General features: G+C 46.6%; 3 protein-coding genes and 3 long non-coding RNA genes across 11 annotated transcripts in view; 4 read left to right on the plus strand and 2 right to left on the minus strand.

Moving 5' to 3' along the window:
- Window positions 1–26601: 26601 nt before the first annotated feature.
- On the minus strand, window positions 26602–63582 carry LOC139268012 (di-N-acetylchitobiase-like). Of its 5 annotated transcripts, XR_011593957.1 has the most exons (7): window positions 63395–63582; window positions 51755–51903; window positions 49869–50007; window positions 49605–49681; window positions 47742–47950; window positions 33852–33949; window positions 26602–28239 (listed from the first exon to the last, which is right to left on the minus strand). XR_011593957.1 is itself a non-coding variant. In XM_070885976.1 (6 exons), the coding sequence occupies exons 2-6, from the start codon at window positions 51896–51898 to the stop codon at window positions 28146–28148; spliced, it is 684 nt and encodes a 227-aa protein (XP_070742077.1). In that variant the 5' UTR covers window positions 51899–51903; window positions 63395–63582; the 3' UTR covers window positions 26602–28145. The 5 variants fall into 5 exon arrangements, 4 of the variants coding, with proteins under 4 accessions (XP_070742077.1, XP_070742079.1, XP_070742080.1 ...); XM_070885976.1 differs by lacking the exon at window positions 49605–49681; XM_070885978.1 differs by lacking the exons at window positions 49605–49681; window positions 51755–51903.
- A 100994-nt stretch (window positions 63583–164576) lies between these two features.
- On the plus strand, window positions 164577–399098 carry LOC139268400 (uncharacterized). Its single transcript, XR_011594021.1, has 2 exons — window positions 164577–175699; window positions 395504–399098. It is a non-coding gene; the product is annotated as an uncharacterized lncRNA (long non-coding RNA).
- LOC139268399 (di-N-acetylchitobiase-like) lies at window positions 233388–282763 on the minus strand. 2 transcript variants are annotated; one of them, XM_070886493.1, is made up of 6 exons: window positions 282636–282763; window positions 266010–266218; window positions 263202–263373; window positions 262454–262551; window positions 256159–256320; window positions 233388–234367 (listed from the first exon to the last, which is right to left on the minus strand). In XM_070886493.1, exons 2-6 carry the CDS (start codon window positions 266166–266168, stop codon window positions 234182–234184), a joined length of 777 nt encoding a protein of 258 aa, XP_070742594.1. In that variant the 5' UTR covers window positions 266169–266218; window positions 282636–282763; the 3' UTR covers window positions 233388–234181. The 2 variants fall into 2 exon arrangements, with proteins under 2 accessions (XP_070742594.1, XP_070742593.1); XM_070886492.1 differs by lacking the exon at window positions 282636–282763 and adding an exon at window positions 273330–273448.
- Window positions 283021–359082, plus strand: LOC139269273 (di-N-acetylchitobiase-like). The gene is made up of 7 exons (XM_070888360.1): window positions 283021–283124; window positions 296980–297118; window positions 299026–299234; window positions 312911–313082; window positions 313168–313265; window positions 335242–335403; window positions 358870–359082. The coding sequence occupies exons 1-7, from the start codon at window positions 283080–283082 to the stop codon at window positions 359080–359082; spliced, it is 1038 nt and encodes a 345-aa protein (XP_070744461.1). The 5' UTR covers window positions 283021–283079.
- A 14758-nt stretch (window positions 399099–413856) lies between the features above and the next one.
- Window positions 413857–425229, plus strand: LOC139268401 (uncharacterized). The gene is made up of 2 exons (XR_011594022.1): window positions 413857–414486; window positions 419434–425229. It is a non-coding gene; the product is annotated as an uncharacterized lncRNA (long non-coding RNA).
- A 149123-nt stretch (window positions 425230–574352) lies between these two features.
- LOC139268402 (uncharacterized) overlaps window positions 574353–576716 on the plus strand; it is a 7276-nt gene continuing 4912 nt past the window's right edge. The window contains exon 1 of the long non-coding RNA XR_011594023.1: window positions 574353–575833. This is a non-coding gene — a long non-coding RNA (uncharacterized lncRNA). The remainder of the gene's footprint in view (window positions 575834–576716) is intronic.

Consider the following 576716-nt stretch of genomic DNA (forward strand, 5'->3'; position numbering starts at 1 on the left):
ATTCTGACCCCCTGTTTGCAACCTGACAATTTATCTCTCACAATTCCCCCCTTATGGTATAGGCCCAGGATAGGCCACTTCCCAATTAATACCTCACGGGTGAGCTTCCAGGGTTGTCCTTTCGCTTGGGTAGCACTACTTCCCAAGCTGCAGGATCTACCTGTGGGCTTTCCCATCAAAGTTATACTAAGTAAGTCCTTTATGACGGACTGTCCGATTTCCCTTTATTCAATGTTTAACTATTGTACGGGTTAGGACCTGCCTCTTACGTCGGTTACATCTTTTTAAAGAATAATACTAGCAAGATGAGTTCCCTTGCACTACAACCAGTACATTTAGTGCAGCATAGTTCGTATATAAGTCCTTTTTAGCCAACATTTTCTCGGTTTTTGAATTATGCCCCGCCTGGGGTATCCTCTGTTTCTTCTATATTTCCTCCACTTGGGGTCTTCTCTATTCTGCCGAATTTACAGCCCACCTGGGGTATCCTTTATGTTGTTGAATGGTGTCCAATTCAGTCGAGTTTGTTCCTCATTCAGTTCGAGTATCGGTTTTCCTTGTGCCCGATGGCCTTCACATAATCTCCCCAGAGAAAGTCCATCATTGTCCCATCGATCGTTCCTCCTTTAGTTCAGGTGTTATAATAAACCCGTTTATATCTGTCTCGTCAAGCGGAGTAAAGCAGAAGTCATATCCACAATGAGGTGTTCCTTTCTTCATTTCAGTTGGCATGGCGCTCAAACATCAAACTCCATTTCCTCGTGGAACAGCGATAATTTAGTAGTCCTGTGTTAGCGGGGTGATACTCAAGGTGCACCCGTCCACATGGTTATATCCACAGTCATCTTGATCATTCGTAGTGGATCTCGACATAAAGCAACTTGGTTATTTTTATAACAATCATCTATGTTGAGACTCTTAGTAATGTTGTTCTCTTCAGTTACATTTCGGGTTTGTCATGGTACCGCACGCGAGTTTGATTTCTTATTTCTCCTGCATTGTTTGGTATAGAGGATCTCCCTTTGTCACATCATACTGTGGTATAGTTAATACAAAACCTAGTATATTCATAGTCCGGTTACACATCTGGCCTTTGGGACCCAAGCATGACCGTTTCTCCGCACCTCGCAGGCATGAGTCACGTTTTTGTCCAAGTTCCAGTTGGTAAATACATCAAATGTTATCCAATCCGGCACCTTTCCATTCTGAAGCTGCTCTCGGTTATGTTGTATTCCATTGAGCAAACATGCTCCATATCCTGTACATACTAGTTCTGTCTGTATGGTTTTACTTAAGATCCTCGATTCATTTATAGTTCTCGCAATGTGTGGGCCACTTGTAATAATTCCCTTTCTACGCCATCACCCAGTTGTGCCTCTAACTTTTCATTATTCTCATCCCTTTCCAGAAATCCCTGTAAGGTTCGTGTTAGAGCATTAACTCGATTATCTATTGTGCGTAGCTCGATAGTGTTTACCATTGTAGCTCCTGCCGCGTATCCTTCCGTGTATCCCGCCTCGTACCATTTCTAGTATCCCTCTTTTTCCTCAGTCCCGTTTTTTACATGACCATCTTTCCACGTAAAACTTCATGGTTTTTGATTCCGGGCCTTACGTGCTCACAGGGTCAGGTTTCTATACAGGCTTATCGTGTTTAACTCGCAGAAGTTGAGGGTGGTTATAGTGTTTAAATTTAAGAATACAGTAATTATTCGCTGTCGTACCCCGAAGTGTATCTTATCCTTGGTCTGATTAATCAATCCCCCTTTTGCCCCAGCATTCATAGTTGGACACGTTTGTGATGTTGGTGGTGTGATGGTCGGGGCTCTGGTAGTACTCACTGTTGTTAAAGTAGTGGGTGGGGCCGTGTTGGTGGGTCTGTCTCGGGAGATATCCCTCCATCACCATTCATAGATGTTGAATGAAATCTGCACCCCCTTCCCCCGGGTACAGTATCTCTGTCCCTCCTGATTTTAAAACACACCCTGGTCTTATTCCCACTAATTATTGGTCCCATATTACTGTCGCATTCATTTCCTCATTACGTTTTATGTCCGTTATTTAAGTCTACTGTTGCTCCGTCCGTCACCATCAGTGTTTTTGAATCTTTAATAATCTTGTTATGTCTGGAATAAAGCAATGTAACTGAGTACTGTAAACGTGAGTAAGTGTGACATTAATCTCTTTATTCCAACTCCAGAGTGCTGGTACAGCATGGGAGGCCTGCTTATATACAGTGCTCCCAAGGGATGCTGGGATCCCTTGGGACTCCAACAGATATGCCCTCTGGTGGCGGTAGAATGCTGGTTACATAGTGTTGCATATATAACATCACTCCCTCCCAAAGTCAATTGTTCACTTGTTTATAGGGTGAGATGATCTGGGGCTTTCCTCTCCCTAGTCGATTGTTTTGGTACAAATGCAGGTGCAGGAGAGTTGGTTGGGCCTTCGCTGGGCTGCTGCACAGCTGATCTTGCTGGGCTGCTGGGGATGATGAGTTCAGCTTCGTGGTCAACCGTGATGTCGGTTGCCACTTGGGTGTGTGTTGGAGAGTCAAAGCTGGTGGTGTCCTCTTCAGGTTGCTCGTGGCTGTCTATGAATCGCAGTTTGGTTTGGTCTAAATGCTTTCTGCAAGTTAGTCCATTTGCGAGTTTGACCTGAAACACTCTACTCCCTTCTTTGGCTATGACAGTGCCAGCAAGCCATTTGGGACCATGTCCATAGTTGAGTACAAATACAGGATCATTGACTTCAATATCACGTGACAAATTTGCGCGATCATGGTACATACTTTATTGATGGCGCCTGCCCTCGACATCTATCTGCAAGTTTTCCCAGGGTCCTTTCGGTCAGGGCTGATGTCCCATTCTGACCTTTACTTTCCCCCGGGTTGTATTTTGTGCATATCACGCACCTTCTACAGTGGTCCTCTATATCTCTACCCATTCCCTTCCACCACCAGCATCTGGACATTGAGCTTATCATGTTGGTTCTACCTGTATGGACATACACATGGTATAAATTTAATAGGCTCCCCTGGATGCATTCCGGGGCTACCACATTCCCATCATTCTTCCATATCCCGTTGGTCCCTTGTTGGGCCCCTCTCTGCTTCCACCCCTCCTTTTCCTGTGGAGTGGCTTCTCCCTGTACCTTAAGCATGTTTATTTCCTCAGGCCCGATTGTACATGCTCCGACCTGGGCTTCCCCGGCCACTGTACCCATCTCTGCCACCCACTTGGCTGCCTCGTCTGCCCATGCATTCCCCTGTTGATACTGATCATTAATTTTTATGTGTGCTTTGACCTTTATTATCGCACACTCCTGGGGTAGGAGGGAGGCTTCCACTAGGTGTTTAACAATCTCCTCATGTTTAATTGGTCCTCCTCCTGAGGTCATGTATCCCCGTCTGCTCCAGGCTAACATATAATCACTCACTACTCCAAAACGATACCGACTGTCTGTATCGATGTTTACTCTTTTTACCCGAGCCAGCCTCAGAGCCTCAGTGAGAGCCACTAATTCAGCCACTTGAGCCGATAGGCCCCCTTCTAACCGTCCTTCCCTTCTAACCTGTCCGCTGCTATCTACCACGACCCATCCCGTCCGTGATGTCCCATTGATATAGCGCCAAGACGCATCTACATATAGATCCATGTCTGCCTCCTCAAGCGGGGTTTCACTTGCCTGACTACTTCCCTCGTCTTCTCCTGTTGGGCTACACTGATGCTCCTCTCCCTCCGTAATGATCCACCCTGCAGGGTTGTTACAGTTGTCTTTTATTATTGTTACCGTCCCATTGGGGGGTAAGATCATTGCTTCCCACCCTGCCCTTCGTGCATCGGATACCGTTTTTAGCCTTCCAGTGTTAAGTAATTCTACTAAGGTATGCTGGGTATGTAGGGTAATGAGTCCTGACATTATTATTGGTTCACTAACACTGATGGCCCTTGCCGCACAGTCTAGGGCAGCAACGCACCTGGACAGTCCTGCGGCTACGGGTTGCGACTTACCTGAGTAATATGCCACTGGACGATGACTGTCCCCATGTAATTGAGTCACTACGTGTTATAATCATCGTTACTATGGTAGGTATAGATGTGAAAGGGCCTATTCTGGTCTGGTAGTCCCAAGACTGGAGTACTTGTGAGAGCTTGTTTTAACCACACAAATGCAGTTTCCTGATCTGGGCCCTAGTTTACGGGCTCTTGGGAGGGTTTCCCCTTTGACCAGGTCCTGTACAGGTTGGGCCATCTCGGCATATTGGGGAATAAAATGTCTGCAGTGGTTGAATAGCCCTAGTACCTGCCTGACCCCTTTCATGGTTCCTGGCCTGGGCATTGATTGAATTGGCTCCTTTCTGTCCTCGGGCATCTGTCTCTTCCCTTGTGATATTATGTATCCTACATATGTTACTTCGCTCCTTCCCACCTGCACTTTCCTGGGATTTATTTTTAATCCTGCGCTCTGTAGAGCTCCTAGCTCTGTAGTTAAAGCTAGTACGTGTTGTTGTTCTGTGCTGGAGGCAATCAGGATATCATCCACACATTGTAAAAGGATGCTTCCTTCTCCTACGTCTATTGGTTCCAAAAACCCTGTCAATACTTGATGAAATATGCTCGGGCTATTATGGAATCCCTATGGCACTCTGGTTCATGTTTATTGTTTTCCCTTTACGGTGAAGGCAAATTTCCTTTGGGACTCTTTGTCTAAAGGTATGGCCCAAAATCCATTCGCTATATCCAGCACGGTGAATATCTGATGTTCTGGATCCAGGCCATTACAAATTGTGGCCGGACTTACCACTCTTGGGTGTTCTCGGGGAGTCACCTTATTCAGGGCGGTGTAATCGATAGTTAGTCGTTGAGACCTGTCGGGTTTCTTTACTGGCCACACAGGTGAATTAGTGGAGTCTATTACCTGTTTCACTCCCCCTTGCTTCTCTAATTCCTGCACTATCTGACAGACCGGTGCCTCAGCTTCGGGTCTTAATGGGTACTGTCGGTGAGCTTTGTGTTCGGGTCCAGGAATTTTGATGGGTGGTGTCTCTGCTAATCCACAATCTTGCCTGTATTGTGCCCACAGAGTCGGGTATAATTGACACACACTACCCCACACACCCTTTGTTTCCCACTCGGGTTGGATTGGGGTTATTCCGGCCACTCGTTGATGCTGGTGTCCCGGGTGTTCGAACTTAATTCGGTTTCCGTGCTTATCCCCCAAAATTATCGGTTTACGCTGGGGATCTATCAGTACCCCTATCTCCGTTACGGTATCGATGCCCAATATAGTGCCCCCTGTGTTCTGACAGCAGCAAAACTGAGTAGGTAGCATTACTCCCTGTACTTCTAATAACACCATCTCACGTAGGGTTGCTTTCTGATATCCCCCACCCACTCCTTGTATGTTTACACTCCTGCCGGTCCGGGTCAAATCTAACTTGGTAATGGAAACGGACGCTCCTGTGTCTACAAGCATATCACAGTGCCGGCCTCCAAACACTGCACTAATAAACATCCTTGGATGCCCTAGCTGTGATCCCATACATCCGCCGGGGGCCGGCAACCCCTAGCGTGTACTGGCTAATCGGAGCTTGTTGATAATATCCTCGTTGGAGGGGTCTCAGGTGGGGGCAGTGGTGGCAGTGGTGCTGGTACCTGTCTGAGCCTGTCCATCAGCTCTTCCCTGGTTAATGGTGTTCCCTTCTTTACCTGTTGGGGGCCTCGCCTTCCTGCACCTCCCCCTTGCTCCAACAATCTTTGGCCAAATGTCCAAGTTTACCACAATTGTGACATTTCCCTTTAGAATTTCTGTAACCTTTCCTTTTCTGCGGACAATCCCTACTGAAGTGACCTCCCTGATTGCAGTTAAAACATATCAGTGGAGCTGTGTGGGGTGTGTCTCCTCCTCCTTCATCTCTGCTGCTACCGCTGTTGCTGCTATTTTTGCTATTTTTTCCCTTTGTTCTAACTTTAACTCCGCTACATGTTCTGCCCTTTCCAAAGTTTCATCGTAATCATCTCCTATCTTAAATCCTAACTTAATTATCTTTTGATGTGCCTCTCCTAGTCCGTCTTTAAACGTTTTCAAGGATGCTGCACATTTCTGTCAGGGTCATCAGCCCCAGAATTGTCTTTGTAGTCAATCCACTTTCATTCCCCGTACACCCCTACCCTTTCCCTGCCTTCTGAATCACATTCAGTATTCTACTCCAATCTTTTGTCAGAATTCTGTATTCCTACTATTTGCCTTCGGGGTTGGGAACATATTCAATAGAATTTGTCTCTCCTGTGGGCTGAGGGATACCTCCTGTATGGTAATGTGTGCTGCACTACGTCCGTTGAAGGGAATGGTGGTAGTGCGTATTGGTGCTGCTGATAAATAGCCATTATCATGTGCCGGGGCCCACTCTACTCCGCACTCTTTATCCCAGTCTGGTTTACTGTTAGGGTGGGTTTGTGGACTACACTTACCCACCGTGGGGTACATTGGCTCTATTACCGTAGGTGATGGTGCTGTGGCTGTGCACTGCACTATCTGTCTGGTCTTGTCTTTATCTCTTCCAGCTTATTTATCTTAGCTTCCAACTCTTGAATTTGTTTTCTTTGAGTATCTATCTGGCCTCTGGTGAGTATTATTATATCAGCTTTCTTCGTTTTATTTTTATTCTGGCGATCCCACCATTTCCTCTGTCTCTCAGGTGAGTCTTCTTTCTTTTATTAAGAAATCCAAATTAATATTGTCCAATATAAAACAGCTCTCAATGGAAAGGGTTAATCATCCGAAAAAATTTTCCCAAATCTTTGTGCCTTCAAAACTTGCTTAGAAATTAGGAATCCGTTAAAACAACAGAAATCATGAGTAAAGTTGTCATAATAAAACCTTCTCATTGGGAAAGTCAGCATTTTAGATTAAACTCCAATTTCTCTGAACTTCCAATTCAAATACTTGCTAAAGATGGTTTCATTGATTTAAGACGAGACCACACATTTTTAATAACTATTTTGTTTACTAAAATCCAATTTTCCCACAAGCTATATACATTCCAGCATTTTGTTTTTACGGCCCCATTCACTGAGCAAATCTTGTGTTTTATTTCTCTCGGCACAAAATCTAAACTTCCGTGCCGGTTCCATCTTTTTAAAGAATTCGCTAATTCCCAGGTTTTTTCCTTCCTTTGCTGAGTCACATAACTTGGATTTTTTTTCCCCTTTTGAATCCGAACTTAATAATTTTTTTTTGATGACTTCCTCTGGTCCATCGTTAAACATCTTTGTTTCTCTCTCTCAGCACAAAGCTGTGTCAGGTTTAACTCCTAAGTTTTTATATTTAAACCAATATCTTTTTCACAGACAATTTAAATCTCCTTTCTTCAAATGAGGTTTTGTATTTTGATGATCTTCCTCCAGTCCATTTTCCTAAACATCGTTGTTTCTCATTCTAGCAGCTGCAGCTTTCAAGGTCGCATTTTTATCTTTTGATAAAAACACGCTGTCCTTTGTAAATTCAACGTGTTTTTCCAGCATTTTTTACTTTTCATTTAAAATTTTCCATTTTTCTCAGCCGGCATTTTATCCCACTGGCCAGTTTACGAGAATCCTGGGGTATAACCCCACTTTTTAGGTTGTATTCCTTCTTTGTTTGCGCAGCACACGATCAATACCGGCTTCTCCGTGTTATTACCGTGTCACACTTCGGGACATACATCTTACTTTTCCTCTAACGATCGCTGGGTCCTCTTTCCCTTAGGTTGTAGTCCTTCTTTTTCAGGCAATACACCTATCCCACCCTTGGTTTTCGTCCTTCCGTGGTTCGCTATAACTTGTTCTACAGATTACCCCTTCTAATTCTTTATGCAGATTACCTCCTTCCCCGTCAATGCTACAGCTGCAGGTGGTACAAAACATACTCACTGCCATTCAGGTCACATCATCCAGGTCAGAGGGTCTGCATCCTGTTCGTGGGGTAAAAAGGAGGCTTCTCTCCCTCAAGGTGGACTAACTGATATAGTTAATCGATACCTCGGTATAATAACCACGGAAGTAAACAAACGAAAGCTCAGGTTTACTGGTTTTATTACGAGCAATGCACGGGAAGGTTCAGTCGTGGAACCTCCGAAATACAAGAGTTTTCAAGCATAAATTATACAGGTTTAGGAGAGGAGCAATCCTCCCACAAAATCTTCAATAGGTCTATTGTTATCAGCGAAGTTACATTGATTTGTCGACTCTTATCAGACGGGCTCTGAGTGGTACATGCAACTGTCCATCTCTCATCAATGTTGTGTTCCTTATGGCCAAAGGGACCAAGGAGCATGGAGAGAAAGCAGGAAAGGGATACTGAGGTTGAATTATCAGCCATGATCTTATTGAATGGCAGTGCAGGCTCGAAGGGCTGAATGGCCTGCTCCTGCACCTAATTTCTAAGTTTTATGTTTCTATGTTTTGCCCTCTACCCCAGACTATCCGACACTTAGTGTGGATGTACAGGCTTCCTCTTATCTCTTCCTCAGGGACTTTAAATAAAACTGCTGACTTTGGCTGTTTAAGTATTACTAAGTTTAATGTACATACGTGTACTATACCTAAAAAACAAGTGTTACATACATCGGCAATTTATAAGTTCACTACCTTCAGTTTAATTCTGACCAACTATTTGCAACCTTACAATTTATCCCTTACAATATGTAACCTTGAGGGCTGCTGACCAAGGGCCGTGCGGCTCTTTGTCGGGCGGCGCGGACACGGTGGGCCGAAATGGCCTCCTTCTGCACTGTAAATTTCTATGTTTCTATGTTTGACCATAGGAACTACTGGTCACCATCCACACTGAGAATGAGAGATATTCATCCAGAAGGCTCAACAGATGAAGATATGTCTCCAGTTGAGAATTCTTGATGTCTATCACTCGGCCAGGAATGTTTCCACAGTTGTCCTTTGTCACATCATCTGAACGAGAGATGGTGGTCTTGGGGCACAGTGTCCTCCAGGCATTTGGGCTACAGCCATCAGGCTCTTCAGGTAATGCTGCGACATTCAGGAGGAATGGGCTCCTGGCCAGTGGACATGGATGAGTTCACTTGTCATTTCAGCAGGCTCGGGGTGTGAACGGTATAATAGGACATTGTACACTTTCAGACTCAGTGCGGGGTAAGTCAGCATGTCTATGGTTGAAAATGAAGAGGAAAGTCATGGGCTGCAGGAGGATATCAATCTAGTGGTCAGGTGGGCAGAGCAGTAGAAATGAAATTTCATTCAGAGAGTGTGAGGTGATGCACTTTGGGAGGGCTAATAAGGAAAGGGTAGATACTTTAAGCGGTAAGCCACTTAATAGTGTAGATGAACAAAGAGACCTTGGAGTGCTTGTCCACAGATCCCTGAAAGTAGCAGGCCAGGTGGATAAGGTGGTTAAGAAGGCATACGGAATGCTTGCCTTTATGGAATATACGAGCAGGGAGGTTATGCTTAAATTGTACAATACTTTGGTTAGACCACAGCTGGAGTACTGAGCGCAGTTTTGGTCGCCGTATTATCGGAAGGACGTGAATGTACTAGAGAGGGTGCAGAGGAGATTTACTGGGATGCTGCCTGGAATGGAGAATCTTAGTTATGAGGACAATTGGATAGACTGGTCTTCTTCTTATTCGAACAGAGGAGGTTGAGATGAGAACTCATTGAGGTGTACAAAATATTGAGGGGCCTGGACACAGTGGATAATAAGGGTCTATTTCTATTGGTGGAGAGGTCCAATACGAGGGGGCATCGTTTTAAGGTGATTGGTGGAAGGTTTAGAGAGTAGTTGAGGGGGGGCTTCTTTATGCAGAGGTTTGTGGGAATCTGGCACTCGCTGCCTGGAAGAGTGGTGGATGCAGAAACCCTCAGCACTTTTAAGAGATATTTGGATTGTCACTTAAAGTGCTGTAACCTGCAGGGTTATGGACAGAGAGCTGGTAATTGGAGTTAGACTGGATTACCTTTTGTTGGACGGTACAGATATAATGGTAAGTACTGCAGGGAATAGAATATGGCCACGGTGTGATCTCCTGAACTAGTGTCGATCGCCTGGATGGGTCAGAGAGGAATTTTCCCAGATTTTTTCTCCCTAAATTGGCCTGGGTTTTTATCTGGTTTTTGCCTCTCCCAGGAGATCACATGTCTCCAGCGGACGGGTTGGGCTGGGTGCTTTTTGCCTTTCCATCAATGTCCATAGGTTGATATGTAACCTTAGGGCTGCTGACTGAGGGCCGTGCGGCTCTTTGTCGGCCGGCGCGGACACAATGGGCCAAAATGGCCTCCTCCTGCGCTGTAAATACCTGTAATTTCTATGTTTCCGTTTGACCATCAGAGGAACTATCTACGAGTGGGTATATGGCATAATGGTCACCATCCACACTGAGAGAGAGATAGTCATCCTGAAGGTCAATGAATGAAGATATGTCTCCAGTTGAGCATTCTTGATGTCTATCACTCGGCCAGGAATGTTTCCACAGTTGTCCTTTGTCGCATCATCTGAACGAGAGATGGTGGTCTTGGGGCACAGTGTCCTCCAGGCATTTGGGCTCCAGACATCAGGCTCTTCAGGTAATGCTGCATCATTCAGGAGAAATGGACTTCAAGGCCAGTGGACATGGATGAGCTGACTTGTCATTTCAGCAGGCTCGGGGTGTGAAAGATATAATAGGACATTGTACACTTTCAGACTCGGTGAGGGTAAGTCAGCATGTCTATGGTTGATAATGAAGAGGAAAGTCTTGGGCTGAAGCAGGATATCAATCTACCAGGCAGGGCTGTGGCAAATTGAATTTAATTCAGAGAAGTGTGAGGTGATGCACTTTGGGAGGGCTAATAAGGAAAGGGTATACACATTAAGCGTTAGGCCACTTAATAGTGCAGCTGAACAAAGGGGCCTTGGAATGCTTGTCCACAGATCCCTGAAAGTAGCAGGCCAGATGGATAAGGTGGTTAAGAAGGCACATGGAATGCTTGCCTTTACTGGCCTAGATATAGAATATAAGAGCAGGGAGGTTATGCTTAAATTGTATAATACTTCAAGCCTGCACCACCATTCAATGAGTTCATGGCTGAACATGCAACTTCAGTACCCCATTCCTGCTTTCTCGCCATATCCCTTGATCCCTCTTACTACTAGGGGGATCAAGGGGTATGGCGATAAAGCATAAATGTGGTTCTGAAGTTGCATGTTCAGCCATGAACTCATTGAATGGCGGTGCAGGCTCGAAGGGCCGAATGGCCGACTCCTGCACCTATTTTCAATGTTTCTATGTTTCTATGAGGCCACAGCTGGAGTACTGCATGCAGTTCTGGTCGGGGTGTGGCCCTGGTATTATGGGAAGGATGTGATTATACTAGAGAGGGTGCTGAGGAGATTTACTAGGATGCTGGCTGAAATGGAGAATCTTAGTTAATGGACAGATTGGATAGGCTGGGTTTGTTCTCATTGGAACAGAGAAGGTAGAGAGGAGACCTCATTGAGGTGTACAAAATATTGAGGGGCCTGGACATGGTGGATAGCAAGGGTCTATTTCCATTGGTGGAGAGATCTATTACGAGGGGCATAGTTTTAAGGTGGTTGGTGGAAGGTTTCGAGGGGATTTGAGGGCGGGGCTTCTTTACGCAGAGGGTTGTGTGGATCTGAAACTCGCTGCCTGGAAGAGTGGTGGATGCAGAATTCCTCACCACTTTTAATATATGGTTGGATGGGCACTTAAAGTGTTATAACCTGCAGGGTTACGGACCTAGAGCTAGTAATTTGGATTAGACTGGATGACCTTTTGTTGGATGGCACAAATATAATGGTAAGTACTGCAGGGAATAGAATACGTCCAGGGTTTGATCTTGTCAATCGCCTGGATGGGTCGGAGAGGAATTTTCCCAGATTTTTCTCCCTAAATTGGACTGGGTTTTTCCAGGAGATCACATGGCTCCGGTTGGGGTGGTGTGTAGAATGTTTCGGTATAAGGGGTGTCGCAGTTGTGTGAGGTGGACTGGTTGGTCTGGGTGCTCTTTGCCTTTCTGTTATTGTTCATAGGTTTGTATGTAACCTTTAGGGCTGCTGACTGAGGGCCGTGTGGCTCTTTTTCGGCTGACGCAAACACCATGGGCCGAAATGGCCTCCTTCTGCCCTGTAAATTTCTATGTTTCTATGTCTACAGACAGACAGTATGGCAGTAGTCGGGTAGTTCTACTGTCTGGGATCCTCTCCTGGGCACCTGTCAAGTTGACTTGTCCCTTCCCATTGGTGCTTGAATGACGGGGTGACAATCTTGCTGGCACATTAGGCCGGGGTGGACAATACTACAGTCAGCATACTCAGCTGCTCTGTGGTTCGCCCTGACCCGTGGATGATCCACATGGAGGTAGTACAGAGTATCTTTTGGACTTTGGGGGTTACCAGATCAATCGACTTGCTCCTATCAGCAGACAATCACCTCTCTGCTCGAGGACCTCAGGCAGTCAGAGCGGAGGCTGGACAGCCTTTCGTTCTTTCGTTTCTAGATTCTGTTGCTCAGGGTTGCCTGATCTCCAGGCTGTTACAGAACATCGCAGCAGAAGGTGGTTCTTTCTTAACCCATTACTTGCCTCACAAACCGTGCTTCTCATACACCCTGGTGTTAAATATTGCCGGTCTGACTTCACAGAGGAGTCATTTGAAGATTAAAGTCAAGCCTGCTTTTCATTTAGGGAATCTTTATTTTTCATTCCAACATGTTCCACACACTATTGGACATTGATCAACTGGTACTCAGGGTGAGAAGGGCAGATCCTGCAAGGGAACTGACTCTGGCTCCAAGGGACAAATTGATCAAAGTGAGTGTTATTCACGGGCATCGGCGTCAGATCGAAACAGTAAACTGAACCATCAGGACCTGGATTTGGATCTTGCCAGCTTCTGATTGGTGGGCTGGCTATTGAGATGGAATGCCCATCAGATTAGGGTATCCCAGTGTGAGGCATTCACGGGTAATGATCACTTTATCATGTCTATCCTGGTCACTTAAGCCGCTGTTCCCATCCTCCTCGGCTACTTGGTTAGCCGCCAGCAGTGTGTGGAGAATACCCGACTGAAGGTCAGCTCCCTTGTAAGCTGTTCCCTCGTAAGCTCCTCTTCATTCTTCAAGTGACGGCATCTTCAAGCCACCTGCTTGTCTCTCGTGTCTGGTGGGGAGGGAAGTGAATGGATTCTCCTCGTTCTGGGTTGTCTTTGGGTGTCAACAAGCTGAGTTCTGGAGTGTGCTAAAAGTTAACACAGCACGGGAGTCGGGGAGAGAGGTGAAAAACATTTTCCCAGACAAATTTTGCCGATGCATCCCGATAATTAGGTCCACATCCCCTACCACCCCCCACCCCCCCCATCCCCATCCCTCAACCCTCCCCCCTTCAGCCCGTTAATGTTTAGGAGATGATGTTTCATCCGAGCATTGCTGGCTCTGTAACTCAATTCCAATTCACTGAGTATGGCACGGCCTAACGGAATGGCAAATTAAAGGGTGTGACAGTTAATACTTTCACAAAGAAGATTGAGAACGGTTTCCGTGCGAGCTGGAACGACACAGAACGGAGAATTCAGGACAGTTCATCGAACGGTTTCAAGTCGTCGCCGAATGTTGTCTGCGGGTACAGAGCATCGCGGTTGTGTGGGACAAGCTGGATGGAGCAGCAGGTCTTTTCCTGTCCGTCGTTTATCAAGTCACCTTATTTCAACAACTTAAATGTGAGAAGTTTATCATCTGGAAATAAATGTGCAATGGAAATTAATAAACTTTCTCTGTGTTTCCTGAATTGTGGGGTTAAATAGCTGGTTGGAGATAAATTAAGTAATTTTGTAGTGCAGTCACTGTTGTAATGTAGGAAACACGGCAGCCAATTTTCACACAGCAAGCTGCCACAAACAGCAATGTGATAATGACCAGATAATGAGGGTGCAGACTTCCTAAAATACATTCAAGAGAAATTTTTTTCGCCAGTATGCAGCAAGCCTAACAAGGGAAGGGGTGGTTCTGGATAGTTTTAGGGAATGAAGCTGGGCAGGTGGAAGGGGTATCATTGGGAGAGCATTTAGGTACTAGTGATCATAATTCAGTTCGATTTAGGGTAGTTATGGAAAAGGACAATGATAGACCCGGAATAAAAGTTCTCAATTGGGGAAAAGCCAATTTTACTCAGCTGAGAGGTGATTTAGCCAAAGTGGACTGGAAACAGCTACTTGAAGGTAAATCAGTGTCAGAGCAGTGGGAGGTATTCAAGGAGGAGATTGTGAGGTTTCAAAGCAAGTATGTTCCCTTAAAAAAAAGGTGGGACTAACATTTCGGTCTGCGCGGACACGATGGGAGGTTCTACTGCAGTTCTACAGGGCCTTGGTGAGGCCACACCTTGAATATTGTGTACAGTTTTGGTCTCCTAATATGAGGAAGGACATTCTTGCTATTGAGGGAGTGCAGCGAAGGTTCACTAGACTGATTCCCGGGATGGCAGGAGTGACATATGGAGAAAGACTGCATCGACTAGGCTTATATTCACTGGAGTTTAGAAGAATGAGAGGGGATCTCACAGAAATATATATAAAATTCTGACTGGATTGAACAGGTTAGATGCAGGAAGCGTGTTCCCGATGTTGGCAAAGTCCAAAACCAGGGGTCACAGTCGAAGGATAAGGGGTAAGCCATTTAAGACCGAGATGAGGAGAAAATTCTTCACTCAGAATTGTGAACCTGTGGAATTCTCTACCACAAAAAGTTGTTGATGCCAGTTCATTAGATATATTCAAGAGGGAGTTAGATGTGGCCCTTATGGCTAAAGGGATAAAGGGATATGGAGAGAAAGCAGGAATGGGGAACTGAAGTTGCATGATCATATTGAATGGTGGTGCAGGCTCGAAGGGCCGAATGGCCTACTCCTGCACCTATTTTCCATGTTTCTATGTTTCTGTGCTGTAAATTTCTATGTTTCTATGTTTTTTCTATGCATTTGTTCCAATTAGGGAGAAGGAGTGTGAAATATTAGGTGAAATAAACAGAGTGAGAGAGTAAGTATTTAGGGGTTTAACATCTTTAAAAGCTGTTAAGAGAAGCAAGCGAGGAAATAGCAGAGGCTCTATCAGAGAAAGGGATAGACCGACTAATTACAGGTCAGTCAGCCTAACCTCGGTGATGTGAAAATTATTTGGAAAACATTATGAGGGACAGGATAAATCTTCATTTAGAAAGTCACGGATTAATCAGGGACAGTCAGCATGGATTTGTTAAGGGAAGACAATGTAACTAGTAGACTGGACAAGGGAGAACCAGTGGATGTGGTGTATTTGGACTTTCAAAAGGCTTTTGACAGGTTCCCACACAAGAGATTCATGTGCAAAGTTAAAGCACATGGTACTGGGGGGTAATGTATTGACGTGGATAGAGAACTGTTTGGCAGACAGGAAAAAGAGAGTCGGGATAAACGGGTCCTTCTCAGAATGGCAGACAGTGATTAGTGGGGTGTGGCAGGGCTCAGTGCTGGGACCCCAGCTATTTACAATATACATCAATGATTTAGATGAAAGAATTGAGTGTAATGTCTCCAAGTTTGCAGAGGACACTAAGCTGGGTGGCGGTGTGAGCTGTGAGGAGGACGCTAAGAGGCTGCAGGGTGACTTGGACAGGTGAGGTGAATGGGCAAATGCATGGCAGATACAGTAAAATGTGGATAAATGTGAGGTTATCCACTTTGTTGGCAAAAACATGAAGGCAGAATGGCGGCAGATTAGGAAAAGGGGAGGTGCAACGAGACCTGGGTGTCATGGTTCATCAATCATTGAAAGTGGGCATGCAGGTACAGCAGGCGGTGAAGAAGGCGAATGGCATGTTGGCCTTCATTGCTAGGGGATTTGAGTATAGGAGCAGGGAGGTCTTAATGCAGTTGTACAGGGCCTTGATGAGGCCTCACCTGGAATATTGTATTCAGTTTTGGTCTCCTAATCTGAGAAAGGACGTTCTTGCTATTGAGCGAGTGCAGCGAAGGTTCACCAAACTGATTACCCGGATGGCAGGACTGACATATGAGGGGAGACTGGATCGACTGGGCCTGTATTCACTGGAGTTTAGAAGAATAAGAGGGGATCTCATAGAAACATATAAAATTATGACGGGACTGGACAGGTTAGATGCAGGAAGAATGTTCCCGATGTTGGGGAAGTCCAGAACCAGAGGGGTCACAGTCTAAGGATAAGGGGTAAGCCATTTGGAGATGTGGAGAAACTTCTTCACTCAGAGAGTTGTTAACCTGTGGAATTCTCTACCGCAGAGAGTAGTTGATGCCAGTTCGTTAGATATATTCAAGAGGGAGTTAGATATGGCCCTGGCAGCTAAAGGGATCAAGGGGTATGGAGAGAAAGCAGGAAGCGGGTACTGAGGTGAATGATCAGCCATGATCTTATTGAATGGTGGTGCAGGCTCGAAGGGCCAAATGGCCTACTCCTGCACCTATTTCCGATGTTTCTATGTTTCTACATCAGGTTTCATTCAATACTTCTTTTGATAGTGAGACTGTTATTGCCGACATGACTTTTGTCCATCAAAATTGGTGAACTGAAGATTCACTCATGAAGGAATCCATCTGTGGGCCGACAGGTTTCATTGATGAATTATCTCACCAAGCTGCCTCTTTCACATCCAAGGAGGTGGCAGTGGTAATAAACGACACGGTTCCACCGCTGATCATTCCTCAGTATACCCAATGCATGCAGTTTGTCTACATTTCTAACTGCAAACCTAGGTCAACCAAACCCACAGCGAGGCATTGACCACTCTCGACCAGCTCCGATGGCCGGGCCACATTGTCCGCATGCCCGATACTGGACTCCCGAAACAAGCGCTCTACTCTGAGCTACATCACGGCAGGTGAGCCCCAGGAGCACAGAGAAAATGCTTCAAGGACACTCTCAAATCCTCTGTGAAAAAATGTAACATCCCCACCGATTCTTGGGAATCCCTGGCCCAAGACCTCTCAAAGTGGAGGAGAAGCATCCGAGAAGGCACCGAACACCTCAAGTCTCTTCACCGGGAGCACGCGGAAGCCAAGTACAAACAGTGGAAGGAGCGTACGATACATCAAGAACCCCACCCATCCGTCCCTCCAACCACTACCTACCCCACCTGTGACAGAGACTGTAGATCCCCCATTGGTCTCATCAGTCACCTTCGAACTGTAGTGTGGAAGCAAGTCATCCTCGACTCTGGGGGACAGTCTAAGAAGCAGAATGTTGTATATGTATGTCTGTTTACTGTGTGATGTCTGTAACACTGTTATGCAACACTGAATTCTCTACCACAGAAAGTTGTTGAGGCCAATTCACTAAATATATTCAAAAAGTAGTCCTTATTACTACGGGGATCAAGGGGTATGGCGAGAAAGCAGGAATGGGATACTGAAGTTGTATGTTCAGCCATGAACTCATTGAATGGCGGTGCAGGCTCAAAGGGCCGAATGGCCTACTCCTGCACCTATTTTCTATGTTTCTCTGTTTCTATGAATGTACCCTTACACTGTACACACCTTACTTGTACACCAGAGGGTGCTGCTGTCGGAGACCTACGGGTTACCTGCACACTGCAGGTAACCCAGCATATAAAGGAGCTCACAGCTTGGTGTCCTCACTCGAGGAGCTGCAAATAAAGGACTACAGGTCTACACAGTCTCAGTATCATACCCTGCCTTGTGGAGTCATTTGCTAAAGTTATCTACATACACTATAACTGGAGACGAGGATACGAGGTCACGAACTACATGCTCAAACATGTGTAACCTCAGCAACTTTCAGCAATTTACAGAGGGGGAAGATTGGGACGCTTTTGTGGAAAGATTTGAACATTTTTTTGTAGCCAACGACCTGGATAGGAACATACCGGCTACATGACCGAACAAGCGCAGGACCATCCTGCTTAGCAGTTGTGGGCCCTCCATCCATTGTCTCGTTAGGGACTTGCTAGCCCCAGCGAAGACAACCACCAAAAGCTATGAGGAACTTGTAACACTCATACAGGAACAACTAAAACTGAAAGAAAGCATCCTCACAGCCAGGCACTGGTTCTACACTTACCGGCGACCTGAGGGCCAAGAAATTGCGAAGTATGCTGCACACCTAAGAAGACTGGTTGCTCCGTGTGACTTTGGAGACCATCTAAATGAAGCCCTAAGGGACATATTCATCATTGGAATCGGCCACAAGGGCCTCCTGCACAAGTTGCTCTCTGCTGACATCACGGTCACCCTGCAGAAAGCAATCCAAGTGAGCCAGGCCTACATGGTTTCAGCCGGCGACTCCAAGCGAATACTGACCCACGACTCTAAACCGGTGAGCACAGTGCACCGCATGGATACTTCGAAATGCAGGAAGGCTGACCCGAGTCCAGCAACACTGAGTCTGTCACATGGGGCAAACCGGATGGCCCCGTGCTGGCACTGTGGAGGAAACCACAGGACCCACCAGTGCAGCTACAAAGACTATGCATACAAAGGCTGCAAAGAGAAAGGGCACCTCCAAAGAATGTGCAGAAAAAGCTGTACTCACCGCGTCTCTGATGAGTTGGCTCATCACCCGGGCTCCGACACAGATGATGGTGAAGTTGTTCAAACCCTGGAAGAAGAGTATGGTATCTATACCTGCTCCACCGAAAGTTCTCCATGGAAGATGGAAGTGGGCATCAACGGGACGGGGTCCCAGTTTCCATGGAAATCGACACAGGGGCGAGTCAGTCTGTGTTGAGCCAAACGACCTTTGAAAAACTGAGGATAAATCCCGCCAATCGACCGAAACTGTCTCCTGTCCAGGTGTAGCTGCTCACCTACAACAAAGATAAAATCCAAATCGTTAGCAGTGCAGACGTCCAGGTCTCCCAGGGCGGCGTGTTGAACAAACTCCCCCTGTGGATTGTAGCCGGCGACAGTCCCACGCTGCTGGGCAGGAATTGGATGAACCCAGTCCACATCAAGTGAAATTGCGTCTGCCTCTGGTCTCTGGCAATCGACCTCCAACGTGGATCCATCGCAGCATCCGGGGAGGCCCCACTGTCCAGCTCGACGGTGCAGTGACGACTCCACAGCACCCCGGCGAAATCTCCAGGACCGAGGATCCAAACTCCACTTTCCGGGCCGGGGCAGCACTCCAAGAGGTGAACATCGACGAAAGAAATGGATTCCCGACATCCAGGGCCGAACCTGTGGAAGAGAAGACCACCACAGCCCACCTGAGGGAGAGCCAGAAGATGGCAGTCGAACCACGAAGAGAAGAAACTGTAATCTAAATGCCCGTGGCCATACCACGAGGGGCAGCATTGGAGGAGCGACACGTGGCACCGAGCGGCCAATCGGATTGGGAGGCTCCCTTAAAGGAGACCGGTAACCAAAGAAATTTAAAGGGACAGTTTCAACTATTTGAATACAAGGACTTTAAATCTAAAGATGCAATAAAAGGGTGCAAGTATGAAAATGTATGCAATGTAACCATGAATTGTGATGCTGGTTTAACTAATGAGACTAATGAGAAGAATGCAGGTGTTAGTAAGGTTAAGAACAAGTTTATTATGCTTAACAATAATGATAGTGAGTTTGAAATGCCTAATGTAACCATGTTTGTTGAGACCAGGACACCCAAAAGTGATGCATAGGCTAGAATGTACAATGCAGGCTCGACTATGTGTGATCAGAGCAAAGGTGTCGTGTATACTGGTCGGACACTGCCAAAGAACATTGGGTCCTAAAGGGACTATGCTGATGCCAATGGAATCCCTCTGTGAGAGACCCCCAGGTCCAGCAGGCTTGCTGATCATGTAGCCTGGACCTTTGGAACAAATGTGATGCCCTTGCAGGATGCACACACATCCAGTGAGAGCAGACCCACTACAGGGACAGTGATCAATGGGCACCCCAGCCACCACCAATGGCAACCTGCACCAGACCAGCTCTACAACCCCTGGTCACCAGGGCCAACATCAGGAGCGTGAGGCCAATACCCTCCAGCTTCCCTGGCAAAACCTGGGATGACCTGACCCTCATCCCAATTGGTGGACAAGGAGCCCACCCAGTCATGTGGCCCTGCCCACCACCCCACAACTACTCACATCATAGAATATACAACACACCCACTGCTGCTGTGGTTATCCCCCTGAGGGATCCCACAACAGTGACACCCACATGGTCTGTGTGTGAGGGAGGGGAAACGTATGAGACCAGCCTCAAGCACAGGGGTCACACCTGGTAACACACAACCCTCATCACAACCTCCCATAGTACACCATTGATCACCTCCCCTGGTCATGATAATAAGGATATAAAAAATGCTTAGAGGGGAGTGTTGTTGTATATGCATGCCTGTTTACTGTGTGATGTCTGTAACACTATTATGCAATACTGAATGTACCCTTACACTGTACACACATTACCTGTACACCAGAGGGTGCTGCTGTTGGAGACCTAAGGGTTATTGCACACTGCAGGTAACCCAGTATATAAAGGAACTCACAGTTTGGTGTCCTCACTCGAGGAGCTGCAAATAAAGGACGACAGGTCTACACAGTTTCAGTATCATACCCTGCCTCGTGGAGTCATTTGCTAAAGGTACACAACAATATCCAATTAAAAACAAGAGCATACAAAGTGGCCAAAACTAGTGGGAGGACAGAATACTTTGAAGTTTTTAAAAGCCAAGAAAGAATGACAAAAGCAATGATTAAGAAAGGGAAGATAGACTATGAAAGTAAACTAGTGCAAAATATAAAAACAGATAGCAAGAGTTTCTATAGGTATATAAAAAGGAAAAGGGTGGCTCAAGTATATGTTGGTCTCTTAGAGGACGAGACGGGGGAATTAGTAATGGGGAACATGGAGATGGCAGAAACTCTGAACAAATATTTTGTATCAGTCTTTCCGTAGAGGACACGAACAATATTCCGACAGTGGATAGTCTAGGGGCTATAGGCGTGGAGGAACTTAACACAATCACAATCGCTAAGGAGGTGGTACTCAGTAAGATAATGGGATAAAGGCAGATAAATCCCCTGAACCTGATGGCTTGCATCCTAGGGTCTTATGAGAAGTAATGGATGCATTGGATGGAATTTACCAAAATTCCCGGGATTCTGGGGAGGTCCCAGCAGATTGGAAAACTGCAAATGTAACACCCCTATTTAAAAAAGAAGGCAGACAAAACGCAGGAAACTATAGACCAGTTAGCTTAACATCTGTGGTTGGGAAAATGTTGGAGTCCATTATTAAAGAAGCAGTAGCAGGATATTTGGAAAAGCAAAATTTGGTCAAGCAGAGTCGGCATGGATTTATGAAGGGGAAGTCATGTTTGACAAATTTGCTGCAGTTCTTCGAGGATGTAATGAACAGGATGGATAAAGGGGAACCAGTGGTTGTGGTGTATTTGGACTTCCAGAAGGCATGTGACAAGGTGCCACATGAAAGGTTACTGCACAAGATAAAAATTCACAGGGTTGGGGGTAATATATTAGAACAGATAGTGGATTGGCTAACGAACAGAAAACAGAGAGTCGGGCAAAATGGTTCATTCTCTGGTTAGCAACCAATGACTGGTGGGGTGCCGCAGGGATCAGTGCTGGGACCCCAACTATTTACAATCTATATTCATGACTTGGAAGATGGGACTTGAGTGTAACGTAGCCAATTTTGCTGACGGTACAAAGATGGGAAGAAAAGCAATGCGTGAGGAGGACACAAAAATTCTGCAAAAGGACATAGACAGGGTAAATGAGTGGGCAAAAATTTGCCAGATGGAGTATAATGTTGGAAAGTGTGAGGTCATGCACTTTGGAAGAACAAATCAAAGAGCAAGTTATTATTCAAATGGAGAAAGATTGCAAAGTGCTGCAGTACAGCGAGACCTGGGGGTACTTGTGCATGAAACGCAAAAGGATAGTCTGCAGGTGCAGCAAGTGATCAGGAAGGCCAAAGGTATTATGGCCTTTATTGCAAAGGGGATGGAGTATAAAAGCAGGGAAGTCTTGCTGCAGCTATATTAGGTATTAGTGAGGCCACACCTGGAATACTCCATGCAGTTTTGGTTTCCATATTTACGAAAGGATATACTTGCTTTGGAGGCAGTGCAGAGAAGGTTCACTAGGTTAATTCCGGGGATGAGGGGGTTGACTTATGAGGAAAGGTTGAGTAGGTTGGGCCTCTACTCATTGGAATTCAGAAGATTGAGAGGTGATCTTATCGAAAAGTATAAGATTAAGAGGGGGCTTGACAAGGTGGATGCAGAGAGGATGTTTCCTCTGATGAGGGAGACTAGAACTAGTGGGCATAATCTTAGAATAAGGGGCTGCCCATTTAAAACAGTGTTGAGGAGAAATTTCTTCTCTCAGAGGGTTGTAAATCTGAGGAATTCGCTGATCAGAGAGCTGTGGAAGCTGGGACATTGAATAAATTTAAGACAGAAATAGACAGTTTCTTAAATGATAAGAGGATAAGGGGTTATGGGGAGCGGGCGGGGAAGTGGAGCTGAGTCCATGATCAGATCAGCCATGATCTTATTGAATGGCGGAGCAGGCTCAAGGGGCCATATGGCCTACTCCTGTTCCTATTTCTTATGTTCTTATGTTCACTCAGCTTGTAGTCCAAATCATTCATACAGTATGTTTTGTAACGATATAACTATTTGTACGGCACTTTTTCTGACGGACAGGTGACAAACCCCACCCCTGTCAAACTCCGCCCCTCTCCCGGCCGAATCATTCCGTGCGTGTGGTGCCAAGAAGCAGGACCTGGAGCTCCGACTCTCTCTCCCCGGCAGTACTGGGCCCGTTGGCGGTGGTCCTGGGCCCGATGGTGGTGAGGGGGCCCGATGGTGAGAGAGATGCTGGGTGGGAGAGGGAGAGAGGCTGGGGGGAGAGAGAGACTGGGGGGAGAGAGAGAAACTGGAGGGAGAGAGAGACTGGGGTGGGGGGAGAGACTGAGGGGAGAGAGAGGCTGGAGGTAGAGAGAGAGAGGCTTGGGGGAGAGAGCGACTCAGGGGAGAGAGTGACTGGGGGAGAGAGAGAGGCTTGGGGGAGAGAGAGACTGGGGGGAGAGAGAGAGGCTGGGGGGAGAGAGACAGGCTGGGAGGAGAGCGCGTCTGGGGGGAGAGAGCGACTGGGGGGAGAGAGAATCTGGGGGGAGAGAGAGAGGCTGGGGGAGAGAGAGAGGCTGGGGGAGAGAGAGACTGGTGGAGAAAGAGAGCTGGTACCCAATTCCGCCCCACTGCCGATGATTGCCGCAAACACGTGATCAAAACACACACCGCTGCTCTCCCTCACCTGCAGAATACAGCGCCCCAAATTCACTAAAAACAATCGTTGCCCCGCCGCTCGGTGCCCCAGACAGATTTTTCTCTCAGTGCAGCTTCTCCTCACTGTGTGTGGTCCAGCAGTGCGGCGGCCCTTCGAGGGGAGGGCCAACTGCCGTGGCCGACATTTCTGTATTTTTGCCGGCCGACTTCCCAATCGGCCGGCAAAATAGTGCCCAGTTTGGTTAGCCCAATCTATATGTTTATAAAGCCACCCATGATAACTGCTGCACCTTTATTGTATGCAACCCTAATTTCCTGTTTGATGCCCTCCCCAACATCACTACCACTGTTTGGAGGTCTGTACACAACTCCCACTAACGTTTTTTTCCCTTTGGTGTTCTGCAGCTCTACCTATATAGATTCCACATCATCCAAGCTAATGTCCTTCCTAACTATTGCATTAATCTCCTCTTTAACCAGCAATGCTAGCCCACCTCCTTTTCCTTTTATTCTATCGTTCCTGAATGTTGAATACTTTTGGATGTTGAGTTCCCAGCCCTGATCATCCTGGAGCCACGTCTCTGTAATCCCAATCACATCATATCTGTTAACATCTATTTGCACAGTTAATTCATCCATCTTATTACGGATACTCCTTGCATTAAGACACAAAGCCTTCATGCTTGTTTTTTTAACACCCTTTGTCCTTTTAGAATTATGATGTAGTATGGCCCTTTTTGTTTCTTGCCTTTGTTTACTTGGCCTTCCACTATTGCTTTTTACCTTTCTACCATCTGTTTCTGACTCAATATTACTTCACCCTGTCTCACTGCATAGGTTCCCATCCCCCTGCCATATTAGTTTAAACACTCCCGAACTGCATCAGCAAATGTTATCCCTAGGATATCAGTTCCAGTCCTGCCCAAGTGCAGACCGTCCCTTTTGTACAGGTCCCACTTCCCCAAGAACTGGTTCCAATGTCCCAGGAATTTGAATCCCTCCCTCTTACACCACTGCTCAAGCCACGTATTCCTTCTAACTATCCTGCTCCCTCTACTCTGATTCACACGTGGCACTAAAAATTACTAAAATTTACTTAAACACCAAACAGCTACTTCGTAGTTCACTGCCAATTAAACCATTCTAGAAGTCAGTCTAAAAGAGAGTTATACTTACCAGTCGAACAGCCAACCACTTACCAGCTTGGCTGTGACGTCACCTCTCGATTTCGCACCCCTCCATCTTTGTCTGCAGCTGGTTGGGCTGCTCTCTGGGCCTCCATCTCCTACTCTCGCACTCCTTATCAGCTGCTCTAGTGTCAGCACAGGTAGGAAAAACAAGACAAAACAGCACCTGCAACCCCCACTTGCCTGAACTCAACCACTGACCAAACTCACGAATGCCACTCTTTGTTGCTGCAGTTGAATGATAACTTCCTGCAGTCCACAGCTTTCTTCTTCATTATCAACCACACAGCTTATTTTTGTATCATCTGCAAACTTCTTAATCATACCCCTCTATATTCAAGCCTTGACGTATAGCACAAAAAGCAAGGTACCTAGTACTGAGCCCTGCAGAACCCCACTGGAAGCGTCCTTCCAGTCACAAAACCATCCACCAGTATCCTTTGCTTCCTGCTTCTGAGCCAATTTTGGATCCAATTTGCCACTTTGCTCTGGATCCCATGGGTTTTTACTTTCGTGACCAGTCTGCCATGTGGGACCTTATCAAAAGCTTTGCTAAAATCCAATTAGACTACATCATACGCACTGCCCTCATCGACCCTCCTGGTTATCTCCTCAAAATTCCCTTCCCTTGACACGACCTTCCCTTGACAAATCCATGCTGACTGTCCCTGATTAATCCGTGTCTTTCTAAATGTAGATTGATCCTGTCCTTCAGGGCTTTTTCCAATAATGTTCCCACGACTGAGATTCGGCCGACTGGCCTGTAATTACTTGGTTTATCCCTTTCTCCCTTCTTAAACATTAGCAATCCTCCAGTCCTCTGGCACCACACCTGAAGCCAGGGATGGCTGGAAAATTATGGTCAAAGCCTCTGACATTTTGTCTTTTGCTTCGCTTAACAGCCTGGGATATATTTTACCCGGGCCTGGGGACTTATCCACTTTCAAAGGTGCTGAACCCGTTAAAACCTCTTCTCTCACTATGTTTATTTCATCTAATATCTCACACTCCTCCTCCTCGATAGCAGTGTCTGCATCGCCCCTCTCTTTTGTAAAAAGAGACGCAAAGTATTCATTGAGAACCAGCCTCCACACACAGATTATCCTCACGGTCTTTAATAGGCCCTGTCCTTTCTTTAGTTATCCTCTTATTCTTAATATAAAATGACGGATTCTCTCCCATTTAATGGACTTTCGGTCCAACGTCAAAAAAAAACGAAGTGCTGAAAATCAACGGAGAGGCCGCCTCAACGATCCCGGCGGAAAAATCTTAAAGTAAAAGGAAGTGCGCCAGCTTTCTGGTGGCCCTGAATTTCGCACCCACTTTCTTTCAAAGGCAGACTTACAGACAAAAGGAATATTGTAACTTGTTAAACATTCAGTCAGGAAAACTTGTACACTTTCACACAAACAGAAATTGCAATATCCTTTAAGGTTCCTTTCACTCAGTAAACTTGAAATTTATTTTTCTCGGCACAGAAACTGGTCGGTTCAGTGTCGCTTTCAATATTAAGTTTCTTTTTTTTCCTTCACCTTTTAAACTGTCGTCTCAGCAGCTTTTCCTGACACCCCAATTCCCTGTTTTTTCTCCTTTTGCTGATTTTTCAGATGGGTTTGCCTGCAGCTGAGATCTTTTTCCCTCTCCATCTCCCACTGTCTCTCCTGCTCTTTCTGCTTCTCCTCTCTCACCTCACCTTTCCTATAACGTTCATCTGCACCTTCTGTACAGAACTAGGACACATAGGCAAGTAATCCCCTTCCTTTCTCTAACGTAATTTATCATCTACGTGTCCCTGAATAAACTTCACCAGCTCTTCATAAAACGATATCTCACTCGTCAGACATTCTGACACTAACATTTGAGTACCCTTAACATTCAACTTACTTAACTCTTGGTCTAACGCTTCTTGAACACTAACTCATTTTGACATCTTTGTGTACTTTTGATTACTGGTGGGTGATTAGATCTCCTACAGGTCCATTAGGTTACCTCCCTAAGATCTGTGGTTGTGCACCCCAACAGACACAGAGGTCCTCTGTACACCAAAATAAACATTAGTCATAAGCCCTCGTGGTCGCTAGATTTGTAGGAGGATTTAACCTCAAACTTAATGATTCGGACATGACTACATATTGGTAATGGTAGATGTTTTATTGTTATATCGCAGAAATCAATTCAGTCGGCAAAGACTAATTTTAACTGACAGTAATTACAGTTGCGAAGGATATGAGCAAATTCAGTCACTGGACAGTGTCGCGTGCAATGTCACCGTTATTTCTTTGATCCGGTCTGGCAAAGAAGAGCGTTAGCCTTTCCCCAGCATGGATTCACTCCTCAATACCACTGTACCAGAGAGACGTTAAGAGCATTTGGCTAGTGTAACTCCATCTCTACAGGTACCATCATCCTCTTCTCTACATCTGTACATCCCAGGTCAAACAGTACCTGTTTTAAATCTCTTCGTTGAGGTCAGTTGACTCCTCTTATCCAATCATTTGTGGCAGATACAAGACTTCTAGATGTTTCCCCATTCTCTTGCTCTGGGGACAGTTCCATATCTGGTCAATCTAAAAGTGGTCACTCTGATGCTGTCTTTGTATGTTCAATTATGTAGCCATTATCTCATTTTAACCTGTAACATTACTTTTACAATAACAGTACGCAGCTGCAATGGTAATTGTTGCAAAAGCTCGTTGTAACCCATTCCCATTCTGCAAAAACGTCGTTGAACCATGCACAGTCTGATAATTTCTATATAAATAACTTGTCTGGACCTTGCATGGTCTGACCATTTCTGTAAAAACTTGTCTGGACTTTGCACAGGCCGATAACTACCAACAGTAATGTCTCATCAGCAGTAAAGCAAGATACATTTTATAATCAAGCTTAGTTCATTTAATAATCTTACAAAAGCAAGGTTCACAAATGTTAATACATTTTATAACCTCACAATGGTTGCAAGCACTTCAACCTTCTCTTTTGCACTCATGTGCTGGGCTCTGCTATCATTGAGGATGGGGATATTCATGGAGCCTCCTCCTCCCGTTAGTTGTTTAATGGTCCACCACCATTCACAACTGGATGTGGCTGGAATGCAGAACTTTGATCTGGTCCACTGATTGTGAGATCACTTAGCTTTGTCTGTAGCATGCTGCTTCCACTGTTTAGTGTACATATAGTCCTGTGTTGCAGCTTCCCCAGGTTGGCACCTCATTCTTAGGGATGCCAGGTGCTTTTCTTGGCATGCTCTTCTGCACTCCTTATTGAACCAGGGTTGGTCCGCTTGCTTGATGGTAATGGCAGATTGAGGGATATGCCCGGCCATGAGATTACAGATTGTGATGGAAAACAATTCGGCTGCTGCTAATGGCCCACAATGCTTCATGGATGCCCAGTTTTGAGCTGCTAGATCTGTTGAATCTATCGCAGTTATCATGGTGGTAGTGTCACAAAACATGATGGATAGTGTCCTCAGTCTGAAGACAGGACTTTATCTCCACAATATCTGTGGTCATGGCTACCAATGTTGTCATGGACGGATGCATCTGCGACAGGTAGATTGGTGAGGACAAGTTCATGTGGGTTTTTCCCTTGTGTTGGTTATCTCACCGCCTGCCGCACTCCCCGTCTGGCAGCTATGTCCTTCAGGACTTGGCCAGCTCGTTCAGTAGTGGATCTACCGAGGTACTCTTTGTGATGGACATTGAAGTCTCCCACCCACAGTATATTCTGTGCCCTTGCGTCCCTCAGTCTTCTTCCAGTGTACTAAGCTTAAATAAAGAAGATTATGAAGGTATGAAGGCAGAGTTGGCTAAAGAGGACTGGGAAAATAGATTAAAGTGTAGGACGGTTGATGAACAGTGGCATACATTTAAGGAGATATTTCACAACTCCCAAGAAAAATATATTCCAGTGAGGAGAAAAGAGTGTAAAAGAAAAGACAGCCATCCATGGCTAACTCAAGAGAGAGGAAGCAGGGAATTATAGACCGGTCAGCCTGACATCGGTAGTGGGTAAAATGATGGAATCAATTATTAAGGATGTCATAGCAGTGCATTTGGAAAGAGGTGACATGATAGGTCCAAGTCAGCATGGATTTGTGAAAGGGAAATCATGCTTGACAAATCTTCTGGAATTTTTTGAGGATGTTTCCAGTAGAGTGGACAAGGGAGAACCAGTTGATGTGGTATATTTGGACTTTCAGAAGGCTTTCGACAAGGTCCCACACAAGAGATTAATGTGCAAAGTTAAAGCACATGGGATTGGGGGTAGTGTGCTGACATGGATTGAGAACTGGTTGTCAGACAGGAAGCAAAGAGTAGGAGTAAATGGGGACTTTTCAGATTGGCAGGCAGTGACAAGTGAGGTACCGCAAGGTTCTGTGCTGGGGCCCCAGCTGTTTACACTGTATATTAATGATTTAGACGAGGGGATTAAATGTAGTATCTCCAAATTTGCGGATGATACTAAGTTGGGTGGCAGTGTGAGCTGCGAGGAGGATGCTATGAGGCTGCAGAGTGACTTGGATAGGTTAGGTGAGTGGGCAAATGCATGGCAGATGAAGTATAATGTGGATAAATGTGAGGTTATCCACTTTGGTGGTAAAAACAGAGAGACAGACTATTATCTGAATGGTGACAGATTAGGAAAAGGGGAGGTGCAACGAGACCTAGGTGTCATCATACATCAGTCATTGAAGGTTGGCATGCAGGTGCAGCAGGCGGTTAAGAAAGCAAATGGCATGTTGGCCTTCATAGCGAGGGGATTTGAGTACAGGGGCAGGGAGGTGTTGCTACAGTTGTACAGGGCCTTGGTGAGGCCACACCTGGAGTATTGTGTACAGTTTTGGTCTCCTAACCTGAGGAAGGACATTCTTGCTATTGAGGGAGTGCAGCGAAGGTTCACCAGACTGATTCCAGGGATGGTGGGACTGACCTATCAAGAAAGACTGGATCAACTGGGTTTGTATTCACTGGAGTTCAGAAGAATGAGAGGGGACCTCATAGAAACGTTTAAAATTCTGACAGGGTTAGACAGATTAGATGCAGGAAGAATGTTCCCAATGTTGGGGAAGTCCAGAACCAGGGGACACAGTCTAAGGATAAGGGTAAGCCATTTAGGACCGAGATGAGGAGGAATTTCTTCACCCAGAGAGTGGTGAACCTGTGGAATTCTCTACCACAGAAAGTTGTTGAGGCCAATTCACTAAATATATTAAAAAAGGAGTTAGATGAAGTCCTTACAACTAGGGGAATCAAGGGGTATGGTGAGAAAGCAGGAATGGGGTACTGAAGTTGCAAGTTCAGCCATGAACTCATTGAATGGCGGTGCAGGCTAGAAGGGCCGAATGGCCTACTCCTGCACCTATTTTCTATGTTTCTATGTTTCTATGTTTCTATGCCTCTTCCTTGGATCTAACGCTATCCTTAATTTCCTTTCTTAGCCACAGTTGAGCCACCTTCCCTGTTTTATTCTTACTCCAGACAGGGGTGTACAACTGTTGAAGTTCATCCATGTGATCTATAAATGTTTGCCAGTGCCTATCCACCGTCAACCCTTTAAGTGTCATTTGCCAGTCTATTCTAGCCAATTCACACCTCATACCGTCGAAGTTAGCTTTCCTTAAGTTTCGGACCCTGGTTTCTGAACTAACTGTGTCACTCTCCATCTTAATAAAGAAATCTACCATATTATGGTCACTCTTCGCAAGGGGCCTCGCACAACAGGATTGCTAATTAGTCCCTTCTCATTACACATCACCCAGTCTAGGATGGCCAGCTCTCTAGTTGGTTCCTCGACATATTGATCAAGAAAACCATCCTTAATACAATCCAGGAAATCGTCCTCTACCGCATTGCTGCCAGTTTGGTTAGCCCAATCTATATGTAAATTAAAGTCGCGCATGATAACTGCTGTACCTTTATTGCACACATCCATTATTTCTTGTTTGATGCTGTCCCCAACCTCACTACTACTGTTTGGTGATCTGTACACAACTCCCACCAGCTTTTTCTGCCCTTTGTTATTCCGTAGCTCCACCCATACCAATTCCACATCATCCAAGCCAATGTCCCTCCTTACTATTGCATTAATTTCCTCTTTAAACAGCAACGCCACCTGCCTCCTTTTCCTCTCTGCCTATCCTTCCTAAATGTTGAATACCTCTGGATGTTGAGTTCCCAGCTTTGGTCACCCTGGAGCCATGTCTCTGTGATGCCAATTACATCATATCCATTAACTGCCATCTGCGCAGTTAATTCGTCCACCTTATTCCGAATACTCCTCGCATTGAGGCACAGAGCCTTCAGGCTTGTCTTTTTAATACATCTTGACCCTTTAGAATTTGTCTGCAATGTTGCCCTTTTTGTTTTTTGCCTTGGGATTCCCTGCCTCCACTTTTACTCTTCTCCTTTTTATCTTTTGCCTCTGTCTCCCTTTTATTTCCCTCTGCCTCCCTACATAGGTTCCCGTCCCCCTGCCATATTAGTTTAACTCCTCCCCAACAGCACTAGCAAACACTCCCCATAGGACATTGGTTCCGGTCCTGCCCAGCTGCAGACCATCCGGTTGGTACTGGTCCCACCTCCCCCAGAACCGGTTCCAATGCCCCAGGAATTTGAATCCCTCCCTTCTGCACCACTCCTCAAGCCACATATTCATCTGAGCTATCCTGCGATTCCTACTCTGACTAGCACGTGGCACTGGTTGCAATCCTGAGATTACTACTTTTGAGGTCCTACTTTTTAATTTAGCTCCTAGCCCCCTAAATTCGTCCCGGAGGACCTCATCTCGTTTTTTACCTGTATTGTTGGTACCTATGTGCACCATGACAACTGACTATTCACCCTCCCTTTTCAGAATGTCCTGCACCCGCTCCGAGACATCCTTGACCCTTGCACCAGGGAGGCAACATACCATCCTGGAGTCTTGGTTGCGGCCGCAGAAACGCCTATCTATTCCCCTTACAATCGAATCCCCTATCACCATAGCTCTCCCACTCTTTTTCCTGCCCTCCTGTGCAGCAGAGCCACCCACGGTACCATGAACTTGGCTGCTGCTGTCCTCCCCTGATGAATCATCCCCCTCAACAGTACCCAAAGCGAGGTATCTGTTTTGCAGGGGGATGTCCGCAGGGGACCCCTGCACTACCTTCCTTGCACTGCTCTTCCTGTTGGTCACCCATTTGCTATCTGGCTGTGTACCCTTTACCTGCTGTGAGACCAACTCGCTCAACGTGCTATTCACGTCATTCTCAGCATCGTGGATGCTCCAGAGTGAATCCACCCGCAGCTCCATTGCCGTAATGCCGTCTGTCAGGAACTGCAGACGGATACACTTCTCGCACACGTAGTCGTCAGGGACACCGGAAGCGTCCCTGAGTTCCCACAGAGTACAGGAGGAGCATAACACGTGTCCGAGCTGTTCTGCCATGACTTACCCTTCGAATAACTTAATTTGGCAACAACAATGCTAAAGGTTACTTACTGATAAAGAAAAGAGATCGAAAAACTGCTTACCAATTACCAGCCAATCACTTACCCCCTTGGCTGTGACGTCACCATTCGCTTTCTTTCTAATTCTTTTTTGCCTTCTCCCTGCAGCTGCACCAGCTAGCCTTTATAGGCCTCTGACCCCGGACTCACACCTCTCCACGACCACGAACTCCCGCTGCCTCTCGCGGCCTTTATAGGCTTCTGACCCCGGATTCACACCTCTCCACGACCACGAACTCCCGCTGCCTCTCGCGGCCTTTATAGGCCTCCGACCCCGGACTCACACCTCTCCATGACCATGAACTCCCGCTGCCTCTCGCGGCCTTTATAGGCCTCCGACGTCCCCAGACTCTTGCCTCTCACCGACCATGAACTCCCGCTGCCTCTCGTGGTCTTTATCGGTCTCCGACATCCCCGGACTCTCGTCTCTCATCGACCAAAGTATCATTTGCCAGTCTAATCTAGCCAATTCGCACCTCATACCGTCAAAGTTATCTTTCCTTAAGTTCTGGACCTTAGTTTCTGAATTAACTTTGTCACTCTCCATCCCAATAAAGAATTGTACCATATTATGGTCACTCTTCCTCAAGGGGCCTCGCACAACAAGATTGTTAATTAGTCCCTTCTCATTATATATCACCCAGTCTAGGATGGCCAGCTCTCTGGTTGGTTCCTCATTGGTCTAGAAAACCATCCCTAATACACTCCAGGAAATCCTCCTCCACCGCATTCCTACCAGTTTTGTTAGCCCAATCAATATGTAGATTAAAGTCGCCCATGATAACTGCTGTACCTTTATTGCACACATCCCTTATTTCTTGTTTGATGCTGTCCCCAACTTTACTACTACTATTTGGTGGCCTGTACACAACTCCGACGCGCGTCTTCTGCCCTTTGGTATTCCGTAGCTCCACCCATACCGATTCCGCATCATCCCAGCTAATGTCCTTCCTTCCAATTGCATTAATTTCCTCTTTAACCAGCAACGCCACCCCGCCTCCTTTTCCTTTCTGTCTATCCTTCCTAAATGTTGAATACCCCTGGATGTTGAATTCCCAGCCTTTGTCACCCTGGAGCCATGTCTCCGCGATGCCAATTACATCATATCCATTAACTGCTATCTGCGCAGTTAATTCGTCCACCTTATTCCGAATACTCCTCGCATTGAGGCACTCCTTCAAGCTTGTCTTTTTCACACGCTTTGCCTCTTTAGAATTTTTCTGTAATGTGACCCTTTTTGCTTTTTGCCTTGGGTTTCTCTGCCCTCCACTTTTACTATTCTCCTTTCTATCTTTTGCTTCTGACTCCGTATTATTTCCCTCTGTCTCCCTGCCTAGGTTCCCATCCCCCTTCCATATTAGATTAACTCCTCCCCAACAGTGTGCATGTGCAGAAGGGGATTGGGTGCGCATTGGTGGCACCGGGATACCGCGAGCATGCGCAAAAGGCCACAAAGATGTTCATCAGATACTCAGTGACTGAATATCGCAGATTAAGGGCTGCTCTAATTGATGAGTTTAACATGATCAAAGGAGCTGATTGGGTAGATAGAGAGAAAGTAATTGCACTGGCGGGTGAAGTCCTGAACAATGCACTTAGGGGCGGCTTCAATGGAATACAATATTAAATAACATGGATAAGGTAAGCCCAGAGACTAAGTCAATGGATGTAAATGGAAATTGGTGAAAAGTAAGCATGGAACAGAAATTTAAAAAGTGAAGATTTTGAAATAGTGTACAAAGCAAACCAACAGAGGCAAAAAAACTAGGTTGTTTCAAAATACAATTAGATGTCCTGATGAGACAATTAATGTACCAGATGGATGAGTTTCAGGTGAATTGATTCTACTCCCATTTCTTGTGCAAAGGAAACTGACCATTTTGCCTTACCTCAAAAAAGTGCTTGCAAGTATAGTCATAACCAAACAATGCAAGTCCCAACACGAGCTTTCTGGATTCAATACCCAGATTGATATAAGCGGACAGACCTAAATGGGCAAAAAACAACAATGATGTTCTTAGATTAACATTGATATAGGGCAGCTAGACCCTGAACATCTTATTGTACATACCTGATACAACCTGGTGATAAGGAGCATTTGACATTGCAAAACACTCATTCATAGTTTCCTCATGCATATCATAGGATTTCACAATCAAAAAGTCACAATGTTTTGCAATTGTAGCAAAGTCATAGCATTGGCCCTCTATGCAGTTTGGAGCCCAAGGCACAATAAATGTGATCTAAGGGCCAAAGAATAACACGAAGAAGTTAATTACTAGCACTTTAGGTTAACAAAATATTAATCATGTTTAGTACCTCATCATTCACCCAAATTCTTCCGACAATTTTTCTGTCAATTATCTCTCCTCTCCTCGAGGCATCAAGTTGTGACCAAATTGCAATCGCAAAACTACCGGCCATGCTCCAACACCTGATCAAAGTGATGTAAGAAATTGTGAATTGGAAGAAATAACTTGAGACCAAGATGTCCCTTCAGATTGGTGTTAGAATAAAGGATTCATTCCCTGGTACAATAGCCAAAGCGACTTGAACAGCGTGAACATCAATAACTGATAACAGGCAGCTCCAAACATCTGAAGGCCAAGAATGGAATGTCTGACTCCAACCTTGGGAGGATGTGAAGAGGGGGGTTTCACCCAAGAGTTGAGACAAAGAACCCGACATATAATAGGTTAAATGATCCTGTCCGTATCCTACACCAGGTCCATCCCTAAAAAGAATAAAAAAGAAAGACCCAGAAGGCATTTCAGGGCAGACGGTGAAGAAAAGAACTGTTCGTACCACCAGCCGTCTGTGCGATCGGGACTAATAACAACTATTTATCACGGTCGTAGGTCTACTATATCTGTCCTGATTGTGTGTTGTGTTTGACTATATTTGAACTATCAATTCATTTGCCTTATAACTCTTAAGACCCTTTGGGTATCTGTGAGTGACCTGTGATCCTGAATCTTACAGTGATCACATTTGATCACGTGAGGCCAGACATTAATAGGTCGAAATTCGCTACCAGTGTTTTTGAGACGGGGTCACCGCTTGAGTGCTGATTTTACCGCCTGGCATTAGGTGCTGGCTCTCACGACCAAATTCAGTTTTTACACCCAAAGGTGGCAGAGCAGCGCTGAAAAGTGGCGTTGCACACACATCCTCGGGCGGAGGCTCAGGAGGCTACCGCCATGCTCGGAAAAACAAGCGGAAGAAAAGGGAAGGAAAAGTAAATTACTAAAAGTTCTCTGATCCACACACACACATTTCCCCACTCTTAAAACTAATGAAATCATGCAGAAATAAATAAAGAGAAAAATGTACCTTCCTTTCTCGGCGATTCCCCTCATAACTGCTCTTGAACCACCACTTTTTTCAGGCTGTACGGCAGCAGTTCAAAGCAAATATTCCGACAGAGCCATTGTTTGCTGATGATGTCACTACGTGGGTGGCGTTAACTGGCTCAGTGTTGCCTCTTGGCGTCTCTGCCAAAGAGCCTACTCTATTTCAGCCGGGCCGTGGACGCCACTTAACGATGATGGGAGGCTGTTGCCGGCCGTTTGCCACCTACCGCCGGTGGTAACGGGCGGCATCCACAACCAAATATCGACCCCTGAGTGCTGGCAGGATATTAGACTGTGAGGGGAGGAGCAAAGCAGTTGGTGTCCTTGCCCAACATCTGCACTGCAGTTTCAGCGGGTGGTTCCAGATAGCAATCAAATGGTTCATTTGACCCAGTGGCATGAGGGGCAAATTTTTCCCTCCAATATTCCAGCTGCGAATGGACCATGGGCTAGACTTTCCACTTTTGTGCAGATCGCCCAAAAATGGTCGTTATTTCCAGCGTGGGTGGAAAAAATGGGTTTTGAGATTGCCGGATTATCGCCCATTTTCAAAAGCCGAACTTTCCATTTTTGAAAATGGGCGTTACCGCGAGCTAGCTGAAATGGGCGTTAGCGTTACATTTTTTTGACCTTCTGCCATAAAGTGTCGCTGACCAGAGCAACAGCATGGTAACGCTCATTTCCCGCGTTTCAGGAGGTCAGGGGTCATCATTACATGCGCAGAAGAGGAGGCAGAGTGAGAGGGAGCAGAGAGGAACTGAAACATGTGTGGGTGTGGTGGTGTGTGCTTGTTTGGCTGTTTTGGGAGGCAGGAGTGAGATTTACCAGCAGAAAAAAGCCTACTAAGCACAAAGACGGTAGTTGGCACCGAGTTTTTGTGGAACAAATAATATTTAACTTGGAAGGAATGGAGGAAGCGACCTAGCACAGTATGGAGACTGACGCTGGTGAAAACAGTGAGCTGGGAGAGGAACAATTGGGAGGACAAAAAAGAGCGAGGAAGTTCTCGGACGAGGCAAATGCATCCCTCATGCAGGAGGTCAAGTCACGCTGGGGTCAATTGACCCAGGGAGGGCATGGGACGCCACCCCAAAGGCCTACCAGAAGATATGGCCGAGATAGCTGAGGTAGTCTTGTCGATGACCAACGAGGTGCGTGAGGGCAACCAAACCTGCAAGCGACGGAACGACCTTGTCGGATCCACCACAGTAAGTATTACATTTATTTACATGTACTTATATATTTATATAATTGGAATTGTAAGTGTAATGAGTGATTAAAATCAGATGTGATGTCTTGCACTTATACCGGGAAGGTTACTCAAAGCCTGCGGTCACGGTGTATAATGATTACATCTGTCGGTTATGTGTTGTATCAGTCTCTGTGACAGTACCTAGCAATAATATCATGCAATGATCTCATGCCATGTCGTGCTGTTGTTACCTTTTATAGAAGTAGCTTTCGAGGAATAGGGCCGAGCAGAGGTTAACGTATGGGGGGGGCGACCTCACTGAAATCAAGGAGTGGATGTTGGCACTAGTGGGGAGCCACCCCCCGGTCGGTCACGCAAACAGCAGCAGAGCCTGATGTGATGCCACGTGAGTAAAGTATACACCATTGTGTGATGTAAAGTCAATAGATGCCACACACACTCATATCCGACCAATATTATATGATAGATGAATCATAAAATTCTTGTCTAAATAATGATGTCCTCATGAGAATCATTGCATTGCAGAATTTGGTGATAGTCATGAAATGTGATGTCTTGATGATCTTGATAGTGGTGTTTTTGTCGTGTATATGCTGTGTGTAGTGCTAGACTCACCATGTGCCCCTAGCACCCCCTTCTCCTCTAATAACCTCATTTATGTTTAGCAGCTCAGCCAGCAGCACGGCCCCAGGCAAGGCCACAGAGGCCAGAAGGTGAGGGCGCGGGGCCGGACTCACCGGACGATCCTCCATCTGGTGCTGAGGAGCACCGATACTCACCCGTGCACCTGCCGGGTCCCTTCTCAACGGATGACAGTGCTGACTTCGAGGAGCCTGCATCCCCAACTTCCATATTCCATTCGACACTAATGACATTTAGTACTCCCGCGGCCATTCGCACATCCAACATGGAGGTACCGGGCCCAAGCAACTTGCCACAGGGCGCCCCAGTGGTCTCCAGGATGGCGCCGACCAAGCGGAGGTTGGTTATACGTGGCAGGTCTGCACCACGAGCAGCAGATCTGAGCAGGGACATGGTAGACTTGTCCAGGAGGAGTGTTGACATAGGTCAGCAGATCCAACAAATAATGGGGGGCAAATCCCTCCAGCTGGCCAGCATGTCTGCCACTATGATGGCGTACATGCCACAGCTGGTGGAGGCCATGGAGCCAATAGCCAGGAACACTGATGGCGGAGGCCTCCCAGTGGTCCCGGAGCACGGCACTGCGCCCCAAAGTGCCGTACCCCCAATGCCAATGACACATGAGAGCCAGGACGAAGATATTGCTTTTGGCCCGGAGGACATTCCCACCTCGGGACCGTCCTCTCCCGTATCCGTCCAAGCAGCGGTTCTGCCGTCATCCCCCCCAATGAAGCAGCACCTGAGGAGCTCCTCAGCCAGGCTGCTTGGAGGCAGGAGGGGAAGGGGAAGGGGTAGAGGTGTGGAGTAGAAGTGGAGGGGGGAAAGGAAAGTGAGGTGCAGGTGTTGTCTTGGGCATATATTTATGTTGTTTGTGCTATTTTGGTGAGAGGTTCGAGGGAAGGGGTGAGGGGGCTATCTTGCTGGTTTGCATTTGTGTTCTGTGTTGCTGGAAATGGTGACCATTCGAATGATATAAATGTGATAAATTTGTTGTGAGGTGGGGAGAGGTGTATTTTACAGTTATAATTATGATTTCACACAAATGGTTGGATTAAATGTTTTATATTCAACATAACATTGTTGCACAGTGTCTCAGATAGCTGCACCATTACACACTGGTGATTCCTAAACATGAAAGGGTATAATTACACTTAACTTGAATCAACTTAAACTTTAACAGTCACCAAGGTGATGCACACCAGTGATGTCTGACCTGCACACCCAGCAGTGTTGCAGCTTTGTAAATAACCACAACGTTCTTTCATTTATGAGCTGCTGACATTAGTTTCCATTTTGTGGCTAAATGGGCGATATATGGGCATTATACCTCATTTCAGCGTTAAAATGACGTTAAGTGGGTGATATGCATGCAAAAATAACGGAAAGTCTAGCCCCATGATTTGTACGGCTTGCGTATTCACTGCCTTAACACAAGGCATTAATGAGCCGACACTTAAGAATTAAATGACAGCACATCAGGTTAGCAAGGTCTGTCATATAAAAACCTCATAACAATAAAATCTGCTTCAAGCATCATTGAATAAAAATGCAGCAAGTGCTTTCGACCTATTTAATGGTCCTTAATTTCAAAATAAACCATCGCGTGTAAATCACGGGACATTTCCGAAGGATGTTATAGGGCCCTGCATAAATACAAGTTTCTCTTCCCTTTACGAAAGATTTCGATAGAGTGAGTTAGAATAAACTGTTTTCAGTGGCAGGAGGGTCGGTAACCAGAGGACCCCGTTAAGGTAATTGCCAAAAGAACCAGAGGTGACATGAGGAGGATATTTTTGACAGCAAGTTGTTGGTAACTTTCAAAGGCAATTGGATAAATACTTGAAGGAAAAAAGTTGTAAGGCTATGGAGAGAGAGCAGGGGGATGGGAGTCATTGGGCAGTTCTTTCAGAGAGCAGGCACAGGAACGATGGGCCAAATGGTCATCTTCTGTGCTCTATTGTTCTGTGAACTTGCGTCAATATTACAGTTTGAACCATGCCATTCATGGAAGCTGGGCTTCAATTAACGGTAGAATTCTGGGCTACAAGTGGGGCAGCACCAAGTTTGCTGTATATCCAGTTGAAGCTGATTCAAATTAAAATTTCTAACCTCAACTTTGGTCAAAGCAGAATGGAACCAGATGGTGCACTAATAAACAGCAGCTAAATATCACTATTTCCATTTTCTTCTCCAGAAAAATATCAATGTTCCTTTATAATTAAATAGAAACAAAATTGTTATCCTCATTTTTTTAAATGGCTCCTTTACTTTAACTGTGGACTCCTTACTATGACCATCAACATATTCCCTGTCACTCCCGGGAAATGTGCATCCCTATAATTGCTACATAACCAGGCTGATGTAACCTCAGTTTTTCCCTATGTCCAGTTGCGTGCGCAATTTGACTGTCACTTCGAACCTGAGACATTCAGTTCTATTTCCACAACTTCTCCCGCTTGATCTTTTCTCCCTATCCCTCCCTGACCTTCTCCCCTGTCGTCATGCTGCCTTTCAACTCCCCTCTCTCGGTTACTCTGTCCTCCCAAATCCCTACCCCGACCTTTCATTACACTTCGACCTTCCTCCTCTCCTGCCGCCGTCGCAGGCTCGACTCGCTCTTAGATAAGCCTGCAGCTTCTCTCTGTGCCTCTCTTGGTATGCTCCGAAGGGCCCACCGTGGCACTCGTCACTGTCTCCTCAGGGGTAGTGTCCCCAACGGTCCCACCCCACTCTCCCACCGACCTTGCCACCCAGCTAGCCCACAGGGGGCTGACCTTCGTCCAACTCATCCCTCTAAGTGCTGACCCTGTGGATGCTGGCAGTGGATCATCCATCACCGACCCTCTCCGCATTTCCCTCCAACAACTGCCTTGCTATCCATGAGTTTATCGTGGATGATTGCATCGACATCTTGGACGTGACGGAAACCTTGGGGCTGAAATTGCCCCTTACTTTAAGGCCTGTTACCGCCGGAAATCAGCGGCCACGCTGCGGAGTGCAATGGCCGCCGATTTTACATGTAATGGCCACATTTAAAAAATTCCGCTCCTGCAGTATCCCGTCAGTGACCCACTCCCCGCCCCACTGCTACTCTGCTGTCTATCAATCCTAAGTGCGTCATAAGCGCGTGCACCCGCTATGGCGAAATTCCGCCGAACAAATCGTGCTCCCACAGCACGGTGCCAAAAGTTGCTGTTTTCTGCCGGTGCAGTGAGGTTGTAAAATGGCGGTGCGGCTCCCATTAATGGGAATACCTACTACCACGGCCGCCATGTTATATATTTTGTCGGCCAACTGCCATGTCGGGGTAACAATTATACCCCCGGGTTCGGCCGGGCCGCCAACAGGAAACCTGCCACCCCCTCTTTGGTGCCAGGCCACTGGTCCGGCCTAAACATTCCCTGGTGGCCCAGTGGACCGAACGTAAACAATCGCGCAGGTTCTCCCCTTTAAGTGAAGGGGAGAGCCGTGGTGATGTGGCACCGTGATGACATCATCAGCGCTACGCTGATGACTGACAGCGGCGGCCATCCCGCCCAACCCCAACGTCCTCCGCTCGAGTGTGCTCACTGCCGCACTTCCGCCCCTGTTATGACCGACTTCCGATCCACCGGGAATAAAAAGCCAAAGGGCAGAATTTCGTTCAAGAGGCCAACGCAACCAACATCATCATCAGAGGCAGTCCCTCGGAATCGAGAAAGACTTGCTTCCACTCTTAAAATGAATCCTTAGGTGGCTGAACAATCCAATATGAGAAACACAGTCCCTGTCACAGGTGGAACAGATAGTCGTTGGGGGAAGGGGTGGGTGGGACTGGTTTGCCGCATGCTATTTCCGCTGCCTGCGCTTGATTTCTGCACGCTCTCTGCGATGAGACGCGAGGTGCTCAGCGCCCTCCCGGATGCACTTCCTCCACAGGGCGGTCTTTGGCCAGGGACTCCCAGGTGTCGGTGGGAACGTTGCACTTTATCAGGGAGGCTTTGTAACGTTTCTTCTGCACACCTTTGGCTTGTTTGCCGTGAAGGAGTTCCGATTAGAGTACTTGCTTTGGGAATCTTGTGTCAGGCATGCGAAAAATGTGGCCTGCCCAGCGGAGCTGATCAAGTGTGGTCAGTGCTTCAATGCTGGGGATGTTTGCCTGGTCGAGGACACTAAAGTTGGTGAGTCAGTCCTCCCAGGGGGTTTGTAGGATCTTGCGGAGACATCATTGGTGGTATTTCTCCAGCGACGTGAGGTGTCTACTGTACAGGGTCCATGTCTCTGACCCATAAAAGAGGGCGAGTTTTACTCCAGCCCTGCAGACCATGAGCTTGGTGGCAGTTTTGAAGGCCTGGTCTTCAAACACTCTTTTCCTCAGGCGTCCGAAGGCTGCACTGGCGCACTAGAGGTGGTGTTGAACCCCGTCGTCAATGTTTGCTCTTGTTGATAAGAAGCTCCCGAGGTATGGGAAATGGTCCATGTTGTCCAGGGCTGTGCCGTGGGTCTTGAGGGGCAGTGCTGTGCAGCGAGGACAGGCTGGTGGAGGAGCTTTGTCTTATGGATGTTTAGCGTAAGGCCCATGCTTTCATAGGCCTCAGTAAATACGTCGACTGTGTCCTCGATTTCAGCTTCTGTATCAGGGCAGATGCAGACATCGTTTGCGTTCTGTCACTCGACGACAGAGGTTGGGGTGGTCTTGGACCTGGACTTGAGACGGCGAAGGTTGAACAGGTTCCCACTGGTTCTGTAGTTTAGTTCACCACCAGCGGGCAGCTTGTTGACTGTGAGGTGGAGCATGACAGTGAGGAAGATTGAAAAGAGGTTTGGGGCGCTGATGCAGCCCCGTTTGACCCTGGTCCGGACGTGGATTGGGTCTGTAATGGATCCGTTGGTAAGGATCATGGCCTGCTTGTCGTCGTGCAGCAGGCGCAGGGTGGTGACGAACATTTGGGGTCACACGAAACTGTGGAGGACGCTGCATAGACCCTCACGGTTGTCAGTGTCAAAGACTTTTGTAAAGACGAAGGAGGCCATGTATAAGGGCTGGCGCTGCTCCCTGCATCTTTCCTGCAACTGTCGTGCTGCAAAAATCATGTCCGTTGTGTCCCGTGTGGAACGAAATCCATGCTGCAACTCCGGACGGAGCCCCTCAGCTACTGGGAGAAGACTGTTGAGGAGGACACTAGCGACTCCTTTCCCAGTGGCTGATAGCAGGGAGATTCCTCTGTACTTGTCCCCTTTTTAAAAGATGGTCACAATCACTGCATCTCTGTGATCTCCCAGCATGCTCTCCTCCCTCCAGGTGCGCGAGATGAGGTCATGCATTCGCACCAACAGTGTCTGTCCGCCATTTTTCAGTGCCTCAGCAGGGATTCCATCCTCTCCCGTAGCCTTGTTGTTTTTAGGCTGTTTTCTATCTTGTGCAGTGTTGAGGTTTTGCCGAGGTGGTGGCGGGTAGCATGCTGTGGGATGGAGTCGAGAACACTTGGGTCAAAGGCAGAGTCTCGGTTGAGGAGATCTTCGAAGTGCTCCTTCCAGCGGGCCCCGACTGCCTCGGTGTCTTTGATGAGTGTTTCCCCGTTCTTGGCCAGCAGTGGGGTGGGGCCTTGGGTATTTGGGCTGTAGGTGGCCTTGACTGCGATGAAGAATCCTCGCACATCATGCTGTATCTGCTGTGCTTTCTCCATCCACCACCTGTTCGTTAGGTCTCGGGTTTTTTGGTGGACCTCACTCTTGAGCCGTTTGTAATACTGCTTTGCTGCTCCCGAGTTGGGTTTTTGTTTAAGGCTCAGAAATGCCCTGCACTTGCGATCTGTCAGATCTTGGATCTCCTGATCATTCTCATCAAACCAGTCCTGGTGTTTCCTGGTTGCGTGATCGAGCGTCTCTTTACAGGCACTGGTTAAGGAGGCCTGGAGGGCAGACCAAGCGTTGTGTGCATTCTGCGTCCTGGGGTCATCAAGGCGCGCGAGGCTAGCTGTGAGTCGCCAACTGTATAGGGCTCTCTTAGCTGGGCAACTAGCACGCCGATAAAAACATGAGGAACAGGGTAGGTGCCCTGTTTCCAGCGGTGGGCAATTTCAGTCTCTTTACGTTTAAATAAAGCCTCCCCACCCGGCTATACCTTCCATCACTTGCCCTGCCCAGACCGCTGTGATGGCGATGTGGTTCTCATCACAAAATCATACCTTGGTCTATCCCCCTACTCCTCCTGCACCTTCTCCTCCTTTGAACATCTCACCTTATTCCACCCCTCTCACCTCTCATTTAAAATTCTCCTTCTCTACCGCCCATCCAAGCACAATAAAAATGTAATGACGGATATATCCTCACTGCTTTCCTCCCTCAGCCTCTGCACCCAGCAACTTCTTATCCTCGGTGATTTCAACCTTCATCTCAATTCATCATGCTGTGTCTCCACTGAGTTCACTACTCTCCTATCCTCCCTTAATCTCTCCCTCCATGTGAACTCCCCAACCTATATACACGATTTCTCCCTTGACCTTGCCATCTCTCGTGGCCTCGCTATTCCTACTGTGTCAATTGCAGATCAGATAATCTCTGACCATTTCCTTGTATCGCCCTCCAACCACACCCCCCTTCCCCCAAACAACGCTACTTTCTTCTACATCTGCCCCTGGAAAACACTCTCTCCCAACTCTCTTACAACTGCACTTATCAACTCCAATCTGTCTAGCCTTTGTCCCTCCATTCACCATGATATTTCTGCAGCCACCGATCTGCTCATCCACACCCTCATCACCACCTTTGTTACCCTACTCTCTATTAAAACAATTATTCTCTCTCACCCTGGCTTTTCCCCCTGGTACAGCCCTCATCTTCATTCCCTCAAGTCCAAGGGGTGCAGATTTCAACGGATGTGTTGGACAACAGGTTTACCATTCACTGCCAGATCTGTCTGGACCATATAAACCATTATCGGGTTTGACTCTTGTCTGCCAATACTGTTCACTATTCCAGGATCAATCTGGAATGCAAAGATAAGCCCCAGTTACTATTCACTACTGCCAATTGTCTTCTTAAACCCCTCCCCCTTATCGCCATCACACTCACCTCCAACAACAAGTGCGGGGAGCTCATCATAGAATCTTAGAAATTTATAGCACGGAAGGAGGCCAATTCAACCCATCATGTCCGTACCAGCCAACAACAACCGATCCGGCTTAATCCCACTTGCCAGCTCTTGGTCCATATCCCTGCAGTTTACAGCACTTCAAATGCACATCCAAGTACTATTTAAATGTGGTGAGAGTTTCTGCCTCTACCACCCTTTCAGTCAGTGAGTTCCAGACCCCCAGAATCTGCTGGGTGAAGAAATTTCCCCTCATATCCCCTCTAAACATTCTACCAATTACATTAAATTAATGGCCCCTGGTTGTTGACCCTCTGCTAAGGGAAATAGGCCCTTTCTATCCACTATATCTAGGCCGCTCATAATTTTATACACCACAATGTGGTCTCCCCTCAGCCCCCTCTGTTCCAAGGAAAACAAACCCAGCCCATCCAATCTGTCCTCATAGCTAAGATTCTCCACTCCCGGCAACATCCTCATAAATCTCCTCTGTACCCTCGCGAGTGCAATTACATCCTTCCTGAAAAATGGTGATCAGAACTGCACGCAGTACTCTAGCTTTGGCCGAACTACAGTTTTATACAGTTCAAGCATAACCCCCTTGCTCTTGTATTCTATGCCCCGGCTAATAAAGGCAAGCATTCCCTATGCCTTCTTAACCAACTTATTAAACTGGCTTGCGCCCTTCAGTGATCTGTGGACATGCACGTCAAGGTCCCATTGTTCCTCTACACTTCTGAGTGTCCTATCATTTAATGTGTATTCCCTATTCTTAGCAGCCCTCCCCAAATGCATTACCTCACTTTTCTCCGCATTAAATTCCATTTGCCACTGTTCTGCCCACCTGACCAGTTGATTGATATCTTCCTGCAGTCTACAGCTTTCTTCCTCATTATCAATCGCACAGCTGATTTTAGTATCATCTGCAAACTTCTTGATCGTACCCCCTGTATTCAAGTCTAGATCATTGATGTATAGCACAAAAAGCAAAGGACCTCGTACTAAGCCCTGCAGATCATCATCATCGGCAGTCCCTCAAAACGAGGATGACTTGCTTCCACGCCAAAAAGGGATGAGTTTCAGTGAAGGAACTAATATTCCAGATGTTAACGGGTGGAAGATGCCTGTGCGTGGATTTTTTAAACGTGTGGTGGCCGTTGCACACCAGCCACAACACGGGCTTGACAGAGCTAGATCTTAGTCCAGTGGCAAGAATTAACCAAGATGACTGGAGGCCTGCTCTGCTGCACAGGCCTAGTGCGCACACATATCGTAGTGTGGGCTGCAGAACATCACTGAAAACACCCATCAACCATTACCCTCTGCTTCCTGCCTTTGAGCCAATTTTGGATCCAACTTGTCACTTTGATTTGGATCCCATGGGCTTTTACTTTCGAGCCCAGTCTGCCACCTTGGACCATATCAAAAGCCTTGCTGAAATCCATACACACTACATCAAACGCACTACCCTCATCGACCCTCCTTGTTACCTCCTCAAAAAATTCAATTAAGTTAGACACGATCTTCCCTAAACAAATCCGTGCTGACTGTCCTTGATTAATCCGTGGTCTTTCTAAATGAAGATTTATCTTGTCCTTCAGAAATTTTTCCCACTGATTTTCCCACCACCGAGGTTAGGCTGACTGGCCTGTAATTGCTCGGACTGTCCCTTTCTCCCTTCTTAAACATAGGTACCACATTAGCAGTCCTCCAGTCCTCTGGCACCACACCTGAAACCAGAAAGGATTGGAAAATATGGTCAAAGCCTCTGCAATTTCTTCTTTTGAGACCAGCTGATCAGCTGCCTCTGCCACTTCCTTTCCTTCCCCTCACCCATCGGGCCAAATTTCCTCTGAGTTTCCCCCCTGCCTTAGACCTGAACTCACATCTCTCCCCAGTTTCTCTCTGATAGCCCCTCTTGACCCCTTCATGCTCATATTGTACATGAGACCCACTTCCTGCTCCTTTGATCCTATTCCCACTAAACTGCTGACCACCCAACTTCCTTTTCTGTCTCCCAGGTTAGCCGACATTGTTAATGATTCTCTCTCTCAGGTACTGTCCCCCTCTCCTTCAAATCTGCTGTCATCACCCATCTCCTCAAAAAAACAACCCTTGAACCCACTGTACTTGCAAGCTACCGTCCCATTTCCAACTTCCCTTTCCTCTCCAAAGTCCTTGAACATGTTGTCACCTCACAAAGCTGTGCCCACCTTTCCCAGAACTCCACGTTTGAATTTCCTCAATCTGGTTACCACCCCAGCCACAGTACTGAAACGGCTCACATCAAAGTCACAAATGACATCCTTTGTGACTATGACAAATGTAAACTATCCCTCCTCGTCCTTCTCGACGTGTCTGCAGCCTTTGACACGGTTGACTACTCCACCCTCCTCCAATGCCTCTCCGTGACCGTCCAGCTGTGTGGGACAGCACTCGTCTGGTTCCATTTTATCTATCTAACCAGAGCCAGAAAATTACCTGTAATGGCTTCTCTTCCCATTCCCACATCATTTCCTCCGGTGTCTAACCTTGGTCCCCTCCTATTTCTCAACTATATGCTGCCCCTTGGTGACATCATCTGAAAACACGGCATCAGTTTCCACATGTACACTGACAACACCCAGCTCTACCTCACCATCACTTCTCTTGACACTTTCATGGTCTTTAAATTGTCAGACTGCTTGTCCGACATCCAGTACTAGATGAGCAGAAATTTTCTCCAATTAAATATTGGGAAGAACTAAGCCATTGTCTTTGGTCCCTGTTGCAAACTACATTCCCGAGCCACCGACTCCATCCCTCTCCCGAGCATTTGTCTCAGCCTGAACCAGACTGTTCACAAGCTAGGTGTCATATTTGACCCTGAAATGAGCTTGCGGCCATAAATCGGCAGCATAAATGAAACTGCCTACTTCCACCTCCGTAACATTGCCCATCTCCATCCCTGCCTCAGCTAATCTGCTGCTGAAACCTTCATCCAAGTCTTTGTCACTTCTAGAGTACACTACTCCAATACACTCCTGGATGGCCTCCTACATTCTACCCTACATAAACTGAGTTCATCAAATACGTGACAATGCTTTGATTTCAAAATTCTCATCCTTGTTTACAAATCCCTCCATGGTCTCGCCCCTCCCTATCTCTGTAATCTCCTTCAGCCTCACTACCCGATGAGATGTCTCCACTCCTCAAATTCAGCCCTCTTGAGCATCCCTGATTATAACTGCTCAACCATTGGTGGCCGTGCCTTCACCTGCCTGGGTCCCAAGCTCTGGAACTCCCTCCCCAAACCTTTCCGCCTCTCTGCCTCTCTTTCCTCCTTCATGACGCTCCTTAAAACCTACCTCTTGACTAAGCTTGTGTCATCTGCCGTAATTTCTTCTTCCGTGGCTCGGTGTCAAATTTATTTGCTTTTTCTTATAACACTCCTGTGAAGCACCTTGGGATATTCTACTACATTAAAGGCACTATATAAATACAAGTTGTTGTTGTTTACCTGAGATCCAGGTATTTCACGGTGGAAGGTTTGTGTGGTTTCGTGAATCAGCTCAATCATTCCAAAAAGATATAATTCATCGTTTTCCAAAAATTGCTGATAATTCACAAGGAGTCCATCCATAAATTGCTTTTTTGCCAACTGTATTTTAGAATTTATCCAATCTGTTCGCATTGCAGAGCTGGTAAATAGCTCTCTTGTTAAACGTCCTAATGAAGAAAGAAGAAACAACTGACATTTATTCAGCATCATTTGTAGAACATAAAGCCCAAGGCATTTTACAGGACAGAAGTGCAGACATCAAGTAGTAAGTAGGAGAGGAAGATTTAGCTAGAACTTGCACTTACATAGTGCCTTTCACATCCTCGGGATGTCCTTACATGACTCAGAGCCAAATAATTACATTTGAAGTGAAATCACTTGTTTTATAAGTAGATGTGGCAGCTAATTTGTGCCAAATAAGGTCTCATAAAAAGGAAATGAACACAAAAGGTAATTCTAAGGACTTTTATAGGTATATAAATAGTAAAAGCTAATAAGAGGAGGGTTGGGGGCATTTAGGGATCCAAAAGGAGACCTACGCATGGAGGCAGAAGGTTATGGCTGAGTTATTAAATGAGTACGGTGCATCTGTCCAAAGAACAAGAAGCTGCCATAGACATAATGAAAGAGGGGGTAGTTGAGATACTGGATGGGGTATAAATTGATTAAGAAGAGGTACTAGAAACATTAGCTGTACTTAAAGTAAATAAGTCACCAGGATCGGATAGGATATGTAAAGTCCTTACTCTACAGCATGAAACCACATGAGGCACATTCCAGGGACAAGGCCACTCTGTGACCTTAACTCTTTATTACAGGACTCCAGAAGTGATGACCCTGCATGGGACCTCCCTTTATATACCTGTGTGATCAGGTAAGGAGTGTCTCCCACATGTTCACCCTCTGTGGTCAAGGTGTACATCTAAGTTGAGTGTTTACAGTAATACAGTGGTGTTACATTGTAGTTACAAACATGACAGGATGCATCCTAAGACACTGAGGGAAGTGAAGGAAGAAATCGCAGAGGTATTAGCCGTAATCTTGCAACCCTCCTTAGAAATGGGGGTGGTGCTCGAGGACTGGAGAATGGCAAATGATAAACCCTTGTTCAAAAAATGATGCAAAGATAAAGCCAGCAATTATAGGTCAGTCAGTTTAACCTTGGTAGTGGGGAAGATTTAAGAAACAATAATCAGGGACAAAATTAACAGTCACTTGGACAAATGTGGATTAATTAAGGAAAGCCCGCATGGATTTGTTGAAGGCAAATCGTGTTTAACCAACTTGATCGAGTTTTTTGATGAGGGAACAGGAATGGTTGATGAGGACAATGTGGTTGATGTGATGTGCACAGATTTCCAAAAGGCATGCACAAAGTGACGACAAACTGATCATCCTCGGTGACTTCAATGCCAGGGTCGGCATGACACAGCCCTCTGGAGAGGCGTGTTTGGCAGAGAGGGGGGTTAGGGAAAGCCAACTCCAGCGGGTACCCTACTCCTGACAAAATGTGTAGAACATGAACTTCTCATCACCAACATCTTGTTCCACTAGAGGGACAAATACAAGGCATCATGGCAACACCCTCGCTTCAACTATGTCAGCATCCAAGCCAGGGATCTCAAAGATGTGCGCATCACCTGCGCCATGACAGGAGCTGATGACTGCTGGATGGATCACCGCCAAATCCGATCCATCATTGACATCAGCATAGCCCCAAAGAGGAGGGGGCAGCAGAAGCAGTGCCGCAAAAAAGTCAATGCCGGGGCACTTAAGGACCCAGCTAAGAGAGTCCTATACAGTAAGTGCCTCACAACTAACCTGGCGTGTCTTAATGACCCTGAGATGCAGAATGTCCACAACACTTGGTCTGCCCTCCAGGCCTCCATAACCAGTGCCTGCAAAGAGACGCTCGGTCACTCAACCAGAAAACACCAGGACTGCTTCGATGAGAATGATCAAGAGATCCAAGAGCGAAATATCCTCCGAGCAAGCATTACCGGTGCCAAACGGGGCGATAATCAATTTTTAGCCCGTAATCTACCGATATCTCGTTGTGGTTTTTTCGGTGATAAAATGAGTTACCTGTCAGGAGAACTCGAACGTCATTTGCATGAGCGTGACACAAAAGTTCAGGGTCATACGCTCTCACGGCTATAACAGTTGTGACCTTAGACCAGTCATAATGCTTCCAATCCTTTCCACCAATATCAAAGACAACAACCTAGTACAAAAATAAAGCTGTTAACTTCCATTTAAAAATATAGATTTTCCCAATCAATACAACTGTCCCCAGGCTACGTGACCAGGGAGGGCTGGTGAACACCTCTATCCTGCAGGTTATATTGGTGCTGCTCTTGTTGCTGCCACACTGCCCACTTAGTAACATTACTCTGGAGTAAATGCTAACCTCATCAGCTGCATCAGTTACAAAGTCATTTGCCACCAATGTTTTGCTTTCAAAGATCCAATAAGTTATATGCAGTTTAATCATGGCCAGGGTCACACTTTACATTGACTGATTAAGTCAAATCCCATTTTTATTACATGGGATTCCAGAATATTTAACAGGTGTTTTGGGGTCAATATTCTGTGCAAACCGCAAACTTTAACCATGGCATTAGGCAGTAGGAGGGAGATCATGTCATTTAAGATACTTTACGTTAAAAAAAAGCACATTTTATTGACGTTGCACATGCTAAAATATCTTTGCCCAGTTCAATAGAGTGTCCTATTTTATACAGGCTGCAACTATACCAACATTAACATTTTAACATAGGAATTATAATACGATACTCTGCATTTCCACCATATTCTAACTTGACCCTTGCACCGATCCACGAGCATCACCTGATCCCGATCCCAACCCACACCCCTCAGCCTTTTCCGGATACTTGGCCAGCGATCCCTCTCCCCGTGACACAGGCTGGAGCTTGACTGGTTCCATCTCTTTCCTGCCCCAGCTCAGCCCGAGCTCACCCAACAAATCCCAGCCCGAGACCCCCAACCCAGCCCAGCCCGAGCCACCCAACCCAGCCCAGCCCGAGCCCCCCAACACAGCCCAGCCCGAGCCCCCCAACACAGCCCAGCCCGAGCCCACCCAACACAGCCCAGCCCGAGCCCCCCAACACAGCCCAGCCCGAGCCCACCCAACACAACCCAGCCCGAGCCCACCCAACACAGCCCAGCCCGAGCCCACCCAACCCAGCCCAGCCCGAGCCCACCCAACCCAGCCCAGCCTGAGCCCACCCAACACAGCCCAGCCCGAGCCCACCCAACACAGCCCAGCCCGAGCCCCCCAACACAGCCCAGCCTGTGCACCCAAGCCCAGCACGTGTATGTTGTACCCAGCCCGTGACTGCCATGCAGCTCAGCACAGCTCGACCCGAGACCCCCAACCCAGCCCAACCTGAGCCCACCAACCCAGCCCAGCCCAAGCCCACCAACTCAACCCAGCTCGAGCCCACCCAACCCAGCCCAGCCCAAACCAGCCAGCGCCCCCAACCTAACCCAGCCAAGTCAGAGTGCCTCCACCCAGCCACACCCCGCCCAAGTGTCCCAAAACAAACTAACCCAGCTAATGCCCCCAACTCAACCCAGTGCAGCCTGTGCCCCCAGCCCAATCCAACTCAGCCCAGCCCGAGCCCCCAAAACAAACCCAACCAGTGCCCTCCATCATAACGCAGCACAGCCTGAGTCCCCAGTACAACACAGCCCGAGCCCCCCATGTCGGTTCCCTAGGAGGAAAGTGCCAGGGGGTGAAGAACGATCCCCGACCCCGGAAAGAACAACCTAAAGAGGAGAATCTCTCAGATCTTCCACAACAGTGCGGGTGAGAGGAACAAAATGAAGAAAGGAAGGAGCTCACATCCCAATGTCCATTCCAAGGGCTGCTGCTCAATACACTTCAACAGACAACTTAAAGTAAAATAACTTTTACACGAGGGAATTTAATGGCCCTCGACACCCACCTCGACTTGGTGCTGAATGTGTGCGGCCACGGGTTGGCACAGAGACGGATTCGAGCATTGACACTCGATACTGGTGTCAGATTCACCGGCGACCCACAGCGCGGCCAGGGCCAGAACCTGCGCCAATGCCAAACTCGAGCGCATCCTCTCTGCCAGAGATGAAAACTTATCAGACACTGTGCGACAATGTATTTATACTGACCGGCATGTGACTGATGACACCTCCTGGATCTCTATCTCTTGGTATGTGTGGTAATAGTGAAATGTTGGCGCAAGCTTCATACTGTCAAATGTAACTTTGTTGGAACGTTCTCTTCTCTCCCTCCCTACCTCTCTTGGGCAAGATTCATCCCTGAACCTGTCTCCCCCACTTCCTCCATAACATAGAAACATAGAAACAAAGAAATCTACAGTGCAGGAGGAGACCATTTCAGCCCATTGTCTCCACACCGGCCAACAAAGAGCCACATGGCTCTCGGTCAGCAGCCCTGAAGGTTACATATAAACCTTTGAACAATGAACAACAGCGGAAAGGTAAAGAGCACCCAGCCCAACCAGTCCACCCCACACAACTGCGACACCCCTTGCCCCGAAACATTCTGTACACCATCCCAACCGGAGCCATGTGATCTCCTGGGAGAGGCAAGACCCAGATAAAAACCCAGGCCAAATGTGGAAAAGAAATCTGGGAAAATTCCTCCCTGACCCATCCAGGCGATCAAAACTAGTCCAGGAGATCACATTGGACATATTCGATTCCCTGCAGTACTTACCATCGTATCTGCACCAGCCAACATGAGGTTCTCCAGTCTAATCCCATTGACCAGCTCCAGGTCCGTAACTCTGCAGGTTACGGCACTTTAAGTGCCCATCCAAGCAACTTTTAAATGTGGTGAGGGTTTCTGCATCCATCACCCTTCCAGGCAGTGAGTTTCAGATCCCCGCAATCCTCTGCGTGAAGAAGTCTCCCCTCAGATCCCCTCTGAACCTTCCACCAACCACCTTAAAACTAATCCCCTCATAATTGATCCCTCCACCAATAAGCCCTCGCTATCCACTCTATCCAGGACCCTCAAAATTATGTACACTTGAATGAAGTCTCCACTTAACCTCCTCCGTTCCAATGAGAACAAACCCAGCCTATCCGATCTATCCTCATAGCTAAGATTCTCCATTCTAGACAGCATCCTAGTAAATCTCCTCTGCACCCTCTCTAGTGCAATCACATTCTTTCTACGGTGACTAGAACTGCACGCAGTACTCCAACTAACATTGGGCAACATTAATCCCTGAACCTGTCTCCACCCACTTCCTCCTTAACATTGAGCAACCTTCATTCCTGAACCGATGTCCCTCACTTTCTCCCCAATATGGGCAACATTCATCCCTGAAACTCTCTCCATTCCCTCCTCTTTCCTCCTTAACTTTAACACCATTCAACCCTGCACCTCTATCCCACATCCCCTCATCCTCCCTGCCTCGACCAATATTCATCACTGAACCCCTATCCTGCACTTATTGTGTGTCTTTACCAACATTTATCTCTGAATCTCTCTCCCACCTTCCGCTCTGTTGAGACCAACATTCGTCTTCGAATCTTTACCCCACTTCCTCCATGTTTTGGTCAACTGTCGCCCTCAAACCTCTCTTCCCACTATTTCCATGTCTTTTTTTTCATTCGTTTCTGGGATGTGGGCGTGTTGGCAAGGCCAGCATTTATTGCCCATCCCTAATTGCCCTTGAGAAGGTTATGGTGAGCCACCTTCTTGAACCGCTGCTTTCTGCGTGGTGAAGGTAGTCCCGTAGTGCTGTTAGAGAGGGAATTCCAGGATTTTGATGGAGGGAAGTTCATTGATGAAGCAGCTGAAGATAATTGGGCCTAGGACACTGCTGTGAGGATCACCTGCGGTGATGTTCTGGGGCTGAGATGATTGGCCTCCGGCAACCACAACCATCTTCCTTTGTGCTAGGTATGGCTCCAGCCAGTGGAAAGCCTTTCCCCTGACTCCCATGCTGCTTCCATTGTTTAGTATACATGTAGTCCTGTGTTGCACCTTCCCCTGGTTGGCAGCTCATTTTTCAGTATCCTGATGCTGCTCCTGGTCTGCTCTTTTAAACTTCTCATTGAATCATTGTTAGTCACCTGGCTTGATGTTAATGGTAGAGTGAGGGATATGCCATGAGGTTACAAATTGTGGTGGAATAAAATTCTCCTGCTGCTCGAATGGCCCACAGCGCCTCACGGATGCCCGGCTTTGAGGTGCTAGATCCATTCTGAATCTCTCCCATTGAGCACGCTGGTAGTGCTGCACTACACGATGGAGGATGCCCTCAGTGTGAAGACAGACCTTCGGCTCTACAAAGACTGTGCGGTGGTCACAGCTACCAATACTGTCATGGACAGATGCAACTGCGACATGTACATTGGAGAGAATGAGGCCAGGTCGGTTTTTCCCCTCATGTCGAGTACATTCTGTGCCCTTGCTACCCTCAGTGCCTCTCTCACGTGGTGTTCAACATGAAGGAGTATTGATTCAGCAGCTGAGGGAGGGAGATAGGTGGTAACCAGGATGAGGTTTCCTTGTCCATGCTTGACCTGAAGCCATGAGACTTCAGGGAGTCAACGTTAAGCACTCCCAGAGCCACTCCCTCCCAACTGTAGACCGCTACTATGACACATTTGGTGGCTCTCTCCTGCCAATGGGACAGGACATACCCAGTGATGGTGATGGAGGAGTCAGGGACATTGGCAGAAAACATGATTCTGTTGGTATGACTATATCAGGCTTTTACCTGACTAGTGTGTGGGACTACCTCTCCCGAGTTTGGGGCAAGTCCCCAGATGTTAGTGCGGAGGACTTTGCAGGGTCGCCTGGGCTGGGTGTGCCGTTGTCTTAGCCGATGCCAGTGCCGAGGTTGATGCTGAGTGGTCCATCTCATTTTATTCTGAGTATTGTTTCTTGTAACTGTTTATTACAACTGAGTGGTGTGCTCAGCCATTTCAGAGGGCAGTTAAGAGTCAACCACATTGCTCTGGGTCTGGAGTCACATGTAGTGCAGACCAGGTAAGGGCAGCAGATTTCCTTCCCTAAAGGACATCAGTGAGAGGATTTTAAGACAACCCGGTACTTTAATGGTCATCATTACTATTACTAGCTTTTTATTGCCGATTTATTTAATTAACTGAATTTAAATTCCACAGCTGCCATGGTGGAATTTGAACTCATGTGTTTGGATCATTTTGCCAACATAATGACAGTGACTGCACTGCAAGACGTTGACCGTGAAATTGCAAACCCCTTTTCACCCCGGGGCGGGCAACGGAAACGGCTTCCCCGGAATTGCCCCCATTATAGCCCTGCACCTCCCGATTAGTCTCGGGACGGGGTGTACACGGTGATGCCATTGCCGTGTGCGCTGACTCCTTATCATCCCACGCCGACCCCTTATTGCCCCAGGCCAACCGCTTTGCGCCCCGCGGGAGGAGAGGCTAGCTTGGGGCGATGCCAACAACAACTTTGCGGGTTGCGATGCTGCTGTACAGGAGCCGACGGGGCGCTGCTTAAAGAGGAGAGCCTTTGCACCGTGACCGCCATGTTTTTCAGTCGTCACAACAATAGCGGTTGTTGGAAAGGCCGGGCTGCCATCATGTAGCCCCACACCCCCCTTTGGGGGCCGGGCCGCTGCCCCAGCTTAAAAAGTCTCTGGTGGCCCAGTGGTACCCACCAAAGGGGCTGCAGAGTTTGCAACGGCCCTTCCCTTTCAAATGAAGGAGTGGGGGGGCTTTGTGGCATGTCAGGGCTACGCGGAGTGACCGTGTAGTGCTGATGTCATCAGCGTGGTGCAGAGATGCACGGCCAGCTACCAGGAGCGCCTCAGACAACACTCCGCTTCTTCTCTGATGCACTTGGGCCCAATTCCCAGAGAGGGGCGGTACTTCCAACCCGGGCGCAAATAGGCCCAGGTTCGTAGGTTACCGTCCCGTTACACTGGCGCGGACATTATCGCCCCCGTTATCTTTGACTGTACAGTGTCTTGAGATGTCCTGAGGGCATGAATCGTACAATAATTGCAAATTCTTCCTTGAATGTATTCGACTTTATTTTAAGAGGCATGGAACCCTTTTTGTATAAGTGGGCTAATATCACAGTTGACTGACAGTCAGAGGAATTCAATACAAATGTGAAGAATTTGTACAATATTATCAATTTAGTGCACAAACAAGATAATTACAGATGATGGAGGCCACTCGGCCCTCCAAAGAAATATATATATATATCTCCCCACCTTTTTTGTATCCAGTTGTTTCTTAAATGATAACAAGAGTTCAGTCCCAGCTACTGGACCTGGGAACTCTTTCCCTATGTTGATCACTCTGTAGACATGAAATTTGGTTTGAAGCACCTCATTTAGGGGCATTAATGGATCTCAAAAGGCTTACCGCCCAGCCACGCAGGTTGTTGTGCCCCGCCGGGAAATGTGGTTCATGTTTACCGGCGGCGCAAAACGCCTCGCCGTCCAAAATCAGTTAGATCATGACGTCAGTTCGCGTGCAACAACCCGCTAGCACACCGCTGGCAAAATGAGGTGTGTCCGTCTCATTTAGCGTCTGCCGCTGCACACGCCAGAGAAACCAGGCAATCCCACGTAAGTTAGGCGATACCTGGAGGCTATTTGAAGGGAGGAGCAACCGGGTTAATTGGAGGTCACAGTGAGTGCAACATTTCAACAGAGCATGGCCCACAACTGAGGAGACCCCATTGACGTTGGGACAGGAGGCCTTACCCCCCCCAGAGGTTTAACGGGAACAACGCTCACACCTTGACATATCAGAGGAGCAGTGTGTCAGAAGGCTGCATTCCGAAAAGAGGTCCTGAAAGAGTTGTGCCATCTTCTGCAGCCTGACCTGCAGCCTGACATCGGCACCAAGACTGCGCTGCCCGTCGCAGTGAAGGCCAGTGTTGCGCTGACCTTCTATGCCTCCGCCTCCTTCCAGGCTGCATCGAGGACATAGGCAACGTCTCTCAATTTGCTGCACATCGCTGCAATAATGCATATTAAAAGGCTTGCCACCCAGCCACGCAGGTTGTTGTGCCCCGCCGGGAAATTTGATTCATGTTTAATGGGCTCTGTTCAGACGGTCAATGCAATTATTAACATTCCCAATGAGCAGGGATAAATAGTATGAGCAGACATATGGGTTTGCCAGGATAGCAAGCTTCCCAATGGTTCAAGGAGCCATTGACTGCACACATGTGGTCTTGCGAGCACCATTCTAGAATGTCGAGGTCTTCCGAAACTGAAAGGCATACCACTCCCTGAATGTGCAGCTGCTGTGTGACCACACGCAGCGCATCCTCGCAGTGAATGCCCGCTATCCTGGCAGCACACAGGATGCATACATCCTGCATGAGTGCACTGTGCCACGAATGTTTCAGCCACCATGGGAAGGATATGGCTGGCTGCTCGGGGACAAAAGATACGACCTTGCCACCTGGCTAATGACCCCTCTCCGCAATCCCACCACCCAACTGGAGCATCGCTAAAGCAGCAGCCATGCGACCGCCCGCAACAGAGTCGAGTAGACAATAGGGGTGCTGAAGCAACAGTTCCGATGCCTGGACCGCTCTGGTGGCAGCCTTCAATACTGCAATCAACAGGTGTCGCTATTCATTGTGGTGTGCTGCATGCTGCACAACTTGACTATAATGAGGTCCCAGGCATTGGCAGTGGGGATTGCAACCCCACCTCAGGAGGAGGACAAAGAGGAAGAGGAGCCTGCCAAGGCTCCGAATGGCCAACTAGACGAGGAGGAGGAGCAGCAGCCACGAAGGAAGCACTGTGGCAATGCTGCCGCTGCAAGGGCCAATCATCAGTGGCTCATAATGTATCGTTTCTCTTCAATGGAGGAAGCTGATGGAAGCAGCTAATATTGACCATGTTATGTGCTGTGATAATGGCTCAGAGAAATTCCACATTAATAGACAATGCAAACGGTCAAATAAACATTTTAATAATTTCATCAAAAGTCTCGCCTGAAACAGCACACCAAGAAAAACACACCAGCAACTAATAAAAAATGTAACAAATGCCCCTTGAAACAGCATAACACACAATCAACTTGAGCAATATGTGTTCAAACGCCCCTGCCATTTGTAATTCCACACCAGCTTCAATGTGCCATATTTGGTCCAGACCCATACACCAATTGCAGGCGTCAAACAACAGCAACAATATATTTACAATGATATTTACAGGATGGAGACATCTGTCCATAGTGGTCAAAATCTTTATTTCCCAACCTTTCCTAATCCCTGCTCCCACACCTACTGCTTCTCCTTAATGGGGCCGCAGTGCCTGCAGCAAGGCTGCTTTAAGGCTGCTGTGTCTCTAAGGCAGACACTACAGACGGCCGAGCAGGATGCCCTGGACCAGCTCTGAGACCGGAAGGGCCGGCAGCGGACTGCACTGCCTCAGTATCGGCGGCAGCAGTCTTGGATGGCTGGGGTGTAGATCGCGGCAGGTGCAAAGGTGGAGTGGCAGTGGTGGGAGCCGGAATGCTGTCATCCTGAGCAAGGACAGCACCTTCCATTTCCAGCAGAGCCTCAGCATCCGGAGCTAGATTGCTGGCCTGCTTCGACACCATCACTTCCCCAGAGAGGATGGAAGCAGTTGGTGTTTGCATGGCATCAATCTGAGACTGACTCACAGATCACTGAGTCTGATACGCTGCAGTCTGAGAGTTGATGCCAGTAACCAGTGACTGCATCACATCACAAAGGCCTTGCGTGGCTTCGACCTGTGATGTGATAGCTACTGCCATGCCAGCCATGGCACGCGGCATCACCTCTGGGATTCCACTGTCACTCATTGAGCCCATCTCCCTCTGGAGCCGGTCAAGGATGGGCTCAATGGGCTGCTGGGAGGCTCGGCCAAAGCTTGAGGCGGCCTCCTCCAACCTCAGAGCAAGTGCATCCATGCTCTGCGGGACGCTTTCCAATGCACCCATAAGCTCACGGTGAATTACCATGGACTCTCTCGACATAGCCTCCAAGTCCATGTCCACATCTGAGTGTCTCCGAGCAGGAGTCATGATCAGAGTCAATCTCCGAGGAGCTTGCCCCAAGATGCCCCTCGCGCTGTGTGTTGCTGCAGGCCACTCGGGCCAGGAGCCTCAGGCTCTTCAAAGCCCAATAATGGCGTGTCTTCCACCGAGGTCACAAAAGTCTTCGACACTGTCAATCGTGAGGGATTAAGAAGCGTCCTCCTCAGATTCGGCTGCCCTCAAAAGTTTGTCACCATTCTCCACCTGCTCCATGACGACATACAAGCCGTGATCCTGACCAGCGGATTCACCACAGACCCAGTCCACATTCTGACTGGGGTCAAGCTAGGCTGTGTCACTGCACCAATGCTCTTCTTGATCTTCCTTGCTGCAATGCTCCATCTCGCCCTCGGCAAGCTCCCCGCTGGAGTGGAGCTAAATTACAGGACAAACGGGAATCTGTTCAACCTCCGCCACCTTCAGGTTAGATCCAAGCTCATCCCATCCTCCATCATCGAACTATAGTACATAGACGCTGCTTGCGTCTGCGCACACTCGGAGGCCGAACTCCAAGCCATCGTCAAAATCTTCACCAAGGCTTACAAGAGCTTGGGCCTTACACTAAACAACCGTAAGACAAAGATCGTCCCAAACTGCCCCCGCCACAGCATTGCCCCCCCCGTTTATAAAAATCCACAATGAGACATTGGACAAAGTGGACCATTTTCCATACCTCGGGAGCCTACTGTGAACAAGGGCAGACATCGACGACGAGGTCCAACACCACCTGAAGTGTGCCAGTGCAACCTTTGGTCACCTGAGGAAGAGAGTATTCGAAGACCAGGACCTCAAACCCGGCACCAAGCTCATGGTCTACAGAGCAGTTGTGATACCCGCCCTCCTATATGGCTCAGAGATATGGACTATGTAAAGCAGGCACCTCAAAACACTGGAGAAGTACCACTTATGCTGATTCTATAAGATGCTGCAAATCCATTGGCATGACATGCGCACCAACGTCAGTGTCCTCGCTCAGGCCAATATCCTCAGCATCGAAGTACTGACCACGCTCGATCAGCCACACTGGACGGGATACATCACCCGCATGCCTGACACAAGACTCCCAAAACAAGTGCTCTACTCGGAGCTCCAACACAGCAAGTGAGCCCCAGGTGGGCAGAGGAAATGCTTCAAGGACACCCTCAAAGCCGCCTTGAAAAAATGTAACATCCACACTGGCACCTGGGAATCCCTGGCCCAAGACCGCCCAAAGTGGAGGAAAAACATCCGGGAAGGCTCTGAACACCTCGAGCCTCTTCGCTGAGAGCAAGCTGAAGCCAAGCGTCGACAGTGGAAGGAGCGCGTGGCAACCCAGGCACCCCACACTCCTGTTCCTTCAACAACCGTCTGCCCCACCTGTGACAGAGACTGTGGGTCCCGCATTGGACTCTTCAGTCACCTGAGAACTCATTTCTAGTGTGGAAGCAAGTCATCCTCGACTCCGACCTCCAAGTCCGCTAAACCACCTAAGGTGACCGAGGCTGGTGTCGCCGCCACTCCTCCCCCACCCGCTTTCGTCGGAACCAGTAGAGGCACGGGCGATGTCAGAAAAAGACCAACACGGCCTCCGGCGGGGGAAAGGGAGTGCGTCCAAGCAGAAGGAAGGTGTGGAGGGAAAAAAACATCTCGAGGCGAGTCACTAAGAAAACTCAAATGACCCCATAACCGCGCTTGCCCCAAACACCAAAATGGTGAACGTGAGCATGAGGTAATCCCGTGACCAACCCCGTGACCGGACCCGCTCCCGCGGAGAATCTACTACCCGCAGTCGGTCTTGGGCCCGAGAAACAAAAACAGAAGAAGGGAGCAGAGGCAGAGGCAGAGGCAAACATAGAAGTCTCCCTGCCTCCGTGTCCATCCAGACTAAAAAGGAGGCGCCATTCCTTGGAAGCGGAAGAGGACCGAGAGGAGGGAGGTCCCTCAATGCAAGAGGAGTTGGCGCGTGGCGCGGGTCCCGCGCTCCCCCCCCACCCCGACACCCCCACCATTACCAAGACGCGCCGTCGGCGGGAGTCGCCCATCCCTCGGGAGGGTGAGACAGCTACTTCTGTCCAGCCCGGACCTCCTGGGGATGGGGAAGAAGCCCTGCCTGTTGTGGGGGACGGGGAGCCGTCCACAGTTACCACCATACCACAACCATTAATCATTGCTGGGTCGGTCGTCCTGTAAGCTGAGGCGGGCGAGGCCGATGAGGCTGAGCATGCCCAGTCGCCCCGACATCTCCCAGGAACTGCTCGACCTGGTGGAAGATTTTAACTGAAATACCCCGCCTGCTGGGTCGGAGGGTGGTGGCGGGGTGGGCGAAGGCCCCCTATCTCCATCTCTGATGTTGGTGCCGGGTGTGCTGGAGAAACAATTCATGGTTTTTCCCTGGAGTCTCTGTACAGCTGAAGAAACAGACTGAAGCTGCTGCACACATGGAGGATCAACGACCCAGGGTTAGAGCCAACAAATTCTGCAATGGAGCCTTGGTGTTCGATGTGGAGAGTCAGAGAGCGGTGCTCGACCCGGCAAGTGGCAGGAGCCGCTCGCCGCAAGCCTTGTGCAGCATGTGGAGGAGGTAGCGCATGATGTCTTGGGCAGCACTGTGGTCCCCAGGACCCACACACAGTACAGGAAGAAGTTTAACAACCTCACCCGGGTGGTCAGGGTGAGTGAATGCTTCTACAAATGCTACGTACCACGATCTGAACCACAGTCTTCACTGTGCAAAGCACCACACCCCCAGCACTCCCCCACCACAATCTCTACCTACCTACATTCACACCTACATCTCACACCTTGCCCACAATGACAGCTATTCAACTACAGCAGGCACATCACCCAAACACATTGCTGCACACTCACTCACACACTTTCCTTGCTCTTGCAGGCCAAGGTGGCCCAAAACAGGACAGAGCAGGAGTGCACAAGCAGGGGACAAGCCGACACCCAACCACTGTCTGCACTGGAGAATAGAGTGCTGCATATTATTGGGCGCCGGGTGGAGGGCGCCTTGGCCAACGGCGACGTAGACCCCCTTGGCGAAACCACGGTACGTTCATCCCTACTCCTTCTTCTCACCCCACAAGTATATCAGACTTTCCAGCTCATCATGCTCTATGCATACAATTCTCCCTTCCTTTACCCGACTCGTGTGAGATTATTATTGCAGACAACGAACAAGCAACTGAGAAGCCTGTCGCTGAGGGCAGCGTAGAGAGCGAGGCGGATCTCACCCACAGGCACCAGCTCAGACACTGTTGTTTAGAGGCCACAGTAGCGAGATCTGCACATGGTGAGGCACCGGGGACGAGTGGGCTACAGTGAGGTCGGGGCAAAGGATAGCTCGGGAGCCAACTCCCCGGAGGGCAGGTTCATGTGTGAGTTGTGCTACACAGGACACAGATGAGGACCCCCATATTGAGGCATTTACAAGAAGTGTGATGGGCATGCACACGGCAATAATAGGTCCAATGGCATGGGTGCATGACAGCCTCTCGGTAATGACCAGGAGTGTGGAGGAGTCCACCTCCAACATTGCAGAAGACTCTGAGCACACCGTGGAGACAATCACTTCCAATCTGCAAAGGATGGTAGACTCCCAGTGAGTCCGTGGTGATCCAGACATGATGCCGCGTGTGATGGGCGATCTGGCAGCTAGCTTCCAGTGCAGCACAGGCGGAAGAGACGCAAATATTAGTGCTGTAATGCAGTCTATGCTTGGTGGCATCCAATCTCAGACTGCTCTCATGCAGTCTCAACTTGATGTCACGCAAGCTCTGACTGCTGCCATCATGGCTGGGTCTACCACCGTCAACCGGGGCTTTCACGGCGTCTCAGCAGGCCATCAATCTGTGCTCCAACAGATTGCTAGGGATGCTGAGGTGCTGCCGCGGGGGAATGGAGTGGGTCAGTGGAACAGGAAGTTGCTGTCCTCTCTCAGGATGATAGCATTTCTGCTTACACCACAGCCACACCGCCATTGCCCCTGTCACTGTCTGTCATCCAGCTACCCCAGACTGCTGCCGCCCCTGCTGAGATGGTGCAGTCTGCAGCCGGACCTTCCTGGCCCAGAGTCGGTCGAGGGTGTCCTGCAAGGTCATCTGAAGTCCCCCGCACGGACACTCAGCAGCGGTCCACCAGCCGTGCTGCAGCTACTGGGCCAACACTTTGTAGGAGCACTAGAGCAGGCAAAGGCACAGTAACGAGCCATTGCACAAGGGTGAATCATTAATATGTTTGTTGTAAATGTGGTCACTGGTTATTAATAAATTAATTTCGGACATGTATTTGCCACGTTTAGACTTAGTCTCTGCAAGCACTTTGCAAATTTTGGTTAATTATTTCCACATTCTTTAGTTAATCATTTCCCCTTTTGGATTTGGTCTCTGGTTAATGGTTTCCTATTCTTCCAGTATTTTATTCATTCACCATTTCACCTTCCCTTGCTTTCCTATGAGCCATCCCCGGATGAATTCGGACACGGGACTCTGGAGCAAAACGCATCCGACCAGACCGCCCCAATAGCGCCGATCACACAACGGAAAACTAACCACCGAGGCAAGGTGACTTTTCCACCCGCAGACAGCAGGCTCCATCCCCACGGTTTTAACAGGTCCGCCTCCATAGGTTTCCGGGACTCGTGCTATGCATCCCGGTGTGCGACCCGCCTGGTTCCTGTACCGCTGGATACACCTTCGTTGTCAGAGGCTGACCTGTGTATTTATCAGTTGGAAATCAGTCTGCCGCTTTACTGCTGTCACTCCTTCCAGCCAAGGCGCGGCCACACATGCTCAGTACTGCCCTGTTCAGCCCCACAAGCCCTTTCACCGACCATTGACATGGATCGGATCCGATGTTCCCTCCCGAAGTTTTCCCCGACATCCTACTCCGGTTATTGCCCGACGGGAGCAGAAGTGTCCTTTCAGCACCTTCCCTTACTCGCTCGGGACCGGTGCACCGATATAGTTAGCGCCAGCGCCGGGGCTTTCCAATGGCGATAATGCTCGAGCGCACCGTTAGTGATATCCGCTGTCGCTAAGGTTTGGAATTTCCTGCCCAAAATGTTTCAACCATTTTATTCAGTAAAAAGAAACCAAAGACTTTAATCACGACGAGGGTATCTTACACCCATGGAGCTTGAATCTCTGTGTTCTGCATCTGTACCATAATTGTTAAGTATATTACATTTCTGTTCTGTCAGGGTCAGTAGAGCACTGTTCTTTATTGGTTGGATGGTTGACAATGTCAGTAAGGGAGTGAAGGGGATGGGAGAGAAGAACTTATGCATGTGGCTCAAGGTCTAAGTAATTCATACTCTTATCTGCTGCCGTCACTGAAGCTTTTCACAAACATTTCATTCATTATGCTAGATACAGAATATACCAGTACACTTTTCATTCAGTATCTAATGCCTTTTTGCATCAATGTGAAACATTTTCAAGTACAGATCAACAAGATATTACATGCTTAGAATGTACAGCATAGAAAGAGGCCGATCGGCCCATCGGGTCCATGTCACTGTCTATGTTCCACATGAGCCTCAACCCACCCATCTTCATCTAACCCTATCATCATATTCATCTATTCTTTCTCCTTCATGCCCTTATCTAGCTTCCCCTTAAATTAATCTGTTATTGGCCTCAACTACTCCTTGTGGTAGGAGTCCCACAGAAGTAGCCGTATAACTCAGATGTCAGGCCAGCAATCTAACTGGCAATGGTACTAAAGACAAGTAACGTGAGACACTGTGTTCCCCTCTTCCCCAGTCCTGGAGGCTGTTCCGCACCAGCTTGAGATCATACCGACTGCACTATCATATCCGCCTGGTGCAAAGCAGTATTTTAAAATCCCCGAGAACTGTACAAACTTGCTCTGAAATGTTTTTATTGTTAGGTGAAGTCAGGTGCTCCCATTCTCTCCCTCATTGTCATTAAATAATAGCTGGTAGAAAGTGTAGCTCTGCACCAGCATCCATCCAGACATGCACAGTATTCATTCGCCACTGACCTCAGTATAACTTTGGGGTGCCCACTCTGTATCAGACACGGCAGAGACTGGGAGCTCCAGCATCATTGCAGCCTGAGAAATGTGATGTAAAGTAAATTTAACACTGATATCGGGGAATTGGGTTAGTAATTCGGTACCCCCATTTTGAAGGGTTAATCCTGTTGGGGCAGTTTGAAAGTTTGCTCCGCCTGCTGCAAAAATAGGTTTCAATGCCCCAAGCGGGAAAGGGAGCGTTAAATCAGTCATTGCACAATTCTCTAACGGTGGTGGAACTGAAAATCTCAACAATAAATTTCCAGAGCGAATGCAAATGCTGCGAAAGCCGCTATACATCCTGTGGACAGTCAATTCTTAAAGACGTGGTAAGATAAGTATGCGCATGCGCAGTTCCAACTTCTCCGTTTGCTCAGAGTGGGAAAATGGAGGAGGAAGCTGGTCGCCAGCGTGACCACCGCATCTCGCCCACGGTCGTCGAGGCATTCGTGGAGGGAGTGGAGAGGCGGTGGATTCTGCTGCAACCTTCCAGTGGAAAGAGGCCTGCTCCCAGAGTCTTTAGGAGGCGATGGAGGGAGGTGGCCCAGCACGTCTCCGCCAGGAACACAGTCGCCAGAACTGTGACACAATGTCACAAGAAGTTCAACAACCTCACTAGGGCAGTCAGGGTGAGTACCCTTTCTATTCACGTTGCAATGCCTTAATGTGAAGCTCACTGTCTCACACAATGTCAAGACTTTGCAGTACCTGCTCCTGCACTATGTGTACCGAGGCGATGGTCTTCATTGGTGAAGACACCATTAAAGTTCAGGCTCAGTTCATCAGCCATGGCCTGGCCATCCAATCGTCGCTGACCTTCGTATTCCCTACTCAGCCTGACTCCTTCTCGCACTACCGTTTCACTCTTGATATGCGTTCACAACACTTCAGCCTTATCCTTCATCTTAGGTGGTAATCACCTAATCCCACCGTTCACCCAGCCACTCTGCACAGCCACACACATTCAAATGGAGATCTGCACACTTCCACACAGTAGCCACTATTCAACGAAGGTAGGCACATGTGGCACACGATGAGCTGCACACTCACTCACACCTTCTTGTGTTTGTTATTGCAGTCGAAACTGACACACAACCGGCACGAGCAGAGGTGCACCGGAGGAGGGGAGCCTGACATCGAGGACCTCACAGAGGTGTAGGAGCAAGTGTCCGCCCTCGTGGGCACACCAGTTGGTGCAGTAGTGGTTGGTGAAGCCGAGCCCCCTGGCAGTATGTTAATGCCCTTTGTGTTTTATGTGAGGCCCTTTACCCTTGAGACCAAATGCCCTACTCCCTTTACATATAAATGTCCAATGCCAGCTCTTTCTTCCCTTCCTGCCCCTCATCTGCTGCTAACCACAATTCTGTTGCTTTGTGCTTACAGATGATGAGCCAGAAGCACAGCAGCCTCACCATGAGCCCTCCACATCGAACAGTGGGGGAGACGAGGAGGAAGGGGGCAAAAATTTTGCGACAGAGTGTGACCCTCCATCAGCTGCACCAAGTGGAGGCACCACCTCGGTGGAAGACACGCCATTATTGGGCTTTGAAGAGCCTGAGACTCCTGGCCTGAGTGGTCTGCAGCAACACACAGCGCCAGGGGTGCATTGGAAAGCATCCCGCAGAGCATGGATGCACTTGCTCTGAGGTTGGAGGAGGCCGCCTCAAAGCATTGGCCGAGCCTCCCAGCAGCCTATCGAGCCCATCCTTGACCGGCTCCAGAGGGAGATGGGCTCAACGAGCGACAGTAGAATCCCAGAGGTGATGCCGCGTGGCATGGCAGTAGCTATCGCATCACAGGCCGAAGCCACACAAGGCCTTCGTGATCTGATGCGGTCACTGGTTACTGGCATCAACTCTCAGACTGCAGCGTTTCAGACTCCGGGTTCTGTGGGTCAGTCTCAGATTGATGCCATGCAAACACCAACTGCTTCCATCCTCTCTGGGGAAGTGATGGTGCCGAAGCAGGCCAGCAATCTAGCTCCGGATGCTGAGGCTCTGCTGGAAATGGAAGGTGCTGTCCTTGCTCAGGATGACAGCATTCCGGCTCCCACCACTGCCACTCCACCTTTGCACCTGCCGCGGTCTATACCCCAGCCATCCAAGACTGCTGCCGGCGATACTGAGGCAGTGCAGTCCGCTGCAGGTCCTTCCGGTCTCAGAGCTGGTCCAGGGCATCCTGCTAGGCCGTCTGTAGTGTCTGCCTTACAGACACAGCAGCCTTAAAGCAGTCTTGCTGCAGGCACTGCAGCCCCATTAAGGAGGAGCAGTAGGCGTGGGAGGAGGGGTTAAGGAAAGGGTGGGAAATAAAGATTTTGGCCACCCTGGACAGATGTCTTCATCCTGTAAATATCATTGTAAATATATTGTTGCTGTTGTTTGATGCCTGCTATTGGTGTATGGGTCTGGTCCTAATATGGCACATTGAAGCTGGTGTGGAATTACAAATGGCAGGGGCGTTTGAACACATATTGCTCAAGTTGATTGTGTGTTATGCTGTTTCAAGGAGCATTTGTTACATTTTTTTTATTAGTTGCTGGTGAGGGTTTGTTTGGTGTGCTGTTTGAGGCAAAACTTTTGACGAAGTTATTAAAATATTAATTTGACCATTTGCATTCCCCTCTTGTCTATCAATGTGGAATTTCACTGAGCCATTATCATAGTGCACAGCACGGTCAATATTAGCTGCATCAGTCAGCTTCCTCCATTAAAGAGAAACGATGCATTATGAGACGCTCTTGCAGCGACAGCATTGCCACAGTGCCTCCTCTGTGGCTGCTGTTCCTCCTCCTCATCTGGTTGGCCATTCGGGACCTTGGCAGGCTGCTCTTCCTCTTTGTCCATCTCCTGAGATGGGGTTGCAATCCCCACTGGCAATGCCTCCACTTTCATTATAGCCAAGTTGTGCAGCCTGCAGCACACCACAATGAATCACCTCAGAGACGAGGTGGAGTGTTGTCTGAGGCATTCTGCATCGTTTCCAAGGCCCTCCCGGGGCAGTAACAGGGCTTGCAGCTCTGCACCATGCTGATGACATCAATGCTACATGGCCTTTCCGCGTAGTGCTGACACGACACAACACCCCTCCCCTTCATTTACAGGGGAGGGCCGTTGTTAACACTGCAGCCCCTTTGGTGGGCACCACCGGAGAAGTTTTAGGCTGGGACAGCGGCCCGGCCCCTAAGAGGGGGTGGTGGGCTTCATGATGGCAGACCGACCGCCATTGTTGGGCCGACTGTAAAACATGGCGGCCGTGGCACAAAGGCCTTCCCCTTCAAGTAACGACCCGGCGGCTCCTGGACGGCAGCATCGCGCCCCACAAAGCTGGTGTTGGCATTGCCCCACGCCAGCCTCGCGTCCCGCAGACCAATTTCCCCCACGGGGCTCAAAGCGGTCAGCCCGGGACGATAAGGGGTCGGTGCGCACAGCAATGGCATCATCACCGTGTACACCCCGACCCGAGGCTAATCGGGAGGTTCAGCACAAAGCCATTATAGCCCCCACAATAATGGGTGCAATTCTGGGGGTGGCGTTTCTGCCTCCCGCCCCGGGGTAAAAAGGGGTTTGCAATTTTATGCTCAACGTCTTGGAGTGCAATCACCATCATTCTGTGGGCAAACTAATCTGAAGACGTGAGTTCAAATCCCACCACGGCAGCTGTGGAATTCAGTTAATTAAATAAATCGGCAATAAAAGGCTAGTATCAGTTACGATGACCATTAAAGTACCAGGTTTTCTTTAAAATCCATCTGGTTCACTAATGTCCTTTGGGGAAGGAAATCTGCCATCCTTACCTGGTCTGCATGGTATGTGACTCCAGACCCACAGCAATGTGGTTGACTCTTACTGCCCTCTAAAATGGCCGAGCAAGTTACTCAGTTGCAATAAACAGTTACAAGAAGCAATAAGAATAAAACCGGATGGACCACTCGGCACCAACCTCAGCACCGGCATCGGACAAGACAATGGCACACCCAGCCCAGTCGACCCTGCAAAATCCTCCGTACTAACATCTGGAGACTTGCCCCAAACTTGGGTGAGGTAGTCCCACACATTAATCAGGCAAAAGCCTGATATAGTCATACCAACAGAATCATGCCTTTTTGCCAATGTCCCCGACTCCTCCACTGTCCTGTCTTGTCCTGTCCTGTCCCACCGGCAGGAGAGAGCCACCAAATGTGTCATCCTAGTGGTCTACAGTTGGGAGCGAGTGGCTCTGGGAGTGCTCAACATTGACGTCATGAAGTCTCATGGCTTCAGGTCAAGCATGAGCAAGTAAACCTCATGCTGGTTATCACCTATCTCCCTCCCTCAGCTGCTGAATCAGTATTCCTTCGTGTTGAACACCACGTGAGAGAGGGACTGAGGGTAGCAAGGGCACAGAATGTACGCAACATGAGGGAAAAACTGATCTGGCCTCATTCTCATCAATCTACCTGTTGCAGATGCATCTGTCCATGACAGTATTGGTAGTTGTGACCACCGCACAGTCTTTGTAGAGCTGAAGGTCTATCTTCACACTGAGGGCATCCTCCATCGTGTTGTGCAGCACTACCAGCGTGCTAAATGGGAGAGATTCAGAATGGATCTAGCACCTCAAAGCCGGGCATCCGTGAGGAGCTGTGGGCCATCAGCAGCAGGAGAATTTTATTCCACCACAATTTGTAACTTCATGGCATATCCCTCACTCTACCATTATCATCAAGCCAGGTGAGTAACAATGATTCAATGAGAAGTTTAAAAGAGCAGACCAGGAGCAGCATCAGGATACTGAAAAATGAGCTGCCAACCAGGGGAAGCTGCAACACAGGACTACATGTATGCTAAACAATGGAAGCAGCATAGGAGTCAGGGGAAAGGCTCTCCACTGGCTGGAGCCATACCTAGCACAAAGGAAGATGGATGTGGTTGGCAGAGGCCAATCATCTCAGCCCCAGGACACCACTGCAGGTGTTCCTCAGGGCAGTGTCCGAGGCCCACTCATCTTCAGCTGCTTCATCAATGAACTTCCCTCCATCAAAATCCTGGAATTCCCTCTCGAACAGCACTACGGGACTACCATTACCATGTGGAAAGCAGTGGTTCAGGAAGGTGGCTCACCACCACCTTCTCAAGGGCAATTAGGGATGGGCAATAAATACTGGCCTTGCCAACACACCCACATCCCAGGAACGAAGGAAAAAAAAGACATGGAAATAGTGGGAAGAGAGGTTTGAGGGTGACAGTTGAACAAAACATGAAGGAAGTGTGGTAAAGATTCGAAGACGAATGTTGGTCCCAACAGAGCGGAAGGTGGGAATGTAGGGGGTGGTGTGGGGCATCAGTTTACCTTCCCTGACCCAGAGCGGTTGTGAGTTGCTCCCACTCCCTGGTTTTTGAGCCTGGATTTATTAATCAGGGTGTGATAAAGTACAGCAGACAACTGCTTTGTGCAAAGAAATGTATGGTTTTTATTCAAGAAGAATGAGTACACCTTTTATTAAAACTGAGAAAACTTATCACTTTAAAGGAGGGAAAACTTATCACTCTAATGGGGAATCCCTTATTCAAACACAAGGGAATACACCGCAGTACAAGACCTCCCACCTCCCAATTCCCCTATCTAACTAGGTTAGTCTCTGGAGCTTCAGGGACTATGCTCACCAATCCTTCCTTGACAGTCGGTAATGGGTTGGGTTTCGGGGTGCGTTAGATTTTGTTGATTCTGCGAGCCGTACCCTGAACGTAGGAGAGGACTTCTTGCTGCGTGTTCCTCAGTTGGGTGGTGTCCGCTGATGCGGTAGGGCACGTATTGGATTTATGGGGTAAATACCCACTTTCTTCCTTCAGCAGTAGGTTTTAAAGTTCTTTTAGGTAATGTTTTACCCGTTGGTAGCTCAGGGATAGCTTGTAGAGTAGCTTGCGAATCTTCAGGTTTTCGTCGAGTTGACTTCGGTTTGGAAATCATTGGTTGTGGTGGCTCAATATTACCAATTTGGTTGCTGGTAATATCTTGGTGGTTGTTCCGTGAGCCTCTTGCTGCCGCGGCGTGTTTGGTGTCCTGGTCGTTTGCAATGCTGTCCTGGTTGATGTTCTGAATATCCAGGTTAACGAAAAACTGGTGTGCTGATCTTGAAGTCTGTCAGGTCTGAAGCATACGAAGCTGGTGTAGAAGCAAAGTGTTCCCCTGGCTGTAAAAACAGGCCTTAATTATACTTTGAGAGACTTCCTTATCTGTGCCCCAAATCAGCCTTGGTTCTTTGTTTAAGTTTTGCAGCCCAGCTAACTGAAACTTGATTTAAGTTTTAATCTGGTGTTGATACTTTTCTGAGTTGATGAGATCTTGTCCATTGTGATAGCACTTTTTTTTTTACTTCCGGAAGTCTGGCCTGAGCCAGATATTTCGATGCCTGTTGAAAGGTGTTGGAATATGTATTTGACATTTGGGTCCTCTGGGTGGTCAATTGTTAAAATGTAAATGTCTTCTAGGGGCAGGTTTTGGGGGTAAACAGTTCCCAGACAATTTGATTAGCTCCAATGTCCAAACTGGCCTTTTAGAGATTGATCCCATCCCTCTTCTTGCAGACCCAACATTCACCTTTTAAAAATCCCAAACTTGGTTAAAATTCTTGGATTTCTTCCATAAGCATTTTAGGATCCCAAATTTTCTGTTTGAAAGTCCCAAATCGAATTTCCTTTTCAATGGGTCCAAACACTGAGGAGTTTCCATGTATTTTGCAATCCTACAGTCCCCCCTGTGATACTCTACATGCTCGAGTGTCATGCTAGGTGAGCAAAATTCCTGATTCCCGAGAATCAACCTTCCCCTGTAATTTACCGAGCTAAACACAAACGTACATTCCCTTTTGAAATGTATTACTGTTTACAAGTAAATTCAGCCACAAGTTACATTACAGCATAGAAGGGGACCAATGCCCCTCCATTACTCCAGTTTCACAAAAATACACAGTAAAACACACGAAGTATAAACCTTTTAACACTTGACCTCTGCGTCTTTGTTACAGCAGGTGGAATCTAAACCAGACCTCACCAGGTGACTGCGAATTTTCTGCAGTGTCCATCATATTTTGTGTTTCCCTCCCTGATACAGTCCTTAAGTTCAGCTAGGGCACGTCCAGCACCCTCTGGTACTGGGACTGACAACCTCTGTCTCTCACCCTGCAGGTAGTATAGCATAAATAAAGAATAATCACGAGCTGGCAGACAACCAAAACGTGGGAAGCTGGGCGCCCGTTTTTCGCGCCACAAAGTGCGCCTAAAAAAAACCTCCGTATTCTCCACCTCCCTGCAGGTCCTCTGGCCCTCGGCGCGGCGCAGCAGGAGATGTAGGGGGGGCGGAGCTAGGACCCTGCGCCGAAAACAGTGCCGGGAGCTCTGCAAATGCGCGCTACAGTGGGCACGCAAGTGCAGTAGCTCCAGGCGCCCGAAACTGTGTGGGAGGGGCCCGAAGCACACAGCCCCTAGCCCTGGCCGAATGGCCTCACTGGGGCTGCGTGAATAAGGCTCCTCCCACGGCCAGCTCCTGCTTCCTCCCGACTCCCGCTCCTGCTTTCCCCCCCGCTCCCCGGACTGGACCCGACCCGACCTAGAACTCTGTACTGTTTCTTTTTAAGTTGCCACTTCATGGTGGGAGACACTTCAATCACATAGACCTCGTCAAAATGGGGGCTGATGGTTTTAGTAACCTCTACGTCTCCAGCTCCGAGATCAAGCACCCTGCTCATCCTCCAGTGCGTCCCCACCCTGAGCAGCTGAAGGAACTGCTCCTCAGAGAAGACGAGCTGCCACTCCTGCTTCCCCCCCGCCCCCGACCGGACCCAACTCGACCCTCCTGTCGCTGCCACTCCTGCTTCCCCCCTCCCCCCCCCCCCCGCGGACCGGACCGGACTCGACCCATCTGCGTCTGCCGCTCCCGCTGCCACCCGACTCGACCCGACTCTACTCCCGCCCCCGGACTGGATCCGACCTGACCTCCCCCTCCCCGACCTGACCTCCCTCCCCGACCTGACCTCTCTCCCTCCCTCCCTCTCTCCCTCCTTCCCTCCCTCTCTCCCTCCCTCCCCCTTCCTCCCTCCCCCGCCGACCCGACCCGAACCTCTCTCCCTCCCTCCCTCCCTCCCTCTCTCCCTCACTCCCTACCCCTCTCCCTCCATCCCTCTCTCCCTCCCTCCCTCTCTCCCTCCCTTCCCTCCCTCTCTCTCCATCCCTCCCTCCCTCCCTCCCTCTCCCTCCCTCCCTCTCCCCCTCCCCCGCCCCCCCACCGCTGACCCGAACCGAACCTCTCTACCCGACCCGACCCAATGCCACTTACCTCTGATGCTGGGGACAGGCCCTGCCCGAAATCTCGGGCCCGGCCCGTTCAGCCTTCGGTCCCGACGGCAAACCGCTTCCTAAAGGCCTGCCTGAAGAACTTTCACACAGGTAGGAACATGGTTTATTTAATCTTTTCTTTGCTTATAAATGTTTATTCAGGTTGGATTTATTCTATAATATTTGTATAAGTATAACTAAGGATTTATTGTAGAATTTAATGACTTCCCTTCCCCCCCCCTCCCCCCCCTCGTTCTGGACGCCTAATTTGTAACCTGCGCCTGATTTTTTAATGTGTAGAACAGGTTTTTTCAGTTCTACAAAAATCTTCCCTTGCTCCATTCTAAGTTAGTTTGGAGTATGTTTTCACTGTGAAAACTTTGAAATCAGGTGTCAGTGGCTGGACACGCCCCCTTTTGAAGAAAAAATTCTGTTCCAAAGTAGAACTGTTCTACCTGACTAGAACTGCAGAAAAAAAAATGTGGAGAATTGCGATTTCTAAGATAGTCCGTTGTCCACCAGTTGCTCCTAAAAATCAGGCGCAAATCATGTGGAAACTTGGGCCCCATATTCCTGAAAATATCCCACCAGGGTGGAACTGTGAGCTCCGAAATCTCGCCCCCTATCTCAATTGTTTTTTGTTCTAAAGTATAGAAAAGTTTCTGTGATACTTCTACAGCTTTCAGTAGGGCGGTAAGATATTCGGGTACAGGGGGGATTTCATATCCGAAATGTGCAATATAGTCTTGCAGGTTTGTTATGTTGTCACTTACAGTGAGGTGAACAGTGGAGGGTTCAGGAATGGGGACAATCGGGTTCAAAACAGAAACTGCTGTCACTCTCCAGACACCAGATGTGCTGTCCATGCTAGTAGTGGGGCGCACTGGTGGTGACACAATATGTCCCATCCCCTATGTATGCTACCTGTGGAGGAACATGGTTTTGTGCCATTACTTCCATGGTACAATTGATAGGATCCACGCCTGTAGAAACAAACCCATATTTTGATCGAGCAAAACCATTCAAGTGCTGGGGACACAGTATTACGTGTGCACCCCAGCTCTGGCATCCGGAGAGGTCAATGCCTGTCATAGCATGCTCCCACTTTATGACATATAGCGGGACCGTTTTAAAACGAACATGCACTCCTCCGCGAATGACTCCGATATTCTCAATCCTGTATACCGGTGCTGGCTGGGGTGACCCGCCCATTCCCGGCATCCTTACTACAATGCCTATATTCAGATCATAAAGCTGTTCTTTATCTACATTTCCATGGTCCAGTTCATAAAATTCCTGATACATCACTTTTAACAGAGCTTCACATAGCTTCTCCGTCTTCTTTGGGCACCACACAGGCAGGTGGACTTCAGTCTGGTTCAGGATCACAGATGCCACGGAGTAGTGCACGTTTTGAAACAAAACTTTGTCAGTAGAGATTAACAGCAACCCATTCCCCGGACCCCTGGTGGTGGTGGGACACCTATCTAAAGTCGTCTGTATCGGGGCTCTGGGCAGGGGCTTCCTGGTGTATGAGATGAGCTCTGTGGCATTGATGGTGTTCGGGGGATTTGGGATCACACAGACATAGAAACATAGAAACATAGAAAATAGGTGCAGGAGCAGGCCATTCAGCCCTTCTAGCCTGCACCGCCATTCAATGAGTTCATGGCTGAACATGAAACTTCAGTACCCCATTCCTGCTTTCTCGCCATAACCCTTGATCCCCCGAGTAGTAAGGACTTCATCTAACTCCCTTTTGAATATATTTAGTGAATTGGCCTCAACTACTTTCTGTGGTAGAGAATTCCACAGGTTCACCACTCTCTGGGTGAAGAAGTTTCTCCTCATCTCGGTCCTAAATGGCTTACCCCTTATCCTCAGACTGTGACCCCTGGTTCTGGACTTCCCCAACATTGGGAACATTCTTCCTGCATCTAACCTGTCTAAACCCATCAGAATTTTAAACGTTTCCATTAGGTCCCCTCTCATTCTTCTGAACTCCAGTGAATACAAGCCCAGTTGATCCAGTCTTTCTTGATAGGTCAGTCCCACCATCCCGGGAATCAGTCTGGTGAATCTTCGCTGCACTCCCTCAATAGCAAGAATGTCCTTCCTCAAGTTAGGAGACCAAAACTGTACACAATACTCCAGGTGTGGCCTCACCAAGGCCCTGTACAACTGTAGCAACACCTCCCTGCCCCTGTACTCAAATCCCCTCACTATGAAGGCCAACATGCCATTTGCTTTCTTAACCACCTGCTGTACCTGCATGCCAACTTTCAATGACTGATGTACCATGACACCCAGGTCTCGTTGCACCTCCCCTTTTCCTAATCTGTCACCATTCAGATAATAGTCTGTCTCTCTGTTTTTACCGCCAAAGTGGATAACCTCACATTTATCCACATTATACTTCATCTGCCATGCATTTGCCCACTCACCTAACCTATCCAAGTCACTCTGCAGCCTAATAGCATCCTCCTTGCAGCTCACACTGCCACCCAACTTAGTGTCATCCGCAAATTTGGAGATACTGCATTTAATCATTAATGTACAATGTATTAATGTATTAATGTACATTGGGCTTCAAATCCACACAGACGCTGGGCCTCAAACCCATGTAGACAAGACATTGTGCCTCAAACCCAAACAGGCTCTGAGTCTCAAACCCATGTAGACAAGACATTGGGCCTCAAAACCACACAGACTCTGGGTCCCAAACCCAGACAGACACTGGGTCTCAAACCCATGCAGACATTGGGCCTCGAACCCACACGGACGCTGGGCCTCGAACCCATGCAGACAAGGCATTGGGCCTCAAACCCACACAGACAAAACAGACAAGACATGACATGAATCTCTTGTTTCTCCTTCCACCACTTTTCCCAACACAATCTCATATCTTTGGCTCGATTCATTCCTATCAAGACAAAAAATGAAAGAAAAATCTTTTGCTCTGTTGGGGCCGCCCCCTCACAGGTCCTTCTCCAGTTATTCACATTTTTCATCTTTAAATCAATTTCGCTAAATCCAATGTCCAGCCTTTGTGATCTAAATTACTGGAGTTCACATAGCACTGTCCAATACAGGTTCAAATTCAGCTACACCTTGAGGTCATTTCCATACAAATCAATTACACCTTTCTGGTTGCCTGCTTGAAAGAAAAAGAAAAGAACATCCATTGTGGCTTCTCTGTCAGCCCAATTCATCAAGCTGATTTTCCCTTACTGTTACTGAGGGTAAACATCCACTCCAATATAACTTCAATTATAACTTCAAAATTTTACAAATACTCGGAATAATTATTTCACTCTGCTTTCTACTTGTACAGAGTGTTACCTTTTTTTTTAAAGTTCGACAAACACGCATATTAATGCATGGTACCACGCATACCAATAGCTTACACATTACAGTGGTTCTCTCTTTCATGCATAATAGCAACACACAGCACATTCTTGAATTGATCGGACAATTTTTGTTTTAAAATACCAAATATATGTGTTTGCCTCATGTCCGGAACTCAAGGCTTTTCACACAATTTAAACCAACCAAAATTCCACCATGGCCATAATGAAAGTTTGGTTTTCCCAGGTTAATTAACCTCAATTCCAAATAAATTCAAACCAATTTCAAACTACCCAGTGCCAGTTGAAAAAAACTATGCAGACACACACACGCACTTAAAGACAAGTTACAAACCATCCACATGCTTTTAACTTTACCATTCACACTGAAACATCAGAGGTTTTTAGCCCAGCTTTCCTCCACCCGTGCCCATAACCTGCTGTAATGCGGCCACTAAAACTTGTACTGGATCGTCAGCTGCCTTCCTGTGGCTCTGTTTTGCCTCAGCACCCTTGTAATCTGGCTTCCCTCCTTTCAGGAGCCTACAATTCCTACTCCAGTGTCCCAAATTCCCACAGTTATAACACTCTGCCTACATTGACCTGCATTATCTCCCTCTTGTCTCCATTCTTTCTTTTGCCTATCGTCTCCTTTAACTTTGTGCACTCTGCTCCCTACCAACGCCCCTACGTCTATCTGTGCCTCGGCCTCCCTGAGCTCTGCCTCTAACTCACCAACCTGCTCATCTAGCAGTTGGACTTGCCTTTGTAGCCAGGCGAGCCATATCGCCTTTTCAATGCTGCGCCTATGCTCCTTGCCCTCCGTCCATTCTGCCGGTGCGTCCACTGGACGCTCAACACGCAACAAGTCTAGCACCCACTTCTTAGTGATGTTAACCTTCTTAAATATGTATGAAGAAATCCCTCCATTTGGGATCTTTCGCCAGAAGCGCTGTCCATGACTGATTTACACTCCTTTTACCTGTGTCCTGCTGCGGTCACCAAGGATGTAAGCGGTTTTGATACTAGCCCAATTGCTCGACGAACAGTTCGAATCGCCCCGTCTTACGAAAGTCCTAGACCCGGGAATTATTATTCAGAGTCTAAATGAAATGAGTCACGGACAGGAATGTTTCGATGAAAAATCGTACTTATATTTATTTGGTCTAACATACACTGGCTAAAGCATGCACTACTAAAAAAAAAATCACTGTCTGTGGAGAATAAAATCCAGGTTACAAACAACATACATACAGTACAGAAATGAGACCTAGTAACATGCAATAATTCACTGGTGGATTCTAACTTCACCCCAACCAATGAATTGCCCAGTCGAAGCTTCCTCCCCAGAATAGCCCTGAAAAGCTTCACTTCTGATAAAACCCTGAGCCCTTAGTCTCACCCAGCTTGGGACACTCGCGACCATGCTCACCACCACACGCAGCCGGCCTCGATCACTCTTCTCCTGCGGAACAGCAGCTTCCTCCTTGGTGGCGTGAGAGGGAGAGGGAGAAGAAGCTCTCTCTCCCTTCCTTTCTTACTTTCTTCTCGTACATCAATCTTGGTGGAGCGAGAGCGAGAGCGAGACAGAGCTCTCTCTAGATACAAGCTGCAACTGCCAGCTACAAGCTTCACCTCAAGCTCCAAGCTAAAAATAAAGTGGAAAAGACCCTGTCTTTATGGGAGTCTTGTACCCCTATCTTTCCCGCCAATCTTTAAAATCCCTTTGTTTCTCAGCATGGGTACTTAGTCGGTGATGGACCATCCAATCCATGCATTGGGTTGAAGGCCCTTAATCTGGGCATCTCTTTGTGTTGGGAAAAACCCAGCTCCTCTATGGCTGGCCAGGCTAGTGGGTTCATTGTTCTGTTTTTCCTTCCGAGATGGTGGTGAGAGGTGCTTTTGCATATTAGAGTGGCTTTGTCAGTGGCCCCTCTTCCTGGCCAACAGCTCTTCTGTCAATGGATGACTGCCACGCGGTCTCTGGAGTCTTAACAAAACCAGCTTTTTCACATATCTGCGCAGGGTGACCCCATAAAATCCACAAACTATTCTCGACTGAGTCCATTCTTTAAACAGAAACTTTGCGATCTCTTCAAGAGCAAGTAATCAGATGGACCACCTGGGATCGACCTCGGCACCAGTTACGGATATGACAAGCCTGCAAAATGCTCCTCACCAACATCTGGAGGCTTTTGCCAAAATTGTGAGAGCTTTCCCACAGACTAGTCAAGCAACAGCTTAACATAGTCATACTCACAGAATCATACCTTTCAGCCAATGTCCCAGATTCCTTCATCAGCACAGTGGTAGAGAGTCGGGAAGGAGTGACCCTGGGTGTCCTCAACATTGAGTCCGGACCCCGTAAGTCTCATTTCTTCAGGTCAAGCATGGGAAGGGAAACCTCCTGCTGGTTACCACTTCAATGTCCATCACCAAGAGTGGCTCAGTAGCATCACTCTGACCGAGCTGGTCGAGTCATGAAGGACATAAAGGCCAGACTGGGCCTGCAGCAGGTGGTGAGAGAACCAACACGAGGGAAAAGCCTACTTGAACTCGTCCTCACTAATCTACCTGTCGCAAATGCATCAGTCTATGACAGCATTGATAGCAGTGACCACCGTATAGTCATTGTGGAGACGAAGTCCCATCTTCAGACTGAGGACATCCTCCATTGTGTTGTGTGGCAATACCACCATGCTAAATGGGGACAGATCTAGCAGCTCAAAATAGGGCATCCATGAGGCGCTGTGGGCCATCAGCAGCAGCAGTACCATATTCCAGCACAATCGGTAACCTTGTGGCCCAGCATATCCCTCACTCTACCATTACCATCAAGCCAGGTTCAATAGGAGTGTGGAAGAGCATGTCAGGAGCAGCACCAGGGATACCTAAAAATGAGGAAGCTGCAACACAGGACTACATGCACACTAAACAGCGGAAGCATGTTATAGACAGGGCTAAGTGATCCCACAATCAACGGATCAGATCGAAGCTCTGCATTCCTGCCACATCCAGTCGTGAATGGTGGTGGACCATTAAACAACTAAGGGAAGGAGGAGACTCCATGAAGACCCCATTCTCGATGATGGCAGAGGCCAACATGTGAGTGCAAAAGACAAGGCTGAAGCATTTGCAACCATCTTCAATCAGAAGTGGATGATCCATATTGGCCTCTTCCTGAGGTCCCCACCATCACAGAAGCCAGTGTTCAACCAATTCGATTCACTCCACTTAATATCCAGAAACGGCTGAGTGCACTGGATACAGCAAAGGCTATGGACCCCGACAACATCCTGGCTATCGTGCTGAAGAATTGTGCTCCAGATCTAGCCGCGCCTCTCAGCAAGCAGTTCCAGTACAGCTACAACACTGGCATCTATCCAACAATATGGAAAACTGTCCTGTCCGCAAAAAGCAGGACAAATCCAATCCAGCCAATGAATGCCCCATCAGTCTACACTCAATCATCAGCAAAGTGATGGAAGATGTAGTTACAGTGTTATCAAGCGGCACTTACTCACCAATAACCTGCTCACCGATGCCCAGTTTGGGTTCTGCCAGGACCACTTGGTTCCAGACCTCATTACAGCCTTGGTCCAAATAAGGACAAAAGAGCTGATTCCAGAGGTACAGTGAGAGTGACTGCGCTTGACATCAAGGCAGCATTTGACCGAGTGTAGCATCAAGGAGCCCTAGTAAAACTGAAGTCAATGGGAATCAGGGGGAAAGACTGTCCATTGCTGGAGTAATACTAGCACAAAAGAAGATAGTTGTGGTAGTTTTAGTGCAATCATCACAGCCCCAGGACATCACTGCAGGAGTTCCTCAGGGCAGTGTCCTAGGTCCACAGATCTTCAGCTACTTCCTCAATGACTTTCCCTCCATCATAAGGTCAGAAATGGGGGTGTTTGCTAATGACTACACAGTGTTCTGTGCCATTCGCAACTTCTCAAATATGCCCGTATACAGCAAGACCTGAATTACATTCAGGCTTGGGCTGATAAGTGGTAAGCAACATTTGCACCACAAAATTGCCAGGCAATGACTATCTCCAATATGCAAGAGTCTAACCATCTCCCCATAATGTTTAACAGCACTACCATCGCCAAATCCCCCATCATCAACATCCTGGGGGGTGATCATTAACCAGAAACTTAACTGGACCAGCCACATAAATACTGTGGCAACAAGAGCAGGTCAGAGGCTGGAATTCTGCGGCAAGTGTCTCACATCCTGACTCCACAAAGCCTTTCCATCATCTACAAGGCACAAGTCAGGAGTGTGATGGAATACTCTCCAGTTGCCTGGATGAGTGCAGCTCCAACAACACTCAAGAAGCTCGACACCATCCCGGACAAAGCAGCCCGCTTGATAGGCTCCCCATCCACCACCTTCAACACTCACTCCCTCCACCACCGGCGCACCGTGGCTGCAGTGTGTACCATCTACAAGATGCACTGCAGCAACTCCCAAATCCGCGACCTCTAGCACCTGGAAGGACAAGGGCAGCAGGCGCATGGGAGCACCATCACCTCCAAATTCCCCTCCAAGTTACACACCCTCCTGATTTGCAAGAATATCGGCGTTCCTTCATCGTCGCCGGGTCAAAATCCTGGAACTCTGTCTCTAATAGCACTGTGGGAGTAATTCGCTACACGGATTGCAGCAGTTCAAGGCCAGTTAGGGATGGGCAATAAATGCTGGCCTTACCAGCAACACCCACATCCCATGAACAAATAAAAAAGTAATACTTGGGGGGCGAAATTTGGTAGCAACCCGTTTGGGGAGGTAACTTTTCACTTTTAGAACATGGAACACCTGGCACGATGTCTTGCCAAATTGTGTGAAATTTGGCGTTTTCACCTCAGGAGGGGAAGGAGGGTGGTAACTGAGGTGCTAATGGCCTCAGCTGGGCTCTGCAAGGGCGCTATTCATAAACACTTACCCAATTTCAGCTACGTGCCATTCAGCAATCCGTCTTCAATCCATGACTCCAGCTTGATCTGGCTCTTAAAGGGGAGGTCATTTCAACCTCGTTTTCGGCATTGCTGCACTTGAGTCAGTGATCTGTGCACCTCAGGAACATTCTGAAATGGGTGCTGAGAATCCCTCTTCAAGGGAAAGGGTCACACGTTTTAACAATATGGCACTGGAGGCAAGGAGAGAGTTGCGATTTCCTCCATCAGGAAACAGGCCATCTCCGCAGGTTTTCAGCGCAATGTGGCAAGATGTGGCCCAGGAGGTGTCGGCCAGCACAGTGCTGCAGAGCAGCCTCACCCAATGCAGGAAAAACTTCAACGACCTATGTCGGGTGGTGAAGGTGAGTACAAGTTTCCACACCTCCTCCACACCTGCCTCTCAATCTCTGTCGGTGCACACTGTGCAAACCACCAATTCCCTACCACTCAAAACCAAGTCTGCAGATACTCATACTCACATGCTCATCTCAGGCCCAGCCTACATTCACAGCTACTCAACCACGGTAGACATATCTTCCACATACATAACTGGACTCTTACTCACACGAGTTCCTTTCTTTTGCAGGCCAAAATGGCTCATAACTGAAGGGAGCAGCAGCGGACTGGAGGAGGGGAACCTGAACTGCGGCCTCTGAGTGACCTTTAGGAGTGAGTGCAGCTCACTCCTCAAGGTTACTCAGAGGCTGAAGTTCAGGGAGTCATGAGCCAGGTGGAGAAAGAAAAGCCCTTGTCTCTGAGAAGCCACGCGCGAGCTCGATGTGGTGCTGGAACAGAGCTGGTGCACCGGTCTGGTGGAGGATGAGGGCATCGTGGCTGCTGCCAGGATTCCGGGCATTGACGGTGAGGATTCTGCGTGTGTGGTCGCACACCAGCTGTACATTCAGTGAGTGGAAGGAAGGAAGACCTCAGGAATGGCGGAGCAGGCTCGAGGGGCTAGATGGCCTACTCCTGTTCCTAATTCTTATGTAATGTAATGTGATGTGATGTGGTGCTCGCAAAGTGACGCGGCTGCAGTCAGTGGCACCCTGCACCGTGGGAGAGCCCGCTATCCTGACAAAGCCACATGCGCACTCATGCTACTTCTCTCTGGTCATGGGTAAGGAAATGTAATCCCTCCTCCTTCTGTATAGAGCATCTGTGACCTCACAGATGGAGCGATGGTTAGAAAATGGAAGATGTTGGAGATGTCTCCTGTCGCTCCCTGGAAAGATCTATTGGCATAGAAATTGAGCCTGATGGTAACCTTGACTGCCACTGAGAGAGTCGTCCTCACCCTGGCCTGAGGCTCGATGTCTGGTTGCATCAGATGGCAGAGCTCTGTGACCATGTCCTTGCTGAAGCGCAGCCTTCGAACACACTGTTCCTCAGTGAAATTGATGTCGGAGAACTGCTGCCGGAATACCCTGGGAGGGTAAGGTTTCCTGTTGCCATCCTTGTTGGGCCTAGTCCCTCTGGCCACATTTTGCTACCTTGCTCCTTGTCCTGTGCTGCCACCTATGCTGCTCGGTGTGCTGCTTCTCAGGGTTTTGAAAGAGGTGGCTAATGGATACAGTGGATGCATTGGTTGTATCAGTCGTAGGTAAAATGCTACAATCTATTATTAAAGACGTGGGGCTAGATTTTACACTTTTGTGCAGATCGCCCAAAAATGGGCGTTATTTTCGGCGTGGGCAGTAAAAATGGGTTTTCCGATCCCGGCTTGTCGACCATTCTCAAAGCCCCTAGTCTTGGTCGTCACCGCGAACGATAAGAAATGGTTGGTTGCGTTAAGTCTCTCTTCTGCCGTAAAGTGTCACCATCCTTAGCAACAGCATGGCAACGCTCGATTCCCACGATCAGGAAGTCAAGGGTCATCATGACATGCGCAGAAGAGTAGACAGAGAGAGAGGGAGTTCAGAGGGACTGAAGGCATGTGTGGGTGTGGTGTGGCTGCTTTTGGAGGAAGGAGGGAGAGTTTAGAGCTTTAGAGCAAATAGGGAAACAAAAATTAGCTGTTACCAGCCAGATATTTGCCCAAATTTAGCCTATAATGGTGGGAGAGGTAGAGGCTTCACAGCACACTTTGGAGACTGATGCTGGCGAGAGCAGTGAGCTGGGAGAGGAGCACATTGGAGGGTGCAAAAGAGCGAGGAGGTTCTTGGACGAGGCAAATGCCTCTCTCCTCCAGGAGGTCAAGTAACGCTGGGATGTTTTGACCCAGGGAGGACATGGGAAGCCCACCCCAAAGGCGTACCAGAGGATATGGACTGAGATAGCCGAGGTGGTCTCGTCGGCGACCAACGAGGTGCGTGAGGGTAACCAATGCCGCAAACAATGGAACGACCTTGTGGGATCCGCAAGAGTAAGTATTACATTTATTTACATGTACTTATGTATTTATATAATTTGATTTGTAACAGTCATGAATGACTATCAGCAGATGTGAGGTCTTTCACTCTTACCGGGAATGTTGTAGTCAAAGCCTGCGGTCAAGTTGAATGTCTTTAGGTAAAGAATGATAATAATCATAATAATCATGATTACATCTGTCGGTTATGTGTTGTATCAGTCTCTGTGACAGTACCTAGCAATGATATCACGCAATGATCTCATGCCATGTCGTCCTGTCACCTTTTACAGAAGAAGCTCTCGACGATGAGGTCCATGCAGAGGCGAACGGGTGGGGGGCCAACAGTCCCCAGCGACATCACTGAGATAGAGGAGCAGTTGCTCGCACTCGTGGGGAAACACATCCGGACAGCCATGCAAGCATCTGCAGATCCTGAAGTGATGCTACGTGAGTAAAGTTTACACCATTGCATGATGTAAAGTCAATAGATGCCACACCCGCATATCCGAACAATCATATATGATCGATGATTTCAAAAATTGTCCGAATAATAATGCTGCCCTAATGAAAATCATTGCAATGCACAATGTGTTGATGGTCATGAAATGTGATGTCTGTGATGATCTTGATAGCGGTGGTGCTTTTGTCATGCATAGGCTGTGTGTAGCGCTGGACTCACCTTGTGACCCGAGCACCCCCTTCTCCTCTAATAACATCATTTGTGTTTTTCAGCTCAGCCAGCAGCACGGCCCCAGGAAAGACCACAGAGGCCAGAAGGTGGGGTCATGGGGCCGGACTCGTCGGTTGAAACTACATCTGCTGAGGAGGTCCAATTCTCGATCGTCAATCCGCTGGGTCTGTTCTCCATGGATGAGAGCGCGGATTTCAAGGAACCTGCATCGCCACGCTCCAGAAGCTATTCCACCCCAAGGCCATCTAGTGCTCCTCCGGTCATTCCCGCCTCCACTCTGGAGGTACTGACCCCAAGCACCTCGCCACAGGGAACCCCATTTGTCCCCAGGACGGCACCGACCCCGACCCCGTGGAGGTTTTGTTGATGTGGCAAATCTGTTCCATGAGCGTGACAAGACAGCGGAGAGATGGTACAGTTGTCCAGGAGGACTGTAGACATTGGTGACCAGCTCCTCGATGCATTGGGGGGAATATCCCGACAGCTGGCCATCATGACTGAGTACATTCCGCAGATGGCGGAGGACCTGGAGGTGATAGTCAGGAACACTGCTGGCACAGGCCTCCCACAGTGGTCCCAGAGCGCGGCACTCCACCCTTGGGTTCCACACCACCACTGCGGATGACAGATGAGAGGCAGGACCAAGATCCTGCTTCTGGATCAGAGAATGTTCCCCCCTTGGCACCCCCCCCCGCTCCCATACCCATCCATTCAACGCATCTGCCTTCATCCCCCGCAATGAGGCACCGCCTGAGGAGCTCTTTGGCCAGGCATGGAGCGAGGAAGGGAAGGGGTAGAGGTGGGGAGAAGAAGGGGAGGGGGGAAGGAAAGTGAGGTGCATGTCCGCAGGTGATGGCTGTGTTATATCTCCATCTGGGTGTGTGCAATTTCTTGTAATGTATGGGGGGAGGGGACCACTCTCCTGCTTTGCCTTTGTATTCTGTGTTGCTCGACATGTTGACCATTTGATTAATGTCAATTGTGGAAAAAGTGGGGTGTAGGCGGGGTTGGGGTGTTTTTGCCTGTGATACTTATGATTTCAGACCAATGTTGGTATAAATTTTTTTTTTATTGAACATAACCTTGTTGCGCATTACACAGCTGGACCATTACACACTGGTGATTCCTTAACATGAAAGAGTTAAATAAAACTTAACTTCAATCATCGTAAACTTTATGTGGCACCAAGGTGATGGGCACCATTGATGTCTGAGCTGCACACACACAGCAGTGTGTCGGCGTTGTCACTCACATCAATGCTCTTTCAGGCAAATTGTTCAGATTTCAGCTCCTCACGTAAGAGTGGGATTTTTAAAATGCCAGTCACACTGCTGGCGTTCATTCAGAACAGTTCCACTTTCGAGCGATATTGTGGGCGATATGTGTGCGAGGTGGGGAAAGTGATGGTGGGCGATCTCCTGGGCGTTAATTTCGTCAAATATGCTCTTTATGACAAAAAAAAAGTGGGAGGGCGGTATTATTGAATTTCAGCGTTAATTCCGTGCGGAAAATAACGCTGGGTGATATTATGGCCGTTGATTTCGCCCATTCTGATGATTCCGCCAAAAAAAGTGGACGGACGGTCATATTTCTTCCTGCCGTTAACCACATGGAGAAAGTAATGCTTGGTGATAAGTTTCCTAAAAATGCCCATCGGTTTCCATTTTGTGCCAAAATGGGCGATATATGGGCGTTATACGTCATTTTAGCGGTAAAATGGGTGTTAAGTTGGCGTTAAGCATGCAACAAATGTGGAGGTTCTAGCTGATGGACTATATACAGAAGGCATTTCAAAGCACTGAAGAAGTACCACCAATGCTGCCTCTGCAAGATCCAGCAAATCTATTGGCAGGATAGGTGCACCAACGTCAGTGTTCTCGCTCAGGCCAACATCCCCAGCATCGAAGCATTGACCACGCTCGATCAGCTCCGATGGACAGGTCACATCGTCCACATGCCCAATACGCGACTCCCAAAACAAGTGCTCTACTCGGAGCTCCGACACGGCAAGCAAGCCCCAGGTGGGCAGAGGAAACGCTTCAAGGACACTCTCAAAGCCTCCTTGAAAAAGCGCAACATCTCCACCGACACCTGGGAATTCCTGACCCAAGACCACTCCAAGTGGAGGGGAAACAACCAGGAAGACGCCGAACACCTTGAGTCTCTTCACCGAGAGCAAGCGGAGGCCAAGCTCAAACAGCAGAAGGAGTGCACGACAACCCAAGTACCCCACCCACCCGTCCCTTCAACCAACATTCCTTCAACCACCATCTGCCCCACCTGTGATAGAGACAGTAGGTCCTGCTTCGGACTCATAAGTCACCTGAGAACTAATTTTTAGTGTAGAAGCAAGACATCCTTGACTGCAGGGGATTGCCCAAGAAGAATCTGTTTTATTGAGGTTGATAGAGGGCTAAAATATTGGCCCCAGGAGACCGGGGATAACTCCCCTGCTCATTTTCGAAATAGTGCCATAGGATCTTTTATGTCCACTGGAGAGAGCAGACGGGGCGTCGGTTTAACATCTCATCTGAAAGACGGCACCTTCAACAGTGTAGCACTCACTCAGTACTGCACCAGGGTGTCAGCCTAGATTTAAGTTCCAGGACAGAAACAGAGGATTTGAGTATGAGTAAAGATGTATTACTGCAATTATATAGGGCCCTGGTGAGGCCGCAACTAAAATATTGTGTACAGTTTTGGTCTCCTTACCTAAGGAAGGATATACTTGCCACTGAAGGAGTGCAATGAAGGTTCAATAGACTGATTCCTGGGATGGGGGGGAATTGTCCTATGAGGAGCGATTGAGTAGACTAGGCCTATATTCTCTAGAGTTTAGAAGAATGAGAGGTGATTTCATTGAAGCATGCAAAATACTTACAGGGCTTGACAGGGTAAATGCAGGGAGGATGTTTCCTCTGGCTGAGGAGTCTAGAACCAGGGGTCACAGTCTTAGCATAAAGGGTCGTCCATTTAGGACAGAAATGAGGAGAAACTTCTTCACTGAGGGTCTATGGAGACCAAGGGCTGAGTTTGGTCAAACCTAAGTTCCGCCCTTGTACCATCGAAAGGACCGCTAAGATCCTGACAGTACTTTGGGTGGAGGTTTGGTGGAAAGATTTGGAGAAAAGCGCCCGGTGGAAAAAATGGGCCATACACGCCAATTCTGGGTGGTAGCGGTTGGTGGGTCGGATTCTGGGTGGAAAATGTGACCGTCGGTAAAGTAACACCGAGGATAGAGTCGGGCCCAGGGAGGGAGGAACGGGGAAAAAAAAAATTTCAACAAATGGAAAAAGCTTCTCCAAATCCTTCACAGGCCCCTATCCACCAAAAATCGCTGCAAAAGAAATGAAGAAAAGAAATGCACTAACCTTTCCTTGCAGGTCTTCATACTTACCGTCCAGGTAAGACCTGCCTCCACGTGACGGTCTTTTCCCCTGCTGGAGTGGAGGACCGCCCAGACCAATCTGGGGAGTGAGTGACTCTTGTCGGTGTTGCATGCCGGCGCACGCCAGCGAACGCCAGCGGACGCTCCCCGGCGTGATGGCCTCACCAAACTCGCTTGGAGAAGAGAGCGCCCAGAAACCAGGGAGCCCAGCGAGAAAACTCCGCGGCAGCCGGCGGTCAGTCCACCAAATTCGGGCCCTAAGTGGCCGAAATTGGTCACTGGTAAGGCCCGCCCATTTTTCAGCAGTCCCCGGGCGGCACCTACCTTTTTGGTGGCCCGCTGCCAGCGGGTCCCGTCGGCAGCCTGTTTCGGCTATGTTGTGTGGGCGGCAGCGCCAGGCAACGGGGGTCGGTGGGCGGGAGTGGGTGTCAGCGGGCGATGGCATCCGTGGGCGGCAGGAGCAGGCCTCTCCACTTGGAGAACTTCGGAGGCCCTGCAAAGCGCATGCGCGAGACGTGCTGAGTTTTTATTTTGTACTCTTTTCACCCACCTGATGTCATTTCGGCCGCGGTTTGAGGCTGAAGGGATATCTGCACATGCGTTTAAAGGCAGCTGTGAGTGGGAGAAGGGCGAGTGGGAGTTGGAGATTGGAGAGGGAAGCGTCCGAGTTGGAGAGGGCAGAGTCTGAGTTGGAGAGGGGACAATCTGAATTGGAGAGGGCAGAGACTGAGTTGGAGAGAGGACAGGCGGGGTGAGGAAGAGGAGCTTGGGCATCGCTTCAAGGAGTGGGGGAAGAGAGGTGGTGGTACTGGGTCTAGGGCTGGGTGTTGATGGTGTAAATGTTTGTAAATGTAATAATGTTATGCAACCTTTGTTATTGTGCACTTGTAAATACACTCACATTGTTGACCCTCTCTTGGTCAGTGTCTGATTTTAACATCATGTGTGGTGCCTTGTGGGAAGCACACATCTGTCCCTCAGGTAATCTGCTTTATCACGAATATTTTCCCATCCACATATGACCGCACTATATAATGGAACCTGTCATCAGGCCATCGCAACATGACAAGAAAGGGTCACCAAAGCAGGAATTCTGCCATTCAATGGGCTCAATTTTCTCCAGTGACTTGCGGCGTTTTTTTGGAGCAGGCCGCTTTTTTGGCTTAAGTTTAAAAAAAAAGTTTCCCCGATCAATTTGCACCAACGTAACTCAATTAGTTATGATTTTTTTAGGTTAGTTTTTTTTCAGCCAAAGTGGGCGTAACCTGCCACCCACGCCAATTCTGGCCTTTTAGGGAAGTTTGGCCAGCTGAGAGTTACTCCAGTTCTTCTAAGGCCAGCGTATGCGGTCTCTGCAGAAAAGCCTTCTGGAGAGTTAAGGAAATCGGGGCAAGTAAGGAAGTCGGCTCAGGTAAGTGCAGCAGATGCCCGGACAGCAGCAGCAGGAGAGGTAAGTGGGGAGGGGCGGTCGGCGAGGAAAGCCTTTCGGGTATAGTTAGGTGCGGGGACCAGAAGAATGCCACTCGGCCTGGGATAGGGGCGGGGGAGCAGGGAGGCCACTCGGCCTGGGATAGGGGCAGGGGAGCGGACCGAGAGGCCACTCGGCCTGGGATAGGGGTGGGGGAGCAGGGAGGCCACTTGGCCTGGGATAGGGGCGGGGGAGCAGGGAGGCTACTTGGCCTGGGATAGGGGTGGGTGAGCTGGACCGGCAAGGCACTCAGGGCTAGGGGCGGGGTAATGGGACCGGGAGTCCATTCCACCAGGGCTAGGGTAGGGGAAACATAGAAACATAGAAAATAGGTGCAGGAGTAGGCCATTCGGTCCTTCGAGCCTGCACCGCCACCAATGAGTTCATGGCTGAACATGCAACTACAGTACCCCATTCCTGCTTTCTCCCTTGATCCCCCTAGTAGTAAGAACAACATCTAACTCCTTTTGGAATATATTTAGTGAATTGGCCTCAACAACTTTCTGTGGGAGAGAATTCCACTCTCTGGGTGAAGAAGTTTCTCCTCATCTTGGCCCTAAATGGCTTACCCCTTATGCTTAGACGGTGACCCCTGGTTCTGGACTTCCCCAACATTGGGAACATCTAACCTGTCTAAACCCGTCAGAATTTTAAACGTTTCTATGAGATCCCCTCTCATTCTTCTGAACTCCAGTGAATACAAGCCCAGTTGATCCAGTCTTTCTTGATCTGTCAGTCCCGCCATCCCGGGAATCAGTCTGGTGAACCTTCGCTGCACTCCCTCAATAGCAAGAATGTCCTTCCTCAAGTTAGGAGACCAAAACTGTACACAATACTCCAGGTGTGGCCTCACCAAGGCCCTGTACAACTGTAGTAACACCTCCCTGCCCCTGTACTCAAATCCCCTCGCTATGAAGGCCAACATGCCATTTGCTTTCTTAACCGGCTGCTGTACCTGCATGCCAACCTTCAATGACTGATGTACCATGACACCCAGGTCTCGCTGCACCTCCCCTTTTCCTAATCTGTCACCATTCAGATAATAGTCTGTCTCTCTGTTTTTACCACCAAAGTGGATAACCTCACATTTATCCACATTATACTTCATCTGCCATGCATTTGCCCACTCATCTAACCTATCCAAGTCACTCTGCAGCCCCATTGCATCCTCCTCACAGCTTATACTGCCACCCAACTTAGTGTCATCCGCAAATTTGGAGATACTACATTTAATCCCCTTATCTAAATCATTAATGTACAATGTAAACAGTTGGGGCCCCAGCACAGAACCTTGCGGTACCCCACTAGTCACTGCCTGCCATTCTGAAAAGTACCCATTTACTCCTACTCTTTGCTTCCTGTCTGACAACCAGTTCTCAATCCACATCAGCACACTACCCCCAATCCCATGTGCTTTAACTTTGCACATTAATCTCTTGTGTGGGACCTTGTCGAAAGCCTTCTGAAAGTCCAAATACACCACATCAACTGGTTCTCCCTTGTCCACTCTACTGGAAACATCCTCAAAAAATTCCAGAAGATTTGTCAAGCATGCTTTCCCTTTCACAAATCCATGCTGACTTGTACCTATCATGTCACCTCTTTCCAAATGCGCTGCAATGGCATCCTTAATAATTGATTCCATCGTTTTGCCCACTACCGATGTCAGGCTGACCGGTCTTTAATTCCCTATTTTCTCTCTCCCTCCTTTTTTAAAAAGTGGGGTTACATTGTGATGTGTGACAAAGTGCGTGGTGTGTGATGCATGACAATGTGCCCGGTGTGTGATGTGTGACAATGTACATGCATGTGATGTGATACAATATACACGCCATGTGAGGTGTTACAATATACACACGCGTGTGATGTGTTTAATTAATTCATTATGTTTTATTTTTAGTCCCACCAATGCCACAGAATTCTAACCCTTAGTAAAACACACACTACTGCTATTAAATAATTAAGCAAGAAAAGCAAGGAGAGAGAACTCACCAACCAATCACATTCCATGCTTTCCTGTGATGGCTAATGCAGCCGCCCAGTTGCACCTCGTCACTGTCACCAACCTGCTCGCGCTGCTCCCTGGAGTATCTAGCTGCCGCCGCTGCCTTTACACTACCTATGGGGGGAAGGTGCTTACCTAAAGTCGTGGTGATCTGCTGCTTGGCTGCCTGAGCGTTCACCCATCTCCAGGAAGACACCATGACACTGCAAGTTCTTGACATCTTTTCTTCCGAGGTCTCATTGTTCGTCCATCTCCAGGAAGACCCCATGACATTGCAGGTTCTTGACATCTTTTCTTCGAAAGTTTTTTGTTAACGGCCTGATCATCTCCAACGACATTTCTGAGCGGGACTGGCTAGCCACTCGGGGCCTGGGGCGGATGGGGGAACGGACCGGCAAGCCACTCGGCCAGGGCTAGGGGGCGGGCGAGCGGACTGGGAGGCCACTCAGGGCTAGGGGCGGGCGGGGGAAGCAGACCGGCAAGGCACTTGGGGCTAGGGGCGGGCGGGAGTACGAACCGGGAAGCCCTTCGGCCTGGGATAGTGGCGGGGATTGGCATTTGCGGGGGCAGGGTGGAGGGGCAACACTTTAATAATTGGAGGTAAGTTGCTGCAATGTATTTTAATGTGTTGCGAACTGGCTGTATGTTTCACTTTGCAGCCTCAGCCTGCATTGTGTCCCTGGTTATTGCGGCAACCCAATCTTTTTGGCGCAGATCAAGGCTCCACGCCCAACACTAAAGGACAGGTTAGGCTGCGCCAAAGTGAAGAAATCAAACGGGGAAATTTAGAACTTTTTTTGGGGGCGTACTTGGGCCCAAAAAAAAACAGGCGTAACTCTTCAAGTACGCCAAAACTAAGCTTTGGAGAAAATTGAGCCCAATGACACTCACTTTACCTACTTGCAGGGAAGACCTTAAGGCTTGCACTTCAACCCTCTTTTTCCAAGGCCAAACATGGCGGAGTGCCACCCCTAAGATGACATGGTAATCAGTTACATTGCTGTGTATTAAATGTATTTTCCCGTGTTCCATACGTCACGTAATGCTTTTCTGACGATCAGCTACTGCGATGCGCCATTTCTTTACATCTTCTATCTTCTCGCTTATTCAACCTGACATAATCCCATACCCTCTGCACACACAATATGCGCCTCAATATGTTCCGCATTAAATGCTCTTAAAACTCTTGGAGGGCATCTCCACTGAGCCTTTACCATCTTTCGCTACTCATTGCCGCTTCATCCACCACACCTTCCCTTCAGTGGAGTCATATGTAGAACCATGTCTGAACTCTTTCTGTGCGGGTTAAGGTCCATCACTTTACTCTTTATGTGCTGTGAGGGTTATTCGATCTGTCAGATTTATTACATCTCTCAGAATAGACTTATGTCCATGACCACAACAAAGCACGCTGGCTACAGGTATTTTGTGATTAAGCAGAACAGATTTTATTAAGTAATTTCCTTGCATTCCAAAGAAATAAATTTTAACAATGCGATAGTGACAGTCTAGTCGTTGAAACTGCTATGGTGGGCCACTGAGTCACCACGGCGCTTGTCTCTTGCTGTGTTCTGTTGACCGTAGTCCTTCCTCCGTTTCCTCTGTAATAGCGCTGGCCCTAAAGTCGAATAGCTGTAACTTTATACTCTTTTCCTACATTACAAATGTTGTGAGAGTCTGCACCTGTCTCAGGCTTACAATAGATCATTCGAAGTGTGTGCCTCTGACCTTCTGTTATATTTAGTGCTTAGCTGAGAACTTTTAGGAGGACTAAGTCACAGAATTAATTAATGAGCTTGGCTCTACAAAATGTGACATGCTGCATACTTTGCAGTTATTGATAATTATTTGACCTTGGCCATTGTGGTTCTAAATGAAGGTGTTTCAGCAAGGTAAAAAAAAAAAGGTTTCCATCAGCTTAGACACATTTTAGTCACTTTTATCACATACCAATTAAACAATTAATCAATAAACTAAAGCAACATCCAGCAAACTTTTTTCTAGCAGTCCCACTCATATTACTGCAGCATCTGCGAGATACCCGCAATGTGCAACACTGCAGCACTCGGAGCACTTCTCCCTGCCGCCTGACTCACGGCCAGCTCGCACCTGCTTTTTGCCAGCGGTCCTTCTGGCTGGCGGCAGGTCGATCTGAGACCATCACCCCCAACCAAAACGGGCGATTTCCAACGTACGGCATGGGTGGGCGGCACAACATCACTCCGGCGGACCCCTCCGCAAACAATGTCCTGCCAGGCAGAACATGAACAACAGATGGGCCATTCCGGAGGAATCGCCCAAAAAAACTACATTTCCGGTGGAACCTCGGCAGCTGTGGACGCAACTTACACCAATTTCGGCCCCTACGTCTTTGAGTGTATTCAAGGCAGAGATCGATAGATTTTTGGATATTAAGGGAATCAAGGGATATGGGAGTAGTGCAGGAAAATGAAGTTGAGGTAGAAGGTTAGCCATGATCTCATTGAATGTCGGAGCAGGCTCGAGGGGCCGAATGGCCTACTCCTGCTCCGAATTCTTATGTTCTTATGTCCCCTGTGCTGTTCTCGCTATGCCCGGGCGAAAAACCATTCGCAGCCGGGCAGAGGAGCTGAGAGAGTGGGAGATCGAGGGACGAGGGGATACCGATGAGGTCGGAGGATGATGGGATGCCGATGGGGTGACCAGAGAGATCGGTGGAGGAGGGGAGAAGATCGTGGGGGATCCCTGGGAGAAAGAAGAAAAAAGTCTTGCATTTATACAGCGCATTTCATGATCACCAGACGTGCAAAGCACTTTACAGTCAATGGACTACTTTTTAAGTGTAGTCATTGCTGTAATGTAGGAAACGCAGCATCCATTTTGGGCTCAACAAGATCCCACAAACATCATAGAATCATGCAAATTTATGGCACGGAAGGAGGCCTCGTCGGCCGACCTTGAGCTATCCAGCCTAATCCCATTTTCCAGCTCTTTGTCTGTAGTCCTGTAGCTTACGGCACTTTAAGTGCACATCCAAGTATCTTTTAAATGTGGTGAGGGCTCATGCCTCTACCACCCTTTCAGGCAGTGAGTTCCAGACCCCCACCATCCTCTGGGTGAAGACATTTCCCCTCATATCTCCTTTAAACCTCCCCAAAATTACTTTAAATCTATGCCCCCTGGTTGTTGACTCCACTGACAAGGGAAACAGGTCATAAGAACATAAGAAATAGGAGCAGGGGTAGGCCATTTGACCCTCGAGCCTGCTCTGCCATTTAATAAGATTATGGCTGATCTGATCATGGACTCAGCTCCACTTCCCTGCCCGCTCCCCATAACCCTTTATTCCCTTACCGCTCAAAAATCTGTCTATCTCCACCTTTAAATATATTCAATGACCCAGCCTCCACAGCTCTCTGGGGCAGAGAATTCCACAGATTTACAACCCTCTGAGAAGAAATTTCTCCTAACTTCAGTTTTAAATGGGCGGTCCCTTATGTGAAAGTGGGAAGTGGTATGAGAAAAGGGTACAAAGATGGGAGGAAAGGCAATGTGTGAGGAGGACACAAAAAATCTGCAAAAGGACATAGACAGGCTAAGTGAGTGGGCAAAAATTTGGCAGATGGAGTATAATGTTGGAAAGTGTGAGGTCATGCACTTTGGCAAAAAAAAAATCAAAGAGCAAGGTATTATTTAAATGGAGAAAGATTGCAAAGTGCCACAGTACAGCGGGATCTGGGGCACTTGTGCATGAAACACAAAAGGATAGTACGCAGGTACAGCAAGTGATCAGAAAGGCCAATGGTACCTTGGCCTTTATTGCAAAGGGGCTGGAGTATAAAAGCAGGGAAGTCTTGCTACAGCTATAAGTTATTGGTGAAGCCACACCTGGAATACTGCGTGCAGTTTTGGTTTCCATATTTACAAAAGGATATACTTGCTTTGGAGGCAGTTCAGAGAAGGTTCACTAGGTTGATTCCGGGGATGAGGGGGTTGACTTATGAGGAAAGGTTGAGTAGGTTGGGCCTCTACTCATTGGAATTCAGAAGAATGAGAGGTGATCTTATCGAAATGTATAAGATTATGAGGGGTCTTGACAAGGTGGATGCAGAGAGGATGTTTCCACTGATGGGGGAGACTTGAACTAGAGGGCATGATCTTAGAATAAGGGGCTGCCCATTTAAAACAGAGATGAGGAGAAATTTCTTCTCTCAGAGGGTTGTAAATCTGTGGAACTCGCTACCTCAGAGATCTGTGGATGCCGGGGCACTGAATAAATGTAAGACAGAAATAGACAGTTTCTTAATCAATAAGGGGATAAGGGGATAAGGGGTTATGGGGAGCGGGTGGGGAAGTGGAGCTGAGACTTGATCAGATCAGACATGATCTTATTGAATGGCGGAGCAGGCGCAAGTATGGCCCACTCCTGTTCCTATTTCTTATGTTCTTATAAAGATACCATTGTTGCCCCCAGCGGGGTAGATGTCTCCGCCAGCCACAGCACTCATCAGCTGCGGGCCAATGAGCCCGGCACTCGCTCCTCAAGTTTAGACAGCAGCCGCAGTTCAGGTTCCCCTCCTCCAGTCCTCTAATGCTCCCTTCTGTTATGAGCCATCTTGGCCTGCAAAAGAAAGGAACTCGTGTACGAGTCCAGTTATATATGTGGAAGATATGCCTGCCGTGGTTGAATAGCTGTGACTCACGGCTAGGCGTGAGGTCAGGAAGCGAGTGCGAGTATCTGCAGATGCTTGGTGGTTGAGTGGTGAGGAATTGGTGGTCTGCACAGTGTGCACAGACAGAGGTTGAGAGGCTGGTGTGGAGGAGGAGTGAAAGAATGTCTTCACCTTCACCACCCGACAGAGGTTGTTTCATTTTTTCCTGCACTGGGTGAGGCTTCTCTGCACCACTGGGCTGGCTGACACCTCCTGGGCCAGCTCGTCACATGGCCTGGAAAGGCTGCGGAGGTCGCCTCCTTCCCGATGCAGGAACAGCGACTGCCTCCTTGTCTCCAGTGCCCCCAACAATGCCTCCAGAGCCACAATGTTAAATCGTGTGGCCCTCTCCCTTGAAGGGGGATTAGCAGCAGCCATTTTGGAATGTGCCTCAGTTCAGCAATGCTGAAAATGAGCAGCAGCAGGTTCAAATGGCCTCCCCTTTAAGAGCCAGATGAAGTTGGAATCAAGGATCGAAGGCCGATTGCTGAATGGAACTCAACTGAAATTGGGTAGGTGGCTATGAACAACGCCCCTGCAGTGTCCAACTGAGGCCATTAGTGCTTCATTTACCAACCCTCTTCACTCCTGGTGTGAAAGCACTGAATTTCACACAAGGCATCTCCACTGCTTTTAACAACCTATAGATAGGTGAATATTTATTCCATGGCACTGCAGCAGTATGCCAATTATGTCAAAATTAGAAAGCAGAATGCAATTTAATGACAGTCCTACCTGTTATGTATGGAGAAAGAGTCAGAATGAATAATGTGAGCTCAAAGTAAAGTGTGACCTTAGTCTTTTATTGCAGGTCTCCAGAGTGCCTCTCCAACCTGTGAGGCCTCCTTAAATACCTGTGCTCCCAAGGGATTATGGGAAGCCATGGGACTCCAGGAGATGAGCCCTCTGGTACAGAGTAAATACAAGTTTACATATACAACACTACCCAATTGTGTCCAGAGCCTTGGCCCAGCATGCACATTTCACTCAGCGGTCTGTGGCCGACTGAGATTTCTCCTCTTCCACATCAATGGCAGACCCTTCAACTCTTACTGTGTTCAATGCTCCAATCTACTTGCTGAGCCTCTTTGCCTTATATTTCTCTCCCTATCTTCTTAAGCCTCAAGTGTCAGCCTGGCTCAGTGGTAGCACTCTCTCTCCTCTGGGTCAGAAGGTTTTGGTTTACTTCAGAGCTTGACACACCAGGGCAGCACTGAGGGAGTGCTGCATTTCAAGAGCTGCTGTGTTTCAGATGAGACATTAAACAAATGTTGCACCTGACTGTTCAGGTGGATGTAAAAGACCCCATTGGAGCTGTTATGTATGTGGACTTGTATTTACAGTGTACAGACAGCAGAGGATTCTTCCCCTGGAGTCCCAAGGGATCCCATAATCCCTTGGGAGCACAGGCATTTAAGGAGGCTTCACAGGTTGGAGAGGCACTCTGGAGACCTGCAATAAAAGACTAAGGTCACACATTACTTTGAGCTCACAGTGTTCAGTCTGACTCTTTCTCCATACACAACAACTGGCGACGAGATACAGATGGCGAACCCAAAGGTGCAGAAAACAGTGGGCAACCTGGAGAAATTTTCGGAGGGAGATGATTGAGAAACTTTTGTGGAGCAACTCGACCAATACTTCGTGGCCAACGAGCTAGATGGGGAAGGGAGCACAGCCAAACGAAGGGCGATCCTCCTCATCGTCTGTGAGGCACCAATGTATGGCCTCATGAAGAATCTGCTCACTCCAGCGAAACCCACGGAGAAATCGTATGACGATTTGTGCACACTGGTCCAAGAGCATTTGAACCCGAAGGAAAGTGTTCTGATGGCGAGGTACCGGTTCTACACCTACAAAAGGTCTGAAGGCCAGGAAGTGGCGAGTTATGTCGCCGAGCTAAGATGACTTGCAGGACATTGCAAATTTGAAGGACATTTGGAGCACATGCTCAGAGACTTTTTCGTACTTGGCATTGGCCAAGAAACCATACTTCTCAAACGTTTGACTGTAGAGACCCCAAGCTTGAGTAAGACCATAGTGATAGCCCAGGCATTCATTGCCACCAGTGACAATACGAAGCAAATCTCTCAGCACACAAGTGCTGCTACAAGTACTGTGAACAAAATAATGTTTTCGAATCGGAACATACAGGGCAGATCACACATATCTGCAGCTGCACGTCTGCAGATGACTGAGTCCACCATCAAGGGTGATGAATGCAAGGCCATTAACACCTTGTTGGCGCTGCGGGGGTGATCATCGTTTCCATTCATGCCGATTCAAAGAGTACGTTTGCAAGGGCTGTGGAACAATGGGACACCTCCAATGAGTGTGCAGGCGAGCTGCAAAGCTTGTTAAACCTGCAAACCACCATGTTGCAGAGGAGGACAGATCCATGGAGGATCATGATGCACCAGAGCCTCGGATCGAGAAGGCAGAGTTACATAGGGTGCACAAATTCACCACGAATTGTCCCCCGCCAGTCCATTATGGGCAAAAAGACTTTCGAAAGGTTGTGCTGCAACAAGGCCTCAAGGCCAGTCTTAACTCCAGTTCGCACGAAACTAAGAACTTACACAAAAGAACTGATTCCTGTAATCGGCAGTGTGCCCGTAAAGGTCTCCTACAATGGAGCGCATTGTGTTCCCAACACAGATGAGACTGCACACAGGGAGGTTAAAGTAACAGTGACCTCAGTCTTTATTAAGACACTCCAGAGTGAGGAACAGGCCTTAGGGGCCAGCTTATATCCACAGTGCTCCCAAGGGATGCTGGGATCCCTTGGGACTTCAGGGGATGAGCTGCCTGGTGGCGGAACATGGGAGTGCATGCTTTACCGATACACAACATCACTCCTCCCCCAAGGTCAAAGTGAAAACTATTTACAAGATGAGGCAGTCGGGAGCCTTTCTTTCCCTGGTGGACCGCCTCGGTACAAATGTCTGTTCTGGTGTGTTGGCTGTGCCCTCGCTTGGCTGGCGTGTTGTTGGCACTGCAGGGCTGCTAGGTGAGCCTAGCTTTGCTGGGCTGTTGGGCATGATGGGTTCAATTTCCTGGTCCAGCGTGGTGTCATTGATCCTTTGGGCTTGTGTTGTGGGCTCGAAAAAGGTGGTGTCTGCTGTGGGTTGTTCTGGGCAGTCTGTGAACCGCAGCCTCGTCTGGTCCAGGTGCTTTCTGCAAATTTGTCCATTGTCTAGTTTAACTACAAACACCCTATTCCCTTCTTTAGCTATCACCATGCCCGCAATCCACTTGGGACCATGTTCATAGTTGAGCACAGACACAGGGTCATTCAGTAAATTTTCCGTGACACAGTGGCGCGACCATCGTTTACATTTTGTTGCTGCTGCCTGCTCTCTACCTGATCATGCAGGTTGGGGTGAACCAGCGAGAGTCTGGTTTTAAGTGTCCTATTCATGAGTAGCTCAGCCGGGGGCACCCCTGTGAGCGAGTGGGGTCTCGTGCGGTAGCTGAGCAGTACTCGGGACAGGCGGGTTTGGAGTGACCTTCTGTGACTTGTTTAAGTCTCTGTTTGATGGTTTGTACTGTCCGCTCTGCCTGCCCATTGGAGGCTGGTTTAAACGGGGCCGAGGTGACATGTTTGATCCCATTGCGGGTCATGAATTCTTTAAATTCGGCACTGGTAAAACATGGCCCGTTGTCACTGACCAGTATGTCAGGCAGGCCGTGGGTGGCAAACATGGCCCTCAGGCTTTCAATAGTGGCGGTGGCGGTGCTTCCCGACATTATTTCACATTCAATCCATTTTGAAAAAGCATCCACCACCACCAGGAACATTTGACTGAGAAACGGGCCCGCATAGGCGAAATGGATCCTCGACCATGGTCTGGAGGGCCAGGACCACAAACTTAGTGCTGCCTCTCTGGGCGCGTTGCTCAACTGAGCACACACACGGCATTGCCGTACACAGGACTCTAAGTCAGAGTTGATATCGGGCCACCACACGTGAGATCTGGCTGTCGCTTTCATTATTACTATACCCGGGTGTGTGCTGTGGAGATCCGAGATGAACGTCTCCCTTGCCCTTTTTTGGTAGCACTACACAGTTACCCCACAACAGGCAGTCTGCCTGAATGGGGACAGCTCATCCTTTCGCCGCTGGAACGGCTTGATTGGCTCTTGCATTTCAACGGGGATGCTGGCCCAGCTCTCATGCAGTACACAGTTTTTTACTAGGGACAGCAGAGGATCTTGGCTGGTCCAAGTCCTAATCTGGCGGGCCGTGACAGGTGATTTATCATTTTCAAACGCTTCCATGACCATCAACACGTCTGTGGGCTGCGCCACCATCAACAAGTTTGCAGGCTGTGCCATTTCCACCCCCATGGTGGGCAATGGTAGCCGACTGAGAGCATCCGCACAGTTCTCGGTGCCTGGCCTGTGGCAGATGGTATAGTTATACGCTGATAGTGCGAGTGCCACTTTTATATGCGGGCTGAGGCATTAGTATTTATCCCCTTGTTTTCAGTGAACAGGATTGTGAGAGGCTTGTGATCGGTTTCCAGCTCAAATTTGAGGCCAAACAGGTACTGATGCATTTTCTTTACCTCGAACACACGTGCTAATGCCTCTTTCGCAATCATGCTGTAGGCCCTCTTGGCCATAGACAAGCTCCTGGAAGCATAGGCGACAGGTTGCAACTTCCCCGCAATGTTGGCTTGTTGTAATACACACCCGACTCCGTACGACGACGCGTCACATGCTAGCACATGGGTTATACAATACAAGCAGCTTGGAGCATAAAATGTTTCTGGTTTTCTCAAAAGCAATTACTTGTTTTTTTTTCCCCATACCCAGTTCTTAGCTTTGCGCAATAACACATGTAGAAGCTCTAAAAGGGTGCTTAACCCCGGTAGGAAGTTACCAAAATAGTTGAGGAGTCCCAGGAACGACCGCAGCTCTCTGATGTTCTGGGCCTGGGCGCGTTCCTGATAGCCTCTGTCTTGGCATCTGTGGGCCAAATGCCATCCGCCGTGATCTTTCTCCCCAAAAACTCCACTTCTGTTGCCATGAAGACGAATTTCGACCTCTTCAGTGGCAGGCCTACGCGATCCAGTCGCTGGAGGACCTCCTCCAGGTTTTGTAGGTGCCCGACAGTGTCCCAACCCGTGACCAATATGTTGTCCTGAAAGACCACCGTGTGTGGTACCAACTCGAGTAGGCTTTCCATGTTTCTCTGGAAGATCGCTGCAGCCGACCGAATTCCAAACAGGCATCTGTTGTAGATGAACAGTCCCTTGTGCGTGTTGATGCAGGTGAGGCCCTTCAAAGACTCCTCCAGCTCTTGCGTCATGTAGGCCAAAGTCAGGTTGAGCTTGGTGAACATCTTGCCTCCTACCAGCATCACAAATAGATCGTCTGCCTTAGGTAGCGGGTATTGGTCCTGTCGCGAGAAACGATTAATAGTTACTTTGTAATCGTCGCAAATCCTGACCGTGCCATCACTTTTGAGTACTGGAACAATCGGGCTGGCCCACTCGCTGAATTCCACTGGGGAGATGATGCCCTCGCGTTGCAGCCTGTCCAGCTCGATTTCCACTCTCTCCCTCATCATGTGAGGTACCGCTCGCACCTTGTGGTAAATGGGTCATGCCTCTGGGACCAAGTGGATCCGTACCTTCGCCACGGAAAAGTTTCCAATGCCTGGCTCAAAAAGGGAAGGAAATTTGTTAAGAACCTAGGTACATGAGGCCTCATCGACATGTGATAGCACTCCGATGTCATCCCAATTCCAGCGGATTTTGTCCAGCCAGCTCCTTCCAAGCAGTGTGGGGCCATCGCCCGGGACAATCCAGAGTGGCAGTTCGTGCACCATGCCCTCGTAGGTGACCTTGACCATGGCGCTGCCCAGGACAGTAATAAGCTCTTTGGTGTACGTTCTCAGTTTCGTGTGGATGGGGCTCAGGACTGTTCTGACTGCCTTGTTGCACCACAGTTTCTCAAACAGCTTTTTACTCATGATGGATTGGCTAGCACCAGTGTCCAGTTTATTGGCTACGGGTAAGCCATTCAATTTTACGTTTAGCATTATAGGTGGACATTTCGTCGAAAATGTGTGCACCCCGTGTACTTCAGCATCTGCCTCCTCTCTCTGAGGCTCGAAATTGCTTTAATCCACCATGGATCGATCTTCCTCTGCCACGTGGTGGTTAGCAGGTTTTGCAGAGCTTGCAGCTCGTCTGCAAGCTCGTTGGAGGTTCCCTATTTTTCCACAGCTCTTGCAAACATATCCTTTGAAGCGGCATGAATAGGCTGAATGGAAGCCTCCAACGCCAAACAAGGTGTGAATTACCTTGCATTCATTTGTTGCGGACTCTGAGTTATCTGGGTCACCTGAGGCCTGCTGCTAGTTGCAGACTCATGGGTTCTGCCCTGTACATTTCTGCTCGCAAACACAGTTCCAGTTAATTTATGAACATTGCTAGCACTTGTGTGCTGAGAGATTTGTTTGGTGTTATCACTGGTGGACATAAATGCCTGTGCTATCGCAATGCCCTTACTGAGGGTCGGTGTCTCTACAGTCAAAGGTTTTCATAGGATGGTCCCGTGGCCAATGCCCTGTACAAGAAAGTCTCTGAGCATTTGATCCAGGTAGCCATCAAACTCACATTGTCCTGCAAGTCGCCTTAGCTCGATGACATAGCTCGCCACTTCCTGACCTTCAGATCGCTGGCACATGTAGAACTGATACCTTGCCATCAGCACGCTCTCCCTTGGGTTAAGATGCTCCCGAACCAGTGTACACAGCTCCTCATATGATTTATCTGTGGGTTTCATCATAGCCTGGAGATGCTTCATGAGGCTATAGGTTGGTGCCCCGCAGACTGTGAGGAGGACCGTTCTCCTTTTTGCAGCGCTTCCTTCTCCATCCAGCTCGTTGGCTACAAAGTACTGGTCTAGCCGTTCGACATAGGCTTCCCAGTCCTCACCCTCCGAGAACTTCTCCAGGATGCCCACAGTTTGCTGCATCTTTGCGTTGGATTCGTATTCTCGTCGCCAGTTATTGTGTTCCGAACATAGATGAGGCTGCACACAGGGAGGTTAAAGTAACAGTGACCTCAGTCTTTAATAAGACACTCCAGAGTGAGGAACAGGCCTTATATACAGTGCTCCCAAGGGATGCTGGGATCCCTTGGGACTTCAGGAGATGAGATCCCTGGTGGTGGAAAATGGGAGCGCATGCTTTACAGATACACAACAGAGCGGTGCACAAGCTACCACTCAGGGTGGTACCGGGCGATGATCCCACGCTGCTCGGCAGGAGCTGGCTGGGAAAGATACGCTGGAACTGGGACGACATCCGAGTGCTATCGCCCGCTGACGACACTTCATGTGCCCAGGTCTTAAACAAATTTCCTTTGCTGTTCGAACCAGGCATCAGGAAATTCCAAGAAGCAAAAGTGCAGATCCACCTAATTCCGGGGACGCGACCCATCCATCACAAGGCAAGGGCAGTACCATACATGATGAGAGAAAGGGTAGAGACTGAGCCAGAGCGGCTGGAAAGAGAGGGCATCATTTCACCGATCGAGTTCAGTGAGTGGGCCAGTCCTATTGTCCCAGTCCTCAAGGGAGACGGCACCGTCAGAATCTATGGCGATTACAAAGTAACTATCAATCGTTTCTCCCTGCAGGACCAATACCCACTACCAAAGGCCGACGACCTCTTTGCAATGCTGGCGGGAGGAAAGATGTTCACGAAGCTGGATCTGACTTCAGCCTACATGACGCAGGAACTGGAGGAATCATCGAAGGCCCTCACCTGCATCAACACGCACAAAGACCTTTTTGTTTATAACAGATGCCCGTTTGGAATCCGATCAGTTGCGGCGATATTCTAGACAAATATGGAAAGTTTACTGAAGTCGGTCTCGCACACCATGGTCTTCCAGGACAACATCTTTGTCACAGGTCGGAACACAGTCGAGCATCTGCAGAGCCTGGAGGAGGTTCTTATTCGACTCAACCATGTGGGACTCAGGTTAAAAAGCTCGAAGTTTGTTTTCCTGGCGCCTGAAGTGGAGTTCTTGGGAAGGAGGATTGCAGAGACGGCATCAGGCCCACCAACGCAAAGATGGAGGCAATCGAGCACGCACTGAGGCCACAGAATGTGACAGAGCTGCGGTCGTTTCTGGGACTCTTGAACTACTTTGGTAACTTCTTACCGGGTCTCAGTACACTGCTAGAACCATACATGCCTTAATACGAAAAGGGGGCGAATGGGTTTGTGGCAAAAGCCAAGAAAATGCCTTTGTAAAAGCGAGAAAATTGTAATGCTCAAACAAATTGCTGGTGTTGTATGATCCATGTAAGCGTTTGGTACTAGCATGTGATGAGTCGTCATATGGCGCAGGTGGGTATTGCAACAAGCAAATGATTTTGGGAAACTGCAACCGGTTGCTTATGCATCCAGGAGTCTGTCTAAGGCTGAGAGAGCTGACAGCATGATTGAAAAAGAAGCGTTAGCGTGTGTCTATGGGGATAAAGAAAAAGCATCAATACCTGTTTGGGCTAAAATTCGAATTGGAAACTGACCATAAGCCACTTATATCCCTGTTTTTCGAGAGTAAAGGGATAAATACCAAAGCATCGGCCCGCATCCAGAGATGGGCGCTCACGTTGTCCACATACAACTACGCCATCCGCCACAGACCAGGCACAGAAAACTGCGGCGATGTGCTCATTAGGCTACTACTGCCCACCACGGGGGTGGAAATAGCGCAGCCCGCAGATTTAGCCATAGTTATGGAAGCATTTGAGAGTGAGCAATCACCCGTCACTGCCCGGCAGATCAAAACCTGGACAAGCCAGGTCCCTTTATTATCTCGAGTCAAAAGCTGTGTGCTTCATGGGAACTGGTCCAGTGTCACTGTGGAAATGCAGGAAGAGATAAAGCAGTTCCAGCGGCACAAAGCTGAAATGTCTATACCGGCAGACTGCCTTCTGTCGGGCAATCGAGTAGTGGTCCCCAAGAAGGGCAGAGACACCTTCATCAATGACCTCCACAGTACTCACCCAGGATGAAAGTGATAGCCAGATCCCACGTGTAGTGGCCCGGTATCGATGCAGATTTAGAGTCCTGCGTTCACAGATGTAATACATGCTCACAGTTAAGCAATGTAGCCAGGGAGCCGCCGCTAAGTTTATGGTCTTGGCCCTCCAAACCATGGCCTAGGGTACACGTCAACTAAGCAGGCCCGTTCTTGGGTAAAATGTTCCTTGTGGTTGTAGACGTGTACTCCAAGTGGATTGAATGTGAGATAATGTCGGCTCGCACGTCCGCTGCCACTACTGAAAGCCTGCGGGCCATGTTTGCCATTCACTGCTTACATGATGTCCCGGTGAGCGACAATGGCCCATGTTTTACCGGTGCTGAGTTCAAAGAATTCATCACCCGTAATGGGATCAAACATGTCACATCTGCCCCGTTTAAACCAGCGCCCAATGGTCAGGCAGAGAGAGCAGTGCAATCCATCAAGCAAGACTTGAAGAGGGTAACTGAAGGCTCATTGCAGATTCACCTATCCCGAGTGCTGCTTAGCTACCGCAGGAGACCCCACTCACTCACTGCTGAAATGCTCATGAAAAGAGCACTCAAGTCAAGGCTCTCATTAGTTCACCCTGATCTACATGAACAGATAGAGAGCAGGCGGCTTCAACAAAGTGCACACCATGATAGCGCAAATGTGTCACGCGAGATTGAAATCAATGATCCTGTATTTGTATTAAATTATGGACAAGGTCGCAAGTGACTTCCCGGCACTGTCGTGGCCAAAGAGGAGAGCAGGGTGTTTCGGGTCAAACTTTCAAATGGACTCATTCACCGGAAACACTTGGACCAAATCAAACTCAGATTCACGGACTATCCTGAGCAACCCACCTTGGACCCTACCTTTTTTGATCCCCCAACATACACACCAGTGGGAACTGACACCACGGTTGACCACGAAGCAGAACCCATCATCCACAGCAGCTCAGCAGGGCCCAGCACACCAGGCAGCCCAGCAAGGCTAGCTGCATAGCAGCCTAGTGAGGGCCCAACAAATGATTCAACAACACCAGCTTTCACACCGAGACAATCAACCAGGGCAAGAAGGGCCCCAGATCGACTCACATTGTAAATAGTTACATTATTGTCTTTGGGGCGGGGGCGGGTAGTGTTGTTATATATATGGACTTGTATTTACTCTGGACAGCCACCAGTGGGCTCTTCCCCTGTTGTCCCAAGGGATCCCATAATCCCTTGGGGGCACAAGTATTTAAGAAGGCTTCACAGGTTGGAGAGGCACTCTGGAGACCTGCAATAAAAGACTAAGGTCACACTTTACTGTGAACTCAGTGTTCAGTCTGACTCTTTCTTCATACACAACAGGAATAATTCGAAGAACAACGGCGAATTCTCGTGACCTCCTGGGCAACATTAATCCCTCTAGTGTAACTCTTTGTACTGCACCTTTTTTGACAGACATGTGTTTTTTTGGTGGTGCCGAGAAGCAGGACCTGAGGCTCTGACTCTCTTCACCCGCTCAGGCACCGGCACTCTACCTCTCCCCCACTCCGCCCCCCCCCACTGACTGTCGGAGAGCGGCGGCGGGGGACTGAGAGTGGTCAGTCTGTGGCCGAGAGGAAGAGAGAGACTGGGCGGAGAGAAAGGCTGGGGGAGAGTGACAGAGAAGCTGGGGGAGAGTGAGAGAAAGGCTGGGGGAGTGTGAGAGAAAGGCTGGGGGAGAGAGAGAGAGAGATGGGGGAGCTAGAGGCTAGGGGAGAGAGAGAGAGCGAGACACTGGTGGGGAGCGGGGCTAGAGGCTAGGGGAGAGAGAGAGAGAGCGAGACACTGGTGGGGAGCGGGGCTAGAGGCTAGGGGAGAGAGAGAGAGAGCGAGACACTGGTGGGGAGCGGGGCTAGAGGCTAGGGGAGAGAGAGAGAGCGAGAGAGACACGGCTGGTGGCGGAGGGAAGAGACACGAGTGGGGATCGGAGGGGAGAGAGGGAACTCAGGGAAGACGGATTATGTTCTTCCAACCGCCTGAAAGGGACATCGTTGGAATGGATGATATCCAGAAGTCACAACACTGTCACTACTCACTTCATACCCAATAAACCTGTTAACAATCCATACACAATGCCTGCCCCATCTATGGTTGGGGGGGGGCGTGGTCGGGGTGCGGGGAGGATGTACTTGGACTGGGGTAAGGCACTTTGGCTGGAGGAGGCATGCACTTAGACTGGGGTAAGGTACTTTGCCTGGCCCTTGGTGTCTTCAGGGGAGCTTTGTCCTTTATCACTTCAGGAAGTCAAAGTGGATTGAGTTACAATTTGCAAATTCAGTGAGGGCGGGATGGGCGGTCCCTGTTACACATTCCTGTGAAACGTCAGAGTGTGGCTTATCCAAGGGGATCAATCATAGACAAATAAGCACATCCTTATCCCTCCACCAACCCTAGCAAAACAGCTTAACTGTCCCAGTGGAAATGCAAGAAGAGATAAAGCCGTTCCAGTGGCGCAAAGATGAAATGTCTATACAGGCAAACTGCCTTCTGTGGGACAATCGAGTAGTGGTCCCCAAGAAGGGCAGAGACACCTTCATCAATGACCTCCACAGTACCCACCCAGGCATCGTAATGATGAAAGCGATAGCCAGATCCACGTGTGGTGGCCTGGTATCGATGTGGAATTTGAGTCCTGCCTTCACAGATGTAATACATGTTCGTAGTTAAGCAATGTACCCAGGGAGGTGCCGCTAAGTTTATGGCCAACACACCAGGCAGCCCAGCAAGGCCAGCTGCACAGCAGCCCAGCGAGGGCCCAATAAATGATTCAACAACACCAGCTTTCACAATGAGACGATCAACCAGGCCAAGAAGGGCCCCAGATCGACTCACATTGTAAATAGTTACATTATTGATTTTGGGGGGGAGTATTGTTATATATGTGGACTTGTATTTACTCTGTACACCCACCAGAGGGCTCATTCCCGGAGTCCCAAGGGATCCCATAATCCCTTGGGAGCACAGGTATTTAAGGAGGCTTCACAGGTTGGAGAGGCACTCTGGAGACCTGCAATAAAGGACTAAGGTCACACTTTACTTTGAGCTCAGAGTGTTCAGTTTGACTCTTTCTCCATACACAACACCCACTACCTCCTCTTTCACTATGAATTGAGCAGCATCTTGTTCCTTGGTGAAGATAGATGCAAAGTACTTATTTAGTCCCTCAGCCATACCCTCAGACTCCATTCGTAAGTTTCCTTTTTTGTCCCACCCCTCCTCTTACCCGTATAATACCTGGATGCCTATGGAAGACTTTTGAATTCCCTTTTATGAAGGCCATTGGTGGCATTCAACTGCCTAGGCCCTCAGCTCTTCAATTCCCCTCCTAAACTTCTCTACCTCTTCGACTTCAAGACCCTCCTTAAAACCCACTTCTTTGGCCAAGCATGTGGTCACCTGTCTTAATATCTCCCGATGTGCCTCTGTGTCAGACTTTATTTGATAACACTCCTGTGAAACACCTTAGGATGCTCTACTACATTAAAAGGTGCTATATAAATATTGTTGTTCTTGTTGTAATAGATGTTAAGAATGGAATTCATTTGTACTTGATCGTGTCTATTTAATTCATCTCAAAGTGCGTCACACGATAAGTTTCTTTGAAGTGCTGTAACATGGTTATGTAATTGGCTTGAAATCATGCTGTGGAGTGTTAGCGGATAAACACTTAATTCAATCAAATGATCAGCCTTGCGCTATTTTAACGGCATCATTAACCTAACATTAATCAATTGTACCGTATTCCATGGTGTAATTTCAAGGTCCGTACTTGCATTGACTTTGGCAACTTTAGTATCATTGGCCCAAGTTTCGGGCCGTGCCTAAAACGGCACAGCCCGGACCTGGACGCCCGTTTTTCGGGCCACAAAGTGCGCCGAAAAAAAACGTATCTATTCTCCGGCTCTCTGCAGGCCCTCTGGAGCTGGGCGCGGTGCAGCACGAGCTGTGGGGGCGGAGCCAGGTCCCTGTGCTGAAAACAGTGCCGGGACCTCTGCACATGCACGCTACAGTGGGCGCACATGTGCAGTAGCTCCAGGTGCCCAAAACTGTGGGAGGGGCCCGAAGCACGCAGCCCCTGGCCCTGGCCGAATGGCCTCACTGGGGCTGCGAGGATAAGGCTCCTCCCACCCGACTGGACCCCACCCGACCCCCGCTCGCTCTCCCCCGCCCCCCCCCCTCCCCAGCGACTCGATCTCCGTGACTCCCCCCGCGGTGCTCCGCGACTCTTCCCACCCCCCTCCGTGACTGCCCTCCCCCCGGACCTCCGCGACTCTCCCCCCCTCCGCCCCCCCCCACCCCCCCGGGCCTCAGCGACCCCCCCCCCCCCCGAGACCTGACGCCACCTACCTGTAAATCCAGCCCGAAGTCTTGGGCCCGGCCGTTCAGCCTCCTTCTCTCCCTTCCTTCCTCCCTCCCTCCCTCCTTCCATCCCTCCATCCCTCCATCCTTCTCTCCTTCCCTCCCTCCCTCCTTCTCTCCTTCCATCCCTCCCTCCCTCTCTCCTTCCCTCCCTCCCTCCCTCCCTCTCTCCTTCCCTCCCTTCCTCCCTCTCTCCTTCCCTCCCTCCCTCTCTCCTTCCCTCCCTCCCTCTCTCCTTCCCTCCTCTCTCCTTCCCTCCCTCCTTCCCTTCCTCCTCTCTCCTTCCCACCCTCCCTCCCTCCTCTCTCCTTCCCTCCCTCCCTCCCTCCCTCCTCTCCTTCCCCCCCTCCCTCCTCTCTCCTTCCCTCCCTCCCTTCTCTCTCCTTCCCTCCTCTCTCCTTCTCTCCCTCCCTCCTCTCTCCTTCCCTCCCTCTATCCTCTCCCCCTTTTCCCCCTCTCCCCCCTTCCGCCTCCTCTCCCCGCCCCTTCTCCTCCCCCCCTTCTCCTCGCCCCTCTTCTCCTCCTCCTCCTCCCCCACTCCACTCCCTCGTTCCCCCCCCCCACTCCACTTCTCCCCCTCCCCCCACTGTCAGAAACACAGACACTGACAGACAGAGAGTGAGCGACACACAGACAGACAGAGAGATAGTGACACTGACAGAGACACACTCGGGGGGCCGTCCCAGCACGCTGTTGGAGGACTCCCGGTGCTGCAGTCGGTAAGTAGAAAATGTTTTATTTATTGATTTTTTAATTTTTTTTATTTTTTATTATTTTTTTTTAATGATTTATTGGTTGATTTATTGATGTATTTATCATTTATTATTGATGATGGCTCTTTATTTGTAAAACTGAAGTGTTTAATGTTGATAAACTTCCCTTTAAATCCCCCCCGGCCCCCATTCCCTGCGCCTGATTTGTAACCTACGCCTGATTTTCTAAAGTGTAGTCAAGTTTTTTTCGAACGTACAAAAATCTTCACTTACTCCATTCTAAGTTAGTTTGGAGTAAGTTTTCACTGCCTAAACTTTGAAAACAGGCGTAAGTGGCCGGACACGTCCCCTTTTGAAAACAACATTCTGTTCCAAAGTGAAACTGTTCTCACTGACTAGAACTGGAGCAAACTAAATGCCCAGAATTTAAATTTCTAAGATACTCCATTCTAAACCAGTTGCTCCAAAAAAACAGGAGTAACTCAGGCCGAAACTTGGCTCCATTAAATAATAAAAACGTTGAAATTTATTCATTTTGAAGTTCTGTGAACTCAATGAAGAATCAGTAGCCAGACTTTTTCAAAAATTAGTTTCTATTAGTTTGCAGTGATTTTCATAATCCATTTCAACTAAGTTTTGAAAAAATCCACCTTTTCACCTTTCTTTAGCTCAGCCTACCTAACCTCACCTTTTAATGGAAGTACAAGTTTAATGTATTGTGCATATTGCTGCTGAAGATGTTCAGTATTGTGTCTGGAACTGTGCACTGAGTCAAACCTTGCTCCTATTTGTGTAACTCTCTTTGTTTTTTTATGGCAGGTCAATATTACATACCATGAGGTCTGGTTTGATGATCCAGAGAGTTTTTCAATAAAGGCATTTATCTTGAGGAAATTAAAACTCCGTGGCATTGGCATGTGGAATGCAAATTACCTAAATTACAGTGCTGTTCCTATAGCAGCGATGCAAACTGAAGACATGTGGAATGCAATGTGCCCTTTCAGAGGAAAATGGCGAGCTTGAATCATTTAATATTTTCATAACGTGATCATTTACATTGCAAGTAAACTCAACCAAAAGTGAGCTCGCTTCCAACATTAGAAATTACTCTAATATAGATGTAGGGAACAGCTTTAACCTTTTATCTAATCAGCAAATTTCTATTCAATGAAAAGCAAATGTACTAATGCAATTTGCACTACACGATCTGGTTACTTCAGCACCTTAAATTATTTATACAAGATGCAACAAAGCTATATTAACTATCATAATGCTTAATGATAGTACAGGCTATAACTTCTTGCTAAATACTTGCAATTCAGCTTTCCCATTGGGTGATAATCCATTCTCACATGCACATGTGTGCTATCCATTTTACGCACATCGTAATTTTTGATGGCTTTTTTATGATTTTCCTTTTCCTTAGGTTATCATTTTGAACCAAGATAACATTTTAATTGTAATTTTCCTCCTTTAATGGGTGTGAATGGCCAGCAAATCGTGTTGTGGCCAGCAAATAGGGTCCAGTATACTGCTACTGTGTTATTTTGAATTGTAATATACAGTGGTTAGAGCATAGAAGGTGACCATTCGGCCCATCGAGCCCGTGCTGGCTCTCTGCAAAAGCCCATTAATTACTCCCACTCCACTGCCCTTTCCCCGTAGCTCTGCAATTTTTTTCCCTTCAGGTACTTATCCAGTTCCCTTTTCAAAGTCACTGTTGAATCTGCCTCCACCACCTAAGGCAGTGCATTCCAGATCCTAACCACTTGCTGCATAAAAATGTTTCTCCTCATGTCACCTTTGGTTCTTTTACCAATTACCTTAAATCTGTGTCCTCTGATTCTTGACCCTTCCGTCAATGGGAACAGTTTTTCTCTATCTACTCTGTCTAGACCCCTCATGATGTTTAAAACCTCAATCAAATCTCCTCAACCATCTCAGTTCCAAGGAGAACAACCTCAGCTTCTCCAACCCAGCCATGCAACTGAAGTCCCTCAACCCTGGAAGCATTCTTTTAAATCTTTGCTGCACCCACTCTTAGGGCTTCACATCCCTCCTACAGTGCAACACTCAGAATTGGACACAAATATTGCATGCAACCAACAGCCTCATATATAGTCATACATTTCAGCTAATGTCCCTGACTCCTCCATTACTATCCCTGGATATGTTCTATCCCACCGGCAGCACAGACTCACCAGAAGTGGTGGCACAGTGGTACACAGTCGCGAGGGATGCCCCTGAGAGTCATAGAAACATAGATACATAGAAAATAGGTGCACGAGCAGGCCATTCGGCCCTTCGAGCCTGCACCGTCATTCAATATGATCATGGCTGAACATGCAACTTCAGTAACCCACTCCCGCCTTGTGTTAAGCTCCTCCCCCGTTACAGCCCCTTGAATATCCACTGTTGGGATATTGTTAGTGTCCTCTACTGTGCAGACTGATACAAAATATTTGTTCAGAGTTTCTGCCATCTCCATGTTCCCCATTATTAATTCCCCGTTGTCGTCCTCTAATGCACCAACATTTACTTTAGCCACTCTTTTCCTTTTATATACCGATTGATACTCTTGCAGTCTGTTTTTATATTTCATTCTAGTTTACTTTCATAGTCTATTTTCCCTTTCTTAATCATTTTTTGAGTCATTCTTTGCTGGCTTTTAAAATCTTCCCAATCTTCTGCCCTCCCAGTAGTTTTGGCCACTTTGTATGCCCTTGTTTCAAATTGATTACCATCCATTATTTCTTGAGTTAGCCACGGATGGCTATCTTTTCTTTTACACTCTTTTCTCCTCACTGGAATATATTTTTCTTGGGAGTTGTGAAATATCTCCTTAAATGTATGCCACTGTTCATCAACCGTCCTACACGTTAATCTATTTTTCCAGTCCTCTTTAGCCAACTCTGCCTTATACCTTCATAATCTTCTTTATTTAAGCTTAGTACACTGGAAGAAGCACTGAGGGACGCAAGGGCACAGAATATACTGTGGGTGGGAGACTTCAATGTCCATCACAAAGAGTACCTCGGTAGATCCACTACTGACAGAGCTGGCCAAGTCCTGAAGGACATAGCTGCCAGATGGGGAGTGCGGCAGGCGGTGAGATAACCAACACAAGGGAAAAACCCACATGAACTTGTCCTCACCAATCTACCTGTCGTAGATGCATCCGTCCATGACAACATTGGTAGCCATGACCACAGTTATTGTGGAGATAAAGTCCTGTCTTCAGACTGAGGACACTATCCATCATGTTTTGTGACACTACCACCATGCTAACTGGGATAGATTCAACAGATCTAGCAGTTCAAAACTGGGCATCCATGAAGCGTTGTGTCCATTAGCAGTAGCCGAATTGTTTTCCATCACAATCTGTAATCTCATGGCCGGGCATATCCCTCAATCTGCCATTACCATCAAGCAAGCGGACCAACGCTGGTTCAATAAGGAGCGCAGAAGAGCATGCCAAGAAAAGCACCTGGCATCCCGAAGAATGAGGTGCCAACCTGGGGAAGCTGCAACACAGGACTATATGTACACTAAACAGTGGAAGCAGCATGCTACAGACAAAGCTAAGTGATCTCACAATCAGTGGACCAGATCAAAGCTCTGCATTCCAGCCACATCTAGTTGTGAATGGTGGTGGACCATTAAACAACTAACGGGAGGAGGAGGCTCCATGAATATCCCCATCCTCAATGATAGCGGAGCCCAGCACATGAGTGCAAAAGAGAAGGTTGAAGTGCTTGCAACCATTGTGAGATTATAAAATGTATTAACATTTGTGAACATTGCTTTTGTAAGATTATTAAATGAACTAAGCTAGATTATAAAATGTATCTTGCTTTATTGGTGACAAGACATTATCGTGCAAAGTCCAAACAAGTTTTTACAGAAATGGTCAGACCATGCAGGGTCCAGACAAGTTATTTATATAGAAATTATCAGACCGTGCATGGTTCAATGACGTTTTTGCAGAGTGGGAATGGGATACAGCGAGCTTTTGCAACAACTACCATTGCAGCTGCGTACTGTTATTGTAAAAGTAATGTTACAGGTTAAAATGAGATAAAGACTACATAATTGAACATACAAAGACAGCATCAGAGTGACCACTTTTAGATTGACCAGATATGGAACTGTCCCCAGAGCAAGAGAATGGGGAAACATCTAGAAGTCTTGTATCTGCCACAAATGATTGGATAAGAGGAGTCAACTGACCTCAACAAAGAGATTTTAAAAAATGTACTGTTTGACGTGGGATGTACAGATAGAGAGAAGAGGACGATGGTACCTGTAGAGATGGAGTTACACTAGCCAAATGCACTTAATGTCTCTCTGATGCAGTGGTATTGAGGAGTGAATCCATGCTGGGGAAAGGCTAACGCTCTTCTTTGCCAGACCGGATCAAAGAAATAACGGTGACATTGCACGCGACACTGTCCAGTGACTGAATTTGGTCATATCCTTCGCAACTGTAATTATTGTCACTTAAAATTAGTCTTTGCCGACTGAATTGATTTCTGCTATATAACAATAAAACATCTACCATTACTAATATGTAGTCATGTCCGAATCATTAAGTTTGAGGTTAAATCCTCCTACAAATCTAGCGACCACGAGGGCTTATGACTAATGTTTATTTTGGTGTACAGAGGACCTCTGTGTCTGTTGGGGTGCACAACCACAGATCTTAGGGAGGTAACCTAATGGACCTGTAGGAGATCTAATCACCCACCAGTAATCAAAGGTACATAAAGATGTCAAAATGAGTTAGTGTTCAAGAAGCATTAGACCAAGAGTTAAGTAAGTTGAATGTTAAGGATACTCAAATGTTAGTGTCAGAATGTTTGACGAGTGAGATATCGTTTTATGAAGAGGTGGTGAAGTTTATTCAGGGACAAGTAGATGATAAATTAAGGTAGAGAAAGGAAGGGGATTACTTGCCTATGTGTCCTAGTTCTGTACAGAAGGTGCAGATGAACGTTATAGGAAAGGTGAGGTGAGAGAGGAGAAGCAGAAAGAGCAGGAGAGACAGTGGGAGATGGAGAGGGAAAAAAGATCTAAGCTGCAGGCAAATCCATCTGAAAAATCAGCAAAAGGAGAAAAAACAGGGAATTGTGGAGCCAGGAAAAGCTGCTGAGACGACAGTTTAAAAGGTGAAGGAAAAAAAAGAAACTGAATATTGAAAGCGACACTGAACCGACCAGTTTCTGTGCCGAGAAAAATTAATCTCAAGTTTACTGAGTGAAAGGAACCTTAAAGGATATTGCAATTTCAGTTTGTGTGAAAGTGTACAAGTTTTCCTGACTGTGAATGTTTAAGAAGTTACAATATTCCTTTTGTCTGAAAGTCTGCCTTTGAAAGAAAGTGGGTCCGAAATTCAGGGCCACCAGAAAGCTGGCGCACTTCCTTTTACTTTAAGATTTTTCCGCCGGGATCGTTGAGGCGTCCTCTCCGTTGATTTTCAGTACTTTGGGTTTTTTTTGACGTTGGACCGAAAGTCCATTAAATGGGAGAGAATCCGTCATTTTATATTAAGAATAAGAGGATAACTAAAGAAAGGACAGGGCCTATTAAAGACCGTGAGGATAATCTGTGTGTGGAGGTGGACAATGTGGGTCTGTTTCTCAATGAATACTTTGCGTCTCTTTTCACAAAAGAGAGGGGCGATGCAGACACTGCTATCGAGGAGGAGGAGTGTGAGATATTAGATGAAATAAACATCGTGAGAGAAGAGGTTTTAACAGGTTCAGCAGCTTTGAAAGTGGATAAGTCCCCAGGCCCGGGTAAAATATATCCCAGGCTGTTAAGCGAAGCAAAAGACAAAATGTCAGAGGCTTTGACCATAATTTTCCAGCCCTCCCTGGCTTCAGGTGTGGTGCCAGAGGACTGGAGGATTGCTAATGTTTAAGAAGGGAGAAAGGGATAGACCAAGTAATAACAGGCCAGTCAGCCGAATCTCAGTTGTGGGAACATTATTGGAAAAACTCCTGAAGGACAGGATCAATCTACATTTAGAAAGACACGGATTAACCAGGGACAGTCAGCATGGATTTGTCAAGGGAAGGTCGTGTCTGACTAACTTGATAGAATTTTGAGGAGGTAACCAGAGGGTCGATGAGGGCAGTGCGTATGATGTAGTGTAATTGGATTTTAGCAAAGCTTTTGATAAGGTCCCACATGGCAGACTGGTCACGAAAGTAAAAACCCATGGGATCCAGAGCAAAGTGGCAAATTGGATCCAAAATTGGCTCAGAAGCAGGAAGCAAAGGATAATGGTGGATGGTTTTGTGACTGGAAGGACGCTTCCAGTGGGGTTCTGCAGGGCTCAGTACTAGGTACCTTGCTTTTTGTGCTATACGTCAAGGCTTGAATATAGAGGGGTATGATTAAGAAGTTTGCAGATGATACAAAAATAAGCTGTGTGGTTGATAATGAAGAAGAAAGCTGTGGACTGCAGGAAGTTATCATTCAACTGCAGCAACAAAGAGTGGCATTCGTGAGTTTGGTAAGTGGTTGAGTTCAGGCAAGTGGGGGTTGCAGGTGCTGTTTTGTCTTGTTTTTCCTACCAGTGCTGACACTAGAGCAGCTGATAAGGAGTGCGAGAGTAGGAGACGGAGGCCCAGAGAGCAGCCCAACCAGCTGCAGACAAAGATGGAGGGGTGCGAAATCGAGAGGTGACGTCACAGCCAAGCTGGTAAGTGGTTGGCTGTTCGACTGGTAAGTATAACTTTCTTTTAGACTGACTTCTAGAATGGTTTAATTGGCAGCGAACTACTAAGTAGCTGTTTGGTGTTTAAGTAAATTTTAGTAAGTAAATTAATTTAAGGGTTAAGTCATGGCAGGAGAGCTCGGATCCATTGTCATGCTCCTCCTGTGCTATGTGGGAAGTCAGGGATACTTTCAGTGTCCCTGACTACTATGTGTGCGGGAAGTGTGTCCAGCTGCAGCTCCTGACAGACCACATGACGGCACTGGATGGACTCACTCTGGAGCATGCGCGATGCTGAGAATGTTGTGGATAGCACATTTAGTGAGTTGGTCACACATCAGGTAAGGGTTAGGACAGATAGTGAATGGGTGACCAAGAGACAAGGCAAGAGCAGGAAGGTGGTGCAGGAGTCCCCTGCGGTCATCTCCCCCCAAAACAGATATACCGCTTTGGATACTGTTGGGGGAGATGACATACCAGGGGAAGGCACCAGCAGTCAGCTTCATGGCACCATGGGTGGCTCTGCTGCACAGAAGGGCGGGAAAAAGAGTGGGAGAGCTATAGTGATAGGCGACTCTATTGTAAGGGGAATAGATAAGAATTTCTGCGGCTGCAACCGAGACTCCAGGATGGTATGTTGCCTCCCTGGTGCAAGGTTCAAGGATATCTCGGAGTGGCTGCAGAGCATTCTGGAGAGGGAGGGTGAACAGCCAGTTGTCGTGGTACATGCAGGTACCAATGATATAAGTAAGAAGCGGGAAGAGGTCCTACAAGCTGAATTTAGGGAGCTAGGAGTTAAATTAAAAAGTAGGACCTCAAAGGTAGGAATCTCTGGATTGCTACCTGTGCCACGTGCTAATCAGAGTAGAGGGAGCAGGATAGTTAGAAGAAATATGTAGCTTGAGCAGTGGTGCAAGAGGGAGGGATTCAAATTACTGGGACATTGGAACCAGTTCTGGGGGAAGTGGGACCTGTAAAAAAGGGACAGTCTGCACTTGCGCAGGAATTGAACTGATATCCGAGGGATAACATTTGCTGATGCAGTTCGGGAGTGTTTAAACTAATATGGCAGGGGGATGGGAACCTATGCAGCGAGACAGGGTGAAGTAATATTGAGTCAGAAACAGATGGTAGTAAGGCAAAAAGCAATAGTGGAAGGCCAAGTCAACAAAGGCAAGAAACAAAAAGGGCCATACTACATCATAATTCTAAAAGGACAAAGGGTGTTAAAAAAACAAGCATGAAGGCTTTGTGTCTTAATGCAAGGAGTATCCTTAATAAGATGGATGAATTAACTGTGCAAATAGATGTTAACAGATATGATGTGATTGGGATTACAGAGACGTGTCTCCAGGATGATCAGGGCTGGGAACTCAACATCCAAGGGTATTCAACATTCAGGAAGGATAGAATAAAAGGAAAAAGAGGTGGGGTAGCATTGCTGGTTAAAGAGGAGATTAATGCAATAGTTAGGAAGGACATTAGCTTGGATGATGTGGAATCTATATGGGTAGAGCTGCAGAACACCAAAGGGAAAAAAATGTTAGTGGGAGTTGTGTACAGACCTCCAAACAGTGGTAGTGATGTTAGGGAGGGCATCAAACAGGAAATTAGGGTTGCATACAATAAAGGTGCAGCAGTTATGATGGGTGGCTTTATAAACATATGGATTGGGCTAACCAAACTGGAAGCAATACGGTGGAGGAGGATTTCCTGGAGTGCATAAGGGATAGTTTTCTAGACCAATATGTCGAGGAACCAACTAGGGGGGAGGCCATCTTAGACTGGGTGTTGTGTAATGAGAGAAGATTAATTAGCAATCTCGTTGTGCGAGGCCCTTTGGGGAAGAGTAACCATAATATGGTGGAATTCTACATTAGGATGGAGAATGAAACAGTTAATTCAGAGACCATGGTCCAGAACTTAAAGAACGGTAACTTTGAAAGTATGAGGTGTGAATTGGCTAGGATAGATTGGCGAATGATACTTAAGGGGTTGACAGTGGATGGGCAATGGCAGACATTTAGAGACCGCATGGATGAATTACAACAATTGTACATTCCTGTCTGGCGTAAAAATAAAAAAGGGAAGGTGGCTCAACCGTGGCTATCAAGGAAAATCAGGGATAGTATTAAAGCCAAGGAAGTGGCATACAAATTGGCCAGAAATAGCAGCGAACCTGGGGACTGGGAGAAATTTAGAACCCAGCAGAGGAGGACAAAGGATTTGATAGGGCAGGGAAAATAGAGTACGAGAGGAAGCTTGCAGGGAACATTAAAATGGACTGCAAAAGCTTCTATAGATATGTAAAGAAAAAACAGAGAGACAGACTATTATCTGAATGGTGACAGATTAGGAAAAGGGGAGGTGCAACGAGACCTGGGTGTCATGGTACATCAGTCATTGAAGGTTGGCATGCAGGTACAGCAGGCGTTTAAGAAAGCAAATGGCATGTTGGCCTTGATAACGAGGGGATTTGAGTACAGGGGCAGGGAGGTGTTACTACAGTTGTACAGGGCCTTGGTGAGGCCACATCTGGAGTATTGTGTACAGTTTTGGTCTCCTAACTTGAGGAAGGACATTCTTGCTATTGAGGGAGTGCAGCAGAGGTTCACCAGACTGATTTCCGGGATGGCGGGACTGACATATCAAGAAAGACTGGATCAACTGGGCTTGTATTCACTGGAGTTCAGAACAATGAGAGGCGATCTCATAGAAACGTTTAAAATTCTGATGGGTTCAGACAGGTTAGATGCAGGAAGAATGTTCCCAATGTTGGGGAAGTCCAGAACCAGGGGTCACAGTCCACCAGTCTCTCTCTCCCTCGCAGCCTCTCTCTCTCCTCCAGTCTCTTTCTCCCCCAGTCTCTCTCTCCCCCCAGCCTCTCTCTCACACGCAGTCTTTCTCTCTGCACCCCAGGCTCTCTTTCTCCACCAGTCTCTCTCTCCCCCAGCCTCTCTCTCTCCCCCAAGATTCTCTCTCCCCCCAGCCTCTCTCTCTCCCCCAGTCGCTCTCTCCCCCCAGTCGCTCTCTCCCCCCAGTCTCTCTCTCTCTCCCCCCAGATTCTCTCTCTCCCCCCAGTCTCTCTCTCCCCCCAGCCTCTCTCTCTCCCCCCAGCCTCTCTCTCTCCCCCGAGTCGCTCTCTCCCCCAAGCCTCTCTCTCTCTACCTCCAGCCTCTCTCTCCCCTGAGTCTCTCCCCCCACCCCAGTCTCTCTCTCCCTCCAGTTTCTCTCTCTCCCCCCAGTCTCTCTCTCCCCCCAGCCTCTCTCCCTCTCCCACCCAGCCTCTCTCTCACCATCGGGACCCCCTCATCACCATCGGGCCCAGGACCACCGCCAACGGGCCCAGGACTGCCGGGGAGAGAGAGTCGGAGCCCCAGGTCCTGCTTCTTGGCACCACACGCACGGAATGATTCGGCCGGGAGAGGGGCGGAGTTTGACAGGGGTGGGGTTTGTCACCTGTCCATCAGAAAAAGTGCCGTACAAATAGTTATATCGTTACAAAACATGCTGTATGAATGATTTGGACTACAAGCTGAGTGAACATAAGAACATAAGAAATAGGAACAGGAGTAGGCCATATGGCCCCTTGAGCCTGCTCCGCCATTCAATAAGATCATGGCTGATCTGATCATGGACTCAGCTCCACTTCCCCGCCCGCTCCCCATAACCCCTTATCCTCTTATCATTTAAGAAACTGTCTATTTCTGTCTTAAATTTATTCAATGTCCCAGCTTCCACAGCTCTCTGATCAGCGAATTCCTCAGATTTACAACCCTCTGAGAGAAGAAATTTCTCCTCAACACTGTTTTAAATGGGCAGCCCCTTATTCTAAGATTATGCCCACTAGTTCTAGTCTCCCCCATCAGAGGAAACATCCTCTCTGCATCCACCTTGTCAAGCCCCCTCTTAATCTTATACGTTTCGATAAGATCACCTCTCAATCTTCTGAATTCCAATGAGTAGAGGCCCAACCTACTCAACCTTTCCTCATAAGTTAACCCCCTCATCCCCGGAATTAACCTAGTGAACCTTCTCTGCACTGCCTCCAAAGCAAGTATATCCTTTCGTAAATATGGAAACCAAAACTGCATGGAGTATTCCAGGTGTGTCCTCACTAATACCTAATATAGCTGCAGCAAGACTTCCATGCTTTTATACTCCATCCCCTTTGCAATAAAGGCCATAATACCTTTGGCCTTCCTGATCACTTGCTGCACCTGCAGACTATCCTTTTGCGTTTCATGCACAAGTACCCCCAGGTCTCGCTGTACTGCAGCACTTTGCAATCTTTCTCCATTTAAATAATAACTTGCTCTTTGATTTGTTCTTCCAAAGTGCATGACCTCACACTTTCCAACATTATACTCCATCTGGCAAATTTTTGCCCACTCATTTACCCTGTCTATGTCCTTTTGCAGAATTTTTGTGACCTCCTCACGCATTGCTTTTCTTCCCATCTTTGTATCGTCAGCAAAATTGGCTACGTTACACTCAAGTCCCTTCTTCCAAGTCATGAATATAGATTGTAAATAGTTGGGGTCCCAGCACTGATCCCTGCGGCACCCCACCAGTCATTGGTTGCTAACCAGAGAATGAACCATTTTGCCTGACTCTCTGTTTTCTGTTCATTAGCCAATCCACTATCTGTTCTAATATATTACCCCCAACCCTGTGAATTTTTATCTTGTGCAGTAACCTTTCATGTGGCACCTTGTCACATGCCTTCTGGAAATCCAAATACACCACAACCACTGGTTCCCCTTTATCCATCCTGTTCATTACATCCTCGAAGAACTGCAGCAAATTTGTCAAACATGACTTCCCCTTCATAAATCCATGCCGACTCTGCTTGACCAAATTTTGCTTTTCCAAATATCCTGCTACTGCTTCTTTAATAATGGACTCCAACATTTTCCCAACCACAGATGTTAAGCTAACTGGTCTATAGTTTCCTGCGTTTTGTCTGCCTTCTTTTTTAAATAGGGGTGTTACATTTGCAGTTTTCCAATCTGCTGGGACCTCCCCAGAATCCCAGGAATTTGGGGAAATTGCATCCAATGCATCCATAATCCCTGCCATTACTTCTCATAAGACCCTAGGATGCAAGCCATCAGGTTCAGGGGATTTATCTGCCTTTATCCCATTATCTTACTGAGTACCACCTCCTTAGCGATTGTGATTGTGTTAAGTTCCTCCACGCCTATAGCCCCTAGACTATCCACTGTCGGAATATTGTTCGTGTCCTCTACGGAAAGACTGATACAAAATATTTGTTCAGAGTTTCTGCCATCTCCATGTTCCCCATTACTAATTCCCCCGTCTCGTCCTCTAAGGGACCAACATTTACTTTAGCCACCCTTTTCCTTTTTATATACCTATAGAAACTCTTGCTATCTGTTTTTATATTTTGCACTAGTTTACTTTCATAGTCTATCTTCCCTTTCTTAATCATTGCTTTTGTCGTTCTTTCTTGGCTTTTAAAAACTTCAAAGTATTCTGTCCTCCCACTAGTTTTGGCCACTTTGTATGCTCTTGTTTTTAATTGGATATTGTTGTGTACCTTTAGCAAATGACTCCACGAGGCAGGGTATGATACTGAAACTGTGTAGACCTGTAGTCCTTTATTTGCAGTTCCTCGAGTGAGGACACCAAACTGTGAGTTCCTTTATATACTGGGTTACCTGCAGTGTGCAGTAACCCTTAGGTCTCCAACAGCAGCACCCTCTGGTGTACAGGTAATGTGTGTACAGTGTAAGGGTACATTCAGTGTTGCATAATAGTGTTACAGACATCACACAGTAAACAGGCATGCATATACAACAACACTCCCCCCTAAGCATTTTTTATATCCTTATTATCATGACCAGGGGAGGTGATCAGTGGTGGGCTATGGGAGGTTGTGATGAGTGTGTGCATCCTGCAAGAGCATCACATTTGTTCCAAAGGTCCAGGATATATGATCAGCAAGCCTGCTGGACCTGGGGGTCTCTCACAGAGGGATTCCATTGGCATCAGCATAGTCCTTTTAGGACCCAATGTTCTTTGGCAGTGTCCGACCAGTATACACGACACCTTTTCTCTGATCACACATAGTCGGCCCACAGATGGATTCCTTCATGAGTGAATCTTCAGTTCACCAATTTTGATGGACAAAAGTCATGTCGGCAATAACAGTCTCACTATCAAAAGAAGCATTGAATGAAACCTGATGTAGAAACATAGAAACATAAGAAATAGGTGCAGGAGTAGGCCATTTGGCCCTTCGAGCCTGCACCACCATTCAATAAGATCATGGCTGATCATTCACCTCAGTACCCGCTTCCTGCTTTCTCTCCATACCCCTTGATCCCTTTAGCTGCCAGGGCCATATCTAACTCCCTCTTGAATATATCTAACGAACTGGCATCAACAACTCTCTGCGGTAGAGAATTCCACAGGTTAACAACTCTCTGAGTGAAGAAGTTTCTCCACATCTCCAAATGGCTTACCCCTTATCCTTCGACTGTGACCCCTCTGGTTCTGGACTTCCCCAACATCGGGAACATTCTTCCTGCATCTAACGTGTCCAGTCCCGTCATAATTTTATATCTTTCTATGAGATCCCCTCTTATTCTTCTAAACTCCAGTGAATACAGGCCCAGTCGATCCAGTCTCTCCTCATATGTCAGTCCTGTCATCCAGGGAATCAGTTTGGTGAACCTTCGCTGCACTCGCTCAATAGCAAGAACGTCCTTTCTCAGATTAGGAGACCAAAACTGAATACAATATTCCAGGTGAGGCCTCACCAAGGCCCTCTACAACTGCATTAAGACCTCCCTGCTCCTATACTCAAATCCCCTAGCAATGAAGGCCAACATGCCATTCGACTTCTTCACCGCCTGCTGTACCTGCATGCCAACTTTCAATGATTGATGAACCATGACACCCAGGTCTCGTTGCACCTCCCCTTTTCCTAATCTGCCGCCATTCTGCCTTCATGTTTTTGCCAACAAAGTGGATAACCTCACATTTATCCACATTTTACTGTATCTGCCATGCATTTGCCCATTCACCTAACCTGTCCAAGTCACCCTGCAGCCTCTTAGCGTCCTCCTCACAGCTCACACCGCCACCCAGCTTAGTGTCCTCTGCAAACTTGGAGATATTACACTCAATTCTTTCATCTAAATCATTGATGTATATTGTAAATAGCTGGGGTCCCAGCACTGAGCCCTGCCACACCCCACTAATCACTGTCTGCCATTCTGAGAAGGACCCGTTTATCCCTACTCTCTTTTTCCTGTCTGCCAAACAGTTCTCTATCCACGTCAATACATTACCCCCCAGTACCATGTGCTTTAACTTTGCACATGAATCTCTTGTGTGGGACCCTGTCAAAAGCCTTTTGAAATTCCAAATACACCACATCCACTGGTTCTCCCTTGTCCACTCTACTAGTTACATTGTCTTCCCTGAACAAATCCATGCTGACTGTCCCTGATTAATCCGTGACTTTCTAAAAGAAGATTTATCCTGTCCCTCATAATGTTTTCCAAATAATTTTCACATCACCGAGGTTAGGCTGACTGACCTGTAATTAGTCGCTCTATCCCTTTCTCTGATAGAGCCTCTGCTATTTCCTCGCTTGCTTCTCTTAACAGCTTTTAAAGATGTTAAACCCCTAAATACTTACTCTCTCACTCTGTTTATTTCACCTAATATTTCACACTCCTTCTCCCTAATTGGAACGAATGCATAGAAAAAACATAGAAACATGGAAATTTACAGCAAAGAAACAGAGAAACATGGAAAATAGGTGCAGGAGTAGGCCATTCGGCCCTTCAAGCCTGCACCACCATTCAATATGATCATGCAACTTCAGTTCCCCATTCCTGCTTTCTCTCCACATCCCTTTATCCCTTTAGCCATAAGGGCCACATCTAACTCCCTCTTGAATATATCTAATGAACTGGCATCAACAACTTTTTGTGGTAGAGAATTCCACAGGTTCACAATTCTGAGTGAAGAATTTTCTCCTCATCTCGGTCTTAAATGGCTTACCCCTTATCCTTCGACTGTGACCCCTGGTTTTGGACTTCGCCAACATCGGGAAAACGCTTCCTGCATCTAACCTGTTCAATCCAGTCAGAATTTTATATATATTTCTGTGAGATCCCCTCTCATTCTTCTAAACTCCAGTGAATATAAGCCTAGTCGATGCAGTCTTTCTCCATATGTCACTCCTGCCATCCCGGGAATCAGTCTAGTGAACCTTCGCTGCACTCCCTCAATAGCAAGAATGTCCTTCCTCATATTAGGAGACCATAACTGTACACAATATTCAAGGTGTGGCCTCACCAAGGCCCTGTAGAACTGCAGTAGGACCTCCCATCGTGTCCGCACAGACTGAAATGTTAGTCCCACCTTTTTTTTTAGGGAACATACTTGCTTTGAAACCTCACAATCTCCTCCTTGAATACCTCCCACTGCTCTGACACTGATTTACCTTCAAGTAGCTGTTTCCAGTCCACTTTGGCTAAATCACCTCTCAGCTGAGTAAAATTGGCTTTTCCCCAATAGAGAACTTTTATTCCGGGTCTATCATTGTCCTTTTCCATAACTACCCTAAATCTAACTGAATTATGATCACTAGTACCTAAATGCTCTCCCAATAATACCCCTTCCACCTGCCCAGCTTCATTCCCTAAAACTATCCAGAAGCACCCCTTCCCTTGTTAGGCTTGCTGCATACTGGCGGAAAAAATTTCTCTTGAATGCATTTTAGGAAGTCTGCACCCTCATTATCTGGTCATTATCACATTGCTGTTTGTGGGAGCTTGCTGTGTGAAAATTGGCTGCCGTGTTTCCTACATTACAACAGTGACTGCACTACAAAATTACTTAATTTATCTCCAACCAGCTATTTAACCCCACAATTCAGGAAACACAGAGAAAGTTTATTAATTTCCATTGCACATTTATTTCCAGATGTTAAACTTCTCACATTTAAGTTGTTGAAATAACGTGACTTGATAAACGACGGACAGGAAAAGACCTGCTGCTCCATCCAGCTTGTCCCACACAACCGCGATGCTCTGTACCCGCAGACAACATTCAGCGACGACTTGAAACCGCTCGGTGAACTGTCCTGAATTCTCCGTTCTGTGTCGTTCCAGCTCGCACGGAAACCGTTCTCAATCTTCTTTGTGAAAGTGTTAACTGTCACACCCTTTAATTTGCCATTCCGTTAGGCCGTGCCATACCCAGTGAATTGGAATTGAGTTACAGAGCCAGCAATGCTCGGATGAAACATCAGCTCCTAAACATTAACGAGCTGAAGGGGGGAGGGTTGAGGGATGGTGATGGCGGGGTGGGGGGTGGTAGGGGATGTGGACCTAATTATCGGGATGCATCGGCACAATTTGTCTGGGAAAATGTTTTTCGCCTCTCTCCCCGACTCCCGCGCTGTGTTAACTTTTAGCACACTCCAGAACTCAGCTTATTGACACCCAAAGACAACCCAGAACGAGGAGAATCCATTCACTTCCCACCCCACCAGACACGAGAGACAAGCAGGTGGCTTGAAGATGCCGTCATTTGAAGAATGAAGAGGAGCTTACGAGGGAACAGCTTACAAGGGAGCTGACCTTCAGTCGGGTATTCTCCACACACTGCTGGTGACTAACCAAGTAGCCGAGGAGGATGGGAACAGCGGCTTAAGTGACCAGGATAGACATGATAAAGTGATCATTACCCGTGAATGCCTCACACTGGGATACCCTAATCTGATGGGCATTCCATCTCAATAGCCAGCCCACCAATCAGAAGCTGGCAAGATCCAAATCCAGGTCCTGATGGTTCAGTTTACTGTTTCGATCTGACGCCGGTGCCCGTGAATAACACTCACTTTGATCAATTTATCCCTTGGAGCCAGAGTCAGTTCCCTTGTAGGATCTGCCCTTCTCACCCTGAGTACCAGTTGATCAATGTCCAATAGTGTGTGGAACATGTCGGAATGAAAAATAAAGATTCCCTAAATAAAAAGCAGGCTTGACTTTAATCTTCAAATGACTCCTCTGTGAAGTCAGACCGGCAATATTTAACACCAGGGTGTATGAGAAGCACGGTTTGTGAGGCAAGTAATGGGTTAAGAAAGAACCACCTTCTGCTGCGATGTTCTGTAACAGCCTGGAGATCAGGCAACCCTGAGCAACAGAATCTAGAAACGAAAGAACGAAAGGCTGTCCAGCCTCCACTCTGACTGCCTGAGGTCCTCGAGCAGAGAGGTGATTGTCTGCTGATACGAGCAAGTCGATTGATCTGGTAACCCCCAAAGTCCAAAAGATACTCTGCACTACCTCCGTGTGGATCATCCACGGGTCAGGGCGAATCACAGAGCAGCTGAGTATGCCGACTGTAGTATTGTCCATCCCGGCCTAATGTGCCAGCAAGAGTGTCACCCCGTCGTTCAAGCACCAATGGGAAGGAACAAGTCAACTTGACAGAGGTACCCAGGAGGGGATCCCAGACAGTAGAAATACCCGACTACTGCCATACTGTCTGTCTGTAGACATAGAAACATAGAAATTTACAGGACAGAAGGAAGCCATTTCGGCCCATGGTGTTCGCGTCAGCCGAAAAAGAGCCACACGGCCCTCAGTCAGCAGCCCTAAAGGTTACATACAAACCTATGAACAATAACAGAAAGGCAAAGAGCACCCGGACCAACCAGTCCACCTCACACAACTGCGACACCCCTTATACCGAAACATTCTACACACCACCCCAACCGGAGCCATGTGATCTCCTGGAAAAACCCAGTCCAATTTAGGGAGAAAAATCTGGGAAAATTCCTCTCCGACCCATCCAGGCGATCGACACTAGTCCAGAAGATCAAACCCTGGCCATATTCTATTCCCTGCAGTAGTTACCATGATATTTGCGCCGTCCAACCAAAGGTCATCCAGTCTAATCCAAATTACTAGCTCTAGGTCCGTAACCCTGCAGGTTACAACATTTTAAGTGCCCATCCAACCATATATTAAAAGTGGTGAGGGATTCTGCATCCACCACTCTTCCAGGCAGCGAGTTCCAGATCCACACAGCCCTCTGCATAAAGAAGCCCCACCCTCAAATCCCCTCGAAACCTTCCACCAACCATCTTAAAACTATGCCCCTCGTAATAGATCCCTCCACCAATGGAAATAGACCCTTGCTATCCACCATGTCCAGGCCTCTCAATATTTTGTACACCTCAATGAGGTCTCCTCTCTACCTTCTCTGTTCCAATGAGAACAAACCCAGCCTATCCAATCTGTCCATTAACGAAGATTCTCCATTTCAGCCAGCATCCTAGTAAATCTCCTCAGCACCCTCTCTAGTATAATCACATCCTTCCCATAATACCAGGGCCACATCCCGACCAGAACTGCATGCAGTACTCCAGCTGTGGCCTAATAGAAACATAGAAACATTGAAAATAGGTGCAGGAGTAGGCCATTCGACCCTTCGAGCCTGCACCGCCATTCAATGAGTTCATGGCTGAACATGCAACTTCAGAACCACATTCCTGCTTTCTCGCCATACCCCTTGATCCCCCTAGTAGTAAGAGGGATCAAGGGTTATGGTGAGAAAGCAGGAGTGGGGTACTGAAGTTGCATGTTCAGCCATGAACTCATTGAATGGTGGTGCAGGCTCGAAGTATGATACAATTTAAGCATAACCTCTCTGCTCTTATATTCTATAACTGGGCCAGTAAAGGCAAGCATTCCATGTGCCTTCTTAATCACCTTATCCACCTGGCCTGCTACTTTCAGGGATCTGTGGACAAGCATTCCAAGGCCCCTTTGTTCAGCTACACTATTAAGTGGCCTAACGCTTAATGTGTCTACCCTTTCCTTATTAGCCCTCCCAAAGTGCATCACCTCACACTTCTCTGAATTAAATTCAATTTGCCACAGCCCTGCCTGGTAGATTGATATCCTGCTTCAGCCCAAGACTTTCCTCTTCATTATCAACCATAGACATGCTGACTTACCCCCACCGAGTCTGAAAGAGTACAATGTCCTATTATATCTTTCACACCCCGAGCCTGCTGAAATGAAAAGTGAGCTCATCCATGTCCACTGGCCTTGAAGTCCATTTCTCCTGAATGTCACAGCATTACCTGAAGAGCCTATGTCTGGAGCCCAAATGCCAGGAGGACACTGTGCCCCAAGACCACCATCTCTCGTTCAGATGATGTGACAAAGGAGAACTGTGGAAACATTCCTGGCCGAGTGATCGACATCAAGAATGCTCAACTGGAGACATATCTTCATTCATTGAGCCTTCAGGATGACTATCTCTCTCAGTGCGGATGGTGACCAGTATGCCATATGCCCACTCGTAGATAATTCCTCTGATAGTCAAACAGAAACATAGAAATACAGATATTTACAGCGCAGGAGGAGGCCATTTTGGCCCATTGTGTCCGCGCCGGCCGACAAAGAGCCGCACGGCCCTCAGTCAGCAGCCCTAAGGTTACATATCAACCTATGGACATTGATGGAAAGGCAAAGAGCACCCAGCCCAACCCGTCCGCCTCACACAACTGTGACACCCCTTATACTGAAAACATCGACACTCCACCCTAACTGGAGCCATGTGATCTCCTGGGAGAGGCAAAAACCAGATAAAAACCCAGGCCAATTTAGGGAGAAAAAATCTGGGAAAATTCCTCTCCGACCCATCCAGGCGATCGACACTAGTCCATGAGATCACATCGTGGCCATATTCTATTCCCTGCAGTACTTACCATTATATCTGTGCCGTCCAACAAAAGGTCATCCAGTCTAACTCCAATTACCAGCTCTACGTCCGTAACCCTGCAGGTTACAGCACTTTAAGTGAAAATCCAACTATCTCTTAAAAGTGCTGAGGGTTTCAGCAAAGGAAGGAAAGAAACCTGGGAATTAGAGAATTCTTTAAAAAGATGGAACTGGGACGAAAGTTTAGATTTTGTGCCGAGAGAAATAAAACACAAGATTTGCTCAGTGAACGGGGCCGTAAAAACAAAATGCTGGAATGTGTAAAGCTTGTGGGAAAATTAGATTTCAGTAAACAAAATGGTTATTAAAAATGTGTGGTCTCGTCTTAAATCAATGAAACAATCTTTGGCAAGTATTTGAATTGGAAGTTTAGAGAAATTGGAGTTTAATGTAAAATGCTGACTTTCCCAATGAGAAGGTTTTATTATGACAACTTTACTAATGATTTCTGCTGTTTTAACGGATTCCTAATTTCTAAGCAAGTTTTGAAGGCACAAAGATTTGGGAAAAATTTTTCGGATGATTACACGAAGTCACGTAATGATGTCAGGCCTTCTTGCAAACCTGTAAAGGAGTTAACCCTTTCCATTCAGAGCTGTTTTATATTGGACATTATTAATTTGCATTTCTTAATAAAAGAAAGTAGACTCACCTGAGAGACAGAGGAAATGGTGGGATAGCCAGAATAAAAATAAAACGAAGAAAGCCTTTGTAATAATACTCACCAGAGGCCAGATAGATACTCAAACAAAACAAATTCAAGAGTTGGAAGCTAAGATAAATAAGCTGGAAGAGATAAAGACAAGACCAGACGGATAGTGCAGTGCACAGCCAGTGCACCATCACCTACGGTAATAGAGCCAATGTACCCCACGGTGGGTAAGTGTAGTCCACAAACTTACCCTAACAGTAAACCAGACTGGGATAACGAGTGCGGAGTAGAGTGGGCCCCGGCACATGATAATGGCTATTTATCAGCAGCACCGATACGCACTACCACCATTCCCTCCAACGGACGTAGTGCAGCACACATTACCATACAGGAGGTACCCCTCAGCCCACAGGAGAGACAAATTCTATTGAATATGTTCCCAAACCCTGAGGCAATTAGTAGGAATACAGAATTCTGACAAAAGATTGGAGTAGAATACTGAATGTGATTCAGAAGGCAGGGAAAGGGTAGGGGTGTACGGGGAATGAAAGTGGATTGACTACAAAGACAATTCTGGGGCTGATGACCCTGACAGAAATGTGCAGCATCCTTGAAAATGTTTAAAGACGGACTAGGAGAGGCACATCAAAAGATAATTAAGTTAGGATTTAAGATAGGAGATGATTACGATGAAACTTTGGAATGCGCAGAACATGTAGCGGAGTTAAAGTTAGAACAAAGGGAGAAAATAGCAAAAATAGCAGCAACAGCGGTAGCAGCAGAGATGAAGGAGGAGGAGACACACCCCGCACAGCTCCACTGATATGTTTTAACTGCAATCAGGGAGGTCACTTCAGTCGGGATTGTCCGCAGAAAAGGAAAGGTTACAGAAATTCTAAAGGGAAATGTCACAATTGTGGTAAACTTGGACATTTGGCCAAAGATTGTTGGAGTAAGGGGGAGGCGCAGGAAGGCAAGGCAAAGGTAAAGAAGGGAACACCATTAACCAGGGAAGAGCTGATGGACAGGCTCAGACAGGTACCAGCACCACTGCCACCACTGCCCCACCTGAGACCCCTCCAACGAGGATATTATCAACAAGCTCCGATTAGCCAGTACACGCTAGGGGTTGCCGGCCCCCGGCGGATGTATGGGATCACAGCTAGGGCATCCAAGGATGTTTATTAGTGCAGTGTTTGGAGGCCGGCACTTCGATATGCTTGTAGACACAGGAGCGTCCGTTTCCATTACCAAGTTAGATTTGCCCCGGACCAGCTGGAGTGTAAACATACAAGGAGTGGGTGGGGGATATCAGAAAGCAACCCTACATGAGATGGTGTTATTAGAAGTACAGGGAGTAATGCTACCTACTCAGTTTTGCTGCTGTCAGAACACAGAGGGCACCATATTGGGCATCGATACCGTAACGGAGATAGGGGCACTGATAGATCCCCAGCGTAACCGGATAATTTTGGGGGATAAGCAAGCAAACCGAATTAAGTTCGAACACCCGGGACACCAGCAGCAACGAGTGACCGGAATAGCCCCAATCCAACCCGAGTGGGAAACAAAGGATGTGTGGGGTAGTGTGTGTCAATTATACCCGACTCTGTGGGCACAATACAGGCAAGATTGTGGATTAGCGCAGAGACACCACCCATCAAAATTCCTGGACCCGAACACAAAGCTCACCGACAGTACCCATTAAGACCCGAAGCTGAGGCACCGGTCTGTCAGATAGTGCAGGAATTAGAGAAGCGCGGGGTAGTGAAACAGGTAATAGCCTCCACTAATTCTCCTGTGTGGCCGGTAAAGAAACCCGACAGGTCTTACCGACTAACTATCGATTACACCGCCCTGAATAAGGTGACTCCCGAGAACATCCAATAGTGGTAAGTCTGGCCACAATTTTTAATGGCCATGATCCAGAACATAAGACATTTACCATGCTGGATATAGCGAATGGATTTTGGGCCATACCTTTAGACAAAGAGTCCCAAAGGAAATTTGCCTTCACCGTAAAGGGAAAACAATACACATGAACCAGAGTGCCACAGGGATTCCATAATAGCCCGAGCATATTTCATCGAGTATTGACAGGGATTTTGGAACCAGTAGACGTAGGAGAAGGAAGCACCCTTTTGCAGTATGTGGATGATATCCTGATTGCCTCCAGCACAGAACAACAACACGTACTGGCTTTAACTACAGAGCTAGGAGCTCTACAGAGCGCAGGATTAAAAATAAATCCCAGGAAGGTGCAGGTGGGAAGGAGCTAAGTAAAATATGTAGGATACATAATATCACGAGGGAAGAGACAGATGCCCGAGGACAGAAAGGAGGCAATTCAATCAATGCCCAGGCCAGGAACCACGAAAGGGGTCAGCCAGATACTAGGGCTATTCAACCACTGCAGAAATGTTATTCCCCAATATGCCGAGATGGCCCAACCGATACAGGACCTGGTCAAAGGGGGAAACCCTCCCAAGAGCCCGTAAACTGGGGCCCAGAACAAGAAACTGAATTTGTGTGGTTAAAACAAGCTCTCACAATGCTCCAGCCTTGGGACTGCCAGACCAGAATAGGCCCTTTCACATCTATACCTACCACAGTAACGATGATTATAACGCGTCGTGACTCAATTACATGGGGACAGGCAGAGACCAGTGGCATATTACTCAGATAAGTCGCAACCCGTAGCCACAGGACTGTCCAGGTGCGTTGCTGCACTAGACTGTACGGCAAGGGCCATCAGTGTTAGTGAACCAATAATAATGTCAGGACGCATTACCCTACATACCCAGCATACCTTAGTAGAATTACTTAACACTGGAAGACTAAAAACGGTATCCGATGCACGAAGGGCAGGGTGGGAAGCAATGCTCTTACCCCCCAATGGGACGGTAACAATAATAAAAGACAACAGTAACAACCCTGCAGGGTGGATCATTACGGAGGGAGAGGAGCATCAGTGTAGCCCAACAGGAGAAGACGAGGGAAGTAGTCAGGCAAGTGAAACCCCGCTTGAGGAGGCAGACATGGATCTATAGGTCGATGGGTCTCGGCACGATATCAATGGGACACCACGGACGGGGTGGGTCGAGGTAGATAGCAGCGGACAGGTTAGAAGGGAAAGATGGTTAGAAGGGGGCCTATCAGCTCAAGTGTCTGAATTAGTGGCTCTCACTGAGGCTCTGAGGCTGGCTAGGGGAAAAAGACTAAACATCTATACAGACAGTCGGTATGGTTTTGGATTATATGATAGCCTGGAGCAGACGGGGATACATGACCTCAGGAGGAGGGCCAATTAAACATGAGGAGATTGTTAAACACCGAGTGGAAGCCTCCCTCCTACCCCAGGAGTGTGCGATAATAAAGGTCAAAGCACACATAAAAATTAATGCTCAGTATCAACAGGGGAATGCATGGGCAGACGAGGCAGCCAAGTGGGTGTCAGAGATGGGTACAGTGGCCGGGGAAGCCCAGGTCGGAGCATGTACAATCGGGCCTGAGGAAATAAACATGCTTAAGGTACAGGGAGAAGCCACTCCACAGGAAAAGGAGGGGTGGAAGCAGAGAGGGGCCCAACAAGGGACCAACGGGATATGGAAGAATGATGGGAATGTGGTGGCCCCGGAATGCATCCAGGGGAGCCTATTAAATTTATACCATGTGTATGTCCATAAAGGTAGAACCAACACGATAAGCTCGATGTCCAGATGCTGGTGGTGGAAGGGAATGGGTCGAGATATAGAGGACCACTGTAGAAGGTGCGTGATATGTGCAAAATACAACCCATGGGGGAAAGTAAAGGACAGAATGGGACATCAGCCCTGACCGAAAGGACCCTGGAAAAACTTGCAGATAGATGTCGAGGGCAGGCGCCATCAATAAAGCATGTACCATGATCGCGCAAATTTGTCACGTGATATTGAAGTCAATGATCCTGTATTTGTACTCAACTATGGACATGGTCCCAAATGGCTTGCTGGCACTGTCATAGCCAAAGAAGGGAGTAGAGTGTTTCAGATCAAACTCGCAAATGGACTAACTTGCAGAAAGCATTTAGACCAAACCAAACTGCGATTCATAGACAGCCACGAGCAACCTGAAGAGGACACCACCAGCTTCGACTCTCCGACACACACCCAAGTGGCAACCGACATCACGGTTGACCAGGAAGCTGAACTCATCATCCCCAGCAGCCCAGCAAGGTCAGCTGCGCAGCAGCCCAGCGAAGGCCCAACCAACTCACCTGCACCTGCATTTGTACCGAAACGATCGACTAGGGAGCGGAAAGCCCCAGATCGTCTCACCCTGTAAACAAGTGAACTATTGACTTTGGGAGGGAGTGATGTTATGTATGCAACACTATGTAACCAGCATTCTACCACTACCAGAGTGCGTATCTGTTGGAGTCCCAAGGGATCCCAACTTCCCATGGGAGCACTGTATAGAAGCAGGCCTCCCATGCTGTACCAGCATTCTGGAGTTGGAATAAAGAGATTAATGTCACACTTACTCACGTCTACAGTACTCAGTTACATTGCTTTATTAGAGACATAAAAAGTTTAATAAAGAATCAAAAACACTGATGTTGACGGACGGAGCAACAGTAGACTTAAATAACAGACATAAAACAATGTAACGAGGAAACGAAACAACATTGGGGATGGGCCAGTAATATGGGACCAATAATTAGTGGGAATAAGACCAGGGTGTGTTTTATAATCAGGAGGGACAGAGATACTGTACCCGGGGGAAGGGGGTGCAGATTTCACTCAACATCTATGAATGGTGATGGAGGGATATCTCCCGAGATAGACCCACCAACATGGCCCCACCCACTACTTTAACAACAGTGAGCACAACCAGAGCCCCGACCATCACACCACCAACATCACAAACGTGTCCAACTATGAACGCTGGGGCAAAAGGGGGATTGATTAATCAGACCAAGGATAAGATACACTTCGGGGTACGACAGCGAATAATTACTGTATTCCTAAATTTAAACACTATAACCACCCTCAACTTCTGCGGGTTAAACACTATAAGCCTGAATAGAAACCTGACCCTGTGAGCACGTAAGGCCCGGAATCAAAAACCATGAAGTTTAACGTGGAAAGAGGGTCATGTAAAAAATGGGACTGAGGAAAAAGAGGGATACTAGAAATGGTACGAGGTGGGATACACAGAAGGATACGCGGCAGGAGTTACAATGGTAAACACTATCGAGCTACACACAATAGATAATCGAGTTAACGTTCTAACACGAACCTTACAGTGATTGCTGGAAAGGGATGAGGATAATGAAAAGTTAGAGGCACAACTGGGTGATGGCGCAGAAAGGGAATTATTACAAGTGGCCCACACATTGCGAGACCACGCCAGAACTATAAATGAATCGAGGATCTTAAGTAAAACCATACAGACAGAACTAGTATGTACAGGATATGGAGCATGGTTGCTCAATGGAATACAACATAACCGAGAGCAGCTTCAGAATGGAAAGGTGTCGGATTGGATAACACTTGATGTATTTACCAACTGGACCTTGGACAAAAACATGACTCATCCCTGCGAGGTGCGGAGAAACGGTCATGCTTGGGTCCCAAAGGTCAGGTGTGTAACCGGACATTTGAATATACTCGGTTTTGTATTAACTATACCATAGTATGATGTGACATAGGGAGATCCTCTATACCAAACAATGCAGGAGAAATAAGAAATTAAACTCGCGTGCTGTCCCAGAGAACAACATTACTAAGAGTCTCAGCATAGATGATTGTTATAAAAATAACCAAGTTGCTTTATGTCGAGATCCACTACGAATGATCAAAGATGACTGTGGATATAACCAAGTGGACGGGTAAACCTTGAGTATCACCCCGCTAACACAGGACTACTAAATTATTGCTGTCCACGAGGAAATGGAGTTTGATGTGTGAGCACCACGGCAACTGAAATGAAGAAAGGAACACCTCATTATGGATATGACTTCTGCTTTACTCCGCTTGACGAGACAGATATAAATGGGTTTATTATAACCCCTGAACTAAAGGAGGAACGATCGATGGGACAATGATGGACATTCCCTGGGGAGGTTATGTGAAGGCCATCGGGCACAAGGAAAACCAATACTCGAACTGAATGAGGAACAAACTCGACTGAATTGGACACCATTCAACAACATAAAGGATACCCCAGGCGGGCTGTAAATTCGGCAGAATAGAGAAGACCAAGTGGAGGAAAGATAGAAGAAACAGAGGATACCCCAGGTGGGGCATAATTCAAAAACTGAGAAAATGTTGGCTAAAAAGGACTTATATACGAACTATGCTGCACTAAATGTACTGGTTGTAGTGCAAGGGAACTCATCTTGCGAGTATTATTCTTTAAAAAGATGTAACCGACGTAAGAGGCAGGTCCGAACTGTACAATAGATAAACATTGAATAAAGGGAAATCGTACAGTTCGTCATAAAGGACTTACTTAGTATAACCTTGATGGGAAAGCCAACAGGTAGATCCTGCAGCTTGGGAAGTAGTGCTACCCAAGCGAAAGGACAACCCTGGAAGCTCACCCGTGAGGTATTAATTGGGAAGTGGCCTATCCTGGGCGTATACCATAAGAGGGGAATTGTAAGGGATAAATTGTCAGGTTGCAAATAGGGGGTCAGAATTAGGCTGAAGGTAGTGAACTTATAAATTGCCCATGTATGTAACACTTGCTTGTATAGGTATAGCACACTGATACACATTAAACTATAGCTTAACCTTCGTAATACTTAAACAGCCGAAGTCAGCAGTTTTGTTTAAAAGTCCCTGAGGAAGAGATAAGGAAGCCAGTACAGCCACACTAGGCGTCGGATAGACTGGGTTAGAGGGCAAAATGGAACACAACATTGATGAGAGATGAACAGTTGCATGTACCTCTCAGAGCCCATCTGATAAGAGTGGACAAATCAATGCAACTTCGCTGATAATAATAGACCTATTGATGATTTGTAGGAGAATAGCTCCTCTCCAAAAGCTGCATAAATTATGCTTGAAACCTCTTGTATTTGGGAGGTTCCATGACTGAACCTTCCCGTGCATGCTCGTAATAAAACTGGAAAACCTGAGGTTTTGTTTCTTTACTTCCGTGGTCGTTATACAGTGGGAAGCTGGGCGAGGTGTCAATTAACTATATCATTTAGTCCACCTGCAAGGAGAGAAGCCTCCTTTTTGCCCTAACACATATAAACCTATGACCACTGATGGAAAGGCAAAGAGCACCCAGCCTAACCAGTCCGCCTCACACAACTGCGACACCCCTTATACTGAAACATTCTACACTCCATCCCAACCGGAGCCGTGTGATCCCCTGGGAGAGACAAAAGCCAGATTAAAAACCCAGGCCAATTTGGGGATAGAAAATGTGGGAAAATTCCTCTCCGACCCATCCAGGCGATCGAAACTAGTCCAGGTGATCACCCTGGCTGTCTTCTATTCCCTGCAGTACTTACCATTATATCTGCAGCGTCCAACAATAGATCATCCAGTCTAATCCCAATTACCAGCTCTAGGTACGTAACCCTGCAGGTTACGGCACTTTAAGTGCCCATCCAACCATCTCTTAAAAATGGAGAGTGTTTCTGCATCCACCAGTCTTCCAGGCAGCGAGTTCCAGATCCCCACAATCCTCTGCATAAAGAAGCCCCCCCTCAAATCGCCTCTAAACTTGAAAACAATGCCCCCTCATAATAGACCCCTCCACCAATGGAAATAGACCCTTATTATTCACTCTGTCCAGGCCCCTCAATATTTTGTACACCTCGATGAGGCCTCCTTTCAACCTACTCTGTTCCAATGAGAAAAAACCCAGCCTATCCAATCTGTCCTCATAACTAAGATTCTCCATTCCAGACAGCATCCTAGTAAATCTCCTCTGCACCCTCTCTAATGCAATCTCGTCCTTCCTACAATATGACGAGCAGAACTGCATGCAGTACTCCAGCTGTGGCCAAACCAAAGTATAAAACAATTTAAGCATAACCACCTTGCTCTTATATTCTATGCCTCGGCCAATAAAGACAAGTATTCCGTATGCTTTCTTAACCCCCTTATCCACCTGGCCTGCTACATTCAGGGATCTGTGGACAAGCACTCCAAGGTCACTTTGTTCGTCTACACTATTAAGTGGCCTACCGCTTAATGTGTCTACCCTTTCTTATTAGCCCTCCTAAAGTGCAGCACCTCACACTTCTCTGAATTAAATTCCATTTGCTACTACTCTGCCGACTTGACCAGTAGATTGATATCCTCCTGCTGCCCAAGACTTTCCTCATCACTATCAACCATAGACATGCTGACTTAGCCCACACCGAGTCTGAAAGTGTACAATATCCTATTATAACGTTCACACCCTGACACTGCTGAAATGACAAGTGAACTCATCCATGTCCACTGGCCTTGATGCCCATTCCTCCTTAATGTCACAGCATTACTTCAAGAGCCTGATGGCTGTAGCCCAAATGCCTGGAGGACACTGTGCCCAAGACCACCATCTCTTATTCAGATGCTGCGACAAAGGAGAACTGTGGAAACATTACTGACCAAGTGATAGACATCATAAATGCTGAACTGGAGACATATCTTCATCAGTTGAGCCTTCTGGATGACTATCTCTCACTCTCAGTGTGGATGGTGACCAGTATGCTCACTAGTAGATAGTTCCTCTGATGCTCAAACATAGAAACATAGAAATATAGAAATTTACAGCGTAGAAGAAGGCCATTTCGGCCCATCGTGTCCGCGCCGGCTGACAAAGAGCCACACCGTCTTGGTCAGCAGCCCTAAAGGTTACATATAAACCTATGTACAATGACGGAAAGGCAAAGAGTACCCAGCCCAACCAGTTCGCCTCACACAACTGCGACACCCCTTATACTGAAAACATCTACACTCCACCCCAACCGGAGCCATGTGATCTCCTGCAAGAGGCAAAAACCAGATAAAATTCCAGGCCAATTTAGGGAGAAAAAATCTGGGAAAATTCTTCTCCGACCCATCCAGGCGGTTGACACTAGTCCAGGAGATCACACCGTGGCCGTATTCTATTCCCTGAAGTACTTACCATTATATCTGCGCCGTCCAATAAAAGGTCATCCAGTCTAACTCCAATTACCAGCTCTACGTCCGTAACCCCACAGGTTACAGCACTTTAAGTGACAATCCAAATATCTCTTAAAAGTGCTGAAGGTTTCTGCATCCACCACTCTTCCAGGCAGTGAGTGCCAGATCTCCACAAACCTCTGCATAAAGAAGCCCCCCCTCAAATACCCTCTAAACCTTCCACCAACCACCTTAAAACTATGCCCCCTCGTAATAGACCTCTCCACCAATGGAAATTGACCCTTATTATCCACTATGTCCAGGCCCCTCAATATTTTGTACACTTCAATGAGTTCTCCTCTCAACCTCCTCTGTTCCAATGAGAACTAGCCCAGTCTATCCAATTGTCCTCGTGTAAAGATTCTCGATTCCAGGCAGCATCCCTTTAAATCTCTTCTGCACCCTCTCGAGTGCAATCATGTCCTTCCTATAATACGGCGACCAAAACTGTGCTCAGTACTCCAGCTGTGGTCTCACCAAAGTATTGTACAATTTAAGCATCACTTCCCTGCTCTTATATTCCATAAAGACAAGCATTCCGTATGCCTTCTTAACCACCTTATCCATCTGGCCTGCGACTTTCAGGGATCTGTGGACAAGCACTCGAAGGTCTCTTTGTTCATCTACACTATTAAGTGGCTTACCGCTTAAAGTGTCTACCCTTTCCTTATTAGCCCTCCCAAAGTGCATCACCTCACACTCTCTGAATGAAATTCCATTTTCTACTGCTCTGCCCACCTGACCACTAGATTGATATCCACCTACAGCCCATGACTTTCCTCTTCATTATCACCCATAGACATGCTGACTTATCCCACACTGAGTCTGAAAGTGTACAATGTCCTATTATACCGTTCACACCCCGAGCCTGCTGAAATGACAAGTGAACTCACCCATGTCCACTGGCCAGGAGCCCATTCCTCCTGAATGTCGCAGCATTACCTGAAGAGCCTGATGGCTGTAGCCCAAATGCCTGGAGGACACTGTGCCCCAAGACCACCATCTCTCATTCAGATGATGCGACAAAGGACAACTGTGGAAACATTCCTGGCCGAGAGATAGACATCAAGAATGTTCAACTGGAGACATATCTTCATCTGTTGAGCCTTCTGGATGAATATCTCTCACTCTCAGTGTGGATGGTGACCAGTAGTTCCTCTGATGGTCAAATATAGAAACATAGAAACATAGAAATTTACAGTGCAAAAGGAGGCCATTTTGGCCCACCGTGTCCGCGCCGGCCGACAAAGAGCCGCACGGCCCTTGGTCAGCAGCCCTCAAGGTTACATATTGTAAGGGATAAATTGTAAGGTTGCAAATAGGTGGTCAGAATTAAACTGAAGGTAGTGAACTTATAAATTGCCGATGTATGTAACACTTGCTTTTTAGGTATAGTACACTTATGTACATTAAACTATAGCTTAACCTGAGTAATACTTAAACAGCCAAAGTCAGCAGTTTTATTTAAAGTCCCTGAGGAAGAGATAAGAGGAAGCCTGTACATCCACACTAAGCGTCGGATAGTCTCGGGTAGAGGGCAAAACATAGAAACATAAAAACTTAGAAATTAGGTGCAGGAGCAGGCCATTCGGCCCTTCGAGCCTGCACCGCCATTCAATAAGATCATGGCTGATCATTCAACCTCAGTATCCCTTTCCTGCTTTCTCTCCATGCTCCTTGGTCCCTTTGGCCGTAAGGAACAAAACAATGATGAGAGATGGACAGTTGCGTGTACCACTCAGAGCCCGTCTGATAAGAGTCGACAAATCAATGCAACTTTGCTGATAACAATAGACCAATTGAAGATTTTGCAGGAGAATTGCTCCTCTCCTAAACCTGTATAATTTATGCTTGAAAACTCTTATATTTCGGAGGTTCCACGACTGAACCTTCTCTTGCATTGCTCGTAATAAAACCAGTAAACCTGAGGTTTTGTTTGTTTACTTCCGGGGTTATTATACCGAGGTATCGATTAACTATATCAGTTAGTCCACCTTGAGGGAGAGAAACCTCCTTTTTACCCCACGAACAGGATGCAGACCCTCTGACCTGGATGATGTGACCTGAATGGCAGTGAGTATGTTTTGTGCCACCTGCAAACTGTAGCATTGACAGGGAAGGAGGTAATCTGCATAAAGAATTAGAAGGAGTAATCTGTAGAACAAGTTATAGCGAACCACAGAAGGACGAAAACCAAGGGTGGAATAGGTGTATTGCCTGAAAAAGAAGGACCACAACCTAAGGGGGAGAGGACCCAGCGATCGTTGGAGGAAAAGTAAGGTGTATGTCCCGAAGTGTGACACGGTAATAACACGGAGAAGCCGGTATTGATCGTGTGCTGCGCAAACAAAGAAGGAATACAACCTAAAAAGTGGGGTTAGACCTTAGGATCCTCGGGAAACTGGCCAGTGGCATAAAATGCCGGCTGAGAAAAATGGAAAATTATTAAAAGAAAAGAAAAATGCTGGAAAAACAAGTTGAATTTACAAAGGACAGCGTGTTTTTATCAAAAGATAAAAATGCGACCTTGAAAGCTGCAGCTGCTAGAATGAGAAACAAAGATGTTTAGGAAAATGGACTGGAGGAAGATCATCAAAATACAAAACCTCATTTGAAGAAAGGAGATTTAAATTGTCTGTGAAAAAGATATTGGTTTAAATATAAAAACTTATGAGTTAAACCTGACACAGCTTTGTGCTGAGAGAGAGAAACAAAGATGTTTAACGATGGACCAGAGGAAGTCATCAAAAAAAAATTAAGTTCGGATTCAAAAGGGGAAAAAAATCCAAATGATGTGACTCAGCAAAGGAAGGAAAAAAACTGGGAATTAGAGAATTCTTTAAAAAGATGAAACCGGCACGAAAGTTTAGATTTTGTGCCGAGAGAAATAAAACACAAGATTTGCGCAATGAACGGGGCCGTAAAAACAAAATGCTGGAATGTATATAGCTTGTGGGAAAATTGGATTTCAGTAAACAAAATAGTTATTAAAAATGTGTGGTCTCGTCTTAAATCAATGAAACAATCTTTGGCAAGTATTTGAATTGGAAGTTTAGAGAAATTGGAGTTTAATCTAAAATGCTGACTTTCCCAATGAGTAGGTTTTATTATGACAACTTTACGAATGATTTCTGCTGTTTTAACGGATTCCTAATTTCTAAGCAAGTTTTGAAGGCACAAAGATTTGGGAAAAATTTTTCAGATGATTAACCCTTTCCATTGAGAGCTGTTTTATATTGGACATTATTAGTTTGGATTTCTTACTAAAAGAAAGAAGACTCACCTGAGAGACAGAGGAAATGGTGGGTTAGCCAGAATAAAAATAAAACGAAGAAAGCCTATGTAATAATACTCACCAGAGGCCAGATAGATACTCAAACAAAACAAATTCAAGAGTTGGAAGCTGAGATAAATAAGCTGGAAGAGATAAAGACAAGACCAGACGGATAGTGCAGTGCACAGCCAGTGCACCATCACCTACGGTAATAGAGCCAATGTACCCCACGGTGGGTAAGTGTAGTCCTCAAACCCACCCTAACAGTAAACCAGACTGGGATAACGAGTGCAGAGTAGAGTGGGCCCCGGCACATGATAATGGCTATTTATCAGCAGCACCGATACGCACTACCACCATTCCCTCCAACGGACGTAGTGCAGCACACATTACCATACAGGAGGTACCCCTCAGCCCACAGGAGAGACAAATTCTATTGAATATGTTCCCAACCCCTTAAGCAAATAGTAGGAATACAGAATTCTGACAAAAGATTGGAGTAGAATACTGAATGTGATTCAGAAGGCAGGGAAAGGGTAGGGGAGTACGGGGAACGAAAGTGGATTGAATACAAAAACCATTCTGGGGCTGATGATCCTGACAGAAATGTGCAGCATCCTAGAAAATGTTTAAAGACGGTCTTGGAGAGGCAAATCAAAAGATAATTAAGTTAGGATTTAAGATAGGAGATGATTACGATGAAACTTTGGAATGGGCAGAACATGTAGAGGAGTTAAAGTTAGAACAAAGGGAGAAAATAGCAAAAATAGCAGCAACAGCGGTAGCAGCAGAGATGAAGGAGGAGGAGACACACCCCGCACAGCTCCACTGATATGTTTTAACTGCAATCAGGGAGGTCACTACAGTCGGGATTGTCCGCAGAAAAGGAAAGGTTACAGAAATTCTAAAGGGAAATGTCACAATTGTGGTAAACTTGGACATTTGGCCAAAGATTGTTGGAGTAAGGGGGAGGCGCAGGAAGGCGAGGCCCCCAACAGGTAAAGAAGGGAACACCATTAACCAGGGAAGAGCTGATGGACAGGCTCAGACAGGTACCAGCACCACTGCCACCACTGCCCCCACCTGAGACCCCTCCATCGAGGATATTATCAACAAGCTCCAATTAGCCAGTACACGCTAGGGGTTGCCGGCCCCCGGCGGATGTATGGGATCACAGCTAGGGCATCCAAGGATGTTTATTAGTGCAGTGTTTGGGGGCTGGCACTGCGATATGCTTGTAGACACAGGAGCGTCCGTTTCCATTACCAAGTTAGATTTGCCCCGGACCGGCAGGAGTGTAAACATACAAGGAGTGGGTGGGGGATATCAGAAAGCAACCCTACGTGAGATGGTGTTATTAGAAGTACAGGGAGTAATGTTACCTACTCAGTTTTGCTGCTGTCAGAACACAGAGGGCACCATATTGGGCATCGATACCGTAACGGAGATAGGGGTACTGATAGAACCCCAGCATAACCGGATAATTTTGGGGGATAAGCACGGAAACCGAATTAAGTTCGAACACCCGGGACACCAGCATCAACGAGTGGCCGGAATAACCCCAATCCAACCCGAGTGGGAAACAAAGGGTGTGTGGGGTAGTGTGTGTCAATTATACCCGACTCTGTGGGCACAATGCAGGCAAGATTGTGGATTAGCAGAGATACCATCCATCAAAATTCCTGGACCCAAACACAAAGCTCACCGACAGTACCCATTAAAACCCGAAGCTGAGGCACCGGTCTGTCAGATAGTGCAAGAATTAGAGAAGCAAGTGTTAGTGAAACAGTTAATAACCTCTGTTGTAGGAGGTAGGCACCTTTAGAATATACCAGAATACTAGGCATTAGGCACCTGCTAGATATATCTAACCGCATATAAGTTTAAAGTGGCCACACATAAAATGGCTGCCCAGGCATGATGGGAAATCAGGTAGTCAAGCTGTGAACTGTTGAATGTTCAATGACCGAGCAATAACCCTGTGAGGCCCACTATAGGAATGCCTTGGATGCAGGATAAGAATAATGAGGAAGAACCCATCTTCCGTATTCAAGGCCATAAACCAATTAATTCCCCAGGAAGAAAGAGATAAGAGAACCCATCTCCTGTAAACAAGGTTATAAACCAATTATTTCTCCAAGAAGAAAGAACTAGTGAGAGAACCTATATCAATCAGCCCAAGCTGACAAGAACCGAACATATGGTTCCCGAGACACTAGGGGAATTCTATTGGGTTAAAAGAACCTATATGTAATCTATAATCGTTGTGATTGGCTTGTGTCCAGCCGTGATGGGCTGTGTAGCTGTAGTAAACTGTTTGTAACTGTTGTAAAACATATAAAGGTGCATGTAACCCTTTGTTCTGTGGAGAGAAACCTGGATACAGTCCTGAGTTTTCCTCCCCGCTGAGCGTAATAAAGGCCGCCAGGCGTTGGAACCGACTCTGAGTGTGGAGTGATTCTTCTGAGAAAACACTAACGCTAACAGTGGCGTAGTCGACGGGATTTCCCGGAGTCGCTGGACGCCCTTGGAAAAAACCCGGGTGAGTATAAAAAACAATTTTTAAGTATAAAGGGTGCGGAAGGTGGAAGCTGGTTGATCGACACGAGGAGACGGTCTAATATCTCAAACGCTTAGACTGAATTAAGAGGACTTTTGTCCCACGTGACGGCCAGGAACCAAGTAGGCGTAGGGAACACACTTAGACCGTGGGATCGTGATACCAAGAGACATCTTCCGGACCCAGTAGTGTAATTTGAAATACCCCGGGGTAGAACCAAGTGGTGTACAGCGGCTAACGGAATCCAAACCTGTGAACAGGGTCGGACCAACGGGCCGAGCAGTGGTAGGTAGTCGTTAAGGATACGTAGAGCACTGCGGGAATTGCTTAAACGCGTTTTAAGAATTGTATAAGTCTGTGCAACAGCAGAACTTGTGACCTGACAGTAGCTAGGAGACGGTTTACTACAAGTTACGCTAGGTAGAAAGCGGACCTCTGAGAGTAGATTCCTAACGGTACTAGTCCTACCCAGGAATGGCCATGAAAACAAGTAAACTCGAGTGGGGACCAGAAGGATCCATTACCTGCCATCTGGCGGAAAAAAAAACAAAAGAAACTAATCGAAAAAAAAAAATTATTAGCTCAGGGTGGAATCCTCAGGAACTACCAGCAAAGCAAAGGGAATGGTGAGAGAAGGAACGGAAAGTCAAAAAGAAAAAAAAAGGCTGTGGTCTTGATATTGCGAGCCCATGTAAATTAACATAGGAAACTAAGATTAAAAAAAAAACTGACGGTGATTGTCTTAAGTGAAGTATGGAAGAGGAATAGAGCCGGCCCAAAAAAAAAAGAATAATGAGAAGTGCCTGTGTGATTTTGTGACTGCGGAATGAATTTTTATGTTGTCATGTTTCTGAAAGCCTGGTTGGAAGAGAAATGCAAGTGTCTGTTTATTTTAGCTAACCCTTTGTAGTGTTGTCCTGTATGTGGGAAGTTTTAAGACATTTAAGTTAGAAATGCAGGTGTGGATTTATTTGGATGATAAGTTATGGAGCTAGAAAAGTAAACAAATGTATAAAGGATAGGTTTGTTGAGCAAAAGATTTATTTGACACGCTCACTTACTTGCCGAAAGAAAACATGCAATGATTGATTGGGTTGAAAGACATAAATTTAGTCTCGGAATGAGATAAAGAATGCTTTAAAAAAAAAGAGCTTCTAGCAAAAAAAAAAAGTTTTAAATAAAGATTGAAATTACAAAGTTTGAATTGGGATTTTGAGATATTCAGCGAAGGCACAGAAAATACTGAGGTGGATTCAAAAAAAAAAAATTATTAAATTAAATCTGATCAGGTCAAACTCCGGGGCGAGTGGCGAGCTATCTGCGAAGATGTAAAAGGGACTTTTGGAAAATGTTAAAAACAGCAAGCTTTAGTAACGACTTTGAAACTGGAGCATTTTGAGATAACGAAAGGCAGCCCTCAAACTCTCAAAGCTGGACTCCATTCCAGTTATGGAGAAAAAGAAAAAGATAAAGACGCCACTTTGAAAATAAACAAATGATTTTAAATTAACAACTTTATGGAGTTACGAACCCTCCGTGTAAAATACAAAACCTAATTTGAAGAAAAAAAAAGATGTAACGGACTAAATGGAAAAAGACATAACTTACTAAATACTAGTTGATGCTTGCTGTGAAAAAGATATTGGTTTAATTAGAAGAAAAAATTGGAAGAGGTAAAAAGCACTCTACATGGATTCAAATTTTAAATTATGAGAAAGTTTCAATGCAGTTTGAAAAGATTTCCAAAATGGACAGTGTTTATAAAAAAAAAGTCCCGAACAGTCTAAACAAGCAGGAGGGTTTTGAAGATAACGAGGAGAAAGAGAGAAATTTAAAAAAAAACAGAATTGAATTTCAGTAAACAAAATTGCTATTGTATGTGTGGTCTCATTTTAAAACAATGAAAAAAAAATTCTTTGGCAAGTACTTGAATTATAAGTTAAGAAAACATTGGAGTTTACTCTAATGATTTATGCTGTTTAACGGATTCCTAATTTCGAAGCCAATTTTGAAGGCACAAAGACTTTTTTTTCAGATGATTACGTAAAGTCACGTAATGACATCAGGTCTTCTTACAAACCTGGAAACGAGTTAACCCTTTCCATTGACAGCCGTTTTATACTGAACATTATTAATTTGGATTTCTTAATAGAAAAAAAAACTCACCTAACAGAGGAAACAAAAATGTAATAATACTTGCCTGATACAATAAAGAAATAGATACTCAATAAAACAAATTGAATAGTTAAAAGCTAAGATAAACAGGCTGGAAGAGATAACGGGACTAGACGGATAGTGCAGTGCGCAGCCATAGCACCATCACCTCTGGCAATAGAGCCAATGTACCCCACGGTGGGTAGGTGTAGTCCACAAACCCAACCTAACGGTAAAGCAGACAACGATGTTTGGAGGAATAGCTTTGGCCTTGGTCATAGGAGTTTGGGTAATATTTAAGTGGGTAAAGACACGGGCGCATGCCCTACAGATTCAGCTCGAAATGGTTCGATTATAACCTTGTGCTTCTGATTTTGCAGGGTGACAGGGACACTCGTAGAGCAAAAACCTTAACCCCTGGTGACGACCAGGCCGTCTGTTTAAAACTACAGATAATACTTACCGGACTGGGAATACGAACGGCGCTACTCGTAATATGGATAGCAGAGCACGCTGGAAATAAACAACTACATGAACTATGGAGTCTTGTTTAATTTAACGGATGGAATGTGCATCCCAGCAGCCAAGGACTGGAGCAAGGACAGGACTTATTTTAATGCACGGTTACAAGTGAATCCTAAAAGAAATCCTAATAAGAATAAGAGTATGTGTACGGTGCTCCACGGGTATAAGGAGCAGATGCATTAAACGGAGGGATGTCAAAGGGCCCGATGAATGTACTTTTGGCATAATTTGCGCGCCTCCGGGACAATCCCAGCAATCGGTCATCCGCAAGAAGGGAATGGGGCTGTGTGGGTATTACGAGGAGGCGGGGCCGGCTGCAATATCATTGTATGTATGTTTCTCACCCCCTCCAACACCGCACCCCATAAGAACCACTACATTGTCCGAGGAACTGCCTTGTCCCATAACTACTAAGGGACCAGAGAATGGGATTGTAATGTACAACGAAGGGGAACTGTTGTATGATAATGTTAAACATGAAATTGTGTCTGTTCTGATCAATATTTCAGGCATCCAGATGCCGGAATACTGTACCGAACAGTCAAGGAAAATGTACAATGTATTAAGTAAAGTTGTAATGCAGCAGGCTGCCGATGCAATGGTGCCAGTAGGTTCCGGGGACAGGGGTTAGCCCCCAGGATGAAGAGGGAAATAGTTAATGATGTTGCGACCGTTTTCAATACAGGGACCTCCGTAGTGAACTCGATAGATATACAAGGGTTAAATGAGAGGGTGGAACAGCTTAGAGGGGTGATGAAGGGGTTATTAGAGAGGGTGGAGCAAAACCAGGAAGACCAAGCCAACCTAGGAAAGGAGGGTGCCGAAATCCAGTTGGATGGCATCTCAGTCCTGGAAGCTCACGCCAAAACCATCAATCACCTAATTGATAGAGAAAAAGAAGATACAGGAAAGCAAAGACAGGGTCAACCCTGTCACGATTATGGTCTGTGGATGGTGGGACAGATCCGCCACAATCTTGACCAGATCCAACGCGGGGAAGTATCCGATTGGATAGACAGTTCACATTTAGCTCAGTTGGCTAACCAAAGGGGGACACTGGATAATTGTACTCTGAAGGGACTGACCCAAGTATACACAGCAATTCCAGATTGCCAGATGGGTAGGACTACCGGGATAGGGATAGTCCTGATGATCCCGATAGCCACGCCGGACTCAGGGCCGTTCCCCCTATACCAACTAGAGAATATCGGAGTAATACGGGAAAATGTCTCCATACGCTACTACCTGACCACCACCTCTGCCGTTCGTTGAAACAACATACTTACCGGGATTTCCCTAGCAGATTGCAAGCAAAAGGGGGAAATCACAGTATGCCCTCACCCGGTGGGCAGAGGGGAGCTAGACGAGTGCAGGTTTAACCAAACCGACGGGTGTGTACTAGAAATAGTGCCCGCACACATGCACTTCGCGAGGGCAGGCTAAGGAGGGAAGGGAAGATACTGCGTCTCTACGACTGAGCGTTCATTCCAGTATAATGACCTGCAGTGCCCTATAACACAGCCAAACTTTTGCTTTACACCACTACGACCTGTCGCGATCGGGCAAGCGCATATCACCCAGGTTAGGCGCCGGAAGTCCGAAGTTATTGAGGTAACCGATCAGCTCCATGATCATTTACAGGATTATGACGAGCCAGATCAGGTCCCTATCCCACATCTAACCGAAGTATTACGAGAATTGAGGCTCAGAGTGGGTCAATATCACCAACTGCAAACTAAAATCAAAGTACTGGAAGAAGATACCGATGTAGACTTACAAAGTCAGAGTTGGTGGAGAAAGGTCTGGGACTGGGGAATAAATGTGAACATCCACCCATGGATTCGAATAATTTCACACATACTGGTCGGGGTACAATTGATCTTAGCAATAACATGGGGCATAATGGCCTGCCAGGCATGCAGACACCACGCACAGCGAAGACGTACAAATCACCGTTCCCCGGATACTAGACAAGCCTGTTTGATAAGGGGCCAGGAGGATTTAGCCTTTGTCAATTTGATTTAAGCAACCGGGACTCCTGAAACCGCGTGACTGGCCAGCACGTTGAGGCAGGGAATACCGGGCTGTGCACAAAAAATCTAATAAAGGTAGAACGGTCGGTTAAAAGGGGACTAGGACTCGTCCCTTTACCGAAAGGGGGAGTTGTTGTAGGAGGTAGGCACCTTTAGAATATACCAGAATACTAGCATTAGGCACCTGCTAGATATATCTAACCGCATATAAGTTTAAAGTGGCCACACATAAAATGGCTGCCCAGGCATGATGGGAAATCAGGTAGTCAAGCTGTGAACTGTTGAATGTTCAATGACCAAGCAATAACCCTGTGAGGCCCACTATAGGAATGCCTTGGATGCAGGATAAGAATAATGAGGAGAGAACCCATCTCCCGTATTCAAGGCCAAAAACCAATTAATTCCCCAGGAAGAAAGAGATCAGAGAACCCATCTCCTGTAAACAAGGTTATAAACCAATTATTTCTCCAAGAAGAAAGAACTAGTGAGAGAACCTATCTCCTGTAGTAAAGTTATCAATCAGCCCAAGCTGACAAGAACCGAACATATGGTTCCCGAGATACGTCGGCGGCAGTCGGGAGCAGCGTCGAGGAGGTGTGTGGAAAGGCCTATAAAAGGCACAGCAGGGAGTCCGGGGCCCAGCGTCGGCGGCAGTCGGGAGCAGCGTCGGAGGTGCGTGGTGAGGCCTATAAAAGGCGAGCCGGTGCAGCTATAGGGAGAAGGCAAAAAAGAAGTAGAAACAAATCAAAAGGTGACATCACAGCCAAGAGGGTAAGTGATTGGCTGGATTGGTGAGTACTTTTTCTTTTTTCTCTTCTATTTCAGTGAGTAACTTTTAACATTGTTGTTGCCAATTTAAGTGTATCTAAGGGTTAAGTCATGGCAGGAAAGCTCGGTCGGGTGTTATGCTCCTCCTGTACCATGTGGGAACTCAGGGACGACACCAGTGTCCCTGACGACTATATCTGCAGGAAGTGTATCCACCTCAAGCTCCTGATGGTCCGCGTTGCGGAGTTGGAGCTGAGGGTGGATTCACTCTGGAGCATCCACGATGCTGAGAATGACGTGAGTATCATGTGTAGCGAGTTGGTCGTACCGCAGGGAAAGGGTCCACAGCCAGATAGGGAATGGAAGACCAACAGGAAGAGCAGTGCAAGGAAGGTAGTGCAGGAGTCCCATGTGGTCATCCCCCTGCAAAACAGATACACTGCTTTGGGTACTGTTGAGGGGGATGACTCATCAGGGGAGGGCAGCAGCAGCCAAGTTCATGGCACCATGGCTGGCTCTGCTGCACAGGAGGGCAGGAAAAAGAGTGGGAGAGCAATAGTGATTGGGGATTCAATGGTGAGGGGAATAGATAGGCGTTTCTGCGGCCGCAACCGAGACTCCAGGATGGTATGTTGCCTCCCTGGTGCAAGGGTCAAGGATGTCTCGGAGCGGGTGCAGGACATTCTAAAAAGGGAGGGAGAACAGCCAGTTGTCGTGGTGCACATTGGTACCAACGATATAGGTAAAAAAAGGGATGAGGTCCTACGAAACGAATTGAAGGAGCTAATAGCTAAATTAAAAAGTAGGACCTCAAAAGTAGTAATCTCGGGATTGCTACCAGTGCCACGTGATAGTCAGAGTAGGAATCGCAGGATAGCACAGATGAATATGTGGCTTGAGCAGTGGTGCAGCAGGGAGGGATTCAAATTCCTGGGGCATTGGAACCGGTTCTGGGGGAGGTGGGACCAGTACAAACCGGACGGTCTGCACCTGGGCAGGACTGGAACCAATGTCCTAGGGGGAGTGTTTGCTAGTGCTGTTGGGGAGGATTTAAACTAATATGGCAGGGGGATGGGAACCTATGCAGGGAGACAGAGGGAAACAAAAAGGAGGCAGAAGCAAAAGACAGAAAGGAGATGAGGAAAAGTGGAGGGCAGAGAAACCCAAGGCAAAGAACAAAAAGGGCCACTGTACAGCAAAATTCTAAAAGGACAAAGGGTGTTAAAAAAACAAGCCTGAAGGCTTTATGTCTTAATGCAAGGAGTATCCGCATTAAGGTGGATGAATTAACTGTGCAAATAGATGTTAACAAATATGATGTGATTGGGATTACGGAGACGTGGCTCCAGGATGGTCAGGGCTGGGAACTCAACATCCAGGGGTATTCAACATTCAGGAAAGATAGAATAAAAGGAAAAGGAGGTGGGGTAGCATTGCTGGTTAAAGAGCAAATTAAGGCAATAGTTCGGAAGGACATTAGCTTGGATGATGTGGAATCTATATGGGTAGAGCTGCAGAACACCAAAGTGCAAAAAACGTTAGTGGGAGTTGTGTACAAACCTCCAAACAGTAGTTGTGATGTTGGGGAGGGCATCAAACATGAAATTAGGGGTGCGTGCAATAAAGGTGCAGCAGTTATAATGGGTGACTTTAATATGCACATAGATTGGGTTAACCAAACTGGAAGCAATACGGTGGAGGAGGATTTCCTGGATTGCATAAGGGATGGTTTTTTAGACCAATATGTCAAGGAACCAACTAGGGGGGAGGCCATCTTAGACTGGGTGTAGTGTAATGAGAGTGGATTAATTAGCAATGTCGTTGTGCGAGGCCCCTTGGGGAAGAGTGACCATAATATGGTGGAATTCTGCATTAGGATGGAGAATGAAACAGTTAATTCAGAGACCATGGTCCAGAACTTAAAGAAGGGTAACTTTGAAGGTATGAGGCGTGAATTGGCTAGGATAGATTGGCGAATGATACTGAAGGGGTTGACTGTGGATGGGCAATGGCAGACATTTAGAGACCGCATGGATGAACTACAACAATTGTACATTCCTCTCTGGCGTAAAAATAAAAAAGGGAAGGTGGCTCAACCGTGGCTATCAAGGGAAATCAGGGATAGCATTAAAGCCAAGGAAGTGGCATACAAATTGGCCAGAAATAGCAGTGAACCCGGGGACTGGGAGAAATTTACAACTCAGCAGAGGAGGACAAAGGGTTTAATTAGGGCAGGGAAAATGGAGTATGAGAAGAATCTTGCAGGGAACATTAAGACGGATTACAAAAGTTTCTACAGATATGTAAAGAGAAAAAAGTTAGTAAAGACAAACGTAGGTCCCCTGCAGTCAGAATCAGAGGAAGTCATAACGGGGAACAAAGAAATGGCGGACCAATTGAACAAGTACTTTGGTTCGGTATTCACTGAGGAGGACACAAACAACCTTCCGATATAAAACGGGTCGGAGGGTCTAGTAAGGAGGAGGAATTGAGGGAAATCCTTATTAGTCGTGAAATTGTGTTGGGGAAATTGATGGGATTGAAGGCCGATAAATCCCCAGGGCCTGATGGACTGCATCCCAGAGTACTTAAGGAGGTGGCCTTGGAAATAGTGGATGCATTGACAGTCATTTTCCAACATTCCATTGACTCTGGATCAGTTCCTATGGAGTGGAGGGTAGCCAATGTAACCCCACTTTTTAAAAAAGGAGGGAGAGAGAAAACAGTTGGTAGTGGGTAAAATGATGGAATCAATTATTAAGGATGTCATAGCAGTGCATTTGGAAAGAGGTAATATGATAGGTCCAAGTCAGCATGGATTTGTGAAAGGGAAATCATGCTTGACAAATCTTCTGGAATTTTTTGAGGATGTTTCCAGTCGAGTGGACAAGGGAGAACCAGTTGATGTGGTATATTTGGACTTTCAGAAGGCTTTCGACAAGGTCCCACACAAGAGATTAATGTGCAAAGTTAAAGCACATGGGATTGGGGGTAGTGTGCTGACATGGATTGAGAACTGGTTGTCAGACAGGAAGCAAAGAGTAGGAGTAAATGGGGACTTTTCAGAATGGCAGGCAGTGACTAGTGGGGTACCGCAAGGTTCTGTGCTGGGGCCCCAGCTGTTTACACTGTACATTAATGATTTAGACGAGGGGATTAAATGTAGTATCTCCAAATTTGCAGATGACACTAAGTTGGGTGGCAGTGTGAGCTGCGAGGAGGATGCTATGAGGCTGCAGAGCGACTTGGATAGGTTAGGTGAATGGGCAAATGCATGGCAGATGAAGTATAATGTGGATAAATGTGAGGTTATCCACTTTGGTGGTAAAAACAGAGAGACAGACTATTATCTGAATGGTGACAGATTAGGAAAAGGGGAGGTGCAAAGAGACCTGGGTGTCATGGTACATCAGTCATTGAAGGTTGGCATGCAGATACAGCAGGCGGTTAAAAAGCAAATGGCATGTTGGCCTTCATAGCGAGGGGATTTGAGTACAGGGGCAGGGAGGTGTTGCTACAATTGTACAGGGCCTTGGTGAGGCCACACCTGGAGTATTGTGTACAGTTTTGGTCTCCTAACCTGAGGAAGGACATTCTTGCTATTGAGGGAGTGCAGCGAAGGTTCACCAGACTGATTCCCGGGATGGCGGGACTGACCTATCAAGAAAGACTGGATCAACTGGGCTTGTATTCACTGGAGTTCAGAAGAATGAGAGGGGACCTCATAGAAACGTTTAAAATTCTGACGGGGTTAGACAGGTTAGATGCAGGAAGAATGTTCCCAATGTTGGGGAAGTCCAGAACCAGGGGACACAGTCTAAGGATAAGGGGGAAGCCATTTAGGACCGAGATGAGGAGGAATTTCTTCACCCAGAGAATGGTGAACTAGTGGAATTCTCTAACACAGAAAGTTATTGAGGCCAATTCACTAAATATATTCAAAAAGGAGTTAGATGAAGTCCTTACTACTAGGGGAATCAAGGGGTATGGTGAGAAAGCAGGAATGGGGTACTGAAGTTGCATGTTCAGCCATGAACTCATTGAATGGCGGTGCAGGCTAGAAGGGCCGAATGGCCTACTCCTGCACCTATTTTCTATGCTTCTATGTTTCTATGAGACACTAGGGGAATTCTATTGGGTTAAAAGAACCTATATGTAATCTATAATCGTTGTGAAAGGCTTGTGTCCAGCCGTGATGGGCTGTGTAGCTGTAGTAAACTGTTTGTAACTGTTGTAAAACATATAAAGGTGCATGTAACCCTGTGTTCTGTGGAGAGAAACCTGGATACGGTCCTGAGTTTTCCTCCCCGCTGAGCGCAATAAAAGCCGCCAGGCGTTGGAACCGACTCTGAGTGTGGAGTGATTCTTCTGAGAAAACACTAACGCTAACAGCCTCCACTAATTCACCTGTGTGGCCGGTAAAGAAACCCGACAGGTCTTACCGACTAACTATCGATTACACCGCCCTGAATAAGGTGACTCCCCGAGAACACTCAATAGTGGCAAGTCTGGCCACAATTTTTAATGGCCTGGATCCAGAACATAAGACATTCACCGTGTTGGATATCGCAAATTGATTTTGGGCCATACCTTTCGACAAAGAGTCCCAAGGGAAATTTGCCTTCACCGTAAAGGGAAAACAATACACATGGACCAGAGTGCCATAGGGATTCCATAATAGCCCGAGCATATTTCATCGAGTATTGTCAGGGATTTTGGAACCAATAGACGTAGGAGAAGGAAGCACCCTTTTACAGTATGTGGATGATATCCTGATTGCCTCCAGCACAGAACAACAACACGTACTGGCTTTAACTACAGTGCTAGGAGCTCTACAGAGCGCAGGATTAAAAATAAATCCCAGGAAAGTGCAGGTGGGAAGGAGCTAAGTAACATATGTAGGATACATAATATCACATGGGAAGAGACAGATGCCCGAGGACAGAAATGAGGCAATTCAATCAATGCCCAGGCCAGGAACCATGAAAGGGGTCAGGCAGGTACTAGGGCTATTCAACCACTGCAGACATTTTATTCCCCAATATGCCGAGATGGCCCAACCTATACAGGACCTGGTCAAAGGGGAAACCCTCCCAAGAGCCTGTAAACTGGGGCCCAGATCAGGAAACTGCATTTGTGTGGTTAAAACAAGCTCTCACAATGCTCCAGCCTTGGGACTACCAGACCAGAATAGGCCCTTTCACATCTATACCTACCATAGTAACAATCATTGTAACACGTAGTGACTCAATTACATGGGGACAGTCATAGTCCAGTGGCATATTGCTCAGGTAAACCGCAACCCGTAGCCACAGGACTGTCCAGGTGCGTTGCTGCCCTAGACTGTGCGGCAAGGGCCATCAGAGTTAGTGAACCAATAATAATGTCAGGACGCATTATCCTACATACCCAGCATACCTTAGTAGAATTACTGAACACTGGAAGGCTAAAAACGGTATCTGATGCACGAAGGGCAGGGTGGGAAGCAATGCTCTTACCCCCCAATGGGACGGTAACAATAATAAAAGACAACTGTAACAACCCTGCAGGGTGGATCATTACGGAGGGAGAGGAGCATCAGTGTAGACCAACAGGAGAAGACGAGGGAAGTAGTCAGGCAAGTGAAACCCCGCTTGAGGAGGCAGACATGGATCTATAGGTAGATGGATCTCGGCGCTATATCAATGGGACACCACAGACGGGATGGGTCGTGGTAGATAGCAGCGGACAGGTTAGAAGGGAAGGACGGTTAGAAGGGGGCCTATCGGCTCAAGTGGCTGAATTAGTGGCTCTCACTGAGGCTCTGAGGCTGGCTCGGGTAAAAAGAGTAAACATCTATACAGACAGTCGGTATGGTTTTGGAGTAGTGCGTGATTATATGTTAGCCTGGAGCAGACGGGGATACATGACCTCAGGAGGAGGGCCAATTAAACATGAGGAGATTGTTAAACACCGAGTGGAAGCCTCCCTCCTACCCCAGGAGTGTGCGATAATAAATGTCAAAGTGCACATAAAAATTAATGATCAGTATCAACAGGGGAATGCATGGGCAGACGAGGCAGGCAAGTGAGTGGCAGAGATGGGTACAGTGGCCGGGGAAGCCCAGGTCGGAGCATGTACAATCGGGCCTGAGGAAATAAACATGCTTAAGGTATAGGGAGAAGCCACTCCACAGGAAAAGGAGGGGTGGAAGCAGAGAGGGGCCCAACAAGGGAGCAACGGGATATGGAAGAATGATGGGAATGTGGTGGCCCCGGAATGCATCCATGGGAGCCTATTAAATTCATATCATGTGTATGTCCATAAAGGTAAAACCAACATGATAAGCTCGATGTCCAGATGCTGATGGTGGAAGGGAATGGGTAGAGATATAGAGGACCACTGTAGAAGGTGCGTGATATGTGCAAAATACAACCCATGGGGGAAAGTAAAGGTCAGAATGGTACACCAGCCCTGACCGAAAGGACCCTGGGAAAACTTGCAGATAGATGTCGAGGGCAGGCGTCATCAATAAAGCATGTACCATGATCGCGCAAATTTGTCACGTGATATTGAAGTCAATGATCCTGTATTTGTACTCAACTATGGACATGGTCCCAAATGGCTTGCTGGCACTGTCAGAGCCAAAGAAGGGAGTAGAGTGTTTCAGATCAAACTCGCAAATGGACTAACTTGCAGAAAGCATTTCGACCAAACCAAACTACGATTCATAGACAGCCACGAGCAACCTGAAGAGGACACCACCAGCTTCGACTCTCCGACACACACACAAGTGGCAACCGACATCACGGTTGACCACGAAGCTGAACTCATCATCCCCAGCAGCCCAGCAAGGTCAGCTGTGCAGCAGCCCAGAGAAGGCCCAACCAACTCACCTGCACCTGCATTTGTACCGAAACGATCGACGAGGGAGCGGAAAGCCCCAGATCGTCTCACCCTGTAAACAAGTGAACTATTGACTTTGGGAGGGAGTGATGTTATATATGCAACACTATGTAACCAGCATTCTACCGCCACCAGAGGGCATATCTGTTGCAGTCCCAAGGGATCCCAGCATGCCTTGGGAGCACTGTATATAAGCAGCCCTCAGGCCTCCCATGCTGTACCAGCACTCTGGAGTTGGAATAAAGAGATTAATGTCACATTTACTCACGTTTACAGTACTCATTACATTGCTTTATTCTAGACATAACAAGTTTATTAAAGAATCAAAAACACTGATGGTGACGGACGGAGCAACAGAAGACTTAAATAACAGACATAAAACAATGTAACGAGGAAACGAAACAATATTGGGGATGGGCCAGTAATATGGGACCAATAATTAGTGGGAATAAGACCAGGGTGTGTTTTATAATCAGGAGGGACAGAGATACTGTACCCGGGGGAAGTGGGTGCAGATTTCACTCAACATCTATGAATGGTGATGGAGTGATATCTCCCGAGATAGACCCACCAACATGGCCCCACCCACTACTTTAACAACAGTGAGTACTACCAGAGCCCCGACCATCACACCCCCAACGTCACAAACGTGTCCAACTATGAACGGTGGGGCAAAAGGGGGATTGATTAATCAGACCATGGATAAGATACACTTCGGGGTACGACAGCGAATAATTACTGTATTCCTAAATTTAAACACTATAACCACCCTCAACTTCTGTGGGTTAAACACTATAAGCCTGTATAGAAACTTGACCCTGTGAGCACGTAAGGCCTGGAATCAAAAACCATGAAGTTTAACGTGGAAAGAGGGTCATGTAAAAAATGGGACTGAGGAAAAAGAGGGATACTCGAAATGGTACGCGGTGGGATACACGGAAGGATACACGGCGGGAGTTACGACGGTAAACACTATAGACCTGCACACGATAGATAATTGAGTTAACGTTCTAACACGAACCTCACAGTGATTTCTGGAAAAGGATGAGGATAATGAAAAGTTAGAGGCACAACTGGGTAATGGCGCAGAAAGGGAATTATTACAAGTGGCCCACACATTGCGAGACCACGCCAGAACTATAAATGAATCGAGGATCTTAAGTAAAACCATACAGACAGAACTAGTACGTACAGGATATGGAGCATGTTTGCTCAATGGAATACAACATAACCAAGAGCAGCTTCAGAATGGAAAGGTGTCGGATTGGATAACACTTGATGTATTTACCAACTGGAACTTGGACAAAAACATGACTCATGCCTGCGAGGTGCAGAGAAACAGTCATGCTTGGGTCCCAAAGGCCAGATGTATAACTGGACATTTGAATATAATAGATTTTGTATTAACTATACCACAGTATGATGTGACATAGGGAGATCCTCTATACCAAACATGCAGGAGAAATAAGAAATCAAACTCGCGTGCAGTTCCATGACAAACCCGAAATTTAACTGAAGAGAACAACAGTACTAAGAGTATCAGCATAGATGATTGTTACAAAAATAACCAAGTTGCTTTATGTCGAGATCCACTACGAATGATCAAAGATGACTGTGGATATAACCAAGTGGACGGGTACACCTTGAGTATCACCCCGCTAACACAGGACTACTAAATTATCGCTATTCCACGAGGAAATGAAATTTGATGTGTGAGCACCACGGCAACTGAATGAAGAAAGGAACACCTCATTATGGATATGACTTCCGCTTTACTCCGCTTGACGAGACAGATATAAACGGGTTTATTATAACCCCTGAACTAAAGGAGGAACGATCGATGGGACAATGATGGACTTTCCCTGGGGAGGTTATGTGAAGGCCATCGGGCACAAGGAAAACCGGTACTCGAACTGAATGAGGAACAAACTCGACTGAATTGGACACCATTCAACAACATAAAGGATACCCCAGGCGGGCTGTAAATTCGGCAGAATAGAGAAGACCCCAAGTGGAGGAAAGATAGAAGAAACAGAGGATACCCCAGGTGGGGCATAATTTGAAAACCGAGAAAATGTTGGCTAAAAAGGACTTATATACGAACTATGCTGCACTAAATGTACTGGTTGTAGTGCAAGGGAACTCATCTTGCTAGTATTATTCTTTAAAAAGATGTAACCGACGGAAGAGGCAGGTCCTAACCCGTACAATAGTTAAACATTGAATAAAGGGAAATCGTACAGTCCGTCATAAACGACTTACTTAGTATAACCTTGATGGGAAAGCCAACAGGTAGATCCTGCAGCTCGGGAAGTAGCGCTACCCAAGCGAAAGGACAACCCTGGAAGCTCCCCCGTGAGGTATTAATTGGGAAGTGGCCTATCCTGGGCGTATACCATAAGGAGGGAATTGTAAGGGATAAATTGTAAGGTTGCAAACAGGGGGTCAGAATTAGGCTGAAGGTAGTGAACTTATAAAATGCCTATGTATGTAACACTTGCTTGTATAGGTATAGCACACTTATACACATTAAACTATAGCTTAACCTTCGTAACACTTAAACAGCCGAAGTCAGCAGTTTTGTTTAAAAGTCCCTGAGGAAGAGATAAGGAAGCCAGTACAGCCACACTAGGCGTTGGATAGACTGGGGTAGAGGGCAAAATGGAACACAACATTGATGAGAGATGGACAGTTGCATGTACCACTCAGAGCCCATCTGATAAGAGTGGACAAATCAATGGAACTTCGCTGATAACAATAGACCTATCGATGATTTGTAGGAGAATAGCTCCTCTCCAAAACCTTTATAAATTATGCTTGAAACCTCTTGTATTTTGGAGGTTCCAGGACTGAACCTTCCCGTGCATGCTCGTAATAAAACCGGTAAACCTGAGGTTTTGTTTCTTTACTACCGTGGTCGTTATATATTGGGAAGCTGGGCGAGGTGTCGATTAACGATATCAGTTAGTCCACCTGGAAGGAGAGAAGCCTCCTTTTTGCAGTAACACATATAAACCGATGAACACTGACGGAAAGGCAAAGAGCACCCAGCCCAACGAGTCGGCCTCACACAACAGCGACACCCCTTATACTGAAACATTCTACACTCCACCCCAACCGGAGCCATGTGATCTCCTGGAGTGCAAAAATCAGCTAAAAACCCAGGCCAATTTAGGGATAGAAAATCTGGGAAAATTTCTCTCCGACCCATCCAGGCGATCGAAACTAGTCCAGGAGATCACCCTGGCTGTATTCTATTCCCTGCAGTACTTACCATTATATCTGCAGCGTCCAACAATAGATCATCCAGTCTAATCCCAATGACCAGCTCTAGGTTTGTCACCCTGCAGGTTACGGCACTTTAAGTGCCCATCCAACCATCTCTTAAAAGTGGAGAGTGTTTCTGCATCCACCACTCTTCCAGGCAGCGAGTTCCAGATCCCCACAATCCTCTGCATAAAGAAGCCCCCCCTCAAATCCCCTCTAAACTTTAAAACAATGCCCCCTCATAATAGACCCCTCGACCAATCGAAATAGACCCTTATTATCCACTCTGTCCAGGTCCCTCAATATTTTATACACCTCGATGAGGCCTCCTCTCAACCTACTCTGTTCCAATGAGAACAAACCCAGCCTATCCAATCTGTCCTCATAACTAAGATTCTCCATTCCAGACAGCATCCTAGTAAATCTCCTCTGCACCCTCTCTAATGCAATCTCGTCCTTCCTACAATATGACGAGCAGAACTGCATGCATTACTCCAGCTGTGGCCTAACCAAAGTATAAAACAATTTAAGCATAACCTCCTTGCTCTTATATTCTATGCCTCGGCCAATAAAGGCAAGCATTCCGTATGCTTTCTTAACCACCTTATCCACCTGGCCTGCTACTTTCAGGGATCTGTGGACAAGCACTCCAAGGTCACTTTGTTTGTCTACACTATTAAGTGGCCTACCGCTTAATGTGTAAACACTTTCTTATTAGCTCTCCTAAAGTGCAGCCCCTCACACTTCTCTCAATTAAATTCCATTTGATACTGCTCTGCCCACTTGACCACTAGATTGATATCCTCCTGCTGCCCATGACTTTCCTCATCATTATCAACCATAGACATGCTGACTTACCCCACACCGAGTCTGAAAGTGTACAATGTCCTATTATACCGTTCACACCCTGAGCCTGCTGAAATGACAAGTGAACTCATCCATGTCCATTGGCCTTGATGCCCATTCCTCCTGAATGTCGCAGCATTGCTTCAAGAGCCTGATGGCTGTGGCCCAAATGCCTGGAGGACACTGTGCCCCAAGACCACCATCTCTTGTTCAGATGCTGCGACAAAGGAGAACTGTGGAAACATTACTGGCTGAGTGATAGACATCATAAATGCTGAACTGGAGACATATCTTCATCAGTTGAGCCTTCTGGATGACTATCTCTCACTCTCAGTGTGGATGGTGACCAGTATGCTCACTAGTAGATAGTTCCTCTGATGGTCAAACATAGAAACATAGAAACATAGAAATTTACAGCGTAGAAGAAGACCATTTCGGCCCATCGTGTCCGCGCCGGCTGACAAAGAGCCACACCGTCTTGGTCAGCAGCCCTAAAGGTTACATATAAACCTATGAACAATGACAGAAAGGCAAAGAGTACCCAGCCCAACCAGTTCGCCTCACACAACTGCGACACCCCTTATACTGAAAACATCTGCACTCCACCCCAACCGGAGCCATGTGATCTCCTGCAAGAGGCAAAAACCAGATAAAAACCCAGGCCAATTTAGGGAGAAACAATCTGGGAAAATTCCTCTCCGACCCATCCAGACGATCAACACGAGTCCAGGAGATCACACCGTGGCCGTATTCTATTCCCTGAAGTACTTACCATTATATCTGTGCCGTCCAATAAAAGGTCATCCAGTCTAACTCCAATTACCAGCTCTACGTCCGCAACCCCGCAGGTTACTGCACTTTAAGTCATAATCCAAATATCTCTTAAAAGTGCTGAGGGTTTCTGCATCCACCACTCTTCCAGGCAGCGAGTGCCAGATCTCCACAAACCTCTGCATAAAGAAGCCCTCCCTCAAATACAGTCTAAACCTTCCACCAACCACCTTAAAACTATGCCCCCTCGTAATAGACCACTCCACCAATGGGAATAGACCCTTATTATCCACTATGTCCAGGCCCCTCAATATTTTGTACACCTCAATGAGTTCTCCTCTCAACCTCCTCTGTTCCAATGAGAACAAGCCCAGTCTATCCAATTGTCCTCGTAATTAAGATTCTCGAATCGAGGCAGCATCCCAGTAAATCTCCTCTGCACCCTCTCTAGTGCAATCACGTCCTTCCTATAATACGGCGACCAAAACTGCGCTCAGTACTCCAGCTGTGGTCTAACCAAAGTATTGTACAATTTAAGCATCACCTCCCTGCTCTTATATTCCATAAAGACAAGCATTCCCTATGCCTTCTTAACCACCTTATCCAGCTGGCCTGCTACTTTCAGGGATCTGTGGACAAGCACTCCAAGGTCTCTTTCTTCATCTACACTATTAAGTGGCTTACCGTTTAAAGTGTCGACCCTTTCCTTATTAGCTCTCCCAAAGTGCATCACCTCACACTCTCTCAATGAAATTCCATTTTCTACTGCTCTGCCCACCTGACCACTAGATTGATATCCTCCTGCAGCCCATGACTTTCCTCTTCATTTTCAACCACAGACATGCTGACTTATCCCACACTGAGTCTGAAAGTGTACAATGTCCTATTACACCGTTCACACCCCGAGCCTGCTGAAATGACAAGTGAACTCACCCATGTCCACTGGCCAGGAGCCCATTCCTCCTGAATGTCGCAGCATTACCTGAAGAGCCTGATGGCTGTAGCCCAAATGCCTGGAGGACACTGTGCCCCAAGACCACCATCTCTCGTTCAGATGATGTAACAAAGGACAACTGTGGAAACATTCCTGTCCGAGTGATAGACATCAAGAATGCTCAACTAGAGACATATCTTCATCTGTTGAGCCTTCTGGATGAATATCTCTCACTCTCAGTGTGGATGGTGACCAGTAGTTCCTCTGATGGTCAAACATAGAAACATAGAAGCATAGAAACATAGAAATTTACAGCGCAAAAGGAGGCCATTTCGGCCCACCGTGTCCGCGTCGGCCGACAAAGAGCCGCACGGCCCTTGGTCAGCAGCCCTCAAGGTTACATATTGTAAGGGATAAATTGTAAGGTTGCAAATAGGTGGTCAGAATTAAACTGAAGGTAGTGAACTTATAAATTGCCGATGTATGTAACACTTGCTTTTTAGGTATAGTACTCTTATGTACATTAAACTATAGCTTAACCTTAGTAATACTTAAACAGCCAAAGTCAGCAGTTTTATTTAAAGTCCCTGAGGAAGAGAGAATAGGAAGCCAGTACATCCACACTAGGTGTCGGATAGTCTGGGGTAGAGGGCAAAACATAGAAACATAAAAACTTAGAAATTATGTGCAGGAGCAGGCCATTCGGCCCTTCGAGCCTGCACCGCCATTCAATAAGATCATGGCTGATCATTCAACCTCAGTATCCCTTTCCTGCTTTCTCTCCATGCTCCTTGGTCCCTTTGGCCGTAAGGAACAAAACAATGATGAGAGATGGACAGTTGCGTGTACCACTCAGAGCCCGTCTGATAAGAGTCGACAAATCAATGTAACTTCGCTGATAACAATAGACCTATTGAAGATTTTGTGGGAGGATAGCTCCTCTCCTAAACCTGCATAATTTATGCTTGAAAACTCTTGTATTTCGGAGGTTCCACGACTGAACCTTCTCTTGCATTGCTCGTAATAAAACCAGTAAACCTGAGGTTTTGTTTGTTTACTTCCGTGGTTATTATACCGAGGTATCGATTAACTATATCAGTTAGTCCACCTTGCGGGAGAGAAGCCTCCTTTTTACCCCACGAACAGGATGCAGACCCTCTGACCTGGATGATGTGACCTGAATGACAGTGAGTATGTTTTGTACCACCTGCAGCTGTAGCATTGACGGGGAAGGAGGTAATCTGCATAAAGAATTAGAAGGAGTAATCTGTAGAACAAGTTATAGCGAACCACGGAAGGACGAAAACCAAGGGTGGAATAGGTGTATTGCCTAAAAAAGAAGGACTACAACCTAAGGGGGAGAGGACCCAGCGATCGTTAGAGGAAAAGTAAGGTGTATGTCCCGAAGTGTGACACGGTAATAACACGGAGAAGCCGGTATTGATCGTGTGCTGCGCAAACAAAGAAGGAATACAACCTAAAAAGTGGGGTTAGACCCCAGGATCCTCGGGAAACTGGCCAGTGGGATAAAATGCCGGCTGAGAAAAATGCAAAATTATTAAAAACAAAGAAAAATGCTGGAAAAACACGTTGAATTTACAAAGGACAGCGTGTTTTTATCAAAAGATAAAAATGCGACCTTGAAAGCTGCAGCTGCTAGAATGAGAAACAAAGATGTTTCGGAAAATGGACTGGAGGAAGATCATCAAAATACAAAACCTCATTTGAAGAAAGGAGATTTAAATTGTCTGTGAAAAAGATATTGGTTTAAATATAAAAACTTACGTGTTAAACCTGACACAGCTTTGTGCTGAGAGAGAGAAACAAAGATGTTTAACGATGGACCAGAGGAAGTCATCAAAAAAAAATTATGAAGTTCGGATTCAAAAGGGGAAAAAAATCCAAGTTATGTGACTCAGCAAAGGAAGGAAAAAAACTGGGAATTAGAGGATTCTTTAAAAAGATGGAACCGGCACGGAATTTCGATTTTGTGCCGAGAGAAATAAAACACAAGATTTGCTCAGTGAATGGGACCATAAAAATGAAATGCTGGAATGTATATAGCTTGTGGGAAAATTGGATTTCAGGAAACAAAATAGCTATTAAAAATGTGTGGTCTCGTCTTAAATCAATGAAACAATCTTTGGCAAGTATTTGAATTGGAAGTTTAGAGAAATTGGAGTTTAATTTAAAATGCTGACTTTCCCAATGAGAAGGTTTTATTATGACAACTTTACTAATGATTTCTGCTGTTTTAACGGATTCCTAATTTCTAAGCAAGTTTTGAAGGAACAAAGATTTGGGAAAAATTTTTCGGATGATTACGCGAAGTCACGGAATGACGTCAGGCCTTCTTGCAATCCTGTAAAGGAGTTAACCCTTTCCATTGAGAGCTGTTTTATATTGGACATTATTAATTTGGATTTCTTAATGAAAGAAAGAAGACTCACCTGAGAGACAGAGGAAATGGTGGGATAGCCAGAATAAAAATAAAAATGTAATAATACTCACCAGAGGCCAGATAGATACTCAAACAAAACAAATTCAAGAGTTGGAAGCTGAGATAAATAAGCTGGAAGAGATAAAGACAAGACCAGACGGATAGTGCAGTGCACAGCCAGTGCACCATCACCTACGGTAATAGAGCCAATGTACCCCACGGTGGGTAAGTGTAGTCCTCAAACCCACCCTAACAGTAAACCAGACTGGGATAACGAGTGCGGAGTAGAGTGGGCCCCGGCACATGATAATGGCTATTTATCAGCAGCACCGATACGCACTACCACCATTCCCTCCAACGGACGTAGTGCAGCACACATTACCATACAGGAGGTACCCCTCAGCCCACAGGAGAGACAAATTCTATTGAATATGTTCCCAACCCCGAAGGCAAATAGTAGGAATACAGAATTCTGACAAATGATTGGAGTAGAATACTGAATGTTATTCAGAAGACAGGGAAAGGGTAGGGGAGTACGTGGAATGAAAGTGGATTGAATACAAAGACAATTCTTGGGCTGATGATCCTGACAGAAATGTGCAGCATCCTTGAAAACGTTTAAAGACGGACTGGGGGAGGCACATCAAAAGATAATTAAATTAGGATTTAAGATATGAGATGATTACGATGAAACTTTGGAATGCGCAGAACATGTAGTGGAGTTAAAGTTAGAACAAAGGGAAAAAATAGCAAAAATAGCAGCAACAGCGGTAGCAGCAGAGATGAAGGAGGAGGAGACACACCCCGCACAGCTCCACTGATATGTTTTAACTGCAATCAGGGAGGTCACTTCAGTAGGGATTGTCCGCAGAAAAGGAAAGGTTACAGAAATTCGAAAGGGAAATGTCACAATTGTGGTAAACTTGGACATTTGGCCAAAGATTGTTGGAGTAAGGGAGGGAGCGCAGGAAGGCGAGGCCCCCAACAGGTAAAGAAGGGAACACCATTAACTAGGGAAGAGCTGATGGACAGGCTCAGACAGGTACCAGCACCACTGCCACCACTGCCCCCACCTGAGACCCCTCCAATGAGGATATTATCAACAAGCTCCGATTAGCCAGTACACGCTAGGGGTTGCCGGCCCCCGGTGGATGTATGGGATCACAGCTAGGGCATCCAAGGATGTTTATTAGTGCAGTGTTTGAGGGCCGGCACTTCGATATGCTTCTCGACACAGGAGCGTCCGTTTCCATTCCCAAGTTACATTTGCCCCGGACCGGCAGGAGTGTAAACATACAAGGAGTGGGTGGGGGATATCAGAAAGCAACCCTACGTGAGATGGTGTTATTAGAAGTACAGGGAGTAATGCTACCTACTCAGTTTTGCTGCTGTCAGAACACAGAGGGCACCATATTGGGCATCGATACCGTAACGGAGATAGGGGCACTGATAGATCCCCAGCGTAACTAGATAATTTTGGGGGATAAGCATGGAAACCGAATTAAGTTCGAACACCCGGGACACCAGCAGCAACGAGTGGCCAGAATAACCCCAATCCAACCCGAGTGGGAAACAAAGGATGTGTGGGGTAGTGTGTGTCAATTATACCCGACTCTGTGGGCACAATACAGGCAAGATTGTGGATTAGCAGAGACACCACCCATCAAAATTCCTGGACCCGAACACAAAGCTCACCGACAGTACCCATTAAGACCCGAAGCTGAGGCACCGGTCTGTCAGATAGTGCAGGAATTAGAGAAGCGCGGGGTAGTGAAACAGTTAATAGCCTCCACTAATTCACCTGTGTGGCCGGTAAAGAAACCCGACAGGTCTCACTATCGATTACACCGCCCTGAATAAGGTGACTCCTCGAGAACACATAATAGTGGTAAGTCCGGCCACAATTTTAAATGGCCTGGATCCAGAACATCAGACATTCACCGTGCTGCATATAGCAAATTGATTTTGGGCCATACCTTTAGACAAAGAGGCCCAAAGGAAATTTGCCTTCACCGTAAAGGGAAAACAATACACATGAACCAGAGTGCCATAGGGATTCCATAATAGCCCGAGCATCTTTCATCGAGTATTGACAGGGATTTTGGAAGCAGTAGACGTCGGAGAAGGAGGCACCCTTTCGCAGTATGTGGATGATATCCTGATTGCCTCCAGCACAGAACAACAACACGTACTGGCTTTAACTACAGTGCTAGGAGCTCTACAGAGCGCAGGATTAAAAATAAATCCTAGGAAAGTGCAGGTGGGAAATGAGCTAAGTAACATATGTAGGATACATGATATCACAAGGGAAGAGACAGATGCCCGAGGACAGAAAGGAGACAATTCAATCAATGCCCAGGCCAGGAACCATGAAACGGGTCAGGCAGGTACTAGGGCTATTCAACCACTGCAGAAATGTTATTCCCCAATATGCCGAGATGGCCCAACCTATACAGGACATGGTCAAAGGGGAAACTCTCCCAAGAGCCCGTAAACTGGGGCCCAGATCAGGAAACTGCATTTGTGTGATTAAAACAAGCTCTCACAAGTATTCCAGTCTTTGGACTACCAGACCAGAATAGGCCCTTTCACATCTATACCTACCATAGTAACAATCATTATAACACGTAGTGACTCAATTACATGGGGACAGTCATAGTCCAGTGGCATATTGCTCAGGTAAACCGCAACCCGCAGCCACAGGACTGTCCAGGTGCGTTGCTGCCCTAGACGGTGCGGCAAGGGCCATCAGAGTTAGTGAACCAATAATAATGTCAGGACTCATTATCCTACATACCCAGCATACCTTAGTAGAATTACTTAACACAGGAAGGCTAAAAACGGTATCCGATGCATGAAGGGCAGGGTGGGAAGCAATGCTCTTACCCCCCAATGGGACGGTAACAATAATAAAAGACAACTGTAACAACCCTGCAGGGTGGATCATTACGGAGGGAGAGGAGCATCAGTGTAGCCCAACAGGAGAAGACGAGGGAAGTAGTCAGGCAAGTGAAACCCTGCTTGAGGAGGCAGACATGGATCTATATGTAGATGGATCTCGGTGATATATCAATGGGACACCACGGACGGGATGGGTCGTGGTAGACAGCAGCGGACAGGTTAGAAGGGAAGGACGGTTAGAAGGGGGCCTATCGGCTCAAGTGGCTGAATTAGTGGCTCTCACTGAGGCTCTGAGGCTGGCTAGGGGAAAAAGAGTAAACATCTATACAGACAGTCGGTATGGTTTTGGAGTAGTGCGTGATTATATGTTAGCCTGGAGCAGACGGGGATACATGACCTCAGGAGGAGGACCAATTAAACATGAGGAGATTGTTAAACACCGAGTGAAAGCCTCCCTCCTACCCCAGGAGTGTGCGATAATAAAGGTCAAAGTACACTTAAAAATTAATGCTCAGTATCAACAGGGGAATGCATGGGCAGACGAGGCAGCCAAGTGAGTGTCAGAGATGGGTACAGTGGCCGGGGAAGCCCAGGTCGGAGCATGTACAATCGGGCCTGAGGAAATAAACATGCTTAAGGTACAGGGAGAAGCCACTCCACAGGAAAAGGAGGGGTGGAAGCAGAGAGGGGCCCAACAAGGGAGCAACGGGATATGGAGGAATGATGGGAAAGTGGTGGCCCCGGAATGCATCCAGGGGAGCCTATTAAATTCATATCATGTGTATGTCCATACAGGTAGAACCAACATGATAAGCTCAATGTCCAGATGCTGATGGTGGAAGGGAATGGGTCGAGATATAGAGGACCACTGTAGAAGGTGCGTGATATGTGCAAAATACAACCCATGGGGGAAAGTAAAGGTCAGAATGGGACATCAGCACCGACCGAAAGGACCCTGGGAAAACTTGCAGATAGATGTCGAGGGCAGGCGCCATCAATAAACCATGACCCATGATCGCGCAAATTTGTCACGTGATATTGAAGTCAATGATCCTATATTTGTACTCAACTATGGACATGGTCCCAAATGGCTTGCTGGCACTGTCAGAGCCAAAGAAGGGAGTAGAGTGTTTCAGGTCAAACTCGCAAATGGACTAACTTGCAGAAAGCATTTCGACCAAACCAAACTACGATTCATAGACAGCCACGAGCAACCTGAAGAGGACACAACCAGCTTCGACTCTCCAACACACACCCAAGTGGCAACCGACATCACGGTTGACCAGGAAGCTGAACTCATCAGCCCCAGCAGCCCAGCAAGGTCAGCTGCGCAGCAGCCCAGCGAAGGCCCAACCAACTCACCTGCACCTGCATTTGTACCGAAACGATCGACTAGGGAGCGGAAAACCCCAGATCGTCTCACCCTGTAAACAAGTGAACTATTGACTTTGGGAGGGAGTGATGTTATATATGCAACACTATGTAACCAGCATTCTACCGCCACCAGAGGGCGGATCTGTTGGAGTCCCAATGGATCCCAGCATCCCTTGGGAGCACTGTATATAAGCAGGCCTCCCATAGAACCAGCATTCTGGAGTTGGAATAAAGAGATTAATGTCACACTTACTCACGTCTTCAGTACTCAGTTACATTTCTTTATTCGAGACGTAATAAGTTGAATAAAGAATCTAAAACACTGATGGTGACGGACGGAGCAACAGTAGACTTAAATAATAGACATAAAACAATGCAACGAGGAAACAAAACAACATTGGGGATGGGCCAGTAATATGGGACCAATAATTAGTGGGAATAAGACCAGGGTGTGTTTTATAATCAGAAGGGACAGAGATACTGTACCCGGGGGAAGGGGGTGCAGATTTCACTCAACATCTATGAATGGTGATGGAGGGATACCTCCCGAGATAGACCCACCAACACGGCCCCACCCACTACTTTAACAACAGTGAGTACTACCAGAGCCCCGACCATCACACCACCAACATCACAAACGTGTCCAACTATGAACGCTGGGGCAAAAGGGCGATTGATTAATCAGACCAAGGATAAGATACACTTCGGGGTACGACAGCGAATAATTACTGTATTCCTAAATTTAAACACTATAACCACCCTCAACTTCTGCGAGTTAAACACTATAAGTCTGTATAGAAACCTGACCCTATGAGCACGTAAGGCCCGGAATCAAAAACCATGAAGTTTTACGTGGAAAGATGGTCATGTAAAAAATGGGACTGAGGAAAAAGAGGGATACTAGAAATGGTACGAGGCGGGATACACAGAAGGATACGCGGCAGGAGCTACAATGGTAAACACTATAGAGCTACGCACAATAGATAATCGAGTTAATGCTCTAACACGAACCTTACAGGGATTTCTGGAAAGGGATGAGGATAATGAAAAGTTAGAGGCACAACTGGGTGATGGCGCAGAAAGGGAATTATTACAATTGGCCCACACATTGCGAGAACTATAAATGAATCGAGGATCTTAAGTAAAACCATACAGACAGAACTAGTATGTACAGGATATGGAGCATGTTTGCTCAATGGAATACAACATAACCGAGAGCAGCTTCAGAATGGAAACGTGCCGGATTGGCTAACACTTGATGTATTAACCAACTAGAACTTGGACAAAAACGTGACTCATGCCTGCGAGGTGTGGAGAAACAGTCATGCTTGGGTCCCAAAGGCCAGATGTGTAACCGGACTATGAATATACTAGGTTTTGTATTAACTATACCACAGTATGATGTGACATAGGGATATCCTCTATACCAAACAATGCAGGAGAAATAAGAAATCAAACTCGCGTGCGGTACCATGACAAACCCGAAATGTAACTGAAGAGAACAACATTACTAAGAGTCTCAACATAGATGATTGTTATAAAAATAACCAAGTTGCTTTATGTCGAGATCCACTACGAATGATCAAAGATGACTGTGGATATAACCATGTAGACGGGTGCACCTTGAGTATCACCCCGCTAACACAGGACTACTAAATTATCGCTGTTCCACGAGGAAATGGAGTTTGATGTTTGAGCGCCATGGCAACTGAAATGAAGAAAGGAACACCTCATTGTGGATATGACTTCTGCTTTACTCCGCTTGACGAGACAGATATAAACGGGTTTATTATAACCCCTGAACTAAAGGAGGAACGATCGATGCGACAATGATGGACATTCCCTGGGGAGGTCATGTGAAGGCCATCGGGCACAAGGAAAACCGATACTCGAACTGAATGAGGAACAAACTCGACTGAATTGGACACCATTCAACAACATAAAGGATACCCCAGGTGGGCTGTAAATTCGGCAGAATAGAGAAGACCCCAAGTGAGGAAACATAGAAGAAACAGAGGATACCCCAGGCGGGGCATAATTCAAAAACCGAGAAAATGTTGGCTAAAAAGGACTTATATACGAACTATGCTGCACTAAATGTACTGGTTATAGTGCAAGGGAACTAATCTTGCTAGTATTATTCTTTAAAAAGATGTAACCGACGGAAGAGGCAGGTCCTAACCCGTACAATAGTTAAACATTGAATAAAGGGAAATCGTACAGTCCGTCATAAAGGACTTACTTAGTATAACCTTGATGGGAAAGCCAACAGGTAGATCCTGCAGCTCGGGAAGTAGCGCTACCCAAGCGAAAGGACAACCCTGGAAGCTCACCCGTGAGGTATTAATTGGGAAGTGGCCTATCCTGGGAGTATACCATAAGGGGGGAATTGTAAGGGATAAATTGTAAGGTTGCAAACAGGGGGTCAGAATTAGGCTGAAGGTAGTGAACTTATAAATTGCATGTGTATGTAACACTTGTTTGTATAGGTATAGCACACTTATACACATTAAACTATAGCTTAACCTTCGGAACACTTAAACAGCCGAAGTCAGCAGTTTTGTTTAAAAGTCCCTGAGGAAGAGATAAGGAAGCCAGTACAGCCACACTAGGCGTTGGATAGACTGGGATCGAGGGCAAAATGTAACACAACATTGATGAGAGATGGACAGTTGCATGTACCACTCAGAGCCCGTCTGATAAGAGTGGACAAATCAATGTAACTTCGCTGATAACAATAGACCTATCGATGATTTGTAGGAGAATAGCTCCTCTCCAAAACCTTTATAAATTATGCTTGAAACCGCTTGTATTTGGGAGGTTCTACGACTGAACCTTCCCGTGCATGCTCGTAATAAAACCGGTAAACCTGAGGTTTCGTTTCTTTACTTCCGTGGTCGTTATATATTGGGAAGCTGGGCGAGGTGTCAATTAACTATATCAGTTCGTCCGCCTGGAAGGAGAGAAGCCTCCTTTTTGCAGTAACACATATAAACCTATGAACACTGATGGAAAGGCATAGAGCACCCAGCCCAACCAGTCTGCCTCACACAACTGCGATACCCCTTATACTGAAACATTCTACACTCCACCCCAACCGGAGCCATGTGATCTCCTGGAGTGCAAAAATCAGCTAAAGATCCAGGCCAATTTAGGGATAAAAAATCTGGGAAAATTCTTCTCCGACCCATCCAGGCGATTGAAACTAGTCCAGGAGATCACCCTGGCTGTATTCTATTCCCTGCAGTACTTACCATTATATCTGCAGTGTCCAACAATAGATCATCCAGTCTAATCCCAATTACCAGCTCTAGGTACGTCACCCTGCAGGTTACGGCACTTTAAGTGCCCATCCAACCATCTCTTAAAAGTGGAGAGTGTTTCTGCTTCCACCACTCTTTCAGGCAGCGAGTTCCAGATCCCCACAATCCTCTGCATAAAGAAGCCCCCCCTCAAATCGCCTCTAAACTTTAAAACAATGCCCCCTCATAATAGACCCCTCCAACAATCGAAATAGACCCTTATTATCCACTCTGTCCAGGCCCCTCAATATTTTGTACACCTCGATGAGGCCTCCTCTCAACATACTCTGTTCCTATGAGAACAAACCCAGCCTATCCAATCTGTCGTCATAACTAAGATTCTCCATTCCAGACACCATCCTAGTAAATCTCCTCTAATGCAATCTCGTCCTTCCTACAATACGACGAGCAGAACTGCATGCAGTACTCCAGCTGTGGCCTAACCAAAGTACAAAACAATTTAAGCATAACCACCTTGCTCTTATATTCTATGCCTCGGCCAATAAAGACAAGCATTCCGTATGCTTTCTTAACCACCTTATCCACCTGGCCTGCTCCTTTCAGGGATCTGTGGACAAGCACTCCAAGGTCACTTTGTTCGTCTACACTATTAAGTGGCCTACCGCTCAATGTGTATACCCTTTCTTATAGCCCTCCTAAAGTGCAGCCCCTCACACTTCTCTCAAATAAATTCCATTTGATATTGCTCTGCCCACTTGACCACTAGATTGATATCCTCCTGCTGCCCAAGACTTTCCTCATCATTATCAAACATAGACATGCTGACTTACCCCACACCGAGTCTGAAAGTGTACAATGTCCTATTATACCGTTCACACCCTGACCCTGCTGAAATGACAAGTGAACTCATCCATGTCCATTGGCCTTGATGCCCATTCCTCCTGAATGTCGCAGCATTGCTTCAAGAGCCTGATGGCTATAGCCCAAATGCCTGGAGGACACTGTGCCCCAAGACCACCATCTCTTGTTCAGATGCTGCGACAAAGGAGAACTGTGGAAACATTACTGGCCGAGAGATAGACATCATAAATGCTCAACTGGAGACATATCTTCATCAGTTGAGCCTTCTGGATGACTATCTCTCGCTCTCAGTGTGGATAGTGACCAGTAGTTCCTCTGATGGTCAAACATAGAAACATAGAAACATAGAAATTTACAGCGCAAAAGGAGGCCATTTCGGCCCACCGTGTCCGCGCCGCCCGACAAAGAGCCGCACAGCCCTTGGTCAGCAGCCCTCAAGGTTACATATTGTAAGGGATAAATTGTAAGGTTGCCAATAGGTGGTCAGAATTAAACTGAAGGTAGTGAACTTATAAATTGCCGATGTATGTAACACTTGCTTTTTAGGTATAGTACACTTATGCACATTAAACTATAGCTTAACCTGAGTAATACTTAAACAGCCAAAGTCAGCAGTTTTATTTAAAGTCCCTGAGGAAGAGAAAAGAGGAAGCCTGTACATCCACACTAAGTGTCGGATAGTCTGGGGTAGAGGGCAAAACATAGAAACATAAAAACTTAGAAATTATGTGCAGGAGCAGGCCATTCGGCCCTTCGAGCCTGCACCGCCATTCTATAAGATCATGGCTGATTTTTCAACCTCAGTATCCCTTTCCTGCTTTCTCTCCATGCTCCTTGGTCCCTTTGGCCAACAAGGAACACAACATTGATGAGAGATGGACAGTTACATGTACCACTCAGAGCCCGTCTGATAAGAGTCGACAAATCAATGTAACTTCGCTGATAACAATAGACCTATCGAAGATTTTGAAGGAGGATAGCTCCTCTCCTAAACCTGTATAATTTATGCTTGAAAACTCTTGTATTTCGGAGGTTCCACGACTGAACCTTCTCTTGCATTGCTCGTAATAAAACCAGTAAACCTGAGGATTTGTTTGTTTACTTCCGTGGTTATTATACCGAGGTATCGATTAACTATATCAGTTAGTCCACCTTGAGGGAGAGAAGCCTCCTTTTTACCCCACGAACAGGATGCAGACCCTCTGACCTGGATGATGTGACCTGAATGACAGTGAGTATGTTTTGTACCACCTGCAGCTGTAGCATTGACGGGGAAGGAGGTAATCTGAATGTGATTCAGAAGGCAGGGAAAGGGTAGGGGAGTACGGGGAATGAAAGTGGATTGAATACAAAAACCATTCTGGTGCTGATGACCCTGACATAAATGTGCAGCATCCTTGAAAACGTTTAAAGACGGACGAGGAGAGGCAAATCAAAAGATAGTATTTAATATAGGAGATGATTATGATGAAACTTTGGAATGCGCAGAACATGTAGCGGAGTTAAAGTTAGAACAAAGGGAAAAAATAGCAAAAATAGCAGCAACAGCAGTAGCAGCAGAGATGAAGGAGGAGGAGACACACCCCACACAGCTCCACTGATATGTTTTAACTGCAATCAGGGAGGTCACTTCAGTCGGGATTGCCCGCAGAAAAGGAAAGGTTACAGAAATTCTAAAGGGAAATGTCACAATTGTGGTAAACTTGGACATTTGGCCAAAGATTGTTGGAGTAAGGGAGGGGGCGCAGGAAGGCGAGGCCCCCAACAGGTAAAGAAGGGAACACCATTAACCAGGGAAGAGCTGATGGACAGGCTCAGACAGGTACCAGCACCACTGCCACCACTGCCCCCACCTGAGACCCCTCCAACGAGGATATTATCAACAAGCTCCGATTAGCCAGTACACGCTAGGGGTTGCCGGCCCCCGGCGGATGTATGGGATCACAGCTAGGGAATCCAAGGATGTTTATTAATACAGTGTTTGGAGGCCGGCACTGCGATATGCTTGTAGACACAGGAGCGTCCGTTTCCATTACCAAGTTAGATTTGCCCCGGACCGGCAGGACTGTAAACATACAAGCAGTGGGTGGGGGATATCAGAAAGCAACCCTACGTGAGATGGTGTTATTAGAAGTACAGGGAGTAATGTTACCTACTCAGTTTTGCTGCTGTCAGAACACAGAGGGCACCATATTGGGCATCGATACCGTAACGGAGATAGGGGTACTGATAGATCCCCAGCGTAACCGGATAATTTTGGATGATAAGCAAGGAAACCGAATTATGTTCGAACACCCGGGACACCAGCAGCAACGAGTGGCCGGAATAACCCCAATCCAACCCGAGTGGGAAACAAAGGATGTGTGGGGTAGTGTGTGTCAATTATACCTGACTCTGTGGGCACAATACAGGCAAGATTGTGGATTAGCGCAGAGACACCATCCATCAAAATTCCTGGACCCGAACACAAAGCTCACCGACAGTACCCATTAAGACCCGAAGCTGAGGCATCGGTCTGTCAGATAGTGCAGGAATTAGAGAAGCACGGGGGAGTGAAACAGTTAATAGCCTCCACTAATTCACCTGTGTGGCCGGTAAAGAAACCCGACAGGTCTTACCAACTAACTATCGATTACACCGCCCTGAATAAGGTGACTCCCCGAGTACACCCAATAGTGGTAAGTCCGGCCACAATTTTTAATGGCTTGGATCCAGAAGATAAGATATTCACCGTGCTGGATATAGCAAATTGATTTTGGGCCATACCTTTAGATAAAGAGTCCCAAAGGAAATTTGCCTTCACCGTAAAGGGAAAACAATACACATGGACCAGAGTGCCATAGGGATTCCATAATAGCCCGAGCATATTTCATCGAGTATTGACAGGGATTTTGGAACCAATAGACGTAGGAGAAGGAAGCACCCTTTCGCAGTATGTGGATGATATCCTGATTGCCTCCAGCACAGAACAACAACACGTACGAGCTTTAACTACAGTGCTAGGAGCTCGACAGAGCGCAGCATTAAAATAAATCCTAGGAAAGTCCAGATGGGAAGGAGCGAAGTAACATATGTAGGATACATAATATCACAAGGGAAGAGACAGATGCCCGAGGACAGAAAGGAGGCAATTCAATCAATGCCCAGGCCAGGAACCATGAAAGGGGTCAGGCAGGTACTAGGGCTATTCAACCACTGCAGAAATTTTATTCCCCAATATGCCAAGATGGCCCAACCTATACAGGACCTGGTCAAAGGGGGAAACCCTCCCAAGAGCCCGTAAACTGGGGCCCAGATCAGGAAACTGCATTTGTGTGGTTAAAACAAGCTGTCACACGTACTCCAGTCTTGGGACTACCAGACCAGAATAGGCCCTTTCACATCTATACCTAACATAGTAACAATCATTATAACACGTAGTGACTCAATTACATGGGGACAGGCATAGTCCAGTGGCATATTACTCAGGTAAACCGCAACCCGTAGCCGCAGGACTGTCGAGGTGCGTTGCTGCCCTAGACTGTGCGGCAAGGGCCATCAGTGTTCGTGAACCAATAATAATGTCAGGACTCATTATCCTACATACCCAGCATACCTTAGTAGAATTACTTAACACTGGAAGGCTAAAAACGGTATCCGATGCACGAAGGGCAGGGTGGGAAGCAATGCTCTTACCCCCCAATGGGACGGTAACAATAATAAAAGACAACTGTAACAACCCTGCAGGGTGGATCATTACGGAGGGAGAGGAGCATCAGTGTAGCCCAACAGGAGAAGACAAGGGAAGTAGTCAGTGAAACCCCGCTTGAGGAGGCAGACATGGATCTATATGTAGATGGGTCTCGGTGCTATTTCAATGGGACACCACGGATGGGATGGGTCATGGTAGATAGCAGCGGACAGGTTAGAAGGGAAGGACGGTTAGAAGGGGGCCTATTGGCTCAAGTGGCTGAATTAGTGGCTCTCACTGAGGCTCTGAGGCTGGCTAGGGGTAAAAAGAGTAAACATCTATACAGACAGTCGGTATGGTTTTGGAGTAGTGCGTGATTATATGATAGCCTGGAGCAGACGGGGATACATGACCTCAGGAGGAGGACCAATTAAACATGAGGAGATTGTTAAACACCGAGTGGAAGCCTCCCTCCTACCCCAGGAGTGTGCGATAATAAAGGTCAAAGCGCACATAAAAATTAATGATCAGTATCAACAGGGGAATGCATGGGCAGACGAGGCAGCCAAGTGGGTGTCAGAGATGGGTACAGTGGCCGGGGAAGCCCAGGTCGGAGCATGTACAATCGGGCCTGAGGAAATAAACATGCTTAAGGTACAGGGAGAAGCCACTCCACAGGAAAAGGAGGGGTGGAAGCAGAGAGGGGCCCAACAAGGGACCAACGGGATATGGAAGAATGATGGGAATGTGGTGGCCCCGGAATGCATCCAGGGGAGCCTATTAAATTTATATCATTTGCATGTCCATAAAGGTAGAACCAACATGATAAGCTCAATGTCCAGATGCTGATGGTGGAAGGGAATGGGTAGAGATATAGAGGACCACTGTAGAAGGTGCGTGATATGTGCAAAATACAACCCATGGGGGAAAGTAAAGGTCAGAATGGGACATCAGCACCGACCGAAAGGACCCTGGGAAAACTTGCAGATAGATGTCGAGGGCAGGCGCCATCAATAAACCATGACCCATGATCGCGCAAATTTGTCACGTGATATTGAAGTCAATGATCCTATATTTGTACTCAACTATGGACATGGTCCCAAATGGCTTGCTGGCACTGTCAGAGCCAAAGAAGGGAGTAGAGTGTTTCAGGTCAAACTCGCAAATGGACTAACTTGCAGAAAGCATTTCGACCAAACCAAACTACGATTCATAGACAGCCACGAGCAACCTGAAGAGGACACAACCAGCTTCGACTCTCCAACACACACCCAAGTGGCAACCGACATCACGGTTGACCAGGAAGCTGAACTCATCATCCCCAGCAGCCCAGCAAGGTCAGCTGCGCAGCAGCCCAGAGAAGGCCCAACCAACTCACCTGCACCTGCATTTGTACCGAAACGATCGACTAGGGAATGGAAAACCCCAGATCGTCTCACCCTGTAAACAAGTGAACTGTTGATTTTGGGAGGGAGTGATGTTTTGTATGCAACACTATGTAACCAGCATTCTACCACCACCAGAGGGCATATCTGTTGGAGTCCCAAGGGATCCCAGCATGCCTTGGGAGCACTGTATATAATCAGGCCTCCCATGCTGTACCAGCACTCTGGAGTTGGAATAAAGAGATTAATGTCACACTTACTCACGTCTACAGTACTCAGTTACATTGCTTTATCTGAGACATAACAAGTTTAATAAAGAATCAAAAACACTGATGGTGACGGACGGAGCAACAGTAGACTTAAATAACAGACATAAAACAATGTAACGAGGAAATTAAACAACATTGGGGATGGGTCAGTAATATGGGACCAATAATTAGTGGGAATAAGACCAGGGTGTGTTTTATAATCAGGAGGGACAGAGATACTGTACCCGGGGGAAGTGGGTGCAGATTTCACTCAACATCTTTGAATGGTGATGGAGGGATATCTCCCGAGATAGACCCACCAACATGGCCCCAACCACTACTTTAACAACAGTGAGCACTACCATGGCAACGACCATCACACCCCCAGCACCACAAACGTGTCCAACTATGAATTCTGGGGCAAAAGGGAGATTGATTAATCAGACCAACGATAAGATACACTTCGAGGTACGACAGCGAATAATTACTGCATTCCTAAATTTAAATACTATAACCACCCTCAACTTCTGCGGGTTAAACACTATAAGCCTGTATAGAAACCTGACCCTGTGAGCACATAAGGCCCAGAATCAAAAACCATGAAGTTTAACGTGGAAAGAGGGTCATGTAAAAAACAGGACTGAGGAAAAAGAGGGATACTAGAAATGGTATGCGGCGGGATACACGGAAGGATACGCGGCGGGAGTTGCGACGGTAAACACTATAGAGCTACACACGATAGATAATCGAGTTAATGCTCTAACACGAACCTCACAGTGATTGCTGGAAAGGGATGAGGATAATGAAAAGTTACAGGCACAACTGGGTAATGGCGCAGAAAGGGAATTATTACAAGTGGCCCACACATTGCGAGACCACGCCAGAACTATAAATGAATCGAGGATCTTAAGTAAAAGCATACAGACAGAACTAGTATGTACAGGATATGGAGCATGTTTGCTCAATGGAATACAACATAACCGAGAGCAGCTTCAGAATGGAAAGGTGTCGGATTTGATAACACTTGATGTATTTACCAACTGGACCTTGGACAAAAACATGACTCATGCCTGCGAGGTGCGGAGAAACAGTCATGCTTGGGTCCCAAAGGCCAGATGTGTAACCGGACTATGAATATACTAGGTTTTGTATTAACTATACCACAGTATGATGTGACAAAGGGAGATCCTCTATACCAAACAATGCAGGAGAAATAAGAAATCAAACTCGCGTGCGGTACCATGACAAACCCGAAATGTAACTGAAGAGAACAACAGTACTAAGAGTCTCAGCATAGATGATTGTTACAAAAATAACCAAGTTGCTTTATGTCGAGATCCACTACGAATGATCAAAGATGACTGTGGATATAACCAAGTGGACGGGTACACCTTGAGTATCACCCCGCTAACACAGGACTACTAAATTATCGCTGTTCCACGAGGAAATGGAGTTTGATGTGTGAGCACCACGGCAACTGAAATGAAGAAAGGAACACCTCATTATGGATATTGACCTCTGCTTCACTCCGCTTGATGAGACAGATATAAACGGGTTTATTATAACCCCTGAACTAAAGGAGGAACGATCGATGGGACAATGATGGACATTCCCTGGGGAGGTTATGTGAAGGCCATCGGGCACAAGGAAAACCGATACTCGAACTGAATGAGGAACAAACTCGACTGAATTGGACACCATTCAACAACATAGAGGATACCCGAGGCGGGCTGTAAATTCGGCAGAATAGAGAAGATCCCAAGTGTAGGAAAGATAGAAGAATCAGAGGATAACCCAGGCTGGGCATAATTCGAAAACCGAGAAAATGTTGGCTAAAAAGGACTTATATACGAACAATGCTGCACTAAATGTGCTGGTTGTAGTGCAAGGGAACTCATCTTGCTGGTATTATTCTTAAAAAGATGTAAACAACGTAAGAGGCAGGTCCTAACCTGTACAATAGTTAAACATTGAATAAAGGTAAATCGTACAGTCCGTCATAAAGGACTTACTTAGTATAACCTTGATGGGAAAGCCAACAGGTAGATCCTGCAGCTCGGGAAGTAGCGCTACCCAAGCGAAAGGACAACCCTGGAAGCTCACCCGTGAGGTATTAATTGGGAAATGCTCTATCCTGGGCGTATACCATAAGGGGAGAATTGTAAGGGATAAATTGTAAGGTTGCAAACAGGGGGTCAGAATTAGGCTGAAGGTAGTGAACTTATAAATTGCCTATGTATGTAACACTTGCTTGGATAGGTATAGCACACTTATACACATTAAACTATAGCTTAACCTTCGTAACACTTAAACAGCCGAAGTCAACAGTTTTGTTTAAAAGTCCCTGAGGAAGAGATAAGGAAGCCAGAACAGCCACACTAGGTGCTGGATAGACTGGGGTAGAGGGCAAAATGGAACAAAACATTGATGAGAGATGGACAGTTGCATGTACTACTCAGAGCCCGTCTGATAAGAGTGGACAAATCAATGTAACTTCGCTGATAACAATAGACCTATCGATGATTTGTAGGAGGATAGCTCCTCTCCAAAACGTGTATAAATTATGCTTGAAACCTCTTGTATTTGGGAGGTTCCACGACTGAACCTTCCCGTGCATGCTCGTAATAAAACCGGTAAACCTGATGTTTCGTTTCTTTTCTTCCGTGGTCGTTATATATTGGGAAGCTAGGCGAGGTGTCAATTAACTATATCAGTTAATCCACCTGGAAGGAGAGAAGCCTCCTTTTTGCCCCAACTCATATAAACCTATGAACACTGATGGAAAGGCAAAGAGCACCCAGCCCAACGAGTCCGCCTCACACAACTGCGACACCCCTTATACTGAAACATTCTACACGCCACCCCAACCGGAGCCAGGTGATCTCCTGGGGTGCAAAAACCAGCCAAAAACCGAGGTCAATTTAGGGATAGAAAATCTGGGAAAATTCCTCTCTGACCCATCCAGGCGATCGAAACTAGTCCAGGAGATCACCCTGGCTGTATTCTATTCCCTGCAGTACTTACCATTATATCTGCAGCGTCCAACAATAGATCATCCAGTCTAATCCCAATTACCAGCTCCAGGTACGTAACCCTGCAGGTTCCAGATCCCCACAATCCTCTGCGTAAAGAAGCCCCCCCTCAAATCCCCTCTAGACTTTAAAACAATTCCCCCTCATAACAGACCCCTCCACCAATTGAAATAGACCCTTATTATCCACTCTGTCCAGGCCCCTCAATATTTTGTACACCTCGATGAGGCCTCCTCTCAACCTACTCTGTTCCAATGAGAACAAACCCAGCCTATCCAATCTGTCCTCATAACTAAGATTCTCCATTCCAGGCAGCATCCTAGTAAATCTCCTCTGCACCCTCTCTAATGCAATCTCGTCCTTCCTACAATACGGTGACCAGAACTGCATGCAGTACTCCAGCTGTGGCCTAACCAAAGTATAAAACAATTTAAGCATAACCTCCTTGCTCTTATATTCTATGCCTCGGCCAATAAAGACAAGTATTCCGTCTGCTTTCTTAACCACCTTATCCACCTGGCCTGCTACTTTCAGGGATCTGTGGACAAGCACTCCAAGGTCTCTTTGTTCGTCTACACTATTAAGTGGCCTACCGCTTAATGTGTATACCCTTTCTTATTAGCCCTCCTAAAGTGCAGCACCTCACACTTCTCTCAATTAAATTCCATTTGATACTGCTCTGCCCACTTGACCAGGAGATTGATATCCTCCTGCTGCCCATGACTTTCCTCATCATTATCAACCATAGACATGCTGACTTCCCCCACACCGAGTCTGAAAGTGTACAATGTCCTATTATACCATTCACACCCTGAGCCTGTTGAAATGACAAGTGAACTCATCCATGTCCATTGGCCTTGATGCCCATTCCTCCTGAATGTCGCAACATTACTTCAAGAGCCTGATGGCTGTGGCCCAAATGCCTGGAGGACACTGTGTCCCAAGACCACCATCTCTTGTTCAGATGCTGTGACAAAGGAGAACTGTGGAAACATTACTGGCCGAGTGATAGACATCATAAATGCTGAACTGGAGACATATCTTCATCAGTTGAGCCTTCTGGATGACTATCTCTCACCCTTAGTGCGGATAGTGACCAGTATGCTCACTAGTAGATAGTTCCTCTGATGGTCAAACATAGAAACATAGAAACATAGAAATTTACAGCGTAGAAGGCGGCCATTTCGGCCCATCGTGTCTGCGCCGGCTGACAAAGAGCCGCACGGTCTTGGTCAGCAGCCCTAAAGGTTACATATAAACCTATGAACAATGACGGAAAGGCAAAGAGTACCCAGCCCAACCAGTTCGCCTCACACAACTGCGACACCCATGATACTGAAAACATCTACACTCCACCCGCTCCTGCAAGAGGCAAAAACCAGATAAAAACCTTGACCAATTTAGGGAGAAAAAATCTGGGAAAATTCCTCTCCGACCCATCCAGGCGATCGACACTAGGTCAGGAGATCACACCTTATCCACCTGGCCTGCTACTTTCAGCAATCTCTGGACAAACACTCCAAGGTCACTTTGTTTGTTTACACTATTAAGTGGCCTACCGCTTAATGTGTATACCCTTTCTTATTAGCCCTCCTAAAGTGCAGCACCTCACACTTCTCTCAATTAAATTCCATTTGCTACTGCTCTGTCCACTTGACCAGTATTCCCTGCAGTACTTACCATTACATCTGCGCCGTCCAACAAAAGGTCATCCAGTCTAATCCCAATTACCAGCCCTAGGTCCATGACCCTGCAGGTTACTGTACTTTAAGTGCCCATCCAACCATCTCTTATAAGTGGAGAGAGTTTTTGCATCCACCACTCTTCCAGGCAGTGAGTTTCAGATCCCCACAACACTCTGCTGAAAGAAGCCCCCCTCAAATCCACTCTAAACCTTAAAACTTTGCCCCTCCACCAATGGAAATAGACCCTTACTATCCACTATGTCCAGGCCCCTCAATATTTTGTACACCTCGATGAGGTCTCCACTCAACCTCCTCTGTTCCAATGAGAACAAACCCAGCCTATCCAATCTGTCCTCATAACTAAGAATCTCCAATCCAGGCAGCATCCTAGTAAATCTCCTTTGCACCCTCTGCAGTGCAATCACATGCTTCCTACAATACGGCGACCAGAACCGCACACAGTACTCCAGCTGTGGACTAATTAAAGTATTATGCAATTTAAGCATAACCTCCCTGCTCTTATATTCTATGCCTCGGCCAATAAAAGCAAGCATTCCATATGCCTTCTCAACCACTTTATCCACCCGGCCTGCTACTTTCAGAGATCTGTGGACAAGCACTCCAAGGTCCCTTTGTGCATTTACACTATTAAGTGGCCTATCGTTTAATGTGCATATACTTTCCTTATCACCTCACAATTCGCTGAATTAAATTCCATTTGCTACTGCTCTGCCCACCTGACCAGTCGTTTGATATCCTCCTGCAGCCCATGACTCTCCTCTTCATTATCAACCCACACAGCCAATTTTAGTGTTGTCTGCAAACTTCTGAATCATAATCCTTATATTCAAATCTAAATCGTTGATATATACCACAAAAAGCAAGGGACCCAGTACTGAGCCCTGCGGAACCCCACTGGAAACATCCTTCCAGATACATTGGAAACCAAGCCACTTTGTGAAAAACAAGCTGCTAATGCAGAGGATACTCACTACCTCTGATCTCTTGAACCCAAGCTTCCAGAGTAATTTACTTCCACAGGGAAATACTGGAAGTGACCCACCCACCCAGATCTGTGGTGGGCTATCAGCGGTCACTGCTTGGAGAGGTGGAGCTGGACAGGTTAACGAAGATTACTTGTTGCGAGCTCTCTGCATCCCTATTCTGGAATGATGGGCTCGCATGGTACAAAGGACATTGTGGTCCGGATAAAGCCTTGCAAAGGCTTATGGAGGTGAATGATTACATAGGATTATATAGGATTACATAGGACATACGGCACAGAAACAGGCTATTTGGCCCAGTCAGCCAATGCCGGTGCTTTTTCTCCATCCACTCATCTATCAGCAGAACCCTCTATTCCCTTCTCCCTCATATGCTTGTCTAGCTTCCCCTTATATACATTGATACTACTCACTTCAACCACTCCCTTGGGTAGCAATTTCCACATTCTCTGGGGAAAGATTTTCAGGCACTGCAGTTGCCCATTGGTGCTGAGGGCTTCTTTGGTGAGCAAGTGGAGGAGGTGCTGCATAACTTCTCTATCTTTCGATTCGACCTCGCTAGAAATGAACCCTAGTGCTTGGTCTATTTTGTGGTACCTTATCGACTGGTCTCTAGTTCCCTGGACATGTTCTATCTCCCTTAAATACAGGAATGGATTGGTGATGGTGCTACATTTTCTAGAGGAGGAAGGTCCAGGAACAACCGCCTTTACATTTCCCGGACGTATGTCTCCCGCATTCTGGTGGCTTTCATATGGCTGGTGGGATTCTGGAGGATGAGCGGCTCTGGGATTCGTTCATCAATTCTGGGCATGGCTGAACGTTCTACCACAGCAGCTCCTCCACTTGATCACCAAAGAAACCCTCAGCACCAAAATCTACAGGGCATCTGCAGTACCTGAAAGAACCCAAAGTTACATGGCCAAGCTCATTGGCAAGGCAAGGCCCACTAGATGCTGGGCCCTGCTCCAATATTGAGGGCACCCACACAGCTTGTTGCTGCAGTAGATGCTCTCTGAAGGTGGTCCTCACTCTGTGACAGGGATTGCTCCCTCATCTCACCTGCGAGGCATTAGGCTGCTGGTCAGTGAAGCCGGCCCCAATGTATTTGGAGGCAGGGAATTCGGGACATGTGCTAAACCCTGCAGGAAGGTCCGCCAGACCCCAAATATGGGTGGACCAGGACTAGTTTCACGAGGCAGTAACCCTCCTTCTGAATCCTTCCATGACTGAAGTTCACCAGAAACCAATAAACTGCAAGGTGTGAAAGCAGGGTGGCGGAGGCACTATGGATGCTGTCTACCTTGGCCTTAACTGGAGTCCACCCAAACTGTCCAGAAAATTAGTAGGATGAATACAGCTATAGCCTGAGGCCTTTGCAAGAGCCCAATAAAAACTAAAGCCCCCGTGCTCCCTCCCTTCCCCAAGTGAAGGGACCTCCGGAACCCACAGTTTCAGACTCGGTTAAACACATGAAAAAGCCTAACCGACTGGAGATTGTGGTCCGACTCAGGCTCCCAGCTTGGTTTCCGAAGGCAGGATGGCTCTGGGAAGCTGCCTTGGGCTGAAGAGACAGGGAAGGTTGATAGTGAGGCTCTGGGAACAGAGATGAGTGTCTCACGATCAGCTTTCCCTGCAGGTTCAGCCCGAAGAAGCTACCTGGAGGCTTCCTGCCTTCAGAAGAGATTAGCTACAGGCTCATGAATACAAAGGCTGATTGAGTTAGACCCTCCAGACATGAGCCCCCGCCTCGTGGGGGAGGTACCACTGAGGCACACATATCCTCCCTTGGAGTGAGAGCCCTTGGAACCTAGATGCCCCATAGGAATTGGGAGAGATCTTGGCACCAGCAGTCACGGACTCCTCCGAGCCAGCTGGTGCCAGGGGAGGACTCCCTCTTAATTCTGGGAAGTCTTGGGGCAACAACCAGAGTGTCCGCGCTTGAGACTTTCCTGTTTCGTCCCAAGGTGGACCCCTGGCCGGCACTGGTTGGCGATGACTGCACAGACTGGGCTTTACCCAGTGCCAGTGCAGTTCACCCCAAGCAGTGCCGAACTGAGCCTGGAGTTGGAGCAGGGTTGGTGCTTGATGCCGATGCAGGGACATGAGGGCTAGATGGTTCTGTGGGGGGTGGGAGGGGTTACTGGCCGTCAAATTAAACACAAATTGAAAGGTGTGGAGTTGTCACTGAGAAATGGATGGGACACAGAGCGATGGCATCAGGAGAATTTCAGTTGGACCGCCCCACTCCTTCTGTGGTTTCTCTGCTGGCATTGTTTTGATTTCTGTCACAATGTGCTCTCTCTTATGTGTCTGATCCACTTGTCTTTGTGGTTTTGTTACTCACAACTTTAGTCTGTAGGTACTTTGGTGAAACTGCCCATTTTCTCTCTCATCCTGACGCCAACCGTGTACCTCTAGCAGAAGAAGAAATTAAAGATTTGTTTTTAAATCACTGGATAGAAACAAGACAACTACAGGTACTTTAGAGCTACCCTTGTATAGTAAACCATTGAAGCTGTAAATGCTCAATGCAGATTCTGGATGTAAAACTATCAACTTGTTTCTTTTCATCTATATGTTACTGGTCAGCGATTCTAATGCCACCTGAGTATTAAAGGTTGTGGAGTTGGGGAATGCACACCTTCTTCAGAATCCGAGAGATGGTCCAGAATGGCGGCAATGCCATCAGCTGAACCAGGATGACTGGGACAAGGAACTTCTCTGACACAACCGGAGGGCAATTGGTGGCAGTCCCTGAGCCAGCTGACCTGGGAGCAGGTCCTCGAAAAGGACCCAGGGATTGGCAAGGTCAGAGGGCACCAGTAACAGCTGTGACAAGAGTTTCCCATCGACTCCTTGTCCCACAGATTATCCCAGTTGATCAGAACAACGAGCGAGTACTGATCTGGTTTCACTTTCCAAGGTTTGAGCTTTGATGTCTGCATGGTCAGTGCAGTGGATTATACTGTTACCCATTCGGACTTTCACGGGGGATTATACAAACTGGAATAAACAAACCTCCTACAGCAACACCCTTCCGACTGTCAGCTGGTTAGTGATGATTCCATTGTTCACGCTCCCTTCACCAGGTCTTCTCGCCGGCCACATTCACTCCTAGAGAGATCAGCCAGTTAGTCACAGTCAGTACAGCTCCCTTTCCTTCACTTAAACTGCTTGTGCAGCCTCTTCTGCCTCGTGTTGCCCCTGTTTACAAAACTATCGTGATGTCAGTGATCACATGATGCACAGGGAAGGGTCAGGCTTGCCTGGTGATGTCACAGTTTGACCCGTCCAGTTAAAGGGCCTCACCTTGATGCAACTGTGTTTGGCCAAAAAGCCTTGGGCCTTAGGTTGGATGTGCTAGAATGCAAAAACAGCTTTGCACTTGGTTATGAACCAGAGAGTCGGGTGTGCGGGCAATGGGCAGTAATGGGATTGTTTGCCTTCTCCGTGCCCCCTTTTCTTAGTGGGGCCCAGTTATATGTGTGACTGTTGCTCACCCTGCACACTGTCCTGAGCAATGCCATTGGAGATCTACCAAACATAAGTAGCTGTCTACATTTACAGAACATGGAGTGAGCACCAAACTCAAGGGCTGGGAGGGGCTGGTCAGTGAGGGAGCTGAGAGTGAGGCTCAGTAACCATCTGTGAGCAGGCTGCAGGCTCCAGACTACCTATTAACAACACCAAAGAAGATCTCGCAACATGAACTGTTCCAATAACCTAACGTGCATCAGTATTACTGTATCTATTAAACTCTTTATGTTGCTCATTCTGACTTTCATAAATGATGATACAAGATCAATAGGTTAATACCAACCTTTCAAAGCTCACAACCTTCTCTCTAATCTGCTGGTTGATGATGTTTTGTATCGTGTTCTCTTCATAAAGCAAAGAAGGTGAGATATTGTATCCGGCCACATTCACTCCTGGAGAGATCAACAGTTAGTCACAGTCAGTGCTTTCTTTCACTGAAACTGGTTGTGTCTCGGGTTGCCCCAGGTTATGTTATGTCTGTAATGCACTTATGAATGACTCCATGAGGCAATGTGTTGTACTCAAACTGCAGTGACCTGAGTCCATTATACGTAACTCCAGAGTGAGGCACGAGCATGGTGGGCAGCCTTTTATATTCGCCCTGCACACCGATGCAGGTTTCCCTCAGGTCCCCCACTGCAGTGCCCTCTGGTGGACAGTCTCTGCCAGAGGGGCAGGAAACCCCGGTCTCCACCAGTTGCACCCTCTAGTGGTGTCAGCATAGTATATACACAGTGTAAACCTTATTGACAGTACATCAGGTAACAAATCTCCATCTTATGCAATTATACAGTGACTACACAGAGAGTATATCAATAGTCTGCATATTAAACAGGTTACAAACCTATTATGTCTGATCTCACTGTGATGCACAGGATAGGGGCAGGCTTGCCCTGTGATGGCACGGTTTGACCCATCCAGTGAAAGAGTCTCATCTTGATGTAATTTTGTTTGGCCAAATATCCCTGGGCTTTAGATTACAATGACTAGATGCGCTAGAATGCAATAACAGCTTTACACTTGGTTATGACCCAGAGAAGAGGGTGCACGGATGATGGACAATGATGAAGTTGTTTGCCTTCTCCTTGCCCCCATCTCTGGGTGGAGGATGATTCTCGCACTCCAATATCCTTCTGAAACAGCGTTTGTGTTTCTTGGGTTTGGAGTGCTGCGTGCTCAGATCAATGGTGCAGCAGTCATAAGAACGTAAGAACATAAGAAATAGGAGCAGGAGCAGGCCATATCACCCCTGGAACCTGCTCCGCCATTTAATACAATCATTGCTGATCCGATCATGGACTCAGGTCCACTTCCCGACCCACTCCCAATAAATCCTTAATCCCTTATCAGTTAAGAAACTGTCTATCTCTGTCTTAAATCCATTCAATGACCCAGCATCCAAAGCCCTCTGAGACAGTGAATTCCACAGATTTACAACCCTCTGAGAGAAGAAATTCATCCTCATATCAGTTTTAAATGGGCAGCCCCTTATTCTAAGCTTATGCCCCCTAGCTCTAGCTGGAATAAACAAACCTTCTACAACAACACCCTTCCGACTGTCAGCTGGTTAGTGATGACTCCATTGTTCACACTCCCTTCACCAGGTCTTCTCGCCGGCCACATTCACTCCTAGAGAGATCAGCCAGTTAGTCACAGTCAGTACAGCTCCCTTTCCTTCACTTAAACTGCTTGTGCAGCCTCTTCTGCCTCATGTTGCCCCTGTTTATAAACCTATCGTGATGTCAGTGATCACGTGATGCACAGGGTAGGGTCAGGCTTGCCTGGTGATATCACAGTTTGACCCGTCCAGTTAAAGGGCCTCACCTTGATGCAACTGTGTTTGGCCAAAAAGCCTTGGGCCTTAGGTTGGATGTGCAAGAATGCAAAAACAGCTTTGCACTTGGTTATGAACCAGGGAGTCGGGTGTGCGGGCAATGGGCAGTGATGGGATTGTTTGCCTGCTCCGTGCCTACTTCTCTTAGTGGGGCCCAGTTACATGTGTGACTGTTGCTCACCCTGCACACTGTCCTGAGCAATGCCATGGGAGATCTACCAAACATAAGTAGTTGTCTATATTTACAGAACATGGAGTGAGCACCAAACTCAAGGGCTGGGAGGGACTGGTCAGTGAGGGAGCTGAGAGTGAGGCTCAGTAACCATCTGTGAGCAGGCTGCAGGCTCCAGACTACCTATTAACAACACCAAAGAAGATCTAACAACATGAACTGTTCCAATAACCTAATGTGCATCAGTATTACTGTATCTATTAAACTCTTTATGTTGCTCATTCTGACTTTCACAAATGATGATACAAGATCAATAGGTTAATACCAACCTTTCAAAGCTCACAACCTTCTCTCTAATCTGCTGGTTGATGATGTTTTGTATCGTGTTCTCTTCATAAAGCAAACAAGGTGAGATATTGTATCCGGCCACATTCACTCCTAGAGAGATCAGCCAGTTAGTCACAGTCAGTACTTTCTTTCACTGAAACTGGTTGTGTCTCGGGTTGCCCCAGGTTATGTTATGTCTGTAATGCACTTATGAATGACTCCATGAGGCAATGTGTTGTACTCAAACTGCAGTAACCCGAGTCCATTATACGTAACTCCAGAGTGAGGCACGAGCATGGTGGGCAGCCTTTTATATTCAGCCCTGCACACCGATGCAGGTTTCCCTCAGGTCTCCAACTGCAGTGCCCTCTGGTGGACAGCCTCTGCCAGAGGGGCAGGAAACCCCGGTCTCCACCAGTTGCACCCTCTAGTGGTGTCAGCATAGTATATACACAGTGTAAACCTTATTGACAGTACATCAGGTAACAAATCTCCATCTTATGCAACTACACAGTGACTACACAGAGAGTATATCAATAGTCTGCATATTAAACAGGTTACAAACCTATTATGTCTGATCTCACTGTGATGCACAGGATAGGGGCAGGCTTGCCCTGTGATGTCACGGTTTGACCCATCCAGTGAAAGAGTCTCACCTTGATGTAATTTTGTTTGGCCAAATATCCCTGGGCTTTAGATTACAATGACTAGATGCGCTAGAATGCAATAACAGCTTTACACTTGGTTATGACCCAGAGAAGAGGGTGCACGGATGATGGACAATGATGAAGTTGTTTGCCTTCTCCTTGCCCCCATCTCTGGGTGGAGGATGATTCTAGCACCCCAATATCCTTCTGAAACAGCGTTTGTGTTTCTTGGGTTTGGAGTGCTGCGTGCTCAGATCAATGGTGCAGCAGTCATAAGAACATAAGAACATAAGAAATAGGAGCAGGAGCAGGCCATATCACCCCTGGAACCTGCTCCGCCATTTAATACAATCATTGCTGATCCGATCATGGACTCAGGTCCACTTCCCGACCTGCTCCCCATAAATCCTTAATCCCTTATCAGTTAAGAAACTGTCTATCTCTGTCTTAAATCCATTCAATGACCCAGCATCCAAAGCCTTCTGAGGCAGTGAATTCCACAGATTTACAACCCTCTGAGAGAAGAAATTCATCCTCATATCAGTTTTAAATGGGCAGCCCCTTATTCTAAGCTTATGCCCCCTAGCTCTAGCTGGAATAAACAAACCTTCTACAACAACACCCTTCCGACTGTCAGCTGGTTAGTGATGATTCCATTGTTCACGCTCCCTTCACCAGGTCTTCTCGCCGGCCACATTCACTCCTAGAGAGATCAGCCAGTTAGTCACAGTCAGTACAGCCTTTCCTTCACTTAAACTGCTTGTGCAGCCTCTTCTGCCTCATGTTGCCCCTATTGTGATGTCAGTGATCACGTGATGCACAGGGTAGGGTCAGGCTTGCCTGGTGATGTCACAGTTTGACCTGTCTAGTTAAAGGGCCTCACCTTGATGCAACTGTGCTTGGCCAAAAAGCCTTGGGCCTTCGGTTGGATTGCTCGAATGCAAAAACAGCTTTGCACTTGGTTATGAACCAGAGAGTCGGGTGTGCGGGCAATGGGCAATGATGGGATTGTTTGCCTTCTCCGTGCCCCTTTTTCTTAGTGGGGCCCAGTCCTGCACACTGTCCTGAGCAATGCCATGGGAGATCTACCAAACATAAGTAGCTGTCTACATTTACAGAACATGGAGTGAGCACCAAACTCAAGGGCTGGGAGGGGCTGGTCAGTGAGGGAGCTGAGAGTGAGGCTCAGTAACCATCTGTGAGCAGGCTGCAGGCTCCAGACTACCTATTAACAACACCAAAGAAGATCTAACAACATGAACTGTTCCAATAACCTAATGTGCATCAGTATTACTGTATCTATTAAACTCTTAATGTTGCTCATTCTGACTTTCACAAATGATGATACAAAATCAATAGGTTAATACCAACCTTTCAAAGCTCACAACCTTCTCTCTAATCTGCTGGTTGATGATGTTTTCATCGTGTTCTCTTCATAAAGCAAAGAAGGTGAGATATTGTAAACGGCCACATTCACTCCTAGAGAGATCAGCAGTTACTCACAGTCAGTGCTTTCCTTCACTGAAACTGGTTGTGTCTCAGGTTGCCCCAGGTTACAAACCTATTGTGATGTCTGATCTCACTGTGATGCAGAGAGTGGGGTCAGGCTTACCCTGTGATGTCACGGTTTGACCTGTCCAGTGAAAGGGCCTCACCTTGATGTAACTGTGTTTGGCCAAAACCCCCTGGGCTTTAGATTACAATGACTAGATGCGCTAGAATGCAATAACAGTTTTACACTTGGTTATGACCCAGAGAAGAGGGTGCACAGGCGATGGACAATGATAAGCTCGTTTGCCATCTCCATGCCCCCATCTCTGGGTGGAGGATGATTCTAGCACTCCAATGTCCTTCTGAAACAGCGTTTGTGTTTCTTGGGTTTGGAGCACTGGATGCACAGATCAATGGTGGTGCAGGAGTCATAAGAACATAAGAACATAAGAAATAGGAGCGGGAGTAGGCCATGTGGCCCCTTGAGCCTGCTCCGCCATGTAATATGATCATGGCTGGTCCGACCAGGAACTTCGGTCCACTTCGCTGCCTGCTCCGCATAAACCCTTAATCCCTTATCAGTTAAGAAATTGTCTTAAATCCCTTCAATGTCCCAGCTACCAAAGCACTCTGAGACAGCGAATTCCACAGATTCACAACCCTCTGAGAGAAGAAAATCCTCCTCATCTCAGTTTAAAATGGGCGGCCCCTTATTCTAAGATCATGCCCTCTAGTTCTCGTCTCCCCTATCAGTGGAAACATCCTCTCCGCATCGACCTTGTCAAGCCCCCTCATAATCTTATACATTTCGATAAGATCACCTCTCAATCTTCTAAATTCCAATGAGTAGAGGCTCAACCTCCTCAACCTTTCCTCATATGTCAACCCTCTCATCTCCTGAACCAAACTCGTGAAGCTTTCTATCCAAAACAAGTATATCCTTTAGTTAATATTAGTGGGAAAGCGGGTTGTGTAGAGGACACAGAGAGGCTGTAAAGAGATTTGGATAGGTTAAGTGAATGGGCTAAGGTTTGGCAGATGGAATACAATGTCGGAAAGTGTGAGGTCATCCACCTTGGGAAAAAAAACAGTAAAAGGGAATATTATTTGAATGGGGAGAAATTACAATATGCTGAGGTGCAGAGGGACCTGGGGGTCTTTGTGCATGAAGCTCTTTTTGGAGTTCACCTGCAAATACATAAAACATTAAACCGTGCCACCCGACCTGGGTGACACACCAGACATTTACAAGGCCCTTTTTTCCTTTTTTTTTTTTTTTTTTTTGTGTTTTTCATTTTTTTTTTGTTTTTTTTTTTTAGGCGCTAAAATCACATTTTTCCAGTGCCCCCTATAAAAGGGAAGGGGATACTAAAAGCACCGGCAATTAAAACAAATTAAACTTTAAAACATAAAATCAAATTAAAATTTGGTTGCCGGGCGTGATGATGCACTCCAGTCCCTCCGGTGCCCACCTCTCGCGGAAGGCCGCGAGCGTACCGGTGGACACCGCGTGCTCCATCTCCAAGGACACCCTGGACCAGATGTAAGAGCGGAAGAGAGGCAGGCAGTCAGGTTGAATGACCCCCTCGACCGCCCGCTGCCTGGACCGGCTGATGGCACCCTTGGCCGTGCCCAGGAGCAGTCCTACGAGGAGGCCTTCGGAGCTACCCGCTCCCCTCCGCACAGGGTGCCCAAAGATCAGGAGAGTGGGACTGAAGTGCAGCCAGAATTTCAGGAGCAGCCTCTTCAAATAATGGAACAGGGGCTGCAACCTTGTGCACTCCATAAAAACATGGAACACGGACTCTTCCAGACCGCAGAAATTGCAGGCGGCCTGGGAGTCCGTGAACCGGCTTAAAAATTTATTGCACGGCACTCCTCCAGGCCAAGTCCCCGATGAATAGTGGGAGGATCCCTGCGTAGAGTGCCCTCCATCGCGGACCCCCGCCTCCTCCGGACGGCAAGATGGTACGCCATGGCGTGTCCGGACGGCCGGCGAGGATGGCAAAGTTGAGAGTGTGCAGGAGCAGCCCGTACAGGAAACCCCTCCGCGCGGAACTGAAAGGCACGGAGGGGATTTCCCCGAGGCGGCTCAAGTTGTGAGGCGCCGGCCCCCGAGGGAGGTTCCGGGGTTTGGCGCCGATGAGGAATTCCGTCCGGACGGGGGTCAGTTCGGACGGGATCTCCCCACGTGCTTGAGCCTCCTCGATGCACCTAACGGAGTCAGGGCCCAGAGCTGTTTTTAGCGACTCGATGGCATCGGCCGCGTGGCGGACGTTGGCAGAGTTTAGGCACCGCGCCAGCGTGTCTGGCGCCATCCAGCCCGCTCCTCCGCCATCGAGCAGGTCCCTGACCCTGGTCACCTCACCAGCCACAGCCCTCTCTTCCAACCGCCACATAAAACCTCGGCCGTGGAGGTACGGATTCCCGAGCAGCGGCTCCTGCAGGACGGCCGCCACTCCAGCCGGCGGAGAGCTGCGCTTGGTGGAGACTTTGTTCCAGACCCTGATGAGTTCCCTGTAAAAGACAGGCAGCTCCCGGAGGGCGGTCCTGGCACCCCCCAAGTTCACAAACAGGAGCTGCGTGTCATAATTGAGGTCGCGCTGCTGGCGGAAGAAATACCTCGCCAGAGCACACCACCTAAGAGGGGGCTCGACGTAAAGGTATCTCTGCAGGGTCTGAAGACGGAAAGTCGCGAGCTGGGCGCTGACGCACACCAACGACTGACCGCCCTCCTCAAGCGGGAGACTCAAGACCGCAGCAGAGACCCAGTGCTTCCTGTTGTTCCAGAAGAAGTCCACCAGCTTCTTCTGTATCTTGGCGACAAACGCAGGGGGAGGGGTCATGAATCCCCAAAAGTTAGTTTGCAGGTGCAGCAGTTAATCAGGAAGGCGAATGGAATTTTGGCCTTCATTGCGAAAGGGATGGAGTACAAAAGCAGGGAGGTCCTGCTGCAACTGTATAGGGTATTGGTGAGGCCGCACCTGGAGTACTGCATGCAGTTTTGGTCACCTTACTTAAGGAAGGATATACTGGCTTTGGAGGGAGTACAGAGACGACTCACTAGGCTGATTCCGGAGATGAGGGGGTTACCTTATGATGATAGATTGAGTAGACTGGGTCTTTACTCGTTGGAGTTCAGAAGGATGAGGGGTGATCTTATGGAAACATTTACAATAATGAAAGAGATAGACAAGATAGAGGCGGAGATGTTGTTTCCACTGGTCGGGGAGACTAGAACTAGGGGGCACAGCCTCAAAATACGGGGGAGCCAATTTAAAACCGAGTTGAGAAGGAATTTCTTCTCCCAGAGGGTTGTGAATCTGTGGAATTCTCTGCCCAAGGAAGCAGTTGAGGCTAGCTCATTGAATGTATTCAAGTCACAGATAGATAGATTTTTAACCAATAAGGGAATTAAGGGTTACGGGGAGCGGGCGGGTAAGTGGAGCTGAGTCCACGGCCAGATCAGCCATGATCTTATTGAATGGTGGAGCAGGCTCGAGGGGCTAGATGGCCTACTCCTGTTCCTAATTCTTATGTTCTTATAAATATCGAAACCAAAACTGTAAGCAGTATTCCGGGTGTGGCCTCACCAATAACCTGTACAGCTGTAGCAAGACTTCCCTGCTTTTATACCAATCCTCAATCCATGTTAGTATATTACCCCTAATCCCATGAACCCTAATTTTGTTTAATAATCTCTTGTGTGGCACCTTATCGAATGCCTTCTGAAAATCCAAATGGACCACATCCACTGGTTCCCCCGATCTATTCTGCTAGTTACCAGCTCAAAAAACTTAAAACAGATTTAGAACATAAGAACATAAGAATTAGGAACAGGAGTAGGCCATCTAGCCCCTCGAGCCTGCTCCGCCACTCAACAAGATCATGGCTGATCTGGATGTGGACTCAGTTCCACTTACCTGCCCGCTCCCCATAACCCTTAATTCCCTTATTGGTTAAAAAATCTATCTATCTGTGATTTGAATATATTCAATGAGCTAGCCTCAACTGCTTCCCTGGGCAGAGAATTCCACAGATTCACAACCCTCTGGGAGAAGAAATTCCTTCTCAACTCTGTTTTAAATTGGCTCCCCTGTATTTTGAGGCTGTGCCCCCTAGTTCTAGTCTCCCCGACCAGTGGAAACAACCTCTCCGCCTCTATCTTGTCTATCCTTTTCATTATTTTAAATGTTTCTGCAAGATCACCCCTCATCCTTCTGAACTCCAACGAGTAAAGACCCAGTCTACTCAATCTATCATCATAAGGTAACCCCCTCATCTCCGGAATCAGCCTAGTGAATCGTCTCTGTACCCCCTCCAAAGCTAATATATCCTTCCTTCAGTAAGGTGACCAAAACTGCACGCAGTACTCCAGGTGCGGCCTCACCAATACCCTGTACAGTTGCAGCAGGACCTCCCTGCTTTTGTACTCCATCCCTCTCGCAATGAAAGCCAACATTCCATTCGCCTTCCTGATTACCTGCTGAACCTGCAAACTAACTTTTTGGGATTCATTTCATGCACAAGAACCCCCAGGTCCCTCTGCACTGCAGCATGTTGTAATTTCTCCCCATTCAAATAATATTCCCTTTTACTGTTTTTTTTCCCAAGGTGGATGACCTCACATTTTCCGACATTGTATTCCATCTGCCAAACCTTAGCCCATTCGCTTAACCTATCCAAATCTCTTTGCAGCCTCTCTGTGTCCTATGCACAACCCGCTTTCCCACTAATCTTTGTGTCAAACGTGTTTTCCCTTTCATAAATCCATGTTGACTCTGCCCAATCCTCTTATTATTTTCTCAGTGCCCTTCATCGTGGAGTCGGGGGGGGAGCAGTTGGAGGAGCAGCGGCGGCCTATAAAGGCCCAGTGGCAGTCCGGGTCAGCGGCAGTCGGGGAGCTAGCTGCTGCTGCAGCAGAGTCTAAAGTAAGACAGAAGTAAAAAATAATCGAAGTGTGATGTCACAGCCGAGAGGGTAAGTGATTAGCTGGTTGATTGGTGAGTAGTTTTCTTTTTCTTTACGTATCACGTGTAGTGAGTTGGTCTTACCGCAGGAGAAGGGTCCACAGCCAGCTAGGGAATGGAAGACCAGCAGGAAGGGCAGTGCAAGGAAGATAGTGCAGGGGTCCCCTGTGGTCATCCCCCTGCAAAACAGATACACTGCTTTGAGTACTGTTGGGGGGGATGACTCATCAGGGGAGGGCAGCAGCAGCCAAGTTCATGGCACCGTGGCTGGCTCTGCTGCACAGGAGGGCAGGAAAAAGATTGGGAGCACGACAGTGATAGGGGATTCGATGGTGAGGGGAATAGATAGGCGTTTCTGTGGCTGCAACCGAGACTCCAGGATGGTATGTTGCTTCCCTGGTGCAAGGGTCAAGGATGTCATGGAGCGGGTGCAGGACATTCTGAAATGGGAGGGAGAACAGCCAGTTGTCGTGGTGCACATTGGTATCAACGACATAGGTAAAAAAAGGGATGAGGTCCTACGAAAAGAATTTAAGGAGCTAGGAGCTAAATTAAAAAGTAGGACCTCAAAAGTAGTAATCTCGGGATTGCTACCAGTGCCACGTGCTAGTCAGAGTAGGAATCGCAGGATAGCGCAGATGAATATGTGGCTTGAGCAGTGGTGCAGCAGGGAGGGATTCAAATTCCTGGGGCATTGGAACCGGTTCTGGGGGAGGTGGGACCAGTACAAACCGGACGGTCTGCACCTGGGCAGGACCGGAACCAATGTCCTAGGGGGAGTGTTTGCTAGTGCTGTTGGGAAGGAGTTAAACTAATATTGCAGGGGGATGGGAACCTAAGCAGGGAGCCAGAGGGAAACAAAAATGAGGCAAAAGCAAAATACAGAAAGGAGATGAGGAAAAGTGGAGGGCAGAGAAACCCTAGGCAAAGAACAAAAAGGGCCACTGTACAGCAAAATTCTAAAAGGACAAAGGGTGTTAAAAAAGAAAGCCTGAAGGCTTTGTGTCTTAATGCAAGGAGTATCCGCAATAAGGTGGATGAATTAACTGTGCAAATAGATGTTAACAAATATGATGTGATTGGGATTACGGAGACGTGGCTCCAGGATGATCAGGGCTGGGAACTCAACATCCAGGGGTATTCAATATTCAGGAAGGATAGAATAAAAGGAAAAGGAGGTGGGGTAGCATTGCTGGTTAAAGAGGAGATTAATGCAATAGTTAGGAAAGACATTAGCTTGGATGATGTGGAATCTATATGGGTAGAGCTGCAGAACACTAAAGGGCAAAAAACGTTCGTGAGAGTTGTGTACAGACCTCCAAACAGTAGTAGTGATGTTGGGGAGGGCATCAAACAGGAAATTAGGAGTGCATGCAATAAAGGTGCAGCAGTTATAATGGGTGACTTTAATATGCACATAGATTGGGCAAGCAAAACTGGAAGCAATACGGTGGAGGAGGATTTCCTGGAGTTCACAAGGGATAGTTTTCGAGACCAATATGTCGAGGAACCAACTAGAGGGGAGGCCATCTTAGACTGCGTGCTGTGTAATGAGAGAGGATTAATTAACAATCTCATTGTGCGAGGCCCCTTGGGGAAGAGTGATCATAATATGGTGGAATTCTGCTTTAGGATGGAGAATGAAACAGTTAATTCAGAGACCATGGTCCAGAACTGAAAGAAGGGTAACTTTGAGGGTATGAGGCGTGAATTGGCTAAGATAGATTGGTGAATGATATTTAAGGGGTTGACTGTGGATGGGCAATGGCAGACATTTAGAGACCGCATGGATGAATTACAACAATTGTACATTCCTGTCTGGTGTAAAAATAAAAAAAGGAAGGTGGCTCAACCGTGGCTATCAAGGGAAATCAGGGATAGTATTAAAGCCAAGGAAGTGGCATACAAATTGGCCAGAAATAGCAGCGAACCCGGGGACTGGGAGAAATTTTGAACTCAGCAGAGGAGGACAAAGGGGAAATTGATGGGATTGAAGGACGATAAATCCCCAGGGCCTGATGGACTGCATCCCAGAGTACTTAAGGAGGTGGCCTTGGAAATAGCGGATGCATTGACTGTCATTTTCCAACATTGCATTGATTCTGGATCAGTTCCTATCGAGTGGAGGGTAGCCAATGTAACCCCACTTTTTAAAAAAGGAGGGAGAGAGAAAGCAGGGAATTATAGACCGGTCAGCCTGACCTCAGTTGTGGGTAAAACGATGGAATCAATTATTAAGGATGTCATAGCAGCGCATTTGGAAAATGGTGACATGATAGGTCCAAGTCAGCATGGATTTGTGAAAGGGAGATCATGCTTGACAAATCTTCTGGAATTTTTTGAGGATGTTTCCAGTAAAGTGGACAAGGGAGAACCAGTTGATGTGGTATATTTGGACTTTCAGAAGGCTTTCGACAAGGTCCCACACAAGAGATTAATATGCAAAGTTAAAGCACATGGGATTGGGGGTAGTGTGCTGACGTGGATTGAGAACTGGTTGTCAGACAGGAAGCAAAGAGTAGGAGTAAATGGATACTTTTCAGAATAGCAGGCTGTGACTTGTGGGGTACCGCAGGGTTCTGTGCTGGGGCCCCAGCTGTTTACATTGTACATTAATGATTTAGGTGAGGGGATTAAATGTAGTATCTCCAAATTTGCGGATGACACTAAGTTGGGTGGCAGTGTGAGCTGCGAGGAGGAAGCTATGAGGCTGCAGAGTGACTTGGATAGGTTAGGTGAGTGCGCAAATGCGTGGCAGATGAAGTATAATGTGGATAAATGTGAGGTTATCCACTTTGGTGGTAAAAACATAGAGACAGACTATTATCTGAATGGTGACAGTTTAGGAAAAGGGGAGGTGCAACGAGACCTGGGTGTCATGGTACATCAGTCATTGAAGGTTGGCATGCAGGTACAGCAGGCGGTTAAGAAAGCAAATGGCATGTTGGCCTTCATAGCGAGGGGATTTGAGTACAGGGCCAGGGAGCTGTTGCTACAGTTGTACAGGGCCTTGGTGAGGCCACACCTGGAGTATTGTGTACAGTTTTGGTCTCCTAACTTGACGAAGGACATTCTTGCTATTGAGGGAGTGCAGCGAAAATTCACCAGACTGATTCCCGGGATGGTGGGACTGACCTATCAAAAAAGACTGGATCAACTGGGCTTGTATTCACTGGAACTCAGAAGAGTGAGAGGGGACCTCATAGAAACGTTTAAAATTCTGACGGGTTTGGACAGGTTGGATGCAGGAAGAATGTTCCCAATGTTGGGGAAGTCCAGAACCAGGCGTCACAGTCTCAGGATAAGGGGTAAGCCATTTAGGACCGAGATGAGGAGAAACTTCTTCACCCAGAGAGTGGTGAACCTGTGGAATTCTCTACCACAGAAAGTAGTTGAGGCCAATTCACTAAATATATTCAAAAGGGAGTTAGATGAAGTCCTTACTACTCGGGGGATCAAGGGGTATGGCGTAAAAGCAGGAATGGGGTACTGAAGTTTCATGTTCAGCCATGAACTCATTGAATGGTGGTGCAGGCTAGAAGGGCTGAATGGCCTGCTCCTGCACCTATTTTCTATGTTTCTATGTTTATCTTTTTTCTTTTTCTTATCAGTCGTAAACCTTGTCATGGTTGCCAAATGAAGTAATTTAAGGGTTAAGTCATGGCAGGAGAGCCCAGACCCCTGAAATGCTCCTCGTGTGCTGTGTGGGAAATCAGGGACACTTCCTGTCATGTATGCAACCTTCATACAACTTCATGTAACCTTCATGTAACTGTAACCTTCATGCAACCACACTGTACACTGCAGTCAGTCGAGGAGGCGGGAACTCGGAGCAGCGCGAGTCCGGGGTCGGCGAGAGGCCTATAAAGGCCAGCGGGAGTCGAGCAGTTCGAGCAGTCAGTCGAGGAGGCGGGAACTCGGAGCAGTGCGAGTCCGGGGTCGGCGAGAGGCCTATAAAGGCCAGTGGGAGTCGAGCAGTTCGAGCAGTCAGTCGAGGAGGCGGGAACTCGGAGCAGCGCGAGTCCGGAGTCGGTGAGAGGCGGGGCTTGTGCAGCTACAGGGAGAAGGCAAAAAAGAAGTATAAAGAAACAGAAAGGTGACGTCACAGCCAAGTGGGTAAGTGATTGGCTGGTGATTGGTGAGTAGTTTTTCTTTTTTCTCTTCTATAACAGTCAGTAACTTTTAATATTGTTGTTGCCAATTTAAGTGTATCTAAGGGTGAAGTCATGACAGGGGAGCTCCGTCACGTGATATGCTCCTCCTGTACCATGTGGGAACTCAGGGACACTTCCGGTGTCCCTGACGATTACGTGTGCGGGACGTTTATCCACCTCCAGCTCCTGACGGACCGCGTTGCGGAATTGGAGCTGAGGGTGGATTCACTCTGGAGCATCCACGATGCTGAGAACGATGTGAGTAGCACGTGTAGCGAGTTGGTCTTACCGCAGGAGATGGGTCCACAGCCAGCTAGGGAATGGAAGACCAGCAGGAAGAGTAGTGCAACGAAGGTAGTACAGGTGTCCCCTGTAGTCATCCCGCTGCAAAACTGATACACTGCTTTGGGTACTGTTGGGGGGGATGACTCATCAGGGGCGGGCAGCAGCAGCCAAGTTCATGGCACCGTGGCTGGCTCTGCTGCACAGGAGGGCAGGAAAAAGAGTTGGAGAGCAATAGTGATAGGGGATTCAATTGTGAGGGGAATAGATAGGCTTTTCTGCGGCCGCAACCGAGACTCCAGGATGGTATGTTGCCTCCCTGGTGCAAGGGTCAAGGATGTCTCGGAGCGGGTGCAGGACATTCTAAAAAGGGAGGGAGAACAGCCAGTTGTCGTGGTGCACATTGGTACCAACGACATAGGTAAAAAAAGGGATGAGGTCCTACGAAACGAATTTAAGGAGCTAAGAGCTAAATTAAAAAGTAGGACCTCAAAAGTAGTAATCTCGGGATTGCTACCAGTGCCACGTGCTAGTCAGAGTAGGAATCGCAGGATAGTGCAGATGAATACATGACTTGAGCAGTGGTGCAGCAGGGAGGGATTCAAATTCCTGGGGCATTGGAACCGGTTCTGGGGGAGGTGGGACCAGTACAAACCGGACGGTCTGCACCTGGGCAGGACCGGAACCAATGTCCTGGGGGGAGTGTTTGCTAGTGCTGTTGGGGAGGAGTTAAACTAATATTGCAGGGGGATGGGAACCAATGCAGGGAGACAGAGGGAAACAAAAAGGAGACAAAAGCAAAAGACAGAAAAGAGATGAGGAAAAGTGGAGGGCAGAGAAACCCAAGAAAAAGAACAAAAAGGGCCACTGTACAGCAAAATTCTAAAAGGACAAAGGGTGTTAAAAAAACAAGCCTGAAGGCTTTGTGTCTTAATGCAAGGAGTATCCGCAATAAGGTGGATGAATTAACTGTGCAAATAGATGTTAACAAATATGATGTGATTGGGATTACGGAGACGTGGCTCCAGGATGATCAGGGCTGGGAACTCAACATCCAGGGGTATTCAACATTCAGGAAGAATAGAATGAAAGGAAAAGGAGGTGGGGTAGCATTGCTGGTTAAAGAGGAGATTAATGCAATAGTTAGGAAGGACATTAGCTTGGATGATGTGGAATCTATATGGTTAGAGCTGCAGAACACCAAAGGGCAAAAAACGTTAGTGGGAGTTGTGTACAGACCTCCAAACAGTAGTAGTGATGTTGGGGAGGGCATCAAACAGTAAATTAGGAGTGCATGCAATAAAGGTGCAGCAGTTATAATGGGTGACTTTAATATGCTGTGGAAATGTATTTTTATCTAAGCTGATACCATACGGTATTTGTGTGCCCTTTGCAATATATATATATCAAAATGGAGTCCTGGCCCTTCCAGAACTTTCTGCATTTTAGCAGTCAGCTTGCATAAACAGCTAAACCTGGTTTGAGATGGCTGATGGCCATCAGACAGCTAGGAGACAAGTCATGCTGAGACAAGTACCCCCCCATGGTGCTTTCCTATTGTCTACACTACAGGAGTTCCATGTCACCCCACCCTTATCTTCTAGCCATTATCTCTTGCAGAGACCTCATCCATTTGATGCAAACAGATAAACTGACCAGGAAATTGAACTTTCCTGACACAATACAAGACAGGTGATAGCCCATTACCTATGACTCATGGAGTAATGGCCGGCTGGCCAACTGATAACCCTGACAAAAGGAAATATCTGGATACCGTGTCAGGACCAGGATATAGTAATTAACTCTTTATCTGTATTCACTGACTGTGAGACAGAGCAATACACAGGGAGAGGCTATAACTTGGGTTTTACTGTATAAATATCTTGTTAAACTGAACCATTTCGGAGGTGTTCGCTTAGCCCTTGACTGAGTGTAACCTGCCCCTTGCTAGCAAGTAAATTAAAGAAACTTCTACCGGAGCTGTAAGTGTCGGAGTCATTCTTTTCGGAGGTCGAGATTTCGACAGTTATAACTTGGAGGTTCCACTGAGATGCATACTCTCTGTCCTGTGAGTAAAACGAATACAGGCATAGTGCCTCTCCAGTGAAAGGCTTCAGTGGCCAAACAAGGTGAGCCTTTTGCTCACAAGAGGTTTCTTCACTGTTGAATCGCATATGTAATCTGTTGTCCACAGGGGAGGTACTGCAATCTACAAGACTCGGCATTTAAAAGCTAAAGGTATTTTTTATAACCATTTCTGTCTCAGCTCGCCAGCAGAAGAGAACAGGTTCTGGAAAAATCTCGAAACAGCCCGGGGAAGGTTTCAGTAGGTAAGGGAGCGCTAGTTGATCGAAAAGGGTTCCAGGTTCTTATGTGATAAGATTTTTATTGTTTTTAATTCGGAAGGGGTTCTTATGTGATAAGACTAAAAAAAAAAGAAAGCGCTAATCGATCGAAGGTTCTTATGTGATAAGATTTTTATTGTTTTTAATTCGGAAGGGGTTCTTATGTGATAAGAGTACAGGAAAAAAAAAAAGAAAGCGCAATCGATCAAAGGTTCTTATGTTATAAGAGTTTGGGTATGGAACCATAAGTTTTATCAGTTTTTTATTAGGATAAGTTAAGGACTCGGTCTGTAGTGGCGTACAACGCAGACTGAGAATATTGTTTGTTGTCCTTGTTATACTGTTGTGTGCAATACCTTTGTGAGAGATTGCCATTAGAGAAACGGGAAGAGTCACTCGGGAAAATTGTGATTCGGAAAAAAAAACACAAGGATTGATTAAGAAAAGAAACAGTAACTGATTGATCAACTACGGTTGGTTCGTTCCAACATATCTTGCACACCCAGACTGAGCCCGAATTAAGAGCCTTTTCAGGCCACGTAACGGCCAGGAGAAGTGGGCGTAGAGAACACGGTTGGCTGAAAGGATTGTGAGGTCAGAAACTGTGGAAAATCTGAAATCATCCAGAAAAGGTGCCGGAGCAAGTTAAAACACCACAAAAGGCACACCAGCCTATGTCATGCTCCAGAATTGTGGTCAGTCTTCAATTGACCAAAGAAACAAAAACCGGTAAAGTGGACTAAGGGTGAAAACAGGCCATTTCCACCCGATGGTTCATTTAATTTAGAGAGAACAACATGTCTCGAGGAGTGAATTATAAACAGAGATCCAGGTCGAAAAAAAAAGGAAAGTAATAGAAAAGGCCTGGGTTCCGATTCTTCAAGCCCATGTAAAATTAACAGAGGAAGTAAATCAAATGTAAAAAAAAAGAGAACCTGATAGTGACTTATGGATTCAAAAAAAAATAAAGCTAGCAAAAAAAAAGCTTTATTGAATGGAGAGACTTTTGTGAATGTCTTGTCTTTGAATGAGAGTGCTTCTGTGTTTTTTCCTTGTGTCTGGAAACCTGTTTGGAAAGGTTGTGGAGCTGCCTGTTTGTTTTAGCTCCACCCACTTTTTCAAACAAAGTGAAGTTTTTTAACCCTTCATAGTGTTGTCCTGTATGTGGGAAGTTTAAGACATTTTAAGTTAGAAGCGCAGGTGTGGATTTATTCGGATGAGAAGTTACGGAGCTAGGAAATGCACAAAGGATAGGTTTGTTGAGACATGGTCCCGGTGGTTAAAAGTTGTTATGTTTTTTTTAAAAAAAAGCCTTTGTGGGTCTCTCGAGGTGCAGGCTGGGGGAGTACACATCATTGTCCTTGGTGTAAAATCTTGGTACAAAAGCTTCTAGCTCAGTAAGAGGATTTGTTTTTGATAAAGAGTGGCAGTACAATAGTTGAATTGGGATTTTGAGTAATTTCAGGTGATCTCCTTGATCAACATTTTGAGTGCATTGGAAAAATCTTGGGTTTGGAAGCCTTTTAATTATAAAACAAGTACTTTACATTCTGTGATCTGGGAATCACTATAAGCATAAATGATAAGTCCGTGTAACACACCGATTCTTCCGGTTCAGAAGCCCAATAGTGACAAATGGAGGTTTGTCAATGACCTACGAGCTGTGAATGAATCTGCTATATTCTCACAATGCTTAAAGAAGGATTTGGAATGAAGTATCCCGGAATGCTTTCCAGAGTCTTAAGCAGCCCCTTACTTCAGCACCAGCCTTGGGATTGCCAGATTACACTAAGCTATTCAACTTATTTGTGCATCACAAGTCGGGTTTTGCACAATCTGTTTTGACTCAGTTACATGGGGACAGGCAGCGAACGGTAGCATATTTCAGGACCCAACTAGACCCAGTGGCACGCGGACTACCAGGATGTCTTCCTTCGTTGGCAGCAGCTTATTATGCTATGCAACAGGCTCAGACAATAACTCTAAATCATCAGACCATTTTGTATATCCCACACTCTGTCAAGATTTTACTTACTAAATGTGCCACCCAACACCTAACCTCCGCAAGAACCACCAAATACGAGGTCGAACTGTTATCAAATCCGAACCTTATCATCAAAAGATGCACTACCTTAAATCCAGCCACTCTGCTCCCCACGGAAGACGACGGCGAGCCCCATTCATGTGAAATGGTAACCGAAGTAGTGACTAAACCACGTATCAATCTAACAGATGTACCAATGTGTAACCCTGATCTAATGTACTATGTTAACGGATCAGCCCTATGAAATGATAGGGGCCAACCTAGAGCGGCTTATGCAATTGTAACTCAGTTTAATGTTGTCGAAACAGCCTCTCTTCCAGACTCCTTTTCAGCCCAACAAGCCGAATTGTTTGCGTTAACTTGAGCCTGTATTCTAGCTGAAGGACACACAGTTAATATCTACACTGACTCCAGGTATGCTTTTGGGGTATCACATGACTATGGACAAATTTGGAAGATTCACGGGTACCTGACTTCTTCAGGAACCCCTATCAAAAATGCAGAACAAGTGGAAAATCTCCTGCGAGCCATTCAATGCCCCTTGAAACTTGCCATTATCAAATGCCAAGCACATACAGGCCAGTCGAATGAGGTGGCACTTGGGAATGCCAGAGCTGATAATGCAGCTAAGTCAGCAGCTCTGTCAAAAGGGGGGATGCAGGTGTCATTGTTCCCACGAAGGAAAAATAATTGCTCAGACCCGCCACCCACTATTAATGACGTGCTGGCCTTTCAGACACAGGCCAGTACGGAGGAGGTGGTGACCTGGACGAAGGATCAATGTTATAAAAATCCAGATCCTTACTTCCATGGATTGCCCGATGTGTTCATACATTCACACATGCTGGCAAAGGGGGATTGGCAGATTATATTTTGGCAACTTGGTATGCACCAGGTATTTCGGCAATTGCAAAACAAATCTGTGAAAATTGTGTTACCTGTCAGACAATGAATCCGGGTAAGACGGAAAAAGTAGAATCTGCCTCCCACCCAAATCCAGTCGGGCCTTTTGTACATTTACAAATGGATTTTATTGAATTACCTATGTGTATGGGATTCAAGTATGTATTAGTTATTGTAGATATGTTCTCTAGATGGATTGAAGCCTTTCCATGTAAAAAGGTCGATGCCACTGCTGTTGCTAAATGTTTGTTAAAAGAAATTGTACCGCGCTTCGGAATCCCTGCTAAGCTTTCTAGTGATAACGGGTCACATTTCACGGGAACTGTTAGAAGAGAAATGTGTAAAGCTTTGCAGATTAATCAACGTTTTCATTGCAGTTATCATCCACAATCAGCTGGACTTGTTGAAAGATATAATGGAATGCTTAAAAATAAGCTGGCAAAACTATGCAATGACACTGGACTGAAATGGACAGAACTGCTGCCCTTAGCTTTGATGGTAATGCGATCTGCAACCAACAGAACAACAGGCCTGTCACCGCATGAGATAGTTATGGGACGTCCCCAACGACTACCTTTTACAGCACCATTTACTGCAAAACAGATGGACATCCACAAAATGGAGGAAAATATGTTGAATTATTGTATTGCACTAACCAAATGTATTTCCAGCTTTCATTCACAGGTAAAGGAAGCCCAAGTCAAGCCAGCGGAAGGGATGTGTCATAACCTGGAGTCAGGGGAATTCGTTTACATCAAGATTTTTAAAAGGAAAAGCAGTCTACAGCCAAGATTCGAAGGACCATACCAGGTCTTGCTGGCGACCAATACTGCAATCAAGGTAAAGGAAAGACCAACATGGATCCACGCATCCCATTGCAAACGGGCACCCGACCAGGAGGAAGGGAAGAAGGAACCAGAGGAACAGAAAAAGGAAGACTGAATAAGGAACTGTATGGACTATGGGGACTGATGGTGCTGGGCTTGACAGGGTTTTATTTTGCATTATTGATTACACCAGGGGTACAGACCCGCCACCGAAGGGAATTGCACGTAAACGTATTTATGGCACTGAGTCATAAGTATGCTTAAGAAAGAAACTTGTCGAGTTGTTGGATATGTTCCCATGTACCTGTCCACTCCGAAGGGAGTATTCCCCTGAGATCTGTCTCCTTTAACGAATCAGAAATGGTAGAATGGTTGACAGTGCCAAATAGGACAAAGCTAACTAAGGGGCCAGAAACGAAGGAGCAAACAGAATGGAGGTCGGCAAGGTATAAACTTACAGCCTTCCAGGGATGGTACCAGCCCAATTATGATAATAACCATCAGCCTCTCTTCCTAAGCATTACTCCCAGAATAGGAAATCTTGAAGGTATAATATGCCTAGTGAGTAATGAGACTGCAGGACCAGAAATGGGGCGCAGCAAGTGTTCCCAAATGACTAAATGACAAGCCACAACTAATCCCACTGAGAGAAAGATAGCAACCGTTGGCTGGACAACGGTCCATAACAAAGCCCCAGGTAAAGGGTGGGAAGGTGAGACCACTCGAGTATGGATAGTGCGAAAGGACCAGGAGCTGACGCCCTATAATTGCACCTACTTTATTTGTGGCCAGAAAGCCTACCCATGGTTACCAGCCAACTGGACAGGGTCCTGTTACTTAGGATATGTGGTACCCTTTATCAGATCAATAAAGACTCTAAGGGATGCCTATGGAAGTCATAGATTTAAACGGGATTTGACCTGGCTAAACGGAATATTCAAGGTAATAGTGCCACCCTATGGAATAGCATCAACCGAATGGCAGTTACGGGAACTGGCTAACTTAGTCGAATCAGTAGCCAACGCAACTTCCCAAGCCTTTGAAGGGATAAATGATGAAATGGTAGCTATTCGAACAGTGGCTCTCCAAAATCGTATGGCCTTAGATTATCTCCTAGCCAAGGAGGGAGGGACATGCGCATTAATAGGTGAAGAATGCTGTACGTATATCCCGGATAAATCAGAAGATATCGGCAGTCTAGCTGAAAACATCAGGAAAAAGGTAATAGAGTATAAACAGACAGTTGGCCAGGACGGTATCACCTTGTGGGGTTGGACATCAGGATGGTTGTAAGCCCTGGGGAAATCTGTGGTACAGGGTTTGATCATATTCCTGCTGATAGCCTTCGCCCTGTATCTATTATTTGTCGTCGTTAAGTGTTGCTGTGCCAGGGTGGGAGAAACTATGTTACCTACCGAGACCACGGCTAGAGTTATGGCAGCAACAACTGCTGAGGGCTCTTGTGTGGAAATGGAAATGGAGAGACTGTACAAGATCAGAATGGATTAAGTTGTCCTTGTGAAGGACAAAATGGGGGAATGTGGAAATGTATTTTTATCTAAGCTGATACCATACGGTATTTGTGTGCCCTTTGCAATATATATATATCAAAATGGAGTCCTGGCCCTTCCAGAACTTTCTGCATTTTAGCAGTCAGCTTGCATAAACAGCTAAACCTGGTTTGAGATGGCTGATGGCCATCAGACAGCTAGGAGACAAGTCATGCTGAGACAAGTACCCCCCCATGGTGCTTTCCTATTGTCTACACTACAGGAGTTCCATGTCACCCCACCCTTATCTTCTAGCCATTATCTCTTGCAGAGACCTCATCCATTTGATGCAAACAGATAAACTGACCATGAAATTGAACTTTCCTGACACAATACAAGACAGGTGATAGCCTATTACCTATGACTCATGGAGTAATGGCCGGCTGGCCAACTGATAACCCTGACAAAAGGAAATATCTGGATACCATGTCAGGACCAGGATATAGTAATGAACTCTTTATCTGTATTCACTGACTGTGAGACAGAGCAATACACAGGGAGAGGCCATAACTTGGGTTTTACTGTATAAATATCTTGTTAAACTGAAACATTTCGGAGGTGTTAACTTAGCCCTTGACTGAGTGGAACCTGCCCCTTGCTAGCAAGTAAATTAAAGAAACTTCTACCGGAGCTGTAAGTGTCGGAGTCATTCTTTTCGGAGGTCGAGATTTCCACAATGCACATAGATTGGGCTAACCAAACTGGAAGCAATACGGTGGAGGAGGATTTCCTGGAGTGCATAAGGGATGGTTTTCTAGACCAATATTTCGAAGAACCAACTAGGGGGGAGGCCATCTTAGATTGGATGTTGTTTTATGAGAGAGGATTAATTAGCAATCTCTTTGTGCAAGGCCCCTTGGGGAAGAATGACCATAATATGGTGGAATTCTGCATTAGGATGGAGAATGAAACAGTTAATTCAGAGACCATGGTCCAGAACTTAAAGAAGGGTAACTTTGAAGGTATGAGGCATGAATTGGCTAGGATAGATTGGCGAATGATACTTAAGGGGTTGACTGTGGATGGGCAATGGCAGACATTTAGAGACCACATGGATGAACTACAACAATTGTACATTCCTGTCTGGCGTAAAAATAAAAAAGGGAAGGTGGCTCAACCGTGGCTATCAAGGGAAATCAGGGATAGTATTAAAGCCAAGGAAGTGGCATACAAATTGGCCAGAAATAGCAGCGAATCCGGGGACTGGGAGAAATTTAGAACTCAGCAGAGGAGGATAAAGGTTTGATTAGGGCAGGGAAAATGGAGTACGAGAAGAAGCTTGCAGGGAACATTAAGACGGATTGCAAAAGTTTCTATAGATATGTGAAGAGAATAAGGTTATTAAAGACAAACGTAGGTCCCCTGCAGTCAGAATCAGGGGAAGTCATAACAGGGAACAAAGAAATGGCAGACCAATTGAACAAGTACTTTGGTTCGGTATTCACTAAGGAGGACACAAACAACCTTCCGGAGATAAAAGGGGTAAGAGGGTCTAATAAGGAGGAGGAACTGAGGGAAATCCTTATTAATCGGGCAATTGTGTTGGGGAAATTGATGGGATTGAAGGCCGATAAATCCCCAGGGCCTGATGGACTGCATCCCAGAGTACTGAAGGAGGTGGCCTTGGAAATAGTGGATGCATTGAGAGTCATTTTCCAACATTCCATTGATTCTGGATCAGTTCCTATCGAGTGGAGGGTAGCCAATGTAAACCAACTTTTTAAAAAAGGAGGGAGAGAGAAAACAGGGAATTATAGACCGGTCAGCCTGACCTCAGTAGTAGGTAAAATGATGGAATCAATTATTAAGGATGTCATAGCAGCGCATTTGGAAAGAGGTGACATGATAGGTCCAAGTCAGCATGGATTTATGAAAGGGAAATCATGCTTGACAAATCTTCTGTAATTTTTTGAGGATGTTTCCAGTAGAGTGGACAAGGGAGAACCAGTTGATGTGGTATATTTGGACTTTCAGAAGGCTTTTGACAAGGTCCCACACAAGAGATTAATGTGCAAAGTTAAAGCACATGGGATTGGGGGTAGTGTGCTGACATGGATTGAGAACCGGTTGTCAGACAGGAAGCAAAGAGTAAGAGTAAATGGGCACTTTTCAGAATGGCAGGCAGTGACCCGTGGGGTACCGCAAGGTTCTGTGCTGGGGCCCCAGCTCTTTACACTGTGCATTAATGATTTAGACAAGGGGATTAAATGTCGCATCTCCAAATTTGCGGATGACACTAAGTTGGGTGGCAGTGTGAGCTGCGAGGAGGATGCTATGAGGCTGCAGAGTGACTTGGATAGTATGTTGAGTGAGCAAATGCATGGCAGATGAAGTATAATGTGGATAAATGTGAGGTTATCCACTTTGCTGGTAAAAACAGAGAGACAGACGATTATCTGAATGGTGAGAGATTAGGAGAAGGGGAGGTGCAACGAGACTTGGGTGTCATGGTACATCAGTCATTGAAGGTTGGCATGCAGGTACAGCAGGCGGTTAAGAAAGCAAATGGCATGTTGGCCTTCATAGCGAGGGGATTTGAGTACAGGGGCAGGGAGGTGTTGCTACAGTTGTACAGGGCCTTGGTGAGGCCACACCTGGAGTATTGTGTACAGTTTTGGTCTCCTAACTTGAGGAAGGACATTCTTGCTATTGAGGGAGTGCAGCAAAGGTTCACCAGACTAATTCCTGGGATGGTGGGACTAACCTATCAAGAAAGACTGTATCAAGTGGGCTTGTATTCACTGGAGTTCAGAAGAATGAGAGGGGACCTCATAGAAACGTTTAAAATTCTGACGGGTTTGGACAGGTTAGATGCAGGAAGAATGTTCCCAATGTTGGGGAAGTCCAGAACCAGGGGACACAGTCTAATGATAAGGGATAAGCCATTTAGGACCGAGATGAAGAGAAACTTCTTCACCCAGAGAGTGGTGAACCTGTGGAATTCTCTACCACAGAAAGTTGTTGAGGCCAATTCACTAAATATATTCAAAAGGGAGTTAGATGAAGTCCTTACTACTCGGGGGATCAAGGGGTATGGCGAGAAAGCAGGAAGTGCTATTGAAGTTGCATGTTCAGCCATGAACTCATTGAATGGCGGTGCAGGCTAGAAGGGCCGAATGGCCTACTGCTGCACCTATTTTCTATTTTTCTATGTTTCTATGTTTCTATATGTCCTGGAAATGCACACCTTGACCACAGGGCGTGAACTTTTAGGAGGCACTCCTCACCTGGGCACTCAGGTATTTAAAGGGAGATCCCACGTGGATTGATCACTTCTTGGTCCTGGGAATAAAGAAAGGTCACACAGTGACTATGTCTGCAGTACATGCCTCGTGTGATTCAGTAGCAAGGTGCAGGGACACTACATTTGGCGATGAGAAATGGGAATCACCGAACCAAGAGGATCACCACCGGTAGCACATAGGAACGTTATTGTGTGGGTGAGGACTGGGACGACTTCGGTGAGAGACACCAGCAGAGTTTCGTCGCGAAGGACTGGCTGGGAGCGACAGCGGCTGACAAGCGGAGGGCGCATCTACTGACCAGCTGCGGACCAAAGACGTATGCGCTGATGAAAGACCTGCTCGCACCCGCAAATCCGGCGGACAAGTCCTTCGTAGAGCTCAGCCAGCTGATCATTGAGCATCTCAAACCAGCGAGTAGCGTACATACACCGGCGTCGGGAGGGACAAAACATCTCGGACTTCGTTGCGGACCTGCGGCGCTTGGCCAGTCTCTGTAAGTTCCCAGACGCCTGCAGCGGGGAGATGTTAAGTGACTTTTTCATTGAGGGCATTAGTCATGCCGGGATTTTCAGGAAGCTCAAAGTGACCAAGGACTTGACTTTAGAAAGGGCGGCGTTGATAGCTCAGACCTTTATGGCAGGGGAAGAGGAGACCAAGCTAATTTACACGCGCAGCCCTGGTACCAACATGGCGATGGACCAGTGAGTTAACATTGAGAACACGGCTCACGACCCTGCAGGCAGGCAAGGGCATGTTGAAACCGGCCAGGCAGCAACAGACGCTAGGGTGGGCCCGCAACAGGGACAATGGAAAGGGGATCGGCAATTCACGCCATCTCATAGAACAATGCGTCCAGTGATGGGACCATTGACACCCACCATCAGAGCGCTTAGAAACAACCAAAGGGACAATCAGAGAGGAATGCCTGGTAACAGTCCCTTTGTTAACAACAATCTCAGCTCATGCTGGAGGTGTGGGGGTAGACATACTGCGAAAAGCTGCAGTTTATCTGTAGGAATTGCAACATCAGTGGACACTTGGCCAGAATGTGCAGGAAGGCTGTAGCGAGGCTAATCTACGAGACAGAGGAACCAGACGAGGGGTCTGCAATGCAGGATGATGCTTGGGGCAAAGCCATGGATGCTGAAGTTCAGCGGGTTCATGTGGCTGACGTCCACTGCTCATATACCAAAATGCCACCCATGGTGATGAAAGGTTTATTGAATGGCATCCCGGTGTGCATGGAGCTGGACACAGGAGCCAGCCAGTCCCTTATGAGCGCCCAACAATTTGAGAGACCATGGCCACACAGAGCTAGCAGGCCCAAACTGGAACGTATTGACACGCAGCTACGGATGCACACCAAAGAGATCATCCCAGTGCTCAGCAGTGCAAACTTGGTTGTAACACATAATGGGTCAGAGAACCGTCTGCCACTCTGGATTGTCCCAGGAAACAGCCCCGCACTTTTGGGGAGGAGCTGGCTAGTCGAGACGAACTGGAAATGGGGGGATGTGCACGCCATTTCATCTGTGGAGTGAAGCTCATGCTCACAGGTCCTACAGAAATTTGGGACACTGTTTCAACCCGTTGTCAGGACTTTCAAGGGCACCAAAGTAGTGATATGCATCACACCGGACGCCAGACCAGTGCACCACAAAGCCAAAGCGGTGCAGTATGTGATGCGTGAGAAAATTGAAAGTGAATTGGACAGGCTGCTCAGAGAGGGCATAATCTCGGCAGTTGAATTCAGTGACTGGGCAAGCGGATGGCTCGGTCAGGATTTGTGGCGACTACAAGGCCACCATCAACCGAGTGACACTGCAGGACCAATACCCGCTTCCGAGAGCGGAGGACCTTTTTGCCATGCAGGCAGGTGGCAAGCTGTTCACCAAGTTGGACCTCACTTCGGCCTACATGACTCAGGAACTGGCTGAAGAATCCAAGCTTCTGACCACCATCATGACGCACAAAGGGCTATTTATCTACAACACGTGTCCGTTTGGCATTCGTTCGGCAGCCGCTATCTTTCAGAGGAACATGGAAAGCTTGCTTAAATCCATTCCTGGAACGATCGTATTCCAAGACAACATCCTAATAACGGGTCGAGACACCGAGGAACACCTCCACAACCTGGGGGAGGTGCTACGCCGACTGGACCGGGTAGGCTTGTGGTTGAAAAAGCCCAAGTGTGTGTTTTTGGCCCCAGAGGTCAAGTTTTTGGGCAGGAGGGTTGCCGCAGACGGGATTTGGTCCACTGAATCAAAAACGGAGGCGACCCGCTGGGCGCCCAGACCCAGCAACACATCGGATTTGCGATCGTTCCTGGCACTTTTGAACTATTTCGGGAACTTTCTGCCTAACTTAAGCACATTGTTGGAGCCGTTACACGTGCTCTTGTGTAAAAGTTGTGAATGGTTTTGGGGGACGGTCAAGAACGGGCTTTCAACAGAGCGCGGAACCTGCTTTGTTCTAACAAGCTGTTGACCTTGTACGACCCCTGTAAAAAACTGGTTTTAACGTGTAATGCATTATCCTATGGGTTGGGTGCATGTTACAGCAGAGTAATGATGATGGCCAACTCCAACCGGTGGCTTATACCTCCAGGTCGCTCTCCCAGGCAGAGCGTGGATACGACATGTTCAAAAAGGAAGCACTCGCTTTTGTTTACGGTGTGAAAAAGATGCACCAGTATCTTTTCGGTAGGCGGTTCGAGCTAGTAACGGATCACAAGCCGTTAACATCCCTGTTGTCCGACAGCAAGGCTGTCAATGCCAATGCGTCAGCTCACATACAGCGATGGGCCCTCACGCTGGCTGCGTATGACTACACCATACGGCACCGGCCAGGCACCGAGAATTGCGCTGATGCGCTCAGCAGGCTTCCACTGGCCACCACTGAGGGGGCGTCGGAGCAAAGCGCTGAGATGGTCATGGCCGTTGAGGCTTTTGACACCACAGGCTCCCCCATCACAGCCCGCCAGATCAAAATCTGGACCAACAGAGACCCCTTCCTGTCCATGATAAAGAAACGTGTTCTGACTGGTGATTGGGTGCCCGCACACGGGGCGTGCCCCGAGGAAGTCAGACCGTTTCACAGACGGATGGATGAGCTCTCCATCCAAGCCGACAGTCTGCTATGGGGCAGCCAGGTAGTCATGCCCCAGAAAGGAAGGGAAGCATTTATCAGGGAACTCCACAGCGAGCACCCTGGCATCGTGCTAATGAAGGCCACTGTCCGGTCACATGTATGGTGGCCGGGAATTGATTCAGACCTGGAACACTGGGTTCGCAGCTGCACAACGTGTGCCCAGCTGGGCAATGCCCCCAGGGAGGCCCCACTCAGTCCGTGGCCCTGGCCCAGCAGGCCATGGTCATGCATTCACGTAGACTAAGCGGGCCCGTTCGTGGGAAAAATGTTCCTGATCATTGTCGATGCATACTCGAAATGGATCGAGGGCATCATATTAAACTCGTGCATGACATCCATCACAGTGGAGAGTCTGCGCACGGTTTTCGCGACCCATGGCTTGCCGGACATTCTGGTCAGCGACAATGGCCCGTGCTTCACCAGCCATGAATTCCAGGAGTTTATGTCGGGTAATGGCATCAAACACGTCTGGACTGCACCTTTCATGCCGGCTTCCAATGGCCAGGCGGAACGTGCGGTCCAAGTCATAAAACAGGGCACGCTCCATATCCAAGGACCCTCCCTTCAGCACCACCTAGCATGCCTCCTGCTGGCCTAGGGTCCCACCCGCATTTGCTCACGGGAGTCCCGCCAGCGGAACTACTCATGAAACGCACGCTTAAAACGCGGCTGTCCCTCATTCACCCAGCCCTGTCGAGGGCAAGCGCCAGTCCCTAACTGAGTGCCATGATCGTAACGCAAGGGGGAGGTGTACAGAAATCGAAGATCCGGTATTTGTTCTTAACCATGCCTTGGGACCCAAGTGGCTTGAGGGGACTGTAATTGGCAAAGAAGGGAATAGGGTCATAGTGGTCAGACTCAACAATGGGCAGATATGCCGCAAACACTTGGACCAAGTAAAGAAAAGGTTCAGCATAGACACGGAGGAACCTGAGGAAGAGCATGAGATGTTACCCACACCACTGCCAGTGGATGAGCAACAAGGACATTCACCAACATGCACAGTCCCTGCGGCCAGCCCGGACAGGCCGGAATCACCTCAGGTGACAGAGATGCATGCCAAGGCTCAGCCACCAGAGCCTCAACTACGGCGCTCCACGAAAGAGAGTCGACCACCTGAAAGACTTAACCTTTGACACAAAAAGACGTGAGGGGGGAGGTGATGTCATGTATGCAACCTTCATACAACTGTAACCTTCATGTAACTGTAACCTTCATGCAACCACACTGTACACTGTATATATGTCCTGGAAATGCACACCTTGACCACAGTGGGTGAACTTTTGGGAGACACTCCTCACCTGGACACTCAGGTATTTAAAGGAAGGTCCCACGCAGGGTCATCATTTCTTGGTCCTGGGAATAAAGAAAGGTCATGCAGTGACTGTGTCTGCAGTACATGCCTCATGTGATTCAGTAGCAAGGTGCAGGGACACCAAACTTCCAGTACCCCTGACTACTATGTGTGCGGGAAGTGTATCCAGCTGCAGCACCTGACAGACCACTGGAGCACTGGAGCTGCGCATGGATTCACTCTGGAGCATCCGTGATGCTGAGGATGTCGTGAATAGCATGCTTAGTGAGTTGGTCACACCACAGGTAAAGGTTACACAAGCAGATAGGGAATGGGTGACCATCAGGCAGAGCAGGAGTAGGAAGGTAGCGCAGGAATCCCCTGTGGTCATCTCGCTACAAAACAGATGTACCATTTTGGGTATTGTTGGGGGAGATGGCTCATCAAGGGAAGGCAGCAGCATCCAAGTTCATGGCACCATGGGTGGCTTTGCTGCACAGGAAAAAGAGTGGGAGAGCTATAGTGAAAGGGGATTCTATAGTAAGAGGAATAGATAGGTGTTTCTGCAGCAACAAATGAGACTCCAGGATGGTACATTGCCTCTCTGGTGCAAGGGTCAAGGATGTCTTGGAACAGTTGCAGGGCATTTTGGAGGGAGAGGGTGAAAAGCCAGTTGTCGTGGTGCATATAGTTACCAACGATATAGGTAAAAAGCGGGATGAGATCCCTGAATTTAGGGAGCTAGGAGTTAAATTAAAAAGTAGGATCTCTAAGGTAATCTCAGGATTGCAACCAGTGCCACATGCTAGTCAGAGTAAGAATCGTAGGATAGTTAAGATGAATACGTGGCTTGAGGAATGGTGCAAGAGGGAGGGATTCAAATTCCTGGAACATTGGAACCAGTACTAGGGGAGGTGGGACCAGTACAAACTGGACGGTTTCCACCTGGGCAGGACTGGAACCAATGTCCGAGGGGGAGTGTTTGCTAGTGCTGTTGGGGAGGATTTAAATTAATAGGGCAGGGGGATGGGAACCTATGCAGGGACAGAGGGAAGTAAAATGGGGTCAGAAGCCAAATATATAAAGGAGAAAAGTAAAATTGGAGGGCAGAAAAATCAAAGGCAAAAATCAAAAAGGGCCACATTACAACATAATTCTAAAAGGACAAAGTGTGTTAAAAAAACAAGCCTGAAGGCGATGTGTCTCAATGTGAAGAGCATTCGTAATAAGGTGGATGAATTACCTGCGCAGATAGCTGTTAACGGATATGATGCAATTGGGGTTACGGAGATATGGCTTCAGGGTGACCAAGGCTGGGAACTCAACATTCAAGGATATTCAATATTCAGGAAAGATAGACAGAAAGGAAAAGGAGGTGCGGTAGCATTACTGGTTAAAGAGGAGATTAACACAATAGTAAGGAAGGACATTAGCGTGGATGAGGTGGAATCTGTATGGGTAGAGCTGCGGAACACCAAAGGGCAGAAAACGCTAGTGGGAGTTGTGTACAGACCACCAAACAGTAGTAGTGAGGTTGGGGATGGCATCAAACAGGAAATTAGGGATGCGTGCAATAAAGGTACAGCAGTTATCATGGGTGACTTTAATCTACATACAGATTGGGTGAAACAAACTGGTAGCAATACGGTGGAGGAGGATTTCCTGGAGTATATAAGGGATGGTTTTCTAGTCCAATATGTCGAGGAACCAACGAGAGAGCTGGCCATCCTAAACAGGGAGTTGCGTAATGAGAGAGGATTAATTAGCAATCTTGTTGTGCGAGGCCCCTTGGGGAAAAGTGACCATAATATGGTAGAATTCTTCATTAAGATGGAGAGTGACACAGTTAATTCAAAGACCTGAGTCCTGAACTTAAAGAAAGGTAACTTTGATGGTATGAGATGTGAATTGGCTAGGATAGACTGGTGCATGATACTTAAAGGGTTGACGGTGGATAGGCAATGGCAGACATTTAAAGATCACATGCGTGAACTTCAACAATTGTACATCCCTGTCTGGTATAAAAATAAAACGGGGAAGGTGGCTCAATCGTGGCTTACAAGGGAAATTAGCGATAGTGTTAAATCCAAGGAAGAAGCAAATAAATTGGCCAAAACAAACAGCAAACCTGAGGACTGGGAGAAATTTAGAATTCAACAGAAGAGGACAAAGGGTTTAATTAGGAGGGGGAAAATAGAATGTGAGAGTAAGCTTGCAGGAAACATAAAAACTGACTGCAAAAGCTTCTACAAATATGTGAAGAGAAAAAGATTAGTGAAGATAAATGAGGGTCCTTACAGTCAGAATCAGGTGAATTTATAATGGGGAACAAAGAAATAGCAGACCAATTGGATAAATAATTTGGTTCTGTCTTCACTAAGGAAGACACAAATAACCTTCCGGAAAAACTAGGGACCGAGGGTCTAGCGAGAAGGAGGAACTAAAGGAAATCTTTAATAGTCAGCAAATTGTGTTCGGAAAATTGATGGGATTGAAGGCTGATAAATCCCGAGGGCCTGATAGTCTGCATCCCAGAGTACTTAAGGGAGTGTCCAGAGAAAAATTCTATAGACTCTGGATCAGTTCCTATGGACTGCAGGGTAGCTAATGTAACCGCAGTTTTTAAAAAAGGAGGAAGAGAGAAAACAGGGAATTATAGGCCATTTAGCCTGACATCGGGGGTAGGGAAAATGTTGGAATCAATTATTAAAGATGTAATTGCAGCGCATTTGGAAAACAGTGATAGGATTGGTCCAAGTCAGCATGGATTTATGAAAGGGAAATCATGCTTGACAAATCTTCTAGAATTTTTTGAGGATGTAACTAGAAGATGGACAAGGGGGAGCCAGTGGATGTGGTATATTTAGACTTTCAAAAGGCTTTTGACAAGGTCCCACATAAGAGATTAGTGTGCAAAATTAAAGCACATGGTGTTAGGCGTAATGTATTGACGGAGATAGAGAACTGGCTGGCAGACAGGAAGCAAAGAGTAGGAATAAAAGGGTCTTTTTCAGAATGGCAGGCAGTTACTAGTGGGCTACTGCAAGGTTCAGTGCTGGGACTCCAGCTGTTTACAATATACATTCATGATTTGGACAAAGGAATTGAATGTAAAATCTCCAAGTTTGCAGATGACATGAAGCTGGATGGCAGTGTGAGCTGTGAGGAGGTTGCTAAGAGGTCGCAGGGTGACTTGGACAGGTTAGGTGACTGGGCAAATACATGGCAGATGCGGTATAATATAGACAAATGTGAGGTTATCCACTTTGGTGGTAAAAACAGGAAGGCAGATTATTTTCTGAATGGTGACAGATTAGTAAAAGGGGAAGTGCAACGAAACCTGGGTGTCATGGTACATCATCATTGAAATTTGGCACACAGGTACAGCAGGCGGTGAAGAAGGCAAATGGCATGTTGGCTTTCATAGCGAGAGGATTTGAGTATAGGAGCAGGGAGGTCTTACTACAGTTGTACAGGGCCTTGGTGAGGCCACACCTTGAATATTGTGTGCAGTTTTGGTCTCCTAATCTGAGGAAGGACATTCTTACTATTGAGGGAGTGCAGCGAATGTTCACCAGACTGATTCCCGGGATGGCAGGACTGACATATGAAGAACGTGTCGACTAGGCAAAAGTTATTGTAATTTAGAAGAATGAGAGGGGAGCTCATAGAAACAGATAAAATTCTGATGGGATTGGACAGGTTAGATGCAGGAAGAATGATCCTGATGTTGGGGAAGTCCAGAACCAGGGGTCACAGTCTAAGGATAAGGGGCAAGCCATTTCGGACCGAAATGAGGAGAAACTTCTTCAGTCAGAGAATTGTGGAATTCTCTACCACAGAAAGTTGTTGAGGCCAGTTTATTAGATATATTCAAAGGGGAGTTAGATGTGGCCCTTGCGGCTAAAGGGATCAAGGGATATAACACCCGCTCCCCCCGCAACCCCGAACATTCAACAATATTTTTAACACAACAATAACATAACAGTGAACATTTAACAAAAAGTCTTTTGAACAAGAAGTAGCAACAATATACAACAGCCCCCCGTCCCTACCTGCGGCCACACTTCCCTCCTGAACCTTGACCCCCTTCTAATAAGCCCCTGTTTCAATCCCTGAGTAATGGGACCAATACATCTTGAAGCAGGGGATCGCAAGGCCTGCTGCTGTGGGGGTAGACGTGGCGGGGGGAGGTGTGGGGGGGGAGGTGTGGGTGCGAGGGGGCGGGGGTTGTGTGGGAGGGTGATGTTGGCAGAATCTCCTCAGTGGCTGGAGGAGGAGATGTTTCGGAAGAAACGTTTTCCGAGTCAGAAAGAAGTTCTTCCTCCTGACTCACACCTCTCCAGGTAGTTGGTGGGACGACACCTTGCGGTACCACAAGGCATGGACAGTGTCGGTCGTTTGACCCAGTGCCACAACTATCTGCTCCATGCAGTCAGAATCAGGGGAAGTCATAACGGGGAACAAAGAAATGGCGGACCAATTGAACAAGTACTTTGGTTCGGTATTCACTGAGGAGGACACAAACAACCTTCCGGATATAAAAGGGGTCGGAGGGTCTAGTAAGGAGGAGGAACTGAGGGAAATCCTTATTAGTCGGGAAACTGTGTTGGGGAAATTGATGGGATTGAAGGCCGATAAATCCCCAGGGCCTGATGGACTGCATCCCAGAGTACTTAAGGAGGTGGCCTTGGAAATAGTGGATGCATTGACAGTCATTTTCCAACTTTCCATTGACTCTGGATCAGTTCCTATGGAGTGGAGGGTAGCCTATGTAACCCCACTTTTTAAAAAAGGAGGGAGAGAAAAAATAGGGAATTATAGACTGGTCAGCCTGACATCGTTAGTGGGTAAAATGATGGAATCAATTATTAAGGATGTCATAGCAGTGCATTTGGAAAGAGGTAATATAATAGGTCCAAGTCAGCATGGATTTGTGAAAGGGAAATCATGCTTGACAAATCTTCTGGAATTTTTTGAGGATGTTTCCAGTAGAGTGGACAAGGGAGAACCAGTTGATGTGGTATATTTGGACTTTCAGAAGGCTTTCGACAAGGTCCCACACAAGAGATTAATGTGCAAAGTTAAAGCACATGGGATTGGGGGTAGTGTGCTGACATGGATTGACAGACAGGAAGCAAAGAGTAGGAGTAAATAGGTACTTTTCAGAATGGCAGGCAGTGACTAGTGGGGTACCGCAAGGTTCTGTGCTGGGGCCCCAGCTGTTTACACTGTACATTAATGATTTAGACGAGGGGATTAAATGTAATATCTCCAAATTTGCGGATGACACTAAGTTGGGTGGCAGTGTGAGCTGCGAGGAGGATGCTATGAGGCTGCAGAGCGACTTGGATAGGTTAGGTGAGTGGGCAAATGCATGGCAGATGAAGTATAATGTGGATAAATGTGAGGTTATCCACTTTGGTGGTAAAAACAGAGAGACAGACTATTATCTGAATGGTGACAGATTAGGAAAAGGGGAGGTGCAAAGAGACCTGGGTGTCATGGTACATCAGTCATTGAAGGTTGGCATGCAGGTACGGCAGGCGGTTAAGAAAGCAAATGGCATGTTGGCCTTCATAGCGAGGGGATTTGAGTACAGGGGCAGGGAGGTGTTGCTACAATTGTACAGGGCCTTGGTGAGGCCACACCTGGAGTATTGTGTACAGTTTTGGTCTCCTAACCTGAGGAAGGACATTCTTGCTATTGAGGTTGTGCAGCGAAGGTTCACCAGACTGATTCCCGGGATGGCGGGACTGACCTATCAAGAAAGACTGGATCAACTGGGCTTGTATTCACTGGAGTTCAGAAGAATGAGAGGGGACCTCATAGAAACGTTTAAAATTCTGACGGGGTTAGACAGGTTAGATGCAGGAAGAATGTTCCCAATGTTGGGGAAGTCCAGAACCAGGGGACACACTCTAAGGATAAGGGGGAAGCCATTTAGGACCGAGATGAGGAGGAATTTCTTCACTCAGAGTGTGGTGAACCTGTGGAATTCTCTACCACAGAAAGTTGTTGAGGCCAATTCACTAAATATATTCAAAAAGGAGTTGGATGAAGTCCTTACTACTCGGGGGATCAAGGGGTATGGTGAGAAAGCAGGAATGGGGTACTGAAGTTGCATGTTCAGCCATGAACTCATTGAATGGCGGTGCAGGCTAGAAGGGCCGAATGGCCTACTCCTGCACCTATTTTCTATGTTTTCTATGCCCTCCGTTATTTGTATGGACATTGCGGCAATATCTCCGGTCAACCCACCAATCACCTGGAGGAGCTCTCGACCGATGTCGCGCTCGACTTTGACAGTGCGACCATGTCCTTATTAGAATGTACCCATCGCAGCGCGTGCCTACCTCACCGACTCAACCTCCGTGGGGTCAGCGTGGGCACTGGACGCCTTGGAGTGGCCTGCTGCAAGCCGCTTGACCCCGCTACTTCATTCGCCGATGAAGACGTGACCACAGGTACAACAGATGACAATTGGTCATCTTCCTCCTCCTCAGTAGTCTCCTGTGGACCCGTGGTGATGACCACCTGCAATGGCACAGGCGTTCATGGAGGGGCCTCCCTTTGTGCCTTGGGAGTCTCGGGACCTGCAAAACATAATTGAGGTTATTAGAACAGAAGGGTAGACATGAGAATGCTTGTGCTGCGCTGGCATATGCATGAGGAGCAACACTGCTGCAATAAATGTGAACAAGAGACGTTATATATGATTACATCATATGGTTGTACATCTGTGGAATTCTCTGCCCCAGAGAGCTGTGGAGACTGGGTCATTGAATATATTTAAGGTGGAGATAGACAGATTTTTGAGCAATAAGTGAGTACCGGGTTATGTGGAGCGGGCAGGGAAGTGGAGCTGAGTCCAAGATCAGATCAGCCATGATCTTATTGAATGGCGGAGCAGGCTCGAGGGGCCAAATGGCTGACGCCTGCTCCTATTTCTGATGTCCTTATGTTCTTAACCTGAGAGTACTACAGAAGCTGCATGCATAACATGGCATCATTATTATATTATAATGAAATGCCATGAAATTACTTTAAATTACCACTGGATTACCACTGCTTTACACATTACTCACGTGGTACAACAACGGGTCCTGCACCACTACGGGTGGTAGAGCAACTGTGGCTGCCCACTAGTGCTGCAGCACATTCCGTCAAGTCAGGTCTGTATATCAGCAGGGCCTGCCCTAGTGCACCTCTACTCCACCTCATTCTTGGATATCTTCCTCTGCAAACGTGAGAAGAGGATGGAATAAGCTAATTGACTCGGTACTATTACGGAAAGACAACAGATTCTAATATTATATGCTAATGTGATTTGTATCCACAATGGATGCATGGTTATAACATCTACGTTCAGAGAAAATATTTGGACTTTCAAAAGGCTTCTGACAAGGTCCCACACAAGAGATTAGTGTGCAAAATTAAAGCACATAGTATTGGGGGTAATGTATTGATGTGGATCGAGAACTGGTTGGCAGACAGGAAACAAAGAGTAGGAATAAACAAGTCCTTTTCAGAATGGCAGGCAGTGCCTAGTGGGGTACTGCAAGGTTCAGTGCTGGGACCCCAGCTGCTAATGTTTTAGATGAAGGAATTGAATGTAATATCTCCAAGTTTTCAGATGACATTAAGCTGGATAGCAGTGTGAGCTGTGAGGAGGATGCTAAGAGGCTGCAGGGTGACTTGGACAGGTTAGATGAGTGCGCAAATGCATGGCAGATGCAGTATAATGTAAATAAATGTGAGGTTATCCACTTTGGTGGCAAAAACAGGAAGGCAGAATATTATCTGAATGGTGACAGGTTAGGAAAAGGGGAGGTGCAACGAGATCTGGGTGTCATAGTACATCAGTTCATTGCAGGTTGGCCTGCAAGTACAGCAGGCAGTGAAGAAGGCAAATGGCATGTTGGCCTTCATAGCGAGAGGATTTGAGTATAGGACCAGGGAGGTCTTACTGCAATTGTACAGGGCCTTGGTGAGGCCACACCATGAATATTGTGTACAGTTTTGGTCTCCTAATCTGAGGAAGGACATTCTTGCTATTGAGTGAGTGCAGCGAAGGTTCACCAGACTGATTCCCGGGATGGCAGGACTGACGTATGAAGAATGACTGGATCAACTAGAATTTCACTGGAAGTTAGAAGAATGAGAGAGGATCTCATAGAAACATATAAAATTCTGACGGGATTGGACAGGTTAGATGCAGGAAGAATGCTCCCGATGTTGGGGAAGTCCAGAACCAGGGGCCACAGTCTCAGGATAAGGGGTAAGCCATTTAGGACCAAGATGAGGAGAAACTTCTTCACTCAGAGAATTATGAACCTGTTGAATTGTCTCCCACAGAAAGTTATTGAGGCCAGTTCATTAGATATATTCAAAAGGGAGTTAGATGTGGCCCTTACGGCTAAAGGATCAAGGGGTATGGAGAGAAAGCAGGAATGGAGTACTGAAGTTGCATGATCAGCCATGATCATATTGAATGGTGGTGCAGGCTCGAAGGGACGAATGGCCTACTCCTGCCCCTATTTTCTACGTTTTCTATGTTTCTATGTTAATAACATCGTGTTTAGGAACTAATGCTTGTCACCAAACATCTCGCGTACAATCTCCAGGAAGGACCCTATCCACGGGCCGTTGCATTTGGCGCCTGTAGGGAGGTCGGCGGTTTATTTGAACGATGGATGTTCCACCGGGGGGGGAATCAGGACCGCTGGTGACCTTGCCAATGACAGGAGGGAGCAGCGTGTCCCTGGGCTGTGCCCGGAGACCTCCGTGTGGCCGGAGCTAATGTCCCAAAGTGTCCCAGGGCAGACAGTGAGCCAGGGCAGCTCTCCCCCAGTCCAGGCTGGGTCACTGTGTGACTGACAGCAGCCGGAGAGACTGACACAGTCTGGGTAAAGGTGACCGGACCCCTCATTGCTCAGTCATGCCCCATCCATCAACATAACACAAAAGGAGACGGTGAACAAATTGACTTGAAGGGCGCAGGTTCCGACCCCAGTCCAAATGTGAGCAGGGAAGCTACGTAAGATTACCCAGCTTCATTACAATCCAGCAGATTTACATATTCAGTGGATCATTACAATTTAAAATCTATTTAATACTTACTCTTGCGGCATTGGTCGGATTCACGCCTATTGTGGGACACTGACAACACTACATCGGCGATCTCGCCCCATATTTTCTGATACATCCGGGTGGAGGGAATGGAATTCCCTACCGCAGAGAGTTGTTGATGCCAGTTCATTGGATATATTCCAGAGGGAGTTAGAAATGGCGGATCAAGGGATATGGAGAGAAAGCAGGAAATGTGTACTGAGGTGAATGATCAGCCATGATCTTATTGAATGGTGGGGCAGGCTAGAAGGGCCAAATAGCCTTCTCCTGCACCTATTTTCTATGTTTCTATGTTTCTCTGTTACATGCCAGGAAGACAATGACATTATGACATTAAATATAAGCGATGAGATTAAGTAAAATATTGATGATTGCATGGAAAAGCAAGCACCAGCAATTCCCTTGTTACTTGAAGGTTTAACTGAGCTCAAAGGACTATTAAGAAATAACATTAAAAGATATTATGAGCTAAAGGATAAAGGCAAATAACTGGAAGCGAAATAAAGGATACCCTGAAAAACCCGCCTTGATACTTGAGATTATACATCCGTGGATGAGGATCCTTTCACGTACCCTAGTGGCAGTACAGATAGTAATAGCCTTGAGTTGGTTGGTGATGTTATGTAGCAAATGCAAAGGCAGGAGAGGTATACCCGAGTAAAGTTACAAGATAAGGATTAGAATTATATTCCATGTGTTAGTCCCAGTGCAGCTATCATGGTGCTGATGATCCTGGGAGAATGTGCAGGCAGATACAAAAGACGCAGAATGACGAAGTTGGCCAAGGCCCGTAACCAAGAACACAGAAAGCCTTTGCCAGATCCAAAGACGGGTAATCAAACACAAAGACGCATGAATACCTGACATGAGTCGTGAGTGTCCCAATCCTATCGCCTGATCAACAAAACCGAGGCGGAAGACACACGAATCAAGACAGGAAAAGGCAGGGAAAGGAGAAATTGTTGTTCATGGTGGGTATTAGGGGGTTACCACCTGACCAATGTATTAGTAGTAGGAGCGGTGGGGACTGGTGGCAAATAACCAATGGAACACTTCCCCGCCTAGTTTCTGTATTTCGACTCTATAAACATGTAATTGTACCGCCTGTCCTGTGAGATCAGTGTGGAGAGCACTCAGTAACGGTACTGATGCAGTCAGATCTCCCTTGATTCATCAGGTTTTAATAAACAACTCTTTTCTCTATAAAAGACCTTTCTTGTGAATGTTATATTTTTAATACTCCACAACAATCTTATTGAATGTTGGTGCAGGCTCGAAGGGCTGAATGGCCTACTCCTGCACCTATTGTCTATGTTTCTCTGTAAATCCCCTCTAAAGCTTCTACCAATTACTTTGACTTAATGCCCCCTGCTTGTTGACCCCTATGCTAAGGGACATAGGCCTTTCTATTCAGAGTATCTATGCCCCTCATAATTTTATACACCTCAATGAGGTCTCCCCTCAGCCTCCTCTGTTCCAAGGAAAACAAATCCAGCTTATCCAATCTGTCCTCATAGCTAAGATTGTCCATGCCCGGCAACATCCTCATAAATCTACTCTGTACCCTTTCCAGTGCAATTAAGTCCTTCTGATAATACGGCAACCAGAACTACATGCAGTACTCCAGCTGTGGCTTAAACCAGTGTTTTACACAGTTCAAGCATAACACCCCTTTTCTTATATTCTATACCTTGGCTAATAAAGGCAAGCATTCCATATCCCTTCTTAACCACCTTATCTACCTGGCCTGCTACCTTCAGGGATCTGTGAACATGCACTTCAAGGTATTTTTGTTCCTCTACACCTCAGTGTCCTATCATTTAATGTGTCTTCCCTTTCCTTTTTATCCCTCCCCAAATGCATTACCTCACATTTCTCCATATTAAATACCATTTGCCACTGTTCTGCACACCTGACCAGTTGATTGATATCTTCCTGCAGTCCACAGCTTTCTTCTTCATTATCAACCACACAGCCTATTTTTGTATTATCTGCAAACTTCTTAATAATATCCCCTATATTCAAGTTTAGATCATTGATGTATAGCACAGAAAGCAAAGTACATAGTACTGAGCACTGCAGAACACCAATGGAAACATCCTTCCAGTCACAAAAACACCCATCAACCATTACGCTTTGTTTCCTGCCTCTGAGCCAATTTTGGATCCAACTTACCACTTTGCTCTGGATCCCATGGGCTTTTACTTTTGTGACCAGTCTGCCATGTGGGACCTTATCAAAAGCTTTGCTAAAATCCAAATACACTACATCACACGCACTGCCCTCATCGTCCTTCCTCGTTATCTCATCTAAATTCGATCAAGTTAGTCAGACACGACCTTCCCTTGACAAATCCATGCTGACTGTCCCTGATTAATCCATGTCTTTCTAAATGTAGATTTATCCTGTCCTTCAGGGCTTTTTCCAATAATTTTCCCACAACTGAGATTAGGCTGACTGGCCTGTAATTACTTGGTCTATCCCTTTCTCCCTTCTTAAACAAGGGTACCCCATAAACAAGCAGTCTTCCAGTCCTCTGGCACCACACCTGAAGCCAGACAGGGCTGGAAAATGATGGTCAAAGCCTCTGCCATTTCGTCTTTTGCTTCGCTTCATAGCCTGGGATATATTTCATCGGGGCCTGGGGACTATTTCACTTTCAAAGCTGCTAAATCCCTTAATATCTCTTCTCTCATTATGTTTATTTCATCTAATATTTCACACTGCTCCTCGATAGCAGTGTCTGCATTGTCCCTCTCTCTTATGTGAAAAGAGATGCAAAGTATTCATTGAGAACCATACCCACATCTTCCGCCTCCACACACAGATTACCCTCCTGGTCTTTAATAGACCCCTCAGCTTGCCTTACGGCCGAACTCCGCCCCCACTATGACCGCCTTTCGGTCCAACGTAAAAAAAAACAAAGTACTGAAAATCAATGGAGAGGCCGCCTCAACGATCCCGGCGGAAAAATCTTAAAGTAAAAGGAAGTGCGCCAGCTTTCTGGTGGCCCTGAATTTCGGACCCACTTTCTTTCAAAGATGGACTTTCAGACAAAAGGAATATTGTAACTTGTTAAACATTCACAGTCAGGAAAACTTGCACTTTTTCACACAAACTGAAATTGCAATATCCTTTAAGGTTCCTTTCACTCAGTAAACTTGAGATTTATTTTTCTCGGCACAGAAACTGGTCGGTTCAGTGTCGCTTTCAACTTTAAGTTTCATTTTTTTCCTTCGCCTTTTAAACTATCGTCTCAGCAGCTTTTCCTGACTCCCCAATTCCCTGTTTTTTCTCCTTTTGCTGATTTTTCAGATGGAGTTGCCTGCAGCTTAGATCTTTTTCCCTCTCCATCTCCCACTGTCTCTCCTGCTCTTTCTGCTTCTCCTCTCTCACCTCACCTTTCCTATAACGTTCATCTGCACCTTTTGTACAGAACTAGGACACATAGGCAAGTAATCCCCTTCCTTTCTCTACCTTAATTTATCATCTACGTGTCCCTGAATAAACTTCACCACCTCTTCATAAAACGATATCTCACTCGTCAAACATTCTGACACTAACATTTGAGTATGCTTAACACTCAACTTACTTAACTCTTGGTCTAATGCTTCTTGAACACAAACTCATTTTGACATCTTTGTGTACTTTTGATTACTGGTGGGTGATTAGATCTCCTACAGGTACATTGGGTTACCTCCCTAAGGTCTGTGGTTGTGCACCACAACAGACACAGAGGTCCTCAGTACACCAAAATAAACATTAGTCATAATCCTTCGTGGTCGCCAGATTTGTTGGAGGTTTTAACCTCAAACTTAATGTTTTGGACATGACTACATATTGGTATCGTTAGATTTTTATTGTTATAAAGTAGAAGTCAATTCAACCGGCAAAGACTAATTTTAACCGACAGTAATTACAGTTCCGAAGGATATTCCCAAATTCAGTCACTGGACAGTGTCGCATGCAATGTCACCGTTATTTCTTTGATCCGGTCTGGCAAATTAGAGCGTTAGACTTTCCCCAGCATGGATTCACTCCTCAATACCACTGTACCAGAGAGACGTGAAGTGCATTAGGCTTGTGTAACTCCATCTCGTCAGGTACCATCGTCCTCTTCTCTACATCTGTACATCCCAGGTCAAACAGTACATTTTTTATCATTCTTTTTTAAGGTCAGTTGAGTCCTCTTATCCAATCATTTGTGGCAAATGCAAGACTTCTAGATATTTCCCCATTCTCTTGTTCTGGGGACAGTTCCATATCTGGTTAATCCAAAAGTGGTCTCTCTGATGCTGTCTTTGTATGTTCAATTATGTAGCCATTATCTCATTTTAACCTGTAACATTACTTTTACAATAACAGTACGCAGCTGTAATGGTTGCTGTTGCAAAAGCTCGCTGTATCCCATTCCCTCTCTGCAAAACCGGACTTGAATCATGCATGGTCTGATAATTTCTATATAAATAACTTGTCTGGACCTTGCTTGGTCTGACCATTTCTGTAAAAACTTGTTTGGACTTTGCACGATAATGTCTTGTCACCAGTAAAGCAAGATACATTTTATAATCAAGCTTAATTCATTTTACAATCTCAAAAGCAAGGTTCACAAATGTTAATACATTTTGTAATCTCACAATGATTGCAAGCACTTCAACCTTCTCTTTTGCACTCATGTGCTGGGCTCCGCTATCATTGAGGATGGGGATATTCATGGAGCCTCCTCCTCCCGTTAGTTGTTTAATGGTCCACCACCATTTACAACTGGATGTGGCTGGAATGCAGAGCTTTGATCTGGTCCACTGATTGTGAGATCACTTAGCTTTGTCTATAGCATGCTGCTTCCACGGTTTAGTGTGCATAAAGTCCTGTGTTGCAGCTTCCCCGGGTTGGCACCTCACTCTTAGGGATGCCTAGTGCTGTTCTTGGCATTCTCTTCTGCACACCTTATTGAACCAGGGTTGGTCCGCTGGCTTGATGGTAATGGTAGATTGAGGGATATGCCCGGCCATGAGATTACAGATTGTGGTGAAATACAATTTTGCTGCTGCTGATGGTGCACAATGCCTCATGGGTGCCCAGTTTTGAGCTGCTAGATCTGTCCTGAATCTATCGCATTTAGCAGTGTGGTAGTGTCATAAAACATGATGAATGATGTCCTCAGTCTGAAGATGGGTCTTTGTCTCCACAATAACTGTGTTACCGGCTACAAAGTTGTCATGGACAGATGCATCTGCGACAGGTAGATTGGTGAGGACAAATTAATGTGTGTTTTTCCCCCGTGTTGGTTCTCTCACCACCTGCCGCACTCTCAGTCTATCAGCTATGTGCATCAGGACTTGGCCAGCTCGGTCAGTAGTAGAGTTACCGAGTGCTCTTGGTGATGGACAATGAAGTCTCCCACCCACAGTATATTCTGTGTCCTTGCTTCCCTCAGTGCTTCTTCCAAGTGGTGATCAACATGGAGGAGTACAGATTGATCAGCTGAGGGAGGGGGTTCGATGGTAATCAGGAGGTTTACTTGCCCATGCTTGACCTGAATCCATCAGAATTCATGTGTTCTGGAGTCAATGTTGAGGACTCCCAGGGGCATTCCACCCGAATGTAAACCACTGTGCCACCACCACAATGACAGAATGTAAGTCTGTCCTGCCGGTGGGATAGAACATGTCCAGGGATAGTAATGGAGGAGTCGGGGACATTAGCTGAAATGTATGATTCTGTGAGTATGACTATATTAGGCTCTTGACTACATGGAATATTGTGTCCAATTGTGGGTATCGCACTGTCGGAAGGATGTGAAGACCGAAGAGTGGGTGCAGAAAAGATTTAAAAGAATGGTTCCGTTACATGGATAGATTGGAGAAGCTGGGGTTGTTCTCCTTAGAACAGAGATGGTTAAGGAGATTTGATCGTGGTGTTAAACATCTAGACAGAGTAGATAGAGATAAGCTGTTCCCATTGGCGAAAGGGTCGAGAACCAGAGGACACAGATTTAAGGTGATTGGCAAAAGAACCAAAGGTGACATGAGGAGAAACTTTATTATGCATCAAGTGGTTAGGATCTGGAATGCACTGCCTTAGGTGCTGGAGGCAGATTCAATTGTGACTTTGAAAATGGAACTGGATAAGTACCTGAAGGGAAAAAAATTGCAGGGCTACGGGGAAAGGGTGGTGGAATGGGAGTAATTAAAGGGCTTTTGCAGAGAGCCAGCATGGGCTCGATGGGCCGAATGGCCACCTTCTATGCTCTAATCATTGTATATTACAATTCAAAATAACACAGTAGCAGTATACTGGACCCTATTTGCTGACCACAACACTATTTGCTGGACCATTCACACCCATTAAAGGAGGAAACTGAAAATTAAAATGTTTTCTCGGTTCAAAATGATAACCTGAGGAAAAAGAAAATCGTTAAAAAAGCCCATCAAGAATTACGATGTGCATAAAATGGACATCACACATGTGAATGTGAGAAGTGGATTATCATCCAATGGGAAAGATGAATTGTTGCCTGAATTGTAAGTATTTAACAAGAAGTTTTAGCCTGTGCTATCATTAAACATTATGAAGTTAATATAGGTTTGTTGCATCTTATAAATAATTAAGGTGCTGAAGTGACCAGATCTTGTAGTGCAAATTGCATTAGTACATTTGCTTTTCATTGAATAGAAATTTGCTGATTAGATAAAAGGTTAAAGCTGTTCCCTCGATCGATATTCGTGTCATTTCTAATGTTAGAAGCGAGCTCACTTTTGGCTGAGTTTATTTGCAAAACTAAATGATCACTTTATGAAAATATTAAATGATTCGAGCTCGCCACTTTCCTCAGAAAGGGCACATTGCATTCCACATGTCTTCAGTTTGCATCGCTGCTATAGGAACAGCACTGTAATTCAGGTAATTTGCATTCCACATGCCAATGCCACGGAGTTTTAATTTCCTCAAGATAGATGCCTTTATTGAAATGCTCTCTGGATCGTCAAACCAGACCTCATGGTATGTAATATTGACCTGCCATTAAAAAACAAAGAGAGTTAAACAAGTAGGAGCAAGGTTTGACTCAGTACACAGTTCCAGACAAAATACTGAACATCTTTAGCAGCAATATGCACAATACATTAAACTTGGACTTGCATTAAAAGGTGAGGTTAGCTCGGCTGAGCTAAAGAAAGGTGAAAGGGTGGATTGTTCCAAACCTCAGTTGAAATGGATTATGAAAATCACTGCAAACTAATAGAAGCTAACTTTAGAGAAAGTCTGGTTACTGATCCTTTATTGAGAGCACAGAACCTCAAAATTAATTAATTTCAAATTTTTAGTTCTTTATGATACTAAAGTTGGCAAAGTCAATGCAAATACTGACCTTGAAATTACACCGTGGGATACAGTACAAATAATTTGATAGGTTACTGATGCTGTTAAAATAGCGCCAGGCTGATCAATTGATTGAATTAAGTGTTAATCCGCGAACACTCCACAGCATGATTTCAAGCCAATTACACAACTATGCTACAGCACTTCAAAGAAACTTTTTGTGTGATGCACATTGAGCTTTAAATAGACACAATCAAGTACAATACGAATGCCATTCTTAACATCGATTACAACAAGAACAACAACATTTATATAACACCTTTAATGTAGTAGAGCATCCTACGGTGTTTCACAGGAGCGTTATCAAATACAATCTGACACAGAGGCACATCGGGAGATATTAGGACAGGTGACCACATGCTTGGCCAAAGAAGTGGGTTTTAAGGAAGGTCTTGAAGGAGGAGAGGTAGGGACGTTGAGGAGGGGAATTCAAGAGCTGAGTGCCTCGGCAGTTTGAATGCTACCAATGGCCTTCATAAAAGGGAATTCAAAAGTCTTCTATAGGCATACAGGTATTATACAGGTAAGAGGAGGGGTGGGACAATAAAGGAAACTTACGAATGGAGGCTGAGGGTATGGCTGAGGTACTAAATGAGTACTTTGCATCTATCTTCACCAAGGAAGAAAATGCTGCTCAATTCATAGTGAAAGAGGAGATAGTGGGGATACTGGATGGGATAAAAATTGATAAAGAACAGGTACTACCAGTAAGGCGGGCTGTACTTAAAGTAGATTAATCACCACGACTGAATGGGATGCATCGTGGGATGCTGAGGGAAGTTAAGGACGGAATCGCACAGGTACTGGCCATAATCTTTCAATTCACCTTAGATACAGGAGTGGTGCCAGAGGACTGGAGAATTTCAAATGTTACACCCTTGTTCAAAAAAGTGTGTGAGGATAAATCCAACAACAATAGGCCTGTCAGCTTAACCTCGGTATTGGAGAAGCTTTTAGAAACAATAATCATGGACAAAATTAACAGTTACTTGGACACGCATGGATTAATTAAGGAAAGCCAGCACAGATTTGTTAAAGACAAATCGTGTTTAACTAACTTGATCGAGTTGATTGATGAGGTAACAGGGAGGGTTTATGAGGGCAATGCGGTTGATGTGGTGTGCATGGACTTTCAAAAAAGGCGTTTGATAAAGTGCCACATAATAGGCTTGCCAGAAAAGTTGAAGCCCACAGAATAAAAGGGACAGTAGCAGTATGGATACAAAATTGGCTAAGAGACAGGAAACAGAGAGTAGTGGTGAACGGTTGTTTTTCAGACTGGAGGTAGGTATACTGTGGTGTCCCAGGGGTCGATACTAGGACCACTACTTTTCTTGATGTATATTGATGACTTGGACTTGGGTGTACAAGGCACAATTTCAAAATTTGCGGATGACACAAAACTTGGAAGTATAGTGAACAGTGAGGAGGATAGTGATAGACATCAAAAAGACATAAACAGGCTGGTGAAATGGGCGGACGCGTGGCAGGTGAAATTTAACGCAGAAAATGTGAAGTGAAACATTTTGGTAGGAAGAACGAGGAAAGGTAATATACACTAAAGGGTAATAAACTAAAAGGGGTATATGAACAGAAAGACCTGGGGGTATATGTGCACAAATCATTGAAGGTGGCAGGGCAGATGGAAAAAGCCGTTAAAAAAGCAGACGGGATCCTGGGCTTGATAAATAGAGACAACGAGTACAAAAGCAAGGAATTTATGATGAACCTTTATCAAACACTGTTTAGGCATCACCTGGAATATTGTGTCCAATTCTGGGCACTGCACGTTAGGAGAGTTCCGAGGGCTTTAGAGAGGGTGCACAAAAGATTTACAAGAGTGGTTCCAGGGATGAGGGACTTCAGTTACATGGATGGATGAGAGAAGCTGGTGTTGCATTTCTTGGAGCAGACAAGGTTGAGAGGAGATTTGATGGAGCTGTTCAAAATAATGAGGGGTCTAGACAGAGTAGATCGAGAGAAACTGTTCCCATTGGTGGAAGGATCGTGAACCAGATGTCACAGATTTATGGTGATTGGCAAAAGAACCTAAGTCAACATGAGGAAAAACTTATTTTATGCAGGGAGTGGTTCAGATCTGGAAAGCACTGCCTGAACAGTTGGTGCAGCCAGACACAATCTTGGCTTTCAAAAGGGAATTGGATCAGTACCGAAAGGCAAAAAAATGCAGGACTACGGGGAAAGCAGACGATCGTGGGACTAGCTGGAGTACTCTTGCAAAGAGCCGGCACGGGCTCAGCAGGCTGAATGGCCTATGTCTGTGCTAAAACCAGAAAACACTTTATTTTATACTTTCCACATGATTCAAAACTCAGAAATGTGGTCAACGATGAGAACGATAGTAACAGACTTGCATTGCTTTATAAATGGTACGAAAGCCATTTTTGCCAAACTTTTACAAAACACTTGTTGTGCCTATTAGGAGCATTGTCTTTAATTCTGGATAACACACTTCAAAAAGAATGTCAAGGCCTTAAAGCGGGTGTAAAAGAGATTGGTTATAATGGTACCAGGAATGAGAGACATTGGGGGTGAAATTGCCCTTTTTTATGGCTCCATTAGCGCCTCCGGGGCAGCGCCAACGGGGAGCAAGACAGTTTTTGTCCAGGGAGGTGGGCACGACCATGGCTGTGCTGCGCCTCATGGTTAGCACCCCAGGGTGCTACACAAGGGCGATGACATCATTGTGTTGCAAGGCGACCCATCACTACCCCATACCGACCTATTACCACCCCACATGGGAAATTGCCATGCAGGCCGCGAGGCCGGAGCAAGCAAGTGTCAACGGCAACTTCGTGGGTCGCGAAGCTGGCCAACATCTGCTCTCAGGGCAGTGCTTAAAGGGGAGGGCACCACCGCCCTGGGCCATCTCTTTATGTCAGCCGAGTCTCGCATTCTCTCAATGATGGCTGCCCTAGCTTGGTCTGGACCACCATTGTGTCAGGATGCTTTTTCCGATATATAAAAAGGAAAAGAGTAACTAAACTAAATGTTGGTCCTTTAGAAGATGAGAAGGGGGATTTAGTAATGGGGAATGTGGAAATGGCTGAGACCTTAAACAATTATTTTGCTTCGGTCTTCACAGTGGAAGATACAAAAACCATGCCAAAAATTGCTGGTCACGGGTATGTCGGAAGGGAGGATCTTGATACAATCACTATCACTAGGGAGGTAGTGCTGGACAGGCTAATGGGACTCAAAGTAGACAAGTCCCCTGGTCCTGATGAAATGCATCCCAGGGTATTAAAAGAGATGGCAGAAATTATAGCAGATGCATTGGTTATAATCTACCAAAATTCTCTGGACTCTGGGGAGGTACCAGTGGATTGGAAATCAGCTAATGTAACGCTTCTGTTTAAAAAAGGGGGCAGACAAAAGACAGGTAACTATAGGCCAGTTAGTTTAACATCTGTAGTGGGGAAAATGCTTGAAGCTATCATTAAGGAAGAAATAGCGGGACATCTAGATAGGAATAATGCAATCAAGCAGACGCAACATGGATTCATGAAGGGGAAATCATGTTTAACTAATTTACTGGAATTCTTTGAAGATATAACGAGCATGGTGGATAGAGGTGTACCGATGGATGTGGTGTATTTAGATTTCCAAAAGGCATTCGATAAGGTGCCACACAAAAGGTTACTGCAGAAGATAAAGGTATGCGGAGTCAGCGGAAATGTATTAGCATGGACAGAGAATTGGCTGGCTAACAGAAAGCAGAGAGTTGGGATAAATGGGTCCTTTTCAGGTTGGAAATTGGTGGTTAGTGGTGTGCCACAGGGACCGGTGCTGGGACCACAACTGTTTACAATATACATAGATGACCTGGAGGAGGGGACAGAGTGTAGTGCAACAACATTTGCAGATGACACAAAGATTAGTGGGAAAGCGGGTTGTGTAGAGGACACAGAGAGGCTGCAAAGAGATTTAGATAGGTTAAGTGAATGGGGTAAGGTTTGGCAGATGGAATACAATGTAGGAAAATGTGAGGTCATCCACCTTGGAAAAAAAATCAGTAAAAGGGAATATTATTTGAATGGGGAGAAATTACAACAAGCTGCGGTGCAGAGGGACCTGGGGGTCCTTGTGCATGAATCCCAAAAAGTTAGTTTTCAGGTGCAGCAGGTAATCAGGAAGGCGAATGGAATGTTGGCCTTCATTGCAAGAGGGATGGAGTACAAAAGCAGGGAGGTCCTGCTGCAACTGTACAGGGTATTAGTGAGGCTGCACCTGGAGTACTGCGTGCAGTTTTGGTCACCTTACTTAAGGAAGGATATACTAGCTTTGGAGGGGGTACAGAGACGATTCACTCGGCTGATTCCGGAGATGAGGGGGTCACCTTATGATGATAGATTGAGTAGACTGGGTCTTTACTCGTTGGAGTTCAGAAGGATGAGGGGTGATCTTATAGAAACAGCAGTGGCAGCCAGTTCTCGTGGTGCATACAGGTACCAACGAGATAGGTAAAAAACAGGATGAGGTCCTACAAGCTGAATTTAGGGAGCTAGGAGTTAAATTAAAAAGTAGGGTCTCAAAGGTAGTAATCTCAGGATTGCGACCAGTGCCACATGCTAGTCAGAGTAGGAATCACAGGATGGCTCAGATGAATACGTGGCTTGAGGAGTGGTGCAGAAGGGAGGGATTCAAATTCCTGGGACATTGGAACTGGTTCTGGGGGAGGTTAGACCAGTACAAACCGGACGGTCTGCACCTGGGCAGGACCGGAACCAATGTCCCAGGGGGAGTGTTTGCTAGTGCTGTTGGGGAGGGGTTAAACTAATATGGCAGGGGGATGGGAACCTATGCAGGGAGACAGAGGAAAGTAGAATTGGGGCAGAAGCAAAAGATAGAAAGAAGAAAAGTAAAAGTGGAGGGCAGAGAAACCCAAGGTAAAAATCAAAAAGGGCCACATCACAGCAAAATTCTAAAGGGGCAAAGTGTGTTAAAAAGACAAGCCTGAAGGCTCTGTGCTTCAATGCGAGAAGTATTCATGGTAAGGTGGATGAATTAACTGTGCAGGCAGCAATTAATGACTATGATATAATTGGCATCACGGACACATTGCTCCAGGGTGACCAAGGCTGAGAATTCAACATCCAGGGGTATTCAACATTTAGGAAGGATAGACAGAAAGGAAAAGGAGGTGGGGTAGCATTGCTGGTTAAAGAGGAAATTAACACAATAGTAAGGAAGGACGTTAGCTTGGATGAAGTGGAATCTGTATGGGTGGAACTGCGGAATACTAAAGGGCAGAAAATGCTAGTGGGAGTTGTATACAGACCATCAAACAGTAGTAGCGATGCAAACAAGAAATTAGGGATGCATGCAATAAAGGTGCAGCAGTTATCATGGGCAACTTTAATCTACATATAGATTGGGCGAAGCAATACGGTGGAGGAAGATTTCCTGGAGTGTATTAGGGATGATTTTCTCGACCAATATAGAGGGCTGGCCATCCTAGACTGGGTGATGTGTAATGAGAAAGGACTATTAGCAATCTTGTTGTGCGAGGCCCCTTGGGGAAGAGTGACCATAATATGGAGATGGAGAGTGATACAGTTAATTCAGAGACTAGGGTCCTGAACTTAAGGAAAGCTAACTTGGATGGTATGAGACGTGAATTGGCTGGAATAGACTGGCGAATGATACTTAAAGGGTCGATGGTGGATAGGCAATGGCAAACATCTAAAGATCACATGGATGAACTTCAACAATTGTACATCCCTGGAGTAAAAATAAAATGGGGAAAGTGGCTCAACCGTGGTTAACAAGGGAAATTAAGAATAGTGTTAAATCCAAGGAAGAGGCACATAAATTGGTCAGAAAAAGCAGCAAACCTGAGGACTGAGAGAAATTTAGAATTCAGCAGAGGAGGACAAAGGGTTTAATTAGGAGGGGGAAAATAGAGTATGAGAGGAAGCTTGCTGGGAACATAAAAACTGACTGCAAAAGCTTCTGTAGATATGTGAAGAGAAAAAGATTAGTGAAGACAAATGAAGGTCCCTTGCAGTCAGATTCAGGGGAATTTATAATGGGGAGCAAAGAAATAGCAGACCAGTTGAACAAATACTTTGATTCTGTCTTCACGAAGGAAGACACAAATAACCTTCAGGAAATACTAGGGGACCGAGGATCGAGTGAGAAGGAGGGAAATTATTAGTCGGGAAATTGTGTGAGGGAAATTGATGGGATTGAAGGCCGATAAATCCCCGGGGTCTGATCGTCCATTAATTATAGACCGGTTAGCCTGAGATCAGTAGTGGGGAAAATGTTGGAATCAATTATTAAAGATGAAATCGCAGCGCATTTGGAAAGCAGTGACGGGATCGGTCCAAGTCAGCATGCATTTATGAAAGGGAAATCATGCTTGACAAATCTTCTGGAATTTTTTGAGGATGTAACTGGTACAGTGGACAAGGGAGAACCAATGGATGTGGTGCATTTTGACTTTCAAAAGGCTTTGGACAAGGCCCCGCACAAGAGATTGGTGTGCAAAATCAAAGCACGTGGTATTGGGGGTAATGTACCGACATGGATAGAGAACTGGTTGGCAGTCAGGAAGCAGAGAGTCGGGATAAACAGGTCCATTTCAGAATGGCAGGCAGTGACTAGTGGGGTGCCGCAGGGTTCAGTGCTGGGACCCCAGATATTTACAATATACATTAATGATTTAGATTAAGGAATTGAGTGTAATATCTCCAAGTTTGCAGATGACATTAAGCTGGGTGGTGATGTGAGCTGTGAGGAGGATGCTCAGAGGCTGCAGGGTGACTTGGACAGATTAAGTGAGTGGGCAAATGCATGGCAGATGCAGTATAATGTGGATAAATGTGAGGTTATCCACTTTGGTGGCAAAAACACGAAGGCAGAATATTTTCTGAATGGCGGCAGATTAGGAAAAGGGGAGGTGCAATGAGACCTGGGTGTCATGGTATATCAGTCATTGAAAGTTGGCATGCAGGTACAGCAGGTGGTGAAGAAGGCAAATGGTACGTTGGCCTTCATAGCTAAGGGATTTGAGTATAGGAGCAGGGAGGTCTTACTGCAGTTGTACAGGGCCTTGGTGAGGCCTCACCTGGAATATTGTGTTCAGTTTTGTTCTCCTAATCTGAGGAAGGACGTTCTTGCTATTGAGGGAGTGCAGCGAAAGTACGCCAGACTGATTCCCAGGATGGCAGGACTGACATATGAGGAGAGACGGGATCGACTGGGCCAGTATTCACTGGAGTTTAGAAGGATGAGAGGAGATCTCATAGAAACATATAAAATTATGACGGGACCGGACAGGTTAGATGCAGGAAGAATGTTCCCGATGTTGGGGAAGTCCAGAACCAGGCAACACAGTCTAAGGATAAGGGGTAAGCTATTTAGGACTGAGATGAGGAGAAACGTCTTCACTCAGAGAGTTGTTAACCTGTGGAATTCCCGACTGCAGAGATTTGTTGATGCTAGTTCATTGGATATATTCAAGAGGGAGTTAGATGTGGCCCTTATGGCTAAAGGAATCAAGGGGTATGGAGAGAAAGCAGGAAAGGGCTACTGAGGTGAATGATTAGCCATGATCTTATTGAATGGTGGTACAGGCTCGAAGGGCCGAATGGCCTATTCCTGCATCTATCTTCCCTGTTTCTTTGTTTCTATGTAATGCCCTCTTTTGAAAAAAAAAACTGAACTAATAAAAACCTAACTAACTCACTTGCACTGGAGCAACTTAAATGGGGAGAATTGCGATTTTTAAGTTCCCCCAAAAAAATCTAGTTGCTCCAAAAAAAACAGAGCAACTCCTGGGGAAATTTGGGTGCCGGTGAAGCTCCTAACCCTGGCCGAAATGCTTCCAACCGCCATTCCTCACGGTGCCGATGCCAGTCCTAACCTTGGCTGAAAGGCCTCTCTCCCTCACCCCTCCCTCTCTCCCCTCCCCCTCTCTCTCCCTCTCTGCTGCTGCTGTCCAGGCCGTGGAACTGCACCTGCTGCACTGATTCTCTTACCTGCGCTGAATTTGTTAACTGCCCAGAAGGTTGTTCCAGAGTGGTCACATATCCCATCCTCAGAAAAATTGCAGTAAATCAGAGCTGGCCAAACTTGCTTTAATGGCCAGAATTGGCGCGGGTGGCAGGTTACCTTTACACCCTTTATTGAACAGGGGTGTAATATTTGCAATTCTTCAGTCCTCTGGCATTACTTCTGTTTCTAAAGAGGATTGAAAGATTAAGAAGGATTGAGGTAAAAAAATGGTAGCCTAAAAAAATCCTACCTAAGTGAATTACGTTAGTGCAGAAACTTTGAAGAAACTTACAGATTTCAATTTACTCCAAAAAAATGGCGCACACCAATAAAACGGCGCAGATAACTGGGGAAAATTGAGCCCAATAAAGGGGGAGATAGAGGAGATACTGGATGGGATTAGAATTGATAAAGACGAGGTACTAGAAAGGCTGCCCGTACATAAAGTAATTAAGTCACCAGGACCGGATGGGATGCATCCTCGGATGCTGAGGGAAGTGAAGGAAGAAATCACGGAGGTACTGACCATAATCTTTCAATCCTCTTTAGAAACAGAAGTAATGCCAGAGGACTGAAGAATTGCAAATATTACACCCTTGTTCAATAAAGGGTGTAAAGTTAAACCCTGCAACTATTGACCGGTCAGTTTAACCTCGGTAGTGCAGAAGCTTTTAGAAACAATAATCAGGGACAAAATTAACAGTCACTTGTACAAGTATGGATTAATTAAGGAAAGCCAGCATGGATTTGTTAAAGGCAAATCATGTTTAACCAACTTGATCGAGTTTTTTGACGAGGTAACAGAGATCGTAGATGAGGGCAATGTGGATGACGTGGTGTACATGGATTTCCAAAAGGCATTTGACAAAGTGCCACATAGTCGGCTTGCCAGCAAAATTGAAGCCCATAGAAAAAAAGGGACACTGGCAGAGTGGATGCAAAATTAGCTGTGTGACAGGAAACAGAGAATAGTTGTGAACGGTTGTTTTTCGGACTGGAGGAATGTATACAGCAGATTAACAAAAGTTTAGGGGATCCTGGCTTCCTGAATAGAGGTATCGGGTACAAAAGTATGGCTATTATGATGAACCTGTATAAAACACTTGTTCGGCCTCAGCTGGAGTATTGTGTCCAATTCTGGGCACCACACTTTAGGAATTTAGTGAAGGTATTAGAGCGAGTGCAGAACAGATTTATGAGAAATGATTCTAGGGATGAGGGACTTCAGTTACGTGGACAGTCAGGAGAATCTGGAGCAGAGATGATTGAGAGGCGATTTGATAGAGGTGTTCAAAATCATGAGGGGTTGAGAACAAGAGGACACAGATTTAAGGTGATTGGCAAAAGAACCAAACGTGACAGAAGGAAAAAAACATTTACACAGCGAGCGGCTCGGATCTGGAATCCTCTGCCTGAAAGCGTCGAGGAGACAGACTCAATCACGGCTTTCAAAAGGGAGTTGGATAAGTACCTGAAAGAAAAAAATTTGCAGGGCCAAGGCGAAAGGACAAGGGTGTGGGACTAACTAAGATGCTCTTGCAGAGAGCCAGCAAGGGCTCAATGGGCCAAATGGCCCTCTTCCATGCTGTAAACATTCTATGATTCTATGGGGGTGAAATTCATTATTGCCCCATTTGGTGGTGATAACAGTTGGGAGGTGTGAAACTCAGTGCCAAGCCCTAAAGTTTGCAAATAGATGTTAACAAATATGATGTGATTGGGATTACAGAGACGTGGCTCCAGGATGATCAGGGCTGGGAACTCAACATCCAGGGGTATTCAACATCAGGAAGGATCGAATAAAAGGAAAAGGAGGTGGGGTAGCATTGCTGGTTAAAGAGGAGATTAATGCAATAGTTGGGAAGGACATTAGCTTGGATGATGTGGAATCTATATGGGTAGAGCTGCAGAACACCAAAGTGCAAAAAAACTTTAGTGGGAGTTGTGTACAGACCTCCAAACAGTAGTTGTGATGTTGGGGAGGGCATCAAACAGGAAATTAGGGGTGCATGCAACAACGGGTGACTTTAATATGCACATAGATTGGGCTAACCAAACTGGAAGCAATACGGTGGAGGAGGATTTCCTGGAGTGCATAAAGGATGATTTTCTAGACCAATATGTTGAGGAACCAACTAGGGGGGAGGCCATCTTAGACTGTGTGTTGTGTAATGAGAGAGGATTAATTAGCAATCTCATTGTGCAAGGCCCCTTAGGGAAGAGTGACCATAATATGCTGGAATTCTGCATTAGGATGGAGAATGAAACAGTTAATTCAGAGACCATGGTCCAGAACTTAAAGAAGGCTAACTTTGAAGGTATGAGGCATGAATTGGCTAGGATAGATTGGCGAATGATACTTAAGAGGTTGACTGTGGATGAGCAATGGCAGACATTTAGAGACCGCATGGATGAACTACAACAATTGTACATTCCTGTCTGGCGTAAAATTAAAAAAGAGAAGGTGGCTCAACCGTGGCTATCAAGGGAAATCAGGGATAGTATTAAAGCCAAGGAAGTGGCATACAAATTGGCCAGAAATAGCAGCGAACCCGGGGACTGGGAGAAATTTAGAACTCAGCAGAGGAGGACAAAGGGTTTGATTAGGGCAGGGAAAATGGAGTATGAGAAGAAGCTTGCAGGGAACATTAAGACAGATTGCAAAAGTTTCTATAGGTATGTAAAGAGAAAAAGGTTAGTAAAGACAAACGTAGGTCCCCTGCAGTCAGAATCAGGGGAAGTCACAACGGGGAACAAAGAAATGGCAGACCAATTGAACAAGTACTTTGGTTCGGTATTCACTAAGGAGGACACAAACAACCTCCGGATACAAAAGGGGTCAGAGGGTCTAGTAAGGAGGAGGAACTGAGGGAAATCCTTATTAGTCGGGAAATTGTGTTGGGGAAATTGATGGGATTGAAGGCCGATAAATCCCCAGGGCCTGATGGACTGCATCCCAGAGTACTTAAGGAGGTGGCCTTGGAAATAGCGGATGCATTGACAGTCATTTTCCAACATTCCATTGACTCTGGATCAGTTCCTATCGAGTGGAGGGTAGCCAATGTAACCCCACTTTTTAAAAAAGGAGGGAGAGAGAAAACAGGGAATTATAGACCTGTCAGCCTGACCTCAGTAGTGAGTAAAATGATGGAATCAATTATGAAGGATGTCATAGCAGCGCATTTGGAAAAAAGTGACATGATAGGTCCAAGTCAGCATGGATTTGTGAAAGGGAAATCATGCTTGACAAATCTTCTAAAATTTTTTGAGGATGTTTCCAGTAGAGTGGACAAGGGAGAACCAGTTGATGTGGTATATTTGGACTTTCAGAAGGCTTTCGACAAGTTCCCACACAAGAGATTAATGTGCAAAGTTAAAGCACATGGGATTGGGGGTAGTGTGCTGACATGGATTGAGAACTGGTTGTCAGACAGGAAGCAAAGAGCAGGAATAAATGGGTACTTTTCAGAATGGCAGGCAGTGACTAGTGGGGTACCGCAAGGTTCTGTGCTGGGGCCCCAGCTGTTTACACTGTACATTAATGATTTAGACGAGGGGATTAAATGTAGTATCTCCAAATTTGCGGATGACACTAAGTTGTGTGGCAGTGTGAGCTGCGAGGAGGATGCTATGAGGCTGCAGAGTGACTTGGATAGGTTTGGTGAGTGGGAAAATGCATGGCAGATTAAGTATAATGTGGATAAGTGTGAGGTTATCCACTTTGGTGGTAAAAACAGAGAGACAGACTATTATCTGAATGGTGACAGATTAGAAAAAGGGGAGGTGCTACGAGACCTGGGTGTCATGGTACATCAGTCATTGAAGGTTGGCATGCAGGTACAGCAGGCGGTTAAGAAAGCAAATGGCATGTTGGCTTTCATAGCGAGGGGATTTGAGTACAGGGGCAGGGAGGTGTTACTAAATTGAACAGGGCCTTGGTGAGGCCACACCTGGAGTATTGTGTACAGTTTTGGTCTCCTAACTTGAGGAAGGATACTCTGCTATTGAGGGAGTGTAGCGAAGGTTCACCAGACTGATTCCCGGGATGGCGGGACGGACATATCAAGAAAGACTGGATCAACTGGGCTTGTATTCACTGGAGTTCTGAAGAATGAGAGAGGACCTCATCGAAACGTTTAAAATTCTGATGGGTTCAGGCAGGTGAGATGCAGGAAGAATGTTCCCAATGTTGGGGAAGTCCAGAACCAGGGGTCACAGTCTAAGGATAAGGGGTAAGCCATTTAGGACTGAGATGAGGAGAAACTTCTTCACCCAGAGAGTGGTGAACCTGTGGAATTCTCTACCACAGAAAGTTATTGAGGCCAATTCACTAAATATATTCAAAAAGGAGTTAGATATAGTCCTTACTACTAGGGGGATCAAGGGGTATGGCGAGAAAGCAGGAATGGGGTACTGAAGTTGAATGTTCAGCCATGAACTCATTGAATGGCGGTGCAAGCTCGAAGGGCCGAATGGCCTACTCCTGCACCTATTTTCTATGTTTCTATGTTTCTATGTTTCTATGTTTTGCTCATCTCACAAAATCTGGGTTACCACCCCCGAAACGAAGTGTAGCGCTGGTTTAAGAGATTTTCACACTGCTCATTGTTTAGCAAGTGTAATCCTTGCTGTGCCCAAGATAAATTCTTTCAGAGCAAGTAATACTTGGTCTCAATATAAAATATCTGATTTTAAATAAAACAAGATAATGTTGCACTTTCCAGATACTGTAAATTTGAGACCCAAGTAACAAATGTTTACGGTCTTGGAACTTTTGTTTGAACCAGAAATGAGAACATTACAATGAACCATTAGTCAGCATCCTTCTGACAAAAAGCTAACTCCTCAACTGCTCTCATCACTTGCAACTTTCCAGGGCATGAACTTCAGTTCAGTTTGTCCAGTAGGTAGAAAACCCAAAACAGTAGCAAACCTTGTACAATTTACAATACATTTGTGCTGTATACTCACAATAAAATGTTACAAAGAAAAACTTGTTTGAAACATTAGATGTAAAATGATTGAAATATTCCTCCAGCTTCATCCGGGTGAAAGAAATTGAACTCCACGTGACATTCAGTCACATTGGGGAGCATTGGCCCAGAAATTCCGGGTCCATATGGAGGTTCGACAGACCAGGGAAGGCATCGCACAATGCGTGTGCGCTGAAAACTGGCTTTGCCGATCTGTCAAGCTCCAGCTTGACAGATCATCCGCATATCGGGAGCGAGGACATTTTCAAGGGCAAGATTGAGGTATTTTCCCATATCTTGCCCAGCAAATTTCCTCAAAACTCTTGTGCCTGATAGAAGCAGGCACATAGCCTACTTTTACAGGCGTAAGAATCTTAAAACACACTTAAAACATAAAAAATAAAATTAAAAATACACATTTTATTTTTTAAAACCCTGCCCACTACTTTAAGTTTATTTAAAACCATAATTAAAATACCTTTAAAAACTCAGAAATGTTTTTTTCTCTGAGATATTTATTAATTTTAATTTCAATCCATTTTAATTATGTGAGGTGTGTTTTTTATTTTTTAATTTGGTGTTATTGTGTTTGGGTATTTTTCTCAATTAATAGCAATGAGAACTTGTAGATACGGGGTTCCCATTGCTATTAATTGAGAATACTGTACCTGATTGGCTGAGCAGTCATACATGACTGCATCTTCTGTGTGGGAATCTATGGATGGGAGCAGGCTTCGCAGTGCAGCAAGAGAATACCTCCCCACCGGAATCGCAGGCTGCTCTCGGACCACCAGACAAATCCGTAGAAATATTTCAGGTCGGAGGCAATTGCCCGCGGGAAACCTCCGACCGCAATTTCAGCCCCAATAAAACCTCACTTATTACAGCTGCTTTCTCTGGTTTCTCTGGCAAATGTTTGGCAGAAAGTTCTTCGAAACATAGAAACATCGAAAATAGGTGCAGGAGTCTGCACCGCCATTCAATGAGTTCATGGTTGAACGTGCAATTTCAGTCCCCCATTCCTATAGAAACATAGAAAATGTTCTTGTATGCATACAGCTTTTTTCAAAGGCCGCAGTGGTCCCTGCATGGACTCATTTGAGATCCTTGCTTCAAGCTCCATAGAGACAGACTCTGTCTCCATTGAAGACATTCTTACAATTCCCTGCAGTACCAATCCACTAGTGAACAAGTTGGTCTCCTCCATCCTCTCCGCTATTATGGAGAGTGTGTGTGGCACTTCTCTCAGTACCTGCCTAAGTTGCCGATGCACCTCTTGCAATCTCGTTCTCAACAATCAGCCCCGGAGTTTAGTATCTGTATCCAGCTGATTAGAGCTTGGAAAGTACTGCGCCCCTCAACGTGACCTCCACATAGCTGTCTCTACCACCAGTGTCTGCTCGTGCTCACTCGTGAGGTGTGAGTCACCAGGTGAAAATACAACTAACTCTCGAAGTGAACCCATTTAAGTGTGAGTCTCTGTGCTGGTGCATGGCTGTAGATCCTGTGACAGTGCACCCTCAGAAGAGTGAGGTCCTCTGAGGAAATGTGCTCATGGATGTCCTGTCACACTTGCTGTACACGTGAAGTCCCTGGAAGACAAAAGAAAGAGATAGGATTTAGTTGTGACAAAGTCACAATGTTGACAATCCATACTCAGTCTTCTCATAGTTCAGCCATCAATGAAAAGAAGCCAGCGTATGGACCCAGGTAATTCAGCTTCTGAAAGGGGTTCATGATTAATTCATTCGATAGAGGGATAAATATGATTTGCATCATGAGAGAAAGAGAGAGAGACAAACAGATTTCACTGAGCAACCGCTGTTGTTTTGCCACCAACCAGCCGTCGATATTCATAATAGAATATGTTTCTAGATTAGAAATATTATGTTCGGATCAGAAAAGTTAAGAGACTCGGGGTTTATGCTTACACAGCAAGTCCAAAATGTTTCTCTGTGTTTTGTTGATGTAGACTTGTGTCTCTGGATTATGCAGTCGCCAGAAACTACCATATTAGGTAATGTAAGCTCCAGTTTGATAAGAAAATAGTGTATCAATGTAAGTATATTCCCTTGTTCGAGAGCACGGTGATACCCAGACCTAGGTATACCTTGCTCTATCTGTGACTACACTTCACTTGCAAATCGCATTTTATGTTGAAATTAAAGAATAAAATGATTATAACCAGAGAACTGAATTCATACTACTTAAGTGAACAAACGGAAGTTTGTTTTAAGACAACAATATGTGTGTCAGAGATATTTGTAATTCTGTCACCAGCTATCTGTGAGCTCCCTGTGTCTCCATCTTCAACTGAGAGGGCACAGATGTGCCACATATCTCCAGTGCATCCTCTTTTCTATCTGTGAGCTGCACTATTTATGGCGCCCCAATTCCAGTCCTATTTCTCTCCCTCGTGTTTTGCGCTCTCTTCTCCAACAATAGGTGCAAAAACAGACCTGTGAGTGAGTGAAGAACATAAGACATAAGAACATAAGAAATAGGAACAGGATGAGGCCATTTGGCCCTTCGAGCCTGCTCCGCCATTCAAAAGATCATCGCTGATCTGATCAGGGACTCAGTTCCACTTTCCTGCCCGCTCCCCATCACTCCTTACTCTCTTATCACTCAAAAATCTGTCGATCTCAACCTTAGGTATATTCAAAGACCCAGCCTCCACAGCTCTCTGGGGCAGAGATTTCCTTAGATTTACAACCTTCTGAGAGAAGAAATTTCTCCTCATCTCAGTTTATTCTGAGATGCAGGTGCAGATGAAGGTACATACGATAAGCGTGACTACGAGACACATGCATCATATTACCTGGTTGGGATGAGTATGGATATGTGGGAAGGTGATGCAGTGCACAGAAAGTGAGGGTTGGGTGCTGTTCAAAGTTGAGTTGGTGCTAGGTGTGTGGTGAAGAATACTTAGCAAGACAGAGTGAAAAAGGTTTGGCTTAAAGCATAGAATGTAGTTGAATCAGCAAAAGTACTCATTTTTCCTGATCCAGTGAGATAATTAAACTGCTTTCTGCATTGCATCCATGACCTGGGCACAACGCTCCTGCTGCTCTCCTCCTGAACTAACTCCAACTGCACCTCCTTGATGAGAGCAGCAGGTTTCTTCCTCCAATGACTGGGGGAAAATATGTCTCTCCTCCACCTCCTGACTGCACCCAGCAGTAATTCCAGTGCGGCATCATTGAATCTGGGTGCTGCCCTTGCTCTATGTTCACCATCCATACTGAACATCTCCAATTTACACAAGGGCACTGTCCCTTTAAATACAGCTGAGATTATGTCATGTGGATGTACATCACGCCCACTGTGCAGCTTGGAGACACAAAACCTTGAAGTCAAAATTAATTGCTACAATTGAGTTCAGATTGCAAAATTCAGCCCGCTTGGTTGATTTACGGGTTTCCCCCATGTAACTCCACACCGGAGCACACAACCTGTCTTCAGATTAATATCAGGGTCAACAATATGGAACAAACTTTCAAATCTAATATCATTTTGTTTCAGTTTCATCTCTCTAAAAAAATAATTGTTGGAATGTGTGTGTTGCTGCCCATCTCGAGTTGCCCAAAGCGACTGTGTGTCTTGCGAGGTATTTCAGAGGGCAGTTAATGATCGACCGTATTGGTGTGTGACTGAGGTTACATAGAGGTCAGATCGGGTAAGGAATCAAATATGAATCTTGTTGTGTATGGAGAAAGAGTCAGACTGAACGCTGTGAGCGCAAAGTAAAGTGTGACCTTAGTCTTTTATTGCAGGTCTCCAGAGTGCATGTCTGACCTGTGAAGCCTCCTTAAATACCTGTGCTCCCAAGGGATTATGCGATCCCTGTGGACTCCAGGGTGGCTGTACAGAGTAAATACAAGTCCACATAAAGAACAACACCTCCCCTCCGCCCCTAAAGTCAATAGTGTAACTATCTACAATGTGAGTCAATCTGGGGCCCTTTTTGCCTGGTTGATCGTCTCGGTGTGAAAGCTGGTGTTGTTGAATGATTTGTTGAGCCCTGCAGGGCTGCTGTGGATGATGGGTTCTGCTTCGTGGTCAACCGCGGTGCCGATTGCCACTGGTGTGTATGTTGGGGGATCAAAAAAGGTGGGTTGCTCAGGATCGTCCGTGAATCTGAGTTTGATTTGGTCCAAGTATTTCCGGTGAATGAGTCCATTTGAAAGTTTGATCCGAAACACCCTGCTCCCTTCTTTGGCCACGACAGTGCCGAGAAGCCACTTGGAACCTTGTCCATAATTTAATACAAATACAGGATCATTGATTTCAAACTTGCGTGACACATTTGCGCTATCATGGTATGCACTTTGTTGAAGCCGCCTGCTCTCTACCTGTTCATGTAGATCAGGGTGAACTAACGAGAGCCTTGTCTTAAGTGCTCTTTTCATGAGCAGTTCAGCAGGTGGGATCCCAGTGAGTGAGTGGGGTCTTGTGCGGTAGCTAAGCAGGACTTGGCATAGGCGAGTCTGCAGTGAGCCTTCAGTTACCCTCTTCAAGCCTTGCTTGATGGTTTGCACTGCTCGCTCTGTCTGACCATTGGACGCTGGTTTAAATGGGGCAGATGTGACACGTTTGATCCCATCACGGGTCATGAATTCTTTGAACTCAGCACTCGTAAAATATGGCCCGTTGTCGCTCACCAGGACGACGGGTAAGCCGTGTGTGGCAAACATGGCCCGCAGGCTTTCAGTAATGGCAGCGGACGTACTAGCCGACATTATCTCACATTCAATCCACTTGGAGTATGCGTCTACAATCACAAGGAACATTTTACCAAAGAACGGGCCTGCATAGTTGACGTGTACCCAAGACCATGGTTTGGAGGGCCAAGACCATAAACTTAGCGGTGCCATCCTGGGTACATTGCTTAACTGCAAGCATCTGTGAACGCAGGACTCTAAGTCCGCATCGATACCTGGCCACCACACGTAGGATCTAGCTATCGCTTTCATCATTACGATGCCTGGGTGGGTACTGTGGAGGTCATTAATGAAGGTGTCTCTGCCCTTCTTGGGGACCACTACTCAATTGCCCCACAGAAGGTAGTCTGCCTGTATAGACATTTCATCTTTGCGCCGTTGGAACGGCTTTATCTCTTCCTGCATTTCCACTGGGACACTGGACTAGCTCCTGTGAAGCACACAGCGTTTGACTAGAGATAATAAGGAGTCCTGGCTTGTTCAGGTTTTGGTCTGCCGTGCAGTGACAGGTGATTGCTCACTCTCAAATGCTTCCATAACCATTGCTAGATCTGTGGGCTGCTCCATTTCTATTCCTGTGGTGGGCAATGGCAGCCTACTGAGAGCTTCGACGCAGTTTTCTGTGGCGGATGGCATAGTTGTATGCAGACAAGATGAGCGCCCATCTCTGGATGCGGGCCGATGCGTTGGTATTTATCCCATTACTCTTGGAAAACAGGGATATAACTGGCTATGGTCAGTTTCCAATTTGAATTTTAGCCCAAACAGGTATTGATGCATTTTCTTTACCCCATAGACACACGCTAACGCTTCTTTTTCAATCATGCTGTCAGCTCTCTCAGCCTTAGACAGACTCCTGGATGCATAAGCAACCGGTTGCAGTTTCCCAAAATCATTAGCTTGTTGCAATACACACCCGACACCGTATGACAACGCATCACATGCTAGTACCAAACGCTTATAATGGATCATACAACGCAAGCAATTTGTTTGAGCATAACAATTGTCTCGCTTTTACAAAGACATTTTCTTGGCTTTTGCCCCAAACCCATTCTCCCCCTTTTTGTAGTTCTAGCAGTGTGCTGAGACCCGGTAAGAAGTTACCAAAGTTGTTCAAGAGTCCCAGAAACGACCGCAGCTCCGGCACGTTCTGTGGCCTCGGTGCGTTCTCGATTGCCTCCGTCTTCGCGTTGGTGGGCCTGATGCTGCCCGCCGCAATCCTCCTTCCCAGGAACTCCACTTCAGGCGCCAGGAAAACGCACTTCGAGCGTTTTAACCTGAGCCCCATGCGTTTGAGTCGACGAAGAATCTCCTCCAGGTTCTGCAGGTGCTTGACTGTGTTCCGACCTGTGACCAAGATGTCGTCCTGGAAGACCACGGTGTGCGGGACCGACTTCAGTAAACTTTCCATGTTTCTCTGGAATATCGCTGCCACTGATCGGATTCCAAATAGGCATCTGTTATAAACAAAAAGACCTTTGTAAGTGTTGAGGCAGTTGAGGGCCTTCGATGATTCCTCCAGTTCCTACGTCATGTAGGCTGAAGTCAGATCCAGCTTCGAAAACATCTTTCCTCCCGCGAGCGTTGCAAAGAGTTCGCCGGCCTTTGGTAGTGGGTATTGGTCCTCATCATCATAGGCAGTCCCACGGAATCGAGGAGGACTTGCTTCCACTCCCAATGTGAGTTCTTTGATGGCTGAACAGTCCGATACGAGAGCCACAGATCCTGTTACAGGTGGAACAGACAGTCGTTGATAGAAGGGGTGATGCAGGGAGAAACGATTGATAGTTACTTTGTAATTGCCACAGATTCTGACGGTGCCTTCGCCCTTGAGGATTGGGACAATAGGACTGGCCCTCTCGTTGAACTCGATTGGTGAAATGATGCCCTCTCTTTGCAGCCGGTCTAGCTCGATCTCTACCCTTTCTCTCATCATGTACGGTACTGCTCTCGCCTTGTGATGGACGGCTCGTGCCCCCGGAATTAGGTGGATCTGCACTTTTGCTTCTTGGAATTTCCCGATGCCTGGTTCGAACAGCGAAGGAAATTTGTTTAAGACCTGGGCACATGAAGTGTCATCAGCGAGTGATAGAACTCGGACGTCATCCCAGTTCCAGCGTATCTTTCCCAGCCAGCTCCTGCCGAGCAGCGTGGGACCATCGCCCGGTACCACCCAGAGTGTTAGCTTGTGCACCGTTTCATCATAGGAGACCTTTACGGTAGCACTGCCGATTACAGGAATCAGTTGTTTTGTGTCAGTTCTTCGTTTCGTGTGAACTGGAGTTAAGACTGGCCTTGAGGCCTTGATGCAATCACAACCTTTCGAAAGTCTTTTTGCCCATGATGGACTGGCTTGCGCCCGTGTCCATCTCCATTAACACCAGGAGTCCATTTAGTTCAACATTCAGCATTATCGGGGGACAATTCGTGGTGAATGTGTGTACCTCATGTACCTCTGTCTCCTCCACCTGAGGCTCTGGTTCATCGTGATCCTTCGTGGATCTGTCCTCCTCTGCAACATGGTGGATTGCAGGTTTAACAAGCTAAGCAGCTCGCCTGCACACTCATTGGAGGTGTCCCATTGTTCCATAGCCCTTGCAAACGTACTCTTTGAATCAGCATGAACGGAAACGATGATCACCCCCGCAACGCCAACAAGATGTTAATGGCCTTGCATTCATCACCCTTGATGGTGGATTCTGAGTCATCTGCGGACGTGCGGCTGCAGGTATATGTGACCTGCCCTGTACGTTACAATTCGAACACAACATCACTTTGTTCAAAGTACTTGTAGCAGCACTTGTGTGCTGAGAGATTTGCTTCGTACTGTCACTGGTGGCAATGAACACCTGGGCTGTCGTTATGGCCTTACTCAAGGTTGGGGTCTCCACAGTCAAAAGTTTGCGAAGTTTGGTTTCGTGGCCAATGCCAAGTACGAAAAAGTCTCTGAGCATGTGCTCCAAATGTCCTTCAAATTCGCAATGTCCTGCAAGGCATCTTAGCTGGGCGACATAACTCGCCACTTCCTGACCTTCAGACTTTTTGTAGATGTAGAACTGGTACTTTGCCATCAGAACGCTTTCCTTCGGGTTCAAATGCTCTTGGACCAGTGTGCACAAATCGTCATACGATTTCTCCGTGGGTTTCGCTGGAGTGAGCAGATTCTTCATGAGGCCATACCTTGGTGCCCCACAGACGGTGAGGAGGATCGCCCTTCATTTGGCAGTGCTCTCTTCCCCATCGAGCTCATTGGCCACAAAGTATTGGTCGAGTCGCTCCACAAAAGTTTCCCAATCATCCCCCACCGAAAATTTCTCCAGGATGCCCACTGTTCTCTGCATCTTTGGATTCGCTATCTGTATCTCGTCGCCAGTTGTTGTGTATGGAGAAAGAGTCAGACTGAACACTGTAAGCTCAAAGTAAAGTGTGAACTTCGTCTTTTATTGCAGGTCTCCAGAGTGCTTCTCCAACCTATGAATCTGCCTTAAATATCTGTGCTCCTAAGGGATTATGGGATCCCTTGGGACTCCACGGGATGAGCCCTCTGGTGGCTGTACAGAGTAAATACAAGTCCACATATATAACAAATCTCAATTGCCAAATCCTGTGCACAGAGAATATTGAATCATGAAAGGCTGTAATATTCACATTGTGCAAAGAACATTAAATGCACCAATCGCCATTATGCTTTGATTGATAATCTTACCATATAGTTAAAATATGGAACTCTCGAAACTTCATCCCAATATTTGCCGGTAAACGATTTAGGCAAGAGCTTCATGATATCTTTGTATGGGACCGGTCTTGCCGCGTGATAACTGCAAGGGGCACGTATCAAATCGTTCTGTTCCAATTCACATCTACCAGGCTGGAAAGTACAAAAAGGATGAGAAAATAATACTTGTGAATATATTTAATTGTTAACTTCAAAAACACAAGAACAGCATGAATGATCTCCAAATATAAAGGACAAGACACACCCAGTGGTTTATCTGGAATGCGTAATTAGATCCTGCCTGCCTAAGTAATCAAGTACTTTGCAAATTGTAATTTGAGCGATTCTGACTGCCAGGCTCCAGTCGGATCAGAGCTCACATCGAAGAGATTGGGCTCACCCTTGTGTCTTAAGACCTACTCCTACCCCCCAAACATGTTTCTAACATTCAGTTCACCCCCTGAGTTTCTGAATTTTGCCAATTAACAAGTTCCTGACCTTCCCCTCCACGTTTCTGACATCCTCTCCCCACTCAATTTCCTGCCTTTCACCCTCCCCCCTTCCCCCCGAAATCCTGACATTTTCTCTCCCTACCCAGGTTCCTGAGCAGCACCACCGCCCCCCCCTTCCCCACCCAAATATCTGACCTCCCCCCGCCAAAGGTCCTGACCTTCACCCAATGCCCAAGTTCCTGACCTTCTTTACCCTTCTGGGCTCTTCACCTTCTCCCCCCAACTAGTTCCTTACCAGCCCCCACCACCCATAGGTGTGTAAGGGGTGGTCTCGTTCTTTAGTCCTGCCCCACAGGTTCAATCCGCTTTATAAAATCCCAAATTCGATTAAAGTTCATAGTTTCTTCCATGTGCACTTTAGGATCTCAAACTTTCTGGTAGATATGCCAAATTAAATTTCCTTTCCAATTAGTCCAAACACTTGGCGGGGGGGGGTTTCCAACAAATTTTTCCCCCTTCAGATGGGGCATTGTGTGTGGGTCACAGATTGTTAACAGGTTTATTGGCTATGAAGTGAACAGTAACCCAGCATGGCTCAAAGACTGGTGTGGAAGAAATGGGTTTCAATTCATGGGGCACGGGCACCAGTACAGGGGTAAGAGGGAACTGTTCCATTGGGACAGGTTTCACTTGAACCATGCTGGGGCTAGTGTCCTGGGGAATTGAATAACTAGGGCTGTAGAGAGGGGAGGGCTCAGGTGAGCAGAAATTTATAAAAGTCAAAGAGCAAGATGAACATAAGAACATAAGAAATAGGAACAGGAGTAGGCCATACGGCCCCTCGAGCCTGCTCCGCCATTCAATAAGATCATGACTGATCTGATCATGGACTCAGCTCCACTTCCCCGCCCGCTCCCCATCACCCCTTAGCCCTTATCGTCTAAGAAACTGTCTATTTCTGTCTTAAATTTATTCAATGTCCCAGCTTCCACAGCTCTCTGAGGCAGCAAATTCCACAGATTTACAACTCTCTGAGAGAAGAAATTTCTCCTCATCTCTGTTTTAAATGGATGGCCCCTTATTCTAAGATTATGCCCTCTAGTTCTAGTCTCCCCCATCAGTGGAAACATCCTCTCTGCATCCATCTTGTCAAGCCCCCTCATAATCTTATACGTTTCGATAAGATCACCTCTCATTCTTCTGAATTGCAATGAGTAGAGGCCCAACCTACTCAACCTTTCCTCATAAGTCAACCCCCTCTTCCTCGAAATCAACCTAATGAACCTTCTCTGAACTGCCTCCAAAGCAAGTATATCCTTTTGTAAATATGGAAAACATAACTGCACACAGTGGCCTCCAGGTGTGGCCTCACCAATACCTAATGTAGCTGTAGCAAGACTTCCCTGCTTTTATACTCCATCCCCTTTGCAATAAAAGCCAAGATACCATTGGCCTTCCTGATCACTTGCTGTACTTGTATACTATTCTTTTGTGTTTCATTCACATGTACCTCCAGGTCCCGCTGTACTGCGGCACTTTGCAATCTTTCTCCATTTAAGTAATAACTTCCTCTGTGAAGGCAATAGAGCAGGGCAGCAGTGGGGGAAATGATAACCAAAGTGTGACAGGAAGGGACAGAATGTATAAAAATCAGAGTGTATCAGAAAGTGTGGTAAAATCATAGAATCATAGTAACACAGAAATTTACAGCACGGAAGGAGGCCATTTTGGTGCATCGAGTCTGTGCCGGCCAACCAAGAGCTCTCCAGCCTAATCCCACTTTCCAGCTCTTGGTTCGTAGCCCTGTAGGTTACGGCACTTTAAGTGCACATCCAAGAATGTTTTAAATTTGGTGAGGGTTCCTGTCTCTACCACCCTTTCAGGCAGTTCCAGACCACCACTACCCTCTGGGTGAAGAAATTTCCGCTCATATCTTCCCAAAACCTCCCCCCAATTACAGGCAACTCTCGATTATCCGTACACAGATCCAACGGAGAACCCGCTTCAACGGCACACGTCCGACCACACGCCCGACCCAGCCGGATTTGTTTTTCCACTGAAGTCTGATACTGCCCGTTTTATTGACCATCCCCCCCCGCAACCCCCCCCCACAACCCCCCCCAACCCCCCTCCCCACCTCCCATTCCCCCCGCACCCAAGTTGAATTTTATTGACTTGTGTTTATCTCATCTCTGCACATCTGAAACCGTGTGCTTATCGGGGATATTTTAACTCTTGGCCAGAGTGTAAGTCAGACAATGCGTGGTCGAACGGCTGTTACACATCTCTCCCGATTTTCGGACACCAGAAGCGATCCTGTTTGCACTCTCGCCAAAAGTTTAAATAAAATGCATTGTAATATTAAAGGAATATTTCTTAATAGTAGTCAACGGGACAGGAATGGGGCCGTTGCTGTTTCTGTTGTGTTGCTAAATAAACATGCATGGCTCGGGTGGGGAGCCTGCATGCTGGCACCGTCCGGCTTGTCTGTGCTCTTTCTCCGCCGATCGATGATGGTCTCACTTTTTCATAAAATGCATTTACAGAGACACACATCTATACAAGTTGATAACACCAGTCATAACATGTTGGTTGTGCAGAAAGGAAATAAGAAAGAAAAAAGATTGCAGGAAGCAAGCAAGACTGATAGAAAATGTACTCTATTGTTCTCGTCCGAGCGGCAAAATCGTTCACCCGGAATAGCCCGATCCCCAAGGGCCCCGGATAATCGAGAGTTGCCTGTAATTTAAACCTATACCACTTGGCTGTTGACCCTCTGCCAAGGGAAACAGGTCCTTCCTATCCACTCTATCCAGGCCTCTCATAATTTTATATGCCTCAATCAGGCCTCCCCTTAACACCCTTTCCAAAGAAAGCAGACCCTGCATCTCCAATCTTTCCTCTTGGCCAAAAAGACAAAATGAAAAGCTTTTTATCTGAATGCACGCAGCATTCATAAAAAGATAGATGAGTTAACGGCGCAAGTAAATGTAAATGGGTATGATTTGATAGCCATTACAGAGACAAGGTTGCAAGGTGACCAAGGCTGGGAACTGAATATTCAGGTGTATTTGACAATTCAGAAGGATAGACTGAAAGGAAAAGGAGATGGGGTAGCTCCATTAATAAAGGATGAGTTCAGTGCAGTAGAGATAAATTATATTGGCTCAGAAGATCAAGATATAGAATCAGTTTGGGTGGAGATAAGAAATAATAAGGGGAAGAAGTCACTCGTGGGGGTAGTCTATAGACACCCTAACAGTAGCTACATTGTTGGATGGAGTATAATTCAAGAAATAATGGAGGCTTGTAAGAAAGGTATGGCAATAATCATGGATAATTTTAATCTTCACATTGATTGGACAAATCAAATTGAGGAAGAGTTCACAGAGTTTACCCGGGATAGCTTCCTTGAACAATACCTTGCGGAACCAACCAGGGAGCAGGCTATCTTAGATCTGGTACTGTGTAACGAGGCAGGATTAATAAGTGGTCTCCTAGTAAAGGATCCTCTAGGAAAGAGTAATCATATCATGGTTGAATTTCAAATTCAGTTGGAGGATGAGAAAGTCAGATCTCAAACCAGTGTCGTAAATAAAGGTGATTAGAAAGGTATGAAAGCAGAGTTGCCTAACGTGGACTGGGAAAATAGATTAAAATGTAAGACATTTATAAGTAGTGGCAGATAATTAAGGAGATATTTCATAACTCTCAACAAAAATATATTCCAGTGAGAAGGAAAGACTTTACCAGAAGGGAGAACCATCCATAGCTTATTAAGGAAGTAAAGGATGGTATTAAATTGACAACAATGGCATACAAAGTTGTCAAGATTAGTGGGAGGCCAGAGGATTGGGAATTTTGAAAAAAACAGCAAAGGACGACTTAAAAAGTAATAAAGAGAGGGAAGATAGATTATGAGAGTAAATAGCAAGAAATATAAAAACAGAAAATAAGTCCCCCGCAGCTTTCGACCTGAATCACATTCTTCCCCCATCCCCACTGTGCTCTCCGTGCTATTTAACCTCCCCGTCCCCGAATTCCTGAACTCCTCTCACCATTGAGGTCCTGATCTCATCTCCCCGCCAAATTTCAGAACCCACTTCCTTCGCTCCAATCCTCTCTCCTCCCCTTAAATCCTCTACCCTCTCTCTCTCTCCCTCTCTCTCTCCCACTCTACCATTCTCTCTCCCCTCTCTCTCTCTTCCTCTCTCTCTCTCTACACCCGTCTCTCTTCCCTCTCTCTCTACATCCCTCTCTCTCTTCACTCCCCTCTCCCTGACTCCCCTTCTCTCTTCCCCTCACTCTCCCTCCCTCTCTCCCTTCCCCACTCTCTCCATCTGTCCCTCTCTATCTCTCCCCCTCTCTCTCTCCCCATCTCCTTCTCCCTATCTTTCCCCTCTCTCACTCCCTTTTGCCCTATCACTCTTCGCTCCCCCCTCTCGCTCTCTCTTTCTCCCTCTCTCCCTCTCCCTCTCTCTCTTCCACCGACATCCCCCCATCCTGCCCCTGTTATGTATGTAAACATTACCAATGTGTAAGACTTGCCACCAGGGGGCGCACCTCTAGGAGACCCAAGTTGCTGGCACTGTGTTAGCCAAGGAGGGGAATAGAGTGTTTGTTGTCAAACTTTTGAATGGACAAAATTGCAGTTCACTGACAACCAAGAACAGTTTAAAGAGGACATTACCAGCAATGATCCAAACACACACCCAACCAGCAATCGACCTTGTGGTCAACCACGAGGATGAACCCACCATGCCCGACAGTCCAATCAGAGCAGCCACACCGCAGTGCAGCAATGATCTGACCGACTCACCCATGCCAGGACTTCAACTCAGGTGATCAACCCAGGAGTGCAGAGCCCCGGATCGCCTCAGCTTGTAAATAACTTGTATCTTAGACTTTGGGGGGGTAATGATGTTATATATGTAAACATTACCACTGTGTAAGACTTGCCACCAGGGGGCGCACCTGTGGGAGACCCAATGGCCATCTGCACACTCGGGAAAAGTAGGTATAAAAGGCAGTCTACCATACTGCTTTCTCATTCTGGAGTTACATTAAAGAGACCAAGGTCACAACAGTTTGAGCGTACAATATGCAGTCTTGTGGAGTTATTCTGAACATAACAGCCCCCAACAGATCCAATGACCTTCTCCTTCTCTCTCACTTCCCCTCTCTCTCTCTCTCTCTCTCTGTCTTTCAGCCGCTGCCCCCACCTTGCTCCTGGCCACCAACGGATACAGCGACCTTCTCCTTGAGGAGTGAAGTAAAAAACGGCCCACAGTGCAGGCCGCAACTATTGGGTACTGTGCCTTCGCGGTTTCGGTTAACAGCGTGCATGTACAGAAGGGGATTGAGTGCACATTAGGATACAGCGAGCATGCACAGAAGGCCACAAAGATGTTCGTCAGATACTCCTGGTGACTGAATATAGCAGATTAAGGGCTGATCTAATTGATGAGTTTAACATGATCAAAGGAGTTGATTGGTTAGATAGAGAGAAAGTAATTGCACTGGAGGGTGAAGTCGTGAACAATGCACTTAGGGGCGGCTTCAATGGAATACAATATTAAATAACATGGATAAGGTAAGCCCAGAGACTAAGCCAATGAATGTAAATGGAAATTGGTGAAAAGTAAACATGGAACAGAAATTAAAAACCTTTTGTTAAAAAAGAGTTTTTGAAATAGTCTACAAAGTAAACTAACAGAGACAAAAACACAATTAGATGTCCTGCTCAGACTATTAATGTACCAGATGGATGAGTTCCAGGTGAATTGATTCTACTCCCATTTCTTGTGCAATGCAAACTGGCCATTTTGCCTTACCTCAAACAAGTGCTTGCAAGTATAGTCATAACCAGACCATGCAAGTCCCAACACGAGCTTTCTGGATTCAATACCCAGATTGATATAAGTGGACAGACCTAAATGGGCAAAAAACAACAATGAGGTTCTTGAGATTAGCATTGATATAGGGCAGGTAGACCCTGAACCTGAACATCTTATTGGATCTGTTGGGGGCTGTTATGTTCAGAGGAAGAACATTCTTGCTATTGAGGGAGTGCAGCGAAGGTTCACCAGACTGATTCCCGGGATGGTGGGACTGACCTATCAAGAAAGACTGGGTCAACTGGGCTTGTATTCACTGGAGTTCAGAAGAATGAGAGGGGATCTCATAGAAACGTTTAAAATTCTGATGGGTTTAGACAGGTTAGATGCAGGAAGAATGTTCCCAATGTTGGGGAAGTCCAGAACCAGGGCTCACAGTCTAAGGATAACGGGTAAGCCATTTAGGACCGAGATGAGGAGAAACTTCTTCACCCAGAGAGTGGTGAACCTGTGGAATTCTCTGCCACAGAAAGTTGTTGAGGCCAATTCACTAAATATATTCAAAAGGGAGTTAGATGAAGTCCTTACTACTAGGGGGATCAAGGGGTATGGCGAGAAAGCAGGAAGGGGATTCTGAAGTTGCATGTTCAGCCATGAACTCATTGAATGGCGGTGCAGGCTAGAAGGGCCGAATGGCCTACTCCTGCACCTATTTTCTATGTTTCTATGTTTCTATTGTACATACCTGATACAACCTGGTGATAAGGAGCATTTGACATTGCAAAACACTCATTCATCGTTTGATCATGCATATTATAGGATCTCACAAACAAAAAGTCACAATGTTTTCCAATTGTAGCAAAGTCATAGCATTGGCCCTCTATGCAGTTTGGAGCCCAAGGCACAGTAAATGTGATCTAAGGGCCAAAGAATAACACAAAGAAGTTAATTAGTTGCACTTTAGATTAACAAAATATTAATCATGTTGAATACCTCATCGTTCCCCCAACTCCTTCCTCCAATTTTTCTGTCAATTTTCTCTCTTCCTCTCCTAAATGCGGCAAGTTGTGAGCAAATTACAATCGCAAAACTACCGGCCACGCTCCAATACCTGATCAAAGTGATGTCAGAAATTGTGAATTGGAAGAAATAACTTGAGACCAAGATGTCCCTTCAGACTGGTCTCAGAATGAAGGATTCAATCCCTGCTACAATAGCCAAGCGACTTGAACAGCGTGAACATCAATAATTGATAACAGGCAGCTCCAAACATCTGAAGGCCAAGAATGGCATGTCTGACTCCAACCTTGGGAGGATGTGAAGAGGAGGGTTACACCCAAGAGTTGAGACAAAGAACCCGACATATCATAGGTTAAATGGTCCTGTCCGTATCCTACACCAGGTCCATCCCTAAAAAGAATATTAAAGAAAGACCCAGTGTAGTGTAGGAGAGGCGTGAGTTCGGGGCCCAGGAGAGACAAGGTGCCCAGGGGCAGCACGGGCCAGCCCGCACTGCGATATGTGTGCGTACTAGGTCCGTGCAGCAGAGCTGGTCTCCAGTCATCTTGGGTAATCCTTGCCACTGGACCAAGACCTCTGTCAAGCCCATGTGGTGGCTGGGGTGCAATGGCCACCCCACATTAAAAAAATCCACGCACAGGCATCTTCCACCCTTCAACATGTAGTTCGGGACCTGGAATATTAGGTCCTTCATTGAAACACCTGTGAACTCATCCCTTTTTGGCGTGGAAGCAAGTCATCCTCGCTTCGAGGGACGGCCTATGAAGATTTATCCTGTCCTTCAGTATTGTTCCAATAATTTTCCCACCACTGAGGTTAGGCTGACTGGCCTGCAATTACTTGGCCTGTCCCTTTCTCCCTTCTTAAACATAGGTACCACATTAGCAGTCCTCCCGTCCTCTGTCACCACACCTGAAGCCGGGAGAAGGATTGGAAAACGATCGTCAAAGCCTCTGCAATTTGTTCTTTGGAGACCATCCGATCAGCTGCCTCTGCCACTTCCCTTCCTTCCCCTGACCCACCGGGCCAAATTTCCTCTGAGGTTCCCCCCTGCCCTAGCCCTGAAGTCACATCTCTCCCCAGTTTCTCTCTGATAGCCCCTCTTGACCCCTCCATGCTCATATTGTACATGAGCCCCACTTCCTGCTCCTTTGACCCTATTCCCACTAAACTGCTGATCACCCAACTTCCCTTTCCTCTCCAAATTCCTTAAACGTGTTGTCGCCTCCAAAACCTTGTTTGAATCCCTTCAATCTGGTTACTCCCCCGCCACAGGACCGAAATGGCTCACATCAAAGTCATAAATGACATCCTTTGTGACTGTGACAAAGGCAAACTATCCCTCCTCATCCTTCTCGACCTGTCTGCAGCCTGTGACACGGTTGACCATTCCACCCTCCTCCAATGCCTCTCTGTCACCGTCCAGCTGGGTGGGACATTCGCCTGGTTCCATTTTATCTATCTAATCATAGTCAGAAAATCACCTGCAATGGTTTCTCTTCCCACTCCCACATCGTTTCCTCTGGTGTCCCCCAAGGATCTATCCTTGACCTTCCTATTTCTCATTTATAAGCTGCCCCTCGGCGACATCTTCCGAAAACACGCCATCAGTTTCCACATGTACGCTGATTACACCCAGCTCTACCTGACCACCACCTCTCTCGACCCTTCCATGGTCTGTAAATTGTCAGACTGCTTGTGCGACATCCAGTACTGGATGAGAAGAAATGTTCTGCAGTTAAATATTGGTAAGAACTAAGCCATTGTCTTTGGTCCCTGCTGCAAACTACGTTCCCTAGCCACCGACTCCATCCCTCTCCCTAGCATGTGTCCGAGGCTGAACCAGAATGTTCACAACCTAGGTGTCATATTTGATCCTGAACTGAGCTTCCGGCCACATATCCACAGCATAACTTCAATCGCCTATTTCCACCTCCGTAACATCGCTTATCTCCGCCCCTGCCTCAGCTCATCTGCTGCTGTAACCCTCATCCATGCCTTTGTTACCTCTAGACTTGATTACTCCAAGGCACTCCTGGATGGCCTCCCACATTCTACCCTACGTAAACTAGAGGTCATCAAAAACGCGGCAGCCCGTATCCTAAGTCGCACCAAGTCCCACTCACCCATCACCCCTGTGCTCGCTGACCTAAATTGTCCCCCGGTTAAGCAATGCCTTGATTTCAAAATTCTCATCCTTGTTTACTATTCCCTCCATGTCCTCATCCCTCCCTATCTCTGCAATCTTCTTCAGGCACACCCCCCCGAGATGTCTGTGCTCCTCAAATTCAGCCCTCTTGAGCAACCCTGATTATAATCCAAGCTAACCTCTCCCCCTCTCTCCTCTCTTTCCTCCTTCAGAACGCTCCTTAAAACCTAACTCTTTGACCAAGCTTTTGGTCATCTGCTGTAATTTCTTCTTACGTGGCTTGGTGTCAAATTTTTTTTTTTTTTTTATAACACTCCTGTGAAGTACCTTGGGATATTTTACTACGTTAAAGACGCTATATAAATACAAGTTGTTGTTGTTTACCTGAGATCCAGGTATTTCACGGTGGAAGATTTGTGCGGTATCGCGAATCAGCTCAATTAGTCCGGTATGATACATTGATTGATCTGATAAACTTTGCTGGTAATTCAAAGAGATTCCATCCATAAATTGCCTTTTTGCCACCTGTATTTGTTCATTCATCCAAGCTGCTCGCTTTGAAGGGCTGCGTAAAAGCGGTTGTGTTATATGTCCTAATGAAGAAAGAAGAAACAACTGACATCTTTACAGCATCATTTGTAGAACATCGAGCCCAAGGCATTTTACAGGACAGAAGTGCAACAGTAGTAAGTAGGAGAGGAAGATTTAGCTGGAACTTGCATTTACATAGTGCCTTTCACATCCTCAGGATGTCCTTAAGTGACTCAGAGCCAAATAATTATGTTTGAAGTGAAATCACTGTTGTATAAGCAGATGTGGTCGCTAATTTGTACCCAATTAATGACCCATAAATAGGAAATGAACACAAAAGGTAATTCTAAAGTCTTTTATAGGCATATAAATAGTAAACTGATAGTAAGAGGAGGGGTGGGGGCATTTAGGGATCCAAAAGGAGACCTACGCATGGAGGCAGAAGGTATGGCTGAGTTACTAAATGAATACAGTGCATCTGTCCAAGGAACAAGATGCTGCCATAGACATAATGAAAGAGGGGGTAAAAGAGATAATGAATGGGATATAAATTGATTAAGATGAGGTACTAGAAAGGCTAGCTGTACTTAAAGTAAATAAGTCACCAGGATGGGATGGGATGGATGCTAGAACACTGAGGGAAGTGAAGGAAGAAATCGCAGAGGTATTAGTCATAATCTTCCAACCCTCCTTAGAAATTGGGTTGGAGCTCCAGGACTGGAGAATTGCAAATGATACACCCTTGTTCAAAAAAGGGTGTAATGATAAAGCCAGCAACTATAGGGCAGTCAGTTTAACCTTGATACTGGGGAAGATTTGAGAAACAATAATCAGAGACAAAATTAACAGTCACTTGGACAAGTGTTGCTTAATTAAGTAAAGCCTGCGTGGATTTGTTGAAAACAAATTATGTTTACCCAACTTGATCGAGTTTTTTTGATGAGGGCATTGCTGATCAGGCCAACATCCCCAGCATCGAAGCACTGACCACACTCGACCAGCTCCAATGGGCGGGCCACATTGTTCGCATGCCTGACACAAGATTCCCAAAGCAAGCACTTTACCCCGAACTCCGACACGGCAAGTGAGCCCAAGATGGGCAGAGGAAACATTTCAAGGACATATTCAAAGCCTCCTTGATAAAATGCAACATCCCCAACGACATTTGGGAGTCCCTGGCCAAAGGCCACCCTTGGTGGAGGAGGTGCATCCAGGAGGACGCTGTGTGCCTCGAGTCTCATCACCGAGAGCATGCAGAAAACAGGCACAGGCAGCGGAAGGAGCGTGCGACAAACCAGCCTCCCCACCCACCCTTTCCTTCAACCTGTGACAGAAACTGTGGTTCCCATATTGGACTGTTCAGTCACCTAAGAACTCACTTTTAGAGTGGAATCAAGTCTTCCTTGCTTTCGAGGGACTGCCTATGATGATGCTGTTGATGTGGTGTACACAGATTTCTAAAAAGCGTGTGACAAAGTGCCACATAATAGGCTTGCCAGCAAAGTTGAAACCCATGGAATAAAAGGGAAGTGGCAGCATGGATATGAAATTGGCTAAGAGTCAGGAAACAGAGAGTAGTGGTGAACATTTGTTTAGCGAACTGGACGTTAAGGTATACAGAGGTGTTCCCTAGGCGTCGGTTCTAGGACCACTGCTTTTTTTAATATATATTAATGACTTGAATGTGGGTATACGGGGCACAATTCCAAAATTTGAAGGTGTTACAAAACTTGGAAGAATAGTGAATAGTGTGGAAACTAAAGATAGACTTCAAGATGACATAGGCAGGCTGGTGGAATGGACGGACACGTGTCAGATGAAATTTAAAGCAGAAAAGTATGAAGTGATTCATTTTTGTCACAAGAATGAGGAGAGGAAATATAAACTAAATGGTACAATCCTAAAGGGGGTGCATGAACAGAGAGATCTAGGGTTATATATGCATAATTTGTTGAAGGTTGAAAAGGCAGTTAGAAAAGCTTACAGGACACTGAGCTTGCTGAATAGAGGCATAGAGTACAAAAGCGTGGAGATTATGATCTACCTGTATAAATCACTGGTTCGGCCCCAACTTAAGTATTGTGTCCAATTCTGGGTAACATACTTTAGGAAGGATGTGAAGGCCTTAGAGAGGGTGCAGAAAAGATTTATGAGAATAATTCCAGGAATGAGGGACTCCAGTTACGTGGATAGACTGGAGAAACTGGAGCTGTTCTCCTTTGAGCAGAGAAGATTGAGAGGAGATTTATTAAAGATGTTCAAAATCATGAGAGGTCTAGACTGAGTAGATACAGAGAAACTGTTCCCATTGGCAGAAGGGTCGAGAACCAGAGAACACAGATTTTAGGTGATTGGCAAAATAATCAAAAGCGACATAGCTGAGGTGATCTTGCAGAGAGCCGGCATGGGGTCGACGGGCTGAATGGCCTTTCATGTTGTAATCATTCTATGATTCTATGATACTATCAAATGGCCAGATAATGTTGGTTGAGGAATAAATGTTGCCAATGACACCACGAGAACTGACCATTATCCTTCGAATTGTGACAATGGGGTATTTTACATTCACCTGAATAGGCAAGTGGAGCCTTTGTTTAATGTATCATCTGAAACACAGCAGCTCTGGAAATGCAGCCCTCTCTCAGTACTGCCCAAATGTGTCAAGTCCTGAAGAACAGCAAAACCTCCTGAGCCAAAGGAGAGAGAGAGAGTGCTACCACGGAGCCAGGCAGACACTTGAGGGAAGTAACCAAAAGCACAGTCAATGAGCTAGGTTTTAAGGGGGCTTGCGAAGATAGAGAAATACCAAGGCACAGAGTTTCAGATAGCGTTGAAGTCAATAACAGCTGAAGTCTCTGCCATTGATGGTGCACGAGGAGAAATCTCAGTCGGCCAGAGACAGTAGAGTGTAACGTGTGTGCTGGGCCAAGGCTCGGGACACAATTGGGGAGGGCTTTCATTTAACTGCATCCTAATTTCAGAATACGTGGCATACTGCTGCAGTGCCAGGGAATAAATGTACCAACTATCTATTTATAAGACTTTAACATCCACGTATGTCCTTTCAGCTTTCTATTCAAAGTTCTGTGTCAACGATTTACCAATTTACCAATTTACCAATTCTAATGTGTTCAAATCTAGTAATGCCTGTCCTGTCATCTTATTAACAGGACTTTGCACATAATCCTAGAATTAGAGAAGTTCATGCCAGAGAAGGAGGCCATTTGGCCCATCATGTCTGTGCCTGCCGAAAAAGACCAGCTCTTGGCCCATAGCCTTGTAGGTTTTGGCACTTCAAGTGAATATCTAAGTACTTTGTAAATGTGATGAAGGTTTCTGCCTCTACCATCCTTTCAGGCAGTGAGTTCCAGACCCCCACCACTCTCTGGCTGAAGACGTTTCTCTTCAATTCCCCTCTAATTGTTCTACCAATTAATTTAAATCTATGCTCCCTGGTTATTGATCTCTCTGCTAAGGGAAATAGGCCCTTCCCACGCACTCTATCTCGAGCCCTCAAGCGATGACAGCGTCAGCTTCAGAGGATACATACCGGGCGGCCTGCCGCTAGCGGGGCACGAGTTAAAAGGGAGGTGGTGGGTGGGTCAATTAAAATTATCCAATTGTCTTGTGCAGCCCTTTGCCACTTTGGACGTGGGTCCACACCGTGATTGGTCATTCAGGCACTCTGTTTGAGTGCCGGGCTATTGGCGTGGGGCTCCTGCAACCCGGTGGTCAAGGTAGGACTATTCTTTTACTGCAGACTTTGCAGCTTTGGTCCTTCTCTTTACTTTAGAGATGAGCCCCACCTACACGGCAGAGCTATGCGGCCCAGTGCATGTGCCCCAATACTGCCCCAAAAAGCAAGTGGAGTGCTGGATTTAATGCTCCACTTCCTTTCGGGGCCGGTAACCCCTATTTAGAGAGCGGGTTGGGACTTCTGTGCCCGCTGCAAAATATCCCGCCGAGCGAGTGTTCCGGCGCCAAACGGGGCGGTAATCAATTTTTAGCCCTTGATCTACCAATATCTCGTTGTGGTTTTTTCAGTGATAAAATTAGTTACCTATCAGGAGAACTCGAACGTCATTTGCATGAGCGCGACACAAAATCTCAGGGTCATACGTTCTCACGGGTATAATAGTCGTGACCTTAGACCAGTCATAATGCTTCCAATCCTTTCCACCAATATCAAAGACAACAACCTAGTACAAAAATAAAGCTGTCAACCGCTGTTTAAAAATATAGATTTTCCCAATCAATATAACGGTCTCCAGGCTATGTGACCAGGGAGGGCTGGTGAACACATCTATCCTGCAGGTTATATTGGTGGTGCTCTTGTTGCTGTCACACTGCCCACTTAGTAACATTACTCTGGAGTAAATGCTAACCTCATCAGCTACATCAGTTACATAGTCATTTGCCACCAATGTTTTGTTTTCAAAGATCAGATAAGTTATATGCAGTTTAATCATGGCCAGGGTCACACTTTACATTGACTGATTAAGTCAAATCCCATTTTTATTACATGGGATTCCAGAATTTTTAACAGGTGTTTTGGGGTCAAGATTCTGTGCAAACCGCAAACCTTAACCATGGCATTAGGCAGTAAGAGGGAGATCATGTCATTTAAGACACTTCACGTTAAAAAAAAGCACATTTTATTGATGTTGCACATGCGAAAATATCTTTACACTGCTCAATAGATTGTCCTATTTTATACAGGCTGCAACTATACCAACATTAACATTTTAACATACGAATTATAATATGATACTCTGCATTTCCACCATATTCTAGCTTGACCCTTGCACTGTTCCACGAGCTTCACCAGTTCCCGATCCCAACCCACACCCCTCAGCCTTTTCCGGATACTTGGCCAGCGATCCCTCTCCCCCGTGACATAGGCTGGAGCTTGACCGGTGCCATCTCTTTCTCTGCCCCAATCCAGCCCGTGCACCCAAGCCCAGCACGTGTATGTTGTATCCAGCCCGTGACTGCCATCCAGCTCAGCACAGTTCAGCCTGAGACCCTCAACCCAGCCCAGCCCAAACCCACGAACCCAGCCCAGTCCAAACCCACCAACCCAGCCCAGCCCGAACCCACGAACCCAGCCCAGCCCAAACCCACCAACCCAGCCCAGCCCAAACCCACCAACCCAGCCCAGCCCAAACCCACCAACCCAGCCCAGCCCGAGCTCACCAACCCAGCCCAGCCCAAACCCACCAACCCAGCCCAGCCCGAGCTCACCAACCCAGCCCAGTCCAAACCCACCAACCCAGCCCAGCCCAAACCCACCAAACCAGCCCAGCCCGAGCTCACCAACCCAGCCCAGTCCAAACCCACCAACCCAGCCCAGCCCAAACCCACCAACCCAGCCCAGCCCGAACCCACCAACCCAGCACAGCCCGAGCCCCACCAAACCCACCAACCCAGCCCAGCCCAAACCCACCAACCCAACCCAGCCCAAACCCACCAACCCAGCCCAGCCCAAACCCACCAACCCAGCCCAGCCCAAACCCACCAACCCAGCACAGCCCGAGCCCCATCAAACACCAACCCAGCCCAGCCCAAACCCACCAACACAGCCCAGCCCGAGCTCACCAACCCAGCCCAGCCCAAACCCACCAACCCAGCCCAGCCCAAACCCACCAACCCAGCCCAGCCCAAACCCACCAACCCAGCCCAGCCCGTGACCATCAACCCAGCCCAGCCCAAACCCACCAACCCAGCCCAGCCCGAGCTCACCAACCCAGCCCAGCCCAAACCCACCAACCCAGCCCAGCCCGAGCTCACCAACCCAGCCCAGTCCAAACCCACCAACCCAGCCCAGCCCAAACCCACCAAACCAGCCCAGCCCGAGCTCACCAACCCAGCCCAGTCCAAACCCACCAACCCAGCCCAGCCCAAACCCACCAACCCAGCCCAGCCCGAACCCACCAACCCAGCACAGCCCGAGCCCCACCAAACCCACCAACCCAGCCCAGCCCAAACCCACCAACCCAACCCAGCCCAAACCCACCAACCCAGCCCAGCCCAAACCCACCAACCCAGCCCAGCCCAAACCCACCAACCCAGCACAGCCCGAGCCCCATCAAACACCAACCCAGCCCAGCCCAAACCCACCAACACAGCCCAGCCCGAGCTCACCAACCCAGCCCAGCCCAAACCCACCAACCCAGCCCAGCCCAAACCCACCAACCCAGCCCAGCCCGTGACCATCAACCCAGCCCAGCCCAAACCCACCAACCCAGCCCAGCCCAAACCCACCAACCCAGCCCAGTCCAAACCCACCAACCCAGCCCAGCCCAAACCCACCAACCCAGCCCAGCCCAAACCCACCAACCCAGCACAGCCCGAGCCCCACCAAACCCAGCCCAGTCCAAACCCACCAACCCAGCCCAGCCCGAGACCACCAACCCAGCCCAGTCCAAACCCACCAACCCAGCCCAGCCCGAGCTCACCAATCCAGCCCAGCCCAAACCCACCAACCCAGCCCAGCCCAAACACACCAACCCAGCCCAGCCCAAACCCACCAACCCAGCCCAGCCCGAGCTCACCCAGCCCAGCCCGAACCTGTCAGCCTCAGCCCAAACCAGCCATGCCCCCAACCTAACCCAGCCAAGTCCGAGTGTCTCCACCCAGCCACACCCTGCCCGAGTCCCCCAAACCAAACTAACCCACTAATGCCCCCAACTCAACCCAGTGCAGCCTGTGTCCCCCAACACAACTCATCCCAAGCCCCCCGAAACAAACTAACCCAATGCCCCCCAACCTAACCCCTCCCAGCCCGACCCATCCAACTCAACCTAATGAAGCCTGAACCCCCAACCCAACTCAACCCAGCCCAAGCCCCCCAAACAAACCCAACCAGTGCCCTCCATCATAACGCAGCACAGCCCGAGTCCCCAGTACAACCCAGCCTGAGCCCCCCATCTCGGTCCCCGAGGGGGAAAGTGCTAGAGGGTGAAGAATGATCCCCGACCCCGGAAAGAACAACCTAAAGAGGAGGATCTCTCAGATCTTCCACAACAGTGCGGGTGAGAGGAACAAAATGAAGAAAGGAAGGAGCTCACATCCCAATGTCCATTCCAAGGGCTGCTGCTCAATACACTTCAACAGACAACTTAAAGTAAAATAACTTTTACACGAGGGAATTTAATGGCCCTCGACACCCACCTCGACTTGGTGCTGAATGTGTGCGGCCACGGGTTGGCACAGAGAGGGATTCGAGCATTGACACTCGATACTGGTGTTGGATTCACCGGCGACCCACAGCGTGGCCAGGGCCAGAACCTGCGCCAATGCCAAACTCGAGTGCATCCTCTCTGCCAGAGATGAAAATTCATCAGTCACTGTGCGACAATGTATTTATACTGACCGGCATGTGACTGATGACACCTCCTGGATCTCTATCTCTTGGTATGTGTGGTAATAGTGAACTGTTGGCGCAAGCTTCATACTGTCAAATGTAACTTTGTTGGAACGTTCTCTTCTCTCCCTCCCTACCTCTCTTGGGCAAGATTCATCCCTGAACCCGTCTCCCCCACTTCCTCCTTAACATAGAAACATAGAAACAAAGAAATCTACAGTGCAGAAGGAGGCCATTTCGGCCCATCGTCTCTGCACCGGCCAACAAAGAGCCACATGGCTCTCGGTCAGCAGCCCTGAAGGTTACATATAAACCTATGAACAATGAACAACAGTGGAAAGGTAACCACTGCCCAAACAGTCCGCCCCACACAACTGCGACACCCCTTGCCCCGAAACATTCTGTACAGCACCCCAACCGGAGCCATGTGATCTCCTGGGAGAGGCAAGACCCAGATAATAACCCAGGCCAATTGGGGAAAAAAAATCTGGGAAGATTCCTCTCTGACCTATCCAGGCGATCAAAACTAGTCCAGGAAATCACATTGGACATATTCGATTCTCTGCAGTACTTACCATCGTATCTGCGCCAGCCAACAAGAGTTTCTCCAGTCTAATCCCATTTACCTGCTCTAGTTCTGTAACCCTTCAGGTTACGGCACTTCAAGTGCCCATCCAAGCACCTTTTAAATGTGGTGAGGGTTTCTGCATCCATCACCCTTCCAGGCAGTGAGTTTCAGATCCCCACAACACTCTGCTTGAAGAAGTCTCCCCTCAGATCCCCTCTGAACCTTCCACCAACCACCTTAAAACTATGCCCCCTCGTAATTTTCCCCTCCACAAAGGGAAATAGGCCCATGCTATCCACTCCAACATTAATCCCTGAACCTGTCTCCACCCACTTCCTCCTTAACATTGAGAAACCTTCATTCCTGAACCGATGTCCCTCACTTTCTCCCTAATATGGGCAAAATTCATTCCTGAAACTCTCTCCATTCCCTCCTCTTTCCTCCTTAACTTTAACACTATTCAACCCTGCACCTCTATCCCCCATCCCCTCATCCTCCCTGCCTTGACCAATATTCATCGCTGAACCCCTATCCTGCACTTATTGTGTGTCTTTATCAACATTTATCTCTGAATCTCTCTCCTATAGGATTGCAAAATTCGTGGAAACCCCTCAGTGTTTGGACTCATTGAAAAGGAAATTCGATTTGGGACTATCAATCAGAAAGTTTGGGATCCTAAAATGCTTATGGAAAAAATCTACGAGTTTTAACCAAGTTTGGGATTTTTAAAAGGTGAATGTTGGGTCTGCAAGAAAAGGGGTGGGGTCAATCTTTAAAAGGCCAGTTTGGACATTGGAGCTAATCAAATTGTCTGGGAACTGTTTACCCCAGTAACCTGCCCCGAGAAGACATTTACATTTTATAACCGACCACGGTAGAAACATTATCCACCCCACCCAGAGGACCCAAATGTCACATACTTATTCCAACACCTTTCAACAGGCATCGAAATATCTGGCTCAGGCCAGACTTCCGGAAGCAAGAAAAAACGGTGCTATCACAATGGACAAGATCTCACCAACTCAGGAAAGTCTATCAATGCCAGAATAAAACTAAATCAAGTTTCAGTTAGCTGGGCTGCAAAACTTAAAAAAGAACAAAGGTTGATTTGGGGCACAGATAAGGAAGTCTCTCAAAGTATAATTAAGGCCTGTTTTTACAGCCAGGGAAACACTTTGCTTCTACACCAACTTCGTATGCTTCAGACCTGACAGACTTCAAGATCAGCACACCAGCGTTGTTAACCTGGTGCTTCAGAACATCAACCAAGACAGCATTGCAAACGACCAGGACACCAAACACGCCGCGGCAGCAAGAGGCTCACGGAACAACCACCAAGATATTACCAGCAACCAAATTGGTAATATTGAGCCACCGCGACCAACGGTTTCCAAACCGAAGTCAACTCGACAAAAACCTGAAGATTCGCAAACTACTCTACAAGCTATCCCTGAGCTACCAACGGGTAAAACATTACCTAAAAGAACTTTAATACCTACTGCTGAAGGAAGAAAGTGGGTACTTACCCCATAAATCCAATACGTGCCCTACCGCATCAGCGGACACCACCCAACTGAGGAACACGCAGCAAGAAGTCCTCTCCTACGTTCAGGGTATGGCAAGCAGAATCAACAAAATCTAACGCACCCCGAAACCGCGACCCATTACCGACTGTCAAGGAAGGATTGGTGAGCATAGTCCCTGAAGCTCCAGAGCCTAACCTAGTTAGATAGGGGAATTGGGAGGTGGGAGGTCTTGTACTGCGGTGTATTCCCTTGTGTTTGAATAAGGGATTCCCCATTAGAGTGATAAGTTTTCCCTCCTTTAAAGTGATAAGTTTTCTCAGTTTTAATAAAAGGTGTATTCATTCTTCTTGAATAAAAACCATACATTTCTTTGTACAAAGCAGTTGTCTGCTGTACTTTATCACACCCTGATTAATAAATCCAGGCTCAAAAACCAGAGAGTGGGAGCAACTCACAACCGCTCTGGGTCAGGGAAGGTAAACTGATGCCCCACACCATCCCCTACACTCCCACCTTCCTCTCTGTTGGGACCAACATTTATCTTCGAATCTTTACCACACTTCCTTCATGTTTTGTTCAACTGTCACCCTCAAACCTCTCTTCCCACTATTTCCATGTCTTTTTTTTCATTCGTTCCTGGGATGTGGGCGTGTTGACAAGGCCAGTATTTATTGCCCATCCCTAATTGCCCTTGAGAAGGTGGTGGTGAGCCACCTTCCTGAACCACTGCTTTCCACATGGTAATGGTAGTCCCATAGTGCTGTTCGAGAGGGAATTCCAGGAATTTGATGGAGGGAAGTTCATTGATGAAGCAGCTGAAGATGAGTGGGCCTCGGACACTGCCCTGAGGAACACCTGCAGTGGTGTCCTGGGGCTGAGATGATTGGCCTCTGCCAACCACATCCATCTTCCTTTGTGCTAGGTATGGCTCCAGCCAGTGGAGAGCCGTTCCCCTGACTCCCATGCTGCTTCCATTGTTTAGCATACATGTAGTCCTGTGTTGCAGCTTCCCCTGGTTGGCAGCTCATTTTTCAGTATCCTGATGCTGCTCCTGGTCTGCTCTTTTAAACTTCTCATTGAATCATGGTTACATAGAAACATAGAAACATAGAAAATAGGTGCAGGAGTAGGCCATTCGGCCCTTTGAGCCTGCACCGCCATTCAATAAGATCATGGCTGATCATTCTCTCAGTACCCCTTTCCTGCTTTCTCTCCGTACCGCTTGATCCCTTTAGCCGTAAGGGCCACATTTAACTCCCTCTTGAATACATCCAATGAACTGGCATCAACGCCTGGCTTGATGATAATGGTAGAGTGAGGGATATGCTGGGCCATGAGGTTATAAATTGTGGTAGAATAAAATTCTCCTGCTGCTGATGGCCCACAGCTCCTCACGGATGCCCGGCTTTGAGCTGCTAGATCCATTCTGAATCTCTCCCATTTAGCACGCTGGTAGTGCTGCACAACACGATGGAGGATGCCCTCAGTGTGAAGATAGACCTTCGGCTCTACAAAGACTGTGCGGTGGTCACAGTTACCAATACTGTCATGGACAGATGCATCTGCAACAGGTAGATTGGTGAGAATGAGGCCAGATCAGTTTTTCCCTCATGTTGCGTACATTCTGTGCCCTTGCTACCCTCAGTGCTTCTTTCAAGTGGTGTTCAACACGAAGGAATACTGATTCAGCAGCTGAGGGAGGGAGATAGGTGATAACCAGCATGAGGTTTACTTGCTCATGCTTGACCTGAAGCCATGAAACTTCATGGCGTCAATGTTGAGCACTCCCAGAGCCACTCCCTCCCAACTGTAGACCACTAGGATGACACATTTGGTGGCTCTCTCCTGCCGGTGGGACAGGACAGGACAGTGATGGTGATGGAGGAGTCGGGGACATTGGCAAAAAGGCATGATTCTGTTGGTATGACTATATCAGGCTTTTGCCTGACTAGTGTGTAGGACTACCTCTCCCAATTTTAGTGCAAGTCCCCAGATGTTAGTGTGGAGGACTTTGCAGGGTCGACTGGGCTGGGTGTAACATTGTCTTGTCCGATGCCGGTGCCGAGGTTGGTGCCAAGTGGTCCATCCGGTTTTAATCTTATTATTGTTTGTTGTAGCTGTTTATTACAACTGAGTAACTTGCTCGACCATTTTAGAGGGCAGTAAGAGTCAACCACATTGCTGTGGGTCTGGAGTCACATATCGTGCAGACCAGGTAAGGGCAGCAGATTTCCTTCCCCAAAGGACCAGATGGATTTTAAAGAAAACCCGGTACTTTAATGGTCATCATAACTGATACTAGCCTTTTATTGCCAATTTATTTAATTAACTGAAATTAAATTCCACAGATGCCGTGGTGGGATTTGAACTCATGTCTTCAGATTAGTTTGCCCACATAATGATGGTGACTGCACTCCAAGACGTTGAGCATAAAATTGCAAACCTCTTTTTACCCCGGGGCGGGCGGCAGAAACGCCACCCTCGGAATTGCACCCATTATTGTGGGGGCTATAGTGGCTTTGTGCTGAACCTCCCGATCAGCCTCGGGTCGGGGTGTACACGGTGATGATGCCATTGCTGTGAGCACCGACCCCTTATCGTCCCGGGCTGACCGCTTTGAGCCCCGTGGGGGAAATTGGTCTGCGGGACGCGAGGCTGGCGTGGGGCAATGCCAACACCAGCTTTGTGGGGCGCGATGCTGCCGTACAGGAGCCGCCGGGTCGTTACTTGAAGGGGAAGGCCTTTGTGCCACGGCCGCCATGTTTTACAGTCGGCCCAACAATGGCGGCCGGTCTGCCATCATGAAGCCCGCCACCCCCTCTTAGGGGCCGGGCCGCTGTCCCAGCCTAAAACTTCTCCGGTGGTGCCCACCAAAGGGGCTGCAGTGTTAACAACGGCCCTCCCCTGTAAATGAAGGGGAGGGGTGTTGTGTCGTGTCAGCACTACGCGGAAAGGCCATGTAGCATTGATGTCATCAGCGTGGTGCAGAGCTGCAAGCCCTGTTACTGCCCCGGGAGGGCCTTGGAAACGATGCAGAATGCCTCAGACAACACTCCACCTCGTCTCTGAGGTGATTCATTGTGGTGTGCTGCAGGCTGCACAACTTGGCTATAATGAAAGTGCAGGCATTGGCAGTGGGGATTGCAACCCCATCTCAGGAGATGGACAAAGAGGAAGAGGAGCCTGCCAAGGTCCCGAATGGCCAACCAGATGAGGAGGAGGAACAGCAGCCACAGAGGAGGCACTGTGGCAATGCTGCCGCTGCAAGAGCGTCTCATAATGCATCGTTTCTCTTCAATGGAGGAAGCTGACAGATGCAGCTAATATTGACCGTGCTGTGCACTATGATAATGGCTCAGTGAAATTCCACATTGATAGACAAGAGGGGAATGCAAATGGTCAAATTAATATTTTAATAACTTCGTCAAAAGTTTTGCCTCAAACAGCACACCAAACAAACCCTCACCAGCAACTAATAAAAAAAATGTAACAAATGCTCCTTGAAACAGCATAACACACAATCAACTTGAGCAATATGTGTTCAAACGCCCCTGCCATTTGTAATTCCACACCAGCTTCAATGTGCCATATTAGGACCAGACCCATACACCAATAGCAGGCATCAAACAACAGCAACAATATATTTACAATGATATTTACAGGATGAAGACATCTGTCCAGGGTGGCCAAAATCTTTATTTCCCACCCTTTCCTTAACCCCTCCTCCCACGCCTACTGCTCCTCCTTAATGGGGCTGCAGTGCCTGCAGCAAGACTGCTTTAAGGCTGCTGTGTCTGTAAGGCAGACACTACAGACGGCCTAGCAGGATGCCCTGGACCAGCTCTGAGACCGTAAGGGCCTGCAGCGGACTGCACTGCCTCAGTATCGGTGGCAGCAGTCTTGGATGGCTGGGGTATAGACCGCGGCAGGTGCAAAGGTGGAGTGGCAGTGGTGGGAGCCGGAATGCTGTCATCCTGAGCAAGGACAGCACCTTCCATTTCCAGCAGAGCCTCAGCATCCGGAGCTAGATTGCTGGCCTGCTTCGGCACCATCACTTCCCCAGAGAGGATGGCCGCAGTTGGTGTTTGCATGGCATCAATCTGAGACTGACCCACAGAACACAGAGTCTGAAACGCTGCAGTCTGAGAGTTGATGCCAGTAACCAGTGACCGCATCAGATCACGAAGGCCTTGTGTGGCTTCGGCCTGTGATGCGATAGCTACTGCCATGCCACGCGGCATCACCTCTGGGATTCCACTGTCGCTCGTTGTGCCCATCTCCCTCTGGAGCCGGTCAAGGATGGGCTCGATAGGCTGCTGGGAGGCTCGGCCAATGCTTGAGGCGGCCTCCTCCAACCTCAGAGCAAGTGCATCCATGCTCTGCGGGATGCTTTCCAATGCACCCCTGGCGCTGTGTGTTGCTGCAGACCACTCAGGCCAGGAGCCTCAGGCTCTTCAAAGCCCAATAATGGCGTGTCTTCCACCGAGGTGGTGTCCCCACTTGGTGCAGCTGATGGAGGGTCACACTCTGTCGCAAAATTTTTGCCCCCTTCCTCCTCGTCTCCCCCACTATTCGATGTGGAGGGCTCACGGTGAGGCTGCTGTGCTTCTGGCTCATCATCTGTAAGCACAAAGCAACAGAATTGTGGTTAGCAGCAGGTGAGGGGCAGGAAGGGAAGAAAGAGCTGGCATTGGACATTTATATGTAAAGGGAGTAGGGCATTTGGTCTCAAGGGTAAAGGGCCTCACATAAAACACAAAGGGCATTAACATACTTCCAGGGGGCTCGGCTTCACCAACCACTACTGCACCAACTGGTGTGCCCACGAGGGCGGACACTTGCTCCTACACCTCTGTGAGGTCCTCGATGTCAGGCTCCCCTCCTCCGGTGCACCTCTGCTCGTGCTGGTTGTGTGTCAGTTTCGACTGCAATAACAAACACAAGAAGGTGTGAGTGAGTGTGCAGCTCATCGTGTGCCACATGTGCCTACCTTCGTTGAATAGTGGCTACTATGTGGAAGTGTGCAGATCTCCATTTGAATGTGTGTGGCTGTGCAGAGTGGCTGGATGAACGGTGGGATTAGGTGATTACCACCTAAGATGAAGGATAAGGCTGAAGTGTTGTGAACGCATATCAAGAGTGAAATGGTAGTGTGAATCGGAGTCAGGCTGAGTAGGGAATACAAAGGTCAGCGACGATTGGATGGCCAGGCCATGGCTGATGAACTGAGCCTGAACTTTAATGGTGTCTTCACCAATGAAGACCATCGCCTCGGTACACATCGTGCAGGAGCAGGTACTGCAAAGTCTTGACATTGTGTGAGACAGTGAGCTTCACATTAAGGCAGTGCAACGTGAATAGAAAGGATACTCACCCTGACTGCCCTAGTGAGGTTGTTGAACTTCTTGTGACATTGTGTCACAGTTCTGGCGACTGTGTTCCTGGCAGAGACGTGCTGGGCCACCTCCCTCCATCGCCTCCTAAAGACTCTAGGAGCGGGCCTCTTTCCACTGGAAGGTTGCAGCAGAATCCACCGCCTCTCCACTCCCTCCACGAATGCCTCGACGACCGTGGGCGAGATGCGGTGGTCACGCTGGCGACCAGCTTCCTCCTCCATTTTCCCACTCTGAGCAAACGGAGAAGTTGGAACTGCGCATGCGCATACTTATCTTACCACGTCTTTAAGAATTGACTGTCCACAGGATGTATAGCGGCTTTCGCAGCATTTGCATTCGCTCTGGAAATTTATTGTTGAGATTTTCAGTTCCACCACCGTTAGAGAATTGTGCAATGACTGATTTAACGCTCCCTTTCCCGCTTGGGGCGCTGAAACCTATTTTTGCAGCAGGCGGAGCAAACTTTCAGGGGGAGCTATAGTTACTGTCCCAACAGGATTAACCCTTCAAAATGGGGGTACCGAATTACTAACCCAATTCCCCGATATCAGTGTTAAATTTACTTTACATCTCATTTCTCAGGCTGCAATGATGCTGGAGCTCCCAGTCTCTGCCGTGTGTGATACAGAGTGGGCACCCCAAAGTTATACTGAGGTCAGTGGCGAATGAATACTGTGCATGTCTGGATGGATGCTGGTGCAGAGCTACACTTTCTACCAGCTATTATTTAATGACAATGAGGGAGAGAATGGGAGCACCTGACTTCACCTAACAATAAAAACATTTCAGAGCAAGTTTGTATAGTTCTCGGGGATTTTAAAATAATGTTTTGCTTCAGGCGGAAATGATAGTGCAGTCGGTACGATCTCAAGCTGGTGCGGAACAGCCTCCAGGACTGGGGAAGAGGGGAACACACAGTGTCTCACGTTACTTGTCTTTAGTACCATTGCCAGTTAGATTGCTGGCCTGACATCTGAGTTATACGGCTACTTCTGTGAGACTCCTACCACAAGGAGTAGTTGAGGCCAATAACAGATTAATTTAAGGGGAAGCTAGATAAGGGCATGAAGGAGAAAGAATAGATGAATATGATGATAGGGTTAGATGAAGATGGGTGGGTTGAGGCTCATGTGGAACATAGATAGTGACATGGACCCGATGGGCCGATCGGCCTCTTTCTGTGCCGTACATTCGAAGCATGTAATATCTTGTTGATCTGTACTTGAAAATGTTTCACATTGATGCAAAAAGGCATTAGATACTGAATGAAAAGTGTACTGGTATATTCTGTATCTAGCATAATGAATGAAATGTTTGTGAAAAGCTTCAGTGACGGCAGCAGATAAGAGTATGAATTACTTCGACCTTGAGCCACATGCATAAGTTCTTCTCTCCCATCCCCTTCACTCCCTTACTGACATTGTCAACCATCCAACCAATAAAGAACAGTGCTCCACTGACCCTGACAGAACAGAAATGAAATATACTTAACAATTATGGTACAGATGCAGAACACAGAGATTCAAGCTCCATGGGTGTAAGATACTCTCGTCGTGATTAAAGTCTTTGGTTTCTTTTTACTGAATAAAATGGTTAAAACATTATGGGCAGGAAATTCCAAACCTTAGCGGCAGCGGATATCACTAACGGTGCGCTCGAGCATTATCGCCGTTGGAAAGCCCCGGCGCTGGCGCTAACTATATCGGTGCACCGGTCCCGAGCGAGTAAGGGAAGGTGCTGAAAGGGCACTTCTGCTCCCGTCGGGCAATAACCAGAGTAGGATGTCGGGGAAAACTTCGGGAGGGAACATCGGATCCGATCCATGTCAATGGTCGGTGAAAGGGCTTGTGGAGCTGAACAGGGCAGTACTGAGCATGTGTGGCCGTGCCTTGGCTGGAAGGAGTGACAGCAGTAAAGCGGCAGACTGATTTCCAACTGATAAATACACAGGTCAGCCTCTGACAACGAAGGTGTGTCCAGCGGTACAGGAACCAGGCGGGTCGCACACCGGGATGCATAGCACGAGTCCCGGAAACCTCTGGAGGCGGACCTGTTAAAACCGTGGGGATGGAGCCTGCTGTCTGCGGGTGGAAAAGTCACCTTGCCTCGGTGGTTAGTTTTCCGTTGTGTGATCGGCGCTATTGGGGCGGTCTGGTCGGATGCGTTTTGCTCCAGAGTCCCGTGTCCGAATTCATCCGGGGATGGCTCATAGGAAAGCAAGGGAAGGTGAAATGGTGAATGAAAAAAATACTGGAAGAATAGGAAACCATTAACCAGAGACCAAGTCCAAAAGGGGAAATGATTAACTAAAGAATGTGGAAATAATTAACCAAAATTTGCAAAGTGCTTGCAGAGACTAAGTCTAAACGTGGCAAATACATGTCCGAAATTAATTTATTAATAACCAGTGACCACATTTACAACAAACATATTAATGATTCACCCTTGTGCAATGGCTCGTTACTGTGCCTTTGCCTGCTCTAGTGCTCCTACAAAGTGTTGGCCCAGTAGCTGCAGCACGGCTGGTGGACCGCTGCTGAGTGTCCGTGCGGGGGACTTCAGATGACCTTGCAGGACACCCTCGACCGACTCTGGGCCAGGAAGGTCCGGCTGCAGACTGCACCATCTCAGCAGGGGCGGCAGCAGTCTGGGGTAGCTGGATGATAGACAGTGACAGGGGCAATGGTGGTGTGGCTGTGGTGTAAGCAGAAATGCTACCATCCTGAGAGAGGACAGCAACTTCCTGTTCCACTGACCCACTGCCATTCCCCCGCGGCAGCACCTCAGCATCCCTAGCAATCTGTTGGAGCACAGATTGATGGCCTGCTGAGACGCCGAGAAAGCCCCGGTTGACGGTGGTAGACCCAGCCATGATGGCAGCAGTCAGAGCTTGCGTGACATCAAGTTAAGACTGCATGAGAGCAGTCTGAGATTGGATGCCACCAAGCATAGACTGCATTACAGCACTAATATTTGCGTCGCTTCCGCCTGTGCTGCACTGGAAGCTGCCAGATCGCCCATCACACGCGGCATCATGTCTGGATCACCACGGACTCACTGGGAGTCTACCATCCTTTGCAGATTGGAAGTGATTGGCTCCATAGTGTGCTCAGAGTCTTCTGCAATGTTGGAGGTGGACTCCTCCACACTCCTGGTCATTACCGAGAGGCTGTCATGCACCCATGCCATTGGATCTATTATCGCCGTGTGCATGCCCATCACACTTCTTGTAAATGCCTCAATATGGGGGTCCTCATCTGTGTCCTGTGTAGCACAACTCACACATGAACCCGCCCTCCGGGGAGTTGGCTCCCGAGCTATCCTTTGCCCCGACCTCACTGTAGCCCACTCGTCCCCGGTGCCTCACCATGTGCAGATCTCGCTACTGTGGCCTCTAAACAACAGTGTCTGAGCTGGTGCCTGTGGGTGAGATCCGCCTCGGTCTCTACGCTGCCCTCAGCGACAGGCTTCTCAGTTGCTTGTTCGTTGTCTGCAATAATAATCTCACACGAGTCGGGTAAAGGAAGGGAGAATTGTATGCATAGAGCATGATTAGCTGGAAAGTCTGATATACTTGTGGGGTGAGGGGGAAGTGGGATGTGAGAAGAAGGAGTAGGGATGAACATACCGTGGTTTCCCCAAGGGGGTCTACGTCGCCGATGGCCAAGGCGCCCTCCACCCGGCGCCCAATAATATGCAGCACTCTATTCTCCAGTGCAGACAGTGGTTGGGTGTCGGCTTGTCCCCTGCTTGTGCACTCCTGCTCTGTCCTGTTTTGGGCCACCTTGGCCTGCAAGAGCAAGGAAAGTGTGTGAGTGAGTGTGCAGCAATGTGTTTGGGTGATGTGCCTGCTGTAGTTGAATAGCTGTCATTGTGGGCAAGGTGTGAGATGTAGGTGTGAATGTAGGTAGGTAGAGATTGTGGTGGGGGAGTGCTGGGGGTGTGGTGCTTTGCACAGTGAAGACTGTGGTTCAGATGGTGGTACATAGCATTTGCAGAAGCATTCACTCACCCTGACCACCCGGGTGAGGTTGTTAAACTTCTTCCTGTACTGTGTGTGGGTCCTGGGGACCACAGTGCTGCCCAAGACATCATGCGCTACCTCCTCCACATGCTGCACAAGGCTTGCGGCGAGCGGCTCCTGCCACTTGACGGGTCGAGCACCGCTCTCTGACTCTCCACACCGAACACCAAGGCTCCATTGCAGAATTTGTGGGCTCTCACCCTGGGTCGTTGATCCTCCATGTGTGCAGCAGCTTCAGTCCGTTTCTTCAGCTGTACAGAGACTCCAGGGAAAAACCATGAATTGTTCCTCCAGCACACCCGGCACCAACATCAGAGATGGAGATAGGGGGCCTTCGCCCACCCCGCCACCACCCTCCGACCCAGCGGGCGGGGTATTTCAGTTAAAATCTTCCACCAGGTCGAGCAGTTCCTGTGAGATGTCGGGGCCACTGGGCATGCTCAGCCTCATCGGCCTCGCCCGCCTCAGCTTACAGGACGACCGACCCAGCAATGATTAATGGTTGTGGTATGGTGGTAACTGTGGACGGCTCCACAGCCCCCACAACAGGCAGGGCTTCTTCCCCATCCCCAGGAGGTCCGGGCTGGACAGAAGTAGCTGTCTCACCCTCCCGAGGGATGGGCGACTCCCGCCGACGGCGCGTCTTGGTAATGGTGGGGGTGTCGGGGTGGGGGGGGAGCGCGGGACCCGCGCCACGCGCCAACTCCTCTTGCATTGAGGGACCTCCCTCCTCTCGGTCCTCTTCCGCTTCCAAGGAATGGCGCCTCCTTTTTAGTCTGGATGGACACGGAGGCACGGAGACTTCTATGTTTGCCTCTGCCTCTGCCTCTGCTCCCTTCTTCTGTTTTTGTTTCTCGGGCCCAAGGCCGACTGCGGGTAGTAGATTCTCCGCGGGAGCGGGTCCGGTCACGGGGTTGGTCACGGGATTACCTCATGCTCACGTTCACCATTTTGGTGTTTGGGGCAAGCGCGGTTATGGGGTCATTTGAGTTTTCTTAGTGACTCGCCTCGAGATGTTTTTTTCCCTCCACACCTTCCTTCTGCTTGGACGCACTCCCTTTCCCCCGCCGGAGGCCGTGTTGGTCTTTTTCTGACATCGCCCGTGCCTCTACTGGTTCCGACGAAAGCGGGTGGGGGAGGAGTGGCGGCGACACCAGCCTCGGCCACCTTAGCTGGTTTAGCGGACTTGGAGGTCGGAGTCGAGGATGACTTGCTTCCACACTTGAAATGAGTTCTCAGGTGACTGAAGAGTCCAATGCGGGACCCACAGTCTCTGTCACAGGTGGGGCAAACGGTTGTTGAAGGAACAGGAGTGTGGGGTGCCTGGGTTGCCACGCGCTCCTTCCACTGTCGACGCTTGGCTTCAGCTTGCTCTCAGCGAAGAGGCTCGAGGTGTTCAGCGCCTTCCCGGATGTTTTTCCTCCACTTTGGGCGGTCTTGGGCCAGGGATTCCCAGGTGCCAGTGTGGATGTTACATTTTTTCAAGGAGGCTTTGAGGGTGTCCTTGAAGCATTTCCTCTGCCCACCTGGGGCTCACTTGCTATGTCGGAGCTCCGAGTGGAGCACTTGTTTTGGGAGTCTTGTGTCAGGCATGCAGGTGATGTATCCCGTCCAGTGTGGCTGATCGAGCGTGGTCAGTACTTCGATGCTGAGGATATTGGCCTGAGCGAGGACACTGACGTTGGTGCGCATGTCATGCCAATGGATTTGCAGCATCTTACTGAGGCAGCATAAGTGGTACTTCTCCAGTGTTTTGAGGTGCCTGCTTTACATAGTCCATGTCTCTGAGCCATATAGGAGGGCGGGTATCACAACTGCTCTGTAGACCATGAGCTTGGTGCCGGGTTTGAGGTCCTGGTCTTCGAATACTCTCTTCCTCAGGTGACCAAAGGTTGCACTGGCACACTGCAGGTGGTGTTGGACCTCGTCGTCGATCTCTGCCCTTGTTCACAGTCGGCTCCCGAGGTATGGAAAATGGTCCACTTTGTCCAATGTCTCATTGTGGATTTTGATAAACGGGGGGGGCAATGCTGTGGCAGGGGCAGTTTGGGACGATCTTTGTCTTACAGTTGTTTAGTGTAAGGCCCAAGCTCTTGTAAGCCTTGGTGAAGATTTTGACGATGGCTTGGAGTTCGGCCTCCGAGTGTGCGCAGACGCAAGCAGCGTCTATGTACTATAGTTCGATGATGGAGGATGGGACGAGCTTGGATCTAACCTGAAGGTGGCGGAGGTTGAACAGATTCCCGTTTGTCCTGTAATTTAGCTCCACTCCAGCGGGGAGCTTGCCGAGGGCGAGATGGAGCATTGCAGCAAGGAAGATCAAGAAGAGCATTGGTGCAGTGACACAGCCTAGCTTGACCCCAGTCAGAATGTGGACTGGGTCTGTGGTGAATCCGCTGGTCAGGATCACGGCTTGTATGTCGTCATGGAGCAGGTGGAGAATGGTGACAAACTTTTGAGGGCAGCCGAATCTGAGGAGGACGCTTCTTAATCCCTCACGATTGACAGTGTCGAAGACTTTTGTGACCTCGGTGGAAGACACGCCATTATTGGGCTTTGAAGAGCCTGAGGCTCCTGGCCCGAGTGGCCTGCAGCAACACACAGCGCGAGGGGCATCTTGGGGCAAGCTCCTCGGAGATTGACTCTGATCATGACTCCTGCTCGGAGACACTCAGATGTGGACATGGACTTGGAGGCTATGTCGAGAGAGTCCATGGTAATTCACCGTGAGCTTATGGGTGCATTGGAAAGCGTCCCGCAGAGCATGGATGCACTTGCTCTGAGGTTGGAGGAGGCTGCCTCAAGCTTTGGCCGAGCCTCCCAGCAGCCCATTGAGCCCATCCTTGACCGGCTCCAGAGGGAGATGGGCTCAATGAGTGACAGTGGAATCCCAGAGGTGATGCCGCGTGCCATGGCTGGTATGGCAGTAGCTATCACATCACAGGCCGAAGCCACGCAAGGCCTTCGTGATGTGATGCAGTTATTGGTTACTGGCATCAACTCTCAGCCTGCAGCGTTTCAGACTCAGTGATCTGTGATTCAGTCTCAGATTGATGCCATGCAAACACCAACTGCTTCCATCCTCTCTGGGGAAGTGATGGTGTCGAAGCAGGCCAGCAATCTAGCTCCGGATGCTGAGGCTCTGCTGGAAATGGAAGGTGCTGTCCTTGCTCAGGATGACAGCATTCCGGCTCCCACCACTGCCACTCCACCTTTGCACCTGCCACGATCTACACCCCAGCCATCCAAGACTGCTGCCGCCGATACTGAGGCAGTGCAGTCCGCTGCAAGCCCTTCCGGTCTCAGAGCTGGTCCAGGGCATCCTGCTCGGCCGTCTGTAGTGTCTGCCTTAGAGACACAGCAGCCTTAAAGCAGCCTTGCTGCAGGCACTGCGGCCCCATTAAGGAGGAGCAGTAGGCGTGGGAGCAGGGATTAGGAAAGGTTGGGAAATAAAGATTTTGACCACTATGGACAGATGTCTCCATCCTGTAAATATCATTGTAAATATATTGTTGCTGTTGTTTGATGCCTGCTATTGGTGTATGGGTCTGGACCTAATAAGGCACATTGAAGCTGGTGTGGAATTACAAATGGCAGGGGCGTTTGAACACATATTGCTCAAGTTGATTGTGTGTTATGCTGTTTCAAGGGGCATTTGTTACATTTTTTATTAGTTGCTGGTGTGTTTTTCTTGGTGTGCTGTTTCAGGCGAGACTTTTGATGAAATTATTAAAATGTTTATTTGACCGTTTGCATTGTCTATTAATGTGGAATTTCTCTGAGCCATTATCACAGCACATAACATGGTCAATATTAGCTGCTTCCATCAGCTTCCTCCATTGAAGAGAAACGATACATTATGAGCCACTGATGATTGGCCCTTGCAGCGGCAGCATTGCCACAGTGCTTCCTTCGTGGCTGCTGCTCCTCCTCCTCGTCTAGTTGGCCATTCGGAGCCTTGGCAGGCTCCTCTTCCTCTTTGTCCTCCTCCTGAGGTGGGGTTGCAATCCCCACTGCCAATGCCTGGGACCTCATTATAGTCAAGTTGTGCAGCATGCAGCACACCACAATGAATAGCGACACCTGTTGATTGCAGTATTGAAGGCTGCCACCAGAGCGGTCCAGGCATCGGAACTGTTGCTTCAGCACCCCTATTGTCTACTCGACTCTGTTGCGGGCGGTCGCATGGCTGCTGCTTTAGCGATACTCCAGTTGGGTGGTGGGATTGCGGAGAGGGGTCATTAGCCAGGTGGCAAGGTCGTATCTTTTGTCCCCGAGCAGCCAGCCATATCCTTCCCATGGTGGCTGAAACATTCGTGGCACAGTGCACTCATGCAGGATGTATGCATCCTGTGTGCTGCCAGGATAGCGGGCATTCACTGCGAGGATGCGCTGCGTGTGGTCACACAGCAGCTGCACATTCAGGGAGTGGTATGCCTTTCAGTTTCGGAAGACCTCGACATTCTAGAATGGTGCTCGCAAGACCACATGTGTGCAGTCAATGGCTCCTTGAACCATTGGGAAGCTTGCTATCCTGGCAAACCCATATGTCTGCTCATACTATTTATCCCTGCTCATTGGGAATGTTAATAATTGCATTGACCGTCTGAACAGAGCCCATTAAACATGAATCAAATTTCCCAGCGGGGCACAACAACCTGCGTGGCTGGGTGGCAAGCCTTTTAATATGCATTATTGCAGCGATGTGCAGCAAATTGAGAGACGTTGCCTATGTCCTCGATGCAGCCTGGAAGGAGGCGGAGGCATAGAAGGTCAGCGCAACACTGGCCTTCACTGCGACGGGCAGCGCAGTCTTGGTGCCGATGTCAGGCTGCAGGTCAGGCTGCAGAAGATGGCACAACTCTTTCAGGACCTCTTTTCGGAATGCAGCCTTCTGACACACTGCTCCTCTGATATGTCAAGGTGTGAGCGTTGTTCCCGTTAAACCTGTGGGGGGGGTAAGGCCTCCTGTCCCAACGTCAATGGGGTCTCCTCAGTTGTGGGCCATGCTCTGTTGAAATGTTCCACTCACTGTGACCTCCAATTAACCCGGTTGCTCCTCCCTTCAAATAGCCTCCAGGTATCGCCTAACTTACGTGGGATTGCCTGGTTTCTCTGGCGTGTGCAGCGGCAGACGCTAAATGAGACGGACACACCTCATTTTTCCAGCGGTGTGCTAGCGAGTTGTTGCACGCGAACTGACGTCATGATCTAACTGATTTTGGACGGCGAGGCGTTTTGCGCCGCCGGTAAACATGAACCACATTTCCCGGCGGGGCACAACAACCTGCGTGGCTGGGCGGTAAGCCTTTTGAGATCCATTAATGCCCCTAAATGAGGTGCTTCAAACCAAATTTCATGTTTACAGAGTGATCAACATAGGGAAAGAGTTCCCAGGTCCAGTAGCTGGGACTGAACTCTTGTAATCATTTCAGAAACAACTGGATACAAAAAAGGTGGGGGGTTATATATATATTTCTTTGGAGGGCCGAGTGGCCTCCATCATCTGTAATTATCTTGTTTGTGCACTAAATTGATAATATTGTACAAATTCTTCACATTTGTATTGAATTCCTCTGACTGTCAGTCAACTGTGATATTAGCCCACTTATACAAAAAGGGTTCCATGCCTCTTAAAATAAAGTCGAATACATTCAAGGAAGAATTTGCAATTATATTGTACGATTCATGCCCTCAGGACATCTCAAGACACTGTACAGCCAAAGATAACGGGGGCGATAATGTCCGCGCCAGTGTAACGGGACGGTAACCTACGAACCTGGGCCTATTTGCGCCCGGGTTGGAAGTACCGCCCCTCTCTGGGAATTGGGCCCAAGTGCATCAGAGAAGAAGCGGAGTGTTGTCTGAGGCGCTCCCGGTAGCTGGCCGTGCATCTCTGCACCACGCTGATGACATCAGCACTACACGGTCACTCCGCGTAGCCCTGACATGCCACAAAGCCCCCCCACTCCTTCATTTGAAAGGGGAGGGCCGTTGCAAACTCTGCAGCCCCTTTGGTGGGTACCACTGGGCCACCAGAGACTTTTTAAGCTGGGGCAGCGGCCCGGCCCCCAAAGGGGGGTGTGGGGCTACATGATGGCAGCCCGGCCTTTCCAACAACCGCTATTGTTGTAACGACTGAAAAACATGGCGGTCACGGTGCAAAGGCTCTCCTCTTTAAGCAGCGCCCCGTCAGCTCCTGTACAGCAGCATCGCAACCCGCAAAGTTGTTGTTGGCATCGCCCCAAGCTAGCCTCTCCTCCCGCGGGGCGCAAAGCGGTTGGCCTGGGGCGATAAGGGGTCGGCGTGGGATGATAAGGAGTCAGCGCACACGGCAATGGCATCACCGTGTACACCCCGTCCCGAGACTAATCGGGAGGTGCAGGGCAAAGCCATTATCACCCCCACAATAATGGGGGCAATTCCGGGGAAGCCGTTTCCGTTGCCCGCCCCGGGGTGAAAAGGGGTTTGAAATTTCACGGTCAACGTCTTGCAGTGCAGTCACTGTCATTATGTTGGCAAAATGATCCAAACACGTGAGTTCAAATTCCACCATGGCAGCTGTGGAATTAAATTCAGTGAATTAAATAAATCGGCAATAAAAAGCTAGTAATAGTAATGATGACCATTAAAGTACCGGGTTGTCTTAAAATCCTCTCACTGATGTCCTTTAGGGAAGGAAATCTGCTGCCCTTACCTGGTCGGCACTACATGTGACTCCAGACCTAGAGCAATGTGGTTGACTCTTAACTGCCCTCTGAAATGGCTGAGCACACCACTCAGTTGTAATAAACAGTTACAAGAAACAATACTCAGAATAAAATGAGATGGACCACTCAGCATCAACCTCGGCACTGGCATCGGCTAAGACAACGGCACACCCAGCCCAGGCGACCCTGCAAAGTCCTCCGCACTAACATCTGGGGACTTGCCCCAAACTTGGGAGAGGTAGTCCCACACACTAGTCAGGTAAAAGCCTGATATAGTCATACCAACAGAATCATGTTTTCTGCCAATGTCCCTGACTCCTCCATCACCATCACTGGGTATGTCCTGTCCCATTGGCAGGAGAGAGCCACCAAATGTGTCATCGTAGCGGTCTACAGTTGGGAGGGAGTGGCTCTGGGAGTGCTTAACGTTGACTCCCTGAAGTCTCATGGCTTCAGGTCAAGCATGGACAAGGAAACCTCATGCTGGTTACCACCTATCTCCCTCCCTCAGCTGCTGAATCAATACTCCTTCATGTTGAACACCACGTGAGAGAGGCACTGAGGGTAGCAAGGGCACAGAATGTACTCGACATGAGGGAAAAACCGACCTGGCCTCATTCTCTCCAATGTACATGTCGCAGTTGCATCTGTCCATGACAATATTGGTAGCTGTGACCACCGCACAGTCTTTGTAGAGCCGAAGGTCTGTCTTCACACTGAGGGCATCCTCCATCGTGTAGTGCAGCACTACCAGCGTGCAAAACGGGAGAGATTCAGAATGGATCCAGCACCTCAAAGCCGGGCATCCGTGAGGCGCTGTGGGCCATTCGAGCAGCAGGAGAATTTTATTCCACCACAATTTGTAACCTCATGGCATATCCCTCACTCTACCATTAACATCAAGCCAGGTGACTAACAATGATTCAATGAGAAGTTTAAAAGAGCAGACCAGGAGCAGCATCAGGATACTGAAAAATGAGCTGCCAACCAGGGGAAGCTGCAACACAGGACTACATGTATACTAAACAATGGAAGCAGCATGGGAGTCAGGGGAAAGGCTTTCCACTGGCTGGAGCCATACCTAGCACAGAGGAAGATGGTTGTGGTTGCCGGAGGCCAATCATCTCAGCCCCAGGACATCACCGCAGGTGTTCCTCACGGCAGTGTCCTAGGCCCAATCATCTTCAGCTGCTTCATCAATGAACTTCCCTCCATCAAAATCCTGGAATTCCCTCTCTAACAGCACTACGGGACTACCTTCACCACGCAGAAAGCAGCGGTTCAGGAAGGTGGCTCACCATAACCTTCTCAAGGGCAATTAGGGATGGGCAATAAATGCTGGCCTTGCCAACACGCCCACATCCCAGAAACGAATGAAAAAAAAGACATGGAAATAGTGGGAAGAGAGGTTTGAGGGCGACAGTTGACCAAAACATGGAGGAAGTGGGGTAAAGATTCGAAGACGAATGTTGGTCTCAACAGAGCGGAAGGTGGGAGAGAGATTCAGAGATAAATGTTGGTAAAGACACACAATAAGTGCAGGATAGGAGTTCAGTGATGAATATTGGTCAAGGTAGGGAGGATGAGGGGATGTGGGATAGAGGTGCAGGGTTGAATAGTGTTAAAGTTAAGGAGGAAAGAGGAGGGAATGGAGAGAGTTTCAGGGATGAATGTTGCCCATATTGGGGAGAAAGTGAGGGACATCGGTTCAGGAATGAAGGTTGCTCAATGTTCAGGAGGAAGTGGGTGGAGACAGGTTCAGGGATTAATGTTGCCCAATGTTAGTTGGAGTACTGCGTGCAGTTCTAGTCACCGTAGAAAGCATGTGATTGCACTAGAGAGGGTGCAGAGGAGATTTACTAGGATGCTGTCTGGAATGGAGAATCTTAGCTATGAGGATAGATCGGATAGGCTGGGTTTGTTCTCATTGGAACAGAGGAGGTTAAGTGGAGACTTCATTCAAGTGTACATAATTTTGAGGGTCCTGGATAGAGTGGATAGCGAGGGCTTATTTCACTTGGTGGAGGGATCAATTATGAGGGGATTAGTTTTAAGGTGGTTGGTAGAAGGTTCAGAGGGGATCTGAGGGGATACTTCTTCACGCAGAGGATTGCGGGGATCTGAAACTCACTGCCTGGAAGGGTGATGGATGCAGAAACCCTCACCACATTTAAAAGTTGCTTGGATGGGCCCTTAAAGTGCCGTAACCTGCAGAGTTACGGACCTGGAGCTGGTCAATGGGATTAGACTGGAGAACCTCATGTTGGCTGGTGCAGATACGATGGTAAGTACTGCAGGGAATCGAATATGTCCAATGTGATCTCCTGGACTAGTTTTGATCGCCTGGATGGGTCAGACAGGAATTTTCCCAGATTTTTTTTCCCCAATTGGCCTGGGTTATTATCTGGGTTTTGCCTCTCCCAGGAGATCACATGGCTCCGGTTGGGGTGCTGTACAGAATGTTTTGTCGCAGTTGTGTGGGGTGGACTGGTTGGGCTGGGTGCTCTTTACCTTTCCGCTGTTGTTCATTGTTCATCGGTTTATATGTAACCTTCAGGGCTGCTGACCAAGAGCCATGTGACTCTTTATTGTCCGGTGTGGAGACAATGGGCCGAAATGGTCTCCTCCTGCACTGTAGATTTCTTTGTTTCTATGTTTCTAAGTGGGGGAGACAGGTTCAGGGATGAATCTTGCCCAAGAGAGGTAGGGAGGGAGAGAAGAGAACGTTCCAACAAAGTTACATTTGACAGTATGAAGCTTGCGCCAACATTTCACTATTACCACACATACCAAGAGATAGAGATCCAGGAGGTGTCATCAGTCACATGCCGGTCAGTATAAATACATTGTCGCACAGTGACTGATGAGTTTTCATCTCTGGCAGAGAAGATGCGCTCGAGTTTGGCATTGCCGCAGGTTCTGGCCCTGGCCACGCTGTGGGTCGCCGGTGAATCCGACACCAGTATCGAGTGTCAATGCTCGAATCCGTCTCTGTGCCAACCCGTGGCCGCACACATTCAGCACCAAGTCGAGGTGGGTGTCGAGGGCCATTAAATTCCCTCGTGTAAAAGTTATTTTACTTTAAGTTGTCTGTTGAAGTGTATTGAGCAGCAGCCCTTGGAATGGACATTGGGATGTGAGCTCCTTCCTTTCTTCATTTTGTTCCTCTCACCCGCACTGTTGTGGAAGATCTGAGAGATCCTCCTCTTTAGGTTGTTCTTTCCGGGGTCGGGGATCGTTCTTCACCCCCTGGCACTTTCCCCCTAGGGGACCGAGATGGGGGGCTCGGGCTGGGCTGTACTGGGGACTCAGGCTGTGCTGCGTTATGATGGAGGGCACTGGTTGGGTTTGTTTTGGGGGCTCGGGCTGGGCTGAGTTGGATTGGGCTGGGGGCACAGGCTGCACTGGGTTGAGTTGGGGGCATTAGCTGGGTTAGTTTGTTTTGGGACACTTGGGCGGGGTGTGGCTGGGTGGAAGCACTCGGACTTGGCTGGGTTAGGTTGGGGGCGCTGGCTGGTTTGGGCTGAGGCTGGCAGGTTCGGGCTGGGCTGGGTTGGGTGGGCTCGGGCTGAGTTGAGTTGGTGGGCTTGGGCTGGGCTGGGTTGGTGGGCTCAGGTTGGGCTGGGTTGGGGGTCTCGGGTCGAGCTGTGCTGAGCTGCATGGCAGTCACGGGCTGGGTACAACATACACGCGCTGGGCTTGGGTGCACAGGCTGGGCTGTGTTAGGGGGCTTGGGCTGGGCTGTGTTGGGTGGGCTCGGGCTGGGCTGTGTTGGGTGGGCTCGGGCTGTGTTGGGTGGGCTCGGGCTGGGCTGTGTTGGGTGGGCTCGGGCTGGGCTGGGCTGTGTTGGGGGGCTTGGGCTGGGCTGTGTTGGGGGGCTCGGGCTGGGCTGTGTTGGGGGGCTCGGGCTGGGCTGGGTTGGGTGGGCTCGGGCTGGGCTGTGTTGGGTGGGCTCGGGCTGGGCTGTGTTGGGTGGGCTCGGGCTGGGCTGTGTTGGGTGGGCTCGGGCTGGGCTGGGCTGTGTTGGGTGGGCTCGGGCTGGGCTGGGTTGGGTGGGCTCGTGCTGGGCTGTGTTGGGGGGCTCGAGCTGGGCTGGGCTGGGTGGGCTTGGGCTGGGCTGTGTTGGGTGGGCTCGGGCTGGGCTGTGTTGGGTGGGCTTGGGCTGGGCTGTGTTGGGTGGACTCGGGCTGGGCTGGGCTGGGTTGGGTGGGCTCGGGCTGGGCTGTGTTGGGTGGACTCGGGCTGGGCTGGGTTGGGTGGGCTCGGGCTGGGCTGTGTTGGGGGGTTCGGGCTGGGCTGGGTTGGGGGGCTCGGGCTGGGCTGTGTTGGGTGGGCTCGGGCTGGGCTGTGTTGGGTGGACTCGGGCTGGGCTGGGTTGGGTGGGCTCGGGCTGGGCTGTGTTGGGTGGACTCGGGCTGGGCTGAGTTGGGGGGCTCGGGCTGGGCTGGGTTGGGGGGCTCGGGCTGGGATTTGTTGGGTGGGCTCGGGCTGAGCTGGGGCAGGAAAGAGATGGCACCAGTCAAGCTCCAGCCTGTGTCACGGGGAGAGGGATCACTGGCCAAGTATCCGGAAAAGGCTGAGGGGTGTGGGTTGGGATCGGGATCAGGTGAAGCTCGTGGATCGGTGCAAGGGTCAAGTTAGAATATGGTGGAAATGCAGAGTATCGTATTATAATTCCGATGTTAAAATGTTAATGTTGGTATAGTTGCAGCCTGTATAAAATAGGACACTCTATTGAACTGTGCAAAGATATTTTAGCATGTGCAACGTCAATAAAATGTGCTTTTTTTTAACGTAAAGTGTCTTAAATGACATGTGATCTACCTCTTACTGCCTAATGCCATGGTTAAAGTTTGCGGTTTGCACAGAATATTGACCCCAAAACACCTGTTAAATATTCTGGAATCCCATGTAATAAAAATGGGATTTGACTTAATCAGTCAATGTAAAGTGTGACCCTGGCCATGATTAAACTGCATATAACTTATTGGATCTTTGAAAACAAAACATTGGTGGCAAATGACTTTGTAACTGAAGTAGCTGATGAGGTTAGCATTTACTCCAGAGTAATGTTACTAAGTGGGCAGTGTGGCAACAACAAGAGCACCACCAATATAACCTGCAGGATCGATGTGTTCACCAGCCCTCCCTGGTCACGTAGCCTGGGGACAGTTATATTGATTGGGAAAATCTATATTTTAAATGGAAGTTAACAGCTTTATTTTTGTACTAGGTTGTTGTCTTTGATATTGGTGGAAAGGATTGGAAGCATTATGACTGGTCTAAGGTCACAACTGTTATAGCCGTGAGAGCGTATGACCCTGAACTTTTGTGTCACGCTCATGCAAATGACGTTCGCGTTCTCCTGACAGGTAACTCATTTTATCACCGAAAAAACCACAACGAAATATCGGTAGATTAAGGGCTAAAAATTGATTATCGCCCCGTTTGGCACCGGTAATGCTCGCTCGGAGGATATTTCGCTCTTGGATCTCTTGATCATTCTCATCGAAGCAGTCCTGGTGTTTTCTGGTTGAGTGACCGAGCGTCTCTTTGCAGGCACTGGTTATGGAGGCCTGGAGGGCAGACCAAGTGTTGTGGACATTCTGCATCTCAGGGTCATTAAGACACGCCAGGTTAGTTGTGAGGCACTTACTGTATAGGACTCTCTTAGCTGGGTCCTTAAGTGCCCCGGCATTGACTTTTTTGCGGCACTGCTTCTGCTGCCCCCTCCTCTTTGGGGCTATGCTGATGTCAATGATGGATCGGATTTGGCGGTGATCCATCCAGCAGTCATCAGCTCCTGACATGGCGCAGGTGATGCGCACATCTTTGAGATCCCTGGCTTGGATGCTGACATAGTTGAAGCGAGGGTGTTGCCATGATGCCTTGTATTTGTCCCTCTAGTGGAACAAGATGTTGGTGATGAGAAGTTCATGTTCTACACATTTTGTCAGGAGTAGGGTACCCGCTGGAGTTGGCTTTCCCTAACCCCCCTCTCTGCCAAACACGCCTCCCCAGAGGGCTGTGTCATGCCGACCCTGGCATTGAAGTCACCGAGGATGATCAGTTTGTCGTCACTTTGTGCATGCCTTTTGGAAATCTGTGTACATCACATCAACCACATTGTCCTCATCAACCATTCCTGTTCCCTCATCAAAAAACTCGATCAAGTTGGTTAAACACGATTTGCCTTCAACAAATCCATGCGGGCTTTCCTTAATTAATCCACATTTGTCCAAGTGACTGTTAATTTTGTCCCTGATTATTGTTTCTTAAATCTTCCCCACTACCAAGGTTAAACTGACTGACCTATAATTGCTGGCTTTATCTTTGCATAATTTTTTATCATTTGCCATTCTCCAGTCCTCGAGCACCACCCCCATTTCTAAGGAGGGTTGCAAGATTATGGCTAATATCTCTGCGATTTCTTCCTTCACTTCCCTCAGTGTATTAGGATGCATCCTGTCATGTTTGTAACTACAATGTAACACCACTGTATTACTGTAAACACTCAACTTAGATGTACACCTTGACCACAGAGGGTGAACATGTGGGAGACACTCCTTACCTGATCACACAGGTATATAAAGGGAGGTCCCACGCAGGGTCATCACTTCTGGAGTCCTGTAATAAAGAGTTAAGGTCACAGAGTGGCCTTGTCCCTGGAATGTGCCTCATGTGGTTTCATGCTGTAGAGTAAGGACTTTACATATCCCATCCGATCCTGGTGACTTATTTACTTTAAGTACAGCTAATGTTTCTAGTACCTCTTCTTAATCAATTTATACCCCATCCAGTATCTCAACTACCCCCTCTTTCATTATGTCTATGGCAGCTTCTTGTTCTTTGGACAGATGCACCGTACTCATTTAATAACTCAGCCATAACCTTCTGCCTCCATGCATAGGTCTCCTTTTGGATCCCTAAATGCCCCCCAACCCTCCTCTTATTAGCTTTTACTATTTATATACCTATAAAAGTCCTTAGAATTACCTTTTGTGTTCATTTCCTTTTTATGAGACCTTATTAGGCACAAATTAGCTGCCACATCTGCTTATAAAACAAGTGATTTCACTTCAAACGTAATTATTTGGCTCTGAGTCATGTAAGGACATCCCGAGGATGTGAAAGGCACTATGTAAGTGCAAGTTCTAGCTAAATCTTCCTCTCCTACTTACTACTTGATGTTTGCACTTCTGTCCTGTAAAATGCCTTGGGCTTTATGTTCTACAAATGATGCTGAATAAATGTCAGTTGTTTCTTCTTTCTTCATTAGGACGTTTAACAAGAGAGCTATTTACCAGCTCTGCAATGCGAACAGATTGGATAAATTCTAAAATACAGTTGGCAAAAAAGCAATTTATGGATGGACTCCTTGTGAATTATCAGCAATTTTTGGAAAACGATGAATTATATCTTTTTGGAATGATTGAGCTGATTCACGAAACCACACAAACCTTCCACCGTGAAATACCTGGATCTCAGGTAAACAACAACAACTTGTATTTATATATTGCCTTTAATGTAGTAGAATATCCCAAGGTGCTTCACAGGAGTGTTATAAGAAAAAACAAATAAATTTGACACCGAGCCACGTAAGAAGAAATTACGGCAGATGACACAAGCTTAGTCAAGAGGTAGGTTTTAAGGAGCGTCATGAAGGAGGAAAGAGAGGCAGAGAGGCGGAAAGGTTTGGGGAGGGAGTTCCAGAGCTTGGGACCCAGGCAGGTGAAGGCACGGCCACCAATGGTTGAGCAGTTATAATCAGGGATGCTCAAGAGGGCTGAATTTGAGGAGTAGAGATATCTCAGCGGGTAGTGAGGCTGAAGGAGATTACAGAGATAGGGAGGGGCGAGACCATGGAGGGATTTGTAAACAAGGATGAGAATTTTGAAATCAAAGCATTGCTTAACTGGGAACCAATGTAGGTCAGCGAGCAAAGGGGTGATGGATGAACGGGACTTGGTGCAACTTAGGACACGGACTGTCACGTTTTTGATGAACTCAGTTTATGTAGGGTAGAATGTAGGAGGCCATCCAGGAGTGTATTGGAGTAGTGTACTCTAGAAGTGACAAAGACATGGATGAAGGTTTCAGCAACAGATTAGCTGAGGCAGGGACGGAGATGGGCAATGTTACGGAGGTGGAAGTAGGCAGTTTCATTTATGCTGCCGATTTATGGCCGCAAGCTCATTTCAGGGTCAAATATGACACCTAGCTTGTGAACAGTCTGGTTCAGGCTCAGACAAATGCTCGGGAGAGGGATGGAGTCGGTGGCTAGGGAATGTAGTTTGCAACAGGGACCAAAGACAATGGCTTAGTTCTTACCAATATTTAATTGGAGAAAATTTCTGCTCATCTAGAACTGGATGTCGGACAAGCAGTCTGACAATTTAAAGACCATGGAAGTGTCAAGAGAAGTGATGGTGAGGTAGAGCTGGGTGTTGTCAGTGTACATGTGGAAACTGACGCCGTGTTTTCAGATGATGTCACCAAGGGGCAGCATATAGTTGAGAAATAGGAGGGGGCCAAGGTTAGACACTGGAGGAAATGATGTGGGAATGGGAAGAGAAGTCATTGCAGGTAATTTTCTGGCTAGGATTAGATAGATAAAATGGAACCAGACGAGTGCTGTCCCACACAGCTGGACGGTAACAGAGAGGCATTGGAGGAGGGTGGAGTAGTCAACCGTGTCAAAGGCTGCAGACACGTCGAGAAGGATGAGGAGGGATAGTTTACATTTGTCATAGTCACAAAGGATGTCATTTGTGACTTTGATGTGAGCCGTTTCAGTACTGTGGCTGGGGTGGTAACCAGATTGAGGAAATTCAAACGTGGAGTTCTGGGAAAGGTGGGCACAGCTTTGTGAGGTGACAACATGTTCAAGGACTTTGGAGAGGAAAGGGAAGTTGGAAATGGGACGGTAGCTTGCAAGTACAGTGGGGTCAAGGGTTGTTTTTTTGAGGAGATGGGTGATGACAGCAGATTTGAAGGAGAGGGGGACAGTACCTGAGAGAGAGAACCATTAACAATGTCGGCTAACATGGGAGACAGAAAAGGAAGTTGGGTGGTCAGCAGTTTAGTGGGAATAGGATCAAAGGAGCATGAAGTGGGGCTCATGGACAATATGAGCATGAAGGGGTCAAGAGGGGCTATCAGAGAGAAACTGGGGAGAGATGTGAGTTCAGGGCTAAAGCAGGGGGGAAACTCAGAGGAAATTTGGCCCGATGGGCGAGGGGAAGGAAAGGAAGTGGCAGAGGCAGCTGATCAGCTGGTCTCAAAAGAAGAAATTGCAGAGGCTTTGACCATATTTTCCAATCCTTTCTGGTTTCAGGTGTGGTGCCAGAGGACTGGAGACTGCTAATGTGGTACCTATGTTTAAGAAGGGAGAAAGGGACAGTCCGAGCAATTACAGGCCAGTCAGCCTAACCTCGGTGGTGGGAAAATCAGTGAGAAAAATTTCTGAAGGACAAGATAAATCTTCATTTAGAAAGACCACGGATTAATCAAGGACAGTCAGCACGGATTTGTTTAGGGAAGATCGTGTCTAACTTAATTCTATTTTTTGAGGAGGTAACAAGGAGGGTCGATGAGGGTAGTGCGTTTGATGTAGTGTGTATGGATTTCAGCAAGGCTTTTGATATGGTCCAAGGTGGCAGACTGGGCTCGAAAGTAAAAGCCCATGGGATCCAAATCAAAGTGACAAGTTGGATCCAAAATTGGCTCAAAGGCAGGAAGCAGAGGGTAATGGTTGATGGGTGTTTTCAGTGGTGTTCTGCAGCCCACACTACGATATGTGTGCGCACTAGGCCTGTGCAGCAGAGCAGGCCTCCAGTCATCTTGGTTAATCCTTGCCACTGGACTAAGATCTAGCTCTGTCAAGCCCGTGTTGTGGCTGGTGTGCAACGGCCACCACACGTTTAAAAAATCCACGCACAGGCATCTTCCACCCGTTAACATCTGGAATATTAGTTCCTTCACTGAAACTCATCCCTTTTTGGCGTGGAAGCAAGTCATCCTCGTTTTGAGGGACTGCCGATGATGATGATCTGCAGGGCTTAGTACGAGATCCTTTGCTTTTTGTGCTATACATCAATGATCTAGACTTGAATACAGGGGGTACGATCAAGAAGTTTGCAGATGATACTAAAATCAGCTGTGCGATTGATAATGAGGAAGAAAGCTGTAGACTGCAGGAAGATATCAATCAACTGGTCAGGTGGGCAGAACAGTGGCAAATGGAATTTAATGCGGAGAAAAGTGAGGTAATGCATTTGGGGAGGGCTGCTAAGAATAGGGAATACACATTAAATGATAGGACACTCAGAAGTGTAGAGGAACAATGGGACCTTGACGTGCATGTCCACAGATCACTGAAGGGCGCAAGCCAGTTTAATAAGTTGGTTAAGAAGGCATAGGGAATGCTTGCCTTTATTAGCCGGGGCATAGAATACAAGAGCAAGGGGGTTATGCTTGAACTGTATAAAACTGTAGTTCGGCCAAAGCTAGAGTACTGCGTGCAGTTCTGATCACCATTTTTCAGGAAGGATGTAATTGCACTCGCGAGGGTACAGAGGAGATTTATGAGGATGTTGCCGGGAGTGGAGAATCTTAGCTATGAGGACAGATTGGATGGGCTGGGTTTGTTTTCCTTGGAACAGAGGGGGCTGAGGGGAGACCACATTGTGGTGTATAAAATTATGAGCGACCTAGATATAGTGGATAGAAAGGGCCTATTTCCCTTAGCAGAGGGTCAACAACCAGGGGCCATTAATTTAATGTAATTGGTAGAATGTTTAGAGGGGATATGAGGGGAAATTTCTTCACCCAGCAGATTCTGGGGGTCTGGAACTCACTGACTGAAAGGGTGGTAGAGGCAGAAACTCTCACCACATTTAAATAGTACTTGGATGTGCATTTGAAGTGCTGTAAACTGCAGGGATATGGACCAAGAGCTGGCAAGTGGGATTAAGCCGGATAGGTTGTTGTTGGCTGGTACGGACATGATGGGTTGAATTGGCCTCCTTCCGTGCTATAAATTTCTAAGATTCTATGATGAGCTCCCCGCACTTGTTGTTGGAGGTGAGTGTGATGGCGATAAGGGGGGGGGGTTTAAGAAGACAATTGGCAGTAGTGAATAGTAACTGGGGCTTATCTTTGCATTCCAGATTGATCCTGGAATAGTGAACAGTATTGGCAGACAAGAGTCAAACCCGATAATGGTTTATATGGTCCAGCCAGATCTGGCAGTGAAAGGCTAAACCTGTTGTCCAACACATCCGTTGAAATCTGCACCCCTTGGACTTGAGGGAATGAAGATGAGGGCCGTACCAGGGGGAAAAGCCAGGGTGAGAGAGAATAATTGTTTTAATAGAGAGTAGGGTAAAAAGGTGGTGATGAGGGTGTGGACGAGCAGATCGGTGGCTGCAGAAATATCATGGTGAATGGAGGGACAAAGGCTAGACAGATTGGAGTTGATAAGTGCAGTTGTAAGAGAGTTGGGAGAGAGTGTTTTCCAGGGGCAGATGTCGAAGAAAGTAGCGTTGTTTGGGGGAAGGGGGGTGTGGTTGGAGGGCGATACAAGGAAATGGTCAGCGATTATCTGATCTGCAATTGACACGGTAGGAATAGCGAGGCCACGAGAGATGGCAAGGTCAAGGGAGAAATCGTGTATATAGGTTGGGGAGTTCACATGGAGGGAGAGATTAAGGGAGGATAGGAGAGTAGTGAACTCAGTGGAGAGACAGCATGATGAATTGAGATGAAGGTTGAAATCACCGAGAATGAGAAGTCGCTGGGTGCAGAGGCTGAGGGAGGAAAGCAGTGAGGATATATCCGTCATTACATTTTTATTGTGCTTGGATGGGCGGTAGAGAAGGAGAATTTTAAATGAGAGGTGAGAGGGGTGGAATAAGGTGAGATGTTCAAAGGAGGAGAAGGTGCAGGAGGAGTAGGGGGATAGACCAAGGTATGATTTTGTGATGAGAACCACATCGCCATCACAGCGGTCTGGGCAGGGCAAGTGATGGAAGGTATAGCCGGGTGGGAGGCTTTATTTAAAGGTAAAGAGACTGAAGTTGCCCACCGCTGGAAACAGGGCACCTACCCTGTTCCTCATGTTTTTACCGGCGTGCTAGTTGCCCAGCTAAGAGAGCCCTATACAGTCGGCGACTCACAGCTAGCCTCGCGCGCCTTGATGACCCCAAGACGCAGAATGCACACAACGCTTGGTCTGCCCTCCAGGCCTCCTTAACCAGTGCCTGTAAAGAGACGCTCGATCACGCAACCAGGAAACACCAGGACTGGTTTGATGAGAATGATCAGGAGATCCAAGATCTGACAGATCGCAAGTGCAGGGCATTTCTGAGCCTTAAACAAAAACCCAACTCGGGAGCAGCAAAGCAGTATTACAAACGGCTCAAGACTGAGGTCCACCAAAAAACCCGAGACCTAACGAACAGGTGGTGGATGGAGAAAGCACAGCAGATACAGCATGATGTGCGAGGATTCTTCATCGCAGTCAAGGCCACCTACAGCCCAAACACCCAAGGCCCCACCCCACTGCTGGCCAAGAACGGGGAAACACTCATCAAAGACACCGAGGCAGTCGGGGCCTGCTGGAAGGAGCACTTCGAAGATCTCCTCAACCGAGACTCTGCCTTTGACCCAAGTGTTCTCGACTCCATCCCACAGCATGCTACCCGCCACCCCCTTGGCAAAACCTCAACACTGCACAAGATAGAAAACAGACTAAAAACAACAAGGCTACGGGAGAGGATGGAATCCCTGCTGAGGCACTGAAGTATGGCGGGCAGACACTGTTGGTGCGAATGCATGACCTCATCTCGCGCACCTGGAGGGAGGAGAGCATGCTGGGAGATCTCAGAGATGCAGTGATTGTGACCATCTTTTAAAAAGGGGACAAGTTAAATTGCGGCAACTACAGAGGAATCTCCCTGCTATCAGCCACTGAGAAAGGAGTCGCTAGTGTCCTCCTCAACAGTCTTCTCCCAGTAGCTGAGGGGCTCCGTCCGGAGTTGCAGCATGGATTTCGTTCCCCACGGGACACAACGGACATGATTTTTGCAGCGCAACAGTTGCAGGAAAGATGCAGGGAGCAGCGCCAGCCCTTATACATGGCCTCCTTCGTCTTTACAAAGGCCTTTGACACTGACAACCGTGAGGGTCTATGCAGCGTCCTCCGCAGTTTCGTGTGCCCCCAAATGTTCGTCACCATCCTCCGCCTGCTGCACGACGACAAGCAGGCCATGATCCTTACCAACGGATCCATTACAGACCCAATCCACGTCCGGACCAGGGTCAAACGGGGCTGCGTCATCACCCCAAACCTCTTTTCAATCTTCCTCACTGTCATGCTTCACCTCACAGTCAACAAGCTGCCCGCTGGTGGTGAACTAAACTACAGAACCAGTGGGAACCTGTTCAACCTTCGCTGTCTCAAGTCCAGGTCCAAGACCACCCCAACCTCTGTCGTCAAGTGACAGAATGCAAACGATGTCTGCATCTGCCCTGATACAGAAGCTGAAATCGAGGACACAGTCGACGTATTTACTGAGGCCTATGAAAGCATGGGCCTTACGCTAAACATCCATAAGACAAAGCTCCTCCACCAGCCTGTCCTCGCTGCACAGCACTGCCCCTCAAGACCCACGGCACAGCCCTGGACAACATGGACCATTTCCCATACCTCGGGAGCTTCTTATCAACAAGAGCAAACATTGACGACGAGATCCAACACCACCTCCAGTGCGCCAATGCAGCCTTCGGACGCCTGAGGAAAAGAGTGTTTGAAGACCAGGCCTTCAAAACTGCCACCAAGCTCATGGTCTGCAGGGCTGGAGTAAAACTCGCCCTCCTTTATGGGTCAGAGACATGGACCCTGTACAGCAGACACCTCACGTCGCTGGAGAAATACCACCAATGATGTCTCCGCAAGATCCTACAAACCCCCTGGGAGGACTGACTCACCAACTTTAGTGTCCTCGACCAGGCAAACAACCCCAGCATTGAAGCACTGACCAGACTTGATCAGCTCCGCTGGGCAGGCCACATTTTTCGCATGCCTGACACAAGATTCCCAAAGCAAGTGCTCTAATCGGAACTCCTTCACAGCAAACAAGCCAAAGGTGTGCAGAAGAAACGTTACAAAGCCTCCCTGATAAAGTGCAACATTCCCACCGACACCTGGGAGTCCCTGGCCAAAGACCGCCCTGTGGAGGAAGTGCATCCGGGAGGGCGCTGAGCACCTCGCGTCTCATCGCAGAGAGCGTGCAGAAATTAAGCGCAGGCAGCGGAAATAGCATGCGGCAAACCAGTCCCACCCACCCCTTCCCCCAACGACTATCTGTTCCACCTGTGACAGGGACTGTGTTTCTCATATTGGATTGTTCAGCCACCTAAGGATTCATTTTAAGAGTGGAAGCAAGTCTTTCTCGATTCCGAGGGACTGCCTCTGATGATGATGTTGGTTGCGTTGGCCTCTTGAACGAAATTCTGCCCTTTGGCTTTTTATTCCCGGTGGATCGGAAGTCGGTCATAACAGGGGCGGAAGTGCGGCAGTGAGCACACTCGAGCGGAGGACGTTGGGGTTTGGCGGGGTGGCCGCCGCTGTCAGTCATCAGCGTAGCGCTGATGATGTCATCACGGTGCCGCATCACCACGGCTCTCCCCTTCACTTAAAGGGGAGAACCTGCGCGATTGTTTAAGTTCGGTCCACTGGGCCACCAGGGAATGTTTAGGCCGGACCAGTGGCCTGGCACCAAAGAGGGGGTGGCAGGTTTCCTGTTGGCGGCCCGGCCGAACCCGGGGGCATAATTGTTACCCCGACATGGCAGTTGGCCGACAAAATATATAACATGGCGGCCGTGGTAGTAGGTATTCCCATTAATGGGAGCCGCACCGCCATTTTACAACCTCACTGCACCGGCAGAAAACAGCAACTTTTGGCACCGTGCTGTGGGAGCACGATTTGTTCGGCGGAATTTCGCCATAGCGGGTGCACGCGCTTATGACGCACTTAGGATTGATAGACAGCAGAGTAGCGGTGGGGGGGAGTGGGTCACTGACGGGATACTGCAGGAGTGGAATTTTTAAATGTGGCCATTACATGTAAAATCGGCGGCCATTGCACTCCGCAGCGTGGCCGCTGATTTCCGGCGGTAACAGGCCTTAAAGTAAGGGGCAATTTCAGCCCCAAGGTTTCATCACCCCTCAGCCAAGTTTCCGTCACGTCCAAGATGTCGATGCAATCATCCACGATAAACTCATGGATGGCAAGGCAGTTGTTGGAGGGAAATGCGGAGAGGGTCGGTGATGGATGATCCACTGCCAGCATCCACAGGGTCAGCACTTGGAGGGATGAGTTGGACGAAGGTCAGCCCCCTGTGGGCTAGCTGGGTGGCAAGGTCGGTGGGAGAGTGGGGTGGGACCGTTGGGGACACTACCCCTGAGGAGACAGTGACGAGTGCCACGGTGGGCCCTTCGGAGCATACCAAGAGAGGCACAGAGAGAAGCTGCAGGCTTATCTAAGAGCGAGTCGAGCCTGCGACGGCGGCAGGAGAGGAGGAAGGTCGAAGTGTAATGAAGGGTCGGGGTAGGGATTTGGGAGGACAGAGTAACCGAGAGAGGGGAGTTGAAAGGCAGCATGACGACAGGAGAGAAGGTCAGGGGGGAATAGGGAGAAAAGATCAAGCGGGAGAAGTTGTGGAAATAGAAGTGAATGTCTCAGGTTTGAAGTGACAGTCAAATTGCGCACGCAACTGGACATAGGGAAAAACTGAAGTTACATCAGCCTGGTTATGTAGCAATTATAGGGATGCACATTTCCCGGGAGTGACAGGGAATATGTTGATGGTCATAGTAAGGAGTCCACAGTTAAAGTAAAGGAGCCATTTAAAAAAATGAGGATAACAATTTTGTTTCTATTTAATTATAAAGGAACATTGATATTTTTCTGGAGAAGAAAATGGAAATAGTGATATTTAGCTGCTGTTTATTAGTGCACCATCTGGTTCCATTCTGCTTTGACCAAAGCTGAGGTTAGAAATTTTAATTTGAATCAGCTTCAACTGGATATACAGCAAACTTGGTGCTGCCCCACTTGTAGCCCAGAATTCTACCGTTAGTTGAAGCCCAGCTTCCATGAATGGCATGGTTCAAACTGTAATATTCACGCAAGTTCACAGAACAATAGAGCACAGAAGATTACCATTTGGCCCATCGTTCCTGTGCCTGCTCTCTGAAAGAACTGCCCAATGACTCCCATCCCCCTGCTCTCTCTCCATAGCCTTACAACTTTTTTCCTTCAAGTATTTATCCAATTGCCTTTGAAAGTTACCAACAACTTGCTGTCAAAAATATCCTCCTCATGTCACCTCTGGTTCTTTTGGCAATTACCTTAAGGGGTCCTCTGGTTACCGACCCTCCTGCCACTGAAAACAGTTTATTCTAACTCACTCTATCGAAATCTTTCGTAAAGGGAAGAGAAACTTGTATTTATGCAGGGCCCTATAACATCCTTCGGAAATGTCCCGTGATTTACACGCGATGGTTTATTTTGAAATTAAGGACCATTAAATAGGTCGAAAGCACTTGCTGCATTTTTATTCAATGATGCTTGAAGCAGATTTTATTGTTATGAGGTTTTTATATGACAGACCTTGCTAACCTGACGTGCTGTCATTTAATTCTTAAGTGTCGGCTCATTAATGCCTTGTGTTAAGGCAGTGAATACGCAAGCCGTACAAATCATGGGGCTAGACTTTCCGTTATTTTTGCATGCATATCACCCACTTAACATCATTTTAACGCTGAAATGAGGTATAATGCCCATATATCGCCCATTTAGCCACAAAATGGAAACTAATGTCAGCAGCTCATAAATGAAAGAACGTTGTGGTTATTTACAAAGCTGCAACACTGCTGGGTGTGCAGGTCAGACATCACTGGTGTGCATCACCTTGGTGACTGTTAAAGTTTAAGTTGATTCAAGTTAAGTGTAATTATACCCTTTCATGTTAAGGAATCACCAGTGTGTAATGGTGCAGCTATCTGAGACACTGTGCAACAAAGTTATGTTGGATATAAAACATTTAATCCAACCATTTGTGTGAAATCATAATTATAACTGTAAAATACACCTCTCCCCACCTCACAACAAATTTATCACATTTATATCATTCGAATGGTCACCATTTCCAGCAACACAGAACACAAATGCAAACTAGCAAGATAGCCCCCTCACCCCTTCCCTCGAACCTCTCACCAAAATAGCACAAACAACATAAAAATATGCCCAAGACAACACCTGCACCTCACTTTCCTTTCCCCCCTCCGCTTCTACCCCACACCTCTACCCCTTCCCCTTCCCCTCCTGCCTCCAAGCAGCCTGGCTGAGGAGCTCCTCAGGTGCTGCTTCATTGGGGGGGATGACGGCAGAACCGCTGCTTGGACGGATACGGGAGAGGACGGTCCCGAGGTGGGAATGTCCTCCGGGCCAAAAGCAATATCTTCGTCCTGGCTCTCATGTGTCATTGGCATTGGGGGTACGGCACTTTGGGGCGCAGTGCCGTGCTCCGGGACCACTGGGAGGCCTCCGCCATCAGTGTTCCTGGCTATTGGCTCCATGGCCTCCACCAGCTGTGGCATGTACGCCATCATAGTGGCAGACATGCTGGCCAGCTGGAGGGATTTGCCCCCCATTATTTGTTGGATCTGCTGACCTATGTCAACACTCCTCCTGGACAAGTGTACCATGTCCCTGCTCAGATCTGCTGCTCGTGGTGCAGACCTGCCATGTATAACCAACCTCCGCTTGGTCGGCGCCATCCTGGAGACACCTGGGGCGCCCTGTGGCAAGTTGCTTGGGCCCGGTACCTCCATGTTGGATGTGCGAATGGCCGCGGGAGTACTAAATGTCATTAGTGTCGAATGGAATATGGAAGTTGGGGATGCAGGCTCCTCGACGTCAGCACTGTCATCCGTTGAGAAGGGACCCGGCAGGTGCACGGGTGAGTATCGGTGCTCCTCAGCACCACATGGAGGATCGTCCGGTGAGTCCGGCCCCGCGCCCTCACCTTCTGGCCTCTGTGGCCTTGCCTGGGGCCGTGCTGCTGGCTGAGCTGCGAAACATAAATGAGGTTATTAGAGGAGAAGGGGGTGCTAGGGGCACATGGTGAGTCTAGCGCAACACACAGCATATGCACGACAAAAACACCACTATCAAGATCATCAAGACATCACATTTCATGACTATCACCAAATTCTGCAATGCAATGATTCTCATGAGGACATCATTATTTAGACAAGAATTTTATGATTCATCGATCATATAATATTGGTCGGATATGAGTGTGTGTGGCATCTATTGACTTTACATCACACAATGATGTATACTTTACTCACGTGGCATCACATCAGGCTGTGCTGCTGCTTGCGTGACCGACCGGGGGGTGGCTCCCCACTAGTGCCAACATCCACTCCTTGATTTCAGTGATGTCGCCCCCCCACACGTTAACCTCTGCTCGGCCCTATTCCTCGAAAGCTACTTCTATAAAAGGTAACAACAGCACGACATGGCATGAGATCATTGCGTGATATTATTGCTAGGTACTGTCACAGAGACTGATACAACACATGACCGACAGATGTAATCATTATTATAATGAAAATGATCATTCTTTACCTAACGACATACACCGTGACCGCAGGCTTTGAGTAATCTTCCCGGTGTAAGTGCAAGACATCACATCTGATTTTAATCACTCATTACACTTACAATTCCAATTATATAAATATATAAGTACTTGTAAATAAATGTAATACTTACTGTGGTGGATCCGACAAGGTCGTTCCGTCGCTTGCAGGTTTGGTTGCCATCACGCACCTCGTTGGTCATCGACAAGACCACCTCGGCTATCTCGGCCATATCTTCTGGTAGGCCTTTGGGGTGGGCGTCCCATGCCCTCCCTGGGTCAATTGACCCCAGCGTGACTTGACCTCCTGCATGAGGGATGCATTTGCCTCATCCGAGAACTTCCTCGCTCTTTTTTGTCCTCCCAATTGTTCCTCTCCCAGCTCACTGTTTTCACCAGCGTCAGTCTCCATACTGTGCTAGGTCACTTCCTCCATTCCTTCCAAGTTAAATATTATTTGTTCCACAAAAACTCAGTGCCAACTACCGTCTTTGTGCTTAGTAGGCTTTTTGCTGCTGGTAAATCTCACTCCTGCCTCCCAAAACAGCCAAACAAGCACACACCACACCCACACATGTTTCAGTTCCTCTCTGCTCCCTCTCACTCTGCCTCCTCTTCTGCGCATGTAATGATGACCCCTGACCTCCTGAAACGTGGGAAATGAGCGTTACCATGCTGTTGCTCTGGTCAGTGACACTTTACGGCAGAAGGTCAAAAAAATGTAACGCTAACGCCCATTTCAGCTAGCTCGCGGTAACGCCCATTTTCAAAAATGGAAAGTTCGGGTTTTGAAAATGGGCGATAATCCGGCGATCTCAAAACCCATTTTTTCGCCCACGCTGGAAATAACGACCATTTTTGGGCGATCTGCACAAAAGTGGAAAGTCTAGCCCATGGTCCATTCGCAGCTGGAATATTGGAGGGAAAAATTTGCCCCTCGTGCCACTGGGTCAAATGAATCATCTGATTGCTATCTGGAACCACCCGCTGAAACTGCAGTGCAGATGTTGGGCAAGGACACCAACTGCTTTGCTCCTCCCCTCACAGTCTAATATCCTGCCAGCACTCAGGGGTCGATATTTGGTTGTGGATGCCGCCCGTTACCACCGGCGGTAGGTGGCAAACAGGCGGCAACAGCCTCCCATCATCGTTAAGTGGCGTCCACGGCCCGGCTGAAATAGAGTAGGCTCTTTGGCAGAGACGCCAAGAGGCAACACTGAGCCAGCTAACGCCACCCACGTAGTGACATCATCAGCAAACAATGGCTCTGTCGGGATATTTGCTTTGAACTGCTGCCGTACAGCCTGAAAAAAGTGGTGGTTCAAGAGCAGTTATGAGGGGAATCGCCGAGAAAGGAAGGTACATTTTTCTCTTTATTTATTTCTGCATGATTTCATTAGTTTTAAGAGTGGGGAAATGTGTGTGTGTGGATTGGAGAACTTTTAGTAATTTACTTTTCCTTCCCTTTTCTTCCGCTTGTTTCTCCGAGCATGGCGGTAGCCTCCTGAGCCTCCGCCCGAGGATGTGTGTGCAACGCCACTTTTCAGCGCTGCTCTGCCACCTTTGGGTGTAAAAACTGAATTTGGTCGTTAGAGCCTGCACCTAATGCCTGGCAGTAAAATCAGCACTCAAGCGGTGACCCCGTCTCAAAAACACTGGTAGTGAATTTCGACCTATTAATGTCTGGCCTCACGTGATCAAATGTGATCACTGTAAGATTCAGGATCACAGGTCACTCACAGATACCCAAAGGGTCTTAGGAGTTATAAGGCAAATGAATTGATAGTTCAAATATAGTCAAACACAACACACAATCAGGACAGACATAGTAGACCTACGACCGTGATAAATAGTTGTTATTAGTCCCGATCCACAGACGGCTGGTGGTACAAACAGTTCTTTTCTTCACCGTCTGCCCTGAAATGCCTTCTGGGTCTTTCTTTTTAATTCTTTTTAGGGATGGACCTGGTGTAGGATACGGACAGGACCATTTAACCTATTGTATGTCGGGTTCTTTGTCTCAACTCTTGGGTGAAACCCCCCTCTTCACATCCTCCCAAGGTTGGAGTCAGACATTCCATTCTTGGCCTTCAGATGTTTGAAGCTGCCTGTTATCAGTTATTGATGTTCACGCTGTTCAAGTCACTTTGGCTATTGAACCAGGGAATTAATCCTTTATTCTAACACCAATCTGAAGGGACATCTTGGTCTCAAGTTATTTCTTCCAATTCACAATTTCTTACATCACTTTGATCAGGTATTGGAGCATGGCCGGTAGTTTTGCGATTGCAATTTGGTCACAACTTGATGCCTCGAGGAGAGGAGAGATAATTGACAGAAAAATTGTCGGAAGAATTTGGGTGAATGATGAGGTACTAAACATGATTAATATCTTGTTAACCTAAAGTGCTACTAATTAACTTCTTCGTGTTATTCTTTGGCCCTTAGATCACATTTACTGTGCCTTGGTCTCCAAACTGCATAGAGGGCCAATGCTATGACTTTGCTACAATTGCAAAACATTGTGACTTTTTGATTGTGAAATCCTATGATATGCATGAGGAAACTATGAATGAGTGTTTTGCAATGTCAAATGCTCCTTATCACCAGGTTGTATCAGGTATGTACAATAAGATGTTCAGGTTCAGGGTCTACCTGCTCTATATCAATGTTAAGAAACTCATTGTTGTTTTTTGCCCATTTAGGTCTGTCCGCTTATATCAATCTGGGTATTGAATCCAGAAAGCTCGTGTTGGGACTTGCATTGTTTGGTTATGACTATACTTGCAAGCACTTTTTTGAGGTAAGGTGAAATGGTCAGTTTGCATTGCACAAGAAATGGGAGTAGAATCAATTCACCTGAAACTCATCCATCTGGTACATTAATAGTCTCATCAGGACATCTAATTGTATTTTGGAATAGCCCAGTGTTTTTGCCTCTGTTGGTTTGCTTTGTGCACTATTTCAAAATCTTCACTTTTTAAATTTCTGTTCCATGTTTACTTTTCACCAATTTCCATTTACATCCATTGGCTTAGTCTCTGGACTTACCTTATCCATGTTATTTAATATTGTATTCCATTAAAGCCAACCCCGAAGTGCATTGTTCAGGACTTCACCCTCCAGTGCAATTACTTTCTCTCTATCTACCCAATCAGCTCCTTTGATCATGTTAAATTCATCAATTAGAGCAGCCCTTAATCTGCTATATTCAGTCACCGTGAGTATCTAACGAACATCTTTTTGGCCTTCTGCATATGCTCGCGGTATCCCGGTGCCACCAATGCGCACTCGATCCCTTTCTGCACATGCACACTGTTGGGGAGGAGTTAAACTAATATGGAAGGGGGATGGGAACCTAGGCAGGGAGACAGTGGGAAACAAAATGGAGTCAGAAGCAAAAGATAGAAAGGAGAATAGTAAAAGTGGAGGGCAGAGAAACCCAAGGCAAAAAGCAAAAAGGGCCACATTACAGCAAAATTCTAAAGGGGCAAAGGGTGTTAAAAAGACAAGCCTGAAGGCTCTGTGCCTCAATGCGAGGAGTATTCGGAATAAGGTGGACGAATTAACTGCGCAGATAGCAGTTAATGGATATGATGTGATTGGCATCGCGGAGACATAGCTCCAGGATGACCAAGGCTGGGAACTCAACATCCAGGGATATTCAACATTTAGGAAGGATAGACAGAAAGGAAAAGGAGGCGGGGTGGCGTTGCTGGTTAAAGAGGAAATTAATGCAATTGTAAGTAAGGACATTAGCTGGGATGATGCGGAATCGGTATGGGTGGAGCTACGGAATACCAAAGGAGTTGTGTGCAGGCCACCAAATAGTAGTAGTGAGATTGGGGACAGCATCAAACAAGAAATAAGGGATGTGTGCAATAAAGGTACAGCAGTAATCAAGGGCGACTTTAATCTACATATTGATTGGGCTAACCAAACTGGTAGCAATGCGGTGGAGGAGGATTTCCTGGAGTGTATTAGGGATGGTTTTCTAGACCAATATGTTGAGGAACCAACCAGAGAGCTGGCCATCCTAGACTGGGTGATATATAATGAGAAGGGACTAATTAGCAATCTTTTTGTGCGAGGCCCCTTGGGGAAGAGTGACCATAATATGGTACAATTCTTTATTGGGATGGAGAGTGACAAAGTTAATTCAGAAACTAGGGTCCTGAACTTAAGGAAAGATAACTTTGACGGTATGAGGCGTGAATTGGCTAGATTAGACTGGCAAATGATACTTTGGTCGGTGAGAGGCGAGAGTCCGGGAATGTCGGAGGCCTATAAAGGCCACGAGAGGCAGCGGGAGTTCGTGGTTGGTGAGAGGCAAGAGTCTGGGGACGTCGGAGGCCTATAAAGGCCGCGAGAGGCAGCGGGAGTTCATGGTCATGGAGAGGCATGAGTCCGGGGTCAGAGGCCTATAAAGGCCGCGAGAGGCAGCGAGAATTCATGGTCGTGGAGAGGCGTGAGTCCGGGGTCAGAGGCCTATAAAGGCCGCGTGCGGCAGCGGGAGTTCATGGTCGTGGAGAGGCGTGAGTCCGGGGTCGGAGGCCTATAAAGGCTGCGAATGGCAGCGGGAGTTCGTGATCGTGGAGAGGTGTGAGTCCGGGGTCAGAGGCCTATAAAGGCCCAGCTGGTGCAGATGCAGGGAGAAGGCAAAAATGAAGTAGAAAGAAAGCGAAAGGTGGCGTCACAGCCAAGGGGGTAAGTGATTGGCTGGTGATTGGTAAGTAGTTTTTCGTTCTCTTTTCTTTATCGGTAAGTAACCTTTAGCATTGTTGTTGCCAAATTAAGTTATTCTAAGGGTAAGTCATGGCAGGACAGCTCGGACACGTGTTATGCTCCTCCTGTACGATGTGGGAACTCAGGGACGCTTCCGGTGTCCCTGACGACTACGTGTGTGAGAAGTGTATCCATCTGCAGTTCCTGACAGACCGCATTACGGCAATGGAGCTGCGTGTGGATTCACTCTGGAGCATCCACGATGCTGAGAATGACGTGAATAGCACGTTGAGCGAGTTGGTCTCACAGCAGCTAAAGGGTACACAGCCAGATAGTAAATGGGTGACCAACAGGAAGAGCAGTGCAAGGGAGGTAGTGCAGGGGTCCCCTGCGGACATCCCCCTGCAAAACAGATACCTCGCTTTGGGTACAGTTGAGGGGGATGATTCATCAGGGGAGGACAGCAGCAGCCAAGTTCAAGGTACCGTGGGTGGCTCTGCTGCACAGGAGGGCAGGAAAAAGAGTGGAAGAGCTATGGTGATAGGGGATTCGATTGTAAGGGGAATAGATAGGCGTTTCTGCGGCCGCAACCGAGACTCCCTGGTGCAAGGGTCAAGGATGTCTCGGAGCGAGTGCAGGACATTCTTAAAAGGGAGGGTGAATAGTCAGTTGTCATGGTGCACATAGGTACCAACAATACAGGTAAAAAACGGGATGAGGTCCTCCGAGACGAATTTAGGGAGCTAGGAGCTAAATTAAAAAGTAGGACCTCAAAAGTAGTAATCTCAGGATTGCTACCAGTGCCACGTGCTAGTCAGAGTAGGAATCGCAGGATAGCTCAGATGAATACGTGGCTTGAGGAGTGGTGCAGAAGGGAGGGATTCAAATTCCTGGGGCATTGGAACCGGTTCTGGGGGAGGTGGGACCAGTACAAACCGGACGGTCTGCAGCTGGGCAGGACCAGAACCAATGTCCTATGGGGAGTGTTTGCTAGTGCTGTTGGGGAGGAGTTAAACTAATATGGCAGGGGGACGGGAACCTATGTAGGGAGGCAGAGGGAAATAAAAGGGAGACAGAGGCAAAAGATAAAAAGGAGAAGAGTAAAAGTGGAGGCAGGGAATCCCAAGGCAAAAAACAAAAAGGGCAACATTGCAGACAAATTCTAAAGGGTCAAGATGTATTAAAAAGACAAGCCAGAAGGCTTTGTGCCTCAATGTGAGGAGTATTCAGAATAAGGTGGACGAATTAACTGCGCAGATAGCAGTTAATGGATATGATGTAATTGGCATCACAGAGACATGGCTCCAGGGTGACCAAAGCTGGGAACTCAACATCCAGAGGTATTCAACATTTAGGAAGGATAGGCAGAGAGGAAAAGGAGGCAGGTGGCGTTGCTGTTTAAAGAGGAAATTAATGCAATAGTAAGGAGGGACATTGGCTTGGATGATGTGGAATCGGTGTGGGTGGAGCTACGGAATACCAAAGGGCAGAAAAAGCTGGTGGAAGTTGTGTACAGGCCACCAAACAGTAGTAGTGAGGTTGGGAACAGCATCAAACAAGAAATAAGGGATGTATGCAATAAAGGTACAGCAGTTATCATGGGCGACTTTAATTTACATATAGATTGGGCTAACCAAACTGGCAGCAATGCGGTAGAGGAGGATTTCCTGGATTGTATTAAGGATGGTTTTCTTGATCAATATGTCGAGGAACCAACTAGAGAGCTGGCCATCCTAGACTGGGTGATGTGTAATGAGAAGGGACTAATTAGCAATCTTGTTGTGCGAGGCCCCTTGGGGAAGAGTGACCATAATATGGTAGAATTCTTTATTAAGATGGAGAGTGACACAGTTAGTTCAGAAACCAGGGTCCGAAACTTAAGGAAAGCTAACTTCGACGGTATGAGGCGTGAATTGGCTAGAATAGACTGGCAAATGACACTTAAAGGGTTGACAGTGGATAGGCAATGGCAAACATTTATAGATCACATGGATGAACTTCAACAGTTGTACATCCCTGTCTGGAGTAAGAATAAAACAGGGAAGGTGGCTCAACCGTGGCTAAGAAGGGGAATTAAGGATAGTGTTAGATCCAAGGAAGAGGCATATAAATTAGCCAGAAAAAGCAGCAAACCTGAGGACTGGGAGAAATTTAGAATTGAGCAGAGGAGCAAAGGGTTTAATTCAGAGGGGGAAATTAGAGTATGAGAGGAAGCTTGCTGGGAACATAAAAACTGACTGCAAAAGCTTCTGTAGATATGTGAAGAGAAAAAGATTAGTGAAGACAAACGTAGGTCCCTTGCAGTCAGATTCAGGTGAATTTATAATGGGGAACAAAGAAATGGCAGACCAATTGAACAAATATTTTGGTTCTGTCTTCACTAAGGAAGATACAAATAACCTTCCGGATGTACAAGGGGACCGAGGGTCTAGTGAGAAGAGGAACTGAAGGATATCCTTATTAGGCAGGAAATTGTGTTGGGGAAATTGATGGGATTGAAAGCTGATAAATCCCTGGGGCCTGATAGTCTACATCCTAGAGTACTTAAAAGAAGTGGCCCTAGAAATCGTGGATGCATTGGTGATCATTTTGCAACAGTCTATCAACTCTGGATCAGTCCCTATCGACTGGAGGGTAGCTAATGTAACACCGCTTTTTAAAAAAGGAGGGAGAGAGAAAACGGGCAATTGTAGCCTGACATCAGTGGTGGGGAAAATGTTGGAATCAATCATTAAGGATGAAATAGCAGCGCATTTGGAAAACAGTGACAGGATTGGACCAAGTCAGCATGGATTTATGAAAGGGAAATCATGCTTGACAAACCTTCTGGAATTTTTTGAGGATGTAACTGGTAGGGTGGACAAGGGGGAACCAGTGGATGTGGTGTAATTGGACTTTCAAAAGGCTTTTGACAAGGTCCCACACAAGAGATTGGTGTGCAAAATCAAAGCACACGGTATTGGGGGTAATGTACTGACGTGGATAGAGAACTGGTTGGCAGACAGGAAGCAGAGAGTCGGGATAAACGGGTCCTGTTCAGAATGGCAGGCAGTGACTAGTGGAGTGCCACAGGGATCAGTGCTGGGACCCCAGCTCTTTACAATATATATTAATGATTTGGATGAAGGAATTGAGTGTAATATCTCCAAGTTTGCAGATGACACTCAACTGGGTGGCGGTGTGAGCTGTGAGGAGGACTCTAAGAGGCTGCAGGGTGACTTGGACAGGTTAGGCGAGTGGGGAAATGCATGGCAGATGCAGTATAAATGTGAGGTTATCCACTTTGGGGGTAAAAACACGAAGGCAGAACATTAACTGAATGGCGGCAGATTAGGAAAAGGGGAGGTGCAGCGAGATCTGGGTGTCATAGTTCATCATTCATTGAAAGTTGGCATGCAGGTACAGCAGGTGTTGAAGAAGGCAAATGGTATGTTGGCCTTCACACGAGGCGATTTTAGTATAAGGGCAGGGAAGTCTTACTGCAGTTGTACAGGGCCTTGGTGCGGTCTCACCTGGAATATTGTGTTCAGTTTTGGTCTTCTAATCTGAGGAAGGACGTTCTTACTTTTGAGGGAGTGCAGCAAAGGTTCACCAGACTGATTCCAGGGATGGCTGGACTGACATGAGGAGAAACTGGATCCACTGAGCCTTTATACACTGGAGTTTAGAAAGATGAGAGGGGATCTCATAGAAACATATAAGATTCTGACGGGGCTGAACAGGTTCGATGCGGGAAGAATGTACCCGATGTTGGGGAAGTCCAGAACCAGGGGACACAGTCTAAGGATAAGGGGTAGACCATTTAGGAATGAGTTGAGGAGAAACTTCTTCACTCAGAAAGTTGTTAACCTGTGGAATTCCCTGCCGCAGAGAGTTGTTGGTGGCAGTTCATCGGATATATTCAAGAAGGAGTTCGATATGGCCCTTACGGCTAAAGGGATCAAGGGGTATGGAGAGAAAGCAGGAAAGGGTACTGAAGGAATGATCAGCCATGATCTTATTGAATGGCGGTGCAGGCTCGAAGGGCTGAATGGCCTACTCCTGCACCTATTTTCTATGTTTCTATGTTTCTCCCAAAGCCGTGAATGCACAGTACCCAACAGTTGTGACCTGCACTGTGGGCCACGCTTTACTTCACTCCTCAAGGAGAAGATCGCTGTTTGCATTGGTGGCCAGGGGCAGAGTGGGGACAGCTGCTGAAGAGAGCCAGAGACAGAGGGGAAATGAGAGAGAAGGAGATGGTCATCGGATCCATTGGGTGCAGTGTGTGGTGGCGGAGGGGGCTGTTGGCAGAAGAGAAGGAGAGAGGGGAAGGGAGAGAGAGAGGGAGAAAGAGAGAGAGAGGTGGATCGAAGAGAGATACGGTGAAAGGGAGTGAAAGAGAGAGTGGAAGAGAGGGGGAGGGGAGAGAGAAAGGTGGTGAGGGAGATGGGGAGAAAGAGAGATGGGGAGAGAGAAGGGGAATGAGAGAGAGTGGTGAAGGGTAGAGAGAGGGAGAGTGAAGGGGAGAGAGAAGGTGGGAGACAGGGAGAGGGGAGTGAAGAGAGAGAGAGGGGTGTAGAGAGAGAGGGGTATACAGAGAGGGGGGGGAGGAGAGAAAGAGGTGGGGAAAGAATGGTCTAATGAAAGAGAGGGAGTGGAGAGGGTTTAAGGGGAGGAGAAAGGACTGGAGCGAAGGGAAAGGAGTTCTGAAACTTGGTGGGGAGAGGAGATCAGGACCTTGATGGGGAGAGGAGGTCAAAAATTCAGGGGTGAGAGGAGGTCAGGAATTCGGGGACGGGGTGATTAAATAGCACGGAGAGCACAGTGGGGATGGGGGAAGAATGTGACTCAGGTCGAAAGCTGGTGGCGATGGAAGGAATGAAAGCGAGAATGTGATCCAGATGGTAAGGCGGATCACATACATCCAATCCCACCCTTTTTACACCTATACAACGTTCTCCTCTCCTTCCTCTCGACCTGGTTGGTTTCTCGGAATGTTTGCTACTTGCGTGGCAAGTGATATCATTGGACTGGATGAAATCCAGAACTCATGATACTGTTAAACATAAGAACATAAGAAATAGGAGCAAGAGGAGGCCATTTGGCCCCTCGAGCCTGCTCCGCCATTTAATAAGATCATGGCTAATCTGATCTTGGGCTCGGCTCCACTTCCCTGTCCGCTCCCATAATCCTTCACTCACTTATTATCCAAAAATCTGTCGATCATACCTTATATTCAATGACCTAGCCTCCACAGCTCTCTGGGGCAGAGAATTCCAATCTGCTCAACCTTTCCTCATAAGTCAATCCCTTCTTCTGAGGAATCAACCTAATGAACCTTCTCTGAACTGCCTCCAATGCAAGTGTATCCCTCCTTAAATAAGGAGAGCAAAACTGTGCGCAGTGCTCTAAGTATGGCCTCACCAATACCCTTTAATGTTGTAGCAGGACTTCCCTGCTTTTATACTCTATCCCCTTTGCAATAAAATCCAACATTCCATTTGCCTTCCTGATTACTTGCTGTATCTGCATGCTAACTCTTTATGTTTCATGCACAAGGCCTCCAGGGGCTAGATAGAAACATAGAAAATAGGTGCAGGAGTAGGCCATTCGGCCCTTCAAGCCTGCACCACCATTCAATAAGATCATGGCTGATCATTCACCTCAGTACACATTTTCTGCTTTCCCTCCATATCCCTTGATCCGCCATATCTAACTCCCTCTGGAATATATCCAATGAACTGGCATCAACAACTCTCAGCGGTAGGGAATTCCACAGGTTAACAACTTTCTGAATGAAGAAGTTTCTCCTCATCTCAGTCCTAAATGGCTTACTCCTTATCCTTAGACTATGTCCCCCGGTTCTGGACTTCCCAACATCGGGAACATTCTTCCTGCATCTAACCTCTCCTGTCTTGTCAGAATGTTATATATTTCTATGAGATCCCCTCTCATCCTTCTAAACTCCAGTGAATACAAGCCCAATCAATCCAGTCTCCCCTCATATGTAAGTCCTGCCAGCCCGTGAATCAGTCTGGTGAACCTTCATTGCACTCCCTCAATAGCAAGAACGTCCTTCCTCAGATTAGGAGACCAAAACTGAACACAATGTTCCAGGTGAGGCCTCACCAAGGCCCTGTACAACTGCAATAAGACCTCCCTGCTCCTATACTCAAATCCCCTAGCTATGAAGGCCAACATACCATTTGCCTTCTTCACCACCTGCTGTACCTGCATGCCAACTTTCAATGACTGATGTACCATGACACCCAGGTCTCGTTGCACCTCCCCTTTTCCTAATCTGCCGCCATTCAGATAATATTCTGCTTTCGTGTTATTGCCACCTGTTAAGTCCTGACTCTAATGTACTGACTTACACGAGACACATGCTGAAGTCAAGGTCACTCAGGACCTGCACCTTTAATTCCAGCTCTCCAGTGCTGCACTTGCCTGAGACCTCCCTTTATATACCTCAGTGGGACAGATATGGAGTGTCTCCTGCAAGTGCACCCCTGGTGGTAAGTTATGCTTATTGTTGCAGATCATATCCAGTTACAGTCATGTATAGCATGGTAAGATACAGTTATATACAGTAATGTGAGATACATGACATCACCCTCCCCCAAGGTCTTATTGCCTTTATAGATTCAGTCTCTCAGGTGGTCTGCGCTCTCGCGTGGAGCGTCTTAGTTGTGGTTCAGTTGTTTGCCTTGGTGTCTGTCCACCAGGTGTGGTGTGAGTTCCACATTGTAGTCTGCCTCTGGTTCTTCAGTGTTACCAGTGAATCTACTTTTTACTTGGTCTATATGCCTCCGGCAGGTTTGGCCATTGTCCATTTGTACAACCAGTAGTCTGTTTCCCTCTTTGTCTGTTACTCAGGCAAGCCATTTGGGACCCCGGCCATAGTTTAGCACAAACACTTTGTCCCCTATCTCATTCCACCTCTCCCTCGAATTTCGGTCATGGTACTCAGTAAGCTTTTGACGCTTAGCCTCAACAACTTCATGCATGTCTGGGAGGATTAACGAGAGCCTGGTCTTTAAGGTTCGTTTCATCAATAACCTGTCCAGCCCCGTCAGAATCTTATATGTTTCTATGAGATCCCCTCTCATCCTTCTAAACTCCAGTGTATAAAGGCCCAGTTGATCCAGTCTCTCCTCATATGTCAGTCCAGCCATCCCTGGTGAACCTTCGCTGCACTCCCTCAACAGCAAGAACATCCTTCCTCAGATTAGGAAACCAAAACTGAACACAATATTCCAGGTGAGGCCTCACCAAGGCCCTGTACAACTGCAGTAAGACTTCCCTGCTCCTATACTCAAACCCCCTAGCTATGAAGGCCAACATACCATTTGCCTTCTTCACCGCCTGCTGTACCTGCATGCCCACTTTCAATGACTGATGAACCATGACACCTAGGTCTCGCTGTACCTCCCCTTTTCCGAATCTGCCACCATTCAGATAATATTCTGCCTTCGTGTTTTTACCCCCAAAGTGGATAAACTCACATTTATCCACATTATACTGCATCTGCCATGCATTTGCCCACTCGCCTAACCTGTCCAAGTCACCCAGCAGCCTCTTAGAGTCCTCCTCACAGCTCACACCGCCACCCAGTTGAGTGTCATCTGCAAATTTGGAGATATTACACTCAATTCCTTCATCCAAATCATTAATATATATTGTAAAGAGCTGGGTTCCCAGCACTGATCCCTGTGGCACTCCACTAGTCACTGCCTGCCATTCTGAAAAGGACCCGTTTGTCCCGACTCTGCTTCCTGTCTGCCAACCAGTTCTCTATCCATGTCAGTACACTACCACCGATAGCATGTGCTTTGATTTTGCACACCAATCTCTTGTGTGGGACCTTGTCAAAAGCCACAGCCACTGGTTGTCCCTTGTCCACTCTACTAGTTGCATACTCAAAAATTTCCAGAGGATTTGTCAAGCATGATTTCGCTTTCATAAATCCATGCTGACTTGGACAAATCCTATCACTGCTTTCCAAATGCGCTGCTCTTTCATCCTTAATGATTGATTCCAACATTTTCCTCATTACTGATGTCAGGCTAACCGTTCTATAATTAACCGTTTTCTCTCTCCCTCCTTTTTTAAAAAGTAGTGTTACATTAGCTACCCTCCAGTCCATAGGGACTGATCCAGAGTCGATAGACTGTTGCAAAATGATCACCAATGCATCCACTATTTCTAGGGCCACTTCTTTAAGTACTCTGGATGTAGATCTGGTCCTGGGGATTTATCAGCCTTCAATCCCATCAATCATCCTAACACAATTTCCTGCCTAATAAGGATATCCTTTAGTTCCTCCTTCTCACTAGACCCTCGGTTCCCTAATACATCCGGAAGGTTATTTGTGTCTTCCTTCATGAAGATAGAATCAAAGTATTTGTTCAATTGAGCATTATTTCCGACGTGGGTGGTAAAAATGGGTTTTCAGATCCCCAGTTTCTCACTAATTCTCAAAGCACCTCGTCTCCATTTTTGAAATTGGGCGTTACTGCGAGTGATATGAAATGGGCAGTAGCGTTAAATCTCTCTGACCGTGTGCCGTAAAGTGTTGCTGTCCTTAGCAACGGCTTGGCACCGCTCGATTCCCATGATTCAAGAGGTCAAGGGTCGTCTTGACATGCACAGAAGAGGAGACACAGAGAGAGGGAGCTGAAAGGGACTGAAATTGTGTGTGGCTGTGTGATGTGTGCTTGTTTGGCTGTTGTGCGAGGTACGAGGGAGATTCACCAGCAGTAAAAAGTCTACTAAGCACCAAGAACATAGTTGGCACTGAGTTTTTGTCCAACAAAAATTGGACAGGTTAGATGCAGGAAGAATGTTCCCGATGTTGGGGAAGTCCAGAACCAGGGAACATAGTCTTCGGATAAGGGGTAAGCCATTTAGGACTGAGATGAGGAGGAACTTCTTCACTCAGAGAGTTGTTAACCTGTGGAATTCCCTACCGCAGAGAGTTGTTGATGCCAGTTCGTTAGATATATTCAAGAGGGAGTTAGATATGGCACTTGCGGCTAAAGGGATCAAAGGGGTATGGAGAGAAAGCAGGAACGGGGTACTGAAGGAATGATCAACCATGATCTTATTGAATGGTGGTGCAGGCTCGAAGGGCTGGATGGCCTGCTCCTGCACCTATTTTCTATGTTTCTATGTTTCTATATAACATGGAAGGGATGGAGGAGGCCCTGGAGCTGGTAGCCAGGAACACTGGTGGCAGAGGACTCTCAATGGTCCCAGATCGCGGCACTGCACCCCAAGGTGCCGCATCCCTATTGCAAAAGACACAGAAGAGCCAGGAGCAACATCTTGCTTCTGGCTCGGAGCACGTTCCCACCTTGGGACTGTCCTTTCCCGTATATATCTGAGCAACGGTTCGGCCGTCATTCCCCCCCCCCTCCCGCAATGAAGCATCACCTGAGGTGCTCCTCGGCCAGGCGGCTTGGAGTCTGGAGGGGAAGGGGAAGGGGCAGAGGTGGGGAGGAGAAGTGAGGTGGTGGGGTGAAGGAATGCTTTTTACAGAAATACTTATAATTTCAGACAATGTTCGATTTAAATGTTTTTTTATTTAACAAGACCTTGTTTCGCATTGTCTCAGATAGCTGCACCATTACACACTGGTGATTCCTGAACATAAAAGGGCATAATTACACTTAACTTCAATCAACTTAAACTTTAACTATCATAAAGGTGATGCCCACCTTTGATATATGACCTACACACAGCAGTGTGTCAGCTTTGTAAATACCACCAATGTTCTTTCAGGAAAAGCGCGCATTGATGAGCTCCTGATATAACAGTCTTGCAGCGATCATGCCACTACAGGCCCTTTCATGAGGTTGGCAGGGGGGGCGGGGGCATGGCTTCAGCATCAGCCTGATTGTCTGGGCCGATGTCAGCATCCACCTCCTCGTCCTCCTCTTCCTCTCTCTGGTGAGCTGCTCTGTCAGACTCTTCAGGCAATTCTTTTCCGCTCCTGATAGCCAAGTTGTGCAGCATGGAGCACACTACCATGAATTGAGTTACCTGCTCAGGGGGGTATTGGAGATCGCCTCTTGAGTGGTTCGGGCAAATGAAGCGCTGCTGAAGCACTCCAATGGTTTTCTCCATGATATTCAGAGTGGTTCTGCGGCTCTCGTTGTATTGCCTCTCAGGTTCGGTGTGGGTGTCACGCAGGAGGGTCATCAGGTGGCAAGGCCATATCCTTTGTCACCAAGCATCCAGCATTGACCTTGTGGCTGATTGTTAAACAAGTCAGTTACAGTGCTCTCACACAGGATGTGAGCATCATGGATGCTGAACAGAAATTTTGCATTCATTGCCATTATAATTTGCTGGCGGTTGACAAACGAGTTGCACGTTCAGGGAGTGGAACCTCTTGCGGTTCCTGAAAATCTCTGCATCCTGAAAAGGTGCCTACATCGCGATGTGCGTACAGTCTATTGTTCCCTGAACCTTGGGGTAGTTAGCAATTCGGGAGAATCCTAAAGCCCTCTCAGTCTGAGCCTCCCTGGTCACAGGGAAGCTGATCAGGTCCATCCTGCGTGTGTACAGGGCTTCAGTGACCTGTCTAATGCATTAATGTGTGGCATGCTGAGACAGATCACAAATGTCACCAGCTGAGGCCTGAAAAGAACCCGATGTGTAGAACGACAGTGCCACGGTGACTTTGACCTCGAGGGACAGTGCAGTACTGATGTTGCTGGCAGGCTGCAGATCTCCGCTTATGAGCTGGCACACCCCAGTGATAACCTCTTTGTGGAAGCGCAGTCACTGAAGGCAGGTAGTGTCGGGCAAGTCGAGGTAAGACTGCTTCTCCCTGTACTTGCGGGGGGTGTAACGTCTGGTCCTCATCAGTCTGGCACATCTTACATTGGGCACATAGTGATGTGGAGCATACCTTCGGTCATCTCGAGTCTGCAGCCATCATCGTAGGCAGTCCCTCGGAATCGAGGAAGACTTGCTTCAACTCCCAAAGTGAGTTCTCTGATGGCTGAACAGTCCAATACGAGAGGCACAGACCCTGTTACAGGTGGGACAGACACTCGTCGGGGGAAGGGGTTGGTAGGGCTGGTTTGCCGCGCGCTCCTTCTGCTGCCTGTGCCTGGCCTCTTCATGCTCCTTGCGTCGAGACTCAAAGAAAACAATGCCTTCCCGGATGGACTTTCTCCGCCTCAGGCGGTCTGCGGCCAGGGTCTCCCAGGTGTCAGTGGTGATGTCGCACTTTACCAGGGAGGCTTTGAGGGTGTCCTTATAACGTTTCCGCTCTCCTCCTTTGGCTCGTTTACCACGAAGGAGCTCTGTATAAAGCATTTACTTATGGAGTCTCGTATCTGGCATGTGTACTATGTGGCCTGCCCAGTGAAGCTGATCGAATGTGGTCAGTGCGTCAATACTGGGGATGTTAGCCTGGTCGAGGACACTGATGTTGGTGCCCCAGGAGATATGCAGGATCTTGCGGAGACATCATTGGTGATATATCTCCAGCGACTTGAGGTGCCTTCTGTAAATCGTCCATGTCTCAGATCCATACAGGAGGGCGGGTATTACTACAGCCCTGTAAACCATGAGTTTGGTGGTAGATTTGAGGGCCTGGTCTTTAAACACTCTTGTCCGCAGGCGGCCGAAGGCTGCACTGGCACACTGGAGGCGATGCTGAATCTCCGCATCAATGTCTGCCTTTGTTGGTAAGAGGCTCCCGAGATATGGTAAATGGTGATTGATGATTGGAGGGCAGTGCTGTGTGGCGATGACAAGCTGGTGAAGGACATTAGTCTTATGGATGTTAAGCGTAAGGCCCATGCTTTCATATGCCTCAGTGAATACATTGACTATATCCTGGAGTTCTGCCTCTGAATGTGCGCAGACACAGGCATTGTCCACATACTGCAGCTCAACGACAGAGGTTGGGGTGATCTTGGACCTGGCCTGGAGGCAGCGTAGGTTAAACAGCTTCCCACTGGTTCTGTAGTTTAGTTCCACTCCAGCGGGGAGCTTGTTGATTGTGAGGTGGAGCATGGCGGCGAGGAAGATTGAGAAGAGGGTGGAGCAATAACACAGCCCTGTTTCACCCCGGTCCGGACGTGGATTGGGTCTGTAATGGATCCGTTGGTGAGGATCACGGCCTGCATATCATCCTGAAGCAGGCGAAGGATGTTGACAAACTCTTGGGGGCATCTGAAACGGAGGAGGACGCTCCATAGACCCTCACGGTTGACAGTGTCAAAGACCTTTGTAAGATCGATAAAGGCCATGTATAAAGGCTGGCGCTGCTCCCTGCATTTTGCCTGGAACTGGCGCACTGCAAAGATCATGTCAGTTATGCCCCGAAGAGGACGAAATCCGCATTGTGATTCCGGGAGGAGCTCCTCGGCCACTGAGAGAAGACAATTGAGGAGAACTCGAGCGGCAACTTTCCCAGTGGCTGAAAGCAGGGAGATTCTTCTGTCGTTGCCGTAGTCGGACTTGTCTCCCCTTTTTAAAGATGACCACAATCACTACATCTCTGAGAATTCCCGGCATGCTCTCCTCCCTCCAGATGAGAGAGATGAGTTCATGTATCCGCGCCAACAGCGCCTCTCTGCTGTATTTTAGCGCCTCAGCAGGGATTCCATCCGCACCCGTAGCCTTGTTATTCTTAAGCTGTTTTATGCCTTTGCCAACCTCGTGCAATGTTGGAGTTTCACTGAGCTGGTGGCGGGTGGCATGCTGCGGGATGGAATCGAGAACACTCGAGTCAAAGGCAGAGTCTTGATTGAGGAAATCTTGAAAGTGCTCCTTCCATCGGGCCCTGACAGCCTCAGTGTCCTTGATGAGTGTTTCCCCGTTCTTGGCCAGGAGTGGGGTGGGGCCTTGGGAGTTTGGACTGTAGGTGGCCTTGACTGCAGTGAAGAATCCTCGCATATCGTGGTTGTCGACCAGTTGTTGTATCTCCTATGCTTTCTCCATCCAACATCTGTTCTTTAGGTCCCGAGTTTTTTGTTGGACCTGAGCCTTGAGCCGTCTGTAATGTTTTGCAGCTCCCGAGTTGGCTGTTGCTTGAGGCTCAGAAATGCTTTGCACTTGCGATCTATTAGTTCTTCGATCTCCTGATCATTTTCATCAAACCAGTCCTGATGTTTTCAGGTTGAGTGACCAAGTGTCTCTTCACAGGCACTGGTTATAGAGGCCTGGAGGGCAGACCAAGTGTGATGGGGATTCAGCATCTCAGGGTCATCAAGGCATGCCAGATTAGCTGTGAGGCGCTGGCTATATCGGGCTCTCTTAGCTGGGTCTCTAAGTGACGCAGCATTAACTTTTTTGCAGAACTGCTTCTGCTGTCCCCTCTGCTTTGGGGCAATGTTAATGTTGATGATGGGTTGGATTCGGTGGTGGTCTGTCCAGCAGTCGTCAGCTCCTGTCATGGCGCAGGTGATGCGTACATCCTTGCGATCCCTGGCTCGGACGATGACATAGTCGAGCAGGTGCCAGTGTTTGCAGCGAGGGTGGAGCCATGATGCCTTGTATTTGTCCCTCTGGCAGAACAGGGTGTTGGTAATGAGGAGTTCATGTTCAAGACATTTTGTCAGGAGTAGGGTACCGCTCTAATTCCCTTTCCCTACCCACTCTCTGCCAATCACACCTCCCCAGAGGACTGTGTCTTTGCCAACCCTGGCATTAAAATTACCCAGGAGGATCAATTTGTCGCCTGTGGGGACACAGGACAAGGATGTCTCGAGGTTGGAATAAAAATCCTCTTTAGCCGAATCCATTACATCGAGTGTGGGGGCGTACGCACTGATGACTGCGGAACATTGGTTCCGAGATAGGGTGATACGGAGTCTGCAGCATGTAATTGGTCATCAAGAGAGGGTGAGAAAGGACAGGCCCCATTGCAATAGCTTTCTGTTTTCTACCGATTAGTCACAAAGAATGAATGTCCCGACAAAGACACCTATTAAATTCCAATCGTTCACAATGTGATAAAGATGTTTGTACAGATGTTCATAACCCCTCCAAAGATCTCCAGAGCACTTCCGAACTCCCCCAAGCTTGAAGCAGAGCAGCCTTTTAAATGATGTGACATGTGATGTAGAACATGGCGTCCATAACGCTGGGATTATTTCCGGTTAGTTCCACTTTTCCTGGGCGTTTTTTTGTGTGAGTGATATTGTGACCGATATGTGTGCGAGGTGGAGAAAGTGACACTGGCAGATCTCCTGGGTGTTAGTTTCGGAAAATGTGATCTTTCGGACAAAAAAAAGTGGGCGGTCGGTATTATTTAATCTTGAGCGGAAACTAACGCTGGGAAATATTGTGGGTGTTGATTTCGCCCATTCTGATGATTCCGCCCCAAAAAGATGGGTGGGCGGTATTATTTTTTCCCGTCGTTTTGCACATGGGGAAAGTAACGCTTGGCGATAAGTGTCCAAAAGATGCCTGTCAGTTTCAATTTTGTGGCTAAATGGGTGAGATCTGGGCGTTATACGTCATTTCAGCGATAAATGGACATTAAATGGGAGTTAAGCATGCAAAAAATGTGGAAAATCTAGCCCCAGGACCCTCTGTACTACAGCATTTTGTAATTTGGCTCTATTTAAATAATAATTTGCTGTTTTATTTTTCCTGCCAAAGTGGATAACCTCACACTTTCCCATATTATACTCCATCTGCCAAATGATTGCCCACTCACTTAGCCTGTCTGCATCCCTTTGTAGATTGTTCATGTCCTCCTCACAACTTACTTTCCCCTCCATCTTTGTATCATCAGCAAATTTGGCTACATTGCATGCGATCCCGTCATCCAAATCATTAATATAGATTGTAAGTTTTTGAGGCCCCAGCACCGATCCCTGTGGCACCCCACTAGTTATTGTTTGCCAACCGGGAAATGACCCATTTATCCCCACTCTCTGTTTTCTGCTATTTCTCTAATCCGCTATCCATGCTGATATATTACCCCCAACCCCGTGAGATTTTATCTTGTTCAATAGCCTTTTATGTGGCACTTTATCAAATGCCCTCTGGAAATCCAAATACACCACATCCACTGGTTCCCCCTTATCCAACCTGCTGTTTACATCCTCAAAGAACTCCAGCAAATTTGTCAAACATGATTTCCCTTGCATAAAACCATTCTGACTCTGCTTGTCTGAATGATGCTTTTCCAAATGTCCTGCTACTGCTTCCTTAATAATGGACTCCAGCATTTTCCCAACGAAAGATGTTAGGCTAACTGCTCTATTGTTTTCTGCTTTCTGTCTGCCTCCTTTTTTAAATTGGGGCGTTACATTTGTGGTTTTCAAATCTGCAGGGACCTCTCCTAAATCCAGTGAAGTTTGGTCGATTACCACCAATGCATCCACTATCTCTGCAGCCACTTCTTTTAAAACCCTAGGATACCAGCCATCAGGATTTGTGCACCTTTAATCCTATTATTTTACCGAGTACTTTTTCTTTAGTGATAGTGATTGTTTTAAGTTCCTCCCTCCATATAGCCCCTGGATTATCCATTATTGAGATGTATTTACTGTCTTCTACCGTGAAGTCTGACACAAAATATTTGTTCAAAGTCTCTGCTATTTTCATGTTACCCATTATTAATTCCCCAGTCTCATCCTCTAAGGGACCAACATTTACTATAGCTACTCTCTTCCTTCTTATATACTTGTAGAAGCTCATACTTTCTGTTTTTATATTTCTTGCTAATTTACTCTCATAATCTATCTTCCCTCTCTTTATTACTTTTTAAGTTGTTCTTTGCTGGTTTTATAAAATTCCCATTCCTCTGGCCTCCCATTAATCTTGGCAACTTTGTACGCCATTGTTTTCAATTTGATACCATCCTTTACTTCCTTAATAAATCACGGATGGTTCTCCCTTCTGGTAAAGTCTTTCCTTCTCACCAGAATATATTTTTGTTGAGAGTTATGAAGTAGCTCCTTAAATATCTGCCATTGCTTATAAATGTCTTACATGTTAATCTATTTTCCCAGTCCACTTTAGCCAACTCTACTTTCATACTTTTGTAATCGCCTTTAATTAGAATCAGGACACTGGTTTGAGATCCAACTTTCTGACCCTACAACTGAATTTGAAATTCAACCATGCAATGATTACTCTTTCCTAGAAGATCCTTTACGATGAAATCATTTATTAATCCTGTTCATTACACAGCACCAGATCTAAGATAGCCTGTTCCCTGGTTGGTTCCGCAAGGATACACTCTATGAACTCTTCCTCAATTTGATTTGTCCAATCAATATGAAGATTAAAATTACCCATGATTATTGCTGTACTTTTCTTACATGCCTCCATTATTTCTTGAGTTATACTCCATCCAACAGTGTAACTACTGTTAGGGGATCTATAGACTACCTGCACCAGTGACTTCATCCCCTTATTATTTCTTATCTCCATCCACCCTACATCTTGATCTTCTGAGCCAATATAATTTCTCACTACTGCACTGATCTCATCCTGTATTAATAGAGCTACCCCACCTCCTTTTCCTTTCTGTCTAGCCCTCCGAATTGTCAAATATTCATGAATATTCAGTTCCCAGCCTTGGTCACCTTGTAACCTTGTCTCTGTAATGGCTATCAAATCATACCCATTTACATTTATTTGCGCCGTTAACTCTTCTATCTTTTTACAAATGCTGTGTTCATTAAGATAAAAATATTTTTGTTTTATCTTTTTGGCTATGAGGAAACATTGGGTCTGTTTTCTTTGGAACAGAGGAGGCTAAGCGGAGACCTTATTGAGGTGTATAAAATTATGAGGGGTCTGGATAGAGTGGATAGGAAGGACCTGTTTCTCTTGGCAAAGGGGTCAACAACCAAGTGGCATAGATTTTGTGGGCCATCCCGATCTGTGTGAGAACACCACCGCAGGTCGGGGCTATAAATAGAGTTGTAGCGCTGGGCCCTGGAACATTGTGGGCGAAGGTGCGGTGAATGAGAATATGGAGCCCATAAGAGCCGAGGGCCCAGTGGCAGCATGGGCCTGCCCACACTGCGATATGTATGCGTACTAGGTATATGCTTCAACCCTTGCCATTGGATGAAGGCTTAGCTTTGTTGAGCCTGTGTGGTGACTGATGTGCAACAGTCACCACACGTTAAAAAAATCCACACACAGGCCTCTTCCACCCCCTCAATTGGAGTTCAGGACTGGAACATTGGCTCCTTCATTTGAAACATCTGTGAACTCTAGTGGAAACAAGTCATTCTCGCGTGAGGGACCGCCTATGATGATGATGGATTTAAAGTAATTTGGGGGAGGTTTTGGGAAGATATGAAGGGAAAGTTCCTCACCCAGAGGATAGTGGTGGTCTGGAACTCACTACCTGAAAGTGTGTTAGAGGCAGGAACCCTCACCACATTTAAAAGGTACTTAGATTTTCACTTAAAGTGCCGTAACCTACAGGGCTACGAACCAAGAGCTGCAAAGTGGGATTAGGCTGGTAGCTCTTGGTTGTCCTGCACGGACTCAATGGGCCAAAATAGAAACATAAACATAGAAACATAGAAAATAGGTGCAGGAGTAGGCCATTCGGCCCTTCGAGCCTGCACCACCATTCAGTAAGATCATGGCTGATCATTCACCTCAGTATCCCTTTCCTGCTTTCTCTCCATACCCCTTGATCCCTTTAGCCATCAGGGCCGTATCTAATTTCTCCTTGAACATATGTAATGAACTGGCATCAACAAATCTGTGCAGTAGAAAATTCCACAGGTTAACAACTCTCTGAGTGAAGAAGTTTCTCTTCATCTCGTTCCTAAATGGCTTACCCTTTATCCTTAGACTGTGACCCCTGGTTCTGGACTTCCCCAACATCAGGAACATTCTTCCTGCATCTAACCTGTCCAGTCCCTTCAGAATTTTATATGTTTCGATGAGATCCCCTCTCATCCTTCTAAACTCCAGTGAATACAGGCCCAGTCGATCCAATCTCTCCTCATGTCAGTCCTGCCATCCCGGGAATCAGTCTGGTGAATCTTCACTGCACTCCCTCAATAGCAAGAACATCCTTCCTCAGATTAGGAGACCAAAACTGAACACAATATTCCAGGTGAGGCCTCACCAAGGCCCTGCACGACTGCATTAAGACCTCCCTGCTCCTATACTGAAATCCCCTAGCTATGAAGGCCAACATGCCATTTGCCTCCTTCACCGCCTGCTGTACCTGCATGCCAACTTTCAATGACTGATGTACCATGATACCCAGGTCTCGTTGCACCTCCCCTTTTCCTAATCTGCCACCATGCAGGTAATACTCTGCCTTTGTGTTTTTGCCACCAAAGTTGATATCCTCACATTTATCCACATTATACTGCATCTGCCATGCATTTGTCCACTCACCTAACCTGTCCAAATCATCCTGCAGCCTCTTAGAGTCCTCCTCACAGCTCACACTGCCACCCAGCTTAGTGTCATCTGCAAACTTGGAGATATTACACTAAATTCCTTCATCAAAATTTTTGATGTATATTGTAAATAGCTGGGGTCCCAGCACTGAGCCCTGCGGCACCCCACTAGTCACTGCCTGCCATTCTGAGAAGGACCCGTTTATCACTACTCTCTGTTTCCTATCTGCCAACCAGTTCTCTATCCACGTCAATACCTTAACTCCAATGTGCTTTAATTTTTGCAAACTAATCTCTTTGTGTGGGACTCTGTCAAAAGCTTTTTTAAAGTCCAAATACACCAAATCCACTGGTTCTCCCTTGTCCACTCTACTAGTCAAATCCTCAAAACATTCGAGAAGATTTGTCAAGCATGATATCTCTTTCATAAATCCACGCTGACTTGGACCGATCTTGTCACTGCTTTCCAAATGCGCTGCTATTTCATCTTTAATAACTGATTCCAACATTTTCCCCTTCCTTCCATGGTGTATATTTCTATGTTACTATGATTCTATGATTTATCATTTTGCCCTGCTTTGACCACACTTTCTGATACACTCTTATTTTTATACATTCTGTCTCTTCCTGTCAAACTTTGGTTATCATTTCCCCCACCGCTACCCTGCTCTATTGCCTTCACCTTGCTCTATGACTTTTTAAATTTCTGCTCACCTGAACTCTCCCCTCTCTACAGCCCTAGTTATTCAATTCACCAGGACACTAGCCCCAGCATGTTTCAAGTGAAACCTGTCCCAATGGGACAGTTCCCTCTTACCCCTGTACTGGTGCCCGTGCCCCATGAATTGAAACACATTTCTTCCACACCAGTCTTTGAGCCATGCTGGGTTACTATTCACTTCATAGCCAATAAACCTGTTAACAATCTGTGACCCACACACAATGCCCCATCGATGGGTGGTGGGGGATGGTAAGGAACTAGTTGGGGAGAGAAGGTCAGGAACCAAAAGGGGGAAGAAAATTGGGAAGGTGGAGAAAGTTAGGAAGCAGGGGAAAATGGGGTGTAGGGGAAGAAGGTAAAGAGCCCAGAGGGGTAAAGAAGGTCAGGAACTTGGGCATTGGGTGGTCAGGACCTTGGGCGGGGGGAGGTCAGATACTTGGGCATTGGGTGGTCAGGACCTTAGGCGGGGGGAGGTCAGATACTTGGGCGGGGGCAGTTCAGATACTTGGGCAGGGTGAAAGAAGGTCAGGATCTCGGGGGTGGGAAGGGGGGAGGGTGAAAGGCAGGAAATTGAGTGGGGAGAGGATGACAGAAACGTGAAGGGGAAGGTCAGGAACTTGGGTGGTGGGGGAGGTAAGGAACTTGTTGATTGGCAAAAAATCAGAAACTCAGGGGGTGAACTGAATGTTAGAAACATGTTTGGGGGGTAGGAGTACATCTTAAACCACAAGGGTGAGCCCAATCTCTTCGATGTGAGCTCTGATCCGACTGGCGCCTGGCAGTCAGAATCGCTCAAATTACAATTTGTAAAGTACTTGATTACTTAGGCAGGCAGGATCTAATTATGCATTCCAGATAAACTACTGGGTGTGTCTTGTCTTTTACATTTGGAGATCGTTCATGCTGTTCCTGTGTTTTTGAAGTTACCAAATTAAATATATTCACAAGTATTATTTTCTCATCCTTTTTGTACTTTCCAGCCTGGTAGATGTGAATTGGAAAGGAACAATTTGGAAGATGCCCCTTGCAGTTATGCAGTGGCAAACTGGGTCCCATACAAAGATATCATGAAGCTCTTGCCTAAATCATTTACCGGCAAATATTGGGATGAAGTTTCGAGGGTTCCATATTTTAACTACATGGTAAGATTATCAATCAAAGCATAATGGAGATTGGTGCATTTAAGATTCTTTGTACAATGTGAACATTACAGCCTTTCATGATTCAATATTCTCTGTGTGCAGGATTTGGCAATTGAGACTCATATTTGGGGAAGGAAATGTGTTACCCTTACCTGGTCTGACCTCTATGTAACCTCGGTCACACACCAATACGGTCGATCATTAACTGCCCTCTGAAATACCTCGCAAGACACACAGTCGCTTTGGGCAACTCGAGATGGGCAGCAACACACACATTCCAACAATTATTTTTTAAAGAGTTGAAACTGAAGCAAAATGATATCAGGTTTGAAAGTTTGTTCCATATTGTTGACCCTGATATTAATCTGAAGGCAGGTTGTGTGCTCCGGTGTGGAATTACATGGGGGAAACACGGAAATCAACTGAGCGGGCTGAATTTGCAATCTCAATTGAATTGTAGCAATTAATTTTGACTTCAAGGTTTTGTGTCTCCGAGCTGCACAGTGGGCGTGATGCACACCCACATGACATAATCTCAGCTGTATTTAAAGGGACGGTGTCTATGTGTAAATTGGAGATGTTCAGTATGGATTGTGGACATCGAGCAAGGGCAGCACCCAGATTCAATGATGCCTCACTGGAATTACTGCTGGGTGCAGTCAGGAGGTGGAGGAGAGACATATTTTCCCCCAGCCATTGGAGAAAGAAACCTGCTGCTCTCATTAAGGAGGTGCAGTTGGAGTTAGTTAAGGAGGTGAGCAGCAGGAGCGTTGTGCAATGGGAACAGTTTCTCTTGATCTACTCTGTCCAGACCCCTCATGATTTTGAACACCTCTATCAAATCTCCTCTCAATCATCTCTGCTCAAAGGAGAACAACCCCAAATTCTCCTGTCTCTCCACGTAACTGAACTCCCTGATCCCTGGAATCATTCTTGTAAGTCTGTTCTGCACCCTCTCTAATACCTTCACATCATTCCTAAAGTGCCGTGCCTAGAATTGGACACAATACTCCAGTTGAGGCTGAACTAGTGTTTTATACAGGTTCATCATAATAACCATGATTTTGTACTCGATACCTCTTAGCAGGAAGCCAGGATCCTCTAAACTTTTTTTATCTGCTTTCTCAACCTGCCCTGCCACCTTCAACAATATATGCACATATACCCCTAGGTCGCTCCGTTCATGCACCCCCTTTAGGTATGTACCCTTTAGTTTATATTTGCTCTCCTCAGTCTTTTAACAAAAATGTATCACTTACACTTTTCTGCTTTAAATTTCATCTGCCATGTGTGCGCCCATTCCACCAGCTTGTCTATATCCTCTATCCTATCATTGTTCACTATACTTTCAAGTTTTGTTTCATCTGAAAATTTTGAAATTGTGCCCTGTACACCCACATCCAAGGCATTAATGTATATCAAGAAAAGCAGTGGTACGAGAACTGACCCCTGGGGAACACCACTGTATAGATTCCTCCAGTCCGAAAAACAACCGTTCACAACTATTCTCTGTTTCCTGTCATACAGCCAATTTCGTATCCACTTGCCAGTGTCCCTTTTATTCTGTGGGCTTCGACTTTGCTGACAAGCCTATTATGTGGCACTATGTCGAATGCCTTTTGGAAATCCATGTACACCACGTCATCCACATTGCACTCATCTACGATCTCTGTTACTTCATCAAAAATCTCGATCAAGTTGGTTAAACATGATTTGCCTTCAACAAATCCATGCTTGCTTTCCTTAATTAATCCATACTTGTCCAAGTGACTGTTAATTTTGTCCCTGATTACTATTTCTAAAAGCTTCCACACTACTGAGGTTAAACTGACCGGCCTATAGTTGCAGGGTTTAACCCTTACACCCTTTATTGAACAAGGATGTAACATTTGCAATTCTCCAGTCCTCTTGTTAAGTATGGAAGAACTCCACAAGACTGAGTACTGTGAGCTAAAAGTGATGTGACCTTAGTCTCTTTAATACAACTCCAGAGTGCCTAAGCAGCATGGCAGACAACCTTTTATACTCCCTTGCGCGAGGTGTGCAGGTGACCCTTGGGCCTCCAACAGTTGCACCCTCTGGTGGCAAGTCTTGCACAGTTACAATGTTTACATACATACCATCACTCCCCCCCAAAGTCTTTGATATAAATTATTTACAAGTTGAGACAATCCGGGGCCCTACACTCTCTGGTTGATCGTCTGAGTTCAAATTCTGACATGGGTGAGTTAGTCGGACCATTGCTGCACTGTGGCGCGGCTGGTCTGACAGGACTGTTGGGAATGGTGGGTTCATCCTCTTCATTGACAGCGAGGTCGATTGCTGGTTGAGTGTGAGTTGGTGGATCGACGATGGTGATGTCCTCTTCAGGTTGTTCCTGGTTGTCGGTGAACCGCAGTTTGGTCTGATCCAAATGCTTTCTGCACGTTTGTCCATTCAATAGTTTGACTAAAAACACTCTATTCCTCTCCTTGGCCAAGACCGTGCCAATGACCCATTTAGGATCATGACCTTAATTAAGGACCAACACCGGGTCGTTAACATCAATGTCACGCGATACAGCCGCGCGATCGTGGTACTTGTTTTGCCGGTGACGCCAGGTTTCCACATGATCATTTAGATGCGGGTGGACTAAGGAGAGCCTGGTTTTGAGTGCTCTCTTCATCAACAATTCTGCAGGGGAAGCCCCAGTGAGTGAGTGGGGTCACCTCCGGTAGCTGAGCAGAACCCATGATAAGCAGGTCTGCAACGAGCCTTCCGTCACGTGTTTCAAACTCTGCTTGATAGTTTGGGTTACCTGTTCCACTAGACCGTTGAATGTGGGCTTAAAGGGGGCAGACCTGACATGCTTGATGCCATTGCGGGTCATAAACTTGAATTCCGAGCTTGTGATACACGGTCAATTGTCACTGATAAGGACGTCGGGCAAGCCATGGGTGGCGAACATAGCCCGGAGGCTTTCAATGGTGGCAGTTGATGTGCTGGATGACATGATTACGCATTCAATCCATTTAGAATAAGCATCCACTTCAACTAAAAACATCTTTCCGAGAAAGGGATCAGCAAAATCTACATGGATCCTGGACCATGGTTTGGAGGGCCATGACCACGGACTCAATGGAGCCTCCCTTGGTGCATTGCCCAATTGTGAGCATGTCTTGTACTGGTGTACACATGACTCTAAGTCCGAGTCAATGCCAGGCCACCAAACATGCGACCTGGCTATAGCCATCATCATGACTATGCCTAGGTGGGTATTGTGTAGATCACGTATAAAAATTTCCCTGCCCTTTTTTGGCAAAAACCATGCGATTACCCCATAAGAGACAATCCGACTGGATGGACATTTCATCTTTGCGTCGGTGTAATTTCATCTTGCATTTCCTCGGGAACAGCCGACCAGCTCCTATTAAGGAAGCAACATTTTACAAGTGATAGCACAGGATCCTGGCTGGTCCAGGTCCTGATGTGGCGAGCAGTGATGGGTGATCCCTCGCTCTCAAAAGCATCCATGACCAGAAGCAAGTCTGTGGGCTGCGCCATTTCCACCCCGGTAGTGGGCAATGATAGCCGACTGAGGGCATCAGCACAGTTCTCCGTGCCTGGTCTGTGGCGGATAACATAGTCATAGGTGGACAATGTTAGTGCCCATCTGTGGATGCGGGACAAAGCATTGGTGTTTATACTTTTGCTTTCTGAAAACAGTGAAATGAGCAGTTTGTGGTCGGTTTCAAGCTCAAACCGAAGTCCAAATAGGTATTGGTGCATTTTCTTAATCCTATATACACATGCTAAAGCCTCTTTCTCAACCATACTGTAGACTCTTTCTGCCTTAGACAGACTTCTAGATGCGTATGTAACCAGTTGAAGTTTGCCCGATACATTGGTTTGCTGTAACAGACTGCCGACGCTGTAAGAAGATATATTGCAAGCTAGCACTAATCGTTTACACGGTTCATACAGTACAAGTAACCTATTAGAACAAAGTAGGTTTCTGGCCTTCTCAAAGGCTGTCTCTTGAGAGTTACCCCAAATCTAGTTGTCACCCTTACAGAGCAACATGTGCAATGGTTCCAGCAAAGTGCTTAAGCCGGGTAGAAAGTTACCAAATTAGTTGACGAGTCCCAGGAACGAAAGCAGCTTGGTCACATTCTGTGGTCTGGGTGCATTCTTGATGGCCTCTGTCTTTGAGTCCGTGGGTCTGATGCCGTCTGCCGCTTTCTTTCTCCCCAAAAATTCGACCTCTGGTACCAGGAAAACATACTTGGAGCATTTCAGCCTGAGTCCCCCTCTGTCTAGAACCTCTTCCAGGTTGTGCAGGTGTTTGATGGTGTCACGACCAGTGATCAGGATGTCGTCTTGAACCACAGCGGTACATGGAACTGATTTCAGCAGACTCTCCATGTTCCTCTGGAAGATGGCAGCAGCCGAGTGAATCCCAAAAGGGCACCTGTGGTATATAAACAGTACTTTTTGTGTGTTGATGCACGTCAATCTTTTCAAAGATTCAGCCAGCTCCTGTGTCATGTCGGCAGAGGTTAGGTCCAACTTGGTGAACGACTTCCCCCCCTGCTAACGTTGTGAACAGGTCATCCGCCTTGGGTAGCGGGTACTGGTCTTGTAATGAGACTCGTTTGATCGTTACCTTGTAGTCTCCGCAGATTCTGACTGTGCCATCGCTTTTCAACACCGGAACAATTGGACTGGCCCGCTCGTTGTACTCGACTGGCGATATGATTCTCTCTCGTTGAAGTCTGTCCAGTTCGATCTCGACTTTCTCCCTCATCATATATGGAACTGCTCTAGCCTTGTGATGAACGGGCCTTGCATCGGGGACTAGATGGATCTGCACCTTGGCACCTGTGAAGTTGCCGATGCCTGGTTCAAATAGCGAAGGAAACTTGCTCAGCACTTGGGCGCACGAGGCATCATCCACTGACGATAGTGCTTTGACGTCGTCCCAGTTCCATTGAATCTTTCCCAGCCAGCTTCTGCCAAATAGCGTTGGGCCATCGCCGGGTACAATCCACAGTGATAAATCGTGCACAGCTCCATCGTACGATACCTTAACTGCCGCACTGCCAATGACTGGTATGAGCGCTTTGATGTAGGTGCACAGCTTTGTCTGAATCGGGCTCAGTTTGGGCCTTTGTGCCTTGTTGCCCCACAGTTTCTCAAAAGCCTTCTGGCTCATAATTGACTGACTCACCCCGTATCCAACTCCATTGATGCTGGTAGACAGTTAAATTTGACTTTCAGCATGATAGGAGGGCTCTTGGTGGTGAAGGTGTGTACCCCGTACACTTCTTCCTCAGATTGAGTTGCCTCCCTTCTTTGTTCTGCGTGATCCGCGCCAGATCGATCATCCTCTGCCCACTCTGCCATGTGGTGAGTCGCAGGACTCCTGCACATTCGCTGGAGGTACCCCATTGTTTCACAGCCTTTGCACACATAGTGCTTGAATCGATATTGATGGGCTCGATGATTAACCCCGCAGCTCCAACATGATGCTAATGGATTGGCATTCACGACCGATGGCGGACTCTGAGTCATCCTCGGTCTTGCAGCTGCAGACATGTAGGCCCTGCCTTATGCAGTTCTGACAGCTAGCGATGTTATTTTATGCACAGTACTTGCCGGTGAGCTTCGATGCTGGGAATATAACTGTCTGGTATTATTACTCATGGATAAGAATGCCTGGGCTATCATGATGGCCTTGCTCAGGTCTAGGGATTCGGCGGACAGCAGCTTGCGAAGAATGACCTCGTGGCCGATGTCAAGCACAAAAAAGTCCCGCAGCATTTCCCCAAAAATCCAGCAAATTTGCAAGTTCCTGCATGGAGTCTCAGGTCGGCGACATAACTCGCCACGTCCTGGCCCTCGGAGCGGTGATGTGTGTAGAAGCGATACCTGGCCCTCGGAGCGGTAATGCGTGTAGAAGCGATACCTGGCCCTCGGAGCGGTGATGCGTGTAGAAGCGATACCTAGCCATTGAGATGCTCTCCTTCGGCTTGAGGTGGTTCTGAACCAGCGTACACAACTCTGTATATGTCTTCTCCACTGGTTTCTCTGGTGCTCGCAGATTCTTGATGAGGCCGTATATTGTGGACCCACACACGGTGAGGAGAATCGTCCTGCGCTTGATCGCTTTATTGTCCCCATTCAGCTCGTTGGCCACGGAGTACTGGTCGAGACACTCAATGAAGGCTTCCCAATCATCACCCTCTACAGATCTATCTAAAATATCAACGGCAATCATAACCACATGAAAGTTCATAACCTGTTACTCGTCGCCAATTGTTAGGTATGGAAGAAAGCCATAAGACTGAGTACTTTGAGCTCACACTGATGTAACCTTAGTCTCTTTAATACAACTCCAGAGTGCCTAAGCAGCATGGCAGACAACCTTTTATACTCCCTTGCACGAGGAATGCAGGTGATTCTTGGGCCTCCAACAGTTGCGCCCTCTGGTGGCAAGTCTTACACAGTTACAATGTTGACCTACATAACACCTCTGGCACCTCGTTTGTTTCTAAAGAGGATTGGAAGATTATTACTAGTACCTCCGTGATTTCTTCCTTCACTTCCCTCAGTATCTGAGGCTGCATCCCATCTGGTCCTGGCGACTGAATTACTTTATATACAGGCAGCCTTTCTAGTCCCAATTCTTATCCCATCCAGTATCTCCTCTATCTCTCCCTTTATTGGGATCAATTTTACTCAATTATCTGCATCATTTTTTTGGCGTGCGGCGTTTTTTTTGAGTAAATTCAAATCTGCAAGTTTCCCCAAAGTTTCTGCACTGGCATAATTCACTTAGGTAGGATTTTTTTAGGCTACGTTTTTTTTATCTTATTGGGGGCATTATCTGCCACCCGCAACAATTCTGGCCATTTAAGCAAGTTTGGCCGGCTCTAATTCACTCCAATTTTTCTTAGAATGGCATATGTGACTCTGGAAAAACCTTCTGGGCAGTTAACAAATTCAGCGCAGTGCAACAGATGCAGTTCCACGGCCCGGACAGCAGCAGGAGAGAGGGAGAGAGAGGGATATCATGTTTGTAACCTCACATAACTGTAACCTTTATGTAACAAAACTGTACACTGTATACACCTGAGAAATGCACACCTTGACCACAGGGGGTGAACTTGTGGGAGACACTCCTCACCTGGTCAACCAGGTATATAATGGGAGGTCCCACGCAGGGTCATCACTTCTTGGTCCTGTGAATAAAGGTACAGGTCACAGAGTGACATTGTCTCCAATATGTGCCTCCATGTCTAGGTCTCCTTTTTGTCTCTAATCGGCCCCACCCCTTTTTGTTGCTGCCCGTTTAATATTTATATGCCTAAAGAAGACTTTTGCATTACCTTTTATTATAGCTGCCATCCAATTCTTATACTCTCTCTTTCCCCCTCTTATCTTCATTTTCACTTCTCTGAACTTTCTATATTTAGCCTGATTCTTAGATGTATTCTCAAGCCTGACATCGGTTATACGCGCTCTTTTTCTGCTTCTTCTTATTCTCTATCTCATTCGCCACTGCAAGGGGTGGTCCCGGGTGTCAGGTTCACCTCAGACCTACTTGAGTGGTTCGAATCGCTCCCACTCCCTCGGGTTCTCGACTCTGGGTTTATTTGGGGGATGTGATAAAGTGCAAAGGACAACTGGTTTGGTGAAAAAGAACTTTGATTTTATTACAGACAAGAAAATACAATGTCAGACTTATAATCACTCGAATAAAGAATAATATATTACACATTCAAAGGGGATTACAGTAAAAATTACCCCTCCCACCTCCCATTACCTAATCCTAGCAAGGTTAGACTCCAGGGCAGGCAGGGACTATGTTTACCAATCCTTTCCGGTCAGTTAGCGGTAGTTCGCGATTTCGGGGTTCATTGAATTCTGTAGGTTCTGCTTGCGGTACCCCGAACATCGGAGAAGACATCTTACTGCACAATCTTCAGTTGGGTTGAGTCCACTGATGCGGTAAGGCACGTTTTGGACCTATGGGGTAAGTACCCGGTTTTCTTCATTAGAAATAGGTCCAAAGTCTCTTTAGGTAATGTTTTCACCTGTTGGTAGTCAGGCCTTAGATTGGAGAGTGGAAACTTTCGATTCTTCGGTTTCTTCCTGTTGAAGTTTTGTTTCGAGTTTGGCCGATCGCAGTGGTTTTTCGTTGGTACCACGTTGGCTGTGGTCGGTTGCTGCCGCGATGGTGATGTTCTTCCTTCCTTCAGGGCTTCAGGACTTCGAGGCTGGAGAAGTTAGTTTACAACTGTCGCGTTGGTTTCTCTCCTTTCTTGATGACAACAGCATGGTCTCGGTTGTATGGCAAAGTGTGTCATACCCTCTGTTAAAACAGGGGGCTAGTTATACGATTTGAGCTGTTCTAATCTTTGCGCCAAATGAGTCCAGGATTATTTTTAAAAATTTGGCGGGCTTGACTTCTCTTTGTAATATTTTGGCGGGCTTGTTAAAAGTTAATATGACTTGGGTGGGTTGCATTTCTAAATCTATTTCCTGATGGAAATATTAGCTTGGTAATCGCAGTGTCCTTCTGTGCTTAGTTTTTCGCATACAGGCTGTAGTGGGCCCTTTGTTCTTATTCATGTTGAAGATGGCTTTTCTCAGTTTGGTTTGATGGCTGGCCATCTCTGACTTACTGTTGTAATGTAAATATCTCTTGTGGAGAAGGGTTTTCGAATGACCATTCCTCCAAACAAGTTAACTTAGTCTCACCACCCAGATAGTTCTTTAGTTCTTTAGGCCCGTCCACAGGCTTGAATTTGTCTTGTAAAAGTCCAAAATTCGATTAAAGTTCGTAGTTTTTCCATAAGCACTTTTGCATTTCAAACTTTCCGGTAGATAGTCCAAATTAAATTTCCTTTCGAATGAGCCCAAACACTAGAGGGGGGGTTTTCATGAATGTTGCACCCTTCAGTATCCAGGGAGCTCTGGCTCTGGTTGCTCTACCTTTCCCCTTAGTGGGAATGTACCTCGACTGTACCCAAACTATTTCCACTTTAAAGGCATCCCACCGTTGCACTGCAGTTTTGCCGACCAATCTTTGATCCAATTTAGCGCGGGCCAAATCCATTCTCATCCCACTGCAATTGATCTTCCTGCAATTAAGTATTTTTACTCTAAATTGCTCCCTGTTGTTGACCTTGGCTAATCTAAACCTCATGAAACTATGGGCTAGATTTTCCATTATCTTTGCATGCATACCGCCCACTTAACATCCATTGTAACACTGAAATGAGGTGTAACGCCGATATATCGCCAATTTAGCCCACAAAATGGAAACTGCGGCCCATTTCTTGGTCACTTATCGCCGAGTGTTACTTTCGGCAGGTAGGTAACGCCGACAAAAAATAATACCGCCCACCACACTTTTTTTGGGCGGAAACATAAGAATGAACGAACCCAAAGCCCATAATATCGCCCAGCGTTATTTTCGGCATGTAATTTACGTCAAGATTAAATAATACCTGCCGCCCACTTTTTTTTTGTCGTAAACATCACATTTGCCGAAACTCATGCCCAGTATATCCCCAGCGTGACTTTCAGCACCTCGCACACAGATCGCCCACAATCTCACTCGTCGAAAAATCTGCTGTGAAATAGTTGAACTGACCTGAACTAACCACAGTGGTGTGGACACCATTTTGTAAATCGCAGTTTGCTTCATTGAAAGGGCTGCTTCAACTTCGGGGGAGATTGGATGTACTCTGGCGTTCATTTAACATGAGTTCATCTGAGTAGACATCTTATCATACTGTGGACGATTGGATTTTCCGTGGGGACAGTTATTGCTTGTGAACAATGGGCATTATACTTATAGTTATTGGAATGGGGCCAGCCATTTCTCAGCCTGCCTTGATGACAATGCAGATGCTGCAGAATACAATTGGCACAAAGTCTAATCCACAGCATTATGTGCCCAATCTAAGACATGCCAGACTGATGAGGAGGACCAGACCATACACCCCCCGCATTTACAAGGAGAAGCAGTCTTACCTCGACTTATCCGAGAACACCTGCCTTCAGAGACTGTGCTTCCACAAAGTAGTTATCAGTGAGATATGCCAGCTCATCAGGGCAGATCTTCAGCCTGCCAGCACCATCAGGACCGCCCTGTCTGTCGAGGTCAAGCTGACCGCGGCACTGTCGTTCTACACATCGGGTTCCTTTCAGGCCTCCGCTGGCGACATTTGCACTATATCTCAACATGCCACACATTACTGCTTTAGACAGGTCACTGAAGCTCTGTACACATGTAGGATGGACGTTATCAGCTTCCCTATGACCACGGAGGCTCAGCCTGACAGGGGTCTAGGATTCTACCGAATTGCTAACTTCCCCAAGGGGCAGAGAGCAATAGACTGTACGCACATCACCATACGGGCACCTTTTCAGGACGCAGAGGTTTTTTGCAACCGAAAAGGATTTCAATCCCTGAAGATCCAACTCATTGTCGACCACAACCAGATAATTATGGCAGTGAATGCCAAATTTCTGGGCACATCGATGAGGCTCACATGCTGCATGAGAGCGCTGTATCTGACATATTTACCAGGCAGCCACAAGGTCAATGCTGGATTTGGTGACTAACGATATGGCCTCACCATCTGGCTGATGACTCCCCACATCGAAGCTGAGAAGCCTCCTCACAGCCTTCTTTCCCACCTAGCTTTGTATCATCAGCAAACTTAGATACATTACATTCGGTCCTTTCATCTCAGTCATCAATATAGATTGTAAAAAGCTGAGGCTCCAGCACTGATACTTGCGGCGCCCCACTAGCCTGCCAACCTGAAAATGACCTCATTTTTCCTGTTGTGTTTTCTGTCCTTGAACTCATTGAATGGCGGTGCGGGCTAGAAGGGCCGAATGGCCTACTCCTGCACCTATTTTCTATGTTTCTGTGTCTATGTTTCTATGAACCAATCCCGAAGACCTGCAAAAAAGGTAAGTTAACATTTTTATTTTTTAATTCTTTTGCAGCAATTACTTAGTTAATGGTCTGGTAAATGTTTTGTGATTTTTGATTTTTTTGTTTTTTGCAATTTTTTATTTGTGTGTGTTTTCTCCCCTCCCAGTGCCTGTATTTTTAGCATTGATAGGCCTCGGGCAAAAGTTGGTGAGATCGCGGTTTCCACCGTGAATCCTTGTGCAATGCTGTTGTTTAACGACAGGCGTATTTTGTTGTCAAATATATTCCGTTAAAAACGGCAATATTTTTATTCTTATTTCTTCACAAAAATGATGTTATTTATCAAATAACAACAGGCTGTGGAATTTCTAGCCCTTGGTTTCCCACTGTTTCTGGTATGATTTTTGTGTCTTCTACTGTGGAAACAGAATATTTGTTTCACGTCTCTGCCATTTCCTTATTCCCCATCATACTTTCTCTTTTCTCAGACTCAATCGACCCACATTTACCTTCACTATAGAAGATCTTACAATCTGTGTTTAGATTTCTTGATAGAGAGAGAAAATAGAATGATTTAACTATCAATGTTTTGGTAACTCTTTGCTGGTTTCTAAAACTCTCCCTACCCTCAGGCTTAGAACTCTTCTTGGAAACATTAAAGCCTTTACTTTTAATCTAATACTATCCTTATCTTCCTTAGTTGGCCACAGAGGGATTACTTTTTGTGGACTTTTTATTTCTCAAACATTTATATGCATTGATAATAATCAAATACTTTTTCAATATTTTCCATTGCTTAACTACGATCATACTGTTCAATTTCATTTCCCAATCTATCTTGGCCAACTCGGCCCACCTGCCTATGTCATTGGCAGACTTAAGTACTTCACTTTTGAACTCAATGTCAAATTCTATCAAATTATGATCACTCTTCTCTGGAGGATTCCTTACTATGAGATGTATGGGAACATCACCTCTTCCAAGTTCTCCCTCGAAGTCACACTCCATCCGGACTTGAAAAAATATTGCTGTTCCCTCATCATCGCTGGGTCAAAATCATGGAACTCCCTCCCATCAGCATGGTGTTGGTACCTTCATCTTATGGACTTGCAGCGGTTTAAGAAGTTGTCTCACCAGCACCTTCTCATGGGCAATAAGTGCTGGCTGTGCCAGTGATGGTCACATCCCGAGAATGAATCATTAAAAAAAAATTAAACATGACAAGATCTAAAATAGCCGCTTCCCTGGTTGGTTCCACAGACCCCAGCTTCTGTAGAACAACATTGTTCGAGCAAACTGTCTAGAATGCATTCCATGAACTCGTCCTCCAAACTACTTTTGCCAATTTGATTTGTCCATATGGAAATTAACCCAATAGTTTTGACTAATTAAAGATGATCTTCCAGTGTCAGTAGGACAGAGGGTGATACAGCACAGGAAGGAGGCCATTCAACCCATCATGCCACTGCTGGCTCATTTACAGAACTACACAAATAGTCTCCCTCCCCTGCTCTTTTCCCATAGCCCTGTCATTTTTTTTGCTTCAACAATTTATCCAATTCTGTCTGAAAGCTACAATTGAATTTGCTTGCACCATCCTTTCAAGCTGTGCCTTTCAGATCACAAGAAGTTGCTTTGTGAAGAATCTTTTTCTCTAGTTCGTTTGCTCATCACCTTAAATCTGTGTGCACTGGTTACTGACTTCTCTGCCACTGGCAACAGTCTCTCACATGTATACTCTATGAAAACCATTCATGATTCTGAACACCTCTATCAAATCTCCTTTTAATCTTCTCTATTCTAAGGAGATCAACCCAACATCTCTAGTCTCTGCATAGAAATAAAAGGGGCAAACTTGTCCTGTGCCCCGATTGGGGGCAGTAACATTCCGGGGCCGGGACTTTTAGCGCCCGGTATGGAAGTCCCGCCTCCGTCATGGAATTGCTCGAAGAAGTCCCCCACTGAAAGGAAGCCGGATGCAATCTCCCGTGCTCCACTTTCTTTGCTGGCGGTAACCGGGGCGCTACTGGGGCGGGAGTCAAGCGCTACGCGGATGCTCCATAATGGCCAGCATCCCGGCACAATGGCAGTCCAGACCAAGCTAGGGCAGCCATCATCGAGAGAATCCGAGAGTCGGCTGACATAAAGAGATGGCCCAGGGCGCTGGCGCCCTCCCATTTAAACACCGCCCTGAGAGCGGATGTTGGCCAGCTTCGCAACCCACGAAGTTGGCATTGACACTTGCTTGCAGCGGCCTCGCGGCCTGCATGGCAGTTTCCCATGTAGGGTGCTAATGGGTCGGCCTGGGGCGGTATGGGTCGCCATGCAACACAATGATGTCATCGCCGCTTGTGTAGCACCCTGGGGTGCTAACCATGAGGCACAGCACAGCCATGGTCGTGCCCACCTCCCTGGACTAAAACTGTCTTGCTCCCCGTTGATGCTGCCCCGGAGGCGTTTACGGGGCCATAAAAAAGGGCAATTTCACCCCCAATATCGCTCATTCCTGGTACCATTATAACCAATCTCTTTTGCACCCGCTTTAAGGCCTTGACATTCTTTTTAAAGTGTGTTATCCAGAATTAAAGACAATATTCCCAATAGACCCAACAAATGTTTTGTAAAGGTTTGGCAAAAATGGTTTAGTACCCTATGCTTCCATTTATAAAGCTAATGGAAGTCTATTACTATTGTTCTCATGGTTGACTACATTTCTAAGTTTGGTATCATCTGGAAAGTATAAAATAAAGTGTTTTCTGGTTTTAGCACAGACATAGGCCATTCAGCCTGCTGAGCCCGTGCCGGGTCTCTGCAAGAGTACTCCAGCTTGTCCCACAATCGCGCCCTTTCCCCGTAGCCCTGCAATTTTTTTTGCCTTTCGGTACTTAACCAATTCCCTTTTGAAAGCCAAGATTGTGTCTGGCTCCACCAATCGTTCAGGCAGTGCTTTCCAGATCTTAACCATTCCCTGCGTAAAATAAGTTTTTCCTCATGTTGATTTAAGTTCTTTTGCCAATCACCATAAATCTCTGACATCTGGTTCACGATCCTTCTACCAATGGGAACAGTTTCTCTTGATCTACTCTGTCTAGACCCCTCATTATTTTGAACAGCTCCATCAAATCTCCTCTCAACCTTCTCTGCTCCAAGAAATGCAACACCAGCTTCTCTCATCCATCCATGTGACTGAAGTTCCTCATCCCTGAACCATTCTTGTAAATCTTTTGTGCACCCTCTCTAAAGCCCTCGGAACTCTCCTAAAGTGGAGCTCCCAGAATTGGACACAATATTCCAGGTGATGTCTAAACAGTGTTTGATAAAGGTTCATCATAAATTCCTTGCTGTTGTACTCGTTGCCTCAATTTATCAAGCCCAGGATCCCGTATGCTTTTTTAACTGCGTTTTCCATCTGCCCTGCCACCTTCACCGATTTGTGCACATATACCCCCAGGTCTTTCTGTTCATACACCCCTTTTAGTTTTTTAACCTTTAGTTTATATTACCTTTCCTCCTTCTTCCTACAAAAATGTTTCACTTCAAAGTGTTCTGCGTTAAATTTCACCTGCCACATGTCCACACATTTCACCAGCCTGTTTATGTCTTTTTGAAGTCTATCACTATCCTCCTCACTGTTCACTACACTTCCAAGTTTTTTGTCATCTGCAAATTTTGAAATTGTGCCTTGTACACCCAAGTCCAAGTCATCAATATACATCAAGAAAAGTAGTGGTCCTAGTATCGACCCCTGGGGACACCACAGTATACCTACCTCCAGTCTGAAAAACAACCGTTCACCACTACTCTCTGTTTCCTGTCTCTTAGCCAATTTTGTATCCAATTGCTGCCACTGTCCCTTTTATTCTGTGGGCTTCAACTTTGCTGGCAAGCCTATTATGTGGCACTTTAGCAAATGCCTTTTTTGGAAGTCCATGCACACCACATCAACTGCATTGCCTTCATAAACCCTCCCTGTTACCTCATCAATAAACTCGATCAAGTTAGTTAAACATGATTTGTCTTTAACAAATCTGTGCTGCCTTTCCTTAATTAATCCATGCGTGTCCAAGTGACTGTTAATTTTGTCCCAGATTGTCATTTCTAAAAGTTTCCCCAGTACCGAGGTTAAGCTGACTGGCCTATAGTTGCTGGATTTATCCTTACACACTTTTTTGAACAAGGGTGTAACATTTGAAATTCTCCAGTCCTCTGGCACCACTCCTGTATCGAAAGAGAATTAAAAGATTATGGCCAGTATCTGTGCGATTCCGTCCTTAACTTCCCTCAACATCCCACGATGCATCCCATTCAGTCCTGGTGATTAATCTGCTTTAAGTACAGCCAGCCTTACTAGTAGTACCTGTTCTTTATCAATTTTTATCCCATCTAGTATCCCCACTGTTATATATGTCGACTTGTATTTACTCTGGACAGACACCAGAGGGCTCATCCCCTGGAGTCCCAAGTGATACCATAATCCCTTGGAAGCACAGGTATTTAAGGAAACTTCACAGGTTGGAGAGGCACTCTGGAGACCTGCAATAAAAGACTAAGGTCACACTTTACTTTGAGCTCAGTGTTCAGTCTGACTCTTTCTCCATATACAACTGGCGACGAGATGCAGATAGTGAAGCCAAGGATGCAGAGAACAGTGGGCATCCTGGAGAAATTTTCAGAGGGAGATGATTGGGAAACTTTTGTGGAGTGACTCGACCAATACTTCGTGGCCAACAAGCTAAATGGGGAAGAGAGCGCTGCCAAACAAAGGGCATTCCTCCTCACCGTCTGTGGGGCACCAACGTATGGCCTCATGAAGAATCTGCTCACTCCAACGAAACCCACCGAGAAATCGTATGACGATTTGTGCACACTGGTCCGAGAGCATTTGAATCCGAAGGAAAGCATTTTGATGGCGAGGTATCGGTTCTACACATACAAAAGGTCTGAAGGCCAGGAAGTGGCGAGTTATGTCGTCGAGCTAAGACGCCTTGCAGGACATTGCGAATTTGAAGGACATTTGGAGCACATGCTCAGAGACTTTATCGTACTTGGCATTGGCCACGAAACCATACTTCACAAATGTTTGACTGCAGAGACCCCAACCTTGAGTAAGACCATAGCGATAGCCCAGGCATTCATTGCCACCAGTGACAATACGAAGCAAATCTCTCAGCACACAAGTGCTGCTACAAGTACTGTGAACAAAATGATGTTGTTTTTGAATCGTAACGTACAGGGCAGGTCACACATACCTGCAGCTGCACGTCAGCAGTTGACTCAGAGTCCACCATCAAGGGTGATGAATGCAAGGCCATTAACTCCTTGTTGGCGCTGCGGGGGTGATCATCGTTTCCATTCATACCGATTCAAAGAGTACGTTTGCAAAGGCTGTGGAACAATGGGACACCTCCAACGAGTGTGCAGGCGAGCTGCTAAGCCTGTTAAACCTGCAAACCACCATGTTGCAGAGGAAGACAGATCCACGGAGGATCACAACGAACCAGAGCCTCAGATAGAGGAGGCAGAGGAACGTGGGGTGCACACATTCACCACGAATTGTCCCACGATAATGCTGAATGTTGAACTAAATGGACTCCCGTTGTCAATGGAGCTGGATATGGGTGAGAGCCAGACCATCATGGGCAAAAAGACTTTCGAAAGGTTGTGGTGCAACAAGGCCTCAAGTTCCAGTTCGCACGAAACTAAGAACTTACACAAAAGAACAGATTCCTGTAATCAGCAGTGCTACCGTAAAGGTCTCCTACGATGGATCGGTGCACAAGCTACCACTCTGGGTGGTACTGGGTGGTACGCTGCTCGGCAGGAGCTGGCTGGGAAAGATACGCTGGAACTGGGACGATGTCCGTGTGCTATCGCCCGCTGACGACACTTCGTGTGCCCAGGTCTTAAACAAATTTCCTTCGCTGTTCGAACCAGGCATCGGGAAATTCCAAGGAGCAAAAGTGCAGATCCACCTAATTCCGGGGGTACGACCCATCCATCACAAGGCAAGAGCAGTACCGTACATGATGAGAGAAAAGGTAGAGATCGAGCTCGATTGGTTGCAATGAGAGGGCATAATTTCATCATTCGAGTTCAGTGAGTGGGCCAGTCCTATTGTCCCAGTCCTCAAGGGAGGCGGCACCATCAGAATCTGTGGCGATTAGAAACATAGAAACATAGAAAATAGGTGCAGGAGTAGGCCATTCGGCCCTTCTAGCCTGCACCGCCATTCAATGAGTTCATGGCTGAACATTCAACTTCAGTACCCCATTCCTGCTTTCTCGCCATACCCCTTGATCCCCCTAGCAGTAAGGACCTCATCTAACTCCTTTTTGAATATATTTAGTGAATTGGCCTCAACAACTTTCTGTGGTAGAGAATTCCACAGGTTCACCACTCTCTGGGTGAAGAAGTTCCTCCGCATCTCGGTCCTAAATGGCTTACCCCTTATCCTTAGACTGTGACCCCTGGTTCTGGACTTCCCCAACATTGGGAATATTCTTCCTGCATCTAACCTGTCTAACCCCGTCAGAATTTTATATGTTTCTATGAGGTCCCCTCTCATTCTTCTGAACTCCAGTGAATACAAGCCCAGTTGATCCAGTCTTTCTTGATAGGTCAGTCCCGCCATCCCGGGAATCAGTCTGGTGAACCTTCGCTGCACTCCCTCAATAGCAAGAATGTCCTTCCTCAGGTTAGGAGACCAAAACTGTACACAATACTCCAGGTGTGGCCTCACCAATGCCCTGTACAACTGTAGCAACACCTCCCTGCCCCTGTACTCAAATCCCCTTGCTATGAAGGCCAACATGCCATTTGCTTTCTTAACCGCCTGCTGCACCTGCATGCCAACCTTCAATGACTGATGTACCATGACACCCAGGTCTCTTTGCACCTCCCCTTTTCCTAATCTGTCACCATTCAGATAATAGTCTGTCTCTCTGTTTTTACCACCAAAGTGGATAACCTCACATTTATCCACATTATACTTCATCTGCCATGCATTTGCCCACTCACCTAACCTATCCAAGTCGCTCTGCAGCCTCACAGCATCCTCCTCGCAGCTCACACTGCCACCCAACTTAGTGTCATCCGCAAATTTGGAGATACTACATTTAATCCCCTCATCTAAATCATTAATGTACAGTGTAAACAGCTGGGGCCCCAGCACAGAACCTTGCGGTACCCCACTAGTCACTGCCTGCCATTCTGAAAAGTACCCATTTACTCCTACTCTTTGCTTCCTGTCTGACAACCAGTTCTCAATCCATGTCAGTACACTACCCCCAATCCCATGTGCTCTAACTTTGCACATCAATCTCTTGTGTGGGACCTTGTCGAACGCCTTCTGAAAGTCCAAATATACCACATCAACTGGTTCTCCCTTATCCACTCTACTGGAAACATCCTCAAAAAATTCCAGAAGATTTGTCAAGCATGATTTCCCTTTCACAAATCCATGCTGACTTGGACCTATCATGTCACCTCTTTCCAAATGCACTGCTATGACATCCTTAATAATTGATTCCATCATTTTACCCACTACCGATGTCAGGCTGACCGGTCTATAATTCCCTGTTTTCTCTCTCCCTCCTTTTTTAAAAAGTGGGGTTACATTGGCTACCCTCCACTCCATAGGAACTGATCCAGAGTCAATGGAATGTTGGAAAATGACTGTCAACGCATCCACTATTTCCAAGGCCACCTCCTTAAGTACTCTGGGATGCAGTCCATCAGGCCCTGGGGATTTATCGGCCTTCAATCCCATCAATTTCCCCAACACAATTTCCCGGCTAATAAGGATTTCCCTCAGTTCCTCCTCCTTACTAGACCCCCCGACCCCTTTTATAACCGGAAGGTTGTTCGTGTCCTCCTTCGTGAATACCGAACCAAAGTACTTGTTCAATTACAAAGTAACTATCAATCATTTCTCCCTACAGGACCAATACCCACTACCAAAGACCAAAGACCTCTTTGCAACGCTGGTGGGAGGAAAGACGTTCACGAAGCTGGATCTGACTTCAAGCTACATGACGCAGGAACTGGAGGAATCATCGAAGGCTCTCACCTGCATCAACACACACAAGGGTCTTTTTGTTTACAACAGATGCATGTTTGGAATCCGATCAGCGGCGGTGATATTCCAGAGAAACATGGAAATTTACTGAAGTCGGTCCCGCACACCGTGGTCTTCCAGGACGACATCTTGGTCACTGGTCAGAACACAGTCGAGCATCTGCAGAACCTGGAGGAGATTCTTAGTCGACTCAACCATGTTGGGCTCAGATTAAAATGCTCGAAGTGCGTTTTCCTGGCGCCTGAAGTGGAGTTCCTGGGAAGGAGGATTGCGGCGGACGGCATCAGGCCTACCAACCCGAAAACGGAGGCAATCGAGAATGTACCGAGGCCACACAACGTGACGGAGCTGTGGTCGTTTATGGGACTCTTGAACTACTTTGGTAACTTCTTACTGGCTCTCAGCACACTGCTAGAACCATTACATGTCTTACGACGGAAAGGGGGCGAATGGGTTTGGGGAAAAAGCCAAGAAAATGCCTTTGTGAAAGCGAGAAAATTGTTACGCTCAAACAAATGATTAGCTTGTTGCAATACACACCCGACACCATATGAACACGCATCACATGGTCCTAGCATGTGATGCGTGTTCTTTAGCGTCAGGTGTGTATTTCAACAAGCTAATGATTTGGGAAACTGCAACCAGTTGATTATGCATCCAAGAGTCTGTCTAATGCTGAGAGAGCCTACAGCATGATTGAAAAAGAAGCATTAGCGTGTGTCTATGGAGTAAAGAAAGTGCATCAATACCTGTTTGGGCTAAAGTTCGATTTGGAAACTGACCATAAGCCACTCATATTCCTGTTTTGCGAGAGTAAAGGGATAAATACCAACGCATCGGCCCACATCCAGAGATGAGCGCTCACATGGTCCGCATACAACTGCGCCACCCGCCACAGGCCAGGCACAGAAAACTGCGCCGATGCTCTCAGTCGGCTGCAATTGACCACCACGGGGGTGGAAATGGCACAGCCCACAGATCTAGCCATGGTTATGGAAGCATTTGAGAGTGAGCAATCTCCCGTCACTGCCCAGCAAGTCAAAACCTGGACAAGGCAGGACTCCTTGAATCTCTAGTCAAAAGCTGTGTGCTTCACGGGAGCTGGTCCAATGTCCCAGTGGAAATGCAAGAAGAGATAAAGCCGTTCCAGTGGCGCAAAGATGAAATGTCTATACAGGAAGACTGCCTTCTGTGGGACAATTGAGTAGTGGTCCCCAAGAAGGGCAGAGACACCTTCATCAATGACCTCCACAGTACCCATCCAGGCATCGTAATGATGAAAGCGATAGCCAGATCCCACGTGTGGTGGCCTGGTATCGATGTGGAATTTGAGTCCTGCCTTCACAGATGTAATACATGTTCGTAGTTAAGCAATGTACCCAGGGAGACACCGCTAAGTTTATGGCCAACACACCAGGCAGCCCAGCAAGGCCAGCTGCACAGCAGCCCAGCGAGGGCCCAATAAATGATTCAACAACACCAGCTTTCACAACGAGACGATCAACCAGGGCAAGAAGGGCCCCAGATCGACTCACATTGTAAATAGTTACATTATTGATTTTGCGGGGGAATATTGTTATATATGTGGACTTGTATTTACTCTGTACACCCACCAGAGGGCTCATTCCCGGAGTCCCAAGGGATCCCATAATCCCTTGGGAGCACAGGTATTTAAGGAGGCTTCACAGGTTGGAGAGGCACTCTGGAGACCTGCAATAAAGGACTAAGGTCACACTTCACTTTGAGCTCAGAGTGTTCAGTTTGACTCTTTCTCCATACACAACACCCACTACCTCCTCTTTCACTATGAATTGAGCAGCATCTTCTTCCTTGGTGAAGATAGATGCAAAGTACTTATTTAGTCCCTCAGCCATACCCTCAGACTCCATTCGTAAGTTTCTTTTTTTGTCCCACCCCTCCTCTTACCCATATAATACCTGGATGCCCGTGGAAGACTTTTGAATTCCCTTTTATGAGGGCCATTGGTGGCATTCAACTGCCTAGGCCCTCAGCTCTTCAATTCTCCTCCTAAACTTCTCTACCTCTTCGACTTCAAGACCCTCCTTAAAACCCACTTCTTTGGCCAAGCATGTGGTCACCTGTCCTAATATCTCCCGATGTGCCTCTGTGACAGATTTTATTTGATAACACTCCTGTGAAACACCTTAGGATGCTCTACTACATTAAAAGGTGCTATATAAATGTTGTTGTTCTTGTTGTAATAGATGTTAAGAATGGAATTCATTTGTACTTGATCGTGTCTACTTAATTCATCTCAAAGTGCATCACACGATAAGTTTCTTTGAAGTGCTGTAACATAGTTATGTAATTGGCTTGAAATCATGCTGTGGAGTGTTAGCGGATAAACACTTAATTCAATCAAATGATCAGCCTTGTGCTATTTTAACAGCATCATTAACCTATTAAATCAATTGTACCGTATTCCATGGTGTAATTTCAAGGTCCGTACTTGCATTGACTTTGGCAACTTTAGTATCATTGGGCCCAAGTTTCGGGCCGTGCCTAAAACGGCGCAGCCCAGACCTGGACGCCCGTTTTTCGCGCCACAAAGTGCGCCTAAAAAAAACGTATCTATTCTCCGGCTCTCTGCATGCCCTCTGGAGCTGGGCGCGGTGCAGCACGAGCTGTGGGGGCGGAGCCAGGTCCCTGGGCTGAAAACAGTGCCAGGACCTCTGCACATGCACGCTACAGTGGGCGCACATGTGCAGTAGCTCCAGGCGCCCAAAACTGTGGGAGGGGCCCGAAGCACGCAGCCCCTGGCCCTGGCCGAATGGCCTCACTGGGGCTGCGAGGATAAGGCTCCTCCCACCCGACTGGACCCCACCCGACCCCCGCTCTCTCTCCCCCGCCCCCCCCCCCCCAGCGACTCGATCTCCGTGTCTCCCCCCCCGGACCTCCGCGACTCTCCCCCCCCTCCCCCCGCCCCCCCCGGACCTCAGCGACCCCCCCCCCCCACCGAGACCTGACGCCACCGACCTGTAAATCCAGCCCGATGTCTTGGGCCCGGCCGTTCAGCCTCCTTCTCTCCCTTCCTTCCTCCCTCCCTCCCTCCTTCCATCCCTCCATCCCTCCATCCTTCTCTCCTTCCCTCCCTCCCTCCTTCTCTCCTTCCCTCCCTCCCTCTCTCCTTCCCTCCCTCCCTCTCTCCTTCCCTCCTCTCTCCTTCCCTCCCTCCTTCCCTCCCTCCTCTCTCCTTCCCACCCTCCCTCCCTCCTCTCTCCTTCCCTCCCTCCCTCCCTCCTCTCCTTCCCCCCCTCCCTCCTCTCTCCTTCCCTCCCTCCCTTCTCTCTCCTTCCCTCCCTCCTCTCTCCTTCCCTCCCTCCCTCCTCTCTCCTTCCCTCCCTCTATCCTCTCCCCCTTCTCCCCCTCTCCCCCCCTTCCGTCTCCTCTCCCCGCCCCTTCTCCTCCCCCCTTCTCCTCGCCCCTCTTCTCCTCCTCCTCCTCCCCCAATCCACTCCCTCCTTCCCCCCGCCACCACTCCACTTCTCCCCCTCCCCCCACTGTCAGAAACACAGACACTGACAGACAGAGAGTGAGCGACACACAGACAGACAGAGAGATAGTGACACTGACAGAGACACACTCGGGGGGCTGTCCCAGCACGCTGTTGGAGGACTCCCGGTGCTGCAGTCGGTAAGTAGAAAATGTTTTATTTATTGATTTTTAAATTTTTTTTTTTTAATGATATATTGGTTGATTTATTGATGTATTTATCATTTATTATTGATGATGGCTCTTTATTTGTAAAACTGAAGTGTTTAATGTTGGTAAACTTCCCTTTAAACCCCCCCCACCATTCCCTACACCTGATTTGTAACCTACGCCTGATTTTCTAAAGTGTAGTCAAGTTTTTTTCGAACGTACAAAAATCTTCACTTACTCCATTCTAAGTTAGTTTGGAGTAAGTTTTCACTGCCTGAACTTTGAAAACAGGCGTAAGTGGCCGGACACGCACCCTTTTGGAAACAACATTCTGTTCCAAAGTGAAACTGTTCTCACTGACTAGAACTGGAGCAAACTAAATGCCCAGAATTTAAATTTCTAAGATACTCCATTCTAAACCAGTTGCTCCAAAAAAACAGGAGTAACTCAGGCCGAAACTTGGCTCCATTAAATAATATAAACGTTGAAATTTATTCATTTTGAAGTTCTGTGATCTCAATGAAGAATCAGTAGCCAGACTTTTTCAAAAATTAGTTTCTATTAGTTTGCAGTGATTTTCATAATCCATTTCAACTCAGTATTGGAAAAATCCACCTTTTCACCTTTCTTTAGCTCAGCCCACCTAACCTCACCTTTTAATGTAAGTACATGTTTAATGTATTGTGCATATTGCTGCTGAAGATGTTCAGCACTGTGTCTGGAACTGTGCACTGAGTCAAACCTTGCTCCTATTTATGTAACTCTCTTTGTATTTTTATGGCAGGTCAATATTACATACCATGAGGTCTGGTTTGACGATCCAGAGAGTTTTTCAATAAAGGCATTTATCTTGAGGAAATTAAAACTCCATGGCATTGGCATGTGGAATGCAAATTACCTAAATTACAGTGCTGTTCCTATAGCAGCGATGCAAACTGAAGACATGTGGAATGCAATGTGCCCTTTCTGCGGAAAATGGCCAGCTCGAATCATTTAATATTTTCATAATGTGATCATTTACATTGCAAGTAAACTCAACCAAAAGTGAGCTCGCTTCCAACATTAGAAATTACTCTAATATAGATGTAGGGAACAGCTTTAACCTTTTATCTAATCAGCAAATTTCTATTCAATGAAAAGCAAATGTACTAATACAATTTGCACTACTCGATCTGGTTACTTCAGCACCTTAAATTATTTATACAAGATGCAACAAAGCTATATTAACTATCATAATGCTTAATGATAGTACAGGCTATAACTTCTTGCTAAATACTTGCAATTCAGCTTTCCCATTGGTGATAATCCATTCTCACATGCACATGTGTGCTATCCATTTTATGCACATCGTAATTTTTGATGGCTTTTTTATGATTTTCCTTTTCCTTAGGTTATCATTTTGAACCAAGATAACATTTTAATTGTCATTTTCCTCCTTTAATGGGTGTGAATGGCCAGCAAATCGTGTTGTGGCCAGAAAATAGGGTCCAGTATACTGCTACTGTGTTATTTTGAATTGTAATATACAATGATTAGAGTATAGAAGGTGGCCATTCGGCCCATCGAGCCCGTGCTGGCTCTCTGCAAAAGCCCTTTAATTACTCCCACTCCACCGCCCTTTCCCCGTAGCTCTGCAATTTTTTTCCCTTCAGGTACTTATCCAGTTCCCTTTTCAAAGTCACTGTTGAATCTGCCTCCACCACCTAAGGCAGTGCATTCCAGATCCTAACCACTTGATGCATAATAAAGTTTCTCCTCATGTCACCTTTGGTTCTTTTAACAATTACCTTAAATCTGTGTCCTCTGATTCTTGACCCTTCCACCAATGGGAACAGTTTTTCTCTATCTACTCTGTCTAGACCCCTCATGATGTTTAAAACCTCAATCAAATCTCCTCAACCATCTCAGTTCTAAGGAGAACAACCTCAGCTTCTCCAACCCAGCCATGCAACTGAAGTCCCTCAACCCTGGAAGCATTCTTTTAAATCTTTGCTGCACCCACTCTTAGGGCTTCACATCCTTCCTACAGTGCAACACTCAGAATTGGACACAAATATTGCATGCAACCAACAGCCTCATATATAGTCATACATTTCAGCTAATGTCCCTGACTCCTCCATTACTATCCCTGGATATGTTCTATCCCACCGGCAGCACAGACTCACCAGAAGTGGTGGCACAGTGGTATACAGTCGGGAGGGATGCCCCTGAGAGTCATAGAAACATAGAAACATAGAAAATAGGTGCACGAGCAGGCCATTCGGCCCTTCGAGCCTGCACCGTCATTCAATATGATCATGGCTGAACATGCAACTTCAGTACCCCACTCCCGCCTTGTGTTAAGCTCCTTCCCCGTTACAGCCCCTTGAATATCCACTGTTGGGATATTGTTAGTGTCCTCTACTGTGCAGACTGATACAAAATATTTGTTCAGAGTTTCTGCCATCTCCATGTTCCCCATTACTAATTCCCCGTTGTCTTCCTCTAATGCACCAACATTTACTTTAGCCACTCTTTTCCTTTTTATATACCGATTGATACTCTTGCAGTCTGTTTTTATATTTCATTCTAGTTTACTTTCATAGTCTATTTTCCCTTTCTTAATCATTTTTTGAGTCATTCTTTGCTGGCTTTTAAAATCTTCCCAATCTTCTGCCCTCCCAGTAGTTTTGGCCACTTTGTATGCCCTTGTTTTAAATTGATTACCATCCATTATGTCTTGAGTTAGCCACGGATGGCTATCTTTTCTTTTACACTCTTTTCTCCTCACTGGAATATATTTTTCTTGGGAGTTGTGAAATATCTCCTTAAATGTATGCCACTGTTCATCAACCGTCCTACACTTTAATCTATTTTCCCAGTCCTCTTTAGCCAACTCTGCCTTCATACCTTCATAATCTTCTTTATTTAAGCTTAGTACACTGGAAGAAGCACTGAGGGACGCAAGGGCACAGAATATACTGTGGGTGGGAGACTTCAATGTCCATCACAAAGAGTACCTCGGTAGATCCACTACTGACAGAGCTGGCCAAGTCCTGAAGGACATAGCTGCCAGACGGGGAGTGCGGCAGGCGGTGAGAGAACCAACACAAGGGAAAAACCCACATGAACTTGTCCTCACCAATCTACCTGTCGCAGATGCATCCGTCCATGACAACATTGGTAGCCATGACCACAGATATTGTGGAGATAAAGTCCTGTCTTCAGACTGAGGACACTATCCATCATGTTTTGTGACACTACCACCATGCTAACTGGGATAGATTCAACAGATCTAGCAGCTCAAAACTGGGCATCCATGAAGCGTTGTGTCCATTAGCAGTAGCCGAATTGTTTTCCATCACAATCTGTAATCTCATGGCCGGGCATATCCCTCAATCTGCCATTACCATCAAGCAAGCGGACCAACGCTGGTTCAATAAGGAGCGCAGAAGAGCATGCCAAGAAAAGCACCTGGCATCCCTAAGAATGAGGTGCCAACCTGGGGAAGCTGCAACACAGGACTATATGTACACTAAACAGTGGAAGCAGCATGCTACAGACAAAGCTAAGTGATCTCACAATCAGTGGACCAGATCAAAGTTCTGCATTCCAGCCACATCCAGTTGTGAATGGTGGTGGACCATTAAACAACTAATGGGAGGAGGAGGCTCCATGAATATCCCCATCCTCAATGATAGCGGAGCCCAGCACGTGAGTGCAAAAGAGAAGGTTGAAGTGCTTGCAACCATTATGAGATTATAAAATGTATTAACATTTGTGAACCTTGCTTTTGTAATATTATTAAATGAACTAAGCTTGATTATAAAATGTATCTTGCTTGACTGCTGATGAGACATTACTGTTGGTAGTTATCGGCCTGTGCAAAGTCCAGACAAGTTTTTACAGAAATGGTCAGACCATGCATGTCCAGACAAGTTATTTATATAGAAATGATTAGACCGTACATGGTTCAATGACGTTTTTGCAGAGTGGGGATGGAATACAACGAGTTTTTGCAACAACTACCATTGCAGCTGCGTACTGTTATTGTAAAAGTAATGTTACAGGTTAAAATGAGATAAAGACTACATAATTGAACATACAAAGACAGCATCAGAGTGACCACTTTTAGATTGACCAGATATGGAACTGTCCCCAGAGCAAGAGAATGGGGAAACATCTAGAAGTCTTGTATCTGCCACAAATGATTGGATAAGAGGAGTCAACTGACCTCAACAAAGGGATTTAAAAAAGGTACTGTTTGACCTGGGATGTACAGATATAGAGAAGAGGACGATGGTACCTGTAGAGATGGAGGTATACAAGCCTAATGCGCTTCACGTCTCTCTGGTGCAGTGGTATTGAGGAGTGAATCTATGCTGGGGAAAGGCTAACGCTCTTCTTTGCCAGACCGGATCAAAGAAATAACGGTGACATTGCACGCGACACTGTCCAGTGACTGAATTTGCTCATATCCTTCGCAACTGTAATTACTGTCACTTAAAATTAGTCTTTGCCGACTGAATTGATTTCTGCTATATAACAATAAAACATCTACCATTACCAATATGTAGTCATGTCCGAATCATTAAGTTTGAGGTTAAATCCTCCTAGAAATCTAGCGACCACGAGGGCTTATGACTAATGTTTATTTTGTTGTACAGAGGACCTCTGTGTCTGTTGGGGTGCACAACCACAGATCTTAGGGAGGTAACCGAATGGACCTGTAGGAGATCTAATCACCCACCAGTAATCAAAAGTACACAAAGATGTCAAAATGAGTGAGTGTTCAAGAAGCGTTAGACCAAGAGTTAAGTAAGTTGAGTGTCAAGGATACTCAAATGTTCGTGTCAGAATGTCTGACGAGTGAGATATCGTTTTATGAAGAGGTGGTGAAGTTTATTCAGGGACAAGTAGATGATAAATTAAGGTAGAGAAAGGAAGGGGATTACTTGCCTATGTGTCCTAGTTCTGTACAAAAGGTGCAGATGAACGTTATCGGAAAGGTGAGGTGAGAGAGGAGAAGCAGAAAGAGCAGGAGAGACAGTGGGAGATGGAGAGGGAAAAAGATCTAAGCTGCAGGCAAACCCATCTGAAAAATCAGCAAAAGGAGAAATAACAGGGAATTGGGGAGTCAGGAAAAGCTGCTGAGATGATAGTTTAAAAGACGAAGGAACAAAAAGAAACTTAATATTGAAAGCGACACTGAACCGACCAGTTTCTGTGCCGAGAAAAATTAATCTCAAGTTTACTGAGTGAAAGGAACCTTGAAGGATACTGCAATTTCAGTTTGTGTGAAAGTGTACAAGTTTTCCTGACTGTGAATGTTTACGAAGTTACAATATTCCTTTTGTCTGAAAGTCTGCCTTTGAAAGAAAGTGGGTCCGAAATTCAGGGCCACCAGAAAGCTGGCGCACTTCCTTTTACTTTAAGATTTTTCCGCCGGGATCGTTGAGGCGGCCTCTCCGTTGATTTTCAGCACTTCGGGTTTTTTTTGACGTTGGACCGAAAGTCCATTAAAGGGGAGAGAATCCGTCATTTTATATTATGAATAAGAGGATAACTAAAGAAAGGACAGGGCCTATTAAAGACCGTGAGGATAATCTGTGTGTGGAGGCTGGTTCTCAATGAATACTTTGCGTCTCTTTTCACAAAAGAGAGGGGTGATGCAGACACTGCTATCGAGGAGGAGGAGTGTGAGATATTAGATGAAATAAACATAGTGAGAGAAGAGGTTTTAACGGGTTCAGCAGCTTTGAAAGTGGATAAGTCCCCAGGCCCGTGTAAAATATATCCCAGGCTGTTAAGCGAAGCAAAAGACAAAATGTCAGAGGCTTTGACCATAATTTTCCAGCCCTCCCTGGCTTCAGGTGTGGTGCCAGAGGACTGGAGGATTGCTAATGTTCAAGAAGGGAGAAAGGCATAGACCAAGTAATAACAGGCCAGTCAGCCGAATCTCAGTCGTGGGAACATTATTGGAAAAACTCCTGAAGGACAGGATCAATCGACATTTTGAAAGACACGGATTAACCAGGGAGAGTCAGCATGGATTTGTCAAGGGAAGGTCGTGTCTGACTAACTTGATAGAATTTCGAGGAGGTAACCAGGAGGGTCGACGAGGGCAGTGCGTATGATGTAGTGTAATTGGATTTTAGCAAAGCTTTTGATAAGGTCCCATATGGCAGACTGGTCACGAAAGTAAAAACCCATGGGATCCAGAGCAAAGTGGCAAATTGGATCCAAAATTGGCTCAGAGGCAGGAAGCAAAGGATAATGGCGAATGGTTTTGTGACTGGAAGGACGCTTCCAGTGGGGTTCTGCAGGGCTCAGTACTAGGTACCTTGCTTTTTGTGCTATACGTCAAGACTTGAATATAGAGGGGTATGATTAAGAAGTTTGCAGATGATACAAAAATAAGCTGTGTGGTTGATAATGAAGAAGAAAGCTGTGGACTGCAGGAAGTTATCATTCAACTGCAGCAACAAAGAGTGGCATTCGTGAGTTTGGTAAGTGGTTGAGTTCAGGCAAGTGGGGGTTGCAGGTGCTGTTTTGTCTTGTTTTTCCTACCAGTGCTGACACTAGAGCAGCTGATAAGGAGTGCGAGAGTAGGAGACGGAGGCCCAGAGAGCAGCCCAACCAGCTGCAGACAAAGATAGAGGGGTGCGAAATCGAGAGGTGACGTCACAGCCAAGCTGGTAAGTGGTTGGCTGTTCGACTGGTAAGTATAACTCTCTTTTAGACTGACTTTTAGATTGGTTTAATTGGCAGCGAACTACTAAGTAGCTGTTTGGTGTTTAAGTAAATTTTAGTAAGTAAATTAATTTAAGGATTAAGTCATGGCAGGAGAGCTCGGACCCGTGTCATGCTCCTCCTGTGCTATGTGGGAAGTCAGGGGTACTTTCAGTGTCCCTGACTACTATGTGTGCGGGAAGTGTGTCCAGCTGCAGCTCCTGACAGACCACATGACGGCACTGGAGCTGCGGATGGACTCACTCTGGAGCATGCGCGATGCTGAGAATGTTGTGGATAGCACATTTAGTGAGTTGGTCACACATCAGGTAAGGGTTAGGACAGATAGTGAATGGGTGACCAAGAGACAAGGCAAGAGCAGGAAGGTAGTGCAGGAGTCCCCTGCGGTCATCTCCCCCCCAAAACAGATATACCGCTTTGGATACTGTTGGGGGAGATGACATACCAGGGGAAGGCACCAGCAGTCAGCTTCATGGCACCATGGGTGGCTCTGCTGCACAGAAGGGCGGGAAAAAGAGTGGGAGAGCGATAGTGATAGGGGACTCTAATGTAAGGGGAATAGATAGTAATTTCTGCGGCTGCAACCGAGACTCCAGGATGGTATGTTGCCTCCCTGGTGCAAGGGTCAAGGGTATCTCAGAGCGGCTGCAGAGCATTCTGGAGAGGGAGGGTGAACAGCCAGTTGTCGTGGTACATGCAGGTACCAACAATATAGTTAAGAAGCTGGAAGAGGTCCTACAAGCTGAATTTAGGGAGCTAGGAGTTAAATTAAAAATAGGACCTCAAAGGTAGGAATCTCTGGATTGCTACCAGTGCCACGTGCTAATCAGAGTAGAGGGAGCAGGATAGTTAGAAGAAATACGTAGCTTGAGCAGTGGTGCAAGAGGGAGGGATTCAAATTCCTGGGACATTGGGGAACCAGTTCTGGGGGAAGTGGGACCTGTACAAAATGGACGGTCTGCACTTGCGCAGGACTGGAACTGATATCCGAGGGATAACATTTGCTGATGCAGTTCGGGAGTGTTTAAACTAATATGGCAGGGGGATGGGAACCGATGCAGCGAGACAGGGTGAAGTAATATGGAGTCAGAAACAGATGGGAGAAAGGTAAAAAGCAATAGTGGAAGGCCAAGTAAACAAAGGCAAGAAACAAAAAGGGCCATACTACATCATAATTCTAAAAGGACAAAGGGTGTTAAAAAAACAAGCATGAAGGCTTTGTGTATAAATGCAAGGAGTATCCGTAATAAGATGGATGAATTAACTGTGCAAATAGATGTTAACAGATATGATGTGATTGGGATTACAGAGACGTGGCTCCAGGATGATTGGGCTGGGAACTCAACATCCAAGGGTATTCAACATTCAGGAAGGATAGAATAAAAGGAAAAGGAGGTGGGGTAGCATTGCTGGTTAAAGAGGAGATTATTGCAATAGTTAAGAAGGACATTAGCTTGGATGATGTGGAATCTATATGGGTAGAGCTGCAGAACACCAAAGGGAAAAAAACATTAGTGGGAGTTGTGTACAGACCTCCAAACAGTGGTAGTGATGTTGGGGAGGGCATCAAACAGGAAATTAGGGTTGCATACAATAAAGGTGCAGCAGTTATCATGGGTGGCTTTATAAACATATAGATTGGGCTAACCAAACTGGAAGCAATACGGTGGACGAGGATTTCCTGGAGTGCATAAGGGATAGTTTTCTAGACCAATATGTCGAGGAATCAACTAGGGGGGAGGCCATCTTAGACTGGGTGTTGTGTAATGAGAGAGGATTAATTAGCAATCTCGTTGTGTGAGGCCCCTTGGGGATGAGTAACCATAATATGGTGGAATTCTACATTAGGATGGAGAATGAAACAGTTAATTCAGAGACCATGGTCCAGAACTTAAAGAACGGTAACTTTGAAAGTATGAGGTGTGAATTGGCTAGGATAGATTGGCGAATGATACTTAAGGGGTTGACAGTGGATGGGCAATGGCAGACATTTAGAGACCGCATGGATGAACTACAACAATTGTACATCCCTGTCTGGCGTAAAAATAAAAAAGGGAAAGTGGCTGAACCGTGGCTATCAAGGGAAATCAGGGATAGTATTAAAGCCAAGGAAGTGGCATACAAATTGGCCAGAAATAGCAGCGAACCTGGGGACTGGGAGAAATTTAGAACTCAGCAGAGGAGGACCAAGGATTTCATAGGGCAGGGAAAATAGAATACGAGAGGAAGCTTGCAGTGAACATTAAAACGGACTGCAAAAGCTTCTCTCGATATGTAAAGAGAAAAAGGTTAGTAAAGACAAATGTAGGTCCCCTGCAGTCAGAATCAGGGGAAGTCATAACAGGGAACAAAGAAATGGCAGACCAATTGAACAAGTACTTTGGTTCGGTATTCAATAAGGAGGACACAAATAACCTTCCGGATATAAAAGGGGTCAGAGGGTCTAATAAGAAGGAGGAACTGAGGGAAATCCTTATTATTCGGGAAATTGTGTTGGGGAAATTGATGGGATTGAAGGCCGATAAATCCCCAGGGCCTGATGGTCTGCATCCCAGAGTACTTAAGCAGGTGACCTTGGAAATAGCGGATGCATTGACAGTCATTTTCCAACATTCCATAGACCCTAGATCAGTTCCTATGGAGTGGAGGGTAGCCAATGTAACCCCACTTTAAAAAAAAAAAGGAGGGAGAGAGAAAACAGGGAATTATAGACCGGTCACCCTGACATCGTTAGTGGGTAAAATGATGGAATCAATTATTAAGGATGTCATAGCAGCGCATTTGGAAAGAGGTGACATGAAAGGTCTAAGTCAGCATGGATTTGTGAAAGGGAAATCATGCTTGACAAATCTTCTGGAATTTTTTGAGGATGTTTCCAGTAGAGTGGACAAGGGAGAACCAGTTGATGTGGTGTATTTGGACTTTCAGAAGGCTTTCGACAAGGTCCCACACAAGAGATTAATGTGCAAAGTTAAAGCACATGGGATTGGGGATAGTGTGCTGCCATGGATTGAGAACTGGTTGGCAGAAGGAAGCAAAGAGTAGGAGCAAATGGGGACTTTTCAGAATGGCAGGCAGTGACTAGTGGGGTACCGCAAAGTTCTGTGCTGGGGCCCCAGCTGTCGACATTGTACATTAATGATTTAGACGAGGGGATTAAATGTAATCTCTCCAAATTTGTGGATGACACTAAGTTGGGTGGCAGTGTGAGCTGCGAGGAGGATGCTATGAGGCTGCAGAGTGACTTGGATAGGTTAGGTGAGTGGGCAAATGCATGGCAGATGAAGTATAATGTGGATAAATGTAAGGTTGTCCAGTTTGGTGGTAAAAACAGAGAGACAGACTATTATCTGAATGGTGACAGATTCGGAAAAGGGGAGGTGCAACGAGACCTAGGTGTCATGGTACATCAGTCATTGAAGGTTGGCATGCAGGTACAGCAGGCGTTTAAGAAAGAAAATGGCATGTTGGCCTTCATAGCGAGGGGATTTGAGTACAGGGGCAGGGAGGTGTTACTACAATTGTACAGGGCCTTGGTGAGGCCACACCTGGAGTATTGTGTACAGTTTTGGTCTCCTAACTTGAGGAAGGACATTCTTGCGATTGAGGGAGTGCAGCAAAGGTTCACCAGACTGATTCCCAGGATGGCGGGACTGACATATCAAGAAAGACTGGATCAACTGGGCTTGTATTCACTGGAGTTCAGAACAATGAGAGGCGATCTCATAGAAACGTTTAAAATTCTGATGGGTTCAGACAGGTTAGATGCAGGAAGAATGTTCCCAATGTTGGGGAAGTCCAGAACCAGAGGTCACAGTCTAAGAATTTAGGACCGAGATGAGGAGAAACTTCTTCACCCATAGAGTGGAGAACCTGTGGAATTCTCTACCACAGAAAGTTGTTGAGCCCAATTCACTAAATATATTCAAAAAGGAGTTGGATGCCATCCTTACTACTAGGGGGATCAAGGGGTATGGCGAGAAAGCAGGAATGAGGTACTGAAGTTGCATTGTTCAGCCATGAACTCATTGAATGGCGGTGCAGGCTCGAAGGGCCGAATGGCCTACTCCTGCACTTATTTTCTATATTTCTATGTTTCTAACTGGTCAGGTGTGCAGAACAGTGGCAATAGGTATTTAATCTGGAGAAATGTAAGGTAATGCATTTGGAGAGGGCTAGAAAAGAAAAGGAATGCACATTAAATGATAGTACACTGAGAGATGTAGAGGAACAAAGGGACCTGGGAGTGCATGTTCATAGATCCCTGAAGGTAGCAGGCCAGGTAGAATTGGTGGTTAAGAAGGGATGCAGAATGCTTGCCTTTATTAGCCGAGGCATAGAATATAAGAGCAGGGGGGTTATGCTTGAACTGTATAAAACACTGGTTTAAGCCACAGCTGGAGTACTGCATGCAGTTCTGGTCGCCGTATTATAGGAAGGACGTGATTGCACTGGAGAAGATACAGAGTAGATTTACGAGGATGTTGCCAGGAGTGGAGAATTTTAGCTATGAGGACAGATTGGATAGGCTGGGTTTGTTTTCCTTGGAACAGAGGAGGCTGAGGGTAGACCTCATTGAGGTGTATAAAATTATGAGGGACCTAGATACTCTGAATAGAAAGGGAGTACTTCCCTCAGCATAGGGGTCAACAACCCGGGGGCATAAATTTAAAATAATTGGTAGAAGGTTTAGAGGGGTTTTGAGGGGAAATTTCCTCATGTAGAGGGTTGTGGGGGTCTGGAACTCACTGCCTGAAAGTGTGCTAGAGGCAGAAACCTTCACCACATTTATATAGTACTTGGATGCACACTTGAAGTTTGTAACCTGCAGGGTTACAGTCTTTGAGCAGGAAAGTGGGATTAGGCTGGATAGCCTCTTGTTGGCCGGCGCAGACACGATGGGCTGAAATGGTCTCCTTCTGTGCTGTAAACGTCTATGATTCTATTATTCTATATCTTCGGCCACTGAGCCACCAGGGAGATTTCGGCCGGGCCAGTGGCCTGGCTCCCAAGAGGAGGTACCAGGTTGCCGTCAAAAATAAAGAAATGCCGGCCACGGCAGTGGGCCCTCCCCTCGAAGGGCCGCCGCATTGCTGGACCACACACAGTGAGGAGAAGCTGCACTGACAGAAAAATCTGTCTGGGGCACCACGCGGCGGGGCAACGATTGTTTTTAGTGAATTTGGGGCGCTGTATTCTGCAGGTGAGGGAGAGCGGTGGTGTGTGTTTTGATCACGTGTTTGCGGCAGTCATCGGCAGTGGGGCGGAATTGGGTACCGGCCGAAAAATCCCCGACCTGAATGTGTGTCGGGACGGGCAGTTGACCACAAAGCAGCGGCCACGGGATTCCGCCGCATGGTCACCACAAACAGGCAGTAACGGTTCTGACTGAGACCCTGAATTTCGGCCCCAGTGTCTGTTGTGTCTGTTTTAGCTCCACCCACTTTTCTGCGATGGAACTAAAAGCCGTTTGACATTTTGTCGTCATGTTTTGAATTTTGGAAATTTTAAGAAAGTGTGAATATGTTGAGTATGATCATTTTAACGTAAGATTATGCCTCTAGATGTGGGGAAAGTTTGTGATCGACATTTTAAGTTTACAACACTGCTGAGAACAAAGCACTATCTTCTGAATCTGGTAACTGAACCCCACCAAGAACCCCACCCTCTAACATTTTGACAAGTAAGAAGTAACCAGAATTTCTCAACTGGGTTGTAAGAGGGGGAAAAATAGTCTATGATGAAATAAAGAAAGAAGAAAGGGAAAGATTCTGTCCCATTTTTATTTTCAGTGTAGTTCCACTTAAAAAAAAAGGATGTGTTTATTTGTACTGCCAAAATGGCCACCATGTTCCACCCTTCTTTTCTAATTGGTCCCCTTGGAGGATAAGCCACACCCTGAAGTTTCACAGCAATGTGTAACTGGAACCGCCCATCCCAAGGTCTCACTGACTTTGCAAATTGTAACTCGATCCACTTTGACTTCCTGAAGTGGCAGAGGACAGAGCTCCCCAGAAGACAGCAAGGGCCAGCCAAAGTCCCTTACCTCAGTCCAAGTACATCACTCCCCCAGCCGAAGTACCTTATCCCAGTCCATCCCTCCCCCAGCAGAAGTGCCTTACCCTCAGTGCAAGTGCATCCTCCACCACCACCCCCTGCCCCGCCCCCACCATAGATGGGGCATAGTGTACGGATTGTTAACAGGTTTATTGGGTATGAAGTGAATAGTGACAGTGTTGTGACTTCTGGATATCATATACACCAACGATGTCCCTTGAAGGGGTTTGGAAGCACGTGATCCGTCTTCCCTGAGTTCGCTCTCTCCCCTCCGACCCCCTATCCCCACCACTACCCATGTCTCTCTCTCTGCCCCCCCTCATCCTCTCTCTTTCCCCCAGCCTCTCTCTCTCCCCCAGTCACTCTCTCCCCCCTCAGCATCCCCCCCACCCCCACAAGCCTCTCTCCCCAGTTTATCTCTCCTCCCAGTCTCTCCCTCCGCCCAGTCTCTCTCTCTCCCCCAGTCTCTCCCCCCCCAGTCTCTCTCTACCTCCAGCCTCTCTCTCCCCCAGTCTCTCTCTCCCCTCAGTCTCTCTCCCCGAGTCTCTCTCTCCCCCCAGCCTTTCTCTCTCCCCCCAGCCTCTCTCTCCCCACAGTCTCTCTCTCCCCCCAGATTCTCTCTCTCCCCCCAGCCTCTCTCTCTCCCCCCAGCCTCTCTCTCTCCCCCCAGCCTCTCTCTCTCCCCCCAGCCTCTCTCTCTCCCCCCAGCCTCTCTCTCTCCCCCCAGCCTCTCTCCCTCCCCTCAGCCTCTCTCTCTCCTCCCAGCCTCTCTCTCTCCCCCCAGCCTCTCTCTCTCCCCCCAGCCTCTCTCTCTCCCCCCAGCCTCTCTCTCTCCCCCCAGCCTCTCTCTCTCCCCCAGTCTCTCTCTCCCCCCAGTCGCTCTCTCCCCCCAGTCTCTCTCTCCCCCCAGATTCTTTCTCACCCCTCAGTCTCTCTCTCCCCCCAGCCCCTCTCTCTCTCCCCCCAGCCTCTCTCTCTCCCCCCAGTCTCTCTCTCCCCCAGTCTCTCCCCATCCCCAGTCTCTCTCTACCTCCAGTCTCTCTCTCCCCCCAGTCTCTCTCTCCCCCAGCCTCTCTCTCTCCCCCAGCCTCTCTCTCTCCCCCAGTCTCTCTCTCCCCCCAGTCTCTCTCTCCCCCAGGTCTCTCCCCCAGCCTCTCTCTCCCCCCAGTCTCTCTCTCCCCCAAGCCTCTCTCTCTCCCCCAGTCACTCTCTCCCCCGAGTCGCTCTCTCCCCCAAGCCTCTCTCTCTCTCCCCCCAGTCTCTCTCTCCCCCAAGCCTCTCTCTCTCCCCCAGTCACTCTCTCCCTCCAGTTTCTCTCTCTCCCCCCAGTCTCTCTCTCCCCCCAGCCTCTCTCCCTCTCCCACCCAGCCTCTCTCTCACCATCGGGACCCCCTCACCACCATCGGGCCCAGGACCACCGCCAACGGGCCCAGGACTGCCGGGGAGAGAGAGTCGGAGCCCCAGGTCCTGCTTCTTGGCACCACACGCACGGAATGATTCGGCCGGGAGAGGGGCGGAGTTTGACAGGGGTGGGGTTTGTCACCTGTCCGTCAGAAAAAGTGCCGTACAAATAGTTATATCGTTAAAAAACATGCTGTATGAATGGTTTGGACTACAAGCTGAGTGAACATAAGAACATAAGAAATAGGAACAGGAGTAGGCCATATGGCCCCTTGAGCCTGCTCCGCCATTCTATAAGATCATGGCTGATCTGATCATGGACTCAGCTCCACTTCCCCGCCCGCTCCCCATAACCCCTTATCCCCTTATCATTTAAGAAACTGTCTATTTCTGTCTGAAATGTATTCAATGTCCCAGCTTCCACAGCTCTCTGATCAGCGAATTCCTCAGATTTACAACCCTCTGAGAGAAGAAATTTCTCCTCAACACTGTTTTAAATGGGCAGCCCCTTATTCTAAGATTATGCCCACTAGTTCTCGTCTCCCCCATCAGAGGAAACATCCTCTCTGCATCTACCTTGTCAAGTCCCCTCATAATCTTGTACGTTTTGATAAGATCACCTCTCAATCTTCTGAATTCCAATGAGTAGAGGCCCAACTTACTCAACCTTTCCTCATAAGTCAACCCCCTCATCCCCGGAATTAACCTAGTGAACCTTCTCTGCACTGCCTCCAAAGCAAGTATATCCTTTCGTAAATATGGAAACCAAAACTGCACGGAGTATTCCAGGTGTGGCCTCAACAATACCTAATATAGCTGTAGCAAGACTTCCCTGCTTTTATACTCCTTCCCCTTTGCAATAAAGGCCATAATACCTTTGGCCTTCCTGATCACTTGCTGCACCTGCAGACTATCCTTTTGCGTTTCATGCACAAGTACCCCCAGGTCTCGCTGTACTGCAGCACTTTGCAATCTTTCTCCATTTAAATAATAACTTGCTCTTTGATTTGTTCTTCCAAAGCGCATGACCTCACACTTTCCAACATTATACTCCATCTGGCAAATTTTTGCCCACTCATTTACCCTGTCTATGTCCTTTTGCAGATTTTTTGTGTCCTCCTCACGCATTGCTTTTCTTCCCATCTTTGTATCGTCAGCAAACTTGGCTACGTTACACTCAAGTCCCTTCTTCCAAGTCATGAATATAGATTGTAAATAGTTGGGGTCCCAGCACTGATCCCTGTAGCACCCCACTAGTCATTGGTTGCTAACCAGAGAATTAACCATTTTTCCCGACTCTCTGTTTTCTGTTCGTTAGCCAATCCTTTATCTGTTCTAATATATTACCCCCAACCCTGTGAATTTTTATCTTGTGCAGTAACCTTTCATGTGGCACCTTGTCACATGCCTTCTGGAAGTCCAAATACACCACATCCACTGGTTCCCTTTTACCCATCCTGTTCATTACATCCTCGAAGAACTGCAGCAAATTTGTCAAACATGACTTCCCCTTCATAAATCCATGTTGATTCTGCCTGACCAAATTTTGCTTTTCCAAATGTCCTGCTACTGCTTCTTTAATAATGGACTCCAACATTTTCCCAACCATAGATGTTAAGCTAACTGGTCTTATAGTTTCCTGCGTTTTGTCTGCCTTCTTTTTTAAATAGGGGTGTTACATTTACAGCTTTCCAATCTGCTGGGACCTCCCCAGAATCCAGGGAATTTTGGTAAATTGCAACCAATGCATCCATAATCCCTGCCATTACTTCTCATAAGACACTAGGATGCAAGCCATCAGGTTCAGGGGATTTATCTGCCTTTATCCCATTATCTTACTGAGTACCACCTCCTTAGCGATTGTGATTGTGTTAAGTTCCTCCACGCCTATAGTCCCTAGACTATCCACCGTCTGAATATTGTTTGAGTCCTCTATGGAAAGATTGATACAAAATATTTGTTCAGAGTTTCTGCCATCTCCATGTTCCCCATTACTAATTCCCCGGTCTCGTCCTCTAAGGGACCAACATTTACTTTAGCCACCCTTTTCCTTTTTATATACCAATTGAAACTCTTGCTATCTGTTTTTATATTTTGCACTAATTTACTTTCATCGTCTATCTTCCCTTTCTTAATCATTGCTTTTGTCGTTCTTTCTTGGCTTTTAAAAGCTTCAAAGTCTTCTGTCCTCCCACTAGTTTTGGCCACTTTGTATGCTCTTGTTTTTAATTGGATATTGTTGTGTACCTTTAGCAAATGACTCCACGAGGCAGGGTATGATACTGAAACTGTGTAGACCTGTAGTCCTTTATTTGCAGCTCCTCGAGTGAGGACACCAAACTGTGAGTTCCTTTATATACTGGGTTACCTGCAGTGTGCAGTAACCCTTAGGTCTCCAACAGCAGCACCCTCTGGTGTACAGGTAATGTGTGTACAGTGTAAGGGTACATTCAGTATTGCATAATAGTGTTACAGACATCACACAGTAAACAGGCATGCATATACAACAACACTCCCCTCTAAGCATTTTTTATATCCTTATTATCATACCCAGGGGAGGTGATCAGTGGTGGGCTATGGGAGGTTGTGATGAGGGTTGTGTGTTACCAGGTGTGACCCCAGTGCTTGAGGCTGGCCTCATACGTTTCCCCTCCCTCACACACAGACCATGTGGGTGTCACTGTTGTGGGATCCCTCAGGGGGATAACCACAGCAGCAGTGGTTGTGGTGTATATTCTATGATGTGAGTAGTTGTGGGGTGGTGGGCAGGGCCACATGACTGGGTGGGCTCCTTGTCCACCAATTGGGATGAGGGTCAGGTCATCCCAGGTTTTGCCAGGGAAGCTGGAGGGTATTGACCTCACACTCCTGGTGTTGGCCCTGGTGACCTGTAGAGCTGGTCTGGTGCAGGTTGCCATTGGTGGTGGCTGGGGTGCCCATTGATCACTGTCCCTGTAGTGGGTCTGCTCTCACTGGATGTGTGTGCATCCTGCAAGGGCATCACATTTGTTCCAAAGGTCCAGGCTACATGATCAGCAAGCCTGCTGGACCTGGGGGTCTCTCACAGAGGGATTCCATTGGCATTAGCATAGTCCCTTTAGGACCCAATGTTCTTTGGCAGTGTCCGACCAGTATACAAGACACCTTGGCTCTGATCACACATAGTCGAGCCTGCATTGTACATTCTAGCCTATGCATCACTTTTGGGTGTCCTGGTCTCAACAGACATGGTTACATTAGGCATTTCAAACTCACTATCATTATTGTTAAGCATAATAAACTTGTTCTTAACCTTACTGACACCTGCATTCTTCTCATTAGTCTCATTAGTTAAACCAGCATCACAATTCATGGTTACATTGCATACATTTTCATACTTGCACCCTTTTATTGCATCTTTAGATTTAAAGTCCTTGTATTCAAATAGTTGAAACTGTCCCTTTAAATTTCTTTGGTTACCGGTCTCCTTTAAGGGAGCCTCCCAATCCGATTGGCCGCTCGGTGCCACGTGTCGCTCCTCCAATGCTGCCCCTCGTGGTATGGCCACGGGCATTTAGATTACAGATTCTTCTCTTCGTGGTTCGACTGCCATCTTCTGGCTCTCCCTCAGGTGGGCTGTGGTGGTCTTTTCTTCCACAGGTTCGGCCCTGGATGTCGGGAATCCATTTCTTTCGTCGATGTTCACCTCTTGGAGTGCTGCCCCGGCCCGGAAAGTGGAGTTTGGATCCTCGGTCCTGGAGATTTCGCCGGGGTGCTGTGGAGTCGTCGCTGCTCCGTCGAGCTGGACAGTGGAGCCTCCCCGGATGCTGCAATGGATCCACGTTGGAGGTCGATTGCCAGAGACCAGAGGCAGACGCCATTTCACTTGATGTGGACTGGGTTCATCCAATTCCTGCCCAGCAGCGTGGGACTGTCGCCGGCTACAATCCACAGGGGGAGTTTGTTCAACACGCCGCCCTGGGAGACCTGGACGTCTGCGCTGCTAACGATTTGGATTTTATCTTTGTTGTAGGTGAGCAGCTACACCTGGACAGGAGACAGTTTCGGTCGATTGGCGGGATTTATCCTAAGTTTTTCAAAGGTCGTTTGGCTCATCACAGACTGACTCGCCCCTGTGTCGATTTCCATGGAAACTGGGACCCCGTCCCGTCGATGCCCACTTCCATCTTCCATGGAGAACTTTCGCTGGAGCAGGTATAGATACCATACTCTTCTTCCAGGGTTTGAATAACTTCACCATCATCTGTGTCGGAGCCCGGGTGATGAGCCAACTCATCAGAGACGCGGTGAGTACAGCTTTTTCTGCACATTCTTTGGAGGTGCCCTTTCTCTTTGCAGCCTTTGTATGCATAGTCTTTGCAGCTGCAGTGGTGGGTCCTGTGGTTTCCTCCACAGCGCCAGCACGGGGCCATCCGGTTTGCCCCATGTGATGGACTCAGGGTTCCTGGACTCGGGTCAGCCTTCCTGCATTTCGAAGTATCCATGCGGTGCACTGTGCTCACCGGTTTAGAGTCGTGGGTCAGTATTCGCTTGGAGTCGCCGGCTGAAACCATGTAGGCCTGGCTCACTTGGATTGCTTTCTGCAGGGTGACCGTGATGTCAGCAGAGAGCAACTTGTGCAGGAGGCCCTTGTGGCCGATTCCAATGATGAATATGTCCCTTAGGGCTTCATTTAGATGGTCTCCAAAGTCACACGGAGCAACTAGTCTTCTTAGGTGTGCAGCATACTTCGCAATTTCTTGGCCCTCAGGTCGCCGGTAAGTGTAGAACCAGTGCCTGGCTGTGAGGATGCTTTCTTTCAGTTTTAGTTGTTCCTGTATGAGTGTTACAAGTTCCTCATAGCTTTTGGTGGTTGTCTTCGCTGGGGCTAGCAAGTCCCTAACGAGACAATGGATGGAGGGCCCACAACTTCTAAACAGGATGGTCCTGCGCTTGTTCGGTCATGTAGCCGGTATGCTCCCATCCAGGTCGTTGGCTCCAACAAAATTTTCAAATCTTTCCACAAAAGCGTCCCAATCTTCCCGCTCTGTAAATTGCTGAAAGTTGCTGAGGTTACACATGTTTGAGCATGTAGTTCGTGACCTCGTATCCTCGTCTCCAGTTATAGTGTATGTAGATACCTTTAGCAAATGACTCCACAAGGCAGGGTATTATACTGAGACTGTGTAGACCTGTAGTCCTTTATTTGCAGCTCCTCGAGTGAGGACACCAAGCTGTGAGCTCCTTTATATGCTGGGTTACCTGCAGTGTGCAGGTAACCCGTAGGTCTCCGACAGCAGCACCCTCTCGTGTACAAGTAAGGTGTGTACAGTGTAAGGGTACATTCATAGAAACATAGAAACATAGAAAATAGGTGCAGGAGTAGGCCATTCGGCCCTTTGAGCCTGCACCGCCATTCAATGAGTTCATGGCTGAACATACAACTTCAGTATCCCATTCCTGCTTTCTCGCCATACCCCTTGATCCCCGTAGTAATAAGGACTACTTTTTGAATATATTTAGTGAATTGGCCTCAACAACTTTCTGTGGTAGAGAATTCAGTGTTGCATAACAGTGTTACTGACATCACACAGTAAACAGACATACATATACAACATTCTGCTTCTTAGACTGTCCCCCAGAGTCGAGGATGACTTGCTTCCACACGACAGTTCGATGAGACCAATGGGGGACCTACAGTCTCTGTCACAGGTGGGGTAGGTAGGGGTTGGAGGGACGGGTGGGTGGGGTTCTTGATGTATCGTACGCTCCTTCCGCTGTTTGTACTTGGCTTCCGCGTGCTCCCGGTGAAGAGACTCGAGGTTTTCGGTGCCTTCTCGGATGCTTCTCCTCCACTTTGAGAGGTCTTGGGCCAGGGATTCCCAAGAATCGGTGGGGATGTTACATTTTTTCACGGAGGCTTTGAGGGTGTCCTTGAAGCATTTTCTCTGTGCTCCTGGGGCTCACCTGCCGTGATGTCGCTCAGAGTAGAGCGCTTGTTTCGGGAGTCCAGTATCGGGCATGCGGACAATGTGGCCCGGCCATCGGAGCTGGTCGAGAGTGGTCAATGCCTCGCTGTGGGTTAGGTTGACCGAGGTTTGCAGTTAGAAATGTAGACAAACTGCATGCATTGGGTATACTGAGGAATGATCAGCGGTGGAACCGTGTCGTTTATTACCACTGCCACCTCCTTGGATGTGAAAGAGGCAGCTTGGTGAGATAATTCATCAATGAAACCTGTCGGCCCACAGATGGATTCCTTCATGAGTGAATCTTCAGTTCACCAATTTTGATGGATAAAAGTCATGTCGGCAATAACAGTCTCACTATCAAAAGAAGTATTGAATGAAACCTGATGTAGAAACATAGAAACATCGGAAATAGGTGCAGGAGTAGGCCATTTGGCCCTTCGAGCCTGCACCACCATTCAATAAGATCATGGCTGATCATTCACCTCAGTACCCGCTTCCTGCTTTCTCTCCATACCCCTTGATCCCTTTAGCTGCCAGGGCCATATCTCACTCCCTCTTGAATATATCTAACGAACTGGCATCAACTACTCTCTGCGGTAAAGAATTCCACAGGTTAACAACTCTCTGAGTGAAGAAGTTTCTCCACATCTCCAAATGGCTTACCCCTTATCCTTCGACTGTGACCCCTCTGGTTCTGGACTTCCCCAACATCGGGAACATTCTTCCTGCATCTAACCTGTCCAGTCCCGTCATAATTTTATATGTTTCTATGAGATCCCCTCTCATTCTTCTAAACTCCAGTGAATACAGGCCCAGTCGATCCAGTCTCTCCTCATATGTCAGTCCTGTCATCCGGGTAATCAGTTTGGTGAACCTTCGCTGCACTCGCTCAATAGCAAGAACGTCCTTCCTCAGATTAGGAGACCAAAACTGAATACAATATTCAAGGTGAGGCCTCACCAAGGCCCTGTACAACTGCATTAAGACCTCCCTGCTCCTATACTCAAATCCCCTAGCAATGAAGGCCAACATGCCATTCGCCTTCTTCACCACCTGCTGTACCTGCATGCCAACTTTCAATGATTGATGAACCATGACACCCAGGTCTCGTTGCACCTCCCCTTTTCCTAATCTGCCGCCATTCAGTTAATATTCTGCCTTCATGTTTTTGCCAACAAAGTGGATAACCTCACATTTATCCACATTTTACTGTATCTGCCATGCATTTGCCCATTCACCTAACCTGTCCAAGTCACCCTGCAGCCTCTTAGCATCCTCCTCACAGCTCACACCGCCACCCAGCTTTGTGTTATCTGCAAACTTGGAGATATTACACTCAATTCTTTCATCTAAATCATTGATGTATATTGTAAATAGCTGGGGTCCCAGCACTGAGCCCTGCCACACCCCACTAATCACTGTCTGCCATTCTGAGAAGGACCCGTTTATCCCTACTCTCTTTTTCCTGTCTGCCAAACAGTTCTCTATCCACGTCAATACATTACCCCCAGTACCATGTGCTTTAACTTTGCACATGTATCTCTTGTGTAGGAGCCTGTCAAAAGCCTTTTGAAAGTCCAAATACACCACATCCACTGGTTCTCCCTTGTCCACTCTACTAGTTACATTGTCTTCCCTTAACAAATCCATGCTGACTGTCCCTGATTAATCCGTGACTTTCTAAAAGAAGATTTATCTTGTCCCTCATAATTTTTTCCAAATAATTTTCACATCACCGAGGTTAGGCTGACTGACCTGTAATTAGTCGGTCTATCCCTTTCTCTGATAGAGCCTCTGCTATTTCCTCGCTTGCTTCTCTTAACAGCTTTTAAAGATGTTAAACCCCTTAATACTTACTCTCTCACTCTGTTTATTTCACCTAATATTTCACACTCCTTCTCCCTAATTGGAACGAATGCATAGAAAAAACATAGAAACATGGAAATTTACAGCACAGAAACATAGAAACATGGAAAATAGGTGCAGGAGTAGGCCATTCGGCCCTTCAAGCCTGCACCACCATTCAATATGATCATGCAACTTCAGTTCCCCATTCCTGCTTTCACTCCATATCCCTTTACCCCTTTAGCCATAAGGGCCACATCTAACTCCCTCTTGAATATATCTAATGAACTGGCATCAACAACTTTTTGTGGTAGAGAATTCCACAGGTTCACAATTCTGAGTGAAGAATTTTCTCCTCATCTCGGTCTTAAATGGCTTACCCCTTATCCTTCGACTGTGACCCCTGGTTTTGGACTTCGCCAACATCGGGAACACGCTTCCTGCATCTAACCTGTTCAATCCAGTCAGAATTTTATATATATTTCTGTGAGATCCCCTCTCATTCTTCTAAACTCCAGTGAATATAAGCCTAGTCGATGCAGTCTTTCTCCATATGTCACTCCTGCCATCCCGGGAATCAGTCTAGTGAACCTTCGCTGCACTCCCTCAATAGCAAGAATGTCCTTCCTCATATTAGGAGACCAAAACTGTACACAATATTCAAGGTGTGGCCTCACCAAGGCCCTGTAGAACTGCAGTAGGACCTCCCATCGTGTCAGTGCAGACCGAAATGTTAGTCCCACCTTTTTTTTAAGGGAACATACTTGCTTTGAAACCTCACAATCTCCTCCTTGAATACCTCCCACTGCTCTGATACTGATTTACCTTCAAGTAGCTGTTTCCAGTCCACTTTGGCTAAATCACCTCTCAGCTGAGTAAAATTGGCTTTTCCCCAATTGAGAACTTTTATTCCAGGTCTATCATTGTCCTTTTCCATAACTACCCTAAATCTAACTGAATTATGATCACTAGTACCTAAATGCTCTCCCAATGATACCCCTTCCATCTGCCCAGCTTCATTCCCTAAAACTATCCAGAAGCACCCCTTCCCTTGTTAGGCTTGCTGCATACTGGTGGAAAAAATTTCTCTTGAATGCATTTTAGGAAGTCTGCACCCTCATTATCTGGTCATTATCACATTGCTGTTTGTGGCAGCTTGCTGTGTGAAAATTGGCTGCCGTGTTTCCTACATTACAACAGTGACTGCACTACAAAATTACTTAATTTATCTCCAACCAGCTATTTAACCCCACAATTCAGGAAACACAGAGAAAGTTTATTAATTTCCATTGCACATTTATTTCCAGATGTTAAACTTCTCACATTTAAGTTGTTGAAATAACGTGACTTGATAAACGACGGACAGGAAAAGACCTGCTGCTCCATCCAGCTTGTCCCACACAACCGCGATGCTCTGTACCCGCAGACAACATTCAGCGACGACTTGAAACCGCTCGGTGAACTGTCCTGAATTCTCCGTTCTGTGTCGTTCCAGCTCGCACGGAAACCGTTCTCAATCTTCTTTGTGAAAGTGTTAACTGTCACACCCTTTAATTTGCCATTCCGTTAGGCCGTGCCACACCCAGTGGATTGAAATTGAGTTACAGAGCCAGCAATGCTCGGATGAAACATCATCTCCTAAACATTAACGAGCTGAAGGGGGGAGGGTTGAGGGATGGGGATGGGGGGGTGGGGGGTGGTAGGGGATGTGGACCTAATTATTGGGATGCATCGGCACAATTTGTCTGGGAAAATGTTTTTCGCCTCTCTCCCCGACTCCCGTGCTGTGTTAACTTTTAGCACACTCCAGAACTCAGCTTATTGACACCCAAAGACAACCCAGAACGAGGAGAATCCATTCACTTCCTTCCCCACCAGACACGAGAGACAAGCAGGTGGATTGAAGATGCCGTCACTTGAAGAATGAAGAGGAGCTTACGAGGGAACAGCTTACAAGGGAGCTGACCTTCAGTCGGGTATTCTCCACACACTGCTGGTGACTAACCAAGTAGCCGAGGAGGATGGGAACAGCGGCTTAAGTGACCAGGATAGACATGATAAAGTGATCATTACCCATGAATGCCTCACGCTGGGATACCCTAATCTGATGGGCATTCCATCTCAATAGCCAGCCCACCAATCAGAAGCTGGCAAGATCCAAATCCAGGTCCTGATGGTTCAGTTTACTGTTTCGATCTGACGCCGGTGCCCATGAATAACACTCACTTTGATCAATTCATCCCTGGGAGCCGGAGAGTCAGTTCCCTTGCAGGATCTGCCCTTCTCACCCTGAGTACCAGTTGATCAATGTCCAATAGTGTGTGGAACATGTTGGAATGAAAAATAAAGATTCCCTAAATAAAAAGCAGGCTTGACTTTAATCTTCAAATGACTCCTCTGTGAAGTCAGACCGGCAATATTTAACACCAGGGTGTATGAGAAGCACGGTTTGTGAGGCAAGTAATGGGTTAAGAAAGAACTACCTTCTGCTGCGATGTTCTGTAACAGCCTGGAGATCAAGCAACCCTGAGCAACAGAATCTAGAAACGAAAGAACGAAAGGCTGTCCAGCCTCCACTCTGACTGCCTGAGGTCCTCGAGCAGAGAGGTGATTGTCCGCTGATACGAGCAAGTCGATTGATCTGGTAACCCCCAAAGTCCAAAAGATACTCTGCACTACCTCCGTGTGGATCATCCACGGGTCAGGGCGAATCACAGAGCAGCTGAGTATGCTGACTGTAGTATTGTCCACCCCGGCCTAATGTGGCAGCAAGAGTGTCACCCCGTCATTCAAGCACCAATGGGAAGGGACAAGTCAACTTGACAGAGATACCCAGGAGGGGATCCCAGACAGTAGAACTATCCGACTACTGCCATACTGTCTGTCTGTAGACATAGAAAAATAGAAATTTACAGGGCAGAAGGAGGCCATTTTGGCCCATGGTGTTCGCGCCAGCCGAAAAAGAACCACACGGCCCTCAGTCAGCAGCCCTAAAGGTTACATACAAACCTATGAACAATAACAGAAAGGCAAAGAGCACCCAGACCAACCAGTCCACCTCACACAACTGCGACACCCCTTATACCGAAACATTCTACACACCACCCCAACCGGAGCCATGTGATCTCCTGGAAAAACCCAGTCCAATTTAGGGAGAAAAATCTGGGAAAATTCCTCTCCGACCCATCCAGGCGATCGACACTAGTCCAGAAGATCAAACCCTGGCCGTATTCTATTCCCTGCAGTACTTACCATTATATTTGCGCCGTTGAACCAAAGGTCATCCAGTCTAATCCAAATTACTAGCTCTAGGTCCGTAACCCTGCAGGTTATAACACTTTAAGTGCCCATCCAACCATATATTAAAAGTGGTGAGAGATTTTGCATCCACCACTCTTCCAGGCAGCGAGTTCCAGATCCACACAGCCCTCTGCATAAAGAAGCCCCGCCCTCAAATCCCCTCGAAACCTTCCACCAACCACCTTAAAACTATGCCCCTCGTAATAGATCCCTCCACCAATGGAAATAGACCCTTGCTATCCACCATGTCCAGGCCCCTCAATATTTTGTACACCTCAATGAGGTCTCCTCTCTACCTTCTCTGTTCCAATGAGAACAAACCCAGCCTATCCAATCTGTCCATTAACTAAGATTCTCCATTTCAGCCAGCATCCTAGTAAATCTCCTCAGCACACTCTCTAGTATAATCACATCCTTCCCATAATACCAGGGCCACACCCCGACCAGAACTGCATGCAGTACTCCAGCTGTGGCCTAATAGAAACATAGAAACATTGAAAATAGGTGCAGGAGTAGGCCATTCGACCCTTCGAGCCTGCAACGCCATTCAATGAGTTCATGGCTGAACATGCAACTTCAGAACCACATTCCTGCTTTCTCGCCATACCCCTTGATCCCCCTAGTAGTAAGAGGGATCAAGGGTTATGGTGAGAAAGCAGGAGTGGGGTACTGAAGTTGCATGTTCAGCCATGAACTCATTGAATGGTGGTGCAGGCTCGAAGTATTATACAATTTAAGCATAACCTCCCTGCTCTTATATTCTATAACTAGGCCAGTAAAGGCAAGCATTCCATGTGCCTTCTTAACCACCTTATCCATCTGGCCTGCTACTTTCAGGGATCTGTGGACAAGCATTCCAAGGCCCCTTTGTTCAGCTACACTATCAAGTGGCCTAACGCTATATGTGTATACCCTTACCTTATTAGCCCTCCCAAAATGCATCACCTCACACTTCTCTGAATTAAATTCAATTTGCCACAGCCCTGCCTGGTAGATTGATATCCTGCTTCAGCCCAAGACTTTCCTCTTCATTATCAACCATAGACATGCTGACTTACCCTCACCGAGTCTGAAAGTGTACAATGTCCTATTATATCTTTCACCCCCCGAGCCTGCTGAAATGACAAGTGAGCTCATCCATGTCCACTGGCCTTGAAGTCCATTCCTCCTGAATGTCACAGCATTACCTGAAAAGCCTGATGTCTGTAGCCCAAATGCCAGGAGGACACTGTGCCCCAAGACCACCATCTCTCGTTCAGATGATGTGACAAAGGAGAACTGTGGAAACATTCCTGGCCGAGTGATAGACATCAAGAATGCTCAACTGGAGACATATCTTCATTCATTGACCTTCAGGATGACTATCTCTCTCTCAGTGCGGATGGTGACCAGTATGCCATATACCCACTCGTAGATAGTTCTCTGATGGTCAAACAGAAACATAGAAATACAGATATTTACAGCGCAGGAGGAGGCCATTTTGGCCCATTGTGTCCGCGCCGGCCGACAAAGAGCCGCACGGCCCTCAGTCAGCAGTCCTAAGGTTACATATCAACCTATGGACATTGATGGAAAGGCAAAGAGCACCCAGCCCAACCCGTCCGCCTCACACAACTGTGACACCCCTTATACTGAAAACATCGACACTCCACCCTAACTGGAGCCATGTGATCTCCTGGGAGAGGCAAAAACCAGATAAAAACCCAGGCCAATTTAGGGAGAAAAAATCTGGGAAAATTCCTCTCCGACCCATCCAGGCGATCGACACTGGTCCATGAGATCACACCGTGGCCATATTCTATTCCCTGCAGTACTTACCATTATATCTGTGCCGTCCAACAAAAGGTCATCCAGTCTAACTCCAATTACCAGCTCTACGTCCGTAACCCTGCAGGTTACAGCACTTTAAGTGAAAATCCAACTATCTCTTAAAAGTGCTGAGGGTTTCAGCAAAGGAAGGAAAGAAACCTGGGAATTAGAGAATTCTTTAAAAAGATGGAACTGGGACGAAAGTTTAGATTTTGTGCCGAGAGAAATAAAACACAAGATTTGCTCAGTGAACGGGGCCGTAAAAACAAAATGCTGGAATGTATAAAGCTTGTGGGAAAATTAGATTTCAGTAAACAAAATAGTTATTAAAAATGTGTGGTCTCGTCTTAAATCAATGAAACAATCTTTGGCAAGTATTTGAATTGGAAGTTTAGAGAAATTGGAGTTTAATGTAAAATGCTGACTTTCCCAATGAGAAGGTTTTATTATGACAACTTTACTAATGATTTCTGCTGTTTTAACGGATTCCTAATTTCTAAGCAAGTTTTGAAGGCACAAAGATTTGGGAAAAATTTTTCGGATGATTACACGAAGTCACATAATGACGTCAGGCCTTCTTGCAAACCTGTAAAGGAGTTAACCCTTTCCATTCAGAGCTGTTTTATATTGGACATTATTAATTTGGATTTCTTAATAAAAGAAAGTAGACTCACCTGAGAGACAGAGGAAATGGTGGGATAGCCAGAATAAAAATAAAACGAAGAATGCCTTTGTAATAATACTCACCAGAGGCCAGATAGATACTCAAACAAAACAAATTAAAGAGTTGGAAGCTAAGATAAATAAGCTGGAAGAGATAAAGACAAGACCAGACGGAGAGTGCAGTGCAGTAATAGAGCCAATGTACCCCACGGTGGGTAAGTGTAGTCCACAAACCCACCCTAACAGTAAACCAGACTGGGATAACGAGTGCGGAGTAGAGTGGGCCCCGACACATGATAATGGCTATTTATCAGCAGCACCGATACGCACTACCACCATTCCCTCCAACGGACGTAGTGCAGCCCACATTACCATACAGGAGGTACCCCTCAGCCCACAGGAGAGACAAATTCTATTGAATATGTTCCCAACCCCTGAGGCAAATAGTAGGAATACAGAATTCTGACAAAAGATTGGAGTAGAATACTGAATGTGATTCAGAAGGCAGGGAAAGGGTAGGGGAGTACGGGGAATGAAACTGGATTGACTACAAAGACATTTCTGGGGCTGATGATCCTGACAGAAATGTGCAGCATCCTTGAAAACGTTTAAAGACGGACTAGGAGAGGCACATCAAAAGATAATTAAGTTAGGATTTAAGATAGAAGATGATTACGATGAAACTTTGCAATGGGCAGAACATGTTGCGGAGTTAAAGTTAGAACAAAGGGAGAAAATAGCAAAAATAGCAGCAACAGCGGTAGCAGCAGAGATGAAGGAGGAGGAGACACACCCCGCACAGCTCCACTGATATGTTTTAACTGCAATCAGGGAGGTCACTTCAGTCGGGATTGTCCGCAGAAAAGGAAAGGTTACAGAAATTCTAAAGGGAAATGTCACAATTGTGGTAAACTTGGACATTTGGCCAAAGATTGTTGGAGTAAGGGGGAGGCGCAGGAAGGCAAGGCAAAGGTAAAGAAGGGAACACCATTAACCAGGGAAGAGCTGATGGACAGGCTCAGACAGGTACCATCACCACTGCCACCACTGCCCCCACCTGAGACCCCTCCAACGAGGATATTATCAACAAGCTCCGATTAGCCAGTTCACGCTAGGGGTTGCCGGCCCCCGGCGGATGTATGGGATCACAGCTAGGGCATCCAAGGATGTTTATTAGTGCAGTGTTTGGAGGCCGGCACTTCGATATGCTTGTAGACACAGGAGCGTCCGTTTCCATTACCAAGTTAGATTTGCCCCGGACCGGCAGGAGTGTAAACATACAAGGAGTGGGTGGGGGATATCAGAAAGCAACCCTACATGAGATGGTGTTATTAGAAGTACAGGGAGTAATGCTACCTACTCAGTTTTGCTGCTGTCAGAACACAGAGGGCACCATATTGGGCATCGATACCGTAACGGAGATAGGGGCACTGATAGATCCCCAGCGTAACTGGATAATTTTGGGGGATAAGCAAGCAAACCGAATTAAGTTCGAACACCCGGGACACCAGCAGCAACGAGTGGCCGGAATAACCCCAATCCAACCCGAGTGGGAAACAAAGGGTGTGTGGGGTAGTGTGTGTTAATTATACCCGACTCTGTGGGCACAATACAGGCAAGATTGTGGATTAGCGCAGAGACACCACCCATCAAAATTCCTGGACCCGAACACAAAGCTCACCGACAGCACCCATTAAGACCCGAAGCTGAGGCACCGGTCTGTCAGATAGTGCAGGAATTAGAGAAGCGCGGGGTAGTGAAACAGGTAATAGCCTCCACTAATTCTCCTGTGTGGCCGGTAAAGAAACCCGACAGGTCTTACCAACTAACTATCGATTACACCGCCCTGAATAAGGTGACTCCCCGAGTACACCCAATAGTGGTAAGTCCGGCCACAATTTTTAATGGCCATGATCCAGAACATAAGACATTTTCCATGCTGGATATAGCGAATGGATTTTGGGCCATACCTTTAGACAAAGAGTCCCAAAGGAAATTTGCCTTCACCGTAAAGGGAAAACAATACACATGAACCAGAGTGCCACAGGGATTCCATAATAGCCCGAGCATATTTCATCGAGTATTGACAGGGATTTTGGAACCAGTAGACGTAGGAGAAGGAAGCACCCTTTTGCAGTATGTGGATGATATCCTGATTGCCTCCAGCACAGAACAACAACACGTACTAGCTTTAACTACAGAGCTAGGAGCTCGACAGAGCGCAGGATTAAAAATAAATCCCAGGAAGGTGCAGGTGGGAAGGAGCTAAGTAAAATATGTAGGATACATAATATCACGAGGGAAGAGACAGATGCCCGAGGACAGAAAGGAGGCAATTCAATCAATGCCCAGGCCAGGAACCACGAAAGGGGTCAGCCAGATACTAGGGCTATTCAACCACTGCAGAAATGTTATTCCCCAATATGCCGAGATGGCCCAACCTATACAGGACCTGGTCAAAGGGGGAAACCCTCCCAAGAGCCCGTAAACTGGGGCCCAGATCAAGAAACTGAATTTGTGTGGTTAAAACAAGCTCTCACAATGCTCCAGCCTTGGGACTGCCAGACCAGAATAGGCCCTTTCACATCTATACCTACCACAGTAACGATGATTATAACGCGTCGTGACTCAATTACATGGGGACAGGCATAGACCAGTGGCATATTACTCAGATAAGTCGCAACCCGTAGCCGCAGGACTGTCCAGGTGCGTTGCTGCACTAGACTGTACGGCAAGGGCCATCAGTGTTAGTGAACCAATAATAATGTCAGGACGCATTACCCTACATACCCAGCATACCTTAGTAGAATTACTTAACACTGGAAGGCTAAAAACGGTATCCGATGCACGAAGGGCAAGGTGGGAAGCAATGCTCTTACCCCCCAATGGGACGGTAACAATAATAAAAGACAACAGTAACAACCCTGCAGGGTGGATCATTACGGAGGGAGAGGAGCATCAGTGTAGCCCAACAGGAGAAGACAAGGGAAGTAGTCAGGCAAGTGAAACCCCGCTTGAGGAGGCAGACATGGATCTATTGGTCGATGGGTCTCGGCACGATATCAATGGGACACCACGGACGGGGTGGGTCGTGGTAGATAGCAGCGGACAGGTTAGAAGGGAAAGATGGTTAGAAGGGGGCCTATCAGCTCAAGTGTCTGAATTAGTGGCTCTCACTGAGGCTCTGAGGCTGGCTAGGGGAAAAAGACTAAACATCTATACATACAGTCGGTATGGTTTTGGATTATATGATAGCCTGGAGCAGACGGGGATACATGACCTCAGGAGGAGGACCAATTAAACATGAGGAGATTGTTAAACACCTAGTGGAAGCCTCCCTCCTACCCCAGGAGTGTGCGATAATAAAGGTCAAAGCACACATAAAAATTAATGATCAGTATCAACAGGGGAATGCATGGGCAGACGAGGCAGGCAAGTGAGTGTCAGAGATGGGTACAGTGGCCGGGGAAGCCCAGGTCGGAGCATGTACAATCGGGCCTGAGGAAATAAACATGCTTAAGGTACAGGGAGAAGCCACTCCACAGGAAAAGGAGGGGTGGAAGCAGAGAGGGGCCCAACAAGGGAGCAACGGGATATGGAAGAATGATGGGAATGTGGTGGCCCCGGAATGCATCCAGGGAAGCCTATTAAATTTATACCATGTGTATGTCCATAAAGGTAGAACCAACATGATAAGCTCGATGTCCAGATGCTGATGGTGGAAGGGAATGGGTCGAGATATAGAGGACCACTGTAGAAGGTGCGTGATATGTGCAAAATACAACCCATTGGGGAAAGTAAAGGACAGAATGGGACATCAGCCCTAACCGAAAGGACCCTGGAAAAACTTGCAGATAGATGTCGAGGGCAGGCGCCATCAATAAAGCATGTACCATGATCGCGCAAATTTGTCACGTGATATTGAAGTCAATGATCCTGTATTTGTACTCAACTATGGACATGGTCCCAAATGGCTTGCTGGCACTGTCATAGCCAAAGAATGGAGTAGAGTGTTTCAGATCAAACTCGCAAATGGACTAACTTGCAGAAAGCATTTAGACCAAACCAAACTGCGATTCATAGACAGCCACGAGTAAAACCTGAAGAGGACACAACCAGCTTCGACTCTCCGACACACACCCAAGTGGCAACCGACATCACGGTTGACCACGAAGCTGAACTCATCATCCCCAGCAGCCCAGCAAGGTCAGCTGTGCAGCAGCCCAGCGAAGGCCCAACCAACTCACCTGCACCTGCATTTGTACCGAAACGATCGACTCGGGAGCGGAAAGCCCCAGATCGTCTCACCCTGTAAACAAGTGAACTATTGACTTTGGGAGGGAGTGATGTTATGTATGCAACACTATGTAACCAGCATTCTACCACTACCAGAGTGCGTATCTGTTGGAGTCCCAAGGGATCCCAACTTCCCATGGGAGCACTGTATAGAAGCAGGCCTCCCATGCTGTACCAGCATTCTGGAGTTGGAATAAAGAGATTAATGTCACACTTACTCACGTCTACAGTACTCAGTTACATTGCTTTATTAGAGACATAACAAGTTTAATAAAGAATCAAAAACACTGATGTTGACGGACGGAGCAACAGTAGACTTAAATAACAGACATAAAACAATGTAACGAGGAAACGAAACAACATTGGGGATGGGCCAGTAATATGGGACCAATAATTAGTGGGAATAAGACCAGGGTGTGTTTTATAATCAGGAGGGACAGAGATACTGTACCCGGGGGAAGGGGGTGCAGATTTCACTCAACATCTATGAATGGTGATGGAGGGATATCTCCCGAGATAGACCCACCAACATGGCCCCACCCACTACTTTAACAACAGTGAGTACTACCAGAGCCCCGACCATCACACCCCCAATGTCACAAACGTGTCCAACTATGAACGCTGGGGCAAAAGGGGGATTGATTAATCAGACCAAGGATAAGATACACTTCGGGGTACGACAGCGAATAATTACTGTATTCCTAAATTTAAACACTATAACCACCCTCAACTTCTGCGAGTTAAACACTATAAGCCTGTATAGAAACCTGACCCTGTGAGCACGTAAGGCCCGGAATCAAAAACCATGAAGTTTAACGTGGAAAGAGGGTCATGTAAAAAATGGGACTGAGGAAAAAGAGGGATGCTAGAAATGGTACGAGGCGGGATACACAGAAGGATACGCGGCAGGAGTTACAATGGTAAACACTATAGAGCTACACACGATAGATAATCGAGTTAATGCTCTAACACGAACCTTACAGTGATTGCTGGAAAGGGATGAGGATAATGAAAAGTTAGAGGCACAACTGGGTGATGGCGCAGAAAGGGAATTATTACAAGTGGCCCACACATTGCGAGACCACGCCAGAACTATAAATGAATCGAGGATCTTAAGTAAAACCATACAGACAGAACTAGTATGTACAGGATATGGAGCATGGTTGCTCAATGGAATACAACATAACCGAGAGCAGCTTCAGAATGGAAAGGTGCTGGATTGGATAACACTTGATGTATTTACCAACTGGACCTTGGACAAAAACATGACTCATCCCTGCGAGGTGCTTGGGTCCCAAAGGTCAGGTGTGTAACCGGACATTTGAATATACTCGGTTTTGTATTAACTATACCATAGTATGATGTGACATAGGGAAATCCTCTATACCAAACAATGCAGGAGAAATAAGAAATTAAACTCGCGTGCTGTCCCAGAGAACAACATTACTAAGAGTCTCAGCATAGATGATTGTTATAAAAATAACCAAGTTGCTTTATGTCGAGATCCACTACGAATGATCAAAGATGACTGTGGATATAACCAAGTGGACGGGTAAACCTTGAGTATCACCCCGCTAACACAGGACTACTAAATTATTGCTGTCCACGAGGAATGGAGTTTGATGTGTGAGCACCACGGCAACTGAAATGAAGAAAGGAACACCTCATTATGGATATGACTTCTGCTTTACTCCGCTTGACGAGACAGATATAAATGGGTTTATTATAACCCCTGAACTAAAGGAGGAACGATCGATGGGACAATGATGGACATTCCCTGGGGAGGTTATGTGAAGGCCATCGGGCACAAGGAAAACCAATACTCGAACTGAATGAGGAACAAACTCGACTGAATTGGACACCATTCAACAACATAAAGGATACCCCAGGTGGGCTGTAAATTCGGCAGAATAGAGAAGACCAAGTGGAGGAAATATAGAAGAAACAGAGGATACCCCAGGTGGGGCATAATTCAAAAACTGAGAAAATGTTGGCTAAAAAGGACTTATGTACGAACTATGCTGCACTAAATGTACTGGTTGTAGTGCAAGGGAACTCATCTTGCGAGTATTATTCTTTAAAAAGATGTAACCGACGTAAGAGGCAGGTCCGAACTGTACAATAGATAAACATTGAATAAAGGGAAATCGTACAGTCCGTCATAAAGGACTTACTTAGCATAACCTTGATGGGAAAGCCAACAGGTAGATCCTGCAGCTTGGGAAGTAGTGCTACCCAAGCGAAAGGACAACCCTGGAAGCTCCCCCGTGAGGTATTAATTGGGAAGTTGCCTATCCTGGGCGTATACCATAAGGGGGGAATTGTAAGGGATAAATTGTCAGGTTGCAAATAGGGGGTCAGAATTAGGCTGAAGGTAGTGAACTTATAAATTGCCCATGCATGTAACACTTGCTTGTATAGGTATAGCACACTGAAACACATTAAACTATAGCTTAACCTTCGTAATACTTAAACAGCCGAAGTCAGCAGTTTTGTTTAAAAGTCCCTGAGGAAGAGATAAGGAAGCCAGTACAGCCACACTAGGCGTCGGATAGACTGGGTTAGAGGGCAAAATGGAACACAACATTGATGAGAGATGGACAGTTGCATGTACCTCTCAGAGCCCATCTGATAAGAGTGGACAAATCAATGCAACTTCGCTGATAATAATAGACCTATTGATGATTTGTAAGAGAATAGCTCCTCTCCAAAAGCTGCATAAATTATGCTTGAAACCTCTTGTATTTGGGAGGTTCCACGACTGAACCTTCCCGTGCATGCTCGTAATAAAACTGGAAAACCTGAGGTTTTGTTTCTTTACTTCCGTGGTCGTTATACAGTGGGAAGCTGGGCGAGGTGTCAATTAACTATATCATTTAGTCCACCTGCAAGGAGAGAAGCCTCCTTTTTGCCCTAACACATATAAACCTATGACCACTGATGGAAAGGCAAAGAGCACCCAGCCTAACCAGTCCGCCTCACACAACTGCGACACCCCTTATACTGAAACATTCTACACTCCATCCCAACCGGAGCCGTGTGATCCCCTGGGAGAGACAAAAGCCAGATTAAAAACCCAGGCCAATTTGGGGATAGAAAATGTGGGAAAATTCCTCTCCGACCCATCCAGGCGATCGAAACTAGTCCAGGAGATCACCCTGGCTGTCTTCTATTCCCTGCAGTACTTACCATTATATCTGCAGCGTCCAACAATAGATCATCCAGTCAATCCCAATTAACAGCTCTAGGTACGTAACCCTGCAGGTTACGGCACTTTAAGTGCCCATCCAACCATCTCTTAAAAATGGAGAGTGTTTCTGCATCCACCAGTCTTCCAGGCAGCGAGTTCCAGATCCCCACAATCCTCTGCACAAAGAAGCCCCCCTCAAATCCCCTCTAGACTTTAAAACAATGCCCCCTCATAATAGACCCCTCCACCAATGGAAATAGACCCTTATTATTCACTCTGTCCAGGCCCCTCAATATTTTGTACACCTCGATGAGGCCTCCTTTCAACCTACTCTGTTCCAATGAGAAAAAACCCAGCCTATCCAATCTGTCCTCATAACTAAGATTCTCCATTCCAGACAGCATCCTAATAAATCTCCTCTGCACCCTCTCTAATGCAAACTCGTCCTTCCTACAATATGACGAGCAGAACTGCATGCAGTACTCCAGCTGTGGCCAAACCAAAGTATAAAACAATTTAAGCATAACCACCTTGCTCTTATATTCTATGCCTCGGCCAATAAAGACAAGTATTCCGTATGCTTTCTTAACCCCCTTATCCACCTGGCCTGCTACTTTCAGGGATCTGTGGACAAGCACTCCAAGGTCACTTTGTTCGTCTACACTATTAAGTGGCCTACCGCTTAATGTGTCTACCCTTTCTTATTAGCCCTCCTAAAGTGCAGCACCTCACACTTCTCTGAATTAAATTCCATTTGCTACTACTCTGCCGACTTGACCAGTAGATTGATATCCTCCTGCTGCCCAAGACTTTCCTCATCACTATCAACCATAGACATGCTGACTTAGCCCACACCGAGTCTGAAAGTGTACAATATCCTATTATAACGTTCACACCCTGACACTGCTGAAATGACAAGTGAACTCATCCATGTCCACTGGCCTTGATGCCCATTCCTCCTGAATGTCACAGCATTACTTCAAGAGCCTGATGGCTGTAGCCCAAATGCCTGGAGGACACTGTGCCCAAGACCACCATCTCTTATTCAGATGCTGCGACAAAGGAGAACTGTGGAAACATTACTGGCCGAGAGATAGACATCATAAATGCTGAACTGGAGACATATCTTCATCAGTTGAGCCTTCTGGATGACTATCTCTCACTCTCAGTGTGGATGGTGACCAGTATGCTCACTAGTAGATAGTTCCTCTGATGCTCAAACATAGAAACATAGAAACATAGAAATTTATAGCGTAGAAGAAGGCCATTTCGGCCCACCGTGTTCGCGCCGCCCGACAAAGAGCCGCACGGCCCTTGGTCAGCAGCCCTTAAGGTTACATATTGTAAGGGATAAATTGTAAGGTTGCAAATAGGTGGTCAGAATTAAACTGAAGGTAGTGAACTTATAAATTGCCGATGTATGTAACACTTGCTTTTTAGGTATAGTACACTTATGTACATTAAACTATAGCTTAACCTGAGTAATACTTAAACAGCCAAAGTCAGCAGTTTTATTTAAAGTCCCTGAGGAAGAGATAAGAGGAAGCCTGTACAGCCACACTAAGCGTCGGATAGTCTCGGGTAGAGGGCAAAACATAGAAACATAAAAACTTAGAAATTATGTGCAGGAGCAGGCCATTCGGCCCTTCGAGCCTGCACCGCCATTCAATAAGATCATGGCTGATCATTCAACCTCAGTATCCCTTTCCTGCTTTCTCTCCATGCTCCTTGGTCCCTTTGGCCGTAAGGAACAAAACAATGATGAGAGATGGACAGTTGCGTGTACCACTCAGAGCCCGTCTGATAAGAGTCGACAAATCAATGCAACTTTGCTGATAACAATAGACCAATTGAAGATTTTGCAGGAGAATTGCTCCTCTCCTAAACCTGTATAATTTATGCTTGAAAACTCTTGTATTTCGAAGGTTCCACGACTGAACCTTCTCTTGCATTTCTCGTAATAAAACCAGTAAACCTGAGGTTTTGTTTGTTTACTTCCGTGGTTATTATACCGAGGTATCGATTAACTATATCAGTTAGTCCACCTTGAGGGAGAGAAACCTCCTTTTTACCCCACGAACAGGATGCAGACCCTCTGACCTGGATGATGTGACCTGAATGGCAGTGAGTATGTTTTGTGCCACCTGCAAACTGTAGCATTGATGGGGAAGGAGGTAATCTGCATAAAGAATTAGAAGGGGTAATCTGTAGAACAAGTTATAGCGAACCACGGAAGGACGAAAACCAAGGGTGGAATAGGTGTATTGCCTGAAAAAGAAGGACTACAACCTAAGGGGGAGAGGACCCAGCGATCGTTGGAGGAAAAGTAAGGTGTATGTCCCGAAGTGTGACACGGTAATAACACGGAGAAGCCGGTATTGATCGTGTGCTGCGCAAACAAAGAAGGAATACAACCTAAAAAGTGGGGTTAGACCCCAGGATCCTCGGGAAACTGGCCAGTGGGATAAAATGCCGGCTGAGAAAAATGGAAAATTATTAAAAGAAAAGAAAAATGCTGGAAAAACACGTTGAATTTACAAAGGACAGCGTGTTTTTATCAAAAGATAAAAATGCGACCTTGAAAGCTGCAGCTACTGGAATGAGAAACAAAGATGTTTAGGAAAATGGACTGGAGGAAGATCATCAAAATACAAAACCTCATTTGAAGAAAGGAGATTTAAATTGTCTGTGAAAAAGATATTGGTTTAAATATAAAAACTTACGTGTTAAACCTGACACAGCTTTGTGCTGAGAGAGAGAAACAAAGATGTTTAACGATGGACCAGAGGAAGTCATCAAAAAAAAATTATTAAGTTCGGATTCAAAAGGGGAAAAAAATCCAAATGATGTGACTCAGCAAAGGAAGGAAAAAAACTGGGAATTAGAGAATTCTTTAAAAAGATGAAACCGGCACGAAAGTTTAGATTTTGTGCCGAGAGAAATAAAACACAAGATTTGCGCAATGAACGGGGCCGTAAAAACAAAATGCTGGAATGTATATAGCTTGTGGGAAAATTGGATTTCAGTAAACAAAATAGTTATTAAAAATGTGTGGTCTCGTCTTAAATCAATGAAACAATCTTTGGCAAGTATTTGAATTGGAAGTTTAGAGAAATTGGAGTTTAATCTAAAATGCTGACTTTCCCAATGAGAAGGTTTTATTATGACAACTTTACGAATGATTTCTGCTGTTTTAACGGATTCCTAATTTCTAAGCAAGTTTTGAAGGCACAAAGATTTGGGAAAAATTTTTCAGATGATTAACCCTTTCCATTGAGAGCTGTTTTATATTGGACATTATTAGTTTGGATTTCTTACTAAAAGAAAGAAGACTCACCTGAGAGACAGAGGAAATGGTGGGATAGCCAGAATAAAAATAAAACGAAGAAAGCCTATGTAATAATACTCACCAGAGGCCAGATAGATACTCAAACAAAACAAATTCAAGAGTTGGTAGCTGAGATAAATAAGCTGGAAGAGATAAAGACAAGACCAGACGGATAGTGCAGTGCACAGCCAGTGCACCATCACCTACGGTAATAGAGCCAATGTACCCCACGGTGGGTAAGTGTAGTCCTCAAACCCACCCTAACAGTAAACCAGACTGGGATAACGAGTGCGGAGTAGAGTGGGCCCCGGCACATGATAATGGCTATTTATCAGCAGCACCGATACGCACTACCACCATTCCCTCCAACGGACGTAGTGCAGCACACATTACCATACAGGAGGTACCCCTCAGCCCACAGGAGAGACAAATTCTATTGAATATGTTCCCAACCCCTTCAGCAAATAGTAGGAATACAGAATTCTGACAAAAGATTGGAGTAGAATACTGAATGTGATTCAGAAGGCAGGGAAAGGGTAGGGGAGTACGGGGAACGAAAGTGGATTGAATACAAAAACCATTCTGGGGCTGATGATCCTGGCAGAAATGTGCAGCATCCTAGAAAATGTTTAAAGACGGACTTGGAGAGGCAAATCAAAAGATAATTAAGTTAGGATTTAAGATAGGAGATGATTACGATGAAACTTTGGAATGGGCAGAACATGTAGAGGAGTTAAAGTTAGAACAAAGGGAGAAAATAGCAAAAATAGCAGCAACAGCGGTAGCAGCAGAGATGAAGGAGGAGGAGACACACCCCGCACAGCTCCACTGATATGTTTTAACTGCAATCAGGGAGGTCACGACAGTCGGGATTGTCCGCAGAAAAGGAAAGGTTACAGAAATTCTAAAGGGAAATGTCACAATTGTGGTAAACTTGGACATTTGGCCAAAGATTGTTGGAGTAAGGGGGAGGCGCAGGAAGGCGAGGCCCCCAACAGGTAAAGAAGGGAACACCATTAACCAGGGAAGAGCTGATGGACAGGCTCAGACAGGTACCAGCACCACTGCCACCACTGCCCCCACCTGAGACCCCTCCAACGAGGATATTATCAACAAGCTCCGATTAGCCAGTACACGCTAGGGGTTGCCGGCCCCCGGTGGATGTATGGGATCACAGCTAGGGCATCCAAGGATGTTTATTAGTGCAGTGTTTGGGGGCTGGCACTGCGATATGCTTGTAGACACAGGAGCGTCCGTTTCCATTACCAAGTTAGATTTGCCCTGGACCGGCAGGAGTGTAAACATACAAGGAGTGGGTGGGGGATATCAGAAAGCAACCCTACGTGAGATGGTGTTATTAGAAGTACAGGGAGTAATGTTACCTACTCAGTTTTGCTGCTGTCAGAACATAGAGGGCACCATATTGGGCATCGATACCGTAACGGAGATAGGGGTACTGATAGAACCCCAGCATAACCGGATAATTTTGGGGGATAAGCACGGAAACCGAATTAAGTTCGAACACCCGGGACACCAGCATCAACGAGTGGCCGGAATAACCCCAATCCAACCCGAGTGGGAAACAAAGGGTGTGTGGGGTAGTGTGTGTCAATTATACCCGACTCTGTGGGCACAATGCAGGCAAGATTGTGGATTAGCAGAGATACCATCCATCAAAATTCCTGGACCCAAACACAAAGCTCACCGACAGTACCCATTTAAACCCGAAGCTGAGGCACCGGTCTGTCAGATAGTGCAAGAATTAGAGAAGCAAGTGTTAGTGAAACAGTTAATAACCTCTGTTGTAGGAGGTAGGCACCTTTAGAATATACCAGAATACTAGGCATTAGGCACCTGCTAGATATATCTAACCGCATATAAGTTTAAAGTGGCCACACATAAAATGGCTGCCCAGGCATGATGGGAAATCAGGTAGTCAAGCTGTGAACTGTTGAATGTTCAATGACCGAGCAATAACCCTGTGAGGCCCACTATAGGAATGCCTTGGATGCAGGATAAGAATAATGAGGAAGAACCCATCTCCCGTATTCAAGGCCATAAACCAATGAATTCCCCAGGAAGAAAGAGATAAGAGAACCCATCTCCTGTAAACAAGGTTATAAACCAATTATTTCTCCAAGAAGAAAGAACTAGTGAGAGAACCTATATCAATCAGCCCAAGCTGACAAGAACCGAACATATGGTTCCCGAGACACTAGGGGAATTCTATTGGGTTAAAAGAACCTATATGTAATCTATAATCGTTGTGATTGGCTTGTGTCCAGCCGTGATGGGCTGTGTAGCTGTAGTAAACTGTTTGTAACTGTTGTAAAACATATAAAGGTGCATGTAACCCTTTGTTCTGTGGAGAGAAACCTGGATACAGTCCTGAGTTTTCCTCCCCGCTGAGCGTAATAAAGGCCGCCAGGCGTTGGAACCGACTCTGAGTGTGGAGTGATTCTTCTGAGAAAACACTAACGCTAACAGTGGCGTAGTCGACGGGATTTCCCGGAGTCGCTGGACGCCCTTGGAAAAAACCCGGGTGAGTATAAAAAACAATTTTTAAGTATAAAGGGTGCGGAAGGTGGAAGCTGGTTGATCGACACGAGGAGACGGTCTAATATCTCAAACGCCTAGCCTGAATTAAGAGGACTTTTGTCCCACGTGACGGCCAGGAACCAAGTAGGCGTAGGGAACACACTTAGACCGTGGGATCGTGATACCAAGAGACATCTTCCGGACCCAGTAGTGTAATTTGAAATACCCCGGGGTAGAACCAAGTGGTGTACAGCGGCTAACGGAATCCAAACCTGTGAACAGGGTCGGACCAACGGGCCGAGCAGTGGTAGGTAGTCGTTAAGGATACGTAGAGCACTGCGGGAATTGCTTAAACGCGTTTTAAGAATTGTATAAGTCTGTGCAACAGCAGAACTTGTGACCTGACAGTAGCTAGGAGACGGTTTACTACAAGTTACGCTAGGTAGAAAGCGGACCTCTGAGAGTAGATTCCTAACGGTACTAGTCCTACCCAGGAATGGCCATGAAAACAAGTAAACTCGAGTGGGGACCAGAAGGATCCATTACCTGCCATCTGGCGGAAAAAAAAACAAAAGAAACTAATCGAAAAAAAAAAATTATTAGCTCAGGGTGGAATCCTCAGGAACTACCAGCAAAGCAAAGGGAATGGTGGGAGAAGGAACGGAAAGTCAAAAAGAAAAAAAAAGGCTGTGGTCTTTATATTGCGAGCCCATGTAAATTAACATAGGAAACTAAGATTAAAAAAAAAACTGACGGTGATTGTCTTAAGTGAAGTATGGAAGAGGAATAGAGCCGGCCCAAAAAAAAAAGAATAATGAGAAGTGCCTGTGTGATTTTGTGACTGCGGAATGAATTTTTATGTTGTCATGTTTCTGAAAGCCTGGTTGGAAGAGAAATGCAAGTGTCTGTTTATTTTAGCTAACCCTTTGTAGTGTTGTCCTGTATGTGGGAAGTTTTAAGACATTTAAGTTAGAAATGCAGGTGTGGATTTATTTGGATGATAAGTTATGGAGCTAGAAAAGTAAACAAATGTATAAAGGATAGGTTTGTTGAGCAAAAGATTTATTTGACACGCTCACTTACTTGCCGAAAGAAAACATGCAATGATTGATTGGGTTGAAAGACATAAATTTAGTCTCGGAATGAGATAAAGAATGCTTTAAAAAAAAAGAGCTTCTAGCAAAAAAAAAAAGTTTTAAATAAAGATTGAAATTACAAAGTTTGAATTGGGATTTTGAGATATTCAGCGAAGGCACAGAAAATACTGAGGTGGATTCAAAAAAAAAAATTATTAAATTAAATCTGATCAGGTCAAACTCCGGGGCGAGTGGCGAGCTATCTGCGAAGATGTAAAAGGGACTTTTGGAAAATGTTAAAAACAGCAAGCTTTAGTAACGACTTTGAAACTGGAGCATTTTGAGATAACGAAAGGCAGCCCTCAAACTCTCAAAGCTGGACTCCATTCCAGTTATGGAGAAAAAGAAAAAGATAAAGACGCCACTTTGAAAATAAACAAATGATTTCAAATTAACAACTTTATGGAGTTACGAACCCTCCGTGTAAAATACAAAACCTAATTTGAAGAAAAAAAAAGATATAACGGACTAAATGGAAAAAGACATAACTTACTAAATACTAGTTGATGCTTGCTGTGAAAAAGATATTGGTTTAATTAGAAGAAAAAATTGGAAGAGGTAAAAAGCACTCTACACGGATTCAAATTTTAAATTATGAGAAAGTTTCAATGCAGTTTGAAAAGATTTCCAAAATAGACAGTGTTTATAAAAAAAAAGTCCCGAACAGTCTAAACAAGCAGGAGGGTTTTGAAGATAACGAGGAGAAAGAGAGAAATTTAAAAAAAAACAGAATTGAATTTCAGTAAACAAAATTGCTATTGTATGTGTGGTCTCATTTTAAAACAATGAAAAAAAAATTCTTTGGCAAGTACTTGAATTATAAGTTAAGAAAACATTGGAGTTTACTCTAATGATTTATGCTGTTTAACGGATTCCTAATTTCGAAGCCAATTTTGAAGGCACAAAAACTTTTTTTTCAGATGATTACGTAAAGTCACGTAATGACATCAGGTCTTCTTACAAACCTGGAAACGAGTTAACCCTTTCCATTGACAGCCGTTTTATACTGAACATTATTAATTTGGATTTCTTAATAGAAAAAAAAACTCACCTAACAGAGGAAACAAAAATGTAATAATACTTGCCTGATACAATAAAGAAATAGATACTCAATAAAACAAATTGAAGAGTTAAAAGCTAAGATAAACAGGCTGGAAGAGATAACGGGACTAGACGGATAGTGCAGTGCGCAGCCATAGCACCATCACCTCTGGCAATAGAGCCAATGTACCCCACGGTGGGTAGGTGTAGTCCACAAACCCAACCTAACGGTAAAGCAGACAACGATGTTTGGAGGAATAGCTTTGGCCTTGGTCATAGGAGTTTGGGTAATATTTAAGTGGGTAAAGACACGGGCGCATGCCCTACAGATTCAGCTCGAAATGGTTCGATTATAACCTTGTGCTTCTGATTTTGCAGGGTGACAGGGACACTCGTAGAGCAAAAACCTTAACCCCTGGTGACGACCAGGCCGTCTGTTTAAAACTACAGATAATACTTACCGGACTGGGAATACGAACGGCGCTACTCGTAATATGGATAGCCCTGCGACATGCACGTATCCTGGGCAACACCGACGGATTGCAGAGCACGCTGGAAATAAACAACTACATGAACTATGGAGTCTTGTTTAATTTAACGGATGGAATGTGCATCCCAGCAGCCAAGGACTGGAGCAAGGACAGGACTTATTTTAATGCACGGTTACAAGTGAATCCTAAAAGGAATCCTAATAAGAATAAGAGTATGTGTACGGTGCTCCACGGGTATAAGGAGCAGATGCATTAAACGGAGGGATGTCAAAGGGCCCGATGAATGTACTTTTGGCATAATTTGCGCGCCTCCGGGACAATCCCAGCAATCGGTCATCCGCAAGAAGGGAATGGGGCTGTGTGGGTATTACGAGGAGGCGGGGCCGGCTGCAATATCATTGTATGTATGTTTCTCACCCCCTCCAACACCGCACCCCATAAGAACCACTACATTGTCCGAGGAACTGCCTTGTCCCATAACTACTAAGGGACCAGAGAATGGGATTGTAATGTACAACGAAGGGGAACTGTTGTATGATAATGTTAAACATGAAATTGTGTCTGTTCTGATCAATATTTCAGGCATCCAGATGCCGGAATACTGTACCGAACAGTCAAGGAAAATGTACAATGTATTAAGTAAAGTTGTAATGCAGCAGGCTGCCGATGCAATGGTTCCAGTAGGTTCTGGGGACAGGGGTTAGCCCCCAGGATGAAGAGGGAAATAGTTAATGATGTTGCGACCGTTTTCAATACAGGGACCTCCGTAGTGAACTCGATAGATATAGAAGGGTTAAATGAGAGGGTGGAACAGCTTAGAGGGGTGATGAAGGGGTTATTAGAGAGGGTGGAGCAAAACCAGGAAGACCAAGCCAACCTAGGAAAGGAGGGTGCCGAAATCCAGTTGGATGGCATCTCAGTCCTGGAAGCTCATGCCAAAACCATCAATCACCTAATTGATAGAGAAAAAGAAGATACAGGAAAGCAAAGACAGGGTCAACCCTGTCACGATTATGGTCTGTGGATGGTGGGACAGATCCGCCACAATCTTGACCAGATCCAACGCGGGGAAGTATCCGATTGGATAGACAGTTCACATTTAGCTCAGTTGGCTAACCAAAGGGGGACACTGGATAATTGTACTCTGAAGGGACTGACCCAAGTATACACAGCAATTCCAGATTGCCAGATGGGTAGGACTACCGGGATAGGGATAGTCCTGATGATCCCGATAGCCACGCCGGACTCAGGGCCGTTCCCCCTATACCAACTAGAGAATATCGGAGTAATACGGGAAAATGTCTCCATACGCTACTACCTGACCACCACCTCTGCCGTTCGTTGAAACAACATACTTACCGGGATTTCCCTAGCAGATTGCAAGCAAAAGGGGGAAATCACAGTATGCCCTCACCCGGTGGGCAGAGGGGAGCTAGACGAGTGCAGGTTTAACCAAACCGACGGGTGTGTACTAGAAATAGTGCCCGCACACATGCACTTCGCGAGGGCAGGCTACGGAGGGAAGGGAAGATACTGCGTCTCTACTACTGAGCGTTCATTCCAGTATAATGACCTGCAGTGCCCTATAACACAGCCAAACTTTTGCTTTACACCACTACGACCTGTCGCGATCGGGCAAGCGCATATCACCCAGGTTAGGCGCCGGAAGTCCGAAGTTATTGAGGTAACCGATCAGCTCCATGATCATTTACAGGATTATGACGAGCCAGATCAGGTCCCTATCCCACATCTAACCGAAGTATTACGAGAATTGAGGCTCAGAGTGGGTCAATATCACCAACTGCAAACTAAAATCAAAGTACTGGAAGAAGATACCGATGTAGACTTACAAAGTCAGAGTTGGTGGAGAAAGGTCTGGGACTGGGGAATAAATGTGAACATCCACCCATGGATTCGAATAATTTCACACATACTGGTCGGGGTACAATTGATCTTAGCAATAACATAAAGCATAATGGCCTGCCAGGCATGCAGACACCACGCACAGCGAAGACGTACAAATCACCGTTCCCCGGATACTAGACAAGCCTGTTTGATAAGGGGCCAGGAGGATTTAGCCTTTGTCAATTTGATTTAAGCAACCGGGACTCCTGAAACCGCGTGACTGGCCAGCACGTTGAGGCAGGGAATACCGGGCTGTGCACAAAAAATCTAATAAAGGTAGAACGGTCGGTTAAAAGGGGACTAGGACTCGTCCCTTTACCGAAAGGGGGAGTTGTTGTAGGAGGTAGGCACCTTTAGAATATACCAGAATACTAGCATTAGGCACCTGCTAGATATATCCAACCGCATATAAGTTTAAAGTGGCCACACATAAAATGGCTGCCCAGGCATGATGGGAAATCAGGTAGTCAAGCTGTGAACTGTTGAATGTTCAATGACCAAGCAATAACCCTGTGAGGCCCACTATAGGAATGCCTTGGATGCAGGATAAGAATAATGAGGAGAGAACCCATCTCCCGTATTCAAGGCCAAAAACCAATTAATTCCCCAGGAAGAAAGAGATAAGAGAACCCATCTCCTGTAAACAAGGTTATAAACCAATTATTTCTCCAAGAAGAAAGAACTAGTGAGAGAACCTATCTCCTGTAGTAAAGTTATCAATCAGCCCAAGCTGACAAGAACCGAACATATGGTTCCCGAGATACGTCGGCGGCAGTCGGGAGCAACGTCGAGGAGGTGTGTGGAGAGGCCTATAAAAGGCACAGCAGGGAGTCCGGGGCCCAGTGTCGGCGGCAGTCGGGAGCAGCGTCGAGGAGGTGCGTGGTGAGGCCTATAAAAGGCGAGCCGGTGCAGCTACAGGGAGAAGGCAAAAAAGAAGTAGAAACAAATCAAAAGGTGACATCACAGCCAAGAGGGTAAGTGATTGGCTGGATTGGTGAGTACTTTTTCTTTTTTCTCTTCTATATCAGTGAGTAACTTTTAACATTGTTGTTGCCAATTTAAGTGTATCTAAGGGTTAAGTCATGGCAGGAGAGCTCGGTCGGGTGTTATGCTCCTCCTGTACCATGTGGGAACTCAGGGACGACACCAGTGTCCCTGACGACTATATCTGCAGGAAGTGTATCCACCTCAAGCTCCTGACGGTCTGCGTTGCGGAGTTGGAGCTGAGGGTGGATTCACTCTGGAGCATCCACGATGCTGAGAATGACGTGAGTATCATGTGTAGCGAGTTGGTCGTACCGCAGGGAAAGGGTCCACAGCCAGATAGGGAATGGAAGACCAACAGGAAGAGCAGTGCAAAGGAAGGTAGTGCAGGAGTCCCATGTGGTCATCCCCCTGCAAAACAGATACACTGCTTTGGGTACTGTTGAGGGGGATGACTCATCAGGGGAGGGCAGCAGCAGCCAAGTTCATGGCACCATGGCTGGCTCTGCTGCACAGGAGGGCAGGAAAAAGAGTGGGAGAGCAATAGTGATTGGGGATTCAATGGTGAGGGGAATAGATAGGCGTTTCTGCGGCCGCAACCGAGACTCCAGGATGGTATGTTGCCTCCCTGGTGCAAGGGTAAAGGATGTCTCGGAGCGGGTGCAGGACATTCTAAAAAGGGAGGGAGAACAGCCAGTTGTCGTGGTGCACATTGGTACCAACGATATAGGTAAAAAAAGGGATGAGGTCCTACGAAACGAATTGAAGGAGCTAATAGCTAAATTAAAAAGTAGGACCTCAAAAGTAGTAATCTCGGGATTGCTACCCGTGCCATGTGATAGTCAGAGTAGGAATCGCAGGATAGCACAGATGAATACGTGGCTTGAGCAGTGGTGCAGCAGGGAGGGATTCAAATTCCTGGGGCATTGGAAGCGGTTCTGGGGGAGGTGGGACCAGTACAAACCGGACGGTCTGCACCTGGGCAGGACTGGAACCAATGTCCTAGGGGGAGTGTTTGCTAGTGCTGTTGGGGAGGATTTAAACTAATATGGCAGGGGGATGGGAACCTATGCAGGGAGACAGAGGGAAACAAAAAGGAGGCAAAAGCAAAAGACAGAAAGGAGATGAGGAAAAGTGGAGGGCAGAGAAACCCAAGGCAAAGAACAAAAAGGGCCACTGTACAGCAAAATTCTAAAAGGACAAAGGGTGTTAAAAAAACAAGCCTGAAGGCTTTGTGTCTTAATGCAAGGAGTATCCGCAATAAGGTGGATGAATTAACTGTGCAAATAGATGTTAACAAATATGATGTGATTGGGATTACGGAGACGTGGCTCCAGGATGATCAGGGCTGGGAACTCAACATCCAGGGGTATTCAACATTCAGGAAAGATAGAATAAAAGGAAAAGGAGGTGGGGTAGCATTGCTGGTTAAAGAGCAAATTAAGGCAATAGTTCGGAAGGACATTAGCTTGGATGATGTGGAATCTATATGGGTAGAGCTGCAGAACACCAAAGGGCAAAAAACATTAGTGGGAGTTGTGTACAGACCTCCAAACAGTAGTTGTGATGTTGGGGAGGGCATCAAACATGAAATTAGGGGTGCGTGCAATAAAGGTGCAGCAGTTATAATGGGTGACTTTAATATGCACATAGATTGGGTTAACCAAACTGGAAGCAATACGGTGGAGGAGGATTTCCTGGATTGCATAAGGGATGGTTTTTTAGACCAATATGTCAAGGAACCAACTAGGGGGGAGGCCATCTTAGACTGGGTGTAGTGTAATGAGAGTGGATTAATTAGCAATGTCGTTGTGCGAGGCCCCTTGGGGAAGAGTGACCATAATATGGTGGAATTCTGCATTAGGATGGAGAATGAAACAGTTAATTCAGAGACCATGGTCCAGAACTTAAAGAAGGGTAACTTTGAAGGTATGAGGCGTGAATTGGCTAGGATAGATTGGCAAATGATACTGAAGGGGTTGACTGTGGATGGGCAATGGCAGACATTTAGAGACCGCATGGATGAACTACAACAATTGTACATTCCTGTCTGGCGTAAAAATAAAAAAGGGAAGGTGGCTCAACCGTGGCTATCAAGGGAAATCAGGGATAGCATTAAAGCCAAGGAAGTGGCATACAAATTGGCCAGAAATAGCAGTGAACCCGGGGACTGGGAGAAATTTAGAACTCAGCAGAGGAGGACAAAGGGTTTAATTAGGGCAGGGAAAATGGAGTATGAGAAGAATCTTGCAGGGAACATTAAGACGGATTACAAAAGTTTCTATAGATATGTAAAGAGAAAAAAGTTAGTAAAGACAAACGTAGGTCCCCTGCAGTCAGAATCAGAGGAAGTCATAACGGGGAACAAAGAAATGGCGGACCAATTGAACAAGTACTTTGTTTCGGTATTCACTGAGGAGGACACAAACAACCTTCCGGATATAAAACGGGTCGGAGGGTCTAGTAAGGAGGAGGAACTGAGGGAAATCCTTATTAGTCGTGAAATTGTGTTGGGGAAATTGATGGGATTGAAGGCCGATAAATCCCCAGGGCCTGATGGACTGCATCCCAGAGTACTTAAGGAGGTGGCCTTGGAAATAGTGGATGCATTGACAGTCATTTTCCAACATTCCATTGACTCTGGATCAGTTCCTATGGAGTGGAGGGTAGCCAATGTAACCCCACTTTTTAAAAAAGGAGGGAGAGAGAAAACAGTTGGTAGTGGGTAAAATGATGGAATCAATTATTAAGGATGTCATAGCAGTGCATTTGGAAAGAGGTAATATGATAGGTCCAAGTCAGCATGGATTTGTGAAAGGGAAATCATGCTTGACAAATCTTCTGGAATTTTTTGAGGATGTTTCCAGTCGAGTGGACAAGGGAGAACCAGTTGATGTGGTATATTTGGACTTTCAGAAGGCTTTCGACAAGGTCCCACACAAGAGATTAATGTGCAAAGTTAAAGCACATGGGATTGGGGGTAGTGTGCTGACATGGATTGAGAACTGGTTGTCAGACAGGAAGCAAAGAGTAGGAGTAAATGGGGACTTTTCAGAATGGCAGGCAGTGACTAGTGGGGTACCGCAAGGTTCTGTGCTGGGGCCCCAGCTGTTTACACTGTACATTAATGATTTAGACGAGGGGATTAAATGTAGTATCTCCAAATTTGCAGATGACACTAAGTTGGGTGGCAGTGTGAGCTGCGAGGAGGATGCTATGAGGCTGCAGAGCGACTTGGATAGGTTAGGTGAATGGGCAAATGCATGGCAGATGAAGTATAATGTGGATAAATGTGAGGTTATCCACTTTGGTGGTAAAAACAGAGAGACAGACTATTATCTGAATGGTGACAGATTAGGAAAAGGGGAGGTGCAAAGAGACCTGGGTGTCATGGTACATCAGTCATTGAAGGTTGGCATGCAGATACAGCAGGCGGTTAAGAAAGCAAATGGCATGTTGGCCTTCATAGCGAGGGGATTTGAGTACAGGGGCAGGGAGGTGTTGCTACAATTGTACAGGGCCTTGGTGAGGCCACACCTGGAGTATTGTGTACAGTTTTGGTCTCCTAACCTGAGGAAGGACATTCTTGCTATTGAGGGAGTGCAGCGAAGGTTCACCAGACTGATTCCCGGGATGGCGGGACTGACCTATCAAGAAAGACTGGATCAACTGGGCTTGTATTCACTGGAGTTCAGAAGAATGAGAGGGGACCTCATAGAAACGTTTAAAATTCTGACGGGGTTCGACAGGTTAGATGCAGGAAGAATGTTCCCAATGTTGGGGAAGTCCAGAACCAGGGGACACAGTCTAAGGATAAGGGGGAAGCCATTTAGGACCGAGATGAGGAGGAATTTCTTCACCCAGAGAATGGTGAACTAGTGGAATTCTCTAACACAGAAAGTTATTGAGGCCAATTCACTAAATATATTCAAAAAGGAGTTAGATGAAGTCCTTACTACTAGGGGAATCAAGGGGTATGATCGCGCAAATTTGTCACGTGATATTGAAGTCAATGATCCTGTATTTGTACTCAACTATGGACATGGTCCCAAATGGCTTGCTGGCACTGTCAGAGCCAAAGAAGGGAGTAGAGTGTTTCAGATCAAACTCGCAAATGGACTAACTTGCAGAAAGCATTTCGACCAAACCAAACTGCGATTCATCGACAGCCACGAGCAAAACCTGAAGAGGACACAACCAGCTTCGACTCTCCAACACACACCCAAGTGGCAACCGACATCACGGTTGACCACGAAGCTGAACTCATCATCCCCAGCAGCCCAGCAAGGTCAGCTGTGCAACAGCCCAGAGAAGGCCCAACCAACTCACCTGCACCTGCATTTGTACCGAAACGATCGACGAGGGAGCGGAAAGCCCCAGATCGTCTCACCCTGTAAACAAGTGAACTATTGACTTTGGGAGGGAGTGATGTTATGTATGCAACACTATGTAACCAGCACTCTACCGCCACCAGAGGGCATATCTGTTGCAGTCCCAAGGGATCCCAGCATGCCTTGGGAGCACTGTATATAAGCAGCCCTCAGGCCTCCCATGCTGTACCAGCACTCTGGAGTTGGAATAAAGAGATTAATGTCACACTTACTCACGTTTACAGTACTCATTACATTGCTTTATTCGAGACATAACAAGTTTATTAAAGAATCAAAAACACTGATGGTGACGGACGGAGCAACAGTAGACTTAAATAAAAGACATAAAACAATGTAACAAGGAAACGAAACAATATTGGGGATGGGCCAGTAATATGGGACCAATAATTAGTAGGAATAAAACCAGGGTGTGTTTTATAATCAGGAGGGACAGAGATACTGTACCCGGGGGAAGTGGGTGCAGATTTCACTCAACATCTATGAATGGTGATGGAGGGATGTCTCCCGAGATAGACCCACCAACATGGCCCCACCCACTACTTTAACAACAGTGAGTACTAGCAGAGCCCCGACCATCACACCCCCAACGTCACAAACGTGTTCAACTATGAACGTTGGGGCAAAAGGGGGATTGATTAATCAGACCAAGGATAAGATACACTTCGGGGTACGACAGCGAATAATTACTGTATTCCTAAATTTGAACACTATAACCACCCTCAACTTCTGTGGGTTAAACACTATATGCCTGTATAGAAACTTGACCCTGTGAGCACGTAAGGCCCGGAATCAAAAACCATGAAGTTTAACGTGGAAAGAGGGTCATGTAAAAAATGGGACTGAGGAAAAAGAGGGATACTCGAAATGGTACGCGGTGGGATACACGGAAGGATTCATGGCGGGAGTTACGACGGTAAACACTATAGACCTGCACACGATAGATAATTGAGTTAACGTTCTAACACGAACCTCACAGTGATTTCTGGAAAAGGATGAGGATAATGAAAAGTTACAGGCACAACTGGGTAATGGCGCAGAAAGGGAATTATTGCAAGTGGCCCACACATTGCGAGACCACGCCAGAACGATAAATGAATCGAGGATCTTAAGTAAAACCATACAGACAGAACTAGTATGTACAGAATATGGAGTATGGTTGCTCAATGGAATACAACATAACCTGGAGCAGCTTCAGAATGGAAAGGTGTCGGATTGGATAACACTTGATGTATTTACCAACTGGAACTTGGACAAAAACATGACTCATGCCTGCGAGGTGCAGAGAAACAGTCATGCTTGGGTCCCAAAGGCCAGATGTATAACTGGACATTTGAATATAATAGATTTTGTATTAACTATACCACAGTATGATGTGACATAGGGAGATCCTCTATACCAAACATGCAGGAGAAATAAGAAATCAAACTCGCGTGCAGTCCCATGACAAACCCGAAATTTAACTGAAGAGAACAACAGTACTAAGAGTATCAGCATAGATGATTGTTACAAAAATAACCAAGTTGCTTTATGTCGAGATCCACTACGAATGATCAAAGATGACTGTGGATATAACCAAGTGGACGGGTACACCTTGAGTATCACCCCGCTAACACAGGACTACTAAATTATCGCTGTTCCACGAGGAAATGGAGTTTGATGTGTGAGCACCACGGCAACTGAATGAAGAAAGGAACACCTCATTATGGATATGACTTCTGCTTTACTCCGCTTGACGAGACAGATATAAACGGGTTTATTATAACCCCTGAACTAAAGGAGGAACGATCGATGGGACAATGATGGACTTTCCCTGGGGAGGTTATGTGAAGGCCATCGGGCACAAGGAAAACCGGTACTCGAACTGAATGAGGAACAAACTCGACTGAATTGGACACCATTCAACAACATAAAGGATACCCCAGGCGGGCTGTAAATTCGGCAGAATAGAGAAGACCCCAAGTGGAGGAAAGATAGAAGAAACAGAGGATACCCCAGGTGGGGCATAATTCGAAAACCGAGAAAATGTTGGCTAAAAAGGACTTATATACGAACTATGCTACACTAAATATACTGGTTATAGTGCAAGGGAACTCATCTTGCTAGTATTATTCTTTAAAAAGATGTAACCGACGTAAGAGGCAGGTCCTAACCCGTACAATAGTTAAACATTGAACAAAGGGAAATCGTACAGTCCGTCATAAACGACTTACTTAGTATAACCTTGATGGGAAAGCCAACAGGTACATCCTGCAGCTCGGGAAGTAGCGCTACCCAAGCGAAAGGACAACCCTGGAAGCTCCCCCGTGAGGTATTAATTGGGAAGTGGCCTATCCTGGGAGTGTACCATAAGGAGGGAATTGTAAGGGATAAATTGTAAGGTTGCAAACAGGGGGTCAGAATTAGGCTGAAGGTAGTGAACTTATAAAATGCCTATGTATGTAACACTTGCTTGTATAGGTATAGCACACTTATACACATTAAACTATAGCTTAACCTTCATAACACTTAAACAGCCGAAGTCAGCAGTTTTGTTTAAAAGTCCCTGAGGAAGAGATAAGGAAGCCAGTACAGCCACACTAGGCATTGGATAGACTGGGGTAGAGGGCAAAATGGAACACAACATTGATGAGAGATGGACAGTTGCATGTACCACTCAGAGCCTGTCTGATAAGAGTGGACAAATCAATGGAACTTCGCTGATAACAATAGACCTATCGATGATTTGTAGGAGAATAGCTCCTCTCCAAAACCTTTATAAATTATGCTTGAAACCTCTTGTATTTTGGAGGTTCCAGGATTGAACCTTCCCGTGCATGCTCGTAATAAAACCGGTAAACCTGAGGTTTTGTTTCTTTACTACCGTGGTCGTTATATATTGGGAAGCTGGGCGAGGTGTCGATTAACGATATCAGTTAGTCCACCTGGAAGGAGAGAAGACTCCTTTTTGCCCTAACACATATAAACCGATGAACACTGACGGAAAGGCAAAGAGCACCCAGCCCAACGAGTCGGCCTCACACAACAGCGACACCCCTTATACTGAAACATTCTACACTCCACCCCAACCGGAGCCATGTGATCTCCTGGAGTGCAAAAATCAGCTAAAAACCCAGGCCAATTTAGGGATAGAAAATCTGGGAAAATTTCTCTCCGACCCATCCAGGCGATCGAAACTAGTCCAGGAGATCACCCTGGCTGTATTCTATTCCCTGCAGTACTTACCATTATATCTGCAGCGTCCAACAATAGATCATCCAGTCTAATCCCAATGACCAGCTCTAGGTATGTCACCCTGCAGGTTACGGCACTTTAAGTGCCCATCCAACCATCTCTTAAAAGTGGAGAGTGTTTCTGCATCCCCCACTCTTCCAGGCAGCGAGTTCCAGATCCCCACAATCCTCTGCATAAAGAAGCCCCCCCTCAAATCCCCTCTAAACTTTAAAACAATGCCCCCTCATAATAGACCCCTCGACCAATCGAAATAGACCCTTATTATCCACTCTGTCCAGGTCCCTCAATATTTTATACACCTTGATGAGGCCTCCTCTCAACCTACTCTGTTCCAATGAGAACAAACCCAGCCTATCCAATCTGTCCTCATAACTAAGATTCTCCATTCCAGACAGCATCCTAGTAAATCTCCTCTGCACCCTCTCTAATGCAATCTCGTCCTTCCTACAATATGACGAGCAGAACTGCATGCATTACTCCAGCTGTGGCCTAACCAAAGTATAAAACAATTTAAAGCATAACCTCCTTGCTCTTATATTCTATGCCTCGGCCAATAAAGGCAAGCATTCCGTATGCTTTCTTAACCACCTTATCCAGCTGGCCTGCTACTTTCAGGGATCTGTGGACAAGCACTCCAAGGTCACTTTGTTTGTCTACACTATTAAGTGGCCTACCGCTTAATGTGTAAACACTTTCTTATTAGCTCTCCTAAAGTGCAGCCCCTCACACTTCTCTCAATTAAATTCCATTTGATACTGCTCTGCCCACTTGACCACTAGATTGATATCCTCCTGCTGCCCATGACTTTCCTCATCATTATCAACCATAGACATGCTGACTTACCCCACACCGAGTCTGAAAGTGTACAATGTCCTATTATACCGTTCACACCCTGAGCCTGCTGAAATGACAAGTGAACTCATCCATGTCCATTGGCCTTGATGCCCATTCCTCCTGAATGTCGCAGCATTGCTTCAAGAGCCTGATGGCTGTGGCCCAAATGCCTGGAGGACACTGTGCCCCAAGACCACCATCTCTTGTTCAGATGCTGCGACAAAGGAGAACTGTGGAAACATTACTGGCCGAGTGATAGACATCATAAATGCTGAACTGGAGACATATCTTCATCAGTTGAGCCTTCTGGATGAATATCTCTCACTCTCAGTGTGGATGGTGACCAGTAGTTCCTCTGATGGTCAAACATAGAAACATAGAAGCATAGAAACATAGAAATTTACAGCGCAAAAGGAGGCCATTTCGGCCCACCGTGTCCACGTCGGCCGACAAAGAGCCGCACGGCCCTTGGTCAGCAGCCCTTAAGGTTACATATTGTAAGGGATAAATTGTAAGGTTGCAAATAGGTGGTCAGAATTAAACTGAAGGTAGTGAACTTATAAATTGCCGATGTATGTAACACTTGCTTTTTAGGTATAGTACTCTTATGCACATTAAACTATAGCTTAACCTTAGTAATACTTAAACAGCCAAAGTCAGCAGTTTTATTTAAAGTCCCTGAGGAAGAGAGAATAGGAAGCCAGTACATCCACACGAAGTGTCGGATAGTCTGGGGTAGAGGGCAAAACATAGAAACATAAAAACTTAGAAATTATGTGCAGGAGCAGGCCATTCGGCCCTTCGAGCCTGCACCGCCATTCAATAAGATCATGGCTGATCATTCAACCTCAGTATCCCTTTCCTGCTTTCTCTCCATGCTCCTTGGTCCCTTTGGCCGTAAGGAACAAAACAATGATGAGAGATGGACAGTTGCGTGTACCACTCAGAGCCCGTCTGATAAGAGTCGACAAATCAATGTAACTTCGCTGATAACAATAGACCTATTGAAGATTTTGTGGGAGGATAGCTCCTCTCCTAAACCTGTATAATTTATGCTTGAAAACTCTTGTATTTCGGAGGTTCCACGACTGAACCTTCTCTTGCATTGCTCGTAATAAAACCAGTAAACCTGAGGTTTTGTTTGTTTACTTCCGTGGTTATTATACCGAGGTATCGATTAACTATATCAGTTAGTCCACCTTGAGGGAGAGAAACCTCCTTTTTACCCCACGATCAGGATGCAGACCCTCTGACCTGGATGATGTGACCTGAATGGCAGTGAGCATGTTTTGTACCACCTGCAGCTGTAGCATTGATGGGGAAGGAGGTAATCTGCATAAAGAATTAGAAGGGGTAAACTGTAGAACAAGTTATAGCGAACAACGGAAGGACGAAAACCAAGGGTGGAATAGGTGTATTGCCTGAAAAAGAAGGACTACAACCTAAGGGGGAGAGGACCCAGCGATCGTTGGAGGAAAAGTAAGGTGTATGTCCCGAAGTGTGACACGGTAATAACACGGAGAAGCCGGTATTGATCGTGTGCAGCACAAACAAAGAAGGAATACAACCTAAAAAGTGGGGTTAGACCCCAGGATCCTCGGGAAACTGGCCAGTGGCATAAAATGCCGGCTGAGAAAAATGGAAAATTAATAAAAGCAAAGAAAAATGCTGGAAAAACACGTTGAATTTACAAAGGACAGCGTGTTTTTATCAAAAGATAAAAATGCGACCTTGAAAGCTGCAGCTGCTAGAATGAGAAACAAAGATGTTTCGGAAAATGGACTGGAGGAAGATCATCAAAATACAAAACCTCATTTGAAGAAAGGAGATTTAAATTGTCTGTGAAAAAGATATTGGTTTAAATATAAAAACTTACGTGTTAAACCTGACACAGCTTTGTGCTGAGAGAGAGAAACAAAGATGTTTAACGATGGACCAGAGGAAGTCATCAAAAAAAATTATGAAGTTCGGATTCAAAAGGGGAAAAAAATCCAAGTTATGTGACTCAGCAAAGGAAGGAAAAAAACTGGGAATTAGAGGATTCTTTAAAAAGATGGAACCGGCACGGAATTTCGATTTTGTGCCGAGAGAAATAAAACACAAGATTTGCTCAGTGAATGGGACCATAAAAATGAAATGCTGGAATGTATATAGCTTGTGGGAAAATTGGATTTCAGGAAACAAAATAGCTATTAAAAATGTGTGGTCTCGTCTTAAATCAATGAAACAATCTTTGCCAAGTACTTGAATTGGAAGTTTAGAGAAATTGGAGTTTAATCTAAAATGCTGACTTTCCCAATGAGAAGGTTTTATTATGACAACTTTACTAATGATTTCTGCTGTTTTAACGGATTCCTAATTTCTAAGCAAGTTTTGAAGGAACAAAGATTTGGGAAAAATTTTTCGGATGATTACGCGAAGTCACGGAATGACGTCAGGCCTTCTTGCAAACCTGTAAAGGAGTTAACCCTTTCCATTGAGAGCTGTTTTATATTGGACATTATTAATTTGGATTTCTTAATGAAAGAAAGAAGACTCACCTGAGAGACAGAGGAAATGTTGGGATAGCCAGAATAAAAATAAAAATGTAATAATACTCACCAGAGGCCAGATAGATACTCAAACAAAACAAATTCAAGAGTTAGAAGCTAAGATAAATAAGCTGGAAGAGATAAAGACAAGACCAGATGGATAGTGCAGTGCACAGCCAGTGCACCATCACCTATGGTAATAGAGCCAATGTACCCCACGGTGGGTAAGTGTAGTCCTCAAACCCACCCTAACAGTAAACCAGACTGGGATAACGAGTGCGGAGTAGAGTGGGCCCCGGCACATGATAATGGCTATTTATCAGCAGCACCGATACGCACTACCACCATTCCCTCCAACGGACGTAGTGCAGCACACATTACCATACAGGAGGTACCCCTCAGCCCACAGGAGAGACAAATTCTATTGAATATGTTCCCAACCCCTTAAGCAAATAGTAGGAATACAGAATTCTGACAAATGATTGGAGTAGAATACTGAATGTGATTCAGAAGACAGGGAAAGGGTAGGGGAGTACGTGGAATGAAAGTGGATTGAATACAAAGACAATTCTAGGGCTGATGATCCTGACAGAAATGTGCAGCATCCTTGAAAACGTTTAAAGACGGACTTGGAGAGGCACATCAAAAGATAATTAAATTAGGATTTAAGATATGAGATGATTACGATGAAACTTTGGAATGCGCAGAACATGTAGCGGAGTTAAAGTTAGAACAAAGGGAAAAAATAGCAAAAATAGCAGCAACAGCGGTAGCAGCAGAGATGAAGGAGGAGGAGACACACCCCGCACAGCTCCACTGATATGTTTTAACTGCAATCAGGGAGGTCACTTCAGTAGGGATTGTCCGCAGAAAAGGAAAGGTTACAGAAATTCTAAAGGGAAATGTCACAATTGTGGTAAACTTGGACATTTGGCCAAAGATTGTTGGAGTAAGGGGGAGGCGCAGGAAGGCGAGGCCCCCAACAGGTAAAGAAGGGAACACCATTAACCAGGGAAGAGCTGATGGACAGGCTCAGACAGGTACCAGCACTACTGGCACCACTGCCCCCACCTGAGACCCCTCCAACGAGGATATTATCAACAAGCTCCGATTAGCCAGTACACGCTAGGGGTTGCCGGCCCCCGGCGGATGTATGGGATCACAGCTAGGGCATCCAAGGATGTTTATTAGTGCAGTGTTTGAGGGCCGGCACTTCGATATGCTTCTCGACACAGGAGCGTCCGTTTCCATTACCAAGTTACATTTGCCCCGGACCGGCAGGAGTGTAAACATACAAGGAGTGGGTGGGGGATATCAGAAAGCAACCCTACGTGAGATGGTGTTATTAGAAGTACAGGGAGTAATGCTACCTACTCAGTTTTGCTGCTGTCAGAACACAGAGGGCACCATATTGGGCATCGATACCGTAACGGAGATAGGGGCACTGATAGATCCCCAGCGTAACTAGATAATTTTGGGGGATAAGCATGGAAACCGAATTAAGTTCGAACACCCAGGACACCAGCAGCAACGAGTGGCCAGAATAACCCCAATCCAACACGAGTGGGAAACAAAGGGTGTGTGGGGTAGTGTGTGTCAATTATACCCGACTCTGTGGGCACAATACAGGCAAGATTGTGGATTAGCAGAGACACCACCCATCAAAATTCCTGGACCCGAACACAAAGCTCACCGACAGTACCCATTAAGACCCGAAGCTGAGGCACCGGTCTGTTAGATAGTGCCAGAATTAGAGAAGCAAGGGGTAGTGAAACAGTTAATAGCCTCCACTAATTCACCTGTGTGGCCGGTAAAGAAACCCGACAGGTCTTACTATCGATTACACCGCCCTGAATAAGGTGACTCCTCGAGAACACATAATAGTGGTAAGTCCGGCCACAATTTTAAATGGCCTGGATCCAGAACATCAGACATTCACCGTGCTGCATATAGCAAATTGATTTTGGGCCATACCTTTAGACAAAGAGGCCCAAAGGAAATTTGCCTTCACCGTAAAGGGAAAACAATACACATGAACCAGAGTGCCATAGGGATTCCATAATAGCCCGAGCATCTTTCATCGAGTATTGACAGGGATTTTGGAACCAATAGACGTCGGAGAAGGAAGCACCCTTTTGCAGTATGTGGATGATATCCTGATTGTCTCCAGCACAGAACAACAACACGTACTAGCTTTAACTACAGTGCTAGGAGCTCTACAGAGCGCAGGATTAAAAATAAATCCTAGGAAAGTGCAGGTGGGAAATGAGCTAAGTAACATATGTAGGATACATGATATCACAAGGGAAGAGACAGATGCCCGAGGACAGAAAGGAGGCAATTCAATCAATGCCCAGGCCAGGAAAAATGAAAGGGGTCAGGCAGGTACTAGGGCTATTCAACCACTGCAGAAATGTTATTCCCCAATATGCCGAGATGGCCCAACCTATACAGGACATGGTCAAAGGGGAAACTCTCCCAAGAGCCCGTAAACTGGGGCCCAGATCAGGAAACTGCATTTGTGTGATTAAAACAAGCTCTCACAAGTATTCCAGTCTTTGGACTACCAGACCAGAATAGGCCCTTTCACATCTATACCTACCATAGTAACAATCATTATAACACGTAGTGACTCAATTACATGGGGACAGTCATAGTCCAGTGGCATATTGCTCAGGTAAACCGCAACCCGTAGCCACAGGACTGTCCAGGTGCGTTGCTGCCCTAGACGGTGCGGCAAGGGCCATCAGAGTTAGTGAACCAATAATAATGTCAGGACTCATTACCCCACATACCCAGCATACCTTAGTAGAATTACTTAACACAGGAAGGCTAAAAACGGTATCCGATGCACAAAGGGCAGGGTGGGAAGCAATGCTCTTACCCCCCAATGGGACGGTAACAATAATAAAAGACAATTGTAACAACCCTGCAGGGTGGATCATTACGGAGGGAGAGGAGCATCAGTGTAGCCCAACAGGAGAAGACAAGGGAAGTAGTCAGGCACGTGAAACCCTGCTTGAGGAGGCAGACATGGATCTATATGTAGATGGATCTCGGTGCTATATCAATGGGACACCACGGACGGGATGGGTCGTGGTAGATAGCAGCGGACAGGGTAGAAGGGAAGGACGGTTAGAAGGGGGCCTATCGGCTCAAGTGGCTGAATTAGTGGCTCTCACTGAGGCTCTGAGGCTGGCTAGGGGAAAAAGAGTAAACATCTATACAGACAGTCGGTATGGTTTTGGAGTAGTGCGTGATTATATGTTAGCCTGGAGCAGACGGGGATACATGACCTCAGGAGGAGGGCCAATTAAACATGAGGAGATTGTTAAACACCGAGTGGAAGCCTCCCTCCTACCCCAGGAGTGTGCGATAATAAAGGTCAAAGTGCACATAAATATTAATGATCAGTATCAACAGGGGAATGCATGGGCAGACGAGGCAGGCAAGTGGGTGGCAGAGATGGGTACAGTGGCCGGGGAAGCCCAGGTCGGAGCATGTACAATCGGGCCTGAGGAAATAAACATGCTTAAGGTACAGGGAGAAGCCACTCCACAGGAAAAGGAGGGGTGGAAGCAGAGAGGGGCCCAACAAGGGAGCAACGGGATATGGAGGAATGATGGGAAAGTGGTGGCCCCGGAATGCATCCAGGGGAGTCTATTAAATTCATATCATGTGTATGTCCATAAAGGTAGAACCAACATGATAAGCTCGATGTCCAGATGCTGATGGTGGAAGGGAATGGGTAGAGATATAGAGGACCACTGTAGAAGGTGCGTGATATGTGCAAAATACAACCCATGGGGGAAAGTAAAGTTCAGAATGGGACATCAGCACCGACCGAAAGGACCCTGGGAAAACTTGCAGATAGATGTCGAGGGCAGGCGCAATCAATATAGCATGTACCATGATCGCGCAAATTTGTCACGTGATATTGAAGTCAATGATCCTATATTTGTACTCAACTATGGACATGGTCCCAAATGGCTTGCTGGCACTGTCAGAGCCAAAGAAGGGAGTAGAGTGTTTCAGGTCAAACTCGCAAATGGACTAACTTGCAGAAAGCATTTAGACCAAACCAAACTACGATTCATAGACAGCCACGAGCAAAACCTGAAGAGGACACAACCAGCTTCGACTCTCCGACACACACCCAAGTGGCAACCGACATCACGGTTGACCACGAAGCTGAACTCATCATCCCCAGCAGCCCAGCAAGGTCAGCTGCGCAGCAGCCCAGCGAAGGCCCAACCAACTCACCTGCACCTGCATTTGTACCGAAACGATCGACTAGGGAGCGGAAAACCCCAGATCGTCTCACCCTGTAAACAAGTGAACTATTGACTTTGGGAGGAAGTGATGTTATATATGCAACACTATGTAACCAGCATTCTACCGCCACCAGAGGGCGGATCTGTTGGAGTCCCAATGGATCCCAGCATCCCTTGGGAGCACTGTATATAAGCAGGCCTCCCATGCTGAACCAGCATTCTGGAGTTGGAATAAAGAGATTAATGTCACACTTACTCACGTCTTCAGTACTCAGTTACATTTCTTTATTCGAGACGTAATAAGTTGAATAAAGAATCTAAAACACTGATGGTGACGGACGGAGCAACAGTAGACTTAAATAATAGACATAAAACAATGCAACGAGGAAACAAAACAACATTGGGGATGGGCCAGTAATATGGGACCAATAATTAGTGGGAATAAGACCAGGGTGTGTTTTATAATCAGAAGGGACAGAGATACTGTACCCGGGGGAAGGGAGTGCAGATTTCACTCAACATCTATGAATGGTGATGGAGGGATACCTCCCGAGATAGACCCACCAACACGGCCCCACCCACTACTTTAACAACAGTGAGTACTACCAGAGCCCCGACCATCACACCACCAACATCACAAACGTGTCCAAGTATGAACGCTGGGGCAAAAGGGCGATTGATTAATCAGACCAAGGATAAGATACACTTCGGGGTACGACAGCGAATAATTACTGTATTCCTAAATTTAAACACTATAACCACCCTCAACTTCTGCGAGTTAAACACTATAAGCCTGTATAGAAACCTGACCCTATGAGCACGTAAGGCCCGGAATCAAAAACCATGAAGTTTTACGTGGAAAGATGGTCATGTAAAAAATGGGACTGAGGAAAAAGAGGGATACTAGAAATGGTACGAGGCGGGATACACAGAAGGATACGCGGCAGGAGCTACAATGGTAAACACTATAGAGCTACGCACAATAGATAATCGAGTTAACGCTCTAACACGAACCTTACAGGGATTTCTGGAAAGGGATGAGGATAATGAAAAGTTAGAGGCACAACTGGGTGATGGCGCAGAAAGGGAATTATTACAAGTGGCCCACACATTGCGAGAACTATAAATGAATCGAGGATCTTAAGTAAAACCATGCAGACAGAACTAGTATGTACAGGATATGGAGCATGTTTGCTCAATGGAATACAACATAACCGAGAGCAGCTTCAGAATGGAAACGTGCCGGATTGGATAACACTTGATGTATTAACCAACTAGAACTTGGACAAAAACGTGACTCATGCCTGCGAGGTGCGGAGAAACAGTCATGCTTGGGTCCCAAAGGCCAGATGTGTAACCGGACTATGAATATACTAGGTTTTGTATTAACTATACCACAGTATGATGTGACATAGGGATATCCTCTATACCAAACAATGCAGGAGAAATAAGAAATCAAACTCGCGTGCGGTACCATGACAAACCCGAAATGTAACTGAAGAGAACAACATTACTAAGAGTCTCAACATAGATGATTGTTATAAAAATAACCAAGTTGCTTTATGTCGAGATCCACTACGAATAATCAAAGATGACTGTGGATATAACCATGTGGACGGGTGCACCTTGAGTATCACCCCGCTAACACAGGACTACTAAATTATCGCTGTTCCACGAGGAAATGGAGTTTGATGTTTGAGCGCCATGGCAACTGAAATGAAGAAAGGAACACCTCATTGTGGATATGACTTCTGCTTTACTCCGCTTGACGAGACAGATATAAACGGGTTTATTATAACCCCTGAACTAAAGGAGGAACGATCGATGCGACAATGATGGACATTCCCTGGGGAGGTCATGTGAAGGCCATCGGGCACAAGGAAAACCGATACTCGAACTGAATGAGGAACAAACTCGACTGAATTGGACACCATTCAACAACATAAAGGATACCCCAGGTGGGCTGTAAATTCGGCAGAATAGAGAAGACCCCAAGTGAGGAAACATAGAAGAAACAGAGGATACCCCAGGCGGGGCATAATTCAAAAACCGAGAAAATGTTGGCTAAAAAGGACTTATATACGAACTATGCTGCACTAAATGTACTGGTTATAGTGCAAGGGAACTAATCTTGCTAGTATTATTCTTTAAAAAGATGTAACCGACGGAAGAGGCGGGTCCTAACCCGTACAATAGTTAAACATTGAATAAAGGGAAATCGTACAGTCCGTCATAAAGGACTTACTTAATATAACCTTGATGGGAAAGCCAACAGGTAGATCCTATAGCTTGGGAAGTAGCGCTACCCAAGCGAAAGGACAACCCTGGAAGCTCACCCGTGAGGTATTAATTGGGAAGTGGCCTATCCTGGGAGTATACCATAAGGGGGGAATTGTAAGGGATAAATTGTAAGGTTGCAAACAGGGGGTCAGAATTAGGCTGAAGGTAGTGAACTTATAAATTGCATGTGTATGTAACACTTGTTTGTATAGGTATAGCACACTTATACACATTAAACTATATCTTAACCTTCGTAACACTTAAACAGCCGAAGTCAGCAGTTTTGTTTAAAAGTCCCTGAGGAAGAGATAAGGAAGCCAGTACAGCCACACTAGGCGTTGGATAGACTGGGATAGAGGGCAAAATGTAACACAACATTGATGAGAGATGGACAGTTGCATGTACCACTCAGAGCCCGTCTGATAAGAGTGGACAAATCAATGTAACTTCGCTGATAACAATAGACCTATCGATGATTTGTAGGAGAATAGCTCCTCTCCAAAACCTTTATAAATTATGCTTGAAACCGCTTGTATTTGGGAGGTTCTACGACTGAACCTTCCCGTGCATGCTCGTAATAAAACCGGTAAACCTGAGGTTTCGTTTCTTTACTTCCGTGGTCGTTATATATTGGGAAGCTGGGCGAGGTGTCAATTAACTATATCAGTTCGTCCGCCTGGAAGGAGAGAAGCCTCCTTTTTGCAGTAACACATATAAACCTATGAACACTGATGGAAAGGCATAGAGCACCCAGCCCAACCAGTCTGCCTCACACAACTGCGATACCCCTTATACTGAAACATTCTACACTCCACCCCAACCGGAGCCATGTGATCTCCTGGAGTGCAAAAATCAGCTAAAGATCCAGGCCAATTTAGGGATAAAAAATCTGGGAAAATTCTTCTCCGACCCATCCAGGCGATTGAAACTAGTCCAGGAGATCACCCTGGCTGTATTCTATTCCCTGCAGTACTTACCATTATATCTGCAGTGTCCAACAATAGATCATCCAGTCTAATCCCAATTACCAGCTCTAGGTACGTCACCCTGCAGGTTACGGCACTTTAAGTGCCCATCCAACCATCTCTTAAAAGTGGAGAGTGTTTCTGCTTCCACCACTCTTTCAGGCAGCGAGTTCCAGATCCCCACAATCCTCTGCATAAAGAAGCCCCCCCTCAAATCGCCTCTAAACTTTAAAACAATGCCCCCTCATAATAGACCCCTCCAACAATCGAAATAGACCCTTATTATCCACTCTGTCCAGGCCCCTCAATATTTTGTACACCTCGATGAGGCCTCCTCTCAACATACTCTGTTCCTATGAGAACAAACCCAGCCTATCCAATCTGTCGTCATAACTAAGATTCTCCATTCCAGACACCATCCTAGTAAATCTCCTCTGCACCCTCTCTAATGCAATCTCGTCCTTCCTACAATACGACGAGCAGAACTGCATGCAGTACTCCAGCTGTGGCCTAACCAAAGTACAAAACAATTTAAGCATAACCACCTTTCTCTTATATTCTATGCCTCGGCCAATAAAGACAAGCATTCCGTATGCTTTCTTAACCACCTTATCCACCTGGCCTGCTCCTTTCAGGGATCTGTGGACAAGCACTCCAAGGTCACTTTGTTCGTCTACACTATTAAGTGGCCTACCGCTCAATGTGTATACCCTTTCTTATAGCCCTCCTAAAGTGCAGCCCCTCACACTTCTCTCAAATAAATTCCATTTGATATTGCTCTGCCCACTTGACCACTAGATTGATATCCTCCTGCTGCCCAAGACTTTCCTCATCATTATCAACCATAGACATGCTGACTTACCCCACACCGAGTCTGAAAGTGTACAATGTCCTATTATACCGTTCACACCCTGACCCTGCTGAAATGACAAGTGAACTCATCCATGTCCATTGGCCTTGATGCCCATTCCTCCTGAATGTCGCAGCATTGCTTCAAGAGCCTGATGGCTATAGCCCAAATGCCTGGAGGACACTGTGCCCCAAGACCACCATCTCTTGTTCAGATGCTGCGACAAAGGAGAACTGTGGAAACATTACTGGCCGAGAGATAGACATCATAAATGCTGAACTGGAGACATATCTTCATCAGTTGAGCCTTCTGGATGACTATCTCTCACTCTCAGTGTGGATAGTGACCAGTAGTTCCTCTGATGGTCAAACATAGAAACATAGAAATTTACAGCGCAAAAGGAGGCCATTTCGGCCCACCGTGTCCGCGCCGCCCGACAAAGAGCCGCACGGCCCTTGGTCAGCAGCCCTCAAGGTTACATATTGTAAGGGATAAATTGTAAGGTTGCCAATAGGTGGTCAGAATTAAACTGAAGGTAGTGAACTTATAAATTGCCGATGTATGTAACACTTGCTTTTTAGGTATAGTACACTTATGCACATTAAACTATAGCTTAACCTTAGTAATACTTAAACAGCCAAAGTCAGCAGTTTTATTTAAAGTCCCTGAGGAAGAGAAAAGAGGAAGCCTGTACATCCACACGAAGTGTCGGATAGTCTGGGGTAGAGGGCAAAACATAGAAACATAAAAACTTAGAAATTATGTGCAGGAGCAGGCCATTCGGCCCTTCGAGCCTGCACCGCCATTCTATAAGATCATGGCTGATTTTTCAACCTCAGTATCCCTTTCCTGCTTTCTCTCCATGCTCCTTGGTCCCTTTGGCCAACAAGGAACACAACATTGATGAGAGATGGACAGTTGCATGTACCACTCAGAGCCCGTCTGATAAGAGTCGACAAATCAATGTAACTTCGCTGATAACAATAGACCTATCGAAGATTTTGAAGGAGGATAGCTCCTCTCCTAAACCTGTATAATTTATGCTTGAAAACTCTTGTATTTCGGAGGTTCCACGACTGAACCTTCTCTTGCATTGCTCGTAATAAAACCAGTAAACCTGAGGATTTGTTTGTTTACTTCCGTGGTTATTATACCGAGGTATCGATTAACTATATCAGTTAGTCCACCTTGAGGGAGAGAAGCCTCCTTTTTACCCCACGAACAGGATGCAGACCCTCTGACCTGGATGATGTGACCTGAATGACAGTGAGTATGTTTTGTACCACCTGCAGCTGTAGCATTGACAGGGAAGGAGGTAATCTGAATGTGATTCAGAAGGCAGGGAAAGGGTAGGGGAGTACGGGGAACGAAAGTGGATTGAATACAAAAACCATTCTGGGGCTGATGACCCTGACATAAATGTGCAGCATCCTTGAAAACGTTTAAAGACGGACTAGGAGAGGCAAATCAAAAGATAGTATTTAATATAGGAGATGATTATGATGAAACTTTGGAATGCGCAGAACATGTAGCGGAGTTAAAGTTAGAACAAAGGGAGAAAATAGCAAAAATAGCAGCAACAGCGGTAGCAGCAGAGATGAAGGAGGAGGAGACACACCCCGCACAGCTCCACTGATATGTTTTAACTGCAATCAGGGAGGTCACTTCAGTAGGGATTGTCCGCAGAAAAGGAAAGGTTACAGAAATTCAAAAGGGAAATGTCACAATTGTGGTAAACTTGGACATTTGACCAAAGATTGTTGGAGTAAGGGAGGGGGCGCAGGAAGGCGAGGCCCCCAACAGGTAAAGAAGGGAACACCATTAACCAGGGAAGAGCTGATGGACAGGCTCAGACAGGTACCAGCACCACTGCCACCACCGCCCCAACCTGAGACCCCTCCAACGAGGATATTATCAACAAGCTCCAATTAGCCAGTACACGCTAGGGGTTGCCGGCCCCCGGCGGATGTATGGGATCACAGCTAGGGCATCCAAGGATGTTTATTAGTGCAGTGTTTGGAGGCCGGCACTGCGATATGCTTGTAGACACAGGAGCGTCCGTTTCCATTACCAAGTTAGATTTGCCCCGGACCGGCAGGAGTGTAAACATACAAGGAGTGGGTGGGGGATATCAGAAAGCAACCCTACGTGAGATGGTGTTATTAGAAGTACAGGGAGTAATGTTACCTACTCAGTTTTGCTGCTGTCAGAACACAGAGGGCACCATATTGGGCATCGATACCGTAACAGAGATAGGGGTACTGATAGATCCCCAGCGTAACCGAATAATTTTGGGGGATAAGCAAGGAAACCGAATTATGTTCGAACACCCGGGACACCAGCAGCAACGAGTGGCCTGAATAACCCCAATCCAACCCGAGTGGGAAACAAAGGATGTGTGGGGTAGTGTGTGTCAATTATACCCGACTCTGTGGGCACAATACAGGCAAGATTGTGGATTAGCGCAGAGACACCATCCATCAAAATTCCTGGACCCGAACACAAAGCTCACCGACAGTACCCATTAAGACCCGAAGCTGAGGCACCGGTCTGTCAGATAGTGCAGGAATTAGAGAAGCACGGGGGAGTGAAACAGTTAATAGCCTCCACTAATTCACCTGTGTGGCCGGTAAAGAAACCCGACAGGTCTTACCAACTAACTATCGATTACACCGCCCTGAATAAGGTGACTCCCCGAGTACACCCAATAGTGGTAAGTCTGGCCACAATTTTTAATGGCCTGGATCCAGAACATAAGGTATTCACCGTGCTGGATATAGCAAATTGATTTTGGGCCATACCTTTCGATAAAGAGTCCCAAAGGAAATTTGCCTTCACCGTAAAGGGAAAACAATACACATGGACCAGAGTGCCATAGGGATTCCATAATAGCCCGAGCATATTTCATCGAGTATTGACAGGGATTTTGGAACCAATAGACGTAGGAGAAGGAAGCACCCTTTTGCAGTATGTGGATGATATCCTGATTGCCTCCAGCACAGAACAACAACACGTACGAGCTTCAACTACAGTGCTAGGAGCTCTACAGAGCGCAGGATTAAAATAAATCCTAGGAAAGTCCAGATGGGAAGGAGCGAAGTAACATATGTAGGATACATAATATCACAAGGGAAGAGACAGATGCCCGAGGACAGAAAGGAGGCAATTCAATCAATGCCCAGGCCAGGAACCATGAAAGGGGTCAGGCAGGTACTAGGGCTATTCAACCACTGCAGAAATGTTATTCCCCAATATGCCAAGATGGCCCAACCTATACAGGACCTGGTTAAAGGGGGAAACCCTCCCAAGAGCCCGTAAACTGGGGCCCAGATCAGGAAACTGCATTTGTGTGGTTAAAACAAGCTGTCACACGTACTCCAGTCTTGGGACTACTAGACCAGAATAGGCCCTTTCACATCTATACCTAACATAGTAACAATCATTATAACACGTAGTGACTCAATTATATGGGGACAGGCATAGACCAGTGGCATATTACTCAGGTAAACCGCAACCCGTAGCCGCAGGACTGTCCAGGTGCGTTGCTGCCCTAGACTGTGCGGCAAGGGCCATCAGTGTTCGTGAACCAATAATAATGTCAGGACTCATTATCCTACATACCCAGCATACCTTAGTAGAATTACTTAACACTGGAAGGCTAAAAACGGTATCCGATGCACGAAGGGCAGGGTGGGAAGCAATGCTCATACCCCCCAATGGGACGGTAACAATAATAAAAGACAACTGTAACAAGCCTGCAGGGTGGATCATTACGGAGGGAGAGGAGCATCAGTGTAGCCCAACAGGAGAAGACAAGGGAAGTAGTCAGGCAAGTGAAACCCCGCTTGAGGAGGCAGACATGGATCTATATGTAGATGGGTCTCGGTGCTATATCAATGGGACACCACGGATGGGATGGGTCGTGGTAGATAGCAGCGGACAGGTTAGAAGGGAAGGACGGTTAGAAGGGGGCCTATCGGCTCAAGTGGCTGAATTAGTGGCTCTCGCTGAGGCTCTGAGGCTGGCTCGGGTAAAAAGAGTAAACATCTATACAGACAGTCGGTATGGTTTTGGAGTAGTCCATGATTATATGATAGCCTGGAGCAGACGGGGATACATGACCTCAGGAGGAGGGCCAATTAAACATGAGGAGATTGTTAAACACCGAGTGGAAGCCTCCCTCCTACCCCAGGAGTGTGCGATAATAAAGGTCAAAGTGCACATAAATATTAATGATCAGTATCAACAGGGGAATGCATGGGCAGACGAGGCAGGCAAGTGGGTGGCAGAGATGGGTACAGTGGCCGGGGAAGCCCAGGTCGGAGCATGTACAATCGGGCCTGAGGAAATAAACATGCTTAAGGTACAGGGAGAAGCCACTCCACAGGAAAAGGAGGGGTGGAAGCAGAGAGGGGCCCAACAAGGGAGCAACGGGATATGGAAGAATGATGGGAATGTGGTGGCCCCGGGATGCATCAAGTGGAGCCTATTAAATTTATATCATTTGCATGTCCATAAAGGTAGAACCAACATGATAAGCTCAATGTCCAGATGCTGATGGTGGAAGGGAATGGGTAGAGATATAGAGGACCACTGTAGAAGGTGCGTGATATGTGCAAAATACAACCCATGGGGGAAAGTAAAGATCAGAATGGGACATCAGCCCTGAACGAAAGGACCCTGGGAAAACTTGCAGATAGATGTCGAGGGCAGGCGCCATCAATAAAGCATGTACCATGATCGCACAAATTTGTCACGCGATATTGAAGTCAATGATCCTGTATTTGTACTCAACTATGGACATGGTCCCAAATGGCTTGCTGGCACTATCACAGCCAAAGAAGGGAGTAGAGTGTTTCAGATCAAACTCGCAAATGGACTAACTTGCAGAAAGCATTTAGACCAAACCAAACTGCGATTCATAGACAGCCACGAGCAACCTGAAGAGGACACCACCAGCTTCGACTCTCCGACACACACCCAAGTGGCAACCGACATCACGGTTGACCATGAAGCTGAACTCATCATCCCCAGCAGCCCAGCAAGGTCAGCTGCGCAGCAGCCCAGCGAAGGCCCAACCAACTCACCTGCACCTGCATTTGTACTGAAACGATCGACTCGGGAGTGGAAAACCCCAGATCGTCTCACCCTGTAAACAAGTGAACTGTTGATTTTGGGAGGGAGTGATGTTTTGTATGCAACACTATGTAACCAGCATTCTACCACCACCAGAGGGCATATCTGTTGGAGTCCCAAGGGATCCCAGCATGCCTTGGGAGCACTGTATATAATCAGGCCTCCCATGCTGTACCAGCACTCTGGAGTTGGAATAAAGAGATTAATGTCACACTTACTCACGTCTACAGTACTCAGTTACATTGCTTTATCTGAGACATAACAAGTTTAATAAAGAATCAAAAACACTGATGGTGACGGACGGAGCAACAGTAGACTTAAATAACAGACATAAAACAATGTAACGAGGAAATTAAACAACATTGGGGATGGGTCAGTAATATGGGACCAATAATTAGTGGGAATAAGACCAGGGTGTGTTTTATAATCAGGAGGGACAGAGATACTGTACCCGGGGGAAGTGGGTGCAGATTTCGCTCAACATCTTTGAATGGTGATGGAGGGATATCTCCCGAGATAGACCCACCAACATGGCCCCAACCACTACTTTAACAACAGTGAGCACTACCATGGCAACGACCATCACACCCCCAGCACCACAAACGTGTCCAACTATGAATGCTGGGGCAAAAGGGGGATTGATTAATCAGACCAACGATAAGATACACTTCGAGGTACGACAGCGAATAATTACTGCATTCCTAAATTTAAATACTATAACCACCCTCAACTTCTGCGGGTTAAACACTATAAGCCTGTATAGAAACCTGACCCTGTGAGCACATAAGGCCCAGAATCAAAAACCATGAAGTTTAACGTGGAAAGAGGGTCATGTAAAAAACAGGACTGAGGAAAAAGAGGGATACTAGAAATGGTATGCGGCGGGATACACGGAAGGATACGCGGCGGGAGTTGCGACGGTAAACACTATAGAGCTACACACGATAGATAATCGAGTTAATGCTCTAACACGAACCTCACAGTGATTGCTGGAAAGGGATGAGGATAATGAAAAGTTACAGGCACAACTGGGTAATGGCGCAGAAAGGGAATTATTACAAGTGGCCCACACATTGCGAGACCACGCCAGAACTATAAATGAATCGAGGATCTTAAGTAAAAGCATACAGACAGAACTAGTATGTACAGGATATGGAGCATGTTTGCTCAATGGAATACAACATAACCGAGAGCAGCTTCAGAATGGAAACGTGCTGGATTGGATAACACTTGATGTATTTACCAACTGGACCTTGGACAAAAACATGACTCATGCCTGCGAGGTGCGGAGAAACGGTCATGCTTGGGTCCCAAAGGCCAGATGTGTAACCGGACTATGAATATACTAGGTTTTGTATTAACTATACCACAGTATGATGTGACAAAGGGAGATCCTCTATACCAAACAATGCAGGAGAAATAAGAAATCAAACTCGCGTGCGGTACCATGACAAACCCGAAATGTAACTGAAGAGAACAACATTACGAAGAGTCTCAGCATAGATGATTGTTACAAAAATAACCAAGTTGCTTTATGTCGAGATCCACTACGAATGATCAAAGATGACTGTGGATATAACCAAGTGGACGGGTACACCTTGAGTATCACCCCGCTAACACAGGACTACTAAATTATCGCTGTTCCACGAGGAAATGGAGTTTGATGTGTGAGCACCACGGCAACTGAAATGAAGAAAGGAACACCTCATTATGGATATTGACCTCTGCTTCACTCCGCTTGATGAGACAGATATAAACGGGTTTATTATAACCCCTGAACTAAAGGAGGAACGATCGATGGGACAATGATGGACATTCCCTGGGGAGGTTATGTGAAGGCCATCGGGCACAAGGAAAACCGATACTCGAACTGAATGAGGAACAAACTCGACTGAATTGGACACCATTCAACAACATAGAGGATACCCGAGGCGGGCTGTAAATTCGGCAGAATAGAGAAGATCCCAAGTGTAGGAAAGATAGAAGAATCAGAGGATAACCCAGGCTGGGCATAATTCGAAAACCGAGAAAATGTTGGCTAAAAAGGACTTATATACGAACAATGCTGCACTAAATGTGCTGGTTGTAGTGCAAGGGAACTCATCTTGCTGGTATTATTCTTAAAAAGATGTGAACAACGTAAGAGGCAGGTCCTAACCCGTACAATAGTTAAACATTGAATAAAGGTAAATCGTACAGTCCGTCATAAAGGACTTACTTAGTATAACCTTGATGGGAAAGCCAACAGGTAGATCCTGCAGCTCGGGAAGTAGCGCTACCCAAGCGAAAGGACAACCCTGGAAGCTCACCCGTGAGGTATTAATTGGGAAGTGCTCTATCCTGGGCGAATACCATAAGGGGAGAATTGTAAGGGATAAATTGTAAGGTTGCAAACAGGGGGTCAGAATTAGGCTGAAGGTAGTGAACTTATAAATTGCCTATGTATGTAACACTTGCTTGGATAGGTATAGCACACTTATACACATTAAACTATAGCTTAACCTTCGTAACACTTAAACAGCCGAAGTCAACAGTTTTGTTTAAAAGTCCCTGAGGAAGAGATAAGGAAGCCAGAACAGCCACACTAGGTGCTGGATAGACTGGGGTAGAGGGCAAAATGGAACAAAACATTGATGAGAGATGGACAGTTGCATGTACCACTCAGAGCCCGTCTGATAAGAGTGGACAAATCAATGTAACTTCGCTGATAACAATAGACCTATCGATGATTTGTAGGAGGATAGCTCCTCTCCAAAACGTGTATAAATTATGCTTGAAGCCTCTTGTATTTGGGAGGTTCCACGACTGAACCTTCCCGTGCATGCTCGTAATAAAACCGGTAAACCTGATGTTTCGTTTCTTTTCTTCCGTGGTCGTTATATATTGGGAAGCTAGGCGAGGTGTCAATTAACTATATCAGTTAATCCACCTGGAAGGAGAGAAGCCTCCTTTTTGCCCCAACTCATATAAACCTATGAACACTGATGGAAAGGCAAAGAGCACCCAGCCCAACGAATCCGCCTCACACAACTGCGACACCCCTTATACTGAAACATTCTACACTCCACCCCAACCGGAGCCAGGTGATCTCCTGGGGTGCAAAAACCAGCCAAAAACCTAGGTCAATTTAGGGATAAAAAATCTGGGAAAATTCCTCTCCGACCCATCCAGGCGATCGAAACTAGTCCAGGAGATCACCCTGGCTGTATTCTATTCCCTGCAGTACTTACCATTATATCTGCAGCGTCCAACATTAGATCATCCAGTCTAATCCCAATTACCAGCTCCAGGTACGTAACCCTGCAGGTTCCAGATCCCCACAATCCTCTGCGTAAAGAAGCCCCCCCTCAAATCCCCTCTAGACTTTAAAACAATTCCCCCTCATAACAGACCCCTCCACCAATTGAAATAGACCCTTATTATCCACTCTGTCCAGGCCCCTCAATATTTTGTACACCTCGATGAGGCCTCCTCTCAACCTACTCTGTTCCAATGAGAACAAACCCAGCCTATCCAATCTGTCCTCATAACTAAGATTCTCCATTCCAGGCAGCATCCTAGTAAATCTCCTCTGCACCCTCTCTAATGCAATCTCGTCCTTCCTACAATACGGTGACCAGAACTGCATGCAATACTCCAGCTGTGGCCTAACCAAAGTATAAAACAATTTAAGCATAACCTCCTTGCTCTTATATTCTATGCCTCGGCCAATAAAGACAAGTATTCCGTCTGCTTTCTTAACCACCTTATCCACCTGGCCTGCTACTTTCAGGGATCTGTGGACAAGCACTCCAAGGTCACTTTGTTTGTCTACACTATTAAGTGGCCTACCGCTTAATGTGTAAACACTTTCTTATTAGCTCTCCTAAAGTGCAGCCCCTCACACTTCTCTCAATTAAATTCCATTTGATACTGTTCTGCCCACTTGACCACTAGATTGATATCCTCCTGCTGCCCATGACTTTCCTCATCATTATCAACCATAGACATGCTGACTTCCCCCACACCGAGTCTGAAAGTGTACAATGTCCTATTATACCATTCACACCCTGAGCCTGTTGAAATGACAAGTGAACTCATCCATGTCCATTGGCCTTGATGCCCATTCCTCCTGAATGTCGCAACATTACTTCAAGAGCCTGATGGCTGTGGCCCAAATGCCTGGAGGACACTGTGTCCCAAGACCACCATCTCTTGTTCAGATGCTGTGACAAAGGAGAACTGTGGAAACATTACTGGCCGAGTGATAGACATCATAAATGCTGAACTGGAGACATATCTTCATCAGTTGAGCCTTCTGGATGACTATCTCTCACCCTTAGTGCGGATCGTGACCAGTATGCTCACTAGTAGATAGTTCCTCTGATGGTCAAACATAGAAACATAGAAACATAGAAATTTACAGCGTAGAAGGCGGCCATTTCGGCCCATCGTGTCTGCGCCGGCTGACAAAGAGCCGCACGGTCTTGGTCAGCAGCCCTAAAGGTTACATATAAACCTATGAACAATGACGGAAAGGCAAAGAGTACCCAGCCCAACCAGTTCGCCTCACACAACTGCGACACCCATGATACTGAAAACATCTACACTCCACCCGCTCCTGCAAGAGGCAAAAACCAGATAAAAACCTAGACCAATTTAGGGAGAAAAAATCTGGGAAAATTCCTCTCCGACCCATCCAGGCGATCGACACTAGTCCAGGAGATCACACCTTATCCACCTGGCCTGCTACTTTCAGCAATCTCTGGACAAACACTCCAAGGTCACTTTGTTTGTTTACACTATTAAGTGGCCTACCGCTTAATGTGTATACCCTTTCTTATTAGCCCTCCTAAAGTGCAGCACCTCACACTTCTCTCAATTAAATTCCATTTGCTACTGCTCTGTCCACTTGACCAGTATTCCCTGCAGTACTTACCATTACATCTGCGCCGTCCAACAAAAGGTCATCCAGTCTAATCCCAATTACCAGCCCTAGGTCCATGACCCTGCAGGTTACTGTACTTTAAGTGCCCATCCAACCATCTCTTATAAGTGGAGAGAGTTTTTGCATCCACCACTCTTCCAGGCAGTGAGTTTCAGATCCCCACAACACTCTGCTGAAAGAAGCCCCCCTCAAATCCACTCTAAACCTTAAAACTTTGCCCCTCCACCAATGGAAATAGACCCTTACTATCCACTATGTCCAGGCCCCTCAATATTTTGTACACCTCGATGAGGTCTCCACTCAACCTCCTCTGTTCCAATGAGAACAAACCCAGCCTATCCAATCTGTCCTCATAACTAAGAATCTCCAATCCAGGCAGCATCCTAGTAAATCTCCTTTGCACCCTCTGTAGTGCAATCACATGCTTCCTACAATACGGCGACCAGAACCGCACACAGTACTCCAGCTGTGGACTAATTAAAGTATTATGCAATTTAAGCATAACCTCCCTGCTCTTATATTCTATGCCTCGGCCAATAAAAGCAAGCATTCCATATGCCTTCTCAACCACTTTATCCACCCGGCCTTCTACTTTCAGAGATCTGTGGACAAGCACTCCAAGGTCCCTTTGTGCATTTACACTATTAAGTGGCCTATCGTTTAATGTGCATATACTTTCCTTATCACCTCACAATTCGCTGAATTAAATTCCATTTGCTACTGCTCTGCCCACCTGACCAGTCGTTTGATATCCTCCTGCAGCCCATGACTTTCCTCTTCATTATCAACCCACACAGCCAATTTTAGTGTTGTCTGCAAACTTCTGAATCATAATCCTTATATTCAAATCTAAATCGTTGATATATACCACAAAAAGCAAGGGACCCAGTACTGAGCCCTGCGGAACCCCACTGGAAACATCCTTCCAGATACATTGGAAACCAAGCCACTTTGTGAAAAACAAGCTGCTAATGCAGAGGATACTCACTACCTCTGATCTCTTGAACCCAAGCTTCCAGAGTAATTTACTTCCACAGGGAAATACTGGAAGTGACCCACCCACCCAGATCTGTGGTGGGCTATCAGCGGTCACTGCTTGGAGAGGTGGAGCTGGACAGGTTAACGAAGATTACTTGTTGCGAGCTCTCTGCATCCCTATTCTGGAATGATGGGCTCGCATGGTACAAAGGACATTGTGGTCCGGATAAAGCCTTGCAAAGGCTTATGGAGGTGAATGATTACATAGGATTACATAGGATTACATAGGACATACGGCACAGAAACAGGCCATTTGGCCCAGTCAGTCAATGCCGGTGCTTTTTCTCCATCCACTCATCTATCAGCAGAACCCTCTATTCCCTTCTCCCTCATATGCTTGTCTAGCTTCCCCTTATATACATTGATACTACTCACTTCAACCACTCCCTTGGGTAGCGATTTCCACATTCTCTGGGTAAAGATTTTCAGGCACTGCAGTTGCCCATTGGTGCTGAGGGCTTCTTTGGTGAGCAAGTGGAGGAGGTGCTGCATAACTTCTCTATCTTTCGATTCGACCTCGCTAGAAATAAACCCCAGTGCTTGGTCTATTTTGTGGTACCTTATCGACTGGTCTCTAGTTCCCTGGACATGTTCTATCTCCCTTAAATACAGGAATGGATTGGTGATGGTGCTACATTTTCTAGAGGAGGAAGGTCCAGGAACAACCGCCTTTACATTTCCCGGGCGTATGTCTCCCGCATTCTGGTGGCTTCCATATGGCTGGTGGGGTTCTGGAGGATGAGCGGCTCTGGGATTCGTTCATCAATTCTGGGCATGGCTGAACGTTCTACCACAGCAGCTCCTCCACTTGATCACCAAAGAAACCCTCAGCACCAAAATCTACAGGGCATCTGCAGTATCTGAAAGAACCCAAAGTTACATGGCCAAGCTCATTGGCAAGGCAAGGCCCACTAGATGCTGGGCCCTGCTCCAATATTGAGGGCACCCACACAGCTTGTTGCTGCAGTAGATGCTCTCTGAAGGTGGTCCTCACTCTGTGACAGGGATTGCTCCCTCATCTCACCTGCGAGGCATTAGGCTGCTGGTCAGTGAAGCCGGCCCCAATGTATTTGGAGGCAGGGAATTCGGGACATGTGCTAAACCCTGCAGGAAGGTCCGCCAGACCCCAAATATGGGTGGACCAGGACTAGTTTCACGAGGCAGTAACCCTCCTTCTGAATCCTTCCATGACTGAAGTTCACCAGAAACCAATAAACTGCAAGGTGTGAAAGCAGGGTGGCGGAGGCACTATGGATGCTGTCTACCTTGGCCTTAACTGGAGTCCACCCAAACTGTCCAGGAAATTAGTAGGATGAATACAGCTATAGCCTGAGGCCTTTGCAAGAGCCCAATAAAAACTAAAGCCCCCGTGCTCCCTCCCTTCCCCAAGTGAAGGGACCTCCGGAACCCACAGTTTCAGACTCGGTTAAACACATGAAAAAGCCTAACCGACTGGAGATTGTGGTCCGACTCAGGCTCCCAGCTTGGTTTCCGAAGGCAGGATGGCTCTGGGAAGCTGCCTTGGGCTGAAGAGACAGGGAAGGTTGATAGTGAGGCTCTGGGAACAGAGATGAGTGTCTCACGATCAGCTTTCCCTGCAGGTTCAGCCCGAAGAAGCTACCTGGAGGCTTCCTGCCTTCAGAAGAGATTAGCTACAGGCTCATGAATACAAAGGCTGATTGAGTTAGACCCTCCAGACATGAGCCCCCGCCTCGTGGGGGAGGTACCACTGAGGCACACATATCCTCCCTTGGAGTGAGAGCCCTTGGAACCTAGATGCCCCATAGGAATTGGGAGAGATCTTGGCACCAGCAGTCACGGACTCCTCCGAGCCAGCTGGTGCCAGGGGAGGACTCCCTCTTAATTCTGGGAAGTCTTGGGGCAACAACCAGAGTGTCCGCGCTTGAGACTTTCCTGTTTCGTCCCAAGGTGGACCCCTGGCCGGCACTGGTTGGCGATGACTGCACAGACTGGGCTTTACCCAGTGCCAGTGCAGTTCACCCCAAGCAGTGCCGAACTGAGCCTGGAGTTGGAGCAGGGTTGGTGCTTGATGCCGATGCAGGGACATGAGGGCTAGATGGTTCTGTGGGGGGTGGGAGGGGTTACTGGCCGTCAAATTAAACACAAATTGAAAGGTGTGGAGTTGTCACTGAGAAATGGATGGGACACAGAGCGATGGCATCAGGAGAATTTCAGTTGGACCGCCCCACTCCTTCTGTGGTTTCTCTGCTGGCATTGTTTTGATTTCTGTCACAATGTGCTCTCTCTTGTGTGTCTGATCCACTTGTCTTTGTGGTTTTGTTACTCACAACTTTAGTCTGTAGGTACTTTGGTGAAACTGCCCATTTTCTCTCTCATCCTGACGCCAACCGTGTACCTCTAGCAGAAGAAGAAATTAAAGATTTGTTTTTAAATCACTGGATAGAAACAAGACAACTACAGTTACTTTAGAGCTACCCTTGTATAGTAAACCATTGAAGCTGTAAATGCTCAATGCAGATTCTGGGTGCAAAACTATCAACTTGTTTCTTTTCATCTATATGTTACTGGCCACCGATTCTGATGCCACCTGAGTATTAAAGGTTGTGGAGTTGGGGAATGTACACCTTCTTCAGAATCCGAGAGATGGTCCAGAATGGCGGCAATGCCATCAGCTGAACCAGGATGACTGGGACAAGGAACTTCTCTGACACAACCGGAGGGCAATTGGTGGCAGTCCCTGAGCCAGCTGACCTGGGAGCAGGTCCTCGAAAAGGACCCAGGGATTGGCAAGGTCAGAGGGCACCAGTAACAGCTGTGACAAGAGTTTCCCATCGACTCCTTGTCCCACAGATTATCCCAGTTGATCAGAACAACGAGCGAGTACTGATCTGGTTTCAGTTTCCAGGGTTTGAGCTTTGATGTCTGCATGGTCAGTGCAGTGGATTATACTGTTACCCATTCGGACTTTCACGGGGGATTATACAAACTGGAATAAACAAACCTCCTACAGCAACACCCTTCCGACTGTCAGCTGGTTAGTGATGATTCCATTGTTCACGCTCCCTTCACCAGGTCTTCTCGCCGGCCACATTCACTCCTAGAGAGATCAGCCAGTTAGTCACAGTCAGTACAGCTCCCTTTCCTTCACTTAAACTGCTTGTGCAGCCTCTTCTGCCTCGTGTTGCCCCTGTTTACAAAACTATCGTGATGTCAGTGATCACATGATGCACAGGGAAGGGTCAGGCTTGCCTGGTGATGTCACAGTTTGACCCGTCCAGTTAAAGGGCCTCACCTTGATGCAACTGTGTTTGGCCAAAAAGCCTTGGGCCTTAGGTTGGATGTGCTAGAATGCAAAAACAACTTTGCACTTGGTTATGAACCAGAGAGTCGGGTGTGCGGGCAATGGGCAGTGATGGGATTGTTTGCCTTCTCCGTGCCCCCTTCTCTTAGTGGGGCCCAGTTACATGTGTGACTGTTGCTCACCCTGCACACTGTCCTGAGCAATGCCATGGGAGATCTACCAAACATAAGTAGCTGTCTACATTTACAGAACATGGAGTGAGCACCAAACTCAAGGGCTGGGAGGGGCTGGTCAGTGAGGGAGCTGAGAGTGAGGCTCAGTAACCATCTGTGAGCAGGCTGCAGGCTCCAGACTACCTATTAACAACACCAAAGAAGATCTCGCAACATGAACTGTTCCAATAACCTAACGTGCATCAGTATTACTGTATCTATTAAACTCTTTATGTTGCTCATTCTGACTTTCATAAATGATGATACAAGATCAATAGGTTAATACCAACCTTTCAAAGCTCACAACCTTCTCTCTAATCTGCTGGTTGATGATGTTTTGTATCGTGTTCTCTTCATAAAGCAAAGAAGATGAGATATTGTATCCGGCCACATTCACTCCTAGAGAGATCAACAGTTAGTCACAGTCAGTGCTTTCTTTCACTGAAACTTGTTGTGTCTCGGGTTGCCCCAGGTTATGTTATGTCTGTAATGCACTTATGAATGACTCCATGAGGCAATGTGTTGTACTCAAACTGCAGTGACCTGAGTCCATTATACGTAACTCCAGAGTGAGGCATGAGCATGGTGGGCAGCCTTTTATATTCGCCCTGCACACCGATGCAGGTTTCCCTCAGGTCCCCCACTGCAGTGCCCTCTGGTGGACAGTTTGTGAGAGGGGAGCGACCTGTCAAAAGCCCAGCGGGAGATCGAGCCAGCGGCAGTTGGTGAGAGGGGAGCGACCTGTCAAAGGCCCAGCGGGAGATCGAGAGCCAGCGGCAGTTGGTGAGAGGGGAGCGACCTGTCAAAAGCCCAGCGGGAGATCGAGAGCCAGCGGCAGTTGGTGAGAGGGGAGCGACCTGTCAAAAGCATACCGGTGCAGCTACAGCGGGAGAGAAAGCAAAATAGAAGTAGAAAGTAATCAAAAAGTGACGTCACAGCCAATGGGGTAAGTGATTGGCTGGTGTTGGGTGAGTAGCTTTTCTTTTATTTTTTATATCAGTAAGTGAACTATAACATTGTTATTACCAATTTAAGGGTATCTAAGGTTAAGACATGGCAGGAGAGCTCAGTCATGTGATATGCTCCTCCTGTACCATGTGGGAACTCGGGGACACTTCCGGTGTCCCTGACGACTACGTGTGTGGGAAGTGTATCCGCCTCGAGCTCTTGACGGTCCGCGTTGCAGAATTGGAGCTGAAGGTGGATTCACTCTGGAGCATCCACGATGCTGAGAATGACGTGAGTATCACGTGTAGTGAGTTGGTCTTACCGCAGGAGAAGGGTCCACAGCCAGATATGGAATGGAAGACCAACAGGAAGAGCAGTGCAAGAAAGATAGTGCAGGAGTCCCCTGTGGTCATCCCCCTGCAAAACAGATACACTGCTTTGAGTACTGTTGGGGAGGATGACTCATCAGGGGAGGGCAGCAGCAGCCAAGTTCATGGCACCGTAGGTGGCTCTGCTGCAAAGGAGGGCAGGAAAAAGAGTGGGAGCGCGATAGTGATAGGGGATTCGATGGTGAGGGGAATAGATAGGCGTTTCTGCGGACGCAACCGAGACTCCAGGATGGTATGTTGCCTCCCTGGTGCAAGGGTCAAGGATGTCTCGGAGCGGGTGCAGGACATTCTGAAATGGGAGGGAGAACAGCCAGTTGTCGTGGTGCACATTGGTACCAACGACATAGGTAAAAAAAGGGATGAGGTCCTACGAAAAGAATTTAAGGAGCTAGGAGCTAAATTAAAAAGTAGGACCTCAAAAGTAGTAATCTCGGGATTGCTACCAGTGCCACGTGCTAGTCAGAGTAGGAATCGCAGGATAGCGCAGATGAATACATGGCTTGAGCAGTGGTGCAGCAGGGAGGGATTCAAATTCTTGGGGCATTGGAACCGGTTCTGGGGGAGGTGGGACCAGTACAAACCGGACGGTCTGCACCTGGGCAGGTCCGGAACCAATGTCCTAGGGGGAGTGTTTGCTAGTGCTGTTGGGGAGGAGTTAAACTAATATTGCAGGGGGATGGGAACCTATACAGGGAGACAGAGGGAGACAAAAAGGAAGCAAAAGCAAAAGACAAAAAGGAGATGAGGAAAAGTGGAGGGCAGAGAAACCCAAGGCAAAGAACAAAAAGGGCCACTGTACAGCAAAATTCTAAAAGGACAAAGGGTGTTAAAAAAACAAGCCTGAAGGCTTTGTGTCTTAATGCAAGGAGTATCCGCAATAAGGTGGATGAATTAATTGTGCAAATAGATGTTAACAAATATGATGTGATTGGGATTACGGAGACGTGGCTCCAGGATGATCAGGGCTGGGAACTCAACATCCAGGGGTATTCAACATTCAGGAAGGATAGAATAAAAGGAAAAGGAGGTGGGGTAGCATTACTGGTTAAAGAGGAGATTAATGCAATAGTTAGGAAAGACATTAGCTTGGATGATGTGGAATCTATATGGGTGGAGCTGCAGAACACTAAAGGGCAAAAATCGTTAGTGGGAGTTGTGTACAGACCTCCAAACAGTAGTAGTGATGTTGGGGAGGGCATCAAACAGGAAATTAGGAGTGCATGCAATAAAGGTGCAGCAGTTATAATGGGTGACTTTAATATGCACATAGATTGGGCTAGCCAAACTGGAAGCAATACGGTGGAGGAGGATTTCCTGGAATGCATAAGGGATGGTTTTCTAGACCAATATGTCGAGGAACCAACTAGGGGGGAGGCCATCTTAGACTGGGTGTTGTGTAATGAGAGAGGATTAATTAGCAATCTCATTGTGCGAGGCCCCTTGGGGAAGAGTGACCATAATATGGTGGAATTCTGCATTAGGATGGAGAATGAAACAGTTAATTCAGAGACCATGGTCCAGAACTTAAAGAAGGGTAACTTTGAAGGTATGAGGCATGAATTGGCTAAGATAGATTGGCTAATGATACTTAAGGGGTTGACTGTGGATGGGCAATTGCAGACATTTAGAGAACGCATGGATGAATTACAACAATTGTACATTCCTGTCTGGCGTAAAAATAAAAAAGGGAAGGTGGCTCAACCGTGGCTATCTAGGGAAATCAGGGATAGTATTAAAGCCAAGGAAGTGGCATACAAATTGGCCAGAAATAGCAGCGAACCTGAGGACTGGGAGAAATTTAGAACTCAGCAGAGGAGGACAAAGGGTTTGATTAGGGCAGGGAAAATGGAGTACGAGAAGAAGCTTGCAGGGAACATTAAGGCGGATTGCAAAAGTTTCTATAGGTATGTAAAGAGAAAGAGGTTAGTAAAAACAAACGTAGGTCCCCTGCAGTCAGAATCAGGGGAAGTCATAACGGGGAACAAAGAAATGGCAGACCAATTGAACAAGTACTTTGGTTCAGTATTCACTAAGGAGGACACAAACAACCTTCCGGATATAAAAGTGGTCAGAGGGTCTATTAAAGAGGAGGAACTGAGGGAAATCTTTATTAGTCGGGAAATTGTGTTGGGGAAATTGATGGGATTGAAGGCCGATAAATCCCCAGGGCCTGATGGACTGCATCCCAGAGTACTTAAGGAGGTGGCCTTGGAAATAGCGGATGCATTGACAGTCATTTTCCAACATTCCATTGACTCTGGATCAGTTCCTATCGAGTGGAGGGTAGCCAATGTAACCCCACTTTTTAAAAAAGGAGGGAGAGAGAAAGCAGGGAATTATAGACCGGTCAGCCTGACCTCAGTAGTGGGTAAAATGATGGAATCAATTATTAAGGATGTCATAGCAGCGCATTTGGAAAATGGTGACATGATAGGTCCAAGTCAGCATGGATTTGTAAAAGGGAGATCATGCTTGACAAATCTTCTGGAATTTTTTGAGGATGTTTCCAATAAAGTGGACAAAGGAGTACCAGTTGATGTGGTATATTTGGACTTTCAGAAGGCTTTCGACAAGGTCCCACACAGGAGATTAATGTGCAAAGTTAAAGCACATGGGATTGGGGGTAGTGTGCTGACGTGGATTGAGAACTGGTTGTCAGACAGGAAGCAAAGAGTAGGAGTAAATGGGTACTTTTCGGAATGGCAGGCAGTGACTAGTGGGGTACCGCAGGGTTCTGTGCTGGGGCCCCAGCTGTTTACATTATACATTAATGATTTAGACGAAGGGATTAAATGTAGTATCTCCAAATTTGCGGATGACACTAAGTTGGGTGGCAGTGTGAGCTGCGAGGAGGATGCTATGAGGCTACAGAGTGACTTGGATAGGTTAGGTGAGTGGGCAAATGCGTGGCAGATGAAGTATAATGTGGATAAATGTGAGGTTATCCACTTTGGTGGTAAAAACAGAGAGACAGACTATTATCTGAATGGTGACAGATTAGGAAAAGGGAAGGTGCAACGAGACCTGGGTGTCATGGTACATCAGTCATTGAAGGTTGGCATGCAGGTACAGCAGGCGGTTAAGAAAGCAAATGGCATGTTGGCCTTCATAGCGAGGGGATTTGAGTACAGGGGCAGGGAGGTGTTGCTACAGTTGTACAGGGCCTTGGTGAGGCCACACCTGGAGTATTGTGTACAGTTTTGGTCTCCTAACTTGAGGAAGGACATACTTGCTGTTGAGGGAGTGCAGCGAAGATTCACCAGACTGATTCCCGGGATGGTGGGACTGACCTATCAAGAAAGACTGAATCAACTGGGCTTGTATTCACTGGAGTTCAGAAGAGTGAGAGGGGACCTCATAGAAACGTTTAAAATTCTAACGGGTTTGGACGGGTTGGATGCAGGAAGAATGTTCCCAATGTTGGGGAATTCCAGAACCAGGGGTCACAGTCTAAGGATAAGGGGTAAGCCATTTAGGACCGAGATAAGGAGAAACTTCTTCACCCAGAGAGTGGTGAACCTGTGGAATTCTCTGCCACAGGAAGTAGTTGAGGCCAATTCACTAAATATATTCAAAAGGGAGTTAGATGAAGTCCTTAGTACTCGGGGGATCAAGGGGTATGGCGTGAAAGCAGGAAGTGGCTACTGAAGTTTCATGTTCAGCCATGAACTCGTTGAATGGCGGTGCAGGCTAGAAGGGCTGAATGGCCTGCTCCTGCACCTATTTTCTATGTTTCTATGTTTCTATGTCTCTGCCAGAGGGGCAGGAAACCCCGGTCTCCACCAGTTGCACCCTCTAGTGGTGTCAGCATAGTATATACACAGTGTAAACCTTATTGACAGTACATCAAGTAACAAATCTCCATCTTATGCAACTATACAGTGACTACACAGAGAGTATATCAATAGTCTGCATATTAAACAGGTTACAAACCTATTATGTCTGATCTCACTGTGATGCACAGGATAGGGGCAGGCTTGCCCTGTGATGGCACGGTTTGACCCATCCAGTGAAAGAGTCTCATCTTGATGTAATTTTGTTTGGCCAAATATCCCTGGGCTTTAGATTACAATGACTAGATGCGCTAGAATGCAATAACAGCTTTACACTTGGTTATGACCCAGAGAAGAGGGTGCACGGATGATGGACAATGATGAAGTTGTTTGCCTTCTCCTTGCCCCCATCTCTGGGTGGAGGATGATTCTAGCACTCCAATATCCTTCTGAAACAGCGTTTGTGTTTCTTGGGTTTGGAGTGCTGCGTGCTCAGATCAATGGTGCAGCAGTCATAAGAACGTAAGAACATAAGAAATAGGAGCAGGAGCAGGCCATATCACCCCTGGAACCTGCTCCGCCATTTAATACAATCATTGCTGATCTGATCATGGACTCAGGTCCACTTCCCGACCCACTCCCAATAAATCCTTAATCCCTTATCAGTTAAGAAACTGTCTATCTCTGTCTTAAATCCATTCAATGACCCAGCATCCAAAGCCCTCTGAGGCAGTGAATTCTACAGATTTACAACCCTCTGAGAGAAGAAATTCATCCTCATATCAGTTTTAAATGGGCAGCCCCTTATTCTAAGCTTATGCCCCCTAGCTCTAGCTGGAATAAACAAACCTTCTACAACAACACCCTTCCGACTGTCAGCTGGTTAGTGATGACTCCATTGTTCACGCTCCCTTCACCAGGTCTTCTCGCTGGCCACATTCACTCCTAGAGAGATCAGCCAGTTAGTCACAGTCAGTACAGCTCCCTTTCCTTCACTTAAACTGCTTGTGCAGCCTCTTCTGCCTCATGTTGCCCCTGTTTACAAACCTATCGTGATGTCAGTGATCACGTGATGCACAGGGAAGGGTCAGGCTTGCCTGGTGATATCACAGTTTGACCCGTCCAGTTAAAGGGCCTCACCTTGATGCAACTGTGTTTGGCCAAAAAGCCTTGGGCCTTAGGTTGGATGTGCAAGAATGCAAAAACAGCTTTGCACTTGGTTATGAACCAGGGAGTCGGGTGTGCGGGCAATGGGCAGTGATGGGATTGTTTGCCTGCTCCGTGCCTACTTCTCTTAGTGGGGCCCAGTTACATGTGTGACTGTTGCTCACCCTGCACACTGTCCCAAGCAATACCATGGGAGATCTACCAAACATAAGTAGTTGTCTATATTTATAGAACATGGAGTGAGCACCAAATTCAAGGGCTGGGAGGGGCTGGTCAGTGAGGGAGCTGAGAGTGAGGCTCAGTAACCATCTGTGAGCAGGCTGCAGGCTCCAGACTACCTATTAACAACACCAAAGAAGATCTAACAACATGAACTGTTCCAATAACCTAATGTGCATCAGTATTACTGCATCTATTAAACTCTTTATGTTGCTCATTCTGACTTTCACAAATGATGATACAAGATCAATAGGTTAATACCAACCTTTCAAAGCTCACAACCTTCTCTCTAATCTGCTGGTTGATGATGTTTTGTATCGTGTTCTCTTCATAAAGCAAACAAGGTGAGATATTGTATCCGGCCACATTCACTCCTAGAGAGATCAACCAGTTAGTCACAGTCAGTGCTTTCTTTCACTGAAACTGGTTGTGTCTCGGGTTGCCCCAGGTTATGTTATGTCTGTAATGCACTTATGAATGACTCCATGAGGCAATGTGTTGTACTCAAACTGCAGTAACCCGAGTCCATTATACGTAACTCCAGAGTGAGGCACGAGCATGGTGGGCAGCCTTTTATATTCGCCCTGCACACCGATGCAGGTTTCCCTCAGGTCCCCCACTGCAGTGCCCTCTGGTGGACAGCCTCTGCCAGGGGGGCAGGAAACCCCGGTCTCCACCAGTTGCACCCTCTAGTGGTGTCAGCATAGTATATACACAGTGTAAACCTTATTGACAGTACATCAGGTAACAAATCTCCATCTTATGCAACTATACAGTGACTACACAGAGAGTATATCAATAGTCTGCATATTAAACAGGTTACAAACCTATTATGTCTGATCTCACTGTGATGCACAGGATAGGGGCAGGCTTGCCCTGTGATGTCACGGTTTGACCCATCCAGTGAAAGAGTCTCACCTTGATGTAATTTTGTTTGGCCAAATATCCCTGGGCTTTAGATTACAATGACTAGATGCGCTAGAATGCAATAACAGCTTTACACTTGGTTATGACCCAGAGAAGAGGGTGCACGGATGATGGACAATGATGAAGTTGTTTGCCTTCTCCTTGCCCCCATCTCTGGGTGGAGGATGATTCTAGCACCCCAATATCCTTCTGAAACAGCGTTTGTGTTTCTTGGGTTTGGAGTGCTGCGTGCTCAGATCAATGGTGCAGCAGTCATAAGAACATAAGAACATAAGAAATAGGAGCAGGAGCAGGCCATATCACCCCTGGAACCTGCTCCGCCATTTAATACAATCATTGCTGATCCGATCATGGACTCAGGTCCACTTCCCGACCTGCTCCCCATAAATCCTTAATCCCTTATCAGTTAAGAAACTGTCTATCTCTGTCTTAAATCCATTCAATGACCCAGCATCCAAAGCCCTCTGAGGCAGTGAATTCCACAGATTTACAACCCTCTGAGAGAAGAAATTCATCCTCATATCAGTTTTAAATGGGCAGCCCCTTATTCTAAGCTTATGCCCCCTAGCTCTAGCTGGAATAAACAAACCTTCTACAACAACACCCTTCCGACTGTCAGCTGGTTAGTGATGATTCCATTGTTCACGCTCCCTTCACCAGGTCTTCTCGCCGGCCACATTCACTCCTAGAGAGATCAGACAGTTAGTCACAGTCAGTACAGCCTTTCCTTCACTTAAACTGCTTGTGCAGCCTCTTCTGCCTCATGTTGCCCCTATCGTGATGTCAGTGATCACGTGATGCACAGGGTAGGGTCAGGCTTGCCTGGTGATGTCACAGTTTGACCTGTCTAGTTAAAGGGCCTCACCTTGATGCAACTGTGCTTGGCCAAAAAGCCTTGGGCCTTCGGTTGGATTGCTCGAATGCAAAAACAGCTTTGCACTTGGTTATGAACCAGAGAGTCGGGTGTGCGGGCAATGGGCAATGATGGGATTGTTTGCCTTCTCCGTGCCCCTTTTTCTTAGTGGGGCCCAGTTACATGTGTGACTGTTGCTCACCCTGCACACTGTCCTGAGCAATGCCATGGGAGATCTACCAAACATAAGTAGCTGTCTACATTTACAGAACATGGAGTGAGCACCAAACTCAAGGGCTGGGAGGGGCTGGTCAGTGAGGGAGCTGAGAGTGAGGCTCAGTAACCATCTGTGAGCAGGCTGCAGGCTCCAGACTACCTATTAACAACACCAAAGAAGATCTAACAACATGAACTGTTCCAATAACCTCATGTGCATCAGTATTACTGTATCTATTAAACTCTTAATGTTGCTCATTCTGACTTTCACAAATGATGATACAAAATCAATAGGTTAATACCAACCTTTCAAAGCTCACAACCTTCTCTCTAATCTGCTGGTTGATGATGTTTTCATCGTGTTCTCTTCATAAAGCAAAGAAGGTGAGATATTGTAAACGGCCACATTCACTCCTAGAGAGATCAGCAGTTACTCACAGTCAGTGCTTTCCTTCACTGAAACTGGTTGTGTCTCAGGTTGCCCCAGGTTACAAACCTATTGTGATGTCTGATCTCACTGTGATGCAGAGAGTAGGGTCAGGCTTGTCCTGTGATGTCACGGTTTGACCCGTCCAGTGAAAGGGCCTCACCTTGATGTAACTGTGTTTGGCCAAAACCCCTGGGCTTTAGATTACAATGACTAGATGCGCTAGAATGCAATAACAGTTTTACACTTGGTTATGACCCAGAGAAGAGGGTGCACAGGCGATGGACAATGATAAGCTCGTTTGCCATCTCCATGCCCCCATCTCTGGGTGGAGGATGATTCTAGCACTCCAATGTCCTTCTGAAACAGCGTTTGTGTTTCTTGGGTTTGGAGCACTGGATGCACAGATCAATGGTGGTGCAGGAGTCATAAGAACATAAGAACATAAGAAATAGGAGCGGGAGTAGGCCATGTGGCCCCTTGAGCCTTCTCCGCCATGTAATATGATCATGGCTGGTCCGACCAGGAACTTAGGTCCACTTCGCTGCCTGCTCCGCATAAACCCTTAATCCCTTATCAGTTAAGAAATTGTCTTAAATCCCTTCAATGTCCCAGCTACCAAAGCACTCTGAGACAGCGAATTCCACAGATTCACAACCCTCTGAGAGAAGAAAATCCTCCTCATCTCAGTTTGAAATGGGCGGCCCCTTATTCTAAGATCATGCCCTCTAGTTCTCGTCTCCCCTATCAGTGGAAACATCCTCTCCGCATCGACCTTATCAAGCCCCCTCATAATCTTATACATTTCGATAAGATCACCTCTCAATCTTCTAAATTCCAATGAGTAGAGGCTCAACCTCCTCAACCTTTCCTCATATGTCAACCCTCTCATCTCCTGAACCAAACTCGTGAAGCTTTCTATCCAAAACAAGTATATCCTTTAGTTAATATTCGTGGGAAAACGGGTTGTGTAGAGGACACAGAGAGGCTGTAAAGAGATTTGGATAGGTGAAGCGAATGGGCTAAGGTTTGGCAGATGGAATACAATATCGGAAAGTGTGAGGTCATCCACCTTGGGAAAAAAAGCAGTAAAAGGGAATATTATTTGAATGGGGAGAAATTACAACATGCTGAGGTGCAGAGGGACCTGGGGGTCTTTGTGCATGAATCCCAAAAAGTTAGTTTGCAGGTGCAGCAGTTAATCAGGAAGGCGAATGGAATGTTGGCCTTCATTGCGAAAGGGATGGAGTACAAAAGCAGGGAGGTCCTGCTGCAACTGTATAGGGTATTGGTAAGGCCGCACCTGGAGTACTGCATGCAGTTTTGGTCACCTTACTTAAGGAAGGATATACTGGCTTTGGAGGGAGTAGAGAGACGACTCACTAGGCTGATTCCGGAGATGAGGGGGTTACCTTATGATGATAGATTGAGTAGACTGGGTCTTTACTCGTTGGAGTTCAGAAGGATGAGGGGTGATCTTATAGAAACATTTAAAATAATGAAAGAGATAGACAAGATAGAGGCGGAGACATTGTTTCCACTGGTCGGGGAGACTAGAACTAGGGGGCACAGCCTCAAAATACGGGGGAGCCAATTTAAAACCGAGTTGAGAAGGAATTTCTTCTCCCAGAGGGTTGTGAATCTGTGGAATTCTCTGCCCAGGGAAGCAGTTGAGGCTAGCTCATTGAATGTATTCAAATCACAGATAGGTAGATTTTTTAACCAATAAAGGAATTAAGGGTTATGGGGAGCGGGCAGGTAAGTGGAGCTGAGTCCACGGCCAGATCAGCCATGATCTTATTGAATGGTGGAGCAGGCTCGAGGGGCTAGATGGCCTACTCCTGTTCCTAATTCTTATGTTCTTATAAATATCAAAACCAAAACTGTACGCAGTATTCCGGGTGTGGCCTCACCAATAACCTGTACAGCTGTAGCAAGACTTCCCTGCTTTTATACCAATCCTCAATCCATGTTCGTATATTACCCCGAATCCCATGAACCCTAATTTTGTTTAATAATCTCTTGTGTGGCACATTATCGAATGCCTTCTGAAAATCCAAATGGACCACATCCACTGGTTCCCCCGATCTATTCTTCTAGTTACCACCTCAAAAAACTTAAAACAGATTTAGAACATAAGAACATAAGAATTAGGAACAGGAGTAGGCCATCTAGCCCCTTGAGCCTGCTCCACCACTCAATAAGATCATGGCTGATCTGGATGTGGACTCAGTTCCACTTACCTGCCCGCTCCCCATAACCTTTAATTCCCTTATTGGTTAAAAAATCTACCTATTTGTGATTTGAATACATTCAATGAGCTAGCCTCAACTGCTTCCCTGGGCAGAGAATTCCACAGATTCACAACCCTCTGGGAGAAGAAATTCCTTCTCACCTCTGTTTTAAATTGGCTCCCCGGTATTTTGAGGCTGTGCCCCCTAGTTCTAGTCTCCCCGACGAGTGGAAACAACCTCTCCGACTCTATCTTGTCTATCCCTTTCATTATTTTAAATATTTCTGTAAGATCACCCCTCATCCTTCTGAACTCCAAGGAGTAAAGACCCAGTCTACTCAATCTATCATCATAAGGTAACCCCCTCATCTCCGGAATCAGCCGAGTGAATCGTCTCTGTACCCCCTCCAAAGCTAATATATCCTTCCTTAAGTAAGGTGACCAAAACTGCACGCAGTACTCCAGGTGCGGCCTCACCAATACTCTATACAGTTACAACAGGACCTCCCTGCTTTTGTACTCCATCCCTCTCGCAATGAAAGCCAACATTCCATTCGCCTTCCTGATTACCTGCTGCACCTGCAAACAAACTTTTTGGGATTCATTTCATGCACAAGAACCCCCAGGTCCCTCTGCACCGCAGCATGTTGTAATTTCTCCCCATTCAAATAGTATTCCCTTTTACTGTTTTTTTTTCCCAAGGTGGATGACCTCACATTTTCCGACATTGTATTCCATCTGCCAAACCTTAGCCCATTCGCTTAACCTATCTAAATCTCTTTGCAGCCTCTCTGTGTCCTCTACACAACCCGCTTTCCCACTAATCTTTCTGTCAAACGTGTTTTCCCTTTCATAAATCCATGTTGACTCTGCCCAATCCTCTTATTATTTTCTCAGTGCCCTTCATCGTGGAGTCGGGGGGGAGCAGTTGGAGGAGCAGCAGCGGCCTATAAAGGCCCAGTGGCAGTCCGGGGTCAGCGGCAGTCGGGGAGCTAGCTGCTGCTGCAGCAGAGTCTAAAGTAAGACAGAAGTAAAAAATAATCGAAGTGTGATGTCACAGCCGAGAGGGTAAGTGATTAGCTGGTTGATTGGTGAGTAGTTTTCTTTTTCTTTACGTATCACGTGTAGTGAGTTGGTCTTACCGCAGGAGAAGGGTCCACAGCCAGCTAGGGAATGGAAGACCAGCAGGAAGAGCAGTGCAAGGAAGATAGGGCAGGGGTCCCTTGTGGTCATCCCCCTGCAAAACAGATACACTGTTTTGAGTACTGTTGGGGGGGATGACTCATCAGGGGAGGGCAGCAGCAGCCAAGTTCATGGCACCGTGGCTGGCTCTGCTGCACAGGAGGGCAGGAAAAAGATTGGGAGCACGACAGTGATAGGGGATTCGATGGTGAGGGGAATAGATAGGCATTTCTGCGGCTGCAACCGAGACTCCAGCATGGTATGTTGCCTCCCTGGTGCAAGGGTCAAGGATGTCTTGGAGCGGGTGCAGGACATTCTGAAATGGGAGGGAGAACAGCCAATTGTCGTGGTGCACATTGGTACCAACGACATAGGTAAAAAAATGGATGAGGTCCTACGAAACGAATTTAAGGAGCTAGGAGCTAAATTAAAAAGTAGGACCTCAAAAGTAGTAATCTCGGGATTGCTACCAGTGCCACGTGCTAGTCAGAGTAGGAATCGCAGGACCAATACCCGCTTCCGAGAGCGGAGGACCTTTTTGCCATGCAGGCAGGTGGCAAGCTGTTCACCAAGTTGGACATCACTTCGGCCTACATGACTCAGGAACTGGCTGAAGAATCCAAGCTTCTGACCACCATCATGACGCACAAAGGGCTATTTATCGACAACACGTGTCCGTTTGGCATTCGTTCGGCAGCCGCTATCTTTCAGAGGAACATGCAAAGCTTGCTTAAATCCATTCTGGAACGATCGTATTCCAAGACAACATCCTAATAATGGGTCGAGACACCGAGGAACACCTCCACAACCTGGGGGAGGTGCTACGCCGACTGGACCGGGTAGGCTTGTGGTTGAAAAAGCCCAAGTGTGTGTTTTTGGCCCCAGAGGTCGAGTTTTTGGGCAGGAGGGTTGCCGCAGACGGGATTTGGCCCACTGAATCAAAAACGGAGACGACCCGCTGGGCGCCCAGACCCAGCAACACATCGGATTTGCGATCGGTCCTGGCACTTTTGAACTATTTCGGGAACTTTCTGCCTAACTTAAGCACATTGTTGGAGCCGTTACACGTGCTCTTGTGTAAAAGTTATGAATGGTTTTGGGGGACAGTCAAGAACGGGCTTTCAACAGAACGCGGAACCTGCTTTGTTCTAACAAGCTGTTGACCTTGTACGACCCCTGTAAAAAACTGGTTTTAACGTGTAATGCATTATCCTATGGGGTTGGGTGCATGTTACAGCAGAGTAATGATGATGGCCAACTCCAACCGGTGGCTTATGCCTCCAGGTCGCTCTCCCAGGCAGAGCGTGGATACGGCATGTTCGAAAAGGAAGCACTCGCTTGTGTTTACGGTGTGAAAAAGATGCACCAGTATCTTTTCGGTAGGCGGTTCGAGCTAGTAACGGATCACAAGCCGTTAACATCCCTGTTGTTCGACAGCAAGGCTGACAATGCCAATGCGTCAGCTCACATACAGCGATGGGCCCTCATGCTGGCTGCGTATGACTACACCATACGGCACCGGCCAGGCACCGAGAATTGCGCTGATGCACTCAGCAGGCTTCCACTGGCCACCACTGAGGGGGCGTCGGAGCAAAGCGTTGAGATGGTCATGGCCGTTGAGGCTTTTGACAACACAGGGTCCCCCATTACAGCCCGCTAGATAAAAATCTGGACCAACAGAGACCCCCTTCTTGTCCATGATAAAGAAATGTGTTCTGACTGGTGATTGGGTGCCCGCACACGGGGCGTGCCCCGAGGAAGTCAGACCGTTTCACAGACGGATGGATGAGCTCTCCATCCAAGCCGACTGTCTGCTATGGGCAGCCAGGTAGTCATGCCCCAGAAAGGAAGGGAAGCATTTATCAGGGAACTCCACAGCGAGCACCCTGGCATCGTGCTAATGAAGGCCACTGTCCGGTCACATGTATGGTGGCCGGGAATTGATTCAGACCTGGAACACTGGGTTCGCAGCTGCACAACGTGTGCCCAGCTGGGCAATGCCCCCAGGGAGGCCCCACTCAGTGCGTGGTCCTGGCCCACCAGGCCATGGTCATGCATTCACGTAGACTAAGCGGGCCCGTTCGTGGGAAAAATGTTCCTGATCATTGTCGATGCATACTCGAAATGGATCGAGGGCATCATATTGAACTCGTGCATGACATCCATCACAGTGGAGAGTCTGCGCACGGTTTTCGCGACCCACGGCTTGCCGAGCATTCTGGTCAGCGACAATGGCCCGTGCTTCACCAGCCATGAATTCCAGGAGTTTATGTCGGGTAATGGCATCAAACACGTCTGGACTGCACCGTTCATGCCGGCTTCCAATGGCCAGGCGGAACGTGCGGTCCAAGTCATAAAACAGGGCATGCTCCATATCCAAGGACCCTCCCTTCAGCACCACCTAGCATGCCTCCTGCTGGCCTACAGGTCCCGCCCGCATTCGCTCACGGGAGTCCCGCCAGCGGAACTACTCATGAAACGCACGCTTAAAACGCGGCTGTCCCTCATTCACCCAGCCCTGGCAGACATTGTCGAGGGCAAGCGCCAGTCCCTAACCGAGTGCCATGATCGTAACGCAAGGGGGAGGTGTACAGAAATCGAAGATCCGGTATTTGTTCTTAACCATGCCTTGGGACCCAAGTGGCTTGAGGGGACTGTAATTGGCAAAGAAGGGAATAGGGTCATAGTGGTCAGACTCAGCAATGGGCAGATATGCCGCAAACACTTGGACCAAGTAAAGAAAAGGTTCAGCACAGACACGGAGGAACCTGAGGAAGAGCATGAGATGTCACCCACACCACTGCCAGTGGACGAGCAACAAGGACATTCACCAACATGCACAGTCCCTGCGGCCAGCCCGGACAGGCCGGAATCACCTCAGGTGACAGAGATGCATGCCAAGGCTCAGCCACCAGAGCTTCAACTACGGCGCTCCACGAGAGAGAGTCGACCACCTGAAAGACTTAACCTTTGACACAAAAAGACGTGAGGGGGGAGGTGATGTCATGTATGCAACCTTCATACAACTGTAACCTTCATGCAACCACACTGTACACTGTATATATGTCCTGGAAATGCACACCTTGACCACAGGGGGTGAACTTTTGGGAGACACTCCTCACCTGGACACTCAGGCATTTAAAGGAAGGTCCCACGCAGGGTCATCATTTCTTGGTCCTGGGAATAAAGAAAGGTCATGCAGTGACTGTGTCTGCAGTACATGCCTCATGTGATTCAGTAGCAAGGTGCAGGGACACCACACTTCCAGTACCCCTGACTACTATGTGTGCGGGAAGTGTATCCAACTGCAGCACCTGACAGACCACATTGCAGCACTGAGCTGCACATGGATTCACTCTGGAGCATCCGTGATGCTGAGGATGTCGTGAATAGCATGCTTAGTGAGTTGGTCACACCACAGGTAAAGGTTACACAAGCAGATAGGGAATGGGTGACCATCAGGCAGAGCAGGAGTAGGAAGGTAGCGCAGGGATCTCCTGTGGTCATCTCGCTCCAAAACAAATGTACCATTTTGGGTACTGTTGGGGGAGATGGCTCATGAAGGGAAGGCAGCAGCATCCAATTTTATGGCACCATGGGTGGCTTTGTTGCGCAGGAGGGCAGGAAAAAGAGTGGGAGAGCTATAGTGAAAGGGGATTCTATAGTAAGAGGAATAGATAGGTGTTTCTGCAGCAACAAATGAGATTCCAGGATGGTACATTGCCTCTCTGGTGCAAGGGTCAAGGATGTCTTGGAACAGTTGCAGGGCATTTTGGAGGGAGAGGGTGAAAAGCCAGTTGTCATGGTGCATATAGTTACCAACGATATAGGTAACAAGCGGGATGAGATCCCTGAATTTAGGGAGCTAGGAGTTAAATTAAAAAGTAGGATCTCTAAGGTAATCTCAGGATTGCAACCAGTGCCACATGCTAGTCAGAGTAAGAATCGTAGGACAGTTAAGATGAATACGTGGCTTGAGGAATGGTGCAAGAGGGAGGGATTCAAATTCCTGGAACATTGGAACCAGTACTAGGGGAGGTGGGACCAGTACAAACTGGACGGTTTCCACCTGGGCAGGACCGGAACTAATGTCCGAGAGGGAGTGTTTGCTAGTGCTGTTGGGGAGGATTTAAATTAATAGGGCAGGGGGATGGGAACCTATGCAGGGACAGAGGGAAGTAAAATGGGGTCAGAAGCCAAATATATAAAGGAGAAAAGTAAAATTGGAGGGCAGAAAAATCAAAGGCAAAAATCAAAAAGGGCCACATTACAACATAATTCTAAAAGGACAAAGTGTGTTAAAAAAACAAGCCTGAAGGCGATGTGTCTCAATGCGAAGAGCATTCGTAATAAGGTGGATGAATTACCTGCGCAGATAGCTGTTAACGGATATGATGCAATTGGGGTTACGGAGATATAGCTTCAGGGTGACCAAGGCTGGGAACTCAACATTCAAGGATATTTAATATTCAGGAAAGATAGACAAAAAGGAAAAGGAGGTGCGGTAGCATTACTGGTTAAAGAGGAGATTAACACAATAGTAAGGAAGGACATTAGCGTGGATGAGGTGGAATTTGTATGGGTAGAGCTGCGGAACACCAAAGGGCAGAAAACGCTAGTGGGAGTTGTGTACAGACCACCAAACAGTAATGGTGAGGTTGGGGATGGCATCAAACAGGAAATTAGGGATGCGTGCAATAAAGGTACAGCAGTTATCATGGGTGACTTTAATCTACATACAGATTGGGTGAAACAAACTGGTAGCAATACGGTGGAGGAGGATTTCCTGGAGTATATAAGGGATGGTTTTCTAGTCCAATATGTCGAGGAACCAACGAGAGAGCTGGCCATCCTAAACAGGGAGTTGCGTAATGAGAGAGGATTAATTAGCAATCTTGTTGTGCGAGGCCCCTTGGGGAAAAGTGACCATAATATGGTAGAATTCTTCATTAAGATGGAGAGTGACACAGTTAATTCAAAGACCTGAGTCCTGAACTTAAAGAAAGGTAACTTTGATGGTATGAGACGTGAATTGGCTAGGATAGACTGGTGCATGATACGGTTGACGGTGATTAGGCAATGGCAGACATTTAAAGATCACATGCGTGAACTTCAACAATTGTACATCCCTGTCTGGTATAAAAATAAAACGGGGAATGTGGCTCAATCGTGGCTTACAAGGGAAATTAGCGATAGTGTTAAATCCAAGGAAGAAGCAAATAAAGTGGCCAAAACAAACAGCAAACCTGAGGACTGGGAGAAATTTAGAATTCAACAGAAGAGGACAAAGGGTTTAATTAGGAGGGGGAAAATAGAATATGAGAGTAAGCTTGCAGGAAACATAAAAACTGACTGCAAAAGCTTCTACAAATATGTGAAGAGAAAAAGATTAGTGAAGATAAATGAGGGTCCTTACAGTCAGAATCAGGTGAATTTATAATGGGGAACAAAGAAATGGCAGACCAATTGAATAAATAATTTGGTTCTGTCTTCACTAAGGAAGACACAAATAACCTTCCGGAAAAACTAGGGACCGAGGGTCTAGCGAGAAGGAGGAACTAAAGGAAATCCTTATTAGTCAGCAAATTGTGTTCGGAAAATTGATGGGATTGAAGGCTGATAAATCCCGAGGGCCTGATAGTCTGCATCCCAGAGTACTTAAGGGAGTGTCCAGAGAAATAGTGGATGCATTGGTGGTCATTTTCCAAAATTCTATAGACTCTGGATCAGTTCCTATGGACTGCAGGGTAGCTAATGTAACCGCAGTTTTTAAAAAAGGAGGAAGAGAGAAAACAGGGAATTATAGGCCGTTTAGCCTGACATCAGGGGTAGGGAAAATGTTGGAATCAATTATTAAAGATGTAATTGCAGCGCATTTGGAAAACAGTGATAGGATCAGTCCAAGTCAGCATGGATTTATGAAAGGGAAATCATGCTTGACAAATCTTCTAGAATTTTTTGAGGATGTAACTAGAAGATGGACAAGGGGGAGCCAGTGGATGTCGTATATTTAGACTTTCAAAAGGCTTTTGACAAGGTCCCACATAAGAGATTAGTGTGCAAAATTAAAGCACATGGTGTTAGGCGTAATGTATTGACGGAGATAGAGAATTGGTTGGCAGACAGGAAGCAAAGAGTAGGAATAAAAGGGTCTTTTTCAGAATGGCAGGCAGTGACTAGTGGGCTACCGCAAAGTTCAGTGCTGGGACTCCAGCTATTTACAATATACATTCATGATTTGGACAAAGGAATTGAATGTAATATCTCCAAGTTTGCAGATGACATGAAGCTGGATGGCAGTGTGAGCTGTGAGGAGGTTGCTAAGAGGCCGCAGGGTGACTTGGACAGGTTAGGTGACTGGGCAAATACATGGCAGATGCGGTATAATATAGATAAATGTGAGGTTATCCACTTTGGTGGTAAAAACAGGAAGGCAGATTATTTTCTGAATGGTGACAGATTAGTAAAAGGGGAAGTGCAATGAAACCTGGGTGTCATGGTACATCATCATTGAAATTTGGCATACAGGTACAGCAGGCGGTGAAGAAGGCAAATGGCATGTTGGCTTTCATAGCGAGAGGATTTGAGTATAGGAGCAGGGAGGTCTTACTACAGTTGTACAGGGCCTTGGTGAGGCCACACCTTGAATATTGTGTACAGTTTTGGTCTCCTAATCTGAGGAAGGACATTCTTACTATTGAGGGAGTGCAGCGAATGTTCACCAGACTGATTCCCGGGATGGCAGGACTGACATATGAAGAACGTGTCGACTAGGCAAAAGTTATTGTAATTTAGAAGAATGAGAGGGGAGCTCATAGAAACAGATAAAATTCTGATGGGATTGGACAGGTTAGATGCAGGAAGAATGATCCTGATGTTGGGGAAGTCCAGAACCAGGGGTCACAGTCTAAGGATAAGGGGTAAGCCATTTCGGACCGAAATGAGGAGAAACTTCTTCAGTCAGAGAATTGTGGAATTCTCTACCACAGAAAGTTGTTGAGGCCAGTTTATTAGATATATTCAAAGGGGAGTTAGATGTGGCCCTTGCGGCTAAAGGGATCAAGGGATATAACACCCGCTCCCCCCGCAACCCCGAACATTCAACAATATTTTTAACACAACAATAACATAACAGTGAACATTTAACAAAAAGTCTTTTGAACAAGAAGTAGCAACAATATACAACAGCCCCCCGTCCCTACCTTCGGCCACACTTCCCTCCTGAACCTTGACCCCCTTCTAATAAGCCCCTGTTTCAATCCCTGAGTAATGGGACCAATACATCTTGAAGCAGGGGATCGCAAGGCCTGCTGCTGTGGGGGTGGAGGTGGTGGGGGGAGGTGTGGGGGGGGGAGGTGTGGGTGCGAGGGGGCGGGGGTTGTGTGGGAGGGTGATGTTGGCAGAATCTCCTCAGTGGCTGGAGGAGATGTTTCGGAAGAAACGTTTTCCGAGTCAGAAAGAAGTTCTTCCTCCTGACTCACACCTCTCCAGGTAGTTGGTGGGACGACACCTTGCGGTACCACAAGGCATGGACAGTGTCGGTCGTTTGACCCAGTGCCACAACTATCTGCTCCATGCAGTCAGAATCAGGGGAAGTCATAACGGGGAACAAAGAAATGGCGGACCAATTGAACAAGTACTTTGGTTCGGTATTCACTGAGGAGGACACAAACAACCTTCCGGATATAAAAGGGGTCGGAGGGTCTAGTAAGGAGGAGGAACTGAGGGAAATCCTTATTAGTCGGGAAACTGTGTTGGGGAAATTGATGGGATTGAAGGCCGATAAATCCCCAGGGCTGATGGACTGCATCCCAGAATACTTAAGGAGGTGGCCTTGGAAATAGTGGATGCATTGACAGTCATTTTACAACATTCCATTGACTCTGGATCAGTTCCTATGGAGTGGAGAGTAGCCTATGTAACCCCACTTTTTAAAAAAGGAGGGAGAGAAAAAATAGGGAATTATAGACTGGTCAGCCTGACATCGTTAGTGGGTAAAATGATGGAATCAATTATTAAGGATGTCATAGCAGTGCATTTGGAAAGAGGTAATATAATAGGTCCAAGTCAGCATGGATTTGTGAAAGGGAAATCATGCTTGACAAATCTTCTGGAATTTTTTGAGGATGTTTCCAGTAGAGTGGACAAGGGAGAACCAGTTGATGTGGTATTGTTAGCGTTAGTGTTTTCTTAGAAGAATCACTCAACACTCAGGGTCGGTTCCAATGCCTGACGGTATTTAATAACGCTCAGCGGGGAGGAAACACACAGGACCGTATCCAGGTTTCTCTCCACAGAACAAAGAGTTACATGTACCTTTATATGTTTCACAACAGTTACAAAACAGTTTACTGCAGTTACACAGCCCATCACGGCTGGACACAAGCCAATCAGAACGATTATAGATTACATATAAGTTCTTTAACCCAATAGAATTAGTTCTTTCATCTGGGAGAAATAATTGGTATATAGCCTTTGTTTACAGCAAATGGTTTCCCTCTTATCTTTCTTCCTGAAATAATTGGTTTCATGGCCTTGTTCACAGGAGATGGTTTCCTTCTTATCTCTGTCTTCCCAGGCATTCCTACAGTGGGCCTCACAGGGTTATTGCTCGGTCAGTGAACGTTCAACAGTTCACAGTTTGACTACCTGATTTCCCATAATGCCTGGGCAGCCATTTTATGTGTGTGTCCATTTAAGCTTATGTGAGTTTTAAATATCCAGCAGGTGCCTAATGCCTAAGTCTATATATATTTCTACTCTCTACAACAATTCCCCCCTTTCGGTAAAGGGACTAGTCCTAGTCCCCTTTTAACCGACCGTACTGCCTTTATCTGATATTTGTGCACTGCCCGGTACTCCTTGCCTCAACGTGCTGGCCAGTCACGCGGTTTCAGGAGTTCCGGTTGCTTAAATCAAATTAACAAAGGCTAGCTCCTCCCGTCCCCTTATCAAACAGGCCTGTTTAATATCCAGGGAACGGTGATTAGTCCGTTTCCGCCGTTTGTGGCGCCTGCATACCTGGCAGGCCATCACGCCCCATGTTATTGCTAAGATTAATTGTATTCCGACCAGTGTGTGTGAAATAATTCGGATCCATGGGTGGATGTTCACATTTATTCCCCAGTCCCAGACCTTTCTCCACCAACTCTGACTTTGTAAGTCTACCTCGGTATCTTCTTTGATTTTAGTTTGTAGCTGGTGATAGAGTTTTACAGATTGACCCACTCTGAGCCTCAACTCCCGTAATACTTCGGTTAGATGTGGGATAGGGACCTGCTCTGGCTCGTCATAATCCTGCAAATGATCATGGAGCTGATCAGTTACTTCAATAACTTCGGACTTCCTGCGCCTAACCTGGGTGATATGTGCTTGCCCGATCGCGACAGGTCGTAGTGGTGTAAAGCAAAAGTTTGGCTGCGGTATAGGGCACTGCAGGTCATTATACTGGTATGAACGCTCAGTAGTAGAGACGCAGTATCTTCCCCTCCCTCCGTAGCCTGCCCTCGCGAAGTGCATGTGTGCGGGCACTATTTCTAGTACACACCCGTTGGTTCGGTTAAACCCGCACTCGTCTAGTTCCCCTCGGCCCACCGGGTGAGGGCATACTGTGATTTCCCCCCTCTGCTTGCAATCTGCTAGGGAAATCCCAGTAAGTATGTTGTTTCGACGAACGGCAGAGGTGGTGGTTAGGTAGTAGCGTATGGAGACATTTTCCCGTATTACTCCGATATTCTCTAGTTGGTATAAGGGGAACGGCCCTGAGTCCGGCGTTGCTATGGGGATCAACAGGACTATCCCTATCCCGGTAGTCCTACCCATCTGGCAATCTGGAATTATCCAGTGTCCCCCTTTGGTTCGCCAACTGAGCCAAATGTGAACTGTCTATCCAATCGGGTACTTCCCCGCGTTGGATCTGGTCGAGGTTGTGGCGGATCTGTCCCACCATCCACAGACCATAAGCATGACAGAGTTGCCCCTGTCTTTGCTTTATTGTATCTTCTTGTTCTCTATCAATGAGGTGATTGATGGTTTTAGCGTGAGCTTCCAGGACTGAGATGCCATCCAACTGGATTTCGGCCCCCTCCTTTCCTAGGTTGGCCTGGTCTTCCTGGTTTTGCTCCACCCTCTCCAATAACCCCTTCATCACCCCTTTAAGCTGTTCTACCCTCTCATTTAACCCTTGTATGTCTATCGAGTTCACTACGGAGGTTCCTGTATTGAAAACGGTAGCAACATCATTTACTATTTCCCTCTTCACCCTGGGTGCTAACCCCTGTCCCCGGAACTTACTGGCACCCATGGCATCGGCAGCCTGCTGCATTACGACTTTACTTAATACATTGTACATCTTCCTTGACTGTTCGGTACAATATTCCGGCATCTGGATGCCTGAAATATTGATCAGAACAGGCACAATTTCATGTTTAACATTATCATACAATAATTCCCCTTCGTTGTACATTGCAATCCCATTTTCTGGTCCCTTAGTAGTTATGGGACAAGGCAGTTCTTCGGGCAATGTAGTGATTCTTATGGGGCGCGGTGTCGGAGGGGGTGAGAAACATACATACAATGATATTGCAGCCGCCCCCGCCTCCTCGTAATACCCACACAGCCCCATTCCCTTCTTGCGGATGACTGATTGCTGGGATTGTCCCGGAGGCGCGCAAATTATGCCGAAAGTACATTCATCAGGCCCTTTGACATCCCTCCGTTTAATGCATCTGCTCCTTATACCCGTGGAGCACTGTACACATACTCTTATTCTTATTAGGATTCTTATTAAAATAAGTCCTGTCCTTGCTCCAGTCCTTGGCTGCTGGGATGCACATTCCGTCCGTTAAATTAAACAAGACTCCATAGTTCATATAGTTGTTTATTTCCAGCGTGCTCTGCTGTCCGTCGGTGTTGCCCAGGGTACGTGCATGTCGCAGGGCTATCCAGATTACGAGTAGCGCCGTTCGTATTCCCATTCCGGTAAGTATTATCTGTAATTTTAAACAGACGGCCTGGTCGTCACCAGGGGTTAAGTTTTTTGCTCTACGAGAGTCCCTGTCACCCTGCAAAATCAGAAGCACAAGGTTATAATCGAACCATTTCGAGCTGAATCTGTAGGGCGTGCGCCCGTGTCTTTACTCACTTAAATATTACCCAAACTCCTATTATGACCAAGGCCAAAGCTATTCCTCCAAACATCGCTGTCTGCTTTACCGTTAGGTTGGGTTTGTGGACTACACCTACCCACCGTGGGGTACATTGGCTCTATTGCCAGAGGTGATGGTGCTATGGCTGCGCACTGCACTATCCGTCTAGTCCCGTTATCTCTTCCAGCCTGTTTATCTTAGCTTTTAACTCTTCAATTTGTTTTATTGAATATCTATTTCTTTATTGTATCAGGCAAGTATTATTACATAAGCTAGTTCTGTTTTTATTTTTGTTTCCTCTGTTAGGTGAGTCTTTTTTTTTCCCTATTAAGAAATCCAAATTAATAATGTTCAGTATAAAACGGCTGTCAATGGAAAGGGTTAACTCCTTTCCAGGTTTGTAAGAAGACCTGATGTCATTACGTGACTTCACGTAATCATCTGAAAAAAAAAAGTCTTTGTGCCTTCAAAACTGGCTTCGAAATTAGGAATCCGTTAAACAGCATAAATCATTAGAGTAAACTCCAATGTTTTCTTAACTTCTAATTCAAGTACTTGCCAAAGAATTTTTTTTTTTTAAATATGTTTTAAAACAAGACCACACATACAATAGCAATTTTGTTTACTGAAATTCAATTCTGTTTTTTTTTTATTTCTCTCTTTCTCCTCGTTATCTTCAAAACCCTCCTGCTTGTTTAGACTGTTCGGGACATTTTTGATAAACACTGTCCATTTTGGAAATCTTTTCAAACTGCATTGAAACTTTTTCATAATTTAAAATTCGAATCCATGTAGAGTGTTTTTTTACTTATTCCAATTTTTTTTCTCTTCTAATTAAACCAATATCTTTTTCACAGCAAACATCAACTAGTATTTAGTAAGTTATGTCTTTTTCCATTTAGTCCGTTACATCTTTTTTTTTTTCCTTTCTTCAAATTAGGTTTTGTATTTTACACGGAGGGTTCGTAACTCCATAAAGTTGTTAATTTAAAATCATTTGTTTACTTTCAAAGTGGCGTCTTTATCTTTTTCTTTTTCTCCATAACTGGAATGAAGTCCATCTTTGAGAGTTTGAGTGCTTTTTCGTTATCTCAAAATGCTCCAGTTTCAAAGTCGTTACTAAAGCTTGCTGGTTTTTTTTTTAACATTTTCCAAAAGTTCCTTTTACACCTTCGCAGATAGCTCGCCACTTACCCAGGAGTTTGACCTGATCAGATTTAATTTAATCTTTCTCTTTTTTTTTTAAAATCCACCTCAGTATTTCCTGTGCCTTCTCTGAATATCTCAAAATCCCAATTCAAACGTTGTAATTTCAATCTTTATTTAAAACTTTTTTTTTAGAAGCTCTTTTTTTTTTAAAGCATTCTTTATCTCATTCCGAGACTAAATTTATGTCTTTCAACCCAATCAATCATTGCATGTTTTCTTTCGGCAAGTAAGTGAGCATGTCAAATAAATATTTTGCTCAACAAACCTATTCTTTATTTGTTTATTTTCCTAGCTCCGTAACTTATCATCCGAATAAATCCACACCTGCGTTTCTAACTTAAATGTCTTAAAACTTCCCACATACAGGACAACATTACAAAGGGTTTAAAAAAAGACTTTCACTCTGTTTCTAAAATAAACAGACACTTGCATTCCTCTTCCAACCAGGCTTTCGGAACATGAAAACATAAAAAATTCATTCTGCAGTCAAAAATCACACAGACACTTCTCACTCAACGATCAGACATTTACAACAGTCTCTCTTCTTGTTTTGGCCGGCTCTATTTTTGGATCCATGACCTTTCAGGGAATTCGTAGTTTTATCTAAATAATTCCTCACATAACTAATTCCTGAGGATTCCACCCTGCTTTAATCATTTTTTTCAATTAGCTTCTTTTGTTTTTCCGCCAGGTGGCGGGTAAGCGACCCTTCTGGTCCCCACTCGAGTTTACTTGTTTTCATGGCCATTCCTGGGTAGGACTACTACCGTTAGGAATCTACTCTCAGAGGTCCGCTTTCTTTCTAGCGCGACTTGTAGTAAACTGTCTCTTGGCTACTGTCAGGTCACAAGTTCTGCTGTTGCACAAACTTATACAATTCTTAAAAACGCGTTTAAGCAATTCCCGCAGTGCTCTACGTATCCTTAACGACTACCTACCACCGCTCAGCCTGTTGGTCCGACCCTGTTCACAGGTTTGGATTCCGTTAGCCGCTGTACACCGCTTGGTTCTATCCCGGGGTATTTCAAATTACACTACTGAGTCCGGAAGATGTCTCTCGGTATCACGATCCCACGGTCTAAGTGTGTTCCCTACGCCTACTTGGTTCCTGGCCGTCACGTGGGACAAAAGTCCTCTTAATTCAGGCTCAGGCTAGGCGTTTGAGATATTAGACCGTCTCCTCATGTCGATCAACCAGCTTCCACCTTCCGCACCCTTTATACTTAAAAATTGTTTTTTATACTCACCCGGGTTTTTTTTTTCCAAGGGCGTCCAGCGACTCCGGGAAATCCCGTCGACTACGCCATTGTTAGCGTTAGTGTTTTCTTAGAAGAATCACTCAACACTCAGGGTCGGTTCCAATGCCTGACGGTATTTAATAACGCTCAGCGGGGAGGAAACACACAGGACCGTATCCAGGTTTCTCTCCACAGAACAAAGAGTTACATGTACCTTTATATGTTTCACAACAGTTACAAAACAGTTTACTGCAGTTACACAGCCCATCACGGCTGGACACAAGCCAATCAGAACGATTATAGATTACATATAAGTTCTTTAACCCAATAGAATTAGTTCTTTCATCTGGGAGAAATAATTGGTATATAGCCTTTGTTTACAGCAAATGGTTTCCCTCTTATCTTTCTTCCTGAAATAATTGGTTTCATGGCCTTGTTCACAGGAGATGGTTTCCTTCTTATCTCTGTCTTCCCAGGCATTCCTACAGTGGGCCTCACAGGGTTATTGCTCGGTCAGTGAACGTTCAACAGCTCACAGTTTGACTACCTGATTTCCCATAATGCCTGGGCAGCCATTTTATGTGTGTGTCCATTTAAGCTTATGTGAGTTTTAAATATCCAGCAGGTGCCTAATGCCTAAGTCTATATATATTTCTACTCTCTACAACAGGTATATTTGGACTTTCAGAAGGCTTTCGACAAGGTCCCACACAAGAGATTAATGTGCAAAGTTAAAGCACATGGGATTGGGGGTAGTGTGCTGACATGGATTGACAGACAGGAAGCAAAGATTAGGAGTAAATAGGTACTTTTCAGAATGGCAGGCAGTGACTAGTGGGGTACCGCAAGGTTCTAAGCTGGGGCCCCAGCTGTTTACACTGTACATTAATGATTTAGACGAGGGGATTAAATGTAATATCTCCAAATTTGCGGATGACACTAAGTTGGGTGGCAGTGTGAGCTGCGAGGAGGATGCTATGAGGCTGCAGAGCGACTTGGATAGGTTAGGTGAGTGGGCAAATGCATGGCAGATGAAGTATAATGTGGATAAATGTGAGGTTATCCACTTTGGTGGTAAAAACAGAGAGACAGACTATTATCTGAATGGTGACAGATTAGGAAAAGGGGAGGTGCAAAGAGACCTGGGTGTCATGGTACATCAGTCATTGAAGGTTGGCATGCAGGTACGGCAGGCGGTTAAGAAAGCAAATGGCATGTTGGCCTTCATAGCGAGGGGATTTGAATACAGGGGCAGGGAGGTGTTGCTACAATTGTACAGGGCCTTGGTGAGGCCACACCTGGAGTATTGTGTACAGTTTTGGTCTCCTAACCTGAGGAAGGACATTCTTGCTATTGAGGGAGTGCAGCGAAGGTTCACCAGACTGATTCCCGGGATGGCGGGACTGACCTATCAAGAAAGACTGGATCAACTGGGCTTGTATTCACTGGAGTTCAGAAGAATGAGAGGGGACCTCATAGAAACGTTTAAAATTCTGACGGGGTTAGACAGGTTAGATGCAGGAAGAATGTTCCCAATGTTGGGGAAGTCCAGAACCAGGGGACACAGTCTAAGGATAAGGGGGAAGCCATTTAGGACCGAGATGAGGAGGAATTTCTTCACTCAGAGTGTGGTGAACCTGTGGAATTCTCTACCACAGAAAGTTGTTGAGGCCAATTCACTAAATATATTCAAAAAGGAGTTGGATGAAGTCCTTACTACTCGGGGGATCAAGGGGTATGGTGAGAAAGCAGGAATGGGGTACTGAAGTTGCATGTTCAGCCATGAACTCATTGAATGGCGGTGCAGGCTAGAAGGGCCGAATGGCCTACTCCTGCACCTATTTTCTATGTTTTCTATGCCCTCCGTTATTTGTGTGGACATTGCGGCAATGACTCCGGTCAACCCACCAATCACCTGGAGGAGCTCTCGACCGATGTCGCGCTCGACTTTGACAGTGCGACCATGTCCTTATTAGAATCTACCCATCGCAGCGCGTGTCTACCTCACCGACTCAACCTCCGTGGGGTCAGCGTGGGCACTGGACGCCTTGGCGTGGCCTGCTGCAAGCCGCTTGGCCCCGCTACTTCATTCGCCGATGAAGACGTGACCGCAGGTACAACAGATGACAATTGGTCATCTTCCTCCTCCTCAGTAGTCTCCTGTGGACCCGTGGTGATGACCACCTGCAATGGCACAGGCGTTCGTGGAGGGGCCTCCCTTTGTGCCTCGGGAGTCTCGGGACTTGCAAAACATAATTGAGGTTATTAGAACAGAAGGGTAGACATGAGAATGCTTGTGCTGCGCTGGCATATGTACGAGGAGCAACACTGCTGCAATAAATGTGAACAAGAGACGTTATATATGATTACATCATATGGTTGCACATCTATGGAATTCTCTGCCCCAGAGAGCTGTGGAGGCTGGGTCATTGAATATATTTAAGGTGGAGATAGACAGATTTTTGAGCAATAAGGGAGTACCGGGCTATATGGAGTGGGCAGGGAAGTGGAGCTGAGTCCAAGATCAGATCAGCCATGATCTTATTGAATGGCGGAGCAGGCTCGAGGGGCCAAATGGCTGACGCCTGCTCCTATTTCTGATGTCCTTATGTTCTTAACCTGAGAGTACTACAGAAGCTGCATGCATAACATGGCATCATTATTATATTATAATGAAATGCCATTAAATTACTTTAAATTACCACTGGATTACCACTGCTTTACACATTACTCACGTGGTGCAACAACGGGTCCTGCACCACTACGGGTGGTAGAGCAACTGTGGCTGCCCACTAGTGCTGCAGTACGTTCCGTCAAGTCAGGTCTGTATATCAGCAGGGCCTGCCCTAGTGCACCTCTACTCCACCTCATTCTTGGATATCTTCCTCTGCAAACGTGAGAAGAGGATGGAATAAGCTAATTGACTCGGTACTATTACGGAAAGACAACAGATTCTAATATTATATGCTAATGTGATTTGTATCCACAATGGATGCATGGTTATAACATCTACGTTCAGAGAAAATATTTGGACTTTCAAAAGGCTTCTGACAAGGTCCCACACAAGAGATTAGTGTGCAAAATTAAAGCACATAGTATTGGGGGTAATGTATTGATGTGGATTGAGAACTGGTTGGCAGACAGGAAACAAAGAGTAGGAATAAACAAGTCCTTTTCAGAATGGCAGGCAGTGCCTAGTGGGGTACTGCAAGGTTCAGTGCTGGGACCCCAGCTGCTAATGTTTTAGATGAAGGAATTGAATGTAATATCTCCAAGTTTTCAGATGACATTAAGCTGGATAGCAGTGTGAGCTGTGAGGAGGATGCTAAGAGGCTGCAGGGTGACTTGGACAGGTTAGATGAGTGCGCAAATGCATGGCAGATGCAGTATAATGTAAATAAATGTGATGTTATCCACTTTGGTGGCAAAAACAGGAAGGCAGAATATTATCTGAATGGTGACAGGTTAGGAAAAGGGGAGGTGCAACGAGATCTGGGTGTCATAGTACATCAGTTCATTGCAGGTTGGCCTGCAAGTACAGCAGGCAGTGAAGAAGGCAAATGGCATGTTGGCCTTCATAGCGAGAGGATTTGAGTATAGGACCAGGGAGGTCTTACTGCAATTGTACAGGGCCTTGGTGAGGCCACACCATGAATATTGTGGACAGTTTTGGTCTCCTAATCTGAGGAAGGACATTCTTGCTATTGAGTGAGTGCAGCGAAGGTTCACCAGACTGATTCCCGGGATGGCAGGACTGACATATGAAGAATGACTGGATCAACTAGAATTTCACTGGAAGTTAGAAGAATGAGAGAGGATCTCATAGAAACATATAAAATTCTGACGGGATTGGACAGGTTAGATGCAGGAAGAATGCTCCCGATGTTGGGGAAGTCCAGAACCAGGTGCCACAGTCTCAGGATAAGGGGTAAGCCATTTAGGACCAAGATGAGGAGAAACTTCTTCACTCAGAGAATTATGAACCTGTTGAATTGTCTCCCACAGAAAGTTATTGAGGCCAGTTCATTAGATATATTCAAAAGGGAGTTAGATGTGGCCCTTACGGCTAAAGGATCAAGGGGTATGGAGAGAAAGCAGGAATGGAGTACTGAAGTTGCATGTTCAGCCATGATCATATTGAATGGTGGTGCAGGCTCGAAGGGACGAATGGCCTACTCCTGCCCCTATTTTCTACGTTTTCTATGTTTCTATGTTAATAACATCGTGTTTAGGAACTAATGCTTGTCACCAAACATCTCGCGTACAATCTCCAGGAAGGACCCTATCCACGGGCCGTTGCATTTGGCGCCTGTAGGGAGGTCGGCGGTTTATTTGAACGATGGATGTTCCTCCGGGGGGGGAATCAGGACCGCTGGTGACCTTGCCAATGACAGGAGGGAGCAGCGTGTCCCTGGGCTGTGCCCGGAGACCTCCGTGTCGCCGGAGCTAATGTCCCAAAGTGTCCCAGGGCAGACAGTGAGCCAGGGCAGCTCTCCCCCAGTCCAGGCTGGGTCACTGTGTGACTGACAGCAGCCGGAGAGACTGACACAGTCTGGGTAAAGGTGACCGGACCCCTCATTGCTCAGTCATGCCCCATCCATCAACATAACACAAAAGGAGACGATGAACAAATTGACTTGAAGGGCGCAGGTTCCGACCCCAGTCCAAATGTTAGCAGGGAAGCTACGTAAGATTACCCAGCTTCATTACAATCCAGCAGATTTACATATTCAGTGGATCATTACAATTTAAAATCTATTTAATACTTACTCTTGCGGACGCAACTAGGCTGTTCCAACTCTTGCGGCATTGGTCGGATTCACGCCTGTTGTGGGACACTGACAACACTACATCGGCGATCTCGCCCCATATTTTCTGATACATCCGGGTGGAGGGAATGGAATTCCCTACCGCAGAGAGTTGTTGATGCCAGTTCATTGGATATATTCCAGAGGGAGTTAGAAATGGCGGATCAAGGGATATGGAGAGAAAGCAGGAAATGTGTACTGAGGTGAATGATCAGCCATGATCTTATTGAATGGTGGGGCAGGCTAGAAGGGCCAAATAGCCTTCTCCTGCACCTATTTTCTATGTTTCTATGTTTCTCTGTTACATGCCAGGAAGACAATGACATTATGACATTAAATATAAGCAATGAGATTAAGTAAAATATTGATGATTGCATGGAAAAGCAAGCACCAGCAATTCCCTTGTTACTTGAAGGTTTAACTGAGCTCAAAGGACTATTAAGAAATAACATTAAAAGATATTATGAGCGAAAGGATAAAGGCAAAGAACTGGAAGTGAAATAAAGGATACCCTGAAAAACCCGCCTTGATACTTGAGATTATACATCCGTGGATAAGGATCCTTTCACGTACCCTAGTGGCAGTACAGATAGTAATAGCCTTGAGTTGGTTGGTGATGTTATGTAGCAAATGAAAAGACAGGAGAGGTATACCCGAGTAAAGTTACAAGATAAGGATTAGAATTATATCCCATGTGTTAGTCCCAGTGCAGCTATCGTGGTGCTGATGATCCTGGGAGAATGTGCAGGCAGATACAAAAGACGCAGAATGATGAAGTTGGCCAAGGCCCGTAACCAAGAACGCAGAAAGCCTTTGCTAGATCCAAAGACGGGTAATCAAACACAAAGACGCATGAATACCTGACATGAGTCGTGAGTGTCCCAATCCTATCGCCTGATCAACGAGACCGAGGCGGAAGACACACGAATCAAGACAGGAAAAGGCAGGGAAAGGAGAAATTGTTGTTCATGGTGGGTATTAGGGGGTTACCACCTGACCAATGTATTAGTAGTAGGAGTGGCGGGGACTGGTGGCAAATAACCAATGGAACACTTCCCCGCCTAGTTTCTGTATTTCGACTCTATAAACATGTAATTGTACCGCCTGTCCTGTGAGATCGGTGTGGAGAGCAGTCAGTAACGGTACTGATGCAGTCAGATCTCCCTTGATTCATCAGGTTTTAATAAACAACTCTTTTCTCTATAATAGACTTTTCATGTGAGTGTTATATTTTTAATACTCCACAACAATCTTATTGAATGGTGGTGCAGGCTCGAAGGGCTGAATGGCCTACTCCTGCACCTATTTTCTATGTTTCTATGTAAATCCCCTCTAAAGCTTCTACCAATTACTTTAACTTAATGCCCCCTGCTTGTTGACCCCTATGCTAAGGGAAATAGGCCTTTCTATTCAGAGTATCTATGCCCCTCATAATTTTATACACCTCAATGAGGTCTCCCCTCAGCCTCCTCTGTTCCAAGGAAAACAAATCCAGCTTATCCAATCTGTCCTCATAGCTAAGATTCTCCACCCCCGGCAACATCCTCGTAAATCTACTCTGTACTCTTTCCAGTGCAATTAAGTCCTTCCGATAATACGGCGACCAGAACTGCATGCAGTACTCCAGCTGTGGCTTAAACCAGTGCTTCACACAGTTCAAGCATAACCCCCCTGCTCTTATATTCTATACCTTGGCTAATAAAGGCAAGCATTCCGTATCCCTTCTTAACCACCTTATCTACCTGGCCTGCTACCTTCAGGGATCTGTGAACATGCACTTCAAGGTATCTTTGTTCCTCTACACCTCAGTGTCCTATCATTTAATGTGTCTTCCCTTTCCTTTTATCCCTCCCCAAATGTATTACCTCACATTTCTCCAGATTAAATACCATTTGCCACTGTTCTGCACACCTGACCAGTTGATTGATATCTTCCTGCAGTCCACAGCTTTCTTCTTCATTATCAACCACACAGCCTATTTTTGTATCATCTGCAAACTTCTTAATAATACCCCCTATATTCAAGTCTAGATCATTGATGTATAGCACAGAAAGCAAAGTACCTGGTACTGAGCACTGCAGAACACCACTGGAAACATCCTTCCAGTCACAAAAACACCCATCAACCATTACCCTTTTTTTCCTGCCGCTGAGCCAATTTTGGATCCAACTTACCACTTTGCTCTGGATCCCATGGGCTTTTACTTTTGATACCAGTCTGCCATGTGGGACCTTATCAAAAGCTTTGCTAAAATCCAAATACACTACATCACACGCACTGCCCTCATCGTCCTTCCTCGTTATTTCATCTAAATTCGATCAAGTTAGTCAGACATGACCTTCCCTTGACAAATCCATGCTGACTGTCCCTGATTATCCATGTCTTTCTAAATGTAGAGTTATCCTGTCCTTCAGGACTTTTTCCAATAATTTTCCCACAACTGAGATTAGGCTGACTGGCCTGTAATTACTTGGTCTATCCCTTTCTCCCTTCTTAAACAAGGGTACCCCATAAACAAGCAGTCTTCCAGTCCTCTGGCACCACACCTGAAGCCAGACAGGGCTGGAAAATGATGGTCAAAGCCTCTGCCATTTCGTCTTTTGCTTCGCTTCATAGCCTGGGATATATTTCATCGGGGCCTGGGGACTATTTCACTTTCAAAGCTGCTAAATCCCTTAATATCTCTTCTCTCATTATGTTTGTTTCATCTAATATTTCACACTGCTCCTCGATAGCAGTGTTTGCATTGCCCTTCTCTCTTATGTGAAAAGAGACGCAAAGTATTCATTGAGAACCATACCCACATCTTCCGCCTCCACACACAGATTACCCTCCTGGTCTTTAATAGACCCCTCAGCTTGCCTTACGGCCGAACTCCGCCCCCACTATGACCGCCTTTCGGTCCAACTTAAAAAAAAACAAAGTACTGAAAATCAACGGAGAGGCCGCCTCAACGATCCCGGCGGAAAAATCTTAAAGTAAAAGGAAGTGCGCCAGCTTTCTGGTGGCCCTGAATTTCGGACCCACTTTCTTTCAAAGGTAGACTTTCAGACAAAAGGAATATTGTAACTTGTTAAACATTCACAGTCAGGAAAACTTGCACTTTTTCACACAAACTGAAATTGCAATATCCTTTAAGGTTCCTTTCACTCAGTAAACTTGAGATTTATTTTTCTCGGCACAGAAACTGGTCGGTTCAGTGTCGCTTTCAACTTTAAGTTTCATTTTTTTCCTTCGCCTTTTAAACTATCGTCTCAGCAGCTTTTCCTGGCTCCACAATTCCCTGTTTTTTCTCCTTTTGCTGATTTTTCAGATGGAGTTGCCTGCAGCTTAGATCTTTTTCCCTCTCCATCTCCCAATGTCTCTCCTGCTCTTTCTGCTTCTCCTCTCTCACCTCACCTTTCCTATAACGTTCATCTGCACCTTTTGTACAGAACTAGGACACATAGGCAAGTAATCCCCTTCCTTTCTCTACCTTAATTTATCATCTACTTGTCCCTGAATAAACTTCACCACCTCTTCATAAAACGATATCTCGCTCGTCAGACAATCTGACATGAACATTTGAGTCCCCTCAACATTCATAGAAACATAGAAAATAGGTGCAGGAGTAGGCCATTCGGCCCTTCTAGCCTGCACTGCCATTCAATGAATTCATGGCTGAACATGCAACTTCAGTACCCCATTCCTGCTTTCTCACCATACCCCTTGATTCCCCTAGTAGTAAGGACTTCATCTAACTCCTTTTTGAATATATTTAGTGAATTGGCCTCAACAACTTTCTGTGGTAGAGAATTCCGCAGGTTCACCACTCTCTGGGTGAAGAAATTCCTCCTCATCTCGGTCCTAAATGGCTTCCCCCTTATCCTTAGACTGTGTCCCCTGGTTCTGGACTTCCCCAACATTGGGAACATTCTTCCTGCATCTAACCTGTCTAACCCCGTCAGAATTTTAAACGTTTCTATGAGGTTCCCTCTCATTCTTCTGAACTCCAGTGAATACAAGCCCAGTTGATCCAGTCTTTCTTGATAGGTCAGTCCCACCATCCCGGGAATCAGTCTGGTGAACCTTCGCTGCACTCCCTCAATAGCAAGAATGTCCTTCCTCAGGTTAGGAGACCAAAACTGTACACAATACTCCAGGTGTGGCCTCACCAAGGCCCTGTACAATTGTAGCAACACCTCCCTGCCCTTGTACTCAAATCCCCTCGCTATGAAGGCCAACATGCCATTTGCTTTCTTAACCGCCTGCTGTACCTGCATGCCAACCTTCAATGACTGATGTACCATGACACCCAGGTCTCTTTGCACCTGCCCTTTTCCTAATCTGTCACCATTCAGATAATAGTCTGTCTCTCTGTTTTTACCACCAAAGTGGATAACCTCACATTTATCCACATTATACTTCATCTGCCATGCATTTGTCCACTCACTTAACCTATCCAAGTCGCTCTGCAGCCTCATAGAATCCTCCTTGCAGCTCACACTGCCACCCAACTTAGTGTCATCCGCAAATTTGGAGATACTACATTTAATCCCCTCGTCTAAATCATTAATGTACAGTGTAAACAGCTGGGGCCCCAGCACAGAACCTTGCGGTACCCCACTAGTCACGGCCTGCCATTCTGAAAAGTCCCCATTTACTCCTACTCTTTGCTTCCTGTCTGACAACCAGTTCTCAATCCATGTCAGCACACTACCCCCAATCCCATGTGCTTTAACTTTGCACATTAATCTCTTGTGTGGGACCTTGTCGAAAGCCTTCTGAAAGTCCAAATATACCACATCAACTGGTTCTCCCTTGTCCACTCTACTGGAAACATCCTCAAAAAATTCCAGAAGATTTGTCAAGCATGATCTCCCTTTCACAAATCCATGCTGACTTGGACCTATCATATTACCTCTTTCCAAATGCACTGCGATGACATCCTTAATAATTGATTCCATCATTTTACCCACTACCGATGTCAGGCTGACCGGTCTGTAATTCCCTGTTTTCTCTCTCCCTCCTTTTTTAAAAAGTGGGGTTACATTGGTTACCCTCCACTCCATAGGAACTGATTCAGAGTCAATGGAATGTTGGAAAATGACTGTCAATGCATCCACTATTTCCAAGGCCACCTCCTTCAGTACTCTGGGATGCAGTCCATCAGGCCCTGGGGATTTATCGGCCTTCAATCCCATCAATTTCCCCAACACAATTTCCCGACTAATAAGGATTTCCCTCAGTTCCTCCTCCTTACCAGACCCTCCGACCCCTTTTATATCCGGAAGGTTGTTTGTGTCCTCCTCAGTGAATACCGAACCAAAGTACTTGTTCAATTGGTCCGCCATTTCTTTGTTCCCCGTTATGACTTCCCCTGATTCTGACTGCAGGGGACCTACGTTTGTCTTTACTAACCTTTTTCTCTTTACATATCTATAGAAACTTTTGCAATCCGTCTTAATGTTCCCTGCAAGCTTCTTCTCGTACTCCATTTTCCCTGCCCTAATCAAACCCTTTGTCCTCCTCTGCTGAGTTCTAAATTTCTCCCAGTCCCCGGGTTCTCTGCTATTTCTGGCCAATTTGTATGCCACTTCCTTGGCTTTAATGCTATCCCTGATTTCCCTTGATAGCCACGGTTGAGCCACCTTCCCTTTTTTATTTTTACGACAGACAGGAATGTACAATTGTTGTAGTTCATCCATGCGGTCTCTAAATGTCTGCCATTGCCCATCCACAGTCAACCCCTTCAGTATCATTCGCTAATCTATCCTAGCCAATTCACGCCTCATACCTTCAAAGTTACCCTTCTTTAAGTTCTGGACCATGGTCTCTGAATTAACTGTTTCATTCTCCATCCTAATGCAGAATTCCACCATATTATGGTCACTCTTCCCCAAGGGGCCTCGCACAACGAGATTGCTAATTAATCCTCGCTCATTACACAACACCCAGTCTAAGATGGCCTCCCCCCTAGTTGGTTCCTCGACATATTGGTCTAAAAAACCATCCCTTATGCACTCCAGGAAATCCTCCTCTACCGTATTGCTTCCAGTTTGGTTAACCCAATCTATGTGCATATTAAAGTCACCCATTATAACTGCTGCCACTTTATTGCACGCACCCCTAATTTCATGTTTGATGCCCTCCCCAACATCACTACTACTGTTTGGAGGTCTGTACACAACTCCCACTAACGTTTCTTGTCCTTTGGTATTCTGCAGCTCTACCCATATAGATTCCACATCATCCAAGCTAATGTCCTTCCGAACGATTGCCTTAATTTGCTCCTTAACCAGCAATGCTACCCCACCTCCTTTTCCTTTTATTCTATCTTTCCTGAATGTTGAATACCCCTGGATGTTGAGTTCCCAGCCCTGATCATCCTGGAGCCACGTCTCCGTAATCCCAATCACATCATATTTGTTAACATCTATTTGCACAGTTAATTCATCCACTTTATTGCGGATACTCCTTGCATTAAGACACAAAGCCTTCAGGCTTGTTCTTTTAACACCCTTTGTCCTTTTAGAATTTTGCTGTACAGTGGCCCTTTTTGTTCTTTGCCTTGGGTTTCTCTGCCCTCCACTTTTCCTCATCTCCTTTCTGTCTTTTGCTTTTGCCTCCTTTTTGTTTCCCTCTGTCTCCCTGCATTGGTTCCCATCCCCCTGCCATATCAGTTTAAATCCTCCCCAACAGCACTAGAAAACACTCCCCCTAGGACATTGGTTCCGGTCCTGCCCAGGTGCAGACCGTCCGGTTTGTACTGGTCCCACCTCCCCCAGAACCGGTTCCAATGCCCCAGGAATTTGAATCCCTCCCTGTTGCACCACTGCTCAAGCCACGTATTCATCTGCGCTATCCTGCGATTCCTACTCTGACTATCACGTGGCACTGGTAGCAATCCCGAGATTACTACTTTTGAGGTCCTACTTTTTAATTTAGCTCCTAGCTCCTTAAATTCGTTTCGTAGGACCTCATCCCTCTTTTTACCTATGTCGTTGGTACCAATGTGCACCACGACAACTGGCTGTTCTCCCTCCCTTTTTAGAATGTCCTGCACCCGCTCCGAGACATCCTTGACCCTTGCACCAGGGAGGCAACATACCATCCTGGAGTTTCGGTTGCGGCTGCAGAAATGCCTATCTATTCCCCTCACCATTGAATCCCCAATCACTATTGCTCTCCCACTCTTTTTCCTGCCCTCCTGTGCAGCAGAGCCAGCCACGGTGCCATGAACTTGGCTGCTGCTGCCCGCCCCTGATGAGTCATCCCCCCCAACAGTACTCAAAACGGTGTATCTGTTTTGCAGGGGGATGAATACAGGGGACACCTGTACTACCTTCGTTGCACTACTCTTCCTGCTGGTCTTCCATTCCCTAGCTGGCTGTGGACCCTTTCCCTGTGGTACGACCAACTCGCTACACGTGATACTCACGTCATTCTCAGCATCGTGGATGCTCCAGAGTGAATCCACCCTCAGCTCCAACTCCGCAACACGGTCTGTCAGGAGCTGGAGGCGGATACACTTCCCGCACACGTAATCGTCAGGGACACCGGAAGTGTCCCTGAGTTCCCACATGGTACAGGAGGAGCATAACACCCGACCAAGCTCTCCTGCCATGCCTTAACCCTTATATACACTTAAATTGGCAACAACAATGTTAAAAGTTACTCACTGATATAGAAGAGAAAACAGAAAAACTATTCACCAATCACCAGCCAATCACTTACCCTCTTGGCTGTGACGTCACCTTTTGATTTCTTTCTACTTCTTTTTTGCCTTCTCCCTGTAGCTGCACAAGTCCCGCCTTTTATAGGCCTCTCCACGCACCTCCTCGACGCTGGGCCCCGGACTCCCTGCTGTGCCTTTTATAGGCCGCTCCACGCACCTCCTCGACGCTGCTCCCGACTGCCGCCGACGCTGGCCCCGGACTCCCTGCTGTGCCTTTTATAGGCCTCTCCACGCACCTCCTCAACGCTGCTCCCGACTGCCGCCAACGCTGGGCCCCGGACTCCCTGCTGTGCCTTTTATAGGCCTCTCCAATGGACCTCCTCGACGCTGCTCCCGACTGCCGCCGACGCTCTTACTTAACTCAACTTACTTAACTCTTGGTCTAATGCTTCTTGAACACTGATTCATTTTGACATCTTTGTGTACTTTTGATTACTGGTGGGTGATTAGATCTCCTGCAGGACCATTAGGTTACCTCCCTGAGCTCTGTGGTTGTGCACCCCAACAGACACAGAGGTCCTCTGTACACCAAAATAAACATTAGTCATAATCCTTCGTGGTCGCCAGATTTGTAGGAGGTTTTAACCTCAAACTTAATGTTTTGGACAACATATTGGTATAGTTAGATTTTTATTGTTATAAAGCAGAAGTCAATTCAACCGGCAAAGACTAATTTTATCCGACAGTAATTACAGTTCCGAAGGATATTCCCAAATTTAGTCACTGGACAGTGTCGCGTGCAATGTCACCGTTATTTCTTTGATCCGGTCTGGCAAATTAGAGCGTTAGACTTTCCCCAGCATGGATTCACTCCTCAATTCCACTGTACCAGAGAGACGTGAAGTGCATTAGGCTTGTGTAACTCCATCTCGTCAGGTACCATCGTCCTCTTCTCTACATCTGTACATCCCAGGTCAAACAGTACATTTTTTATCATTCTTTTTTAAGGTCAGTTGAGTCCTCTTATCCAATCATTTGTGGCAAATGCAAAACTTCTAGATATTTCCCCATTCTCTTGTTCTGGGGACAGTTCCATATCTGGTTAATCCAAAAGTGGTCTCTCTGATGCAGTCTTTGTATGTTCAATTATGTAGCCATTATCTCATTTTAACCTGTAACATTACTTTTACAAATTGTAATGGTTGCTGTTGCAAAAGCTCGTTGTATCCCATTCCCTCTCTGCAAAAGCGGACTTGAACCATGCATGGTCTGATAATTTCTATATAAATAACTTGTCTGGACATTGCTTGGTCTGACCATTTCTGTAAAAACTTGTTTGGACTTTGCACGATAATGTCTTGTCACCAATAAAGCAAGATACATTTTATAATCAAGCTTAATTCATTTTACAATCTCAAAAGCAAGATTCACAAATGTTAATACATTTTGTAATCTCACAATGATTGCAAGCACTTCAACCTTCTCTTTTGCACTCACGTGCTGGGCTCCGCTATCATTGAGGATGGGGATATTCATGGAGCCTCCTCCTCCCGTTAGTTGTTTAATGGTCCACCACCATTTACAACTGTATGTGGCTGGAATGCAGAGCTTTGATCTGGTCCACTGACTGTAGGATCACTTAGCTTTGTCTATAGCATGCTGCTTCCACAGTTTAGTATACATATAGTCCTGTATTGCAACTTCCCCAGGTTGGCACCTCACTCTTAGGGATGCCTAGTGCTGTTCTTGGCATTCTCTTCTGCACACCTTATTGAACCAGAGTTGGTCCGCTGGCTTGATGGTAATGGTAGATTGATGGATATGCCCGGCCATGAGATTACAGATTGTGGTGAAATACAATTTTGCTGCTGCTGATGGTGTACAATGCCTCATGGGTGCCCAGTTTTGAGCTGCAAGATCTGTCCTGAATCTATCCCATTTAGCAGTGTGGTAGTGTCACAAAACATGATGAATGATGTCCTCAGTCTGAAGATGGGTCTTTGTCTCCACAATAACTGTGGTAACGGCAACAAAGTTGTCATGGACAGATGCATCTGCGACAGGTAGATTGGTGAGGACAAATTAATGTGTGTTTTTCCCTCGTGTTGGTTCTCTCACCACCTGCCGCACTCCCAGTCTGTCAGCTATGTCCTTCAGGTCAGTCTTGGTCAGTAGTGGAGTTACCGAGGTACTCTTGGTGATGGACATTGACGTTTCCCATCCACAGTATATTCTGTGTCCTTGCTTCCCTCAGTGCTTCTTCCAAGTGGTGATCAACATGGAGGAGTACTGATTGATCAGCTGAGGGAGGGCAGTAGGTGGTAATCAGGAGGTTTACTTGCCTATGCTTGACCTGAATCCATCAGAATTCATGTGTTCTGGAGTCAATGTTGAGGACTCCCAGGGGCATTCCACCCGAATGTAAACCACTGTGCCACCACCTCCGGTAAGTCTGTCCTGCCGGTGGGATAGAACATGTCCAGGGATAGTAATGGAGGAGTCGGGGACATTAGCTGAAATGTATGATTCTGTGAGTATGACTATATGAGGCTCTTGACTACATGGAATATTGTGTCCAATTGTGGGTATCGCACTGTCGGAAGGATGTGAAGACCGAAGGGTGGGTGCAGAAAAGATTTAAAAGAATGGTTCCGTTACATGGATAGATTGGAGAAGCTGGGGTTGTTCTCCTTAGAACAGAGATGGTTAAGGAGATTTGATCGTGGTGTTAAACATCTAGACAGAGTAGATAGAGAGAAGTTGTTCCCATTGGCGAAAGGGTCGAGAACCAGAGGACATAGATTTAAGGTGATTGGCAAAAGAACCAAAGGTGACATGAGGAGAAACTTTATTATGCATCAAGTGGTTAGGATCTGGAATGCACTGCCTTAGGTGCTGGAGGCAGATTCAATTGTGACTTTGAAAAGGGAACTGGATAAATACCTGAAGGGAAAAAAATTGCAGGGCTATGGGGAAAGGGTGGTGGAGTGGGAGTAATTAAAGGGCTTTTGCAGAGAGCCAGCATGGGCTCGATGGGCCGAATGGCCACCTTCTATGCTCTAATCATTGTATATTACAATTCAAAATAACACAGTAGCAGTATACTGGACCCTATTTGCTGGCCACAACACTATTTGCTGGACCATTCACACCCATTAAAGGAGGAAACTGAAAATTAAAATGTTATCTCGGTTCAAAATGATAACCTAAGGAAAAAGAAAATCGTTAAAAAAGCCCATCAAGAATTAAGATGTGCATAAAATGGACATCACACATGTGAATGTGAGAAGTGGATTATCATCCAATGGGAAAGATGAATTGTTGCCTGAATTGTAAGTATTTAACAAGAAGTTTTAGCCTGTGCTATCATTAAACATTATGAAGTTAATATAGGTTTGTTGCATCTTATAAATAATTAAGGTGCTGAAGTGACCAGATCTTGTAGTGCAAATTGCATTAGTACATTTGCTTTTCATTGAATAGAAATTTGCTGATTAGATAAAAGGTTAAAGCTGTTCCCTCGATCTATATTCGTGTCATTTCTAATGTTGGAAGCGAACTCACTTTTGGCTGAGTTTACTTGCAAAACAAAATGATCACATTATGAAAATATTAAATGGTTCAAGCTCGCCATTTTCCTCAGAAAGGGCACATTGCATTCCACATGTCTTCAGTTTGCATCGCTGCTATAGGAACAGCACTGTAATTTAGGTAATTTGCATTCCACATGCCAATGCCACGGAGTTTTAATTTCCTCAAGATAGATGCCTTTATTGAAATGCTCTCTGGATCGTCAAACCAGACCTCATGGTATGTAATATTGACCTGCCATAAAAAAACAAAGAGAGTTAAACAAGTAGGAGCAAGGTTTGACTCAGTACACAGTTCCAGACACAATACTGAACATCTTTAGCAGCAATATGCACAATACATTAAACTTGTACTTGCATTAAAAGGTGAGGTTAGGTCGGCTGAGCTAAAGAAAGGTGAAAGGGTGGATTGTTCAAAACCTGAGTTGAAATGGATTATGAAAATCACTGCAAACTAATAGAAGCTAACTTTAGAGAAAGTCTGGTTACTGATCCTTCATTGAGAGCACAGAATCTCAAAATTAATTAATTTCAAATTTTTAGTTCTTTATGATACTAAAGTTGGCAAAGTCAATGCAAGTACTGACCTTGAAATTACACCGTGGGATACAGTACAAATAATTTGATAGGTTACTGATGCTGTTAAAATAGCGGCAGGCTGATCAATTGATTGAATTAAGTGTTCATCCGCTAACACTCCACAGCATGATTTCAAGCCAATTACATAACTATGCTACAGCACTTCAAAGAAACTTTTTGTGTGATGCACATTGAGCTTTAAATAGACACAATCAAGTACAATACGAATGCCATTCTTAACATCTATTACAACAAGAACAACAACATTTATATAGCACCTTTAATGTAGTAGAGCATCCTACGGTGTTTCACAGGAACGTTATCAAATAAAATCTGACACAGAGGCACATCGGGAGATATTAGGACAGGTGACCACATGCTTGGCCAAAGAAGTGGGTTTTAAGGAAGGTCTTGAAGGAGGAGAGGTAGGGACGTTGAGGAAGGGAATTCAAGAGCTGAGGGCCTCGGCAGTTTGAATGCTACTAATGGCCTTTATAAAAGGGAATTCAAAAGTCTTCTATAGGCATACAGGTATTATACAGGTAAGAGGAGGGGTGGGACAAAAAAGGAAACTTACGAATGGAGGCTGAGGGTATGGCTGAGGTACTACATGAGTACTTTGCATCTATCTTCACCAAGGAAGAAGTTGCTGCTCAATTCATAGTGAAAGAGGAGATAGTGGGGATACTGGATGGGATAAAAATTGATAAAGAAGAGGTACTACCAGTAAGGCGGGCTGTACTTAAAGTAGATTAATCACCAGGACTGAATGGGATGCATCGTGGGATGCTGAGGGAAGTTAAGGACAGAATTGCACAGGTACTGGCCATAATCTTTCAATTCTCCTTAGATACAGGAGTGGTGCCAGAGGACTGGAGAATTTCAAATGTTACATCCTTGTTCAAAAAAGTGTGTAAGGATAAATCCAACAACTATAGGCCAGTCAGCTTAACCTCGGTATTGGAGAAGCTTTTAGAAACAATAATCATGGACAAAATTAACAGTTACTTGGACACGCATGGATTAATTAAGGAAAGCCAGCACAGATTTGTTAAAGACAAATCGTGTTTAACTAACTTGATCGAGTTGATTGATGAGGTAACAGGGAGGGTTTATGAGGGCAATGCGGTTGATGTGGTGTGCATGGACTTTCAAAAAAGGCGTTTGATAAAGTGCCACATAATAGGCTTGCCAGAAAAGTTGAAGCCCATAGAATAAAAGGGACAGTAGCAGTATGGATACAAAATTGGCTAAGAGACAGGAAACAGAGAGTAGTGGTGAACGGTTGTTTTTCAGACTGGAGGTAGGTATACTGTGGTGTCCCCAGGGGTCGATACTAGGACCACTACTTTTCTTGATGTATATTGATGACTTGGACTTGGGTGTTCAAGGCACAATTTCAAAATTTGCGGATGACACAAAACTTGGAAGTATAGTGAACAGTGAGGAGGATAGTGATAGACTTCAAAAAGACATAAACAGGCTGGTGAAATGGGCGGACGCGTGGCAGGTGAAATTTAACGCAGAAAATGTGAAGTGAAACATTTTGGTAGGAAGAACGAGGAAAGGTAATATACACTAAAGGGTAAAAAACTAAAAGGGGTATATGAACAGAAAGACCTGGGGGTATATGTGCACAAATCATTGAAGGTGGCAGGGCAGATGGAAAAAGCCGTTAAAAAAGCATACGGGATCCTGGGCTTGATAAATAGAGACAACGAGTACAAAAGCAAGGAATTTATGATGAACCTTTATCAAACACTGTTTAGGCATCACCTGGAATATTGTGTCCAATTCTGGGCACTGCACATTGGGAGAGTTCCGAGGGCTTTAGAGAGGGTGCACAAAAGATTTACAAGAATGGTTCAGGGATGAGGGACTTCAGTTACATGGATGGATGAGAGAAGCTGGTGTTGCATTTCTTGGAGCAGAGAAGGTTGAGAGGAGATATGATGGAGCTGTTCAAAATAATGAGGGGTCTAGACAGAGTAGATCGAGAGAAACTGTTCCCATTGGTGGAAGGATCGTGAACCAGATGTCACAGATTTATGGTGATTGGCAAAAGAACCTAAGTCAACATGAGGAAAAACTTATTTTATGCAGGGAGTGGTTCAGATCTGGAAAGCACTGCCTGAACAGTTGGTGCAGCCAGACACAATCTTGGCTTTCAAAAGGGAATTGGATCAGTACCGAAAGGCAAAAAAATGCAGGACTACGGGGAAAGCACACGATCGTGGGACTAGCTGGAGTACTCTTGCAAAGAGCCGGCACGGGCTCAGCAGGCTGAATGGCCTATGTCTGTGCTAAAACCAGAAAACACTTTATTTTATACTTTCCAGATGATTCAAAACTCAGAAATGTGGTCAACGATGAGAACGATAGTAACAGACTTGCATTGCTTTATAAATGGTACGAAAGCCATTTTTGCCAAACTTTTACAAAACACTTGTTGTGCCTATTAGGAGCATTGTCTTTAATTCTGGATAACACACTTCAAAAAGAATGTCAAGGCCTTAAAGCGGGTGTAAAAGAGATTGGTTCTAATGGTACCAGGAATGAGAGACATTGGGGGTGAAATTTCCCTTTTTTATGGCTCCATTAGCGCCTCCGGGGCAGCGCCAACGGGGAGCAAGACAGTTTTTGTCCAGGGAGGTGGACACGACCATGGATGAGCTGCGCCTCATGGTTAGCACCCCAGGGTGCTACACAAGGGCGATGACATCATTGTGTTGCATGGCGACCCATCACTACCCCATACCGACCTATTACCACCCCACATGGGAAATTGCCATGCAGGCCGCGAGGCCGGAGCAAGCAAGTGTCAACGGCAACTTCGTGGGTCGCGAAGCTGGCCAACATCTGCTCTCAGGGCAGTGCTTAAAGGGGAGGGCACCACCGCCCTGGGCCATCTCTTTATGTCAGCCGAGTCTCGCATTCTCTCAATGATGGCTGCCCTAGCTTGGTCTGGACCACCATTGTGTCAGGATGCTTTTACCGATATATAAAAAGGAAAAGAGTAACTAAAGTAAATGTTGATCCTTTAGAAGATGAGAAGGGGGATTTAGTAATGGGGAATGTGGAAATGGCTGAGACCTTAAACAATTATTTTGCTTCGGTCTTCACAGTTGAAGAGACAAAAACCATGCCAAAAATTGCTGGTCACGGGAATGTCGGAAGGGAGGACCTTGAGACAATCACTATCACTAGGGAGGTAGTGCTGGACAGGCTAATGGGACTGAAGGTAGACAAGTCCCCTGGTCCTGATGAAATGCATCCCAGGGTATTAAAAGAGATGGCAGAAATTATAGCAGATGCATTGGTTATAATCTACCAAAATTCTCCGGACTCTGGGGAGGTACCAGTGGATTGGAAATCAGCTAATGTAACGCCTCTGTTTAAAAAAGGGGGCAGACAAAAGGCAGGTAACTATAGGCCAGTTAGTTTAACATCTGTAGTGGGGAAAATGCTTGAAACTATCATTAAGGAAGAAATAGCGGGACATCTAGATAGGAATAATGCAATCAAGCAGACGCAACATGGATTCATGAAGGGGAAATCATGTTTAACTAATTTACTGGAATTCTTTGAAGATATAACGAGCATGGTGGATAGAGGTGTACCGATGGATGTGGTGTATTTAGATTTCCAAAAGGCATTCGATAAGGTGCCACACAAAAGGTTACTGCAGAAGATAAAGGTATGCGGAGTCAGCGGAAATGTATTAGCATGGACAGAGAATTGGCTGGCTAACAGAAAGCAGAGAGTTGGGATAAATGGGTCCTTTTCAGGTTGGAAATCGGTGATTAGTGGTGTGCCACAGGGATCGGTGCTGGGACCACAACTGTTTACAATATACATAGATGACCTGGAGGAGGGGACAGAGTGTAGTGCAACAACATTTGCAGATGACACAAAGATTAGTGGGGAAGCGGGTTGTGTAGAGGACACAGAGAGGCTGCAAAGAGATTTCGATAGGTTAAGTGAATGGGGTAAGGTTTGGCAGATGGAATACAATGTAGGAAAATGTGAGGTCATCCACCTTGGAAAAAAAATCAGTAAAAGGGAATATTATTTGAATGGGGAAAAATTACAACATGCTGCGGTGCAGAGGGACCTGGGGGTCCTTGTTCATGAATCCCAAAAAGTTAGTTTGCAGGTGCAGCAGGTAATCAGGAAGGCGAATGAAATGTTGGCCTTCATTGCGAGAGGGATGGAATACAAAAGCAGGGAGGTCCTGCTGCAACTGTACACGGTATTAGTGAGGCTGCACCTGGAGTACTGTATGCAGTTTTGGTCACCTTACTTAAGGAAGGATATACTAGCTTTGGAGGGGGTACAGAGACGATTCACTAGGCTGATTCCGGAGATGAGGGGGTCACCTTATGATGATAGATTGAGTAGACTGGGTCTTTACTCGTTGGAGTTCAGAAGGATGAGGGGTGATCTTATAGAAACAGCAGTGGCAGCCAGTTCTCGTGGTGCATATAGGTACCAACGAGATAAGTAAAAAACAGGATGAGGTCCTACAAGCTGAATTTAGGGAGCTAGGAGTTAAATTAAAAAGTAGGGTCTCAAAGGTAGTAATCTCAGGATTGCGACCAGTGCCACGTGCTAGTCAGAGTAGGAAGCACAGGATGGCTCAGATGAATACGTGGCTTGAGGAGTGGTGCAGAAGGGAGGGATTCAAATTCCTGGGACATTGGAACTGGTTCTGGGGGAGGTTGGACCAGTACAAACCGGACGGTCTGCACCTGGGCAGGACCGGAACCAATGTCCCAGGGGGAGTGTTTGCTAGTGCTGTTGGGGAGGGGTTAAACTAATATGGCAGGGGGATGGGAACCTATGCAGGGAGACAGAGGAAAGTAGAATTGGGGCAGAAGCAAAAGATAGAAAGAAGAAAAGTAAAAGTGGAGGGCAGAGAAACCGAAGGTAAAAATCAAAAAGGGCCACATTACAGCAAAATTCTAAAGGGGCAAAGTGTGTTAAAAAGACAAGCCTGGAGGCTCTGTGCCTCAATGCGAGAAGTATTCATGGTAAGGTGGATGAATTAACTGTGCAGGCAGCAATTAATGAATATGATATCATTGGCATCACGGAGACATTGCTCCAGGGTGACCAAGGCTGAGAATTCAACATCCAGGGGTATTCAACATTGAGGAAGGATAGACAGAAAGGAAAAGGAGGTGGGGTAGCGTTGCTCGTTAAAGAGGAAATTAACGCAATAGTAAGGATGGACGTTAGCTTGGATGAAGTGGAATCTGTGTGGGTGGAACTGTGGAATACTAAAGGGCAGAAAACACTAGTGGGAGTTGTGTACAGACCATCAAACAGTAGTAGTGAGGTTGAAGACAGCATCAAACAAGAAATTAGGGATGCATGCAGTAAAGGTGCAGCAGTTATCATGGGCAACTTTAATCTACATATAGATTGGGCTAACCAAACTGGCAGCAATACGTTGGAGGAAGATTTCCTGGAGTGTATCAGGGATGATTTTCTAGACCAATATGTTGAGGAACCAACTAGAGGGCTGGCCATCCTAGACTGGGTGATGTGTAATGAGAAAGGCATATTAGCAATCTTGTTGTGCGAGGCCCCTTGGGAAAGAGTGACCATAATATGGTAGAATTCTTCATTATGATGGAGAGTGACACAGTTAATTCAGAGACTAGGGTCCTGAACTTAAGGAAAGGTAACTTGGATGGTATGAGACGTGAATTGGCTGGAATAGACTGGCGAATGATACTTAAAGGGTCGATGGTGGATAGGCAATGGCAAACATCTAAAGATCACTTGGATGAACTTCAACAATTGTACATCCCTGGAGTAAAAATAAAACGGGGAAGGTGGCTCAACCGTGGTTAACAAGGGAAATTAAGAATAGTGTTAAATCCAAGGAAGAGGCACATAAATTGGTCAGAAAAAGCAGCAAACCTGAGGACTGAGAGAAATTTAGAATTCAGCAGAGGAGGACAAAGGGTTTAATTAGGAGGGGAAAAATAGAGTATGAGAGGAAGCTTGCTGGGAACATAAAAACTGACTGCAAAAGCTTCTGTAGATATGTGAAGAGAAAAGGATTAGTGAAGACAAACGAAGGTCCCTTGCAGTCCGATTCAGGGGAATTTATAATGGGGAACAAAGAAATGGCAGACCAGTTGAACAAATACTTTGATTCTGTCTTCACGAAGGAAGACACAAATAACCTTCAGGAAATACTAGGGGACCGAGGATCGAGTGAGAAGGAGGAACTGAAGGAAATCCTTATTAGGCGGGAAATTGTGTGAGGGAAATTGATGGGATTGAAGGCCGATAAATCCCCGGAGTCTGATAGTCCATTAATTATAGACCGGTTAGCCTGACATCAGTAGTGGGGAAAATGTTGGAATCAATTATTAAAGATGAAATCGCAGCGCATTTGGAAAGCAGTGACGGGATCGGTCCAAGTCAGCATGCATTTATGAAAGGGAAATCATGCTTGACAAATCTTCTGGAATTTTTTGAGGATGCAACTGGTAGAGTGGACAAGGGAGAACCAATGGATGTGGTGCATTTTGACTTTCAAAAGGCTTTGGACAAGGCCCCGCACAAGAGATTGGTGTGCAAAATCAAAGCACGTGGTGTTGGGGGTAATGTACTGACATGGATAGAGAACTGGTTGGCAGTCAGGAAGCAGAGAGTCAGGATAAACAGGTCCATTTCAGAATGGCAGGCAGTTACTAGTGGGGTGCTGCAGGGTTCAATGCTGGGACCCCAGATATTTACAATATACATTAATGATTTAGATTAAGGAATTGAGTGTAATATCTCCAAGTTTGCAGATGACACTAAGCTGGGTGGTGATGTGAGCTGTGAGGAGGATGCTAAGAGGCTGCAGGGTGACTTGGACAGGTTAAGTGAGTGGGCAAATGCATGGCAGATGCAGTATAATGTGGATAAATATGAGGTTATCCACTTTGGTGGCAAAAACACAAAGGCAGAATATTTTCTGAATGGCGGCAGATTAAGAAAAGGGGAGGTGCAATGAGACCTGGGTGTCATGGTACATCAGTCATTGAAAGTTGGCATGCAGGTACAGCAGGCGGTGAAGAAGGCAAATGGTATGTTGGCCTTCATAGCTAAGGGATTTGAGAATAGGAGCAGGGAGGTCTTACTGCAGTTGTACAGGGCCTTGGTGAGGCATCACCTGGAATATTGTGTTCAGTTTTGTTCTCCTAATCTGAGGAAGGATGTTCTTGCTATTGAGGGAGTGCAGCAAAAGTACGCCAGACTGATTCCCAGGATGGCAGGACTGACATATGAGGAGAGACGGGATCGACTGTGCCTGTATTCACTGGAGTTTAGAAGGATGTGAGGAGATCTCACAGAAACATATAAAATTCTGATGGGACCGGACAGGTTAGATGCAGGAAGAATGTTCCCGATGTTGGGGAAGTCCGGAACCAGGCGACACAGCCTAAGGATAAGGGTTAAGCTATTTAGGACTGAGATGAGGAGAAACGTCTTCACTCAGAGAGTTGTTAACCTGTGGAATTCCCGACTGCAGAGATTTGTTGATGCTAGTTCATTGGATATATTCAAGAGGGATTTAGATGTGGCCCTTATGGCTAAAGGGATCAAGGGGTATGGAGAGGAAGCAGGAAAGGGGTACTGAGGTGAATGATTAGCCATGATCTTATTGAATGGTGGTACAGGCTCGAAGGGCCGAAGGGCATATTCCTGCATCTATCTTCTCTGTTTCTTTGTTTCTATGTAATGCCCCCTTTTGAAAAAGAAACTGAACTAAAAAAAACCTAACTAACTCACTTACACTGGAGCAACTTAAATGGGGAGAATTGCGATTTTTAAGTTCCCCAAAAAAAATCTAGTTGCTCCAAAAAAACCAGAGCAACTCCAGGGGAAATTTGGGTGCCGGTGAAGCTCCTAACCCTGGCCGAAACGCTTCCCCCCGCCCTTCCTCACGGTGCCGATGCCAGTCCTAACCCTGGCTGAAAGTCCTCTCTCCCTCGCCCCTCTCCCCTCCCCTCCCCTCCCTCTCTCCCCTCCCCCTCTCTCTCCCTCTCTGCTGCTGCTGTCCAGGCCGTGGAACTGCACCTGCTGCACTGATTCTCTTACCTGCGCTGAATTTGTTAACTGCCCAGAAGGTTGTTCCAGAGTGGTCACATATCCCATCCACAGAAAAATTGCAGTAAATCAGAGCTGGCCAAACTTGCTTTAATGGCCAGAATTGGCGTGGGTGGCAGGTTACGCCCCCAATGAGGTAAAAAAATGGTAGCCTAAAAAAATCCTACCTAAGTGAATTACGTTAGTGCAGAAACTTTGAGGAAACTTACAGATTTCAATTTACTCCAAATAAACGGCGCACACCAATAAAACGGCGCAGATAATTGGGGAAAATTGAGCCCAATAAAGGGGGAGATAGAGGAGATACTGGATGGGATTAGAATTGATAAAGACGAGGTACTAGAAAGGCTGCCCGTACATAAAGTAATTAAGTCACCAGGACCGGATGGGATGCATCCTCGGATGCTGAGGGAAGTGAAGGAAGAAATCACGGAGGTACTGACCATAATCTTTCAATCCTCTTTAGAAACAGAAGTAATGCCAGAGGACTGAAGAATTGCAAATATTACACCCTTGTTCAATAAAGGGTGTAAAGTTACACCCTGCAACTATAGACCGGTCAGTTTAACCTCGGTAGTGCAGAAGCTTTTAGAAACAATAATCAGGGACAAAATTAACAGTCACTTGGACAAGTATGGATTAATTAAGGAAAGCCAGCAATGAACTTGATCGAGTTTTTTGACGAGGTAACGGAGATCGTAGATGAGGGCAATGTGGATGACGTGGTGGACATGGATTTCCAAAAGGCATTTGACAAAGTGCCACATAATAGGCTTGCCAGCAAAATTGAAGCCCATAGAATAAAAGGGACACTGGCAGAGTGGATGCAAAATTGGCTGTATGACAGGAAACAGAGAATAGTTGTGAACGGTTGTTTTTCGGACTGGAGGAATGTATACAGCAGATTAAAAAAAGTTTAGGGGATCCTGGCTTCCTGAATAGAGGTATCGGATACAAAAGCATGGCTATTATGATGAACCTGTATAAAACACTTGTTTGGCCTCAGCTGGAGTATTGTGTCCAATTCTGGGCACCACACTTTAGGAATTTAGTGAAGGTATTAGAGCGAGTGCAGAACAGATTTATGAGAATGATTCGAGGGATGTGGGACTTCAGTAACATGGACAGTCAGAAGAATCTGGGTTGTTCTCGGAGCAGAGATGATTGAGAGACAATTTGAGAGAGGTGTTCAAAATCATGAAGGGTTGAGAACAAGAGGACACAGATTTAACACAAGAACATAAGAACATAAGAATTAGGAACAGGAGTAGGCCATCTAGCCCCTCGAGCCTACTCCGCCATTCAATAAGATCATGGCTGATCTGACCGTGGACTCAGCTCCACTTACCCGCCCTCTCCCCGTAACCCTTAATTCCCTTATTGGTTAAAAATCTATCTATCCGTGACTTGAATACATTCAATGAGCTAGCCTCAACTGCTTCCTTGGGCAGAGAATTCCACAGATTCACAACCCTCTGGGAGAAGAAATTCCTTCTCAACTCGGTTTTAAATTGGCTCCCCCATATTTTGAGGCTGTGCCCCCTAGTTCTAGTCTTCCCTACCAGTGGAAACAACCTCTCTGCCTCTATTTTGTCTATCCCTTTCATTATTTTAAATATTTCATCCTTCTGAACTCCAACGAGTAAAGACCCAGTCTACTCAATCTATCATCATAAGGTAACCCCCTCATCTCCAGAATCAGCCGAGTGAATCGTCTCTGTACCCCCTCCAAAGCCAGTATATCCTTCCTTAAGTAAGGTGACCAAAACTGCACGCAGTACTCAAGGTGCGGCCTCACCAATACCCTATACAGTTGCAGCAGGACCTCCCTGCTTTTGTACTCCATCCCTCTCACAATGAAGGCCAACATTCCATTCGCCTTCCTGATTGCCTGCTGCACCTGCAAACTAACTTTTTGGGATTCATGCACAAGGACCCCCAGGTCCCTCTGCACCTCAGCATGTTGTAATTTCTCCCCATTCAAATAATATTCCCTTTTACTGTTTTTTTTCCCAAGGTGGATGACCTCACACTTTCCGACATTGTATTCCATCTGCCAAACCTTAGCCCATTCGCTTAACCTATCCAAATCTCTTTGCAGCCTCTCTGTGTCCTGTACACAACCCGCTTTCCCATTAATCTTTGTGTCATCTGCAAATTTTGTTACACTACACTCTGTCCCCTCTTCCAGGTCATCTATGTATATTGTAAACAGTTGTGGTCCCAGCACCGATCCCTGTGGCACACCACTAACCACTGATTTCCAACCCGAAAAGGACCCATTTATCCCCACTCTCTGCTTTCTGTTCGCCAGCCAATTCTCTATCCATGCTAATACATTTCCTCTGACTCCGTGTACCTCTATTTTCTGCAGTAACCTTTTGTGTGGCACCTTATCGAATGCCTTTTGGAAATCTAAATACACCACATCCATCGGTACACCTCTATCCACCATGTTCGTTATATCCTCAAAGAATTCCAGTAAATTAGTTAAACATGATTTCCCCTTCATGAATCCATGCTGCGTCTGCTTGATTGCACTATTCCTACCCGCTATTTCTTCCTTAATGATAGTTTCAAGCATTTTCCCCACTACAGATGTTAAACTAACCTGCCTTTTGTCTGCCCCCTTTTTTAAACAGAGGGGTTACATTAGCTGCTTTCCAATCCGCTGGTACCTCGCCAGAGTCCAGAGAATTTTGGAAGATTATAACAAATGCATCTGCTATAACTTCCGCCATCTCTTTTAATACCCTTGGATGCATTTCATCAGGACCAGAGGACTTGTCTAACTTGAGTCCCATTAGCCTGTCCAGCACTACCCCCCTAGTGATAGTGATTGTCTCAAGGTCCTCCCTTCCCACATTCATGTGACCAGCATTTTTGTCATAGATTTTGTGTCTTCCACTGTGAAGACCGAAGCAAAATAATTGTTTAAGGTCTCAGCCATTTCTACATTTCCCATTATTAAATCCCCCTTCTCATCTTCAAGGGACCAACATTTACTTTAGTCACTCTTTTCCGTTTTATATATCTGTAAAAGCTTTTACTATCTGTTTTTATGTTTTGCGCAAGTTTACCTTCGTAATCTATCTTTCCTTTCTTTATTGCTTTTTTCGTCATTCTTTGCTGTTGTTTAAAATTTTTCCAATCCTCTAGTTTCCCACTAACCTTGGACACCTTATACGCATTGGTCTTTGATTTGATACTCTCCTTTATTTTCTTGGTTATCCACGGCTGGTTATCCGTTCTCTTACCGGCCTTCTTTTTCACTGGAATATATTTTTGTTGTGCACTATGAACGAGCTCCTTAAAAGTCCTCCATTGTTCCTCAATTGTGCCACCGTTTAGTCTGTGTTTCCAGTCTACTTTAGCCAACTCTGCCCTCATCCCACTGTAGTCCCCTTTGTTTAAGCATAGTACGCTCGTTTCTGACACAACTTCCTCACCCTCAATCTGTATTACAAATTCAACCATACTGTGATCACTCATTCCGAAAGGATCTTTTACTAGGAGATCGTTTTTTTTCCTGTCTCATTACACAGGACCAGATCTAAGATCGCTTGCTCCCTTGTAGGTTCTGTAACATACTGTTCTAAGAAACAATTCCGTATGCATTCTATGAATTCCTCCTCCAGGCTACCCCGTGCGATTTGAGTTGTCCAATCGATATGTAGGTTATAATCCCCCATGACTACTGCCGTTCATTTTTCACATGCCTCCATTATTCCCTTGATTATTGCCCGCCTCACCGTGAAGTTATTATTTTGGGGCCTATAAACTACGCACACCAGTGACTTTTTCCCCTTACTATCTCTAATCTCCACCCACAATGATTCAAAATTTTGTTCATTAGAGCCAATATCGTCTCTCACAACTGCCCTGATATCATCATTTATTAACAGAGTTACCCCACCTCCTTTCCCTTCTTGTCTATCTTTCCGAGTCATCAGATACCCCTGTATGTTTAATTCCCAGTCTTGGCCACCCTGCAACCATGTTTCTGTAATGGCCACCAAATCATACCCATTTGGAATGATTTGTGCCGTCAACTCATTTACTTTATTTTGAATGCTGCGTGCATTTAGGTAGAGTGTTTTAATCCTAGTTTTTAAGCCATGATTTTTAGTTTTGACCCCTCCTGCAGCCCCTTTATATTCAGTGGCCCTTTTTGTTTTTTGCCTTGGGTTTCTCTGCCCTCCACTTTTACTCATCTCCTTTCTGTCTTTAGCTTTTGTCTCCTTTTTGTTTCCCTCTGTCTTTCTGCATTGGATCCCATCCCCCTGCCATATTAGTTTAACTCCTCCCCAACAGCACTAGCAAACACTCCCCCTCAGACATTGGTTCCGGTCCTGCCCAGGTTCAGACCGTCCGGTTTGTACTGGTCCCACCTCCCTCAGAACCAGTTCCAATGCCCCAGGAATTTGAATCCCTCCCTGTTGCACCACTGCTCAAGCCACGTATTCATCTGCGCTATCCTGTGATTCCTACTCTGACTAGCACGTGGCACTGGTAGCAATCCCGAGATTACTACTTTTGAAGTCCGTACTTTCCAAGCTCTAATCAGCTGGATACAGATACTAAACTCCGAGGCTGATTGCTGAGAACGAGATTGCAAGAGGTGCATCAGCAACTTCGGCAGGTACTGACAGAAGTGCAGGGAGGCAGAGGGAAATAATATGGAGTCAGAAGCAAAAGATAGAAAGGAGAATAGTAAAAGTGGAGGGCAGAGAAACCCAAGTCAAAAAGCAAAAAGGGCCACATTACAGCAAAATTCTAAAGGGGCAAAGGTGTTAAAAAGACAAGCCTGAAGGCTCTGTGCCTCAATGCGAGGAGTATTCGGAATAAGGTGGACGAATTAACTGCGCAGAGAACAGTTAATGGATATGATGTGATTGGCATCGCGGAGACATGGCTCCAGGGTGACCAAGGCTGGGAACTCAATATCCAGGGGTATTCAACATTTAGGAAGGATAGACAGAAAGAAAAAGGAGGCGGGGTGGCGTTGCTGGTTAAAGAGGAAATTAATGCAATTGTAAGGAAGGACATCAGCTGGGATGATGTGGAATCGGTATGGGTGGAGCTACGGAATACCAAAGGGCAGAAGACGCTAGTCGGAGTTGTGTACAGGCCACCAAATAGCAGTAGTGAGGTTGGGGACAGCATCAAACAAGAAATAAGGGATGTGTGCAATAAAGGTACAGCAAACTGGAAGCAATACGGTGGCGGAGGATTTCCTGGAGTGCATAAGGGATGGTTTTTTAGAACAATATGTCGAGGAACCAACTAGCGGGGGGCCATCTTCGACTGGGTGTTGTGTAATGAGAGAGGATTAATTAGCAATCTCATTGTGCGAGGCCCCTTGGGGAAGAGTGACCATAATATGGTGGAATTCTACATTAGGATGGAGAATGAAACAGTTCATTCAGAGACCATGGTCCAGAACTTAAAGAAGGCTAACTTTGAAGGTATGCGGCGTGAATTGGCTAGGATAGATTGGCGAATGATACTTAAGGGGTTGACTGTGGATGGGCAATGGCAGACATTTAGAGACCGCATGGATGACCTACAACAATTGTACATTCCTGTCTGGCGTAAAAATAAAAAAGGGAAAGTGGCTCAACCATGGCTATCAAGGGAAATCAGGGATAGTATTAAAGCCAAGGAAGTGGCATACAAATTGGCCAGAAATAGCAGTGAACCCGGGGACTGGGAGAAATTTAGAACTCAGCAGAGGAGGACAAAGGGTTTGATTAGGGCAGGGAAAATGGAGTACGAGAAGAAGGTTGCAGGGAGCATTAAGACGGATTGCAAAAGTTTCTACAGATATGTAAAGAGAAAAAGGTTAGTAAAGACAAACGTAGGTCCCCTGCAGTCAGAATCAGGGGTAGTCATAACGGGGAACAAAGAAATGGCGGACCAATTGAACAAGTACTTTGGTTCGGTCTTCACTAAGAAGAACACAAACAACCTTCCAGATATAAAAGGGGTCGGAGGGCCTAGTAAGGAGGAGGAACTGAGGGAAATCCATATTAGTCGGGAAATTGTGTTGGAGAAATTGATGGGATTGAAGGCCGATAAATCCCCAGGGCCTGATGGACTGCATCCCAGAGTACTTAAGGAGGTGGCCTTGCAAATAGTGGATGCATTGACAGTCATTTTCCAACATTCCATTGACTCTGGATCGGTTCCTATGGAGTGGAGGGTAGCCAATGTAACCCCACTTTTTAAAAAAGGAGGGAGAGAGATAACAGGGAATTATAGACCGGTCAGCCTGACATCGGTAGTGGGTAAAATGATGGAATCAGTTATTAAGGATGTCATAGCAGCGCATTTGGAAAGAGGTGACATGATAGGTCCAAGTCAGCATGGATTTGTGAAAGGGAAATCATGCTTGACAAATCTTCTGGAATTTTTTGAGGATGTTTCCAGTAGAGTGGACAAGGGAGAACCAGTTGATGTGGTATATTTGGACTTTCAGAAGGCTTTCGACAAGGTCCCACACAAGAGATTAATATGCAAAGTTAAAGCACATGGGATTGGGGGTAGTGTGCTGACGTGGATTGAGAACTGGTTGGCAGACAGGAAGCAAAGAGTAGGAGTAAATGGGCACTTTTCAGAATGGCAGGCAGTGACTAGTGGGGTACCGCAAGGTTCTGTGCTGGGGCCCCAGCTGTCGACATTGTACATTAATGATTTAGATGAGGGGATTAAATGTAGTTTCTCCAAATTTGCGGATGACACTAATTTGGGTGGCAGTGTGAGCTGCGAGGAGGATGCTATGAGGCTGCAGAGTGACTTGGATAGGTTAGGTGAGTGGGCAAATGCATGGCAGATGAATTATAATGTGCATAAATGTAAGGTTATCCACTTTGGTGGTAAAAACAGAGAGACAGACTATTATCTGAATGGTGACAGATTAGGAAAAGGGGAGGTGCAACGGGACCTGGGTGTCATGGTACATCAGTCATTGAAGGTTGGCATGCAGGTACAGCAGGCGTTTAAGAAAGCAAATGGCATGTTGGCCTTCATAGCGAGGGGATTTGAGTACAGGGGCAGGGAGGTGTTGCTACAGTTGTACAGGGCCTTGGTGAGGCCACACCTGGAGTATTGTGTACAGTTTTGGTCTCCTAACTTGAGGAAGAACATTCTTGCTATTGAGGGAGTGCAGCAAAGGTTCACCAGACTGATTCCCGGGATGGCGGGCCTGACCTATCAAGAAAGACTGGATCAACTGGGCTTGTATTCACTGGAGTTCAGAAGAATGAGAGGGGACCTCATAGAAACGTAAAAAATTCTGACGAGGTTAGACAGGTTAGATGCAGGAAGAATGTTCCCAATGTTGGGGAAGTCCAGAACCAGGGGACACAGTCTAAGGATAAGGGGTAAGACATTTAGGACCGAGATGAGGAGGAACTTCTTCACCCAGAAAGTGGTGAACCTGTGGAATTCTCGGCCACAGAAAGTTGTTGAGGCCAATTCACTAAATATATTCAAAAAGAAGTTAGATGAAGTCTTTACTACTCGGGGGATCAAGGGGTATTGCGAGAAAGCAGCAATGGGGTACTGAAGTTGCATGTTCAGCCATGAACTCATTGAATGGCGGTGCAGGCTAGAAGGGCCGAATGGCCTACTCCTGCATCTATTTTCCATGTTTCTCTGTTTCTATGTTATCATGGGCCACTTTAATCTACATATTAATTGGGCTAACCAAACTGTTTGCAATGCGGTGGAGGAGGATTTCCTGGAGTGTATTAGCGATGGTTTTCTAGACCAATATGTTGAGGAACCAACCAGAGAGCTGGCCATTCTAGACTGGGTGATATATAATGAGAAGGGACTAATTAGCAATCTTGTTGTGCGAGGACCCTTGGGGAAGAGTGACCATAATATGGTACAATTCTTTATTGGGATGGAGAGTGACAAAGTTAATTCAGAAACTAGGGTCCAGAACTTAAGGAAAGATAAATTTGACAGTATGAGGCGCAAATTGGCTAGATTAGACTGGCAAATTATACTTTGGTTGGTGAGAGGCGAGCGTCCGGGGATGTCGGAGGCCTATAAAGGCCATGAGAGGCAGCGGGAGTGCGTGGTCAGTGAGAGGCAATAGTCCGGGGACGTCGGAGGCCTATAAAGGCCGCGAGAGGTAGCGGGAGTTCGTGGTCGTGGAGAGGCGTGAGTCCGGGGTCGGAGGCCTATAAAGGCCGCGAGAGGTAGCGGGAGTTAGCGGTTGTGGAGAGGCGTGAGTCCGGGGTCAGAGGCCTATAAAGGCCGCAAGAGGCAGCGGGAGTTTGTGGTCGTGGAGAGGCGTGAGTCCGGGGTCGGAGGCCTATAAAGGCCGCGAGAGGCAGCGGGAGTTCGTGGTTGTGGAGAGGCGTGAGTCCGGGGTCAGAAGCCTTTAAAGGCCGCGAGAGGCAGCGAGAGTTCGTGGTCATGGAGAGGTGTGAGTCCGGGGTCAGAAGCCTATAAAGGCCGTGAGAGACAACGGGAGTTCATGGTCATGGAGAGGCGTGAGTCCGGGGTCAGAAGCCTATAAAGGCCGCGAGAGGCAACGGGAGTTCATGGTCATGGAGAGGCGTGAGTCCGGGGTCAGAAGCCTTTAAAGGCCGCGAGAGGCAGCGAGAGTTCGTGGTCATGGAGAGGTGTGAGTCCGGGTTAGAGGCCTATAAAGGCCGCGAGAGGCAGCGAGAGTTCGTGGTCATGGAGAGGTGTGAGTCCGGGGTCAGAGGCCTATAAAGGCCGCGAGAGGCAGCGAGAGTTCGTGGTCGTGGAGAGGTGTGAGTCCGGGGTCAGAGGCCTATAAAGGCCGCGAGAGGCAGCGAGAGTTCGTGGTCGTGGAGAGGTGTGAGTCCGGGGTCAGAGGCCTATAAAGGCCCAGCTGGTGCAGCTGCAGGGAGAAGGCAAAAAAGAAGTAGAAAGAAAGCGAAAGGTGACGTCACAGCCAAGGGGGTAAGTGATTGGCTGGTGATTGGTAAGTAGTTTTTCGTTCTCTTTTCTTTATCGGTAATAACCTTTAGCATTGTTGTTGCCAAATTAAGTTATTCTAAGGGTAAGTCATGGCAGGACAGCTCGACACGTGTTATGCTCCTCCTGTACTATGTGGGAACTCAGGGACGCTTCCGGTGTCCCTGACGACTATGTGTGCGAGAAGTGTATCCATCTGCAGCTCCTGACAGACCGCATTACGGCAATGGAGCTGCAGGTGGATTCACTCTGGAGCATCCACGATGCTGAGAATGACGTGAATAGCACGTTTAGCAAGTTGGTCACACAGCAGGTAAAGGGTACACAGCCAGATAGTAAATGGGTGACCATTCTTCCGCATCTAACCCGTCCAGCCCCGTCAGAATCTTATATGTTTCTATGAGATCCCCACTCATCCTTCTAAACTCCAGTGTATAAAGGCCCAGTTGATCCAGTCTCTCCTCATATGTCAGTCCAGCCATCCCTGGAATCAGTCTGGTGAACCTCAATAGCAAGAACATCCTTCCTCAGATTAGGAGACCAAAACTGAACACAATATTCCAGGTGAGGCCTCACCAAGGCCCTGTACAACTGCATTAAGACCTCCCTGCTCCTGTACTCAAATCCCCTAGCTATGAAGGCCAACATACCATTTGCCTTCTTCACCGCCTGCTGTACCTGCATGCCCACTTTCAGTGACTGATGTACCATGACACCCAGGTCTCATTGCACCTCCCCTTTTCCTAATCTGCCACCATTCAGCTAATATTCTGCCTTCGTGTTTTTACCCCCAAAGTGGATAACCTCACATTTATCCACATTATACTGCATCTGCCATGCATTTGCCCACTCGCCTAACCTGTCCAAGTCACCCAGCAGCCTCTTAGAGTACTCCTCACAGCTCACACCGCCACCCAGTTTAGTGTCATCTTCAAACTTGGAGATATTACACTCAATTCCTTCATCCAAATCATTAATATATATTGTAAAGAGCTGGGTTCCCAGCACTGATCCCTGTGGCACTCCACTAGTCACTGCCTGCCATTCTGAAAAGGACCCGTTTATCCCGACTCTCTGCTTCCTGTCTGCCAACCAGTTCTCTATCCATGTCAGTACATTACCACCGATAGCATGTGCTTTGATTTTGCACACCAATCTCTAGTGTGGGACCTTGTCAAAAGCCTTTTGAAAGTCCAAATACACCACATCCACTGGTCCTCCCTTATCCACTCTACTAGTTACATCCTCAAAAAATTCCAGAAGATTTGTCAAGCATGATTTCCCCTTCATAAATCCATGCTGACTTGGACCAATCCTGTCACTGCTTTCCAAATGCGCTGCTATTTCATCCTTAATGATTGATTCCAACATTTTCCCCACAACTGATGTCAGGCTAACCGTTCTATAATTAACCGTTTTCTCTCTCCATCCTTTTTCAAAAAGCGGTGTTATATTAGCTACCCTCCAGTCCATAGGGACTGATCCAGAGTCGATAGACTGTTGGAAAATGATCACCAATGCATCCACTATTTCTAGGGCCACTTCTTTAAATACTCTGGGATGTAGACTATCAGGCCCTGGGGATTTATCAGCCTTCAATGCCATCAATCATCCAAACACAATTTCCTGCCTAATAAGGATATCCTTCAGTTCCTCCTTCTCACTGGACCATTGGTCCCCTAATACATCCGGAAGGTTATTTGTGTCTTCCTTCGTGAAGACAGAAACAAAGTATTTGTTCAATTGGGCATTATTTCCGACGTGGGCGATAAAAATGGGTTTTCAGATCGCCAGCTTCTCACTAATTCTCAAAGCAGCTAGTCTCCATTTTTGAAATTGGGCGTTACCGCGAGCGATATGAAATGGGCAGTAGCGTTAAATCTCTCTGACCGTGTGCCGTAAAGTGTCGCCGTCCTTAGCAACGGCTTGGCACCGCTCGATTCCTGTGATTCAAGAGGTCAAGGGTCATCTTGACATGCACAGAAGAGGAGACATAGAGAGAGGGAGCTGAGAGGGACTGAAATTGTGTGTGGCTGTGTGATGTGTGCTTGTTTGGCTGTTGTGCGAGGTACGAGGGAGATTCACCAGCAGTAAAAAGTCTACTAAGCACCAAGAACATAGTTGGCACTGAGATTTGTCCAACAAAAATTGGACAGGTTAGATGCAGGAAGAATGTTCCCGATGTTGGGGAAGTCCAGAACCAGGGAACATAGTCTTAGGATAAGGGGTAAGCCATTTAGGACTGAGATGAGGAGGAACTTCTTCACTCAGAGAGTTGTTAACCTATGGAATTCCCAACTGCAGAGAGTTGTTGATGCCAGTTCATTAGATATATTCAAGAGGGAGTTAGATCTAAAGGGATCAAGGGGTATGGAGAGAAAGCAGGAACGGGGTACTGAAGGAATGATCAACCATGGTCTTATTGAATGGTGGTGCAGGCTCGAAGCACCGGATGGCCTGCACCTGCACCTATTTTCTATGTTTCTATGTTTCTATATAACATGGAAGGGATGGAGGATACCCTGGAACTGGTAGCCAGGAACACTGGTGGCAGAGGGCTCCCAGTGGTCCCAGATCGCGGCACTGCACCCCAAGGTGCTGCATCCCTATTGCAAAAGACACAGAAGAGCCAGGAGCAACATCTTGCTTCTGGCTTGGAGCAAGTTCCTACCTTGGGACTGTCCTTTCCCGTATATATCTGAGCAACGGTTCGGCCGTCATTCCCCCCCACTCCCGCAATGAAGCATCACCTGAGGTGCTCCTCGGACAGGCGGCTTGGAGTCTGGAGGGGAAGGGGAAGGGGTAGAGGTGGGGACGAGAAGTGGGGTGGTGGGGCGAAGTAATGTTTTTTACAGAAGTACTTATAATTTCAGACAATGTTCGATTTAAATGTTTTTGTTCAACAAGACCTTGTTTCGCATTTTCTCAGATAGCTGCACCGTTACACACTGGTGATTCCTTAACATGAAAGAGCATAATTACACTTAACTTCAATCAACTTAAACTTTAACTATCATCAAGATGATGCCCACCTTTGATATATGATCTACACACACAGCAGTGTGTCAGCTTTGTAAATACCACCAACGTTCTTTCAGGAAAAGCGCTCATTGATGAGCTCCTGATATAACAGTCTTGCAGCTATCATGCCACTACAGGCCCTTTCATGAGGTTGGCAGGGGGGGCGGGGGCATGGCTTCAGCATCAGCCTGATTGTCTGGGCCGATGTCAGCATCCACCTCCTCGTCCTCCTCTTCCTCTCTCTGGTGAGCTGGACTGTCAGACTCTTCAGGCAATTCTTTTCCCCTCCTGATAGTCAAGTTGTGCAGCATGGAGCACACCACCATGAATTGAGTTACCTGCTCAGGGGGGTATTGGAGCTCGCCTCTTGAGTGGTTCAGGCATCTGAAGCGCTGCTTAAGCACTCCAATGGTTTTCTCCATGATATTCAGAGTGGCTCTGCGGCTCTCGTTGTTTGCCTCTCAGGTTCGGTGTGGGTGTCATGCAGGAGGGTCATCAGGTGGCAAGGCCATATCCTTTGTCACCAAGCATCCAGCATTGACCTTGTGGCTGATTGTTAAACAAGTCAGTTACAGTGCTCTCACACAGGATGTGAGCATGATGGATGCTGCCCAGAAATTTAGCATTCACTGCCATTATAATTTGCTGGCGGTTGACAACGAGTTGCACATTCAGGGAGTGGGATCTCTTGCGGTTCCTGAAAACCTCTGCATCCTGAAAAGGTGTCTACATCGTGATGTGCGTATAGTCTATTGTTCCCTGCACCTTGGGGAAGTTAGCAATTCGGGAGAATCCTAAAGCCCTCTCAGTCTGAGCCTCCCTGGTCATAGGTCCATCCTGCGTGTGCACAGGGCTTCAGTGACTTGTCTAATGCATCAATGTGTGGCATGCTGAGACAGATCGCAAATGTCACCAGCTGAGGCCTGAAAAGAACCCGATGTGTAGAACGACAGTGCCATGGTGACTTTGACCTCGACGGACAGTGCAGTACTGATGGTGCTGGCATGCTGCAGATCTCCGCTTGTGAGCTGGCACACCTCAGTGATAACCTCTTTGTGGAAGCGCAGTCTCTGAAGGCAGGTAGTGTCGGGCAAGTCGAGGTAAGACTGCTTCTCCCTGTACTTGCGGGGGGTGTCACGTCTGGTCCTCATCAGTCTGGCACATCTTACATTGGGCACATAGTGATGTGGAGCGTACCTTGGGCCATCTCGAGTCTGCAGCCATCATCGTAGGCAGTCCCTCGGAATCGAGAAAGACTTGCTTCCACTCCCAAAGTGAGTTCTCTGATGGCTGAACAGTCCAATACGAGAGGCACAGACCCTGTTACAGGTGGGACAGACACTCGTCGGGGGAAGGGGTTGGTAGGGCTGGTTTGCTGCACGCTCCTTCCGCTGCCTGTGCCTGGCCTCTTCATGCTCCTTGCGTCGAGACTCAAAGAGCTCAATGCCCTCCCGGATGGACTTTCTCCGCCTCAGGCAGTCTGCATCCAGGGTCTCACAGTTGTCAATGATGAAGTCGCACTTTACCAGGGAGGCATTGAGGGTGTCCTTATAACATTTCTGCTCTCCTCCTTTGGCTCGTTTACCACGAAGGAGCTCTGTATAAAGCATTTACTTAGGGAGTCTCGTATCTGGCATGCGTACTATGTGGCCTGCCAGCGAAGCTGATCGAGTGTGGTCAGTGCTTCAATGCTGGGGATATTAGCCTGGTTGAGGACACTGATGTTGGTGCGCCTGTCCTCCCAGGAGATTTGCAGGATCTTGCGGAGACATCGTTGGTGATATATCTCCAGCGACTTGAGGTGCCTTCTGAACATCCTTCATTCCTCAGATCCATACAGGAGGGCAGGTATTACTACAGCCCTGTAGACCATGAGTTTGGTGGTAGATTCGAGGGCCTGGTCTTTAAACACTCTTTTCCGCAGGCGGCCGAAGGCTGCACTGGCGCACTGGAGGCGATGCTGAATCTCCGCACCAATGTCTGCCTTTGTTGGTCAGAGGCTCCCGAGATATGGTAAATGGTGATTGATGATTGGAGGGCAGTGCTGTGTGGCGATGACAAGCTGGTGAAGGACATTTGTCTTACGGATGTTAAGCGTAAGGCCCATGCTTTCATATGCCTCAGTGAATACATTGACTATGTCCTGGAGTTCAGCCTCTGAATTTGCACAGACGCAGGCATTGTCCACATACTGCAGCTCAATGACAGAGGTTGGGGTGATCTTGGACCTGGCCTGGAGGCAGCGTCGGTTAAACAGCTTCCCACTGGTTCTGTAGTTTAGTTCCACTCCAGCGGGGAGCTTGTTGATTGTGAGGTGGAGCATGGCAGCGAGGAAGATTGAGAAGAGTGTTGGAGCAATAACACAGCCCTGTTTCACCCCGGTCCGGACGTGGATTGGGTCTGTAATGGATCCGTTGGTGAGGACCACGGCCTGCATGTCATCCTGAAGCAGGCGAAGGATGTTGACAAACTCTTGGGGGCATCTGAAACGGAGGAGGACGCTCCATAGATCCGTATGGTTGACAGTGTCAAAGACCTTTGTAAGATCGAAAAAGGCCATGTATAAAGGCTGGCGCTGCTCCCTGCATTTTGCCTGGAACTGGCGCACTGCAAAGATCATGTCTGTTATGCCCCGAAGAGGACGAAATCCGCATTGTGATTCCGGGAGGAGCTCCTCGGCCACAGGGAGAAGACGATTGAGGAGAACTCGAGCGGCAACTTTCCCAGTGGCTGAAAGCAGGGAGATTCTTCTGTCGTTGCCGTAGTCGGACTTGTCTCCCCTTTTTAAAGATGACCACAATCACTACATCTCTGAGAACTCCCGGCATGCTCTCCTCCCTCCAGATGAGAGAGATGAGTTCATGTATCCGCGCCAAAAGCGCCTCTCCACCATATTTTAGCGCCTCAGCAGGGATTCCATCCGCACCCGTAGCCTTGTTATTCTTAACCTGTTTTATGCCTTTGCCAACCTCGTGCAACATTGGAGTTTCACTGAGCTGGTGGCGGGTGGCATGCTGCAGGATGGAATCGAGAACACTCGAGTCAAAGGCAGAGTCTTGATTGAGGAAATCTTGAAAGTGCTCCTTCCATCAGACCCTGACAGCCTCAGTGTCCTTGATGAGTGTTTCCCCGTTCTTGGCCAGGAGTGGGGTGGGGCCTTGGGAGTTTGGACCGTAGGTGGCCTTGACTGCAGTGAAGAATCCTCGCATATCGTGGTTGTCGACCAGTTGTTGTATCTCCTGTGCTTTCTCCATCCAACATCTGTTCTTTAGGTCCCGAGGTTTTGTTGGACCTGAGCCTTGAGCCGTCTGTAATGTTTTGCAACTCCCGAGTTGGCTGTTGCTTGAGGCTCAGAAATGCTTTGCACTTGCGATCTATTAGTTCTTCGATCTCCTGATCATTTTCATCAAACCAGTCCTGATGTTTTCAGGTTGAGTGACCAAGTGTCCCTTCACAGGCACTGGTTATAGAGGCCTGGAGGGCAGACCAAGTGTGATGGGGATTCAGCATCTCAGGGTCATCAAGGCATGCCAGATTAGCTGTGAGGCGCTGGCTATATTGGGCTCTCTTAGCTGGGTCTCTAAGTGACGCAGCATTAACTTTTTTGCAGAACTGCTTCTGCTGTCCCCTCTGCTTTGGGGCAATGTTAATGTTGATGATGGGTTGGATTCGGCGGTGGTCTGTCCAGCAGTCGTCAGCTCCTGTCATGGCGCGGGTGATGCGTACATCCTTGCGATCCCTGGCTCGGACGATGACATAGTCGAGCAGGTGCCAATGTTTGCAGTGAGGGTGGTGCCATGATGCCTTGTATTTGTCTCTCTGGCAGAACAGGGTGTTGGTAATGAGGAGTTCATGTTCAAGACATTTTGTCAGGAGTAGGGTACCGCTGGAATTCCCTTTCCCTTGCCCCTCTCTGCCAATCACACCTCCCCAGAGGACTGTGTCTTTGCCAACCCTGGCATTAAAATCACCCAGGAGGATCAATTTGTCGCCAGTGGGGACACAGGACAAGGATGTCTCGAGGTTGGAATAAAAATCCTCTTTAGCCGAATCCATTACATCGAGTGTGGGGGCATACGCACTGATGACTGCGGCACATTGGTTCCGAGATAGGGTGATACGGAGTCTGCAGCATGTAATTGGTCATCAAGAGAGGGTGAGAAAGGACAGGCCCCATTGCAATAGCTTTCTGTTTTCTACCGATTAGTCACAAAGCATGAATGTCCCGACGAAGACACCTATTAAATTCCAATCGTTCACAATGTGATAAAGATGTTTGTACAGATGTTCACAACCCCTCCAAAGATCTCCAGAGCACATCCGAACTCCCCCAAGCTGGAAGCAGAGCAGCCTTTTAAATGATGTGACATGTGATGTAGAACATGGCGTCCATAACGCTGGGATTATTTCCAGTTAGTTCCACTTTTTCTGGGCGTTTTTTTGTGTGAGCGATATTGTGACCGATATGTGTGCGAGGTGGAGAAAGTGATACTGGCAGATCTCCTGGGCGTTAGTTTCGGAAAATGTGATCTTTCGGACAAAAAAAAGTGGGCGGTCGGTATTATTTAATCTTGAGCGGAAACTAACACTGGGAAATATTGTGGGTGTTGATTTTGCCCATTCTGAAGATTCCGCCCCAAAAAGATGGGTGGGCGGTATTATTTTTTCCCGTCGTTTTGCACATGGGGAAAGTAACGCTTGGCGATAAGTGTCCAAAAGATGCCTGTCAGTTTCAATTTTGTGGCTAAATGGGCGAGATCTGGGCGTTATACGTCATTTCAGCGATAAATGGACATTAAATGGGAGTTAAGCATGCAAAAAACGTGGAGAATCTAGCCCCAGGACCCTCTGTACTACAGCATTTTGTAATTTTGCTCTATTTAAATAATAATTTGCTTTTTTATTTTTCATGCCAAAGTGGATAACCTCACACTTTCCCACATTATACTCCATCTCGCCAAATGATTGCTCACTCAATTAGCCTGTCTACATCCCTTTGTAGATTATTCATGTGCTCCTCACTACTTGCTTTCCCATTCATCTTTGTATCATCAGCAAATTTGGCTACATTGCATGCGATCCCTTCATCCAAATCGTTAATATAGATTGTAAATTTTTGAGGCCCCAGCACCGGTCCCTGTGGCACCCCACTGTGTCAACCGGGAAATGACCCATTTATCCCCACTCTCTGTTTTCTGCTATTTCTCTAATCCGCTATCCATGCTAATATATTACCCCCAACCCCGTGAGATTTTATCTTGTTCAATAGCCTTTTCTGTGGCACTTTATCAATGCCCTCTGGAAATCCAAATACACCACATCCACTGGTACCCCCTTATCCAACCTGCTGTTTACATCCTCAAAGAACTCCAGCAAATTTGTCAAACATGATTTCCCTTGCATAAAACCATTCTGACTCTGCTTGTCTGAATGATGCTTTTCCAAATGTCCTGCTACTGCTTCCTTAATAATGGACTCCAGCATTTTCCCAACGAAAGATGTTAGGCTAACTGCTCTATTGTTTTCTGCTTTCTGTCTGCCTCCTTTTTTAAATTGGGGCGTTACATTTGTGGTTTTCAAATCTGCTGGGACCTCTCCTAAATCCAGTGAAGTTTGGTCGATTACCACCAATGCATCCACTATCTCTGCAGCCACTTCTTTTAAAACCCTAGGATACCAGCCATCAGGTACAGGGGATTTGTGCACCTTTATCCTATTATTTTACCGAGTACTTTTTCTTTAGTGATAGTGATTGTTTTAAGTTCCTCCCTCCATATAGTCCCTGGATTATCCATTATTGAGATGTATTTACTGTCTTCTACTGTGAAGTCTGACACAAAATATTTGTTCAAAGTCTCTGCTATTTCCCTGTTACCCATTATTAATTCCCCAGTCTCATCCTCTAAGGGACCAACGTTTACTATAGCTACTCTCTTCCTTCTTATATACTTGTAGAAGCTCATACTTTCTGTTTTTATATTTCTTGCTAGTGTGCTCTCATAATCTATCTTCCCTCTCTTTATTACTTTTTAAGTTGTTCTTTGCTGGTTTTTTACAAATTCCCATTTTTCTGGCCTCCCATTAATCTTGGCAATTTTGTACGCCATTGTTTTCAATTTGATATCATCCTTTACTTCCTTAATAAACCACGGATGGTTCTCCCTTCTGGGAAAGTCTTTCCTTCTCACCAGAATATATTTTTGTTGAGAGTTATGAAGTAGCTCCTTAAATATCTGCCACTGCTTATAAATGTCTTACATGTTAATCTATTTTCCCAGTCCACTTTAGCCAACTCTGCTTTCATACTTTTGTAATCGCCTTTAATTAGAATCAGTACACTGGTTTGAGATCCAACTTTCTGACCCTACAACTCAATTTGAAATTCAACCATGCAATGATTACTCTTTCCTAGAAGATCCTATTTATTAATCCTGTTCATTACACAGCACCAGATCTAAGAAAGCCTGTTCCCTGGTTGGTTCTGCAAGGATACACTCGACGAACTCTTCCTCAATTTGATTGGTCCAATCAATATGAAGATTAAAATTACCCATGATTATTGCTGCACTTTTCTTACATGCCTCCATTATTTCTTGAGTTATACTCCATCCAACAGTGTAACTACTGTTAGGGGATCTATAGACTAACCGCACCAGTGATTTCATCCTCTTATTATTTCATATCTCCATCCATCCTACATCTTGATCTTCTGAGCCAATATAATTTCTCACTACTGCACTGATCTCATCCTGTATTAATAGAGCTACCCCACCTCCTTTTCCTTTCTGTCCAGGCTTCCAAATTGTCAAATATTCATGAATATTCAGTTCCCAGCCTTGGTCACCTTGTAACCTTGTCTCTGTAATGGCTATCAAATCATACCCATTTACAGTTATTTGCACCGTTAACTCTTCTATCTTTTTACGAATACTGTGTTCATTCAGATAAAAAGATTTTTGTTTTATCTTTTTGGCTATGAGGAAACATTGGGTCTGTTTTCTTTGGAACAGAGGAGGCTAAGCGGAGACCTTATTGAGGTGTATAAAATTATGAGGGGTCTGGATAGAGTGGATAGGAAGGACCTGTTTCTCTTGACAAAGGGGTCAACAACCAAGTGGCATAGATTTTGTGGGCCGCCCCGATCTGTGTGAGAACACCACTTCAGGTCGGGGCTATAAATAGAGTTGTAGCACCGGGCCCTGGAACATTGTGGGCGAAGGTGTGGCGAATGAGGATATGGAGCCCATAAGAGCCGAGGGCCCAGTGGCAGCATGGGCCTGCCCACACTGCGATATGTGTGCGTACTAGGTGTATGCTTCAACACTTGCCATTGGATGAAGTCCGAGCTCTGTTGAGCCTGTGTGGTGACTGATGTGCAACAGTCACCACACGTTAAAAAAATCCACACACAGGCATCTTCCACCCCCTCAATTGGAGTTCAGGACTGGAACATTGGCTCCTTCATTTGAAACATCTGTGAACTCCAGTGGAAACAAGTCATCCTTGCGTGAGGGACTGCCTATGATGATGATGGATTTAGAGTAATTTGGGGGAAGTTTTGGGAAGATATGAAGGGAAAGTTCCTCACGCAGAGGATAGTGGTGGTCTGGAACTCACTACCTGAAAGTGTGTTAGAGGCAGGAACCCTCACCACATTTAAAAGGTACTTAGATTTGCACTTAAAGTGCCGTAATTTGCAGGGCTACGAACCAAGAGCTGCAAAGTGGGATTAGGCTGGTAGCTCTTGGTTGTCCTGCACGGACTCAATGGGCCAAAATAGAAACATAAACATAGAAACATAGAAAATAGGTGCAGGAGTAGGCCATTCGGCCCTTCGAGCCTGCACCACCATTCAGTAAGATCATGGCTGATCATTCACCTCAGTATCCATTTCCTGCTTTCTCTCCATACCCCTTTATCCCTTTAGCCATCAGGGCCGTATCTAATTTCTTCTTGAATATATCTAACAAACAAACATCAACAAATCTCTGCAGTAGAAAATTCCACAGGTTAACAACTCTCTGAGTGAAGAAGTTTCTCTTCATCTCGTTCCTAAATGGCTTACCCTTTATCCTTAGACTGTGACCCCTGGTTCTGGACTTCCCCAACATCGGGAACATTCTTCCTGCATCTAATCTGTCCAGTCCCTTCAGAATTTTATATGTTTCTTTGAGATCCCCTCTCATCCTTCTAAACTCCAGTGAATACAGGCCCAGTCGATCCAATCTCTCCTCATGTCAGTCCTGCCATCCCGGGAATCAGTCTGGTGAACCTTCGCTGCACTCCCTCAATAGCAAGAACATCCTTCCTCAGATTAGGAGATCAAAACTGAACATAATATTCCAGGTGACGCCTCACCAAGGCCCTGCACGACTGCATTAAGACCTCCCTGCTCCTATACTCAAAGCCCCTAGCTATGAAGGCCAACATGCCATTTGCCTTCTTCACCGCCTGCTGTACCTGCATGCCAACTTTCAATGCCTGATGTACCATGACACCCAGGTCTCATTGCACCTCCCCTTTTCCTAATCTGCCACCATTCAGATAATATTCTGCCTTTGTGTTTTTGCCACCAAAGTTGATAACCTCACATTTATCCACATTATACTGCATCTGCCATGCATTTTTCCACTCACCTAACCTGTCGAAGTCATCCTGCAGCCTCTTAGAGTCCTCCTCACAGCTCACACTGCCACCCAGCTCAGTGTCATCTGCAAACTTGGAGATATTACACTCAATTCCTTCATCAAAATTTTTGATGTATATTGTAAATAGCTGGGGTCCCAGCACTGAGCCCTGCGGCACCCCACTAGTCACTGCGTGCCATTCTGAGAAGGACCCGTTTATCACTACTCTCTGCTTCCTGTCTGTCAACCAGTTCTCTATCCACGTCAATACTTTAACTCCAATGTGCTTTAATTTTTGCAAACTAATCTCTTTGTGTGGGACCTTGTCAAAAGCCTTTTTAAAGTCCAAATACACCACATCCACTGGTTCTCCCTTGTTCATTCTACTAGTCAAATCCTCAAAACATTCGAGAAGATTTGTCAAGCATGATATCTCTTTCATAAATCCACGCTGACTTGGACCGATCTTGTCAATGCTTTCCAAATGCGCTGCTATTTCATCTTTAATAACTGATTCCAACATTTTCCCCTTCCTTCCATGGTGTATATTTCTTTGTTACTATGATTCTATGATTTATCATTTTGCCCTGCTTTGACCACACTTTTTGATACACTCTTATTTTTACACATTCTGTCTCTTCCTGTCACACTTTGGTTATCATTTCCCCCACCGCTACCCTGCTCTATTGCCTTCACCTTGCTCTATGACTTTTAAAATTTCTGCTCACCTGAGCCCTCCCCTCTCTACAGCCCTAGTTATTCAATTCACCAGGACACTAGGCCCAGCATGGTTCAAGTGAAACCTGTCCCAACGGAACAGTTCCCTCTTACCCCTGTACTGGTGCCCATGCCCCATGAATTGAAACCCATTTCTTCCACACCAATCTTTGAGTCATGCTGTGTTACTATTCACTTCATAGCCAATAAACCTGTTAACAATCTGTGACCCACACACAATGCCCCATCGATGGGTGGTGGGGGATGGTAAGGAACTAGTTGGGGAGAGAAGGTCAGGAACCAGAAGGGGGAAGAAAATTGGGAAGGTGGAGAAAGTTAGGAAGCTGGGGGAAACGGGGTGTAGGGGAAGAAGGTAAAGAGCCCAGAGTGGTAAAGAAGGTTAGGAACTTGGGCGGGGGGAGGTCAGGACCTTGGGCGGCGGGAGGTCAGATACTTGGGCAGGGTGAGAGAAGGTCAGGATCTCGGGGGTGGGATGGGGGGAGGGAGAAAGGCAGGAAATTGAGTGGGGAGAGGATGACAGAAACGTGAAGGGGAAGGTCAGGAACTTGGGTGGTGGGGGAGGTAAGGAACTTGTTGATTGGCAAAAAATCAGAAACTCGGGGTGAACTGAATGTTAGAAACATGCTTGCGGGGGTAGGAGTACGTCTTAAGCCAGAAGAGTGAGCTCAATCTCTTCGATGTGAGCTCTGTTCCAACTGGAGTCTGGCAGTCAGAATGGCTCAAATTACAATTTGTAAAGTACTTGATTACTTAGGCAGACAGGATCTAATTACACATTCCAGATAAACTACTGGGTGTGTCTTGTCCTTTACATTTGGAGATCATTCATGCTGTTCCTGTGTTTTTGACGTTACTAAATTAAATATATTCACAAGTATTATTTTCTCATCCTTTTTGTACTTTCCAGCCTGGTAGATGTGAATTGGAAAGGAACAATTTGGAAGATTCCCCTTGCAGTTATGCAGTGACAAACTGGGTCCCATACAAAGATATCATGAAGCTCTTGCCTAAATCATTTTCCGGCAAATATTGGGATGAAGTTTCGAGGGTTCCATATTTTAACTACATGGTAAGATTATCAATCAAAGCATAATGGAGATTGGTGCATTTAAGATTCTTTGTACAATGTGAACATTACAGCCTTTCATGATTCAATATTCTCTGTGTACAGGATTTGGCAAGCGAGACTCATATTTGGGGAAGGAAATGTGTTCCCCTTACCTGGTCTGACCTCTATGTAACCTATACGGTCGATCATTAACTGCCCTCTGAAATACCTCGCAAGACACACATTCGCTTTGGGCAACTCGAGATGGGCAGCAACACACACATTCCAACAATTATTTTTTAGAGAGTTGAAACTGAAGCAAAATGATATCAGGTTTGAAAGTTTGTTCCATATTGTTGACCCTGATATTAATCTGAAGACAGGTTGTGTGCTCCGGTGTGGAATTACATGGGGGAAACACGGAAATCAACTGAGCGGGCTGAATTTGCAATCTCAACTGAATTGTAGCAATTAATTTTGACTTCAAGGTTTTGTGTCTCCGAGCTGCACAGTGGGCGTGATGCACACCCACATGACATAATCTCAGCTGTATTTAAAGGGACGGTGCCTATGTGTAAATTGGAGATGTTCAGCATGGTTGGTGGACATAGAGCAAGGGCAGCACCCAGATTCAATGATGCCTCACTGGAATTACTGCTGGGTGCAGTCAGGAGGTGGAGGAGAGACATATTTTCCCCCAGCCATTGGAGGAAGAAACCTGCTGCTCTCATTAAGGAGGTGCAGTTGGAGTTAGTTAAGGAGGTGAGCAGCAGGAGCGTTGTGCAATGGGAACAGTTTCTCTTGATCGACTCTGTTCAGACCCCTCATGATTTTGAACACCTCTATCAAATCTCCTCTCAATCATCTCTGCTCAAAGGAGAACAACCCCAAATTCTCCTGTCTCTCCACGTAACTGAACTCCCTGATCCCTGGAATCATTCTTGTAAGTCTTCGATACCTCTTAGCAGGAAGCCAGGATCCTCTAAACTTTTTTTATCTGCTTTCTCAACCTGCCCTGCCACCTTCAACAATATATGCACATATACCCCTAGGTCGCTCTGTTCATGCACCCCCTTTAGGTATGTACCCTTTAGTTTATATTTGCTCTCCTCAGTCTTTTAACAAAAATGTATCACTTACACTTTTCTGCTTTAAATTTCATCTGCCATGTGTGCGCCCATTCCACCAGCTTGTCTATATCCTCTATCCTATCATTGTTCACTATACTTTCAAGTTTTGTTTAATCTGAAAATTTTGAAATTGTGCCCTGTACACCCACATCCAAGGCATTAATGTATATCAAGAAAAGCAGTGGTACTCGAACTGACCCCTGGGGAACAGCACTGTATACATTCCTCCAATCCGAAAAACAACCGTTCACAACTATTCACTGTTTCCTGTCATACAGGCAATTTCGTATCCACTCTGCCAGTGTCCCTTTTATTCTGTGGGCTTCGACTTTGCTGACAAGCCTATTATGTGGCACTATGTCGAATGCCTTTTGGAAATCCATGTACACCACGTCATCCACATTGCACTCATCTACGATCTCTGTTACTTCATCAAAAATCTCGATCAAGTTGGTTAAACATGATTTGCCTTTAACAAATCCATGCTTGCTTTCCTTAATTAATCCATACTTGTCCAAGTGACTGTTAATTTTGTCCCTGATTACTGTTTCTAAAAGCTTCCACACTACTGAGGTTAAACTGACCGGCCTATAGTTGCAGGGTTTAACCCTTACATCCTTTATTGAACAAGGATGTAACATTTGCAATTCTCCAGTCCTCTTGCTTGGTATGGAAGAACTCCACAAGACTGAGTACTGTGAGCTAAAAGTGATGTGACCTTAGTCTCTTTAATACAACTCCAGAGTGCCTCAGCAGCATGGCAGACAACCTTTTATACTCCCTTGCGCGAGGTGTGCAGGTGACCCTTGGGCCTCCAACAGTTGCACCCTCTGGTGGCAAGTCTTGCACAGTTACAATGTTTACATACATACCATCACTCCCCCCCAAAGTCTTTGATATAAATTATTTACAAGTTGAGACAATCCGGGGCCCTACACTCTCTGGTTGATCGTCTGAGTTCAAATTCTGACATGGGTGAGTTAGTCGGACCATTGCTGCACTGTGGCGCGGCTGGTCTGACAGGACTGTTGGGAATGGTGGGTTCATCCTCTTCATTGACAGTGAGGTCGATTGCTGGTTGGGTGTGAGTTGGTGGATCGACGATGGTGATGTCCTCTTCAGGTTGTTCCTGGTTGTCGGTGAACCGCAGTTTGGTCTGATCCAAATGCTTTCTGCACGTTTGTCCATTCAATAGTTTGACTAAAAACACTCTATTCCTCTCCTTGGCCAAGACAGTGCCAATGACCCATTTAGGATCATGACCTTAATTAAGGACCAACACCGGGTCGTTAACATCAATGTCACGCGATACAGCCGTGCGATCGTGGTACTTGTTTTGCCGGTGACGCCAGGTTTACACATGATCATTTAGATGCGGGTGGACTAAGGAGAGCCTGGTTTTGAGTGCTCTCTTCATTAACAATTCTGCAGGGGGAGCCCCAGTGAGCGAGTGGGGTCGCCTCCGGTAGCTGAGCAGAACCCATGATAAGCAGGTCTGCAACGAGCCTTCCGTCACGTGTTTCAAACTTTGCTTGATAGTTTGGGTTACCTGTTCCACTAGACCGTTGAATGTGGGCTTAAAGGTGGCAGACCTGACATGCTTGATGCCATTGCGGGTCATAAACTTGAATTCCGAGCTTGTGATACACGGTCAATTGTCACTGATAAGGACGTCGGGCAAGCCATGGGTGGCGAACATAGCCCGGAGGCTTTCAATGGTGGCAGTTGATGTGCTGGATGACATGATTACGCATTCAATCCATTTAGAATAAGCATCCACTTCAACTAAAAACATCTTTCCGAGAAAGGGATCAGCAAAATCTACATGGATCCTGGACCATGGTTTGGAGGGCCATGACCACGGACTCAATGGAGCCTCCCTTGGTGCATTGCCCAATTGTGAGCATGTCTTGTACTGGTGTACACATGACTCTAAGTCCGAGTCAATGCCAGGCCACCAAACATGCGACCTGGCTATAGCCATCATCATGACTATGCCTAGGTGGGTATTGTGTAGATCACGTATAAAAATTTCCCTGCCCTTTTTTGGCAAAAACCATGCGATTACCCCATAAGAGACAATCCGACTGGATGGACATTTCATCTTTGCGTCGGTGTAATTTCATCTTGCATTTCCTCGGGAACAGCCGACCAGCTCCTATTAAGGAAGCAATATTTTACAAGTGATAGCACAGGATCCTGGCTGGTCCAGGTCCTGATGTGGCGAGCAGTGATGGGTGATCCCTCGCTCTCAAAAGCATCCATGACCAGAAGCAAGTCTGTGGGCTGCGCCATTTCCACCCCGGTAGTGGGCAATGATAGCCGACTGAGGGCATCAGCACAGTTCTCCGTGCCTGGTCTGTGGCGGATAACATAGTCATAGGCGGACAATGTTAGTGCCCATCTGTGGATGCGGGACAAAGCATTGGTGTTTATACTTTTGCTTTCTGAAAACAGTGAAATGAGCAGTTTGTGGTCGGTTTCAAGCTCAAACCGAAGTCCAAATAGGTATTGGTGCATTTTCTTAATCCTATATACACATGCTAAAGCCTCTTTCTCAACCATACTGTAGACTCTTTCTGCCTTAGACAGACTTCTAGATGCGTATGTAACCAGTTGAAGTTTGCCCGATACATTGGTTTGCTGTAACAGACTGCCGACGCTGTAAGAAGATATATTGCAAGCTAGCACTAATCGTTTACACGGTTCATACAGTACAAGTAACCTATTAGAACAAAGTAGGTTTCTGGCCTTCTCAAAGGCTGTCTCTTGAGAGTTACCCCAAACCTAGTTGTCACCCTTACAGAGCAACATGTGCAATGGTTCCAGCAAAGTGCTTAAGCCGGGTAGAAAGTTACCAAATTAGTTGACGAGTCCCAGGAACGAAAGCAGCTCGGTCACATTCTGTGGTCTGGGTGCATTCTTGATGGCCTCTGTCTTTGAGTCCGTGGGTCTGATGCCGTCTGCCGCTTTCTTTCTCCCCAAAAATTCGACCTCTGGTACCAGGAAAACATACTTGGAGCATTTCAGCCTGAGTCCCCCTCTGTCTAGAACCTCTTCCAGGTTGTGCAGGTGTTCGATGGTGTCACGACCAGTGATCAGGATGTCGTCTTGAACCACAGCGGTACATGGAACTGATTTCAGCAGACTCTCCATGTTCCTCTGGAAGATGGCAGCAGCCGAGTGAATCCCAAAAGGGCACCTGTGGTATATAAACAGTACTTTTTGTGTGTTGATGCACGTCAATCTTTTCAAAGATTCAGCCAGCTCCTGTGTCATGTAGGCAGAGGTTAGGTCCAACTTGGTGAACGACTTCCCCCCCTGCTAACGTTGTGAACAGGTCATCCGCCTTGGGTAGCGGGTACTGGTCTTGTAATGAGACTCGTTTGATCGTTACCTTGTAGTCTCCGCAGATTCTGACTGTGCCATCGCTTTTCAACACCGGAACAATTGGACTGGCCCGCTCGTTGTACTCGACTGGCGATATGATTCTCTCTCGTTGAAGTCTGTCCAGTTCGATCTCGACTTTCTCCCTCATCATATATGGAACTGCTCTAGCCTTGTGATGAACGGGCCTTGCATCGGGGACTAGATGGATCTGCACCTTGGCACCTGTGAAGTTGCCGATGCCTGGTTCAAATAGCGAAGGAAACTTGCTCAGCACTTGGGCGCACGAGGCATCATCCACTGACGATAGTGCTTTGACGTCGTCCCAGTTCCATTGAATCTTTCCCAGCCAGCTTCTGCCAAATAGCGTTGGGCCATCGCCGGGTACAATCCACAGTGATAAATCGTGCACAGCTCCATCGTACGATACCTTAACTGCCGCACTGCCAATGACTGGTATGAGCGCTTTGATGTAGGTGCACAGCTTTGTCTGAATCGGGCTCAGTTTGGGCCTTTGTGCCTTGTTGCCCCACAGTTTCTCAAAAGCCTTCTGGCTCATAATTGACTGACTCACCCCGTATCCAACTCCATTGATGCTGGTAGACAGTTAAATTTGACTTTCAGCATGATAGGAGGGCTCTTGGTGGTGAAGGTATGTACCCCGTACACTTCTTCCTCAGATTGAGTTGCCTCCCTTCTTTGTTCTGCGTGATCCGCGCCAGATCGATCATCCTCTGTCCACTCTGCCATATGGTGAGTCGCAGGACTCCTGCACATTCGCTGGAGGTACCCCATTGTTTCACAGCCTTTGCACACATAGTGCTTGAATCGATATTGATGGGCTCGATGATTAACCCCGCAGCTCCAACATGATGCTAATGGATTGGCATTCACGACCGATGGCGGACTCTGAGTCATCCTCGGTCTTGCAGCTGCAGACATGTAGGCCCTGCCTTATGCAGTTCTGACAGCTAGCGATGTTATTTTATGCACAGAACTTGCCGGTGAGCTTCGATGCTGGGAATATAACTGTCTGGTATTATTACTCATGGATAAGAATGCCTGGGCTATCATGATGGCCTTGCTCAGGTCTCGGGATTCGGCGGACAGCAGCTTGCGAAGAATGACCTCGTGGCCGATGTCAAGCACAAAAAAGTCCCGCAGCATTTCCCCAAAAATCCAGCAAATTTGCAAGTTCCTGCATGGAGTCTCAGGTCGGCGACATAACTCGCCACGTCCTGGCCCTCGGAGCGGTGATGTGTGTAGAAGCGATACCTGGCCCTCGGAGCGGTGATGTGTGTAGAAGCGATACCTGGCCCTCGGAGCGGTGATGCGTGTAGAAGCGATACCTAGCCATTGAGATGCTCTCCTTCGGCTTGAGGTGGTTCTGAACCAGCGTACACAACTCTGTATATGTCTTCTCCACTGGTTTCTCTGGTGCTCGCAGATTCTTGATGAGGCCGTATATTGTGGACCCACACACGGTGAGGAGAATCGCCCTGCGCTTGATCGCTTTATTGTCCCCATCCAGCTCATTGGCCACGGAGTACTGGTCGAGACGCTCAATGAAGGCTTCCCAATCATCACCCTCTACAGATCTATCTAAAATATCAACGGCAGCCATAACCACATGAAAGTTCATAACCTGTTACTCGTCGCCAATTGTTAGGTATGGAAGAAAGCCATAAGACTGAGTACTTTGAGCTCACACTGATGTAACCTTAGTCTCTTTAATACAACTCCAGAGTGCCTAAGCAGCATGGCAGACAACCTTTTATACTCCCTTGCACGAGGAATGCAGGTGATTCTTGGGCCTCCAACAGTTGCGCCCTCTGGTGGCAAGTCTTACACAGTTACAATGTTGACCTACATAACACCTCTGGCACCTCGTTTGTTTCTAAAGAGGATTGGAAGATTATTACTAGTACCTCCGTGATTTCTTCCTTCACTTCCCTCAGTATCTGAGGCTGCATCCCATCTGGTCATGGTGACTGAATTACTTTATATACAGGCAGCCTTTCTAGTCCCAATTCTTATCCCATCCAGTATCTCCTCTATCTCTCCCTTTATTGGGATCAATTTTACTCAATTATCTGCATCATTTTTTTGGCGTGCGGCGTTTTTTTTGAGTAAATTCAAATCTGCAAGTTTCCCCAAAGTTTCTGCACTGGCATAATTCACTTAGGTAGGATTTTTTTAGGCTACGTTTTTTTTATCTTATTGGGGGCATTATCTGCCACCCGCAACAATTCTGGCCATTTAAGCAAGTTTGGCCGGCTCTAATTCACTCCAATTTTTCTTAGAATGGCATATGTGACTCTGGAAAAACCTTCTGGGCAGTTAACAAATTCAGCGCAGTGCAACAGATGCAGTTCCACGGCCCGGACAGCAGCAGGAGAGAGGGAGAGAGAGGGATATCATGTTTGTAACCTCACATAACTGTAACCTTTATGTAACAAAACTGTACACTGTATACACCTGAGAAATGCACACCTTGATCACAGGGGGTGAACTTGTGGGAGACACTCCTCACCTGGTCAACCAGGTATATAATGGGAGGTCCCACGCAGGGTCATCACTTCTTGGTCCTGTGAATAAAGGTACAGGTCACAGAGTGACATTGTCTCCAATATGTGCCTCCATGTCTAGGTCTCCTTTTTGTCTCTAATCGGCCCCACCCCTTTTTGTTGCTGCCCGTTTAATATTTATATGCCTAAAGAAGACTTTTGCATTACCTTTTATTATAGCTGCCATCCAATTCTTATACTCTCTCTTTCCCCCTCTTATCTTCATTTTCACTTCTCTGAACTTTCTATATTTAGCCTGATTCTTAGATGTATTCTCAAGCCTGACATCGGTTATACGCGCTCTTTTTCTGCTTCTTCTTATTCTCTATCTCATTCGCCACTGCAAGGGGTGGTCCCGGGTGTCAGGTTCACCTCAGACCTACTTGAGTGGTTCGAATCGCTCCCACTCCCTCGGGTTCTCGACTCTGGGTTTATTTGGGGGATGTGATAAAGTGCAAAGGACAACTGGTTTGGTGAAAAAGAACTTTGATTTTATTACAGACAAGAAAATACAATGTCAGACTTATAATCACTCGAATAAAGAATAATATATTACACATTCAAAGGGGATTACAGTAAAAATTACCCCTCCCACCTCCCATTACCTAATCCTAGCAAGGTTAGACTCCAGGGCAGGCAGGGACTATGCTTACCAATCCTTTCCGGTCAGTTAGCGGTAGTTCGCGATTTCGGGGTTCATTGAATTCTGTAGGTTCTGCTTGCGGTACCCCGAACATCGGAGAAGACATCTTACTGCACAATCTTCAGTTGGGTTGAGTCCGCTGATGCGGTAAGGCACGTTTTGGACCTATGGGGTAAGTACCCGGTTTTCTTCATTAGAAATAGGTCCAAAGTCTCTTTAGGTAATGTTTTCACCTGTTGGTAGTCAGGCCTTAGATTGGAGAGTGGAAACTTTCGATTCTTCGGTTTCTTCCTGTTGAAGTTTTGTTTCGAGTTTGGCCGATCGCGGTGGTTTTTCGTTGGTACCACGTTGGCTGTGGTCGGTTGCTGCCGCGATGGTGATGTTCTTCCTTCCTTCAGGGCTTCAGGACTTCGAGGCTGGAGAAGTTAGTTTACAACTGTCGCGTTGGTTTCTCTCCTTTCTTGATGACAACAGCATGGTCTCGGTTGTATGGCAAAGTGTGTCATACCCTCTGTTAAAACAGGGGGCTAGTTATACGATTTGAGCTGTTCTAATCTTTGCGCCAAATGAGTCCAGGATTATTTTTAAAAATTTGGCGGGCTTGACTTCTCTTTGTAATATTTTGGCGGGCTTGTTAAAAGTTAATATGACTTGGGTGGGTTGCATTTCTAAATCTATTTCCTGATGGAAATATTAGCTTGGTAATCGCAGTGTCCTTCTGTGCTTAGTTTTTGGCATACAGGCTGTAGTGGGCCCTTTGTTCTTATTCATGTTGAAGATGGCTTTTCTCAGTTTGGTTTGATGGCTGGCCATCTCTGACTTACTGTTGTAATGTAAATATCTCTTGTGGAGAAGGGTTTTCGAATGACCATTCCTCCAAACAAGTTAACTTAGTCTCACCACCCAGATAGTTCTTTCGTTCTTTAGGCCCGTCCACAGGCTTGAATTTGTCTTGTAAAAGTCCAAAATTCGATTAAAGTTCGTAGTTTTTCCATAAGCACTTTTGCATTTCAAACTTTCCGGTAGATAGTCCAAATTAAATTTCCTTTCGAATGAGCCCAAACACTAGAGGGGGGGTTTTCGTGAATGTTGCACCCTTCAGTATCCAGGGAGCTCTGGCTCTGGTTGCTCTACATTTCCCCTTAGTGGGAATGTACCTCGACTGTACCCAAACTATTTCCACTTTAAAGGCATCCCACCGTTGCACTGCAGTTTTGCCGACCAATCTTTGATCCAATTTAGCGCGGGCCAAATCCATTCTCATCCCACTGCAATTGATCTTCCTGCAATTAAGTATTTTTACTCTAAATTGCTCCCTGTTGTTGACCTTGGCTAATCTAAACTTCATGAAACTATGGGCTAGATTTTCCATTATCTTTGCATGCATACCGCCCACTTAACATCCATTTTAACACTGAAATGAGGTGTAACGCCGATATATCGCCAATTTAGCCCACAAAATGGAAACTGCGGCCCATTTCTTGGTCACTTATCGCCGAGTGTTACTTTCGGCAGGTAGGTAACGCCGACAAAAAATAATACCGCCCACCACACTTTTTTTGGGCGGAAACATAAGAATGAACGAACCCAAAGCCCATAATATCGCCCAGCGTTATTTTCGGCATGTAATTTACGTCAAGATTAAATAATACCTGCCGCCCACTTTTTTTTTGTCGTAAACATCACATTTGCCGAAACTCATGCCCAGTATATCCCCAGCGTGACTTTCAGCACCTCGCACACAGATCGCCCACAATCTCACTCGTCGAAAAATCTGCTGTGAAATAGTTGAACTGACCTGAACTAATCACAGTGGTGTGGACACCATTTTGTAAATCGCAGTTTGCTTCATTGAAAGGGCTGCTTCAACTTCGGGGGAGATTGGATGTACTCTGGAGTTCATTTAACATGAGTTCATCTGAGTAGACATCTTATCATACTGTGGACGATTGGATTTTCCGTGGGGACAGTTATTGCTTGTGAACAATGGGCATTATACTTATAGTTATTGGAATGGGGCCAGCCATTTCTCAGCCTGCCTTGATGACAACGCAGATGCTGCAGAATACAATTGGCACAAAGTCTAATCCACAGCATTATGTGCCCAATCTAAGACATGCCAGACTGATGAGGAGGACCAGACCATACACCCCCCGCATTTACAAGGAGAAGCAGTCTTACCTCGACTTATCCGAGAACACCTGCCTTCAGAGACTGTGCTTCCACAAAGTAGTTATCAGTGAGATATGCCAGCTCATCAGGGCAGATCTTCAGCCTGCCAGCACCATCAGGACCGCCCTGTCTGTCGAGGTCAAGCTGACCGCGGCACTGTCGTTCTACACATCGGGTTCCTTTCAGGCCTCCGCTGGCGACATTTGCACTATATCTCAACATGCCACACATTACTGCTTTAGACAGGTCACTGAAGCTCTGTACACATGTAGGATGGACGTTATCAGCTTCCCTATGACCACGGAGGCTCAGCCTGACAGGGGTCTAGGATTCTACCGAATTGCTAACTTCCCCAAGGGGCAGAGAGCAATAGACTGTACGCACATCACCATACGGGCACCTTTTCAGGACGCAGAGGTTTTTTGCAACCGAAAAGGATTTCAATCCCTGAAGATCCAACTCATTGTCGACCACAACCAGATAATTATGGCAGTGAATGCCAAATTTCTGGGCACATCGATGAGGCTCACATGCTGCATGAGAGCGCTGTATCTGACATATTTACCAGGCAGCCACAAGGTCAATGCTGGATTTGGTGACTAACGATATGGCCTCACCATCTGGCTGATGACCCCCCACATCGAAGCTGAGAAGCCTCCTCACAGCCTTCTTTCCCACCTAGCTTTGTATCATCAGCAAACTTAGATACATTACATTCGGTCCTTTCATCTCAGTCATCAATATAGATTGTAAAAAGCTGAGGCTCCAGCACTGATACTTGCGGCGCCCCTGTAGCCTGCCAACCTGAAAATGACCTCATTTTTCCTGTTGTGTTTTCTGTCCTTGAACTCATTGAATGGCGGTGCGGGCTAGAAGGGCCGAATGGCCTACTCCTGCACCTATTTTCTATGTTTCTGTGTCTATGTTTCTATGAACCAATCCCGAAGACCTGCAAAAAAGGTAAGTTAACATTTTTATTTTTTAATTCTTTTGCAGCAATTACTTAGTTAATGGTCTGGTAAATGTTTTGTGATTTTTGATTTTTTTGTTTTTTGCAATTTTTTATTTGTGTGTGTTTTCTCCCCTCCCAGTGCCTGTATTTTTAGCATTGATAGGCCTCGGGCAAAAGTTGGTGAGATCGCGGTTTCCACCGTGAATCCTTGTGCAATGCTGTTGTTTAACGACAGGCGTATTTTGTTGTCAAATATATTCCGTTAAAAACGGCAATATTTTTATTCTTATTTCTTCACAAAAATGATGTTATTTATCAAATAACAACAGGCTGTGGAATTTCTAGCCCTTGGTTTCCCACTGTTTCTGGTATGATTTTTGTGTCTTCTACTGTGGAAACAGAATATTTGTTTCACGTCTCTGCCATTTCCTTATTCCCCATCATACTTTCTCTTTTCTCAGACTCAATCGACCCACATTTACCTTCACTATAGAAGATCTTACAATCTGTGTTTAGATTTCTTGATAGAGAGAGAAAATAGAATGATTTAACTATCAATGTTTTGGTAACTCTTTGCTGGTTTCTAAAACTCTCCCTACCCTCAGGCTTAGAACTCTTCTTGGAAACATTAAAGCCTTTACTTTTAATCTAATACTATCCTTATCTTCCTTAGTTGGCCACAGAGGGATTACTTTTTGTGGACTTTTTATTTCTCAAACATTTATATGCATTGATAATAATCAAATACTTTTTCAATATTTTCCATTGCTTAACTACGATCATACTGTTCAATTTCATTTCCCAATCTATCTTGGCCAACTCGGCCCACCTGCCTATGTCATTGGCAGACTTAAGTACTTCACTTTTGAACTCAATGTCAAATTCTATCAAATTATGATCACTCTTCTCTGGAGGATTCCTTACTATGAGATGTATGGGAACACCACCTCTTCCAAGTTCTCCCTCGAAGTCACACTCCATCCGGACTTGAAAAAATATTGCTGTTCCCTCATCATCGCTGGGTCAAAATCATGGAACTCCCTCCCATCAGCATGGTGTTGGTACCTTCATCTTATGGACTTGCAGCGGTTTAAGAAGTTGTCTCACCAGCACCTTCTCATGGGCAATAAGTGCTGGCTGTGCCAGTGATGGTCACATCCCGAGAATGAATCATTAAAAAAAAATTAAACATGACAAGATCTAAAATAGCCGCTTCCCTGGTTGGTTCCACAGACCCCAGCTTCTGTAGAACAACATTGTTCGAGCAAACTGTCTAGAATGCATTCCATGAACTCGTCCTCCAAACTACTTTTGCCAATTTGATTTGTCCATATGGAAATTAACCCAATAGTTTTGACTAATTAAAGATGATCTTCCAGTGTCAGTAGGACAGAGGGTGATACAGCACAGGAAGGAGGCCATTCAACCCATCATGCCACTGTTGGCTCATTTACAGAACTACACAAATAGTCTCCCTCCCCTGCTCTTTTCCCATAGCCCTGTCATTTTTTTTGCTTCAACAATTTATCCAATTCTGTCTGAAAGCTACAATTGAATTTGCTTGCACCATCCTTTCAAGCTGTGCCTTTCAGATCACAAGAAGTTGCGTTGTGAAGAATCTTTTTCTCTAGTTCGTTTGCTCATCACCTTAAATCTGTGTGCACTGGTTACTGACTTCTCTGCCACTGGCAACAGTCTCTCACATGTGTACTCTATGAAAACCATTCATGATTCTGAACACCTCTATCAAATCTCCTTTTAATCTTCTCTATTCTAAGGAGATCAACCCAACATCTCTAGTCTCTGCATAGAAATAAAAGGGGCAAACTTGTCCTGTGCCCCGATTGGGGGCAGTAACATTCCGGGGCCGGGACTTTTAGCGCCCGGTATGGAAGTCCCGCCTCCGTCATGGAATTGCTCGAAGAAGTCCCCCACTGAAAGGAAGCCGGATGCAATCTCCCGTGCTCCACTTTCTTTGCTGGCGGTAACCGGGGCGCTACTGGGGCGGGAGTCAAGCGCTACGCGGATGCTCCATAATGGCCAGCATCCCGGCACAATGGCAGTCCAGACCAAGCTAGGGCAGCCATCATCGAGAGAATCCGAGAGTCGGCTGACATAAAGAGATGGCCCAGGGCGCTGGCGCCCTCCCATGTAAACACCGCCCTGAGAGCGGATGTTGGCCAGCTTCGCAACCCACGAAGTTGGCATTGACACTTGCTTGCAGCGGCCTCGCGGCCTGCATGGCAGTTTCCCATGTGGGGTGCTAATGGGTCGGCCTGGGGCGGTATGGGTCGCCATGCAACACAATGATGTCATCGCCGCTTGTGTAGCACCCTGGGGTGCTAACCATGAGGCACAGCACAGCCATGGTCGTGCCCACCTCCCTGGACTAAAACTGTCTTGCTCCCCGTTGATGCTGCCCCGGAGGCGTTTACGGGGCCATAAAAAAGGGCAATTTCACCCCCAATATCGCTCATTCCTGGTACCATTATAACCAATCTCTTTTGCACCCGCTTTAAGGCCTTGACATTCTTTTTAAAGTGTGTTATCCAGAATTAAAGACAATATTCCCAATAGACCCAACAAATGTTTTGTAAAGGTTTGGCAAAAATGGTTTAGTACCCTATGCTTCCATTTATAAAGCTAATGGAAGTCTATTACTATTGTTCTCATGGTTGACTACATTTCTAAGTTTGGTATCATCTGGAAAGTATAAAATAAAGTGTTTTCTGGTTTTAGCACAGACATAGGCCATTCAGCCTGCTGAGCCCGTGCCGGGTCTCTGCAAGAGTACTCCAGCTTGTCCCACAATCGCGCCCTTTCCCCGTAGCCCTGCAATTTTTTTTGCCTTTCGGTACTTAACCAATTCCCTTTTGAAAGCCAAGATTGTGTCTGGCTCCACCAATCGTTCAGGCAGTGCTTTCCAGATCTTAACCATTCCCTGCGTAAAATATGTTTTTCCTCATGTTGATTTAAGTTCTTTTGCCAATCACCATAAATCTCTGACATCTGGTTCACGATCCTTCTACCAATGGGAACAGTTTCTCTTGATCTACTCTGTCTAGACCCCTCATTATTTTGAACAGCTCCATCAAATCTCCTCTCAACCTTCTCTGCTCCAAGAAATGCAACACCAGCTTCTCTCATCCATCCATGTAACTGAAGTCCCTCATCCCTGGAACCACTCTTGTAAATCTTTTGTGCACCTCTCTAAAGCCCTCGGAACTCTCCTAAAGTGGAGCTCCCAGAATTGGACACAATATTCCAGGTGATGTCTAAACAGTGTTTGATAAAGGTTCATCATAAATTCCTTGCTGTTGTACTCGTTGCCTCAATTTATCAAGCCCAGGATCCCGTATGCTTTTTTAACTGCGTTTTCCATCTGCCCTGCCACCTTCACCGATTTGTGCACATATACCCCCAGGTCTTTCTGTTCATACACCCCTTTTAGTTTTTTAACCTTTAGTTTATATTACCTTTCCTCCTTCTTCCTACAAAAATGTTTCACTTCAAAGTGTTCTGCGTTAAATTTCACCTGCCACATGTCCACACATTTCACCAGCCTGTTTATGTCTTTTTGAAGTCTATCACTATCCTCCTCACTGTTCACTACACTTCCAAGTTTTTTGTCATCTGCAAATTTTGAAATTGTGCCTTGTACACCCAAGTCCAAGTCATCAATATACATCAAGAAAAGTAGTGGTCCTAGTATCGACCCCTGGGGACACCACAGTATACCTACCTCCAGTCTGAAAAACAACCGTTCACCACTACTCTCTGTTTCCTGTCTCTTAGCCAATTTTGTATCCAATTGCTGCCACTGTCCCTTTTATTCTGTGGGCTTCAACTTTGCTGGCAAGCCTATTATGTGGCACTTTAGCAAATGCCTTTTTTGGAAGTCCATGCACACCACATCAACTGCATTGCCCTCATAAACCCTCCCTGTTACCTCATCAGTAAACTCGATCAAGTTAGTTAAACACAATTTGTCTTTAACAAATCTGTGCTGCCTTTCCTTAATTAATCCATGCGTGTCCAAGTGACTGTTAATTTTGTCCCAGATTGTCATTTCTAAAAGTTTCCCCAGTACCGAGGTTAAGCTGACTGGCCTATAGTTGCTGGATTTATCCTTACACACTTTTTTGAACAAGGGTGTAACATTTGAAATTCTCCAATCCTCTGGCACCACTCCTGTATCGAAAGAGAATTAAAAGATTATGGCCAGTATCTGTGCGATTCCGTCCTTAACTTCCCTCAACATCCCACGATGCATCCCATTCAGTCCTGGTGATTAATCTGCTTTAAGTACAGCCAGCCTTACTAGTAGTACCTGTTCTTTATCAATTTTTATCCCATCTAGTATCCCCACTGTTATATATGTCGACTTGTATTTACTCTGGACAGACACCAGAGGGCTCATCCCCTGGAGTCCCAAGTGATACCATAATCCCTTGGAAGCACAGGTATTTAAGGAAACTTCACAGGTTGGAGAGGCACTCTGGAGACCTGCAATAAAAGACTAAGGTCACACTTTACTTTGAGCTCAGTGTTCAGTCTGACTCTTTCTCCATATACAACTGGCGACGAGATGCAGATAGTGAAGCCAAGGATGCAGAGAACAGTGGGCATCCTGGAGAAATTTTCAGAGGGAGATGATTGGGAAACTTTTGTGGAGTGACTCGACCAATACTTCGTGGCCAACAAGCTAAATGGGGAAGAGAGCGCTGCCAAACAAAGGGCATTCCTCCTCACCGTCTGTGGGGCACCAACGTATGGCCTCATGAAGAATCTGCTCACTCCAACGAAACCCACCGAGAAATCGTATGACGATTTGTGCACACTGGTCCGAGAGCATTTGAATCCGAAGGAAAGCATTTTGATGGCGAGGTATCGGTTCTACACATACAAAAGGTCTGAAGGCCAGGAAGTGGCGAGTTATGTCGTCGAGCTAAGACGCCTTGCAGGACATTGCGAATTTGAAGGACATTTGGAGCACATGCTCAGAGACTTTATCGTACTTGGCATTGGCCACGAAACCATACTTCACAAATGTTTGACTGCAGAGACCCCAACCTTGAGTAAGACCATAGCGATAGCCCAGGCATTCATTGCCACCAGTGACAATACGAAGCAAATCTCTCAGCACACAAGTGCTGCTACAAGTACTGTGAACAAAATGATGTTGTTTTTGAATCGTAACGTACAGGGCAGGTCACACATACCTGCAGCTGCACGTCAGCAGTTGACTCAGAGTCCACCATCAAGGGTGATGAATGCAAGGCCATTAACTCCTTGTTGGCGCTGCGGGGGTGATCATCGTTTCCATTCATACCGATTCAAAGAGTACGTTTGCAAAGGCTGTGGAACAATGGGACACCTCCAACGAGTGTGCAGGCGAGCTGCTAAGCCTGTTAAACCTGCAAACCACCATGTTGCAGAGGAAGACAGATCCACGGAGGATCACAACGAACCAGAGCCTCAGATAGAGGAGGCAGAGGAACGTGGGGTGCACACATTCACCACGAATTGTCCCACGATAATGCTGAATGTTGAACTAAATGGACTCCCGTTGTCAATGGAGCTGGATATGGGTGAGAGCCAGTCCATCATGGGCAAAAAGACTTTCGAAAGGTTGTGGTGCAACAAGGCCTCAAGTTCCAGTTCGCACGAAACTAAGAACTTACACAAAAGAACAGATTCCTGTAATCAGCAGTGCTACCGTAAAGGTCTCCTACGATGGATCGGTGCACAAGCTACCACTCTGGGTGGTACTGGGTGGTACGCTGCTCGCCAGGAGCTGGCTGGAAAAGATACGCTGGAACTGGGACGATGTCCATGTGCTATCGCCCGCTGACGACACTTCGTGTGCCCAGGTCTTAAACAAATTTCCTTCGCTGTTCGAACCAGGCATCGGGAAATTCCAAGGAGCAAAAGTGCAGATCCACCTAATTCCGGGGGTACGACCCATCCATCACAAGGCAAGAGCAGTACTGTACACGATGAGAGAAAAGGTAGAGATCGAGCTCGATTGGTTGCAATGAGAGGGCATAATTTCATCATTCGAGTTCAGTGAGTGGGCCAGTCCTATTGTCCCAGTCCTCAAGGGAGGCGGCACCATCAGAATCTGTGGCGATTAGAAACATAGAAACATAGAAAATAGGTGCAGGAGTAGGCCATTCGGCCCTTCTAGCCTGCACCGCCATTCAATGAGTTCATGGCTGAACATTCAACTTCAGTACCCCATTCCTGCTTTCTCGCCATACCCCTTGATCCCCCTAGCAGTAAGGACCTCATCTAACTCCTTTTTGAATATATTTAGTGAATTGGCCTCAACAACTTTCTGTGGTAGAGAATTCCACAGGTTCACCACTCTCTGGGTGAAGAAGTTCCTCCGCATCTCGGTCCTAAATGGCTTACCCCTTATCCTTAGACTGTGACCCCTGGTTCTGGACTTCCCCAACATTGGGAACATTCTTCCTGCATCTAACCTGTCTAACCCTGTCAGAATTTTATATGTTTCTATGAGGTCCCCTCTCATTCTTCTGAACTCCAGTGAATACAAGCCCAGTTGATCCAGTCTTTCTTGATAGGTCAGTCCCGCCATCCCGGGAATCAGTCTGGTGAACCTTCGCTGCACTCCCTCAATAGCAAGAATGTCCTTCCTCAGGTTAGGAGACCAAAACTGTACACAATACTCCAGGTGTGGCCTCACCAATGCCCTGTACAACTGTAGCAACACCTCCCTGCCCCTGTACTCAAATCCCCTTGCTATGAAGGCCAACATGCCATTTGCTTTCTTAACCGCCTGCTGCACCTGCATGCCAACCTTCAATGACTGATGTACCATGACACCCAGGTCTCTTTGCACCTCCCCTTTTCCTAATCTGTCACCATTCAGATAATAGTCTGTCTCTCTGTTTTTACCACCAAAGTGGATAACCTCACATTTATCCACATTATACTTCATCTGCCATGCATTTGCCCACTCACCTAACCTATCCAAGTCGCTCTGCAGCCTCACAGCATCCTCCTCGCAGCTCACACTGCCACCCAACTTAGTGTCATCCGCAAATTTGGAGATACGACATTTAATCCCCTCGTCTAAATCATTAATGTACAGTGTAAACAGCTGGGGCCCCAGCACAGAACCTTGCGGTACCCCACTAGTCACTGCCTGCCATTCTGAAAAGTACCCATTTACTCCTACTCTTTGCTTCCTGTCTGACAACCAGTTCTCAATCCATGTCAGTACACTACCCCCAATCCCATGTGCTCTAACTTTGCACATCAATCTCTTGTGTGGGACCTTGTCGAACGCCTTCTGAAAGTCCAAATATACCACATCAACTGGTTCTCCCTTATCCACTCTACTGGAAACATCCTCAAAAAATTCCAGAAGATTTGTCAAGCATGATTTCCCTTTCACAAATCCATGCTGACTTGGACCTATCATGTCACCTCTTTCCAAATGCACTGCTATGACATCCTTAATAATTGATTCCATCATTTTACCCACTACCGATGTCAGGCTGACCGGTCTATAATTCCCTGTTTTCTCTCTCCCTCCTTTTTTAAAAAGTGGGGTTACATTGGCTACCCTCCACTCCATAGGAACTGATCCAGAGTCAATGGAATGTTGGAAAATGACTGTCAACGCATCCACTATTTCCAAGGCCACCTCCTTAAGTACTCTGGGATGCAGTCTATCAGGCCCTGGGGATTTATCGGCCTTCAATCCCATCAATTTCCCCAACACAATTTCCCGGCTAATAAGGATTTCCCTCAGTTCCTCCTCCTTACTAGACCCCCCGACCCCTTTTATAACCGGAAGGTTGTTCGTGTCCTCCTTCGTGAATACCGAACCAAAGTACTTGTTCAATTACAAAGTAACTATCAATCATTTCTCCCTGCAGGACCAATACCCACTATCAAAGACCAAAGACCTCTTTGCAACGCTGGTGGGAGGAAAGACGTTCACGAAGCTGGATCTGACTTCAAGCTACATGACGCAGGAACTGGAGGAATCATCGAAGGCTCTCACCTGCATCAACACACACAAGGGTCTTTTTGTTTACAACAGATGCATGTTTGGAATCCGATCAGCGGCGGTGATATTCCAGAGAAACATGGAAATTTACTGAAGTCGGTCCCGCACACCGTGGTCTTCCAGGACGACATCTTGGTCACTGGTCAGAACACAGTCGAGCATCTGCAGAACCTGGAGGAGATTCTTAGTCGACTCAACCGTGTGGGGCTCAGATTAAAATGCTCGAAGTCCGTTTTCCTGGCGCCTGAAGTGGAGTTCCTGGGAAGGAGGATTGCGGCGGACGGCATCAGGCCCACCAACGCGAAAACGGAGGCAATCGAGAATGTACCGAGGCCACACAACGTGACGGAGCTGTGGTCGTTTATGGGACTCTTGAACTACTTTGGTAACTTCTTACTGGCTCTCAGCACACTGCTAGAACCATTACATGTCTTACGACGGAAAGGGGGCGAATGGGTTTGGGGAAAAAGCCAAGAAAATGCCTTTGTGAAAGCGAGAAAATTGTTACGCTCAAACAAATGATTAGCTTGTTGCAATACACACCCGACACCATATGAACACGCATCACATGGTCCTAGCATGTGATGCGTGTTCTTTAGCGTCAGGTGTGTATTTCAACAAGCTAATGATTTGGGAAACTGCAACCAGTTGATTATGCATCCAAGAGTCTGTCTAATGCTGAGAGAGCCTACAGCATGATTGAAAAAGAAGCATTAGCGTGTGTCTATGGAGTAAAGAAAGTGCATCAATACCTGTTTGGGCTAAAGTTCGATTTGGAAACTGACCATAAGCCACTCATATTCCTGTTTTGCGAGAGTAAAGGGATTAATACCAATGCATCGGCCCACATCCAGAGATGAGCGCTCACATGGTCCGCATACAACTGCGCCACCCGCCACAGGCCAGGCACAGAAAACTGCGCCGATGCTCTCAGTCGGCTGCAATTGACCACCACGGGGGTGGAAATGGCACAGCCCACAGATCTAGCCATGGTTATGGAAGCATTTGAGAGTGAGCAATCTCCCGTCACTGCCCAGCAAGTCAAAACCTGGACAAGGCAGGACTCCTTGAATCTCTAGTCAAAAGCTGTGTGCTTCACGGGAGCTGGTCCAATGTCCCAGTGGAAATGCAAGAAGAGATAAAGCCGTTCCAGTGGCGCAAAGATGAAATGTCTATACAGGAAGACTGCCTTCTGTGGGACAATTGAGTAGTGGTCCCCAAGAAGGGCAGAGACACCTTCATCAATGACCTCCACAGTACCCATCCAGGCATCGTAATGATGAAAGCGATAGCCAGATCCCACGTGTGGTGGCCTGGTATCGATGTGGAATTTGAGTCCTGCCTTCACAGATGTAATACATGTTCGTAGTTAAGCAATGTACCCAGGGAGACACCGCTAAGTTTATGGCCAACACACCAGGCAGCCCAGCAAGGCCAGCTGCACAGCAGCCCAGCGAGGGCCCAATAAATGATTCAACAACACCAGCTTTCACAACGAGACGATCAACCAGGGCAAGAAGGGCCCCAGATCGACTCACATTGTAAATAGTTACATTATTGATTTTGCGGGGGAATATTGTTATATATGTGGACTTGTATTTACTCTGTACACCCACCAGAGGGCTCATTCCCGGAGTCCCAAGGGATCCCATAATCCCTTGGGAGCACAGGTATTTAAGGAGGCTTCACAGGTTGGAGAGGCACTCTGGAGACCTGCAATAAAGGACTAAGGTCACACTTCACTTTGAGCTCAGAGTGTTCAGTTTGACTCTTTCTCCATACACAACACCCACTACCTCCTCTTTCACTATGAATTGAGCAGCATCTTCTTCCTTGGTGAAGATAGATGCAAAGTACTTATTTAGTCCCTCAGCCATACCCTCAGACTCCATTCGTAAGTTTCCTTTTTTGTCCCACCCCTCCTCTTACCCATATAATACCTGGATGCCCGTGGAAGACTTTTGAATTCCCTTTTATGAGGGCCATTGGTGGCATTCAACTGCCTAGGCCCTCAGCTCTTCAATTCTCCTCCTAAACTTCTCTACCTCTTCGACTTCAAGACCCTCCTTAAAACCCACTTCTTTGGCCAAGCATGTGGTCACCTGTCCTAATATCTCCCGATGTGCCTCTGTGACAGATTTTATTTGATAACACTCCTGTGAAACACCTTAGGATGCTCTACTACATTAAAAGGTGCTATATAAATGTTGTTGTTCTTGTTGTAATAGATGTTAAGAATGGAATTCATTTGTACTTGATCGTGTCTACTTAATTCATCTCAAAGTGCATCACACGATAAGTTTCTTTGAAGTGCTGTAACATAGTTATGTAATTGGCTTGAAATCATGCTGTGGAGTGTTAGCGGATAAACACTTAATTCAATCAAATGATCAGCCTTGCGCTATTTTAACAGCATCATTAACCTATTAAATCAATTGTACCGTATTCCATGGTGTAATTTCAAGGTCCGTACTTGCATTGACTTTGGCAACTTTAGTATCATTGGCCCAAGTTTCGGGCCGTGCCTAAAACGGCGCAGCCCAGACCTGGACGCCCGTTTTTCGCGCCACAAAGTGCGCCTAAAAAAAACGTATCTATTCTCCGGCTCTCTGCATGCCCTCTGGAGCTGGGCGCGGTGCAGCACGAGCTGTGGGGGCGGAGCCAGGTCCCTGGGCTGAAAACAGTGCCAGGACCTCTGCACATGCGCGCTACAGTGGGCGCACATGTGCAGTAGCTCCAGGTGCCCAAAACTGTGGGAGGGGCCCGAAGCACGCAGCCCCTGGCCCTGGCCGAATGGCCTCACTGGGGCTGCGAGGATAAGGCTCCTCCCACCCGACTGGACCCCACCCGACCCCCGCTCGCTCTCCCCCGCCCCCCCCCCCCAGCGACTCGATCTCCGTGACTCCCCCCGCGGTGCTCCGTGACTCTTCCTCCCCCCACTCCCCTCCGTGACTGCCTCCCCCCCCGGACCTCCGCGACTCTCCCCCCCCTCCCCCCGCCCCCCCCGGACCTCAGCGACCCCCCCCCCCCCCCCGAGACCTGACGCCACCGACCTGTAAATCCAGCCCGATGTCTTGGGCCCGGCCGTTCAGCCTCCTTCTCTCCCTTCCTTCCTCCCTCCCTCCCTCCTTCCATCCCTCCATCCCTCCATCCTTCTCTCCTTCCCTCCCTCCCTCCTTCTCTCCTTCCCTCCCTCCCTCTCTCCTTCCCTCCCTCCCTCTCTCCTTCCCTCCTCTCTCCTTCCCTCCCTCCTTCCCTCCCTCCTCTCTCCTTCCCACCCTCCCTCCCTCCTCTCTCCTTCCCTCCCTCCCTCCCTCCTCTCCTTCCCCCCCTCCCTCCTCTCTCCTTCCCTCCCTCCCTTCTCTCTCCTTCCCTCCCTCCTCTCTCCTTCCCTCCCTCCCTCCTCTCTCCTTCCCTCCCTCTATCCTCTCCCCCTTCTCCCCCTCTCCCCCCCTTCCGTCTCCTCTCCCCGCCCCTTCTCCTCCCCCCTTCTCCTCGCCCCTCTTCTCCTCCTCCTCCTCCCCCACTCCACTCCCTCGTTCCCCCCCCCCACTCCACTTCTCCCCCTCCCCCCACTGTCAGAAACACAGACACTGACAGACAGAGAGTGAGCGACACACAGACAGACAGAGAGATAGTGACACTGACAGAGACACACTCGGGGGGCCGTCCCAGCACGCTGTTGGAGGACTCCCGGTGCTGCAGTCGGTAAGTAGAAAATGTTTTATTTATTGATTTTTAAATTTTTTTTTTTTTTTTTAATGATTTATTGGTTGATTTATTGATGTATTTATCATTTATTATTGATGATGGCTCTTTATTTGTAAAACTGAAGTGTTTAATGTTGGTAAACTTCCCTTTAAACCCCCCCCACCATTACCTACGCCTGATTTGTAACCTACGCCTGATTTTCTAAAGTGTGGTCAAGTTTTTTTCGAACGTACAAAAATCTTCACTTACTCCATTCTAAGTTAGTTTGGAGTAAGTATTCACTGCCTAAACTTTGAAAACAGGCGTAAGTGACCGGACACGTCCCATTTTGAAAACAACATTCTGTTCCAAAGTGAAACTGTTCTCACTGACTAGAACTGGAGCAAACTAAATGCCCAGAATTAAAATTTCTAAGATACTCCATTCTAAACCAGTTGCTCCAAAAAAACAGGAGTAACTCAGGCCGAAACTTGGCTCCATTAAATAATATAAACGTTGAAATTTATTCATTTTGAAGTTCTGTGATCTCAATGAAGAATCAGTAGCCAGACTTTTTCAAAAATTAGTTTCTATTAGTTTGCAGTGATTTTCATAATCCATTTCAACTCAGTATTGGAAAAATCCACCTTTTCACCTTTCTTTAGCTCAGCCCACCTAACCTCACCTTTTAATGTAAGTACATGTTTAATGTATTGTGCATATTGCTGCTGAAGATGTTCAGCACTGTGTCTGGAACTGTGCACTGAGTCAAACCTTGCTCCTATTTATGTAACTCTCTTTGTATTTTTATGGCAGGTCAATATTACATACCATGAGGTCTGGTTTGACGATCCAGAGAGTTTTTCAATAAAGGCATTTATCTTGAGGAAATTAAAACTCCATGGCATTGGCATGTGGAATGCAAATTACCTAAATTACAGTGCTGTTCCTATAGCAGCGATGCAAACTGAAGACATGTGGAATGCAATGTGCCCTTTCTGAGGAAAATGGCCAGCTCGAATCATTTAATATTTTCATAATGTGATCATTTACATTGCAAGTAAACTCAACCAAAAGTGAGCTCGCTTCCAACATTAGAAATTACTCTAATATAGATGTAGGGAACAGCTTTAACCTTTTATCTAATCAGCAAATTTCTATTCAATGAAAAGCAAATGTACTAATGCAATTTGCACTACTCGATCTGGTTACTTCAGCACCTTAAATTATTTATACAAGATGCAACAAAGCTATATTAACTATCATAATGCTTAATGATAGTACAGGCTATAACTTCTTGCTAAATACTTGCAATTCAGCTTTCCCATTGGTGATAATCCATTCTCACATGCACATGTGTGCTATCCATTTTATGCACATCGTAATTTTTGATGGCTTTTTTATGATTTTCCTTTTCCTTAGGTTATCATTTTGAACCAAGATAACATTTTAATTGTCATTTTCCTCCTTTAATGGGTGTGAATGGCCAGCAAATCGTGTTGTGGCCAGAAAATAGGGTCCAGTATGCTGCTACTGTGTTATTTTGAATTGTAATATACAGTGGTTAGAGCATAGAATGTGGCCATTCGGCCCATCGAGCCCGCGCTGGCTCTCTGCAAAAGCCCATTAATTACTCCCACTCCACCGCCCTTTCCCCGTAGCTCTGCAATTTTTTTCCCTTCAGGTACTTATCCAGTTCCCTTTTCAAAGTCACTGTTGAATCTGCCTCCACCACCTAAGGCAGTGCATTCCAGATTCTAACCACTTGCTGCATAAAAATGTTTCTCCTCATGTCACCTTTGGTTCTTTTAACAATTACCTTAAATCTGTGTCCTCTGATTCTTGACCCTTCCGTCAATGGGAACAGTTTTTCTCTATCTACTCTGTCTAGACCCCTTATGATGTTTAAAACCTCAATCAAATCTCCTCAACCATCTCAGTTCTAAGGAGAACAACCTCAGCTTCTCCAACCCAGCCATGCAACTGAAGTCCCTCAACCCTGGAAGCATTCTTTTAAATCTTTGCTGCACCCACTCTTAGGGCTTCACATCCTTCCTACAGTGCAACACTCAGAATTGGACACAAATATTGCATGCAACCAACAGCCTCATATATAGTCATACATTTCAGCTAATGTCCCTGACTCCTCCATTACTATCCCTGGATATGTTCTATCCCACCGGCAGCACAGACTCACCAGAAGTGGTGGCACAGTGGTATACAGTCGGGAGGGATGCCCCTGAGAGTCATAGAAACATAGAAACATAGAAAATAGGTGCACGAGCAGGCCATTCGGCCCTTCGAGTCTGCACCGTCATTCAATATGATCATGGCTGAACATGCAACTTCAGTACCCCACTCCCGCCTTGTGTTAAGCTCCTTCCCCGTTACAGCCCCTTGAATATCCACTGTTGGGATATTGTTAGTGTCCTCTACTGTGCAGACTGATACAAAATATTTGTTCAGAGTTTCTGCCATCTCCATGTTCCCCATTACTAATTCCCCGTTATCTTCCTCTAATGCACCAACATTTACTTTAGCCACTCTTTTCCTTTTTATATACCGATTGATACTCTTGCAGTCTGTTTTTATATTTCATTCTAGTTTACTTTCATAGTCTATTTTCCCTTTCTTAATCATTTTTTGAGTCATTCTTTGCTGGCTTTTAAAATCTTCCCAATCTTCTGCCCTCCCAGTAGTTTTGGCCACTTTGTATGCCCTTGTTTTAAATTGATTACCATCCATTATGTCTTGAGTTAGCCACGGATGGCTATCTTTTCTTTTACACTCTTTTCTCCTCACTGGAATATATTTTTCTTGGGAGTTGTGAAATATCTCCTTAAATGTATGCCACTGTTCATCAACCGTCCTACACTTTAATCTATTTTCCCAGTCCTCTTTAGCCAACTCTGCCTTCATACCTTCATAATCTTCTTTATTTAAGCTTAGTACACTGGAAGAAGCACTGAGGGACGCAAGGGCACAGAATATACTGTGGGTGGGAGACTTCAATGTCCATCACAAAGAGTACCTCGGTAGATCCACTACTGACAGAGCTGGCCAAGTCCTGAAGGACATAGCTGCCAGACGGGGAGTGCGGCAGGCGGTGAGAGAACCAACACAAGGGAAAAACCCACATGAACTTGTCCTCACCAATCTACCTGTCGCAGATGCATCCGTCCATGACAACATTGGTAGCCATGACCACAGATATTGTGGAGATAAAGTCCTGTCTTCAGACTGAGGACACTATCCATCATGTTTTGTGACACTACCACCATGCTAACTGGGATAGATTCAACAGATCTAGCAGCTCAAAACTGGGCATCCATGAAGCGTTGTGTCCATTAGCAGTAGCCGAATTGTTTTCCATCACAATCTGTAATCTCATGGCCGGGCATATCCCTCAATCTGCCATTACCATCAAGCAAGCGGACCAACGCTGGTTCAATAAGGAGCGCAGAAGAGCATGCCAAGAAAAGCACCTGGCATCCCTAAGAATGAGGTGCCAACCTGGGGAAGCTGCAACACAGGACTATATGTACACTAAACAGTGGAAGCAGCATGCTACAGACAAAGCTAAGTGATCTCACAATCAGTGGACCAGATCAAAGTTCTGCATTCCAGCCACATCCAGTTGTGAATGGTGGTGGACCATTAAACAACTAATGGGAGGAGGAGGCTCCATGAATATCCCCATCCTCAATGATAGCGGAGCCCAGCACGTGAGTGCAAAAGAGAAGGTTGAAGTGCTTGCAACCATTATGAGATTATAAAATGTATTAACATTTGTGAACCTTGCTTTTGTAATATTATTAAATGAACTAAGCTTGATTATAAAATGTATCTTGCTTGACTGCTGATGAGACATTACTGTTGGTAGTTATCGGCCTGTGCAAAGTCCAGACAAGTTTTTACAGAAATGGTCAGACCATGCATGTCCAGACAAGTTATTTATATAGAAATGATTAGACCGTACATGGTTCAATGACGTTTTTGCAGAGTGGGGATGGAATACAACGAGTTTTTGCAACAACTACCATTGCAGCTGCGTACTGTTATTGTAAAAGTAATGTTACAGGTTAAAATGAGATAAAGACTACATAATTGAACATACAAAGACAGCATCAGAGTGACCACTTTTAGATTGACCAGATATGGAACTGTCCCCAGAGCAAGAGAATGGGGAAACATCTAGAAGTCTTGTATCTGCCACAAATGATTGGATAAGAGGAGTCAACTGACCTCAACAAAGGGATTTAAAAAAGGTACTGTTTGACCTGGGATGTACAGATGTAGAGAAGAGGACGATGGTGCCTGTAGAGATGGAGTTACACAAGCCTAATGCGCTTCACGTCTCTCTGGTGCAGTGGTATTGAGGAGTGAATCTATGCTGGGGAAAGGCTAACGCTCTTCTTTGCCAGACCGGATCAAAGAAATAACGGTGACATTGCACGCGACACTGTCCAGTGACTGAATTTGCTCATATCCTTCGCAACTGTAATTACTGTCACTTAAAATTAGTCTTTGCCGACTGAATTGATTTCTGCTATATAACAATAAAACATCTACCATTACCAATATGTAGTCATGTCCGAATCATTAAGTTTGAGGTTAAATCCTCCTAGAAATCTAGCGACCACGAGGGCTTATGACTAATGTTTATTTTGTTGTACAGAGGACCTCTGTGTCTGTTGGGGTGCACAACCACAGATCTTAGGGAGGTAACCGAATGGACCTGTAGGAGATCTAATCACCCACCAGTAATCAAAAGTACACAAAGATGTCAAAATGAGTGAGTGTTCAAGAAGCGTTAGACCAAGAGTTAAGTAAGTTGAGTGTTAAGGATACTCAAATGTTAGTGTCAGAATGTCTGACGAGTGAGATATCGTTTTATGAAGAGGTGGTGAAGTTTATTCAGGGACAAGTAGATGATAAATTAAGGTAGAGAAAGGAAGGGGATTACTTGCCTATGTGTCCTAGTTCTGTACAAAAGGTGCAGATGAACGTTATAGGAAAGGTGAGGTGAGAGAGGAGAAGCAGAAAGAGCAGGAGAGACAGTGGGAGATGGAGAGGGAAAAAGATCTAAGCTGCAGGCAAACCCATCTGAAAAATCAGCAAAAGGAGAAATAACAGGGAATTGGGGAGTCAGGAAAAGCTGCTGAGATGATAGTTTAAAAGACGAAGGAACAAAAAGAAACTTAATATTGAAAGCGACACTGAACCGACCAGTTTCTGTGCCGAGAAAAATTAATCTCAAGTTTACTGAGTGAAAGGAACCTTGAAGGATACTGCAATTTCAGTTTGTGTGAAAGTGTACAAGTTTTCCTGACTGTGAATGTTTACGAAGTTACAATATTCCTTTTGTCTGAAAGTCTGCCTTTGAAAGAAAGTGGGTCCGAAATTCAGGGCCACCAGAAAGCTGGCGCACTTCCTTTTACTTTAAGATTTTTCCGCCGGGATCGTTGAGGCGGCCTCTCCGTTGATTTTCAGCACTTCGGGTTTTTTTTGACGTTGGACCGAAAGTCCATTAAAGGGGAGAGAATCCGTCATTTTATATTAAGAATAAGAGGATAACTAAAGAAAGGACAGGGCCTATTAAAGACCGTGAGGGTAATCTGTGTGTGGAGGCTGGTTCTCAATGAATACTTTGCGTCTCTTTTCACAAAAGAGAGGGGCGATGCAGACACTGCTATCGAGGAGGAGGAGTGTGAGATATTAGATGAAATAAACATAGTGAGAGAAGAGGTTTTAACGGGTTCAGCAGCTTTGAAAGTGGATAAGTCCCCAGGCCCGTGTAAAATATATCCCAGGCTGTTAAGCGAAGCAAAAGACAAAATGTCAGAGGCTTTGACCATAATTTTCCAGCCCTCCCTGGCTTCAGGTGTGGTGCCAGAGGACTGGAGGATTGCTAATGTTTAAGAAGGGAGAAAGGGATAGACCAAGTAATAACAGGCCAGTCAGCCGAATCTCAGTCGTGGGAACATTATTGGAAAAACTCCTGAAGGACAGGATCAATCGACATTTTGAAAGACACGGATTAACCAGGGAGAGTCAGCATGGATTTGTCAAGGGAAGGTCGTGTCTGACTAACTTGATAGAATTTCGAGGAGGTAACCAGGAGGGTCGACGAGGGCAGTGCGTATGATGTAGTGTAATTGGATTTTAGCAAAGCTTTTGATAAGGTCCCATATGGCAGACTGGTCACGAAAGTAAAAACCCATGGGATCCAGAGCAAAGTGGCAAATTGGATCCAAAATTGGCTCAGAGGCAGGAAGCAAAGGATAATGGCGAATGGTTTTGTGACTGGAAGGACGCTTCCAGTGGGGTTCTGCAGGGCTCAGTACCAGGTACCTTGCTTTTTGTGCTATACGCAAGACTTGAATATAGAGGGGTATGATTAAGAAGTTTGCAGATGATACAAAAATAAGCTGTGTGAATGATAATGAAGAAGAAAGCTGTGGACTGCAGGAAGTTATCATTCAACTGCAGCAACAAAGAGTGGCATTCGTGAGTTTGGTAAGTGGTTGAGTTCAGGCAAGTGGGGGTTGCAGGTGCTGTTTTGTCTTGTTTTTCCTACCAGTGCTGACACTAGAGCAGCTGATAAGGAGTGCGAGAGTAGGAGACGGAGGCCCAGAGAGCAGCCCAACCAGCTGCAGACAAAGATAGAGGGGTGCGAAATCGAGAGGTGACGTCACAGCCAAGCTGGTAAGTGGTTGGCTGTTCGACTGGTAAGTATAACTCTCTTTTAGACTGACTTTTAGATTGGTTTAATTGGCAGCGAACTACTAAGTAGCTGTTTGGTGTTTAAGTAAATTTTAGTAAGTAAATTAATTTAAGGATTAAGTCATGGCAGGAGAGCTTGGACCCGTGTCATGCTCCTCCTGTGCTATGTGGGAAGTCAGGGATACTTTCAGTGTCCCTGACTACTATGTGTGCGGGAAGTGTGTCCAGCTGCAGCTCCTGACAGACCACATGACGGCACTGGAGCTGCGGATGGACTCACTCTGGAGCATGCGCGATGCTGAGAATGTTGTGGATAGCACATTTAGTGAGTTGGTCACACATCAGGTAAGGGTTAGGACAGATAGTGAATGGGTGACCAAGAGACAAGGCAAGAGCAGGAAGGTAGTGCAGGAGTCCCCTGCGGTCATCTCCCCCCCAAAACAGATATACCGCTTTGAATACTGTTGGGGGAGATGACATACCAGGGGAAGGCACCAGCAGTCAGCTTCATGGCACCATGGGTGGCTCTGCTGCACAGAAGGGCGGGAAAAAGAGTGGGAGAGCGATAGTGATAGGGGACTCTAATGTAAGGGGAATAGATAGTAATTTCTGCGGCTGCAACCGAGACTCCAGGATGGTATGTTGCCTCCCTGGTGCAAGGGTCAAGGGTATCTCAGAGCGGCTGCAGAGCATTCTGGAGAGGGAGGGTGAACAGCCAGTTGTCGTGGTACATGCAGGTACCAACAATATAGTTAAGAAGCTGGAAGAGGTCCTACAAGCTGAATTTAGGGAGCTAGGAGTTAAATTAAAAATAGGACCTCAAAGGTAGGAATCTCTGGATTGCTACCAGTGCCACGTGCTAATCAGAGTAGAGGGAGCAGGATAGTTAGAAGAAATACGTAGCTTGAGCAGTGGTGCAAGAGGGAGGGATTCAAATTCCTGGGACATTGGGGAACCAGTTCTGGGGGAAGTGGGACCTGTACAAAATGGACGGTCTGCACTTGCGCAGGACTGGAACTGATATCCGAGGGATAACATTTGCTGATGCAGTTCGGGAGTGTTTAAACTAATATGGCAGGGGGATGGGAACCGATGCAGCGAGACAGGGTGAAGTAATATGGAGTCAGAAACAGATGGGAGAAAGGTAAAAAGCAATAGTGGAAGGCCAAGTAAACAAAGGCAAGAAACAAAAAGGGCCATACTACATCATAATTCTAAAAGGACAAAGGGTGTTAAAAAAACAAGCATGAAGGCTTTGTGTATAAATGCAAGGAGTATCCGTAATAAGATGGATGAATTAACTGTGCAAATAGATGTTAACAGATATGATGTGATTGGGATTACAGAGACGTGGCTCCAGGATGATCAGGGCTGGGAACTCAACATCCAAGGGTATTCAACATTCAGGAAGGATAGAATAAAAGGAAAAGGAGGTGGGGTAGCATTGCTGGTTAAAGAGGAGATTATTGCAATAGTTAAGAAGGACATTAGCTTGGATGATGTGGAATCTATATGGGTAGAGCTGCAGAAATACCAAAGGGAAAAAAACATTAGTGGGAGTTGTGTACAGACCTCCAAACAGTGGTAGTGATGTTGGGGAGGGCATCAAACAGGAAATTAGGGTTGCATACAATAAAGGTGCAGCAGTTATCATGGGTGGCTTTATAAACATATAGATTGGGCTAACCAAACTGGAAGCAATACGGTGGACGAGGATTTCCTGGAGTGCATAAGGGATAGTTTTCTAGACCAATATGTCGAGGAATCAACTAGGGGGGAGGCCATCTTAGACTGGGTGTTGTGTAATGAGAGAGGATTAATTAGCAATCTCGTTGTGTGAGGCCCCTTGGGGATGAGTAACCATAATATGGTGGAATTCTACATTAGGATGGAGAATGAAACAGTTAATTCAGAGACCATGGTCCAGAACTTAAAGAACGGTAACTTTGAAAGTATGAGGTGTGAATTGGCTAGGATAGATTGGCGAATGATACTTAAGGGGTTGACTGTGGATGGGCAATGGCAGACATTTAGAGACCGCATGGATGAACTACAACAATTGTACATCCCTGTCTGGCGTAAAAATAAAAAAGGGAAAGTGGCTGAACTGTGGCTATCAAGGGAAATCAGGGATAGTATTAAAGCCAAGGAAGTGGCATACAAATTGGCCAGAAATAGCAGCGAACCTGGGGACTGGGAGAAATTTAGAACTCAGCAGAGGAGGACCAAGGATTTCATAGGGCAGGGAAAATAGAATACGAGAGGAAGCTTGCAGTGAACATTAAAACGGACTGCAAAAGCTTCTCTAGATATGTAAAGAGAAAAAGGTTAGTAAAGACAAATGTAGGTCCCCTGCAGTCAGAATCAGGGGAAGTCATAACAGGGAACAAAGAAATGGCAGACCAATTGAACAAGTACTTTGGTTCGGTATTCAATAAGGAGGACACAAATAACCTTCCGGATATAAAAGGGGTCAGAGGGTCTAATAAGAAGGAGGAACTGAGGGAAATCCTTATTAGTCGGGAAATTGTGTTGGGGAAATTGATGGGATTGAAGGCCGATAAATCCCCAGGGCCTGATGGTCTGCATCCCAGAGTACTTAAGCAGGTGGCCTTGGAAATAGCGGATGCATTGACAGTCATTTTCCAACATTCCATAGACCCTAGATCAGTTCCTATGGAGTGGAGGGTAGCCAATGTAACCCCACTTTAAAAAAAAAAAGGAGGGAGAGAGAAAACAGGGAATTATAGACCGGTCACCCTGACATCGTTAGTGGGTAAAATGATGGAATCAATTATTAAGGATGTCATAGCAGCGCATTTGGAAAGAGGTGACATGAAAGGTCTAAGTCAGCATGGATTTGTGAAAGGGAAATCATGCTTGACAAATCTTCTGGAATTTTTTGAGGATGTTTCCAGTAGAGTGGACAAGGGAGAACCAGTTGATGTGGTGTATTTGGACTTTCAGAAGGCTTTCGACAAGGTCCCACACAAGAGATTAATGTGCAAAGTTAAAGCACATGGGATTGGGGATAGTGTGCTGCCGTGGATTGAGAACTGGTTGGCAGAAGGAAGCAAAGAGTAGAAGCAAATGGGGACTTTTCAGAATGGCAGGCAGTGACTAGTGGGGTACCGCAAAGTTCTGTGCTGGGGCCCCAGCTGTCGACATTGTACATTAATGATTTAGACGAGGGGATTAAATGTAATCTCTCCAAATTTGTGGATGACACTAAGTTGGGTGGCAGTGTGAGCTGCGAGGAGGATGCTATGAGGCTGCAGAGTGACTTGGATAGGTTAGGTGAGTGGGCAAATGCATGGCAGATGAAGTATAATGTGGATAAATGTAAGGTTGTCCACTTTGGTGGTAAAAACAGAGAGACAGACTATTATCTGAATGGTGACAGATTCGGAAAAGGGGAGGTGCAACGAGACCTAGGTGTCATGGTACATTAGTCATTGATGGTTGGCATGCAGGTACAGCAGGCGTTTAAGAAAGCAAATGGCATGTTGGCCTTCATAGCGAGGGGATTTGAGTACAGGGGCAGGGAGGTGTTACTACAATTGTACAGGGCCTTGGTGAGGCCACACCTGGAGTATTGTGTACAGTTTTGGTCTCCTAACTTGAGGAAGGACATTCTTGCGATTGAGGGAGTGCAGCAAAGGTTCACCAGACTGATTCCCAGGATGGCGGGACTGACATATCAAGAAAAACTGGATCAACTGGGCTTGTATTCACTGGAGTTCAGAACAATGAGAGGCGATCTCATAGAAACGTTTAAAATTCTGATGGGTTCAGACAGGTTAGATGCAGGAAGAATGTTCCCAATGTTGGGGAAGTCCAGAACCAGAGGTCACAGTCTAAGAATTTAGGACCGAGATGAGGAGAAACTTCTTCACCCATAGAGTGGAGAACCTGTGGAATTCTCTACCACAGAAAGTTGTTGAGCCCAATTCACTAAATATATTCAAAAAGGAGTTGGATGCCATCCTTACTACTAGGGGGATCAAGGGGTATGGCGAGAAAGCAGGAATGAGGTACTGAAGTTGCATTGTTCAGCCATGAACTCATTGAATGGCGGTGCAGGCTCGAAGGGCCGAATGGCCTACTCCTGCACTTATTTTCTATATTTCTATGTTTCTAACTGGTCAGGTGTGCAGAACAGTGGCAATAGGTATTTAATCTGGAGAAATGTAAGGTAATGCATTTGGAGAGGGCTAGAAAAGAAAAGGAATGCACATTAAATGATAGTACACTGAGAGATGTAGAGGAACAAAGGGACCTGGGAGTGCATGTTCATAGATCCCTGAAGGTAGCAGGCCAGGTAGAATTGGTGGTTAAGAAGGGATGCAGAATGCTTGCCTTTATTAGCCGAGGCATAGAATATAAGAGCAGGGGGGTTATGCTTGAACTGTATAAAACACTGGTTTAAGCCACAGCTGGAGTACTGCATGCAGTTCTGGTCGCCGTATTATAGGAAGGACGTGATTGCACTGGAGAAGGTACAGAGTAGATTTACGAGGATGTTGCCAGGAGTGGAGAATTTTAGCTATGAGGACAGATTGGATAGGCTGGGTTTGTTTTCCTTGGAACAGAGGAGGCTGAGGGTAGACCTCATTGAGGTGTATAAAATTATGAGGGACCTAGATACTCTGAATAGAAAGGGAGTACTTCCCTCAGCATAGGGGTCAACAACCCGGGGGCATAAATTTAAAATAATTGGTAGAAGGTTTAGAGGGGTTTTGAGGGGAAATTTCCTCATGTAGAGGGTTGTGGGGGTCTGGAACTCACTGCCTGAAAGTGTGCTAGAGGCAGAAACCTTCACCACATTTATATAGTACTTGGATGCACACTTGAAGTTTGTAACCTGCAGGGTTACAGTCTTTGAGCAGGAAAGTGGGATTAGGCTGGATAGCCTCTTGTTGGCCGGCGCAGACACGATGGGCTGAAATGGTCTCCTTCTGTGCTGTAAACGTCTATGATTCTATTATTCTATATCTTCGGCCACTGAGCCACCAGGGAGATTTCGGCCGGGCCAGTGGCCTGGCTCCCAAGAGGAGGTACCAGGTTGCCGTCAAAAATAAAGAAATGCCGGCCACGGCAGTGGGCCCTCCCCTCGAAGGGCCGCCGCACTGCTGGACCACACACAGTGAGAAGAAGCTGCACTGACAGAAAAATCTGTCTGGGGCACCGTGCGGCGGGGCAACGATTGTTTTTAGTGAATTTGGGGCGCTGTATTCTGCAGGTGAGGGAGAGCGGCGGTGTGTGTTTTGATCACGTGTTTGCGGCGGTCATCGGCAGTGGGGCGGAATTGGGTACCGGCCGAAAAATCCCCGACCTGAATGTGGGTCGGGACGGACAGTTGACCACAAAGCAGCGGCCACGGGATTCCGCCGCATGGTCACCACAAACAGGCAGTAACGGTTCTGACTGAGACCCTGAATTTCGGCCCCAGTGTCTGTTGTGTCTGTTTTAGCTCCACCCACTTTTCTGCGATGGAACTAAAAGCCGTTTGACATTTTGTCGTCATGTTTTGAATTTTGGAAATTTTAAGAAAGTGTGAATATGTTGAGTATGATCATTTTAACGTAAGATTATGCCTCTAGATGTGGGGAAAGTTTGTGATCGACATTTTAAGTTTACAACACTGCTGAGAACAAAGCACTATCTTCTGAATCTGGTAACTGAACCCCACCAAGAACCCCACCCTCTAACATTTTGACAAGTAAGAAGTAACCAGAATTTCTCAACTGGGTTGTAAGAGGGGGAAAAATAGTCTATGATGAAATAAAGAAAGAAGAAAGGGAAAGATTCTGTCCCATTTTTATTTTCAGTGTAGTTCCACTTAAAAAAAAAGGATGTGTTTATTTGTACTGCCAAAATGGCCACCATGTTCCACCCTTCTTTTCTAATTGGTCCCCTTGGAGGATAAGCCACACCCTGAAGTTTCACAGCAATGTGTAACTGGAACCGCCCATCCCAAGGTCTCACTGACTTTGCAAATTGTAACTCGATCCACTTTGACTTCCTGAAGTGGCAGAGGACAGAGCTCCCCAGAAGACAGCAAGGGCCAGCCAAAGTCCCTTACCTCAGTCCAAGTACATCACTCCCCCAGCCGAAGTACCTTATCCCAGTCCATCCCTCCCCCAGCAGAAGTGCCTTACCCTCAGTGCAAGTGCATCCTCCACCACCACCCCCTGCCCCGCCCCCACCATAGATGGGGCATAGTGTACGGATTGTTAACAGGTTTATTGGGTATGAAGTGAATAGTGACAGTGTTGTGACTTCTGGATATCATATACACCAACGATGTCCCTTGAAGGGGTTTGGAAGCACGTGATCCGTCTTCCCTGAGTTCGCTCTCTCCCCTCCGACCCCCTATCCCCACCACTACCCATGTCTCTCTCTCTGCCCCCCCTCATCCTCTCTCTTTCCCCCAGCCTCTCTCTCTCCCCCAGTCACTCTCTCCCCCCTCAGCATCCCCCCCACCCCCACAAGCCGCTCTCCCCAGTTTATCTCTCCTCCCAGTCTCTCCCTCCGCCCAGTCTCTCTCTCTCCCCCAGTCTCTCCCCCCCCAGTCTCTCTCTACCTCCAGCCTCTCTCTCCCCCAGTCTCTCTCTCCCCTCAGTCTCTCTCCCCGAGTCTCTCTCTCCCCCCAGCCTTTCTCTCTCCCCCCAGCCTCTCTCTCCCCACAGTCTCTCTCTCCCCCCAGATTCTCTCTCTCCCCCCAGCCTCTCTCTCTCCCCCCAGCCTCTCTCTCTCCCCCCAGCCTCTCTCTCTCCCCCCAGCCTCTCTCTCTCCCCCAGTCTCTCTCTCCCCCCAGTCGCTCTCTCCCCCCAGTCTCTCTCTCCCCCCAGATTCTTTCTCTCCCCTCAGTCTCTCTCTCCCCCCAGCCCCTCTCTCTCTCCCCCCAGCCTCTCTCTCTCCCCCCAGTCTCTCTCTCCCCCAGTCTCTCCCCATCCCCAGTCTCTCTCTACCTCCAGTCTCTCTCTCCCCCCAGTCTCTCTCTCCCCCAGCCTCTCTCTCTCCCCCAGCCTCTCTCTCTCCCCCAGTCTCTCTCTCCCCCCAGTCTCTCTCTCCCCCAGGTCTCTCCCCCAGCCTCTCTCTCCCCCCAGTCTCTCTCTCCCCCAAGCCTCTCTCTCTCCCCCAGTCACTCTCTCCCCCGAGTCGCTCTCTCCCCCAAGCCTCTCTCTCTCTCCCCCCAGTCTCTCTCTCCCCCAAGCCTCTCTCTCTCCCCCAGTCACTCTCTCCCTCCAGTTTCTCTCTCTCCCCCCAGTCTCTCTCTCCCCCCAGCCTCTCTCCCTCTCCCACCCAGCCTCTCTCTCACCATCGGGACCCCCTCACCACCATCGGGCCCAGGACCACCGCCAACGGGCCCAGGACTGCCGGGGAGAGAGAGTCGGAGCCCCAGGTCCTGCTTCTTGGCACCACACGCACGGAATGATTCGGCCGGGAGAGGGGCGGAGTTTGACAGGGGTGGGGTTTGTCACCTGTCCGTCAGAAAAAGTGCCGTACAAATAGTTATATCGTTAAAAAACATGCTGTATGAATGGTTTGGACTACAAGCTGAGTGAACATAAGAACATAAGAAATAGGAACAGGAGTAGGCCATATGGCCCCTTGAGCCTGCTCCGCCATTCTATAAGATCATGGCTGATCTGATCATGGACTCAGCTCCACTTCCCCGCCCGCTCCCCATAACCCCTTATCCCCTTATCATTTAAGAAACTGTCTATTTCTGTCTGAAATGTATTCAATGTCCCAGCTTCCACAGCTCTCTGATCAGCGAATTCCTCAGATTTACAACCCTCTGAGAGAAGAAATTTCTCCTCAACACTGTTTTAAATGGGCAGCCCCTTATTCTAAGATTATGCCCACTAGTTCTCGTCTCCCCCATCAGAGGAAACATCCTCTCTGCATCTACCTTGTCAAGTCCCCTCATAATCTTGTACGTTTTGATAAGATCACCTCTCAATCTTCTGAATTCCAATGAGTAGAGGCCCAACTTACTCAACCTTTCCTCATAAGTCAACCCCCTCATCCCCGGAATTAACCTAGTGAACCTTCTCTGCACTGCCTCCAAAGCAAGTATATCCTTTCGTAAATATGGAAACCAAAACTGCACGGAGTATTCCAGGTGTGGCCTCAACAATACCTAATATAGCTGTAGCAAGACTTCCCTGCTTTTATACTCCTTCCCCTTTGCAATAAAGGCCATAATACCTTTGGCCTTCCTGATCACTTGCTGCAGCTGCAGACTATCCTTTTGCGTTTCATGCACAAGTACCCCCAGGTCTCGCTGTACTGCAATCTTTCTCCATTTAAATAATAACTTGCTCTTTGATTTGTTCTTCCAAAGCGCATGACCTCACACTTTCCAACATTATACTCCATCTGGCAAATTTTTGCCCACTCATTTACCCTGTCTATGTCCTTTTGCAGATTTTTTGTGTCCTCCTCACGCATTGCTTTTCTTCCCATCTTTGTATCGTCAGCAAACTTGGCTACGTTACACTCAAGTCCCTTCTTCCAAGTCATGAATATAGATTGTAAATAGTTGGGGTCCCAGCACTGATCCCTGTAGCACCCCACTAGTCATTGGTTGCTAACCAGAGAATTAACCATTTTTCCCGACTCTGTTTTCTGTTCGTTAGCCAATCCTCTATCTGTTCTAATATATTACCCCCAACCCTGTGAATTTTTATCTTGTGCAGTAACCTTTCATGTGGCACCTTGTCACATGCCTTCTGGAAGTCCAAATACACCACATCCACTGGTTCCCTTTTACCCATCCTGTTCATTACATCCTCGAAGAACTGCAGCAAATTTGTCAAACATGACTTCCCCTTCATAAATCCATGTTGATTCTGCCTGACCAAATTTTGCTTTTCCAAATGTCCTGCTACTGCTTCTTTAATAATGGACTCCAAAATTTTCCCAACCATAGATGTTAAGCTAACTGGTCTTATAGTTTCCTGCGTTTTGTCTGCCTTCTTTTTTAAATAGGGGTGTTACATTTACAGCTTTCCAATCTGCTGGGACCTCCCCAGAATCCAGGGAATTTTGGTAAATTGCAACCAATGCATCCATAATCCCTGCCATTACTTCTCATAAGACACTAGGATGCAAGCCATCAGGTTCAGGGGATTTATCTGCCTTTATCCCATTATCTTACTGAGTACCACCTCCTTAGCGATTGTGATTGTGTTAAGTTCCTCCACGCCTATAGTCCCTAGACTATCCACCGTCTGAATATTGTTTGAGTCCTCTATGGAAAGATTGATACAAAATATTTGTTCAGAGTTTCTGCCATCTCCATGTTCCCCATTACTAATTCCCCGGTCTCGTCCTCTAAGGGACCAACATTTACTTTAGCCACCCTTTTCCTTTTTATATACCAATTGAAACTCTTGCTATCTGTTTTTATATTTTGCACTAATTTACTTTCATCGTCTATCTTCCCTTTCTTAATCATTGCTTTTGTCGTTCTTTCTTGGCTTTTAAAAGCTTCAAAGTCTTCTGTCCTCCCACTAGTTTTGGCCACTTTGTATGCTCTTGTTTTTAATTGGATATTGTTGTGTACCTTTAGCAAATGACTCCACGAGGCAGGGTATGATACTGAAACTGTGTAGACCTGTAGTCCTTTATTTGCAGCTCCTCGAGTGAGGACACCAAACTGTGAGTTCCTTTATATACTGGGTTACCTGCAGTGTGCAGTAACCCTTAGGTCTCCAACAGCAGCACCCTCTGGTGTACAGGTAATGTGTGTACAGTGTAAGGGTACATTCAGTATTGCATAATAGTGTTACAGACATCACACAGTAAACAGGCATGCATATACAACAACACTCCCCTCTAAGCATTTTTTATATCCTTATTATCATACCCAGGGGAGGTGATCAGTGGTGGGCTATGGGAGGTTGTGATGAGGGTTGTGTGTTACCAGGTGTGACCCCAGTGCTTGAGGCTGGCCTCATACGTTTCCCCTCCCTCACACACAGACCATGTGGGTGTCACTGTTGTGGGATCCCTCAGGGGGATAACCACAGCAGCAGTGGTTGTGGTGTATATTCTATGATGTGAGTAGTTGTGGGGTGGTGGGCAGGGCCACATGACTGGGTGGGCTCCTTGTCCACCAATTGGGATGAGGGTCAGGTCATCCCAGGTTTTGCCAGGGAAGCTGGAGGGTATTGACCTCACACTCCTGGTGTTGGCCCTGGTGACCTGTAGAGCTGGTCTGGTGCAGGTTGCCATTGGTGGTGGCTGGGGTGCCCATTGATCACTGTCCCTGTAGTGGGTCTGCTCTCACTGGATGTGTGTGCATCCTGCAAGGGCATCACATTTGTTCCAAAGGTCCAGGCTACATGATCAGCAAGCCTGCTGGACCTGGGGGTCTCTCACAGAGGGATTCCATTGGCATTAGCATAGTCCCTTTAGGACCCAATGTTCTTTGGCAGTGTCCGACCAGTATACAAGACACCTTGGCTCTGATCACACATAGTCGAGCCTGCATTGTACATTCTAGCCTATGCATCACTTTTGGGTGTCCTGGTCTCAACAGACATGGTTACATTAGGCATTTCAAACTCACTATCATTATTGTTAAGCATAATAAACTTGTTCTTAACCTTACTGACACCTGCATTCTTCTCATTAGTCTCATTAGTTAAACCAGCATCACAATTCATGGTTACATTGCATACATTTTCATACTTGCACCCTTTTATTGCATCTTTAGATTTAAAGTCCTTGTATTCAAATAGTTGAAACTGTCCCTTTAAATTTCTTTGGTTACCGGTCTCCTTTAAGGGAGCCTCCCAATCCGATTGGCCGCTCGGTGCCACGTGTCGCTCCTCCAATGCTGCCCCTCGTGGTATGGCCACGGGCATTTAGATTACAGGTTCTTCTCTTCGTGGTTCGACTGCCATCTTCTGGCTCTCCCTCAGGTGGGCTGTGGTGGTCTTTTCTTCCACAGGTTCGGCCCTGGATGTCGGGAATCCATTTCTTTCGTCGATGTTCACCTCTTGGAGTGCTGCCCCGGCCCGGAAAGTGGAGTTTGGATCCTCGGTCCTGGAGATTTCGCCGGGGTGCTGTGGAGTCGTCGCTGCTCCGTCGAGCTGGACAGTGGAGCCTCCCCGGATGCTGCAATGGATCCACGTTGGAGGTCGATTGCCAGAGACCAGAGGCAGACGCCATTTCACTTGATGTGGACTGGGTTCATCCAATTCCTGCCCAGCAGCGTGGGACTGTCGCCGGCTACAATCCACAGGGGGAGTTTGTTCAACACGCCGCCCTGGGAGACCTGGACGTCTGCGCTGCTAACGATTTGGATTTTATCTTTGTTGTAGGTGAGCAGCTACACCTGGACAGGAGACAGTTTCGGTCGATTGGCGGGATTTATCCTAAGTTTTTCAAAGGTCGTTTGGCTCATCACAGACTGACTTGCCCCTGTGTCGATTTCCATGGAAACTGGGACCCCGTCCCGTCGATGCCCACTTCCATCTTCCATGGAGAACTTTCGCTGGAGCAGGTATAGATACCATACTCTTCTTCCAGGGTTTGAACAACTTCACCATCATCTGTGTCGGAGCCCGGGTGATGAGCCAACTCATCAGAGACGCAGTGAGTACAGCTTTTTCTGCACATTCTTTGGAGGTGCCCTTTCTCTTTGCAGCCTTTGTAAGCATAGTCTTTGTAGCTGCAGTGGTGGGTCCTGTGGTTTCCTCCACAGCGCCAGCACGAGGCCATCCGGTTTGCCCCATGTGATGGACTCAGGGTTCCTGGACTCGGGTCAGCCTTCCTGCATTTCGAAGTATCCATGCGGTGCACTGTGCTCACCGGTTTAGAGTCGTGGGTCAGTATTCGCTTGGAGTTGCCGGCTGAAACCATGCAGGCCTGGCTCACTTGGATTGCTTTCTGCAGGGTGACCGTGATGTCAGCAGAGAGCAACTTGTGCAGGAGGCCCTTGTGGCCGATTCCAATGATGAATATGTCCCTTAGGGCTTCATTTAGATGGTCTCCAAAGTCACACGGAGCAACTAGTCTTCTTAGGTGTGCAGCATACTTCGCAATTTCTTGGCCCTCAGGTCGCCGGTAAGTGTAGAACCAGTGCCTGGCTGTGAGGATGCTTTCTTTCAGTTTTAGTTGTTCCTGTATGAGTGTTACAGTTCCTCATAGCTTTTGGTGGTTGTCTTCGCTGGGGCTAGCAAGTCCCTAACGAGACAATGGATGGAGGGCCCACAACTGCTAAGCAGGATGGTCCTGCGCTTGTTCGGTCATGTAGCCGGTATGTTCCCATCCAGGTCGTTGGCTACAAAAAAATGTTCAAATCTTTCCACAAAAGCATCCCAATCTTCCCCCTCTGTAAATTGCTGAAAGTTGCTGAGGTTAGACATGTTTGAGCGTGTAGTTCGTGACCTCGTATCCTTGTCGCCAGTTATAGTGTATGTAGATACCTTTAGCAAATGACTCCATGATGCAGGGTATCATACTGAAACTGTGTAGACCTGTAGTTCTTTATTTGCAGCTCCTCGAGTGAGGACACCAAGCGGTGAGCTCCTTTATATGCTGGGTTACCTGCAGTGTGCAGGTAACCCTTAGGTCTCCGACAGCAGCACCCTCTGGTGTACAAGTAAGGTGTGTACAGTGTAAGGATACATTCATAGAAACATAGAAAATAGGTGCAGGAGTAGGCCATTCGGCCCTTTGAGCCTGCACCGCCATTCAATGAGTTCATGGCAGAACATGCAACTTCAGTATCCCATTCCTGCTTTCTCGCCAGACCCCTTGATCCCCGTAGTAGGAAGGACTACATCCAACTCCTTTTTGAATATATTTAGTGAGTTGGCCTCAACAACTTTCTGTGGTAGAGAATTCAGTGTTGCATAACAGTGTTGCAGACATCACACAGTAAACAGGCATGCATATACAACATTCTGCTTCTTAGACTGTCCCCCAGAGTCGAGGATGACTTGCTTCCACACTACAGTTCGATGAGACCAATGGGGGATCTACAGTCTCTGTCACAGGTGAGGTAGGTAGTGGTTGGAGGGACGGATGGGTGGGGTGCTTGATGTATCGTACGCTCCTTCCGCTTTTTGGACTTGGCTTCCGCGTGCTCCCGGTGAAGAGACTCGAGGTTTTCGGTGCCTTCTCGGATGCTTCTCCTCCACTTTGAGAGGTCTTGGGCCAGGGATTCCCAAGAATCGGTGGGGATGTTACATTTTTTCACGGAGGATTTGAGGGTGTCCTTGAAGCATTTTCTCTGTGCTCCTGGGGCTCACCTTCCATGATGTAGCTCAGAGTAGAGCGCTTGTTTCGGGAGTCCAGTATCGGGCATGCGGACAATGTGGCCCGGCCATCGGAGCTGGTCGAGAGTGGTCAATGCCTCGCTGTGGGTTAGGTTGACCTAGGTTTGCAGTTAGAAATGTAGACAAACTGCATGCGTTGGGTATACTGAGGAATGATCAGCGGTGGAACCGTGTCGTTTATTACCACTGCCACCTCCTTGGATGTGAAAGAGGCAGCTTGGTGAGATAATTCATCAATGAAACCTGTCGGCCCACAGATAGATTCCTTCATGAGTGAATCTTCAGTTCACCAATTTTGATGGACAAAAGTCATGTCGGCAATAACAGTCTCACTATCAAAAGAAGCATTGAATGAAACCTGATGTAGAAACATAGAAACATAGGAAATAGGTGCAGGAGTAGGCCATTTGGCCCTTCGAGCCTGCACCACCATTCAATAAGATCATGGCTGATCATTCACCTCAGTACCCGCTTCCTGCTTTCTCTCCATACCCCTTGATCCCTTTAGCTGCCAGGGCTATATCTAACTCCCTCTTGAATATATCTAACGAACTGGCATCAACAACTCTCTGCGGTAGAGAATTCCACAGGTTAACAACTCTCTGAGTGAAGAAGTTTCTCCACATCTCCAAATGGCTTACCCCTTATCCTTCGACTGTGACCCCTCTGGTTCTGGACTTCCCCAACATCGGGAACATTCTTCCTGCATCTAACCTGTCCAGTCCCGTCATAATTTTATATCTTTCTATGAGATCCCCTCTTATTCTTCTAAACTCCAGTGAATACAGGCCCAGTCGATCCAGTCTCTCCTCATATGTCAGTCCTGTCATCCAGGGAATCAGTTTGGTGAACCTTCGCTGCACTCGCTCAATAGCAAGAACGTCCTTTCTCAGATTAGGAGACCAAAACTGAATTCAATATTCCAGGTGAGGCCTCACCAAGGCCCTGTACAATTGCATTAAGACCTCCCTGCTCCTATACTCAAATCCCCTAGCAATGAAGGCCAACATGCCATTCGCCTTCTTCACCGCCTGCTGTACCTGCATGCCAACTTTCAATGATTGATGAACCATGACACCCAGGTCTCGTTGCACCTCCCCTTTTCCTAATCTGCTGCCATTCTGCCTTCATGTTTTTGCCAACAATGTGGATAACCTCACATTTATCCACATTTTACTGTATCTGCCATGCATTTGCCCATTCACCTAACCTGTCCAAGTCACCCTGCAGCCTCTTAGCGTCCTCCTCACAGCTCACACCGCCACCCAGCTTAGTGTCCTCTGCAAACTTGGAGACATTACACTCAATTCTTTCATCTAAATCATTGATGTATATTGTAAATAGCTGGGGTCCCAGCACTGAGCCCTGCCACACCCCACTAATCACTGTCTGCCATTCTGAGAAGGACCCGTTCATCCCGACTCTCTTTTTCCTGTCTGCCAAACAGTTGTCTATCCATGTCAATACATTACCCCCCAGTACCATGTGCTTTAACTTTGCACATGAATCTCTTGTGTGGGACCCTGTCAAAAGCCTTTTGAAAGTCCAAATACACCACATCCACTGGTTCTTCCTTGTCCACTCTACTAGTTACATTGTCTTCCCTTAACAAATCCATGCTGACTGTCCCTGATTAATCCGTGACTTTCTAAAAGAAGATTTATCCTGTCCCTCATAATGTTTTCCAAATAATTTTCACATCACCGAGGTTAGGCTGACTGACCTGTAATTAGTCGGTCTATCCCTTTCTCTGATAGAGCCTCTGCTATTTCCTCGCTTGCTTCTCTTAACAGCTTTTAAAGATGTTAAACCCCTAAATACTTACTCTCTCACTCTGTTTATTTCACCTAATATTTCACACTCCTTCTCCCTAATTGGAACGAATGCATAGAAAAAACATAGAAACATGGAAATTTACAGCACAGAAACAGAGAAACATGGAAAATAGGTGCAGGAGTAGGCCATTCGGCCCTTCGAGCCTGCACCACCATTCAATATGATCATGCAACTTCAGTTCCCCATTCCTGCTTTCACTCCATATCCCTTTATCCCTTTAGCCATAAGGGCCACATCTAACTCCCTCTTGAATATATCTAATAAACTGGCATCAACAAATTTTTGTGGTAGAGAATTCCACAGGTTCACAATTCTGAGTGAAGAATTTTCTCCTCATCTCGGTCTTAAATGGCTTACCCCTTATCCTTCGACTGTGACCCCTGGTTCTGGACTTCGCCAACATCGGGAACACGCTTCCTGCATCTAACCTATTCAATCCAGTCACAATTTTATATATATTTCTGTGAGAACCCCTCTCATTCTTCTAAACTCCAGTGAATATAAGCCTAGTCGATGCAGTCTTTCTCCATATGTCACTCCTGCCATCCCGGGAATCAGTCTAGTGAACCTTCGCTGCACTCCCTCAATAGCAAGAATGTCCTTCCTCATATTAGGAGACCAAAACTGTACACAATATTCAAGGTGTGGCCTCACCAAGGCCCTGTAGAACTGCAGTAGGACCTCCCATCGTGTCCGCGCAGACCGAAATGTTAGTCCCACCTTTTTTTTAAGGGAACATACTTGCTTTGAAACCTCACAATCTCCTCCTTGAATACCTCCCACTGCTCTGACACTGATTTACCTTCAAGGAGCTGTTTCCAGTCCACTTTGGCTAAATCACCTCTCAGCTGAGTAAAATAGGCTTTTCCCCAATTGAGAACTTTTATTCCGGGTCTATCATTGTCCTTTTCCATAACTACCCTAAATCGAACTGAATTATGATTATTAGTACCTAAATGCTCTCCCAATGATACCCCTTCCACCTGCCCAGCTTCATTCCCTAAAACTATCCAGAACCACCCCTTCCCTTGTTAGGCTTACTGCATACTGGCGGAAAAAATTTCTCTTGAATGCATTTTAGGAAGTCTGCACCCTCATTATCTGGTCATTATCACATTGCTGTTTGTGGGAGCTTGCTGTGTGAAAATTGGCTGCCGTGTTTCCTACATTACAACAGTGACTGCACTACAAAATTACTTAATTTATCTCCAACCAGCTTTTTAACCCCACAATTCAGGAAACACAGAGAAAGTTTATTAATTTCCATTGCACATTTATTTCCAGATGTTAAACTTCTCACATTTAAGTTGTTGAAATAAGGTGACTTGATAAACGACGGACAGGAAAAGACCTGCTGCTCCATCCAGCTTGTCCCACACAACCGCGATGCTCTGTACCCGCAGACAACATTCAGCGACGACTTGAAACCGCTCGGTGAACTGTCCTGAATTCTCCGTTCTGTGTCGTTCCAGCTCGCACGGAAACCGTTCTCAATCTTCTTTGTGAAAGTGTTAACTGTCACACCCTTTAATTTGCCATTCCGTTAGGCCGTGCCATACCCAGTGAATTGGAATTGAGTTACAGAGCCAGCAATGCTCGGATGAAACATCATCTCCTAAACATTAACGGGCTGAAGGGGGGAGGGTTGAGGGATGGGGATGCGGGGGTGGGGGGTGGTAGGGGATGTGGACCTAATTATCGGGATGCATCGGCACAATTTGTCTGGGAAAATGTTTTTCGCCTCTCTCCCCGACTCCCGTGCTGTGTTAACTTTTAGCACACTCCAGAACTCAGCTTGTTGACACCCAAAGACAACCCAGAACGAGGAGAATCCATTCACTTCCCTCCCCACCAGACACGAGAGACAAGCAGGTGGCTTGAAGATGCCGTCACTTGAAGAATGAAGAGGAGCTTACGAGGGAACAGCTTACAAGGGAGCTGACCTTCAGTCGGGTATTCTCCACACACTGCTGGTGACTAACCAAGTAGCTGAGGAGGATGGGAACAGCGGCTTAAGCGACCAGGATAGACATGATAAAGTGATCATTACCCATGAATGCCTCACACTGGGATACCCTAATCTGATGGGCATTCCATCCCAATAGCCAGCCCACCAATCAGAAGCTGGCAAGATCCAAATCCAGGTCCTGATAGTTCAGTTTACTGTTTCGATCTGACGCCAGTGCCCGTGAATAACACTCACTTTGATCAATTTGTCCCTGGGAGCCGGAGAGTCAGTTCCCTTGTAGGATCTGCCCTTCTCACCCTGAGTACCAGTTGATCAATGTCCAATAGTGTGTGGAGCATGTTGGAATGAAAAATAAAGATTCCCTAAATAAAAAGCAGGCTTGACTTTAATCTTCAAATGACTCCTCTGTGAAGTCAGACCGGCAATATTTAACACCAGGGTGTATGAGAAGCACGGTTTGTGAGGCAAGTAAAGGGTTAAGAAAGAACCACCTTCTGCTGCGATGTTCTGTAACAGCCTGGAGATCAGGCAACCCTGAGCAACAAAATCTAGAAACGAAAGAACGAAAGGCTGTCCAGCCTCCACTCTGACTGCCTGAGGTCCTCGAGCAGAGAGGTGATTGTCTGCTGATAGGAGCAAGTCGATTGATCTGGTAACCCCCAAAGTCCAAAAGATACTCTGCACTACCTCCGTGTGGATCATCCACGGGTCAGGGCGAACCACAGAGCAGCTGAGTATGCTGACTGTAGTATTGTCCATCCCGGCTTAATGTGCCAGCAAGAGTGTCACCCCGTCGTTCAAGCACCAATGGGAAAGAACAAGTCAACTTGACAGAGGTACCCAGGAGGGGATCCCAGACAGTAGAACTATCCGACTACTGCCATACTGTCTGTCTGCAGACATAGAAACATAGAAATTTACAGGGCAGAAGGAGGCCATTTCGGCCCATGGTGTTCGCGTCAGCCGAAAAAGAGCCACACGGCCCTCAGTCAGCAGCCCTAAAGGTTACATACAAACCTATGAACAATAACAGAAAGTCAAAGAGCACCCAGACCAACCAGTCCACCTCACACAACTGCGACACCCCTTATACCGAAACATTCTACACACCACCCCAACCGGAGCCATGTGATCTCCTGGAAAAACCCAGTCCAATTTAGGGAGAAAAATCTGGGAAAATTCCTCTCCGACCCATCCAGGCGATCGACACTAGTCCAGAAGATCAAACCCTGGCCGTATTCTATTCCCTGCAGTACTTACCATTATATTTGCACCGTCCAACAAAAGGTCATCCAGTCTAATCCAAATTACTAGCTCTAGGTCCGTAACCCTGCAGGTTACAACACTTTAAGTGCCCATCCAACCATATATTAAAAGTGGTGAGGGATTCTGCATCCACCACTCTTCCAGGCAGCGAGTTCCAGATCCACACACCCCTCTGCGTAAAGAAGCCCCACCCTCAAATCCCCTCGAAACCTTCCACCAACCACCTTAAAAATATACCCCTCATAATAGATCCCTCCACCAATGGAAATAGACCCTTGCTATCCACCATGTCCAGGCCCCTCAATATTTTGTACACCTCAATGAGGTCTCCGCTCTACCTTCTCTGTTCCAATGAGAACATACCCAGCCTATCCAATCTGTCCATTACCTAAGATTCTCCATTTCAGGCAGCATCCTAATAAATCTCCTCAGCACCCTCTCTAGTATAATCACATCCTTCCCATAATACCAGGGCCACACCCCGACCAGAACTGCATGCAGTACTCCAGCTGTGGCCTCATAGAAACATAGAAACATTGAAAATAGGTGCAGGAGTAGGCCATTCGGGCCTTCGAGCCTGCACCGCCGTTCAATGAGTTCATGGCTGAACATGCAACTTCAGAACCACATTCCTGCTTTCTCGCCATACCCCTTGATCCCCCTAGTAGTAAGAGGGATCAAGGGGTATGGCGAGAAAGCAGGAATGGGGTACTGAAGTTGCATGTTCAGCCATGAACTCATTGAATGGCGGTGCAGGCTCTAAGTATTCTACAATTTAAGCATAACCTCTCTGCTCTTATATTCTATAACTAGGCCAGTAAAGGCAAGCATTCCATATGCCTTCTTAACCACCTTATCCACCTGGCCTGCTACTTTCAGGGATCTGTGGACAAGCATTCCAAGGCCCCTTTGTTCAGCTACACTATTAAGTGGCCTAACGCTTAATGTGTCTACCCTTTCCTTATTAGCCCTCCCAAAGTGCATCACCTCACACTTCTCTGAATTAAATTCAATTTGCCACAGCCCTGCCTGGTAGATTGATATCCTGCCTCAGCCCAAGACTTTCCTCTTCATTATCAACCATAGACATGCTGACTTACCCCCACCGAGTCTGAAAGTGTACAATGTCCTATTATATCTTTCACACCCCGAGCCTGCTGAAATGACAAGTGAACTCATCCATGTCCACTGGCCTTGAAGTCCATTCCTCCTGAATGTCACAGCATTACCTGAAGAGCCTGATGTCTGTAGCCCAAATGCCTGGAGGACACTGTGCCCCAAGACCACCATCTCTCGTTCAGATGATGTGACAAAGGACAACTGTGGAAACATTACTGGCCGAGTGATAGACATCAAGAATGCTCAACTGGAGACATATCTTCATTCATTGACCTTCAGGATGACTATCTCTCACTCAGTGTGGATGGTGACCAGTATGCCATATACCCACTCGTAGATAGTTCCTCTGATGGTCAAACAGAAACATAGAAATACAGATATTTAAAGCGCAGGAGGAGGCCATTTTGGCCCATTGTGTCCGCGCCGGCCGACAAAGAGCCGCACGGCCCTCAGTCAGCAGCCCTAAGGTTACATATCAACCTATGGACATTGATGGAAAGGCAAAGAGCACCCAGCCCAACCCGTCCACCTCACACAACTGCGACACCCCTTATACTGAAAACATCGACACTCCACCCTAACTGGAGCCATGTGATCTCCTGGGAGAGGCAAAAACCAGATAAAAACCCAGGCCAATTTAGGGTGAAAAAATCTGGGAAAATTCCTCTCCGACCCATCCAGGCGATCGACACTAGTCCATGAGATCACACCGTGGCCATATTCTATTCCCTGCAGTACTTACCATTATATCTGTGCCGTCCAACAAAAGGTAATCCAGTCTAACTCCAATTACCAGCTCTATGTCCGTAACCCCGCAGGTTACAGCACTTTAAGTGACAATCCAAATATCTCTTAAAAGTGCTGAGGGTTTCTGCATCCACCACTCTTCCAGGCAGCGAGTGCCAGATTCCCACAAACCTCTGCATAAAGAAGCCCCCCCTCAACTACTCTCTAAACCTTCCACCAATCACCTTAAAACGATGCCCCCTCGTATTGGACCTCTCCACCAATGGAAATAGACCCTTATTATCCACTATGTCCAGGCCCCTCAATATTTTGTACACCTCAATGAGTTCTCCTCTCAACCTCCTCTGTTCCAATAAGAACAAGCCCAGTCTATCCAATCTGTCCTCGTAACTAAGATTCTCCATTCCAGGCAGCATCCCAGTAAATCTCCTCTGCATCCTCTCTAGAACATTCACGTCCTTCCTATAATACGGCGAACAAAACTGCGCTCAGTACTCCAGCTGTGGTCTAACCAAAGTATTGTACAATTTAAGCATAACCTCCCTGCTCTTATATTCCATAAAGGCAAGCATTCCGTATTCCTTTTAAACCACCTTATCCACCTGGCCTGCTAATTTCAGGGATCTGTGGACAAGCACTCCAAGGTCTCTTTGTTCATCTACACTATTAAGTGGCCTACCGCTTAAAGTGTATACCCTTTCCTTATTAGCCTTCCCAAAGTGCATCACCTCACACTCTCTGAATGAAATTACTTTTCTACTGCTCTGCCCACCTGACCACTAGATTGATATCCTCCTGCAGCCCATGACTTTCCTCTTCATTTTCAACCATAGACATGCTGACTTACCCCGCACTGAGTCTGAAAGTGTACAATGTCCTATTATACCGTTCACACCCTGAGCCTGCTGAAATGACAAGTGAACTCATCCATATCCACTGGCCAGGAGCCCATTCCTCCTGAATGTCGCAGCATTACCTGAAGAGCCTGATGTCTGTCGCGCAAATGCCTGGAGGACACTGTGCCCCAAGACCACCATCTCTCGTTCAGATGATGTGACAAAGGACAACTGTAGAAACATTCCTGGCCGAGAGATAGACATCAAGAATGCTCAACTGGAGACATATCTTCATCTGTTGAGCCTTCTGGATGAATATCTCTCACTCTCAGTGTGGATAGTGACCAGTAGTTCCTCTGATGGTCAAACATAGAAACATAGAAATTTACAGTGCAAAAGGAGGTCATTTCGGCCCACCGTGTGCGCTCCGGCCGACAAAGAGCCGCACGGCCCTTGGTCAGCAGCCCTCAAGGTTACATATTGTAAGGGATAAATTGTAAGGTTGCAAATAGGTGGTCAGAATTAAACTGAAGGTAGTGAACTTATAAATTGCCAATGTATGTAACACTTGCTTTTTAGGTATAGTACACTTATGTACATTAAACTATAGCTTAACCTCAGTAATACTTAAACAGCCAAAGTCAGCAGTTTTATTTAAAGTCCCTGAGGAAGAGATAAGAGGAAGCCTGTACATCCACACTAAGTGTCGGATAGTCTGGGGTAGAGAGCAAAACATAGAAACATAAAAACTTAGAAATTAGGTGCAGGAGCAGGCCATTCAGCCCTTCGCGCCTGCACCGCTATTCTATAAGATCATGGCTGATCATTCAACCTCAGTATCCCTTTCCTGCTTTCTCTCCATGCTCCTTGGTCCCTTTGGCCGTAAGGAACAAAACAATGATGAGAGATGGACAGTTGCGTGTACCACTCAGAGCCCGTCTGATAAGAGTCGACAAATCAATGTAACTTCGCTGATAACAATAGACCTATTGAAGATTTTGTGGGAGGATTGCTCCTCTCCTAAACCTGTATAATTTATGCTTGAAAACTCTTGTATTTCGGAGGTTCCACGACTGAACCTTCTCTTGCATTGCTCGTAATAAAACCAGTAAACCTGAGATTTTGTTTGTTTACTTCCGGGGTTATTATACCGAGGTATCGATTAACTATATCAGTTAGTCCACCTTGAGGGAGAGAAGCCTCCTTTTTACCCCACGAACAGGATGCAGACCCTCTGACCTGGATGATGTGACCTGAATGACAGTGAGTATGTTTTGTACCACCTGCAGCTGTAGCATTGATGGGGAAGGAGGTAATCTGCATAAAGAATTAGAAGGGGTAATCTGTAGAACAAGTTATAGCGAACTACGGAAGGACGAAAACCAAGGGTGGGATAGGTGTATTGCCTGAAAAAGAAGGACTACAACCTAAGGGGGAGAGGACCCAGCGATCGTTGGAGGAAAAGTAAGGTGTATGTCCCGAAGTGTGACACGGTAATAACACGGAGAAGCCGGTATTGATCATGTGCTGCGCAAACAAAGAAGGAATACAACCTAAAAAGTGGAGTTTAACCCCAGGATCCTCGGGAAACTGGCCAGTGGGATAAAATGCCGGCTGAGAAAAATGGAAAATTATTAAAAACAAAGAAAAATGCTGGAAAAACACGTTGAATTTACAAAGGACAGCGTGTTTTTATCAAAAGATAAAAATGCGACCTTGAAAGCTGCAGCTGCTAGAATGAGAAACAAAGATGTTTCGGAAAATGGACTGGAGGAAGATCATCAAAATACAAAACCTCATTTGAAGAAAGGAGATTTAAATTGTCTGTGAAAAAGATATTGGTTTAAATATAAAAACTTACGAGTTAAACCTGACACAGCTTTGTGCTGAGAGAGAGAAACAAAGATGTTTAACGATGGACCAGAGGAAGGTCATCAAAAAAAAATTATTACATTCTGATTCAAAAGGGGAAAAAAATCCAAGTTATGTGACTCAGCAAAGGAAGGAAAAAAACCTGGGAATTAGAGAATTCTTTAAGTTTATATTTTGTGCCGAGAGAAATAAAACACAAGATTTGCTCAGTGAATGGGACTGTAAAAACAAAATGCTGGAATGTATATCGTTTGTGGGAAAATTGGATTTCAGAATAACAAAATAGTTATTAAAAATGTGTGGTCTCGTCTTAAATCAATGAAACAATCTTTGGCCAGTATTTGAATTGGAAGTTTAGAGAAATTGGAGTTTAATCTAAAATGCTGACTTTCCCAATGAGAAGGTTTTATTATGATAACTTTACTGATGATTTCTGCTGTTTTAACGGATTCCTAATTTCTAAGCAAGTTTTGAAGGCACAAAGATTTGGGAAAAAATTTTCAGATGATTCACCCTTTCCATTGAGAGCTGTTTTATATTGGACATTATTAATTTGGATTTCTTAATAAAAGAAAGACTCACCTGAGAGACAGAGGAAATGGTGGGATATCCAGAATAAAAATAAAACAAAGAAAGCCTATGTAATAATACTCACCAGAGGCCAGATAGATACTCAAACAAAACAAATTCAAGAGTTGGAAGCTAAGATAAATAAGCTGGAAGAGATAAAGACAAGACCAGATGGAGAGTGCAGTGCACAGCCAGTGCACCATCACCTACGGTAATAGAGCCAATGTACCCCACGGTGGGTAAGTGTAGTCCTCAAACCCACCCTAACAGTAAACCAGACTGGGATAACGAGTGCGGAGTAGAGTGGGCCCCGGCACATGATAATGGCTATTTATCAGCAGCACTGATACGCACTACCACCATTCCCTCCAACGGACGTAGTGCAGCCCACATTACCATACAGGAGGTACCCCTCAGCCCACAGGAGAGACAAATTCGATTGAATATGTTCCCAACCCCGAAGACAAATAGTAGGAATACAGAATTCTGACAAAAGATTGGAGTAGAATACTGAATGTGATTCAGAAGACAGGGAAAGGGTAGGGGTGTACGTGGAATGAAAGTGGATTGACTACAAAGACCATTCTGGGGCTGATGATCCTGACAGAAATGTGCAGCATCCTTGAAAATGTTTAAAGACGGACTAGGAGAGGCACATCAAAAGATAATTAAATTAGGATTTAAGATAGAAGATGATTACGATGAAACTTTGGAATGCGTAGAACATGTAGCGGAGTTAAAGTTAGAACAAAGGGAGAAAATAGCAAAAATAGCAGCAACAGCGGTAGCAGCAGAGATGAAGGAGGAGGAGACACACCCCGCACAGCTCCACTGATATGTTTTAACTGCAATCAGGGAGGTCACTTCAGTGGGGATTGTCCGCAGAAAAGGAAAGGTTACAGAAGTTCTAATGGGAAATGTCACAATTGTGGTAAACTTGGACATTTGGCCAAAGATTGTTGGAGTAAGGGAGGGGGCGCAGGAAGACGAGGCCCCCAACAGGTAAAGAAGGGAACACCATTAACCAGGGAAGAGCTGATGGACAGGCTCAGACAGGTACCAGCACCACTGCCACCACCGCCCCACCTGAGACCCCTCCAACGAGGATATTATCAACAAGCTCCGATTAGCCAGTACACGCTAGGGGTTGCCGGCCCCCGGCGGATGTATGGGATCACAGCTAGGGCATCCAAGGATGTTTATTAGTGCAGTGTTTGGAGGCCGGCACTGCGATATGCTTGTAGACACAGGAGCGTCCGTTTCCATTACCAAGTTAGATTTGCCCCGGACCGGCTGGACAGTAAACATACAAGGAGTGGGTGGGGGATATCAGAAAGCAACCCTATGTGAGATGGTGTTATTAGAAGTACAGGGAGTAATGTTACCTACTCAGTTTTGCTGCTGTCAGAACACAGAGGGCACCATATTGGGCATCAACACCGTAACGGAGATAGGGGTACTGATAGATCCCCAGCGTAACTCGATAATTTGGGGGATAAGCACGGAAACCGAATTAAGTTCGAACACCCGGGACACCAGCAGCAACGAGTGGCCGGAATAACCCCAATCCAACCCGAGTGGGAAACAAAGGGTGTGTGGGGTAGTGTGTGTCAATTATACCCGACTCTGTGGGCACAATACAGGCAAGATTGTGGATTAGCAGAGACACAACCCATCAAATTCCTGGACCCGAACACAAAGCTCACCGACAGTACCCATTAAGACCCGAAGCTGAGGCACCGGTCTGTCAGATAGTGCAGGAATTAGAGAAGCACGGGGGAGTGAAACAGTTAATAGCCTCCACTAATTCACCTGTGTGGCCGGTAAAGAAATCCGACAGGTCTTACCGACTAACTATCGATTATACCGCCCTGAATAAGGTGATTCCCCGAGAACACCCAATAGTGGTAATTCCGGCCACAATTTTTAATGGCCTGGATCCAGAACATAAGATATTCACCGTGCTTGGATTTTAGGCCATACCTTTTGACAAAGAGTCCCAAAGGAAATTTGCCTTCACCGTAAAGGGAGAACAATATACATGGACCAGAGTGCCATAGGGATTCCATAATAGCCCGAGCATATTTCATCGAGTATTGTCAGGGATTTTGGAACCAATAGACGTAGGAGAAGGAAGCACCCTTTTGCAGTATGTGGATGATATCCTGATTGCCTCCAGCACAGAACAACAACACGTACTGGCTTTAACTACAGTGCGAGGAGCTCTACAGAGCGCAGGATTAAAATAAATCCGAGGAAAGTGCAGGTGGGAAGGAGCGAAGTAACATATGTAGGATACATAATATCACAAGGGAAGAGACAGATGCCCGAGGACAGAAAGGAGGCAATTCAATCAATGCCCAGTCCAGGAAACATGAAAGGGGTCAGGCAGGTACTGGGGTTATTCAACCACTGCAGAAATGTTATTCCCCAATATGCCGAGATGGCCCAACCTATACAGGACCTGGTCAAAGGGGGAAACCCTCCCAAGAGCCCATAAACTGGGGCCCAGATCAAGAAACTGCATTTGTGTGATTAAAACAAGCTCTTACAAGTACTCCAGTCTTGGGACTACCAGACCAGAATAGGCCCTTTCACATCTATACCTACCATAGTAACAATCATTATAACACATAGTGACTCAATTACATGGGGACAGTCATAGTCCAGTGGCATATTGCTCAGGTAAACCGCAACCCGTAGCCACAGGACTGTCCAGGTGCATTGCTGCCCTAGACTGTGCGGCAAGGGCCATCAGTGTTAGTGAACCAATAATAATGTCAGGACTCATTATCCTACATACCCAGCATACCTTAGTAGAATTACTGAACACAGGAAGGCTAAAAACGGTATCCGATGCACGAAGGGCAGGGTGGGAAGCAATGCTCTTACCCCCCAATGGGACGGTAACAATAATAAAAGACAACTGTAACAACCCTGCAGGGTGGATCATTACGGAGGGAGAGGAGCATCAGTGTAGCCCAACAGGAGAAGACAAGGGAAGTAGTCAGGCAAGTGAAACCCCGCTTGAGGAGGCAGACATGGATCTATATGTAGATGGGTCTCGGCGCTATATCAATGGCACACCACGGACGGGATGGGTCGTGGTAGATAGCAGCGGACAGGTTAGAAGGGAAGGACGGTTAGAAGGGGGCCTATCGGCTCAAGTGGCTGAATTAGTGGCTCTCATTGAGGCTCTGAGGCTGGCTAGGGTAAAAAGAGTAAACATCTATACAGACAGTCGGTATGGTTTTGGAGTAGTGCGTGATTATATGATAGCCTGGAGCAGATGGGGATACATGACCTCAGGAGGAGGACCAATTAAACATGAGGAGATTGTTAAACACCGAGTGGAAGCCTCCCTCCTACCCCAGGAGTGTGCGATAATAAAGGTCAAAGCGCACGTAAAAATTAATGATCAGTATCAACAGGGGAATGCATGGGCAGACGAGGCAGCCAAGTGGGTGTCAGAGATGGGTACAGTGGCCGGGGAAGCCCAGGTCGGAGCATGTACAATCGGGCCTGAGGAAATAAACATGCTTAAGGTACAGGGAGAAGCCACTCCACAGGAAAAGGAGGGGTGGAAGCAGAGAGGGGCCCAACAAGGGACCAACGGGATATGGAAGAATGATGGGAATGTGGTGGCCCCGGGATGCATCCAGGGGAGCCTATTAAATTTATACCAAGTGCATGTCCATACAGGTAGAACCAACACGATAAGCTCAATGTCCAGATGCTGATGGTGGAAGGGAATGGGTAGAGATATAGAGGACCACTGTAGAAGGTGCGTGATATGCACAAAATACAACCCATGGGGGAAAGTAAAGGTCAGAATGGGACATCAGCTCTGACCGAAAGGACCCTGGGAAAACTCGCAGATAGATGTCGAGGGCAGGCGCCATCAATAAAGCATGTACCATGATCGCGCAAATGTGTCACATGATATTCAAATCAATGAGCCTGTATTTGTACTCAACTATGGACATGGTCCCAAATGGCTTGCTGGCACTGTCATAGCCAAAGAAGGGAGTAGAGTGTTTCAGATCAAACTCGCAAATGGACTAACTTGCAGAAAGCATTTAGACCAAACCAAACTGCGATTCATAGACAGCCACGAGCAAAACCTGAAGAGGACACCACCAGCTTCGACTCTCCGACACACACCCAAGTGGCAACCGACATCACGGTTGACCACGAAGCTGAACTCATCATCCCCAGCAGCCCAGCAAGGTCAGCTGCGCAGCAGCCCAGCGAAGGCCCAACCAACTCACCTGCACCTGCATTTGTACCAAAATGATCGACTCGGGAACGGAAAACCCCAGATCGTCTCACCCTGTAAACAAGTGAACTATTGACTTTGGGAGGGAGTGATGTTATATATGCAACACTATGTAACCAGCATTCTACCGCCACCAGAGGGCGGATCTGTTGGAGTCCCAAGGGATCCCAGCATCCCTTGGCAGCACTGTATATAAGCAGGCCTCCCATGCTGAACCAGCATTCTGGAGTTGGAATAAAGAGATTAATGTCACACTTACTCACGTCTTCAGTACTCAGTTACATTTCTTTATTCGAGACGTAATAAGTTGAATAAAGAATCTAAAACACTGATGGTGACGGACGGAGCAACAGTAGACTTAAATAACAGACATAAAACAATGCAACGAGGAAACAAAACAACATTGGGGATTGGCCAGTAATATGGGACCAATAATTAGTGGAAATAAGACCAGGGTGTGTTTTATAATCAGGAGGGACAGAGATACTGTACCCGGGGGAAGAGGGTGCAGATTTCACTCAACATCTATGAATGGTGATGGAGGGATATCTCCCGAGATAGACCCACCAACACGGCCCCACCCACTACTTTAACAATAGTGAGTACTACCAGAGCCCCAACCATCACACCACCAACATCACAAACATGTCCAACTATGAACGGTGGGGCAAAAGGGGGATTGATTAATCAGACCAAGGATAAGATACACTTCGGGGTGCGACAGCGAATAATTACTGTATTCTTAAATTTAAACACTATAACCACCCTCAATTTCTGCAAGTTAAACACTATAAGCCTGTATAGAAACCTGACCCTATGAGCACGTAAGGCCCGGAATCAAAAACCATGAAGTTTTACGTGGAAAGATGGTCATGTAAAAAACGGGACTGAGGAAAAAGAGGGATACTAGAAATGGTACGAGGCGGGATACACAGAAGGATACGCGGCAGGAGCTAAAATGGTAAACACGAAAGAGCTACGCACAATAGATAATCGAGTTAATGCTCTAACACGAACCTTACAGGGATTTCTGGAAAGGGATGAGGATAATGAAAAGTTAGAGGCACAACTGGGTGATGGCGCAGAAAGGGAATTATTACAAGTGGCCCACACATTGCGAGAACTATAAATGAATCGAGGATCTTAAGTAAAAGCATACAGACAGAACTAGTATGTACAGGATATGGAGCATGTTTGTTCAATGGAATACAACATAACCGAGAGCAGCTTCAGAATGGAAACGTGCCGGATTGGATAACACTTGATGTATTAACCAACTAGAACTTGGACAAAAACGTGACTCATGCCTGCGAGGTGTGGAGAAACAGTCATGCTTGGGTCCCAAAGGCCAGATGTGTAACCGGACTATGAATATACTCGGTTTTGTATTAACTATACCACAGTATGATGTGACAAAGGGAGATCCTCTATACCAAACAATGCAGGAGAAATAAGAAATCAAACTCGCGTGTGGTCCCATGACAAACCCGAAATGTAACTGAAGAGAACAACATTACTAAGAGTCTCAACATAGATGATTGTTATAAAAATAACCAAGTTGCTTTTTGTCGAGATCCACTACGAATGATCAAAGATGACTGTGGATATAACCATGTGGACGGGTGCACCTTGAGTATCACCCCGCTAACACAGGACTACTAAATTATCGCTGTTCCACGAGGAAATGGAGTTTGATGTTTGAGCGCCATGGCAACTGAAATGAAGAAAGTAACACCTCATTGTGGATATGACTTATGCTTTACTCCGCTTGACGAGACAGATATAAACGGGTTTATTATAACCCCTGAACTAAAGGAGGAACGATCGATGGGACAATGATGGACTTTCCCTGGGGAGGTTATGTGAAGGCCATCGGGCACAAGGAAAACCGATACTCGAACTGAATGAGGAACAAACTTGACTGAATTGGACACCATTCAACAACATAAAGGATACCCCAGGTGGGCTGTAAATTCGGCAGAATAGAGAAGACCCCAAGTGAGGAAACATAGAAGAAACAGAGGATACCCCAGGCGGGGCATAATTCAAAAACCGAGAAAATGTTGGCTAAAAAGGACTTATATACGAACTATGCTGCACTAAATGTACTGGTTGTAGTGCAAGGGAACTCATCTTGCTAGTATTATTCTTTAAAAAGATGTAACCGACGTAAGAGGCAGGTCCTAACCCGTACAATAGATAAACATTGAATAAAGGGAAATCGTACAGTCCGTCATAAAGGACTTACTTAGTATAACCTTGATGAGAAAGCCAACAGGTAGATCCTGCAGCTCGGGAAGTAGCACTACCCAAGCGAAAGGACAACCCTGGAAGCTCACCCGTGAGGTATTAATTGGGAAGTGGCCTATCCTGGGCATATACCATAAGGGGGGAATTGTAAGAGATAAATTGTCAGGTTGCAAATAGGGGGTCAGAATTAGCCTGAAGGTAGTGAACTTATAAATTGCCTATGTATGTAACAGTTGCTTGTATAGGTATAGCACACTTATACACATTAAACTATAGCTTAACCTTCGTAACACTTAAACAGCCGAAGTCAGCAGTTTTGTTTAAAAGTCCCTGAGGAAGAAATAAGGAAGCCAGTACAGCCACACTAGGTGCTGGATAGACTGGGGTAGAGGGCAAAATGGAACAAAACATTGATGAGAGATGGACAGTTGCATGTACCACTCAGCGCCCATCTGATAAGAGTGGACAAATCAATGTAACTTCGCTGATAACAATAGACCTATCGATGATTTGTAGGAGGATAGCTCCTCTCCAAAACCTTTATAAATTATGCTTGAAACCTCTTGTATTTGGGAGGTTCTACGACTGAACCTTCCCGTGCATGCTCGTAATAAAACCGGTAAACCTGAGGTTTTGTTTCTTTACTTCCGTGGTCGTTATATATTGGGAAGCTGGGCGAGGTGTCAATTAACTATATCAGTTTGTCTGCCTGGAAGGAGAGAAGCCTCCTTTTTGCAGTAACACATATAAACCTATGAACACTGACGGAAAGGCATAGAGCACCCAGCCCAACCAGTCCGCCTCACACAACTGCGACACCCCTTATACTGAAACATTCGACACTCCACCCCAACCAGAGCCATGTGATCTCCTGGAGTGCAAAAATCAGCTCAAAACCCAGGCCAATTTAGGGATAAAAAATCTGGGAAAATTCCTCTCCGCCCCATCCAGGCGATCGAAACTAGTCCAGGAGATCACCCTGGCTGTATTCTATTCCCTGCAGTACTTACCATTATATCTGCAGCGTCCAACAATAGATCATCCAGTCTAATCCCAATTACCAGCTCTAGGTAGGTCACCCTGCAGGTTACGGCACCTATAGTGCCCATCCAACCATCTCTTAAAAGTGGAGAGTGTTTCTGCATCCACCACTCTTCCAGGCAGCGAGTTCCAGATCCCCACAATCCTCTGCAGAAAGAAGCCCCCCCTCAAATTGCCTCTAAACTTTAAAACAATTCCCCCTCATAATAGACCCCTCCAACAATCGAAATAGACCCTTATTATCCACTCTGTCCAGGCCCCTCAATATTTTGTACACCTCGATGAGGCCTCCTCTCAACCTACTCTGTTCCAATGAGAACAAACCCAGCCTATCCAATCTGTCCTCATAACTAAGATTCTCCATTCCAGACAGCATCCTAGTAAATCTCCTCTGCACCCTCTCTAATGCAATCTCGTCCTTCCTACAATACGGTGACCAGAACTGCATGCAGTACTCCAGCTGTGGCCTAACCAAAGTATAAAACAATTTAAGCATAACCTCCTTGCTCTTATATTCTATGCCTCGGCCAATAAAGACAAGTATTCCGTATGCTTTCTTAACCACCTTATCCACCTGGCCTGCTACTTTCAGGGATCTGTGGACAAGCACTCCAAGGTCACTTTGTTCGTCTACACTATTAAGTGGCCTACCGCTTAATGTGTAAACCCTTTCTTATTAGCCCTCCTAAAGTGCAGCACCTCACACTTCTCTCAATTAAATTCCATTTGATACTGCTGCTGCCCAAGACTTTCCTCATCATTATCAACCATAGACATGCTGACTTACCCCACACCAATTCAGAAAGTGTACAATGTCCTATTATACCATTCACACCCTGACCCTGCTGAAATGACAAGTGAACTCATCCATGTCCATTGGCCTTGATGCCCATTCCTCCTGAATGTTGCAGCATTACTTCAAGAGCCTGATGGCTGTAGCTCAAATGCCTGGAGGACACTGTGCCCCAAGACCACCATCTCTTGTTCAGATGCTGCGACAAAGGAGAACTGTGGAAACATTACTGGCCAAGTGACAGACATCATAAATGCTCAACTGGAGACATATCTTCATCAGTTGAGCCTTCTGGATGACTATCTCTCACTCTGTGTGGATGGTGACCAGTATGCACACTAGCAGATAGTTCCTCTGATGGTCAAACATAGAAACATAGAAACATAGAAATTTACAGCGTAGATGAAGGACATTTCGGCCCATCGTATCCGCGCCGGCTGACACAGAGCCGCACGGTCTTGATCATCAGCCCTAAAGGTTACATTTAAACCTATGAACAATGACAGAAAGGCAAAGAGTACCCAGCCCAAGCAGTTTGCCTCACACAACTGCGACACCCCTTATACTGAAAACATCTGCACTCCACCCCAACCGGAGCCATGTGATCTCCTGCAAGAGGCAAAAAACAGATAAAAACCCAGGCCAATTTAGGGAGAAAAAATCTGGGAAAATTCCTCTCTGACCCATGCAGGCGGTCGACATTTGTCCAGGAGATCACACCGTGGCCATATTCTATTCCCTGAAGTACTTAACATTATATCTGTGCTGTCCAACAAAAGGTCATCCAGTCTAACTCCAATTACCAGCTCTACGTCCGTAACCCCGCAGGTTACTGCACTTTAAGTGACAATCCAAATATCTCTTAAAAGTGCTGAGGGTTTCTGCATCCACCACTCTTCCAGGCAACCTCTGCATAAAGAAGCCCCCCCATCAAATACCCTCTAAACCTTCCATCAACCACCTTAAAACTATGCCCCCTCATAATAGACCTCTCCACCAATGGAAATAGACCCATATTATCCACTATATCCAGGCCCCTCAATATTTTGTACACCTCAATGAGTTCTCCTCTCAACCTCCTCTGTTCCAATGAGAACAAGCCAAGTCTATCCAATTGTCCTCGTAATTAAGATTCTCGATTCCAGGCAGCATCCCTTTAAATCTCCTCTGCACCCTCTCTAGTGCAATCACGTCCTTCCTATAATACGGCGAACAAAACTGCACTCAGTACTCCAGCTGTGGTCTCACCAAAGTATTGTACATTTTAAGCTTAACCTCCCTGCTCTTATATTCTATAAAGACAAGCATTCCGTATGCCTTCTGAACCACCTTATCCATCTGGCCTGCTACTTTCAGGGATCTGTGGACAAGCACTCCAAGGTCTCTTTGTTCATTTACACTATTAAGTGGCTTACCGCTTAAAGTATCTACCCTTTCCTTAATAGCCCTCCCAAAGTGCATCACCTCACACTCTCAGAATGAAATTCCATTTTCTACTGCTCTGCCCACCTGACCACTAGATTGATATCCTCCTGCAGCCCATGACTTTCCTCTTCATTATCAACCATAGACATGCTGACTTATCCCGCACTGAGTCTGAAAGTGTACAATGTCCTATTATACCGTTCACACCCCGAGCCTGCTGAAATGACAAGTGAACTCACCCATGTCCACTGGCCAGGAGCCCATTCCTCCTGAATGTCGCAGCATTACCTGAAGAGCCTGATGGCTGTAGCCCAAATGCCTGGAGGACACTGTGCCCCAAGACCACCATCTCTCGTTCAGATGATGTGACAAAGGACAACTGTGGAAACATTCCTGGCCGAGAGATAGACATCAAGAATGCTCAACTGGAGACATTTCTTCATCTGTTGAGCCTTCTGGATGAATATCTCTCACTCTCAGTGTGGATAGTGACCAGTAGTTCCTCTGATGGTCAAACATAGAAACATAGAAACATAGAAACATAGAAATTTACAGCGCAAAAGGAGGCCATTTCGGCCCACCGTGTCCGCTCCGGCCGACAAAGAGCCGCACGGCCCTTGGTCAGCAGCCCTCAAGGTTACATATTGTAAGGGATAAATTGTAAGGTTGCAAATAGGTGGTCAGAATTAAACTGAAGGTAGTGAACTTATAAATTGCCAATGTATGTAACACTTGCTTTTTAGGTATAGTACACTTATGTACATTAAACTATAGCTTAACCTTAGTAATACTTAAACAGCCAAAGTCAGCAGTTTTATTTAAAGTCCCTGAGGAAGAGAGAATAGGAAGCCAGTACATCCACATGAAGTGTCGGATAGTCTGGGGTAGAGGGCAAAACATAGAAACATAAAAACTTAGAAATTATGTGCAGGAGCAGGCCATTCGGCCCTTCAAGCCTGCACCGCCATTCAATAAGATCATGGCTGATCATTCAACCTCAGTATCCCTTTCCTGCTTTCTCTCCATGCTCCTTGGTCTCTTTGGCCGTAAGGAACAAAACAATGATGAGAGATGGACAGTTGCGTGTACCACTCAGAGCCAGACTGATAAGAGTCGACAAATCAATGTAACTTCGCTGATTACAATAGACCTATCGAAGATTTTGGAGGAGGATAGCTCCTCTCCTAAACCTGTATAATTTATGCTTGAAAACTCTTGTATTTCGGAGGTTCCACGACTGAACCTTCCCGTGCATTGCTCGTAATAAAACCAGTAAACCTGAGGTTTTGTTTGTTTACTTCCGTGGTTATTATACCGAGGTATCGATTAACTATATCAGTTAGTCCACCTTGAGGGAGAGAAGCCTCCTTTTTACCCCACGAACAGGATGCAGACCCTCTGACCTGGATGATGTGACCTGAATGACAGTGAGTATGTTTTGTACCACCTGCAGCTGTAGCATTGACGGGGAAGGAGGTAATCTGCATAAAGAATTAGAAGGGGTAATCTGTCGAACAAGTTATAGCGAACCACAGAAGGACGAAAACCAAGGGTGGAATAGGTGTATTGCCTGAAAAAGAAGGACTACAACCTAAGGGGGAGAGGACCCAGCGATCGTTGGAGGAAAAGTAAGGTGTATGTTCCGAAGTGTGACACGGTAATAACACGGAGAAGCCGGTATTGATCGTGTGCAGCGCAAACAAAGAAGGAATACAACCTAAAAAGTGGGATTAGACCCCAGGATCCTCGGGAAACTGGCCAGTGGGATAAAATGCCGGCTGAGAAAAATGGAAAATTATTAAAAGAAAAGAAAAATGCTGGAAAAACACGTTGAATTTACAAAGGACAGCGTGTTTTTATCAGAAGATAAAAATGCGACCTTGAAAGCTGCAGCTGCTGGAAAGAGAAACAAAGATGTTTAGGAAAATGGACTGGAGGAAGATCATCAAAATACAAAACCTCATTTGAAGAAAGGAGATTTAAATTGTCTGTGAAAAAGATATTGGTTTAAATATAAAAACTTACGTGTTAAACCTGACACAGCTTTGTGCTGAGAGAGAGAAACAAAGATGTTTAACGATGGACCAGAGGAAGTCATCAAAAAAAAATTATTAAGTTCGGATTCAAAAGGGGAAAAAAATCCAAGTTATGTGACTCAGCAAAGGAAGGAAAAAACTGGGAATTAGAGAATTCTTTAAAAAGATGGAACCGGCACGGAATTTCGATTTTGTGCCGAGAGAAATAAAACACAAGATTTGCTCAGTGAATGGGACCGTAAAAACAAAATGCTGGAATGTATATAGCTTGTGG

The sequence above is a fragment of the Pristiophorus japonicus genome, chromosome 8, assembly GCF_044704955.1.
Source record: "Pristiophorus japonicus isolate sPriJap1 chromosome 8, sPriJap1.hap1, whole genome shotgun sequence".
NCBI classification, from domain to species: Eukaryota; Metazoa; Chordata; class Chondrichthyes; family Pristiophoridae; genus Pristiophorus; species Pristiophorus japonicus.

What these genes read in the sequence shown, in the direction of transcription:
- LOC139268012 (XM_070885976.1), bottom strand. Translation starts at nt 51,898, where the DNA reads ATGCGCTCGAGTTTGGCATTGGCGCAGGTTCTGGCCCTGGCCGCGCTG. An exon ending in ACATTCAGCACCAAGTCGAG is followed by an intron (nt 50,008 to 51,754) that starts GTGGGTGTCGAG and finishes TTTTTGTACTAG; the next exon opens with GTTGTTGTCTTTGATATTGG. An exon ending in CGTTCGAGTTCTCCTGACAG is followed by an intron (nt 47,951 to 49,868) that starts GTAACTCATTTT and finishes TTTCTTCATTAG; the next exon opens with GACGTTTAACAAGAGAGCTA.
- LOC139268399 (XM_070886492.1), bottom strand. Translation starts at nt 273,387, where the DNA reads ATGCTCGAATCCCTCTCTGTGCCAACCCGTGGCCGCACACATTCAGCA. An exon ending in CTTGCAAGCACTTGTTTGAG is followed by an intron (nt 256,321 to 262,453) that starts GTAAGGCAAAAT and finishes TGTACTTTCCAG; the next exon opens with CCTGGTAGATGTGAATTGGA. An exon ending in TTCCATATTTTAACTATATG is followed by an intron (nt 234,368 to 256,158) that starts GTAAGATTATCA and finishes TTTTAATGGCAG; the next exon opens with GTCAATATTACATACCATGA.
- LOC139269273 (XM_070888360.1), top strand. Translation starts at nt 283,080, where the DNA reads ATGGAGCCTGCTGTCTGCGGGTGGAAAAGTCACCTTGCCTCGGTG. An exon ending in AAAGTCACCTTGCCTCGGTG is followed by an intron (nt 283,125 to 296,979) that starts GTTAGTTTTCCG and finishes TTTTTGTACTAG; the next exon opens with GTTGTTGTCTTTGATATTGG. An exon ending in TTCCATATTTTAACTACATG is followed by an intron (nt 335,404 to 358,869) that starts GTAAGATTATCA and finishes TTTTTATGGCAG; the next exon opens with GTCAATATTACATACCATGA.